At 37.5% G+C, this 576,716-nt stretch overlaps 1 long non-coding RNA gene across 1 annotated transcript; it reads right to left on the reverse strand.

Moving 5' to 3' along the window:
* Positions 1-142,293: 142,293 nt before the first annotated feature.
* On the reverse strand, positions 142,294-401,168 carry LOC113249225 (uncharacterized). Its single transcript, XR_006408830.2, has 8 exons — positions 401,051-401,168; positions 390,572-390,680; positions 389,122-389,203; positions 158,483-158,584; positions 156,749-156,988; positions 156,283-156,359; positions 152,417-152,553; positions 142,294-143,124 (listed from the first exon to the last, which is right to left on the reverse strand). It is a non-coding gene; the product is annotated as an uncharacterized LOC113249225 (long non-coding RNA).
* Between the last annotated feature and the right edge of the window lie 175,548 nt (positions 401,169-576,716).

The raw sequence follows: 576,716 nt of genomic DNA on the forward strand, positions 1-576,716 counted from the left end.
GTGGATTCTAATCAGCCTTGTGAAGTGATATACCTCAGGACTTTGAAATCTTACTTGGATGTAAACTGCCCCTGGATCATCTTCATCTTGTCTTCCTCTCAGGGGAGGGAGACCATAATGTGTGACTATTTTCAAGAATGGATAATCAACTCTTCGGCATCTCTTAGGAGCTTTTTATCCTCAGGCTTTGTAACTTTTTATGGTAGGTCATTTTATGATCTCTATACAAATTTTTATGTCACTATTCATATCATGCCACCCTTTCTGAAGCCCTGCTTTCTAGCAACTGCTGCACAAGCATTAATTCTCATAGTAGCTATGAGTTTCACAGGTCCTTAATCAGAAGGAAAATGGGGAGAGGCCTAAAATCACCTGTAAAAATCAGTAAACTATAGACTGAATCTCTACACTCTAAAACATATGCAGTTGAAAAAAGAAAAAAAAAGCACAGTGAAAAAAGAAAGTAAGAAAGCAAAGATGGGGAAAAAGAGACAATAATCTCTTGAATACACTGACACAAAATTATAAACAAATGAAATTGAGCATGATTGCCAGCTTCTGATCACCCTTTCAAGATTCTCAAGCCCACTTGACGTTAAAGAAATGCATGTGATCATGCTAACAGATGTGATGGAGGCAAAACCGCTATGTTAAATGGACAAAGACAGCGCCAAAAGCCTTTAAGAAATCAGAAAAAGAAATTCAAGAATCAGTTCTGGCTGTATAACAGAGAGCTGATGTAGAGATTGCAAATGTGATGATTATGCTGTGACCACCTCTAACAACACATGTTGCTCTGCTCTAGGGAGAAAGGTAGGATGTTGTCCTTCTATTGCAACTACAGGCCCTGAAAGACAGCATCTTCTAAGTAGAGGGTTGGGTCCTCAAAATAGGGAAAAAGCATGAATCTAGGTCTCTGATTCACCTGAGACTGAAGAGGAAGGAAAGAGTATATGCCTTGTTCAAGAAAGGACTAATATGGACACTTGGCCTGGGCTGCGCTTCCTAGTGTGTTTCTCACAACACCCTTCGATGCAGACCAGTGGCATAATACCAAAGCACAATGCTGTTCAAGTAATTCTGCAGAGAGGAAAAAAGATCACATTTATTTATACAACCCCTTCTATTACATGCTTAATCTGAAAATTGATTTTAAAATAACTGGAAGAATATAGGAAATGAATACCTTTCTGTAAATCCATCATAAATATTGTTTCTTTTAACTATGTTTCTGTAAAAAGTAGAGTTGCAGTAAGTTCAAGGTTTTACTTTTAGGTAGTTTACCTGAAAGGAAATTAATTATATTTTGACAGACAGCAGTATGGGTCTTGAAAATGAATAAATGGGAATGGGTCAGAGAATGTTGATTTACCAGCAAGACAAGAAAAAACCCCTAAATTTATTGACTTCTTTTATGGAATGGCAGGCTTACATATATATTTTTTAAAATATTTTAATATTATTTAAAAAATAACTCTAAAAATCCTTCAGGTTATCACTCGTAATAAAAATTAACAAGAGTATATAGTGGCAAGGTTATTATAAGAAATATTTAAAGGGTAGGTAGTTTGCCTTGCTTTCTCTGGGCATCAAGAATAAGAAATTTCAGCAACCTAAGTGTATGTGGATAGGTGAATGGATAAAGAAAATGTGATACACACACACACACACACACACACACACACTATAATATTACTCAGACACAAAAAAGAATAAGAGCTTTCCATTTGCAACAACATGGATGGACCTAGAAGGTATAATCCTAAATGAAATAATTCAGACAGAGAAAGAAGAATGCCAGATGATTTCACTTATATGTGGAATCTAAAAACCGAAAGAACAAACAAACAAACAAAAAACAGAAACAGAATAAGAAATACAGAGAATAAACTGGTGGTAGTGGGGGGGGGGGTGAAGGGGGGTTGAAGGGATAGGTGAAATAGGTGATGGGGCTTAAAAGGTACAAACTTCCAGTTATAAAACAAATAGATCACAAAGATGAAAAATACAGCATGGGGAACATAGTCAATAATATCGTAATATGTTGTATGGTGATAGATGGTAACCCCACTTACTATGATGGGCACTGAGTAATGTATAGAATTATTGAATCGCTCTGTTGCACAGCTAAAACTAATAAAACACTGTATTTAAACTATATCTCAGTTAAAAAAAAGTCATACTGGGATAGCCTCTGAAATGACACTCTCTCTTCCCCTACTGGACCATTATCTCCTAACATTGCAATTCCTCAAATTAAGATGAAAAATACCCTACCCCACATGGGACAGGGGATGTATAAATCCCAAGGTAATCTACAGAATCAGAAATTACAGTATGGGGGGTCTTGAAATATGGGAACATATGCAGAAATTTTGTTGTACAGAAGCTGAGATTGATACATAATGGGGGGTAGGGGCTTTTTTAAAAAAATAGGATATAGTCGTACAATAAAAACTTGGCAGTCATTTAAAAGAACGTGTAGCTCTTTATGTACTAGAGTAGAACAATGACCTGTATATACTCTTAAGCACATAAGTTCAAGTGACCAAATAGTACGTCTAGTAGGATCTCAGTTTATACACACACACACACACACACACACACACACACACGTGCCTGTTTTGACTGAAAGAGAAAAGGTCTATTAGCAGAACTTACTTCTGGAAAGTGGAATTGGGTATTTACAACCTTCTGTACTGCTTACTTTTTTCCCCCAACAAGCATGAGCCTCTTAACTAAAAAAAATGATAATAATATAAAGAAAGCATATAATAGATGCACACTGGTAGGAGAACCACAGGCTTGCAAAACCTTTGTGGACGACTAATTGACAATGTCCATCAAAAGCTTTTAAATATCACAGTACTCTTAACCAGCTAACTAGTCCATTTCTGGGGATTGATTGTAGAGAAGAAAATCTCAGCTGTAAAAAAAAAATTATAAATTAAAAGAATGAGAAATTATATGAGACTCTATGTGTTTATGTTCAACTATGAATAAATAGAAAGATGGATGAATAGATGATAAAAAATAGATATAAAAATTATAGAATGACATGTCTTAAGTGAATCACAAAAATGAACAGAGATCTTAGAATCAAGGAGGAAAATTTAAGTTTCAGGAAAAGAAGGAAACTTTGGAGCCTGTCTTTGCCATCTCCAGAAGTTCAAATTCACCTTGGCCAGTTTATATCATGAGTCAGGGAAGAGAAATACATCTAGCGTTTTTCAGGATTGAGCTGAGTCAAACCTGGCGCTCTCACCTCCAGAGCTATGAGCAAGGGTGCTTGCTGCCCAGGAAGCCTTTAACCCTACAGAACACCAAGAACCCACCTGTCCTATCTAAATTCTTCCAGTGTGTGGATCTTAGAACATCCCACCAAGCCAAGTTTCTTTGTTTTTTTAACAAACCTAACAAGTGATGGACTTTAACCCAAACAGGACATCACAATTAGGAGATAAAACTAAAGCTTAATTACCATATAATAGGAACAAGAAGAAAATAAGGTAACATGTTGTGGTAGATATCAAGGTGCCGGTCCCTGGAATTTGTGAACGTTACCTCATATGGCAAAGGGACTTCCAGATGTAATTAAATTAAGGATCTTGAGATGAGATTATCCTGGATTATCAGGGTGGCCCTTAAATGTAATCACAAGTATCCTAAAGGAGGGACTCAAGGAGAGTTGACCACAGAAGGTGATGTGACCATGGAAGCAAGATGGAACCGTGGCTTTAAGGATAGAGGAGGGGGCCAGACCAAGGATGCAGACAGCTTCCAGGAGCTAGATGAGGCAAGTCATGGATTTTGTCTTGGAGGCTCCAAAAGGAACCAGCTTTGCTAATGCCTTGACTTCAGTCCTCTGAAACTGACTTTGGATTTCTGACATCCAGAACTGTAAGAGAATAAATTTGTGCTATTGAAGCCGCTAAGTCTGTGGTCATTTGTTACAGCAGCAACAGGAAGTAAATACACATGGTGATCAAGAGCATGGCCTCCAGTGTCAGGAATATCTGAATTAGAAAACGGACTCTGATACTTACTGACCTGATGACCTTGAAACTGGATTTAATTTCCAGGGGCTTTAGCTTCCTCACGTTTTGAGCAATTAATGAGATGATTCATGGGAAGTGTTTAAGCACAGATGATGGCCCAGAACGTGTGCAACTAATGGAAGCTAATATTATTAGGAAGGAAAGGAACTGATGATTGAACCCAGCTAAGTCCCTGGCACTTCTCGGCTCCTTTCTCACTGAAATCCCGTGACAATCCTGAGAAGCAAGTATTTCTGTTCTAGTCATTTTACAAATTAGGCAACTGAGATTCAGATTCAGATTAAATTATTTGTGTAGCTGGTTATAGTCTCTATTTATCTTCCAACGTTCACGGTCTCTCTATTGAAATTGACAATAAAATCCTTCACAGAGATTTTTTCCAAACCAAAGCAAATTCAAGATGAATGTACCAAATGAAGTTGGTGAAAAGAGGGCAGTGTCAGGAATCTGGCAAACCAAGGTCCTCGCCTTTCCTTTGTGACAAATTCCTCCTCACGGACTTTTCTGTCCCACCTTCTAAATAGGTAAAAATACATTGGTTGAAATATTAACCATGAGATAAATATCTGACCTTTAAAAAAATTCTCTGAACACATCTGATAGTGGCATTTTTAATAAAGTGTTTTTTACTTTAGGTCTTTAGAGTCCTCAGCAATTTTTTTGCCAGCTTGATTTTGCAGAATAAAAAGATGCTATGAACACTTACTGAATTATAACATTTTGATGGAAATGTTGACTATATCATTTCAGCAACAGAATCTCCACCCTAATCTTAGAATCAGTAAGATTCTTTTTTCTTTTAAAAAGATGTACTAATAAAGGGTTGGGGAGAATCAAAAGAATATTATTCTCTGGTCTTTATAGTAAATGAAGTAAAAGTCTCTATGATGACCACGAAGACATTGTTAGAGGGTAACAGGTTATAGAAGTTCATTCACAAACACCAGCACCGTGTCTGTTTCTTTGGGGACACAGAGATAGTTGTAGGATGTGAATTTGGTCTGTTCATAATTGGTCCCTCACATAGACACAATTCATATCTCCAGAATATTCTCTCCTGTGACAACAGAGACTATTCAGACTCTCCCTCCTTGTTAGGAATGCTGAAATATTTAAACTCTCCAAACAGCAAAGTGGCCTAGCATCAGGGGACTTAGATTCAGCAGTCTGAATCTAAAGATGACTTGAGTTCACATCTAATTCCAAAATGCTATGTTTTCATTGTCTTCTGAGTCAGTTAACGTGCTTTATGCTACATTGGCAGGGTGCTTAGTAACTACATGATGTTCCAGAAGCCTATTTTACAAATAAAAAAACGAGGAGAGTTGAGGTGACTTATCACAAGTCCTACAGTTGGCCACCTAGAGAACAAATATTAGAACTCAGGCCTTTTAAGTCTTATACTCACTCCTCTCTTTCCATTCAAACTGTAAACCACATCATCCTTTACCCCAAAACAGCAAGATGCAGATGTTTTGACAGATAATAAGCTGTCTGTAAACTAAAGTTTCATGTTTATAAAAACTGTCATGGCAGGTTTGCCCAGAGGAAGTAGTATTTGTCTTTCCATTGTATTACAGGGATCAGCCCTTTTTCTTTTTAATATAGAAGAAAGTAAATGGTCCTCAAAAGTATTCTATAACTTGTAGATTTGCAAGGAATCAGGGATCAATGAAAGGCCACTAACCTAGGAATCAATCCTGACCCTGTGATTACTAAGCTGTGAAACCTCATTGTAGATACTTAACTTCTCTGAACTGTAGTTTTTCTCATCTATAAAATAGAATCTATTTTGCAGGGTTGTTTTTTAAGTTCAATAAAAATGACAGCACTAGTTAATATCACATTTTTTATTACAGCGGGTTGGCCATTCTGCTAACCACTTCCCCAATGTAATTTCATTTCATTCTCAATTACCCTAAGAGGTAGGTCTTATTTTTATTCCCATTTTATAGATCAAGAATTAATCTTGATTGCTTAAGTCATTTGCCTAAGATCGCACAGCTAATTTCAAGTCCTCTTCACCTGTATATGAAAGCAGTTTATAAAAAATGAAGGACCATAATATACAAATCACATATTCTTCTGCTTGTCCCTCAGATGGCTATAGTGGGTAAACTGATATACATGCCTATGGCTAGAACAACCTCTGGGATAGTAAATTAGGACAAGCATTTGCCTTTCCTTCCTTCCTATTCCTACACTGTCAGCAACTTAGGGATGAATGAAGAAAGCTGATGAGAAAGTGGATGTGTTTGTTGGTAGGAGACCATAAGCTCCTGAAGGCAAGGACTGTGATGTATCTCTGTGTTATATACTGTGCTTAGTGTTGCATACTGAGTGTCTTGCCCGATGTCCTGCTCAAAGTGATGTTTGATAATATTTTTTGAATAAATAAATAAAATTATAAGTACCTACTGGGATAGATTTGAAACTTTTAGACATGCAACCTACCCATGGTGCTGACAACTATCACTAAGAACAAATTGATGAGTGTGGCTGAGACAACGCTAGGTGGTCACCAAACTCTGAGTCTGTTTCTTTCAGGGCATAGGACCAGACTGTATTTTCCAACCTCTCCTGTAGTTAAGTGGGGTCTTGCAACTTAGATCCAGTCAATGACGTAAGAACAAGAGTGAACAGCACCATCTCTGGGCCTGGACTCCAAAACCTCACAAGTGATTCTCTAACCCTCTTACCCTTCCTGTCAACTGAAGGCAGAGAATCCAGTAGTGGAATCCAGAGCACTAGAGTATGGTGAAGCCAGTGGTTGGAAGGACTGTGGTCCCTGAGTGCATGGAACAGGATACCCCTGCCCCTCCCACCAGCAACTCACGTTGGACTCCAGTCAGTGTGAGAAAAAACTTTCAATTTTTTAAGCCACTGAGATTTCCATCCCCCAGCTTTATTGAGGTATGATTGACAAATACAAATTGTATATATTTAAGGTGTACCATGTGATGTATTGGTATACGTATACATTGTGGAATAATTGTCATAACCAAGTTAATTGACACATATGTCACTTTATATAGCTACCTTTCTTTATTTGTGTGTGGTGAGAAGACTTAGGGTCTACTCTTTACAAATTTCAAGTACACAATGCAGTACCGTTTACTATATTCATCATGCTGTACCCAGATCCCCAGAACTTATTCATATTTAACTGAAAGTTTGTACCCTTGGATCAGCACCTCCCCTATTTCCCCCACACTCCAGCTCCTGCAACCACTCTCTGCTCTTATAAGTTCAGCTCTTTTAAATTCCACATATAAGTGAGATCCTGCAGTATTTGTCTTTCTGTGTCTGGCTTATTTCACTTAGCATAATGTCTTCCAGGTTCATCCCATATTGTCACAAATGTCAGGATTTCCTTCTTTTTAAGGCTGGATAATATATTTCTGTATCTGTATCTGTATCTATATCTGTATATAACGCATTTTCTTTAACCACTGATCCAATAGACACTTAGGTTGTTTTCACATCTTGGCGCTGTTGAATAATTCTACAAGGAACCTAGGAGTGCAAATATCTCTTTGAAATATTTATTTCATTTCCTTCAGATACATAGCCAGAAGTAGAATTCCTGGATCACATGGTGGTTCTATTTTTAACCTCTGGAGGAAGCCCTATACTGTTTTCCACAGTGGCTGCACCAATTCATACTCCCTCTGACAGTGTATAAGACTTCTCTTTTCTCCACCTTCTCCCTAACACTATCTTTTGACTTTTTGATAACAGCCATCTTAACAAGTGTGAGGTGGTATCTCATTGTGGTTTTGATTTGCATTTCCAATCACCCAAGGTGATGTGGAGCACCTTTTCATATGCCTGCTGGTCGTTTCTGTCTTCTTCGGAAAAATGTCTATTTGGGTCTTTTGCCCATTTTTAAATTGAGTTACTTAGTATTTTACTATTGAGTTGTATAAGTCTTATATATTTTGGATATTAGCCCCTTATCAGATGTATGGTATGTTAATATTTTCTCCCATTCTGTAGGTTGCCATTTTGTTTTGCTGATTGCTTCCTTTGCTGTGCAGAAATTTCTTCTAGTTTGATATAGTCCACTTGCTTATTTTTGTTTTTGTTGCCTGTGCTTTTGGTTTTACATCCAAAAACTACCACTGAGAACTTTGGAGCCGTTGTTAGAGCAATTTGCCTACCCTTCTCTTTTTCATGTGCTCCTTCATACACTCTCAGACTGCCTTCACACGACTTGTTTCCCCCACTTATTCCCTATTGTTATTGTTTACCTTCATAAAATTCCACTTGCATAAAAATATTTAGAACAGGAGGAGAGCAAAGCGAACATCCTAAGCCTCAGAGATTTGGGGATGGGAGCTCGTGGAACAAGTCCTATATGTTCCGATTTCCAATCTTCTCTCACTTAATCTCTAAGGTGACACAACATTTGGAAAATTCTTGGTCAAGAAATATTGACAGGTTTGTAAAGAGAGACTACAAAGCTTCCACCTAGTCACCAGATATTGTTGAGGAGATACACAAAATTGAACATGCAGATCTCAGTATTAATATTCGTTCATTTTTTTTGCATATAAAAAGATTTGGTCTATAAGAACTGTGGTTCCTTTAGACAGGATTTTAGTTAAAAGTACAACTTGGGGGTGCCTGGGTAGCTCACTCAGTTAAGTGTCCAACTCTTGATTTTAGCTGATGTCATGATCTGGTTGTGAGTTTAAGCCCCACATGGGGCTGTGCATTGGGCACGGAGCCTGCTTAAGATTCTCTCTCTGCCCCTTCAGCCCTGCCTCACTCTCTTTCTCTTTCTCTCTCTCCCTCTCTAAAATAAATAAATAAATTACTTAATTAAAATAAATAAATAAATACAACTTGGATTTGAACCTGATGGCTTAGGAGGGGATACGAAAAGATCTTCAAATATTTTAAGAATTGTGCATAAATCCCTGGTGAGGGAAGACTATATTTCTTTATATCCTTTATTATATTTTATGATTGCTCTTCTAATAATTTGTGTGATATTTCCCAGTTGTCAAATGTCCCTGATTGCCAGTGATTAAGATTAAATGAGAAGATCTCATTCCTCCCCCAGGTGGTTGTTAGGAAACATCTGAATCATCGTGATTTGTTTGGTGAACTCTCTCTAGCAATCTTGAGTTTACATAAGTAAACATTCAATACACACCACACTAATACATTTATTTGACTGTGGGTTTCTGATCTAAAGTATCCACTTTCTTTATGGTTTAGCAAATCATAAGCATGTTTGGAAAAACAAGTGCTTAGACTTTAAGATTCATGGTTTTATACATATTAAATGAACCAGATCTGACTACTGGAAAATGTGGACATTTGTGCTTCATGTATGTGGGGACAATACAATTCAAACAGTTTCATTTGAATGGATAGGGAAATATTCAGATGTATCTTATTTTGGGGTCCTATTTAAAAATAGAACCAAAAAACAATATTTCAAGAAATGATTAAGAAATAGCCGCCATGAGGGAAAATGTAAGTGTTATGGTACAAAGCTGTGTTTGCCACTGTACCTGGCAGGAAGCAGAGACACCATCCAATGGTCTACTTAGCTGAGTAGTAATACAGAAACAAAAACTCTAGCAAAATATATACTAAACTTTTTGGGATCTTGGAGGTGGACTAAAATAATATTTTTACTGTTTTTTAGGTCACGATAGTTGTAAAAACATCATACTCTGCCATGCTTTTATGTCTTTGCATTATGTTGATCCCTCCTTCCAGAATGCCTACCTCCTTTATTTTTTGAATAAACAGCTTCTCAATCTTCAAGTCTTGCTCAAGAATCCTATTCCTAATATGAACTCCTCTGACCCTTACAGACATAACCAAAATATCCTTTGTCTCTGTCCCACAGCATACTCCAGTAATTCTAATCTACGTATTCAATAACTTGTGTCCTCTTTTAAAAAGCCAGAGAGCTCTTTGAGGGCAGGTACTTGGTGCTGTCCATCTGTGCATCCTCAGGGCATAGAAAGATGTACTATACTTACTGGGCTCAATAAATGTTTGGTGTTTCTATTAAATGGTTCTCAAAGTATAGCCTGTAAAAACATAGGGAATCCATAGAACTTCTAGAGGGTTTGTAAGGGCAAAACTATTTTTATATCAATATAAAGGTGTCATTTGCCTATCTTAACTGTGTTGACTTTTGCACTGATAGAGCAAAAACAACGATGGGTAAAATGACTAGGGTCAGAACTAAATCAAGTCAGTGACAATAAACAGTATTAGTGGTCATTATATTCTTCACTGCCATGCACTTGCAGGAAATACATCGTCAGTTCCACTTAGGAATATCATTGAGAAAGCGTAAAAAATTTAATTTTATTAAATCGTGACCCTTAAGACATGTCTTTCTAATATTCTGAGTGATGAAATGGCATGGAGGGATTAAAAGCACTTCTGCTGCATTCTGCAGACAGGTGATTTTCTCAAGGAAAATGCCTTGTTTAATTGTCTGAATTGTGAGCTGAACTAACCACTTTTTTTTCCTAGAAAGAACCACTGACACGTATACTATAGCTATTCAGACGTAGGGATTTGGCAGAAATGTTCACATAATTGAATAGAGTAAGCCTGCTACTTCAAGGAAAACAACTGACAGTACCTGTTGCAAATGACATAATTCAAGTTTTCAAGTAAAAAATTAGAATTTTGGAAAAAACTCACATCTTCCATGATGTACTTGAGAGCTTCCTGATACTTAAAGACTTCTGATGAGATCAGTGGTAATATTTATAAATATGAGTTTTGATATTCTGTGATAAAATGTGTCAACATTTAGAGATCTGTGTATTAGTTCTAGTCCCCTGAAAATCAGATGCTAAAATGGGATTAGGCATTCAAGAGAATTATTGATAAAAGAGAGAGAGAGAGAGAGTTATTGATGGAAGTGCCTCTGAAGAGTAAGGAGAAAGAGCCAGAGAAGGAACAGAAAGCCTTCAGACCACAATGTAGGTCTGACCTCTGTGAAGAAGGAATGAAGGAAAGTGGTTGGGGTAAGAAAAGTTTTGCACTTCAGTGCAGTTTCAGAAATGTTTCTGACAAGCTATGGCAAATTCTGGAGTCAATATCACCAGCTTAAGCAGGTCTGCATCTCACAGGTATGGGACTGCATTAGTGCTTCTACTATGCTTATTCCTTGGCTGGGAGCAGCCATGAGAAGCTGACATTTGTTCAAATGTAGTGGTGGATCCAGAAAGGCAGAAGCAGATGCTGTGAGTCAGTTATATTCCTTGAAGTAGGAGAGCTTGACCGTGCATTTTCATGCCCACCAGAATCCCTATAACTCAATAAACTGATATTTTCTGAATGACCAATGCATGATGTTACACAGTCATTCATGGATAAAATATTCACCTAAACCAAGTTCAAAAAGCTCACTGATATGAACTATGGTTTCAGATTCCACAATGGAACAAATTTAAGTATCTTTTAATACTTAAGAAACCACCATTTGTTGGGATTTGATACAGCATGAAAGAATAGCCATAATTATCTAAAAAGGCTGTTAAATATTGTTCCTTTTTCTAACCATGTATATGTGTGTCATCAGATGTTCTCCATGTACTGCGCTTCAACAAAAAGAACATATCTCAACAGACTGGATGAGAAGCAGGTAAGAGAATATAGATATCTTCTGTTAAGCCAGATATTAAAGAGATTTGAACAAATGTAAAACACTACGCTTCTCATTAGTTACTTTCTCGGAAAATAATTTTTATTAAAATGTTATGTATGCTACTCTGTGATAGAGTTGTTACTGTTATTTTTTAAATAGATTGACCCCCAAAATATGTAAATAAATAGATCAACATTTTGAAAGTTTCTCAGTTTTAGTTTCTAATATGACAAAAGTAAATGAATATTATTCATATAATAAAAGCCCTCTGAGGTCCTCAATAAATTTTAAGAGTATAAATTAGACCCGAGAGAAAACTATTTGAGGACCATTGCATCAAGGAATCATTACATGTGTCATAAACAGTGAAACAATGTCAGTACACCATAGAAAAAGGCAGAGAGCACGGTGATTAAAGGAATGGTTCTAGAGTCAGTAAACCAGAGTTTGGATTTTGGCTTCAATATTTACTAAAGGGCATCTTTGGACAAATGAAAATTAAGCTCTCTGAGCCTCTATGTCTGCATATATAACTAATATTTACTTCATATGATTGTTGTAAAGATTAAATCAGATATAAAGTGTTCAATATAATTGAGGTAAAGCAGCAAAAACTTAGTAAAATTTAATCTCCCCTGTGATTATTGATAATATTATTCCATGGCTAAGAATTTTCTCCCTTAAAAAAAGCAAAATTGACATCCATTTACTTTTCCTTAAATATTTCCTTGAATATTAAATAATCCTTGAAACCTCTGTATCAGAACTACCTAAAGTGCTTATTAAAAATGCAGAAAACCAAGGCATCAGATTCACTCAAGTCTTTAGCAACTGCTACTTGCCATACAAATATCTGAATCTCAACCTCCTAGCTCACTACACACACACACACACACACACTCAAACTGATCAGAATCCTAAACTATGAAACCGCTAGAAAAAGAATAGTGAATATCTTTGTAATTTCACGGAAAGAAAAGATCTCTTAAAATAATCCCCCAAAATCACTAACATAAAAGAAAAATAGATAAATTAAACAATCAATATTAGAAATGTCCACTTATCAAAATCAATCTTTAAAAAGTGAAAAGTTACAGCCTGGGAAAAATATTTGTAACATATATCTGACAAAAAACTTCTACCTAGAACATACAAAGACTCATGAAGATGAATAATAAAAAAGACAAAGATGTCCAAATGATTTGAACGGACACTTCAGGGAATAAGATAGTGCAGATGACAAATGGATAGTCAAAAAGGTGCTCAACGTTTTTAATTAAGTTATAAAAATTGAACAACACCCAATGCTGTTGAGGATATGGAGCAACTGGAATTCTCTTGCATTACTTTTGAGAGTACAAAATGATGCACTCATTTAGGAGAAGTATCTAGTGATTTTTTTATAAACTTATTTTTTTATTTTGTGATTTTTTACAAATTTGAATGCATATCTATTCTATGAGGCAGACCTTTCTTCTCAGGTATTTGCCAAAGAGAAACAAAAACTTATGTTCACAAAAAGAAATGTATAAGAATGTTTATAACAGACTTATTCATAATAGTAAAAAACTGAAAACAATCTAAATATCAAAACAAAATAAAAATCTGTGGTTTAAACAATGGGATATTAGACAGCAATTAAAAAAGAAACTACCTATTGCCACATACAATGTGGATGAATCCTTCCCAAAATATTATGTTGAATAAAAGAAGCCAGATACAAAACTGATTCCATTTGTATAAAATACAAGAAGAGACTGAGGAAATCAGTGACTAGAATCAGAAATTAGAGGAGAGGAGGTTAGGGGAAATGGAATTTTCTAGAAAGGAACACAAGGGAACTCTCAGTGGGACAGAAATATTTTATATCTTGTTTTGGAAAGTAGTTATATGGATGTATGCAATTGTTAAAACTCATTAAACTGAATTTCAAGATACATGTATTTCATGTATGTTAACTGTATGTCAATAAAATATATTAAAAGAAAGAAGGAGGAGGAGATGAAGAGGAAAGAGGAGGTGGAAGAGGAAGACAATGGCAAGAGCAGGTGTCTGGGCCTGATTGCAGAGCTATTAAATAAAAAGTTCAAGCTCAGTTTCTCTCCGTAAACTTTTCTTAATTTCCCAAAATGTTGCTGTGATTAAGTTTCTGGGGAACTTTTCCCTCTGTTAACATTGTCAGCCATGAAGATGGTCCTTACAGTGTTGCCCTAGGAGCAGTCCCAGCCCATGAAATCCCTGAGCACTTGTGACAGGAGAACTTCCATCAGAGGGGAAGCATCAGGAGCCATCCACCCTTGGCCTCAGAATGAGTCAGCAGCACCAGCAGAAGGAGCCCCCAGAGGGCAGTCCAGGGCCAGGCCTAGGCCACAGAAGTGTGAAGCGATTCTGGCCTTTTCTAACAAAGCCCATAAAGCCAGAAGCTTAGGAAAGCAAATTGGACCATTGTTCCCAGGATGCGTGGCTTCAAGCCCAGGCACAGCCCTCCACTCAAGCAAATGGGTGTAATCCTGCTTTCACAAAACCTCTTCCCCAAATCTAACACAAGGCCCTCCTGGCACCAGATGTTAAACCAGGTGAAACGAAGGGTTCAACAGCCTCTAGCCAGATCTTTGAAAGGAAAGCCACATCATTGGCAGAGACCGTGAAAGCAAAGGCAGCCTACAAAACCTGAACATATTTTTGTCACATTTCATATCGCAAGGCATTGCGCAATCTAAAAAGATGAGGTCCAAGCTTCTGCACAGCTTGAATTAAGAGCTGAGTCATTCATTCCATCGATCACATGTTCTAAATGGATGGGCACAGTTCTACTGAGAATAACAAAATTGCATTTTATCCATGCATTTTACCCATGGGTAGCCAAGTCGATAGTAGTCAAAAAGTTTGAATGCCCATTATATGTCAGGCACCTGTGAAGCATCTCACTTAATATTCATAGCAGAGTAATATGAGGCAGAGATTATCATAATTGCTATCTTACAGATGTGAAAACTGAGGCTAAGGAAGTTAAACAACAGACTTTATGTCATCTTAGCTAGATATTAAGACCCAGGTGGCTTACCCAGCAGTCACTCGTTTCTTCCACAAATTCACCCACTGAGTAAATATATTAAGCATCTATTAAAAGGCAGACACTACTCTTGGCACTGAAAATATAATGACAAATCGAAGTCCCTACCCTCATGGAGCTCACATTGCAGTGGAGAAGACAGAAAATGAATGAATAAAAATGTTTCTGATATAAAAATTGTGATAAAGTATAAAAGTGATGGCATGTCCTGAAAATAATATAAAACTGTATGTTAACTACACTGGAATTAAAATAAGATAAGATAAGATGAAATGAAATAAAATAAAATAAAATAAATAGAAAATAAAATCCTAATTCTCAAAAAAAAAAAAAAAAGTGATGGTGTCTTGGGTGCAACTTAGGTAGATAAGATGGTCTTAGCTCTTTGCAGAGGCATCTTTGTAATGAGACCCATCCAAAGCTAAGAAGCCAGCCAAGCACACATTTGCAGGGAAAGAACCCCAGGGGGTGGCAAATGCTTATAGTGAATGATTGTCACATTAAAGGGATAGGAAGGAGGCAAATGGGACTAAAGAAGGTAAGCTAAGGGGGGAGACTAGAAGAAAATGCAATAAAAAATGTTCCCAGGGGCATATCTTGAAGGATGTTTGGAAATTTTATTCTGAGACTGATAGGGAGCCTTGGAAGGTTTTGAGCAGGGGAGGGAATGGTTTGCTAGCTGTAGGGAAAGCAGACTTGGGAGGGGGCTCAGTGAGAAAGGGAGCAGGGAGATCAGACAGGAGACTGCAGCAACAGTGCAAGCTAGGCATATGGCAGAGGCAGAAGTGAGAAGTAGTTGAATTGAGGACGTACTTTGAATATAGAGCCATGGGATTTGCTTCAAGATTGTGTATGAGGTGTGAGTCAAGGATGACAATGAGGCTTTTTAACTATTATAGTGCACCTCTTCCATGTGCTCACCAAAGAGTGGATATTACTATTTCCACCTTCCAGGAAAAGGGAATGAGAATCCAGAGAAAGACTCTCCCTAGAGATGAGCAAACTACTGCCTCTAGAGAAACCAACACACGACTAGCTTTCCTAGTTGGATCTTAGAATTGTCATAAGAAAACTCCAGGTTGTAATAGTATAAGGAAAATTGGACTGGCAAGAAGAGTGGGATGTGTTTCTGGTTCAACCCCTTAAGGAGACTGTGACCCCAGAAAGATGCCTAAGCCCTCTGGCTTCATTTACTTTAATAATGAATTGGGCATAATGATTTGTGTCCTACATCCTCATCAGGTTGTTTTGAAGATGACATGAAATAGAAGAAAGTATCCGAAAAATTCTAAATGTAGCATACTGCACTACATAATAAGATTTTTTCTTTCCAGATTTAGTATGTCTGTGAATTATTAATATCGAAGTTATTAGCTAGCTTTTGTTACATAAATTTCATAATCTGAGTTTTCATACACTTGTGATTGGGACTTGTATGCATGCTGGCAGACTTCCATTTCAGTTACAGGAAAACAAAAACAAAAACAAAACCCCCAAACCGGCATATTCCATACATGTTTTTCCATGCACATGTGGCTTTCTCTCCCTTCCCAAGCCAGGTCAATTGCTCTGTGTTCTAATATCAGCTCTGCTGTCTGACTTTGTAGCATGTGACTATTTTTGCTTATATGAAAACTATGGTTGGGATATTTAAAATAAATCATGAAAATTGCAATGAAAAGGAAGATAAAATAAACAAATTAAAATGATTGATCTTTAAAAGTAAAGTTAGAAGTTTGAATCAGAGGAATTGCAGCCTCCACATTCAAAGAACATTGGGGCTAGGTAATTCCACAGTGAGAACGCATTAGACAGTTCAGAGGAATGTCCACTCAAGCAAGAATCTGAGTGCTTCTTGACTTACAAAACCAAACTCAGAGCCTACTGTGTAAACCCATTAAAGTATCAGATACTATTCACTTTCCATTTCCAAGTAACTGACATTCACAGCAATTCCCAGGAGGTCCACACCGACACAATTGTGAAATCAAGTGGGTGACTTCCTTCCCCATAATTCTCAATGATGTATACTTCCTCTTAGGATGTGCGTTATATAGAGTTGCCTACATATTTGGACTTTGTCGGTACAGTCATTTTAAAATTTAAAAGGCTGGAGATAATCATCTTGGACCCTGTACCTTTAGACTTACTGTTTGTATCTAAACAATTATGTGAAGACGTTACTAGCAGAGAAAAAAAAAACTAATTTACTAGCTGCTATTAAAGCAAACAGACAAACAAAGACTAGAGAAACAGAGTCCTTGATTTAGGGAACCACGATATACAAATAACCTTTCCATGCCTTTCCTGTTTCTACCTATGTTGCTCATTTCTTCCAAATTCCTACAATACTCCTCTAGCCTTCTCCACCTGCCTTCTTGCTCATTTCATTGCCATAAGTCATGCCATCCATTAGCCAGGCAGGCACGTGCAAAGGTACACACGCATGCGCGCGTACACACACACACACACACACACCTGATACCACTGTATCCAGAAGCAAAGGGAAGGAACTTTAGAGATTCAGGGAAGTTTTGGTTTGTGTGCTGCTCCACGTTTCCAGGCTCCCCTGCAGTTGTATTGGACCATGTGATAGATTGTGGCCAATGCAAAAATAGGCAGAAAAGCTCTGTGCCATATGTCCGGTCTTCCATGTTCTTTCTTTAGCAGTTAGTTTGAAGGACTTAAATGACGGCCACCTGATTCCCCCATTAGAGAAGAGTCGCCCAACTTCAACAGACCTTTGTGTGAACAGAAAAAAACTTTTGTTGTGTAAATCCACTCAGATTTGGGGCCTCTTTGTTTCAGTAGGTAATGTTAATTAACCTGGGACAAAATACTTATTATGGCAAATTACACATGGTCTTGAAGTGTCGGAGCCAGAATCCAGAGCCAAGAGCTGAAGCATATGAACGGGTAGTGTAAACTCAAATAAGAAGTCAGGGGGCACCTGGGGGGGGGGGGCGCAGGTTAAGCTTCTAACTTGGTTTCAACTCACGTCCTGATCTTAAGTATCCAACTTGGTTTTGGCTCAGGTCCTGATCTCAGGCTCATGGGATCAGGTCCTGAGCAGTTCTTGCTGAGTGTGGAGTGTGTTTGGAATTCTCTCTCTCCTCTCCTTTTGCCTCTCCAACCTACACACACAACACACACACACACACACACACACACACCCTCTCTCTCTCTCAAATAAGTAAGTAAAATCTTTAAAAATGTTTAAAGTCAGAATGTTTTAATATAAAAATATGGTTAGTCACACGGTGGGAATTGCAAGCTGACCTGCTTCTAGGTTGCTTCCTAGGCCCTTATAAACCAACACCTCTCCAATGGCCATAATTGCACCATTTTATCTGAATTCATATATTTGGGTCAACAAGTCTCTATAAAAAAAAATACTTGTGAGAAGTTGGCTTTCCACGCCATAGTGTGATTTAGTTGATTTTGATTGATTTGTTTTTAGCACCTAAGTATAAATACACTGAGAAAATTGGCAATTGAGGGAGGAAGGAAGATAGATCCTTTAAAATCTCAATGAAATAATGAGTGAGGTGCCTGAGTATGAGTGCCTTGGGGCAGGTTAAGGGTGTGCCAGGACTGCCAGAGTGGCCTTGAGTAGAGGAAGAAAGATCAGAGAGGTTTGTAGAAGGGCAAATCCCACAGGCTTTACATTTTTGCTTAGAGCCATCCTTAGGATATAGGAATAACCATTCTTCTTCCATCTAACTCTCAAGGCTGCCTGATCCCTATTCTCAGGTAGTCTGACAACGCATAGCGCAATTCTACTACATGAATTAAGTAAGCTTTTGTGGGTTAGCCTGACATTCTATCCCTAGTCAACATATTGTTTTTATGAGAGAATGCTTTCCAAATTCCAAACAAACAGTTCTGGAATACAACCTGTTCATAAAATTTGAGATTGCTTGTGCATGAAATCAATTCATAGACTTCCTTGCCATCACCAAGACAAATGCTTTATCTTCACTGTAAATCTTTTTGGATGCCATTTTAAAAGCTTGGTTTTTTTTTTGTTTTTTGTTTTTTTCCTTCTTTAGGTTGTCCCTAAGATATTTTTTTAACCTGATTTCATTTAGTTGAATGTATTTTAAAACTTAAGTTCTAGAAAGGACATCTTGAAGATAAAGACCTGTGCCATAGATTGGAAAGTTATATAGGTTAGCAAAGAAATCAATTGATGATGCCTAGTAAATATCTGATGGAGGAGAAAGAGCTTATCCTTTAAGAGAGGAAAAACATGCCAAAATTTCTCTAAGAAGCTGCCAAGAAAGGCAGAATATAGTGTAAAAGTTCTTTGGGAGTTTCTAGGAGTCAAGTAATTTTCACATACTGAGGTGGCATGTTGATAACTGGCTCTTGAGAAATAAGAAGCCGCACATTAAAGTAACTGGAAAATGCTTCCTCTTCTATGGCCTCCTCCATCCAGACTCATCAGCAAGAGTTGCTTTCTATGACTAAAGTCGAATCCAGACAAAACATAGAGAAATGTTGCAGGAGATGGCAGGGCCGACATGGGTATTCTCTCTTTCAAAACTTTCGACCCCATCCCACTGCTCTAATTGTGTTGCAAAAAGAGTAAGGACCTCATCTCCTTATTGGCAGGAACTTAAATCTTGAAGTGGAAAACATACTCCTTTGAGAGATTCTCTCAAACCAAGAGTTCATTGTGTTCCTAAGTACCAGGCTCATATGAAAAAAGGAGGTGCTGGCCCTCAGCAAAGTCAGGAAATTCTGCTTCTCCAACACTTTTTTCTACTGCCGTCCTGTATTTTTTGAGCCCAGCATAGCACCACTAACTCCTTCTCTAATCTAACTGTGAAGGGCTTAGTTAGATGCCTCAGGTCATCTGCAATTCTTTGCTGCAACACCGACTGTATTTGGGTAAAATTTGCCACAGGGAGTCAAATATGGGTAATGTACTGAAAGAGCGGACTGAAGAGGTTATCAAAGTTTTACAATTGTCCTGTGAGTGAACTCGTGTTCCTGAAATCTGACACTTGACCAGTTCTTTATATACTAGTTTCAACTTCTTACCTGGATTATACTTTTAAGAATAATTCAGGAAAGACTTTGGGGCTTCCATTTATGTCCAGGAATCTTTTCAAAAATAAACCTTCTCTTTCAAGCATGACACTGATGTGGCAACTGTTAATGTCTCTCTCTTATTGCCATTAGAATGAAAACTTTCACGCTCCTGGCCTCATTTTTTCAGAATTCTAGTGTTTGACAAGTTATTGTGGAAATGAGTTATTCTAATACCTGCATTTATTCAGTTGAAATCCACACACCTTCTGAATGTTATTTCAATTAAACTAAATTAATTAGGTAGGCATTAACTCCTTACTACATGCCAGGAACTGATTTGGGAGAGTAGGGTAATATAAAGAAAATACAAGCTCATCTATACCCTGAAGAAGTTTATATTTGGAATGACCAGACACAGGCTAAGCAAATCGTTTGCTAAAATAGACTAGTCTGAATTGACCAACATAACCTAAAAAATATTTGTTGAATGAGTAAACAAGGAACAAATAACGGCTCGAATGAGCAAGCCAGATAACAAGGATAGCAAAGAAGTACCTAAGATCTTGTTATTACAGGGTGAGTAAACAAAGTTATCTAGAATTACAAAAGTGCATTCCACTTGCATAGCATACCTTTCCATTCCAAGAAGTAACTGTGAATCCTTCACGGCCAGCTCTATACATAGAGACTTAAAATTGAATGCAGAAAAGTCACACTTGCCCCTCCCTCGGCCCAGTTCTTCATACTAGATCTATGTATGCTGACTACTGAGCAAGATTTTTGGATCCTCCCCATTTCAGATCACTTTTTGTAATGCATCAGAAAACAGGGACTGTAACTTGAAGACTAGACAAAGCAGTTCAAAATATAGTTTACACAAGCACTGAAGAATTAAATTCCTCTCAATTATTAAAAGAACATGTTATGCTGGTCAGTGAAGAGGAAGAGAATACATGACCCCCAAATATGACATTTTGGTATGTGAATTATTTTGAGTTGAAGGCAATCAAGACTCAGCAGATTTAAGAAAAACTTTTACCTCTCCCTTACCTACCTAGAAGTATTTAGATAGAAGGCCTGGCTCAATGAGAGAGCTGTTACCAGAGATAATCTTTATTTGAATGACCTATCTGTATGGCAAGGCAAACATCTAATTACCAAACATCTGCTGTTCTTATAATCTGTGAATAATCTTCCTCTGTTTTGATGCTCAGAGCCTTATTCCATTTCTTAGCTCAGGATGGCATATAAACCTCAATTGCCCTACTTGTCCTTGGGTTTCATATTCTTACGGGGCCCCTGTTTATATGTAATTTTTTTTCCTGTTAATCTCTCTTATGTCAATTTGATTATTAGATCAGCCAAAGAACCTAGAAGGGGAGAGGAAAAATTTTCTCACTGGTAGCAGCATCACTGATGATGCTATCTGCTATCTACATGGCGACCACAGTTCAACATATGCTTTCTTCTTCTTTTTTTTTTTTTTAAAGATTTTATTCATTTATTTGTCAGAGAGAGAGAGAGCACAAGCAGGGGGAATGGCAGGCAGAGGGAGAATCAGACTCCCTGCTGAGCAAGGAACCCAACGCGGGACTTGATCCCAGCACCCTGGGATCGTGATCCTAGCCCAAGGCAGATGCTTAACTGACTGAGCCACCCAGGCATCCTGACACATGCTTTCAATAATATAAATGCTCAGCTCTTTTTTTATCCCAGAGAAACAGTACTATGTTGTTCAAAGTTTTATGTTCTTATCCATACTGACCTGAGCATAGCATCTCATCTTTTATCTAATTATATTAATCTTTGTAAAGTTCAAATTAAATCTATTGCTCAGACCTTAACAATGATAAACACACAATTTGGGTTGGGACCAGTTAAGTTGGAGTTGTGGGCTAGACCCAGGTGTGACTGAATACTTTTCAGTCTGTCTACAAACACATCCTCCTACAAGAGTGCCTATCCTCATCCTCTCTTGGAGGATTTTCCTCATGTTACAGTTTTGTGGTATTTTTCAAATTACTTCCTTAATTTGTTATTAATTTAATTTTGATCATATTGCCTCTTCATCTAAATAGAATTTCCCTATGTGCATCCTCTTATTGTTTTATATTATTTTGTCACTAAAATTCTTCACATTGTTTCTTTCCCTGAATGTTCAATTTATGATCTGTTGTTGTTGGAGCTGTTAGTACAGCTTCTCGGCCTGATTAACAATATCCCTCGAAGAAGTCAAGAGACCTCATTCTTCACTTCCATTCTGATATTTCTTCCAAAATCCATTAACCTTACTTCTAAATCAGTCATCAGAATCCATGAATACTTCTTGGAGTCTCACCCAAAGCCTTGGAATCAAGATTTCTATATAATCTGTCTGAACATTTGCCCACATTTTCTGTTGCTGAATCACCATGATGGTTTTATGGTACCATATGAAGTTTCTATAGATCTTTCCCTTCTAAATTTTCTCATTTGCATCAAAATCCTCAAGAAAATCAATTTAACATATCAAGTTAGGGGCACCAATCTGATATAAAATTCCCACAAACCAGGAAATGTCTTCTAGACTTTAGAGCTATGCAGATTAAACCATCACACATTTTGATCTGTAAAAAGATTAAGTGGTCACGTAACTTCTTGGAGTCTTCAATAAGTGAGGAATGTTGAATTCAAATTGCGCCCCTAGGGAAAGAGAAGTAGACTGCATAGGGCAAGGGTCACCCTGGAAAAAGCTGCTAAGAAGTATCCAATGAACTTGACATGTTCCTGGTCCTGAGGCCTCTCTCTGGGGGCCCTAAACATTGAACAAAGGGAGGAGGGTATCTGGCATCAGAGAGCATGTCTCACCAGACCCTCTTCTGTTAGCAAGTTAATTAATGACTTATGATCTGCTTAAATCTTCACTCTACTCTGAGGAAAATAAAAGTATTAAGGCTGAGGGAGTTTAAGATACTTTTATCACTCTCTTACTTTCCCAGCCTGTGGACCAGGAGGTGACTAGGCAGAACACAGCAACGATTTTTGAGTTTGTAGAATTGTGGAACTACATGATTCTTTAGCATTTACAGGCATACTGTGGTTGCCCAAAGGGAAAAAATAAGGTAACATCAAAAACCACTTGACTATAAACATATCCATACAAATGAAACTAAGATATTGTTAAGTTTATGAATATTACTCTAACCACCATAAAATGTATTTTAAGTTTTTTGGGTTTTTTTTAGTGTAACGTATAGATAACAATATTCTAGGATCTTCATGAGTGTTTCCTTTGATTTGTAGCCCATTCAGGGTCTCAAAGGCAGGGAATTCGAGAGCTGGCATTGGAGGAGAAGGGAGAAATAAGCAATTCCGTCAGGTGTATGCAGAGACAAATTAGTAAAATCAACCAAATTGATGAGTGGGGCTGTAATACACACGTAGGTGAGAACTTTTGTTTTTAAGTTTAAAATGGTAAAATAGCACTGCTTGCTTTTTGGTAGGAAGTAATGTTGGAAGGGAGCAGAGAGGAATTACCTGTGTTCATAAGCCTGGTTTCCAACATACAGATAAAAACTGAGCTTCTCAATTAGAATTCATTCTGACAGTGCTGGAAATGGATATCATCATACTCATGAGCTGTCTCAAAAATCTGCAAAAAAATTTACCATGCTAAGCAACACATTGCAGAAAATGTGACAAAATAAACAATATGATTTACTTTCTTTGTATTCGAGCTATACTGGCTACCTTATTCTGTTTCCTACTGTTTAACATTTAGATAAAATTTGTAGGTTGATTTGGCTGACAGACATCATAAGCAAAAGTAGCATGCTCTTTTAAGATCATAGTTGTGTTTTATGAGTTTGTATTTGTCTATTAGAGACACTCCTATATTTTTCTTTTGAGTTTTATTCCTGGAGGAGTGGGAATAATAATTATGAGATAAAATGTTTTTTTGCAAGGAATATGATATTTGAAATCTTCAGAGCTAGATCTGTGAGACTCAACAGAACTTAAAATGGGAAAAAAGTACATTGATGCAATAGGAAATTACATAGGCCATATTTTTAAGAAAGCAAAACGGTACTCAGGGATGGACATTAGACTCTAGACTGGTGAGGACGCAAGGTCATTCTAGCATCGCATTCTGCACCCACACATTGCATGCACGTGCACTGTTAAATTCAGTAAGAAAGAAAGATTCCACCATTCTAATTTTAAAAACTCAGGCTTCCAATGGTAAATTCCTGAGTTACTTTTCTATGGCATTACAAAGAGGAATTACAAATATTAGGAATTTTTCAAGGAAATAGAAATTTGACCAGGCTTCATTTATGAAGTTGCCCCCAAAATGTGCCTTCTTGGGATTAAGACAACCAGGTGAAAAAATATAGCATGAACTTAAGCATACAAATACGGATGACTTTAAGTAGTCTCCTGTCAGTAACCAATCAGTTTGATTTACATTTAAAGTGAGTTGACTAGGTTTGTTGTCAATATGGAGATGGCTACAGAAGCTTTTTATTTTGACAAAGATGTCACGTTTTCTACGTGATCCAGATAAAGTGCTATGAAGTATTGTTTTAAAAAAAGTAGGGGTGGGTAGTGAGGTAAGGGCCTGTGATATTTCTACAAAAGACCATGGAATAAACTATGAAATTCCTGGAAGAAAATCAATCAGATCTATAGATAACATAATATAGAAATGTGGGGATTAAAGGCAAGAGGAAACTAATCAAGTCATCCCTCTACAATGTGCTGGTGTTTACTGTGATCTTATACGTGACTCCCCTACCTACTGAAAAATGAAAAATTTATCTGTTATTTCAAAAGCAGAACATCTTGGTACTGCGTTATTAAAATACTTTTTTTTTAGCGTGGCAAAATTCTGGGCTTCATTTTTATTTCAATACCTCCCCCTTTCTTAGCAGCTTTAAAAACAGAGCTAGTTATGTCTTCAAGATTGAGAAAATGTATTATAATCACATGTAAACTCAGTATCTAGGTCTTCTGTAGTCAGAATGAAAAGATGACTAAATCAGTGAGTGATTGGTAATGTCAAGTTAAAAGAGATTAGAGGAGATCAGTATCTAATTAAACTGCAAGAGTTTACATATATTGAAAAGAAAATAGTAGCAAGATGATTAATATGGTTTTTATTAATCAGAAAACATAGAAGATGGGGAAAAAACAATAGAGATTTGAGAAATCATACAAGTTTCTTTGGATTTAGTAATTGTACTCACTAGTTTTCAATTTTTTTTTTAAGTTACCTCCACATCCAGCATGGAACCCAACACAGGGCTTGAACTTACAGCCTTGAGATCAAGACCTGAGCTGCGGTCAAGAGTCAGACGCCAACTGACTGAGCCACCCCGGCACCCTTAATTTTCAAATTTTTTAATGAATGAACAATCATTTTGCAAACATTTATTGAACATCTATGATGTTGAGGATCTTAGTAGGCCATGGAGGTATTTACTAGAACAGTGATATGTATAAATACTCACTAAGATCTGATAAGCGGAGAAATATAAAAATATATAAGCTTCAGTGTAGTGCAATGCACTTCAAATTCTGAATCTGTAATCAACCAACAGTATGACCTTGGGAAACTTATTTAACTTACTCAGTGACTCTGTTTCCCAGTCTGTAAGATGGGGGAATATTTGCTTCCCAAGTTAATTATGAGGACTAAATGAGTTAAAATATGCAAAGCAATTAGAATAGAGCCTCACACACAGTAGGCTTATTTTTATTACAGTGACAACATGGAGGAGAGAGCTTATATATCCTTAGAAGTTCGGTTAAACAGAGCTAAAGTATAAAAGCCGAGTCACAGTTTGACATGGGCTAAGAAGAGAGATAGAAAGTGGACAGTGAGGAGTCAGAAAGGATTACAGGTGCTGAGAACAGCTTTAGCCAGATGCAAAGGTAAAAGGTATTAACCCTGTGTTAAGTTTTATTTGTAGAGCTAAAGTGAGGGTAAATGGAAAAATGATAAGAGATTAGGCAAAAAATATATAGCCAGATCTTGAAAGGCAGTGCATGCCAACTAAAGCACTTGTATTGTATCTCTTGTGGATGATGGAGAGACACTAAATACCTCTAATCGGGGAAATGACGTTATCAAATTGGATTTATTTCTGGAAATGAAAAGATTGATTTTAGAACATCTTAACTGGAAGATATTGAAAGACCATATATCTATGACTCTTTCTGAAGTTAAACGACTATTAAAGGTTAATGTATAAATAAAAAATTAATTTACCACGTGTAGCTTCTTATCAATAAAGGATAATTTAATGCCTTTATCTAAGTGCTTCCTATAGCAATACTCTATGGTGAAAGATCCTGGGAACCACTGCGACCATACTTTTGTACCAATCTAATGAAAAGGCTTAGAAAATAGAATCTATATGAAAAATAGCAATGTGGACCAAATACTGAGCAGAATGTTCGATCACTCAATAAATTTATAGGCGATCCACCAAATGTATATCTAAACCCTGTTCATGGAAAATAAATCATAAGCAATGTCATCTTACATTGACATAACGCTGTACAAGCTACCTTCACTGCCACTCCTCCATTCCCTATTAATGTTAAAAATTTCCATTTTATTGGAAAGGGTTGAACTTTTATTTATTTGGAAAACACTTTCAAGGTGTTTGCTACATGGCAGACACTATTCTGATTGCTTTATAAATATAGGCTTTTAATCCTCTTAAAAACCTTGTGAGGTAGATGGTATTTTAAACCCCATTACACACATTAGGAAACTAAGTCATAGGTAGGTTAAGAAGGTCACAACACAGAGCCAAAATGAGCGCTCAGGTAACCTGGCTTCCAAGAGTATGTCTTAATCACTATACCATCCCCTCCCTCATATATGAAAAGGTTTTATTATGAAGGGGATGGAGGTAAGTTTGACATGCAAAAAAGGCAACGTTTCCCCCTTATGCCTAATATTATTCTGGTATTGCTAAAGATATCTATGAGATGAAAATAACTTATTTGTTTATAGATTTCAAAACTGAATGAGATTGCCTCTCACCTGGCTTTTCCATTTGCTTCTCTGTAAGCAGAGAGTACTCACTGACTTGAAAGGAACGCTCTTCACTCTTCCCTTCTCCTTATGGTCACGCCGCCTCTGACCCACCACTAATTCTAAAGTCCAAGACTGAAGAGACAACACTGCCTCCTCTTGAGTAAATAAGACTTAATGGTAAATTTGTTTTCGTACTGGTCATCCCTGACTTTGCTTTATTAAGACTTTAACACTCTATGTTGATATTAAAGGTCCTACAGAATGTTTAGTCATCTCTGGATGATATGCCTAGCTCCAAACAGAAGACAGGGAGGCAGTACATTATAAATAAACCACAAGCCACGCCAGGCTCCTTGCCCAGAAAAGAGCTACATATAAATAAGTGTGAGAGATGAAGGAAGAAAGGAAGGGATGAAGGGAAAAACAAAGGAAGGAAAGAGGGAAGAAAGGAAGGAGAAAATGTCCACTTACCTGCAGAGACTGTGGAAAAATGGCTAAATAGCCATGAGATGAAAAATCCAATCTGTTCCTAGAACCAGCCTCAGGCCTGTTAGAAAGCCTGAATAGGATTCTTATATATGGAGCTCTCAATGAGAGATAATCCTGCTTCTTGGCTGCATTCAAGTAGGAAGCCAAAGACCAGAGCCAGATGCTGTTTCCTTAGAAGGGCCCCATGGGAAAGTCAATTCCCTAAGGGCCTCAGAAATAAATGACTATGGGTAATCCAAGAAAATGATTTTCCACTGGCCTATTGGCAAACAGCACAGATGGCAAATGATGAGTCTTCATTATTGTCCTACCCACTGTAAGAGTTGTAGTCTGTCCTCCAAATTTTAAATTTTACAGGAACCCTAATTAGAACATGCAAACTGCCTAAAGGTGGTAATTCTATCAATGGCCTGGGAGGAGTCTGTGTGAGAAAGGACCAGAATTTCTAAGCTTATAAACATAAACAGTAAGGTGATAGCAGTGCTAAGGCTTGCCATCGTTAGCACCCTTTTTCCTTTACAACCTTTTAGGTACAAAGATTCCAAAAACGAGGCCCATAAAAATCCTTAATAGGCCCCAGGTATATTGCATATCACTAACAGTAATTACTATAACTTGCTGTAATCGGAGCTCACAGAAATGGCAGGAGGACTTTTTAAAATTACTTTATTAAGAATTTCTGAGAATTTATTCCAGTGCAGATACAAAGTTCAATAGAGAGGAAGCTTCCATGTTAGCTAGGTCTGTAAGACAGAGCAACATCTGATGCAGCTGTCCAAAAATTATTCTCTTGTGCAGCCATGTTTAATAGGGAGAAATGTAGTCCAAAGAGTTAATGACATCATTGCTTATCAGGCTAATAACTGTGACTTCACCCAATTTAAACACACTGAAGACAGTAGTTGTAGAGGAGAGGTGTTTTGTAGCACATCTAATTGTCTATTGACAGATTGAAGAGCTTGAAGTACTAGTTCTAACATGCCCTTAAATAAAGTGGGTAGAGCAGCTCTTCTCAATTTATTGTAATCCTAAAGAGTTCTGAACCTTTCTGATACTTTCCTTGGGAGAAACACAGTCCATTTCCATTATTAGCCTGTTAACTGCTATAATGTCTCTTTCTATTGAAAGAGTGAAGATTGTTGTGTTTATCATATGAAAGATGAAATGGAAATATAGACAGCTCTCTTACTGAGTGTTGTGCTTGCTGAGAAAGGTGATGTTTCTCCTGCATCTTTTATCATGAAGTTCTTAGTGTCACATTAACATTTCAAAGGGTAGGGGTATGAGGAGAAAAAGGAAAGGATTGAAAGAAAGACACTATGGTTATGTGCATAGTGGTGGAACATGGAGTAATCAAAACTAGTATTTTTTTGTGTGTGTGATGTATGGGTGAGTATTTACTAGAATAATGTAACTCTGCTTAAGAGCTTGATTGATTTCATCTAAAATTGTTGTCTGAACACTTCTGAAATTATAAGTATGCCTATATAATCAAAGCATAAGTTGGAGATTGCCTAACAACACAGTGTGCCCCATATCTGTAAATAAATTTTACATAAAGCTTTTATAAAATTCTAACTTTATCATCCTCATCATTCCCTATCATGACCAAGTAGAGAATAAACAAAGAGTTACACAGAATTAAAACTGAAGATAATTTCAGTTACACTCAGAAAATTTTTAAGAAAGGGTCGAAAAGAGAAAAGAAAAGGAACTAGCAAAAACAGCATTTTCAAAGGAATTTGTAAAGCTGTTTCTTCTTTGAGAATATATTGTATGGTACCAGAATACAAACAGAGAGCAAACATTTCTTTTTTAATGTTTGCCCTAAGGAAAATATCACATAGTATCTTTTTTTCATCAGTGTTTATAAGATGTTTGAGAATGTTGGGTAGAGAACTGAAATATATTACCATTTTTTAATACCACATTTTTTATCTTTAATCTTACTTTTTTGGGCTTGGTCATGGTAGTCCTCTCTAGGATACAAAAACAAACAAACAAACAAAAACCAAACCAAAACAAAAAAACACCTCAATCTCCTTGGACAGAAATATTCCTGAACAGGAAATAATATGCCAGAAAAGCAATGCCTTCAGGGACATGAGACATAATGTTAAGGAGTCTCTTTGCTATATTCTTTCTTGCAAGGTCACATCCACTTAACATTTGAATAGGGACAGCTAGATATTGATCTATTACCTATCTATCTATAGATGATGCTTTTTAAGTTTCCTGAACTAGAACTAAGAACAGTCAGGCAAATATAATTTATTCAGTTTCTCTGGTTAAACAATCATTTTCTAAGTATGGTAAGAAGAACTCTGTGTGTTGGTAATCCATAGAGCAAAGTAAAAAGAAGCTGTTTTTAAGCTGCTTTTTTTTTTTTTTAAAGATTTTATTTATTTATTTGACAGAGAGAGAGAGACAGCCAGCGAGAGAGGGAACACAAGCAGGGGGAGTGGGAGAGGAAGAAGCAGGCTCCCAGTGGAGGAGCCTGGGATCACGCCCTGAGCCAAAGGCAGACGCTTAACAACTGCGCCACCCAGGCGCCCCAAAGAAGCTGTTTTTAAAAAGCATGTTCTTCAAGAAAATGAAGACAAGCCATAGGCTGGGAGAAAATTTTTGCAAAGGACACATCTCATATGCAACTGTTATCCAAAATATATAAAGAACTCTTAGAAGTCAACAATAACTATATGTTGGCTTATTGAAAATAATAATAATAATAATAATAATAATAATAATAATAATAATAAAGAAGTCAACAATAAGAAAACAAAGAACCCAGTTTAAAAAATGGGCAAAGACCTCAACAGACACTTCTTCAAAGAAGATAAACGTCACCAAAGTAAGCACATGAAAAGATGTTCAACATCATACATAATTAGGGAATTGCAAGTTAATGATGAAATATTACTACATACCTATTAGAATGGCCAAAATCCAAAACACTGACAACAACAACTACTGAAAAGGCTGGGGAACAGCTGGAACTCTCATTCATTGTCAGTGTGAATGCAAAATGGTATGGCCCCTTTGGAAAGATGAAATTAAGCATACTCTAACAGTACAATCTAGCAATGACACTCTGATTTACTCAAATGAGTTGAAAACTTACGACCGAACATAAACTTGCAAACAGATATGTATAGTAACTTTGTTTCTAATTGCCCAAACTTGAAAGCAACCAAGATGTCCTTCAGTAGTTAGATGGATAAACTGTGGTACATCCAGACAATGGAATATTATTTAATGCTAAAAAGAAATGAGCTATCAAGCCATGAAAAGACATAGTGGAAACTCAAACGCATATTACTTAAGTGGAAGAAGCCAACCTGAAAAGGCTACATACTGTATGATGATTCCAACATTCTGGAAGAGGAAACACTATAGAGATAGTAAGAGGATTAGAGCTTGATGAAGGTTGGGGGGGATGAATATGTGGAACATAGAGGATTTTTAGCACAGTGAAACTGTTCTGTACAATACTATAAACGGTGACTATAGATAAACTTGCCAAAACTCATGTAATACGTTAACACCTAGAGTGAACTGTGATGTAAATTATGGACTTGGGGCAGTAATGATGTGTCAGTGAAGGTTCATCCAGCAAAACAAATGTACTTCTCGGTGTGGGGTGTTGATAGTGGAAGAGGCTAAGGGTGTGTGAGGGCAAGAGTATATGGGAACTCTTTGTACTATCTTCTCATTTTTGCCGTGAACCTAAAACTTCTCTAAAACACAAAGTTTATTAATTAAAAAAAAAGGTATGTTCATGTTCTCTGCTCTTTTCATTATCTTCTTTAAATGTAAACAAGTTCATTTCTTCAAGTCAGTCTTGATTTTGTAACATTTTGATTCTTACCATTAAGACAGAAGAGGAGAGGAGAGACCCCTCCCACATCAAGGCTGACGCTTTGTGGTAGCTAAAAAGAGACCTGTCCACAGATTCTCCTTGAGGCTTGGGATATTATTCAACTTCACCAGCTTCCATAAGCTACAAGCATTAGCAAGAAATAGTATAGCATCCGGGCTGGTATTTTGAGCACTTCTTTGGCACGCAGTTTTGATTTTGAGCCTATTCATTCAAGGAGCTAGAAAGCTCACAAAAAAAGTGTATACATGAATTGACTTCACCATGGCCAGAAAGGAGGCAAGATGGACAGATGAATTATTGACTAAAAAAGGGTATTTGGGGTAAAATGCTCCCCCAAATGACCTTTATAATAGAATAATTTTTATAAATTTAGTTACTTCTCAAAACCACCTCAAAATATACTGTATTTTCTCCTACATTCTAATTGGTTGTAAAATAATTCAGTCATGATGGAAACATATGGGATAAAAGGGACTGGAGAGAAATTCAGAGGTTATTGTGACTTAGTTGAAATTTATGGTCAAATAGTTTTGATCGTCAAAAAGACAATTTATGATGTCCCTACTACTAGGAATTTAGTAGCTGAGAATAACGTAACATTTCATTACCATTTTTATTGCCATTTTGGAAAACACATCATGAACTCAAAACAGAGAGTCAGCCTCATTTATTGAGCATCACAGCGTAAAGAGCCTAGCATTCTACAGCGTGGAGGGAATACAGAAGGAACTTCCGTTCATATATCCAAAATCTGCTTTGCAGGTGCCCATAATCTTATAATGATTTGAGACCCCAACAAAGTTGTGAGTATGATCGCCTCCAAAAGGAAGCTGCCAATATTTAAAATGGCCAAAATACCTAATGACATATTGCTAAGAGGAAGAGCAAGCTCTGGAACCATGCATACAGAATCATATAAATAACACGTGCAGATAAGACCATAATGTTAATGGTAACTATCTGTCGTGGTTAAATTATAAGTGATGTTTGCTCTCTCTATGTCTTTCAGTGGTTTTCAAGCTTTCAATATTGAGTATGTACACTGTATGAATAAAGAAGACAGACTTCATGTTTAAAATTAAAAGGAAATAAGAGTTCTTGTTACAAATCTAAGACGAACACCTATATAACCAATTTTAGCGATTTGATAAATCCGAGAAAAAGACATATTAGTGAAGGAATAGTAGAAAAAAATTAAAAAGCATGTGGAGAGAGTTGTAGGAGAGAGAAGAGAGAAGAAAGATGAGTTATCTTTCCTTCCCTTCAAGTGGCAAAAATATAGGATTGACACAGGGTGATCTAATGCCCAAGTTTGACTCTCAGCTCTTGGTCTGCAAACTGAAGAGTCAATTACACTTTGAGCCAGAAGGGGGCAGCAAGGAGCTGTTCAAAAAAACCCCACCAAAAAAACCAAAAAACAACAAAAAACCCCAAAAACCAAACCCCAAAATACTCCAGAGGCCTTTAGACTGGAAAGGGGAGGTGGTGGATCCAAACTATGAGGGTGAGGGGGAGTGATACAGGGTCAGCGAGGGAGTGCATGAATGGAGGCAAGGCTAAACACAGCGGAAAGAGAAATGATGAGGAAAAACGTCATCCAGCAATTGATAACTGAAAGCAGTAAAGGCAGCATAGGCCAAAGCTGAATTCTGTGGCAGGTTTAGGTACCCAGAGAAAAACATCTAAAAATAGAGAAACAAACATCTAAAAACATTGCTCCATGGGGTGGAATCTAGAAGGATTCCTAGAAAAGATTTCTTGAAATCTTTGTTGCTTCAGGTGTCAGGAGCCAGTGAGGTCCCATCTAAACTGCTGCTGATCAACAGAGGTGTAAATGAAACCTTCTGGACTCAGACGCAAAACTCCTGTCCTCACTCCTCTCTGACCTGCATGACCAGGGAGCCATGTATTTCCTTACAAGAGGAGAACATGGAAGATGCAGGTACATGTGATCAAATTTAAAGATACCACCCCTGCCCAGTCATACCCTGCCACATTCACAAAATAAATTTTCCCGATTATCAACTGTGGAACAGATTTTTAATCTGGTTTAATTCTAACCCTTTCTCTAGTCCTTAATGTTTTGTTTGGGAAATAGCAATACAAGAGGCTGGGTTAGATAAACTTAGAATGTTCATCTTTTACTGCCCCTTCCTGGAGAGGAATTAGCCTCTTTCGATTTCTTTCCCCTTTTGCCTGCTGAGTCTAGAGGTGGCGTTGTCTATAGGTTAGGAGCATAAAGCTAGGGTTCTCAAAAAACAAAATTCAAGTGAGCAAATTTTAAAGATCTTGTTAGCTTTATTCAACAATTCATGAATCGGGCAGCATCTCATCCAGCAAATAGAAAGGATCTCTGAAGAACTGTACAAAATGAAAGACTTTCATAGGCAGAAGAGGGCAGGACAAGGAAGTTACTAGCAAAAAAGGGATAGTTGCAGGTAAAGTCATCTTCTGTTGGGGAACAGCAGGAGTCTGTCAAACAGAATACCTCACTAGTGCTGAGCGGGTAATTCCAGCTTGACTGGGTGAAGATTCAACTCCTGAGAGAGATTGAAACCATATTTAAGTATTAAGTCCTGATTTGGTGGCATGCCTTACTTATCATGAGTGACTCTACTTGGAGCCTGTTGTCTCTTTTTTAACAGATTCAAATCAAAGTATGTCCAGGGGCAAAGCTTAATCTTACTGTTGCCTAACCTCTCTGAGCCTCGGGCACCCTGTCTTATAAATAATCCAGATATCAAGGAGTTATGAAGAACAAATGGTATTATCAACTTACACAAAATACTTTGTAAGGTGCTCAGAATAGTGTAAACGCTCAGTTTTTCATCTTTGGCTACGTTCCCTAACAAACCTATAAAACCCCAAACACAGTGTCTTTTCATGGGGCTCATTAGAGGACTGGCCATCACACATTCTTTTCATCCCTCTTTTTTTCCTAAGACATATTATAAGTATTTATAATTGCTATTGAGATTGGTGACAATTTCCATTTCACAAATTGGCTTTTTTTACATCTTATGTCGGAAGTCCTCTCTAAATGGTTCTCAAATATATTAATTATGTATAATTTCTCAACTGACACATGAAAAGGCTAAATTACAAATGATTTCAGAATAAACGAAGCGCCAACTATTGAATAAATAGCCTTCCCCCAACCAGTGATAGCAATGTGTTTATTTGAAATCAGGTCACGAACTTGCCCAGAGAAGGGAGGCCCCTGAAATGTCTCTGAGCCAGTGGGCCGGTGTTTCTGCGTACAGAAAGGCAAAATCCACCGTGGGGGATTGGGCTGAATGGAAGACAGAGAAGGCACTCTGAGACTATATCTTCTTGCCTTTAAAAAAATTCACTGAATTTACCCCTCAAGGTCCTTTGGCTATATAAATTTGATGCTACTGACAAGAATATCTAGCCAGTTTGCATAGATAGCATGAGTGGTACGCTAATGTGCGCATAGCACTTTGGACATAAAAAGGGTTAACTTCCTCCAGTATGTTCTTCAATCAAGAATAAAAATGCCTCTTTTAAAAGCTCAAATAAATATTCCCCTGTGAAAATCAAGCCTCTGGGTCAATTTAATATTACCGACAAAACTACAATAGTAATATGAGTACTTGAAGGAACGATTTGGGCTGACTCAAATTTGTGTCCTTAAAGGCAATAAATAACTTTATCATTTTGACAGGTAAGATCACCTGAAGTGCTTGAACAGAAATGGGACCCTGTCTTTCTGAGTGAATGCTTTCATCTGAGGACTTCTCTTCACATATCCACAATGCCACCTTCAATTCAAATGACATTTATTTTCTAAAAATATAAAAGCACTTCCATTTTCCCGTCTTTGTTTGCACTAATGTCCCAGGAGTTTTTCCTACATGAAGTAGCAGTCTCAATAAATTATTGCAACTGGGTAAGAAGCAAAAGTGGGGGAATGAACCTCAAATTCAACATCCAGGTCCATTAAAAACTACAGTAATGCTTTCGTAGCTCTGCTAAGGAATGGAAACATCTTTCCTCATCACTCCATCTCTTCGGGTTTATTAAGGCAGACCCAAGGAGCACCGTGCTGTCGATAACTTGGGGACGCCAGCAACAATGTAATGAATACAGAATAGAACCACTGACATTTCTGGCTTGCTTTATATACCTTTCAAAGCGGTTTCACATGTATTGTTACATCAAATGTTATTTTCCACTTTTGCAATCAAGAAAACTGAGGTTTATGGAAGCTAAATGTCTAGTTCTCAATTACACTATCTCGTTTATTCATGTAAACTCATGGATGGAAGGATCCACTCAATGGCCACAGGCATCATCCAAAATTTATCTGCAGATTGGAAATAGAAAACTTGAAAATAACAGAAAATAATCGAAACTTGGAAATAATCGGACAGTGTTCTCATTCCTCCAGGGTTTCAGAGGAAACTTTATATTTAAAAACAAGGCCAAAGACAGAATGACACTTAACTAGGAAACAATGTGTTTGTGAAACCTTGACCTAACTCTATTTCTGGATTTTCTGTGCTAGGACAGCTATCTCCATTTTTATTCCTGTGAGTTCTTCCTCCAGTAAAGTGGGCGTGTTTGATGACAGCAAAATTGATGATAGAGAAAATAAGAAATGGACTTTACATGGTATTTTTGTAAATATTTATGTCACTTCATTCCTACCAGAAATAGCCCATGTCTTTTGCATGGAACCTCAAATTTGATATAGAAAACAGGTGGCAAAAACAAGATATTTAGGAGGATTCCAGAACTCCAGGCACCTAGAAACTCAGGAACATTATCTGCCAGTGACCACAGTTGTGCCAAAATTAGTATTTTAAGTATTCATTTCCCCTCAGATATGTGAGATATCTAACACGATTTGCATTGTGTGACATTAGCTACTTAAATCGTAATCTCGAAAGCATTATGAAGGCAAGAACTAAAAAGAGGCTTTGTAGAGTAACAATATGGTAAAACTTGCCACAGAGACAGTATGCTTATGAATCTACTTTGATGGAGGCCTCTTTAGTCACAATCTATCAATCTAAATAAAAAGCTCTGAAATGAGGACTGGCAGCATTCCATAAAATATTCAAATTGCACCCAGCATTTATTTAGAAGTGGTACCTCAAAGCTCCTTTAAAATATTCTCTCAGAAAATGTTAATGGTGTTTTTGTTTTGTTTTGTTTTGGGTTTTTTTTGTACACAACACATAGTATCTTTACATCGAGTGTGGAAATAATTCTATTTAGCGCACCCACAGGCATGGAAATGCAAAGGGGTGATGAGATGCAGTCTGTAATGAAAGAGTGATGGGGCAGACAACTGAGGGGAAGAAGTCATTTTAGAATTCTCAATGTGATGCATGACACAGCTGCTGGAAAAATCACTGATAGAAAAGTGTCTGCTTAGAGTTGATGTTCCACGATAACAAGCCCTGCCAGAGAAGGCTTTGGATTTCTCTCTCTTCTTCCACCTGGAGGTAAGATTGTCTGTGGAGCAGATTCCTCTTTCTTCGGTCACCCATTAAATATTGGTCTTACCAAGTTTTATTTTTTTTTTGTTTTTTTCCTTGGATACCAATTCTTTTATCTCTGTATGTTCCTCCAGGCCTACCCTGCCCACTTGGACCTCAGCTGTCAGCCACATGGTAGGGATATTCCCATTTTTATCTCCACCAGAGACCTCACCTTAGAACTTCTGTCTCAGTGTCTGTCACAGGATACGACAACCTGGATGTATTCATAAGTACCTCAAAACCTCAGCTTAACAGGGAACTCACCACTTCCACTCCATTACTTCAACTTTTCTAGTATTCTCTAACTCAGTAAATGATACCACTGTCCATTCAGTTATGTTAGAAATCGAAGGTCATCTTGACCCTTCTCTCTGCCTGGAGTCATTGATCTCTACCACTAGCTAGTTGAAATTCTCATTATTTTTTTTCTGAGACTACTATAACAGTCTCTAATGGATTTCCTTACCTCTGACATTTTGCCCCTGAGGTGCCTTCTTCACACAGTCAAAAGCATGCTCCATTAAAAACAAACCACTACCAGCTTACTCCTCTGCTTAAAAACCTTCAGTAGCTCACCAGCTCTTATATGATGTTTTAAGTCCCTCAAGTTTACTATAAAGCCTCCTGAAACCCTGAATTATGTCCACCTCACCATCTAGCTTCATCTTCTGTTTAAGTTCCAGAACATGGGAGATCTTTGAGGTGCTTACACATACCACACTGTTTCTTGTCTCTCTGTTCAGGGTTTAGCTGAACTACTCTATGATATTGTGACCTTGGCATCCATTTGTTTGGTCAAGTGGCCAGTGGAGAAGTTGGTACTGAAGCTCAAAGCCCCTCACACGAGTGCCCTAGATCAACAGCCTACAGAGTTACAAGTAAATGTATGTCCCTAATAGCACTTCCCTTGTGATAAACATCCTCCTTTACCTCCCAGGATCTTCTCTTGTGCACCCCTTAGTTAAGACCCCTGTGGAGCTTACCGAAACCCCACTCATTTTGGTTTAAACTGACCAATTTGGCCTTAGCATTGGAACCCAAAAGCACTCTACCCATCTACCCTAAAAAAGGCATGTGCCCCAAGGCTTGCTGCTCTCTGCCTGTACCCTGCCTTGGCCTCCCTGTAGTGGCCGTGTACTTCCTCCTGCACCTATGAGTAATTATCTTTTCTGTTTCACTTCCCTTATAGTCTGTTTTTGAACAGTGGCTCACCATTTGACACCCCAGTCTCTACCTCACAAATGTTAATTTAATGAAATTACCCTTCTCTTAGTTAATCTGTTCTTTTTGCCAGAAAGTTCTTTGTTCCGGTTTGCTTTTGCATTCTTTATCTTCAGTAATGTTGCCCAAAAACAGATTCTGAGATGGAGAGTTGTGAGAAAAGACATTTACTGGGAAGTGTCCTTGCAGGGAAGTTGAGACGGTGGGGTTGGGCAGAGAGGAATAGAAATGCACAACAAAAGGCTCAGTTGATCCCAGGGGGAGCTCAGCAGCTAGGAAGGACCTTCAGTACTTTCTGCCTTAAGGCTAGAGAGCTGTGCTTTTAATTAGCACCCTTCCCCATTAACAAGTCATTCAATACCAATGTCTCCATGAGGGGGCATGACCTTGACCAAGGCAGACAATTCCTTCTAAGTCTCCTAGCATCTAAGGGAAAGCGTGCCTGAGTCCTAAAGGCAAATGTACATGGTTCACTACACTTGACCACTTACTACTTATCCTTTAAGGCTCTTAGCCATTGCCTCCTTCAAAAAGTCAAGAAGGCTTTGCAGATATTCTCCAGACCCTAGATAAGGAAATGTCCTGAGCAATCCTATAAACCGTATTTCTCTGTCTGCCTTGCTAGAATGTGAGCTTTGAGATCCAGGACCTTTGCTTAATCATCTCAGTATCTCACAGTCAGAAACACAGAGCCTAACACATAGCAGGAGCTCCAAACATGGCTGAATAAATGAACGAGTACATGCTTGACCTTGATCTATAAATTCTTTGATCGTCTAATGAAATTATAGTTTTGAGACACAAGTTGGTTATCCAGTGGGTTGTGAGATGTATTAAAATGGGATGTTAAGAAAAGTACTAAACTATGCTAATATTTACTTTTTAAAAACACAAAGCAAAACACGTGCAAGGTGATCCCTATTAGTAACGTGACTCAGGCATTTGCATTTCAGTATGCTCATTTGAGTGGGAGAAAAAGGATGAGTTTACATCTATCTATAGAAGTGGGGTGCACATAATACCAAATCTTAGCCCATCTATTATACAGCCTATAAGGAACAAATTCTAATAGTTGTGGTGACTGCAAATTATTCGTGAAGCTTTAGTTTTTCATAAAATTCTTCTGAATATGGCAGTGATCTGTGCACATGAACATCAGCTTTCTCTCCTACCACAGTGAAGAATTCAGAAATGTGAAGAATGCTGTAAAAGCACTTTGATTCTAGCCAATAATTTCAACATTCTGTTGTTTCAAGGCCCTCATGGAAACACAGAAGTTGTCATTCCTTTTCCTTGCCACCACCTGATAGAAATGTTATCAAGGAAGAAAAAAAGGTTAAGACGTCACGGTAAGGGGAAGAGAAAGAAGCTATTCTAGAGCTCAATAATCTCGTCCTTTTCCATTTTCCCAAAGAAACACAGAGATGGAAAGAGAAAGGATAAAACAAAGTTGTGTTCTTTAATCCAAGACAAATACTGGAAGCTGTACTTCTTGTAGGAAATGTAGCCTGGAGGGAAAATGAATTTGGAGGAAGAGAGTGCTTTGTTTGAAATGTATTGTAAGCTCTCTCCTCGTCTGAGCCTCCAGCTGCTTCTGGGTCATTTGGCTAATGGCATATACCTCATCTCACGCTAAGTGGGCAATGACAATCCTAGTTAGTTTTTCTTCAACTGACTAACCATGTTTAGACCAAAGAAGAGACAGAATGATCTAATTATACATGTTTAAAGGCATTATTAAGTACTTGGCTTTTCCAAGAAAACAAACGGAGTTGAGAGTTCTTCAGTGGGGCTAATGAAATCAGGGTTTTGTTTCTGCCTTTGTGGCTAACGTACAGTGGTATACAAACACACTTTCATCTCTCTGAGCTTCAGGTAGAGGGTCTGGACTACTTGATGCTTAACATGCCTGTTAGGTTCTTTGACTCAAGAGGGGCTGTGGGAAGTGCTGGGACTCTGAAGCCAAACTGCCTGAGCTCACATCCGAAGGTGCCCCTTCAGCTGTGTGAACTTGGGCAAGTCATCCCACTTGTAAGACTAGTCTTTACATTGCGAAATATGACAGTGCCTATCTTACTGATGTACTGTGTTGAATATGTTAATGTATAAAGGATATTGAACAGTCTTCAGCTTCTTATAACTGTTATGCAATATTTTACATATTAACTTAGAATCTATAAAGAACATTACAATACCTTGGATTTCTTCCCACTGTAGATCAGATTCGAAGGTTGTTGTTTTTTTTTTTCACTGTAATCTAAAAAGTCAACAAATGGTATCCCTGCTCCTGTGTACACACATTGAGAAAGAGAAGTCACCAAATGTGGATTCTATCTCCGTTCTCTAGGGAGTCTACTTGGAATCTTCAAAATTATGTTAACCTATGGATTTCACAATCTTCCTCCTCTGACACATGCTAGGTTGTCCTTTCAGGTTAATAACTTAAGAAATTGCCTTCCCTGCTTGCCTTTTCTAAAAAATTGCCCATTTCCACTTGAATAATTCTCAATATGTTAATCAATTTTATAGGCTGCTCAATAACTTGTTAAATATCAACATATATATTTTAAAATCATTTTTATTTGCCCCCCAAAGATGGATAATAGTGAAAAATTACCAGAAAATGTCTTATATTCCCGGATTATAGCCTTTAACTATAATAGACCCAGCATATAGAGAAATCTTATTACTGGAAGAATTGCACAATCTACAGTAGCCAATTGTTAGCAGGGCTGCCAAAAAGCAATGTGTTCCCTTCTGAAATTACATACTTATTGTTCATGTTATTTTATTTGTTCTAAAGGTTAAACTTTTTGCTGCCCTTAAAATGTTATGTGTCATTCTTTGAAAATCATATTTGAAAAATGCTGAATTCAGGGTTTTATTTCCATATAACTTACTAGTGGAAAGAGAAAGAGTCATTCTTTACATTCTGTTCTCTCAGTGAAAAGAGATCATTTAGAAACAATAGCATCTACTTTTCTAAACAAGGGAGTTTTTTTCCAACCTGGGGCTCATATGTTTGAGAATAAGCCAAAAATTTCATTTTTTTTTTTAATTGAGCCAAGAACCATTTGGAGTGTGGTCTAAAACCAAAGGACAGGAGAAAGGAGTAAAAGAGTTTTGCAATTGACTTTAACTAGAAAGAAAAAATAAAAATGCTCACACTGTGGTCTTTTGAAAGTTATTTCACCCAAACAACAAATGTTTTTCAGGTGACATGTAAGAACCTGTTGAATTCAGAATTTATCCAAATAGCCTTCTGGGCTGAAACAAACAGGTAGACTCGTTTCAACTCGTTCTTCTTGTGAGCATTTCTGAAAACATACCTTCAGAAATAATGACATATTTTAGCAAGCACCATCCTTCCCTTTTCTGAAACTATTAAGTTATTATAAGCTAAGTACATATTCTCTGAATTAATAATATGCTATTTTCAAAGTCAACAGTCTTGTTAATTTGCATGAGTTTCTGTTTCCCTTTGGAATAAACATATCCTGGATGTTTCCCAGCACTCTCTTGCAAACATATCTCCTTCTAATTATCCTTCCCATAGAATTGGTGGTTCAGCAGACTCAATGCAAGGAAAAGAAAGCTACTATTATTCCAGAGGTGGGATGGTAGGGAACTATTGCCATTGGCCTTAGGATATTTCTGTTTTTTTAATATTAATTTTCAGCTGGGGCACAGTTCTTTTACCTCCCTCTCCCCTCCCCAGAAAACTGAGAATGACAATATTTTATATCAAGATTATGTAAGCCACACCATTATTATATAAAATCATAGAATATTAATACCTGAAGGAAACTCTGATGCTCGAGTCTATTTGTCTAATTTGACAAAAAAGAAAACTAACTTATAAATAGACTAAATATTTTATGGCTTAATAAAGAAAAAGGCTGGAATTCAGGTCTCCTGACTTTCTCTCTTTACTCTTTTCATTGTGACATCTTGCCACTCATACCATGGTAATTGATACACAGTTTAATTAGGTGTCATATCTAATTTTGATTCTGTTTTCCCAAGTACAACCAACTTTCTATATTTAATATGATTAATCCCTCAGCTATGGTTATCCTGTTTCCCTAATGGACAGAATAAGAAAGGGGGTAGTTGTATGATATATTTCAATTATTTAATTGAAATGTGATTCTACCAATTGGTATCATGATTTGGCAGTTCAAAATGTCAATAGAAGATTAACATCATTTTGGACAACTTCTAGCTTCAGGATTTGGTCAGATGGACACAGGAACTATTTGGGGGAGGTGAAGGGGTAAAGCAGAGTCTCCAGTAATCACCAGGTTTATCAAAATGGAAATGACCACATGAATCAGAAAATAGAAGTCCAGATGTATATCAGAAACTGAGAACAGGCATTAAAATAATAAGGCAGACAAAATGAAAGTACTGTTTTTCTCATTTCTTTTCTCCTTGTGAGGAAGATGCTTGTCAGTCCCCATGTCAGTCCTTGCCTGTTGTCCAGCTTTTCTTAATAAACATCGTCTGGTCATATATAGCAACCCCCCACCCCCAAACCAGAAATATTGTTCCAAGAAGAATGTAAAGAATTGTCAGGAACTTCATGGGTCAACTTGCTGGAGGCAAAAATAGCAATCAGATCTTAATAAAACACTCAGGTGGTGAAGTGGGCACCGCAGAGCTTAGATAGAGGAATTTGGCAGTCTGTCTCTTCTCTTATGACCAGGGCTACTAGGAACCTGGAACATCTTGTTGCTACTTGGGTGCCTGATACCTTAGCACCTGGAATTAAGGGGAGCCCTGTCTTCCTCTCTAGATGCGCATCTGAGACTTGTTTTCCGCCAAGCTCTTTCTCAACATCCTCCTCGTACCTCTTATCCTCTCTGCTCTATACCACCCTGGAGACTAACATTTATGATGGACTCCGACTTCATGCACTCCTGTCGTTCAGCTCCTACTTGTCCTGCAGTTGAACTAGAATGTCATTCTGTGTTTGGATTTGAGTTCTAATCGTCAAACTCCCCTTAAAAGTGTTGTTCTCATGTGAATGTTTACCCCAAACTCCTCTCTCCATTATCTTTCACACTCAGCATGCTGTGGAGCCAGTATGTTAACACTGGTGAGAGTCCGAGAATGGAAAACTGGCTTAACTTCAGCTTGTCCAGATGTGGCTTATACTCTCCAGAAAAAAAGAGCATTAAAAAAAAAAAAAGAAAGAAAGAAAGAAAGAAACGAAAAGAAATGAAGATCATAGCCTCCTTTGGAGAAGTTGGCCATTGTCTATAACTATACGTTTTTTAACCTATTGAGAGCCATCCAATACCTAAATTTAGACCAATGGTCTTCAAAATGAAGGGCAGACACAACAGCAGGTATGAAAGTTGATCCAGCGGACAAGATGTTGAAGGAAATATCAAGACGGACATTTGTATCTATTTTTATGTCTTGTTTTTTATTTTATACTCTTGCAAACATGGATCAGTGTACCTAATATATTAGTATAGTAGTATTAGTGTATAATTTATAAATAAATAGCATATATTAGAGGCAAAAAAAATATTTTTAAAAGATTTTATTTATTTGAGAGAGAGAGAGAGAGCACAAGCAGGGGTAAGGGTAGAGGGGAAGGAAGAAGCAGGCTCCCTGCTGAGCAGGGAGCCTGATGCTGGGCTTGATCCCAGGACCCTGGAATCATGACCTGAGCCAAAGGCAGATGCTTAACTGACTAAGCCACCCAGGAGACCCTGCAAAATATATTTTGACTGAAATAAGTGCATGACCAAAGCCTTGGCAGACTACTGCCTTACTGGAACAAGCCCTGGTGACACAGAGTAAGTAATTAATAAATCATATTTGAGTAATTGGTTAATTGATGGATAAACAAAACAAGTGAAACTATTGCTGTATGTTCTGTTACACTCCTCTTAGTCTCTCTTCATCAACGCATGACTTATCCTCAAATCAATTTTTAGTATCATTCATTTCTAAAAGTGTCCAGGAAAGACGAATTTTGTCATCAAGAGCAAGTAATGTCAGTAGGTTGGCAACGCAAAAGATTATAAAATGACATAGATGAAACTAATGAAAAAGTCAAATTTCATGAGCAAAAGTCTCAACCAAGGTCTGAGGTGAGCCTCAGAACGTCTTTTCCTTGATTCCATGGGGCTTTAATTTTCTCATCTCAGAATTACTGAGAAAGCCAATCAATATCTTAACACTCAGTCACCTCATTGGTAAAGAAATCTCATCAGAATAGCTTATTCCTTGCCATGATATTTTGAAATATTCAGCTTGATTTAGAACTATCCATATGTATTCAGGGGTAAACAATGAAATTCTGAATCCAGCATTTAAATGAAGCCGAAAATGACAGATTGGTGTAGTTACAGGTTAGAGTGTTTGAAATTGTCATATGTGTGTTCTATACTCAGTGCAGCTTATGCTCATGGAACTCACAAATGTAAATGACATGATTTTGACAATTTATTATAAACCAAGGGTAATGTAAAATAGTTAATGTGATGTAAAATACCTTATAAAATATAAATAATATGATATAAATGTAAAATAATTTGGAATTTGGCTGAGGACTGTATTGACTGAATTTGGCTGAGGACTGTATTAAGTCTATGGGGCTCAGTGAGAGACCCTTTATTTGACCAGCCAAGTCTCCTTAACACCATGTGGAATTGTTGCTTTCTTTTCACTATTTTAATCAGATTAACTCTAATTTTGTTCTGAGAAACAACCACCTAATGAGAGATAAAATTTAATTACAGATACCTATAGAAAGCTCATGCTTTTCATGGAAATTAGATTCTGGAGAATCACAGGTTTCTGTGGAAACATACTTAACATGAGGATTTGGGAACCCATGTAGGTCTCTGAAAATACCTCACTTTCAGAGCTAATAGCAATAATCCTGGTATGGAGTGCCTACTATGTGTTAGGCTTTGTACTAGGTGTCTCAATTAGTTTCCTCATTAAATCTTCACAATAATCTGATGGGGTTAGAAACTAAGATTTTGAGAGATTAAGGTCTTATTAAGGTCACAAATCTTGGAAATGGTGATGCCAAGATTCAAAGGTAGATTTATCTTATTCCAAATCATCTGTTCTTTAGAATTAAATTGTGTTTACTGACAATTTTTTAATTATTGAAAACCCAAGAACTACTACAATAATATATGTACTTTGTCCCATATGTCTGTCATAAATCTCGGCATTTCCAGAAAAAAAAAGGGAGGGGGGGTTTAAGCATGTGAAGAGATGTAACATTGCACTAACATTCTCCTTCCATCTGTAGCATAAAATTGCTTCCTGACGTAGTAAAATATACAAAGTGAAGCTCTTTCCAAGGTATTTGGTGGTAACAGGGCAGTTAGAGGTAATAGCGAAAATTCAATGAGAGTTGTGAAAACATCTAGGGAAAAGAAAATAATCATGAATCTCTCATGAAGAGTGATCTTTGGAGGGGTAGGGGAAGGAGGGAATTCTCTGCCTTTATAACAGTAAGTAAAGGAGCAAGCTTTCAGTGCCTGAGAAAAGACAGAAAGAATCTAAGTAACCAAGGCTGTGGGAGAGATGCTTATTCTCTGACTCTGAGTGAAAAGTCAAGGCCCAGAGAATGAACGGAAAGGAGAAGGGGTCAGTGTCGAGAAGGATGGTGAGGATTTGAGGAGAACAGTAAGCTCTGGGAAGATGGGACAAAAAGCCCTCTAAAGACAGCCAATCTTCTAAAGAGAAGACCACCTCTTACTTGTTGATCCTGCTTAGTGAACATACAAACATCCTTTCTATTTGAGGAAAATTTCATCATTGGTGGGAGGTTAGGGTGATTATCCCATCCTCTGCCTGCTAGAGCATGGTACATGACCTCTGCACGGCTAGTCAGAAGCTCTTGCAGGACTTCAAACCCTTAGGGAGTGACAAAAAATGAGTGGAAACAGTTAGATGTTACTCACAATAGTTGTAAGGTAATGCATTTTCCAAGGACAATGGAACCATCTTTGATATTCTTCAACCAACCAGCTTCGTGGCAGAGATATACCTACAACTACCTCCTTTGGTTCCTGCCAATCCTGGCTCTATAGCTTTTCTACTGATACCCTTCCAATAAATCCCTTAACCAGAATTTGTTTCTGTTCTTGCAGCAAGAACCATGATTATTATACACTGAAATGGATGTTCATGGTGAAAAAGATGTCTAGGAGATATAAAATTAAAGCTTCTACTGAGAAATATTTGGAAGAACTTGGATAAATAATGAATCACATCCCAAAGCACTATTTGAACAAAGGCTATCCAGGGTTAACAAGGGAAAATGTCCCATTGTCATGGGACCATTGAAACTAAAAGAATATGGACTAACTATCATGTGTGCACAAGAGGTCTATACTGATGACATTAATGTGGAAATCATAGGAGCCCCTTCTCTCTGTGGCTCCAAGTGAGTCATCACTGATGGCTCATTCAATACCTTATTATACTTTTCCTTATCTTCTTTGATACATGGACAGTCTCAAGCTCCCTAGTATGACTGAAATCTACACAGATCTAGAGAGATGGAGACTGAAACAGACCCAAAGTCAATCCCGCTACTACTTTCTAAGCATCATTCACAACACGATCCAGTGAACGCTGTCTTGGGAAATTACCATAGTCATATTGACTGTGGAAATCCATAACTCAGCTCCCCAAAATAAGAACACACAACTGAATTCTATAATTAATCTACGTTGTGGCAGTTTGTGAATTATAAGTTATAAACTCAATATTGAGTACAGTAGTCCTGCTGTTCTCGGAATGTTAATTTTCATGGCTCAATCCCTATAGCAACCTTTCCATTGCTAAATGCCCGTATCCCTCACAACCAAACGTTGTTTGGCTATGTAAAACTTCACAAACCAGTATGTCATTTGATCCTCAGAATAACTCTGTGGGGTTAAAATGATTCTCATTTGAAGATCAGGAAACTGGAGTTCAGGGTGACTAAGTGCCTTATTCAACATCACAGAACTTGTACATGGCAATTCCAGGAAAGAAATTCACCATGTTTTTAAACAGAGTTTAATGATATTGTTAGAGGACGTTTGCTTTTCTATGGATCTCTGTGTTAAGACTATTCTCTTTTTAAGGCAAGTACAGGCATCATTTTGGTAGGTGGATTATTAGAAAGTCATGCTGACTAAAAATACCTCTCTTACGGAGGACTAGAAGACCACACATAGAAATGCATTGCTTTGTGTTAAGCCTCCCCACCCCCCTTCTTTTAAAATGCAAAGGCCCCTGGAAGGATAACACATTGTATCAATGCTTTTCATCAGAATGTTCCTTCCAGTGTCTTGTTAGTCAACAACAGCAAAAACAAACAAACAAACACAAACAACAATAACAAAAACAATGCCTAAGGCTGTAAGAGGATGCTTAAAAGGTGAAGGAGAAAGATCAGAAGACAAGCATCATCTGCTCTTCACAACTCCCAGGACTATAAGGGGCTCCTCACTCTCCCCACCTTCTGACCTAAGTGCCTAGTCTCATGCCCAGAAAGAGCAATGGAGAGGCTAGGAACCTGTGAGTTCCAGAACTCATCTTCGCCCATAAAACCACATCTTTTACATTCTGGGGCAGATATAAATAGAGGCAGATGACCAGCCCCATAAGTGTTTCCCCCACACTGTTTTCCCTACGTTGTTTATGTAGAAGTATATGATGGTCCCATCCATCTCAGAACCCTCTACATGGAAGCCCCTAGAACTACCACAGAAGACCAGATGCTGCTGACTCATAGATACTATTCTCAGAAAAATTCTTCCTGAATAACCTACCAAGACAGTTCTCTGTTTTACAAAACAGTGGAAGCCCAGAGCTTACAGGAGTTCTTACTCTTCTGCAAAGCTGAAATCCAGAGGTGAAACTACTTTCGATGAAATTTTTAAAGATTTCAGCTTCTTAGTGGGATCTTTGAACATCAGTCTCTCTGAGTTCCAGGATTGTCCCTACTATCATCTCTGCATATTTCAAATATCCAGATGAATCTCCCTTTAGGAAACCCACAATAGAAGTGCATGAAATGGGTTAAGACTTGCATGCTACTAAGAGAGCTTTTCTGATATAGAGGTCTCAGGTATTAGTTTGTTAAAATATTAGATATTAGGTCACTTTGTAAGTTTTGCAAATCCATCTTTTCCCCCCTCTTTGACTTATATATTATAGGGAAAAAAAGATTTTTGGTTTTGGTTTTTAGATAATCCCGAAAAAAGAAATGATTTATTTAAAGAGAAAAAAAAAAATTGGACTTTGATTGAAATCATTAGAAAATGAAAATTCTATTTAACACCATATTTTCAAATAATTTAGATAAAAATTATAAGAAAGATTCATTCCCCAAATATAAATAATAAAAGTATTAAAAAAACAATTAGTCAAACAGACTGAGAAGCCAAAAAATAAAACACATCTAATATTTTTATTAAGGCAAATAAACAAATGATATCATAGGTGGATTTTTTGTTTTTTGTAAAATTGTTCAATCAAGAATCTGAGGCTCTATTACTGTTGGCTAGTAGAATTAGACTACCCCCTTCCCAACATCTGTCTGCATTGTAGCTTGATCCTTAGCTCTTCCTGCTGAGTATTGATTTTCAACTATTGACTTACATAGAAGACTCAGAGTCCTCCTAAGGAGAAAGGACTCCATGGAGATATATATGTGCAGACATACATGTCTGATGAAGTGGCTGTTGATGGAGGTTAGATTGCAGGAAAAAAGTCATGAACTCCTGAAAAGAAGCAAACTTTAAAAGGGAAGGAATGGGAACCGGTGAATTAAAAATAGCGCCCCAGAATGAGGGAGGTGGAAGGGTACAGGTTTTGAGCCCACCATGTGACTTTAAAAGAACTCATAACAATGAATGAAAGAGAGGAGAGAGCAAACTGAAGAGCAGTCACTAAAAAGTTGTGTAGCATATGTACTCCAGGCGGGGTTGCTGTGGAATACTCCTCAATAAAAAAAGGCAGAAATAAAAAATAGTCCCTTACTTTGTATAAACATTACAAAAACAGCAAACTGTTGGAAAATCTCATAAAATTTGTATTACAATGTCAGGAAATAACCTCAAGTGAACTAGCACTCCATAGACCTGTCAGGAAGAGGCAGCCTTGGCTCCTACCAGGAGCAGAAGACTTTGATGATACAACCAAGGTTAACAGGTTTTGACCGCCCAAGTTTCTGGCATCTCCACATGGCTATCAGAAAGATCAACAGTGTTACCGCTCAGTCTTCAGGACTACAGCTCCACTTCCACTTGCCAGCAAGTGGAAAAAGACAAGTGAGAAAATAGAGAGCCATTTTGTAGACGTAGGTTGAAAGCCTTAAAGGTTTTAAAAAATTCTCAGGGAAAAACTACCAAAAATAACTGGAAATCTTATTAGTAACGCAGGGGAGGGCTGATAGCCATCATCATCATTTAGACATAAATATAAATGTGTTCTCATTACACACGCACTTTTATTTATTTTTTAATTTTTTTAAATTATTTTATTTTATTATGTTATATTAGTCACCATACAACACATGATTAGTTTTTGATGTAATGTTCCATGATCCATTGTTTGTGTGTAACACCCAGTGCTCCATGCAATACGTGCCCTCCTTAATACCCATCACCAGGCTAACCCATTCCCTCTGAAACCCTGTGTTTGTTTCGCATAGTCCATAGTCTCTCATGGTTCATCTCCCCCTCTGATTTCCCCCCTTCATTTTTCCCTTCCTTCTCCTAATGTCTTCCATACTATTCCTTATGTTCCACATATAAGTGAAACCATATGATAGTTGTCTTTCTCTGCTTGACTTATTTCACTTAGCATAATCCCCTCCAGTTACATCCATGTAAATGCAAATCGTGGGTATTCATCCTTTCTGATGGCTGAGTAATAGTCCATTGTATATATGGACCACAACTTCTTTATCCATTCATCTGTTGAAGGGCATCTTGGCTCCTTCCACAATTTGGCTATTGTGGACATTGCTGCTATAAACATTGGGGTGCATACACATGCACTTTTAGACCTACAACATAGTAGCTACTCAACATTCTTACTTTCTACTAGAAGGTAGCCCTAATGCCCTACTATAAGGAAGGTCAAAGACTGAATGATACAACTGAGTCACACAAATCATATACTATCCAAGACAGTTTTTCTTTTTCAATAACTATATACTACAAATAAACAGTATCCTGAAAATTTTCCATTTGCATTGCAGTGTTTCTATGGAAAGGCTGTGCTCCTACAAAAAGTTCTTTGAGATCAGTTTAATGTAACCGATTATATATCAATAGTTCTTAACACTTTTGGATCATTAGACCATTTTGAAAATGTGATAAAAGATATGGATATTCTCCCTAGAGAAAGGCACATGGATAGGTAACCCTTTGTAATCCCCTCCAACACTTTCTCTTCTCCAACATCTCTCTCATACCTACAGTCTCTCACTCGAATTCTCCAAAGATCTTCCTGGCACCCAGCCTCCCCAGCTTTCTCTGCCTCTCACCAGATCCCCATCCTTCTCACACTGCTCAGACTTTCTGTAGCTTTCTATACTCCTCTTGAAGTAACCCTTCACCTAGATAACATAACAATGAGAAGCCCAACAGCTGACTTAACTAGTAAGAATACTTCTTCTTTTCCTTTAACCTGTTCAGCATTGTCTTTCTCATTATAGTTGTCTGATTCTGCATCCTAAGATTAAGTATAAGGGTGAAAAAGACCTCTCTTGAAAGAGTAGAGGAGAGAAAGAATCCAAGCAGGCAAATCCTTAATTCCCTTTTGGGAGTGGAGATATACTGTGCCACTTTCAGATGTCAATACAGTTTGCCTTGTCCTATCTCCATGCACATAAAGCTTTAAAAACAAAATTAAAAATGATGTCCCTTCTGAGGGGGGAGGGATAGAATTCAAGGAACCTAGATTAATGAACCCTCAGGTGAAGATTGAGATTTTGCTTGAGTCTTTAATTTTCTCTAATTGTCTAGCAGACAAAAGATTGACTTTATTCATGAAAAAAATTATTTAGAAAATTGTCCATAGTCCAACATCCCAAGTAATCACATCTACAGTTTGCTTTGAAACTCTAGAACACTGCAAAGTTATCTTCTAGACTCCTGGGATACAACCCATGAATATTAAGGAAAAGATCAATAGTATAATAATATGTATCTCAAAGGCCAGTATAAAACCAGAAAATGTTCCACATCCCAGGCAGTTGGGATTGACATCGCAGAGAGCAATCATTGAAGAAGTAAAAGTGTCCTTCTAACAATGGAGCCAGATTATCTTTTGTCTTCTCTGTTCTCTTTTCCCTAGTTGAAATTATTTGACTGGGTTAGGATTCCAGAGGAACGTTTTCCCCTTGGAGGTTTCGATTGCTGACTGTTCTATTTGACTTAGAAATAGTATGTGCATTCATTATTTCTTTATATTTTCTTTAACAAATATTTGTTAAGCATCTTTAGGCACCATGGTAGCTATTCCAGCCATAAGGATAAACATGATTTGGTCTCTGTCCTTAAGTGACATGATAATCTAATAGGAGTTAAATCCAGTAAAGAGGCAATCATGTGAAACCTTAAGAGGTGCCCCTAACCCTGCATTGAAATATCCGGAAAGGCTTTCTGGGAGAGGTATATCCATGTTGAGATCTATAGGATGATTAGGAGTTAGCCTAGTGAAGGTAAAGAGAGTGAGGATGACAGACTTATTCTCTAGAAAGGAGAGTTTCAGGTAGGTAATATTGGGTAAAAATGTTTAGTCTCAAATCTAGCCTGTGAAGCAAGACTATACAGGGCGGTGAAGAGGAAAACAGAGCTGGATCGAATCAAGGTGTTTTGATCATGGGCTAATATTTTCTATCTTAAATTTAAAGGTTGTTATGGTCATAAAATTGGCTCAGTATGTGGGACAGATGATAGCATATACATCTAGAACAACTTTGTTGAACTGATGTAAGAAGGGATGAAGAAAGATTTTTTTTTTTGGATAGTTGATTTCCAAGCAGTTTTGGGTAGTGTGCCATAATGTGAAAATTACCAATTCTTATGGATTGTCTTCCTTGTAAAGCATTACGATTTTGCTTGAAATATTATAAATTCCATGATTCAAATCGTAAGTATTAATTTAGATTCTGATGCCAAGGATAAGTTATATCTAAATTACACACAGCCTTGGGTTATCTATTCTGTTCTTTCAATCTCCTACCTCCACTAATGAGTATAATTAGAAGATGATAATGAGAGTCATCTGTATGATTAAAAAGTCTCTTGGAGAAATAGATTCTTTCATTCCAAAAGAATTCAAAATATTAAACCATAACATCTTCCAGAATGATCATCAAGGGCACATTGCCTACTGGAGACGTTAACCTCCAGTACTCAGGACTCAAATGATCTATAATTGTTTTACTGGTTGACCTCAAGGAAATTTTCTATATCTTATGGTTTTGAGAAAACACTACTCTTTTCCATTGATTTATTTGCTCTTAATATTAAAAGAATGTATAGTCCTCAGAATTACGCAGCTTCCACAACTGGAGTTTCTCAGCTATTGCCTTCTTTTTTTATGTTGAGATTATCATGGGAAAAATAGGAAGATGTGTAAGCTTTATTAATTTGTTCCAAAGCTGGGATCTTTCTAAACAGGTAAGCACTAAGACTGCAGGATTTCTTTTTTCCTGCTATTTTAGAGTAGAAAATTATCACTCAAACAACTTTGGTAAGTGAAAGGTCCCCACAGTAAGAATGAATGATATTTCTGTACACTTCAGAACGATACTTGAATTATTTCACAACTTATAATGTGAAGTGTGTCCAGACATAATCCAGACCTTGATTTCTTATATCATTGTGCCAGCACAAAGCCTTCTCTCAAAGGCGATGTTCTGTTTTAAGGGCTCATTATGGGGAGTATTTACAGCCAATGCTTTGCCTAAATCAGAGCAGAATATACTGCTAAACCCTTATACTGGGACCCAGAAGTACATAATTTTCCACTTTTCTTAAACTCAGTGTCCTTATCTAGAAAACATTATGGAATTTCAGGGAAAAAAAAACCTTAAATTAGAAAATTCATTTCGAGCCTTTGTTCTGCTATTTACCAACCGGGTATTCTTAAAAATTCATTTAAAATAAGTCTTATTATCCTGATTTTACTGATGGGGAAGCTAACACTTACCTCAGAGTTGTAAGAATTAATGAGATAAAATAAACAGTCCTTCACAAAGTAGTCATGCGTAGTTTTATCAGCAGTTCCTTCTACCAAAGCTGGAACATATAAACATGCTTTCATATGAGCAATGAGAGGCTTGGCATTATTAAATTAGTCCTTTAATTTTCTAACACACACACGCGCACTCACACACATATACACACATTTTGTTTATCCTTTCATTTAACAAATATGTACTAACTGTGTAATTCTAAATCTTAATCACCAGGGAGAATTTTATGTGTTGAGAATAGTGTGGCAGTTAAGCCACATGGACCACATTTTTGGTTACAAGCCGTAGCTCCTCAGATATAGAGAGTGAGTCAATGCTATCATGACATAGAGGGTCAATTTGTACATAAAATGCTCATTAGTTTAAGCCTTTCAAACCACACATTGAGCTTAAATTCTGAATTAACTGAACTGTCAGAACTGTATGCCATCCTAAGAATGCTTTGTAGAGTAGCACTGTTCTGTAAAAATAACTTCGTCTTATATTAAAAAAAAAAAAAAACCTGAAAGATTCTGGAATGCCATTCCTTTCCAAAAGAGTAGCCATATTTGAATTTTCTTAGCAGCTTGCTGAGAGAGTGCAAAGCTAACAAGAATCAAAACAGACTCTTTACATAGTTTGTTTGGGTCTAGAGGAAATCTGTCCATGAGCTTTTGTGAAGGGGCCAACATGTCAGCATATGCCTGACTACAGTGAGTTTATCTTTCAATTGATTTAGTCCATTCTGGGGAATCAAGATGATGCAAGAGTGTGGCACATAATCAAGCTCTTTCTCTTTTCATTGACAGAGATGATAGAAATGTTCTTAATCTTTTAGATCACTTGATTAGAAATAATAGAGTCAGAGACTATGCTTAAATTCCTACTACAGTTATTTTGTTCATGCTTTAAGAAGCTATTAACATGTGGTATAATTTTTGCAAAGTAATGGTTGTCTAGTAAAGAGATGGGATAGATCCATAATTCTGCTGCCTTGGGATTTACACACAATTTCCTGGAACACATGCTCTATTAATGGAGTCTGAAAGAGAGCTTTGTCCTTCTAGAAATGCTTGAAATTGAGCTGCAAACATGGTGGACATACTTCTGTGGCATTCTACAAACAACTCTTAATCTTGTATATTCCAAGGAAATGTCATCCCCTATTCAATGTTCCCACTTCTTTGAAGTCTACTGGTACACATATATTGCAAGGGTATGAACTGAGATGAAATTGAAATTATGTAGCTGAGTAGTGGGCACCTTAGTTTTCTTTTTCTCCAGGTTATCTGTACATTTTTTCTGGTTATTTGTATGAGGAACAGCCACAGAACTTTGGAGAACATGACAACAGGGGCCAGAGAGGTACAGCCCACACTGGACAAGAGAGTGGCTGTGGCCAGCAGAGTGTCCTTACATGGAAACATGGGAAGCACTGCCAGAACCACCAAAATATAAGGGGTTGGGGGAAAGGTGGAGGGAACCAAGGTCTTACAGAAACAATAGAAACATGTTAAGATACTGAAATGGCATTTCCGGATATACCAGGTGGTATAAATGTCATTTGCAATTTCACTCCCATCTACAGGCTGGTGAGAACTAGTGACATATAGAAAATCAGTAAATATTATTTGAAAACCAAATATGCCCATGGCGTGCGCACACACACACACACACACACACACGATATATTGTAGAAGATACTTGTATAAAAATGTTTAATGATAGAAAAAGAATTTTAAAATGAGAGGAGCTAAGGGTCTCACAAATTTGTGCATGCTAATCTTGTTTCTAATTGAGCATCTACTGAGTGATGTTGGGTCTCTGAATAAAATACATAAAACCCCCTGGTTTTAATTCTGCCTTTCAAAAACTTTTCTTAGATATTATTGTTTTCATATTCATATTTGGTACATTCCTCAGCTATAGAATAAAATAAGTCTGGAAGATGAAGGCTGAAGAAAACTTGCCCAGCCTGACCCTGATATCAGGAAACAAAATATGCCAGGTTCATCACTATCAATATGGTTCCTTTTCCCTCTCTCCTCTGTTGCTCCCAGCTGTTTCTCTTCAAACATTATGCCTGGCCTTTAAGATCAAGCAATTCAATTATCAACTGGCAGAATCTCCACTGACTGCTCTCTCTTTAGCTTTTGGAAATTCTGGGCTCTCCACCATGTCCTTTGCTTACTTGTCCCCGAAGGTGTTCCTCCCACATTTCCCTTATCCCTCAGTCACATTTGCTCTCAGCCTGAGAAGCAGCCCTCCCTAACTTCTCTCTGCTTCCTTCACCTTAATACCCCAGTGGTCTTTTCTCTTTCTGATACTCAAGTGAGTAGAGTCCTGTGCCAAAGTTTTGAGATAGAAAGCAACATAATGTGTTCAAAACCTCTAAGAAGCCAAATGTAGCTGGTGCATGGCCATGCAGAGATTTACACAGGATAAATTAGAGAAATAGGGTTCAGTTAGATAAAATCTTGTAGCTCAGCTGTGAAAAAAAATTTGAATTTTTACCCAAAGCACAATACCATGTCATTATAAAATGGGAAGCACAAACAATACATGCTGAACATTTATGAAGGAAAGAGATCATTATGAATTGTGTTAGGGAAGATTTTGCAGAGAAAAGAGCCTTAAAGTGTGGGTAAAATATGCATTGCCAAAAAGGAGGCAGGAGTGTCATGAATGTAAAAGTCATGTCTGGATGATGCCAAATTAGTATTTCTGGCTGGAAAGATGTGTTTAGGAAGAGTAGTAAAGGATAGGTGTAGAAAACCAGAGTGGAGCCATACTATGAAAGGCTTCAAGTTCAGACTGATAAATTTGTACTTCATCCTTCAGAACCAGCCTTCTCCCATGCCTTTTACTTATTTGTCTCCCAGAATCAGCTTTGGGTTCTATTTGCTCTCTTTATCCATCTGCCTCATGGTGAAGGGGTGCCTGCATCTGTTCTGAGTCTCTTGTCAATTTCTCCATGAGGCAGATGGTCTATTTCTATTTCCAGACTTTGCCAGATCCCCCTGAGTTTTTCATCCTCTATCCCTGAGGATTTATTGCCAGTGCAGCAACAGATACCATGTGGCAGATGAGTTTAGAGGATAAGTTTTAATAGATGTATTCACCAAGGAGTTATTCCAGCACATTATCTAATGTCCTTTTCAATAGGTAGCATCTTCTGATCATAAGAAACAATGGCAAAGAGGAAGGTCAACACAATTTAGATTGGGATTAAATTAAACTATTTTTTATTGGTTCTCCTTTGGGTTTGTTTTTTTCCCCAGCAATGATTTTATTATAACATTTATCTTTTTGGTTGGACCAAGAGACAAAGAAAGTTATTAGATATGTCCCATCTTTGAAATTGAGTCATGTCACTTTCCATATTCCCATACAGATCTATATCAAATATCATTGACATCAGCACCCAAATGTTCTGGTCAGCCTCTGCAATCACTACCAAAGCAGTGTGAGAGTCCTTCTTCTTACCTATGGTTCAGAAGCTAGCCAGAATCTCCTCTTGTCTATCCACGTTGTTAGCCCTAACTAGATCTCCTCTATGTCTATATGGCAGATTATGTCTTTACCAAGAGTATCATATATTCATCATATAAACCAGTCATGTCACACCCTTGAATTCCATAGCAACAAACTGCTTCTGGGTCTCTTAACAGTCATCATAAATGGCATACCAATAGTCACCAGTCAAGGGGAACGAATCAAAAGTGGACTGAATCTGTATAAATTCATCCTTCATTTGAAAAAATAAAATCCCTGAATGCTTTCTCTAGAGATGATAAACCCATGAAAGTTCTATGTGCAAATGAGTTGTTGATGTATTTAAGACCCAACAGTAGATTTCTCCAGCTATAGGCAGCCACATGGCTTGACCACTAAGCATAACATCAACCTTTCACTTTGCATTCTGAAGTCTACAATTACCATAAATTACTTAATTAGATGCATTCTCACCTGGCCTGAAAGAAACTGAGCTCTTACTGACGTGACATGACAGATTTCTCTGCAGCTGGAATGGAATTTTTGCTGGTAACCAGGCACAGGGGTTTTAAGACTTACAGCTGAGTCTTGAGAACAAATGATGTTCCACCTATTTTTTTTTTTCTAGGCTACTCCAATCTTTGACCTTTCCTTCACTAATGGGTTCAGTTGGAAAGCAGACCTAAGAAAGGCTAGGGGGAAAGAAGGGAATGGGGAGGAAAGGAGTATTATACTCAGAAATCAAATCTGTTCTCATTTACAACAGGGAATATAATCTTTGGGAAAAGATGAAAACTTATCTTTTCTCTTTTAAAGCTTAGACTATTTCCTCTTTTCAGAGTTCAGTAAGATATCCACTAGTTTCTTCTAAAGCTTTTGAGAACTTTGCCTCAAACATAGCACTAAAGAACCCAATATTCTCCTTAAATATCATAATACTATTTTAAAACCTAAGAAAATTATTTTTTATTTGAGGATAATATTTTTAAAGCAGATCAAAAGATCGGCCTAGAGCCCTGACAGCTCACCTTTATAATACTTGTATTTCAGAGCTGATCTTCATCTCATTTCATATTTATTATTAGAATCTTGCCTTTTTCATTAAAAAAATTGGTGGAATGCATGCAGACTTACAGTTAAAAGGGAAGAAAAAAGAATGTCAAAACAGTGACATAGTTGTTCTTTTGTCATTTTCATACTTGCTTAAAAAGGGATCAGAGATCTACACATGAGTCTGTACATATGCACACACACACACACACACAGGTACTTTGTCTTTGGTGTCTCTGACACTCATAATCTATGGAAGTTTATGTAACATTTACAGAGCTCAAGAGTTCATCTCGTCTCAGTATCTGGATTCTATTGAGAAGGACATAATGACAGAAGCTAAAGGACAAAATGGAAAGACATAACTGCAAAAAAGGTGAATTAATAAACTTCTAGTTTAAAGATGTATGTGTAACTGTGTGTTTTGAATAAAAATGATAGCCACATTTTGGATGGCTTAGCTTAGCCAAATTTCTTGGTTGCCCCAAATCTGGCAGAGTGTCTCCCAGAAATATTTCTAACCAGTTAATCACCCAGGACAACATTTATCAGTGTCTAGACAAAACCTCTAGAGAGAGGGAAAGGAGGCCTCTTCTTACCAGAAGTGGAGAAATTTTGGTCTCACTTTTGCCAAACTTCAGTCTTTTTCATGTGCCTCCATTCTGGCTTCAACCAGATTGTTTGAGAAGTGGATCCTAGTTTAATTCTGAAGTCTTATTTTTCTATATTTGTTTTTGGTCTTTTGTGAGAGTAGAAATGAAGGGATATACATTGGTTTGTTACTTTTCTGTCCATGGCAAAGGCAAAATCCACATTGGGAGAGTGGACTGAGGCTAGCATGAACTTCCACAGAAATGTGCTTTTGATTTAATCTGAACATATATGAACCTGGATATATTTGTAGTAAAGATGCCTTGGGCTTCTGCACAACTGAGGTCTAAGTAGTTTATGGTGCTATTGCTTCACGTTGTCTTACACTCTGTTTTACCTTAAAAGAGTCCTTGTCCCTGCAGAATAGGTTATGGACACTGAGTACTGAAAGCCAGAGTATTGTAGCCTCCAAGAAACAAAACCAGCAGAGAGAAAATGTCCTTGCTCTTGTCACAGTACATTTTTAGAACTAAGCAGCTGATTTTATTTTCTAATGAAAAAATCTGTGAGTAAATTTTAATTGTGCTGTGAGGGGGAAAAAAATCCATTTGCAATTGAATCCAATTACAACTCATTTGTGATTAAGATTTTGTATTTAATATTGATGGGTTTATATTGTTTGCTTATTACTGTCTATGGAGAATTCAATATGAACAATATATTGAATACAAAATACAGAAATGCCTATTGTTTCCTTATGAATATTGGATTGGATTTATATTGTATATATAAAAGGATCATTTGTTAAGAGTATTTTAAAATAAAAATGTAAATACACATAAATAAAGAGCACCAGAGTTCTGGTCTAACAAAACTCTGTATGAAGACATTACACAACATTTAACATAGACCTCGCAAATGAAATACGGGGTTAACTTCGGATAATAAACCTCTCCAATTCCCGAACTTCCTCTTGGCAAAATATGTAAAGAAAGATGATTTTCTAAGTGATTTGTCAGACATTAGACTTGACAACAGACATTTGATTTAATAGCTAAACAGTTCATTGTCTAACTTTGAACTATATCATGGACAGACAAAAATTTGTTGTCCCAATTCCCCCTGCATCATTTTCATTCCAAGTTAATGACCTCATGGAATGGGAGAATCTACCTTTAGCTTAAAAGTTATGCTTCATTTATATAAGGAAGAGAAAATAAAGCATAACTGCAAACAAACACAACCACAGTGGGTAATAAAGGAGGATGGTGAAGTAAATTACAGTCTATTTATATAAGCAAAATCCTAAAGACATAAATATATTCAAAATATGCTCAAAAAGCATTTTTAAATGAATCAGAGAAAAATTTAAATGAATTTTTAAATAACAAAAGGCAGGATGGCATGATCATAAATAGTGAAAAGATGCATGGAGAAAGTACTGAAAAGAAAACAACAAAAATTTAACAATTGTTTTATCTAGTTTGTGAATTATAATTATCTCCTTTATACTTTCGAAATTTCCCAATTTTTATAATGAGCATATATTATTTTTAAAACTGAGAAAATAATTTTACAGTGTTAATATGAGAATAAATGTGAATTATTATTTAATCCTCTGTGCAAAAGAAGATGCTGTCAAACCCTGAAGAGGAAAGTAATGGTTTTCAGGTACTCATATATTATAACCCCTTTCCTTGCAAATCTAAATGACAGTGAAAGCCAAAGGGAGATAATCAGGTTAATTAAGATTTTGCTCCAACAAAGCTGAAGCCATAGATATTGCATTTCCTCTGTCCAACACCACTGTGCTTTCCTGGCCAAGGCTCATTCCATAGGAATTGCTTCATTCTGCTCGAATGTTCTCAGCCAATCCCTAGTGTTCATGATTCAGCTGAGATAAATGGCCTTTTCTAGTTCTCTTCCCAGCAACCTCTGCCACTTATGCCTTCAAACCAGATCACTAACTCTTGGGAAAAATCTTCCCATAATATTTTGGCATTTAAAATGTATTAGAGTGAATGGATTTTATAAATCTAAAATTTGATGAATTCCCAACATTGAACAGCCTAGGGTTCCTTGCACAAAACAAGATGACAGTTTTTCAAGCCTCATTTTTTTTTTTTCATTCTATTAACAGGGTGGAACAGAAAAGCTCTTTTGTGTGACTGTTTCTTAGGCCAGGAATAGTAGCTGGGTTCTCACAGGGCTGAAGGTGCTTGGGATGAGATTAGATGGTGCCTTAAAGAACTGGGAACATTAAAAAAAAAAAAAAAAAAAAGGACTGGGGACATTTAGGATATAATGGGATAGGCTTGTATGGAGAAAATGAGTATTTGAGATTCAAATGTTGAGAAACTTAATAACAACACTGGGAAAAGCTAAAAGCAGAACCTGAATTCAGGGTGAGTAGATCCAAGAGCCCAGAACGGCAAAAATATTTCATAGAATTCATAGAATATTTCAATATCCATAAATATTTCATCAGCATTACTGGGTCATAGTTTAAAAAACATCTGGTGTGCTAGGTCTCATTTGAGATAGCAAAAGTGAAAAGTCAGATAAGATTAAAGGACTGGAGTGTACAATGTACCAGTCATGGACCATTTAGAGAATCCTCAGTAGCTTGTACCTTGAATATACCCATTTCTGAATATAATTAATTTTGCTTTAAGATCTACCCAAATTTCTCATTTAAGTGTTAAAGAAGAAAGTTAATGATTTAACTTTATCTTAGCTTCTTGGCCACTAATTCAATACGCTACCAAGTAAGCAATACTAAATCTCAAAGAATGGTCAGCACAAGACAAGCATAAAAATTATTTTATTTGGGAAATATTAACTCATTTATTTCTATACCTTATTACGATTGTAATGCATTGCTATCAGTGAACCCTAACCTCCATAAAGGAAGATTAATATCAATGTACAACATATAAACTGCTGTTTGCAATTAAGTTGTTAACCGTCTGAGATCTCAAGGACAATATTTATAACGAAACAAAAATAAGTGATACCCTTCTCATGTTTTCATTTGTCACTCATTTTTTGAAAACCTATTATGTGTATACCTGGATGTTAAGGTAGACGATTGCAAAGGAAAAGAGACATGGTTCTTGCCTTTAAGAAACTTGAAATGTGATGGACAAGAAATGAATGTGATTTTTTGGGAAATATTTTAATAATGATAATAGTAATCGTCAGACTGGTCCCTTCAGCTGGAATTACCTCATCACCATCATTTCTTCCTTCTTCACTGCTGAGGAAGTACTCCCTCCCCACCACCCGGCAAAACACCAAGCACACTATGCAAAAGGGAGCACACAGGAAGGAGACTCAACACTTGCTTGCTTCTTTGTCACCATAGAATCCTTTACCTGCTTCTTATAAAGTAAAAAGGAGTAGCTCTTCTGGCAGTCCTTGAGTGAGAATAATGATTACCTACATTCGTATATGCTCAGTGCTGTGCTAAGTACTTAATGTGCATTGTACTATGAGTGTTTTCTGAACTCAGGATCCAGTTCTGGGACAGAAGAATCGGCCAATGAAGAGGCAGGTCAATACTGGCTATTAAGATTGGACATTTTGATATATATGCTGCTAATGCACTATCAAAGGGACTTTAGAAAGTGTGTGCATTGAGCATTCACCAGTCCCAAGGCTGGCGAAAGAAGCCCCTCCAGGCCCTATGAGTCTATGAGGAAGAGAAACACACATTCTATTTAAAGGGTCTATGTCTTCAGATATAATTCAAAATTGTGAGGTAGTAAGCAACAGTCTGGAAAGAAGAGGGAAAGGATTGAGAAAAAAAACCCTCAAATCTAAAACATTTTTAGGGGGAAAACATGTCTTTGGTTGGGTTCATTCATATTCGACACCTCATATCTTTCATCATTCTTTATATTTTCTACATGTTTGAATTTTAGTTAATTGATAGTCACTTTCTTTTCATTATTTGCCCAAGAATATAAAAGTGTATTGATAATTACATTAAAACACCTTCCAAATGCTGAAATCCACTTTTCATTCATTTGTGTGTGCTTGTCTCCAACTCAAGGGCTGGGAGTAATAGAAACTGTGGTTTGACAAAATTGGACAGCTGCCTTTTATCCCAGGGCTGTACAGGCGACAGTCTGGCTATGGATGCAGTGCATTTTAGACTTAGAACTACTTGGCCAAGAATAATAGAAGGATTGTACAGTATGTGTGATTTGATACTCCTCATTACTGTGTAGAGCTAAGATAAATCTATGCATATTAATTAAAGTATAAGAGCACTTATTTCTCAAAGGATTTGTATCCCAAATGATTCCAGGAACTGGGACTTATAACTATATTCTCATTATGTTGCCTTGGATTATGGTAAACCAGCAACCACAAATGGTGGGTCTTAGGTCTAGGGCATATCTGGACCACAGATGCATTTGGTGTGAACAAGTGTTTAAAAACTAAGGAAATCTACATAAGGGCACAGATTTCTGACTTCTATTGGACATTGTCGCTGGTAACAATCACCTGTTGGTGAGTAGCACTCATTCCCTTCAGACAGGGAGTGTGATTTCACTTTGCCAAGACCCCCTACTTAACTGCACCATACCCTCGTCACTGTCTTCACTTTTAATTTAAATTACTTCCTTATCTCTGTTTGCATTTGAGTTTACAATTCTGGTGTAGACTCTGACATGACATTCATGAAATTCACGGTTTTTGAAAGTGATAAACACCTTGAAAATTAAATGACACTGTGCTTGTAGCATAGATGTGAAAAAGAAATACAGCACTAACTTGCAAATGAATACTTTAGTTAAAAAAATAAAACCTGGAATATTCTGAATCTTGGTTTGGCAAATCTTGTGAGTTAACTCCATTGTCTGCTGTTATGAATGGATACATTATATTTTAATTCATTTGCATGTTGAAATCATACTACCCTGGGCATGTTTGAATTGTGTACACTATAAAACTGAGGGCCAATTCCCTCAAGCCATTACATTTAGCGGCTGGTATTTGATCTATTACATTTCTATAGCTTTCATCTACTCTGTATTGATCTGTGCTGAAGAATTTGAGACTATTGACCACCAAAGCAAGCTGCAGTTTGCATTGTTTCCATTAGATGGCGCAGAAGATTTTTGAGGTCCCAAACAAACAGGAGCATTGGAGAGCTCTGTGTATGATCAGCTGTGTGGTAACACCAGCAATTTCAGTTCCACCACACCTTTGTAGCATATAGTAGGAATCTTATTTAAAGTATTTCTAGGGAGGAGTTATTTTGTAACTGATGAACCTTTTTTTCCCTAACTACACTAGTAAGGTAAAAGACCATTTCCTTTGTAATTGAACAATTGAATTGTTCCTGGGTTTATAGCCCTATTCCTTACCAAACTTGAGGAAGATAAATAGTTATACCACGTATTGCAAAATATATGGGGGAGGAGAAAAAGGATGCTTTTACACAACAGGGTGCAAGTGTCAAAGCTAAAAAGCTCATGAGATACAAATCAAAATTTCTAAAAACTTCGCAGCTGTGTATAATTACCAGAGGTTGGTATCATTCCATTTATAGTCACTTTTGTCCAAATGTCCTTTGAGTCTTCTCACTCCCACTATTTTTTTCCCTTTGATAACTTAGGGTAGGAAACGGTTTTCAATGTTTTGGATAAACTTGAACTTAGTCATATCTAAGTTCTTATTAATCCAAATGCCAATCATTCTGATCATTACACACCCTCATTTGTGACTTTCTGGGTTTCTTGGGGTCCTGGAAGGCTTTAGGCATTTCTTTTAATTCCAAGCAAAGTACGCCATGCTAACTTCATTGGAAATTAAAACATTCAACTGAACCCTGCACTTGATTTTGGTCCATATATGGATGTGGAGAAAGAATTTGAGCCTGAACCACTAAGATGTCTGTTGGCCTGGCTTTCATATCTTTAATTCTTCACTTTGCATGTGTTGAAAGACTTAGAGAAGTCCCACAAGACTTCACGCACTAGCCAAAATGCAAGCTCGGTGTTTTATATACATAGGAAGAAAATTTCTATCAGATAAGAGACCTCAGCACACTTGAACCAAAATCTGTTGAGCTGGTAGTAAAAGTACACAGTATTGGTGAGTGGCCCTTGTTGTCTAATGCCCTGTAATTAGTCCAGTTGTTTCTTTGAGAGCCTCATTCCAATTATCCTCTTCCATTCAGTAGACTACACGTTGATGTTTCAAAGTCAGGCCCTCTTGGAAAATCATTGCTCAAACTTAACACAGAGCCATGGTGATAGTGCTGAAAACTGGACTGCTTCAACCATCTCTCAGTGGAGAAGTGAACACAGAAAGCGAAAGGAGATTATAAGGAAATAAAAGCAGAAAGGGTGCATTTCATTCTGGGTCCTTTCCATCTTCCTTAAAGTAGCTTGTCAGTGATGAAGTGTGTGGAAGTTATTATTTATATAATATGTAGTCCCATTTCAATATAAATGAAATGGTTCTAAGGTGAATTAAGGACTCAAGGTAAAATCTGCACACCTTGGAAAAATAGTACAGTGAACAATGAGTCATTGTTTCAGAGGACGTCTTGGATACAGAACAATTAGAAATAAGAGGATTGCAAGCTTAACTGAGTTGTCTCACATAAAGCTGGAAAAATAGAAGGAATGAATTGCATGAGGTCTTTATTGGTATAAACCTGCGGACATTAGGATTTTTTTATGATGATGTTAATAGCACAATTAGCATAGCTGACCAATTTGAAAGAACTAAAAATTTAACATTAAAGATATAAAAACTAGGATTAGGAGAACGTTATGACATTCTTCTTGAGCACTCCACGGGGCATCAGAGAATCTAGGTTCAGTCTTTAGTCTTACTTATACTAAGTTACAATTCATCTCATAAATCTTCCTTTTATTGATTCTGTTTATAGTTACACATACAGCTATAAGAACAGGCACACAGTATGGTGTCTTTTAAGCCCTTTAGGAAGCAATCAGCATTTTTTTTTTCCTTTGGTCATATTGAATCCTTCAGATACACACACATACGCACACACTCACACACACACACACACACACACACACACACACAAACACACCTTTAAATCCTAAGCTTCATAAGAATCCATTTCTCTTGTATAGTGTGGATATTCTGGGTTCCTCTTTCTAAAATTCTTTGATCTTCTAATTTTTAATTTCATAAATGCTTGATCATTATAATTGCATACTTTTGAACACATACATTTTTTCAAATCTGAATAACATGTTCACTTATAAATAATAAAAGATGTAATCTTGATGATATGACAATAATATTAATATCGATCTAATACAATAAGACAATATTTAAAAAAATAAAAATACTGACTTTTAAAGAAATGAGCAAGAAGCAAAACGACATGAATACCAATACAATAAGAATGGGAAAGTTTGAAATTAAAGATTATTTGGTAATTGGAATCAACACTCTAATTTCACTTTTAGTTGTTTTGTTATTCTTTATTCAATTCTGAAAAGAAGGAATTTGGTTGGATCAACAGAATCAGATATCGCGCTATATCTCCCACTCTAAATTCTTTAGTAGATTCTGAGTAGAGAAAAGAATTGTGGAAGGAGAAATTTGGGAGAAAGTTTAACCTTTCTCTTGTGCGGTGAAAGTTTTTTGGATGTAAAAGGCACTGTTATTAACCTATATTGAGATGGATTTATGCTGTAGACCGTCTTATCCAATACCAGTATAAGTTTGGACTAATGGTGTTGGCACCATCATCTTTAATCTCACTTGTGAACCTGGTAGAAAGGTGAAAAGGAGTTAGACTAAAGCTCAAGTATTGAGGAAAAGCAAAATTAACTGGTCCAGATAAGGACTGAAAAACTGACCCTGAACAAATGATAACAGCACAGTTTCCTTTTTACTATATATATATATATATTTGTTTTCTGAGAAATACCTGTATCATATGAGGTATAAATGGGTGATCTGGAAGAAAATAAAAAGATACCATGAGTTCAAAAATCGCTGGATACACTATCCTTCTTGGAGATTCACAATGTACTTTAACATAGTAAAGATCCTGAGAAAAGGTGGTCCAAAGAACCCTGGTTATGAGCATATTTCAAACTTAATTGACCAATATCAATATGTAACATGAGTTTTTAGCAAACTGGCTTGAGGAGGGATATAGAAGATGTTAAAATGATAGTGTTTAAAGTTAATAATACAATGAAAGATTTTCAGCCCCCCAAAGGTAAACAGGTTCTAAAGAAAAGTCTACTTTGTTTCCATCAGTTCTAATCTTCCAATAGGCAATACCTAAGAGCATATAACAATGAAAATAAAATAGGGGAAACTGCTTTGGTTATTTTCTCAGGCCTTGAAAAATGATTTTAGTTGGAAAAAATAGTCACATGTAAATTAGCTATCTAGGCTAAAGTACAAAAAGTAATTTCATTATGAAAACTGAAATTTGTCTCCAACTTCTTAAACTCCCTTTCCATACTTTTATACTTCTTTCTGTGGGTCTCCACTATCATATCCACTATTAAACCTTCTTCATAGGAAAGGTTTAACTAACATTAAACTTTAGTGTGAAAAAATTTATACTTGTACATTAAGCCTTTCACCTATTATTGTAAAATAAAAAAAATTTTCTATCCATATTAAAGGAATTTTTGGCAGCCATTAAAACTTAGAGAAGGGTCTTGAAGCAGGAGATTAAAATATACATGGTTTCATTAGAAGTAAAACTTACACTATTTGCAGATGACATGATAGTCTATATAGAAAACGCAAAAGACTCCACCAAAAAACTGCTAGAACTGATACATGAATTCAGTAAAGTTGCAGGATAGAAAATAAACTTACAGAAATCTGTTGCATTTCTATACACCAATAATAAAGCAGCAGAAAGAGAAATTAAGGAATCAATCCCGTTTACAATGGCACCAAAAACAGTAAGTTTACCTAGGATACCTAGGATAATACCTAGGAATATCACTAAGATACCGAGGACTAAACCTAATGAAAGGGGTGAAAGACCTGTACTCTGAAAACTCTAAAACACTGGTGAAAGAAATTGAAGATGACATAAAGAAATGGAAAGACAGTCCATGCTCGTGGATTTGAAGAAGAAATATTGTTAAAATGTCTATACTTATCCAAAACAATCTAGACATTTAATGCAATCTATATCAAAATACCAACAACATTTTTCACAGAACTAGAATCAACAATCCCAAAATTTGTATGGAACCACAAAAGACCCCAAATAGCCAAAGCAATCTTGAGAAAGAAAAGTAAGGAGACATCACAATTCCAGACCTCAAGTTATAATACAAAGCTGTATTGATCAAAACAGCATGACACTGGCACGAAAATAAACATATAGATTAGTAGAACAGAATAGAAAACCTATAAGTGAACCCACAACTGTATGGTCAGTTAATCTTTGACAAAGCAGGAAAGAATATCCAGTGGGTAAAAAACAGTCTCTTGAACAAATGGTGAGGGAAAAACTGGACAGCAACATGCAAAAGAAAGAAACTAGACCACTTTCTTACACTAAACACAAAAATAAAGACCTAAATGTGAGACCTGAAAGCCATAAAAATCCTAGAAGAAAACACAGGCAATAACCTCTTTGATATCCACCATAACTGTCTCCCGAGGCAAGGGAAACAAAGGCAAAAATAAACTATTGGGACTTCATCAGAATGAAAAGCTTCTGCACAGTGAAGGAAACAGTCAACAAAACTAAAAGGCAACCTACGGAATGGGAGAAGATATTTGCAAATGACATACCTGATAAAGGGTTAGTATCCAAAATATACAAAGAATTTATAAAACTCAACACCCCAGACAAAAGGGACCACAGCAACCACTGAGCTGAAAGCAAACAGGCTCGCTAAGCAACCCACCTTGAAATAGCCATAGGCCCTAACTGACCAATTGCAACCAGGCACACTTCCTAAGATTAACAAAAAAGGGAGAATTCCGTATGTCTCCGTACTCCCTCACTCCTCCCTGTAACTATGGCCCCTCACCACTGCCTCGTCACAGACAGTCTCTACTTTGCCGTCCTGCCCTCTGCTGCCCTGCAGTGTGTTTGATAAAGTTCTATCTCTTTAAAAAAACAACAAAACTCAACACCCAAAAAACAAATAATCCAATTAAAAAATAGGCAGAAAAGGGGTGCCTGGGTGGCTCAGCCAGTTGAACATATGACTCTTGGTTTTGGCTCAGGTCATGATCTGTTGTGTCATGAAATTGAGCACCACATCGGGCTCTGTGCTCAGCAGGAAGTCTGAAGATTCTCTCTCTCCCTCCCGCCTGCCCCTTCCCCTACTTATGTGCTCTCCCATGTGTGCTGTCTCTCTCTTTCTCTCTCCCAAATAAATAAATAATAAATCTTAAAAAAAAAATAGGCAGAACACATGGATAGACATTTTTCCAAATAAGATACACAGATAGCCAACAAACACATGAAAAAGATACTCAACATCACTCATCATCAGGGAAATACAAATTAAAACTACAATGAGATACCACCTCATACCTGTCAGAATGGCTAAAATCAACAACACAAGAAATAACAGGTGTTGGCAAGGATGTGGAGAAAGGGGAACCCTCTTGCACTGTTGGTGGGAAGGCAAACTGGGGCAGCTACTCTGGAAAACAGTATGGAGATTCCTCAGAAAGTTAAAAATAGAACTACTCTACAATTCAGCAATCACCCTACTAGGTATTTACCCAAAGGATACAAAAACACTAATAAGGGATATATGCAACCCAATGTTTATAGCAGCATTATCTGCAATAGCTAAATAATGGAAACAACCCAAGTGTCCATCTATTCATGAATAGATAAAGAAGATGTAGTGATACAACATATTTATTGTTGGAATATCACACAGCCATAAAAAAGAATGAAATCTTGCCATTTGTAACAATGTGGATAGAGCTAGCAAGTTATTAACCTGAATGAAATAAGTCGGTCAGAGAAAGACAAATACTATATGATTTCATGCATATGTGGAATTTAAAAAACAAAACAAACAAGCAAGGGGGAAAAAAGAGAGAGAGGCAAACCAAGAAACAGATTCTTTTTTTTTTTTTAAAGATTTTTAAATTTATTTATTTGACACAGAGAGAGAGGGAGAGAGAACAAGCAGGGGGAGTGTCAGGCAGAGGAAGAGGGAGAAATAGGCTCCCTGCCGAGCAGAGAACCTGACGTGGGGCTCCATCCCAGGACCCCGGGATCATGACCTGAGCCAAAGGCAGACACTTAACCTACTGAGCCACCCGGGTGCCCCAGAGAGAACAGATTCTTAACTATAAAAAACAACAAACTGATAGTTATCAGAGGGGAGCTGGGTGGGGGATGGGTGAAATTGGTGATGGGGATTAAGGAGTACACTTGTGATGAGCACACGGTGATATATGGAAATGTTAAATTACTATATTGTATACCTGAAATGAATATAACACTGTATGTTAACTGGAATTAAAATAAAAAACTTTAAAAAATTTTAAAAAACATACCAAAATTGGACCAATACATGAAAACCAAAACCAAAAACCATATGTGGGCTTGCTACTAATCTTATCTGCTTTTATTTTACAATTTTCTCTTAATCTGAAGTTCAGCTAGATCATATTTCTTGTAATTTATAATCTAAAAGAAATAGATTTATCCCATGATTAAGGATTTTCAGTGTTTGGTGTGTGAAGTTCATATGTGTAAATATATACTATCATAAAAAATTATTGAAAATAAATGAAAAAGGTTTTGACATAAATAGATTTCGCCTAGTGAGAAAACTTGCCTAGACAAGCTTCGGCAGTTATATTCAAACATGTGTATGCGTGACACAGATTTCTTAGTTTGCCTCACTGGATTACTTCAGGGCAAAGTGTCAGGTGAATGTGCAACAGGAGGCCAAGGTTAACTTTTGTGTTTACTTTCCCCTAGCACTAATATACTTGAGATTTTTCATTCACCATTTTTGCAAAATCTGCTCAGAATATGGCAGGAAGAAACATACCCGATGGAAAGATGAATGCAAGGCAACGCAAGGACAATGGATGAACTGAATGGCCTAGAACACAAAATTCCCCAGATAGAAGTGTAGCCCCCAAATAAGAAGTCTCCCAACAGTTCATTCCCCGTAATGATTCTTCACTTTCATCTCTCATTGACTCTTTCTGAATAATCACATGAGAAGCCCCACGTAAAGAAAAAGGTATGTTACTTAGAGACAAAAATCACAAAGGTGAAGGCAGGTACTGAAAAGAAGGAGCAGAAGAAACCTGTGAGATGCTCACTATTCCACAGCATTGTTTACTCTGGGAAAGCTGCCCTCAGGGGAAATTATAACCTAGATTCGTACCGGAGAGAAACAAGTTGGTCAAAGCTAACTGTAGGCCTAACTAGCGCTGGGCAACATTGTAAAGCGTGAGGCTTGTCTTTTCTACTCTTCTTTCCCTTCACCTACAACTTTGGGATGTTTTAATTGCAAGAGAAAACCCAACCAAGACTGGTTCTATTTAAAAAAGAAAATTTACTGGCTCATCTAACTGGAGTCCGGGGGCCAAATAGAATTCATTAGGGCTAACAGAGTTCATGAGGCTATATCTGTATTTTTGTTGTCTCCATTCCACTTCCTGGATGTTGGTTTTAATCTCCAGTAGGTTCTCATTTTGTAGATCTAAGAATGCTTCTAGGAACAACTGGGGCTTCATGCTTCCTTGTTTGTCTGTCAAGGAAGGGAGGAGTCTATGTCCTGGCATTCTTAGCAAAATCCTCTACGTTCATTCTGATTGGACCTACTTAGACCACCAAACCAATATCCTTGGATGAGGGCCGTGTAATGCAATGAGCTGATTGAATTATGTCTGAGTAATGTACCCATTCTTAAACCATTTACCATGGTCATAAGGATGGTGTGTTCAGATTACCCTAATGCAATCAGGATCCACCTCTGGAAGTAGGAGTGGGTTTAATTCTACCCAAGCAAGATGGTTAATAGTGAGGACAAGGTGTGTGCATGTGTGTGTGTGGGGGGGTGTTGCTCAGAGAAACATAGTCTCCATACCAGGAAGGAGTAGGTCAGGCAGCAAATCAGGGATGTCCATTATAGCACTTCCTTCCTAGGTCCTTTGTCCTTGACCTCGAATATCTAGCTACAACCCCTTTTAACAAAACTTTACATTTAGTTAGCTCCTTGATTCATGTAAATTGTCTTAATTCAGAAATGACTTGGAGCTCACTTGAAGACTTGCCTGAAGACACACTTTTGAGGGGGAAAAACTCTTTAGAAACTAATTTGCCTATATATGCATATGTGTATATACAACAGGTATATTCAGATGTGGTTATCAAAAATGTAATATACAATATCTAAAAAAATGGAAAACAAATTATAATGTGATCACTTTAAATGTAAGACAATACATTGGTTAAAATCTGGATGTATCATTTTTTTAAATTGCTGCCTTAAATCATCACAATCTTACAAACTTAGAAAAATACCCACTTATTAGCTCATAGCCTCTGTAGGTCAGAATTCTGGCACAGCTTGGTTGGATTATCTAGGATCTCATGATCATAAAATTAAGGTGTCAGTTAAGGTGGTGATTTTCATCTGGAACATAAGATGCTCTTTCAAGCTCATTCATTTTTGACAGAATTCAGTTCCTTTCTGTTGTAGGATTGAGGTTCCTACTTGCTTGCCAAGTGGCCCTTTCATCTTGAAACTAACAGAGGTATGTTGAATTCATCTTATGCGTTGAATCTCTGTGCTTTCTTTTTCTGCTCTTAAGGGCTCATGATTATATTGGGGCCACCTGGATAATCTAGGCTACTGTCCTTAGAATAAACTTAACTGCATTTGCAAATTTCCTTTTGCCATGTAAGATAACAAGATGGAACATCATGGAGTAAATTTGGGTGGGGGAGAGTACAAAATTCTGCTTCCCACGATGGATGTTTCATTTTCTACACCAGTGACAAGAAGTGGAAGTGCAGGAAGCACCCACAGGGAAGAACCCAAGTATGGATTCTTCAGCTTCCACATTTTGGTGAATAACATCCTTATATCTATTGATATATGTACATACATATGTAAATTACAGAAAGATAAAAGATGCTGAGACTTTTCATTTGTTCTGATTTAGGCTTTAAAACCTCTGTTCTGCAGACTAGGAATCAGTAATAAGAACAACTTTGAAAGAATCTGCCTGCATTTATCTTGTGTTTCTTTTTTGTCAGACAGTACAAAGAAAATTAAGGTTTTTCTTCTCTGCTATACATATAATACTCAGAAGTGAAAGATTAATTAACTTGTCAGAATAGTGGCATCTCTTTTCTTAAACTGCTGTATCCACCTTCCCAAAAGATTTGAGAAAGAATGAACGTCCCCAACACCTTAGATGGAGGAACCGCACATCCACAGTAATCTTGCCTCTAACACAGCTTCCTGTCATTTCAAGTGCGGTTTTCATCTATCTGGGTGAGCACACACTTTCACCATTTGCTAAGAAGTGTCTACAGTGCAGAATGCCAATTGTTTCATAAGGTAGGGCCCATCAGGTTGCAAAGAGGAAGCAAAGCAGAGCAGCTAATTACCATGTACCAAATTCATCTTTTTCAGGAAGATAAAAAAAATTTAAAAGAAGTAAAGTAGTTGACAATTCCAGTGTTGCTTATAAGTTAATTTTCACTTTCTCACAGTTGACTTCTTAGTATTCTGCTCTTTCAGAAACCGATGTTCTCAGAAGCATCTCAAATATCAGACCAGATCCTCTCAATGTGTACGTTTTCCTCTGGGTCTAAATTATTTACCTTTGAAAGCTGCATAAACTCCTTCCACAGGCTAAGAGACTGAGAGTAAATTGTTTCTTTAGCTTACCACGGGTAATTCTAGGGATTTGAGGTAGTTCCACAGTGAAAAAGATTGACAACCTCTTTTTCAATCTTTGGCTTTCATTTTCTTAGGCCTTCCCTGGACCTACACCAGAAATTAAGTTTTCTAGAAACAATCTCCTGATACCATCCCATACTGAAAACTCCTCTAGTCTGCAGTCTCATGGATTTGATTTTCTCAGTATTACGTACCTGTTGCTGACTTATTTGATCAAGTTCTTCATCTCACCTGTGCCAGTGGGTTCCCTCTTCCCAATTGAATCACAATATGCACAGATACAGAGACCACACTTTATATTCCTAGTGATTTGCCAATTAGTGCAATTGGCTTGATCATGAGTCTCTCATCTTTTTAAAAAATTCACAGTCTGATCATTCTAACATCTTTGCCATATCTCCGTCTGATTCTAATGCTTGCTCTGTCTTTTCAGTGTTTTTTGCCTTTGGATTTGTCTTATAATTTTTTCTTGATAGCTAGACATGATGCACTGGGTAAGGGAACTGCTATAAATAGGCCTTTAGTAACACAGTGGTGATGTGGTAGGAGGGGAAGTATTCTACAGTCCTATGAGTAGCTTCAGTCTTTTAGTGACTCTGTACCTCTGGAATGTGCTTCTTAGTCTGTCCCCCTCCCCCAGGTGGAGCAGTGTGGCTGGAGTGAGGTGAGTTGGGTATTTTCCTTCCCTGCAGTCAATTAGGCTCTGATAAAACTCCAGCACGTTGCATGTCGGGCTCTAGTTAACTAACTAGTTTCTCCTGAAGGCAGACTTTATTAAGAACAACAGATGCTCTGGAGTATTTCAAAATGGCTCCTTTCACCTCAACCTTACAGGAAGCATGAGGGGATTTTTCTTTGCCATATACTATGAGAACTTGATCAAACTTCCAAAGGTAAAATTCACCAAAGTGTGAGAGCCCTCTGTTATTGAGACCCCTGGAGCTTTTAGCTCTCAGACTTGTCTATTCTGAGCCCCCAGCAATTCGTTAATTACACTTTAGGTTTTCCTGCTGTGGCTCTGGTTCCCCTGGGTGGTATGCTGCTGGGTTTCTGCTCTGGTAACTTGTGATTTTTCTGTATTCGCTTGTCTGTCTCTCCAAATTGGGGGGCAGGCAGTGGTTTGCCCTATGATCTCACTTCTCTGATGAATCTAAAAAGGGTTGTCAATTTTGGGGGGGAGGTACTGTGGATTTTTTAATTCAGCTTTTTATTTGTTAGGATCAAGTGATGACTCCTAGCTTCTAATTTGCCAGATTAGAAACTGAAGTCTTCAGCTTCTAGTTTGTAAGTTTTCGTTTAACAAATATTTGCTCCCTGTCAGGCACTGTTTTTACGAATATTCAGTCACTGGATCCTCCTACCAACCCTATGAAGCAGGTATTATGTGTTATCCCCATTTTACAGGTGAGGAAACCGAGTCACAGAAATCCTAGTTCTAATAAGGTTGTACCTGGGATTTTGCATATTTTATTCATAAGAAAGATCATCAAGTTATGGCTTCCAATGTTCTCTGCAGTGAATTAGAGAACGTAAGCACTTACTCATCATGAATTCATATCTTTTGAACGTCTACGGGATTTGAGTTACTCCTCTGCACTCTCTTTCTGTTTTGTCCAGTTAAACCATGATCCAACCCTGTTTGGTTAGTTTCGTCACTTATCTTCCAGACTCTTCAGTAAGAATTCACTTTCCTCTAGAAACCAAACTCTCATGTAAAAATGGCTTACTTGTTTGTCTGGCTTTGCAATAGCAAGAACTGTATGGTTTATCCAATGTATTAGATATCTCTTTCCAAAAGATAGCTCCTTAAAGCAAAATTATATTCCAGATGTAGGCAGATAAAATATGCCTTAAAGAGAGAATGAGAATGAATGTCATAAAAACTGGACAGAGGTAAACATCTTAGCAGGAAAAACATTAGCAAATTATAAATTTGGGTTACATTTCGACTATGAAAAGAAATCTTGGCTAACTTTAGACTACCCTCTCTGCAGAAGGTTCTCCACTGACAAACAGATTAGGTTGTGAAAAGCTCTCTGTAAGTGCATGTGTTGGTAGGTTCAGAGACCTACCCACCAGGCATAGCATACCATAGTTTGGTGGAATGCAAAATTGATGCTTTTTTTCTTTTTGAATGTAGCATTTTGTTTAACATGTACATTTTTTAAGTGAAAGTTTCATAATTGGACGGGTTTTGGTATTATGATAGAAAATGTCAACATAAGTAAATATTTATCGACTTTATCATTGCCACAACAATATTGCATAATAAACAAACACAAAATTCAGGGGCATCCAACAGTATTCAGTTTGCTCAGATGTTTGAGTTACCTGAGTGCTTCTAAATTGGCTTCTCTGAGCTGAGCTTGCTCATGTGTTTGTGATCGGTTGCAGTTTGGCTAGGAGCTGGCCAGTCTATGAAGGCCTTAGCTCGGTTGATTAGCTTTGTTCTACTTGGTCTCATGTCCTAAAACGGGCAGGCCTGGGCTGATTCTCCTGGTGGATGCAAATGTCCAAGGAGAAAGAACAGAATCAAACAAGGCTTTTTGAGGCCTAAGAACAGAACTGGCACATCATTATTTGTGTCATATCCTATTAGCCCAAGCAAATTACAAGGACATCCCATGTTCAAGGGGTAGAGGAAGAGATTACATCTTCTGATGAGAGGAGCTATAAAGTCACATTGAAAGAAGTGAAGATATGGGGGTGAGGGGAACAATTGAGGCCATTTTTGCAACCATCTCTCACACCAATCTCGTGATATTCCAAGCAATTCAAAAACATTTTTCTCTATCATATCAAAGATTTGATTCAAATAGTTTGTGGAAACTAAAGAAAAAGCATAATAAATATGCCAGCAGGTCTTGTTTCATGGACAATGCTAGCCCAATTTTCTCTGTTCTTCAAATATAACTTCCAAAAGCTCATGATGTTCAACCAAGTAAGATTTTTTTGCATAAGAAAAAAATGCATCTATTTGTGCCTTATTTGTTTTTGAAGCTAATGTAGCAATATTGTCATGTAGGAATGAGAAAAATGTTCTCTCTTAGAAGGTAGTTATTTTTTTTCTTGAGCAAATGTCAAATACCTAAGCCCATCTCGGCTTTCAGTGATCCCTGAAACTCACCACATAGTCCTATCTGCTCATAAACTCTGAGGCTACTATGTAATTGCTGGCTCAAAGACCCCTACTCCTTCTTGAACCCTTTTGAGAAATTCTATTCCCTATTCTCATTAGGAAAAATGAACAAAAATCTTAAAATTACTGAGTCCTACATATGCAACTAATCAGATTTGGCTTTTTGGCTTTTAAAAAACATATATCAGGACAATAGACTAGAAATATTTTATCCCTGACATTTGCTAATCTATATGAATATTTGGAATCAGGATAATATTGTGAAAACATCATTTGTTGCTAACAAACATGTTCCCTGACAAGAGAACATTATACTGGGGACTAGGAACAGAGTATCCCACTTACATTGTAATTGAGAAAAACATAATATTCCAAATCATTGTGGCTCTTATTTAGTAAACTACAGAGTAACCTACGAAACAAGTGTCGCCTTTAAAATGTCCACATGATGCCATATGGTCTTACACAGATCCTTCTTTTTATAAACAAGAATGAAATGTGATCTATCCACATTGAGTGTGTTCCTTCAGAATAGTGTTTTATCCCAGATTCCCAATAAAATGTTCCTTCAGGGAAATGAGTGTTAACAGAAAGTACCGTTCTTTAAGATATACTATAGTAAAAAGGTTTTTTATGTATGGCAAGCAAATAGCTATGCCAGTTAGACAAAGACTCTGATTGAGAGAGAGAATTCACAATGCCCCAGGTGGTCTCCTGCTTCCAGCTTCCCTACTTTTAACTCCTAAAACATATATGTGGAAAAAGGACAGTGATAAATCACCCACATTAGTAGAATCCCTCTAGGGAGAGTTCTAACTTTTTTTCTAAAACTGCAGGAGGAATAAATAATAGCTCAAGCAGTGACCAGCATAGTTGAAACTGGTTTCTTCCTCTTGTTTTGATAACCATGTCAAATAGCTAACAATATGTGCTGCTGTATGACAGGGTGGTCTGGTAGCAAAGCAGACACACAAGTCAGAGTATCTTTCAATGACTGGCTTTGAGACTTTGAACAATGCACTAACTGCTTCAATTCAGAAATCTCTGAAAGGAGGCAATGAGGCCTCCTTGACCTGCTTGAAATGAATGATATAAGCATGAAATAAGCAAATACATGTTTGGATGTTACTAAAGGTGCTGCAGAATTTAAAAGATTACTGTAATCATTAGATGGTAGGCAGAACAGTATGGCAGGAAAAGTGTTGAATTAAAAATCAGGTGACCTGGTTCTGCGGTAATCAGCTCTGCTCCTAACTAGCTGGATATCTTTGGGAAAGACATTTTAACATTCTGTGCCATTGTGCCCTCATTGGGCAACCACATGAGATTGTGGCAAGAACAGGACGAGGTGCTGGGGAGGTAGACTGAATAAGACAGCCTTTGCCCTGGAGGAGTTCACCTCTAGTGGGAGAGATGGAGGTGTAAAAAGATGAAGATGATGTAATGTGATGGATGGTAAAGGACACTAGGCACTCTGCTTGGAGAACATGGAGGAGGAGTGATTCATGTTGCCTAAGGGAGTTAGGTGCATTCCACAGAGAGGGTGACATTTTAGCTGGGTCTTGAAGGATGTGTAGGTATTTCCCAGACAGCAAGGAGGGAAGAGGAAGGAGATCAGGCTGGGAAGGTTGAGCTGCGAAGTACATTTCATGTCCTGCTAAGGAGTTTGGACACAAAGTGATAGGTGACAGCACAGATGTCTATTGATTGCATGGATTAGCCAGCTACAGATTTGATACTGTTAATGAATCATTCCCAATTTTGCCTTTCCATCAACATGTGTGAGGGTATAAGTAGCCTTTTAGGGCCAGTCTGGCTACAAGTTCTAGAGCCTTCTCTCTCCAATGGATTGCCTGCCTTCTGTTTGCAGGGTTTCCATGTGCTAATAGCAAGTGTTCTAAGGCCAATAATCACCGTTAGTTTGTATGTAAATGTGGAGATTAGAGGAGGTGAGGGGAAAGATGGGTCCTTAAGAGCTCCAGCTCAATGGTCAGCATCTTGTGGTTCATGTTACTAAATCAGCTCTACCTTCAGTTCCAGTTATGTCTGTGATAAAATCCTATCCCCTCCCTCCCATGCTGTCCTGACTCCTTTAATCTGATTTCTCATGCCCGGATTCTCATTCTGTCTACCTGTAGTTTGCAGTTCATAGCCTCTAAGAATTTTGGGGTTTTAGTGCTTAAGCCATTCAGACCAAAAAACTTGTTTTCTGCTGATAACATCCTTGAAAATAGCCACTGAGTCATTTGATTAAATGCCAAATATTGACCTAAGATTTCTGCTACTGATACTGATCATTACTATGTTCCACCCACCTGTCAAAACAATGTTAGACTTCTGTGATCTGGGCTGCTTACTGACAGACTTTTGCTAAGCATCTCAAGCATTGTTCTACCTTCTAGACTATATCCCAATACTTCAAAGTGGGTTTATCCTCATGACCTGCTTCACTCAATCAGCGAGGTCTGGTTCCAGGACTTTGACTCTCTAGTGCTAACTTCCTCCTTCCCAGCTAGTTGTGCCCTGCCAGAGCACAAGATATGACACACACTCCAAGACAAATACAAACAAAAATCTCTCAAAATGAATGAGAACTCTTCCAAACTCAGGCACTCAAGACCCCTAATAAAACTGAAAATATTTTCCAGCAGGAAAATTGCTATGAATAATTATTACCAAAAGTACACCTGCCAATATCTACATACCACTTTCATTTTTCTGTTATAGTTAATCTAACACATACCAAAGCCTTGAGGGCAAGAAACAGAATAATATCTATTGAGGGGCCTACAATTATCTTGCAAGGTAGATATCATTCTATCGATTTTACAAAGATGGAAACTGAGACAGAATGTAATTTACCCAAGTAAAGCAACTCGTTGGGTAAGTGAAAAAGCCTTAATCCGTCTTCCCTTCCTTCATTCTTTGTTTTGTGTGTCTAACAACTATTACTGATTGCTATATGAATCATTGCTATAGTGCAGAAAAATAACTCAGTGTGAGACATCACTGTTCCATGAAGAATTTCTTTCTGACCTTGTCCTTCCATCATTTCTAGTTTCCTGTTTCTTAGGCAACCCTACTCTCTAAACTCTTCCTCATGTCATCTTTCTTTTCAGAATAGCTGGCCCCTCAACCCAATGATACTTGATAAATGGGTTGGTTTCAGTAGCAATGTCAGAAGATAGGAGAGGAAAGTGAGAAATTCCTACAGCATGGGGCATGCTGAGATGATAGGCCATATAGGCATCCTCAGTTGTGAACACACGAGCATTCGGAAGTTGGGGTAGGGATTAAGTAAGGACATGGAAAAGTAGAGTAAACAAATTGCACGTCTCATGACAATGCTGAGAATCAGTGCCTTGCCATTGGTGGGTGGGCAGGCAGGAGGGTAATTGATTAACAAAACTGACTGTAAGGACAAGGCTCTAAATTAGATTCTCTCACTAGAATAATCTAGATGGATAGGAATAGAGAATAGTGTCCTTGTCTTTCAGCACATCTGCCTGGTTAACCCTAGATCAACCTAACCTTTTGCTTTTGAATTGCTCTTTGCCTGCCTGGTATCCCTGAAGAAAATTACAAGCTCATCCTGTTTGGAGTTGTTATGATTATGTGACTCTCCTCTTCAGTGGCTCCTTTTCTTTTCACTTGGTCCCTGGCTTTCCCATTACTACATGCAGGCTTCATTACCACTCCCTACCAGTGCCCTTCTGCACTCTTGCCTCACCAGTCTTGGCAGAAGTTCTTGCTTCCTACACCCAGTGATACAGTGTTAGACATGAGCTGCATCGTGGTGCCTCCTATTCGCCCCCATTCCATTCATCTGCATATTCGTTTCTTCTACTTCAGAGAAAGTCTTGTCTCTTCCTTTCCAAGGCTGGCATTTCCATCTGTACTCATGATTTCAAGCCCCACATATCATCTGAAAACTTGGGTTTCAATAATTCCTTTTCTGTAGTTTCAATCTTTCCTTCTTCACTCACTCATTCTCAGCCAGGAAACATGTTAAGGTGTGTCTCACCCCCAGAACAACTTGTTTCCCTTTAAGCAGTCATGTTCTCTCTCTCTCTCTCTCTCTTTTTGGAAAGAGTATTTTTTGAAGGAGCAGTTTATATTCTCAGTCTTTACTTCATTATTTTCCATTTACTCCTCAGCTTGGACTGTTCCCACTTTAGTGCTATTAAAGTTGCTCTAAGATCAGGTGGCATCTCCCGCCTGCTTGGTCCTCAGAAACACAAAGCTGGAGAAGACAGGGAGCCCACTTCTGGGATTGTACTAGTAAGATTAACAAAGTAACCCACACACAAATGTAAGCACTGGCTAATACTAGAAGAATATGTATAGATCCATGAAATGTAACATATCTATAAGATGGGAAATGGTGTATATATATTCAAATAATATTTTAAAGAAGTTAAATTTAAAAATGCATGTGACATGTTGAGTAAGAAAGATGCACTACACACTATATATGAAGTTTGAGCCTATATACATATATAATAGAAAAAATACACCTCTAGAAAAAAAAAAAAAGGAAGATCATTCACCCAAATGTTAACTTTGTCTTTTTGTGGAACTATAGGTAAACTTGTTTTCAAGGTTTATACTTAGAAATTTTTATTTTTAAATTATTTCAAGTATTTTCAATAATTAATATTTGTTTTCAAAAATACATTTTATAAAGGAAATAAAGATCTTAAATTTTCAACCTGCCATGTTGTAAATGTTCAAGTCTCTATTTAGTGTGTTTCCTTTCTTCTTGTTTTAAATCTGTGGTTCACAAACGTAACATGCATAAGAATCATCATGATGCTTATTAAAAAAAAAAAAAAAAAGGAGAACCTGATTCTGGACTTCACCCCTTAGAAATTCTGCTTTTTTTGGATCTTCCAGTCCAGATGCCTGCATTTTTAACAAGCTGTCCTATTGGTTCTGAGACAGGACAGAACCCATGTATCAAACTGGAAACATCATGGGAGTTTGATTATTCTTCTCAATATGAATATTAGCTTTTGTTTCCTTACAGATAAAAGTCTAGCAAAAATGTGGGATGGGGGTAAGCAGAATAGCTCTCCTCTTTGTGGAAATTGGAGCCACTGAGCAGATTCTAAGAACAGAAATTTAAGAAGACCAAATAAGGTCCAATTGGAGCAGGGCGGGGTTGGGGGGGGCTTACAATCAAAAGACTAGGTTCGTAAGTCCAAGAAATAAGCAAGGAATCACAACTAATACACCAAAATCCTAATGCAAAAGCTTCTGTGCAGATTCAGGATGGAAGATTATCATCCAGATACTTCCCATACAAAATTAGAGGTGCATGAGTAGCCCAGACAACTAATGAATAAAAAATGAAGGATGTCAGTAGTCAGAGGGAGTTGATCTAGTGAAATTCTCAAACTTCATAACGAGCAGTTACAGTGGTTTTTTTTTTTTTTTAAAGATTTTATTTATTTATTTATTTGACAGAGAGAGAGACAGCCAGCGAGAGAGGGAACACAAGCAGGGGGAGTGGGAGAGGAAGAAGCAGGCTCATAGCGGAGGAGCCTGATGTGGGGCTCGATCCCATAACGCCGGGATCACGCCCTGAGCCGAAGGCAGGCGCTTAACTGCTGTGCCACCCAGGCGCCCCTACAGTGGTTTTTATTAAGCTCCCATGGATGCCAGGAGAAATGTAAGTGGAAAATTCCTGAGCTATTTCTCTGAGCTCTAGATCCATATTTCCAGCTACCAGTTAAACACTGCCACCTGATTATCACTTAGGCATGGTGAACTCAAATTTTCCAAATCTGAACTCATTACCTTCCCTGCTAATCAGATACCTAGTCTATTAATCTTGGCCTTTGTTGAAAACATCAGTCTCCATCCATTTGCCCGAACAAGAATCCTTAATCCTACACTCCTTTGATTATGGAGCCTCGTCTTCTGCCTTCACCATAACTAGCATGATACGGGTTCTGTTATGCATCAGATAGAAAACTGATATCACCTAGCTTAATGCCCGCACAGAGTATGTGTGCTAATAAATATTCTGACTTCTCCACCCCAGTCATACTGCGCTACTTGCTCTCTCAAGTCTACATCCCTATGGATATATGGTTCTACCTGTCCAAGGATTTTTTCCTAATTGCCTTTTAGCTCACTTTTCCAGAAGACCCAGCTCGAACACTGTCTTCTCTGGTATACATTCAAGGCCTCACAAAAATATTCTATTATAACACTTAAACTTCATTATAGCTGCTTTTTACCCTTCGGATCAAGTTATACAGATGGTTTACTGTAAGGGCCTAAGTGACATTCATCTCTATGTACCAGGTACCTCTCTGAGCCATTTTAGCCTGAGGCTATGTGCAGGTCCAATGATCAAAAATCTAACTTTGTAACTTGAGTTCCCTGGAAACTTCAGGCCTTGTCTAAGGCCCCTTGTCTAATTTTAGTGTGCGTCCATGATCTCAGAAGCTGACCATTCCAGGCAGACAATGTCTATTTATAGTCAGCTTCTTGCCCCACCTAGCTACTGAGGTACCGTGCAATGATGCCAATGATGTTGTGTTTCCAGTGCTGTTGATGCTGCCAGAGACGCCACATTCACTGGTCTTGTAACCTATGCTGAAGCTGCTTCTGTACCACTGCTTCATCAAAACAGACATCTGTCGTCTTTGTCCATAACCTTTCTACTATTCTGGTAAGAGAAACCCTTTTTCCAGCTCAAAACTCATTCCTGTGGTGACCCAGATTTGCTAATCAAAATTCGCTAATCTCCTCTCGTCTTCAGGAAGCGCTTCAGGAATGAGTAAGTGAACTATACCAAACACGTCAGAGCCCTTGCTTTTAACTAGAAGGCTGTGATTCTGGGGCTGGCCACCATCTTACTTCAGAAATGGGAATAGCATGTTTGTAAAGTGAAGTTACACAGATCAGCTGAGCTTAGAGAATGAGCTAGAGCCCCTAGAACCTGACATGTAAGCCGGTAAGTTTCCCGTGGTTTAAATTCAATAGGACTTCTGTCACTTGTAACCACAAGAATTCTAATAACTTCAAATACAATTTTAGCATAGAACCTGGGTTGTTTGTCACTCGAGCAAGTGACATCCATGAATTGCCAGGACTGACCCTTTGGAATGTTTCATCTCCTCTACTTCCATTGTGCCATTTCCCTTCCCGCCCTTCTTACCACCTAAAATCCAATCTACAACTCTTGAGCCTTAGCTGCCAGTCATCCACCGCGGTCTGGTGAACTGTACTGGTGGTTTTGTTTCAGTTCGTAGAGAATGAATGGGTAATTCCACTGTCTAACCTAACCATTCTTTAGAGGCTAGAATCAGAAAATTTACACTATGAAGGGCGAGATAATATTTTGATGCTTTGTGGGCCACACTTGTCTCTGTCACAACTACTCTGGCAGTGTGGACATAGATAATTTGAAATTAGATTTACTGTCTTCCAATAAAACTTTATTAATGGACTCTGAAATTTGAATTTAATTTTCTTGGGTCACGAAAATTTTATTCCTTTTTTTCCCCAGCAATTTAAAATGCAAAACCATTCATTTTTCTATTATTGAAGTATAGTTGACATACAGTGTTATATTAGTTTTAGGTGTACAACATAGTAATGCAACAATTCTATACATTACTCAGTGCTCGCCCCAATAAGTGTAGTCACCATCTATCACCGTATAACCTTGTTACAATGTTATTGACTATATTCCTATGCTGTATTTTTCATCTCCATGACTTTTTAAATTTATAGTTGAAAATTTGTAACTTGTAATCCCTTTCACCTATTTAGCCCATTCTTTTGCCTGCCTGTCCTCTGGCAACTACCAGCTTGTTCTTTGTATTTATGAGGCAATTTCTGTGTGTGTGTGTGTGTGTGTGTGTGTGTGTGTGTGTTTTGTTTTTAGATTCCACATACAAGTGAAATAATATGGAATTTGTCTTTCTCTGACTATTTCAGCTAGTATAATACTCTCTAGGTTCATCTGTGTTATTGCAAATGGCAAGATCTCATTTTTTATGGCTAGGTAATATTCCATTGCGTGTATATACACCCCATCTTTATTCATTCATCTGTGGACACTTAGCAACTTAGGTTGCTTCCATATCTTGGCTATTGTAAATAATGCTTTAATAAACCTGTACCTTCTCAAATTAATGTTTTTGTTTGGGTACTCAGTAGTGAAATTACTGGATCCTATGGTGTTTCTTTTTTCAGTTTTCTGAGGAACAACATACTCTTTCCCACAGTGACTGCACCAATTTACACACCCTCAGTCAGTGAGTAAGGGTTCTTATTTCTCTGCATTCTCACCAACGCTTGTTATTTCTTTTTTATTCTAGCCATTTTGACTCATGTGAAGTGATATTTCATTGTGGCTTTGATTTGCTTTTCTCTGGTTAGTGATGTTGGGGATCTCTTCATGCATCCATCAGCCATCTGTATGTCTTCTTTGAAAAAAAAGTCTATTCAGGTCCTCTGTCCATTTTTAAATCCAATGATTTGTTTTTTAGTGTTGAGTTGTATAAGTGTTTTATATATTTTGGATATTAACCCCTTATTGGATATATTATTTCCAAATATCTTCTCCCACTTGGTAGTTTGCTTTTTTGTGTTGTTGATGGTTTCCTTTGCTGTGCAAAAGCTTTTTCCCCCCAAGATTTATTTATTTGGGGGAGAGAGAGAGAGCATGAGCAGGGGAGAGGGGAGGGGCAGAGGGAGAAGCAGATTCCATGCTGAGCAGGGAGCCTGATGTGGGGCTCAATCCCAGGACACTGGCATCATAATCTGAGCCAAAAGCAGATGTTTAACTGACTGAGCCACCCAGCTGCCTGCAAAAGCTTTTTTTTTGGTACAGTCTCGATAGTTTATTTTTGCTTCCCCCCCCCGCCCCGAAGAACTGTATCCATAAATTTGTTGCTAAGGGCAATGTCTAAGAGATTACTGTCTATCTTTCTTTGAGGAGTTTTATGGTTTAAAGTCTCACATTTAGGTCTTTAATCCATTTTGAGTTTATTTTTGTGTATGGTGTAAGCAAGTGGTGAAGTTTCATTCTTTTGCACATAGCTGTCCAGTTTTCCCAACACCATTTGTTGAAGAGATTCTTTTCCCCGTTGTATATTCTTTCCTCCTTTGTCATAGATTAATTGATTGTATTAGCATGGGTTACTTCTGGCCTGTCTCTCCTGTTCTATTAATCTACATCTATTTTTGTGCCAGCACCATACTGTTTTCATTACTGTAACTTTGTAACATTAATTTAAGATTTGTTCTAGTTCTGTGAAAAATACTATTGGAATTTAAAAGGGATTGCATTGAATCTGTAGATTTCTTTGGATAATGTGGACATTTTAGCATTGTTTTTCAATCCATCACCATGGTACATCTTTCCCTTTGATTTTGTCCTCTTCAGTTTCTTTCATCAGTGTTTTATAGTTTTCAGAGTACAGGTCTTTCACTTCCTTGGTTGAATTTATTCCTAAATATTTTATTCTTTTTGTGCAATTTTAAACAAAATTGCATTCTTAATCTCTGTTACTTCATTGTTAGTGTGGAGAAACGCAACAGATTCCTGTGTTCAAGGATTTAGTATTCTTGAACTTCACTGAATTCATTTATTCTAGAAGTTTTGGGGGGGAGTCTTTAAAGCTTCCTATGTATAGTATCATGTCACCTACAGATAGCAGCAGTTTACTTTTTCCTCACCAATTTGGATGTATTTTCTTTTCTTGCCTGAGTGCTGTGGCTGGGCTTTCCAGTACTATGTTGAATTAAAGTGGTGAGAGTGACATCCTTGTTTTGTTTCTGATCTTATAAGAGAAGCTCTCAGTTTTTCACCCCTTAGTATGTTTTTTTGGGTTTATCATATATGGCCTTTATTATATTGAGGTACATTCCCTCTAAACATACTTTGTTGAGAGTTTTTGTCTTGAATGGATGTTGAATTTTTGTCAAATGCTTGTTCCACATCTACTGAGATGATTGTATGGCTTTCTTCTCCTTAATGTGATGTATTATGTTGATTGATTTGCAAATACTGACCCATCCTTACATCACTGGAATAAGTCACACTTAATCTTATTGAATGAACATTTAATGTGTTGTTGCATTCAGTTTGCTAATATTTTGTTGAGGATTTTTCATATGTTTATAAGGGAGATTTGCTTACAGTTTTCTTTCTTTAATTTTTTTTTTCAGTGACTGATTTTGGCATCAGAATAGTGCTGGCCCCAGAATAAACTTTGAATTTTTCCTTTTCGAGTTTTTGAAATTGTTTGAGAATAGGTATTACTTTTTCTTTAAATGTTTGATAAAATTCAACTGGGAAGCCATCTGGTCCTGGACTTTTGTTGACTGAGAGTTTTTTTGATTGCTGACTTTCGTTATTAGTAATGGGTTCATATTTTTTGTCCTTCTTGACTCAGTTTGATTGTATGTTTCTAGGAATTTATCCATTTCTTCTAGATTCTTCAGTTTGTTAGCATATAATTTTTTGTAGTATTCTCTTGTAAATCATTATATTTCTGTGGTGTCAATTGTTATTTCTCCCCCATTTCTGATTTTATTTGATCCTTTCCTTGTTCTCTTGATGAGTCTGGCTAAAGGTTTATCAATTTTACCTTTTCAAAGAACTAGTTCTTGGTTTCATAAATCTACTTTTTTTGTCTTTATTTCTACTTTAATCTTACGTTTCCTTCCTTCTACTCACTTTGGATTTTGTTCTTTTTCTGTTTCCTTTAGGTATAAGGTTGGGTGGAGATTTTTCTAGTTTCTTGAGGTATTCATATATACTCTCCTGCTAGAACTGCTTTTGATGTTTTCCAGAGAGTTTGGACTGTTCTCATTTTCATTGGTCATCATGTATTTTTAAATTTCCTCTTTGATTTCTTCATTGACCCATTGGTTGTTTAATAGCATGTGTTTGTGGTTTTCCCCATATTTTTTCCTATAACTTATTTCTAGTTTCATACCATAGTGGTTGGAAAATATGCTTGATAAGATTTCTATTTTCTCAAATTTTGAGACTTGTTTTGTGGTTTAACATGTGATTTATTCTGGAGAATGTTCCATGTGTAATTGAAAAGAATGTGTATTCTGTGTTTGGATGGACTGTTCTATATATTTAAGTCCATCTGGCCTAATATATTGTTCAGTCCACTGTTTTTTTATTTTTTTTTTATTTTTAGTTTTTTACTTTTTGCTTGAGTGATCTATGCATTGATGTAAGTAGGGTGTTAAAGTCCCCTACTAACACTGTATTACAATTTCTCCCTTTATGTCTACTTGTGTTTTCTTTATGTATTTTGTTGTTCCTATGTTGGATACATAGATATTTACAACTGTTATATCTTCTTGTTGGATTGATCACTTTATCATTACATAATGCCCTTCCTTGTATCTTGCTAGAGTCTTTGTTTTAAAGTCTACTTTTTCTGATAGAAGTGTGGCTACCCTGGCTTTTGTTTGTTTGTTTCATTTGCATGAATTTTTTCAATCACTTTTACTCTCTGTCTGTATGTGCCTTTAAGTCTGAGATAAGTCTCTTGTAGGCAGCATATTTTTTTTAACCCATTCTGCCACCCTATGTCTTTTGATTGGAGCATTTAGGCCATTTACTTTTAAAGTGATTATTGACAGGTATGGACTTGTTGCCATTTTGGTAATTGTTTTCTGGTTGTTTTTGTTTTGTTCTCTGTTCCTTTCTTCTTCTCTGCTCTCTTTCCTTGTGGTTTGATGGCCTTTTTTAGTATTAGCTTTACTTTGTCTTGTTTGTGTGTAATGTATTACAGGTTTTTGATTTGTGGTTACCATGGAGTTCGTATATAACATCCTAGGTGTATAGCAGTCTATATTAAGTTGATGGTCACCAAAGTTTGAACACATTCTAAAAGCACTAAATTTTTACTCCCCTCCCATATTTTATGTATATGATATCCTATTTTCTCTTTTTATTTTGTGTATCTCTTGGCTAGTTTTTGGACATATAACTCATTTTGCTACTTTTGTGTTTTAACCTCCATCCTGGCTTATAAATGATTAATCTGGTACCTTTACTATGTTTACTTTTACCACTGAAATCTTTTTCTTTCATAATTTTCTTCTAGTTATGATCTTTTCACCATATGTAGAGTTCCCTTTAACTTTTCTTGTAAGGCTGCTTTAGTGGTGATGAACTCCTTTAACTTTTGTTTGTCTAGAAAGCTCTTTATCTCTCCTTCAATTCTGAATTATAATCTTTTTTTTTTTTAAAGATTTTATTTATTTATGTGACAGAGAGACAGCCAGCGAGAGAGGGAACACAGCAGGGGGAGTGGGAGAGGAAGAAGCAGGCTCACAGCGGAGGAGCCTGATGTGGGACTCGATCCCGGAACGCCGGGATCACGCCCTGAGCCGAAGGCAGACGCTTTTAACGACTGCGCTACCCAGGCGCCCCCTGAATTATAATCTTTTTATAAATATTCTTGTAGATTTTTGGTTGTAGATTTTTGGTTCCTTTCAGCCCTTTGAATATATCCTGCTACTTTCTTCTGGTCTGTAAAATTTCTACTGGAAAAGCAGCTGATAGCCTTATGGGATTTCCCTTGTATACAACTGCTTGCTTTTCTCTGGCTCCTCTTAAGGTTCTCTCTTATCTTTAATCTTTATTATATTAATTTATGTGTCTTAGCGTGGACTTCCTTGGGTTCATCTTGTTCGGGGCTCTTTGTGATTCCTGGGCATAGAAATCTCTTTCCTTCCCCAGATTAGGGAAATTTTCAGCTAGGTTTTTGTTTTTGTTTTGTTTTTTAATAATTTTTCTGCCCCCTTCTCTCTCTTCTCCTTCTAGGATCCTTACAATGTGAATGTTATTATGCTTGATGATGTCATAGAGGTCTTTTAATGTATTCTCATTTTATTTTAAAAATTTTTTTCTTTTAGCTGTTTAGCTTAGTTACTTTCCATTATCCTTTCTTATTGATCACTAATCTGTTCTTTTGCATCCTCTAATCTGCCATCGATTCCCTTTAATTTATTTTTCATTTGAGTTATTGTATTCTTTTTTTATTGGGTTTTTATATTATTTTAATTTTTTATATTTTATTTTTATATATATTTTTATATTTTATATAATTTTTATATTTTCTTTTTATTGACGTTCTCACTGAATTAATCCATTCTTCTATCAAGATTAGTATCTTTATGACCATTACTTTGAAATCTTTATCAGATATATTGCTTATCTTCATTGCATATAGCTCTTTTTTTGTATGATTTTTGTCTTCTTTCATCTGGGACATATTTCTTTGTCTCATTTGTCTAAGTCTGTTTGTTTTCGTGTATTAGGTAGGTCAGCTACATCTCCTGGTATTGAAAACAGTGGCCTTGTGCAGAAGAGGTCCTGTGGTGTCCTCTAGTACAATCCACCCTGGTCACCAGAATATGGCGCTCCAGGTGTGTCTCCTGTGTGGGCTGTATGCATCTTCCTGTTGTGGCTAAGGCACAATTGCTCTGAACACATTGGGAGGTACGGGGCCAGCCCTCAACCTGGCTGTCTGTATTTAGCTGTTGGGATAGCTCTGGGCACATCAAAGGGCAGGGCATGCTTTCTGCACAGCTAGCAAAGAAGGCCACGTGTAGAAACTGTAGGTTCTTTGGTGTGTGAGGTTATCTGCCACCCCACCTCTTCAGGGCATGAGTTACTTTGGAGGGCAGCCGAAAGCAGGTGTGTTTGGTGGGTAGGTCCACAGGGGAATACTAGGGTGGGACATGTGGTTCTAGAAAGGTAGTTAGAAAATGTTGGCTTTCATGAGCATCTGGCTATTGTGGCTGGGGAAGGGCAAGAAAAATGACACCCACCACTTTCATTCCTGGAAAAATCTCCTGCACATTCCTGCCTCTCTGGCACATGTTCTAAAATTAGTCAATAAATTTCCTTCATGTATACCCCAGGCATTTTTCAAACTGCTGCTTCTGTTTCTGTGCTATCTTTGTCAAGTTATTTAGCATGCTGTCTCTTTAAAGACAGAGATTCGATTTCCTATAGCCCTCTGGCTTTCATAGCATTAAACCCTGCTGATTTTCAAAGCCAGATGTTATGGGTACTTGTCTTCCCAGTGTGGGTACTCAGGGTTGGGGGTGCCCAGTGTGGAGTCTGATCCCTTTGCTCTTCCCTAAATGTGATGTCTCTTTCATTTGTGCTTAGTCATGCTGAGGGTTTTGTTACCAACCATGTCTTCATCCTTCCTACCCTTTTGGATATGGCCTTCTCTCTATGACCAGCTATGGAAGATCTCTTGTACCAGTCAGTCTTTAGGTCATTTTCAGAGTGAGTGCAATACACGTAGTTGTTGCCTCAGTGTGTCCACAGGACAAGGTGAACTCAGGATCCTCCTACTTTACAGTCTTCCCAGATTCTCAGTGCAAAACCATTCCCAACTTGCAGTCTGTATACAGACTATAGTTTTCCCTCTCCCACTGGAGGTCACACAGTTTCCCCACTATCTCCCAAAACCATTCTTTCTTCCTCTCGTAATCCATTAATTCTCGACCAGAATTCAGTCAATGAATTGAACCTATTTGAACCCATTCCCAAATCCTGTCTTTCTGACACATAGTCCATGTCTGTCATATAAGAGAATATTCCACATAGGTTTGTTTTATGACTGAATGAAGAAGAGCTAGTAGAAGAAATGACAAAATCAGAAGGAAAATTTTTTATTCTATAAGTTAAGCAATTTTTTCTAGCATAATTTCTTTTTGCTAGCATAATTTCTTTGGAAAGTAAGAGGGCCATGATACTTCTAAAGGGCACCCAAACTGTCATCTCAGTCAGGAAAAGGATTCCACTAGCCCACCAATTGAAAGAGCTAAGTGTGGATAGGAAAGGAAAAGATTGGCCAGCTGGACCCCTGTACTTTGTATGTGAACTCTGGGAGCTCACTCTGAAGAAAAAAGAAAAATTCTAAATTGGCAGCATATTCATGGTTGAATGAAGCCAGACACAAGGCTGAAAAATGACTAATTTATCATTTTTAATTAATCTAAACTTTTCTGATATTCAAACATTATCATAATTACCAAATCAATTTCCCTATGGAATTTAAGCATTCATGTAGGAAATGAAGTAATTTCTCATATTTAAGTTCAAATGTCTTATGTTTTAATATAATAAAGATAAAATGGTAATGTGTTACTGCCAAGGAGAAAAAGCCATGAATTCCATCCCAAGCCTCCCAGTCTGGCCACCCTCGTGGACTTGCTGCACCTACTAGAATTCATATTACAGGCAGAATATGGGTCTGTAGGTACAAGCAAACCTCTAAGGGTATCTGGTTTGTTAAACAATTACAGTTCTAAGAGCCTGGAAAAACACATCTGGCACACACGAGTGAGAGCCTTGGGATTGACAATACTAACAAAGGTGAAAAACCCCTACTTTCTGTTTGTGTGAAACAGAAAATCAAAGGCTCCCGTGCACATGGCCTTGAGCATTCTCTTGCTCTCTCCCAACCTTGATCCTTCCAATTTACCATTTTCCCTCTCTCCTTTTTCCTCTCTCATTTCCTGATTTTTCCTTCTTCAAAGATCAAAACAAACACAAGTGATTTTTTCACATTCCAATACATCCAGTTTGGAAGGATTCAGAAGCTTTTCTTTGAAATGCAATAGGCAAAACCCAACTTTCTGCAAATAAAATCTCTAATTCAGGTGTCTGCTGCCACATAATCATTCATCTGTACTATGTGCCAGGAAGGCATAGTTCTTGGTGCTTGAGAATTGTAGTAGGCAGAATTTTGTCCTCCATCACCTTCACTTCCTGTTATTGCTCTTGTGAATATGTTACATCACATGGCAAAAGGGGCTGTGCAGATGCATTTAAGATTACTAGTCAATTGACCTTAAACAGATTATTTTAGATTGTTCCACTGGGCTCAATGTAATCACATGAGCTCTTAAAAACAGAAGCTAGGGCAGAGGGGAAGTCAGAGGGACTTGAAGTATAGTAAGGATGTGATGTGCCATTGTGGGTTAAAAGATTGAGGGCCATATGTGAAAAAGATTGCAGGATGTGTTTTGGGTGTTTAGGAACTGAAAACAAGGATTCTGGCTAACAGCCAGTGAAGAAGGGAGACCTCAGCTCTACAACAGCAAAGAAGTGAATTCTGCCAACAAGGTAAATGAACTTGGAAGTGGATTCTTCCCTAGGGCCTCCAGATAAGAGCCTAGTCTGGCTAGCACCTTTATGTCAGCCTTGTGAGACCCTAGGCAGAGAACTCAGCTAAATTATGCCAGACCTCTGACCTATAGAGAACTGTGAGCTAATAAATTCACACTGTTTTAAGCCACTATATTTGTTGGCAATTTGTTACTCAGCAATAGAGAACCAATATAGGAAGTGTCAGGGAATAAGATGGGGAGAGAATTCTGCCTAGACTGCAGTGGGTTTAATAGGTGGTTAGGGCCTTGTTGAGAAAGTAGTATTTGAGCAAAGAGCTGGAGGAGGTGAGACACTGAGTCAAATAGTTGGAGTAAGAAAATGGAAGGCAGAAAAAACAGCACGAGTAAGATTCTAAAGCAGGACAGAGCTGGTCAAGTTCCAGGAATGTAAAGCAGGCCTGCTCTGGAGCAGACTGGTCAAGGGAAGATCAGTAGAAGAGTGCTCAGAAAGGTGACTGGAGGCCAAATCGCATAAGGCCTTCCAGGCTACTCTAAGCCTTTGTTTTTATTCTGAGAGAAATAGGACAGCAGTGTTTTGAGCAGAGGAATGACTTGAGGATTACCAATAATTTCAAGGTAAAAGAAGGATAAAAGGCTGCAAACCAGTGGAAGGCAAATACAATATCCAGATGAAACATGACAGCTTGGACCTGGATGGTAGCAATGAAGGTAGGTGAGAAGTGGTCTGTATATATCTTGAAGGTAGAGCCAACAGGATTTCACATTGAATTGGATGTGTTTTTATGAAAGAAAAGATTTTAGAATGACTTCCAAGGTTTTTGGGCTGGGCAAATGAAAGGATGAGTTGCGATCAACTGAATTGAGAAAGGCTATTTATAGATCAAGTTTTATGAGAAAGAAGAGGATTTCAGTCTTAGACATGTTAAATTTGAGGTGAATATTAGACCTATAAGTAGAGATTTTGATTAAGCAGTTGTGTAAATTCAGTCTTGTAGCTCATGTGAGAGTGCTTAGGACTCAAGAGCTAATTGGGGAGTCACCAGCATAGAGATAATTATTAAAGAAACTGGGATAAATGGGATCAAGCCTGTAATTCAATTTTAAAAACTAGAACAGAAATAGGAAATACTCTAACATGAAGAGGCTTGTGAGAAGAAACACTTACAAAGGGAACCTAGAGGGGCAAGGTGGACATATTAGATAGAGAAGGTAGCGCAGAAGCAGAGACCAAATTAAAAACTATACGGAGATTCACAGAGAGCGGTTGGCAGAACTAGAAAATATAGAGTCATATAGTATTTCCACAACTTTATTTAATTCTCTTCCACATCTGTAGGCCACCTATACTACCAATTAATAATTTATATGAAAACGAATTTGAATCAACCTGCTCGTTTTTTGTTAAATTAAGCAATAGTATCTGTAAAATCATGTTTGTTGTATCATACTTTTAAATGTATATCACAATAAATACATAATTACCAAAATATTTAAAAGCTTAACTATCACCTAAAATTACCTCATAGTAGTTTGGTAGCAATGACCAAGGCTTCAGAGCTAGCCTGACCTAGTCCATCTCTGAGCTCTGCCCCTTAATTTTGGTGTTGGGTACTGAACCTTTCTGATGTTCCATTTCCTCATTTGGAGTGTTGTGAAGATTAGATGAAATAATGTGTGTGTGACTCACAGGGAAATAAATTGTTTATATCACCACTCTTACCCCCATCCCCACCCAGCACAGATGCTGAGGCAGATGCTTTGTTTGGCTGAGCCAGATTAAGAAGTGAGGATGCAATGGGAGAAGAGATAAAGTTTTCTAAAAAAGGAAAGGATGAGGTAATGCCTGGGAGAAGAGGAATTTTGGAAGAAGAGAGACATGTTTAGAGGGCATTTGGGGGCCATTTGACTATGTATACCCTGTAACTTTACACTCTCTCTCTTTATGAAAAGTTTCAGTAAAATCTGACTTAATATTCTTAGAGTCAATATACAGAGTGAAAGAAATATAAAAATCAACTAAGGTTGGCCTAAGAACAAAAACAAGTGAAGGCTGCTGGTGGCATTTTCAAAGAAAATCAATATAAAAAGAGAAATACGTGGACAGGAGAAATCAGGATGGGTAGGAAGTACAAATTCTGGAGGCAGAAAAGTATGAAATCTGTTAGTCTGTTAGTCTAGGCAGGGGTAATAGAATCTTAGCTGTGGATGAGGGAATAGATTAAAAAAAAAAAAGCGTGGGGGGAGGGGCATGTGAGAACAAATGAAAATAACAATTTGCTGCCAAGCTTTGTTTTGTTGATTATTTTACTCCAGGCTTAGCTCCAAAAAGGAAAAAGACTTGCAATGCTTTCATGCAAGTTATGAACAGTATTGACCAAACAATCTACAAATTGAGTTTCTGTACTTTTTAAAAAGAGCTTATTTTATCTGATACTTGAAAAGTTGAAACCAACACCATAAGACCTTCGGTTTCTTTAATCTGAACTATTATTGATCCAGATGTCCCACTGGTGATATGGACATGCCTAAGGGTTAAATGAAAAGCAAGAACAAAAAATAAACCAATGTACGCCAGCTTTCTATTTTTCCAGATGTATCCACGTCTGGTGATGTAGCCAGTGCTGCCTTTAGGTTATTCTTTGAAAAGTAGTTCAGATTGAGACAAGACACTTTGGAATCTCAGGGTTCCTTTGGCTTTCCTGCATTAATGAGCCAGCTATAGTTAATTATAATAATAGAAATCTAACAACATGTGTTAGTGAAACTTTGAAAAATTGCCGCTAAAATCTTGGTGATTAATAACAAATGCTAAACTTGACCAGTTTCCTTGACATGGAGTGACTCATTATGGGTAATGATAAAGTGAGGTATGTCATGTTAGACCACAAAATGGATAAATGCTAGTCTGATTAAATTATTGTAAGTGGTGACTAGACTTAACTAAGCTGTCTGACTCATGGATGCTAATGGGGGACATGGCTCCCCACACCAGCGGCTATCAGGTACATACTGCTTCTGCAGTTGCAGTGGGTAGTCACCGGACACATGGTAATCTACAGAGTCAAGGGAGGAGAGTGATTTCCTCAGTCATGCCTTTTCACCATTATGAAGGAAGTGTTTAGCATTCAGCCGTTTACTAGCTGTTTACTTGCAGAGTCGAGTGGAGAGATGTTCATGTACTCTGAGCATTTGTAACTACCCAGCTTGCAGATTTGAAAATGCTTTCATTTTCAGACTCCATGCATTCACCTCACAGAGGTCAAGGAACTGGCATTAGTCTGGAGCGTTAGCTTGAGTTTTTTGGAACTTGGTTGAACTTAATGAACTGATTGTGCATTCACATTTTCTTTGAAAAAAGGACAATGGGAATAAAAGGAAAATATCCTATTCACTCAAACTCAGATAACACTTACTGAAACTCAGAGATTCAAATAAATGCCTGTAAGTAATGCATTTCAATAATTAATGATGATTCTCTAGTTTCATGGCATAAAAATAGACGCTTATGTCATTAAACAAGATAATTGTTATACATAGTGGTAAAAACAAAGATATGAATTCACAATAAGCCAGTAACAGTTCCTGTGAGATCTAGAAATTTAGTAAAAAAGAAAAGCACCTGTGTTGAGTGTTTACTATCTACCATGCCCTGTGCCATTCCCTTCATCGTGTGCTGTTAATCATTGCAACAACACTGTCATAAGGTATTTTTATTCCCTTTTTCAAAATAACGAAAACTGAAGTTCAAAAATATTAAATCTAAAGATCTCATAGATTGTAGCAAAGCCAGGATTCAAGCTCAAGTCCGTCTCTAAAATTCATATTAATTCTAGAATTCTCAGAAAAAGCAAATCCCACCATTAATAAGCAAGATGAGGTGCTTCGGGGGCAAAATAATTCAGTACACACATACTCCATTACCAAATATATTCTAATATACATGAAATATCTTCTAATTAATATGTTTCTTCCAAGTACGCATTTTAAAACCATTTCATTTTAAATGTGCAATTGGAAATTCGGACCACCAATGAGCAAAGAATGACATCTTATGGATATGTATATCTAGAGTAATTGATGTTCAAGATGTCACAGAATGACGTCATCCAGTCTAGAACATCTTTGCTTTAATTTCGGGTTTTCAAATGCACACCTCAATTTTTCTTAACCTCGGGTTTTATTTAAAGGACGGTTAGCCTTTGATAATGTTCAGCTCCATGCTAAGCAGCATTTTTAAAGCCCATTCACAAGGAAGACTGAAATCCGAATAATTCTGTGGAAGAGATGAATAACATTTCCCCTTTGGAGAAGGCAAAAACAAGATAATAATCCCATGTAGAGTCTATGGAAATAGTTATTGTTTCTAACTGAAAACCGGTTTGTTATGCACTTCAGGACAAATTCTAAAAGGCATATGAAGAACAGGTGAAGCTTTTTAAGTTCATTATTTACTCTGAGCTCTTAAAGAAACGTGCAGTTCACGAGGGGTTATTGGAGCCAGTTACAGAAACGAAGCTCTACCAACAGCTTTCTAATTGAATCTCAAAAGACTGTAATTGTGTTCCACTCTGTAGTCAGCCTCCATTCCATGCGGCTACAGTCGGTTGTAGGTAATCAGATTACTCATGGGTTACTGCCTGCAGCCTGCAGGAGAGTGCCAAGAGTAAGAAGGCAACGTGTTGTAGGGTTAATGAAGCTTAATATGGTGCCAATATCACACTGAGCCATTGCCTACAGAGTGAGAAAGGATTATATCCCATGTTAATATGCCATTTGACCCGTGCCAGAGAAGCAGTCTAAATCACTGAATAAGTATGTAAGTCACCACTGAGAAGTGTTTGCCATGCCAGCTCTCATTGCTGTGAAAACAAGTTGTTCCTTAGCTTGTGAATTTTAACTTTGGTGCTCTTTAAAGTACAGTTTCAACATTGGCGCCTAACATCCCTGGAAAGGCCACATCGACATGAGTCTAAATTGGAGCCAGCGTAAGGAAACTCACATGGTTTTCTTCAGCTTGATCAAAACTTCTCTGGGGAATAAATTTAGGGTCAATGTACTTCAATTTCTTAACATCCATCAATGATTTCAATTCTCCAAATTTGCCTTTTACAAAGTTGTTTAGGCCCTCTTATGTCTTGGGATTCTTACTGCCGCTTAACTTTTTGGCGAAATGATGTCCCAAATTATACCTCTATAAGAAATGAGGAAAGCACAAAGAATTGATAGAATAGCAAAAGTTATTCCAATTTGTACTGCAAATTCTGAGTCTTATAACAATAGAACCATAGAACCTACAGTCTGAAGTCTCCTTATTCCCCCACAATGTTCTTGACATTTTAGGGTAAGAAAGAAGGGACTCTCAATCGTGTAATTAATACACTGAGAAACAGTTCTATTAGAAAATTTTGATTATGTTCTTAAATTCATGAATATTAAGGATTAAAACCCAGATTTTAGGATTCTAATTCTAAACCAAATTCTGTACAATTTTCCACATGTAAATTTAGGTCATTTCAAACTGTTTTCAACATTGTTTCCTTAGGTTGTGGAACCAAAAGATTAATCCAAGTTAAACAGACTCCAGAGCAGAGGCGTAATATTTTGTTAATGTTTTCTTCTTATACTCTCTTTATTTATTTTTTAGAATAGGAAATACATGTAGAGGGTACAAATTCCAAGAGATGCAAAAGAATATAATATGAAAAGCAAATACAGCTCCCATTCCTTACTGTAATTAGTTGCTTACGTATCTTTTCAGAAATATTCCATTAGTATACCTGCGTGTATCCATCTTTGTATTTAGTAGCTATGAGTCTGTGTATGCTTTTATGTAAGTATAAATCTGAATTCAGTTTTTTGAGTTTACATTTGTAGGGATTTACACCTTTTTTTCTTTTTTAAACAAAATATAACTTAAAGGGCAAAAAATTTGTACAATTTCACGATCTTTTATATAACATAGAGCCAAGTAAATAGATTATTTTCAGAACTTCAGAAGTATTCCCTTTGTAGCCTCCTAATCAGTAGTTATAAAAAGTTCATATTATAGAATAGTATAACATATGCTTTTTTGTATCCGTATTCCTTCATTCAACATTATACCCATGAATTTATCCATGCTGTTGTGTAAACAGTAGTTCATTTTTTTCTAAAGATTTTTTTTTTTTTTTTGGTTAGAGTAGTTTTAGGTTCACAACAAAACTGAAAGGAAAGTACAGAGATTTTACATATACCTCCTGCCCCCAGCTCTTTCTGGCCTTCCCCATTATGAGGGAGCCACATTGATACTTGTTACGTCACTGTAGATTCATCAATTGTATCAATCATAACCACCCCAAGTTCATACCATATATTAAGGAGTTCATTCATTTTTCTTTTCTAATATCCCATGCCTTTCCTAAAATTAATTGACATTTGGTTGTTTCCAAACTAGGGCTAGGATGAATAAAATTATGAACGATATTTTACATGTCTCTTCTTAGACATTAACACTCATTTCTATTGCTTAATATTCAAGATTGAAATCACTGGGCCATAGGGTATATTTATGTTTACCTTTAGTATATACTGTTAGTTTACCAAAGGAATTGTAATAATGAACATCAAACCAGCACTGCATAAGTGTTCCAATTATCCTACCTTCTTGCGAAGTGTTGGTAGTGTCAGTTCCTTCAATTTTACCTGTATTGATGGGTCTTGTATAGTTTTAATTTGCATTTCCCTAATTACTAATAATGCTAAGCATCTTTTTAAATGTTTATTGAAAATCTGGGTACCTTCTTTTATGAAATGCCTATTTAAATATTTGCCCATTAAAAAATGGATTGTCATTTTTTTCTTTATTTTTATGAATACATTATATATTCTACTTATAAGTCCATGGTAAAGTATATATGTGGAAAATATATTCACCCAGTCTGTAGTTTTCCTTTAACTCTTAATGTTGTTCTTTGATAAACAAGTTTTTGTAATTTCTTTTTAAATACTTATTGAAGTACAATAATCTGTACATCTAAAATGTACAACTGATAAGCTTTAAGATATGTTAACAATCATGAAGCTATCACTACACTGTAGACGACAACACATTCATCACCCCCAAAATTTCCTTTATACTCATTAAAATCAATTCTTCCCTCCCTTTACCCACATCTACAGGCCACAATTGATGTGCTTTCTCTCACTATGTATTAGTTTGCGTCTTCCAGAATTTTTTATATAAAAGGAATTTGTGGAGTCTGTATTTTATGTTTGGCTTCTTTGACCTAATGCAGTTACTTTAAGATTAGGCCATATTATTACATGTAACACTAGTTCTTTCCTTTTTATTTGAGTAGTATTCCACAGTATTCCCTAATTTGTTTAACCATTCATCTGTTGGACATTTTGTTTCCAGTGTTGACTATTATAAAGGTGTTATGAATAATTATAAACAAACTTTTGTGTAGAATGAAGCTCGTATTTATCATGGGTAAATAGGAGTAAACTGGCTGGGTTGTATGGTAGGTATATGTTTAATTTATTTTAACTGCCAATCTGTTTTCCAAAGTAGTTGTGACATTTTATATTCCAATATGTAGTATACAACAGTTCTTGTTGCTTCACACTGGTGCTAGCACCTAATATGATCAGTCCTTTTAAAATTCTAGCCATTCTAATGAGTATCCAGGGATATCTTAGTAGGACTTAATTTGCATTCCCTGAATCAATTGGTGTTAAATTTATTTCATGTGCCTATTTGCCACGTGTTATTTTCTTTTAATGAAATGTTTTCAAATTTTCTGTCCATTCTTAGTTGGGCTATGTGTGGTCTTGTCTTAAAAGAATTTTAAGAATTCTTTTAAGTATTCTTTGCAAATTCTACATATAAGCCCTTTGTCAGAGATATGATTTGCAAGTATTTTATCCTAGTTCATTGCCTACTGTTTCACTTTCACAACAGTAGCTTTATTTTCTGTTTTTTTTTTTAATTTATTTTTATTGTCTAATTCCAGTATAATTAGCATCCAGTGTTACCTTACTTTCAGGTATACAATATAGTGATGCAATAATTATATATATTACTCTGTGCTCATCATGATAAGTGTACTCTTAATCCCCATCACCTACTTCACCCATCCCTGTTCCCCTCTGGTAACCATCAGTTTGTTCGCTAGAGTTAAGAGTCTGTATTCTTGGTTTCTCTTTCTCTCTCTCTCCCTCCCTCGGATTTCTGTACATTGATTTTTATATCCTGTGATTTTACTGAATTCACTTATCAGTTCTGGTAGTTTTTGGTGGAGTCTTTAAGGTTTCTTATGTATAGTATCATGTCATCTTCAAATAGTAACAGTTTTACTTTTTCCTTACCAATGTGGATCTCTTTTATTTCTTTTTATTGTCTGACTGCTGTGGCTAGGACTTCCAGTTCTATGTTGAATAAAAGTGAGGAGACTGGACATCTTCATCTTGTTCCTGATCTTAGGGGAAAAGCTCTCAGTTTTTCCTCATTGAGTATGATGTTTTCTGTGGGTTTTTCATAAAAGACCTTTATTATGTTGAGGTATGTTCCCTCTAATACCACTTTGCTGAGGGTTTTTATCATGAATGGATTTTGTATTTTGTCAAATGATATTTTCTGCCTCTGTTGAGATGATCATTTGGTTTTTACCCTTTCTCTTATTGATGTGATGTAGGATGTTGATTAAGATATTGAACCACCCTTGCATCCCAGAAATAAATCCCACTTGATGATGGTGAATGATTTTTTTAAAATGTATTGTTGGATTTGGTTTGTTTTTCTTTCTTTTTTGTAAAATTTAAATTAAATTAGCCAACATATAGTACACTGTTAGTTTTTGGTGTAGTGTTCAGTGATTCATTAGTTCCATGTAACACTCAGTGCTCATCACATCACGTGCTCTTCTTAATGCCCATTACCCAGTTACCCAATCCCCCCACCCACCTCCCTTTCCACAACCCTCAGTTTGTGTCCTGGAGTCAAGAGTCTCTCATAGTTTGGCTCCCTCTCTGATTTCTTCCCATTCAGTTTTCCCTCCCTTCCCCTATGATCCTCTGCACTATTTCTTATATTCCACATATGAGTGAAACCGTATGATAATTGTCTTTCTCTGATTGTCTTATTTCATTTAGCATAATACCCTCCAGTTCCAACCATCTTGATGTAAATTGTGGGTATTCATCCTTTCCAATGGCGGAGTAATATTCCATTGTATATATGAACCACATCTTTATCCATTCATCTGTTGAAGGACATCTCAGCTCCTTCCACAGTTTGGCTATTGTGGACATTGCTGCTATGAACATTGGGGTGCACGTGCCCCTTCTTTTCCCTACAGCTGTATATTTGGGGTAAATACCCAATAGTGCAATTCCTGGGTGATAGGGTAGTTCTATTTTTAACTTCCTGAGGAACCTCCATACTGTTTTCTTGAGTGGCTGTACCAGCCTGCATTCCCACCAACAATGAAAAGGGTTCCCCTTTCTCCACATCCTTGCCAACATTTGTTTTTCCTTGTCTTGTTAATTTTAGCCATTCTAAGCAGTGTAATGTGGTATCTCATTGTGGTTTTGATTCGTATTTCCCTGATGACAAGTGATGTAGAGCATTTTTTCATGTGTCTGTTAGCCATTTGTATGTCGTCTTTGGAGAAACGTCTGTTCATGTGTTCTGCCCATTTCTTGATGTGGGTTATTTGTTTTTTGGGTGTTGAATTTGATAAGTTCTTTATAGATCTTGGCTACTAGCCCTTTATCTGTTATATCATTTGCAGATATCCTCTCCCATTCCATATGTTGACTTTTAGTTTTGTTGACTGTTTCTCTTGCCATGCAGAAGCTTTTTATCTTGATGAAGTCCCAATAGTTCATTTTTCTTTTGTTTCTCTTACCTTTAGAGATGTGTCTTGCAAGAAGTTGCTGTGCCCGAGGTTGAAGAGGTTACTGCCTGTGTTCTCCTCTAGGTTTTTGTTGAACATTTTTGTATCTATGTTCATCAGAGATATTGACTTGTAGTTCTCTCTCTCTCTCCCTCTCTCTCTCTCTTTTTTTTTTTTTTTTTGTGATGTCTTTATCTGGTTTTGGTATCAGTAAAACTGGCCTTACAGAATAAATTTGGAAATTTTTCTTCCTCTTCTAATTTTTGGAATAGTTTGAGAATAGGTGTTAACTCTTCTTTAAATGTTTGGTAGAATCTGTCTGTGGAGCCGTCTGGTCCTGGACTTGTTTTGTAGTTGTTGTTGTTGGGAGTTGTTTGATTACTGATTCAATTTCATGGCTGGTAATCAGTCTGTTCAAAATTTCTATGTCTTCCTGCTTCAGTTTTGGTAAGTTATATATTTCTAGGAATTTACCCATTTCTTTTATGTTGCCCAATTTGTTGGCCTATAATTTTTCATAATTCTCATACAATTGTTTGTATTTCATTTGTGATTTTGAGCCCTCCTTTTTTTAAAATTTTTTCTTTTTGTGAGTCTGGCTAGAGGTTTATGAATTTTGTTGATCTTTTCAAAGAAACAGTTCTTGGTTTTATTGATTTTTTTTTTTTTTTTTAGTTTCTATCTCATTTATTTCTGCTCTAAGCTTTATTGTTGCCTTTGTTCTGTTGGTTTTGGGTTCATTTGTTCTTTATTTGTTCTAGATCCTTAGGTTGATTATTTGAAAATTTTCTTGCATCTCGAGATAGGTTTCTATTGCTGTAAATTTCCCTCATTGAACACCTCTTGCTATATCCTAAAGATTTTGGGTCATTGTGTTTCATTTTCATTTGTCTCCATGTAATTTTGTCTCTTCTTTGATTTCTTGGTTGATCCCTTCATTGTTCAGTAGCATGTTATTTAACCTCCATGGATTCATGATCTTTCCAGATATTTACTTGTGGTTGATTTTTAGTTTCATAGTGCTGTGGTCAGAAAAAATGCATGGTATGACTTCAACGTTTTTGAATTTGTTGAGACTAGTTTTGTGTCCCAATATGTGGTCTATTCTGGAGAATGTTTCATGTGCACTTGAAAAGAATGTGTATTCTTCTGTCCTAAGATGGAATGTTCTGAATATATCTGTTAAGTCCATCTGGCCCAGTGTATCATTCCAAGCCTCTGTTTTCTTGTTGATTTTCTGTTTGGACAATCTGTCCATTGATGTAAGTGGGGTGTTAAAGTCCCCTACTATTATTGTATTACTATTGATTAGTTCCTTTATATTTACTATTAACTGTTTTATTTGGGTGCTCCCATGATGGGTGTATAAATATTTACAATTGTTATATCTTCTCATTGGGTTGTCCCCTTTATTATTATATAGTGTCCTCCTTTGTGTCTTGTTACAATCTTTTATTTCTTTTTTATTTTTTTTTTAAAGATTTTATTTATTTATTCGACAGAGATAGAGACAGCCAGCGAGAGAGGGAACACAAGCAGGGGGAGTGGGAGAGGAAGAAGCAGGCTCATAGCGGAAGAGCCTGATGTGGGGCTCGATCCCATAACACTGGGATCACGCCCTGAGCCGAAGGCAGACGCTTAACCGCTGTACCACCCAGGCGCCCCTACAATCTTTGTTTTAAAGTCTATTTTGTCCGATAGAAGTACTGCCACCTCGGCTTTGTTTTGACATCCATTTGCATGATAAATATTTCTTCATCCCCTTACTTAAAATCTACAGGTGTTTTTAGGTCTGAAATGAATCTCTCATAGACAATATATAGATGGCTCTTGGGTTTTTTGGTCTACTCTATCACCTTATGTCTTTTGATGGAGCATTTAGTCTGTCCACATTCGAAATAATTATTGAGGGACACCTGGGTGGCTCAGTCAGTTAAGCATCTCCCTTTAGCTCAGGTCATGATCTCAGGGTCCTAGGATCGAGTCCTCCACTGGGCTCCTTGCTCAGCGGGGAGCCTGCTTGTCCCTTGGCCTGCTCTGCCTCCTCTGCCTGCTTTTCCTGCTGCTCCCCCTGCTTGTGCTCTCTCTCTCTGACAAATACATAAATAAAATCTTTAAACAAAGTATTGATAGATACATATGATATATGTATTCATTGCCATTTTGTTACTTGTGGTTTGTTTTTGTAGTTTTTCTCTGATCCTTCTCTTGCTCTCTTTCATGGTTTGTTGGTTTTCTTTTGTGATACACTTGGATTCCTTTCTCTTTATTCCTTGCATATCTGTTACTGGGTTTTGATTTGTGGCTACTATTTGGTTTGTATTTAACATCTTCTGCATACAGCAGTCTATATTAAGTTGATGGTCACTTAAGTTCTTTGCTCTTGCTCCCCTCCCATATTTTAGGTGTATGGTGTCATATATTACATCCTTTTATTTTGTGAATCCCTTGACTGATTTTTACAGATAAACTTATTTTTACTGCTTTTGAGCTTCCAAATTTTTTTAAAAAGATTTTATGTATTCATTTGACAGAGAGAGACAACCAGCGAGAGAGGGAACACAAGCAGGGGGAGTGGGAGAGGAAGAAGCAGGCTCCCAGAGGAGGAGCCCGATGTGGGGCTGGATCCCAGACTCTGGGATCACACCCTGAGCTGAAGGCAAATGCTTAACGACAGAGCCACCCAGGTGCCCCTGTGCTTCCAAACTTTTATACTCTCACTTATGGTCATTCCTTTGCACTCAAGGAGTCCCCTTTAATATTTCCTACAGGACTGGCTTACTGGCCATAAGCTTTAGTTTTTGTCTGTTTGAGAAACTCTCTATCTCTCCTTCTCTGAATGATAGCCCTGATGGGTATTCTTGGTTGCATATTGTTCCCTTTCAGCATTTTGAATATGTCCTGCAACTCCCCGCAAAGTTTCTGCTGAATAATCTGTTCATAGACTAATGGGCTTTCCTTTGTATGTAACTGTCTTCTTTTCTCTTGCTGCTTTCATTTTTTCTCTTTTTCCCCCAAGTCATGGAAGTATTCAGCTATTATTTCTTCAAATAAATTTTCTGCCCCTTTCTCTCTTTTCTTCTTTTGCAATCCATATGATGCAAATGTTATTACACTTGTTGAAGTCACTGAGTTCCCTAAGTCTATTCTCATTTTACATAATTATTTTTTCTCTCCTTCGGTCAGCATAATTACTTTCCATTACTCCATCTTTTAGGCCATTAATTCATTCCTCTGCTTCCTCTGGTCTGCTGTTTATTCTATCAAGTGTATCTTAAATTTCATTTATTGTGTTCATCTCTGGCTTTAAAAAAAAATTCTTTAAGGGTCTCATTAATGTCCTCCATTCTTTTCTTGAGTCCAGTGGGTATCTTTATGATCATTACTTTAAATTCTCCATCTGGCATATTACTTGCATTCATTTCACTTGGGTCTCTTGCTGTGGTTTTGTCCTCTTCTTTCATTTGCACATATTCCTCTGTCTCTTCATTTTGTCTCTGTTTCTCTGTGTTAGGAAAGTCAGCTATGTCTCCTGCTCTTGAAGGTAATAGCTTTATGAAGAAGACATTCTATAGTGCCCTGCAGTGCAGTATCTCCTGTTTCCCAGGAGCTGGTGCTTCAGGGAGTGTCTTCTATGTGTGTTGCATGTACCCTGCTGTTGAGTCCTGACTGCTTTTTCTTCCAGCCCAGTTGTCTGCAGAGATTCTCTTTGCCTGTTGTGGGCAGTGTTTGATCGCCTACTATGTGGGGCACTTTCTAACAAGGTGTGTGTTGGTCTGCTTGCAAAACATCACCTGCCACCACTGCCACTGGAACCAGGGCCCCACAAAATTTGCCGGTATAGATAAAGGGTTGGTAAAGTTTCTGCTGGTCTTCTGGGGTGGGAGCCACAGCACTGGACCTGAGGCAAGCATGACTGGGAAGGTTGAGCAACAAAGCACAGGGGTTCAGGGCTCAGTGTAAGCAAGTTAGATAGCCAGTGTTGACACTGTGCTGGTTCCTACAGGTGCTGTGGGTTTATGCTGAGGCCCAGGTGAGACAAATGGTGCCTGTCAGCTGCTTTATTCCTGAAGGGGTCTCACTGTGATCCCTACCTCTCTGGATCATTCTCTGAGATGAATAAAACGCTCTCTCTCCCATCTGCCCCTGGTGTTTTTCAAACTGATACTTCCATGTCGTATCTCTGCTGCCTATTTGTCATGCTATCTCCTTAAGGGTGAGGATTCTGCTTCTTAATGGTCTCTGACTTCGCCCAGAGCTGAGCCTACCAATTTTCAAAATTCCAAGCTTTAACTCCCACTGGTTGTAAGAACTCATGAGCTTCGGCTCCTTTTACTTGCAAAGCCCAATGTTGTGGGGATTCATCTTCCCTGTGCAGGCTCCCTGTGTGATAGTCTGTTTTTTGCCCTTTCCCCTAGCACCATCAGAACCTGCCTCACTATAGATGACCAAGGTCTGTTTTGCTCCCAAATAGCATCTTCATCCTTCCTACCTCCTTCAATGTGGAGTTTGTTCTGTCAGTTTTTGGGCCACTTTCTGGGTTATTTATGCTGATGCAAGTGTTATCTAGTTATATCAGTGGGACAATATGGGCTTAGAGTCCTCTTACCCTGCCATCTTTCCAGCCAGTTAGTTCCCCGCAATAGCAGCATTAGAAGAGTGTAAGTTTTCTTCTGCTGAAGAGCAATTCCTTGATCCTATTCTTTAACAGTTCATGCTTTTTAAGTCTTACTTAAGAAACCCTTGCCAAATCCAAAGTTTCTAAGATATTGTCCAATGTTTTCTACTAGAAGTTTTATGAACTTAGCTCCTAGATTTACGTATATGATCCCTTTCAAGGTAATCATGATATGGTATCATGTGATGTAAGTAAAGGTCAAAGTTTTATTTATGTGAGTATTTATGTTATTCTTACCAAATCATTCCAGTTTGTTGAAAATAATAATTTCCTCAATTAAATTGCTTTGGCATCTTTGTTAAAAAAAAAAAAAAGACTGTTTATTTTGGACATCCTACACAGTTCCATAGTTGGTATAGCTTGTAAGTCTTGAAATTAGATAGTATAAATTATCTTTGTTCTTCAAAGTTTTTTTTTTCTATTCTGAGTCTTCTGTATTTCTATACATATTTTATAATCAGTTTTCTGATTCCTACAAAAAAGAGCCTTATTTGATTTTCACTGGGTTTGTATTGAATCTGTGGATCAATTTGAGTAAAATTGCCATATTAGCAATATTGAGTCTCCTCATCAATGAACAAGGTATACCTCACTAATTTAGATCATCTTTAATTGCTCAGAAACATTTTATAGTTCTTAGTGTAGAAATTTTTCATATCTTTTGCCAAATTTATAGCTAAGTATTTCCTATTCTCAGTACTACTATCAATGGTATTTTTAATGTCAATTTATGATTGCTTGTCACTAGTATACAGAAAAATAATTGATTTTTCTATAATCACCTAGTATTCCATAATTCTAACCTTATTCTATTAGCATTTTTGGTACATTACATGAGATTTTCTTTATAGACTATTATGTAATCTGAGAATAAAGATGGCTTTACTTATTCCTTCTCAATCTGGATTTCTTTTTCTCGCCTTATTACATTAAATAAACCCTCCATCACAGTATTGAATAGAAGTGTTGAGGGTGGGTATCCTCACCTTGTTCTTGATCTTAGAGAAACAACATTTATGTTTCAACACAATGATGTTAGCTATGGAGTTTTCATAAACAATCTTTGTCAAATTGAAGGAGTTCCTTACTGTTCTCTTCTGACTTTTTTTTTTTCCCATGAGTGGATGCTGCATTTTCTGAAATGCTTTTTTGCAACATTTAGATGACTATATGATTTTTCTTCTTTAGTCTGTTAATATGAATTACACTGATTTGTTCAAATGTTAAACCAAACTTGCTTTCATGGAATAAATCCCATTTGATCATGATGTATTATCATTTTTATATATTGTTGGATTTGATTTGCTAAAATTTTGTTAGAATATATTCATTGGGAGTGCCTGGGTGGCTCTGTTGGTTAAGTGTCCAACTCTTGATTTCAGCTCAGGTCATGATCTCAGTGTGGTGAGATGGAACCCCAGATTGGGCTCCATGCTTATCAGGGAGTCTTCTTGCAATTCTCTCCCTCTCTGTTTGCCCCTCTCCCCATTCACACTCACACACGCTCTCTTTCAAAATAAAATACTTTTCTAAAAATAATTCATTTATCTGGGCTCATAAGGGATATCATTCTGTTCTTATGTCTTCTTTTTGTGTTTTTTAAAAATCAAGATAATGCTAGACTCATAGCTAATAAGAATTCCTTCCTCTTTAGTTTTCTAAAAGTGTTTGTATAGAATTGGTATTATTTCTTTATTAAGTGTTCAGTATTCACTAGTGAATTCATCTAGGCTTGGAATATTATATGCAGAAATATTTTTACCTAAAAATTTAATTATCTTAATAGCTATAGGGCTATTCAGATTTCTTATTTCATTTTGAGTGAGCTTTGGTGATATGTGCCCTTCAAATAATGTGTCTATTCATCTAAGTTACTGAACTTATGAGCATAAAGTTGTCTGTTATTTATTTTTTAAATTTCTGTAAGATGTGTAAAGACTATCACTATCACTGATTGCTCATCTTGGCAATTCTTTTTCACCTCCTGTTAGTCTGGGTAGGGTGTTTATTAATTTTTAGTTTCTTTCAGAAAATTAACCTATGTGATATTGTTTTATTTTGTTTTCCATTTTACTGATTTCATCTCTTGTAAAAATTCCCTTTATTTTTATTTAGGGTTGGATTTTTTTTTCTAGTTTCTTTCAGTACAAGCTTAGGTTTTGAGTTAACACTTTTCTTCTTTTTTAATGTAGACATAAAACGCTATAAAAATTTCCTCTAAGTACTGTTTTACATACAACCTACACATTTTGGTATGTCATATTTTCACTTTTAGTTTAAAATCATTTCTGATTTTCCTTTTTTTCTCTATTTTTTGGGATTATTTAGACTTGTGTTGTTTAGTTTCCAAACACTTAGAAAGTTTTCTAGATGTTATTCTCTTACAGATTTATAATTCTACTGTTATCAGAGAGCACACTGTGGACTATTTTAAGCATTTTTTAAAACGTTAACCTTTACTTTAAAGCTATTTTAAAGTGTTTGTTTTATGGCCCAGAACATGGTATATCTATTTAAAAAAAATTGTCTGCATTTGAAAAAAGTGTGTATTCTGCTGCTGGGTGGAGTGTTCTGTAAATGTCAATTAGATCAGGTTGATTGATAGTGCTGTTCATATTTGCAATATCTTTACTAATTTTCTGTCTATATATTCTATCAAATGTTGAGAGGAATATTTTTATATCTCTAACTGTAATTGCAGATTTGCCTATTTTACTTGGTAGTTCTACCAGATTTGCTTTATGTATTTTGAAACTCTGTTATATACATAGCCTATTAGGATTTTTATGTACTCTTGATAAATTGACCCACTTACCATTGTTAAATGATCCTTCTTATCTCTGGCAGTATTCTTTGTTCTGAAACATACTTGTCTGATATCAATATAGCCATTCCAGTTTTCTTTTTGTTATTGTTAGCGGGGGTATATCAATTTTTTAGACCAAGTCTCAACAACCTTTTTCTGTTAAGGACCAATAATAAATATTTGGGGCTATTACTGTTTCTTTGGTTTCAGTGGCTAAGTCCTCTGTATGGCAAATGCATTTGCCAATGGTGCTTTTGAGGTGTGTGTGTGTGTGTGTGTGTGTGTGTGTGTGTGTGTCGGGGGTCACAGGTTGCATGTTCTACAAGTAGAAGTGGCAATATTTCATCTTTGCTTTCACAATGTGGATATGGCCTCAATATGAATTTTTCCAGATTTCCTTTACTTTCCATGTCACAATATATCTTATTATATTTCATTTGTTTAGTGCTGGAGTTCCTGCCTTCAGTGATAGGACACCAGCAAGGTGGTTAAACATTCCTCATGTCCATATAGCCCATGGAATACTTACACATCCTTGCCAGAATAAAGACTCATGTACTGCCATTCCTTTTCCCCTGTCCTCTGCTCCTTTCTAAAATGTTTACATTCTTGTTGAAATAGGTATAGAAGAAGATTGGAAGTTCCATTGCAAAAGCAGATCTCCCAGTTTGAGAAAACATGCCAATCATCCCTTCTTGCTGGCCACTCAACATTTACAAGTAAATCTCTTTGAGCCCTTTCTCACTTGGATTGGGAAAGGGATTTCAGAAGAGACCCTCTCATTTCCCCTCTGGCAGGGGGGAAAAGGTCCAATATTCCATTTCTGACTTATGATCTAAGACTCAGATCACTTTTTGAATACCTGCCCAAACCCTCGCAATAACTGACATATAAGGAAGAGGTGGCTAGCAGAGCAGAGCCATTCAGCTGTTACTAGATAAGCCCTAAGAAGGGTATGACCCCAGTTGTTTTCAGCTCTATTCTGAATGTGAAATAATAAAATCCCCTCTTTGTTCCTCAGCTTTACATCCTAGTCACCAATTCTGAGACAAAAGAAAAGTCTCAAGCAATATACTTAGGAAATAATACACAATAATAGTTACATAGTCTGCACCTCTGCTCCATTTTATTTTTAATATGCATTGGAGACTGTTCCAGATCAGTGTGTGTGTGTGTGTCCCTGTCCAGTTACTTTAAGACATAAGAAAGTTACACCACACTTAATGGCATAAAACAATAATTTTATTACTTTTAACCCTTTGAGTTCTGGAAGTTGACTGAGATTAGCTCTTGGGACCTCTTATGTTGCTGTCAGATAGTAACCATGAGTCAGCTTGAAAGCTTCCTCCTCACATGTCTAGCGGTTGATACTGATTGTTAGCTGAGATCTCAGCTGTGATGGTCAGCTTAAACATCTACAACTGACTACTTCTATTGGCCTTGGATCACCACACAGCATGGGAGCTGGATTCCAAAAGCAAGTATCTTAAGAGAGACTTGGGATAGGGAAGTGATTTATCCTTGGAAATCATGCAGCTCACCCCTTCCAGATTCTATTTGCTAAAGGTTAGTCATCAAAGCTACACATATTTAAGGACAGGAGAATTAGATTACACCTCTTGATAGAAGGATCGTAGGTCCATTCTTTGGGTCCAAATTATTTACTTTCTTTTCACATGTGACAGATATTTACTCATTCTGTATACCTCCTAAAATGTTATTTAGTAGCCCTTCAGTCTCAGGTTGAATATCTAAGATGCTATCATCCAAATGGAATCCAGTTGACCTTGGATATGTTTTAGAGGAATAGCATCTTGAGTGTACTCTAGATCTGAATACATGTGACTTAAAGAAGTGATGATCTACCTGTCACCCAAAATACAGTGATGGGAGAAACATAAGTTAGATATTCTCATTTAGGGAGGAGAAAAAAGGAAAGAAAGGAAAAGATAAATAGGAGATATAGGAAGTAACTAGTCTGTTATAAATCTGAAATCCAGACAAGCATATGTTACTATTTCTTTGACAAGGGCACACTTCTGCTCTTTGACAATTGTCCTTGGTTCTTTTGAATTTTATTTCCTTTGCCTAAAACGTAACACATGACTATAGCTGAATACTCTTCTCTGCTTGCTTTCTTCCCGTAGAAGTTTGGGTATACCAAGGATACTTTTCATTTCACACAATGACTATCCCTTTTAGTCCAATCTGGCAGTTTCTGTTAGTATGAATATCTTAAAGTTTTTATGGATTTTTCAAGAAATCTTTTTCAGTTTCACTCTATTAAATAAAAGCCACTCACATAAAGAATTTTGAGGCAAAGTCTTTACGTTCAGCTCCCATTAAAGTTTCTGTGGGTTAATGCCCTAAAACATTATTAAAAGCCCTAATTTTTAATTGAGATGACATGTGAAGTATGCTCTTAAGATTCGTAGATGGCTTTCTATCTGCTTGAAAAAGGTGTATGAGGCACCACCTTAAATCCTTTTGAAGTGTTACAAACTGCTTTAAAGTAATTTTTAGACCATGTTTTCCTGGCAGTGCCCTGGATCTGATCTTTGCCTGAAAGCTATTTCCTAATTTGAGAATAGATTACCATCTAGAAGAATTGGAAATGAGAAACCATTTTATTTTTGAACCCAAGTCCTGGATTCTTTACATTTAATTACTTTTTAAGGGCTCTTATTTCTTCAGTTCTTCTCTCATATTATTGCAAGCAGCTAAAGAAATCAGGTGGAATGTTCAAAACTATGCCTGGAAATTTCCTTAGGTGGATCATCCAGTTCATTAGGTATATTTATTTTCCAAATTTCAATGGCTGATGGTGTTGCTAAACTTCACACACCTACATAACAAGGGTTTCCTTTCCTCCAACTTCTGACAACTGTTTACTCTTATTTAGGTTCTCACTAACAAACGCATCATGACCACAAACAACTTCTTACTCCTCCTTCTCTTCCTCCTTCTCCTCCTTCCTCCTCCTCCCTCCTCCTTCTTCCCTCCCTCCCTCCCTTCCTTCCTCCTCCTCCTCATTCTTTCTTCCTTTTTGTTCTCTTTCTCCCCCTCCCCCTCCTCCCCTCCTCCTCCTCCTTCCTTTTGCTGCTGCTGCTGCTTCTTCTTCTTCTTCTTCTTCTTCTTCTTCTTCTTCTTCTTCTTCTTCTTCTCTCCTCCTCCTCCTCCTCCTCCTCCTCCTCCTCTTCCTCTTCCTCCTCCTCTTCCTCTTCCTCTTCCTCTTCCTCCTCCTCCTCCTCCTCCTCTTCCTCCTCCTTTTTCTTCTTCCTTTTTCTTCCTAACAAACTAGCCTCCTCCAGCTACTGCTCACATCTTAGTTCCAAAGTGAAGATCCTACACTTTAAGTTTGGCTATGGCATCAAATATTTTCTAATTCTCTATGTGGCATTAAAATATTTTCTGGTTATCTACGGTGTCAAAACAAACCACCTCAGACTTAGCATCATAGAAAAGCAATCATTTATTAATATTATCTCTGAGTTCTGGGGCTTGACTGGTCTCAGCTAGTTCATTTTCACTCAGGGGTTTCTCAAAAGGTTGCAGTCAAATGGTGCCTGTGGCTGGAGCCATCTACAGGCTTCTCTTGTGTCTTGTGTTTAATGATGGTTCTGCCTAGGACCTAAATTAGAAGCTATCTCAGAACATCCATATGACACCTCAGTGTATGGTCTCAGGGGTATAAGAGCTAATGTCCCAAGAGAGCAAGGTTGAAGTAGCGCTGCCTTTTAGGACCTGGTCTCAGAATTCATGGGGTATCACTTCCACCTCATTGTACCTCCATTCAAAGAAAAGGAAATTAGACTCCACATCTTCATGAGAATGGTATCCAAGACTTTGTGGAAGTGCTTTAAAACCTCCACAGTCCTCTTCTTTTTGATGGATGTGTAGCTGTATCATACTCTCAGTGCTACATTTAAATTTTTTATTAATTTAATAAAATTGAAAAAAGGATAAGGAGGAAAACTGGAATGTTTTCTCTTAAATATTTTAGAATAATCTTCTCAGTAAAGCATTATTAAAATACCAAGGGAATGTGTCTACATTTACACAACTGCAACAGAACACTAATTAGGAGATAGGATGTCACTGACCTAAAAATGTGAAAACGCAAGAAAATGTCATTTCATATCACCATATATAAAAAAGATCCAAACAGGGTGATAATATTTTATGAAATTTCAGAAACCAAGAAGAGGGTTATCACTTGGTTCTCTGCCATGCTTACTGTAATAAGTTACATATTATTCTTATGACATGTTTAGAAGGAAATAAGAAAATGTATGCTACATTTGCATGACTTCAGAGAGGAAGCCAAGGTGTGGGGATTACAGAGAGACCAGTTTGGGCTCCAAAAAGCTGATTTATGTTAAAATGGCTTTTCCATCATTTAAAGTGTTCTGAATTTAGAGAAAGCTATCAGGAGAGATTCATTCATTAGGGAAATTTTATTTGTAATTCAGAGATTCCATAATAATAAGGTTATATAAAGACAAAGGGAAAAGTTAAGGGATTCATATGTTTTAACATTGACTTTTATTGAAGTATATTGACATATAATGTTCTATTAGTTTCAGGTTTACAATATAGTGTAAATTCTATACATTATTCTATGTGTACCATGATAAATATAGTTAGCCTCTGTCACCATACAAAGTTATTACAATAGTATCGACTATATTCTTTATGCTGTACTTTTCATCCCTGTAACTTACTATTTTATAACAGCAAGTTTGTACCTCTTAATCGCCTTCACCTATTTTGCCCTTCCCCTAAACCCCCTCCCTTCTGGAAACCACAATTTTGTTCTCTGTACTTATGATTTTGTTTCTATTTTGTTGTTTTTTTATTTGCTTTTTGTTTTTTAGATTTCACATATAAGTGAAATTATATGGTATGTATCTTTCTATGATATCTTTCACTTAGCATAAAACCCTCTATATCCATCCATGTTGTTGAAAATGGCAAAATCTCATTCTTTTTTTATAGCTGAGTAATATTGCATTATGTGTGTGCATGTACCATCTTTTTTTTTCTTAAAAATCTTTTCGAGTATACAATTTTTTGACAGACAATGTTATATTACTTTTAGGTGTACAGGATGGTGATTCAACATCTCTATACATTATACTATGCTCACCATACAATACTATTACAATACCATTGACTATATGTCCTATGCTGTAACTTTTATTTCTGTAACCTCTTCCATAATTGGAAGCCTGTATCTCCCACTACTCTTCCCCCATTTTGCATTTTGCCTATCCTTCATTCTCCTTCCCTCTGGCAATCATCAGTTTACTGTATTTATAGGTCTGGTTCAGCTTTTTGTTCTTCTTCTTCTTCTTCTTCTTCTTCTTTTTAGTTTGCACATATGAGTGAAATCACATGGTATTTGCCATTCTCAGTCTCAGTTATTTCACTTAGCATAATCCCTTCTAGGCCCATCTAGGTTGTCACAAATGGCAAGATCTCATCTTTTTTTATGATTGTGTTATATTCCATTGTATATATATGTACCACATCTTCTTTATACAGTCATCTATTGATGGACACTTGGGCAGCTTCTATAATTTGGTATTATAAACAATGCTTCAATAAACATAGGGTGCATATATCTTTCCAATTAGTGTTCTTATTTTCTTTGGGTAAATATGAATAGTGGAATAATTGGATCATATGGATTTCTATTTTTACTTAAGGAAACTCCATATTGTTTTCCACAGTGGTTGCAACAATTTATATTCCCACTGACAGTACAAAAGGGTTCCCTTTTCTCCACATCCACACTAACACTTGTTATTGTCTTTTTAATACTAGTCATTCTGACAGGTATGAAGTGATACCTCATAGTGGTTTTGATTTGCATTTCCCTGATTAGTAATGTCGAGCATTTTTTCATGTGTCTGTTGGCCATCAATATGTCTTTTCTGGAAAAATGTCTATTTATGTCCTCTGTCCATTTGTTAATTGGATTATTTGGGAGTTTCTTTGGTGTTCAGTTATAGCTTTTATTTAAATTGAATATGATCTGTAAATATCTTCTCCCATTCAGTAGGTTGCATTTTCATTTTGTTGATGGTTTCATTTGCCGTGCAAAAGCTTTTTGTTCTAGCGTAGCCCCAATAGATTATTTTTGTTTTTGTTCCCCTTGACTGAAGAAATATATCTATAAATATGTTGCTAAGGCCAATGTTCAAGAGATTATTGCCTATGTTTCCTTTGGGAGTTATATAGTTTCAAGTCTCACATTTAGGTTTAATCCGTTTTGAGTTTATTTTTGTGTGTGGTCTAAGAAAGTGGTCCAGTTTCATTCTTTCACATGTAGCTGTCCAGTTTTCCCAAAACCATTTGTGAAGAGTTTGTCTTTCCCCAGTGTATATTTTTGCATCCTTTTTGTAGTTTAATTGAACATATAAGTATGGCCTCATTCTGGTCTCTGTATCTTTTCCATTGCTCTATGTGTCTGTTTTTATGACAGAACCATATTATTTTGATTACTATAGCTTTGTAGTACATCTTGAAATCTGGAATTATAATACCTGAAGCTTTGTTGTTTCTGAAGATTTCTTTGGCTCTTCAGGGTCTTTTCTTATTCCTACAATTTTAGGATTATTTTTTCTAGTTCTGTGAAAAATATTGTATTTTGACAGGGATTGTATTGAATCTGTAGATGCTTTGGGTACTGTGGACATTTTAACAATATTAATCCTTCCAATCCATGACCAAGGTATATTTTTCCATTAGTTTGTGTCATCTTCAATTTCTTTCATTAATGTCTTATAATATTCAGAGTAAAGGTCTTCCAGCTCCTTGGTTGAATTTATTCCTAGGTATTTTCTCCTTTTTTGACATAACTGTAAATGGTATTTTTCTTAATTTCTCTTTTTGCTATTTTGTTATTAGTGTATAGACTGCAACAGATTTCTGTATAATAATTTTGTATCCTTCAACTTAATTCATTAGTTCTAATAGCTTTTCGGGTAAAGTCTTTAGGGTTTTCTATATATAGTATCATGTAATCTGCAAATAGTGACATTTTTACTTTTTACCAATTTGGATGCATTTTAGTTCTTTTTCCTTTCTGATTGCTGCAGCTAGAACTTCCAGCTGTTGAATAAAAGGGCAAAAATGGACATCCTTGTATTGTTCCTGATCTTAGCAGAAAAAAATTCAGTTTTACACCATTTAGTATGATGTTAGCTGTGGGTTTGTCATATATGGCCTTTATTATGTTGAGGCATATTTCCTCTAAACCCACTTACTTGAGAGTTTTTATCATGAATGGATGTTGTAATTTTTCAAATGTCTTTCTGCTACATTGAGATGATCATATGGTTTTTATCCTCCTCCTTGTTAATGTGATATGTTGATTGATATGTGGATATTGACCCATTCTTACATCTCTGTAATAAATCCCACTGGACTGTGGTGAATAATACTTTTTGTATATTGTTGAATTCAATTTGCTATATTTTGTTGAAGATTTTTGCATCTGTGTTCACCATGGATATTGACCTGTAGTATTCTTCTTTTGTAGTGCCTATGGTTTTGGTATTAGGGTCATGCTGGTCTTGAAGAATATATTTGGAAGCTTTCTTTCATCTTCTATTTGGTGGAACCATTTGAAAAGAATAAACATTAATGAATCTTTAAATGGTTGGTAGAATTCACCTGTGAAACCATCGATGCTGGACTTTTTTGGGAGTTTTTTGATTACTGATTCAACTTTATTACTAGTAATGAGTCTGTTCAGATTTTCTACTTCTTTCTGATTCAGTTTTGGAATATTGTAGGTTTCTAGGTTGTCCAATTTTTTGGTGTATAAATTTTCATAATAGTTTTGTATAGTCCTTTATATTTCTGTGGTTGTGATTGTTATTTCTCCTTCATTTTTAATTTTACTTGATTCCATTCTCGTTTTTCTTGATGAGTTCGGCTAAAGGTTTTTTTTTTTTTTCAATTTTGTTATGTTTTCAAAGAACAAGCTCTTGGCTTCATTGATCTTTACTTTTTTCTTTTTTTTGGCTTTATCTTCTTCTTTTTTTATATATAAAAATATTTTATTATGTTAGTCACCATACAGTACATCCCAAGTTTTTGGTGTAAAGTTCCATGATTCATTACTTGCATATAACACTCAGTGCACCATGAAATACGTGCCCTCCTTAATACCCATCACCAGCCTATCCTGATCCCCCACTCCCCTCCCCACTAAAGCCCTCAGTTTGTTTCCCGGAGTCCATAGTCTCTCATGGTTCATTCCCCCTTCTTTTTACCTCCCTCCTTCTTCCCTTCTCCTACCAATCTTCCTACTTCTTATGTTCCATAAATGAGTGAAACCATATGATAATAGTCTTTCTCTGCTTGACTTATTTTGTTTAGCATTATCTCCTCCAGTCCCATCCATGTTACAGCAAATGTTGTGAAATAGTTCTTTTTGATGACTGAGTAATATTCCATTGTATATATGGACCACATCATGTTTTCAAAGAACCAGCTCTTGGCTGCACTGATCTTTACTTTTTTTTTTTTTTTTAGTTTTGATTTTATTTATTTCCACTGTGATCTTTATTTCCTTCCTTCTACTAACTTTGGGCTTTGTTCTTTTTCTGACCTTCCTTTGGGTGTAAGGTTAAATTGAGATTTTTCTTGTTGCCTGAGGTAGGACTGTAATGCTGGAAGCTTTCAATTTAGAACCCTTTCATTGTATCCCAAAGATTTAGGACTGTTCATTTTCATTTGTTTCCATGGTTTTTGTTTTTTTTAAATTATTTCTTGACTGACCCAATGGTTGCTTAAGATCATGTTGTTTAGCTTCCATGTATTTGTGTTTTTCCATTTGTTGTTGTTATAATTGATTTCTACTTTCATATCATGTGGTCAGAAAAGATGCTTGATATGATTTCACTCTTCTTAAATTTACCGAGATTTGTTTATAGCCTCACAAATGATCTATCCTATGGATATCCATGTTTATTTGAGAAGAATGTGCGTTCTGTTTTTAGATGGAATGTTACAAATCCATCTGCTTTAATGTGTCACCAAAAGTCATAATTTCTTAAATGATTTTCTGCCTAGATGATCTATCCGTTGATGAAAGTGGGTGTTAAAGTCCCCTATTATTACCGTCTATCAGTCTTTCCCTATATGTCTGCCAATACCTGCTTTTGTGTTTAGGTGTTCTTATGTTGGGTGCATAGATATTTGCAATTGTTATATTCTCTTGGTGGATTGATCCTTTTATCACTACATAATACCTTTCTTGCATCTTTGTTTTAAGATCTATTTTGTCTGATGCAGGTATTACTACTCTGGCTTTGTTTTTGTTTTGTTTTGCTTTCATTTGCATGGAATATTTTTTTTTCCATCCCTTAACTTTAAGTCTCTTTGAGTCTTCATGTCTGAAGTGAGTCTCCTGTAGGCAGCATATAGATAGGTCTTATAAATTTATCCATTCAACAACCCTATGCATTTTGATTGGAGCATTTAGTCCATTGACATTTAAAGTAATTATGGATAGGTATGTACTTATTGCCATTTTGTTAATTGTTTTTTTTTTATATATAGTTTTCTGCTCCTTTCTTTTCATCCACTCTTGCATTGTGATTGATGACTTTCTTTAGTTTTATGCTTGGATTCCTTTCTCTTAATTTTTTGTTGATCCAGTCTATATTTTGGTTTGTGGTTACCAGGAGGTTCCTAAATAACATCCTAAGTATTTGGTAGTCAATATTTAATTAATGGTTGCTTAAGTTTAAACGTATTCTAAAAACACTAAATTTTTACTTTGCTACTTTATATTTTATTTGGTGTCATAGTTTGCTTTTTTATTTTAATGTTTTTTTATTATATCATGTTAGTCACCATACAGTACATCCCTGGTTTCTGATGTAAAGTTCGTTGATTCATTAGTTGCGTATAACACCCAGTGCACCATGCAATACGTGCCCTCCTTAGACCCATCACCAGTCTATCCCATTCCCCCACCACCCTCCCCTCTGAAGCCCTCAGTTTGTTTCTCAGAGTCCATAGTCTCTCATGCTTCATTCCCCCTTCTGATTACCCCCCCTTTCTTTATCCCTTTCTTCCCCTACCGATCTTCCTAGTTCTTATGTTCCATAGATGAGAGAAATCATATGATAATTGTCCTTCTCTGCTTGACTTATTTCACTTAGCGTTATCTCCTCCAGTGCCGTCCATGTTCCAGCAAATGTTGAGAACTCGTTCTTTTTGATAGCTGAGTAATATTCCATTTTATATATGGACCACAACTTCTTAATCCAGTCATCTGTTGAAGGGCATCTCGGTTCCTTCCACGATTTAGCTATTGTGGACAATGCTGCTATGAATGTTGGGGTGCATATGGCCCTTCTCTTCACTACATCTGCATCTTTGGGGTACATACCCAGTAGTGCAATGGCTGGGTTATAGGGTAGCTCAATTTTTAACTTTTTAAGGGCCCTCCACACTGTTTTCCAGAGTGGCTGTACCAACTTGCTTTTTTAAAATTTTGTGAGTCTCCTAATTTTTTAACATATAATGGATTGTATTATTTGTCCTTTAACTCTCATTTTAGCTATATAATTGATCTATCCTTGCTGTATATTTGCTTTTACTCATAAAATTTTTTAATTTTTTAGTTGTGACCTTTCCTTTTCCACCTAAATAAATCCCTTTAATATTTATTGTAAAGCCTCTTAAGTGATGATGAACTCCTTCAACTTTGGGAAAGTCTAGCTTTTCTTCAATTCTGAATGATTACTGGGTAGAGTATTCTTGGTTGTAGGTGTTTTCCTTTTAGCACTTTGAATATATCCTGTCACTCCCTTTCGGCCTGCAACATTTTTGCTGAAAATCAGCTGATAGCCTAATGACATTTTCCTTGTTTATAACTAGCTGTTTCTCTCCTGCTGCTTTTAGGATTCTCTTTATCTCTAATCTTTATTATTTTATTATCATGTGCCATGATATGGACCTTCTTGGGTTTATCTTATTTGGGGCTTTCTGTGCTTCCTGGACATGGATGTCTGTTTCCTTCCCCAAGTTAGGAACGTTTTTAGCTGTTATTTCTTCAAATAAAATTTCTCCCCTTTCTCTCTCTTTTCCTTCTGGGACCCCTATAATGTGAATGTTAGTATGCTTGATGTCCTAGAGATCCCTTATTCTATTCTCATTTTTAAAATTCTTTTTTCTTTTTGCTGTTCAGTTTGGTTGCTCTCCATTACTATTTTCCAGACTGCTGATCCATCCTTTGTATTCTTTAATACGTTGTTGACTCCCACTACTGTGGTTTTTAAAAATTTCATTTATTGTATCCTTCAACTCTCAATGGTTCTTTTTTATTTTCTCTTTTTGTTGAAGTTCTCACTGAGTTTATCTGCTCTTTTCTCAGTCAGGTGAACATTTTTTGGAACATTACTTTGAGCTCTTTATAGGTAGATTGTTCCTCTCTGTTACACTTAAATTCAGGTTTTGCCTTTCTGCTTTGGTTTTATTTCCTCATTTTGTCTGATTTTCTACGCTCATCTCAATGAATTAGGCAGAACAGCTAATTCTCCTAGACTTGAAGGAATGCCCTTGTGTAGTAACATATCTTGTGTAGACTGTGTGTGCCTGGTGGTATTGGCTGGCTGGAGCTGTAGCAGGCATGGGCTGGTTTGTGGGTCCTGAGGCACCCTGAGCTGGCATTACTCTGATGGAATGACTGGAGCTGATGCAGGCAGGTGCCAGGGAGTCCTGGAGCTCTTTGGATATAGGCCACCTTAGTGGAACATCAGAAGCTGAGGTGGGTGTAAGGTGGGTATCCTAGGACATTTGGTGGTGGGATGGCTGGACCTGGTAAATGCAGTCCAAGGGTTCCTGGGCACTCTGTATATGGGAGTACTCTGGTGAGACCACTAGAGCCAAAGCTGACACAAGTAGAGGTTTTTCTGTGGTGCCACATGCAGGAAGGACGTGGGCAAGAGAGCAGGAGCTAAAGCAGGCATGGGCTGGGTGGGCTCTGGGGTATTCCATGCAAGGGGTATCCTATTGGGACAACAGGATCCAAAGTGGGTGTGGGCTAAGTGATCCTGGGGAGCTCTACAAAGGGGATTCCCTGGTGAGTCATGTGTAATTGAAGTCTGGCATGTCCCAGGGTGCTTTAGTGAGATGGCTGTTGCCTTAGTGAGATGGCTGGGCTGATAGTAAGCACTATTCAGGGGTGACCCATTGTGTGTCATATTTCTGCCACTTTGGGGGGATATCTGGGGCTGGTGTGAGCCAGAGGCTTGTTGGGATGGCAAGCTGGCTAGGGCATCTAAACCCTGCTTCTGTCTGTGCTATCAAAGTTGAAGGGAAATAGTAAACAGTAATACCCATGAGCCCTTCCAACCCCAGAGACTGTTCCAGCAGCTCCTCAATTGTTAAGCAAAATTCGAGGGCTGTTTCATTTATATTCTAGTTTCTCCTTTATCATTTTTTTTCTCTGCTCCAGGTTATCTGGGGCTAGTGTAGGCTAGGGTCCTGGGGCTAGTGTAGGCTAGGGTCCTGTGACTTGTAATGTAACAGGCTAGCTAGAGCACCCAGACCCTGCTTCCATCTGCGTTATCAGGGTGGAGGGGAAACATGAACCATAGCATATGCCAGTCCCTCAACCCCAGAGAGCATTGCAGAAGGCTCCCCACCACTCGGCAGAGAGTTAGCTCCTTTATATTCTAATCAATACTTTAAACTGTGGCTTTTTTTCTGTGCTCTTTGTCAGACAAATCTGCTTCTGGTCCCTCTGTACTATCTCTCCACACTGTAGTTAACAGCTGTGGGGGTGGGTTTTCTGTCATTACTGTGCCTCCATCTATCCTGCCATTCTCTTATTGGTCCCCATATTCTGTGTTGTGTAGCAACTGTTCAATCAGCCCTCAGTTCTTTTTCAGGAGGAACTGCTCTATGTGTAGTTATAGATTCAGTGTGTCAGCAGAGGAGGTCAGTCCAGGGTCTTCCTACGTCATCCTCTTCATCCGTCCCCTGGTCAAAATTATGTATGTTTATCACAAAATATTTTAACTTTATTCTACACGGACTGTCTTCAAAATATGTCTGACGAGGATTCAAGAGAGCCTAAGAATTCCTACTACCCACCTCAATGCCCATATAGGACTTTAATTTTGTAGTTAAAAATGACACAAAAAGTACTTCTATCCACAGTCCAGAAACTCTAAAAGTTGGAGGAAAGAGGTAAACAAAGCCAAAAGCATCAATGATTTAACTTAACTTGATTTACCAACCCTGTAGTATAAATCTCTATCAGAAACATCTTTAGGAGAAAGATGACACTATTAAACACATTCTGGAATAGTAGTGCATCTTTTATGCTAATAAATTGATGTGACAGTTTTAAACACTATAATGAAAAATATAAGCATTTTGAAATCAAGTCCATCTTCCTCAGTGTTGAAATTTAGCTAGTTCTTTGGCTAGTTCTCCATTTTTCAATAAAAATTTACTAAATACGTATGTAATACAAAGATGAGTAAAACTTTACACTTTTCCTCCACAGAAGCTAGAGAATATGAAAAGCAAAATATGTACATTGACAACAAACTACGATACGAAGTTGAAAAGTAGTGTCACCTGACATACTTAAGTAACTGTATGTTATCGTAATACAAGTTATAAAGTGACGTTATGATGAGTATCTCTTCCAATTTTATAAGTGTTGTTTTGTACTTTATTTAGTTTATATAAATAAGCTACAATAATACAGAAAATAGTTTATTTTCTCTAACTAAAATCAGATACTACAGTCCAAAAAATGTTTTTTGTAACAGAGATGCAAGAGCATCTGGAAATTGAAGTTTAGATGCTCAAAGAATGGAATTTTTATGATGGTCTGTTAGCCTGGCAGAAAATGGGAATGACTATTTGAAAATGGCAACAATTGTGTGAAATTCAGATGAAGTGATCTAGAAAATTTGGTATGCTATATTTCCCATCACCAGATAATATGATGAAGTATATTAGGAAAGATATTCATATTGAAGGTACAAACATCATTTATTGAATGTCTAAAAGGTGCTAGGAGCTGTACTACTTACTTTCTGTTGCAGTATATAAATTAGCTTTCATAACAGTATGAGGCAGGTATTATCAGAAATAAGACCAAGAATTTGGAAAAAAGAGAAATCCAATAACTTTTGAGGACTAAATTTTAAAACTACTTTATAGATTTTGGATACTAGCCCTTTATCTGATAGTCATTTGCAAATACTTTCTCCCATTCTGTCAGTTGTCTTTGGTTTTGTCAACTGTTTCCTTTGCTCTGCAGAAGCTTTTTATCTTGGTGAGGCCCCAATAGTTCCTTTTGCTTTTGTTTCCCTTGCCTTTGGAGATATGTCTAGCCAGAAGTTGCTTTGTCCAAAGTCAAGAGGTTGCTGCCTGTGTTCTCCTCTAGGATTTTAATGGATTCCTGTCTCACATTTAGATCTTTCATCCATTTTGAGTTTATGTTTGTGTATGGTGTAAGAGAATGGTCCAGTTTCATTCTTCTGCATGTGGCTAATTTTCCCAGCACCACTTATTGAAGAGACTGTCTTTTCTCCATTGGATATTCTTTCCTGCTTTGTCGATGATTACTTGTCCATAGAGTTGAGGGTCCATTTCTGGGCTCTCTATGCTGTTCCATTGATCTATGTGTCTGTTTTTGTGCCAGTACCATGCTGTCTTGATGATTACAACTTTGTAATGTAGCTTGAAGTCCGGCATTGTGATGCCCCCAGCTTTGGTTTTCTTTTTCAATATTCCCCTGGTGATTCGCTGTCTTTTCTGGTTCCATACAAATTTTAGGATTGTTTGCTTCAGCACTGTGAAAAAAGTTGATGGTGTTTTGATAGGGATTGCATTGAATGTATAGATTGCTCTAGGTAGCATAGACATTTTAACAATATTTGTTCTTCCAATCCTATGAGCATGGAATGCTTTTCCATTTCTTTGTGTTTTCCTCAATTTCTTTCATGAATGTTCTATAGTTTTCTGAGTACAGATCCTTTACTTCTTTGGTTAGGTTTATTCCTAGGAATCTTATCATTTTGGGTGCAATTATAAATGGGATCAACTCCTTAATTTCTCTTTCTTCTGTCTCATTGGTGTATAGAAATACAACTGATTTCTGTGCATTGATTTTATATCCTGCCACTTTGCTGAGTTCCGGTATGAGTTCTAGCAATTTTGGGGTGGAGTCTTTTGGATTTTCTGCATAAAGTATCATGTCATTTGGAAAGAGTGAGAGTTTGGCTTCTTTTTTGCTGATTCAGATGCCTTTTCTTTTTGTTGTCTGATTGCCGAGGCTAGGACTTCTAGAACTATGTTGACAGCAGTGGTGAGAGTGGACATCCTTGCTGTGTTCCTGGCCTTAGGGGAAAGACTCTCAGTTTTTCCCCTTTGAGGATGATATTTGCTGTAGGCTTTTCATAGATGGCCTTTATGATACTGAGGTATGTACTCTCTATCCCTACCCTGTGAAGAGTTTAAATCAAGAAAGGATGCTGTATTTTGTCAAATCCTTTTTCTGAATCTATTGAAAGGATCATATGCTTCTTGTCCTGTATTTATGCACTGTATCACATTGATTAGTGAATGCTGAACCAATCTTCCAGCCCAGGAATAAATCCCACTTGGTTGTGTTGAATAATCCTTTTAATGTACTGGTGGATCCTATTGGCTAGTATTTGGTTGAGAATTTTTGCATCCATGTTCATCAGGGATATTGGTCTGTTATTCTCCTTTGTGGTGGGGTCTTTGGTTTTGGATCAGTTTAATGCTGGACTCATAGAAAAAGTTTGGAAGTTTTCTTTCCATTTAGATTTTTTGAAACAGCTTCAGAAGAACAGGTATTAATTCTTTTTTAAATGTTTGGTAGAATTCCCCCTTGGAAGCCATCCGGCCCTGGGCTCTTGTTTGTTGGGAGATTTTTGATTACTGCTTCAATTTCCTTCTTGATTATGGGTCTGTTCAGGTTTTCTATTTCTTCCTGATTCAGTTCTGGTAGTTTATACTTCTCTAGGAATGCATCAGTTTCTTCCAGATTGCCTAATTTGTTGGCATATAGTTGCTCAGATAAAGGGATAGTATCCAAACCTATAAAGAACTTATCAAACTCAACACCCCCAAAACAAATAATCCAATCAAGAAATGGGCAGAAGACATGAACAGACACTTCTCCAGAGAAGACATACAAATGGCCAACAGACACATGAAAAAAAAAAAAAATGCCCCACATCACTTGGCATTAGGGAAATACAAATCAAAGCCACAATGAGATACCACCTCATACCAGTCAGGATTGCTAAAATTAACAAGTCAGGAAACAACAAATGTTGGCAAGGATGAGAAGAAAGGGGAGTGCTCCTACTGTTGGTGGGAATGCAAGCTGGTGCAGCCACTCTGGAAAAGAGTATGGAGGTTCCTCAAAAAGATGAAAATAGAGCTACCCTACAACCCAGCAATTGCACTGCAAAGATACAAATGTAGTATTCTGAAGGAGCACCTGCACCCTAATGTTTATAGCAGCAATGTCCACAGTAGCCAAATTATGGAAAAAGCCCAGATCTCCATCGACAGGTGAATGGATAAAGAAGATATGGTATATATATGCAAGGGAATATTTGCAGGCATCAAAAAAGAATGAAATCTTGCCATTTTCAATGACATGGATGGAAGTAGAAGGTATTATGCTAAGCAAAATAAGTCAATCAGAGAAAGACAATTATCATATGATCTCACTGATACGTGGAATTTTGGAAACAAAACAGAGGATCAAAGGGGAAGAGAGGAAAAAAGTAAAACAAGACAAAACCAGAGAGGGGGACAAACCATAAGAGACTCTTTATCTTAGGAAACAAACTGAGGGTTGCTTGAGGGGAGGAGAGGGGAGTGGAGGGATGAATAACTGGGTGATAGACATTAAGGAGGGCATGTGATGTAATGAGCACTGGATATTACATAAGACTGATGAATCACAGGCCTGTACCTAGAAACCAATAATACATTATATGTTAATTAAAATAAAAATGTTTAAAAAATAAAACTAGAGTAAAAACAGGCAGAACCACATAAAAAAGAAGAAATGGATTGAAGATACAACTAAAACTTGAATGAATGATTTATCACAGCTAAACAATCAAGTGTAAAGAGGATGCGAAGCCATTAAATTTGGAAACTGAAGATTCACATGGCATAGCAGACTTAATTATTCCTGAGAGAGGATAACCTAAAACCTTAGCCATTGGTCTGTCCTACTGATGAAGCCATCCTTAGATTGTGACCAGTGTATCTGCAACATTCCTGTCCTAATGATGAAGCAATCACTATTTTGAGATGGATATATCAGGTCATCTTATAGTTATGCCATTAAATTTTGATATCATTCAGTTCTCCTTATTTTAATCTTAAGCTCCTTAGCCAATTTTCTTTTTAAGTCTTGAACTTCAGGGAGAAAATGGACGGCAGGTATTCTTGCTCTTGTAACAGTTTTTCTTATTAGGAAACAATACATCAGTATTCCTTATTTACAAAATACATTGGTTTTGGTTAACTGTTGCTCAGAGAGATGGATTCACTCTCCCTATGTAAAAAACAATCAGCTTACTAAGCCTCATACACCAAACCCTGCACTGTTGTGTATTGACTGACTTGTCTCTGGGTGGGCACACTATCTTATGATAAGAATACTTAGATGCAAGCATGAATTGTCCTGTGTTGCACTTCTGTGATAGCCATCATTAATGGCATTTTACAAATGAGAAATTGAGGTTTAGAGAGATACATTGCTTTTGAAAGTCACATAGCAAGTATAAGCAAAAGATCTGAGAGTTTCTCCAACAACATTATAAGGATTCCTTCCAACTAGCTAGGAGTATCACAAATGTTTTGAGTAGAAGTCCTAAATTTCCTATGACCCATTACATGTCCTAGTAATTAATAGTTCACTAAACACTCCTAATTAGTTAATTTAAGGGTATTACCTCTTTTCCACAACACATCAAAAGAAAATATTCTATAAGTGCTGACAGAATTAAGTCATGAAGGACCAATAGTGGAAAGTATATAGTTCCTGCTACAATCTTTTTTTTCTATTGAAGTATAGTTGACACACAGTTTTGTATTTGTTCAGGGATACAGCATCATGATTTGACAATTCTATGCATTAGACAATGCTTACCAGGATAACTATAGGTACCATCTGTCATCACACAACATTATTACAATATGATTGACTATATTGCCTATGCTTCACCTTTCATCTCCCTGACTTGCATACTTAATAAGTTTCTACCTCTTCATCCCCTTGGACAGCCAATGTTGTCCATGCCCCCCACTCTCTTCTCCTCTTGCCCCAGTTTGTTCTCTGTATTTGAGTCTGTTTCTGTTTTTTAGATTCCACTTGTAAATGAAATCATATTTCACTTAGCATAATACCTTCTAGGTTTGTCCATGTTGTTGCAAATGGCAAGATCTCCTTTTTTTGTGGATGAGTAATATTACACTATGTATACATACCACTGCTTCTTTATCCATTCATTTATTGGTGGACACTTAGGTTGCTTCTATTTCTTGACTATTATAAATGATGCTGTCATAAACATAGGGGTGCATATATCTTCTTGAGTTAATGTTTTCAATTTCTTTGGTTAAAATTCAGTAGTGGTATTACTGGATCATATGGTATTTCTATTTTAAATTTTTTGAGGAATGCCCATACTCATTTCCACACTAGTTGTACCAACTTACATTCCCACCAGTAATGCATGAGGGTTTCCTTTACTGCACATTCTTGCCAACACTTGTTATTTCTGGTCTTTTGATACTAGCCATTCTGACTAGTGAGAAGTGGTGTTTCATTGTGGTTTTAATTGAGTTTCCAGGATGATTAGTGATGCTAAGTATTTTTTCATATGTCTGTTGGCCATTGTATGTTTTAGGAAAAATGTCTACTCAGGTCCTTAGGTCGTCTATCCATTTTTACACTGGATTGTTTTATTGATGTTGAGTTATATAAGTTCTTTATATATTTTGGATATCAACCCCTTATTGGATATAACATTTGCAAATATCTTCTCCCATTCAGTAGGCTGCCTTTTCTTTTGCTGTTTAAAAGCCTGTGTGTGTGTGTGCGCGTGCATGCGCACGTGCATATGTGCGCATGAATGTGCGGTCCTGATAGTTTATTTTGCCCCCCTCACCGCTGTCTTACCTACGGAAATATATCTGTAAATTCTCTAAAAACTCATGTCCATGTTTTCTTTAAGAAATTTAATAGTTTTCAGTCTCCAATTTTAGTCTTTATTTCATTTTGAGATTTTCTTTTCCATTTTGTTTTTGCGTATATTGAGAAAGTGGTCCAATTTCCCCAACACCATTTGTTGAAGACATTGTCTTTTCCCTGTTGTATATTTTTGTTTCATTTGTTGTAGATTAATTGAGCATATAAGTATGGGTCTATCTTTGGGCTCTATCCTGTTCTATTGATCTGTATGTTTATTTTTGTGCCTGTACCATACTGTTTTGATTAGTATAGCTTTGTAATATATATTGTAATCTGGGATTATGATACCTGAGCTTTGTTGTTCTTTCTCAAGGTTGTTTTGGCTATTTGGGGTCTTTTGTTGTTATGTACAAATTTTAGGATTAGTCTGGATTAAAAAAAATGCAGTTGGTATTTTGATAGGGTTTAGACTGAATTTGTAAATTGCTCTAGGTAGTATAGACATTTTAACTGTTACTTTTTCCAATCTATGAGCATGGTATATTTTCCCATTCTTTTGTGTCCTCAATTTCTTTCATCAATGCCTTTTAGTTTTTAGAGCAGAGGTCTTTTACTTTCTCGGTTAAATTTATTCCTAGGTATTTTATTCTTATTAGTATAATTATAAATGGAATTGTTTCCATAATTTCTCTTTTTACTACTTTGTTATTAGTGTATAGTAATGCAACAGATTTCTCTGTATTAATTTTCTATCCTGCAATTTTACTGAATTCATTTATTCTAATAGTTTCTTTGGTGGAGTATTTAGAGTCTCCTGTACTATCCTGTCATCTGCAAATAGTGGCAGTTCTACTTCTTTACCAATTTAGATGCATTTTAGTTCTTTTTACTTTCTAATTTTGTGGCTAGGACTTCAGTATTACTTCAAATAATACTGATGAGTGGACATATTTGTTCATAATCTAATAGGAAGAGCTCTCCATTTTCCCCCATTGAGTGGGATGTTATGTGTGGAATTTTCATATATGATCTTTATTATGTTGAAGTATATTCTCCCTAAAACCACTTTGTTGAGAATTTTTATCATGAACAGATGTTGAATTTTATCAAATGCCTTTTCTGCAATTATTGAAATGTTTTTTTTCCCTTTCTCTTGTTAACATGGTATGTCATGTTGATTGGTTTCCTTATATTGAAACATCTTTGCATCCCTATAATAAATCCCACTTGATCACGCTGAACGATTCTTTTAATGTATTGTTAAAAATCAGTTTGCTGATTTTTAAGGGTTTTTGAACCTTTGTTCATTAAGGTTATTGGTCTGCAGTTTTCTTAACATGTTGTGTCTTTTCTGGTTTGGTATTAGGATAATGTGCACTTGAAAAATAAATTTGAAAGCTTTCCTTTCTCTTCTGTTTTTTTGGGATAGTTTTAGGAGGGTAGATATTAAATCTTTTTAAAAGAAATATTTGATAACATTCACCTGTGAATCTATCTGGTCCTGGACTTTGTTGAGAGTGTTTTGGTTACTGATTCAGATTTGTTGCCAGTAATCTGTTCAGATTTTCTTCTTATTCTATTTTGAAACATTGTATGATTTTAGGAATTTTACATTTCTTCTAGCTTGTCCAATTTATTGTCCTATAATTTTTCATATTTTATAATCCTTTTTATTTCTGTGGTATGGGTTGTTACTTCTTTCACTTCTAATTTTATTTATTTGGGCCTCTTTTTTTTCTTCTTCTTGTGAGTCTGGTTAAAGGTTTATCAATTTTGTTTCTTTCTGCTGTGATATTTATTATTTCCTTCTTTCTACCAGATTTGTCTTTCCTTGTTCTTCTTGTAGTCTCTTTAGGTGTAAAATCAGATTGAGGTTTTTTTCTTGTTTCTTGAGGTAGGCCTGTAATGCTTTAAAATTCTCTCATAGAACTTCTTTAACTACATTTCTCTTTGGGTTCACAGATAATTAGAATTCTTATACCCTCATGTTCGATTGATCAATATTTTTACATAATGCCCTCATTGCATCTTGTTACAACTTTTGTTTTCAAGTCTATCTTGTCTGATGTAAGTATTGATACACTGATTTTTTTTTTTAAACTTCCATTTGAATGGAATATCTTTTTCCATCCCTTCATTTTCAGTATAGAGATGTTCCTAGTCTGAAGTGAGTCTCTTGTAGGCAGTATATAATGGACGGGTACTGTTTTTATATCCATTCAGCATTGCTAGGTCTTTTGACTGGATCATTTACACCATGTACATTTAATTATTGATTCATAGGTTCTTATAACCATATCATTAATATTTTCTGGTTGTTTTTGTAGTTCTCCTCTGTTCCTTTTTTCTTTCTTTCTTCTTCTTTTTTTTTTTTTAGTGTTATGCTTGGCTTCCTTTCTCTTTATTTTTCCAAGTTTTTATTTAAACTACCAAAACCCAAACAGGAAGAAATAGAAAACTTGAACTAGTTGATAACCAGCAAAGAGATTGAATCAGTAATCAAAAATCTACCAACAAACAAAAGTCCAGGGCCAGATGGCTTCACAGGGGGAATTCTATTGAACATTTAAAGTGGAATTAATACCTATTCTTCTGCCAATAGAAACGGCAGAAAAACTTCCAGATTCATTCTGTGAGGCCAGAATTACCCTGATACCAAAACGAAAGACTGCACTAAGAAAGAGAACTGCAGGCCAATATCTCTGAGGAATATGGATGCAAAAATTCTCAATAAAATACTAGCAAATCAAATCCAACAGTACATTAAAAGAATTATTCACCACATCAAGTGAGATTTTTTTTCCTGGGCTGTAGGGAGGTTCAATATTTGCAAATCAATCAATGTGATACACTACATTAATAAAAGAAGGCTAAGACCCATATGATCCTTTCAATAGATTCTTTAGTATGACAGTTATTTAGCATGACAGCTAAAGTGGTTATAAACCTGGGCTCCTTGGAGCTTTCTGAGGTGACTTGACAGGAGGGCTGGAGATGAAGTGGGCATGAGTTAGAGGTATCCTGGGCTGTTCCAAGCAGTGGTTGTTCTGAGGGGATGACTGGAGATAAAGGGAGTACTGGCTGGGAGGTCTAAGGGTGCCCTCACAGGGGGAAGCCCTGGGAGACAACTGGAGATAAAGCAAGTGTGGCTGGAAGATCCTGGGGTGCGCTGGCAAGTCATCCAATGGTGAAGCTGTGCAGGCCTATAGCATTCCAGGATGCTTTATGCCTGTATTACCTTGGCCAGATGGCTATAGCTATAGGGGATGTTGTCCAGGTGTGTCCCAGTGTATGTTCCACTACAGCTGCCTTGGTTGGATGACTGGAGCTTGCTGAGGCAGAATTCCAGCTAGGGCACCTGGACCTTGCTCCATCTGCAAGGTAGATGGAGAATGTAAACAGTGGCTCTGGCCAGCACTTCCAACTCTGAAGAATGTTCTGTGGTTCCTCCACTATTTGGTGGAGTTCCAAGGCTGGTTCCTTTACATTTTAGTTGATCTTTTAAAATGCCATTTTCCTTTTTTTTCTATGGCCCAGGGCACCTGGCACTGGCATGGGTTAAGGGCCTAGGGTTGCTGAAGAGGCAGGCTAGGGCACTTAGTCACTGCTTTCACGTGTGCTATCAAAGTGGACAGGAACATAAACTGTGATGCTTGCCAGCCCCTTTGACCCCAGGAAGGGTTCCAGCAGGCCCCCCACTGTTTGGCAGAGGGCTAGTTATTTTATATTCTAGTTGGCCTTTCAAGTCACAGCTTTTTTTCCTATGACTCAAGTCACACAGTACTATCCCTCCTCACTGTAGTTCAAAATGTTGGGGTGGGGATTCACCGTCATTACTGTGTTTCCATCTCTCCTACTGCCTATGTGGTGCCTCTATCTTCATTTTGTACAAGTTGTTTAGTCAACCCTCAGTTCTTTTTCAGGAGTAATTGTTCTTGGAGATTTGGTATGTCCATGGAGGAGGTATGTTTGGGGTCTTCCTATGTCACCGTCTTTGGCGCTCTTTCTCTATGTCCTTATTTTTTCCTTTATTTCTAATTTTATTTATTTGAATCCTCTTTTTTCTTGGTGAGATTAACAAAAAGTTTATCAATTTTATTTTTCCAGTTAGTCTCTATTTCATTTATTTCCACTCTGATCTTATTATTTCCTTCCTTCTACTAACTTTAGGCTTTGTTTCTCCTTTTTCTTTCCTATAAGGTTAGATTCTTAGAGATTTCTCATCTTTTCATGTAGGACTGTTTTACTATAAATGTCCTTCACAAAACTGCTTTTGCTGCATTCCAACAATTTTGAACTGTTGAATTTCCATTTTCATTTGTTTTTGTATCTTTGGATTTCCTCTTTGATTTCTTGGTTGACCCATTGGTTGGTTAGTAACATGTTCTTTAGCCTCCATGTGTTTGTGTTTTGTCCAAAATTGTTCTTATAATTAATTTCTATTTTCATGCCATTGTGGTCAGAAAAGTTGCTTGATATGACTACAATCTTCTTAAACTTCAGAATTATTTGTTGTACTAAAATGTGAAGTATCCTGGGGAATATCCATGTGCACTTGAAAAGAATGCGTATTCGGTTTCTGGATGGAGTGTTCTGTGCTTACCTGTTAAGTATGTCTGTTCTAATGTGTTGTTCAAACCAATGTTTCCTTATTGACATTTTGTTTGGATGATCTATCTGTTGATATAAGTGAGGTATAAAGTTCCCCACTATTTTTGTTTTACTGACCATTTCTCCATTTGTCTGTTGACATTTGCATTTTGTATTTAGGTGCTTATACATTGGGTACACAGATATTTAAAATTTTATATCCTTTTGTTGGATTGATCTCTTTATCATTATGTAATGATCTCAATGTCTCTTGTTACAGTTTGTTTTCAAGTCTATTTTGTCTAATAAAAGTATTACTTCCCCAGCTTTCTTTTTTAAACTTCCATTTTCATGGAATATCTTTTTTTATCTCTTCACTTTCAGTCTGTATATGTCTTTAGGTCTGAAGTGAGTCTCTTGTAGGCAACATATAGATGTTCATGTTATTGGGTGGGTTGTTTGTTTTTTTAATCCGTGCAGTCATCCTATGTTTTTTGATTAGAACGTTTTGTCCATTTACATTTAAAGTAATTATTAACAAGTATGTATTTATTGGCATTTTGTATATTGTTTTCTATGTTCTGGTTTTGTTTTGTTTTGTTTGTTTTTTTTGTTTTATAGTTCCTTTCTTTTGCTCTCTTCCTTTGTGGTTTGATGCTTTCTTTAGTGTTACACTTGGATAACTTTCTCTTTATTTTTTTGTGTATCAACCACAAATCAAAAACATAACCATTGGGTTCATGTATAACATCCTATGTGTATAGCAGTCTATATTTAGTTAATAGTCACTTAAGTATGAACACATTCTAAAAGCACCAAAAAATACTCTCTCCTCCATATTTTATGTATAAACATAAAACGTCCCATTTCACATCTTTTTATTTTATGTACCCTTGACTAATTACTGTAGATGTATTTGAGTTTACTACTTCTGTGTTTTAATTTCCACACTGGCTTTATAGAGATTAAGCTACTACCTTTTCTATGTTTGTTTCTAACAGTGAAATTTTTCCTTCATAATTTTCTTCTTTCTAGTTATGCCCTATTCTTTCTACTTAAAGCATTCCTTTTAACATTTTTATTTTTTTGGTAAGGCTTGCTTAGTAGTGATGAACTCCTGTATCTTTTTCAATTCTGCATGATAACTTTGGCAGGTAGATGATCCTTGGTTGTGGATTTTCTCCTTTTAGCACTTTGTATTTCTTTAAATTGAAACATAATGAACAGATAGATTTATATTTCAGGTGTACAACATATTGATTCAACAATTCTATATTACTCAGTGCTCACCAAGTTTTTACAATATTGCCTGTATTACTTACGTTGTACTTTTCATCTCTGTGTCTTATTTTATAATTGGAAGCTGGTACCTCTTAATCCCCTTTGTTTATTTCACCAGTCACCCCATCTAGTTCTTCTCTGGCAGCCACCAGTTTGTTTGCTGTATCTAAGAATCTGTTATTTTTCCCCCCTTAGAATGGCTGTAACAACTTGCATTCCCACTAACAGTGAAAAGGGTTCCCCTTTACTCACATCCTTGCCAACATTTGTTATTCCCTATCTTGTAAATTTTAGCCATTCTGACTGGTGTAAGGTGGTATCTCATTGTGGTTTTGATTTGTACTTCCCTGATGACAAGTGATGTGGAGCATTTTTTCATGTGTCTATTGGCCATTTGTATATCTTCTTTGGAGAAGTGTCTGTGTCTTCTGCCTATTTCTTGATTGGATTATTTGTTTTTTGGGTGTTGGATAGGTTCTTTACAGATCTTGGATACCAGCCCTTTATCTATAATGTCATTTGCAAATATCTTCTCCCATTCTGTCAGTTGTCTTTGGTTTTGTCAACTGTTTCCTTTGCTGTGCAGAAGCTTTTTATCTTGGTGAAGTCCCAATTGTTCATTTTTGCTTTTGTTTCCATTGCCTTTGGAGATGTATCTAGCCAGAATTTGCTTTGTCCAAAGTCAAGAGGTTGCTGCCTGTGTTCTCCTCTAGGAATTTAATGGATTCCTGTCTCACATTTAGATCTTTCATCCATTTTGAGTTTATGTTTGTGTATGGTCTAAGAGAATGGTCCAGTTTCATTCTTCTGCATGTGGCTGTCCAATTTTCCTAACACCATTTATTGAAGAGACTCTCTCTTTTCCACTGGATATTCTTTCCTGCTTTATCAAAGATTAGTTGACCATAGCATTTAGGGTCCATTTCTGGACTCTCTATTTGTTCCATTGATCTATGTGTCTGTTTTTGTGCCAATTCCTTGTTGTCTTGATGATCACAGCTTTATAATATAGCTTGAAGTCCTGCATTTTGATGTCCCCAGCTTTGTTTTTCTTTTTCAACATTCCTTTGGCTATTCAGGATCTTTTCTGGTTCCATACAAATTTTAGGATTGTTTGCTCCAGCTCTGTGAAAAAAGCTGATGGTATTTTTATAGGGATTGCGTTGAATGTGTAGATTGCTCTGGGCAGCATAGACATTTTAACATTTTTATTCTTCCAATCCATGAGCATGGAATGTTTTCTATCTCTTTGTGTCTTTCTCCATTTCTTTCATAAGTGTTCTGTTGTTTCTAGAGTACAGATCCTTTACCTCTTTGGTTAGGTTTATTCCTAGGTATCTTATTTTTTAAAGATTCCACATATATGTGACACCATGTGGCATTTGTCTTTCTCTTTCTTATTATTCTACTTAGCATAATATACCTTACAACCAAATGGGAAAATGTAATTTTACGGCTGAGTAATATTCTGTTGTGTATATATATATACACACACCACATCTTTGTCCACTCATCTATCAATGAACATTTGGGTTGCTTCCATATTTTGGCTATTGTAAGCAATGGTGCAACAAACACACAGGTGCACATTATCTTTTTGAGTTAGTGTTTTCATTTTCATTCGGTAGGTTCCAGTAGAATTACTGGATTGTATGGTATTTCTAAATTATTTTTTGGGGGAAACATCTATACTGTTTTTCCACAGTGGTTGTACCAATTTATATTCCCACTAACAGTGCATGAGGGTTCCATTTTCTTCACATTTACACACCACTTGTATTTTCTTTTTGATATCAGCCATTCTGACTGGTAAGAAATGATACCTCATTGTGGTTTTGGTTTCCATTTTCCTGATGATTAGTAATTTTGAGCATCTTTTCATATGTCTGTAGGCTATCTGTCTTCTTTGGGAAAATATCCATGCAGGTTCATTGCACATTCTTAAGTTAGTTTTTTTTTTTTATGTATAGTTTTTTTGTTGTATAACTTAATTGTATATTTAGGATATTAACCTCTTACCAGATGTATCATTTGCACATACCTTCTCCCATTCCCTAGGCTGCCTTTTGTTTTGTTGGTTTCCTGTCCTTTGCAAGAGATTTTTATTTTGGTATAGTTCTAATACTTTATTTTTGCTTTTGTTTCTCTTGATTGAGGAGACATATCCATAAATATATTGCTAAGGGTGATGTCCAAGAGATTACTGCTATGTTTTCTCTTGGGAATGTTATAGTTTCAGGTCTAACATTTACATCTTTAATCCATTTTGTGTTTATTTTTGTGCATGGTGTAAGAAAGTAGTCCAGTTTCATTCTTTTGCATGCAAAAGAATGTCATCTTCTCCAATATCAGCTATTGAATAGACTTTTATCCTATTGTATATTCTTATCTGCTTTGTTGTAGATCAGTTGACCATGTAGTTGTGAGTTTATCTCTCAGCTTTTTATCATGTTTTACTGATCTTTGTGTCTATGCTAGTACCTTACTGTTTTTTTATTACTCTAGCTTTGTAGTATATCCTACAATCTGGGATTGTATTAATTCAAGCTTTGCTCTTCTTTCTCAAGATCGCTTTGGCTATTCAAGGTCTTTTTTAGTTCCATACAAATTTTAGTATTTTCTTTCTAGGGAAAAAGTGTTATGGTATTTTCACAGGGATTGCACTGAATCTGCAGATTACTTTGGATATTATGAACATTTTAATGACATCAAACCTTCCAATCCATGAGCATGGTATACTTTTCCATTTTTTTGTGTCATCTATTTCTTTCATTAATTTTCAGAATGTAGATTTTTTACCCCCTTGATTAAATTTATTCCAAGGTATTTTACTCTTTTTGGTACAAATATAAATGGCATGTTCCTAATTTTCTTCGAATTCATTTTTTATTATATAGAAATACAACGTATTTCTGTATATTAATTTTGCATTCTGAAACTATACTGAATTTATTCTAAGCTTTTTTTTTTTGTGGAGTCCTTAGGTTTTCTATGTAATCAAATAATATTGTGCCATCTGGAAATTATGACATTTTACTTCTTCTTTACCAATCTGGATGCCTTTTATTTCTTTTGCTTGCAGGATTATTGCAGTTAGGAATTCTAGCAGTATGTTGAATAAAAGAAGTCACAGTGGACATTATTCTCTTGTTCTTAATCTAAGGTAAAAGATCTGTTTTTCACCATTTAGTATGATGTGTTAGCTGTGAGTTTGTCATACATGGCCTTTATTATGCGAGGTACATTTCCTCTAAACCCACTTAGTTTTTATCATGAATGGGTGTTTTAGTTTGTCAAATGCTTTTTCTTCATCTGTTGAGATCACATAGGTTTTATCCTTTCTCTTGTTAATGTGATATAGCACATTGATTTTGTGAATATTGAATCATCTTTGCATCTCTGGAATAAATCCCATTTGATAGTGGTGAAGATCTGCTTTAATGTATTGTTGAAATTAGTTCGTTCATATTTTGTTGAGGACTTTTGCATGTGTGTTAATCAGAAATATTGGCCTGTTAGTTTTCTCTGTAGTATTTTTGTCTGGTTTTGGTATCAGGGTACTAAAGACCTCATAAAATGAAGTTTTCCTTCCTCTTCTGCTTTTTGGAATAGTTTGAGAAGAATAGGTATTAACTCTTCTTTAAATGTTTCATAAAATTCACCTTTGAACCTATCTGCCCTGGACTTTTGTTAATTTTTGGTTACTGATTCAAATTCATTACCAGTAGTCAGTCTATTCAAATTTTCTATTTCTTCCTGATTCAGTTTTGGAAGATTGTATATTTCTAGGAATTTAACCATTTCTTCTAGGTTGTTCAACTTGTTGGCATATAAATTTTCATAGTAATTTCTGTGGTATTGGTTGTTTTTTCTTCTTCACTTCTAATTTTCTTTATTTATGTCCTCTTTCTTGGTGAGTCTGACTAAAGGTCTTTCAATTTTATCTTTTTAACAGAACCAGGTCTTGTTTTTATTGATATTTTATATTAGGTTTTTTTTTTTGTATCAATTTCATTTATTTCTGCTCTGGTCTTTATTATTTCCTTCCTTCTACTTGTTTTGAGTTTTGCTTACTTTTTTAAAAATCTCTTTTGGGTGTTGAGTTTTTTCCTTAATTTTTAGGTAGGCCTGTAATGTTATAAACATCCTTCTTAGAATTGCTTTTTCTGCATCCCAGACATTTTGGACCATTGTGATTTGATTTTGTCTCCATGTTTGTTTTAAGTTTTTCTTTATTTCTTGGTTGACCCATTTGTTGTTTAGTAATATGTTAATATGTTTAGTAATGTATTTTTGTTGTTTTCCAGATTTTTTCTTCTGATTTCTAGTTTCATAATGTTACTTTCAGAAAAGTTGCTTGATAGGATTTTAATCTTATATTTAGTGATAATTGTTTTGTGCCTTAACATCCAGTCTATCCTGGAGAATATCCTTGTCCACATGAAAATAAGTATTGTTTTTGGACGGAATGTTCTGGTCATATCTATTAGGTCTATTTGGTCCAATGTGTCATTCAAACCCAGTTTTCTTACTGATTTTCTGCCTGATCTATCCATTGAAGTAAGTGGGGTGTTAAAGTGAGAAACCGACAGTAATACAATAATAGTAGGGGACATTTTTCTGTTAATATTTGCTTTATACCTAAGTCTTCCTTTCTTGGGTGCATAGATATTTACAATTGTTATATCCTCTAGTTGGATTGATCCTTGAAGGGCATTGTTATGCCCTCCTTTGTCTTTTGCTATAGTTTTTGTTTTGAAGTCTATTTTGTCTGATAAAAGAAAAACGCAGTAGCAATTCTTCTATATTTGTATGGTATATTTTTTCTTCCCTTTACTCTTCAGATCTGAAGTGAGTCACTTATAGCAGCGTAGAGAGAGGTATTTTAAAAATCCCTTTAGTTAGCCTATGTCTTTTCATTGGCGCATTTAGTCAATTTATATTTAAAGTAATTATTGATAGGTACATACTTTCCACTTCATTTTCTGGTTCTTTTTGTAGTTCTTTTGTCCTTTCTTCTTTTTCTTCTTGAAGTTTGATGGCTTTCTTTAGTAGTATTATTGGATTCCTTTCTCTTTTTTGTATGTGTATCAAAGTTTTTTGATTTGTGGTTACTACTGGGTTCATGCATAACACGCTGTGTGTATAGCGGTCTATATTTAGCTGATAGTCACTTAAGTTTGAACACATTCTAAAAGCACTAAAGTTTTACTCTCCCTGCCACGTTTTAGGTATATGTCACATTTTACATCTTTATATTTTTATGTATCTCTTGACTATTACAGATATAATTGATTTTACTGCTCTTGTGTTTAAACATCCATACTGGCTTTATATTGTACTTACTACTTTGACTATATGTTTGTTTTTATGTATAATTTTTTTCCTTTCATAATTTTCTTCTAGCTATTGGCTTTACTTTCCACTTAAATCACCTTAACATTTCCTGTGAGGCTGGTTTAATGGTGATGACTCCTCTAATTTTTGTGTGTCTGGGAAAGTGTTTCTCCATCTATTCTGAATGATAATCTTGCTTGGTAATCTTGGTTGTAGGTTTTTTAAGTAATTATATCATGCCACCTTCTTTTGGCCTGTAATATTTCTGCTGGAATATCAGCTGAGATACTATGGGGTTTTCCTTGTATGTAACAGTTTTCTTTTCTCTTGGTGCTTTAAAAATCCTCTTTATCAATACTTTGTCATTTTAATTTTTATGTGTCTTTGTGTGGATCTCCTTGGGTTCATCTTGTTTGGGGCTGTCAGTGGATCCTGGACATATATGTCTATTTGCTTCCCCAATTAGAGAGGTTTCTAGCTGTTAGATCTTCAACTAAATTTTCTGCCCCATTCTGTGTCTTTTCCTTCTGGCACCCTTATAATGAATGTTATTATGCTTGATAACACTGTAGAGGTCCCTGAACTTATTTTGTTATTTTTTTCTTTTTGCTGTTCAGCTTTGTCACTTTCCATTCCACAGATTCCAGATCACTGATCCATGCTTTTGCATGTCTAATTGGCTGTAGTGTATTTTTCATTTCAGTTATTCTTCAGCTCTGATTCCTTTTTTATATTTTTAATATTTTCTGAAGTTCTTGAGTTCACCCAGTCTTCTCTCAAGTCTGGTGAGAATCTTTATTACCGTTTCTTTATATGTATTCTATGTATTAGGTAGGTCAGCTACATCTACTTATCTTGAAAGCAGTGGTCTTATAGACATTGTCCTTTAGTGCATTTCCCCCTCCTCACCAGAACCAGGTGCTCCAGGGGGTAGCTCCTGTGTGGGCTACATGTATCCTCCTTTTGTGGTTAAGCCATGATTGCTGTGGTGGGTAGGGCTGGCCCTTAGCTCTGCTGGCTACAATGAGCAGTATGAAGATAGCTGTGGGTACACCAAAGGGCAGGATTTGTTCTCTGTGCAGCCAGCTGACAGTCCCTGCATAGGAACTGCAGGTGTGCTGATGTGTGGAGTTAGTTTTCCCAATTTCCATGGTAGGAGCCACTTTGGAGGGGCACCTACAGGAGTTTGTAAAGTATGTCTGCAGGAAAACTTTGGGGTGGGGCAGTTGGAGAGGGTTAGCACTGGCTGTACAAGCATCCACCTATTTAGCTGGAAGAGAAATGGCACCCACCAGCACTTTTATTTCTAGAGAAATCTCCCGAAGGTCCCTGCCCCTCTAGCACACATATAAAATTAGTAATTAATCTACTTCATGTATACCCCAGGCACATTTCAAAGTGTTGCTTCTATGCTATGTCTCAGGCTGAGTTAGTATGCTGGTTCTTTAAGGGTGCACTCTCCATTTCCTATAGCTCTCCCTGAGTTAAGCTTTACTGACTTTTGAAGTCAGACATCGTGGGAGCTCCTTTTCCCTTATGCATCCCCAGGGCTGGGGGGTGCCAAGGGTGAGGTATGATCCCCTTTCTCTGCTGTGCTTATGATATCTCTCCTGCTTGTGGTTATTCATATTAAGGATTTGTTTCCCAGCTGTGTTTCTATTCCTTTTCCCTTTTTAATGTGGTCTCTTCGTGACTAGCTGTAGAAGATCTAATGTACCAGCCTTTACGTGTTTTTCAGTCAGTTGCAGTACAGGTAGCCATTCTTTCAGTGGGTCTGTGGGATGAGCAGAACTCAGGATCCTGATATTCCACCATCTTCCTTCTCCCATATCAGTCTCCTAACTCATGGTTCATTTTTGCTGAGTTTCTTCCTCAAATTTAGCAAGGTCTGAAGAAAGAATTGGTAGGTTATATAGAATATGGAGCCAAACAGCAATGGGAAAAAGTAGGCAAAGGAGGATAATGGCACCTCATTTTTTATTTCTTAAGTAGTCAAGGCTGAGAAGAGTTTAACTAAGGGACATTTTGAAGGCAACCTGTGGCATAGTGCAACAGGTTAAGGGCATGCTTAAAGACAGCAACTTTGGAGCCAGAGACTGGGTTCAAATTCTTGATTTAACTCCTTACATTTGTGATCATAGGGAAGTTACTTAACCTCTCTGATCTTTGTTTTTCTAAATAAAGTTTGTAAAATACCTAGCAAATTGAAAGTATACAATTGCAGTTACTGCGTTACCATTATTCGCCTCTTCCTTGAAGAGATCCATAAGGGATCCAGGGAGCAATATGCCTTAGGTTCTTATTCCAGCCAGGGCATTTCTCAGTCTAAGCATGAAATTTTCCACAAAACTTAATTGTAGCTAAAAAAACTTTCTTCCTAAAATTATCTTTAAAAATGCTCTTCATAAAGAGTAACCCAACCTTCATTTCAGATTTTCCCCCATTTTCTTCTATTCTTCATTAAAAATGAAACACAATCTTATTCATTTAAAATCAGAATTTACACATATAAATGGATAAACCATGGGTACATTTAACTGAGAAAAAATCCAGACTTGCCAGGTACAATCCAAGACGAATGGCTCTTGCAGTGTCCCTGCCTCCTGCAGAGTTCCAGGCCAAGCTAGAGTTTAAGTACCATATCGGAAAACTTCAGTCTTGCCATCCTCTCCATGGTATGTGTCTGTATGGGGTATTTGAAATGTAAGCAGCAGAAGAGTTTTTATACCAACTGCTGTTTTCCAAATAAAACTTCAGCCATCCGCATCATTGACACCAGCTGTTTCTGTTAAGAAATTTTTTTTGCATAAATTCATGAATCTGATAAGTCTGTTCAATCTAATTGATCATCATGGCCATCAGAATTTAAAAACACAATAAAATGAATGGAGTCAGTCCTGCGGTTTGTAAAACTTGATCATCCACAAGCAACATTTACACACAGCCTGAGGAAGCCTGAGGTATTTTGTAAAACTAGGTGAACCAAAAAGTAATCAATCAAAACATATTTAAGAAGCACTATGATAGGCCCTGAGGGAAAACAAAAAGTGTGTACAAGCAGACTCCCTGTGTGAATAGTTTATAATTAACATTTACTTGTCTTTTTGTTGTTGTTAGCAAATATGCCACATTATTAAGGGAAACACTCAGGCTCCCCACAAAACCCATTTTAACCAATTCCATATCTGAATTAGAAAACTGATAATATAAATGAAACGAATACTGACATAGCAAATTGTTTCTATGCTGAAACTGATTTCCCAATGATCTCAGGATGGCTCCACACATTAGTGACTCCCATATACCTCTTCCTCAACCATTCAACAGGAACTGAACCACCCTGTCTCATTTCAGAGATTTGAAGGCTATTATGTACTAAGAACATAGCACCAAATCCAGAGGAGGAAAAGTTAGGAACCTCTGGATCTTCCCGAAGCCATAGTGTTGTGTGCAGAATTGTGGCCCACCACCAAGTGCATATGCATAGGTCTATTCCAATATGACTAATGGCCAATATGACTAATGGCCTTACAAAAAGAGAAGATGAGGATATAAACAAACTAAGGAAGGGCCATCTCCAAGCCAGGGAGAGAGGTCTTAAACAAAACCTGTGAACACTTTGGTTTAAGTCTTGTCACCTTCAGAACTGGCAGAAAATTAAGCAACCCTGTCTGTGGTATTTTGTTATGGCAGCTCTAGCAAATATACCTGGCTACCTGTCACCTCTTTCCGTTCCTCCAGGGCTTTGTTTCAAATATGATTTCTCCATTCCCTGAACATGAAATACATTTAGACCTTTTCCTAATGACTGTACATGGATGAAACAAAGCCATTTTTTCAATGAAGATTTCTGAGGAGTAGAAACAAGGGGTAAGCTCATAGAATGTCTAAGATAATTTTCTTCCTCTTAGTTCAGTAGCTTTTCAGAAGAATAGGAATTACTTTTTTATATTAATTTCCCAAACTCGCACATGGCATCTGCCAATTAATAAAACAAAAATGTCAAAAGAAAGACTATGTATTCAGTGATGCATTTGAATATTGGGTATCCATATACAAGTAGGATTACCCATTTAATGTACAGTCAACTCTTGTTTTTTCAATTAACCATCAAATTACTTTAGGCTTCTATTTGGAAACTCTCCTGAATCCTACTAAATAATGCTGGGGCTCACTTGGAAAAAAGATACCAATTAACTCTTCTAAACACCAGGTAGAGAACTGTAAAATCCTATCAGTTCAGGGTTACTGCCATATTGCTATTGAACAATGGCACTCTGATACAAGTAACACTAGAGAACTATACAGTGATGGCCTGTTTCTTGTCTCAAAGGGTTCAGTACTTGCAGGTACATTCTCGTTCAGAAACATGTTCTGCTAGCTCTAATCTCATAAAAACACTGGATCTATATTAAGATCAGGTTGCCAGCCATTTCTCTGAGTGAGAACCCCTCTAGGGCTTTTGGTATCCTTTATCATAAACTAGCTTTGGAGTCTGCTAGAGACTGAATATTAGTGTTCCCCAAAGTGATAGTATTTGTAGATGGGACCTTGGGAGGTCATTAATTCATGAGGGCTCTCATCAAAAACGAGTAGGGGTCCAAGACAGTCACACAGGAAGATGCTGAACTCACCACCTCCATGGATATACCAAGTCGACCTATTTATAGAGCAATTCCTCTGGAATTAAAACCGAGGCTGAATAGCTTCTGCACAACAGAAGACCACCCAGAGAACAGCAAGGAAGAAGGAGACATGGTAACAAAGGGAATCCCTACACCCAGCACTGCTAACTGCAGTTGGAAGGGAGAGTACTGAGGGATTGTGAGCATATTTGTCTGTCCTGGGGCACTGGAAAAAAGGTTTTACATGGTTTTACAGGACTAGACTATAAAAGAACTAACCCTAGAATCCAAATGGCTATGGCACTGTTGGAACTCTCTCTGGGTCAGAGGGCATGGTGAGCCTCACTGTTTATGTTTCCCACCACCTGGATAGTGCAGATAGAATCAGGGTTCTGGTACTACAGCTAACCTGTGGGTGAGCCCCAGGCCTCCAGGCCACACCAATCTTGGATGCCCTAGAGAAAAACATAGTTTAAAACAGCAACTAGAACATAAATCCCAGCCCTAGAATTCTACCAAATGGCTAGGGGGCTGCTGAAACTTTCTCTGGGTTGGAGGCCCTACAGTTTATACTCCCCCTTCCACTTTGATAGCATGGACAGGAGCAGAGTCTGGCCTACTCTAGAGCTGGCCTATACCCTCAGTGAAATTACTAGTCCCCAGTAGCCTCAGCCACCCCTCCAAGGCTGCTGCAGTGTGGCATACACCTGGACACCCCTGGTCAGTGCTCACTCCAGCTGTCTTGTCAAGATGACATAGATCCAAAGCACTCCAGAATGCTCCAAGCCCATGCCACTTTGGTTCCAGACAACTGGCCAGGGAACCCTTGGGGTAGAGTATCCCAGGAGCTTTTTGCCCACACCCATTTGAGCTCCAGACTATTAACCAGGGTACCCCCATGTACCCTGAGAAACCCTGTCCTGCACCCAGTGTGGCTCCAGCCACTCCCCAGGGCATCCCCTAAACAAAGTGCCCTAGGAACCTCCAACTCACGGTACCAAGGCACTCCCTGCATGGAGCATTCCAGGACCACCCAGCTTATATCCACATAAGCATCAGCAGCCCGCCAGGGTGCCCTCCAGGTGGAGAATCCCTGGATTCCCCAAAACTTGTACCTACTTTAGTTTCAGCTATCCTGCCAGGGCTCTCTCTATATAGAGAGCCACAAGACTACCTCAGCCCATGCACACTCAAACTTCAGTAGTTAAGCCAAGTCACCTGTCTAGGGCCCTGGGACTTCATTCAGCTCTGGTGCCAGTTGTAATGCCCTGGGACCTCCAGCCCATGACAGGTAGAGGTCTAGTCAGCCAAAGTCACCAGGCATACACAGTCTACATGAGGGATGACCATGCACAAGATCATTACTTCACGTTTAAGAGAAGTAGCTATTGGGGCGCCTGGGTGGCACGGCGGTTAAGCGATTGCCTTCGGCTCAGGGCGTGATCCCGGCGTTCTGGGATCGAGCCCCACATCAGGCTCCTCCGCTATGAGCCTGCTTCTTCCTCTCCCACTCCCCCTGCTTGTGTTCCCTCTCTCACTGGCTATCTCTATCTCTGTCAAATAAATAAATAAAATCTTAAAAAAAAAAAAAGAGAAGTAGCTATTTCACACAATTCATAGAAACAAACAAAATGAGAGACAAATTGCTCCAAATGAAGACAAACCTCAGAAAAATAGAATGAAATGGAAATAATCTATCTGAAAAAAAGTTCAAAGTAATGGTCAAAAAAGATCGTCACCAGAAGGTAGAGTGGATAAACTCAGAATTTCAATAACAAGACAGAAAATATAAAAAAGAACCAGTTGGAGTTGAGGATTACAATAACTGAAATAAAAAAATGGAATAAATGATGCATCTGAGTATGGAGAAGAATGGATCAGCAATCTGGAAAAAAGTAATGGAAAACACCCAAGTTGAACAACAAAAAGAAAAAAGAATTTAAAAAATGAGGATATCTTAAGGGATCTTTTGAACAACATCAAGTGAACAAATATTCACATTATAGCATTCCCAGAAGAATGGAGAAAAGGAGGCAGAAAATATATTTTAAGAAATAATAGTCTAAAACTTTCCTAACCTGGGGAAAGAAATGAACATCCAGGTTCAGGTAGCACAAGGAATTCCAAACAAGATGAACCCAAGGAGCTCTACACCAAGATACGTAATAATTAAAAGAGAGAATCTTAAAAGCAGCAGGAGAGAAACAAGGGAAACCCTTTAAGGTTATCAGCTGATTTTAAGCAGAAACTTTGCAGGCTAGAAGAAAGTGGCATGATATATTTAAGGTGCTGAAACAAACAAAAAATCTACAGCCATGATTACTCTACCAGGCAAGGTTATCACTCAGAATTAAAGGAGAGAGACATTTCCCCAGACTAACAAAGGTAGAGTTCATCACCAACATAAAGGTACTAGATCACTTACAAAACTACAACGAAGGCTAAAAGACAAAGGTAGTAAAAGCAATTATACCTAAAATATTATTTAATTGGGCTTAGAAGATATGTAAAATATGACAACACATACATAAAATGTGGAAGAGGTAGTAAAAATGAAGTACCTTTAGCATGTGTTCAAATTTAAACAACCATCAACTTAATATAGAATGCTGTATACCTAGAATGTTATATATGCACCTGATGGTAACTGTAAACCAAAACTATATTGATACACAAAAAATAAAAAGCCAAGTGTAACACTGAAGAAAGTTATCAATCACAAGGAAAGAGAGTGAGAGAAAAAAACAAAGGAGAGATCCAAAAAAACAACCAGAGAACAATTAACAAAATGACAATAAGTATATACATATCAATAATTACTTTAAATGCAAATGGACCAAATGCTCCAATGAAAAGATAGAGGGTGACAGGATGGATAAAAGATCCAAGACCCATGAATGTGCTGCTTAAAGAGACTCAGTTCAGACCTAAAGCTACATACAAACTGAAGGGATGGAAAAAGATATTCCATGCAAATGGAAACAAAAACAGGGTAGCAATATTTAGACAGAAGACTTTAAAACAAAAACTATGACAAGAGACAAAGTAAGGTATTAATAATGATAAAGCAATCAAATCAATAAGTATTACAATTGAAAATACCTATATACCCAACACCAGAGCACCTAAATATATAAAGCAACTATTAACAGACATAAAGGAAGAAATCAGCAGTAATACAATAATAAGGGACTTTAATGCCTTACTGACATCAATGGAAAGATCACCTAGGCAGAAAATCAATACGAAAACAGTGGCTTTGAATGACACATTAGACCAGATGGACTTAATACAGAACATTCCATGTAAAAATTGTAGAATACGCACTCTTTTTAAGAGCACATGAAACATTTTCCAGAACAGATGACTTGCTAAGCCACAAAACCAATCTCAAATTTAGGAGAACTGAAATCAAATCAAGCATTTTTTCCAACCACAAGGGTGTGAAACTAGGAATTGATCGCAAGAAAAAACTGGAAAAAACACAAACATGTGGAGGTTAAACAACGTGCAAATAATCAATAGGTCAATGAAGTTAAAAAAAAAATACATGGGAACATGTGAAAATTAAAACACAATGATCCAAAGTCTCTTGGATGAAGCTAAAACCATCCTTAGTGGGAAATATATGGCAAACAGACCTACTTTAAGAAACAAAAAATCTCAAACAATGTAACCTTATAACTAAAAGAACCAAAAAAAAGGAAAAAAAAACAAAAAACAAAAACCCGAAGTTAGTAAGAGTAAGGAAATAATAAAGATCAGACCAGAAATAAATTGAGACTAAAAACCAAACAAAAAAAATTGAAAAGAACAATGAAACCAAGAGCCTGGTTCTTTGAAAAGATAAATGATATTGATAAAGCTTTAGTGTGACACATCAAGAAAAAAGAGAGAAGACCCAAATAAAAAAAAATCAGAAAATGAAATGAGAAGCAACAACTGACACCACTGAAATACATAAGAGACTACTATCAAAAATTATATGCCAAAATTGGAAATTTTAGATGAAATAGATAAATTTCTAGAAACATAAAATCTTCCAAAATGGAATTTGGAGGAAAAGAAATCTGAAAAGATTAATAAGTGGAAATGAAATGAAATTGATAATAAAAAAACTCAACAAAAGTCCACAACCAAATAGGTTCAGAGATGAATTTTACCAAACACTTTAGAAGACTTAATACCTATTCTATTAAAAATATTCCAAAACAATAGATGATGAAAGAAAGCTTCAAAACACATTCAATGAAGCCAGAATTACCCTGATACCAAAACCAGACATAGACACCACCACAAAAAAACAACAACAACAAACAAACCTATAAGCCAGTATCCTCATCCAACAAAGATGCAAAAATCCTCAACAAAATATTAGCAAACTGAATGTAACAATACATTGTAAGGACCATTTAGCATGATCAAGTGGGGTTTATTTTGGGTATACAAGGATGGCTCAATATTCATAAGTCAATCAACATGACACACATTAACAAAAGGATAAATATATTTTGATAGATGCAGAAAAAGTATTTGATGAAATTCAACATCTGCTCATGAGGAAAACTCCCAACAATGTGGGTTTAAAGGAAACATACCTCAACATAATAAAGGCCATGGATGACAAACCGACAACTAACATCATACTCAAAGGTAAGAAACTGAAAGCTTTTATCATAAGATCATAAAGAAGACAAGGATGTACACTCTTGCCACTTTTATTCAACACAGTACTGGAAGTCCTAGCCACAGCAGTCAGGCAGGGAAAAGAAATAAAAGGCCTTCAAACTGGGAGGAGAAAAGTAGAATTTTCACTATTTGCAGATGACATACTACTATACACAGAAACCCTAAAGACTCTACCAAAAAACTATTAGAAGTAATAAGTGAATTCAGTAAAGTTACAGGATAATAAGTTAATATACAGAAATCTGTTGAATTTCTCTACAATAACAAAATAGCAGAGATATTAGGAAAACAATTGCTTTTACCTAGGAATAAATATAACCAAGGAGGTGAAAGACCTGTATTCTGAATACTGTTAAGACACTGATGAAAAAAATTGAAGATGACACAAATAAAAACATATCATGCTCATGAATTGGAAGAATATTGTTAAATGTTTGTTTTACCCAAAACAATCTAGGAATTCAATGCAGTCCCTAACAAAATGCCAGTAATATTTTTCACAGAACTAGAACAATCCTAAAATTTGTATGGAACTGCAAAAGACCATGAATAGCAAAAGCAATCTTGAAGAAGAGGAACAAAGCTAAGGTGTCACAATCCCAGAATTCAAGTACACTACAAAGCTATAGTAATCAAGACTGTATCATAGTGGCACAAACATAGGCACATATATCAATAGAACAGAAGAGAGAGCCCAGAAATAAACCCGCACTTACATGGTCAACTAGTCTATGAGAAAGGAGAGAATAATATACAATGGGGAAAAGACAGTATTTTCAACAAAAGATGTTGGGAAAACTGGACGGTCACACGCAAAAGCATGAAACTGGACTATTTTCTTCACACACAAAAATAAACTCAAAATTGATTAAAGACCTGAAATCATAAAACCCTTAGAAGAAAACATAGGCAGTAATTTCTTTGACATTGGCTGTAGAAACATTTTTCTAGACATGTCTCCTCAGACGAGACAATCAGAAACAAAATTAAAATCTGGAGATTAAACTAAAAAGCTTCTGCACAGCAAAGGAAACAGTCAACAAATCAAAAAGACAACCTATTGAATGGGAAAAGATATTTACAAATAATATATCTGATAAGGGGTTAATATCCAAAACATATAAAGAACTTATACAAGTCAACACCAAAAAAAAAAAAAAAAAAAAAAAAAAGAGACAACAACAAAAAAACCCAAACCAAAACCAAACAAACAAAAAACTCTGTTCCAAAATGGGCAGAGGACTGAATAGACATTTTCCCCATGACATACAGGTGACCAACAAACATAGGGGAAAATGTTGAACATTACTAATAACCAGGGAAATCAGAACTCCAATGAGATGCACCTCACACCTGTCAGAATTGTTCGTATCAAAAAGGAAAGAAATAAGTGCTGACAAGGATGTGGAGAACAAAGGAAGCCTTGTACACTACTAATGGGAATGTAAACTGATGTAACATTATGTATCAACTGTACTCAAAATATAGGTTGGAAAAAGACAAATACCATGATTTCCCTTGAGCAGAAACAAACTCAAATACAGAGAACTGGTGGCTCCTATGGGGAGAAGGTTGGGGGGAATGGGCAAAAGCAGTGAAGGAGAGTAGTGGGTAGAGGCTTCCAGTTAAGGAATGAATAAGTCATGGGGATGAAAGGTATAGCATGGGAATATACTCAAGTATTATAATAGTGTTGTATGGTGACAGAAGGTAGCTATTCTTGTGAACACAGCATAACCTATGGAGTTGTTCAATCACTATTTTGTATACCTGAAACTAATATAACATTGTGTGTCAACTATATTTTTAAAAATTATTTAAAAACAAAAGATTATTTTTCTTATGAGAGAGCCAGAGAGTTCCTTTAACCCCTTATGTCTTGTAAGGATACAATGAAAAGAGAGCAGTCTATGAATCAGTAAGCACGCTCTTCCCAACACCTAATCTGTACAGACTTGATCTTAGATTTCCCAATCTTCATAACTGTGAGAACTAAATTTCTATTGTTTATAAACCACCCAATCTATAGTATCTGTTATAGCAGTCCAAACACAGACAGACTGGGTCACCTTTGTCCACCCAGATAGGTTTCCTTAATTTCTAATCTAAAGGATAAGAGTTAGGATCTTAGATTCATCCTTACCAGACCATATCCCGGCTTCTGGTCGTCTTTCTCCCAAAGACTTAACTCTGATAACCAAGAGTCAGATGCCAAAAAAGCTTTTGTTAAGAGAGTCCCCCAGAACAATAGAACTTTCTTACCTTACAACTGCTTAACTAAGAAGAATCACTGAAGTAAATCCTCCCATAATGAGAGAACTCTTCTCTGAGATGACTTGCAAATCCCACCTCTGAACATAGAAGCTATTAACTTGTCACATATTGTTTTACCTACTGCAATCATGTACTCGAAAATGGTAATTTTATATCATATATATAAACATACATAATATGTATTGTGAGATGTATTAGTTACTCAGTTTTCACACACTGCTTAGTGCATATGTGCTATCCCCTGGTTGGCAACCATGGACTTGGATTCTATAGGTTAAAGACAGGTGAAGATGATAAACATTTTAGTTGGCACTTTGGAAGGAAGCTGAGTCTGAGTCTTCTGCATATTTGACTAAAATAATAGGATGAGAAGGGTAAGTACAAAGAGGATTTATGAAAATATTATGAGACTGATGGGGCCAGCTACCAGCAATGTAGAGTAGGGGACTGGTAGTAGTGTTAGGGGGAAAAAAAGGAAAATTCACTTACCTTTCACCATCTCTGCCATTTCGGACCCTCTGGTTATAGAGGGGAAGTAGGGTCTTCCAAAAGGAGGGGAAAAGATGGTAGATTATGAGGAAAATCCAAAGAGAGTTCACCAATGTGGTAACTGTTTATCTGTCTATCTAGAATAACAAAAACAGATTGAAGACAGAATTAAGTACTATTCTTAGTTCCTATCGAAAGTTTAATAGAGAACAGAGGAATGTGTTGTTACTTCGCTCTCCTATAATTTCTGTTTCCCTCAGGTATTTCTTCTCCTTGCAAGTTTCCCAGTATGTTACAGAATAAGGTGGCATTTTATCTGAAAGCATTTGGTAAATGTTCTTTGAGTCTAGAAGGCTGCAATTTAACAAATGGCTTCCTCACACAAACTCTAAGCATGATACAGAATGATTGACAACTATGCCAGCATTTGAAAAGCAGCTAAGAGCTTTAACGCATACAGTAGCTGAGACCAGGATGGAGTTTATCATCAGCCTTGAAGATTGTGGTTTATGTTGGCAATATAAAATATCTGTCATTTTAATACAGCTCTTACAAAGATTTTTAAACATGTCATTAAACAAACATACCAGAAAGATGGGCCCAGAGAAAACCAGTTTTAAGATAACAACAATAGAATCAAAATACATTATCACCAGATAATAGTCTCCTACGGTTTGATAAAGGACTCAGCTTCCAAACCAAAACAAACACTGTGGCACAGCAAAGATGTTTGTTTTAGAAGTAGAAGACATTGATCTTATGACACATTTCTACTACAATGGCTTTATTTCTGTTACAGAGCAGGCTAAACTTACAATTATTCTAAATTCAGAAGTGTTCAGAGGAAGTTAGTTACATAGTTACCACCTGTATGCAGACCTAGTGAACGCCTCCCTCCACTCCACCACTCATCACTCTTTCCTAGCACTGCCCAAAACATGATCTTCACTATCGACTAAAACAATAGGAACATGAGTCAATAACTACAGGTGGTATAGGAGGGGTGGGATAATGTTCAGAAGTGGTGTTTTTTATTTACAACATTTTGAAAACTCACATTCAAAACTAAAACCCTGTACCTATCTCTTTTGTAGATCTCAGGACTTGCTTGGGGAGGTCATTAAAAGTTACTTAAAGCCAGCTTCAGTTCCATTGTTATAATATTTAAGTGTATTTACAGTATGGAAGAGACCTGGCCTGTGTGGTTGGGGGATAGGGATAAGAATAATGTATGGATAACAACTTGGATACTAAAGTTACATTCTTGCTGTAATCTTGGAATAACTCTCTTCTCTCTCATTCCTATACTTTACCCAATGTTAGGATGGACACATGACTCCTCTCTTTCAACCAAACCTCAATGAGTTTTGCTTCTTGCACGAAGCTATACCTTTGCATTTCCTAATTTGTTTAATCAGAGATCACCTGAAGAGTGGGTAGGTAGCATTGTGGAAGAGCTGCTAGGAGAATATACCTGCTCAAATTATCTCCCCAGTCTAACATTCCCACCTCATGTCAAGCTTTTGCACTTATTTAATTCATTCCTCCTATGTGATCAGCACTAGGCCTCCCAAATGAACCCATCTTCCAGCAGGTGTCAGATAGTACATCTATTTTCAGCATTACCATGGGCTAAGTATTGTAATGACAACACTGATACAAAGATGAATGGGTCATATATACAATGGAATATTACTCAGCTATCAAAAAGAACGAGTTCTCAACATTTGCTGCAACATGGATGTTACTGGAGGAGATAATGCTAAGTGAAATAAGTCAAGCAGAGAAGGACAATTATATGATTTCTCTCATCTATGGAACATAAGAACTAGGAAGATCGGTAGGGGAAGAAAGGGATAAAGAAAGGGCGGGTAATCAGAAGGGGGAATGAAGCATGAGACACTATGGACTCTGAGAAATAAACTGAGGGCTTCAGAGGGGAGGGGGGTGGGGGGATGGGATAGGCTGGTGATGGGTAGTAAGGAGGGCACGTATTGCATGGTGTACTGGGTGTTATACGCAACTAATGAATCATCAAACTTTACATCAGAAACCAGGGATGTACTGTATGGTGACTAACATAATAAAAAAAACATTAAAAAAAAGATGAATGGGTTAGAGATTCAGACATAAAGAAGCTCACCATTAAGGTGGGGAGACAGATAAATGGATAAATTAAAGCTATGACAAATGCTAACACCACTGTCTTAGTACTGAATTAAATAGAAAAAAAAAATCCCTCACAATGGCAATTAGAGCTTAATGATGGCAACCTTAAAGAGAGTAGTTTCAGGAGACAAGATGAAAACCAGGTTACTTTGGAGTTGTACTGACTGGGAGGATAGGTAGGAGACAACTCTTCTATTGTAAATTTTGCATAAGAATTGATCACCACTGGTTGGTAGCTAATGGGAACTCAGGTGTCAAGAGAGCATGTGTTTATTTGCTTTAAAGATGAGAGAGTTGTAGTATGAACTGGCTATTGTGAAGGAACTTTATGCCTCAAATCTCAGAAGTTTGGGTGGCTTTTTTTTTTTTTTTGTTTTTTGTTTGTTTGTTTGGATTTTTTTAGTCTTTAAGTCAACTTTTAAAATGCAAATACTACTGAGAAGAGTAGGCTCTTAGTAAAATCTGTCAGTTGTCAGTTAGCACCTTAGCAGGGCACAGGATGCTAGGGGGTGCCAAGAGCAGACAGGAGAAACGCTGCTCCTGACGAGGTGGGAGAGCACCCAATATCCGTTTCTTCACAGTTGCGCCTGGGAGTCAGCCAGAGAATCCCAGCTGGTCCCGGTTTGACAAACAATCCTCATTCTAATTCAATTGCCCAGAATATAGGAACACAAACAGGACTCAAATAAATGCTTTTGCAAATTGCTCTTCCTTGCTAGGATTATTTTTTAAGTCAATGAAGATACAGATTATAAGGAAGCTACAAAGGATTATATAAGTATAATTTTGATTACATCAAATAATGCTAAAATGATGCATGTTCACGAAAAGTTAAAAAATATAAAAGGATAAAAATGAAATCTGCCCTCATCTCCTCCCTACTTCATTATCCGCCAGTGGTACTCACAGTTACCAGCTTGGTGAAGGGCCTTCTATGCTTGTACTGTGCGTTTATACCCACACATACACATTATAAATAGGTCATCTGGTTGCCTGGCCCTCTTGCCAAGCAGTTTTCCCTGGTCTAATTTATACCTGTTAGCAGGAATCTGATTTGGGAAGTTCTCCTTTATCCTTAATGATAATAATAACTGCTAATATTTAATAGGTGCTCTCTATAGTTCAGATGTGATACCAAGCACTTTATTATTTTTTAGTTTTACAAGTACTAATTACTTGAATATATTCTCATAAATGGCAAAAAAAAAAAAAAACCAAAAAAAAAAAAAAAACCCACAAGGAAAAAGTCCCCATAGTTAATCCTCCTAATGCCAGACCCTTCCTCTGACATAACCACTGTTGGCAGTTAGGTAGGCGTCCTAGACATTTTTAAAATGTACACACGTACCTGTATGTATATGCAGAAATATAATTGGTTTTCTTTTTTTGGAACTATCATCATTCTATAAATACTGTGCACAACTTACATTCTCCATTTTGGTCATGGAGATCTTTCCATTTCAAACCATGTAAATACAATTCATTTTTTTAAACATTTGCTGAGAAGGCATGCTAATCCATTCTGTGGTTTCAACCAGTCATTCCTCTGGCTGGCATTGAGGTTGATCCCACTTTTTCACTGTAAGAAAGAATGACCTAATAAAAAGCTCACGCAGGCCTTTTAGACATATATGTCACTATTTCCTCTTGTTAGTGAGAAAAGGAGCTGCAGGATGAAAAACGGAAAAGACATTTACCTGGCATCCATTCCTTGCTCCTCCATTTGCAATAACCTTCATATTCCATTCAAGAATTTTGGTTCTCGGGCATCAGACTGCAAAAGAAGTGGAGCTTAGGACTTAGGCTAAGGCAGTGAGCCCATTTAATACCTTGGATCACAACAGTGATGAACATAGATAATGGGACATGTCTTAGGACTGTTCTAATCAAAATGGAACTCAAGGATTTTGATAGGAATTCTAAGATACTTATTCTTTCTTACTGTACATATACAGGAATTATGTAGACCTGGGAGATGCTGATGCCATCTGTATTAGTTTTGTATTAGTTTTGTAAACTGGGTGGCTTGAAATTTATTTTCTCACCAGTCAAAAGTCTAGAAGTCAAGAGCAAGGTGTCAGCAAAATTGGTTCCTTGAGAAGACTGTGAAGGAAGAATCTGTCCCAGGCCTTCCTCCTTTGTTTACAGAAAGCTATACTCTACCTGGGTCTTCACATTTCTTCCTTCTGTGTGTGTTGTATCCAAATTTTCATGTCTTGTTAGGATACCAGTCATACTGGATTGGGGTCCACTCTGAAGACCTCATGTTAACTAGTTCTCCAGACACCCTATCTCCAAATACAGTTACATTCTGAGATACTTAGGCTTAGGACTTCCACATATAAATTTTGAGGATGTAATTCAGCTTATAACACCATCTCAGGATCACAGTGGGAGGCAACCCTAGGATAGAAGGGAAAGCTGAGAATCAGTAGGAAATGGGTGCTTCCTGATCGAGCTTCACTTAAAGCTAATGTTCCTTTGCTGAATTTCTTTCAACTGAAATTCTCAGTTGAAATAGTCAGTAATTTGTCTGAATTACATAAGCAAGTTTAAACAGGGCTTGTTTTTGGTGACAAAAGGAATTAGGCTTTAAAAAATATATGTGTGAAAGTCTGAAAGATACTGCTCAGTTAACCTCCTAAAAGGCATTTTATTTTATTTTTTACAAGATTTTATTTATTTGACAGAAAGCAAAAGAGGGAGAGAACAAGCAGGCAGAGTGAGAGGGAGAAGCGGGCTCCTTGTGGAGCAGGGAGCCTGATGCAGGGCTTGATCCCAGGACCCTCAATCATGACCTGAGCTGAAGGCAGATGCTTAACCCACTGAGCCACCCAGGTGCCCCCTAAAAGGCATTTTAAACATACTTTCTCATCAACAGAACATAAAAGTTCCAGGTCCTTTCACTGTCATCAACAAGAATTGTTCATAGGCTTCTTTAAAAATTGCCATTCTTTTTGGGGCGTCTGAGTGGCTTGGTTGGCTAAGTGACGGACTTCAGCTCGGGTCATGATCCTGGAGTCCGGGAATCGAGTCCTGCATCAGGTTCCCTCCTTGGCAGGGAGTCTGCTTCTCCCTCTGACCCTTCCCCCCCTCATGCTCTCTCTCATTCTCTCTCAAATAAAATAAAAATAAAATCTTAAAAAATTTTTAAAAAGCTGCCATTCTTTTGACTGAAAACTGTTATTTTCTTTTTTCCCCCGATTGTCAGGAAGTTGAATATCTTATCCTTTGTTTATTGGCCATTTCAGTTCTGTGAATTATCAATTTATATCTTTTGCCAATTATTTTATTTGGCTAACTGGTAATTTTCTTATTAATTTGTGGAGTCCTTTAGAAAAAGCTAATAGAAAAAATGTTTTCTCCTGTCCTGCACCTGTTTTTAAAACTCCATTTATAGTGTTTCATATTATACAGACATTTCTAAAATATCATTAGTTGGTTAGAATTTTTAGTCTTTTTCTTTAGTGTCTAGGTTTTCTGTCTTTCTTAGAAACCCTGTTATTAAGCCAAGATTACAAAAACATTCTCCTATAATTTTATACATGTAATACTTTTACTGTTAGTTTCCCTTATATTTAGTTAGATCTTAAGTATCTATAGATCTTGAATGTTGTGATACAGAAAATGTGATTTATTGTTCTAATGGATAGCTAATTGTCCCTAAATCTTTTAGTAAACAATATGTGTCTCTGGTGATTTGAATTATCTTCTTTATCATATATTATCATATTTATAGTCTGTTTCTGAAAAATCAGTTCTGTTCCATTGATCTGTTGTGTTTATTTCTCTACCCAAATCACACTGTTTCATTTAAGATAGCTATATATCATAATAAAATATTATTTAAAACATAATAAGGTAACTTTTAATATAATGTTTGAAGGAAACTCTTACCTTATTGTTCTTTTTAAAATCTTTCTTGGCTAGTCTCTCATTTATAGAAAATCAGGTATTCCAGTTTCTTAAAAATCTTAGTAGGGTAATTCCAGCTTTCACCTGAGACACAGAAGTGAAAGGAGATCACACCCACACTTGCTACAAAAAAGAGCCAGATTAGCTTCAAATTTATTACTTTTTTTGAGCCCATCAGAGAGCTGAGGTCCAATGAATAGTCTCAAATTATCTAAGGAGAGATGGTGCCTGCAGGAAGACAAGAGAGCAAGCATTCACTAATCTTAGGTAGATAGGAATGAGATACAGTAATAAAAGTTAAGCTAGCATATTTGAAAACTTGGTAAAGGTGAGTGTTGGCTTGCAGAACCGTGTGAAACCACAGTGTGTCTCCATGAGCCTTATGGGGTGTACTCACAGAAAAGACTGAATTAAGCCCTAAGAAGTGTGTATAGGAAAAAGCAGCTGTGTGAGAAGGCAAGAATTTCTGAGCATCTTCTTTATATACATTAAGAAACAAGAATAACCAACAATCACTAGAGAAAATCTGCATGACATTGGGTTAGGCAAAGAAGTTTTATATATAACTTCAAAATTCCACAAAAGAAACAATAAAATGAACTTCTTTAAAATTAACTTTTTCTACATGAAAGATCCTGTTAAGAAAATGAAATGACAAGCCATAGACTGGGAGCATATATCACAATTCTGAAAAGGACTTGAGCGCAGAATATATAAAATCCTTCAAAACTTAAGAATGAAAAAAATGGACAATCTACTAAAAAATGAGTGAAAGACTTAAATACATCCTTCATTAACTGAGAAGATGTTCAACATTGCTAAGTAGGGAAATGCAAATCAATACTACAATTGATAATACTACACACTTATTACAATGTCTAAAAAAAGAAAACCAAACCAAAACAAAAAACTTGTCATACCATGTGCTGAGAAGAATGTGGAGCAACTGGAACTCTCATTTAAGTTGTTAGTGGGAATTCAAAATGCTAGAGTCAACTTGGTAATATTATGTCAATTTCTTATGAACTTAATATGCAACTACCCTGCTCCTAGTTATCTACCATGAAGAAATAAAAACCATGTTCACACAAAAAGCTGTATAAAAATACTTACAGGAACTTCACTCATAAGCTCCAAAAACTGGGGAAAAAACCCATATCTCTTTCTACTCGTGAATAAACCATGTGTAGAATATCCATACAGTAGAATATTAGTAATAAAAATAGCAAACTATGAATTCACATGACATCCCTATGAATCATAAAATGCATCTTGCTAAATTAAAGAAGTCAAACCCAAAAAGCTACATAGTACATCATTCCATTTATGTGATACTCTGGAGAAGGCAAACATAGTTGTTGGGTTGGGGGTTAGGGAGAGGGGTTGTCTACACAAAAAAATTTTGAGGGAACTATGGTGATTACATGACTGTATATATTTTTCAGAGCAATACAAACCACAAAGTGTAAGACTCACTGCACATGAACTTTCAAAAAAAGTTTAAACTTTAAAAAAAAAAACTTTAAAAAAAGTCAACCAGGATGTATGTGGGACTGGGGGGAGGGGGAGAAGATGGAATAAAAGTTAACAAATCTGGAAAAAACCAGGTTAAGATGGCAGAGGAGTAGGGGACCCCTTTTTCAGCTAGTCCCCTGAGTCGAGCTGGATAGGTACCAGACCAGCCTGAGCATCCATGGAATCAGCCTGAGATGCATGAAGAACTTCTGGATCTCTACGAATGAACATCTCCAGTGCTGAGTATTGAGGTACGAAGCGGGGAGCCGTGAAACTGCGCACAGATATTAGAAGATAAACGGAAGGGGGAGGGAGCCGCTGCATTCGGGAGCCGGGAAGCAGTAGCCACCTGCACGGGGGAGCCGGCGGACTCACTGACCGGCACCCGCAAGAGAGCAGACTGAGACCGTGAGCCGGGAACACTCGAGACAAGACTGAAATGGAACTCTGGTGCGCTCACTGGAACCAGACTGAGACCGGGAGCTCCGGTGCGTGTGGGGGCGGCTGGCGGCTGGCGGTGTTAGAAACACAAAGGACAGAGACACGCTGGCCCTGGAAGTGAGGGCTGGGACGCCGGGTATGGGGCACACATCCCGGGACGCTGCAGGGTTGAGCAGTGCCAACAGAAACAGAGTTAAAGTGGCCAGAACATCAGTGGAGAATGGTCTGCGATCCCTCTGTTCTGAGACAAAGGCTGAGATTCGGCCACTGCTGCTCTCTCAGAAGAGGCACAGCAAACCGCCAGGGAAAGCCGCCAGAGAACAAAAGCCTGGAAACACCGGCTCACAGCGTGCCCACCCCCAACCCCCCTCGCAGGGGACACAGAGACGCTACCCAAACAGGGTTGCCTGAGTATCAGTGCGGCAGTCCCCTCCCCCAGAAGGCAGGCTGAAAAATCAAGAAGCCCACATCCCTAAGATCCCTATAAAACAAGGGCGCACGGCCTGGGTCCTGGTCAATAATTTGGGCTCTGGACAACCCCGCAACCTCTCCTCATCAGAATGACAAGAAGGAGAAATCCGCCCCCAGCAAAGAAAAGACAATGAGTCTGTGGCCTCTGCCACAGAACTAATGGATATGGATGTAACCAAATTATCAGAAATGGAATTCAGAGTAACAATGGTCAAGATGATGTGTAGACTTGAAAAAAGTATTAACGAAAATGTTAATGAGAATATAGAATCTCTAAGGGCGGAAATGAGAGCAAATCTGGCAGAAATTAAAAATTCTATGAGCCAAATGCAGTCAAAACTAGAGGCTCTGATGGCCAGGGTGAATGAGGCAGAAGAACGTATCAGTGAATTGGAGGATGGGTTAGTAGAAGAGAAAGCTAAAATAGAATCTGGACTCAAAAAAATCCACGCTCAGGAATGTAGGTTATGGGAGATTACTGACTCAATGAAATGTTCCAATGTCAGAATCATCAGCATCCCCAAGGGTCTAGAAGAGATATTTGAACAAATTGTAGCTGAAAACTTCCCTAATCTAGCAAGGGAAAAAAAATTCGTGTCCAAGAGGCAGAGAGGACCCCTCCCAAGCTCAACCATGACAGACCTACACCATGTCATGTCATAGTGCAGTTCACAAATATTAGATCCAAGGATACAGTATTGAAAGCGGCCAGGGCAAAGAAATTTCTCACGTCCCAAGGCAAAGGTATCAGAATTATGACAGACCTGTCTACACAGACCTGGAATGAGAGAAAGGGTTGGGGGGGGGCATTTTTAAAGCTCTTTCAGAGAAAAACATGCAGCCAGGATCCTTTATCCAGCAAGGCTGTCATTCAGAATTGATGGAGAAATAAAGACATTCCAGAATCGCCAGTCATTGACCAATTTCGTAACCACGAAACCAGCCTTACAGGAGATATTAAGGGGGGTTCTATAAAGGTAAAAAGGCCCCAAGAGTGATACTAAACAGAAAGTCACAATCGATAGAAACAAAGACTTTACTGGCAACATGGTATCATTAAAATCATATCTCTCAATATTCAGTCTCAATGTAAATGGCCTAAATGCTCCCATAAATGGCACAGGGTTGCAGATTGGATAAAAAGACATGACCCATCCATTTGCTGTCTACAAGAGACCCATTTTGAACCTAAAGATACATTCAGACTGAAAGTAAAGGGATGGAATACCATCTTTCACGCCAATGGACCTCAAAAGAAAGCTGGGGTAGCAATTCTCGTATCAGACAGATTGGATTTTAAACTAGAGACTATAGTTAGAGATGCAGAAGGACACTATATTATTCTTAAAGGAAGTATTCAACAAGTGGATATAACAATTATAAATATATATGCCCCCAACAGGGGAGCAGCAAGATACACAAGCCAACTCTTAACCACAATAAAGAGACATATAGATAAAAATACAGTAGTAAGGAGGGCACGTATTGCATGGCACTAATGAATCATTGAACTTTACATCAGAAACCAGGGATGTACTGTATGGTGACTAACATAATATAATAAAAAAAATTTTAAAAAATAAATAAATATTAAGTACTATTTTGCATTAAAGACAAAAAAAATACGTTAATAGTAGGGGACCTCAACACTCCACTATCAGAAATAGAACACCCATGCAAAAAATCGACAAAGAAGCAAGGGCTTTGAATGCCATACTCGACGAGTTGGACCTCATAGATATATATAGAACACTACACCCCAGAACCAAAGAATACTCATTTTATTCTAATACCCATGGAACATTCTGAAGAATAGACCATGTTCTGGGTCACAAAACAGGTTTCAACTGATACCAAAAGACTGAAATTATTCCCTAAATATTCTCAGACCACAACGCTTTGAAATTGGAACTCAACCACAAGGAAAAATTTGGAAGAAACTCAAACACTTGGAGACTAAGAACGATCCTGCTCAGGAATGATTCGATAAATCAGGAAATAAAAAATCAATTTAAACAATTTATGGAGACCAACGAGAATGAAAACACAACACTCCAAAACCTATGGCATACTGCAAAGGCAGTCCTAAGGGGGAAATACATAGCCATCCAAGCCTCACTCAAAAGAATAGAATAATCTAAAATGCAGTTTTTATATTCTCACCTCAAGAAGCTGGAACAGCAACAGAGGGACAGGCCTAATCCACGCACGAGGAAGCAGTGGACCAAGATCAGAGCAGAAATCAATGAATTAGTAACCAGGAGTACAGTAGAACAGATCAACAGAACTAGAAGCTGGTTCTTTGAGAGAATTAATAAAATTGACAGACCACTGGCAAGACTTAACCAAAAGAATAGAGAAAGGACCCAAATTAATAAAATTATGAATGAAAAAGGAAAGGTCACAACCAACACCAATGAAATTGGAAGGATTATTAGAAACTTTTATCAACAGCTTTATGCCAATAAATTAAGCAATCTGGAAGAGATGGAGGCCTTCCTGGAAACCTATAAACTACCAAGACTGAAACAGGAAGAAATTGATTTTTTAAACAGGCCAATTAATTATGAAGAGATTGAGTCAGTGATAAACAACCTTCCAAAAAACAAAACCCCAGGCCCGGATGGTTTTCCTGGGGAATTCTACCAAACATTCAAAGAAGAAATAATACCTATTCTCCTAAAGCTATTTCAAAAAATAGAAACAGAAGGAAAGCTACTAAACTCATTCTATGAGGCCAATATTACCTTGATCCCCAAACCAGGCAAAGACACCATCAAAAAGGAGAATTACAGACCGATTTCCCTAATGAATATGGACACCAAAATCCTCAACAAGATCCTGGCTAATAGAATCCAACAGTACATTAAAAGGATTATCCATCATGACCAAGTGGGATTCATCCCTGGGATGCAAGGGTGGTTCAACATTCACAAATCTATCAGTGTCTTAGATTTTATCCAGAAAGAAAAATTCAAAAATCATATGATTCTCTCAATAGATGCAGAAAAAGCATTTGACAAAATACAGCATCCTTTCCTGATTAAAATCCTTCAGAGTGTAGGGATAGAGGGTACATTCCTCAATCTCATAAAAACCATCTATGAAAAGCCTACAGCAAATATCATTCTCAATGGGGGAAAGCTGGAAGCCTTTCCCTTAAGATCAGGAACACAAGGATGCCCACTCTCGCCACTATTATTCAACATAGTACTAGAAGTCCTTGCAACAGCAATCAGACAACAAAAAGGGATAAAATGTATCCAAATCGACAAAGAAGAAGTCAAAATGTCTCTCTTTGCAGACGACATGATACTCTATATGGAAAACCCAAAAGAATCCACTCCCAAACTATTAGAAGTTATAGAGCAACTCAGTAATGTGGCGGGATACAAAATCAATGCTCAGAAATCAGTTGCATTTCTATACATGAATAATGAGACTGAAGAAAGAGAAATTAGGGAATACATGCCATTTACAATAGCACCAAAAACCATACGTTACCTTGGAATTAACTTAACCAGAGACGTAAAGGACCTATATTCTAGAAACTATAAATCACTCTTGAAAGACATGGAGGAAGACACAAAAAGATGGAAAAATATTCCATGCTCATGGATTGGAAGAATTAACATAGTTAAAATGTCCATGCTACCCAGAGCAATCTACACTTTCAATGTTATCCCGATCAAAATACCGAGGACATTTTTCAAAGAACTGGAACAAATAGTCCTTAAATTTGTATGGAACCAGAAAAGGCCCCGAATCGCCAAGGAACTTTTGAAAAGGAAAAACAAAGCTGGGGGCATCACAATGCCAGATTTTGAGCTGTACTATAAAGCTGTGATCACAAAGACAGCATGGTACTGGCATAAAAACAGACACATATACCAATGGAACAGAATAGAGAACCCAGAAATGGACCCTTGGCTCTTTGGGCAACTAATATTTGATAAAGCAGGAAAAAATATCCAATGGAAAAAAGTCTCTTCAATAAATGGTGCTGGGAAAATTGGACAGCTACATGCAGAAGAATGAAACTTGACCACTCTCTCACACCATACACAAAAATAAACTCCAAATGGATGAAAACCTAGATGTGAGACAGGAATCCATCAAAATCCTAGAGGAGAACATAGGCAGCAACCTCTACAACATCGGCCAAAGCAACCTTTTTCATGACACATCTCCAAGGCAAGAGAAACTAAAGATAAAAGGAACTCGTGGGACTTGATCAAGATAAAAAGCTTCTGCACAGCCAAGGAAACAGTCAAAAAAAAAAAAAAAAAAAAAACAAAAACAAAAACAAAAAAAAACTAAGAGGCAGCCCACGGAATGGGAGAATATATTTGCAAATGATGCTACAGGTACAAGACTGGTATCCAAGATCTACAAAGAACTTCTCAAACTCAATACGTGAGAAACAAATGAACAAATCAAAAAATGGGCAGAAGATATGAACAGACACTTTTCCAATGATGACATACAAATGGCTAACAGACACATGAAAAAATGTTCAAAATCATTAGCCATCAGGGAAATTCAAATCAAAACCACACTAAGATACCACCTTACGCCAGTTAGAATGGCAAAAATTGACAAGGCAAGAAACAACAATTGTTGGAGAGGGTGTGGAGAAAGGGGATCCCTCCTATATTGTGGGTGGGAATGCAAGTTGGTACGGCCACTCTGGAAAACAGTGTGGAGGGCCCTTAAAAAGTTAAAAATTGAGCTACCCTATGCCCCAGCCATTGCACTACTGGGTATTTACCCCAAAGATACAGACGTAGTGAAGAGAAGGGCCATACGCACCCCAATGTTCATAGCAGCATTGTCCACAATAGCTAAATCGTGGAAGGAACTGAGATGCCCTTCAACAGGTGACTGGATTAAGAAGTTGTGGTCCATATATACAATGGAATATTACTCAGCTATCAGAACGATTTCTCAACATTTGTTGCAACATGGACGGCACTGGAGGAGATAATGCTAAGTGAAATAAGTCAAGCAGAGAAAGACAATTATCATATGGTTTCTCTCATCTATGGAACATAAGAACTAGGAAGATCAGTAGGGGAAGAAAGGGATGAAGAAATGGGGGGTAATCAGAAGGGGGAATGAAGCATGAGACACTATGGACTCTGAGAAACAAACTGAGGGCTTTAGAGGGGAGGGGGGTAGGGGAATGGGATAGACTGGTGATGGGTAGTAAGGAGGGCACTTATTGCATGGTGCACTGGGTGTTATACGCAACTAATGAATCGTTGAACTTTACATCAGAAACCAGGGATGTACTGTATGGTGACTAAGATAATGTAATAAAAAAAAATAAAATAAAAAGTTAACAAATCTAACTGTATTACAAATAAATCACATGATCATATTAAAAGGAATGGGAAGAAACAAGATAATTAATTTAGAAAATAGTACTTTGGATACCATAACGTTAAAGATTAAAAAAAAAACTGTACTCAAATACTGTACTGTAGTTGGTACATTGTTTTTCACAGAGATATGAATGAGAAATTCTAATTCTACTTCATTTTTATACGTGGACAAACAAACAAATGTACTGTAGATATCAAGGGCCAGAGTAAGTAACTACAGTTAAGGAAAGGAAGATAGTAGAATAAACCCTGTGTGCTAGGTTAGGGGCAAAAGTATCAATACAGATGTATGGTTTAAAACATACACGTAAGATAGATAGAATTGTGTGTGTGTGTGTGTGTGTGTGTGTGTGTGTGTGTGTCTTAGATCTATCTACTGACAGGACTAGAAGTAGTAACACTGCAGTAGCAATGAGTTTACTTGGTGCTCAGATCTTGGTTTCTAAAAACTATTCTCTAGTGAGAGACAGCTTTGGAGAACTGGTTTAGTCCAAAGCCAAGGCAGGTAAAATATAAGCTGAACCCAAATCATCTTGTGGTGCCAGGAAGCAAGAAAATGCTAAAAAAGAAAAAAAAACCAAGTAATATAGGAAAAGTTCACAGATTCCACCTGAAAGAGTCCAATCGTCAATGGTCAAACATCTTGAGCAACAAAGTAAATAATTAAATTATAATATTGTATTATACCCTAAATAATAAAATATTCATTAATCCATATTATACAGATATAAATGAAAATGAAAAAAATGAATAAATAAAATGACAACTCTTCCTTATGGCAAAAACCAATTGACAAATGCAGAAGAAATGGAGGCAACTGAAAATCACTGTTAGAATACCACAGTAATTACTATATGCAAGATCCACCAAAAGATTCCCAATTAATGGATGCAAGTTTAAGCAGAGACAAACTAAGTATCCTGAGGGAGAAAAAATGAATCACACGATCATAATTAAATAACTCTAAAGATCTGATTAAGTAATGTGGCTAAACAATGTTTTTTAGTAGATACTATAAAGCTTAAACAATATTCAAACACTATATAGTTTTGTATTTATAAAGGGGTAAATGGAGTTCAGAATCCTGGCAGATACCACTGAATCAAATGATTGAGGTTAATATAAACAGTGATATATAGTAACCTCATGTACCCCTGAAATGATGCACTGAAAAAGGCATATCACCTCTGTGGTCTCCTTCCCAATAATGCAGAACCATAATCTAATGAAGAAAAAAATTCAGACAGACCCAGACTGAAGGACAGTCTACAACATAATTGACTCTTCAGAGTGTCAAGGTCATGAAAGACAAGGAAAAAATGAGGGTCTTTCACAGACTAGAGGAGACTAAGGAGTAATAACTAAATGTAGTATCCTGTATTAAACTCTGGAAGAGGAAAAATTATTCATGAAAAAAAATCAGCAAAATCTAATCTAAGAAGTTCTCTACTTATTAGTATATACTAAGGTTAATTTCTTACTTTTTGGGATGTGGAGGGGCAGAGGGAAAGGGAGAAAGAGGATTCAAGCAGGCTCCACACCCAGCATGGAGCCCAACACAGGGCTCGATCTCACAATCCTGAGATCAGGACCTGAGTTTAAATGAAGCAGTGGACTCTTAACTGACTGAGCCACCCAGGTGCCCCTAATTTCTTACTTTTGATAAAGATTCTAACTTTAAGTACAATATGAAGGAGCAACTGAGTGAAAAGTATATGAGAATTCTGTATTATATTTGTAAACTCTTCTACAAGTTTAAAATTATCTCAACATAAAGTTTATTAAAAAAAAAAACCTCATTGTCCATGGGATGTTAATTGAAGCTAATTTGAAATCACAGATTAATTTGAGAATTGATATTTTTATAATAGGGAATCCTACCTCCAGATATCATGTTTCTTTTCATTTACTCAGTGTTTTCTGTTTTGTCTTTTTATCAGGCATAAACAATGACTTTAATATATAACTTTTACTTCTAGTAGTTTTTTGGTGGAGTCTTTAGGGTTTTCTATGTATAGTATCATGTCCTCTGCAAACAGTGAAAATTTTAGTTCTTCCTTACCAATCTGGAAGCCTTTTCTTTTTCTTGTCTGATTGCTGTAGCCAGTACTATGTTGAATAAAAGTGGTGAGAGTGGACATCTTTATCTTATTCCTGATCTTAGAGGAAAAGCTTTCTGTTTTTCATCATTGAGTATGATGTTAGCTGTGAGTTTTATATTTCACCCTTATTAGGTTGAGGTATATTCCCTCTAAACCCACTTTGTTGAGAATTTTCATCATGAACAGAGGCTCAATTCTGTCAAATGCTTTTTCTTTATCTATTGAAAATATCATGATTTTTATCTCTCATTTTGTTAACGTGGTGTTCTACATTGATTGTGATATATTGCAGATATTGACCCATTCTTGTATCCTTGGAATAAATCCCACTTTATTGTGGTGAATAATTCTTTTAATGTATTATTGAACTTGCTTTGCTAATATTTTGTTGGGGATTTCTGATCTGTGTTGATCAGAGATATTGGCCTATAGTTTTCTTTTTTTGTAATGTCTATATCTGGTTTTGGTATCAGGGTAATGCCGGCTTCAGAGAATGTATTTGGAAACTTTCCTTCCTCTTCTGTTTTTCTGGAATGATTTTAGGACAATAGGTACTAACTCTTCTTTAAATGTTTGATAGAATTTGTGTGTGAAGCTGTCTGGTCCTGGACTTGTGTTTGTTGGGAGGTTTTTTTTTTTTTAATTACCAATTCAATTTTGTTACTAGTAATCAGTCTATTTAGATTTTCTGTTTCTTCTTGATTCAGTTTTGGAATATTGTATGTTTCTAGGAATTTATCCATTTCTTCTAGGTTGTCCAGTTTTTTGGCACATAATTTTTCACAGTAGGAAGATGACAGAGTAGGAGGACCCTAAGCTTGCCTTGTTGCACAGATACAACTAGATAATACTCACATCAGTATAAATAACCCAGAAAACAACCCAAAGACAGGCAGAACAAACTCCATAACTAAAGGTAGGGAGGGCCACATCAAAGAATGTAGGAAGGGTGAAGACATGGTTTGAGGGTGAAACAGACTGTGGCTGTCCACAGTTGGGAGGGAGCTGGGGGTGCAGAGAAGGGTAAGAAACAAACCGTTACACCCTGGAGCCCACAAAGAGAAGAGGAATCCCGTAACATTTGGCTTTGAAAGAGGGGCCAAATTTGTGAGTTCTTACAACCAGCAGGACATAAAGCTTGAAATTATAAAAATCAGCAGGCTTGACTCTGAGAAAATCCCAAGGGCATTAGGAAGTAGAGTCCTCACGCTTAAAGGGACAGCATGACAACCAGCCAGCAGAGATACAACACAGAAGCAGCAGTTTGAAAAATGCTGAGGCCATAGGGGAGGGAGAGTTATTTACTCATCATCTCACAACCAGTGCCTTTGGTGGGACCTCAGTTCTGGCAGCAGCAGGAGGTCTCATTTCACAAGCAGACCAGTGCACACCTTGTTAAAATGAGGCTCACTCACCCAGGGACCAAACACTACCCAGAACAGAGATGTTCTGCAGACAACTGGACTGAAAGAAAAAATGTTCAGGAATCAATAGCAGAGCACATACCATACACATAGGAGACGCTCTGTAACTCCAGGTGCTAGGGAATGAGGACACTGTACTGCAGGGCACTACAGGAGCTCTTATTCATAAAGCCATTACCATCAAGAGCAAGAGATAGCTGACCTTTCTCACACAGATTTTTCAGCAGAAACTTTGCAGGCCAGAAGAGAGTGGCATGATATATTCAAAGTGCTGGGAAAAAAATCTGCAGGCAAAATACAGTATCCAGCAAGGCTATCATTCAGAATAGAAGGAGAGATAAAGTTTCTCAGACAAATAAAACTAAAGAAGTTCATGACCACTAAACCAACCCTAAAAGAAATATTAAAGGGAACTCTTTGAGTGGAAAGGAAAGAGCTTATGTGAGAGTTTGAAAAGTTGGAGCGCAGAAGCAGTAAAGTTAAGTATATCCATAAAAATCAGTCAAGGGATTCACAAAATAAAAGGATGTAAAATATGACACCATATACCTAAAACATATCAGGGGAAAGGATTAAAGAATGGTTTCAAACCTAAGCAACCATCAACTTAATATAGATTACTATATGCAGAAGATGTTACGTATAAACTGAAAAAAAGTTATATATAAACTGAATGTTAATCATAAATCTAAATGTAGTAATAGATATGCAAAGAATAAAGACAAAAGAATCCAAGTATATTAATAAGGAAAGATAACAAACCATGAAAGAGAGCAAGGAAGGATTAGAGAAAAACTACAAAAAACCCCCACAAAACCGGTAACAAAATGGCAGTGCATACATATTTACCAATAATTACCTTGAATGTACACGGACTAAACACTCCCATCAAAAGACATAGGGTGAAAAAGTAGGTTAAAAAAAACAAGACACATCTATATGCTACCTACAAGAGACTCATTTCAGACCTAAGTGCACCTGCAGATGGAAAATGAGAGGATGAAGAAAAACTTACCATACAAATTGATGTCAAAAGAAAGCTGAGGAAGCAATACTTATATCAAACAAAATGGACTTTAAAACAAAGATTTAACAAGCAAAAAAGAGGGACACTATATAATATTAAAGGGAACAACCCAACAAGAAGATATAACAATAGTAAATATTTATGCTCCCAACATGGGAGCACCCAGATACATAAAGCAGCTAATAGCAAACATAAAGGAACTAATCAATAGTAATACAAAAATAGTTGGGGACTTTAACACCCTATTTACATCAATGGACAGATCATCAAACAGAAAACCAACAAGAAAATAGTGGCTTGGAATGACACATTGGACCAGATGGATTACCAGATATGTCCGAAACATTCCATCCTAAAATAGGAGAATGCACATTCTTTTCAAGAGCACATGGAACATTTTCCAGAAGAGATCACATTTTAGGCCACAAAACAAGTCTCAATAAATTACAAAAGATGAAATTCATACTATGCATCTTTTCTGACAATGCTATGCAATTAGAACTCAACCATAAGAAAAAATCTGGCAAGAGCACAAATACGTGGGAGTTAAATAACATGCTACTAAACAATGAATAGTTTCACCAAGAAATCAAAGAAATAAAAAAATTACATGGTGCACTGGGTGTTATACGCAACTAATGAATCATCGAACTTTACATCAAAAACCAGGGATGTACTGTATGGTGACTAACATAATAAAAAAATATTTAAAAAATTACATGGAAATAAATAAAAATGAAAACACAACAATCCCAAATCTGGGATTCAGGAAAAACTGTTCTTAAGAGGGAAGTTTATAGCAATACAGGCCTACATCCAGAAGCAAGAAAATCTCAAACACGCAGCCAAACCTTACCTAAAGGAGCTGGAAAAAGAAAAACACAAAACTAGCACACTAGTAAAAGGAAGGAAATGATAACAATTAGAGCAAAAATAAATGATACAGAAATGAAAAAAACAATAGAACAGATCAAAGAAACGAGAAGCTGCTTTATTGAAAAGATCGACAAAATTGATAAACCTCTAGCCAGACTCACTAAAAAAAAGAGAGAGAGAGAGAGAGAGCGGGGACTCAAATAAACCACAAATGAAAGAGGAGAAATAACCACCAACACCAAAGGAATACAAAGTATTATAGGAGAATATTACGAAAAAATATATGCCCTCAAATTGGAAGACCTAGAAGAAATGGATACATTTCTAGGAAATATATCCTACCCAGACGGAAGCACGAAAAAGTAGAAAATTTGAACAGATAATCAGCAAGGAAACTGAATCAGTAATCAAAAAATTCCAAACAAAAAAAGTACAGGACCAGACAGCTTCACAGGAGATTTATACCAAACATTTAAAGAAGAGTTAATACCTATTCTCAGACTATTCCAAAAAATAGGAGAGGAAGAGAAGGAAAGCTTCCAAATTCATTCTATGAGTCCAGCATTACCCTGATACCAAAACCAGCTAAAGACCCTAGAGAAAAAGAGAAAGGATAGCATACCTCAACATAATAAAGATCATATATGACAAATACACAGCTAACATCATACTCAATGCTGAAAAACTGACAGCTTTTCCCCTAAGGTCAAGAACAACACATGGATATTCACTCTTACCAGTTTTATTCAACTTAGTACTAGGAGTCCAAGCCATAGCCAACAGACAACAAAAAAGAAATAAAAAGCATCCAAATTGGGAAGAAAGATATGATACTATTTGCAGATGATATGATACTATATATAGAAAACCCTTAAGATTCCACCAAGAAACTACTAGAACAAAAACGAATTCAGTAAAGTTGCAGGATACAAAATCAATGTGCAGACATTTAAAAAATTTCTATACACTAATAATGAAATAGAAAGAAATTAAGAATAAATTCTCTTTAATCCTTTTATGATTGAGCATGTTTTCTTTGACCTCTTCTCTCAAATGTTAGTTTAACTTAATCATTAATTCCTTGTCCCTTACCACCTGTACTGTAGATGAAGTCTGATGTCCAACTGAGGATTATCCTTTACAGTACACTTTTTTTTTTTTTAAGGATAGGATTTTCTATGATGGTATTCTGAAATTTCATCAGGGAAATTCTAGGTATTCCCCCCTCCCTTTTTTAATTGATACCCAAAAAATTCTTTAAATCTTAAGGCAAATCTATCTTCAGTTCAGGAATGGTTTCTTCTATAATATTTTCAACTATTACTTCCCCTCTGTCTTTTCTAAAACTTTTCTTTGACTCACAATGAAGCTACTGTATTTTCTGTCTCCTAATGTTTCTTTTGCATTTTTTATTTTACCTTTTTAAAAATTCTAGAATAATTTAGTGGTTTTGTTTTTATTTCACCAATTCATACATTGGCTGTGTATATTCTGGTTTTAAGCTTACCTATTACAGCTTCTTTTAAATCAATGTGTGAGTCTAAGTTTCATGAATTTAGAGAACTTCCCTTTTTTTACAGCAATGTTATTGTTTTTCAGTAGATTTAATGCACTTTGTCATGTCTTCAAATATTTGTAATAATTACATTTATATTAATTTAACCATTTGTTCCCATCACCAACAGTTTCCCTTAATATTTTAATTTTTTTTTTTTTTTTTTTTTTTTTTTTTTTACTGCATGTGGTGTGGCCTCCTTCATGCTCTTAGCTTTCCTAACTTGTGTGTTAGGAAATCATGTATATGTCCTAACTCCAAGTGAAAATAGCTCTTCCAATAGAAGAGAATGAAGATTCTGATTACAAAAACCTGAGCCATGATGTGCTTGTGCAAGAGGTGAAAGGGAGCACATAAATTTACTGGGGTTTCTTTTTTTTTTTTTTTTTTTAAAGATTTTATTTATTTATTAGACAGAGATAGAGACAGCCAGCGAGAGAGGGAACACAAGCAGGGGGAGTGGGAGAGGAAGAAGCAGGCTCATAGCGGAGGAGCCTGACGTGGGGCTCGATCCCAGGACGCCGGGATCACGCCCTGAGCCGAAGGCAGACGCTTAACCGCTGTGCCACCCAGGCGCCCCTACTGGGGTTTCTTTAACAAGTGTTGGCAATTACTCTTCTGGTTATCAGCTTCTTTTTCCTCTTAGCAGCTCTGAGTGGGATGGAGAACTGGCCTATTTTGATAGCCCTGAGTACTCATTCTTGGAATCTCTTGCATTAGGACTACAAATGTATTTGGCAAGTGAGGTGTATTCCAGTTTATACTTGAAAAATAATGGAACCAGCTCATCTAACAAGAGGTACTGATAAAGCCATTATATAGCCAAATCTTGATCGCCATCTCTTTTTCTCAGCCTGCACTTTCTTGACCCCGGATAACTTTAGAGTTCTATTTAAAAAATTTAAAAACACATTTTGGAACTGATTCTATCTGCTTATTATCTTACAGACATCACTCAATTGTTTGGTCTGAAAATAACACCCCATCTAGCTCTTCAGTGATGCCAATGAAGTATTATTTTTATATTACTGAATGTTATTAAAACTTGGAGAGGAACAAAAGGTAACATGTGTTAAGACAACTATTTTGAACTGAAAATCTTCATTTGTTTGTTTGTTTTTGGAAAAAGAAAAGTCATATTGTACTTTAGTTCTATGACCTTGTGGTCACTAGACAGAATAAAAAGATATGAAGGAGATGGGCAAAGAGAGTACAAAATTAGAGAGCTATTATTCACACAGGAGAGAAATTTAGAGAAAAGGGTTTAAAATAATAATTCATAAATATAAATATACCCTGAACTTCACAGGGGAACAGATAGCTAGAGAAAAATAGAAAAAAAGGAAAGGCGTATACAGAGGAAAAAATTGAAAAGACATCTTCAGATACAAATGGAAAGACAAAGACAAAAGACACACACATGCAAACACAAATACACACATGGATACACATGGTGTGCAACCAACCACATGGAGTAATTTAGCCGCCCATCAGGTATTTCCAGGGCAAGAAGGTCTTTTCATACTTTCTCTAGTCATGGGTGCTAGAAAGTTTAGTACTGTTTTTTTTTTTTTTTAATGATTAAAAAAAATTTCAATTCCAGCAAATATACAGTTATATTAGTTTCAGGTGTTTGTACAATATAGTGACTCAACAACAGTGCTCTTCATGATAAGGGTACTCTTACTCCGCTTCAACTATTTTACTCATCACCCCACCCACCTCCCTTCTGGTGACCAATGATTTGTTGTCCATAGTTAAGAGTCTCTTTTTTGTCTCCTTTTTCTTGGTTTATTTCTTAAATTCTACATAAAAGTGAAAACATATGGTCTTTGTCTTTCTCTGACTGACTTATATCACTTAGCATTTTACTCTCTAGATCCATTCATGTTATTGCAAATGGCAAAGCTCATTTTTTTAATGGCTAATATTCCATTTGTGTGTGTGTGTGTGTGTGTGTGTGTGTGTGTGTGTGTAATATCTTCTTCCTTATCCATTCATCTATCAATGGACACTTGGGCTGCTTCCATAATTTGACTATTGTAAATAATGCTGCAATAAACCTAGAGGTGCACATACATTTTCAAATTAGTGTTTTTGTATTCCTTGGGTAAATACCCAGTAGTGAAATAATTGCTGGATCATATGGTAGTTCTATTTTTTACTCTTAGAGGAACCTCCAGACTGTTTCCACAGTGGCTGCACCAATTTACATTCCCACCAACTGTGCACAGGTGTTCCTTTTTCTCCACATCCTCACCAACACTTGTTTCCTCAGGAAACATATCTAGAAAACTGTTGCTATGGTCAATGTCAAGAGACTTACTGCCTTTCTCTCTTCTACAACAGTAATGGTTTCACATTAAAATCTTTGGTCCATTCTGAGTTTATTTTGTGTGTGTTGAAAAAAGTGGTCCAGTTTCATCCTTTTGTATGTAGATATCATTTTTCCAACACCATTTGTTGAGGAGACTTTTTCCAATGCCTATCCTTACCTCTTTTGTAGAATATAACTGATCACATAATTGTGGATTTATTGTTGGACTTTTATTTTTTCCATGACTTATGTGTCTATTTTTGTGCAAGTACCATACTGTTTTGATAATTACAGCTCTGTAGTGTATTTTGAAATCTGGAATTGTGATGCCTCCAATTTTGTTTTTCTTTTTCAGATTGCTTTCACTATTCAGGTTCTTTTGCAGTTCCACGGAAATTTTAGAATTGTTTGTTCTTGTTCTGTGAAAAATGCTGTTGGTATTTTGATAGAGATTGCACTAAATCTGTAGATTGCTTATGTAGTATGGACGTTTTAACAATATTGATTCTTCAATCCATGAACGTGAAATGTCTTTCCATTTGTTTGGGTTGTCTTCAATTTCTTTCATCAATGTTTTACAGTTTTAAGTGTATACATCTTTCATTTCCTTGGGTTAATTTATTCTTAGGGATTTTATTATTTTTTGGTGCAATTGTAAATGGGATTGTTTTCCTAATTTCTCTTTCTGCTACTTCATTATTAGTGAATACAAATGCTGCAGATTTGCGTATATTGATTTTGTATCCTGTGACTTTACTGAATTCATTTATCAGTTCTTGTGGTTTCTTGGTGGAGTCTTAAGGTTTTTCTATACATAGTATCATGTCATCTGCAAACTTCTTCCTTCCTGTTTTGAATTCTTTCTCTTTTTCTTTCTTTTTCTTTTTTTGTCTGTTTGCTATTGCTAGGACTTCTAGTACTATGTTGAATAAAAGTGATGAGAGAGGACACATTCATGTGTTTTTCTTGACCTTACAGGAAAAGCTGTCAGTTTTTCAGATTGAATATGATGTTAGCTGTGGGTTTGTCATATGTGGTCTCTATTATATTGAGGTATGTTCCCTGTAAACCCACTCTGTGTGTGAATGGATATTATATAAATGCATTTTCTGCATCTATTGAAGTGATCATGTGGTTTTTATCCTTTCTCTTGTTGATGTGATGTATTGTGTTGATTGATTTGCAAATATTGAACTACCCTTACATTCGAGGAGTAAATCCTACTTGATTGAGGTGAACGATTTTTGAATGTATTGTTGGATTCTGTTTGCTCATATTTTGTAGAGGAGGATTTTTAAATCTATGTTCATCAGAGACATTGGTCTATATTTTTCTTCTCTAGGGTCTTTATCTGGTTTTGGTATAGGGGCAATGGCCCCATAAAATGAATTTGGAAGCTTTTCTGCTTCTCCTCTTCTGTTTTTTGGAATAGTCTGAGAAGAATAGGTATTAACTCTTCTTTAAATGTTTGGTATAAATCTCCTGTGAAGCTGTCTGGTCCCGTACTTTTGTTTGGAATTTTTTGATTACCGATTCAATTTCATTTCTGGTGATCAGTCTGTTTAAATTTTTATTTCTTCATTCAATTTTGAGAGGTTATAGGTTTCTTGGAATTTATCCATTTCTTCTAGGTCTTCCAATTTGTTGGCATGTAATTTTTCATAATATTCTCCTACAATCCTTCATATTTCTGTGGTATTGGTTGTTATTTCTTCTCTTTCATTTAAGATTTAAGTACGCTCTTTTTGTAATGGGTCTGGCTAAAGGTTTATCAGGTTTTTTGATGTTTTCAAAGAACCAGCTTCTTGTTTCATTGATGTTTTATTGTTTTTTAGTTTTTAAATTTCATTTATTTTTGCTCTTTTTTTATTTCCTCCCTTTACTGGTTTGGGGTCTTGTTTATTCTTCTTTTTCTAGTCCTTTAGGTGTAAAGTTAGGTTGAGATTTTTCTTGCTTCTGGAAGTAGGCCTGTATTGCTATAAACTTCCTTTTAGAACAACTTTTGCTACATTCCAAAGATTTTGGACCATTCTGTTTTCATTTTCATTTGCCTCCATGTATTTTTTAAATTGTCTCTTTGGTTTCTTGTTCTACACATTCATTGTCCAGTAGCAAGTTTTTTAATTTCTATGTATTAGTGATCTTTCCAGATTTTTCCTTGTGGTTGATTTCTAATTGCATATCACTGTGGTCAAAAAAGATCATTGTGGTCTCTAATTTGTTGAGACTTGCTTTGTGGCCTAAAATATGATCTCTTCTGGAGAATGTTCCATGTGCACTTGAAAAGAATGTGCATTCTGCTGTTTTAGGATGGAATGTTCTGAATATATCTGGTAAATCCATCTGGTCCAGTGTATTATTCAAAGTCACTATTTTTTTTTCACTTTATGTTTAGATGATCTGTCCATTGATGTAAATGGGGTGTTAAAGTCCCCTGTTATTGTATTACTATCAATTAGTTCCTTTATGTTTATTATTAGCTGCTTTATGCATCTGGGTGTTCCCATGTTGGGTGCATAAATATTTATAATTGTTATATCTTGTTAGGTTGTCCCCTTTATATATATATATATATATATATATATATATATATATATATATATAAACTTATATTACATATTATATTATCATATATATTATATATTATATATATAATCATATATAATATAATATATAATAATATATGTAATATATAAATATGTAAATATATTATTATATATAAGGTTATATACAAAAGTGACCTTCTTTGTCTCGTGTTACGGTCTTTGTTCTACCATCTATTTTGCCCAATAGAAATATTGCTGTCCCATCTTTCTTTTCACTTCCATTTGCATAATAAATAGCTTTCCATCCCCTTACTTTTAATCGGCATGTCTTTAGGTATGAAATGAGTTTCTTGTAGGCAGATTATCGATGGGTCTTGCTTTTTGTCCATGCTCTCATCCAATTTCTTTTGATTGGAGCATTTAGTCCACTGACATTCAAAATAACTATTGATAGGTCTATACATCTTTTTTTTTTTTTACTTGTTTTATGGTTGTTTTGTAGTTCTTCATTCTTTTGCTCTCTTCTCTCATGGTTTGTTGGATTTCTTTAGTGATATACTTGGATTCCTTTCTCTTTGCTTTTTGCATATCTATTATTGGTTTTTGGTATGTGGCTACCAGTAGGTTTATATATAACATCTTATACATATAGTTGTCTATATTAAGTTTTGGTTCCTTAAGTTTAATCCATTCTTTTCTCTCCCCACCCCATATTTTAGGTATATGCTGTCATACCTTATACCCTTTTATTTTGTGAATCCTCTGATTTTTATAAATATACTTAATTTTACTGCTTTTGTGCTTCCTACACTTCTTACTTCTCTTCATGGTCTTTCTTTTCCACTCAAAAAGTCCCTTTAATATTCCTTGTAAGGCTGGTTTAGTGGTCATGAATTCCTTCAACTTTTGTCTCTCTGGGAAACTCTTTACTTCTCCTTTTCTGAATGATAGCCTTGCTGGATAGAGTATTCTTGGCTGCAGTTTTTTTTTTTTTTTTTCCCTTTCAGCACTTTGAATACATTATGCTACTATCTTGTGACCTGCAATGTTTCTCCTGAAAAATGAGCCCTATGGATTTTCTCTTGCATGTGTTTTCATTTCTCTTGCTGATTTAATTTTTTTTATCACTTCTTTTTGCCATTTTAATTACTATGTTTCTTGGTGTGGATCTCCTTGGGTTGACGTTGGGGGCTGTCTGTGCCTCCTGGATCTGGATTTCTGTTTCCTTCCGTAGATTAGGGAAGCTTTCGGCTATTATTTCTTGAAATTTTCTGTTCAGTGTTTTTGCTCTTTTCCTCCTGGGATTCTATAATGCAAATATTATTACACTTGATGGTATCAGTGAGTTCTCTAAGTCTATTCTAATTTTTTTATTACTTTTTCTTTCTTTTGTTACTTAATTGCTTTTCATTACCCTATCTTCCAGGTATCTGATCCATTCTTCTGCTTCCTCTAGGCTACCGTTTATTCACTCTAGTATATTTTAAACTTCAGGTATTGGGGCACCTGTGTGGCTCAGTCCATTGAGCATCTGACACTTGATTTTGGCTTAGGTCATAATCTCGTGGGTCATGGGATGGAGCCCTGCATTAGGCTCTGCACTCAGTGGGGAAGAAGGCTTGAAGATTCTCTCCTTGTGCCCCTACCCCCACTCATGTGCACTCTCTCTCTCTCTAAAATAAATAAATCTTAAAAAAAATAAATTTCAGTTATTGAGTTCTTCATCTCTGACTGGTTCTTTTGTATGTTTTCTGTCTCTTTGTTGAGGGCCCCACTGAGATCCTCTACTCTTTTCTAAAGTTCAGGGAGTATCTTTGATTGTTACTTTAAATTTTCTATCAGACGTATTGCTTATCTCTGTTTCATTTAGGTCTCTTGCTTCAATTTTGTCCTGTTATTTAGCTTGGGACATTTTCCTCTGTCTTTTCATTTTTGTGTCTGTTCTTATATGTTAGGAAAGTTAGCTGCATGCTGCCCTTAAAAGAAGTAGCTTTATGAAGAAGAGGTCCTGTAATGCCCTGCAGTACAGCATCCCCTATTCACCAGAACCTGGCCCTTCAGTGGTATCTCCTATGTGTGTTGCATGCACCCTTCTATTGTGGCTGAACCACATTCGCCTTCAGTCCAGCTGTCTTCAATGGCTCTCTTTGCCTATTGTGGACACAGTTTGGTCTTTGTTGTTAGTGGGCCAGTCTGGGGCTTTCTTGGGCTTGATTTGAAATAGACCAGGTATTTACCAGAGATTCAATAGCACTGAAGTTTAGGGCACTTTCCTTGTATTGGTTCCTGAGAAGCTTTCATTGGTGTGCAGAGCCTTCACTCAGGCCAGCTATTGGTTCCCAACCTGCTGCTAGGGGGACAGTTGGACCAGTGTGAATGGTTATCTTCCTCTCTCCCCAGGGCAGGAGTCACTTTGGAGTAGTACTGGCCCCTGTCAGGGCTGCTTGCACACTGACAGGCTTGTGACACCACTTTGGATGGGCTCCAGACCAAGGGTATATTGCAGGGGGCAGGTTTGCAGAATAATGATGCCAGCAAGATTTGCACTGGTAGCTGCCATAGGGGATCTGCAGGCACCTAAAACTCCTGCTAGGCTGGTGGGTTGGAGGGCACTGATCCATAGAAGAGCATGGGGGCAGGGTGTGCTGGTAGGAAGTTAGTTGGAGAATGTTGGTGCCATACTGGTTCCCATAGATGTGTGTCTAGACTGGGGGGAGGGGGTGCAGGGAATAGGTACCTGTCAGCTCCTCTGTTTCTGCAGAAGTCTCCCAATGATCTCTGCTCTCCCAGCACATGCTGAGTTTCATAAATAAATATCCCCCCTATATACTGCAAGTGATTTTCTGAACTACCTCTTTATGCTGTATCTCAGTAAAGGTATTCGTTGTGCTATCTCTTTAAGGGTGGGGACTCAGTTTTCTCTTGCCTTCCGGGCTCTATCGGAGCCAAGCCTGCTGATTTTTAAAATTCCAAATGTTAAGACCCACTGATTATACAAACTTGCAAAAATTATGCTCTTCTGATTTTCAAAGCCAAATATTTTGGGGATTTGTCTTTCCCTGGGTAGGTTCCCTCTGCCTGGGGTGTGTGATGTATCTGTTTCTTTCCCCTCTCAATGCTCATGGTGTCCCTCCCTCCTGTGGTTACATTTAGCTCCTGACCATGTCTCTGCCCTCCCTATCCTCTTTGACGTGGCCGCTTCTCTACAGTTATAGCTGTGGAGAGTCTGTTCTGCCAGTCTGCAGGTTGCTTTCCGGGTTATTTACTGATGCGGGTGTTATCTAGTTTTATCTGTGGGACAAGGTGGGCTTAGGATCCTCCTACCCTGCCATCTTCCCTGGAAACCCTTAGCTATTGTTTAACTTCTATTCTCCATGGTAAACTGTGGAACTTCTTAATTTTAACTTCAGGTTGTCAATATGAAAGAAAATACAAAAGGAAACAGAATTTGTCAAAGTCATTGAAAATAACACAGTAGTAGAGATAACGAACTGGTAAGGCATTTCCCCAGCAGTTTTTCCAGATGTTCCTTGTGCATCCAACAGTGATCCATCCAGTCCCCGATGCACTCCCACTGGTGACAGGCAGTTCCCTCAGGACCTGGTATATGGTTCCATCTGTAGCATAGCCACAGGATAAAGAAGACGCTGGGCCTCTGATGATTAAGCAAGTTATGTGCCACTGGCCCCAGCAATACACATGTACAACCCCAGAGTTTTTGTGTGGCTCAGTTTTTATACTTTCTAGGAGGTGGGGAATTACTGGGTTCATCAGTGGCTGGTTACCTAGCCAGTGTCAAAAGTGAATAACGAATCAATTATTGGCTGCAGATGTATTCTTAGACATCACTGCACATGGAAATTAGATAAGAAAAATGAGAGAAGATTAATGTAGAAAGTAGATGTTATTGTTGGTTGTGCTAGGTATTTCAAAAGTAATTAAAATAGGCCCAGGAACTCAGAAAGTAGACCACAAGTTAAAAACGCAACTGCAGAAGCAGCCTTTCTCCCATATTTGGTGCTAAGACATTGAATCCATTTTCTTAGTTAGGCAATAGCATATGTATTCAGGAGGGTATATTTAATAGATGAATGGTAAAGGAAAAATTACAGCGTCTCCTGAACTAAATACGTTTCTGTCTTTTGGCTACCTTGTTTCTGGTTTGCAATAAAAAAACAAGAAAGTTCCATATAAAAGAAAACTTAAAAACGGCTTACACAAGGTGTAGTTTTATTTCTTCCTCACGTAAAAGAACTCTGGAGCTAGGCAGTCCAGAGACGATTATCAGCTCTGTGGTCCTCCAAGACATAGGTTTGGGTTTTATTCAAACCATCTTCAGTATGTGGTTTTTAATCTCATTGATTAGAATAGCTGCTGGAGCTCCATCCATTTTTTTTTTTTTTTTTAGATTTTATTTATTTATTTGACAGAGACAGCCAGGGAGAGAGGGAACACAAGCAGAGGGAGTGGGAGAGGAAGAAGCAGGCTCCCAGCAGAAGAGCCTGATGTGGGGCTTGATCCCAGAACACTGGGATCATGCCCTGAGCCGAAGGCAGATGCTTAATGACTGCGCCACCCAGGCGCCCCTGGAGCTCCATCCATTGCATCTACATTCCAGGCCATAGGAATGAATCACAGAGACTATGTGTGCAAAAGCTTGCTTTTGTTTTTTCTTAACCTTCCTGGAAGCCACATTTAATAATTTCATTTTTCTTCTCAATGGTCAGACTTAGTAATATGGCTACTACTTCCTGTAAGACTGGGAACTGTAGTCTAAAGGGCCCTAATGGCATTCCAAATTATATAGATTTGTTACTAAAGAGGAAAAGGAGATGGAAAATCACTACTATAGTACCCGATTCAAAAACTTAAAATCAGGTTTAAAATTGATCCTAGGTGAAACAATGCAACTTCCTCAAATATCAATTCAGCATTTCAGGTGAGTTTGATCTTGGGTAAAAAAAAAAAAAAAGGACTGCTCACATAGATTCTTGATTTAATATTTAGGAAATATTCTAAAATTTAGTGCGAGTAAGGAAACCAATAACAGATAAAGTGTATCAGTGCAGCATTCTTGGGTTGGCCCCACTCAATCTCACAGAAGGGACATGGTAACAATGTAACTGTCTGTGCAGAGTCTGGTAAGACTTTTTTTGTGCTTTGCCACAGCTCCCTTACACCTTGGCTTATATTACTATTCAGAAAGAATTTATATAATTTATGCCCTGGAGACTTGCATTTAAGAAGGTTTACAGGCATGACATTTGCTTGGTCCCTGAACCAAACTTATAGTGTTTGGGTATCACATGCTTATGAGAGCAAAGGGGAAGAAAAAGTCATCATCCCATTGTCCCTGATCTCTTTCTCAGCCTCCGGTTACCTTCACCCTGGAAAGCATTCAATGACAAATAATCCAAACACTACTCCTAGCTTTAATGACCTTTGGAGTAAGTAAAACGGGAAGATAGCATATTGGGTATACTTTCTATGAAGATTTTGCTTCTACTAACCCATCACTCCACCAACCCTTGGATTCACTGTATGAAAAGGCAGACCAAATTACACACATAATAGCTCTGATAGAATCTGATGAATATTTGATCATGTTAAAGTTCATGTACTTCTTCATTAACAATGAAAGTGTTGCACAATGAGGGGAAGAGGACAGTGTAACTTAGTCACGACCATCTCTTACAGGTGTCAGCCCAGAAACTTGAGTATATAAGATTAAAAATATAAATGGAAGGCTTAATTAGGATAGCAACATGAGAAATGGTGAACTGACCATTAAAATATTATATTATTAACATATTAAAATAATAACCATATTAATGTTTGAATTCATAACACCATTTTTTTAATTCTAAAAACACATTATTCTCTAAGAGCTTCAAACTTTACATTATAAATCATTTTTCACAACATCTCCGAGAGACATGCCCTCTCAGGATTAATAGATTCTGGGCTTTTCCTAAAATTCTTTTAGACAAATGAAAGAAGACCCCCAAATTACGCCACTAGCACAATATAGAACACTAGGCACATCAACTGGTATAGAGACAGAGTTAGAGCTGTGCATTAGTAGACCGTTTGTTCTGAATGTGTATTATTTAGCTGGCTGTTATGGAAATTTTAGTGGTAATCACAGTTTGGATAGTTTTGATGTTGTTTGTATCAGAGATTAGTCTATGCTACCAATTAGACCTAATAAAGATAAGCAGTCAAGGGGCGGGGTGGAAATCTGGAAAGAAACTATTTAAAAGGCATGTAATAAAGGATTAATAAATGTAAAACATATACAATTCCTAAAAATAAAAAAAATAAAACAGATACATTTGCAATGTTATTCATTACAGCATTGTTTTTAGTAGTAAAAATTGGAAACAATCCAAGTATTTATCAATAGAAAATAAGTTTAAAAAGTAAGGAATGGTACATTTATACTATGTAAAATGTAGATAACCATTAAGGACTTGGGGGTTTTCTTTTAGTATTTTAATATTTGTTGACTGAATCAATGAAATGCTGAGAGATGGAAGTAGAAAATAATAGCTTAAATAAAATTAGCAGTTCATTAATTTATCACTTTATATAATAGTTACAGTCTTTAGAATAAATAGGTATCATGAGCCCAGGCTGATTCATAAATGCTAATTTGTCCTGATATGCAAGGAACATGGAACCCAAAATTATGACCTTGACCACAAAATAAAGGGCATAAGGTATGAAGGTTTTGGGTCTTTTTTTAAGTCTTGGTGAGAAATAAAATCTCTTCAGGTAGAAAACATGACAAACAAAAAATCTTAAAAATCACCCATGACACTCCCTAATAACTGCCAAGACAACTGAAGATTTCTTCCCAATTATCAGATTACCAGCCCAGTTGCCATCTCTTACTGTTCATCACATGTTGAGAGGACCAATCAGAAATTTTGATAGAAAGTACAATAACTTAAGAACCCCTGATTAGGTAAATTGGCATTTCACGAAAGAAAAACAACAATAACTGATCTTTCTCCCAAAGGGTTTGTAATCTGATGAACACCCTTTAAACATATAGGGCAACACTTCTCAAAATTTAAATCCATTTAATGAGAAAAAAGAAGAGCTTTAATCCCGACATTAGTAAAGTGGCCAGTCAATGGCCCATAAAGGTCACCTGCCACAATGACATAATCAAATCCTCAAATAACAACTGCCTTCCTGAACAGTGTCTGCTCATCTGTTAGCATATATGTATAGCTGTTTTCTACTCTCTAGATCTTTATTCTTTATTTTAGGGAACACGGTCATAAGCAATAGTCTTAGATGCTTATTTTTCCCCTCATCTTCCACTAATAGACTCAACACTATTCCAGACTATCCTTCTCCTGATCCTTCAATCCCCTGACAGCAAACTCCAGCTCGTGATAGTAGTCTCAGAGGCTACAGAGCAGTCCTCAATCTTACTTAGATGACCGGTTAGGCTCCATTTTCTGGAAAAATTATTTTCACTTCCCCAATCAGAGGAACACTGACAGTGGACAGATTGGTTGTTTCCTTTCTGTCAGAGAGGTTTCTACAGTCCACCATAATATGATAAATTCAGAACACAATATCTCCATTTAGGATGGAATAGTGACATAGTGTACAACTATACGGTGACTTCTTCAGTGGTGGTTAAAAGAGGGAAGAAAAAATGAACATGCTGGTCCAATCTGTACAAGTGTCAGGATGATGTGTCATAATGAACTGATCACGAGATCAAGGTCAAACTCCCACTCTCACATACAACCCCCCCTCATCTCTGTAGAAATAAACAACCTTGAAATTCCAGTAGTATATCTCTTCCCCCTTCCCTTAGTGACTCCAAATATTTCCCTTCCACTTTCTCTTAAGTCTATTCCAATCAGGCCTTTGTTTCCCAGAGTCCCACATATCAACCAATTCCTTTCAAGGTCACTAATGAACTCTATGTTATTAAATCAAAATGATTAACTGCCACTCTTCATCTTGATCTACAGCAGCATTTTGATGCAGTTAAATACCCCCCTTCTCCTTGACACACTTTTTGCACTTAGCTTCCAGGCCACCACAGTCTTTTTTCTCCCTCCTATCCATTGGCCATTCTTTCTCATTCCACTTTGTAGATTCCTCCTCTTCCCCCAATTTCTAAGAGGTGTGGCCCATGGCTCCGTCTTTGATCCTCTTCTCTTTTCTATCTATACTCACTCCCTACGGTGATTTGAAGGCTTGTGTCTTTAAAAATATCTTTGTGCCAGAGTCCTAAATTTCTGTCTCCACCCAAGACTTTGCTTCTGACTTTCAGATGGTTTACCTGACATCTCCATTTGGATGTTGAATATCCATCTCAAACTTAACAGGTCCCAAGCAGAACTCCTGTTCTTTCTCTCTACACCCACATCCCCTGCAGCTTTTCCCATCTCAGTTGTGGCAATTTCAATTGTCTACTTCTTCAAGCCAATATACTTAGATTCCCTCTTGATTCCTTACCTTCTTGCCTAACCCCCACCCATTCTTTCAGGAATTCCTATTAGTTCTACCTTCAAATGTATCCAGGATCTCACAATTTCTCATCATCTTCACTGTTTCCACTTTAGTCTAAGCTATAATTACGTCTTATCTAGAGCTGCTGTAGCCTCCTAACCAGTCCCGCTGGCTTCATTCTTGTCCCCTACTTATTTCAGCATGACCCTTTTTAATCCAGTCAGTACACATAGTATCTTGTAGCAAATAATATAATCTCTCTGAGGAGTACATCGATCATATGAAAAAAAATCTAATAAAATATTTACCTTTTATTTGGTTGACCTAAGGATCAAGATGATAGATACAAAGAACTGTAACATTCAGCACAGTATATGTTAAATTATAGCAGCACAAACAACAGATTAATTTTTAGTAATTTTTGAAATCTGTTAATCCATGAATTATTATTTTCCTATTATTGCAAAATATGATTCAAAATTCTCCTCATCTACAAATGCTTAACTACTGTTTGAAGAAGTCCTGAATCTCCATGAATATCACGAACGTAGAACCTGATTTAGTGGACCAGAGGAATAGCCAAGGGAAAGTGTTTCCTATCTCAGGAATATATTAGAATGTGTCAAAACTTCCCAGTAGGTGAACTAAGGGAAATGTCAAATTAAACAAATAGGGAAAAGAATTGGTAGTTCAGCATGGGTGCTCTGCCCCTTCTTCTTTCAATGTAGTTAACCCACCCCCATGCCACATTAAAAATTCCCTGGGACTAGCCCCTGATACCATTCCATAAAAATTCCCTGTTACAATGCACATGACTGTTTTCTCTCCTCCATCACTTTTCTCACACCAGTTCACATGCCAAACTTGTTTTTGTGACTTGTGTGAATCCTATTCTCTAACATTCCAATTACACTCAACACGTCATGCTGCCTTGTACCCAGCAAACCCACAGCTCTGAGTACAAGAAGATTCCACCATTCTTAGCTCTGCAGGTGCCAGCCTAACCTCCAGTCCCACTTGTAATCAGGGAGATCAAGACAAGCACCTTTGAGATTTTGGAACTGAATACAACAGAACTGTAAGTACAATTTGATCAGTGCTCTTTCCTAGAAAAGAAGGAGGCAGCCTATTTTACACACGCAACAGTAATTGTAACAGGTAACACTCCTGTAGCAGTATGTTTCAGAAACTGTTTTTAATACACATACGAACTCATTTAATCCATATAAACAGTCTATGAAGATGAGTAACTTGAGGTTCAGAGGGGTTCAGTAACTTGTCTTAGGTCACATTCATAGTAAGTGAGAGTTCTGGGATTAGAACCTGAAAAATCTGCTTATGCTTTTAACCACTAAACTGTGCCATATATAGCCTCATAAGAATAAGGTAGTTAGTAAAATACATCACCTCACAATTAAAGTCCTTGGTTTATATACTAAGACATTTAGAGAATGGAAGCCAGTTAGTTAATTCAGGGTTGGAAATGACTGGAGTTAGTGCTTAATATCTAACGAGTTTCACAGTTGGGAAACTAAGACACAGTAGCTAGAACTTCACAAAGCTGATGAATAAAATCATAACACCAATGTCAGTAAACACTTAGAACAACTTAAGACAAATTCAAATGGCAAGAAAGAAGGTTCTTTATAGTGGTACACAGGGCATGTGGTAACACGTATTTCCAAGCCTGACAGACATCTGTGGGTGTATCTGTTAAGTCATTCAAACCAAATCGAGGCAGAGAGTGGGTAACACCACATTTTACTGTGAGACACTGGCACCAGCCATGATGGGTTCAAAGTCAATGCTTCAGTAAGGCCTTGTCTCCCTAGATCATTGCCAGTGTTGGTGTCTAGTATTTGGTGCGAAGCAAGCCCTGGTTCAATGTTTCTCTGCAGGCTCGCATCAATCAAAAGCTCTATAAAAGCCTGGATAAGACTAGGGTGGCAGACAGGTGGGCCTAGGTAAGACAATACTCTCCACATGGAATTTTATTATGAACTACTATTTATTGAGCAATCACCATACTAGGGACTGTCCTCGATACTTTGCTTCAATGTATTTAATCCTCACAGGAAACATGCAAGGTATATTTGATTATCCATGTGAGGAAACTGGGGCGCTTACCCCTAAGCCAAGATCTCACAGCTAGTAAGTATTCAAGTATGCATTCAAACCCAGTTTTTTATGACACAAAAAGTTATGCTCTTTACCACAAAGCTATTGGGAAATAAATAATTGTTGATATTAAGTGTAATTATTTCTTCAGAATGTTGAGGCAGAGGGGTCAAATTTCCTTTAAAATACCCATATTGGGGCACCTGGGTGGCTCAGTCAGTTAAGTGTCGGCCTTCAGCTCAGGTCATAATCTTGGGATCCTGGGGATTGAGCCCTGTGTCAGGCTCCCTGCTCAGTGGGGAGTCTGCTTCTCCCTCTGCCCTCCCCCCACTCGTGCTGGCTGCTCTCTCAAATGGAAAATTAAATTCACTACCACTTAGCAATAATTGTGTACAATCTTTAAAAATAATCACATCTTTTTACCTCTACCCCAGTCCTTTTACTTTCTTATCTCTAATATATAAGCTGTGTAGGTTAGATGGACCTGAAAAGGATTTGTAGAATTGAAATACTTCATGAAATGTCATTGACTTAAGCTACTGGGAACTGCCTTTATAGGACTCTTGCTAAAAGAGATGTAGGCTCTATGTTCTTTCATACTATTGACATGTTTCCCAACAGGCTAGAGAACAGGAAGACTGACGGCCTAGCATGACCAGGGCTTAGGGACAAAGGAGAGTCTTAACCTCTAGGCAGTCTGTGACTTTACACTGACGTCATGCCTCCCACCCAAATACACACTGAAGAATTCTTTCCCAGGCAAGGTACCGTGGGAAGAAACTAAATTCTGATAGGTGACATTTAAAAGTATCCTGAAAACTATGCAGAAAGAAAATGGCTCCTCAGACAGCTCCAGTGTCTCTGTACATAGCCGTCACAAAGTGCGTGAGAGCCCAAGGCTATGGCAAGCTTATTGTGTTGCTTGGAACAATGCCGTGATTGTGTGGGTATCACCCCCTTAGGATTCATATCACAAGCAGGATATGAATCGGTCCCAAGCAGGGTTTGACAGCTGTTTCTGAGCCTTTCAGATCAGAGACAGAACAGATAGGATCTACATAGCCTTCTTTTGCATTGCATTTCCAGATGAGGAGGTTCCCTTTCATGTTACACAACCAATTCCAACAAGTTACCCACACACCCACCTCATTCATGCTTCCCCGGCCCCACCTTGCTAGTCACTGCCATCTATTCATAACCATTTCCAAGATACTCAAAATCATGTCAACACCCTTAAGTCCAGCTAGGCTCCAGGTTGTACAGCAGAATCGCTAATACAAGTATCTGTTATGGATTAACAGGGGGAGAAAATCAGGCTCCTGGAAATTGTCTTAACAAATTCAAAGAATTCTCTGGTTATCCTGGAGGCCATCTCTTCATTTAAATAATATTTGCTAAAGATCTTCTATGAGCTGGCTAGATAGATGCCTAGGATATCACATTAAGCAATCATAATCCCATTCCTTAGAGACCTTGCAGTCTAATGATGGTTACGCTCTTTACTGAAGCAATCTCAGTAGAATGTAATGATAGTTAAGCAAGAAGTAGAGCCAAGAAATAACTACAGAACTAGAAATAACAAGTCAGGCACATGTGTAAAAATATTTCTTCTGCAGGGGCCAAAACAGACAAGAAAAATAAATACTGAATGGTTTACCAAAAGCAAGAGCTAGCCAAATGCTTCTCCATCCCTCCTACATTCATATGACGTTTATAACACAGAAGTCTATCTCCTAGGCAGCAGGTTGTATCAGAGGAGTGGGCATCTGATAGATATCTTTGTAGTCCACATATGCTAAAAGGAATAATGTTTTATAAGGTGTCACATCAAGAGACTATCTTTGTGAATCCAATTCTCTCTCCCTCTCAGGAATTTTAATTGAGAAAATTGGAAAGAATTTGTCACTTGGTAGTGGGACAGTTAGGGAATATGGCTCTAGTGCTAAAAGTGAGCACAAGAGTGAGGCTCATGCAGGTTTTCCTGAAGTTCTGAAAGTCTTCTTGAATCCAGAGTTAACCCTCTGGGTTAAGTTCCTAGAAAGCCAGGCTGTACTTGTGCTCCTGTCCCTGGGTCCTATGCATTCATGGCTGACTTATTAATATAGCAAATCTCATTTACATGTGCTAGTCTGAGTCATTTCTGTTCCTTAGGATAAAGGAACAGAATATATGAGCCTGGATGAAAATAATGTGTTCAAAGGTCAAATTCAGTCAATGAAAATTCTTAAATTTTTAAAATTAATTTTTGTGGGAAACCACACAAATACAAATATAATAAAAAAGTTAATAATTTCCAATTGAAATTTCTTCCAGGCCCACCATTCTTTCTCCAAAGCCGACAATATGTCATCTACATCTTTCTTTCTCCATACTTGTAAAATACACACACACACACACACACACACACACACACTCACACACACAAAGTCTTTTTGGTTGTAGACATTACTTTTTAAAGCACTTATGTTCATAGCATTTATATTCATAACATATTTGTTTTAAGCTCTTTTTGAGACTATTCAGGGTATGGTTCAACATGGTTCGAGCTTAAAAAAAACCTCTAGGGTTGCCTGGGTGGCTCTGTCAGTTGATCCTCTGACTCTTGGTTTCAGCTTAGGTCATGATCTCCGGGTCGGGGGATCGAGCCCTGGGTCAGGCTCTGTGCTCAGGGTGGAGTCTGCTTGTCCCTCTCCCTCTGCTTCCCACTTCCCGGCCCTCCCATCTCTAAAATTGATAAAATCTTAAAAAAAAAAAACGAAACTAAACTAAATTCTAATTCCAATTCTGTCACTGGTTCTCTATAACAAAAAAACTCAGAATCTTAAACACAGAGAGCAAATAGTTGGTTGCCAGAGGGGAGATGGGTAGAGGGATGGGTGAAATAGGGGAAGGGGATTAGGAGGTACAAACTTCCAGTTATACGATAAATAAGTCACAGAGATGCTTCAAAGTATAACATAAGGAATATTGTCAATAATATTGTAATAATGTTGTAGGGTGACAGATGATGACTACACTACTGTGACGAACATTGAGTAATGTATGGAATCATTGAACTGCTATATTGTATACCTGAAACTATTATAACATCGTATGTCGACTATGCTTCAATAATGAATTTTTAAAATATTGTATAAAAATCAATTCAGCTTCTGCTGAATTAGCATTCTGATCTTTTCATCAAAGACAGAAGGCAATAAAGTAGTCCTGTGCTTGATGCTGTGCTAAGTAAATTTTAAAAACACATCCTTGTGTTGGGGTGCCAACACAGCAGAAAAACAACGCTGAAGAATAACCTGAGCATGATAACAGCATGCTCAGAGGAGCGTAGTTAGAAGGGCCAACCCCCTCACATACCTCATTCAAAGGGACAGAGAGAAATATCCCAGATGAGGGTAATACTGTTATAAATTATGAGTAGGAGAAATCTTTCTTGGTCCTTGCTATGAATCTATACGTGACTTAGGCAAATTGCTTAATATTTTAGAACTTAGTCTTATATGAAATTCAATTCAATAAATTTTGAGAACTACGCATTCCTCTGTGTTAGTTACTAGTATTGAGAAAAAAGGTTTTAAGCCAGACTTTCTGCCCTTAGATAGCTTGTAACTGCAGCAATGACAGGAAAGGTGAGAGAGCCATAAACTATAATGCATAACCAAATACAACCAGGGCACACAGCCATAGGGAGAACTGTGAACTCCAAAAAAAGAGAAAGTCCTCTGCCTGGGAGCCTGAAGTTGGGAAAGACTGGCAGAAGTTTCTATTCAGCATGGAATAGAGTTTGGAAGTCATTTATCAGAACAAGAGAGCAGGGCTAGGGGGTCTCTAAGGACCCTTCCAGCTTGGACTGTCTGAGCTCAGGAGACAGTGATGTAGATTATATATGCTTCCCCATCTCTACATACACAAAATCAGAATACAAGTGTATGGGTAGCATCTTAAGTTAGGTACAATATCTAATGAACAAGACAAGCTCTGCTCACCCAATACAGTACAGTAGTCCCTCCTGATGCATGGTGGATACATTCTAAGACCCTCAGTGAATGCCTGAAACCAGATAGTACCGAACCCTATATATACCATGGGTTTTTTCCCCCATACATACATTTACGACAAAGGTGAACTTTTAAATTAGGCACAGTAAGAGTTTAACAACAATAAAAATAAAATAGAACGATCACAACAATACGTTATAATAAAAGTTATGTAAAGGTGGTCTCTCTCCAAAATGTCATATCAGACTGTACTCACCCTTCTTCTTATGATAATGATGTGAGATGAAAAAATACCTATGTGATGAGATAAAGTAAGGTGAATGATGTAAGCACTGTGACATAGTGTTAGGCTACTATTGACCTTCTGGTGTTATGTACAAAGGGGGGTTATCTGCTTCTGGACCGTGGTTGCCTGAAAATAACTGAAACCACAGATAAGGGGTGGGGGACTACCATATGTCAATCCCCTCCGCATATCCTCCTACCCTTTTATCTATAAACCATAATCATGACTATTTGAGACAAGGGTAAGGTAAACTCCTTTTAGGTTTTATGCAACTCCCACTGCATTTTATTGTCTCTCATACTAATGGGGAAGAGATGCAACAGAGACAGTGTCTGGTTATTAAGGACACAGACTGTACAGTAGGCTTTGAGTAACAGCTTCATTATTTACTACTTATGTACCTTTGACCAAGTTATCTAACTATGCCGAGATTTAGTTTGTTTATTTGAAAGTGAGATAAAATTAAAAGAATAGGACCAGTAATCTATATATATTATGTATGTGTGTCTGTGTGTGTCTCTGTGTGTATTATATATGTATATATGCATATGTGTATGTATACACACACATATGTTTTGGTTTTTACTTTCTGGAATGTAAATTAGGTACGAATACATGGTGCAAACTATGATGATGATGGTGCTGGTGATCACAGCCCCAATTCTTAGATGTAATCTCATAGTTCTCCAAGATCCCCAGAAAAGCAGGGATAGATCTCAGTGAGTGTAGCCAATGGCTCCTCTACCTTATGTGTTCTACCTTCCTTCTCAGAATCTGCTTCCAGGCTTTGCTGACCTTTAACAATCACACTTAGAGTTTGATCCGAACTTACATGCAGTTAACTCCTGATTATTATACTTTGTGTCCTCACCTCCATTTCTCAGCCCTGAGTCTATTCTCCACTAGCATTGCATAGGGCTCATTCTGGATTTCTGTTAGTCAATTCAGGCTTCTATCCTGAGCTCTCTCTTTTCATTGATCTCTGACTTACCCAAGATCATTTTTTTTTAAAGATTTTATTTATTTATTTGACAGAGATAGAGACAGCCAGTGAGAGAGGGAACACAAGCAGGAGGAGTGGAAGAGGAAGAAGCAGGCTCCCAGCAGAGGAGCCTGATGTGGGGCTCGATCCCAGAACGCTGGGATCACGCCCTGAGCTGAAGGCAGACGCTTAACCGCTGTGCCACCCAGGCGCCCCTACCCAAGATCATTTTTAACTTAGCTTCAGTTCTTCATCTTGGACACCTCCCTGGCCAACAATCATTCACCTGTGTTTCTGTTCTGGCTGTTTCTTTACCTACTGCTCTTGGCCTGTGATACCAGCCTTCAAGAACTTATATTTATATGGTATCCCCTTCAAAACCTCCAGTAGTAGTAACTCTAGAAGTGGAAATCTAAGGTTTAACCTCCTTAATGATGGCTATAATTATTCCCCCTAGGTTCTAGCACCTTACATCATTGTCCCCATAGAAGGAGTTGTTAACCATCTCACAGGAAAATCAATAGGAAAGGCAAAATTTTGATCACAGTGCTGAACCAATACATACGACCTCCACAGTAATTGGACTCTACCCAGCCCTCTAAACTTAAATATCAATTTTATATTTTAGAGATGCAGAAAACACTAATTATCCTATTATGTTACTGGGCATAAAAATACTTTTCAAATTGATACCCATCTTTTCTCTTTTAATACACACACATGTACCCATATACTATGTGTGTATATACATATACATACACACACACATATATACCCATGCACACATATGGACATGCAGCCTGATAATTTGATACTATATATACTTATCGTCTGTATATAGTTCGTATAAATATTACATACTAATTTCATTATTTTCAAACCAATGAACCAATAACAAAAAACTAGAACAAAATGTTTTTAGAAAAGTTTTTATATAAATTCACTTTTTTAACTAAAGAGTGGATTGAGAAATGATTTAAGAAAAAATTTAGAAAGTTAAAAACAAACATACACTTTTAACAAAACCACAACATCAAAATAATGTTCAAACCAACTTTCAACCAAACTTGTATTTTCATACATGCTAACATACATGCTGACTTTGCTTGGGAAGCATAGTATCAGTAAGGCAGAAAGCCAGGGAAGTGTGTGGTTCACTTCTAGGCTGGTGGCAAAGAGGACTACATTTAGCTCTTAGATTATCCCCCTTTCACTGAACCCCACCCCGGATTCTCTGAGGGTCCATCACCATACTTGCAAATTTTCTTGCCAAGACTTTTTTTCCCCTCAATACCATAAAAGTTGTTTGGAATTGGCACACACAGTTTTAACTCCAAGATAAGAATCATATTAAGATGCCAGGAAAAGAAAAGAGAATTTAAGATACTTTCTCTGGGCAGCAAGAACTTGGCCTGGTTCTCCTAGAATTCTCTCTCAACTCTTTGAAAATACCTATTGAGAAATGGGTGTATGAGAAAACAGATACCAAACAAGGGGTGTATCTGGCTCAGTCTTGTGATTCACCAAGATAAGCCTGCACCTTCATTTCTGCCCTCGACAAGCCTCGTTCCAGATATGGTTTAAAGGGTTTACATTGTGTAATTTACGCAAATCTATACTCACTTATGCAATAAGAACCATCAGTGAAACACATCTGAGGGTGAAAAGGAGAAACTATTTTAATACCTTATGTAATTACTCTATTGAAATTATAATCATTTTCCTAATGAAAAATAAATACCACTACTTACTGTTACTAACATCACTTGTTTGTTTCATCAGCCAAGGTTTCCAGAACAAGAGCTAACAGTGAAATTCTCAGTCTCATGTGAATCTTTTTTTAATAACACTTTACAGAGATATAATTCACATACCATAAAATTCACACTGTCAGAGTGTAAAATTAAGCGTTTTTTAGTATATTCATAAAGTAGTGCAACAATCACCTCTATCTAACTTCAGAATATTTTCGTGACTGTAAAAAGAAACCCCATACCTAGTAGAATGACTATTTCTTCTCCCCTCGAGCCCCTCACAACCAATAATCTACTTTGTTTTTTTAGATTTTATTATTCTAGACATTTCAGATAAATAGAATAATATAGTCAGTCTTTGTGCCTGGCTTATTTCATGTAACAGTGCTTTCAAGGTTCATACCTATTATAGCATGTTTTTCATTATTTCATTATATTTATAGCTGAATAATATTCCATTTTATGAATAAACTACATGTGGTTTATCTATTTCATCAGTTGATGTACATTTGGGTTGTTTCCTAATTATGCGACTACTATGAATAATGCTGATATGAACAATCATGTATAGGTTTTTGTGTGGGCCTATGTTTTTAATTCTCTTGATTATATAACTAAAAAATTGTGGTATTTCTGTGTCATATGGTAACTCTATGTTTAACGTTTTGAGGAACTGCTAAGAGTTTATCTTTTCCAAAGTGGCTGAACCATTTTATGACCCCATCAGGAATGTACAAGGGTTGAATTTCTGTGCATTTTCATCAATAACTGTTATTATCTTTAAGTTTTAGCCATGATAGCAAGCATGAAGTAGTAGCTCAGTGCACTTTTAAAATTACTTTTTGAAAACCGTGATAAGATATACATAAAATTCACCATTTTAAGTGTGTAGTCCATTATATACTCATATTATGGTATAACCATCACCACCATCCATCCCCAGACAATTATTCACTTTGCAAAACTAAAACTCTGCACTCATTAAACAATAACTCACCAATCCCCTCAGTCTCTGGCAACCACATTAAATTTTTTGTCTTTGTAAGTTTGAGTTCTATAGCTGGGGTGTGTATATGTGGTTACTATGGGGATTACATTTAACATCCTAAAGTTATAAGACTTTAATAACAATTTATACCATCTTAACGTCAATATGAAAAAACTCTGCTCCTGTATAGCTATCTCCCCAATCCATTCAGCTACTGATGTCACAGAATTACATCTTTATACATTGTATGACTAAAACAAGACTAGTAATTGTTTTTTTTAATACATTAGTCTCTTAAATTATGTAGAAAACAAAAAGTGGACTTACAAACCAAAAAATTACACAATAAAACCAACTTTTATAGACTGTCTTAGTCCATTCTGGCTGCTGTAACAAAATACCACAGATTGGGCTGCTTACAAATAAAAGAAATTACTTTCTCATAGTTTCGGAGGCTGGAAATCTAAATCAAGTTTCCAGGATGGTTCTGATAAAGGCTCTGTTCCTGGGATCTAGCTAGTGTCTTCTCACTGTGTTCTCACATGGTAGAAAGGGCAAGAGATCTCTCTCCTGTCTCTTTTATAATCTCATTCATGAGGGCTTTGCCCTGATGACCTAATATCTCCCATAGGCCTGATCACCTAATAACATCATGTTGGGCATTACGATTTCAACATATGAACTGGAGAGATGGGCACAAACATTCAAACCATAACATAGTTGTTCATGTATTTACCTCTACCAGAAAACTTTATTTCTTCCTAGAGCTCTAAGTTATTGTCTAATATCCTTTCATTTCAACCTGAAGGACTCCTTTTAGCATTTCTTATAGGGCAGCTCTAGTGGTAACAAACTCCCTCAACTTTTGCTTATCTGGGAATGTCTTAATTTCTCTCTCATTTTTGAAGGACAGTTTTACTATATATAGAATTCTTGGCTGATAATATTTTCCCTTCAGCACTTTGAATATGTCGATCAATTTCCTTCTTCCCTCCAAGGTTTCTGACATTCTTATTGGGAATCACTTTATGTGGCAAGTAGCTTCTCTCTTGCTGCTTTCAAAATTCTGTCTTTGGCTTTCAACAGTTTAATTACAATGTGCCTTGGTAAGGGTCTCTGAGTTTATCATGCTTGGAGTTTGTCGAGCCTCTTGTATGTCTGAATCAATGTTTCATCAAATTTGAGGAGTTTTCAACCATTATTTCTTCAAATAATTGTTTTGCCCTTCTCTCCTCCTTTTGGGACTCTCAAAATACATGTTAGTCTAGTTGATGGTACTCCACAGAGCCCTCAGTTTATTTCTTCTGCATACTCAAATATGTTTTTGATTCCCTCTAGTGATTCTTCATTTCAGTTATTGTACTTTTCAGCTCCAGAATTTATTTTTTTAAATATTTTCTTTCTTATTGATTTTCTGATTTGTTCATACAAAATTTTATTGACTTTCTCCATGTTTTCTTTTCATCTTTAAAGCAATTGTCTTAAATTCCTTGAATCCTAAGTCTACCATCTGGTTTTTTCTCAGGGGCAGTTTCTGTTGATTTATTTATTTTTTCCTTTAAAATGAGCCATGCTTTCTTATTTCTTTGTATGTCTTGTTATTTTTTGCTGTTGCTGTTGAAAAGTGGACATTTGGTGGGGCACCTGGGTGGCTCAGTCGTTAAATGTCTGCCTTCAGCTCAGGGTGTGATCCTGGCGTTCTGGGATCGAGCCCCACATCGGGCTCCTCTGCTGGGAGCCTGCTTCTTCCTCTCCCACTCCCCCTGCTTGTGTTCCCTCTCTCGCTGGCTGTCTCTATCTCTGTCAAATAAATAAATAAAATCTTAAAAAAAAAAAAAGAAAGAAAGAAAAGTGGACATTTAGAATTTGTAATGTGGTAACTAGAGATCCAGTTCTCCCCTTTCCAAGGGTTTCCCATTTTGTTTTTGTTTGTTTGTTTTTGTTTGTTTCCTTATTGTTGTAGAGCGGCTATGTCCCACTCTACACACATACATCAGGCTGTACGTATACATCAGACTGATGTATAGACTTAAGATCTTTTCAGGTCTTCTTTGAGACAATATCTTTCCTTAGGCAAGCATGGTGACTTTCTACATTCCCTCATATATGTGGCTACTTTTGAATGTCTTTGTCCTTTAATAGCTGGAACACAAAAAGGAGAAAAAGAGAAAAGTAAAGGGAGAAAAAGGCACAGCAATCCTTTATATCCCCTGGAATTTCATTATAGCTGGACGTGGAGGGCCTGCAACAATGGCTGCCCAACACTCTATCTGCGCCTCCATAATCAGAAGCAAAAATTAGTGATAAGAGCACAGATCCTCAATATTGGACGACAGAGTCCTTATTGTCCACCCTGGCTCCCATAAGCTATGGACAAGCTGCTCCATTTAAAGGACACTTAAAGGCTTATTTAAAGGACAAACATATGCATAAGTTGCCTACCACACAGCTGGGAATGGGAGACAGGTGGTTACTATCATGTTAAGAGCTGAAAATGACCAAAATGAATGACGAGTTACTGTCCAAGGTTTCTCCTAGAAAGTGCAAGACTTACAGAGTTCCAGCATAGTCACATCAGTCAGATTCTGCCAGTACAATTATTCTCTGGGTGGGGAGACTGATTTCTGGGGCCTCCTACTCAGCAATCTTCCCAGAATCCTCCTTCAATGCCGCTTTGATTTGTATTTGCCTAATAACTAATCATATTGAGCATCATTACAGTTGATCTTCAATCTAGTCTATTCAGTACTGAAAGTGAAATACTGAAGTCTTCAGAAATTATTTCTTAATGATATATTTTTTCCTTCACTTCTATCAGCTTTTGTTTCAAGTCTTTTGAGGCTCTGTTGTTAGGTGCATATATTTTTATATTTGTGATTTTTTCCAAATGGATCGACACTTCCTTCATTATAAAATGTTTTTTTTTTGGAGGGGGGGCTCAAGTAATTTTTTGCTTAAATTCTACTTTGTCCAATCTTAATATAGCCACTCCAGCTCTTTTTGCATGGTATATCTTTTTTCCTTTTAAACTCATTTGTCTCTTTGATTCTAAGGTGTGTTTCTTATAGTTAGCATGTAGTTAAGTAATGTGTTTTTATTCATTCTTCCAATCACTGACTTGTGATTTTAGTGTTTATTTACATTTCATATAATTACTTATAAGGAAGGATTTACAGATGACATTTTTCTATTTTCTATGTCTTATGTATTTTTTATTTCTTCATTATTCCTTCCTTCATGTTAAATAGTGCTTTTATCAGTTTGATTATAATGTGTCTCCATGTAGATCTCATTAAGTGTATCCTACCTAGAGTTCATTGAGCTTCATGGTTGTGCAGATTAATGTTTTTCATCCAATTTTGGAAAGTTTTCAGTTCAAATCACTGGTAAGCACTTCCAGTGAATTTTTCTTTTCACATATTGTACACCTTTCAACTGTTGAATTTAAAAAAAATAATAATTTCTATCTTTTTGATATTCTTTACTGGCACGATGTCATTCTCATACACTTCTACTTTTATTTACATAGACATGGCTTTCTTTAGTTCTTTGAAATGTGGGGAGATCCGAGTTAGTTCTGCCCTTTCCTGTGGATGTTAGACTGCTGCTTTCATGGCTATAGTAATTGCAAGGCTGTTGCCTTTTAAGATTACTGTAGAACTAGGGAAAGAGTTATTAAAATAGGGTATGTTAAAGTTCCAGAAAGCTCAGTGTGTTTACCAAGATTCACTGGGTTTCTTGGATAAACTCTCTGCAGATTGTTTCAAGACTTTGGTTAATTTCCAGAGTTCTGAAAAATTTGATTTTGGTAATTGCAATGTTTGTGTTGCTTTTATGGAGTGAATTTTTGTAGGTCTTTACTCCACCATTCTGGAAGTCTAATCATCTTCACTTGAATTTTGTTAAGATCACAGCCTTCAGTAACTTGGTGCAAAATCCCACCCATGTTTAATAACACAAGTGGCTAGGTATTACCTTGAATATTGTTTTTCATACTAAAAGCTACAGTATTCTTTCCTAAGTACTGTCACATTTAGTAAAAACAAAACAAAACAAAACAAAAAAAACCAGGGAAGTCCCCATTTGAGTTTTTACAAGTCTGTCCTACATTCTCCAGTGTTAAAGTGGACTGTTATACCATTTGCTTCTATCCAATAGTAGCTCCACAGTTTCTTTTTAGATTGGCAGTTAGCGGTTATCAGGTTGGAACTGGAGCACCAGGGAATCTGTCTTGAAACCAATTCTATATAGCTAAGACACTGTTTTTTATTTATATTGAATGTTTATTTGGGGTGACTTAGGAGAGGCTTTGACTCGAAGCTGTACTTATATTGAAAATATATTTTACTTAGCATGTCTTTTTATTGAAGGCCTTTATATGAGTGCAATTGATGATCTTCCAGGAACCACCCTTTGGCATAGCTACTGCCTCTATTTACCTCACATTATTACCATAGGATGAAAGAGAGAGCAGGGGCTATTTCATAATAGTAAAGCTACACAAAATATGGTGTAGCTGAAGACTGTAATCATGTAATGGCTTTAGCAGCTCCCATAAATGTAACAACTAAGACTAAATATTCACTGTTGCAAAGGGCATGGCCTAACTGAAGACTCTACTGTATTCTTTATATGGACTGTTTCTGAGATAAAGCAGCCATCCAAGGACCCATCACTTTTGTGCTGAGTTATCTTTACAAGTAAATGGGCACTGTTAGCACATGATTTCCTAAAGATAATCTCAATTGACATTACTGTATCAACAGCTGAACAGACTGCCTTCAAAAGTACATGAATAAACATGGTCAATCAGTAAAACACTAACTTTTTCTTTCATGTATTATCATGTATTCAGAAAATGAAAGAACAGATCACTTGTAATACATGAAAACACATTGAGCAAGATAAGGGGATACTGAAGATGGACACAAAGGCTTCTCATCTTTTATCCCACCTTTCCCAAGATTCTGATGTTCTGCAAGAAATTAGTAAGGCCCTGTGATCACTCCTAAGAAACCAGCATGACTAAATTTCATAACTTGCCTGAGGAAAGTGTTCACAGTGCCTAAGCCAGGTTAAATGTTTTGATGATTGGTTAAGTGGTTGAGTTGTTCCTTTAATTTAGATTCAATGCAGATCTTTTGAGTTGAATATTATGGAGGGGTTGAAAAATTATTTTAAGGGTTAATAATTCAATATTGCTTTACTTGGAGGTTTCAAATTTCCATTAGAAAATGATCTTCTTGAATAAGTCTTTTCTGATTACAATAAGCCACTCTGATTTCTTAATAATTGTCAACCTCAACAGTGTTCATTTATATGACTCTTTTGCCCTTGTTTCTTATTGAATCTATGTCAGATCTGTATCTAAATGTCTGTGTTTTCAATAATATGGTGAAATACATGACAAAAGGGGCCAGATCTGCTCTGTATCCACTTTAAGGATTCAAGACAGTGTTGTGCTTTTATTGAGTCCCTAGAACGAGTCATTGAATCACATTAAATTTTCATTTTGCTTTGTCATTTCAAAAACATTTTCACCTCCACCATTTTCCTTGATTAGATCCAAGTGATACAATATTGCAGAGTACCTTAGCTAATTGTATAAATTACTAAGATTATTGACATCCTTTACTTTGTCTTATAAGAGACACCCAAATTACTCCCTTTTGATTATTGGTCCTAGTGGTTTAACTGGGAGAAGATCTTACCTAAGTCTTTAAAGAAGACACATGACCCAGGTATGTCCAATCAATGTTTTCTATCCCCTGACCACGGTAATAAAGCTCATGGATGGTGTTTAACAATAATGATTATTAAAACTTATTATGTACTTGGCACAAACAGTTTAAACTCCCAATAAGCTCAAAAAATAGAAACTATTATTGTCTTGAATTTGCAGATGAGGAAACTGAAGCACAGAGGGTCAGTTTCCTGCCAGATGTCAAATAGCTTGTAGATGGTAGAATTGAATAGAAACCTCAGCAGTCCACATGGCTGTGTTCTGACCATGGTACTGAGAGTCTAGCCCTTTGCTAGAATCACAGGAAAGGAAGTACCGCAAAGGTACATCAAAGCAGGAGCTGCTTGACACCACTATGTAGAAACACCTGAAGAAAGTCATCATAGAGGAAAGCAAATGAAAGAATAGACCGAGTTCCAATGATATTGATGGAGACCTTGGCTCTAGCAGTTTCTGAAGTCTTTAACCTGGGAGTTGACAGTTCTGTTAGCTCATAAATTTCCCTTTTCTTCTTAACTTGCTTTTCGATGGATTCTTCTCATAACCAAGACATCCTCACTAATAAGACCAGGAAATGGCAAGCCCAAAGCCTAAAGAAAACTAGTTTAAAAGCCAATTTTAAATTAAATGTGCATAAGCAGCTATCACTCACTGCCCTCAGAAGAATCATCACAAAATTGGTAAATTTGGAAAATTAGTGAGGTATACATACATACATACATATATATATATATAGACACACACATGTACATACATATATATATTACATATATATTACACATATTACACATATATATTACATATATTATATATATTATATATATATTTGATATGTGTTTTAATTCTATAAATATTTCTTTAGGCAGAGGAACTGGGACTTGGGAAATCCATGCTCTATTTTTTTACATTATGGATTAGGTAGAACAAAGTTAAATCTTGTTAAGAGCTGGGGAGGGGGATGGTTCTTAGCAGTCACAGACAAAAAAAACCACATTCTTTGAAAGGAAAATTTTAAAAAAAGGAAAAGAAAAGAAAACATAGTGGGTCAATATGAAATACTATGCTGGAATAGAACACATAAACACTGCGGTCCAATAGGAAAGCTTCGTGTAAAATGGGTATGTGCTGAGGGTAGAGGATTCTTTTTTTCCCTTATGATGTGTAAATCTCCAAAAATGATAGTAAATTGTAAGAGAGTTTCCAGAGTAGAGAGAAACATTCTAAATTTGATGTGTAACATGGGATTCTGTATTCTAATCCTTAGTGTAAAGGCTAGATTCTGGTCTACAAAGATCCTATCATTCAAAAATGTATACTCCTTGCTGCATTAACCTAGGTGATCTCTGTCCACCCTCCAAGAGGGCAAAGAGTGCCCAACCAATAATAGAAGGGGCTAGAAACAGTCTTAATATTACCAGGGAATCATTCCCTCATGCTGTCCAGCAATCTCCCTTGGTACCTGCTACTTGAAAGTGCCCCGCTTATAATCAGCCTGTCTGATATGCTTGTGCTGCCAAAGAGGGTGCCCCTAAATGGCACTTAAGGGACTTGAAGGCTATATGGTTACAGAATCAGTTTCATATTTGAAGGATTTCTCTCTACCATTATGTCAGTGTTTGAAAAGGGGGGGGGGAGAAATACCCAATATAATTGCTTTTATGAAAACTAGAGAAAGGCTGCCTCCTCCCTTTCTAACCTGATCTTAAGCAATTTGTGCAGTATCACTTTTTTTCCCTTTCTGGTTGGATCATTTTATCTAGACTAGTTATAACAGCCAGCACAGCATTGGGTCCTCTAATTTATGTGTTAATGTGGTATTCTGGAAGCTTGATGTTAAAATGATGAATATCACCTGGGAAGAAGATTGGACGAGAGCAAAAGAACTGGCAAGTTGCCTTGTGGAAATAGCTTTCGACTTTATCAAACCATGGGGTAACATGTCAGATTATATTACGTATAATTAATTATTAATGCAGGCTGGGCTTAGTTTGAAAAGCACAAACATGCACTTCCAATAATTTCCTTTCCATGGAAAATCTGTTGTGTCCCTCAAATTGAGCAGCAAAATACCCTCACAAAATACCTTAAAGCTTTCATTTCTCCAGATTTAGCATGCATCTGAGACAAGAAAGCTTTCACAAGCCTCCTTGCCATGGACAAAACAGAGATGTGTTTTTGCTTAATTAAAATTCTTTTTTGGCAACAGATGTCCTTGCAAAAATAGCTCAGAGCTCGGTGAAGCATTTTTATAGGCTGGAGTTCAGCGACTAGGAGCCTGTCATCTGCCTTCTCTGCTCTGAGAGCAACACAAGAGACCAGGTGGCTGGTCACAGTTTGAAAAGTGAACAAATGTATTTATTCACTCTGAGCAATTTGCAACCCACTGGGAGAGCAGGAGCCCTCTCCCAGCCCTTAGCTTCTGAGAACTAGGACTGTGGGAGAAAGGGGCTGTTTAATTGCTTTGCACAGTCTCTCTCACTAAAGCAATTAGCACCCAGAGGAAAGTCCGGGAGAAGAACACAGCCAGGCCTCACACCCATATGGTGGCCTGAAATCAGCCTGCCTGCTGTCCAGGCACACGGATGATTCAATCAGTAATGCAGCCATAGTCCCTAGAGCTCTGTTTCCTAGTTTGCTCTTGGTGAAATCTTGTCTTCCTATTCCTGAACTTCTAATCCACCGAAGAACTAGTGTATAGTGGGTAGCAGTTCATCAGCTTCACACCTAGCTAACTCTACTGGGAAAAAGAAAAAAATTCTTAAGTTTGAGAGCTAAAAAAAGACCCCCTAGATTTGTGCTCAGGACTAAATGCTGCCTCGCAGGTGAGAGAGCAACAGAGGTCAACTGGCCAAGTATCTGAATGGAATCAGAACCTGGGTCTTAAATAAATCAGACAGAGGACAGAGACTTTTAAAAATAAAAAAAGATACTTCCTAAGGATTCTATGGTTAGGATACATAGCTGTATGCATAACAACCGGAAATTATGTGAATTATGTGAATCAATTTTGGGTACATTTTTTTTTTTACCCTAGTTGCAAGGCTAGGTTAGAGCAAAGGCATACTGTTTATTTTTAGCATGTCCTGTCAGGGACTGAACCAGATAATTCAATAGAGAAATACTTATTCATTAACTAAGTTAATTACATAAAATTATATTTCATGTTAGTAAATTTTACTGATAATTGAAGCTTTTCTTAAAAATTTAAGGCTTTTTAAAAATATTTAACTACTTTTGTTGGAATTTATTCTAAAATGTATTATACACTTCCCTGTATTGTCACCCAAGATCCAGAGAACACTCATCATTCACAAAGGGATAGATTCGTCATTCTTTCTTTTGTGCAAATTATGTACAGTTTTGTTCTATTTGTGGTTAAGCTACTTATTTTTCATTTTTAAAGACTATAATAAAAAATATTACTTCCTTGAATGGGAATAGCATTGGAGCCATTCATTCCAAAAAACTGAGGCGGTGGTTGGGGTTACGGAGCAGCATTATTCATACATTAACAACTACTTAGTGATCACTTACTCTGTCAGATACTATTCCAAGGGCTGGGGATTCAACAGTGAACAAAATATACAAAGTTCTGGACACCAGGAAGCTTGCATTTCAATAAGGCAGATAGCTAATACAACATTAAATTCATATGCAATACAACAACAGAGCTAAATGTTACAAAGAAAAATAAAGAGGAAGAGAGATATGGTGGTCAGAGAAGGCATCTCTAATTAGGTAACATTTGAGCAATGATCTGATTGAAATAAAGGAGAAAGCCATGTATATATTTGGGAGAGGAGAACTTCAGACAGAGGGAATATTCATAGGGAAACAATTCTCCATGAAGTTTCTACATAACTTGTGACAACTTTGTTGGAAAGGACTTTCAAGGATATTTATAGAGCAAAGAGCCTTGGAAGCTAGAGATAGTGTCTCCTTCTGGGGCAAAGGGCAGATTTCTTTACAGTCTAGGACAATAAATATGATCTCTCCCTACAGGGCAAAGGCTGGGCAGGTTTGCTAGTAGCCACTTCTAAAGATGGCGGTTTTCTGAGCTCAAAGTTCCAGAGACGGGACACAGACCATTGTATGTACACCACCCACTCAGGCTTGCCTTTGCAACAAACCCAAAGAACTTGGAGGACAAGAGAAACTGATGCAAACAAAAGGCTCATACTGCCTGCTGTGCCAGGAATAACAAAATGTCTAGATCCTTTCGGGTTCATTGTGAGAAAAAGAAAAGTATTTCAAGAAGGAGGAAATGATCAACTGGGTCAAAGGCTGAGTATGAGCAAATGAGTACTGAGGATTGACTATTTGATTTGGCAATCTGGGGATCATGCTGCGAAATAATACTTTCTAGGGGCAAAATACTGATTGGAGAAGGTTATAGAGAGAATGAAATGAGATAAAGTAGAGAAAGTAAGTACAGAAAATCCCTTCAAGAAGTTTTGTTGTACACCAGAGTAGAGAAAGGAGCTTTGGCTGGAAAAGAATATGGGAATCAAGAAAGGGACTTTTGTTTTGTTCTTTTTTTTAATATAAGAGATAATATAATATGTTTGTATGCTGGGAAATTATCTAGTAGACAGTGAAAAATTAATGACATAAGAAAGAACGCATCATTACAAGAACAAAGGTCTCAAGTAGCCAGAAAGGGATGGGCTTCACGGTGCTAGTTGCGGCATTGGCCTGATACCAGAGGGTGGGCAACTGATTCAATAACAAGAAGACAGCATATAAGGCACAGGTGCAAGTCATGTGCTAAATTTGGTGATGGAGGATATAGAAGTTTTCTTCTGATTGCTTCTGTTTTCTCAGTGAAGTCAGAATCAAGTCATTAGTACAGAGTAAGAGTGGAATGGCTACTGCAGGTTTGAGGAAAGAGACAATGGAGGGAAACAGTCACTAGGAGGGTGAGAAAGGGCGCCGTTTGTTAAAAGTAGTAGTACTGCAAGATGCCGCCAAAAAGCAATAAATCTATGTTTCCTCATCTATGGTCTACAGAATAATGAAAGATGTTAAAGCGTATTTCTATTGGGGAAAAAAAAAGTTATTCCATGGACACTTAGGTGGTACAAGAAATAATCAAATATCTTTACTGAGGGACTTCACAGGGCCTCTAATGAGTTACATAAATGGTGACTTTCCCTAAAGGGCTATAGTATGCAATGTATCATAAATTTATTTGATTGTGGGATATTAGTTGGGTTTTAGGAAACACGATTTGAAAAATTGTCGGGTTAAATCACTTGCTGATTTCTAGCTACAATTATTTGTGTGGTCTGGTAAAGTAAGCCTCTGCTCCTCTGAAGTAGAAATAGAAGAATCAGTCATGGTCCATCAGAGAACAGGGCTCTAAAACCAGTAACTGATGAATCTGATGAGACATTCTAGTCATTGCGAGATGTGTCATGGCCAGCCTTCTGGGAACTCCATGTCTTCTAAGGAGGCTAAGATTAGATGTGGATTTTAAATAAGTGAGAAAACCTGAGCAATATGGAAAGACAAAAGCAGCTTCAAAAACCCACTAGTGAAATTACACCTGACAGAAAGACCTGGGCCAAGGGAGATTTCTGTTGGGGTTTCTAGAAAGGTAACTTGTAGGACAGTCTGAGGATCAGGAGAGGGATATTTAGACCACATAGAAAAGGGCCTTTCCCACCTTGAGGGATCTCCAAGGGAAGTGATTATAGAATACATAGGACCCCTGAGGGGAGAGTCCTCAGTACAAGGGTGAAAAGTCATTTCCTCTTCAGGAACCTCGAGGGGGCAACAAAAGGGTTTCCAGCACAGGAGCAAGATAAATAAGCAGGGTTTATCAGAGGTAGATGTACTGTATGGTGACTAACATAATATAATAAAAAAACATTAAAAAAAAAAAAGAGGTAGAGTCTTCCACTGAGCCAGCAGCAGTTCTAATCTGATTCTACTTTGGGCTGAAGTCTACATAGCTTAGCGTAACAAGATCTAAAATAAAATCTTTTCTATGTTATTAAAAGTTTTCAGTACTATGTAAGAAGGGGATTCTGAAAAAGCTGGTTAGAATTTCAATAAAATTTCAATGTCTTCAAGTTTTGTGACTTTATTTTGACTCCTTTTGTCATTATTGCCTGTATTAGAGGTTGGAAATGAATACATACACACACACACACCATATCCACAAATTGAGAATGTTCTTCACTCTGAAGGACAGCAAAACCAGACCAAATGGGAAGACTCTCCTCAACCAGACTTGGAATGAATGAAAGTAACCTCAAAAAAACAGTGGCTACTGTTTTAGAAAAGAAAGATGTCCATGGAAAGAAAGGTATGGTGAGGCATGATCTTGTCCAACACAGAAAGGTGGGTGATAATAACAGGTCCCAAAGATCTTTGCAAATGAAAAAAATAAGTTGGCATTTATTCCTTTTATGAAATACTTCTTGGACTCATCTGTACAGAGGTCTTCTTTTTTTTCTGAATCCCATAATGCTATCTAAAACAAGGGATGCAAATTCAAATGCCTTCAAAGTCTTGGCATGTAATTTAAATAAGGAAAACTCTGGCTGATATTACAACCATTGGGACAATAAAACTGGAAAGGCATTAAATGCAAATCACTTAAGAACATCGTAATTGGGCCTGTAAACTGACAGTTGAAGATCTCTGCTTTAATGCCTGCCCACCTCCTTTTGAAAAGTTAGACGTGCAACCTCCTAAGGAGTCATCCTGGCTCCCAGTCTTTCCACCGTGCTCCTTCCAGTGGGCTACCTTACTTTATACATGATTGTCTAGAAGATGACAATTATTTTTCTTTCCAAAAAAAGTGCAGAGGTTTTTTAACTTTTCTCCCAAGTTCATAATTATATTCTAAATTCTTGTATTGCCAAATACCTGATTTCCAAATGAAGGAGATAGTGGGGGGAATAATTGCATATTTCAAACCACCAAAAATATATGATTATATGTTAGTTCTTATACAATATATGCAAGTATATTATGACATTATATACACATGTGTATGCATTTAATATTCATGTAATATATAATGGAACACATAACCATATTATGATTCACCAGCAAGATAAAATTCTTTACATTATTATTATAAGAAAGCAAAACGTAAGAAGAAAAGGCAGAAGAAAGCAAAGTTGTTTTGAGAATGGTTATAACATTTCTTCAAAAGAAATTTCTAATACATTACCATCACATTTTATCCCTCTTCATCGAACATTTAAAGAAAAGATCATTTCTAAATAGAGGTCACAAAATAAAGGACTATGAGCCCAATTCAATTTCTAAAATGTGGTCCTCGTCTTTTAAAAGATGTTTGATTAGGAAACTTTATTTCTAAATTAGATTGTTTCACATGAACTCATCCCCCCGCTCTCTTCGGACAGAGCATGGGTTCTACAGCTCATCTACTTCACCGCCACTAGGACATACACACCCATGTACGGAATCTACAGTGATCCCGTTAGACACTTGAGTTCATAGACTCTACGTCCAGTATCATACGTAGGGAGCTATCAGTGCTCAAAAACGCACATCTGGTGGATAAAGTCCAGAGAGTGGTACAGAGTTAGAGAAACCTAGAAGCTTGGAACTAGGTCTCCAAGGAACTGAGGGGCTAGTGAGGCACTGTCACTGCCTTTTTTGAAATAAGACATGAGGACTTCTGAGAAATATGGCAGAATAGGGGGACACTAAGCTTCCCTCATCCTACAGATACAAGATCACACCCACATCAGTGTAAATAACCCAGAAAATGATCCAAAGACTGGCAGAACAGACTCTCCACAGCTAAATGTAGAAAAGATCTGTATTGAAGAGGGTAGGAAAGGACACAGATGTGGTCAGGAGCCAAAGGCACCCGTGGGACTGTCTTCTGCTGGTAGGGAGGCTGTGGGAGCAGAGAGGGAAAAGGAGAGGATCCCACATTGCATATGCCAGCCATGGCAGGTGCACACACTGGGAGAACAAACCCTATTAACATTTATCTCTGAAGGCCAGAGGGACTGGGCTTCACAAATTTTTACCATCAGTGGACTTAATACCTGGGACTTTAAAAATCAGCAGGCTCAGTTCTGGAAAAACTGAGAGAGCAATAGGAAACTGAGTCCCTGTCCTTAAAGAGATAGCACAACAAAGAGCCCCACTGAGATACAGCTTGGAAGCAGCAGTTTGAAAAACACCTGGGTAATATAAGAAGGAGACTTATTTAATAATTTTATAGCATGTACTGGAAGGGGCAGGTAACTTTGGGAGACTTCTCCAAGAACAAAAGATCTGACAGTTGCCATTTTGCTCCCCTACCTCCTGCCTAGATACACAGACACCTTCAAGAAGCAGTGTAACACCAACACTCCACCTAGCTCACTGACAGCATGCCTCCCTGCCCTGTACACTTCTGTGGATACACCCCATCCAACCTGGCCAATAGCAGGTTTCCCTGGGTGGCTGAAGCTCCCCTCCCCCAGTAGAACAGTGTGGATCTTGCTGGTACCAAGCATCCTGCTCCTGCATTCTCCTGTGCACTTGCCCTCTCCAATACAAAGCTGGCCAGAGAACATCCAAAGTGGTCCCATAAGCCTGACAGTGTGTAAGCAGCCCGACAGGGGCCACTCAGTTCAAAAATGATTCCTACCCTGGAGAGAGGGGAATATAGCCACACACACCAGTTTGTGCCCCAGCAGTGCAATGGGGGCAGACATTGTTCTGACTGCAGGCCCCATCCATTAATGAAATCCTCCCAGGGGACACCACAGGGAGCGCATCCTGCAGTTCAGTGCAACACACCTCTGGCAAATGCCTGGTCTGACCCAGATCAAACCCAAGATGGCCCCGTATTAAAGGGGACTCTCTGAATGGAAGGGAAAGACCATAAGGAGGAGTAAGAAAGGTAAGAAACACAGAAGTAGTAAAATTAAGTATATCTATATAAATCAGTCAAGGAATTCACAAAATAAAACAATGTAAAGTATGACACCATATATCTAAAATGTGTGGGGGAGGGTAGAGGAGTTAAGAATGGGTTTAAACTTAAGCAATCATCAACTTAATATAGACTGCTGTATATAAGGCATTATATACAAACCTAAGATAACCACAAATAAAAAACCAGTAATAGATATGCAAAACATAAAGTATATCACAAAAGAAAGTCTACAAAGCAGAAGAGAGCAAAAGAAAGGAACAGAGAAGAACTATAAAAATAACCATAAAATAAATAATAAAATGGCAATAAGTATATACCTATCAATAATTACTTTGAATGTAAATGGACTAAACGCTCTCATCAAAAGATAGTGTGATGGAACAGATTAAAAAGCAAGACCCATCTATATGTTGCCTATAAGAGACCATTTCAGACCTAAAGACACATGCAGATTGAAAGTGAAGGGATGGGAAAACATCTATCATGCAAACAGCAGTGAAAAGAAAGCCAGGGTAGCTACAGTTATATTGGACAAAATAGACTTTAAAACAAAGACTGTAACAAGAGATAAAGAAGGACACTATATAATCATAAATGGAACAATCCAATGAGAAGATATAATTGTAAATATTTATGCATCCAAATGGGAGCACCCAAATACATAAAGCAGTTAATAACAAACATAAAGGAAATAACAGATAGTAATACAATAATAATAGGGGACTTTAACACCCCACTTACAATGGACATATCATCCAAACAGAAAATCAACAACAACAACAAAGTGGCTTTGAATAACACCTTGGACCAGATGGACCTGCCAGAAATATTTAGTTCAATCCTACAATAGAAAAATATACATTTTTTCAAGGGCACATGGAACATTCTTCAGAAGAGATCACATACCAGGGCACAAAACAAGTCTCAACAAATTAAAAAAGATTAAAGTCGGGGCGCCTGGGTGGCACAGCGGTTAAGCGTCTGCCTTCGGCTCAGGGCGTGATCCCGGCGTTGTGGGATCGAGCCCCACATCAGGCTCCTCTGCTATGAGCCTGCTTCTTCCTCTCCCACTCCCCCTGCTTGTGTTCCCTCTCTCGCTGGCTGTCTCTATTCTGTCAAATAAATAAATAAAATCTTTAAAAAAAATAAATAAAAATAAAAAAAAATAAAAAAGATCAAAGTCATATCATGCACTTTTTCTGACCACATTGCAATGCAACTAGAAATCAACCACAAGCAAAATCTGAAAAGAGCACAAATTCAGGGAGGTTAAATAACATGCTACTTAATAATGAATAGGTCAACCATAAATCAAGGAGGAAATGAAAAAATACATGGAGACAAATACAAATGAAAATAAAAAATATAAAATCTTTGGGATGCAGCAAAAACAATTCTAAGAGGGAAGTTTATAGCAATATGGACCTACCTTAAGATGCAAAAACAAAAACAAAAAAAACCCTCAAACAACCTAACCTTGCACCTAAAGAAGCTAGAAAAAGAAGAACAAACAAAGCCCAAAGCCAGTAAAAGGGAGGAAACACTAAAGATTAGAGCAGAAATAAATGAAAAAGAAACTAAACGTTAGAACAAATCAATGAAACCAGAAGCTGGTTCTTTGAAAAGATGAACAAAATTGATAAACCTTTAGCCAGTCTCATTAAAAAAAAAGAGAGAGAGAACTTAAATTTAGAAATGAAAGAGGGGAAATAACACCACCACAGAAATACAAACAATTTTAAGAGAATATGAAAAATTATATACCAACAAATGGGAAAATCTTGAAGAAATCGATCAATTTCTAGAAACATAACCTCCCAAAACTGAATCAGGAAGAAATAGAAAATTTGAACAGACTGATTACCAACAATGAAATTGAATCTCCAATCAAAAAACTCTCAATGAACAGAAGTCCAGGACCAGAGAGCTTCATGGGTAAATTCTACCAAACATTTAAAGAAGAGTTAATACCTATTCTTCTCAAACTATTCCAAAGAATAAAAGAGGAAGTAAAGCTTCCAGATTCATTCTGTGAGGCTGCATTACCTTGATTCCAAGACCAGATAAAGACATTACAAAAACAGAGAACAATAGACCAGTGTTTCTGATGAACATAGATGCAAAAATTCCCAAGAAAATATAAAAAATGAATCTAGGGATGCCTGGGTGGCTCAGTCAGTTGAGCGACCAACTTTTGGTTTCAACTCAGGCCATGATCTCAGGATTGTGAGACTGAGCCCTGCATTGGGCTCTGTCCTGAGCATGAAGCCTGCTTAAGATACTCTCTCTCCCTCTCCACCACCACAAACCCCCACCACCCCCTCCACCGATCACAGGTACGCTCGCTCTCTCTCTCTCAAAACAAAACAACACAACAACAACAAACGGAATCCAACAATACATTACAAAATCATCCATCATGATCAAGAGGATTTATTCCTGGGATGCAAGGGTGGTTCAATATTCACAAAATCAATGTGGCAAATCACATTGATAAGAGAAAAAATAAAAACCAAATGATCATTTGATAGATGCAGAAAAAATATTGGACATAGTACAACAACCATTCTTGATAAAAGCTCTCAACAAAGTAGGTTTAGAAGGAACATACCTCAACCTAATAAAGGCCATATATGACAAACCCACAGCTAACATACTCAGTGCTGAAAAACAGAGATTTTCCCCTAAGATCAGGAACAAGACAAGAATGTACACTCTCATCTATTTTATTCAACAGAGTACTGGAGGTCTTAGCTGCAATAAGCAGATGAGAAATAAAAAGCATACAATCTGGTAAGGAAGAAATAAAACTTTCACTATTTGCAGATTACATGATACTATATACAGAAGACCCTAAAGACTCCACCAAAAACTATTAAAATTGATAAATGAATTCAGTAAGGTCACAGGATGCAAAATCAAAATACAGAAATCCATTGCATTTCTATACACTAATAATAAAGTAGCAGAAAGAGAAATGAAGAAAATAATGCCATTTATAATTGTACCAAAAATAATAAAATATTTAGGAATAAACTAAGGAGGTGAAAGACCTATACTCTGAAAACTATAAAACACTGATGGAGGAAATTGAAAATGACACAAATGGAAAGATTTTTCATGCTCATGGATGGGAAGAATCTATATTACCCAAAGCAATCTACAGATTTAATGCAATACCTATCAAAAAAGCCATAGAATTTTGCACAGAACCATAACAAACAATCCTAAAATTTGTATGGAACCACAAAAGGCCCTAAATAGCCAACGCAATCTTGAAAAAGTAGAACAAAACTGGAAGTACCATAATATCCCAGATCTCCAGATAATACTACAAAGCTGTATTAATCAAAACAATGTGGTACTGGCACAAAAACAGACACATAGAGCAATGCAACAGAACAGAGAACCCAGAAATAAAACCACAATTATAAAGCCAATTAATCTTTGACAAAGGAGGCAAGAATATGCAATGGGGAAAAGACAGTCTCTTCAACAAATGGTGTGGGAAAAACTGGACAGCAACATGCAAAAGACTGAAACTAGACCACTTTCTTACTCCATACACAAAAATAAACTCAAAATGGATTAAAGACCTAACTGTGAGACATGAAACCATAAAAATCCTACAAGAGAGCAGTAATTTCTCTGACATTGGCCATAGCAACATTTTTTTTCTAGCTATGTCTCCTGAGGCAAGGGACACAAAAGCAAATATAAACTAACTGGGATTACATCAAAATAAAAGCTTCTGCACAGCAATGGGAACAATCAGCAAAACCAAAACGCAAGCTACTGAATGTGAAAAGATATTTGTAAATGCTATATCTGATAAAGATAAGTATCCAAAATATGTAAAGAACTTACACAACTCAACACCAAAAAACCCCCCAAATGATCCAATTAAAATTAAGTAATGGGCAGAAGATATGAACAGGTATTTCTCCAAAGAAGACATACAGATGGCCAACAGACACATGAAAATATGCTCACCATCACTCATCATCAGGGAAATGCAAATCAAAATCACAATAAGATATCACCTCACACCTGTCAGATGGCTAAAGTCAAAAACACAAGGAACCAGTGTTGGTGAGGATGTGAAGAAAATGGAATGCTTCTGCACTGTTGGTCAGAATGCAAATTGCTGCAGCCACTATGGAAAACAGTTGGGAGTTCCTCAAAAAATTAAAAATAGAATTACCATATGATCTAGTAATTCCACTACTGGGTATTTACCCCAAGAACACAAAAACACTAATTTGAAATGATATATGCACTCATATGTTTATTGCAGCATTATTTACAACAGCCAAGTTATGGAAGCAGCCCAGGTGTCCATGGATAGATGAATGCATAAAGAAGATGTGGAATATATACAATGAAATATTACCCAGCCATAAAAAAAGAATGAAATCTCGCCATTTACAACAACATGGGTGGAGCTAGAGAATATAATGCTAAGCAAAATAAGTCAGAGAAAGAAAACTACCATCTGATTTTACTCATATGTGGAATTTAAGAAAAAAAAAATGAATAAAGGAGAAAAGAAGACAAACCAAAAACAGACTCTAACTATAGAGAACAAACTGATGGCTACCAGAGAGGAGATGGGCGGGTGGGTGAGTGAAATAAAAAGGGGGACTAAGAGAACAGTTATTATGATGAGCACTTAGTAATGTATAGAATTGTTGAATCACTATATTGTACGTCTGAAGTTATTATAACACTGTATGCTAACTATACTGGGGCTAAAATGAAAAATAATGAGAAGAAAAAATATAAGGAAGATCATTTTAAAAGCATGAAAAATTAAAACTGGGGTGGAGGACCACCCTGCCCCAGGCCCGTGGGGTGGGTCATGCGGGGTGGATATCTTTATGATAATCACCTGTGGCCAACAAATAATAACCAGACCCTAAAAAGGAGGTAAGCCATTGAAGGTGTTATCGATAGAGATGTTAAAAGGATTTAAGTTCCCTGGTTAGCTTTCTATAAAAGACCAACCTAAAGGCCCTCACTGGCGACCCTGTCGGAGCCCCTCTCACTCTTGAGAGCTTTTCTGAATCTTCACTTAATAAACTTCTATTGCTTCACTCACAATAGATATAAATAAATAAACTAACAAATAAAAACATAAAATATTCAAGCATCAGAAGATGCTGTCTCCTGTCTTGAGAGCAAGGGATCATTCCTAAGTGAGAAAGAAATCATTGAAAGAACTGCTGCTGGTCTAGATCTGGGCCATGTGGCTAAAGGAAGAGCCACCAAGGAATTCTGTCTCCAGCTCAGAGGTGTTGGTGTTGAGTGTTGAATTAAATTTAACCACCTTCTAATAATCAGATTCCAGTTTCTTTCCTGCAAGTGATATGTGGGTTATCACAATCCCAACAAATCTCTGGCTAAAAGAGTCCAGAAACATGTCATGATGTACCAGAGTCCTGGTAAAGGATCAATGTTCCTTCAAGAATGGGTTGTAGCTTTTAGTTTGGCATTCTTCTCTGCAGTTAAAATATAGGAAAACGTGGTAAGAAAGAAGGTAGAAGGACTGAAACATCTCATTTCATTTTTTCCAATACTGTTTCATGAGATTGAAAAATCTGCCTTGGAACATGTTATCTAAGTCAAAACAAATTAGAAATTGACAAAGAAATACTTTCTATAAGACCTTCTTTAAAAATACCTCAATTTATCCCCATTTCTAACATTTGAATTATTTAGGAATGTCAAAACCATAAAAGGCTTAAATACATAGTTATATTTCAGGGTGAAGGTGCGGGATAAATAGAAAAAGAAGGAACTATCCAGGGGAAATAATAATTCACTCCCTAATGGGCCATTTTTAGGTGTAAGAAATTTAGGGGCCGCTCCTCACATGTGTTTGAAAGTTACCTTGCACATATTTTAGACAAGTCTAAACTACTATAATCTTGATTTGAATTGCCTCCCTTCTTGAACTAATGCCAGGTGGAAGAGGTGGGAGGGAGTTGTGAATCACTCAGACCCTCCTCCCTTCCTCTGTCTAGGCTTCTCCAAAGTCACTCCTAAAGCCCCACTGCTAAGCAAGTTTCCAGAAGCATACCACATCTTGACAGGTTTTGGGGGTGCTTTATTAGTCAGAATTTTCCAAAGAAATAGAACCAATAGGAAATATATATATTTATATATATAACATATATATCTGTTATATTTATTATTTATGTTATAAATACACTAACATATATTTTATATTTATATATTTAATGTATAATATATAAATTATAAAGTATATTTTGTACACATATTAAATGCAATATATATATATACATATATAAATATAAAATCAAGGAATTGGCTCATGTGATTAAGGAGGCTGAAAAGTACCAAGATCTGCAGTCAGCAAGTTGGAGACCCAAGAGAGCCAGTGATGTAGTTCCAATTCTACCTGGTGGTCTTCAAGATCCAAGAGCAGCTGATGTTTCAGTTTGAGCCTGAAAACAGGTCAAGACCAATGTGGATGTCCTAGCTCAAAAAATCAGGCAGCCAAAGTTCTTAGTCATGGGATGGTCAGTTTTTTGTTTTTTTGTTTTGTTTTGTTGTTGTTGTTGTTGTCGTTCTATTCAGGCCTTCAACTAATTAAGTGAAGGTCACCCACCTCGGGAGGACAATCTGCTTTACTGGGTCTACTGACTCAAATGTTAATCTAATCCTCAAAGCCCCTCAGATATACCCAGAATAATGTTTGACCAAATATCTGGACACCTTGTGGCCCAGACAATAAAATTAACACATAAAATTAACCCCCATCACAGTTGCTATCAACTTTGATTCACTCCATGACAATTCCCAAGTTTTAACAGTTCCAAGTATGGCCAGTAGCAAGAAAGCAAGTCAGACATTCATCTGCACGACTCCAAAGAGGTCACAGGATGAGGAAGAGACTCCTTCCCCCTAACTTGCAGTGCAACCATGCATATGCAGTGCAACAAATAAACACACAGAATACATTTATATCAGACATACACTGACATATATACAAACACAGAATCACAGAGTCATAGAACTCCAGACCTTGAAGAGGCCTCAGAATTCACTTGGATGAACCCATTTGTTCTTCACATAAATATGTAAAAACACTATAGACACATAATAATACATAGGTAGGAAGACACAAATACACAAGCACGTACAAGGGGTAAAAGACATCCAGACATGCAATGATGTACACATTTTTTCAGTAGCTCTCCTTTACTCTGCACGGTATCAATTATTATCTGCTTATACACTCTGACTTCTTCTTACTTTTGCTTCTTATTAGGGTGCCTTTATTCTATGATAAATCCAACCATATCCCATTCATAGTTAATAGCCTCTGCTAAACCTCCCATACATGCCTCCCTCCCATTCACCTGCAAATATGCATCAAAGGCCAAGTTGAAGGCAAACCTTGTACCTATGGAAGATCTGAATTCAATACTTGGCAGCCCAAAGTCTATGTACTGACCTAAAATAATAGCTTTTCTCTGGAATGTAATAGATAAGAGAAAAAAAAATGCTACAGAGATAGGGTATATATAAGAACCAAAATCTTAAAGGAATTGATAACATAATTAACTGAAATAAATAACACTTGCATATATACATACAAAGCAAAGCTGTTGATGCTTCTGAATCAGTATAGCAACCTTTTGGAATGAATTCAAAGTATATCTATGCTACTAATTGGAGTCCTTCTTCTATCTCAAGAATATTGGTAACCCCTTCCAAGTGTTCCAGACTCTTACCAACCTGCCAATAAATCTGTCTTCTTTCAGTCAGTTCCAGCCTACTTCCATGTCTCTACACCTGCTTCTGAAAACTTCCTTCCCCCAGAATTGCTTCCTCATCTTAAAATTCAAACACTAAAGGGGTTGGCAGGTTGCACTCATCTAATCTAGTTAAACATACAAAAACAAAAGAACTGTTTATTTCTCAGAACATCATAAGCCCTGAAATAATGTATTTAATTGTACTCTTTAGGATCAAACTTCTGTGTAATTTAAAAATTTGGAGAAGATGACATGAGGGGGAGTAAAAAGGTTGGATCATTTTCTAAGGGTTATACTTTGAATTGTAATCAGAGTTCATAGCCTATTCTACTAGCCTTAGGGACAAGACAAATATTGTCCTGAAGGCAACCTTCAATGTCACCCTTTAATAAAAGTCAAGTGCCAAATGAATCAGAAATCAGAAAGAAAAACTTATCACCCTATTGTTTGTTTTTAAGACTCTTTAGTTAACAAACCAACCCTCAGCTTCCTGATTTTGCTCCTTTGCCACATATTAAATTCCACATTAAAGTATATGCTTGCAATGGCATATGGATGAGGTCACATGTGCCTTGATAGGGCTCTGAGGTAGAGATCTCCATTACTCCTTCCAATAATATGAAATGGTTCTACCAGTTAAAAATTGTAGTCATTAAAGGGAATGAAAGAATGAATTAGGTCTGTATGGTCTGACATGGAAATAAATTGATGATGTTATATATATCTCTAAAACAATCAGAATCCTATAGATGATCCCATTTTTACATTTTATATGTTTGTATCTGTTTTTTATTTTATCCAAATATTTGTGTGTTTATCTATGGTATGTATATGTATACATACATAGATAACGTGTGTATACATGTGTGAGTATGGATATAGACATAGATACAGAGAGATGTACATATATGTAGACATTTAAACATGAAAAAAAATATAAACACTTAAGCAAACTAAAAATTATGGTTCTCTCTTTCCCCTGGGGAGAGAATTAAAAAAAAAAATAATGGAATTATTTTTATTGTTTAAAAGTCTAATGAAAATTAAAAAGGTAATTTAAAAATACTCCAGTTTCCAGATCTTTCATGATCAAAATCAGTCAAATCAATCAACAAATGTACATATAAATAGTTATTAAAACTATGGGAATGGGGTGCCTGGGTGTCTCAGCCGGTTAAGTACCTGCCTTCAGCTCAGGTCATGATCCCAGGGTCCTGAGATTGAGTCCCCCATCGGGCTCCCTGCTCAACAGGGAGTCTGCTTCTCCCTCTGTCCCCCCACCCTCCTCCTCGTGCCCTCTCTCTGGCTCTCACAAAAATAAATAAATAAAATCTTAAAAAAAAAATAAAAAACTATGGGAATGGACAATATCACCTAGGAAAGGATTTAAAAATGTGTAGGCTAAGATAGCAGGCATGGGCAACTCAGAAGTAAACTTAGGTTTTACCGGGCTTATAAAATTTGGGAGGCCCTCTTCAGAGATAATTATGAAAATTTATTAATACAAAATTAGATACATTAGAATGATAATTACAATAAATTTCACATGTAAAAAGGAGGATAAATACCATCAACATCACAAAATCTGGAGAAATTTTATAATATTTACAAGTTTTAACTGCCTGGTCCACTGTTAAAGGCTCATTTCTCCTACTTTTTGTTTGTATCTTCTGATTTCTTTTCATATTACAAAGACCTTGTAATATTAATTTTCACTGGGAGAATAAAAGAGTAATTGGGTCTTTCCTCTAGCATTTATTTTCCTCCACTACCCACAGTCATCCCGTGCTAGAGCCACATTCATTTCAGAGCGTTACCTTTGCCTTGCACCCTCACGTCACAAGAGCAGGTAAGTTGGCCATTGAGGTAACTTACTAACCAGACAGGACTATGATCTATATAAATGTAATGCACTAAATCCAAAGGAAACAGATCTTCCACTCAATTTTCCTTTAACCAGATTCCAAAATTACTCATAGATCATCCAAAGCTGCTGAACATGATGGCAAGTGTGATGGGGGGAGTTTAACTGGAAAAAGATTATTGCCTCAACCTTTGTGGTTAAAATCATTTACCTTTGCAAATTTTGCAAAAACCTATGACCATGTGAGTCCTTTGTCCGGGGATTTGGAATGTGGCCATGTGATAGAGGGGTCCTGAAGCTTAGGCTTCCCCAGAATCACAGTGTGTCTGCCTCTAGGTCAGCTAAAGGAATCTGCAAAGGAGACTGAAGATGAGTTGTTAGAGGTACGGTAGGAAAACCAAGAAAGCGAGGTATCTTAGAAAACAAGAGAACAGAATTTTTCTGAAAAGGCATGAGAAACTATGACAAATTTCACCGACAGGTTGAATAAGATAAAAAGAAAAATAATCACTCAATTTGGCAACATTGTGGTCATTGTCAACATTAACAAAGCCATTTAAGTGGAATAGGAAGGGTGAAAACAAGATTAGAGATAGTTACGGAGCGTATGAACAATGGAAAAAGCAGAAACAAATTCATTCAGCTAGTTTTAAGGCAAGACTTTCTTTTCATGTTTTGGAAAACTTTGATTATACTAGTATGGGAGTAACTTCTTGGTGATCTCACCTACCATACTAAAATTATCTCTGCATGTTTGGGCCCTTTTATAATGACAGCTCCTTGTGATTCAGGACAAGGTCTGCATGGAAGATACTGCGTAAATACATTGAATGAATGAATGCCTTTCAGATAGGATTTAGTCTACCTCTTGTTCTCTAGGAATTTCTTTATGTCCTCCCAAATTGAAGGAAAAAAGTTTGCTCTTTAAAAAGAGGAATAAATAGGATCTCACATCTTTGATTATCTTTCTCCTAAGTGATATAAAAAGAGAGAGAAAAAGGGATTAAAAAATTCATTCTTATGAAATTCAATTTAGCTAAAAGCTATTGAGCCCCACTTTGTTGACCCAAAAATTCAAAATGAAAATGATATTGTCCAGATGAAAAATGAAAACAGTTTAACATAATTTGAGAAACAGTAAAATAGATGCCCAATAATTTGATGTTGGAGTAGAGGAGAGGGTGGGGTATGAAGAAGACTCCCTGGAGAAGTGTAACCTGAGCTGAAGTTTTAAGAGAGTAGAAATTATCCATCCACCTGAAGGAAATTTTGTTCCAAGGAAATTGTACATGTTTCAGGAACACAAAAAAGTTGGTAACATGAGAGGCAAGAAATGGCAGGATGAGTCTGAAAAAGTTTCAGGAGCCAGATTGTGAACTAGATTGCAAAGGATGCAAAGAAATTTTGTATCAGTTTGTATTTGTCTTTCTATATCTCAAATGCAAAACAATCTCCCTCATTGTTACGATGAGTTACAAATTGGAATATACTTATGTCAAAACATGTCAAATTTAAGATTCAAAACCCTGTGAGTTTAATAGACTTATTTATAACCCTGAATATCGTACAGACCTTTTCGATTTACTAAATTTTGTGTGTTTTAATTTGCCAATGTAGATCTGTTTTTTTTATAATAATTTTTTTATTATGTTATGTTAGTCGCCATACAGTATATCCTTAGTTTTTGATGTAAAGTTCCATGATTCATTATTTGTGTATAACACCCAGTGTACCATGCAATATGTGCCCTCCTTAATACCCATCACCGGTCTGTTTTTAAATAAATTTCTGGGGTTTAATATCCATTAAAAAAAACCTCAAAAATTAGCATGAAAATGAGAGGAAAACACTGAAAAAGTTAAACAAGTCAGAATTATATGGGAAGCGGAAGTTTGACTTCCAAGTGTCTCTTGAAAATAAAAAAGAGTCTACTTATTCACTAGGGACCTTGCCTCATATATCCTGTTCCCAAGAAATTAAAAGATTCTTTGCTCCCTTTTAAGATATTAGCCAGTCCAGGTAACCCCTGCTATTCACTGCTCCGTAGTCCTAAAAGTTATAGAAGTAAATCAGCTGCAGTACAGTTGCAGTGCGTCTGCTGACTACCAGAGAGTGAAAACAAATAGCAGCCATGTGCTGGCCACACATTCCAGTGGGGATCCTGCCATCTGTCTTTGTGTTCACACAGCCACTCAAATTTCCAGTTCATACCAGCTCAATACCACTTCCAAGCAGAACTTTGAACAGTTAGAACAGAGAGAAAGTTCACGGACAGCATCAAGCTTTGCAAAGAGCTGACACACCCAAACGGAAGCAGCAATGGTAAGGCAACATTATAAGTCAAAAATCGCGATAACGATAATAATAATTTGCCAAGATAACAAGTGGAGTTGAGCTGTGGTAGCAGAGCTGTGGTGTGGATAAAGCCCAGAGTCTGTCCATATTACAAAGCCAAACATGACGGATTTGGGAAGCCCATAAAATTTTTTTTTTTTTTCATGGACACAAACCTGTTTTCGGTGGTCTTTGCATCATTCATTTATTTAATCCTTCCCTTACTGCTGTGAGGAAGGTATTTGATTATTAACCATGATTATGGTTGAATTTGTGTCCCCCAAAATATATGCTGAAGTCCTAACCCCCATACTTGTGAATGTGAACTTATTTGGAAATAGAGAAATTGCAAATGTAATTGGGTTAATGTTAGGTCATTGGTTCAACATAACCAGTGTCCTTATAAAAAGAGGGGAAATTTAGTCACACACACAGGGCAAATGCCATGTTAAGACAGAGGCAGAGACTGGAGCAATGCATCTGCAGACAAAGAATGCCAGTGACTGCTAGTCTTCACCAGAAGCTAGGAGGGATGCATGGAACAGATTACCCTTCAGAACCTTCAAAAAACAAACAAACAAAAACAACAACAACAAAACCCCACCTGTTGATACCTGCATTTTGGACTTGAGACAATAAATTTCTGTTGTTTTAAACCACCCAGTTCATGATACTTTGTTATGGCAGTCCTAGCAAATCCATACATCCCTTGTAACAGATAAGGAAATAATATCTAGGGGCGCCAAGTACCTTGCTTAGGGTGATAGATAATGAAGAACCAGGTTTGGAACTCTGCCTGACTATAGGGCCGAAGTGTCCCCTGGCTCACAATGTTGCCTTCTAATCGGGTCCTGCTTTTATAAAAAAAAAAAGATATTCAGGTTCCCAGTATCCTCTTTTAAATACGTGTGTTTTGATTTTTTTTTTTTTTACCACCTACAATATCTAATATTGGTTAGAGTAATTTTGAAAAAAATGGGAAAGAATGTTACATATTTCATATTCTTTATATGAGACTGAATATCAAGATTATATATTGTCTTAATATGTATTAACAATTATTAACAATTTTTAATACTTAAGGCTCTCCATCTTCTTAAAAAGAACAGCCCTTAGTTTTGAATACATTTAGCTTAGTATAATCACACACAACTATGAAAATTATGCAATTGTACGGTATCAACTTCCAGTGAGAAGCACCTAAAAATAACCATTAACCAGTATGCTCTGGTCTAGTGTGGTCCCCGCAGTTCTACACTCTATTTAGTATTTATTGTTCTAAGGGCATAAACTGGGCTTGGGGGAAAAAATTCTTTTCCAACCTTTGTCTTGAATTTTTCCCTAATGATGTTCCTCTCTCCAATATGATTTGCAAAATGCTGGCTTCTGCTTTCCTAGCTGAGTCAGAAATGGCTTTTCTTTGTGTATAATCAGACTGTTGTGTTTTTCTGTATTTTTGGAGCTCTTCAGCACCCTCTTTTCCTCTTGGAGGAATAGGGATAGGGCGTGTTGAACTCCACCGCTGGAAAAAGAGCCTCCTTGGTAAGAATCCGAAATGAAATAGTTTTCTCTCTGCCCAGCACCAGACTCTTGTGTCCCACCATTAAACCTCCTTCTGGAAACAATAGCTCATGTTGTGTGTTTGTGTAATTACTGAATGCTCACTAGAATTTGTGCTATAATGCTTCACCTCTCATCAGAGTTTCTAATAGTGATCATCGTTACAAACCACAGTAAAACCTGAGCATTCGGGTCCCTCTGTCCTGAAGATTCAGAGACTTAAAATTCTAACATTGAAGGGTGATGTTAAACACTTTGTTTATTCTCACAGTCATTCCTTCTCTGTTAGGAAAAGAGGAGAGAATGGCAGATGGGCTCCTAAACCCGTAACAATGCTGTTTGAAATTCTTGTTGTTTCTATTTCACACAAACGGGAATTTAATGAAAACATTTAAACATAAAATGTACTCAAATAGATGAACCTTGGGAAAACCTTTTCCCTGAGTAAAATGGAAAATAGACTACAAAAAAAATTAGAGTCTCAAGACCTTTGGTAGAAACTAAGAGCACAAAAGTCTTTGCATAATTAAACTATATTTAGTCATAGTTTTCCACTACCACCAACACTCCTCAATATTACCCTTCTACTGAATGAAATGTTTTCTAGATTGCTGAAATCATGGATCTTAGAAAGTTAGAGATTTTAAAATACCAAACATATATCTAGTCACGTATTCTTTCTGAATATAAGACTTGCAAATGAGTGTGTGAGTGAGTGTGTCCATGTGTGTGTATGTGCATGGGTGTACGTGAGTGTATGTATGTGGGGCTTGCTGTGAAGCTGCCAACTCTCATTCTTTCAGAATGAGGTGCTTCCATTTATTGACTCAATTTCAATCTGCCCGGGGCCTAAAATAAAGAGAGTCACAATTGATTTCAGTTGGATATTTAGAAACTCATTCAGATTCTTTCTGAGTCAATTAGATGATCTTAAGTTGGCAGCTCAGTAAATTTCCTGCTGGGAACTAGATTGCAAAGGGGAAAACAACAAATAAAGATATTATGTGCAATTGTCCATCAAGAATCAAGAGTCCTGGATAAGACCATAATTGAAACACCTGTTCTCCTACTTGCTGGGGCCCATTTTGAGTACGGAGATGAGGAAAATATATTGATACTATGTTCATAAACGTATCTTTCGTACACAAAGTGGGCATGGGTAGTAATGGTTTTTATAGAATAGTAGTCATTACTTTGTAAAAGTATTTGGTGAGATTGAAGCAAAAGTGGTTTAGTACCCTTTCTTGTTGCTCCACATTGAGGTGAATAAAAGGTCCTATATAACGTTTTGAAGATATTCAGAAGCACTATCAAATATAAGGTACCATGTCATATGCCATACTTGATAACCAAACAAGAGAATGACCTCTAAACAATTTCATATGATTCTATTATCTTTCCAGCTATGGCTCTTGTGGTGGGAGTAATGCTGGCATACCTCTTATCCTTTAGAAAACTATTGGTAAAAAAACTTAAACATAGGATGATAATTTGAAAATCATTGATTCAATGGATAACAAGAGATTTTCAGTTAGATTATTATTTAAGGTAAAGAAAAACTACATTTGGTTATCTAATCCAAGGTCAGCAGACTTTTCTGTAAAGGGCCAGAGATTTTTATACTTTGCAGTCTCTGCCTCAACTACTCAATGCTGCCATTACACTATGAAAGCAGCTGTGGACATGTAATGGATGGACATGGCTTGCATTCTAGTAAAACTTTATTTATGAACACTGAAATTTGAATTTTGTATCATTTTCACATGTTATAAAATTAATTTTTAATTTGATTTAACAAAAATATAAAACCATTCTTAGCCCAGAGGTCATATAACAACAGGCAGGATTTGGCCCATGGGCCATAGTTTACCATTCACTGATCTAAAGAAATAACACTGATTTGGAATGTATTTCACTAAATATCAGTGCCCTAGAGTGCCTAAAGCTCAGTTTTAAATGTCACAGGAATAAAAGGCCATGGCAGTCAGAAAAACAACACTGCTTTGCATGGCAGAAAGTGTTAAAAATTCCTTTCCTTGCATTCCTCCAAATCACATAATTTATTGACCATCCCTTTGTCCGTGACTGAAGGATTCTAAGGAAGAAAATTAATACCTCAATTATTTGACAAGTTCAAGGTGAGATATGTTCAGACTAATGAAGTATTCTAATCAAGTAAATGTTGTCCCATTTATGTATGAAATCACTATAAGTACTGCAGGGACATGTAGAGGTCTCTTGAACACGAATACGAATATTTTACCATCCATAAACCTTCCACCTAGAAATCTGATTATTTATCAATGATTTGACTAACACACTTAAAGCAGACTGAAATTAATAACTAAGAAGGCTAAACCTAAAAATACATAAACTATACTCTATGTAAGGGAACCTGTGTATGCTCCTGGTGGGAACGTAAACTGGTGCAGCCACTGTGGAAAACAGTATGGAGGTTCCTCAAAAAGTTAGAAATACCATATGATCCAGCAATTTCACTTCTGGGAATTTATCCAAAGAAAATGAAAACATTAATTTGGGAAGATACATGACCCCCCCCCCAATCTGCACTGAAGCATTATTTACAATAGCCAAGATATGGAAACAACCTAAGTGTTTGTTGATGGTTGAACGGATAAAGAAGATGTGGTATATACAACCGTGATGGAATACCATTCAGCCATAAAAAAGAACGAAATCTTGCCCTTTGTGACAATGTGGGTGGACCTTGAGGGTACTGTGCTAAGGGAAATAAGTCAGAAAGACAAATACTATATAATTTCACTTATATGTGGAATCTAAAATACAAAATTCTTAGTTACAGAGAACAGATTTGTGGTTGCCAAAGGGGACAGAGTTTGGGGATGTGAACAAAATAGGTAAAGGGGATCAAAAGATGAAAATTTCCGGTTATAAAATAAGACATGGGGGATAATGTACAGCACGGCGACTTCAGACAGTCATATTCTGTTGCATATTTGAAAGTTGCTAAAAAAGAGTAAATCTTAAAAGTTTTCATCTCAAGAAAAATTTTTTATAAGTTTCTACTGTCACAGATGGTAACTACACTTACTGTGGTGATCATTTCATAGTGTATACAAATATCAAATCACTATGTTATATACCTAGAACTAGTATGTTATACGTCAATTAAACCTTCGTAAAAAAGAAAATTAAAATTAAAAAATAGTCTATATTCTATGTAAGCACATAAATATAAATATAACACATATAAAATATATAATGTACAATATAAATAAATATATAGGTAGACTCTGTTTCAAATTTCTCTCCAAACAAGTAGTTAGTAGAGGCTTCTGATATTCATGGAAAAGAAAAGGTATTTTCATAATTGAATCTGATTTAAAATGCAAGAGACAAACAGTGACTTAAAAAATCATGAGATATGTCAGAAGAAGCATTTAAATATTGTACAAATTAGAGAGTTTTTGCTAGAAAACTTTAATGTGCAAAGTTGTCCCTGCTGTTAACTAACAAATCCAAAATGTGACATATTTTTCCATGTAAATGGAAGGAGACGATAGTGTCTCCTCTCACCCCTAAATTATATGGGAAGAGAGAGAGAATTGCTTTATTACAATCAGTGAATGGGGAGCAGATGGTCAGTGCCCATGTCATAGTAGGCTTTCCTAAGTCAAGATGCTATTTTAGCTGTGCCTGTCCTGGGTGTGAGGCGGTTAAATAGTTACATCCTGAGATGGTCTTGCCAGAAGGATATATAGTGATGTTACATAGGAAATGTTCTAGAGGTTTGTAATGGGAAGGCTGTTTTCATCTCAGATCCCAGCAAGGAAAAGATGTTCTGAAGTAAACAGAGAATAAAAATCTTCCTCTCACCGCCAACATCACCATAGTCCCCGGAATACTATTCATGGCAGAGATTTCAGCAGGCAGACCATGACAGCAATTATAGTTAGAGAATTTAAAACAAACAGCAAACAAAATCTATGTTGTAAGAGGAAGGAGAACCTAAGGAATATCCTCTGAATACCTTCAGTAGATTTTAAAAACATAAATTAAGGCCCTGGAAGAAACAAAAATGGCACACTCAAACTACATAATTAAAGAGAATTTAAGAAAGTGGTTATTTATTATAGTGTGGGAAGATCTTAGAAAAAGCAACAAGGGAGATGAAATATCTGAGGTTTCACACCCATGCTTGCAAACCTCAGACCAGAAGGAGAAGGGAAAGAATCAGTTCCTAGAAACTTAGAGGGAAACTTCATGGTGTAGGCTTTATGCCAGGAGCTGTACACTTCAACAGGGGATTACGGCCAACCTATAACAACATGGCAGGGAGCATGCTGGGGAACAAATACACTAACCTCACATCCCCCCTTCTCTCCAACTTTCTGGAGCCCCCCATTGGCTAAACCAAATTGTAAGCTAACAGGGAAGAGAGATCTTTGCAGTAGTCCTTGCCTCCTGGGGCAAGAGCAATGTGAAAAAAGATAAAGGGAGAGTATGTCTGCAAGGGCGAATGGAAGATATCAGCACCTATGGTGTATAAAATGGAATGTGAACTAGTGTAGCCACTCTGGAAAACAGTTAAAAATAGAACTACCCTGCAATCCAGCAATTGCACTACCAGGTATTTACCCAAAGGAAAAAAAAAATAGTGATTCTAATATTTATAGCATCACTATCTACAGTAGCCAAATTATGGAAAGAGCCCAAATGTCTACTGATGGATGAATGGATAAAGAAGATGTGGTATACAGATACAATGGGATATTAACCATAAAAAAATAAATGAAATCTTGCCATTTGCAACTATGTGGATGGAGCTAGAGAGTATTATGTTAAGTGAAATAAGTCAGAAAAAGACAAAAACCAAATAATTTCATTCATATATGGAATTGAAGAAACAAAACAGATGTATGTAGCGGGGAAAAAAACAAAACTCAGAAGCAAACCAGTAGACAAACTCTTTAACTAGTGTACAGAGTTACTGGAGGGGAGATGGGCAGGGAGAGGTTAAACAGGTGATGGGAATTAAGGAGTACACTTGTGATGAGTACTGGGTGTTGTATGTAAGTGATGGATCCCTAAATTCTACACCTGAAAATAATATTGAACTGTATGTTAACTGGAATTTAAATAAAAACTTGAAACTACGAAATGAATGAATGAATGATTTCCCAATGGCCAAATGGAAATTTGTCTGAAAATTACATGGCAAAAAGAGGTCATATATGAGTCTTTGGATAAAGGTTAACTAAACATGTATTCTGAAATGCGAGGACACACCATTAGGGTTGTAGAGATCTTAGACTTATAAATAGAGATACAGAGATGAATAAAAAAGAGTATTTCCAAGACAGTAGAGATAGCGTATTTATAAGCACAATTCCCCATGTCCTTAAAACTTGAAGACACATTAAAAGAACTGAATTAAAAGAAACAAACAAGGAAATCAGAAGAACAAATTAGAAGAAATCTCAAGAACAAAATTTGAGAGTCAGCTGAATTGATAGGAGAAATCCTTTGAAAGGGAAGTAAAAAGAAGATTTTAAAAGTAGTGTCATAATAGACAAAGGGCAAAAAAGGTTTCAGAGTGAAGGAGAAAAGCAAAGTTTTGAAAGCAAAAGAGAAAAGGACAAGAAAGATGAAGACCAGTGCCTTTGAAGAAATATAACTGGTAGAATTAGAGACATTCAAAACTGTCACTCTGTATTCTTATACTTAGCTATTATTTGAGTGTTTTTTCCAAAAGCATGTTTTTATTTTCATAATAAAAGACCCAACAATATAACAAAAACAACAAATGGAACTCTAATTTTAATCCCAACAGTTCAGAGTACCTGCTCTTCGAATCTGTAGACGATAAAGGAGCACAAGGCAAAGCTCCTGGTACAAAGGAGGCCCTCAACAAGTGTTTGCTAAATTCATTGCATGAACAAAAGTGGTCACAGGTGAAATAAACAACTCTTCAGGAAAATGAGTAGATGGGAAAGTGGGAGGAATAGCCTAGTGGAACCCAGAGCTCTAGCTCAGGTTTGCATTACCACGAAGAAATATAAAATCATTTTCTAAGATAGTGAATTTACTCATAATAGTCTCTCTTTTTTTTTTTTTTTCTTTGGCCTGTATCATCTTGCCAGCTGTCAGAGAGTAAATAGTAGACTCCTCAGTGAGGTATGTTTCAATGCCACTGAAAGACATAGGGAAGGAAGAAGGACAGGCTCAAGAAGGTCTGTCTATAGCATTGGCCTTATTGGAAAATATGCTGGTGGCACAAATAACAGAGCTGATATAACCCAAGTGTACTCCAGGCCTGTGTCAGTATCTGAGGGGGTCGTATTTAAGGACTGAGTCAGGCACCGAAGGTTCTTAGCAAGAAACAGTGCTTGGAATTAGGTAGCAGAGCCATGGTTGTGGGTGATCTTTCCCAGCAAAAATATATCACCAGTTGGCAGCTGATTGTTTTGGCAGAATCCCGCACAAAATGCTTTGCAGGGTTTGAGCAGGGTCTGGGCTTAATAGTAGGGAAAGGCTATAGTTGAAATGATAGAACAAAGAAAAATGTATTTGGTCAAACATATGATGGCAGGGCATACTTATTCTTTAAGTAGTGTCTGGGGTCCATAATACTTTTACGGGCTCCTAATTTTTTTTTCATTTTATTTTAAAATTAGAAGAAAAATGAACATAATAGTAATAAATACACACTAATGACTTTAGCCTGGATTATATTTGTCTTTATACCGATACAGTTGTAAAACAAATTGTTAATATTTTTTATGGAAGAAGGGACCATAAAGGCAAAAGTGCCTAGAGTCCACCAAAGTCTAATGAGCTTACAGACAGAAGACTAAAAGTTAGTAGCCTTGTGGGTTCCTGGGACTCAGCCAGGGAAACTGGATCCCAGCTTCTGGTAGGGTTAAAGTCTCAACTGACCATCTTTTCAACCTCAGAACTGGCTCCAGAGGGAGCAGCACACAATCCTTCACCCGTTCAGGACTTAAGGAGGCTAGGGCTGTTGGTCCAGATTGCTGATGGACTAGTGGTATCCAAGGGCAACAACTGAAATACATGGAGCAGACTGACCTTAAGACACAGGTCTGAGTAACCACCAACCACTGCGTGACCTTATAAAGCACATACTAATCTTCGCAGATCTCCCTACCTTCTGAAACTAATTTGCAAAACTGAAGAGACTAAGAAAATCTCAAATGTGATTTCTCCCACATCTCTGGTTTTCAAAAGTGAGAGCAGTTAATCCTCCAAGAACTCTGGGACAAAAAGTGAGGAGCTGATGAGGAAGTAACAATCAAAGATTATAGGAGAGGACAGTGTTCTTCCTGAAAGATTTACATCGTTTTTTAACTTGTTCCCTGAACCTCTTCCCACCCGTGAAAATACAAAAGGGAGTAAGTAAGGCAGTGTTAGCCTTATCAATCATAAAACCTATCAACAAGAAGCCTGCTGTGTTCCACATCTGCGGGGAGGAAAGGATTCTGACTATTCTGAGAACATGCTAAGGAGAAATTGAATCCTCCGTGCTGGAATCACTTTTCAGCTCAGTGTACACTCAAATTGCATGACGCTCCAAGTGGGAAATGAGGATGTCAAAGTCCCTCAAGACAAAGAAAGATCACATTACAACAGACACCTGCACCAAAGGCTAGAATGGTATTTCATGCCAATTTCTAGCCACGGGGTAACCTTTTGAATGAGAAACTAAGTACTCAAATTCAGTGGCTTAATGGCATGCGTCATTCATTCAAAAAGGAATCATCAGTGGAACTGAAGAACACTGTTTCCTTAATGAAACCCACGCTTCAAGGTATTGTAATTACATATAGCAAGAAGTATATTACAAGTATAGCAAGAAGTTTTCATATTAAACCTATGTTTGTATATGCTTTTGTTAGCTGAATAAAATATAAAACAAAGTAAGTTATTTTGTGTACTCTTCAAAGCATTCATGATGCAACAAAATATCCAAGTGTTTTAGCATTGAGAGTTCTGTGGGGTCCCACCAAGAAACCAAGGCATCTCTATATTTGTGAACTTTCAATTGTCTTTTTATCTGACGGCATCAGACTGCACAGAAATCCAGTTAAAATTCCCTTCAGATGGTTAGCGTTAGAAAGTAAACACTGTTTGATCTTCAGACAGCCGAATAACAACCCAGGTTGTCAGGGTGGCAGCTGATCTGTCAATGATGCTTTTTCTCAATGAAAACTCTCTAGCGTAATGAAACTTTTTCTAGGGCAAAGCAGAGCCATGAGTCATCCTACTAGAAACAATATCAAAGAGGATGGCAGAGAATGCCATTTACCAGGATCTTGTCACTCACAGTAAGCCTATATTTAGATAAGTTAAAGCTGAAACCTGAGCTGTGTTTGATGACAGATCCATGGGCACAACTGGGCTGCATTTGCTTGAAATGAAAAACGGATAGCATCTTATCCACTTTGGGCAAAAAACAACTCAGCACCTAGAATTCCAAGTTCAGACCCTATCTATCAAACATTTTGATGAACCTGGACTGGTAACTTCAAACCAAGCAGCTTAATTTGGGGAGTCCTAAGATAAAACTGATCTTGGATGGCCTATCTTTGGACATTAAAAAATTCTGAGGCTAGAAGCTAGAGGAGAAGAAGAGTCTTACCAAGTCTCTAAAAATTGCATGTGGATCATTAACCACTACCTAATGATAAATTCGTGTAAAATATTTTGAAATCATATTTGAAGAAAGTTAATGATAAATAACAGAGAATATATAATGGGATTTCGTCTGAAGGGAGAAGCTAGAAATAAAAACTAAATTTGTACAACTGAACGTACTCTACTAAAACACACAACACTTTACTAACATTAGCTATATCTATACCATGAAAAAGAGTAGGTTCAAAAATTAAATGGAGGAAGGGGGAGAGTCCAAGATGGCAATCGAAGACTCTGAACTCACCTTCCCTATGGACACACTGAATCTACACCTACCTATAGAGCATTCGTCCTGGATGAAACTGAGGGCTGAGTGAACAGCTTCTGCACAATAAACCTTCCCCCCAGCTGCAATCTGCAGTGGAGAGGGCCTGAGGGACTGGGAGCAGATTCATCCCCCCTGGGGTGCAGAAAAAAAGCTGTAGTTTGAAATGGCAATGACAATTTAAAGGAACCAGCATTTGAATGTCTGACAAACAATGGGGGGACTATTAAATACTCTTTGGAGTTGGAGGAGCTGGCAAGCTCCGCTCTTTATGCTTCCACCCCATCTTGATAGTACAAACTGAGCAAAGTCAAGGCACCCAGGCTGGCCTGATCACACCAGTCCCGGCTACCCTGGGGCGCAGAAAAAACAAAAGCAAAAACAAAACACCAAAAACATGGTTTCAAAGAACTAGAAAATAAAGGAAAGAACCCTAGAGAGCTGAGATAATACCTTCCAGAGTTGGAGGGGCTAGTGAAAGCCATCATATATGCTCTTCCACCAAAGTGATAGTTAAGATGGGAGCAGGGTATGGGCACCGTGGCCAGGTAGCCACCTCAGGGAGTTCCAGGTCCCTACTATACACTAGATACAGCCATCCTCTCAAGGCAGCCACCTCCACTGACTTAGCTCCAGCTGTCCCATCAAGGCACTCCAGCATGGCATGCACACCAGGACTCCCCAATGCCCACTATAGCTCCAGCCATCTCACCAAAGCAACACAGGTACTCCAGGACACAGCAAGCCTACACCTGCATCAGCTCCAGCCATCCCACTAGGGTGGCCATGGTGCAGAGCACCCCAGAATACCCTGCCCATGCCTGCTACAGCTCCAGTCAGTCAGACAAACCACCAGGCACAAGCAGTCTACACAGAAAATGTCCCATACAATGCCATTCCTTTAAGACTAGGAGAAGTAGCTGTTCTCATTCACAGAAACATAGGAAGTAAATCAAAATGAGAGAGGAATACGCTCCAAATGAAAACACAGGACATAACCAGAAAAAAGAACTAAACAAAGAGGAGACAAGCAATCTACCTGAAAAAGACTTCAAAGTAGTGGTCATAAAGATGTTCACTGGCCTGGAGAAAGAGTAAATAAACTGGTGACAACTTCAACAAAGAGAAAGAAAATATTTTTTTAAAAAAATCCAATGAAAATTGAAAATACAAAACTGAAATGAAAATACACTAGAGGGAAACAACAGCAGATTAGAGGATGCAGAAGAATGGATCAACGACCTTGAAGAGAGGATATAACAAAGCACCTAAGCTGAAGAACAAAAAGAAAAAAGTATTTTAAAAATGAGGATAGGTTAGGCAGCAACCTCTATGACATTGGCCAAAGCAACCTTTTTCATGACACATCTCCAAAGGCAAGAGAAACAAAAGATAAAATGAACTTGTGGGACTTCATCAAGATAAAAAGCTTCTGCACAGCCAAGAAAACAGTCAAAAAAACTAAGAGGCAGCCCACGGAATGGGAGAATATATTTGCAAATGATACTACAGATAAAAGACTGGTATCCAAGATCTACAAAGAACTTCTCAAACTCAATACGTGAGAAACAAATAAACAAATCATAAAATGGGCAGAAGATATGAACAGACACTTTTCCAATGAAGACATACAAATGGCTAACAGACACATGAAAAAATGTTCAAAATCATTAGCCATCAGAGAAATTCAAATCAAAACCACACTAAGATACCACCTTACGCCAGTTAGAATGGCAAAAATTGACAAGGCAAGAAACAACAATTGTTGGAGAGGATGTGGAGAAAGGGGATCCCTCCTACATTGTGGGTGGGAATGCAAGTTGGTACAGCCACTCTGGAAAACAGTGTGGAGGGCCCTTAAAAAGTTAAAAATTGAGCTACCCTATGACCCAGCCATTGCACTACTGGTATTTACCCCAAAGATACAGACGTAGTGAAGAGAAGGGCCATATGCTCCCCAATGTTCATAGCAGCTTTGTCCACAATAGTTAAATCGTGGAAGGAACCGAGATGCCCTTCAACAGATGACTGGATTAAGAAGATGTGGTCCATATATACAATGGAATATTACTCAGCTATCAAAAAGAACGATTTCTCAACATTTGCTGCAACATGGACGGCACTGGAGGAGGTAATGCTAAGCGAAATAAGTCAAGCAGAGAAAGACAATTATCATATGGTTTCTCTCATCTGTGGAACATAAGAACTAGGAAGATAGGTAGGAGAAGAAAGGGATAAAGAAAGGGGGGGTAATCAGAAGGGGGAATGAAGCATGAGAGACTATGGACTCTGAGAAACAAACTGAGGGCTTCAAAGGGGAGGGGGTGGGGGAATGGGATAGGCTGGTGATGGGTAGTAAGGAGGGCACGTATTGCATGGTGCACCGGGTGTTATACGCAAGTAATGAATCATTGAACTTTACATCAAAATAAAATAAAATAAAATAAAATAAAATAAAACAAAATAAAATGAGGATAGGTTGCCCCCACATCAGGCTCCTCCACTGGGAGCCTGCTTCTTTTTCTCCCACTCCCCCTGCTTGTGTTCCCTCTCTCACTGGCTGTCTCTCTCTCTGTCAAATAAATAAATAAAATCTTAAAAAAAAAATGAGGATAGGTTAAAGGATCTCTAGAACAATATCAAGCATACTAACATTTGCTTTATAGAAGTTCCAGGAGAAAAGAGAGCGAAAGAGGCAGAAAAAAGTATTTAAAGAAATAACAGCTAAAAATCTTCCCAACTTGGGGAAGGAAACAGACATCCAGGTCCAGGAAGCACAGAAAACACCAATCAAGTTGAACCTAAGGAGGTCCACGTAAAGACACGTAATTATTCAAATGTCAAAGATTAAATAAAAAGGAAGAATCTGAAAAGCAAGGGAAAGCAAATAGTTATGTACAAAAGAAACAGCATAAGGATTTCAGATAATTCTGATCTTCCAGAAGAAATGTTGCAGGGCAGAAGAAAGTGGCATGTTATACCCAACGTGCTGAAAAGAAAAAGCCTAGAACCAAGGATATTCTACTCAGCAAGGTTAGCATCAAAATTGAAGGAGAGATAAAGAGTTTCCAGACAAAAGTTAGAGGAGTTTATCACCACTAAATCAGCCTAACAATAAAGGTTAAAGGGAATATCATAAGAAAATTATGAAAGGAAAAAATTTCAGTGGTAAAAGCAAACATACAGTAAACAGATTAATCATTTATAAAACCAGTATGGAGGTTAAAACACAAAAGTACCCAAATCAATTATTTTTACAAAAATGAATCTAGAGATACACAAAATAAAAAGATTTAAAACATGAACCATATACATAAAATATGGAAGGAGGAGTAAAAATATAGTACTTCCAGAATTTGTTCAAACTTAGGTGACCGTCAAGTTAATATAGACTGCTGTGTATTTAGGATGTTAAGTAAGAAACTGATGATAATCACAGATAAAAACCTAAGTAGATACACAGAAAATAAAGAGAAAGGAATTCCAGCATTACACTAATGGAAGTCATCAATTACAGGGGAAGAGAGCAAGAGAATAGGAAAGGAACAGAGAACTATAAAAACAACTAAACAAACAAACAAACAAAAAATGCAGTATGTCCATACCTGTCAATAATTATTTTAAATGTAGATGGACTAAATGCTCCAATCAAAAGACATGAGTTAATCTATTGGATAAAAAACAAGACCCATCTATATACTATCTACAACAGACTCACTTCAGACCTAGAAACACACATACAGATGACTGAAAATGAGGAATGGATAAAGATATTCTATTCAAAAAGAACTGGGGGGGGGGGAGGGAACACCATGGTAGCAATGCTTACATCAGACAAAAAGGATTATAAACCAAAACTGTAACAAGAGACAATGAAAGACATTGCATAATGATAAAAGGATCAATTCAATATAATAATATAATAATAATTATAAATATTTATGCAACCAACATAGGAACACCTAAGTTCATAAGGCAAATATTAACAGACTTAAAGGGAGAAAGTGATAGTAAAACAATAATAGTTGGGGACAGTAACACCCCACTTACATCAACAGATAGATCATGCTGAGAAAAAAAATCAATAAGGAAACAATAGCTTTGAATGGCACTTTAGAGCAGATAAACTTAACAGATAAATACAGAATGTTCCATTCCAAAATAGCAGAATATGCATTATTTTCAAGTGCACAGAGAACATTTTTCCTTCTTTTTCTTTCCTCTTTTCTTTTTTCTTTCTTTCTTAGGATTTTTATTTATTTATTTGAGAGACAGTGAGAGAGATAACAGGGGGAGAGGGAGAGGGAGAAGCAGATTTGTCACTGAGCAGGGAGCCCAATATAGGCTCGATCCCAGGACCCTGAGATCTTTTTTTTTTTTTTTTAAAGATTTTTATTTATTTATTTGACAGAGAGACAGCCAGAGAGAGAGGGAACACAAGCAGGGGGAGTGGGAGAGGAAGAAGCAGGCTCCTAACGGAGAAGCCCGATGTGGGGCTCGATCCCGTAACGCCGGGATCACGCCCTGAGCCGAAGGCAGATGCTTAGCGACTGCGCCACCCAGGCGCCCCAGGACCCTGAGATCTTGATCTGAGCTGAAGGCAGATGCTTAACCTCCTGAGCCGCCCAGGTGCCCCAGGGAACATTTCCCAGGATGTATCACATGTTAGACCATAAAGAAGTCTCAGTACATTTAGAAAGATTGAAATATCAAGCATCTTTTCCTACCACAATTGTATAAGACTACAAATCAATTACAAGGAAAATAAAAACTAGAAAAAAACACAAACATGTAAATAACATGCTATGAAATAACAAATGAGTCAATGAAGAAATAAAAAAAATGCATGAAGACAAATGAAAATGAAAGCATACCAGTCAAAAATCTTTGGGACACCTCAAAAACAACTCTAAGAAGGAAGTTTGTAGTGATATAGACCTACCTCAAGAAACAAGAAAACTCTCAAATAAACAATCTACCTTACACCTAAAGGAACTAGAAAAAGAACAAAGCTCAAAGTTAGTACAAGAAAAAATAATACTAAAGATCAGAGTGGAAATAAAATAGATACTTGAAAAATAGAAAAGATCAATGAAACCAAGAGCTTCCTCTTTGAAAAGAGAAACAAAATTGATAAACGTTCAGCCAGATTCATCAAAAAAAAAAAAGAAAATTCAAATAAAATCAGAAATGAAAGAGGAGAAATAAAAACTGACACCACAGAAATACAAAAGGATTAAAAATGAATACTAAGAAAAATCATATGCCAACAAATTATAACCTGGAAGAAATGGATAAATTCCTAGAATATACAATCTTCCAAAACTGAATTAGGAAGAAATAGAAAATTTGAACGGATCCATTACTAGTAACAAAATTGAATCAATAATCAAAAGACTCCCAAGAAATAATAGTCTAGGATGATGGCCTCACAGGTGAGTTCTACCAAACATATAAAGAAGAGTTAACACCTATTCTCAAACTATTCCAAAAGATAGAGGAGGAAGTAAAGCTTCCAAACTCATTCTACAAGGCCAGTACTACCCTGCTACCAAGAGCAGATAAAAACACTACAAATAAAAGAAAACTACAGGGAAATGTCTCTGATGAAAAAAAGATGCAAAAATCCTCAACAAAATACGAGCAAACCAAATCCAACAATTCATTAAAACAATCAGTCACCATGATCAAGTGGATTTATCCCAGGAATGCAAGTGAGGTTCAATATTCACAAATCAATCATCCTGTTACATTACAAATAAGGGAAAGGGTAAAAACCATATGATCATTTCAAGAGATGCAGAAAAAGCATTTGACAAAGTACAACATCGATTAATGACAAAAACTCTGAACAAACTAGTTTTAGAGGGAATATACCACAACATAATAAAGGCCATATGTGAAAAACCCACAACTAACATCATACTCAATGCTAGAAAATTGAGAGCCTTTCCTCTGAGACCAGGAACAAAACAAGGAGGTCTACTCTCACCAGTTTTATTTCATACAGTATTGGAAGTCCCAGTAACAACAATCAGACCCGAAAAAGAAATAAAAGGCATCCAAATTGGTAAGGAAGAAGTAAAACGTTCACTATTTGCAGATGACATAACACTATATACAGAAAACTCTAAAGACTCCACCAAAACCTATAATAATTGATAAATGAATTCAGTAAAGTCACAGAATACGGAATCAATATACAAAAATCCATTGCATTTCTATATACTAATAATGAAGTAGCAGGAAGAGAAATTAAGAAAATGATCCCATTTACAACTTCACCAATAAGAATAAAATAACCAGGTATAAATGTAACCAATATAAGTGAAAGACCTATATTCTGAAAACTATGAAGCATTGATGAAAGACATTGAAAATGACACAAATGGAAAAATATTCCATGCTCATAGATTGGAAATACCAATACTGTTAAAATGTCCATACTACCTAAAGAAATCTACAGATTTAATACAATCCTTGTAAAAATACCAACAATATTTTTCACAGAACTAGAACAAATAATCCTAAAATTTGTATGGAACCACAAAAGACCCCAAATAGCTAAAGACATCTTGAATACAAAACTGGGGATATCACAAACCCAAATTTCAAGATATACTACAAAGCTGTAGTAATCAAAACAGTATAGTACTGGCACAAAAATAGACGCATAGATCTAAAGAACTTAATAGAGTCTAGAAATAAACCCACATTTATATAGTTGAACTATGACAAAGGAGGCAAGAATACACAATGGGGAAAAGAAATAGACAGCTACATGTAAAAGAATGAAACTTTCCAATTTACACTATACATTAAAATAAACTAAAGACCTAAAGGTAAGATCTGAAACCACAAAATTCCTGAAAGAAAACATATGTAGTAATTTCTCTGACATCAGCTATAGAAATACTTTTCTAGGTATATCTCCTCAGGCAAAGGAAACAAAGAAAATATAAACTATTGGGACTACACCAAAAGAAAAAGCTTTTGCACAGCAAAGGAAACCATCAACAAAAGAACAAGACAATCTACTGAATGGGAGAAGATATCTACAAATGATATACCTGATAAGAGTTTAATATAAAACTATATAAAGAATTTATACAACTCAAGACCATAAAACCTCAGATAATGTGATTAAAATAGGCAGAGAACCTGAATAGACATTTTTTTCAAAGACACGCAGATGACCAGCAGACACATGAAAAGATGCTCAACACATCACAGATCATCAGGGAAATGCAAATCAAAATCCAATGACATATTACCTCACACCAGTCAGAATGGCTATTTTCAAAAAGACAAGAAATAACATGTGTTGGTGAGGATGTGAAGGAAAAGGAAGCCTCATGAACTTTTGGTGGAATTGTGAAGCGCTGCAGAAAACAGTATGGAGATTCCTCAAAAAATTAGAAATAGAAATACCATATGGTCCACTAGTTCTACCGCTTAGTATTTAGTCAAAGACCATGAAAACATTAATTTAAAAAGATATACGTACCCTCATGTTTATTGCAGTATTATTTACAATACCCAAGATATAGAAGTAACCTAAGCTTCTATCAACAGATGGATGTGTAAAGAAGATGTGGTACACACTACACACACACACACACACACACACACACACTCTCTGGAATATTATTCAGCCATAAATTTGAACAAACTCTTGCCATTTGTGACAACAATGGATGGACCTAGAGGGTATTATGCTAAGTGAAATAAGACACACAGAGGAAGACAAATACCGTCTGATTTCACTTATATGAAGAATCTAAAATGGAAAACAAAAACATAAGCAGACTCATATATACAGAGAATTTGTGGTTGCTAGAAGTGTGGGGTTTGGGGGAAATGGATGAAATCAGTAAAGGGGTTTAGGAGGTACAAATTTCCAGTTATAAAATAAATAAGTCATGGGAATGGAAAGTACAGCATAGGAAATTAATATTGCATAGTGACAGATGATAACCACATTTCTGGTGAGCCTTGTGTAAGGTACAGAACTGTCTAATCACCTTGTTGTACACCAAAATTAATATAACATAGTGTGACAATTATACTTCAACAATAAACATTCTTAATAACAATTTTAAAAATTTAAATAATTATAAGTGCTCTTTGTGGTTAAAAGCAATTGAAAAGAAAATTTATTCACTTGACTACAAATATATATATATTTATATATATTCCATAAAGCAATGTAAAACCAATTTATAAAATATATCAAATCAGAACATATTTACCAAATGGGCAATGATCTGTGTCAATTTGTACAGGTTTTTAATTAATCTAAATTATATGTAGATAAAAGGTAAACCATTGAAAGCATAAATGGATGCATGGCATAAATACATATTTCACAAAAGTAGAAATACAAATGACTGGTAAATTTTTAACAAACGAATGTAAACTAAAATGAGAATACATAAATGTCATTTTTAAAATGTTAATTTATCAAAATTTCTAAAGAAATCATTATATCCAATAATGATTATAGTAATACTGGTGGGAGTATAAATTGAAGCAACATTTCTAGAAATAACTTGATTATAGTTTTCAGAAGCCTGAAAAAAATCTTCAAATCATACAAATGGATCTTGGAACTTGTTGATAGGTTCCAGGAAGGGAGCACAACTATTCCTAAATCCCTGAAGGAAAAATGGCCATCTTCAACTTTCAGGGAAGTGCCATTAGGCTTGATGAGAGAGTAAAGAAATAGCCAGCTCCTTGGACCAGCAAAATCCTGGAAATAACTTAAGAGATGGAAGCTTCAACTAGATCATTTATATAACCCCTTTTTGAACTGTTGATTCTGCTTCTCTGAATAAACCCCTAGGAAAAAATAAAATATACCCCCATATATTTATTTGCAAAGATGTTGGTTGCACTGTAATTTATAAGAGAAAAATAAAATTGTCCAGTAGAAGGGACAAGTGTCTGTTCATATTAATACACATTAAAGGTCTACTAAAGTGTCTTTTTTTTTTTTTTAAATTAGGCTCCACACCTAGTGCAAAGCCCAATGTGGGGCTTGAGCTCACAACCATGAAATCAAGACTTGAGCTGAAATCAAGAGTTAGATGCCTGACTGAGCCACCCAGGTGCCCCTACTAAATTTCATGACATTTTTAAAGATATAACATTAAATAAAATCTATTGATAAAAGTATATGCTCTTACAATAGAACAATATATCTAGGCAGGAAAACGACAATGCTTCAGATATTGACCACTTAATTGTACAATTAAGGGATTTCTAACTTTTTTACAATGAAATATGTTTTAAACAAGTCAGAAAAGTCTGTTACAGTACTTTTTAGAAACTGTAAATATAGTACCAAAATTTTATTAGATGGAAGTGATTTAATGTCAATTTATCATAATAACCAAAGTTAGACTTCCTTTAAATGACATTGTAAAGGCCTTAAATTTTCATAAAATCTTTACTATAATCTTTTTAAAATGAATCTAAATTGCCTAATTATGCTTCATTCAGTTTCCTGTTCTATAACATAGAAAGTTGTCAATAGAATAGCACCCTGCATGAATTCAATATCATATCAGCTCTCGATGTTACAAACGATCTGTGTACAGTGGGCAGATAAAGAACTAGCAAATGCTGTTTTCACTATTGGCTTCCTATGAATTTGTACTATCTAATGTTCTGAGAAGAGTTTTGGACCCCTCTAAATAACAGCTGAGAGAAGGAACTGTGGTACTTCAATCCTAGTTTTTGGCAGTATTTGTTTTTAATGGGAAAGCAAACAATAAGAGAAAACCTTTCCCATCTGCTTTTATCAGCCAGAAAGTGAAATCAAAGTCATAGTATCCTCAGCAAATAGCACTTGACTTTAGTGCACAAATGCACCCTTCATTTATAGACACAACCTCCTAAAGTGTTAAGTCAACAGTAGAATGATAAATAGTCAGGGGCCAGGTTGCTTAGGAAGATTTTAGGTGATTTTTGAGTAGGGCTCTCCTATATTATCATTTTGGGGTTGTTTGTCTATTGAGTTGAATCTCCAGGTAGAGATTCTGAAACATCAATCCCATTTCTTGCAAACACAAACATGTTGAAGTCATTTTCTCCTTTTCAAAGTTGCCTTTACCTTAGAGATAAATCTATTGTCTACCATTCTGAACTTGTCGAGTATCTATCTTACAAATAGCAAGAGTGCAGGTCAATGGATCATTATACAGGGCCACAGAATGTAATAATGACAGTCACTAAGGTATATCAGTATGTAAAGTATCAACAAAGCTGCTAATTAAAAGTGACTTCGGGAATTGGATCAAGATGGCAAATAGAGCAAATGTGTTTGTGTCTAAATCTCCACAAATGACACAAAACACACCCATTTTCCCTAATTGTAAGTTCATTACAGCACTTGAAAAGCATAAGGGAGTTAATTTGGGCCAGAAATTTTAGGAAATCTGCACCACATGGAAAGCAGTTAAAATAAATATGCATGAAGAAAACTGCCACAGAAGGTAGAAGGAGCTTCAAGGTTGTTTCACACTCAGAGAACTGAGCAACCATCAGGGTGATGTGGTGTCTAAACACATTTGAAGTAGTTTAGCAGATTAACCAATCTCTCTCTGCCCCCAACAAATAAACATACACAGATACACATACACACACACACACATACACACTAGCAGCAGCAGCAACAGAGATCTTTGGAAGACTGCAGCATTGACTGCGTGCATGTGGACAAAAGAGACAGTGAGGAATCCCCACTGTCATGGGGAGAAAAGAATCTCATTATTGAGAAATGAGCTGTTAGTATATACCCCCAACAGTATGTCATACCATTGCTCTACAATTAGGCAGGCAGTAGTAAACAGAACCACATGTACACATAGGTAAATAAAGACTCTCTGATACAAAGATGACATCCAACCACAAAAAATGAAAGATTTCAAGAAAATCAACTTCATGAAATAAAAGCACCGAATTAAAAATTACAAGAATTAACACCTGAAGAAACAAACTTAATAGAGCAAACAGGAAACCCCCACAAACTTTTTAAAATCGATGTATAATTTACATAAATACCTAGATCTCAAGAATTCAATCTGATGAATTTTTGTAATTGTATATACTTGTGCAACTAACACCCAAAACAAGATCTGAAATATTTATATCATTTCAGAAAGTTCTCTCGCTCCTTTCAGGCAATTTCCCCATTGTAGGCAACAACTTTCTGATTTAAATTACCATAAAATAATTTCATCTGTTCTTGATGTAATATAAATGAAATAATAAAGTATATAATCTTTCAACCAAATGCTTTTGACATTCACCTATATTGTGTACTTTTTTGGTCAAAAAATAGTATTCTGTTGTATAATTACAACATATATTACTGATCCATTCTTCTGGCTGTAGGACATTTGACTTGTTTCCAATTTGAGGCTATTGTGATTAGAGCTGCTATGAACATTCCTGTAGAAGTATTTTTGGTTAAGAATGGAATTTCAAGGCCACAGGGTAAATAGAAGTTTAACCCTCTTCTAAAAAATGCCAAACAGTTCTCAAAAATGTCGGTACCATTTTACACTTCAACCTGCAATGCATTAGGTATCTGTTTGCCCTACATCCTAACCAACATTTGGTATTGTCAATCATTTTTATTTTAGCAGTTCTAGTGGGTATGGTTATATATTTCACCTGGTACCTTGTTCAATAGTCAATTGTGTATATATGGACTCATTTCTTGACTCTACCTACTTATATAGAAGTAGCCAATACCCCATTGTCTTTATGATTGTGGCTTTATAATAAGGATATTAAGACTTAAAAACAGATAATGTAAAATTTGGCATTTTATTCTTCTGTTCCAAGATTGCTTGTTGTAGTCCAGATTCTTTGTATGTTCATATAAATTTAGAAATAGATTGTTAGTTTCCAAGGGGAAAATATCTATTGGGGTTTTGAATGAGCTTACTTTGAATCTAAAAATCAGCTTGAAGAAAATGGATATCTTAACAGTATTGAGTTTTTGAAACCATAAATGTGGTCCGTTTACTTAGGTTTTCTTTATTTTCTCCCGTTAATGTTTTAATTTTCAGTGCAGAAGTCCTGCATTTTCACTAAACTCATTACTATGTATTCAATGTTTTCCAACACTATTATGAATATTATTTTAATTTTCTATTTGTTCTTTGCTAGTATACAGAAATAATTGTTTATATTGAACTTCAATACTGTGACCATGCTAAATTCAGTTATTAGTAACAACTTTTGGTTGGTTCCTTTGGATTTTCTATGTAAACAATTATGCCATCTGCAAATAACACCACTTTTACTTCTGACTCTTGTGTCTTTTATTTCTTTTTCTTACCTTATTACAGTGGCTAGGACTTATAACCAAATGTTAAATGGAAGTAGTGAAACATATATTTTTTCTTTGATCCCAGCCTCAGGGGGCAAAACTTACTATTCCATTATTCAGAATGAAATTATCTGCAAGATTTTTTAAAAATAGGTGTTCTTCATCAGATTTAGGATGTTTCCTTATATTCCTCTGTTGCTGACACTATGTTATGAAGGAGTGCTGAATTTGGTCAAAAATTTTTTTTTGCATCTGTTGAGATAATGACATCATTCTTCTGATTTATTCCACTAATGTTTAAATTTACCAAATTAAATTTACTGAAAACTAAATTAATTAAAATAAGATGTAATTAAAATGAACATTTAAAAATGTTAAACTTGAATTTCTGAAGTAATACTTTAGCATAATGTATTGTTGGATTCAATTTGCTAATATTTTGTTAAGCATTTTTACATTTGTAGTCATGAGGGATACTGGACTTAAATTTTCTTTTGTCCTAGTTTTATCAGGTCTGGTATCAGGGTAATGCTGGTCTCATAAAGAAAGGAAGAAAGTGCTCATTTACTCTATTTTCTGAGAGTTTAAATTTGGGGTTATATATTCATTAAATATTTGACAAAATTAACTAATGAGGGCTTTGGTCCTGGGGTTTTCTTTGTGGTAAGTTTCTGAATTACTAATTCAAGTTCTCTAACAGATTCTCAACTATTCATATTGTGTCTATTTCTTCTTGATTCAGTTGTAATAAATTGTAGAAACTGTAGTGATGTTTCCTTTCTCCTTTTTTATTTCTCAAATAGGTATTTTTTTTTCTCCTTTCTTCTTGATCAATCTTGCCAGGCTTTGTCAATTCCATTACTGACTATGAAGAACCAAATTTGTTTGTCCATTTCTATTTCATTAATTTCTGCTCTTATTTTTGATACTGCCTTTCTTCTACTTACTTTGGGCTTAATTTCTTTTTTTCTAGTGTTGTAAGGCTGAATTTTAGTGTTAATTTTATATTGTAGAATATATACATTTGAATCTATAAATATTTCTCTAAGTAATGGTTTAACCATAGCAGCATCCCATAAGTTTTTATGTGTTGTGTTTTTATTATAATTCAGTTTGAAATATTTTCTATCTTCCTTTATAGTTTCTTCTTTAATCCATGGATTATTTGAATGTACATTTTCCAAATTGAAAATATTTGGCATTTGCAGAAAATATAATTCACTGTTGCTGATGTCTAACCTAAGTTCACACTGGTCAAAGAATAGCTACATATATTTGATATGTATTAAAACTTGTTTTGTTACTCAGCATATATTCTATCTTAGTGAATGTTGCATTTGCAATTGTAAAGAATGGGTAATCTGAAATTGTTGGCTATGATGCTCTGTAAATATTAATCAAGTTGGTTGAAATGGTTTATAATATATAAACTTATTTTTTAAAAAAATTTTACTACTCATTCTAGCAATTACTGATAAAGAGGTGTTAAAATCTCTAATTATATTTGTGGGTTTGTTCTATTTGTCCTTTTACTTTTATCATGTTTGGTGACCTGAATGTAGGAGGGAAAATAGTGCTCCTGTTTCTCCTTTACACTAACACTCTACTCACTACTCACAAAATATTTCAATTCTGATACCTCTGGGTCCCAAATATGTATGTGGGGGTTCCCCACACCAAGTAATTCTCACACAGTAGCTAAGTATCCTACAAATTAATGCAATGCTGACACTATTTACCTGGAAATAGTGTCAGATGCCACAGGTTAAGAGACAGTTCCACAAGACTACTCCTTTTTGGCTTCAGATGCCATCACAAATCCAGCTTTTTACCTATGCTTCCGAATGACAGCTATAAATCAGAAGCCCCCATAGCCCTTATTGCATTAATTTGCTAGAGTGGCTCAGAGAAATCAAGAAAACATTTTACTTACTAGGTTACCCATTTATTATAAAAGAATATAACTTAGGGGCAGCTAGGTAGAATGTATAGGGCAATGTATATGGGAAGCAGCACAGAGATTCCAGGCCCTCTCCAGATGCACCACTCTCTCAGCACCTCCATGTGTTCAACCAACCTGGAAGCTCTCCAAACCCCATTGTTTTGGTTTTTATGAGGGCTTTAATAAATAGACACAATTGATTAAATCATTAGCCATTGGAGATTGATTTAACCTTCAATCCCTCTCCCTTTCCCAGAGATTGAGGGGAGGGACTGAAAGTTCCAACCCTCTAATCATGGTTGGTTCCTGCGGCAATGAGCCCCCATCCTTAGGGCCTTTCCAAAAGTTACCCCATTAACATAAACTCAAGTGTGATTAAAGCAGTTATTATGAATAACAAGACACTTGTTTTGCCTTTATGGCTATGGAGCTATTTTAGGACAAAAGGCCAAATATTTTAACACAAGACACTCCCATTTGCTTTTATCACTTAGGAAATTATAAGTGTTTTAGGAGATCTGTGACAGACATAGCAAAGACCATATATTTCTTATTGTAAGTCACAATATCACAATGTTAAAGTTCTGTTATTAGGTATATACACATTTAGGATTATTATGTCTTCTTGATAAATTGACTATTACAAAATTTTTATCTTTATTTTTGTTAAGACACTTGTTTCTTTTGTCTGAGCTTTCTTATTTTTTGTGTACTTTCCAAATACTTTTACTTTCACTGTGAAGATACCTTTCTATGTAAAGTGTTTTTCTTATATACAGCATAGAGTAGATCTTGCTTTAAAAATTCTGACAGTATTTGTCTTATTTACATGGTGTTTAATTCTTAAATATTTAACATAATTATTGATAGTTTTGTACCTTTATCATATTTATTTTATGTTTGTATCATCTGATATTTCTTCCGTTGCATTTCTCTTCTTCCCTTTTTTGGTGAATCAGCATTTTTTAAAACATTTTTGTCTTTTTTTTGAATTTTAAGCTACACTTCTTTGTGTTACTTTTTCAAGGTTACTTTAATGATTATTAATACTTTATCTTTTCACAGTCTACTGTCAAATAGTATAAAGAAATGTAAAAACATTACAGCATTATAATAAGATTTATTCTTTCTCACTTTGAGTTCTTTTTGTCATAGATTTCGCTTTTACATATGCTATATATTCTAAAATATGTTATTTGCTTTAATTACTAAATAGTAAATTAAAATATGCAAAAATAGCAAAAATATATTTTTTATTAAGCTACATATTTACCATTTCCATGTTTTTCATCCTTCCCACATATTTGGACTTCCATTCTCACATCATTTACTTATACCTAGAACAACTTTCTTTACTATTTCTTATATAAAGTGTCTGTGGAAAGACTTCTTTCAGCTTTTGTCTGTCTGAAAAATCTATTTATCCCATCTTCATTTTCGAAGGATATTTTTGCTGAATGTAGAATTTTGTGCCGACAGTTATTTTTTTAACACTTTAAAATGTTATTTCATTTTATTTTGGTCTCCATTGTTTGTGATAAGAAACCAGCTGTCATTGGTATCATTTCTCCACTGTATATATATATATATATATTTTTTTTTTTTCTCTAATTGCTCTTTAAATTTCCCTTTCATGTTTGGTTTTCAGCAGCTTGACTATAGTGAGACTACATATGTTTTTCTCTGTTTTTATTATGCTTGGGATTTGTTAAACTTCTCAGATCCGCATGTCAATCTTTTATTAATTATGGAAAATTCTCAGCCATTACATCTTAAAATAGTTCTTCTGCCCCATTATTAATCTCCCCTTCTGGAGCCAAATACTTATTTCTGGGACTTCAAATACAGGTATTATATGCTCTCTTCCCTTTTCCTTTCTAAGATTTTTATGTTTATTTGGGAATTTTCTAGTGACCTATCTTTAAATTCCTGGCTGTTATCCCATCAGTGTATGCTTCATTTCTGATAAGTGTGTATGTATATTCCATTTTTGTACCTTTATTCCCTAGTGAAATTGCCCACCTCTTCTCACATGATGTCCAAATTTTTCACTAGACCTTAATATCTATACTCATAGCTTAATGTTTCTGTTTGATCATTACAATAGCTGGTCTATCTCTGGGCATGCTGTTATTTATTGACTGCTTCTTCTCTTTCATGGGTCACATGTTTCTGCTTCTTTGTGCATCTTATAACTTTTGATTTACACAAGCCATTTTATGATAAAAATAAAGCACAGTAGAAATTAAAGAAATGAGATTTACTTGCAGTATAAAGCATGCCCCTACTTCTGTCAGGCATTATTGATAAGCTTGATTGGTGTGCTGTTTGTGCTTTATTGCTTAGGTGTAAACTTTTCAAACCAGGAGAGGTCTCCTTTTATACTTTGTGAGATCTCTTTCCACTCTACTGCCCTCCTACCAGTTTTCAGTGTTTGGTGAAGATGTGAATTACTTTGGAGAAATTTGTCTGAACTCTACTGTTTTACACCTGCCCTTCAAGGAGCTCCTGCCTTGCACTTGGTAAAGATTCCATATGCCTCAGTGTGCCCTGCCCCCAGGCTTCAGTGTATGATCTATGCACTTATTGAAGGTTCATAGAAAAAAGAGTTAAAACAGCACAGATTCATCTATGGCTGTGGATAGTTATTATCCATTAATCAAGTCCACACACGAGTAATAATAGTTAATTAAAAGTTTAGCCAGTTTCTCCTTATACCCAACTCTCATAGTGTTCTTCTCTCCCACAGCTTCAGCAGGGATGAAAGAAGCCATGCTTCTCTACTCTGCCAAGAAGCATTCACTGCTTTGTGGAGTTTCATTTATTTATTTTTCTTTTGCATTTTCACTCCATTATGGTTAAAACAAAACCAAACAAAAAACTATGATTCTATAGATTATCTGGCTTGCTTTAGTTGCTAGGGTGGGAGCAATTATGTCTTCCTAATTGTAAAATCCAAAGAATACTAATTATAGCATACTAATGCTACTTTTAAAAAGTAGCCAATTTTATGCTCTGGAAATGAAAAATGTGATTTACAAAATAAAAATAAAATAAACCCCTCCATAGATGACATCTGCAGACTGACAGAAAAGCCATAACTGAAGAATAAATATATTAAGTGGGAGGATTTCATTGTGCTATACTTCCAAAATATTGCACAAATATAGAATAATATAGAAATTGTGGCAGAAAAGTTCAGAGAAATGAAGCATAAATTCAGGAGTTTATTATATTGAATTACTGAAAATAATTAAATTAAAGAAAAGGGTGGAGGGAAGAAACAGAGAGAATAGAAGAAAGAAAATAGTCAATTAAATGATAGAGAAAAATTCCCTGAGCTGAAAAAAGACATACATCATCAATCAATCTGAAAGGATCTATCAAGTGTAGAGTAGGACCTTGGATAAAGAAAAACACGCTAAAATGCTCTAGATATGATATCAAATTGACTCTTACAATTGAAGCAATAAAAATCAAGTTAACATCAGACTTTTCATTGCCATTCCTGCAAATAAAGACAAGGGAGAAATATTGAAGTTCTAAGAGAAAACAATTTTGAATTTGGAATTGTTACCCAAACTTTGACGGATATATACTTGTTTGCTTATTTTATGTATTTACATATTTATTTTAGTTTACCAAAATCTGTTGTCTATTCATTTGATACCAATTCTCCAAAATTTCTCTTGAATATCACTCTTTCCCCATAATTAAACAATTTGGTCTGGTGAAACAGATTCTAATCTCTAGGGCAGGTATGGATACATTTTTTATCCTTAGGCAATTAAATACATGATATATCCTTACCCATAGTGAGTACCTCAGAAGTAGACTCATGGCAGAACTCAAACCAATCATAGTAAGGACAAGGATTTTTGTTTTAACTTTGAAAAGAGCAAACATTTCTTCTCTGCTGATGTTAAATTAAGGGAAAATTAGACCAGAAGCAAAGAGTATTCATCTTGCCACTATGTGAAGTCTAGAAATTAAGTTAACATGGAGAGAAGCAGAACCAAGAGATGTAGAAAGTTTGATCGCTAATCCCACTGGAGTCATTGTATCAAGTAGTGCCTAAAGCTGGATATCCCTGGCTTTGCATATAAAAGAACCAATAAATTCTTCCTTTGGTTTAAGCTGGTTTGAATTAGATATTCTGTTATACGCCGGTGCAAGATCCTAACAGATCCAAAACCAAGTAAGTATTAAAAGAGGGAAAGTAATACATGTAAAGAGGCATAATAATATATTTGTTTTTATTTATATTTTATATTTTATTTATACTTTTCCTTCTATCATTTTTTTTAAGGATCAAAGCCATTTACCTAAATAAGTTCTCCAGTTTCTCCTCACTATGTGTGGCCAACTAGGAGCACAATAGAGAAACTAGGATATTTACCTTTCTCTTGTCCTACACATTAGCTAACTCCATCAAGATGCCCCAAAGATCACTGAAATCCCATGTAATTATTCCAATTATTTATTGAGCTCTGACACTCAACAAATGCAAACCAGTAGGTTATACATTTCACATTTTTAGACCACAATTAATGTCTATAGAAACAAATAATAAAAATGTAAGTTAAAAATATTCTTGGGAACTTTTATATTGTAACAAGTGCATGTAAAAAGTAGACCAGAAAAGAATTGGGGGGGGGGGGGGCAAGATGAGTTTAACAAAGGAAATATGCTTCTGACGATGCACTGGTTGCATACAATAGGATCTGACATGTCCTAGCCTCAAAGAAATAAAGGAACTATTTCACAGAGTATATCTTCAAATAACTTTACTCTAAAAAGGCAATTAACTTATTCCTTAAGAAATAGATAATGATATAAAAATTAATTGCTAAATTTTATGACACTGAATATTTGTTAGTCATTCACAAACTTCATCAACATCACCAGGAGGTCTTGCTAACATACAGATTACAGGGTTGCACCCACGGAGTTTCTGATTCAGTAGATCTGGGGTGGGACCACAGAATTGCATTTCAAATATGTTTCCAGATAAGGCTGATGTTGCTGGTCTCAAAACACCATTTTACGAGCCACTGTGTTTGAGGAGGTTGAAAACAATGTGAACTAAAAAGGTAATTATGACTTAAAAAACCTGAGCATTAAAACAGAAAATCTTCACTCTTAGGAAGCCTATTTCCTAGCAGTAGGAGATAAGGAAGAGACATATGAACTAATCAAACATAATATCTGATACAATAATAAGTGCCTGTGGACATAAAAAGATGTGTACAGAAAATGACTAAGATGGGACAGAAAGAGTAGATAATGTAGACAAGGAATATCTTTCTGGAGTGATATGTGAGCTGAGAGGTGAAGGATGAGAAGGGGTTGCCCTTTCGAAGATCCCAGGAAGAATGGTACAAATAGGGAAAGCCCCAAGTCAAAGGCTTTAAAGAAAAGAAGATATTTGACGGATTCAAAGAAGGAACATGCAAATAGTAAACAAGGAACGTGTTTTTAAAATAATAATAATGAGGTGTAAATGCTACGTAGGAAACATACCGTGTAGGGTTGTAGACAATGAACATGGAAAAAATTTCATTTTATTCTATAGAATGGAGAGCCTTTGGAAGGTTTGAATGGTCAGAATAACCTATTATGAATTTAAGGAAGATCACTTCAACTGGTATTTGGAGAATAGACTGTGGGGGGAGAGGGGAGGAACGGCAAAAAAGAGATAGGAATAAATGTTACAAGAATACTGCAGGATTCCAGGTAAGACATGTTTATGGCTTTATCTAGATGAAAACAGTAGATATAAATAAAAGTAGAAATAGTAGACTATTAATTTTTCAAATCGGCTATATCAGAATCAGCTCCATCTTGGGCATAAAGAATCACATACTCTAAGCTGTGTCCCCAAGTGATTCTGCAGAGTAGCCAGATTTAGGGTGTACTTTATTATACGGATTACTGTAATAGACAGACCGCATGACACCAACCTAAGTTTCTAAGTAGGGAAGGTCTTAATGAAAGCAGAATTTAAAGATGATTAATCTGGTATTATATAACAAAGACTGAAGACAAACGTCCTGCCAATGAGAAAAGCAGTCAACAGGCTATCACAGTAATTAAGTCATAAGCATTTAGACTGCCCTAAATAAATATGGTAACCACTAGCTATGTGTGTATTTAATTTTAAATTAAATTAAAAATTCAGTTTCCCAATTACACTAGCCACATTTCAAGTGCTTAATAGACACATGTGGCTATTGCCTACTGCACTGGACAGTGCAGATATAAAACATTTCCATCATCACAGAAAGTGTTTTGGACAGCGGTGGCCTGGATTATGATGTTGGTAGGGGGTATAGAATCAAAGGGGCACAAGTGTGCAGACAGTGGATTAATAGGGCACAGTGATAAGTGAAGCAGCATTACTGTATAATCGTGTGGATTTTGATTGAAAAATTAAAAATCTGTATAAAAATACACTCAAGTCAAGGGCACTGTAAAATCAGTACTTGCTGTGTTACACAATTCACCACAATATTTTTTTTCAATATAGGAAAATACCATAACTGATAAGATAAATATTATGATAGCAAGTTTTTTTTTCTCCCTCCTCTCCTTTTCTGTGGGTAATTACCAATGTCTGTAATTGACAACAGTTGATCAAATCAAAATAGGAAAACTAATAATGAGCCAGATTCTCCCACCACATTCCACCCGTTGAAGTCAGTGAAAGCTCTGTGCACACAGGGAGACACATGGCGAGCTAATCTGGCCCAGTATTTACACAGCACTTTCAATTTGAGGATCTTAAAATGTTGAACAAATATGCACTTTTATAGGCCATCCCAGGAGATAGAACCATCATTTGTACATCCGACTATATTGGGTTTTAAAAGTTTGAGCTAAAGACTTTATGCTACCTAAAATAGTGGTATTTAAAAAGTGTCTTTCCTTCTTTCCATATATGTATGTGTCAGAATTCACAAGATCTGAACCTTCTGTTTTAAATTAAGTTTGGATAAACTTCATGGCTTCACTCAGCTTAGCCTTTCAAATACCATCTTCTTCCTGCTACCCATCTGACTTCAGATAAGAAAGTCAATCACTCACCCATATTAACCCAAATTAAATAACTTCACTCACTTAGGAACATATTCATGCACGATGCATCAGAGTTGTATAATTTCTTCAGGATTTTAAATTTCTTGGAATTTTGCAGATGAACAGTGTACAAACGTGTTAATTGAGTCTTGTTCTCAATTAACCACAAGTGGATTATCCAATTGATAGGTCATTCAGACATCCTGGGCCTCTTCTCTACCCCTTACCAGTAATTTGCAGACAGCTGTCTCCATCACTCTGCAGCTGGCCCTTGTGCCATTAATAGCAAGACAGGCTGGGGAGGGAGGAATGGAGAGAGCTGTTTGGCATTAGGTCACTTTGTTAATTAGAGAAAGAGATAATGCTGCCAATTTGTCCGCTAATTCAACAAATATGTATTCAAGGCCTGCAATACACATGGGGAACATCAAGATATAGTTGTAGGCAGAGTCTCTGCCCTAGAGAAATAAAAGAAAAAAAATAAGATCTTTCCTAGTTATTACAGGTCTAATTCTGCACATAGATATTGGCTAGGCCTTTCCAACTCCTCTCCACCATTGTTCCCTCCAGGACTCAGAAGTTTTCACACCCACAAATTACCTGTGATGACAAAATTTGAGGCAACTTCTATGGCACAAGAGGCCTACAGCAACCTGGAGCTTTAGTTAAATACTACAGACACAGAAGAATGTCACAATTTTGACTTGTTAGGTTCCTGGAAAGCGCTGAAGTAAACAGAGTAGTAAAGACTACTTATATGACTTTGTTGATGCCAAAATTCCGTTGTAATCATAGGGTGAAGGTGTTTTGAGGTGATTCTGTAAGAGGCAGAATTGTAGAGCATCAAGAACAGTGCTCTGAGTTATGGATGCCTGAGTTCCAGTCTTAGATTTGCTTCTAATCATATAAGCTTTCTGACCTTATCTACATAATGAGGCTAATGAGTGTCTACATCATAGAATTGATGTGGAGGTTGGTTGCTTTAAGCCATGCCAAATGCTTAGAAGAGTGCCTACTTTGCATTAATCACTCAATATGTGTTAGCTATGAGAACTGATTATTAGATAGCTATGGGCAGATTATTTAATCAAATTGGACCTCAGATCTTTCACATTATGCGGAGTGGGATGTATTTTTCTGAATTTTAGGTTTTCTTGAAAGTTCCTCAGAAGCTACTTTAGAGAAGGAAAAAGGGACAGTGAAGGGGTAGAATGATAGCTGGGGCACCACAATCCCCAACTTTCTTTAATTTAAACCACAGTAGCTCTGCTTTTGAATACTTTATATATTTGAAGCTAATTTTATTTAATTGAAATATAAATTTAGGGAGAGAAATAATTAGGTTGATTTTTTTTTTTTAAGTCTGAAAACACTGGGCCAGACATTCCCAAAGTTTGAGCTCTAAAGTCATTCAATTTTTCAACACATGAATTAATTCACTTGTATCAGATACAAGGTGTTATTATAAAAATAAGCTTTAGAAGACCAAAAGGACAAAATTATGTCTTCTCTTCCCAAAAGACAGACACAGAAGAGCCTTTAGATACTCATCTAATTAAATCTCTTATAGAAATTCCAAAAGTTTTATTTGGTCTATTTCTTCTTTCTTCTTTTTTCTAATGGCTTGGATATTAACATATATTTAGTTTAGCAAAGGTCTAATTTCTTATTCTCAGACTGAAAGAACATAATATATAAAGACAGGTAAAATGGAGAAGATGGGATTTAATAACAAAGATTGTTTCACATGAAAATATAAAATAATAATTCCATTCTGAGAGAAGACCCTTGTCAATTATAGAAAATGTCAGGAAAATATTTCTTCCTCCTTATAAATTGTACTGTCTTAGAGAATAAATGTATGCCTTGAAGAAGTGTGCTTATGTGTCTATATCAATATTTACCTGCTGGGCAATCAGAAGAATAAAAAGGTAAGTTTATAATTCATGACCTGACTTGAATCACTCAAACTTTGTTAAATATACTTTCAGGAAGACAGGAATGGAGTGGGGTGGGGGTGGAGGAACCTCCTAGGTAGTCTTTAGTTTACAATTTCCAAAAGATAAAATGATAAATGTGTGAATTTAAAAGGCCCCCATCTCTTTGTGCCTCCTTACATCTAGAAACGAGGTCTGTATTTCCTTCTCTTGGCTTCTGGGAAGGCCCTGTGACTTATATGACCAATAGCATATGGCAAAAGTCATATAAGTGTCTGAGTACCCTGAGGCTGCGATACTGTATAGAAGCCTAAGTAAGCCACATGGCAGGTTCTGGAAAATGAAATGCATGTGGAGAGAGAGAATAAGGAGTAGAGAGGAACCAGACATGTGAATGAAGAAGCCATCTTCAAAGTGAATCCTAAATGATTAAGTGATGAATCCCCCAACTGAGTCCTTTCTAAATATCTCACCCATAAAATTGTGAATAAAACAGTTATTTTAAGCCATCCATCCTGTTTTGGAATTGTTATGCTGTAACAAATAACCTATTACTATCCATAGATAGTAAAGATTTGAATTACAGAATTTCAGAGAGGTATGAATGTGAAGAATAAGGAAAAAGGTTAGAAACTGGGTACATTCATTGATAATTTCTCAATTCCCTTTCCTATGAAATATGGGGGAAATATTTAACATATATCAATTTTCTCTTTTTCTTTCTTTTCCCCAATTTTCCCTTCTAAATGGGAATTCCTTTGGTTATCCCAACTTCTAGTAATCTCTGATAAACTAACCACATGTTACCTGTTAAAGTACTGTGAATTAAAGTACTGGATTACTATACTGTGATTAAAGTACTTTGAAAGATAAAAGGACAGGGTCAATAGAGAGAAGAAGTATCAGCCCTACATTTGCTCCTTTGCTGAGGCTAATCCTTAGGATCCAGTCTTCCACAGAGAGAATTATGCCCAGTCACCAGCCTGCTGGTCCATCCCGGAATTGGAATAGTGTGCAGAAGTACATGATGCTGAGGAAGAACTCCCTCTGGGACAAATTAGCCATGCAAATACAGTAGGTCTCTTTGTTTTCAAATATACTGAAGAGAAGTAGCCCATAAGGAAAGAGAAACAGACATTTAGGTTGCTTAAGATTTTGTTTTGTTTTTATGCACACACTTTAATCCCTAGGAAACCCAAAGACTTTCACATGAGTGTACTCAATGCAATAAATCTTTGGATCAGAAAGCACAAGTTGGTCTTAGCCCTTGGTCTTGTGTGTTGCACGTACTCCTCCCAGCAGCAAAACGAGTCCCACAATCATCATGTGGCTTCCACTTCAGTGCTTCTACACTTTACCTTTAGTTGCTATATCACCTCTTCCAACTCTCTCAACAAACTTCTCTGATGGTTCTCTAGTCTTTTAAAGTCTCTCAGACAAGGCACTTAACTTTCTTATGCATTCTTTCATTGAGTAACTTAAATATTTATTGAGTTTTATTAAGCTCTACAATGTTAAAGCTGCAAACACCAATAAAGCATACACTTCTTTTCCGAAATAGCTTGGTATATAGAGGTGGTGAGAAAAGTACACCAATAGCTCAAATAAAAGGCATAAAGAGATCAGTATCAAAAGAATCTTTTCAATAAAAGGACAGTTTCCTTCAAAAAAGGATAAAACTAACATTTCTTGAGTAACTCCATGGATCATATGCTTTAAATATATTATCCCATTTATACTCTTCCACCACCTTATAAAGGAACTATTCTTTATTTTACATATGAAAAAAACTTAGATTAAAAAATGTTAACTGAAGGTCATATGTATTTAAAGACCTGTAACTATTCTTTGTCTGACATAAAAATCCTATGTTCTTTCCATTAGCTGCCAAGCTTCCATAATGCTATAATTTTCAAACTGAAAACATTTTCTGTAAAACCATTTCATTTGACTTTCTCAACAACACTGTGAAGAAGGGTGAGCCTCACATTTCTCTTTACACCAAGGAAATCAAAGGTTGGAGAGGTCAATTGACTTCTGGTCAGTGAACAAAATTCAAATCCTATCCTGACTTCAAAACTCCAAGGTAGCTTTTCTTTCCCACTCTCCTGGGCTGTCTTCATCAGATGGGGTAATTATAAAAGTTTCGTGACAAAGGGTGCAATTGATACTGTGCCTTGAAGAATGGTAAGATTTGGACAGATGACCACTAGAGTGCAAGGACGTGCTACAGGTGGGGCATTTACATGTGGAAGAAACAATGAGCTAGCATTAAGAACAAGGAAGCTTAGTTACAGTCCAAGATAATTTACTGCATAGAATTTACTACAACCAGATCAAAAAACACATTATAGCATGCGCAGTATGCCCAGATATTGAAGTGGTTGCAATATATGAATATTTCCTTTGCAACAATGTCTATCATATACATAGCTCAAATATTCCCAGAGAACATAAATAACCTGGGAATTCAGATGGAGTTATATTTTCTATAACACCCAAATTTGCTGATTTTTCTCTTCACAAGTTGAACCCCTTACTTCAAAGTTTTCCCATCAAATATTCCTGGGAATACACAAGAGTTGCTCAACACACGCTCATAGCAATGTTTATACCGAGCATTACTTCTGTTCTGTCTGGTTTCAGAGCTTCTGGCTTGGTCCCCTGGGGAACAGAGCCTCCTTTCATACTCACTGGGTACTGTCACTAATTTTGTGGAACCTGCCTGAGATGAAAGGGTAGAAATGGAAGCTGCTTCTTGCTTTTGAGATATGCACTGTTAGAAGGGTCCCAAGCACTGCTACCTGTTTCCCACCCTCCACCTCTGCCCCAACACCTGCCAGGGTTTGAAAAATTCTTGCTGAAACCGTTCTTCCAGTCTTTGGTTTTATACTCCTGCTCGGGGTATTAGTTCAAGTGAGGCAAATGCAGCCAATAGATACTTTTGCATATCAATAATTCCTTAAATCCATCCCAGATAGCTAAGCCTTTCTTGGCATGTCAAGTTCAGTTCAGGGATCTTTCTACCTTCAGAATGAGTTTCCTGAAGAAACTCCTCAGAGCTCACCTAAAGGAACATCTGGTGGTCATTCTTGTCATTTTCCTGAGTAAATATGTATGAGTTGTCAAAAATGTATCAGGAAGTTACTTATCAAACTTAGCCATAAATATTTAATTCTCAAGTATGGGACCCTCATCCCTACTTAATGTTGTATTTTTTTTTCTTTGTGAAAGTGTGTGGGATAACAGGCATTCCACATTCCTGAAATATTTTCTATCATATGCCCCCAAATTACACATACACATTGGAGTCACTAAAAGAAAACTTAAAATAACCAGGTGATGGGTATTAAGGAGGGCACATGTTGTGATGAGCACAGGGTGTTATACGCAACTAATGAATTGCTGAACACTGTATCAAAAACTAATGATGTACTATGTGTTGGCTAACTGAACATGAAAAAAAAAAAAAAAAAAGATCTGACCAGCAGAATAGTGTGTAGGAAGAGTCAAAATGGATGGGGTTCATGGTTTAAGTCTGAAGAAAGGGCTTTGTTTGAATCTAGGCAACACCATTTAGAAACTATGTAAATTTGGACCAGTTTTTTAACTACACTAAATCCTGGCATCTATATTGTAAAATATGAATAACGATAATACTGTCTATTTTGCCTAACCAACAGCATTACTGAGTTACATAATATGATATTGGTCTTCCCAATAGATAGACAAACCAAGAGCCTACTAAGATAGGTATAAGGATAGTGATTTCCTTTTACTTTGTGTCCCACTGTTCTAAGCCCTGGGCATCTATTACTGATCATCCTCATTGATATCCTGTAAGGGAGGTATTATTGAATGTTGAGGCTTATTCTTTGTCCAAGAACATACAGCCAGTACGTGGCAGGGTATTTAACTATTTAAGCCAAATTTGCCTGACATTAGACACATCCTCTTTTTACTATATGTCACTGCTTCTATATAAATATGTTTGCTTGTTATTGGTGTTTGCTAGACCGAGAGATCTTGAAAGTGGTATCTGGGCTACAGTATCTTGAAGCTTTTTGAAACCACTATCAGTACCTACAGTACTTAGAAGCATAAGGCCTGGCCAAGAAAAAAAAAATTAATACATATCTGTTGGCTTTATGAACAAATGAACAAACAAGAAATAAATTGTTTCTACTCTATTTTGAACTCTAGGTTACATAAATAATATGATACCGCCATCAGTACCTCGAAATGTGAAAAGGACATCCTCAACATAAAGAAATGTATTAAAGTAACCATAGATGCACTGTTTAAAACATAGCAGCTCTGACACTCATTGCCAGCTAGAGCCAATTCCATTAATCAGGTGGAAAACAAACAAAAAAGCCTTTTACATCGGCTGCCTGAGAAACAAAATTGACTTAATACCTTTTGAAAATTTTAAAGTTATCTTAAAACCTCACATAAAAACAAAAAACCATGCATTGGCATTTTAAACTAATGTAAGAAATAATGCATATGTTCGTGTGGTGTCAAGGCTGTGATTTTCCAATAGTTTTGCATTCCTCTAAGTAAATGCTACCTACATCTCACAACTGGTGGGTGTAAAGATTGTGAAACAAAGTTGGGCATAATCCATCTCACAACCCATGCCAACTTCAACTACTTACTCTCAGGGATACAGGAACTAGGTAAAATTTATGGGAAAAGGTTTAAATCAAAATTGACTGCTACTGATGCATATCTTCCAGGAGAGCTAGCTCTTTTCTGTGATTTAAGCCCACATGTAGCATTTAGACATTTCTATTCATCTTCTCTCTCCGGCCAAAGCAAAGGTTCGTGTTTTTGAGTAGCTGTTATACATAGGTATGGAATGACATACTTCCTCCCATCATCATAAGACCCGTAAGAGACAGATGATCCAGTCCCATTTTAAAGATGAGAACACTGAAACTGGGAGAAGCAAAGTAATCTGATCAAGTCCCTGCATTCAGTGACCGATGGAACTGGGACTTCAACCCAGTCTGACTGATTCCCAAGCTACAGCTGCCCCTCCAGAAGCAGAAGGGATGGTTTAGCAGCACCAGAGACTTTTAAAACACTGAATTAAAAGTAAAACGTAGGGTGGAATAAAAGAAAACAGTTGTTTAAATATTGTTTCAGGATAAGAAATTTAAGGGAGAGAATGAGAATTGGGGGGTGGCAGTGATTATTCTTGACGCTATTTGAAATTGGGTCTACTGATTACTGATATTCTATATGAACTTTGGGAGGGAGAAGGGATAAAGCTGCTTTAAAAATGCTTTTCTGGGGCACCTGCGTGGCACAGCTGGTTGAGCGGCTGCCTCTTGGTTACAGCTCACGTCATGATCTCAGGGCCCTGGGATCGAACACCTGTCAGCTCCACACTCCTCATGGAGTCTGCTTAAGATTCTCCCTCTCCCTCAGTCTCTCCCCCCCCCCCACACCCGCTTGCTCTCTCTCTCTCTGTCTTTCAAATGGGTAAATAAATCTTTAAAAAAAAAATCTTTAAAAATGCTTTTCCAAGTGCAGCATATTTAAATGTATTCCCTGCTCTATACACTCTGCAATAACACGATCTTTTAGTCTTCTAAAGCTCAAGCCACTGCCAGTGGCATCCCACCTGCCTATAACTATGTTGCCTGCCCAAGATGAAGGGGAAGTACTGGGTAAGAGAAACTGCACTCACGGTCTAGTGCTGAGCTCAGTTCTGAGAATCTCTCCTACATATTCTTCACGCCTTACTGTTCATCGGCCTCACTCTCCTACTCAGCTTGCTCCTCTTTCTTTCATGTTTGCCCCAAGTTAATTTTTAGATATTTTCATGCTTTCCCTAACTACAAGCTTGATTTCTCTTGATAGTACTTAAAGATTCTTATTTTCTAAACCTAGTTATGCTACTTCAAGATACCTCGCCCCTTCCCTACCTCAGGTGCAAGAATCTTCTAACTTCGAGTCACCTGCTCAGGCAACTATCCAACTTTGTTCACATCAGACACCTGAACAAGAAGCATGTGAGTGTTAATGGCTTAGATCAATAGTTCTCAAGCCTGGCTAGATAATCATGTGGGGAACTTAAAAAAATATTGATACCTGGGACCTACTCCATACAAATGAAACCACAATCTCTAAAGATGGTGTTCAGGCAGAAATATAGTTAGATCTTTCAACTACAGAGCAATGCTTACATTAAGACGACGCTCTCAATAAGATCACTGAAGCTAGCTGGTATCCTAGGGAAAACTCTCCTAACCGGTGAGCCCATGTTTTCGTCTGAATTGTGTTTTGCCTCAGGCTCTCTCTCTGGCATGCCAACACAATGAATGGCAAGTTCAGTCAATAATATGAAATCTTTATGGCAGTTGTTGTGTATCACTCAAAACAACCAGCACGGTGAATAACTGGCATTTCCTGTTACTGGATGACTGGTGGCCCATTGACAGAGATGCAAAATGATTTGCCCACTTGGTTATCAACCTGTCAGGAGGACAAACCTTTGAGGATCATCTGTCATCTGCAGAACTAAGTGACATGAGTGCCAAATCCTACTCTTCTTAAAAAATTTAAATTTAATTAGCCAACATACAGTACACATCGTTAGTTTTTGATGTAGTGTTCAATGATTCATTATTTGCACATAACATCCAGTGCTCATCACATCACGTGCCTTCTTTAATGCCCATCACCCGCTTACCCTATCCCCCCACTCACCTTCCTTTCCAAAACCTTCAGTTTGTTTCCCGGGAAGAAAACAGAGAGGAAGACAAACCATGAGAGACTCTTGACTCCAGGAACCAAATCCTACTTTTTTTCCCTACAACTTTTCAGGACAGGAAGCAGTTGCAAACTCAAATACCAAGAGGTGTCAAGCAGTTATATGTAAATGACTAAGAGGTTAAATGTAAATGACCCTGGCTACCTAGAGAACACATGCTCCACCATGTGGTCTGGTAACATTTGCCTCCCAATAATTATCATGATGCAGGAATGTGAGCTTAATGTTGCCTCAGGATTCATTTTATTTATTTATTTATTTATTTATTTATTTATTTATTTATTCATTCATTCATTCATTCATTCATTCATTCATTCAGCATTGTTGTCTACACAGATTCTTCCAATAGCAACTTCGGGTGACCATATCACCTATTCAAAAAATCTGACCTTTAAAATCTAGAATTCAAAGCCCTCCATCAAATGACTCTCACATAATCTCTAACCTCACTAATTTTTTACTCTAATTTGGATTTCTGACTTTTTTCAAATACACCTTCTTTCTGATTATGCACATGACTTGATTTCCATCTCATCACTTTACTCGTATCAGTTTTTCCAGCTGAAATGAGCTCTCCATTCCTTTCTAGTCCACTGATCCAGGGCTTCACCTCTTCCCTACTCTCCTCCTGTGTTACTATTCCTCCCACTACCCACTCTTTTGTCACTTTCCCCTAAGACCTTCCAAATGTTCTGTTCCTTTTGCTCAAGTCTAAAGTTCCACTCCCTTGAAAAGCTACCACCTAAAACTACCAAAAGGACACCTCCACCCTCTGACTTGGTGCAGAACATCATTAACATTGTTATATAAAAAATTTACTGGAATAAATACAGCAAAGTTCTATTACAACCTGCTCTCTATTCAATAATGCCACAAATTTAGTCACATCTTTCATGTATCTGTGATGTATACCACATTTTTATGTGATGTGAAGGTCATCCATAATGCATTTATACCCTCATCCCCAAACAACAGTGACCCAGGAAAAGCTAACTCTCTGCTCTAACATAGAGCTCCCAGACTCTTTTTTTTTTTTTTAAGCCACAGCCAAAAGTGTCACAGAAGCATCAAAACATTGTTTTCGTGCTTCTTGCACCTTGCATCTCTGGGAATATCTTCCTTTAGCAAGGCTTGTGAAAAGAACTCCAGAGAAAAAATTCTCTAAAGCCCACCTAAGCAAAATTAAAATTAAGTGATGACATTTGGATTGCCCTATTCCTCAAATCATAAGTCTTTATTAACATTGCTATAGTTTGCCTAGCTACTTAACATAGAAATATGGTCTCTCAGTCTAGATGCTAAATCAAATAAAATTTAATATCCTTTGAAATCACCATAATTTCAGAGTAAATGTAAATGGAAAAACCATAAGTTACATTGATTAATTTGAGCATGTGCAATTTTTATAGGAAGTCTTGCTTAGACAAAAAAAAAAAACAAAACTATCTTAAAGTTATGAATTGATATACATAGCATTTAGTTGATTTTTTTAAACAATAGAATTCTAAAAATTGGATTCTGTTTTTAAAATATAACATTACATAAATGTGTATCTAGACTAGGTAAAACAAAATAAACATGGAAATTTTCTTGTTGTCTTAAGGATGCTATTCTTGAAGCTCATAAAATGTCTCTTTTTATTTGCTTATTTTCTGTAGGTATTTTTAAATTTCTCACATTTTCAGGCCAAATTCTGCCCAGGCTTTGAAGCAAGAACACTGGACTTTTCTTAGGTTTTTCTCTGCTAAGAAATAAGATATATTCAGTAAAATAATACTGTTTTTAAAGATGGAAATTAACAATATATTAAGGGCTCCCCAAATTATTTGTCAAAATATTTCACCTCTATTTTTCAGACTGGTAGATTAAGCTATGCAATTAATTATTTAACCTTTTTTTTTTTTTTTAAGATTTCAAATAACGTTTGCTTACTTTCTATGGTGCAGTAAGATGTCTTTTCTTTACAAGCAGGAAAAAACATGATTAACCCAGAATACTGTAACAAATCTTTTGAAGAAAGGAGCTTATCTGTTTGCCACAAACAAGTGACAAGTCTAGGATATAAAGTTTTTACTCAAATCTTCAGGTATGTTTCAGATCATGGGGGCTTCACAAGATAGCGAACATGTCTCAGTGATACTCAAAATATGGCAAGTTAAGGGCTCAGGTGTAAGCAAGAGCCCTGTAGAAGAGAGAAGAATAGAGAAGGGTTTGGGGGTTGTGTTAAGGAAAGTCAGTACAACACCACAGAATAGACTGCAGCTGATGCTTCTGGGTCTCATTAGGAGCAGTTTAGAAAGAAAAAAAATGGCCTGCTCTCACACATGTGTTTACACCGTCGGGTACAATCCAAAGACAGTATAGAGCAGTATTTTTAAGGCTGGCTCTCTAACCATCTGTATCAGCATCATCTATGACAATTTGTCCCAAGCCTATGAAACCAGAATTTCTTTGCACAGAACCCAGGAATCAGCATTTTCAAAAGCTCCCTTGGGGATTTCTAAGTACATCAAACTTTGAAAAGCACTATAATGTACATCACTCAACATCACTAAACACCAGGGGGATGCAAATCAAAACTAAACATCACTTCATAGTTGTTAGAATGTATATCAACAAAAAGACAAGAGGTAGGTCTTAATGAGGATGTAGAGAAACAGGAACCCGTGTGCACTCTTGGTGGATTTACAATTTGGTGCAACCACTATGGAAAAAAATATGGAGGTCCCTCAGAAAATTAAAAAGAGAACAACCATATGATCCCACTTCTTGGTGCATATCCAAGACAGAATATCAAAGAGATACCTGCTCTCCCATGTTTATTGCAACATTATTCACAATATCTAAGATGTGGAACCAACCCAAGTGTCCATCAATGAATGAATTGATAAGGAAGATGGGGTATATCTACAATGGGATATTATGTGGCCATGACAAAAATGAAATCTTGCCATTTGCCACAATGTGGATGGGCCTTGAGGGCATTATACTAAGTGAAATAAGCCAGAAAGAGAAAGACAAATACTGCACAGTAACATTTATTTGTAGAATCCAAAAAACAAAGTCAAGCTCACAGAAGCAGAGTGTAGAAAATTAGTGGCTAGAGATTGTGGGGAGAGGCTGTAAAAGGGTGCAAATTTTCATCCGTAAGATAAATAATGTCTGAGGATCTAGCGTAAAGCATGGTGACTATACTGAACCCTGTGTTGTATAACTGAAATTTACTGGGAGATTGGAACTTAAACACTTTCACTAAATCAATCAATCAACCAATCAATATTGAGGTAGTGGGTGTGTTAATTAGACGGAGGAATTCTTTCATAATGTTTACGTGTCGAATCACCACAATGTACACTTCAAATTCTTATAACTCTATATGTCAATTATGCCTCAATCAAGCTGAATTTTTTGTTTTAAATATAAGCTTCGGCATTTGGGAAACCTGAACCTCAGCTCTCTGAGGCAAAAATGGAAATAACAATAATACCTGCTTCACAGAACCACGGTGAAGATTAACTTAAATGAGATAACGTCTGTGAGGCATGAAGAGTGGGTTCTCCATAAATGGCACTGTTAATATTCTACATCAACTTCCTCAATGCACAAATACACTCACAGACTGGCGGTTCCTGAGCCACGATAGGAATGAGAACCAGAACTCCGAGAAAGGTGTTAAAATACCTGGAGTTTCTGCCTGCCGCTGTAGGTACTGAAGCATGCCCAGAGCAGCACCGTGTAAGGCTGTCTTTGCAAACCAAAGTTCAACTTGACATGAATCAGGCCACTAATACTTTTATAGGTGTAGCGCAAGTGATGGACCTCTGAGCTTCTGTGACTTAGAAATCAAGGCTGATTTACATAATGTTTAGAAAGCTCACAAACTTTGTATTTTGTTAAAATAATTGTGATTCTCCAAGGTTTTCCCAACTGTGCCAATTTGGCTGAAGCCATTGCTTGGATTGCCAGCCTGCATCCAGATTTCTCAGTCTAATCTTTGGCAGGATCCTACTCACTCCAGTTTCAGGACCAAGTGACTGGCAGCAGCCCAGCAGCCCAAGTGCACACTCCTGCCAAATCAACGCTGGCCAGGAAAAGCCTTCAAGAATGTGACACAAAAGAGAGTTCGGTCCTTCCCCTCAACGCAGAACTTAACTGAGTTGGCCACCCTGCAGCAGGTCAAAGGGTCATCCCCACTCTTACAGTCCACAGGAGGTCATAACTAAAGATGCTTGCACAAGCAACGTGGAGGCATAGTGGAAAATGTTTCATCATGTCCTGTAATTCAGACATTAAAAAGGAAGATGAAAAAGTTGGGTCAAAGGGGTTCATGTCATAAAAATAACATCCCTGTAATTGGTCAGTCTTTTTTTGTGTGTCTCCGTCATATATGTGCAGGGATTATGTAGATGGGAGGAAGTAAAGTGATTATCTGAATAATTGATCAGTAGTTACAGGCCAACTATTATGTTCACTTTAAGTCCTAAATTATCTTTCTGTGCTATCTACCTTGATCAGTAGACCATAAAATTGCCAAATCCCACTTCATTTTATAACCTATGCTAATAAATATAACCTGCTAATAAATATAACAGTGGCAGCACAGCCAGTAAGCTTTACAGTTCTGGATGTAATTATTTTATATTGCCACTTCCAACATCAAAATGCTAAAGATACATATGCTTAGCTAAAGGCATTATGTTAAGAAATCATCTTGAGTCAGCTACTAGTAATATATTCTGGAAAAGTGAAATCCAGAACAAGCCCCACCAAATCTGGAATTTAGGTATGATTAGAGTGTACAAATCATTCTTTGCCCTTCTTTATACAGTATATCAGCTATCTAATCACAAACAGGGAAAAATGATATTATTTCTTCCTGTTTCATCACCATTCAAGTAAGTTGGCAAATTACTAACAACTTCTCTCCAAAGGTTTTGTTCCAGGGCTATTTTCAACACTTTCCCTGAAAGGTAACATTCGATCTGTCAGCTCCAATAGTCTCAGATTTGACAAATTAGGTTATCTTGTTACAGGCTTAATAATGTTTTCTCCTGCATCTATTCTAAGACCCCTGCTAATGCAGAAAAAGTTTTCTGAAACTCAGCAAGGAAGTCAGTCTGAATAAATGGTATTTCATATACATATAGCAAATTAAATACACAAATAGATTATGTATAAATATTAGAGGATAGATATGCATATTTTAAAATGCATGAAGGTTAATTAAAAGAGGAGAGCTGTAGAAGTTACCAATGCTTGGCTCACATCTTTGGGATTCAGGGCATGAAATGCCCTCTACCCTATATAGTCAGAAAAGCAAATTGTGTCAAGCCAGACAGAAAACAAAGTGCTGTTGAAACACCTGAAACTAATTACCCCAGGGGACATCAATAGAACTACTCAGAAAATGCAAAATTTAGTCAACTTTTAGTTTGCCACAATGCCAAGTAACTACCTAGACTCATCTTAGCACAGTTTTGGCCAAATGACATGCACTGAACACCTGAGGTGCCCAAGGTAACCGGTTGCCCAGTTGCTTTGACATCATCTTAACTCAAACACAATATGTATATTTTCAATCAATTTACTTTGGATTCATTTTTATATATGAAACATGGTCAGTGTTCCATGAACACATTTTCAGAGGAAAGACTGCTATAAATATGATGTGATAATGACTGGAATGTTTCAGGAAGGACAGGAGGAGAGAAGAAGACAAGTGCAAACTCTCATAAAATTTAAAATAAACTGTGAACTAAGACTTGGCATTTCATCATTTTTAAACCAAAATCTAATTTGTAAGTTCTGTCCTTTAAAAGAATGTTGCAAGCTTTTTTCTTAAATAAATATTCAATTTGAGCTTTGAAAGAGTAATGCTAAAGACTTGCTATGACAAGAAGTTCAGCTCTCAAAATCTGAAAAAAAAAAAAAGATGGGGTAAGAACAACATAGGTAGATGAGAGAGATTTGAGAGCTCTCATTTTAAAAATATGGGTTTTGCTTCTGAATCTATATCAATTATTTATAATTTAAACCTCTTCTTTAAAACTGAATTTCAGACTTAGAATAAAAGAAGACTGTTGATCTGAAAATTTTTTAAGTGATGAAGAAGAAAATACATCACCTCCTAACCTACTACAGTAATTTCCATGATTGAGCTTTAAAATTTAGTCTACAGTTTCCTGGAAGCAAAGCAAGCAAAGCAAGCAAACAAGAAATAAAAACCTACATACTTCTTTTTATTATAATAAAACATTAGTTCTTTAAGAAATAAAGCTTTTTCCTCAAACCAAATTTGGAAGAAATTTATTTTATTAGTTCCCATAGAAGGCACAATCAACAAATAGAAAAACTTTCAATGATGATTTTACAGAGAATTAAGAAATATTCTATCATGTCTTATACTGAGCCTCAAAAGAAAGAACATAACAATTAATCCTAATTCATTGTTTTATGTCAATATGACATATATAGGCCAAAGCAAGACTTGGGTATGAAGAATATACATGTTTAAAGTCTGTGTCCATTAATTGCTAGCTGAATGACATTGTAAAAATGTCCCTAACTTCTCAAGGCCCATTCACCATTTGTAAATTGGCATGATAATATCTACAATGTGAATATAATGCTTGATTTTTGATTAAATGAAAAAAATCATAAAGTACCTAGTCTTTTGCCTAGTAGAAAATAAAAACTTTCTGGTAAAAGCTCAAAGGAGAAAATGTGGAATGTATTAAGAGATAGATGGACAGAAGGTCATTTTGACTTTTCTTGAATATCATTCCTTTCTGTAGGAAGCTATTAAATTGTCAGTTCAGGCTAAACCCTGGAAAATGCCTAAAGCACCAACATTCTCTTTGGCTAGTTGAAGGCAAAAGATCTGAGTCTTCTTTATCTAACAAATATTCAAGTCCAGAGATTCTGGTTTGAGTTCAGGGGCAACAAACATTTTAGGCCTTTAACCTGTAAAAAATAATTCTCTTGAAAATACAGCTCGGTTCTCTTTAATTATGTCATAGCTACACCTAACGATACTTTGGTGCCTTGCTTCATTTGTCTGATCTCCTTTGGGAAGCCCTCACAGAATGGCAGCAGGGCCATGTCCAAGTGATCAAGGTAGACTTTGAGTATTCTTATCATCATCCCAATTTCTGGGAATGGAGGGAGACCAGGAGAAAAGCTCAATTCTGTGAACACAGGCTATAGAAGGAGAAAAGTTGGTATGGATGACCTGACAAGAAGTTGGTGCAAGGATGAGACAACGTTTTATTTATTTCAGAGTTAAAAAAAAAAAAAAGTACCATTTTCAAAAAATATAAAATCCAATAGAGAAAACTAGAAAGTAAAATAGTCTCACTTGTAATCACACATAGAAGCAAGGTATCATCAAAAGAATGTGAAATGTAGAGAAAAACAAAACTATATTTTTAACCCAATTTAGCTGTTTTCTAGGACTTGACCAAAGTTAGGTCGTATCTCTGGACTTCAGTTTCTTCTTCTGTATCCCTCATTTTACTGCAAAAATTAAAGATGATATACACAAAGCACCTGGTGTAGTCCTGACACCTGGGCCACACCCAGTATTAATATCTAAAAAATGCTGGAAGATAAAGAAATGGACACTTTTTGTCAAGAATTGGTAAATAACTTGAAGACACAGTTACACAAATAAACCAACAGGATTTGAAACACTAGCAATTCTATTTTTAGTAAAATAAGTAAATGCAGTTATTGAAATCCATCCTCTTAAGTCTTTATAAGAGTGTAAGGAGAGAAGGTTGGCAGCATGTTAAGAAGCAAGAATGAATCATCGAAAATAATCAATGGGAGAAGATGCCGACCTAAGAGCCTTGAGTTAAAGAAATGAGCTTAGGGAGCATCCTTTTTTTCCACAGTCCAGATTATAGTAGGTAAATAACACTTATATAACAGCTTAGTAGGTAAATGTCACTCAGTAACAGCTTCTGGCATCAGGGATTTCCCCCCAAATTTTAGTTTTCATTTTTTTTTTTTAATTTCAGAAAGCTCTTAGCCTCCTAAGAATTTTTATAATAAATTTCTTGCATTCAGGAAACAATTTCCATTGCCTCTGTGAACACATGATGAGTGGGGTTAATTGGGGAGACTTTCATTGAAAACACAGGTTCAGAGATTCTTAATGCTCATTTGATTAAAAAAATTTTTTAGTGGGAAAAATTACCAATGTCAATGTTGACTATGTATTTTCGTCTAGTCCTTTCTTTGGCTTTAATCCCAATAGATTTCTCTGACGCATCAGACCTTGGGGAAAAAGTTGACATGGCCTCATGCACAAAACAACAAACCTGGCAGGCTTCGAAGGTAGAGCAGCCTTAAAATATCCCTATGCCTGCAAGTCGCCTACAAGTTTGACTGCCAAGGGAATTGCCCTGGTTGGCATTCCCGTCCAGTGACCTACCAGCGAGAACACAGTGACAGAAGCTTGCCGGCCTGCCTATAGCTAAATAGGTGGTTTCTATCCAGGGCATCTGCTGCATTGTTAAGCAAAACCATATGGAGAGGCAAGTTTAGAGGGACTGGAGTTATTTATATTCACAATGGAATGTCCCTATATTGGGGTCTTAACATAGCATAGGAAATCCTCTTATGATGCTATGCCTTAAGTCCCATTTGTTCGCATAGATGAGTGAAGAGTCATTTTTACCAAAAAAGTTATACTCAAATTCAGAACGCCGTGACAAATTGGATCTAAAGAAAAGAGTCTAAGCTATTTTGCGACAGCAGCACTTTCCACGTGTTTTATGTTAATATCCCATGCTGGCAAAGTACTTGGTCCTATTTTCTTTATATGATTTTAAAGAGAAAAGTGCCTACTTTCTCTATAAGCTTTATAAAAAAGGGCCTCCTTAGACTCTCTTCTCTAAGAAATTGGGTCAATGAAGGAGAATGAAATATTAAAAGCACTTTAAGAGGAAAGGGAGCATAGCTATACAAATTAGTGTCGTGATCATTTTATTATATCTATTATTGGTTACGGTAAATGCACAGATTTTGTAATAAATATAACTGAAAGAAAGACACATAACCTTAGCTGAAACTTTATTATAGATGTGTTTATAATGTGTTTTTCGAATTATTGGAAAAGATACTGAACTTCGTTTTGACTGACTCATTCTCTTTTCATTAATGGTGATGAGCATATATTATTGCATTTTATCTATTTGTACTATCCATGCTTAGCATCACCACAACTACTCCATACAGCAAAACTTACAGAACAAGTGATTGGAAAATACTCCTTCCCTTGGTTCTTTGATCGTGGACATTGAACTCTGAGTACACAGACAATTCTTAAGAGTGGCTCTTTTCCTGGGTAGCTTATTCCCTTAGTTTCTTCACCTTAGAAGTTTTAAGTTCATCTGAGAAGTGAGTAGCAAAAGAGTAAAATATTCAAGTAATAATCTCCAGATATAGGGGGATTTCCTATCACTCTGCCTTGCCATGTTCTTAATTGTTTTCATTAGGGTGATATTTTCCAATTTTTTTAGCTGCTTGAAGTCACTCACATCTTCAAGGCCATACCTCCTTGGAATTGCAATCTACTTTGTATGCTAGTTATGTGCGTGTAAAGTGATCTCCTCCAATTACATCATACATTTTCACAGCACAGAGAACAGAGAACATACTTTAGTTGTCTTTGGGAGTTGAACGAAGTTTGTGAGGGAACCCACAGAAAGGCACAGAGTAGAGCAAGCAGTTTGTGCACAAGGAAGAGTCATATTTGAGGTTTCTTGACCTTTGTTGAATTAGAATCTCAGTGAGATAGTTTCTGCTCTTCTGTAGTGTTTCTTATACTTTATTTTTTAGGAATAAGTGTGTTTGGGGTGCAAATTCTGTAATTATTAACCTCTTTTTATCTCAGTTGTGGTATAACAATAGCCAATATTCACTGAGCACTTGGTACATATGAGAAACTCTCTAAGTGCTTGGTAGAGATTTTCATTTGAGACTCACACATAAAAAAAGAAATCCGTTGGAGGGGCCAGTATCATACCCTTTTTGCAGGTGAGGGAATTGAGGATAAAAATATGTAAAGCAAAATTGGTAGAGGCAGAAAAAGATTTTAGGTCTGCCAACTACAAAATCCTATACATCAAAATAATAATAATAAAAACAGTGTTGTGATGGTTTCTAAAACTATACTCTAATAATAAAGTGCAATTTAAATACCTAACTGAACTGAAGTGTTGGTAAATCATCTATGAGATGATTTAAAGAATGCATATTTAAAAAAGAAATAAGACGTACTATGGGAGGCAGAGGGATTATTTTTGAATGGATGTATCAGAGAAGATTTCTTGAGAGAGGTGGAAAATGTAAAGGGTTAGCAATAGGTAGAACTATGACACTTGGGGATTGGGGCATTCCAGAAGAATGAACGTAAATACACACAGGTGGAACACTGTGAAATATATATTCTGAGAGTTCCTGGTTCTGTCTGCAGGAGTTTAGAGTACTTAGAGGTATAGGGAAGTCTTAAACACACGCTAAGGAATGTGAATTGTAGTCCACTGGAAATGTGGACTAAGTAAGGACAGGCTGTGTTTTAAAATAAACTGATGTAATTTAAAATAAAATAATTGATCTGGTGGTTGTGTTAGGTTCATGCTAGGAGTGGCTGAAGGAGAGAAAAATCATTTAATCCAATTCTCTAAATAAAAATCGTGAGAGTCTGGTTTGCAGCAGAGGAATGAAGGGAAAGATGACACCTTGCAAAAATGAATTCTATATGGCTAGATAGATAGGGAGAGTCAATTCAAAGATAACAGCAAGATTTTGTCCTGAGAAACTGGCCAATAAAATTTTATTTGAGAAGAAAATATTAAGTGTATTTGGTACGTGTTAAATTTAAGATGCCAACCAGACACTCAGGACTATTTGGCCAGTCCCTGGGATTGAATCATTAGTCACTGGTCAGGTGATTTGAGAAAAAGGAATGTGAAAGTGATCCGGAGAGAGATAATCTCTGAAATCCAGGCAATGCATTAAATGGTGACTTATGCCTATGTGCCTTTTCTTTCTTCATTTTACTTCTATATTATTGTGTATTGAGTGTGTTTCAAAAACTAATGTGAGTTTTTAAAATAAGCTTTCACTAATTTTAATACAGAAAAGAAGGAAATACATCCATGTTTGGATAATAAAACACAAATACATTCTACATTCCTGATATTTAGAAAAGAAAACAAATAGGACCTGGCCCTATGAACTTCAAGGTTCATGAAAATATATTGAAAATCATGTCTGGAAGCAATAGGAGAAAGCGTGTTAATTGATAATTTGCAGAATTCCCAGCACCAACCCACAAGTGAGGAGCACTAGAGAAACAATGTGCCCTTTCATATTTATTGACTTCAACCCTTTGAGCATACTGTCTAGTGAATAGATCAGGGTGAAACAGTGGACAGCTGGATAGCAGAGAAGCGTGTGATGCAACTGCAGGACACATGGATTGATTTACGAGATCAAAAACATAGCTTAGGGGAAGAGCTCTTGGAATGGATTACAGATTGGCTTGGGGACAGGAAACCAGTGTCAGCCAGAGGGAGGGGACTTGATGTCAGGCAGCTAATAAGCGGGGGACAGTCATTTGGTCTTCCCATGCATGTCCCTGAGAATTGTATGCAGGATTTCTGGAGCATTTAAACTGAGAAATTGAACTAAGGTAGTAACTTTTGCTAGATGGAAGAGAAATAGAATTGTTCGGCTAGGAATAGGAATCCCAAAGGAGGCCCTCCACTACAGCCCCGATAAGCTGTTTGCCCCAATCCCCGATGAGATTAATGCAGAAATTCAGAGTAAGGCAGTTAGAACCCTTTATAGCAATTTGAAAGAATATCTTATGTCTATCAAACCTCATAAAATAAAAATTTGAAGGTTTTCTTATGTGTGTCTTTTTATTTTATTTTTCTCTTAATTCAATTTTATAGTATTTTATATTTAAAAAATTGTGACAGTTTGGAAGCTAAAAAAACTGGTCCTCCCCCCAGATAGCTTGAGAAACATTGGCCTCAGAGTACATCTTTTGATTAGTGATTGGTATTGGGGCACTTGGTTTTGACTGAGATAACCAGTTGAGATTTTGGAGCAAGACATTTTTCAGGGAAATTCCAACGGACAGCAAAAAAACAAGACTAATGTATTTTGGGAATCTTATGAAGGAATGATTCTGATTTGGTGGATCTTAGGCCTAGAAATTTGTATTTTTTTTCAAATTCTTTGAGTGACTCCTATGATTATAGAGCTTTGGAAACACATCAAAAGAAACTAGCACTGGGGTGCCTGGGTGGCTCAGTCACTTAGGCATCTGCCTTTAGCTCAGGTCATGATCCCAGGGTCCTGGGTTCAAGCCCCATGTTGGATTCCCTGCTCAGTGGGGACACTGCTTCTCCCTCTCCTCCTGCTCCTCTACCCTGATTGTGTGTGCGCTCTCTCAAATAGATAAATAAAAATCTTAAAAAAAAAAAAAAAGCCAGCAGTGGCTGCTCCTTTGTTAGAATCATGAAAAAAGGTCTCAAACTTGTAAATCATACAGATGTTATTTGTGTGTGTGTGTGTGTGTGTGTGAGAGAGAGAGAGAGAGATTATTTGCTTAAAGGCACAGTCAGAAAGTATCAGGCATTCTATTAAAAAAAAAAAAAGTGTCCCAACAATGGGGTGACGGGGTTGTGGTGGCTGCCATCAGGCTGAAAAAATGGGAGCTCAATGTAACTTATTGAGTTGGGTCTCAAAGGTACTCTGGGACCTGTGAACATGAGCTCCCTGCCTCAGTCTCCCCACACTCATGCTCCAGATGCAGTGATAGAGATAACCACCTCTTTCTTCTCTTCTCTTTTTTCTTCTCCCTTCCCATTTCCCCTTTCTTCCTATCTCTCTTCTCCTTGTTCTCTCTTCCTACACTTCTTTCATCCATTTTCCTTCTTCCTTTGCTTTTCTTACACTAACTCCTCTTTTTCCATCTTTCTCCCCTCTATTTCTTCATTCTCCTTTCTTTATTAATTTACTTTTCTAGTAACTATGCATTGGTACCTTCTCAGGGCAAGACAGTGTGTAAAAGCTGGGGGTGAGATGAGCCTTCAGGCTATGAGGATGATGGTCCAGGCTATAGATGCATTGATAAAGCAGACAGCTATTCCTCCAATACTAGATTAATTAACTCCTGCTTATTCTTTTTTTTCTCCTTTCCCTTACCGACCAAGCACAAGAAAATTGACTCTTGTAAAGACCCACATTTCAAACTATAGGATAATAAGATTTAACCCGAGATCCACATTTTTATGTATATAAATTCTCAATTGCCATTCGCTTTACTAGGATAGAGGAATTTTCCTTTAGCTTTTATCAGCTGAGATCTTTCCCTTCTTGTTCCCTCATGGTAACTTGACTGCCTCACACCTTTGTCTTTCTACCTCGCCATATTCACAGTAATGGTCAGCCACAGTGCTTTGCTTTTATCCTAAGGTTGAGACCTAAATCTTGCAGATTATGTCTTGAAACTGCTCTGAAATGTATATAGGCACTCATACCGTGCTACTATAAGCCCAGAGGTGTGTATTTCTCTCTGTTTGATTACCTGTTGCTGGGTTACAAATTACCCCACAATTTAGCAGCTTGAAACAACAAATACACATTGACACAGTTTCTGTGAGTCAAGAATCCCAGGAGCATCTTAGCTAATTGGTTCTGGCTCATGGGCTATCATGAGTTTGCCTCAAGATATCAGCTGGGGCTGAGATCATCTGAAGGCTTGACTGGGGGTAAAGGATCCATTTCTAAGATGGCTTAATTTTATGATTTTTGCCTGGAGGCCTTAGTTTAATACAGATTGTTGATAGGAGGCCTCCATACCTTGATACATGAACCTCTTATAGAGCTGCTTAAGTGTTCTCCCCACACGGCAGCGAGCATCCCTCAGAGCAAGAGATCAAGAAAAAAGGCAAGGAGAAAGCCTCAGTACCTTTTATGACCAAGTTTCAGAAGTTGTGCCCCATCACTTCCACTTTATTGGATGTTGCTCACTAAATTCAATCTACACTCAAGGGGGGGAGGGGGGATTATGCTCTTCCACCTAAAGGGAGGAATATCAATAACAGTAAAGAATAAATGTCATTTCAGTGTACTTGACTCCTTCATATCATTATATTCTATATCTAATCAATGTCAAATATTTTTTTAAATCTCCTGTTCAAAATTCATTCAGCTCATATTTAACTCTAGTACAAAAATCTCATTCATTTTTTGAATACATCTTTCTTTTATGACCTCTTTATGTCTGATGTAAGTCCTCTTCAATAAGCCTATATTAACTTGACCAAAATATTAGTACTTCCATTTACTAAAAAACCACAACATCCTATCCATCTTAGTTTTTCCATTAGCTCACCAGTGCTTTTCAAATCAAGTATATATAGTTATTTCTTAGAATCAAGCTTTGCTCTTAAACTAAAGCTCCTATTTCCCTTTTCTTTCTCCTAACAAAAGAATTGTTAGCCTCTGCTTCTGTAAATCTCAGCAGAAGCCATGATCAATCAACCTGAAGTTCAGACAAAATAGGGGTAGCATAGGAAATATTGTTTTAAGCCTAAAGGAGTAGCTCCTGACTGGACACTAAGTGAAAGGAGGACTATATCTGTTCTGTTGACTGATGTATGCCCAGTGCCTGAAACAATGCCTGGCACAGAGGGGCTCATAAACAACATTTACTAACCATAACAATAAATAAAAGTGAGTGGATAAGTGAGCTGAATGAAATATCCTCTGTGGAGTTCACCCTAAAAGATTGTCACTGACAAGTGTCATGTTTTCATTGTTCCACATTGCCCAGGCCACGATACTGCAACTTATCTTTCCTATATGTTCTTGTCAAAGTGCCGATATCTGTTTTTTTCATTTTCATTTACTCATTATTTATTCACTTTAAAGCAGTTACATGTAAATCCTTGAACTTATTTAGAAGCTGTTTTTTTCTCAATTAAAAAAATAAATTCTCATAATTTTAATTGAGATACCCAAGAGAAAAATATATACTATTAGAAATATTATATTTGTGGTGAAAAATAGTATAGATAATCCAAACACTAATCACATCATTGATACTCTTATCATAAACCCACTTACTAACATAAGCCAAATTACTTTGATTCTTTGTCTGGACAAGAGGTTTGTCTCCCCAACAAAATCCCATCAGCTACTTATCATGGCCTTGCTCTTACCTGAAACCTAAATTATGAGCCATAGCCAGGTCTTTTTTCCATAAAAGGTAGGAAGGAAGGATAAAAGAAGGGGGAGTAAAAAACAATTAACATAAAATGAGTAGCTATAGTCTCTTCCAAAGCTGGTCACAAGGTCTATGTTAGTAACTATAGCTGCCACGATCCACTCGTACCCTGTCAGAACCTCAGATGGGTTTTTTAGATAGTGAGATGACCCAAGTCATTATTCCTGGCAGAATATGAATCCTTAGTGATGACTTTACTAGGTTTTTATGGCTTTCCATTGACAAGGACTACTGAGCAAAGAAAACATAGTAAGAGGTACTTTAGTGAGTCATCTGGGTTCCAAATAGCTTTAGCAGCAACCCCATTACCTCTAGTAATTGCTATAACTACCTCAACCAGGCCAGAATTAGGATTCCTTTTTCTCTGTATGAGTATTCAGAAATATGAAAAGCCAGGTGGCAGATACAGCTTCCACCAGAGAATACAGCCATCGTTTTGGGTGATGGGTGCATCATAAGACCAGTCACACTTCCTTTGCTGTAAAATATGTTCTCCGGTTGCAGGTATGTTGGATGGAATACCACGATAAGGCAGAAATGTAAATCAACCAATGGTAAGGCTGGCCAAAGCTCCCCATGCAGGAAAGGCAAAACTGTTTCCGAAATTTGAGAATGTTCTTATGAAAACAAAGCACTGATTTGGCTATGAGGGAAAGGATGAAATGTATTCAAGTAGCTACCAGGTAGCCAGATGAATCCTCCAGAATTGTTATCATACCAGGGCTCAACTTCAGGCTATCGTGGTAGGGAGGCAATCGACAGTGGCAGTAGCAAGAAGAGCCTTGGTGAGGGTGCCCAGTTGAGTTTATAGAGTTTATTTCTGACTGAGAAGTAGTCTTAGAAGATAAAAGATCTTCAGAGAAAAAGTTAAGGAGCTGTTTACTAAATCAGGCTTAACTTAGGCTTTAAGGAAAATTTAACTTCTTTCCTAAACTATAATACTCAGACACTCCAAAGTTTTCCAAGAAAGGATATGGTGGACTCATTCAAGTAAAGAAAAGTAAAGGAAAATGTATGAAGATTCTGTGGACTCCTCTCCATGAGGAGAATCTCACTCTTGCAAATTTTAGAAGTTACGAGTTTTTATTAAAAGAGAGGATGAGTAAAAGATACTGCACAATGGATAACTCACAATCCCCTTGACCTCCTTTCTAGCATGTGTTTCTGTACTATAAACTTTTTCTACTCAAATTGTGAGCCATGGAGCAGTATGGGCATCACCTGTGATCTTGTTGGCAACGACCACCAGACCTACTAAGTCTGACTCTGAATTTTAACAAGATCTATAAGTGATTCGTATATACTTTGAATTTTGAGAAGTACTGCTATAGACTCCTTTACTCTCCTTTCTGGCTAGAGGTCCTCACATGACCTATGTTCTGCCAAGCAGATATACCTGTATATGCGTTAGATTTAGAGTAATGAAGTGAACAATATACAGCAGATTCCAAACTTTAGCTTGCATCAGAAACACAAATCATCAGGCCTTACCCCCACAACATTTGAGTCAATAGGTCTGGGGTGGAGTCTGAGAATGTGCATTTCTAACAAGTTACCAGGTGATGCCGATGCTGCTGCCAGGGACCACACTTTGAAAACCAATCTCAAACAGCACACTGGCAGGGGTGTTTGATTCTTCTGAAGCTAGCAGCAGTGGGAACACTTGCCCAATGCAACATCTTCCTGATGATGGCAAAGGCATTGGGTTCCAAGGCCAATGGCAATAGCAGCTTCTTTAGCGAGCCAGTTTTCAGTGTGGTTCTGGGCAATGTTCCCAGAAGCTCAGCCTAGAGTCTGTACTTTTAGCTCTCCCAATAATTCTGTGAACTGTCATAAATCCCTTTCCAAGTAAACTTGCTAGGTCAGTTTCTGTTGCCTACAACTAAAAACCCCGGCCAAAGGAGATCTTACATACACTTAACAAAGGAATTGTAGGGACTGCATTTATTGTTTAGCTCCGTTCACTTCTTAGTCCATTCAGGCTGCAATAACAAAATACCAAGCCTGGGTGACATATAAACCACAGAAATGTATTTCTCACAGGTATGGAGGTTAGAGGTCTGAGATCAGACTGTTAGCAGAGTCAGGGGAGGGCCCTCTTCAAGGTCAGATTTCTCACAATCTGAGCTTTTTTAATAAAGGCACTAGTCACTTTCCAAAGGCCCCTCCTCTTAAGTCCATCAGCTCCCTCTGGAGCTGGAGTTTTAACATATCCATTTTGAGGGGATACATTCAGACTATAACACCTGAGTAGGTCAGCAGATAGAAGGAACAAACCTTAGTCAAAAATTAAAAATGCAGTGTCAGACGCTTTAGGAACCTAATCGCACAGCAGGAGACTGAATGTAGCACGGGTTCAGGACAGGTAGGGAACGCTCAGCATCTGGTATTATCAAGAGGACCTAAACTCAATACCTGAGGCGAGAGTAGAACTTGCATTAAATCTTTACATGGTGATTAACAAAACTTACATTTTTTTAAACAAAGATCACATATTGAATGTCCATTGAGAAATAGTCAATGGTATTTGGTTTGGGTATTCAAACCATATCATGAAGTAGCAATGAAAGGCCTGACTTCTGATCATGCATAAACATACATTAAAAATAATCTTTCACAGCAATTAGAGCTAATTATATGTACTAAATATACCTTCTCTTAGAAGCAGGGCTTGCCATTGAGTTATGATGATACCATTGTTAAATGCTGGCTCCCTGAATACCACCAACATAGCCTGTTGATTTGTTGAGGCAAAGCTAAGTTTGTTGCTTACTTTGTAAGGGAAGATACCACCCTGACAGTGCTTTAGCAGTGTCTCAGACAAGATCAGAATTTATTGAGAATTGAAAGTTTGGTTTAAGGTAGTCTTTTAATTTAGGAGGTAGGGTCAGAGAAGGGGGATTGGTTAGAATTGGGGAAGGATCATAAAACAGCAAGACAAGGATTTCTGAGACAAGGAGTTCAAAGAGTTTGAGGGTACAAACTGTTGAAGTCTTCCATTGAAGAGCTAAAGCCATTAGCTTGGCAAGAGTTTTATAAAACAATGAAGTTATGTTAATACAGCTAGTATGCGTTGGGGCAAAGTAGTTTTAGTCTTCAGTGTCCAAGATTTGTGTATGTGTTTGGAGAGAGGTAAATTATTTTGATTCTCACATCCCATTAGAAAGTTAAATTCTCAAATTCTACTGGAAGTAATTTTCTTCAGGGAAGGGACCTTTTACTACCAGTGTCTAGCAAATACCTGACACTGGATTAAATGTTAGAAGGAAAGAAGAGAGGGAGGAGGAATTCACTATGGATTTTCTGCAGTCTCATAAAAATCCTGAAGGGTCCAGTAGGAATCAGTGGCTACCAAATATTTTATCATGGCAAATCATTTTCTGAATGTAATATAAAACCAACAGACAGGGAAGATTCTGGTGGGCACCTGGAGAGTAAGTTGCTACAATGTAGATCATACAATTTGAGTCTGAAAGGGGGATGGTGCTCCCTCCATAAACAGTTAGGAGGGTCCCCAAGTTCTAAACATGCAGACAAACAACGCCTGTGACAGGATTATTGTCCATCTGAACTGAAGACAGCACAGGGCAAATCAGAATGGAAGGATGGATGCCCTCTTTCAAAACGGCGTCCTGGTACACATTTATGATTAACATCACCCCTAGGGCGAATCAGAGGAGGGAAACCTAAAATTTGACTGGATTTAAATTTGAAATCCCTGAGAAACCACTAAAACTATGCGTTACTAAATGAAGTTTTCTGCTTCAGACTGAAAAGGGGGCTCAAGATTAAAATTAAGTCAAGATATGGAAAGATAATGTAATATTTTTGCATCTCTGTGGCTCATGCAATTTTTACATTGCTATACAAACATATATTTTTCCTTTCCAATAAAAGGATTAGGCTCCAAAAATCCCTGTGCCAGCAGAATTCACATTTCCAAAAAAAATAAGCCTGTAAAGGAAAGTAAGTTTGGGCCACCAAGGTTGAATGAAGCTATGAAAATTAGTATAAATAAGCTTTTTCATTCTTGAAAGCCAAACAATGAAGACAGCATACTAAAATCTCTTTCCAGCATCTTCAACAACATACCTGTATAGATAGTTTCAGTTTTGTAGCAGATAATATACCTCTCCTCTGCCCTAGACATGTGGTATTCCACATAACATGACATGCTTTTCTGGCTGGATGAATAACTTGTTGAACCTTGCCTCCTGGGTCTCATGGTGACCCCAAATACTTACAGTAACTTGACTGAAAAAACCCTAGGCAACTTTTATACAAGCACCTAGGCATACCAAATAGATACCTCTTAGGCCTTCATACGACCCACGAAACAGAACTTGAGGTCTGTTCATGACAGTTCCGCACTAGAAGACATACGTCTTTCTCCCTTCCAGCCAATGGGATGAAGTTCTAACTTTACCTCAGCCACTTAATTTCTCCCAAAGCTGCATTTTAAAAATCTCTTTCCTGCTCTGCCACCTGCTTTATCTCTTTTGTCTCTTTTTCAAATTCCTAACTCCTTCCTCCCTCTTTTTCAAGCTATCCCCAACAGGTGTGTATCTCATCAAAGGAAGATTCTCCTGATTGAGGAAAAGCATACAAAAGCAAACCACATATGTACAATCTCATGAAAGGGAAATTGCTTTTGATAAGAGCTTTTCGTAAATGAAATTATGTGTGAAAACTGCTACAGTAGTCCTGTGGACAAACTGCTGGAGGAGCACTTGAAATAACTTTGAAACTTCAACACCAGGCAGCTAGAGTCCAGTGGAATTCATTGTAGTAGAAACCTATGCCAGGAGAAGTCATATTTCCAAATAATAAGTCTTCAAGGAATAAATAAGATTGGACAACCAAGGCTGTGAGTGAAACTATGAAAGTTAGTACAGCTAACTTTCAGTAGAAACTGGGTGTTTGCTTATAAATCCACTAATAAGAAAACCACAGTCAGATTAACATGTTTCTTTTAGTGGTTCATTTATTCAACAAATGCTATTAAGAGCCTAATATGTTCTTACATCTGTGTTAAGCCCTGGGAATACAAAGCCAGGCAAATACACACTCTGGCCCTGCACTAAATTCTTGGAATTTAGTTTCCCCATGAAGTCCCCAAGGAGAGAGAAACAAAAACAAAAACAACAACAATCTTTCTTCAGTTTACTGTGCTTTTAAAACTAATCAATTCTAAAACGAGATCCAAATTTTTGTTCTCAGGATCATTTAACATTTTATAAGTTATTCCATAATTTTTTCCTTAACGCTTTTTGTTCGTATTTTAAAATCCAATCTTTAGTACATGTCCTTCTTTAACAAAGTTTGAACTAGTGAAATATCATTAGACTACATTCTTTCCACCAATAAAATCTAAATGCATTGCTGTAATAAGAAGGTCACAATCCTACCATTTTTATAGGATTCATGATCTACTCATGATGTCAAAGAAACCATATTCAGTCTTTCCTGGAATTGTTTCATTCATTGATTCATAAGTGTATGCCTGCATGCAGAAATTCATTTCAACAAATTTTGATGAGCAATTACTATATGGCTGCCATTGAAATTAGCCATGAGGATACAGAAGATAGTAAGTCATAGGCTCTGCTGAATAACATTAGACAACTACTACTATTATAAATAATAGTAATTCAATATCAGTGGTATAAAGTATAAACAAATTACTTTTGGAGGAAGGATTGACCAGTTCTGTGAAAGTATATTGATCAATATTTCACAGAAGATATTTGATTTAGTCCTCAATAAATGCATAGCATTTTACCCTAAAACATAATTTGCCTTCAAAGCAGGATCTTATGAGGTGTGTAGCTCCCATTATTCTGAGGTATTGTTACTATTCTAGTTCTACATTTTCTTTGACCTAAGCATCCCATTAGTAATAACATGTTAATAACATGTTCTCTATTATTAATAATTTGACTAGCTTATTGTGAAGCTTGTTTTAAAATACCTTGATTTTTCCTTCAGAATAAGCAACCCACAGGTGTCATTGGTTGAGCTATTTTTAATGAATTCTTTGCTGCAAAAATGTTCTGCATAAAATTAGTCAAATCAGATCTTACAATGTTATCTTTTGGTGCCTAGAGTGTCAATAGTGTTTTCTGATAGATGATACTTATCTGAAAGTAAGGGACATGAATGTCTAACCAACAGTCCCTCCATTAATAAAGGTGGTGGAACATTGCCCTCACGCTTTTTCTAAGGAAACAATTACAGTACACGTTAAGGTTTGGAACAGAAAATTTAGTCTTAACCCCAAGACTCAACACATAACCATGGTAACTTAGCTTCAAATTGGGAACTAACATTGAAAAACAATGGGTTATTTAACTTTGAAGGAATACACTGGGTAATTCTAAGCCCTGGTCCTGCTAGAGGGATAGTTTCTTCAGGTAAACTAACCCTGGAGAATTGGCTTTTTTACTCTTATGATTTTGCAAATAGGCTAAAAAGTTACTTGCATCTGGCTGGTAGGCAGGTACCCCAAATGTCCTCAGCACTGGGTAATGGACAAGGAGGAAAGAAAAATCCTAATAAGAATGGCAAAGTGAGCTTCCCCCAAAAACCTGAGAGTATCCTCACCCTAGTCAGGTGGTCTCACTGGAACTGGGTCATCATCGTGGAACCTGAAGTCCACAGAAGCTTGCCCAATCAAAAGGCAATGTGCTTCTTCATCTTCTTTGTCTATTATAAATTGTATTCTTTACCTACAACAAAGGGCTTATGTTTGTTTCTTCTGTCTATTACCATTTCTCCATGGATCACCATCAGCCTGTGACAACTGCATTGGCTATTATCTGGTGTGTTAAGTAAATATAGTTGATCTTGATTTAAAGTGGTTCTACACCATTAACTTCTAATGCAGCCACTCTCAAAATCTCTAAAATATGTATGAAGACACTCCCTTCGAAAGGGCAAAAATCTTCAACACTGAAAATAGTAGCTACTGGCAACTCAATGCCAAAATCTTAGACAAATACAAATTAAGTATAAGGAAATAAACCTGAATTGAGAAACCCTATTCAAAGTTTATCTTATTAAAAAGACAACCTGTAAAAAGGAGAAAAGCATATTATACCTTACTTTTTGTACCATTATTTTAAGTTTAACCCACTGTATGTAAGTCTTAAAAGCAAAACAATAAAATAAACAAGTGGTGCTACCACTTCTCTACTGTATCACTTTCTTGGATGATGAAAGTGCTATTTCTGTAACACACCCTTAAACCCTACAACCTTTCTAAATCTTTTCCATGAGAGCAGTTCACAGGAAATAATTGAGAAGGAAGGAAGGGGAAAATTTTAATGCACATTGTATCTTAGAAGGTCTGATCCCCAGAAGTAAGGGTTATACACAGACAAAAAGAACTATGAACAAAGTGCATGCTTAAAATAACATTTTTCAGTTACCTCCACACCTAGTGGCAAAGAACGTCTGGAAATGTGATATATCTAAGGAAGGAAAGTAAAGGGTTTTGGTAAAGGGTTTTGGTAAACAGCTAATAGTCTCTGCCTCATGTACAGCTCTACCAGATTAATTCCAGACAGATATTAGAATTTGCTCAGGAGCTGGCACATTGCCTTACCCTCCTGTTATAGCCCTATGAAAGGAATTACTCTATTGTTCAAGACTGTGGCAAATGGGACCAGCACTTTGACCACCTGGTATAGTATCAACTTAAAGTAAAATATGTATGAAAATATCTATCAACAAATCCTATTAAGCCCAGAGCTGTCTTTTTATGGCAAGTAGTTTGTAGAATCCCCATTTCTGCCCTGAAATTAAATTCATATATGATATAAACTACTCACACAAATACTCTTCAAAAATATTAATATTAAAATATTAATATCATGCTGTAACTGTAATATAATGTAAAAAGAATAAAAAGGTAATTTGTAATAAAACTATGTGTTTTCAAATGAAAATGCTCAGGTATAATAAAAAAGAAGCCATATGAAGTAGTCAGATGTTTGTGTCTATACTTAGAATCAGTACGAATGTGACAACTACAAATGGAGTCAGGTACAGGTGTGTTGCATTGGCAACTCAAATATCACAAACGGCGTTGCCATTGGTGATATGATTTTCTGAAATGGTGAGCAACTCTTGATAGAGTTCTAACAAAACAAATTATAATCTTTTCTCAATTTACAATGTAGCTGCATTCCTAGAAAATTCAGCATGTATTAAAATCACACAAAAAACACTTTGTGTTTATATGTAAAATGGAACTAGGTTTGAGGTCCAAATAGTTCTAAGTTGATCTTTTTCACATGAATGTCTGGAAGGATATTTGAAAATCATGTAGGTTTCAGAACTGTGCTTTATTTCAAGGTCTGTCTTGCACGTTGCAGGACATCTTAAATCCCTGACGCACACACATTGTTAGTAATGCCACCAAACATCGCAATAAGCAAAGATGCACCCACAGATTTAAAAAATGCCCCAGGGTGTGGTATTTCCCTGTTAAAGAACTACTAAGAAAGGAAGGCAAGTGTGGTTAGTGTACAGAAAGCAAAAGAAAGTAGTAGAAAATGAGTCAGAGTGGTAGGAAGAGATAAAATTACATTGCTGTTGTTGATGTTAAGTATTATGGGAAACCAACAGAATATTTTAAGAAGGAAGCAACATGATTTATTTTATCATTTTAAAAGATCACTCAGGTGGCACCTGGCTGGCCCAGCTGGTAGAGAATGCGAGCCTTGATCTCGGGGTTGGGAGTTTGAGCCCCATGTTTGGTGTGGAGATTACTTAAAAATAAAATCTTTAAAAAAATAAAAATAAAAGATCACTCAGTTTACTGTGTATAGAATGGATCACAAAGATACAAGAGTGGAAGAATTTATAGACCAATTAGGAAGCCATTGAAAATAGACTGGAGAATATGATAATGCCTTGTATTAGGGTGATAGAGATGGATATGGGGAAACTTTTTGAGGATTTATTTTTGAGATGAAGACGAGAACTTACTGATCAAGTCAAATGTGAGAGGCTAAGGAAAGAGAAATCAAGAATACCTCATAGATTTTTTTGGCAACTAGGGAAATGGTGGACATTTTTTGGGGGAATGAAGAGGTTCTGGTGGAAAGAAAAGAGTTTTATTTTATACATGTTGAGATGTCTACTAAATATGCAAATAGAAGTACCAGGTAGGCAATGTCTATATTGGCCCGGAGATCAGTGAAGTAGTAAGGTGAATTGAATGATTTAAAGAGCATATAAATGGATCGAACTCTGACACAATCACAGGTGGCACCAGAAAATGACCTATTAAAAGAGGATGAGAAGGAGCAGCCAATAAGGTAGGAAGATGGTATTACTGAAATCAAGAAGAGGAACAATTCTTTAAGGAGGCATATCTTTGTTGAATTATACTGAAAGACTAAGAGGAGGGTAGAGAAGCGATTATTGGTATTGGCGTCATAAGATGATTGTTGAGTTTCATAAGAGCAGTTTCAGTGTGGTGATGAGGACAGAAGTCCTATTGGATTTTGTTAGGAGAAAATGGAGGGTGGGGTCAGATGCAAGTTCGTATCTTTCAAAAAGTTTTGATGTGAAACAGCAAAAACAAATGAGGTAGAGCTGTAGGGCAATGTAGGAACTTTTTAAGTGGGAAATCTTGTGCTGATAGGAATCAATCAGTAGAGAAGAAGTGGTGGTTACTGAAAAAGAGCAAAATATATAAGGTACTGAAAAATAAGACCTTAATAAAAATGTGAAGTTAGTAGGGCTGAGAAGTGGGGAAAAGAGTATTAGATGCTGGTAGTGTTCTGTGCACATCCTCTTTGCACTCACCTCCACAAGCTAAGAGCTAATTACTGGGTAATACTTGCAGCTCTGCCTAAGGACTGTTTTCTAGACATAGGAATGAGGTTGGCCTATATGGTGGGCAAACTGGAAATACCAAAGATGTAATGTCCCCTAAGCAGTTTTCAACCAATGATGGGTGAGGAATTGGTAGATAAATACACAAGCTTCTTTATCCCTAAGAGTGATGCTGAGGTATGTTCTATAATATTTGCCAGAGATTCCAAGCCAGGATTAAGCGCTAGGTACCTACACTGGTAACTTTCTTGAAACACACCTTTTACTGACTTCCTTCCCTCTACTATCTATGTCACTGCCAGTATTTCTTGAGACGACCTCTCTAAGTATTAGTAATCATATACTTGTCTTAAGATAGGCATCTGGAAGAATAAAAACCAAGCAAGACCCCAAGGCATAGAACACCACATCAACAGATAAATATAATTTCAACTTTGTTAAAATATATCATTTGAAGAAAGGCTGATATAATACAACTAAATTGTCAACATTAGGTTTTTTGGAGTGATGAGTGAATCATAGAGGATTCTTTTCCATTGCAAACGGTAGAAAACTCATCCCAAACTGGCCTTATAAGAAATAGTATTTTTGACTTATATACCCAAAAAGTGCAAGGTGAAAGACATGGCTTGACTCAGGATTCAAATAATGTCCTCAAAACTTTGTATATCTCCTTATTTCAGCTATGGCTTTTGGAGTTAGTCAAAAAGTGGGAAGATGAGACCATAGCTCCAGTCCCTATGTCCTCTCAATCTTGAGAACCATGGAGAAGAATGAGTCTACTTCCTTGATAGTATGAACAAAAGTCCCAGAATTGAAACTTAGGGCTGATGGGCAAATTTGAGACATGTGCATATTTGTGAAGCAATCACCTATTGTGGCCACAAGGATGAAATGTCCTGATTCCTTCAACTCCAATAACCCATGTAGACTCCCATTCTCCCATCCACAAGGCACAAGGGACTAACACTGGTCAGCAGATTCTACTTTGTGGAGTGGAGGCCTACTGATGAAGTTGGTACATCTAGGTATCCCTCACACATATCAAATAAGCTATCCAATCCTGTGGTCTCTGTATTTCAGACATAGAGATATCTAACTCAAATAGCTGTACTCTAAGTCCAAGTCATTGGCATCTGTCACATGGATTAGTCAGAAGCCTCCTAACTAGCAATGATGCAATCTCCCTTACCAACCCACATTCATTCTTCTCAAAACATCCAGAGAGTTCTTTCTAAAACACAAAATTGATCGTGTAACATCCTTGTTTATATCCCTTTAGTGCTTCTCATTACCCTTAAGACAAGACAGAGTCTTCTACATTCCCAGTTTCCATTCTGACTCCTCCTCTAATCTCATCTGAGCTGCTTAGTTTTCCACACTTTCACCGGTCTGGATTTCTTTTGGTTCCTCGAATATGCCCTATTCTTTCCTACCTTTACATAGGTTATATCCTCTGTTTAAAAATCATTTCTTGAGGTGTCTGGATGGGTCAGTTGGTTGAACGACTAACACTTGATTTCAGCTCAGGTCCTGATCTCAGGGTTGTGGGACTGAGCCCTGTGTTGGGTTCTGTGCTCAGTGCAGAGTCTGCTTGGGAGTCTCTCCCTCCCTCCCCTTTTGCCCCTTTGCCAACTCACATGTGCATTCGCATGAGTTCTCTCTCTTTCAAATCAATCAATCGATCAATAAAATCTTTCTAAAAAAAAATAAAAATCATTTCTCCTCTCCAACTCCACATCCTTCACCACTACCTGATCTTTAGGTCTTGCCTTAAATATCTATCAACAAGTTTTCTTTGATATTGTCCATGCCCTTACACATGCCCTAAAATAGGTAAAGTCTGCCCATCATATGATCCCACAGCATTATTTAGTTCTTTCTAACACTTCCCACACTTAAGATTAGTCTCTTACCCCACCACACAGCAAACTCAATCCTCTTAAGGACTGTATCCCCAACTTCTAACAGAGCAAGCACTTAATATATGAATAAACAAACGGATGAATGAATGAATGAATGAATGAATGAATGAACAAAAACTCTTGCTGCTTCAGACCTTATTAAAACTGAGATCCCAGGGATGGCTGGGTGGTTCATTCGGTTAAGCATCTGCCTTTGGGTAAGGTCATAGTCCCAGGGTCCTGGGATCAAGTCCTGTATTGGGTCCTGGGATCAAGTCCTGTATTGGGTCCTGGGATCAAGTCCTGTATTGAGTCCTGGGATTGACAAACTTTCTGAGCAAGGAGGCTGCTTCTCCCTCTGCTTGCTGCTATCCCTGCTTGTGCACACTTTTTCTCTCTCTCTGACAAATAAGTAAATAAAATCTTTAAAAAAAAAAACTTGATATCTCAGAAAATATATGGCTAGAAAACTGAGAGTATATTATATATAACAAATGTTTACAATTATTTAAAAATTATAATAAAGCAATAAAAATACTGGAAGGGAACATTTCAAACTGTTAAGAGTGGCTTTCTTCCATTGTATCAGGGTCAGGGAGAGTGAGAGACAGGCAGGCAATAGTTTTCCATATTTTGAAAATAATCTAAAAGGATTATATATTAAATTGATGTTGAAAAAATTTAATGACAGAAAATTACCCATTGCTCAGATTGATGAAAAAAATGCACACCTAATCATTTCAAAGCTTGATTCTTGTAACTCTCAGCTTAAACTCTGAAGAATCATCTATCTCTGGTTTTCAAACACTTTCAGCATTTGAATCCTTTATTTTCAACTGAAATCTTATGTGGAAATCTGATACATATAAACTTAATTATTTCCCTTGAAGCAAGATGGAAAACAAGGCAAGCTACTGAGACTGCACTCTCCCCAACCTATCCTTCTATGGCAGCCTTGGGATAGGTTCATAAAACTTAGGGGTATGGAAGATACAGTTTGAAAGCCATGGATCTCACTCAAACACAGTAAGGACAATAAACACAGCCTCATAATCTACCGAATGAAGCCCCAAACAAATTTGTATCCCTCAAATCCCAAAGAATTTATGGGTATTTAAAAAAAATACAAATTGATTTAAAAATATGTAATGGTAGGAGCTTTTGATATTGAGTAAGGTGATTTATTTTTAAGATTTTTAAATTACTCTTCCTTTGTTTTTTCCTCTTCCCTTCAATTCCCTCCTTGAACAATTCAGTTCTAAAAGCAGGCAGTAGGGTTGAGTATGGTAAATGTCTTCACCAGGATGGACGATATGGCCCAGAGCAAGGTACAAAAGCCCAAGTGGGTTAGAAATACCTAAGTAGGTACCCATGCACGATGGCAGTAATAGCAGTCGTCTGGCGTCCAAAATCAGAACTCAGTAGGTTGAGAAGAACATTCATACTTGGGGTAGCAGCCAGGGCTCAGGGTGGGAGGAGCAACTGGAAATTGGTCACATAGAGGGGATTGATTAAATAAGTAAATATATCAAGGATAATGGGAACGAGTTTTCTTACTGTTGGAGGAGGGAACAATAAATGTGGAAAGGGAGGAAAAAACAGAATGAACCCTGTGGTGCTAGAGAAAAATTTGAGGTGTTGATATGAACTCATGATTTCCAATAGACAGATAAACAGAGATGTAAATATACATAAAATGAGAGGGCTTGGGAACAGTGACACCTCAATAGCAATGAGCACATGGAACTTGTTTTCTAAATACCATTCACCACTAAATGGAACAAGTCTCCTTAGAGACATTGTTGATTCCAGGACTATGGCAAAAAAGTTCCCAATCAGCTTGGAACACCTTTTTGCACCAGAAAGTAAAAACAGTTGGTGACATGTCAAAAGGACAGCAGAAGCCAGCCTGAAGGGGCTTCCCACTGGATAAATCTGGGACAATTCAAATACCAAAATAAATAATGACAGTTACAAATTAGAGCCAGCTAATTAATACTAATGTAAGTAAATGAATAAATTGAAAGTTTGATGGGGAAATGAATAACAAGCTTTATAATGAATATTTACATAGTTGCAAAGTATCTCCCCAGAAAATAGTAATAAAGGGAAAAAGAGTAACATTACTATAGAGAACCCTGGCAGACACTATCTTCAGAAAATGATCAAAGTAATAGCATCGGTAACAGGACAAATCAAAATGTTATGTACCTAATAGGATACACTGAGAAGAACACAGCATCACTGCTATGGTATCCCTGGAAAACATGCATAACTTGAATCCATGGATGAGAAAAAAATTAGACAAACTCAAATTGAAGGACATTTTACAAAGTAAGTAGCCTGTGATCTTCAAAACTGTCAAGGTCATGAAAGTTAAGGAAAGTTAAAGTAACTTGTTTCAGATTGAAGGGGACTAAAGATTCATGACACCTAAATGTGAGATGTGATTCTGAACTAGATCTTTTTGCTAAAGAAAAGACATTACTGGGAAAATTGTAAAACTTGAATGGGGTCTAAATAGTAGATGGTAGTCATATATCAGTGTTAATTTTCTTATTTTGATGATTTTATTGGGGTTTTTATAGAAAAATGTCCTCATGGTAGGAAATACATGCTAAAGTACTCAGAGCTGATGGGGATGAGATCAGCACCTCTCTCGAGTGGTACAGGAAAATTAAAGTTCTTCATACTGTACTTCCAACTCTTCTATATGTTTGAGATTGATTCAAAACTTTAAGAAGTTATAACAGAAAAACACTGTCTAGGGTTGACTTTTCATTTAGGAGGACCTTGTAAACCAAATCACAATCTTATGTGAAGGTAGGTCTTTCTCTCTCACTCTTCTTGTACTTAACCGAGTGAGATGTCTAAATTCTCCCAATTGCTAGGTACAGTTCCATCCTTTATATAAACCATTGTTGTCTCTTAGCAGGGATAATGTAAGAAACCCTCTTCTCCACTTTAATCGTTCTCTAATCCATCTTATGGGTATTGGGAGTTTTCATCCTCGCCCTTCTGACCTGCTATCCGAAGACTAGTTTTAGGCCTATATTGCTCTAGCTACTTTGACCAAGTCCTTGGCATTCAGTTAGTCTTTTATTTTTTTCCCCTCAGTCAACAAAAGGTAGGAAAACAACTGAGTACCAATTACATGCCAGACACCAACCTTACACAGGATAAAGATGTAGCCAAAACTCTTCCTGCAAAGCTCCAGGTTTGAAACCAACAGGACTGATAGTCTTTAGGAAAAGCTCTTTCCCAAGGTCACAAGAGTTACTCATCACACACGCATGCATGCATACACACACACACACACACACACACACACACACACGAGAAGGGAGAAGAAAATTTTTAAAAAGGGCTTATAGATTGTTATTCTGATGCCATTCCCATTGGAATGGACAGCACAGTTCTAGAAAATAAATGACCAGTACCTGAGCCTATTAAATCGCTGTGACTCATTCCTAAAGTATCCCATTTGGCTTATAATGCTTCTGAATCAATTCTATTAAAAATATCATTAACACTTGCTTACATCATTTGCATAATGTGAAGGGACTAAATTAAAAGAGTTGAGAACAAACAGTCTATCTCAAGGCCTGGATTTAGTGCTATTATATGCCACACAATTTCTAGCTCTTACTGTAACATCCTGACACCCAAGCTATTGCACAATCACTTGTCTCATCCTTAAATGTTGTCATTTGTAAGCAACATATCCATTCTTCTGAATGACTTACAGATACACACATCCTGCCCCAGACTGAACTGCTTCTGAAGAATCGTGGGAGGGTTATTTTAGTGCAGGTTCATGAATTAGGTTCCAAACTTAAAATTTCACAGCTCTTGTCTTGCCTAAAGCTGTTTATGCATCGTACATTAAATATTTTAATTAAATTTTAGTTTTAATTTTATTTAAAAAATTACAACTGCATAGGTGTTTAAAATACAAGATCTGGGCAATCCTGTTGTCTAGATAAGGACAGACTGGTGGCACTCAATACTTCTTTGAATGATTAGCCAAATTGGGGGGGGGGAGTTCATGAAGAGCATAGGTTAAGTTTTAACACCATGTAAATCTAGAGATTTGTCAGTATGCCTAAAATAATCTTTCTTACCATTTAAACTCTCTTATTTTATTAAAAACCAAAAGCAACTGGTAAAACTTCTCCACAGAGAAAAATTGTATGCATTTGGAGATGCCAGTTAGGAACTGAGTGCGGATGACTGGAATCCAAGCAGGGAGCTAAAGTCAAAGCTGGATTACAGATTCTGTAAACCTTTCTTTATACAAGTCTGGCCCACCACTCCCACTGTGTACTTTTCAGAGGTCCCTACCGAGAGACTGGTGAACTCTTCCTGCTTGACAGGTCATGACTCCAACTTTTTTTTTTTTTTTTTTTTTTTTTTGCCTCTTTAGCTCCAAAAGATTGCCAGATCCCGCACTGCTTTTCAGAGACTTTCTAGTTTGTTTTCTAAACATTGCTCTGCCCAACTTAAGAATTTCACAAAAAACACAAGGGAGAATCTGAAAAGATTGGATTTACCTCTCTGTACTTCCCCTCTCTCCACCATCCTGGTCCCTCAAGTCCTAGCCACCTTAATTACTCTGCACTTCAATTGTTATCCCTCTCGCACTGTGACACTATCAGAAGGTTCATTGCTGCAGCCTGCTCCAGGATTCTTAGCCTCCCTCCATAGGCCAGGAATTGGGAAATATCCCTAGGAAGAAAACAGTTTACAAAATATCAACTCCTTTCTCTGTAATTACCTTCTTTTCTAGTACCTTCAGTCCTCAGTTGTCTCAGCTGTTTCCCAAATTCTTCAAACAGATCATTTTATCTTTTGTCCAACTTTTCTATCATTCTCAATAGGAGTATTGTTCTGCTGTAAACTAAAGCATTGTGTACTTTGGGAACTTTTTTGATGAGTTTTTATTCTGAGCATTCATCATAGTTTAAAAGATTGTACCTTAAATGCAAGTTTGTAAAGGAGGTTTGTAACTCCTATTCCCATGTTTCTGGAGTATTGTATTACCTCGTTTATATGATTTGAATGGTGTAGAAAGGGGGTGCTTGCCTCAAAGTGTTTTAGTCGCATATACCTGTTACTTAAGATCCTACCATAAGAAAGATGTTCAGGGCATTGTCTGTTAACATACAGATGCCTCTAGAAGATTAGTAGTTATTACATTGATGATGATGGATAGCAGACTTTTGCAAGGAGAGAGAGACACAGCACAGAAACCCATGACAAAGCCTTGCACTTGCACAGCAAAAAGTAAAAAATAGATAGAAATGAAACCTTTGATCTTCATGTGCCTATGCTATGAGCAACATATACTAAACCGAACAATTCTGCACATCTAAACTTTAGACTTAGATTTGGTTTGGACTAAAGCAAGTTCTGTTACTCATTATGAAATGAGTGTGTTTCCTGTTACCCAGGAAGTAGGAGCTGGTCTGCAACAAGATGCTTCATACAGAGACAGGAAAACCACAAATCAGTGTATATGATCAGTATTTGACATTCTACTAGCATGTTGCAACTGCTTCCAGCTCTGCTGGGATAAAGCATTGACACGTTATATGATAAGGTCTATGTGGGATGGACTGAGCTGGGAGAGGAAAGCCACAAGGCCAACCTGCTACAAATGGTGTTATTTTTTTCCAAAATGAATTAAAGTGGTTAACAACCCCTGCCAACCTTGGGCCCTCATGGCCAAATTTGTCCTAAATCCAAGAGATAGCACCTATATCTCAAAGATTCACAGATGGAAAGAAATGGAAAAAATACTCCTAGAAACAATAACTAATTTCAAATGAGGGGTTGGGAAGGAAATAATGTATTAATCTCCTACCACATACCTACTAGGCTCAGAGCTTATTTACATTATAACATTAAACTTTCACATTAGTCTTGGGTAACTGGAATAACATTTTTAAAAAGAGATATGTGAGGCTCTGAAAAATTAGGTCATTTATCCAAGATGATCCAGTAATGAGTAGTAGATCTGAGATTTAAACCTGGGAGTTCCAGTTTCAAAACTCATATGCTTTCCATTACTCATGATGCTGAAATACTTGCTTTGTATCATCCTTTTGGACTTTCTGAAGACCATATAACTGTGATAAGCCAAATTCACTGCTTTTTAAAATCACATGAGGCACGTGTTCCTTATGTTACACAGTGAAACAGCTCAAGACATAAATTAAGGTCTAAGCATGTACTTGCCAGCGCCCTGATAATATCATCCTGGCATAAGCTGACATAGTGGTGGGCCTCCTCAATTCAAGTTCTGTCAAATCCAATCACTTAATTAAAGCCCTGGGTATGATGGGAATTTCAATAGCAGGGCACTCTAGGAGCATTCTGTAATATAAAGCAAATACAGAAATAAAACTACTAGAGAGAACCTATCAAAGCCATAATACATCTATTACCACAGCTGTTTCTCCCCAGACACTAGGCTCCCTCCTGAGCCTATTATTAAGTGCAAATGACCAGGCTCAGTGACTGTTATTTTTAAAAACATTACTTATCGTGTATTGTGTTCTGAAACTTGTTGACTTATTTTAATTTGCATAATTACAGTAATTTTCTCCTATGTCAATGCCTTAGGATTATATTAGGGTTTTGCCTTTTATTTAAAGAAATACACAGGTTCAAAAGTAAATTGCTGTTATATCATTTTTGACCCTTTCAGGCAGTTGAGATGCAGTGATCATGAAAGGATCCATTTTACTAAGCTTACCCTTGGCTCAGGATTAGAAGAGGTAGCGTAGGTACGAGAGAACAAAACAGGGAGAGAGAAACAACAAGCATTAGGATGGTAACATAATGTAGAAACAGAGGGAAGGAGAGCTCTTTGTAGACCTTCCTCAGAGTGTACTTCAATTTTTATTGTAACATTTTCATTTTTAGCAACTCAGGGAATATGGCCAGATCATCCTTATTTTATGGATAATGAACTTAAGAATAATCACTCATCTAGTTTACCTTAGAGCCAAGTTTGACACCTAGATTTCTTGATGCTTAGTCTGATCATGTTCCACTCCACAGAATAAGAACTTTGTCCAAGAAGATTAGCTCAGTGAAATATTGAGACTCCCGGGCTATTAGCTGTCCGCGCTTAGGCTGTACAGTAAGTCAGGAAATTTTCCACTTTATGGGCACTTTTATTTTTTTAAGGAAATTTGTCTATACTTGCCACGTATTATCACGACCTAAATTCTACTTCCCCAAGTATTTCCACAGACACCCTCAGGTCCTTCTAGTAGGTCTTAAAACCAGAAAGATAACAGACCTCTGACATAATCAAGAAAATAAAACTCTGTACTGTGTTCCTGTCGATCAATCCTGTGACCAAAGCTGCCCAGGAAAAGTACAGACAGGTTGGCATAAAAATCCAGGACATCCACTCCCAACTCCAAAGCGTGGATGAAGATAGAAGCACAAGTACCTAGAAGGTGCATGTTGCACCCTGTCTTTTTATTTCTCCCCCATCTTTTTAAAATTCTGTCACCTTCCGGTCAGTAAGAGGATCCAGACAGTTGAAACAGGCTGGAAAGACATGGGAGAAGGGGCAGCATGAGGACATAAATGAAGGCTACTAGACTTCTAGATTAGGAAAAAGCCTTCACCATAAGTCATCTGAGCCCCTGAACTAGATTTCCAACTGTCTTTTTTAAATTTAAAATCAAATAATTAACATAGTGTATTATTAGTTTCATAGGTAGAGTTTAGTGGCTTCTAAATATACCTATTGGTTCATTCATCACCCCTTCATGTGCCATAGGATCTATATTAAAATTATCCTTTCCCTCTCCTAAGGCAGTTCTTCTTTATAAGTCGAAATTCCCACTAAGATCAGAAGCCACAGAATTACCTCTAAATCTTCTCTCTCTCTCTACTTTCTTCATCCAAGCAGCAATGTGATATCATGTAGGAAAAGTAGACTTAGAACTCTAATGTCTGCATTTGAATCTCAGTACTTGCCCCCACGATTGGCCTTTAGCCTCTCTAAGCCTCCCTCTCCTCATCTGTTCCTTGGAGATAACATCTATCACGGGTAGGTTGTGAGGACTAGAAGATACAATACATAAGTGCCCATAAACACTTGAAAATGTTATATTCATTAAAGTGGCCCCTTCTTTTTCATTTCCACATCTTCATACAATGTAAGCCCTTATAACTCAGCTGGAGAGTATTTTCTAGCTTTGTGGTTCCCAAGAATTGGTCCAGTGTTCTTTGCCGGTATTATCTTTCAGTAGTATTATTTGTCTATTTCTGTTCCAGTCATAACACACTATTATCAGAATACCTCTGTGCTTTTCTACTTCTCTGCATTTGTTCCTAATACAACATTTTCCATGGAATGTTCTTTTTTCCCTACTTTTTTTGGCCTATCCCAAATTTCTCCACTTCTATAAAATCCTTGATTCTTCAAAGTATATCTGATTTGTCATACATTCTGAGTTCATACCACTCCAAGAATTCTGTTTGTAACTTCCTTGTAACATGATGCAATTCCTTGTGTGTTAATCACTTATCTATGTCCACACATAAAATTTATGTTCTGCCTCCTGATTTTTAATTTTTTTAAAATATTTTTTATTATATTATGTTAGTCACCATACAGTACATCCCTGGTTTCTGATGCAAAGTTCGATGATTCATTAGTTGCGTATAACACCCAGTGCACCATGCAATACGTGCCCTCCTTATTACCCATCACCGGCCTATCCCATTCCCGCACCCCCCTCCCCTCTGAAGCCCTCAGTTTGTTTCTCAGAGTCCATAGTCTCTCATGTTTCATTCCCCCTTCTGATTACTCCCCCTTTCTTTGATTTTTAATTTCTTAAGATCAAGGTCTGACTTACATTTACACGACCAGGGTCTAACCTAATGACTTCTCAACCTTTTAATTGTTTTCAATGAATTCTTAGATTGACTTGGAAAAGCTTCCTTTAACTCTCCCCATAGTAACACAGGATAACATCAAATCAAATTTTAAGTACTTAATAGACAAAACTACAAAGCTAGTCTTGAGATGACTGAAGACTTCTTAGGGTGTCACCAAACCATGACTGAGAACTACTAATGTGAACCGAGGTGACTCTAAAATAAGCTATTTTCACAGTTGCAATATTGTATTGCCTTTAAATATGTTCTCTTCGATACATACATGTGAGATAGAGATTATATATGTATCACCAATAGGAGAATTGAGGTTTAGAAAAGATGAATAACTTGCCTATGGTAGCACAGGTAGAAAACAGTTGAATCAAGCCTTAAGTCAAGACTTGTTGTCTTCAGACACTGTGCTCTTCTCACTATTTTGTACCAACTGTTAAGAGTTTTATCAACTCTACTTATAAAAACTTCAAGTTCTTCCTGGGTTTGGGAATAGGCAAAGAAGATTAAAATATAACATTTCCTGAACCACGCCAGAGCTTGGCAAACTTGCTGTAAAGGACCAGATAGTAAATATTTTAGGCTTTGTAGACCATATGGTCTACTCAAATCTGCCATTATAGCATGAAAGTGGCCATAGAAAATATGCAATGAAATGAGCATGGCTGAGTTCCAATGACACTTTGGAAACTTTATAAAATTCAGACAGTGGACCCGATTAGCCTGCAGGCTATAGCCTGAGACCCCTGTTAAAATCCCCAATAAAGGTCTATCTACTGTCACTGCAAAGAAGCAGGCTAAGTGCCATCTTGTGCCAGTATAAAATGATTAATTAATTAAACTTCCATATTACACTTACATATTTAGGGCACAATACTGCATAAAACATGGAAGTTGACAAAATTATACATAATTACAACTCCAATATACATGTTGTTCCCTCAGCAGAAATTGAGATAATCTACTAAAACACATTTTTAAAATCTAAAGGTATAAAACCTTTTCCCCTGCAGTTACTTGGATATAGGATATGTAATTAATAGATTTTAAGTCCAGAAAATAAATGAAGCCAAGTGCCTACGACCTTTGGTTTCCACATTCTCGCTCCTGAAATAAATTGATCCGTTCCAGTGAGTGTGCACATATAGCACCTTAGACTGGAGATGACTCAATAATGAGCTGATCTTTCATGAGGAAAAGCCTTGCATTAGTGAATAGGAAATAAGATTACAGAAATCATAGCACAGAGACTACAACTTGTTCTTAATAGAGATGGGTTTTGTTTTCACACAAGCTAGTGGAAATATTTGGACGAACATGGCAGATAATATGTCGATATATAAAACCCTCATTTTCTCTTGTAAGCTGGGTCAGAACATTCAGTGAGAGCTTCATATTGGCCATATGAATTGTGAAAAACTCACACTACATGAGGTTTTGACTGAATAAAAGAATGGCATGCACAGTTTTTCTGCTGTCCCTCTGGAAAGCCTTGCCTAACCTTCACAGTAGGAGCTCTGTCTACTTTAAATCTCTGTGCTCATGGTTCAGAATATTCATTTGCTTTAATGTAGTATCTGACATTGTTACCCATTTTCCAAATACGGGGCTTGCTTTTGGATTAGACTGTAATATATGGAATGGGATACATGTGAGTCTAAACCTCAATTTCACTTTCTGTTAGCTGATTGTTACCAAACTCTTCATCTTCCCTGAATCAGTTTCAGATAATAATAACATCTATTTCATAGGTGTGTTGTCGGCTCACATTTAGAAACTTGCATAACCACTATCATCACCATCATTGTCAGTATTTTCATGTCTTTTCCTGTATGAAGTTTTCCTCAACTTCCCAACCAGAATTCAATGGTGGCCATCTCACAGAACTTTCGGAACTTTCAAATTCTTTATTATTTTTATGCTGCATTTAAATTGTTTGCATGTCTGCTTCCCCTGATATTAAGTGAATGATTTTCTAATAATCAAGAAAATTACCTTCTTAGACTTTGCTTTTCAGTGCACAGTGTCATCAATAAAAACAAGCATAAATTTAGTGCATCTTCCTATGCTGATATATAAATATTTTGCTTAGAACTCTCTTCCTATTATCAACCAAAGCTTGAGTTTCTGTAAGTATGAGTTTGCCTAAATTTCTATCAAAACCAACACAATAAATAACAATGTTAAAAAAAAAGAAGAAAAAAAATACGTTCTTATAGAAAGATAAACAGATCATGTGAAAGGATTTATAGTTGCTGGTGCCCACCTCACATGTCAGGAAGCCCAGGATGAGGATAGGTCTGTTTGTCTATTGATTCCTTATGATTATAGATAAAAATAAGACAAACCAAATTAAAATGTGGGGAAGGGCTATTATTCTCTTCTGAGACCAGTTTCTCAGCTCTGAGCCCAAGGCAACTCCAGTAGCTGGACAAAATCAACCACCCTATAAGACCAAGTTTTTTGTTTGTTTGTTTGTTTTTTTCCTGATTGTAGCTTCTAACACTAATTTTCCCAGGCACTGCCTAGTCAAGCTAGTATAGAGTTCATCTCTTATCTCAGATCATTTACTGGGCATACCTGCTTCTGCACATTGCCACCATTTACACCTGTACAAATTGAGGCACTTGACACTTAATCCTCACAAGATTCCCCTTTAAACTTAACTACTCTGACTCCCTTTCAAAGCCTGCTACATACCACTATATAACTGTTCATCCAAATAAGACTTTCTATATGATACTACCTGATCAAGACCTTTAGTGACCTGCTGCTATATTTTTTAAGTTAGATGGGATCACCACTCTAAAAGTAATCCTGAAATTGCAGCTTGCTCAACACAACAGATGTCTAGTTCATGTAACTATCCAATGTGGATATTCCTTTTCAAATATCCTCCCCTTCCCAGGTGGTTTTCCATTAAGTGATGACTTAGGGACTCAAGTTTTCTCTTTTGCCTCCACCTTCTAAATCTTCAGAGTCTTCTTCATTATGCAAATAAAAGGGAAAAAGAAAATGTGGAAGGTTGCATCAGGGGTTTTTATAGGGCAGGCTTAGAATTGGCATGCACTAACTTCACCCACATCCCACTGGCTGAAAGTCAGTTATATGGCCCCACCCAACTGCAAAAGAAGGAAACGGAAATGCAGTCTAGTGGTGTGCCTAGAAAAGGAAGACAGGCTAAGGATGAACACATAACAATCTCAGCTGTCCAGATGAAGCATAAGCAGAACAACTGGACAAGGACTCTTCTTTTCATTATAGTATCTTAAATGAGAGAATACAAAACAGCTTACAGAGTTCTTCCTCAAATACTATCTTTTCTCATCTTCTCAATGGATCTGGCATGCCTGCATTTTCCCCCCATTTTTCAGATGAAGAGGCTAAAGTTCAGAAAGTTAATAAAAACTGGTCAAAGTTTTACAATTAAAAAATATACAACAGAGTCAGAATATGAACTCAGGAAATTTGATTCCTATTGTACTGGTATATCCATTGTATTGGGGCTAAAATAACTTATGTGGACCCACTTTACATATAGATCCTTTTTTTTTTTAAGATTTTATTTATTTATTCGACAGAGAGAGAGAGACAGCGAGAGAGGGAACACAAGCAGGGGGAGTGGGAGAGGAAGAAGCAGGTTCATAGCGGAGGAGCCTGATGTGGGGCTCGATCCCATAATGCCGGGATCACGCCCTGAGCCAAAGGCAGACGCTTAACCGCTGTGCCATCCAGGCGCCCCATACATATAGATCCTTAACTCAGGTATCAAAAGTCAGGCAAAAAATATGTGTAAAACCCCTACCATGTCAAGTACAGGCTCTATCCTAGGTACTGAGGAAACAAGCCAGACAAAAATTGTGCCCTCATGAGCCTTATAATCTAGAAACCATGTCTTCCAGTATTTTTTACTACACATGGTATGTTCTACTCAGATAAAGTTCTTCATCATTCTATACCCTTGATCTTTATAGCATGATAACCTTCACTCTCTCTTAGCTTATATATTCCTAGTTCTCTATCTACCAATATCCACTCATTTATTCTTTGTCTTCAAAATCTAAGTATCTAGGCTTATTTTCTCCCTGAAGACTTACTTGACCCATCAGCCCTATCTTTTTTCTCTGATCAAAGTTTAGAACTTATTTCTCACAGCAAAAGTTGTGATCACATGCTACTTTGTCTTATTTGTTAATTTTTCATACCTTATTTCATACATCCCTGAACCATGGTAGCTAAACCTCCTCCCAACAGTGTTTGTTTATTTATGTCCTTGGATCTGAGGGAGGACACTAAAAAAAAAACAGTCCTATGAAGACCACCTGTATATAAAACTTGTTGACCACTTTGTTATAAAGCTGAAGGTGGAAACATTATATTGTTTAATGTTCCTTTGATAAGGTCAATTGTGATAAATTCTTATGAGAATGCATTATCTGAGAAAATGTCACCTTTCTTTAAAATATCAGATTACTGGGGCACCTGGGTGGCTTAGTCTGTTAAGTGTCTGCCTTTGGCTCAGGTCATGATCTCAGGGTCCTGGGATTCAGCCCAGTGTCAGGCTCTCTGCTCAGCAGGGAGTCTACTTCTCCCTCTCCTTCTGCTGCCCCCCGCCCCCGCTCTTACTCTCTCTCTCTCTCTCTCTCAAATAAAATTTTTTTAAAAAATCAGAATACTTCTTTCCAAAAGAAAATCAGAATTATCTAATTATGTTTTACTGGATTCTCCAGATTCTGAGTGGAAATCTCTCCTATTTATTATGTTTGATTTTTCTTTTTCAGGGTTGTGGTTTTAAAAAAACAACTCAGTGACATATATATTAACATCTCTCAATTTACATGTTGGGTAGTTTCCTGGAAACTGGCAAGTGATTCAAAAACACTTGAACTGAAATTTTACATAAAAAAAAAAAAGATAAAATATACTTTGGTAGGTAAAAAAAAAAAAAAGGCCATTTTTGCCCCCTTTTTTCCATATCACATCAAAAAGAACTGTAAATAGTTTATGTAAATATATTGACATTAAAAATGTTTATTCATGAACAGAAACACAGTTCCTGAAAATGTCCAACATATCTGTAATAGTAATAGACGTAAGGCACGAAACCATTAGGAGTTCTTGCATACAAAGTGCTGCATGCAAAGGTGAAACATGAAGCCCAATAATACTTATTAATTCATCTTTTAAATGCATCTAAGAGAGCCTGACGTTTTACTCCATTGATGTCAGCCTAATTTATTTATCTGTGGAATTCCTGGTTCACATGGCATTTTCCAGTCATGATTTCACTTGAGTTAGGGACACAGGAATCCACAAAACATAATCCCAGAATACTATGTAACTGGAAAGGATTATGGATGCTGGGCAAGAAATCACTGCATTATGATGAGTAATGTCACATGCTGTTGGCTTGGTGAGCAATGCCCTCAAACTAAACTGCCACTGAGAGGACCCTTCACACCCCTAGTTTGGCAGGCAGTTTAAACCACGTCATTCCAAACTTAATACACATATCTGTTAGGTACTGTTAATTTATCACTTTATTCCCATGATAGACAAATTAATCACACATAAATTTATAAATTGACATATAGGTTTGAAAACATAAAAATAATTTTAAATTGAATCCAATCCTCAACTTGTATAAGCCCCTAGTTCTCCTAATTATGAATCAGTACTAATATACCTCTTTCATGGAGTTGTTGTGGGAATTATACAGGGTAATATAGAGTATGTAGTAGAATATCTAACATAATAAATTACTCATTGTTAGCACTGTTATCGGCTATTACTGAAAAGTGACAGATTCTAATAAATGTTTACAGGTATCTACATTGTCCCTAGTCTTTCATGCCATTCTGATATATAAATAAAAAATGTCTCCATTTGCCCCACAGAAGTTAAGAATGAACACCAGTCAACATGTGCTCTAATCTTCTTTCTCCCAAATTCCCACATTAAGTTCTAATGTTGGACACCTTTACCGCCAGTTAACACCCAGAGACACATGCCTCCGTCTTAAAGAAATACTAATATTATAATTTTCTTGAGTGCAAAACCAATGTCTTTGTACCTCTCTTTATACATCCTCACCTCAGCATCACCTCTAAGTTCATGGATATTCAGTAACAGTTGATGACTTAATTTCCTATCCATTACACTAACCTCTGTTATCCAGGCACAGAAAAACCCTCAAGTAGCAAGGAAAATAAACGTCCTATCCTCTCTTCTCCCAGCTCATTTGCAGCTAGAGCTATGAAAAATATTCACCTCAAGTCACCCACCATTCAACCTGATCCTGCACCAAGACAATGCTATCTAGAGATGCTCTTAGACTAAAAGAAACTGCCTGCCAATACAGGGAGGAGGAGCAGCCAGTGATATATTTAAATGGATAGGTATTACAGAGGCCAAAAGAATGCAAATGATATTTTAAAAGCTAAGGTCTCATGGGAAAGCTTTCAAATATTTCTTAAAAGACATAGGTGATTAGTAGGGATGAATTTTAACAACCTGCAAGTAAATTTGCAACAAATCCCTAGATGATTCTACGTCTACCTTTATCTTTTCTTTTTAGCTCTCAGAATCCTAAACAGATTCAATACTACCTCCAAAGGGACTGTCATTTACATGCACGAGCACACACAGAGTGGTGTGTGCAAGCCGGTGAGTTCTTGTTCACAGCCAAATGTTAAATATTCAGGAATTTTTGAACTGGTTGATAAACTGTTGGTTGCTGAAATTGGCCATAGGGGAAATATTTACACTACAGACATCAGCAAACACTACAATTTAGCCACCCTCCCCTTTCTTCCTTTCTGAACTTATTTTGGGGTCATCTATAGCAAAGTAATGGAGTCATGCATTTCCAAAAGAGTGTTCAGGTATCTGAGAGAATGGCTAAATATTAAAAAAGGAAAAAGTTTAAAGGTAAGTTTAGATAAATTGGACTCTGTCTTGCTCAGATATTGGTATAATTTTGAATGTTGCTGATGATGGTGACTTTTCTATTTATGTTGTAGAAACCCACTCAAGTTTTGAATCAAACTGGGAGTTCTTATGAACACCATGGCTGCTTTCTGAGCTAAGAACTCAAAACATAAAATAATAAATGCTCATATGACATAAGGGTGACTAAATCCTAAAGTTTAAACAAATGTAGATAGCCAACCTGGTCATTCAGGGTCCAAAATGCTTTCTAATAACAATTTCTAATATTAGTTGCCAGTGCTCCTGACATATAAACGTGGAAGGGATGTCCTAAATGAAAGACTCACCAGAGTCCCTGACAGCCCTTTCTCTGTTCTATGATCTATACGTCAAAAATGATCCATTCTTTAAGAGGAGGACATTTGAACACAGCTAAACTACTAAACTCCAGATCATCCTGAGCAGTAACATAACTAACATGTTATTAGAATGGTGGAACTCTATTTCCAACTGCTAAGATTAACCATCATTCCACAGAACTACACATTTACCTTTCTTGCACTTTTTTCCAAAAAGGAATTTCTTGTAATTTTTGCCAAAATGTAGATACACCATAAATATTAAAACATCAATTACATAACTCAATACTATACTGTAAATGATGTCCCAACTAATGCAATCAACATCTTAAAACTAATTTTTTAAATGGAAGAATAGTAACAAGTTTTGAACATTAAGCTAACCACCATCAAAAATAATTTGAGCACGAGTGTGTACATAGTATTGTTTTCAGGAATGCAGGAAATATAAGTTGAAGATGTACCTCATTCAAAAAAAACCCAAGAAATCGATGTCTTAGTTTATGAATATCTTACTAGAGAGTGCAATAGATGATCTCAGAAAGCTTCTAGAATTAACTTGTTTTATTTACGGAATGTACTTTTAAGGACCAATGTTATAACACATATTCCCAGTAATAAGATAGCTGTCCACTGCTTTGTCCTTATATTATGGATAATGTGACTTAATAGACTTATGTTTTTAATTTTTCTCTGAACAATGGGAAGTCCCTAGCCATACTGGTGACTTGTACCTAGGAAATCAGACAATTGCATAGTAATCTTATTTCTTATTTTGTCTTACATTCCTGTTTGTTTTGTTGTTGTTACTCACTTTTTCATTTGCTATTTTTTTCAGCTTTTTATAGGTTTTATCTTTTAAAGTGTTTCTGTAAATACATTGATAATTCTTAAATGATGGGAAAATTAAAGCATTTGCCATGTGAGTTTTTTTCATCTTTATCGACACTAAAAAAAATCATTTTTAATGTTCCCTGGCCACTTTATTTCATATATGATTTTTCCATTCATGTCCTTTGCCTGATACCTACAGAGCGGTTATATGTTTGCTTCTTGTTTCTTTGAACTGATGAGAAATTTGTGATACAAATACATTTTCCAGGTCTCTACTTGCCTTTTCAATGTTTATGTTGATTTTTGCTATAGAAAAGTCTTTTAAGTCTTTTAAAAGTAAAATTTTTCTCTTTCAGTTATGGTTTCTCCTTTTGATGTTTAAAAAAAAAAAACCCTTTGATAGTCCAGCATCATATAGGTTTTTTACCTAGTTGCTTTAAATTAATGTTTTATACTTAACAACTTAATTCTTCTGAAGCTTATTTTGAGTAACTTTTAAAATATCTTACTAAATATTTCAGCACCCATCAACCAACTATTTCATCTTTTGCCACTGATCTGATGGAACATGCTTTTATGCATTAGGTCTCTTTCTTGGCTTTCAATTCTGTTCTTTTAAATTTTTCCATCTATTGTGGAATGAGTACAAATATACAATTATTTTAGCTTTATAATTGGATCCAGAATCTGGCAGTGTAAGTACTTCCTCCTTATTCTTAAAAATCTCTAGGCATTTTTTCTTCCTATTTTTCTAAATAAATTTAAAAGTATCAAGTCCTTCCTCATCAATACACACACACACACACACACACACACACACACATACACACACACACACACACACCTGGAACTGGATTACATTTATGAATAAGTTAGAAAGCTAGATAATATAAATGCTTATCATCCTGATGAAAAAAAAAAAAAACTATACTGTCTCTGTGGCTTCTTCCCCTAATTGGTGAAATCAAACTGTATTTATTTTGACCTGACCTGCTAAAGGACTTTCAATTCAGCCAAGATTGGTTTGTCACTGTCATTCCTACCAGTGCCATGGTAGGAAATGGAAGTTGAAATTAGGTAAATTTAGGTCTCCTCCCTGGAAAATGTTATGATCTAATATAAATCCTGTACTTCCCAAGGAGATACCAATGAGGTTAGCAGGAAAAAAATTCATCTTTACAGGCATATAGGCTGTAGTATTCACTCCACTAGCTTTCTTTTTTAGGTATATCCCTTTGTTTTTTCTCACACATTCAGCTTCTCAACATTTTGTATTTAAGGTGTTCATTCTACTAATGCATACTTTATCATTTGAGAACTATTGATTTTGCTCTATAAAAACCATAAGTAATATATTCTAATTTCTAAACTAAGACGCAAGTGATAGCCAAAGGCTACATAATATAGATTTTACTAATTTTACATTTTGGTTTGGTATATTAAACAACGCTGTTTCTGTGTGTGTGCTTTCATACTCAGTACTGAGAAAAATACTAAATTCTGTCTCAAGACCTCAGAGGCTGGCTTAGCTGGGGCCTTTTGTTGCCATAACCCAGCACAAACTAGGACTATGATTGGTATGTGATTAATAACGCATACAAAAATTAAAGAAAACATACCTACCTATATCTAGAGTATGTCTATCATTTAAAGCAGATTTTTGTCTTCAATTACATTCCATGAAATGATAAAGTTGAAAAACAGCACGTGCATCATTAATTACAAATTATTCATTTCACAGTTGAGAAAACAGAGTGTCCAAGAATATAGAAACCATACAAGGCTACATGAACTTGCCAGTCAAGCTGACAAGTCAGTTTTGAAAGATTGTTACTCTATTACATTGTATAAAAAATATAACCATAGATATAACAATGAAAGAACTGCTCCTTTTTAACCTAGATCCTAGGAGTGAGCAGGAAACCGAGTCCCAAATTCCAATACAAAGAAACTGCATAAAGAGCCAGAACCAGAAGTTCTGGAACTGAGGATGAAACCCAAGTTGGATCCAGGCAGGCAAGAGTAGTTAGTAGCAGACAGAGAAAAAGTCATCTGCCCCTGGCTTTTATGCTCCAGGTTTTGGTGGTGGGCCTGGTCATTTAAAAAGCAAGAGGTAGAATGAAATAGTGTGAAAAGAGCTGGAGAATTCGACTAATTTTTCCTATTTCTAATAATTACCTAAGTAACACATTCTCACTTGTAAAAATTTAAAAAAAAAAACATAAAAAGTAAGTTTCATTTTATTTCTCCCTCCTCCCAATACACACCCTCCTTCCTCATCTCACTCTTTCCCAAAGGCAATCAATTTTAATAGTTTAAATACCTCATTTAACACATTTTTTCAAGTCATTTCCCTAAGGTATGAACAAATATGCATATGTATGCTTTTCAGTATAAAGGAAAACGTATTATATGGTCTGCTCTGCATCTTACCACTTTAACAATTATATATTGGTATCTTTCCAAGCCCGTTTACGAAGACCTAGCTCATTCTTTTTAATGACTGAATAATATTTTACGATATACATAAATCACTCATTTAAGCATCACCTGACTGATAGAAACTTATGGAATTTCCGTTTAGTGGGCTTTAAAACACTGCTTCAATTACATCCTTTTACATGTATATTTTTGCAAATGTATGAATTTCCAACAGATTAGATATGGACTAAAATTGCAGACTTCATGCATATGTTTTCATAGACAATTAAATTTCTCTCAAAAAAGACCATGTTTACTTCTAATGCCATCACAAAATATATGAATATGTGGTTCCTCGCACATAATAAATCCTGGATATCATCAGTATATTTAATAGTTGTCAATCTTAAAGGCAAAAATTTTTGTTTAAATTTTTAACTCCCTGATAATGCTTATTTATTCATTCCTTTTATTTGTTCCATAAATTATTAACTTATATATTTATTTTCTTTTGTGGGTTTTGATTTTCTTATTGATCAGTAGAAACCCTTGAAATATTTTGACCACATATTCCTGGAGTTTTCAGATGGACTCTTCCATTGTGTGCAGTGTGACTGTTTAGCTCTCCCTTTGTAGTATTAACATCTCTAATACTTTTTTTTTTTGGCCTCATTTCATTTCTTAGAAATTTAATTTTGAAGGTATCAATGTCAGTAGACATCTTCCTTTTATTGCTAACTTCACTGGGTAGACTTTTAATATTTCATTAGTTATAAAGATTGCTCTAGAGTTTGAAGACCCTCATTGTGACAGATTTTGTTTATGCCAATACAGCTCCAGCTCCCTTTAATGCTCCCCCCATACCATAGGGTTAGAAGACTGGGAATAGCACGGTCTAAATTTCTTTGCTTACTCATCTCCAGTTTAGACTCAACCACTCAGAAGCACTTGTGTGAGATTTGGAAGGTAGGAGGGAAGCCAAAGCCATGATTTCTTCTCCAACAATAGTGAGCAGATTATTGAGCTTTGGCAGATATGAGATCTTAACAGCAACCCCTAGAATTCTCTCTGGAGTCAAACCAACTCAGTGCAACATCCAGCTGTTACCAGCAGCAGTGGTTTCCTGAAGTTCCCAGCCAGGATGTGAGTAGCAACTTCCTAATTTCCTGAAAATTACTGACAAACCTGAGATCTGAGCGTGAACTTTCCATAGCCTGCATTTCTCTTGCCCTAACAACAAATGTGTTCTAAAATATGTTTTTAAAGTAATCAATTTCTTTTATTATAGAATGAATTATATATATATATATATATATATATATATATATATATATATATATATATATATAATTCTTGCTTGAAATACCCAGAATAGCTTTTGTTTCACAGAGCCCTGATTTATGATATACTTATTAATTATGGAGATTTCCTTTCATTTCTATTTTGTTGAGAGTTTTGGTTAGAAAAGAGTATTAAATTTTGCAAAATGATGTGCCTATGAGAATGGCATTTAATTATTTAATTCAATAAATTACATTCACTGATTTTCTAATGTTGAACCATTCTTGCATTTCTGGGATTAATCCTACTATAACATGATGTTAAGTTGTTACTGAATTTGGGTTATATTTTATTTAGCTTTTTAAATTTATTCATATGTAAAATAAATCTCTGTTTTTTTTAATTATTTTTTCATTAACAGAAATACCCTAGATTTACAGAATGTTTTGAGATGCTGTCTTTTGTCAATACTCTGAAACAATATTAAAGTTTCTTTTTCTCCCATGGTTTTGTCAAAATCGCTTTTACAACTATGTGTGCCTAATACTCTTTCAAATACAGATCATTGACTATTTTTTCCACTTTTTTCTATGTTTATATGTTCTGTTGTCTACCTCTTAAGTCAGTTTTGACCATTTATATATTCCATAAAATAAATAATACACATGGATTGTAAAATGCATTCTATATTAGCCATGCAATGCATTTTTTTAAAATATTTTCAAAATCTTCCCCATAACAATAAGTTTTTTTCTACTTATACCCAATATATAGGTAGTTGCTTATTTTTAGTTATATTCAGAAAACCATCTTTTGCTTTTATTTTATTTAATTAATTAATTTTATTATGTTATGTTAGTCACCATACAGTACATCATTAGTTTTTGATGTCTGTGTTCCAGGATTCATTGTTTGCGTATAACACCCAGTGCTCCATGCATGTTATACACAACTAATGAATCATCAAGCCTTACATCGGAAACCGGGGATGTACTGTATGGTGACTAACATAATATAATAAAAAAACACCCAGTGCTCCATGCAATATGTGCCCTCCTTAATACCCATCACTGGGCTAATCCATCCCCCCACCATCTCCCCTCTAAAATCCTGTTTGTTTCCCAGAGTCCATATTCTTTCATGGTTCATCTTCCCCCCTGACTTGCCCCCCCCTTCACTCTTCCCTTCCTTCTCCTAATGTCATCCATGCTATTCCTTATGTTCCACAAATAAGTGAAACCATACGATAATTGTCTTTCTCTGCTTGACTTATTTCACTTAGCATAATCTCCTCCAGTTCCATCCATGTTGATGCAAATGGCTGAGTAATATTCCATTGTATATATGGACCACATCTTCTTTATTCATTCATCTGTTGAAGGGCATCTCAGCTCCTTTCACAGTTTGGCTATTGTGGACATTGCTGCTATGAACATTGGGGTGCATGTGGCCCTTCTTTTCACTACATCTGTATCTTTGGGGTAACTACCCAGTAGTGTAATTGCTGGGTCGTAGGGTAGCTCTATTTTTAACTTTTTGAGGAAACTCCACACTGTTTTCCAAAGTGGCTGTACCAACTTGCATTCCCACCAACAATATAAGAGGGTTCCCCTTTCTCCACAACCTCTCCAACATTTGTTGTTTCTTGCCTTGTCAATATTTGCCATTCTAACTGGGGTAAGGTAGTATCTCAATGTGGTTTTGATTTGAATTTCCCTGATGGCTAATGATGTTGAACATTTTTTCATGTGTTTGTTAGCCATTTGTATGTCCTCTTTGGAAAAGTATCTGTTCATGTCTTCTGCCCATTTTTTTTTTACTTATTTGTTTTTTGGGTGTTGAGTTTGAGAAGTTCTTTATAGATCTTGGATACCAGTCCTTTATCTGTAGTGTCATTTTCAAATATCTTCTCCCATTCCATGGGTTGTCTCTTAGTTTTTTTTGACTGTTTCCTTTGCTGTGCAGAAGCTTTTTATCTTTTACTTTGGTATGCTTTTGTTTTATTAACAACTGCCTGTTAATTGTCAATTTATTAATTTTTATTTCATTAATTCCTGCTTAATTGATTTCTTTAATCTGCTTGGTTATTTTATTCAGCTTCATTTCTTACTCTAGACCATTGCCTTGAAATCTTAGGTCACTTATTTTTAATTTTTCTTATCATATAGTAAGTGCAGTTAAAGACAAAAGTTAACAGAAACCAATTCTGTCTATCCTCACCAACAGGGAATTTATCGAAAAGATATCAGTGGCTATTAGGAAGCAAATGAGCAAGGAGTGCTAATTGCTGAAATATGGATGTCTTTCACCTGGGAGTGGAACAGTTCAATGTACTAGAGAAGTAAGATTGTGCAACAGATAAGAATGAGACTAGAAAGCCAAAGGGCAAACTCTAGCTTTACCACTGACTAGGCTCTGTGACCCTGGGCAAGTCACTGTACCATTCTTATCCTTAGTTTCCTCATTTATAAAAGGGGATAATAATCATAATTTTCCTCATAAAGTAGTTGGAAGGAATGGCTAAGAACATTTAAATCTTATAAATACTGTTACATCTTCCTGAAAAATTATTTTCTTCTATTTCCCTCCATGTTTGCAGAGAAGCCTCCAGAGCTAAGTCAAGCTTTTCTCTGCTTCCTTCTCAGGCTCAATAGCCAAGGCAGTAGCCCCCACAGGATTTTTTCATTTTCTGAAAAGAGAAGTTTCTGGAAAGTAGTCTGAAAAAGTGGGCCGGAGAAGAGATGAGGTCAGAAATGGAGGTCAGCTATTCCAAATGCCATTTTTAATGTCTCTGGATGTAGTACCACATTGATATTTAAAATATTTAATATGGGGAGTACATGGACAATGGCTGAGTAGGAGGATCCTGAGCTTGTCTCTCCAACAGACACACTAACCAAAAACTGTATGTATTGCAAGTCACTCCGAAAACAACCTGAAGACTGGCAGAACAGATCTCCACAGCTAGTCATCAGAAGGCCACATGGAATGGGTAGGAAGGACAGAGGCATGGTTGGGAATGAAATCCCCAGAACAACTTAACCACAAACAAGAGAGACATCACAAGCATGAGAAAGTGAAAGTATCAGACCCCTTAGACTGGGCACTCCCAGCAGTGGGAACCCACTTGAAGATGAGTCCCCATTATGTCTGGCTCTGAAAAATCAGTGGAGCATAAGTCTGGGAGAACTAGAGGGCTATAGGAAACCCATTCTTTGCCCTTGAAGAGTCAGCACACTAACTCAACTCAAGACACAGCATAGAAGCAGTAGTTTAAAAAGTGCCTGGGCTATATATGAAGGAAATTTATTGACTAATTTTAGGACCTGTGTCAGAGGAGCAGGGACTTACAGATTTCTCCAGGGAAAAAAATGCTGGTGGGTACCAATTTTTTTGTCTTCCCCAAGCTTAGATAGCTTGATTCTTGGATGGGGGCAAGTCTAAAAATCTCTATCTACCTTGTTACCATAGCATGACATGTCCTTCCTTGTGGTCCCATCCCAGCCAACTTGCCCACTTGGGGAGACACTTCTAAAGAGCAACTCCTGCGCTGGAGTGGGGGGAAGATAACCCTACACACCAGCGCACCCACAGTTCCAGCAGCTGGGCTGTGTAGGGAACAAATCCCTACTCTTTGGAGTACATACAGCTGTTTTAGCAGCAAATTGTAGAGCCGGACTGAGGGTTGTCCTGCCTGAGAGCCAATCCAAGGCAGCTACAGTCAGACCTCTCAATAGCATGTAGAACAAACACTGCCAAGTACCCTCAACAGGTGAAGTGGGTTACCGCAGCCAAATAGGCTAAAGGCCAGTCCCACCCACCAGCACGCACACAGTAATCAAGGTTTAACCACAACAGGAGGGCACATGTAACCCACATAGGGGATACCCTTAGAGTGTCTGGTTTTGATGACCATGGGAGATTGTGCTACAAGACACCATAGAACCCCAACTACAGAAGACACTACTTTCAAATCCAGGAAATGTAGCTGACTTACTTAATACAAAGAAAAAATACAGAGTTAGATGAAATAAGGAGATAGAGGAAAGGTCCAAACGAACGAGCAAGACAAAATTAGAAAAAGAGCTAAATGAAATGGAGATAAGCAATATGCGTAAGAGTTCAAAGAAATGGTCATAAAGATACCAAAATTAAGAGAAGAGTGGATTAACTCAGTGAGAATTTCAACAAAGTGATAAAAAATATGGAAAACAACCAGTCAGCATTGGAGAATACAATTACAGAAGTGAGCAATGTATTAGAGGGAACCAAAAGCAGATTAGAGGATGCAAACTAACAGATCAGGAAACAAGGTAACAGAAAGCAACCCACTCTGAATAGCAAAAATAAAAAATAACAAAAAAAATCACAAAAGATTAAGGAATGTCTGCAACATCATCAAGCATAATAGCATCTGCATTACAGGGAATGCCAGAAAGAGAAGAGAGAGAAGGGGGCAGAAAATTTATTTAAAGAAATAATAGCTGAAACTTGCATTATGTGGGGAAAGAAATAGACATCCATATCCAGGAAGTACAGAAAGCCCCAAACCAGAGAAACCCAAGCAGGTCCATATCAAAACACAGAGTGATTAAAATGAAAACAACTAAATGGACTTCCAGGGAAGATGGCAGAGTAGGAGGACCATACACTAACCTCATCCCATGGATAAAAGTAGATAACACTCATGTCCGTATAAATAACCCAGAAAATGACCTGAAGACTGGCAGAAAGAAACTCCAAACTAAATGGACATAAGAGACCACATCAAAGAAGGTAGAAAGGGCAGAGACAAAGTTAGGAGCTAAACGGATACATGGCACTGTCTGTGGGAGAGAGGGATGCCTCAGGGGCAGAGAAGGGAGAGAAATAAACTGTCACAACAGGGAGCCTATAGGGGAAAGACAAATCCCCATAATATTTGGAAACCAGAGGGGCTGAATTTTTTGAATTCTTATAACCAGTGGGACTTAAAACCTAGAACTCTAAAAACCAGCGGCGTCATGGGAGAGCCAGGAAGGTGAGAGGAAACTAATCCCTGCCCTTGAAGAGACAGCACAACAAGCAGCCCGTCAGAGATAAAGCATAGCAGTTTGAAAAATGCTGGGGCTGTATAAGTGGGAGATTTGTTTTCTAACCTCAGAGTGCCTGCTGGAGGGGCAGAAGTCCTTGGGAGACTTCTGGGGAGACAAAGAAAGTGGCAGGTACAAATCTCCTCTTCCCCTTAGGAACACATGGCCACCTGTAGAAACCAGCATGGCTCCAACATTCCCTACTTAACTTGGTAACACCTCACCTCCTGCCACCCAGTGCTTTGGTAGATAGGCCCCCTACCAGCCAAGCCTGCCTCAATTTCTGCTGCTGGAAGTCCTCTACCATACAGGGCCTCTGTAAAACTTGCTAACACCATGCCTCCTACCCCCACACCATGTAGATCTGCCCTTCCAATAAATACGCTTTTGGCTGCAGCCAAGTCAAACGAGTACCACAAGCCTGGCAGTGTGCAAACAGCTCCAACAGGGGACAGCACCATTCCAAAATGATTCCTGCCTTGGGGATAGGGAAAGATAACCACACACACCACACATACTGTGGCCCCAGCGGTGGGCTGGGAGCAGACAACTGGTCTGATTGCAGGCCCAAACCACCAATGAAAGTGTCTCAGGGGACAACACGGAGAAAGCACCCTGCAGTTTGGTGCTACTGCATTTCTCACAAATGCCTGTTTGACTAAACTTAAGCCCAAGGCGGGTCCAGACTGTCCAACTAACGGCCTTGCCAACAACAGGCAACTGCAGATGACTGGGCTGAAGGAAAAAGTGGCTTCACCACAACAGCAGGACACATACGACACACACAGAAGACACCCCTGAAGTCCCAGGTTCTGATGAACAGTGGACACTGCACTGCAGGACTGCTTCTTCATAAAACCACTGCTTTAAAAGCAGGATACATAGCTGACTTTCCTAACACCTAGAAACAGAAATGGTTAGACAAAATGTGGAAACAAAGGCATATATCCTAAATGAGAGAACAGGACAAAATTACAGAAAGAGACCTCAATGAAACAGACATAAGTGATATGCTTAATAATTTAAAGTAATAGTCATAAAGACACTCACTGGATTTGAGAAAAAATAAAGTGGAGGACATCAGTGAGACCCTTAACAGATCAAAAGCAAACGAACAAAAAGAACCAGAGATGAAGAACTCAATAAATGAAATTAAAAATATACTAGATGAAATAAAGAGTAGACTAGAAGAAATAGCAGAATAAATCAGTGACCAGAGGACAGATTAATGTAAAGCAATCAAGCTGATCCTGATCAGGTGAGAGAAGAAAAAAAATACAAAATGAGAATAGATTTAGGGAGCTCAGCAACACTCACAAATGTAATACCTTTCATATTATAGGGATCCCAGAAGAGAAAGAAAGAAGGCAGAAAATTTACTTACAGGAACAACAGCTGAAAACTTCCCGGATCTGGGGAGGAAACACAAATCCAGATTCAAGAGGCTCAGAAATCCCCCAACAAAATTAATTCAAGGGGGTCTACACCAAGACATATAGCAATTACAATGTCAAAAAGTAGTGCTAAAGAAAGAATATTAAAAGCAGCAAGAGAAAGGAAAGCAGTTATATACAAGGGAAAACCCCATAAAGTTATCAGCTGATTTTTTCAGCTGAAACTTTGCAGGCCTGAGAGACTGGCATGATATATCCGAAGTTCAGAAAGGAAAAAATCTGCAGCCAAGAATATTCTATCCAGAAAGGCTATCATTCAGAATAAAAGGAGGGAGAGAGAGTTTCTCAGGCAAATAAAAACTAAAGGAGTTCATAACTACTAAGCCAGCCCTACAAGAAATGTTAAGGGGACTCTTTGAGTGGAAAGAAAAGGCCATGTGTGAGACTACAAAAAGTTGCAAGCACAAAAGCAGTAAGCTTAAGTATGCAAACATCAGTCAAGGGATTCACAAAATAAAAGGTTGTAAAATATGACACCATATACCTAAAATATGTTGGGGGAGAGCAGTAAAGATTGGTTTCAAAATGGATTTAACTCAGAACATTCCACATTAAAACAGCAGAATACACATTCTTTGCACATGAGACATTATCCAGAATAGAGCACATATTAGGCCACAAAAACAAGTCTCAATAAATTCAAAAATATCAAAGTCATACTATTCATCTTTTTTGACCACAATGCTATGAAACTAGAAATCAACCACAAGAAAAAATATTGAAAGAATACGAATACATGGAGATTAAATAACATGCAACTGAACAATAAATGGGCAACCAAGAAATCTGGGAGGAAATAAAAAAATACATGGAGACAAATGAAAATGAAAACACAATGATCCAAAATGTTTGGGATACAGCAAAAGCTGTTCTAAGAGGAAAGTTTATAGCAATACAGGTCTATCTCAAGAAGAAAAATCTCAAAATAAATAACCCAATTTTGCACCTAAAGGAGCTAGAAAAAGAAGAGAAAACAAAACCCAAATCCAGTAAAAGGAAGGAGATAAATATTGGAGCAGAAACAAATGAAACAGAAAAAAATAAAACATAACAGATCAATGAATTATGATGACTACTTAAATTTTGTTAAACATCTTTAAAAGTTTGACTCATGGCAAAATACTGAATAATAGAAAAAGTTCCTATAAACAATCCAAACTGACCACCTCTTAATAACATTATAATCTTTGACTCTTAATTTCAGCTCAGGTCATGATCTCAGGGGTGTGAGACTGGGGCCGCATTGGGCTCCAGGCTCAGCAGGGAGTCTGCTTGAGATTCTCTCCCTCTCCCTCTATCCCTTTACCCTATGTGCACTAAAATAAATAAATAAATCTTGAAACAACAACAACAACAACAACAAAAAGAAAGAAAGAAACAAACAAACCTCTCCAAATTACCTATATTGGCGTCCTACGGTTCTCATGTCATGGCTTATACTGACATTATAGGAGTCTGAAAATTTAAAAAAGGAGGGGAGGGCAGATCTGGATTAGAATTGGACTTGATAGAAGTGGGGAAATTCTGTCAAAGAAACTCTGTACACTTATTATCATCCACTTAGACAGACAGGAAAATCAATGGAATGATGACAGGATAGAAAACAGTACAGATTCTGATCCTAATACAGATCCAAGTCTATATAACGATTCCTAAAATAACATAAAAGAGACGTAATCTGAACCCAATCAGCAAGAGCCTCTATGGGTATAAGAGAAATGGCAAGTGACACATAACGCAAGGAGCCTGGTCAGAAGCCGCCCAATGAAGACTTGAGAGTGGAAGGCATGTACCAAGCTCACTAGTGCTCCAAATATGAAGATAAGGAAAGAAGTGAAGAAAAAGGGAAGGGTGGGTGAGAGTTGATATTAGATGTGATTGGGTTTGCAATGGTAGTTTTAATGATCATAGCAATCAAAGTGAAATTAAATTTTGGTCAAAATTGTCCATTTGGTTTTTTTCAAAAATGTTCTCCAGACCAAAGTTCATTACTGAAAACAAGTTCATAGATGAGAGGATACATGGACTTCATTTTTAGTATCTTCTGCAACGTGTTGTATATGTAAGACACAGATAAAGAGAAGTTTATGGCCAAAAATCATTACCTCAGTCTTTCATAATTTCATAGACTTTTGTCTAAAAGAGCTACTCATATTGTCATTACCTTACCAACCTCAAATGGTCCTGCCAGGAGACTGGAACTTCCTATGTGAGTCATGTACCTTCATACTCAGATAAGGACCCAGAGTATTTTATATACTATTCTTATGTTTTATGTGGTGAGAATCAAAAGAAGAAAAAAAAATCAGAACATGCCAAGTTACAAATTAAGACTAGAAAATATGTGGTCTTGGTTCATCCCACACCATTTCAAGCATTAGTAAGCAACATGGTACCTTTTTTCACCAAGTGAAGACTCAGCCTCACATTTCTTCTGGCAGCAGAATTCCAGGCTACATGTTATAGGTCCTCTAGGTAAAATCCTATTTGACATAATGACACAAATGCAAATTTCTTTTATGATTAAACAGTTATACCCATATATAAAATGTAGTTTAGAGTATACAAAGGGCTTTCACATACTTTATGTCATAATTCATAATACCCTAAAAATGGGGTTTAGATTTAACAAATGAAGAAGTTCAGAGATAAAGCCATGCAGCTAGAAGGTAGAAGAGGCAAGACATGAACTTGAAAATTTGTTTACAAATCTGGTGCATCTACTATTCTTAGTATAATCACATCTGGACACACACATACACCTATACATACATATGCATATATAAAATAAGAAAAAAGTAAAATACAACAATTATTACACAATGCTACTAAAATAATAGTGATGATAAAATACAGTAACAATTTTTATTCCTGCCGAGTTTCTTTGGTATCATTGCTGGTACTTAATCATCAAATAAAGTCACAGCCTGTGGGTATATTGGGTTTCCAGATGCCAGACTCCTTTAAGAAGTGAACCCAATTTCATAATTCTCTACATAGCTTGGATCTTCTAATTCTTAACCTCTGAGACAAGATTACAATAAAGACATTTTCAACCCGTACTGACATTATCAAAGCAACCATCAGAATTACATCTACTGTGTGCTGGCACTCTACTTTTGTGCTCTGCATACATTATCTTATTTATTTCTCTCATCCTGTCACAGGAGACATTAGCCAACCTCATTTTGTAGATGAGGAACCCAAAGCTCAGCATTAAGGTAACTCGTCCAAATTTAGTTCCAATAGGACAGATTTAAAGTCCAATCTTGACTTTAAAGTCATGCTTTCCTCACATAATGCAATGGTGCTTCTAATTTCCTCGCCCCAAAACATAAAGGTGAAGGCTGTTCTTCCAATCGTCATGGGTAATATCTTATACATCTTAAAATCCTACAGTGAGAAATATTTTTCCTCCTGTCCCTATACTGAGATGCCTTTCTTCTTCATGACCTCATCCCCCTCTACCCTCCTCACCAAACATACTAAGACATCCTCGTTCATTTGTTCATCTTTCACAAATTTTAGTAGGAAGGGGGGGTTTACAAGACTACAAAAAATAGGCAAATAAATAAGTTTTTACTTTCATGTCATCTTTAGGCAGTGCTATAGTCTAAATGTTGAAAACCTAATGCCTCAGGTGATGGTATTTAGAGGTGGGATTATTGAGAAATGATAAGCACATGAGGGTGGAACTCTTGTGAAGAGGATTAGTGCCCTTATAAAAGAGACCCCAGGGAGCTAGCTTACTCTTCCTTATGAGAAGACACAGCAAGAAGCCTGTCACCTGGAAAAGAGCCCTCAGTCAATTACACTGGCACCCTTATCTCAGACTTCTAGCCTCTAAACTGTGAGAAATAAATTGGTCTTTCATAAGCTCCCCAGTGTGTGATATTTTGTTTCAGCAGACTGAGCAGACTAAGACAGGCAGAGTCGAATGAGGTCAATTGGCCCAGGATTTAATTACTGAGAATATTTTTTTTTCAATATTCTGTCCTTTGTTTTCATTTTCTTCCCTCTCAAATCTCTCCTCTTTCACAATATCAAAATCATCTTTTGCTCTAATTTTAATTTGCAAATCCCCTGCCCATGAACTCCAACATCATCCCCTGAGCTATAATGTCCCATATTTTTATCTGTCATTTTGTCTGCCTATCTGAATTGCTCACTGATACCTCAAACCTTATATATAAAAATGAACCTGCTACATCACCCTGATTCCTCAAAACCAAAACAAACAAAAAACTCCTCCCATTTTTGGCTACGGTGTTCTTTCTCCAATATCAGTGTCAATGTCATAATTATTTAGGCTTAAAATCTTGTCTTCAGGTTTAACATTTCTCATTGTTTCCTAAATGTGGTCATTTCTACCCCCATGTTTCTAAATACACCTCTCTTCTCTGTCTTTATGAAAACCACCACGGCATCAGTGGTTCATTAGCTCTGGAATAAACTGCTATTATAACAAGACTCCATGGTTCTAAGAAATCTGATTCTAACTTATTTTGTGATACTGGCTGCCAAAAAATTTTCCCAATGGACTGTCCTGTTCATATCTCTCTGCTGCCAATAAATCTGCTTTAGTTACCAAATGATGTCTCATCTCCTCTGGCTGGGCATTTAAGACGTTTTATGATTTAGCCCCAACCAGAAATTCTTAACTATTACACTTTGTGTGTCTTTTACTATCTGCAAAATCTTAACTAGGCTATTTCAGTCCCAATTTCATCTGCTGATATGTGTGTGTGTACGTGTGTGTGTGTGTGTGTATGGTTTTCTATAGAATATGTATAATACATAGAGTGTTGCTGATAATAAAATACTATTATGCAAAATTATATGGTTACTGGTAAAATTAGCTGAGACAAATTATCTTCTTATAAACTATAGAGCAATTTACAAATATAAGGAATTCTGTTGAATAGGTTTAGAAGAGGTTTTCACATAAAACTGCACATTGAAATGCTTCTAATAACAGTTCTAATGCGATCTATTCTATGAAGCCTTCCCTGAACTATCCAGCTGCTAATATATATTTTTTTTACCTCTGATGTCTCCTTATCTAATCTTCATTTACAATACCTATCATAGTCTACATTACTACAGTTGTTACTGTACATGTTCTATTCCCCCTGCTAGACTGTAAGCCTCGACCTGGACCCCAGAACTGCATATTTCAAAACATACACCATAGAGCCTTTCCCACAGTAGGTGCTTAATAAATGTTTAAAAGTACCTGAATAAATGTATGCAGTTTATTCAGATGTGCACTTGACTATAAACTCCATGAGAGAATAGAAGCAGTCTACCTTGTTCACCAGTAAATACCCAATACCTGATAATTCAAGATACATAATAGTTTGAGCTACTTATCCTAAGCTACAACAGGTAAGTGAGAATATTTGAAGGGAAAGAAATGATCCATGAATATTTACTAAGCATTTACAATTTGCCACTGTGGTGGTTTTAAAACATATTTACAAAATTTTTTTATAATTTTTATTTTGTTATATTAGTCACCATATAGTACATCCCCAGTTTTTGATGCAATGTTCCATGATTCATTATTTGCATATAACACCCAGTGCACGATGCAATCATATTTACAAATTTTTAAGAATCCTCCTATCAAAAAGTAGAATCTATTTTTTCCTCTTGAAAATGGGCTGGTCTGAGTGACTGTCATTCTAACAAATAGAGTGAGGTAGAAGTGATAATGTGCAGCTTTCAAGGCAACTCAGTTTCTGTCTGACTCTGTCTGGCAATTCTCACATTGAAAGCCACTATGTTGTTTAAAAAAAAAAAAAAAAGCAAGCTCAGTCCATATGGAGAGGGCACATATAGGTGTTCTTTTTTTTTTTTTAAAGATTTTTATTTATTTATTTGACAGAGGGAAAGCCAGTGAGAGAGGGAACACAAGCAGGGGGAGTGGGAGAGGAAGAAACAGGCTCCCAGTGGAGGAGCCCCATGTGGGGCTCGATGCCAGGACTCCAGGATCACGCCCTGAGCCGAAGGCAGATGCTTAATGACTGAGCCACCCAGGCGCCCCTCACATATAGGTGTTCTAACAACAGCCACAGCAGAGGTCCCAGCTGATAGCCAATATCCACTTTCAGATACACGAATGAGTGAGCATTCAGATAATTCTATCCTATGCTTCTGACGCTTAGTGGAGTAGAGAAAAGCTGTCTCCACTGAGCCTTTCTAAAATTTAAATTCATAAGCAATATAAATGTTGCTGTTCCTTTAGGCTACTGAGTTTTGGAATGTTCTCTTACACAACAATAAATAACAAATTACATATATAACTATCCCAAGCTTTTATAAAGAGGAGGGAAACTGAGGCTTAGTGAGACTAAGAAAAAGTGTCCAAAACCATCTACTTCACAAACAACTAAGCTGAAATTTAAGTCCTCATCAATTTAAGGGCAAAGTGACATTTTTTTCCTCCATCACTACTTTCTCCTTGGTTCTTTAGAAACAAAACAAAACAGAAACATCTTCTTATAACTTTTGTATCTTTAAAATTTCCAAAGAAGAGAAAAACCCAACTATTTCATGAAAATATGCATTCAATGATAAAAGTCACAGTTTTCTTGAAAAAAAAAAAAGTCTCATCTCTTCTATGCTCACAAACAGCTATGTCCTTAGGCAATTATCAGCAAAAGATTCTCAACACATCAAAAGCCCCTGAAAGTACAACACATTCCCTAGGAATTTAAGCCTTTAATTAGATAAAACATACTTATATTTTAGTTGTTCTAATTTTTAAAGTTAGAAATTATATGTATACACACACATATATAACACAAATATATAAATAACTTTTTCTATGGTCTCATAACTGATATCTGCAATTACACCAATGGACATATGACAATTGGAAATTTGTTAGAAACCAACTGCTAAAATCTATTCAGTTGAAGTTTAGAGACTAAATGTCAACAGGTGTCCCAGAAGACTGATGAATTATTCACACTGAAGAACCATGAACCCTTTCTTTCAAGTAGTCACACATCTTGATCCTCATCTCTTAAGTTGACTACGAGAAAGATATACCTCATAAGGTTGAAACTGTGCTATCCATCAGTTTATTATATTTTTAAAAAATTCTCATGCCACTCTTACATTTGGAGGTCAACACTCCAATTGCATTGCACAATCCAGAAGTTCTACTTTTGGAGAAAAAAATCTACCTCAGGCCAATTTGTATTATAAATGAAATATACAAGTTAAATAAAGGTCTTCCTCTGCAAAGTAGAACATGATATATGAATAAAAGCAACAGGGAATTTATAACATTTACTTACAATTGGACTGTTCCAGTAAGCTTTAAAAACTACCTCTTACAAGCTCAGTGACACCCAAAATCTTCAGGCTTTTCAACTACGGGTCATGTTAAGGTAGATGGTGACCTTCTGGCACAGAATCTAAAAAGTACATTTCTATGGTCCTTAAACATCCATGCCATGCCCCAAAATGATAGGTAGAGATCAGTAATAAGATAAAGAAGAACAAGAGAACATACAAAAAACCAGTGCTTTATTAAGGTGAAGGTAATAGTAGCTGGAAATAAATTTGTGTATATATTATTACCACAGTGCCTGGGTCATATCACTCATCTAATCCAAAAGACAAACCTATGACATAGATGTTATTTCTATGACTAAACTTCAAATAGCTCCTCTCCCTCTTCTCTTCCTGTCAATAATAGAACATCCAAAATTTAGCAGAGCACATGGTCACCCAGAAAGGAGACTAGATTTCTCCACTTCAGTGGCTTGGTCATGAGATAAAGTCCAAGCCAATGGGATACATGGATAGGCAGGTAGGTAAGAAGATTCAGAAATGATGGATGGTTGGATGGGTGGAAGGAAGAAAAGGAAAGGAAAGGAAAGGAAAGGAAAGAAAAGAAAAGAAAAGAAAAGAAAAGAAAAGAAAAGAAAAGAAAAAAGAAAAGAAATAAGAAAAAAAAGAACTGTAACAAATTCTTACTATTTTAGGAATCTGGGTGTTGGGTATACGAGAATTCTTTATACTATTCTTTTATCATTTTCAAGGATAAAGTTCTGAAGTTTTATCAAGTAAAACTTTTTTAATAAAAGAAATAAACATTCCAATTATAAGTCAATCACTTCTAAAAATTGCGTACAAGCTAATATTGTTGGGGACTTAAAAAAATGATGACCGACACCATAGGACCTCTTCTTCATAAGGCCACTACTTTAAAAATCAGGAGATTTAACTTATTTTCCTAATACACAGAAACAAACATTGAGAGTTAGACAAAATGAAGAGACAGAGGAGTATGCCCCAGATGAAAGAAGACAAAATCACAGCAAAAGAGGAAAATGAATCAGAGATAAGAAATATGCCTGATAAAGAATTCCAAGTAGTGTTCATAAAGATACTCAATGGATTTGAGAAAAGAGTAGAGGCTCTCAGTGAGGTATTCAGCAAAGAGATAGAAAATATTTAAAAGAACCAATCAGAGATAACAACTGAAATAAAATATACACTAAAGGCAAAAAATAGTAGACTATAGGAAGCAGAAGAAGAATTAGAAATCTGGAACACAGGGTAATAGAAAGCAAGGAAGCTGAACAGCAAAAAGAATTAAGAATGAAAAATGAGAATAGGTTAAGGATACTCAATGACATCACCAAGTGTAATAACCTTTGCAGTATAGGAATCCCAGAAGAAGAAGAAGAAGAGAAAGGGGGCAGAAAATGTATTTGAAGAAATAATAACTGAAAACTTCCCTAATCTGGGGAGCGTAACAGACATCTAGATCCAGGAAGGACAGAGAGATCCCAAAGAAATTTATCTCAGGAGGTCTACACCAAGACACATAAATAGTTAACATGGCAAAAAGTAGTGGTAAAGATAGAATTTTAAAAGCAGCAAGAGAAAAGCAAACAGTTAATATGAAGAAAACAGCATAAGGACATCAGCTGATTTTTTCAGGAGAAACCTTGAATATATCATGCCACTCTCTTCTGACTGGAAAAACACTGAAAAGAAAAATATCTGCAACCAAGAATACTCTACCCAACAAGGTTATCACTCAGAATAGGAGGAGAGATAGTGTTTCCCAGACAAACAAAAGTTATAGGACTTTATCACGACAAAACCAGACTTATAAGAAAAGTTAAAGGAAAATTCTGTAAGTCGAAAGAAAAAGCCATAATCAGGCATAAGAAAATTATGAAAAGGAAAAATTTCACAGGTAATGTAAACATATTATAATAGATTAAGTGCTTATAAAACCAGCTGGAGTCTAAAGCACAAAAGCAGCAAAATCAATTTTATCTATAAAAATCAGTCAAGCAATACACAAAATAAAAGAATATAAAGTATGATATCATATACATAAAATGTGGGGGGAGAGGAGTAAAAATTTAGTGTTTTAGAATGGGTTCAATCTTAAGTGACCATCAAATTAACATAAATTGCCATGTGCATAGGATGTTATACCTAATGGCATAATGGTACAACCTATTGGTAACCACAAATCAAAAACCTGTAATAGGTACACAAAAAATAAAGAGAAAGGAAGCCAAGTGTATCAGGAAAGAAAGCTATCAAATCACAAAGGAAGAGAGCAAGAGCAAAAGAAAGGAATAGAAAAGTGCAAAAACAACCATAAAACAATGAACATAATGGCAGTACATACCTATCAAGAATTACTTCAAATGCAAACAGAGTAAATGCTTCGATCAAAAGACATAGGGTGGAAAAAAATAGATAAAAAAGCAAGATTTGCCTACAAGAGACTCACTTCAGACCTAAAGACACATGCAGATTGAAGATAAAGTAATGGAAAACCATTTACCATGCAAATGGAAGCAAAAAGAAAGCTGGGGTAGCAAGACTTACATCAGACAAAATAGACTAAAACCAAGACTGCATCAAGAGACAAAGAGGGACACCACATAATGATAAAGGGAACAACCCAACAGGATATAACAACTGTAAGTATTCATGCACCCAATATAGAAGCACCTAAACACATAAAGTAACTATTAACAGAAAAAAAAGGAAGAAATTGACAGTAATACAATAGTAGAGGACTTTAACACCCCACTTACATCAATGGATAGATCATCCAGACAGAAAACCAGAAGGTACCAGACTCTATGAAGGACACATTGGATGAGATGGATCTAACATATATTTAGAACATTCCATCCAAAAACAGCAGAATGTACATTTTTTTTCAAGTGAACAGGGAACATTCTCCAGAAGAGATCACACATTAGGTCACAAAAAACATCTTAATAAGTTTAAGAAGACTGAAATCCTATCTTGCATTTTTTTTTCTGACTGCAACTGTATAAAACTAGAAATGACCCACAGGGGAAAAAAAATCTGAATAGAACAAAAATACATGGAAGCTAAATAACATGTTACTAAATAAAGAAAGTGGCGACCAAGACATCAAAGAAGAAATTTAAAAAATACATTGGACAAATGAAAATGAAAACACAATGGTCCAAAATCTTTGGGACAGTGAAAATTGTTTTAAGAGGGAAGAGTATAGCAATCTAGCAATCTCAAATAAACAACCTACTTTCACACCTAAAGGAGCTAGAAAAACAAAGCCCATCCAGTAAAAGGAATAAAGATTAGAGCAGAAATAAATGAAATAGAGACTTAACAATATAAAAGATCAATGAAACCAAGAGCTCATTCCTTGAAAAGGCAAACAAAATTGATGAAACTTTAGCCAGACTCATCATGAACAAAAAGAAAAAGAAAAAAGAGAGAGAAGACTCAAAATCAAATGAAAGAGGAGAAACAAACACCACAGAAATACAAAGGATTATGAGATTATGAAAAATTATATGCCAATAAATTGGATAACCTAGAAGAAATGAATATATTACTAGAAACATATAACCATTCAAAATTGAATTAGGAAGAAATAAAAAATCTGAACAGACAGATTACTAATAATGAAACAGAGTCCATAATTAAAAAATCTCCCAAAAAACAAAAATCCATGGCCAAATGGCTTCACAGGTGAATTTTACCAAACATTTCGAGAAGAGTTAGGGGTGCCTGGGTGGCTCAGTCAGTTAAGCATCTGCCTTCGGCTCGGGTCATGACGCCAGAGTCCTGGGATTGAGCCCCACATCAGGCTCCCTGGTTAGCTGGGATTCTGCTTCTCCCTCTCACTCTGTCTCTCTGCTACTCCCTCTACTTGTGCTCTCTCTCTCCCAACTAAAAAAAAAAAAAAAAAAAAAAAAAAATCTTAAAAAAAAAAAAAAAGAAGAGTTAATAGTTATTCTCAAACTATTCCAAAATAGAAGAGGAATGAAATCTTCCAAATTCATTCTACAAGGCCAGCATTACTCTGATACCAAAACAGGACAAAGGCACTAGAAAAGAAACAACAACCAAAACTACAGTCCAATGTCTCTGATTAACACAGATGTGAAAATCCTCAACAAAATATTAGCAAACCAAATTCAACAATACATTTAAAAAATCATTCATCATGGTCAAGTGGGATTTATTCCAGGGGTGCAAGGGTGGTTCAATATTCTCAAATCAATCAACATGATACATCCCATTAATAAGAGAAAGGGTAAAAAACATGATTATCTCAAAAGATACAGAGAAAGCATTTGATGAAGTACAACATCAACTCACAATAAAAATTCTCAACAAAGTAAATTTAGAGGGAATGTACCCAAATATAATGAAGACCACATATGAAAAACCCACAGCCTACATCATACTAATAGTGAAAAACTGAGAGCTTTTCCTCTAAGATCAGGCACAACACAGGACAGTCCACTCTCATTACTTTTATTCAACATAGTACTAAAAGTTATAGCCATAGCAATCAGACAAGTAAAAGAAAATGCATTCATATTGGTAAGAAAAAAGTAAAATTTTCACTATTGTCAGATAAAATATTATATACAGAAAACCCTAAAGACTCCACCAAAAAACTACCAAAACTGATAAATGAATTCAGTACAGTCTCAGGTTAAAAAATTAATATACAGAAATCTGTTGCATTTCTATATACTAATAATAAAATAGCTGAAAGAGAAATTAAGAAAACAATCCCATTTACAATTTCACCAAAAAGAATAAAATATCCAGGTATAAATTTAACCAACGAAGTGAAATACCTATACTCTGAAAACTATAAAACACTGATGCAAGAAATTGAAGATAACACAAATGGGAAGATACTCCATGCTCATGTATTGGGAGAACCAATATTGTAAAAACGTCCATACCACCCAAGCAATCTACAGATTTAATGCAATCTCTATAAAAATATCAACAGCATTTTTCACAGAACAAATAATACTAAAATTGTTGGAACCATACTTAAGTAAGTAAGTAGGTATGTAAGTAAATAAAATTGTTGGAAGCACAAAAGACCCCAAATAGCCAAAGCAATCTTGGAACAGAAGAACAAACTATAGATATCATAATCCCAGATTTCCAGTTATACTACAAAGTTGCAGTAGTAATCAAAACAGTATGGTACTGGCCAAAAAAAAAAAAAAAAAAAATAGACACATAGATCAATGGAATAGGAAAAAGAGTCCAGAAATAAACTCACACTTATATGGGCAATTAATCTATGACAAAGGAGGCAAGACTATACAACGGGGAAAAGGCAAGTCTCTTCAACAAATGGTACTGGGAAAACTGGACAGCTACATGCAAAAGAAGGAAATTGGACCACCTTCTTACACAATATGCAAAAGTAAACTCACAGTGGATTTATTTGTCTTTCTCTGACTGACCTAGTCATCTTATTATTATACATTCTGGGTCTGTCCATGTTGTTGCAAAAGGCAAGATTTCATTCTTTTTAATGACTAATATTCCATTATATATAAATATATATACATATGTGTGTGTTTATCCATTTATGTATGGATTTACTTTTGGCTTGCTAAGTAATTCATATATAATTACATATGATCCAGTAATTCCACTACTGGCTATTTATCTGAAGAAAATGAAAACACTTATTCAAAAAGATACATGCATCCTTATGTTTATTGTAGTATTATTTATAATAGCCAAGATATGGAAGTAACCCAGTGTCATTCAATAGATGAATGATAAAGATGATGTGGTGTGTGTGTGTGTATACACACACACACACACACACATTAGAATATTACTCAGCCATAAAAAAGAATGAAATCTTGACATTTGTAACAACACACTCAACCTAGTAGATATAATGTTAAGGGAAATAAGTCAGAGAAAAAGAAATACTATATGATTTTACTCATATGTGGAATTTAAGAAACAAATGAACAAAGTAAAAAAGAGAAAAAAAATACTCTTAAATACAGAGAACAAACTGGTAGTTGCCAGGAGGGCGGGATGGGGGGAGATGGGCAACATAAATAAGATTGAGAGTACGCTTATCTTAATAAGCACTAAAAAATGTAGAATTGTTGAATCATTATTTTGGACACCTGAAACGAATATAACATTGTATGTTAATTATACATCAATTAAAAATAAATAAAAATAAAAATAATGCCCCTAACATAAACAACATGTACTGCTTTCAAGGAAGTAAAATAAACAATCTCTTTTAGGTGGTGGTGGAGAACTTGGGGTCTACAGCCAGAGTCCCCAGATTTGAATTCCAGTTTCACCTTTCAATATCTGTGTAAAGAATAAAAGTTATTCAATCTTTATGATTCAGTCACCCAACTGGCACCTTAGTTATTTAGTTACCTAACAAAATGGGCATCAAAATGGTATACCACATGTGATTATGAGTATAAAATGAGTTAATACCATGCCCAGCATAGGGTATTTAATAAATATTAGCTATTATTATTACATACCGTATGAAAATTTAGGAAGGAAAGACTGTGTCTGTCTGTGGAGGCAAAGATACTTTCTTTTCACAATTCATTAAGATAAATATAAACAAAGCACACCCATTAGAATTTATAGTGAAATGAGAAGTCTGTGTTGCCTGTATAACAGAGCTGTAAATGTAATAGCAGATGTTTAAAACAGAATATCTCAACTAAAAGTATTTGAAACATTCTGACATACAGTCCCTGAAATTATCTTGCAAAGCAAATGTGCATTATCAAGCAAGACAGTTTTTGCCTCTTCTCACAGGAAAATGGATTCTTTTGAGAGATTATGGTTTATTTTTTAGCTTTACCATTTATTTTCCGTCAAACCCTGTTTCAAGCTGATACACATGCTTTCACATGAGGTTTTTTCAAATATATGACACAAAATATATGACATATCAAATATATGACATATCAAATATATGACACAGTGAAGTTAACATTAGATGACGTTGGTCACTCCCTATACTGATGACCCTTATGATGATGATTATTGTATAAAGGGTATAGTTTTTGTTTGAGTAATCAGCAGATGGAATTCTTCAGATAGTTTCTTTATTGTGTTAGTCATTAGCCCATCCTATGTAGTATCCTCTTCTTTTGCTTTACCCACCCAGAGTGATAGATCATGACCAGACTAAGCTAACCATGACCATTCGTTGACAACTTCCCAGCTTCCTTCACAGTCAGTGTTAGACATATGACTTATTAACATCAAATGAGATATATGGAGATGTTCCTGGGAAACTCTTCCTCTCCTGACAAAAGGGCTCAGAAAGAGTTAACACTTTCCCTTGTACCTTCTTTCCGTCCTGAACACACATGTGTTTGGATCTGCTGGTCCCCTTCTCGTAACCAAGAGATGACAAGTATAAGGGAAAACCAAGAGATTCTGGCCCTTTCACCATTAAAGCACTAAATCAAAACCAGCAGGCTTCTACTTCCAGGCCTTTTGTTACATAACAAGTATAAGCCCCAATTCTTTTAAGGCACTGTAAATATGATGGTTGTTACTTAACAGCTGAATATATTTCTCATTGGTACAACACACAATTTAAGACCTTAGGTAATATAGATCTCATAATTTCCATTACGTAGTTTTTTTCATTATGAAGCAGTAAATCAGGAACGTCTTCCAATATCAAAAATTTTGTAGGGAGAAGATACTAAATATATATAATAAAGGTAACTCAGAGCTTTCAATAACTTCTCTAAGCTTGTAGATAAGTATTTAATAGCAATTGAGCATGGAATGCTAGTGCTCTAGTAGGTAGAATCATAATTAAAAGTGGAGATTATTTTTTAAATGTCAAAAGTTTGTAATTAGTACCAATTGTAAATGCTAAGCCACAGAATTCTTGAGTCCCCTGATAGCACCACAACCCCTTCATCAGTTTGTGCCTGATAGTGTTCTTATAATCAATCATTTGTGAATAATTAGAAACCAGAGTCTTAGTGCCTTTTTGGTTGATTGTGTCAAAGCCAAATGACCCTGACAAACTTAGGGGAACAAGCAGCAATAAGATACAATGATCTATATTCACTACAACATGAACATAGACTTTGAAAGTCCTAAAAACATTACTAAATTCAAAGGCAAGCACTATTTAACCTCCAGATCCAGAGGAGGATTTTTCTTCAAAAGGTGGTGAAATCAATCATTCACTTTTCATTTTTGAAAGCAAAACATGGTAGAAATGGTATAGTTTCAGCAGACTTAATCTCTTTTATTTCTTAGTAAGTGTACTATGGATTGCATTAATTGTACCTTGGGGAAGCTTAAGGTCAGCTGCTTTGATTCAATTTTCTTAAAAGGCAATATTGCAAATTCTAAGTTTTTTTCCTAAATAAATTATTAATGTGTCAAAAGATTATCAAATATCTTAGATATCTCCCCCAAACTTATCTTTCTGTTAATTTCATAGTTAGGATATCATGGATACATGGTATAGATTTGGAATTAGAAGCAGCAGAAATCAAATGTCATAACCCATTGGGCTCAAAACATGTCTATTTAAACAACAGGTCAACAAGAGAGAACAGTAGGAAGAGAAGGCAGTTCAAATTGATGACTGACTGTATTTAAGTATCCAGTCTCCCAAACTGCAAATGCCAAGCCACCTGACCTGCTCAAGCCTGAACTTGACTGGAGTAAATATCTAGAGTCCAAGCTGATGGGCTAGCACATAGACGTAGGCTCTGACAAAGGTAACTCATATTCAGTGGGAAGGATAATCTTGTTGCCAGAGGAAAGGAGTCAGCTCATTGCCGTTGAAATAGGAATGCAAAATTAACAGGAACTATGAGGACTTGGTCACCCTTCCCAGGAAAACAAAAAGGACTACACAGATAGAAAGGCCAAGTGATGCTGTAGAAGTCCCGAAGAAACCTAGCCATTGCAAATAGGTAAATTATAGGACTTGAGGAGAAAGGATTTAGCCTACGAAGCACAATGATGATCAGGAATAAAATGATGACAGCTTTAGGGCAGCAAAACTAAATGTAGATCCTGCCCTCTGGCACCTAGTAGATTGCAATACTTGTGTAAGGTCTTCTAATAATGCGTGGAGTTGAGAATGCAGGGAGAATAGCTTCATAAGTATTACCTGTCCTTATGGGATAGATAGGAACTGCCATTCTGAATAAAGGCAGTTAACTGAGAATTTTATTTAGTAAATGATGATAGCTTGAGCATCCTCAGGATTTGTGGGTAATATACTATTATTACAATAAACGAAGTCAAGTTTTACAAGCTACAAGTTGAGAAGTGACTAGATTTCTATCATAGACTCTACAGAAGTGTCTCAAACATTCCATGTTATACTATTAAAGATGAGTTTCTGTACAATTGGGGTGTGTGTGTGTGTGTATATAAATATATATATCTATATATAAATATATAAATATATATATATAAATATATAAGTCTTTAATATAAATACACACACACACACACACACACCCCTATGTATATCTTATAGCTGGAATATCCAGCTGAAAGTGGCTAGATGAAAAACAGCTCAGTTGATTTAATGGCCAAGAAAATCACTTTTTCCACATACAATTTTTCCTTTCAAGTTAATCTTGAAATTTTCAAATCCAAATGGAATCACATTAGCTCTCCTTCATTAATTCCTGCTTCCTTGGTGAACATTTTGATAAATCTTGGGCAAGTTTCTGAAGTCTGGCTATTCTAACGGTATAAATCCCAAGATATGGTTCAAGTTCTTTTTGTAAAGTAATTGTCTTCCATGAATTATTTGCTTAATTTTTTTCAAAGGAACCCATTTGGTGACAAAATGATTCATAATTCAGTTCCTGCAGCATTAACTTGCTAATCATTGTGAGTGGCTTCAACAAATCTGGCAAAATCCTTGAACCAAAATATGTCCTATTGCTTGAGCTTACTTACTAGCTTACTCACATTTTTAGCCTTTGATGAGAACTGTTGTAGATACTGCAATGCCCTGGGGTATTTTCCCTAGCAATTTCATGTCCAGTTGATTAATGATATCCAGATGCCATATGCATTAGTTAGGACTCCTTTTATTGCGAGTGACAGAAACAATGAAAATTCCTCTGAGACAGACAGACAGACAGACACACACACACACACACGCACACACACAATTTACAATGTAGAATATGCTTGGTAAGGAAAGGAATAAGATCAAAATGGCAGCAGTCCTGACCACACTGAACTTGAAAGATAAACCATTAATATCCAGGTCATGAAGTAAGACATTTACATTGTCTCTAGATTATAAATCTTAGAGTTGACTGAGACAGTCAACCTTCACATAAAGCCACCTTCACATAAAGCCACCTTCACATAAAGCCACATTCATATAAAGCCTCCAAATAAGACAGTTCTATAATTTAACCCATTTGACAAATTTTTAATTCTACATATGAGTCAATGCATTAATATGTTGATTTTCCCATACTCATTTACAAAAAATATATGTTGAGTTACTGTTTATACTAAAAGGTCAAGACAGTTATATCTTTATTGTGGTCATTTCCCTTAAAGAGTCTCCCTTCCAGGTAGCCTACTGAATGGGAGAAGAGATTTGAAAATGATACCTGATAATAGATTAAATTCAAAAAAATATAAAGAACTTCTAGAACTCAACACCCCCAAACAAACAAACAAACAAACAAAAAACCCCAAATCATCTGATTTTAAAATAGGCAGAAGACCTAGACATTTTTTCCAAAGAAGACATACAGATGGCCAACGAGCACATGAAAAGATGTTCAGAATCACTAATCATCAGGGGGATGCAAATCAAAACCAAAATGAGATATCACTTCACAGGGGTCAGAATGGCTAGTATCAAAAAAGACAAGTGTTGGTGAGGATGGGGAGAAAATCATGCACTGTTGGTGGGAAGATAAACTGGTACAATCACTGTAGAAAATGGTATGGAGATTCTCAAAAATTTAAAAACAGAAATACCATACAATCCAGTAATTCCTCTACGGGGTATTTACCCAAAGAAAACAAAAACACTAATTTAAATAGATACATGCACTCCTTGTTTATTGCAGCATTATTTATAATAGCCAAGTTAGGGAAGCAACGAGTCCACCAATAGATGAATGGATAAAGATGTAGTGTATAAAATAAAATATCGTTCAGCTATAAAAAGAATAAAATATTGCCATTTGCAACAATGTGGATGAACCCAGAAGGCATTATGCTAAATGAAATAAATCAGTCAAATATTACCTTCACTTACATGTGGAATCTAAACAACAACAAACAGAATCATAAACGTAGAGAACAAACTTTCCAGAGTGGAAAGGATTGAGGAGATGGCTGAAATAGATGGAGATCAAGGGGTACAAACTTCCAGTTATTAAAAAATAAAAGTCATGGAGGAAAAAATTACAGCATAGGGAATACAGTCAATAATATTGTAGTAACATTGTATGGTGACAGATGGTAACTATGCATATTGTGGTGAGCATAGTATAATGTACAGAATTGTCAAATCACTGTTAAAAAAAAAAGATATTTTCCATATAATGTTTCCCCTGCACTGAATTTTATAGGATATGAATTTTGCTAACCCTGCAATTTTTGTTTCCTTTGATTTGAGTACACATTCTCATCCTCTCCATCACCTTTTATACAGTCCCTTTTTCAAGTAGACCTCTTAACATTCTGTAAAGGGTTTCAGTTTTGTTTTGTTTTTAAATAGATCTAGTAGTCTACTCTTTTTTTTTTTCTTTGAACTGGACAAGTTTATATTCAAATTATCATGGTAATTTGAACAGATAATTTTGGATTTACTTCTGCCATTTAACATTTGTAACTCATTGTTTTTATCTTTTAATAGGTGTCATGTTGTTATTGCTTTTTCATTTCAGTTTGCTATTTGTTTTCGTCCGTAAAAACCCTTCTGACACTTCATAATTTGAAACCTGAAATATTGCCTATCTTCTCTTCCCACTAGCATTTCAGTTGGCTCCTTTTAGAATTTTCATGCCAGAACGTCATTATCAAAATGTTATTGTTTTATAATGTAGCTCTTACTTTAAGACAATTACCTTCATCTTGGTAACAAAATTGCCAAATTTAACTGGACATCACTGTAAGACTTTTAAAGGTATTTGATATACAGCACATTTTCTTTCATACCTTGAATTTCTCAATGAGGCTTTCCCCCCATTTTTTAAGCTGTGTAATATATCCCATATATAAAATGAATGATTTTAAGGCACATTTTAAGAAAGATGGAAAAAAAAATCTGTTATTACTCATTTATGCCCAAACCTGATTTTATTCTTTGTCCTTCTTTATAGTTTTGTCACACATACACATACATGTGTGCACCCATGTATACATACAGACATATATATGCTTTCTTAATACATTATTTCATTTTGTCTGGTTTGGATTCATCATGTAATCAATCTATATGTATCATTTTAAGATTTTTCTCAAAATTTTGTTTTTGAGATTCGTCCACATTGCTGTGTATAGCTGTAGTTTACTAATTTCCACTTAGAGAATTCCACTGTAGAAAGCACAAATCATGTATCCATTTAATTGGGTCTGGATGCAGGATTTGTACATATGCAAATCTCCTGGTATTAAGTGCGAGTTTCTTTCTGGTATATGGTGTATATATTTAGTTACTAGTGATTTTTGCTAGTTAGTGACATATAGTCATGTCATCCTTAAACCCAGCAATAATGTGTGAGCGCTCCCATTGCTCTACAATCTTGTCAGCACTTGATATTGCCGTATACTTTACTACCATTCCAGAAAGTATGAAATGGTATCTTATTATTTTAATTCTTATTTCCCTTGTAATGTAGAAGTTTGAGAATATTTTCATATCTCTATTGGCCATCATCTTTTCTCTCTGTGAAAGACCTATTCAGGTCCCTTTGTTCAGCCATTTTTCTAAATGATCGATAACCAGTTTCTGTACATCTAGGATGCCATGTTAGCTAAATTATTTAGATCTCTTCCTTGTGCCTTGCCTTTTCACTATTATATGGGGTCTTTGGAAAACATATATTCTTAATTTTTTTTTAAAGATTTTATTTATTTGACAGAGAGAGAGAGCCAGCGAGAGAGGGAACACAGGTAGGGGGAGTGGGAGAGGAAGAAGCAGGCTCCCAGCGGAGGAGCCTGATGTGGGGCTCGATCCCAGGACCCTGGGATCACGCCCTGAGCCGAAGGCAGACGCTTAATGACTGAGCCACCCAGGTGCCCCTACATTCTTAATTTTAATTAGATGAATTTATTCATTTTTTTCCCTGTACTTTGAGTCTCAATAAAAAAATCCTTCACTACCACAAGTCATGAAGATATTCTCCTATATTATCAATGAAAGTTGTAAAGTTTGTGATTCACATTAAAGTTCAATCCATGTGGAACTTGTGTGTGTGATGTGAGGTACAGATCCATTTAAATTTATTTTTCTAAAATAATCAGTTTTCCTGGCATTATGTAATTAAATTAATTCTCCATCTTTTTCCTACTTGTCTTCAATGCCAGCTCTGTCATAAATTAAGCCTTCGAGTATGTGAGTCTGTTTCAAAGGTCATCACTTTTGCCATTCAATGTGTTTATCTCTACACAGATACTAACCTGTCTTCAATAGTATATTCTTCTTCTGGATATCCAAAATACAAACTCAGAAGGTTCTTCTTCTTTAGGAATGAAACTTTTACTTTCAAATAAACTTAAGTTGGGAAATTTTCTTATATTAAAAAAATCTATTGTGATTTTTATTGGCATTACATTGAATTTATGGTTAATTTGTGAAGAATTAATATTATAAAGATGTTATCTTTCTACTAATGAACATGTTACATGTCTCCATTTATTCAGGTCTTCTTGCATGACTTTCAATAACATTTGATTATTCTTATTACTTTCTACACAAAAGTCATTTAAGACCTTGTTTTTTTTTTTTTTTTTACTAATATAAGTAATATACTTTTAATGTTTTAGTTATCTATAATTGGGAAACAAACTACCCCCAAACCAATTTAGAAACAACAGTGTGTTATTTCTCATGATTCTACCTTCTGGGCTGACCCAGGCTGGGTAATTTCTTTGCTCTACATGGTGCCTGCTAGAACTGGAAAGTCCAGATGGCTCTTTCACCCATATGATGTTGCCTCTGCTGGGATGTATGGAATTACTGGGGGTTGGATAAACATGTCTCCTTCTATGTGTAGCGTGCTCTAATTTTTAGCTTTAGAATTCCCCAAACCTCTTAAAGGATACTGGAATTAACATATCATAAATACTGTCCCACTATATTGGACAAGTCCCATCACAAAGTTAGCCCAATGCCAAGGGAAAGAGAAATGGACTCCACTTCTTGATATGAAGAATGGTATGTATATAAGAAAGATAGAATTAATGATGGTTTCGTGCCACAATTCATATCCCCTCTACATGCTAAGTATGCCCACCCTCACCCAGGACCCCATCTCATTCCATTCTGGTATCAGACTCTGGTTTTCATGAGCTGGAATCCTTCAGGTGCAGAGACCTGTGAACTAAAAACTACATAGTATTGGCCTCACAAATGCCTAACAAATAATGGGGTAAAAGCAGGATAACCTCATTTGACACCATTATTCAAAACTAGAAAAAGAAATGCATATAGAAATTTACCTGTTCCATAGTGATTCCGAAATATACTCAGTCATGTATTTCTAGTTCCCTCTGCTCCAAGAACAAGGAATATTTTTGGTTATGGCCCCAATTCTGCTCTCTCGGAATATTTCTCTGTGGTTTATGGCTCCGCCCTGAGTCATCCTTCCTTTTCCATAAGAAACATTTCATGTTTGTGGCTGAATGGCTTTCTCACCATATCTGTTGCCTTTGTAAGGATGGGGATCCTAAGATCTCTTTTTATTTTTGTAGTCTTTTTTTGTTCAAATTGGCAGTGCTCTCTCCCATTGGTTTTCTTAAAAGCTTAGTGGGTTTCCTAAGAATTTTATTTCAGTAGACTCCATCAGATAAGAGCTGCACCCACACACACAGTCTATGCAGGATGTTCCCCGTATGTCAGAATGCTGCAGGACAATACACTTCAAGTTCTTAGAAACCTTCATAACTGACTTAGAAGTTCTTTAAGACACTGATTCCCAATCTTTTGAGTATTTCTAGAAACACCTCACAACATACATCTGATTTGATCTCAACCCTAAGGTACAGATTTTACTGACATCTCCCTATGTTTGATCTTTACCGTAAGGCCATTTTTTATTTGGAGAACATTCGCCAGCTGGAGAAACTGCTAATAAGAAATAGCATAATTTCAAAATGATCTGGATTGGATTTTTTCCCCTGAATTCTGGTGTAAACTGAGAATTCCTTTTCTATTTTATCTCTCAGTTTATATACTTTATCATAGACAGCTTACAAAATTCTTCCTAGAAATCTCCTCAGCCAAATCTACAAGTTTATTAGGTACATTTTCTTTCTTTTACGTACTTGCAGACAGCGGTGCTGCCAAACATCCCACCACTACATAACACAGGTTGTCGTTTTTGCTATCTTCCAGCAACAATTCCCTCACTGCCTTTTAGTCTCCCACTCACTGCTTAGTCATAAAGCCAATTTCACATTTTAGTTTTTTGTTTTGGAAGTACCCCACATCTAGATACCACATCATATTACAGTCATCTATTGCTGCATAACAAAGTACCCAAAACTTAGTGGTTGAAAACACAAATGTATTTTTTTAAATAAATGTTTTATTTTTTATGATTCTCCCATCTAGATTGGGTCCAGCTGGGCTATTTCTCTGCCTTATGTGATGTCCTCCATACTTAGAACATCCAAGATGGCTGGTTCCTTCCTTCATGTTCGTTCCTCAGATGGGATGAATGGAAGAGCTGGGTTTTGGCTAAACATCTCTTTCTATCTCCATATGGCTATCTTGTGCTTTCTCAAGCCTGGTGTTATCAGGGCAGTTTGACCTATTACAAGGTGACTGGCTTTTAAGAGAAAGAGAGCAAGCCGCCAGCCTTCTTAAATGCTAAGTCTGGAAATGGCATAGTATCACTTTTACCACATTCTACCACAAGTTTTCAAAGGAATCTTTGGATCCAGATTCAAAGGAAAAAGAAATAGACTACCTTTTACTGTGAGAAGCAGCATGCATATTGGTAGTGACCACATTTGGAAACTAACACTATTAAAATGTTCTTATTCTTTGGAAGTTGATACATGAAAATAAAACAGCTTTTACTGCTATATCAGAAAAATTATTAGAAATAAAACGAATTTCTGAAGGTTGTCTATCAATTCCTTTTGACTTTATATGTCAATAATCTACCTTAGTAAGTTTAAAAAAATTAATTCCAGTATAGTTATCAGTGTTATATTAGTTTCGGGTGTGTAATATAGTGATTCAACAGTTCCATACAACACCCAGTGCTTGCAACAAACAAGAGTACTTCCTAACCTCCATCTCCTATTTCACCCATTACCCCACCCACCTCCCTTCCAGTAACCATCACTTTTCTGTCATAATTAAGAGTCTGTTTCTTTGTTTACCTTCATAAATTATTTTTATTTCTAATCATTTGTCATCAGTTCTTTTCGGTTTTCTGTGTAGACAATCATATCATGTCTGGCAAGGACCTCCAATACAACCTTATCATTGTCTTGACTTAGACTTTATTATTCACAAAACAGTCCGAACTACTCATGTGCTTCTATACCAAGTTAACTCTAGAACTTATATTTAAGTCCCTACTAATGTGAGCAAGTCTGGGCCAAACATATTCTTAGCAAAAGCCATTTTTAAAAAAAGTATCTGCACAATATTTAGAGAAACATATTGCATTCTTAAAAGAATATCTGTACTCAAATATGATTGCTGTAAAAAGACTAAGTAGCAATTCTCATGTTACTCTCTGAGGCAACTGTGTTTGGAACTGTCAGAATCTCTGTTTTAATAATGCCCCATTTCAATATGGCATAGTTTGCAAATACAATAACCAAATATTTGCTTTACGTAAACCCTGACTTCAAAAATAAATCCAGAATCTGGGCACCTGAGTTTCTCAACCTTCCTTTTATACCTACTAGCTTTATAACTGGTAAATATTGCTTAACCTGCAAGATCCTCAGTGTTGTTATCTTTAAAATGGAACTAATAATTATTGCCTTGTCTATGGGAGGCAATTACAATGAATATGGGATCAAAAGACTTATAATTTTTAAAATTATTTCTACATAAGAATCTCAAAATATGTAAGATACTTAAGACAACCTTTTATAACGTTTCTTACTTAAAGACAGGATATATCCCATAAATATTTGTTTGCTCTATTACCACAATTTCCTGGAGTCCACAGTTCCAGTGCATGAACTTGTGACAGTATTTTCATTGCTGGCCCAGAGTGGTTTTTGGAACCTGGGAATACATTTGGGACATCTAGAAGAGCTGCTAAAATCTCCGATGTCATTGTATTGTCCTCCTGTTGTCTGCATTTATTATTTTCTCTTTCTATTTCATATTCTACAGTTTTTCTGTGACAGAATTAGATGAGGATTTGTTTTATTTATCCTGCTGAGATGTTCTTGATATGTATATATATTTAAAGCAAAGGGCTCAGGTGTTTTAAGTATTGAAATTTTTCAGCCATTATCTCTGCCAATATTATCTGTCCCGGATTCTCTCTCTTCTTTGTTTTTGTAATTCCTGTTAAACTTCTGTTGGACCATTTCATTAAAGCCTCATTTTTTTTTTATTACCTCCCTTGATATCTCCCATCTGTTTATCTCATATCTTCCATCTGTTTATCATTCTATAATACATTCTGGTTGATTTCCTCAGATCTATCTTCCAGTTTGATTTGGTTCTTTGCTCAAGTCTGTCTTTCTGCTTTATCTTTTCTTATTCTCCCATGGTTTCTGTTTCCCCTTCGCTCTTTAATGACAGTAAGAGCACTTTAAATTTTTGCTTACATATTTACATAGTGTGGATTGTGATTAAAATACTAATTTTCCTGGCGTTTCTTTTATACCTGATAAAAATTTCTTGCCATAGTTCAACTCCTTTGTGGGGCTTATAATTTTTTTCCATCCTCAGTTTACTAAGGATGTCCATAGATGTTTCAGTTCTCCTCTCTTTCTTGACACATGGATTGTATTTCCCTGCATGCACTGAACTTACTTGTGTTCAAATGAGTCTCTTTAGACAGTAAAATGTAAATTGAATTAACTCATCTTGTTTACTTGCAGAATTTTTAAAGCAGAACTTGATTCATCATGCTCCCTTGGTTCCTGCCTTGGCAATCACGTGTGTCAAGCTGGATCTTCAGTCAGTCTTGGGTCCCTGTGAGCACTAGAGGGCTATCATACAAAGTTCCCCCCCAACCCCGGCTGGACATGCAATGTTAGCAAGATTAAGCTGGTTTACCTGACTGAATTAGCTTATCTTCATCATGGTTCACCCCTCTGTGGCACCCCTTTCTTTCCCAGATTATTAAAAAAAAAAAAAAATCCTGATTGGTATTTACTTTAAATTCAGGTATGCATTCAAATTGTCCTGACCGTTAGCATCCCTACAGCTTTCTAGTGGGAGGAAAGCCTTACAATGTTAACTAATTTGACCATGTTGCCAGAAGCTAACAATTAAACTGTTGGTCATTCTGTTTACAATTTTAAATACATTATTAATAGGCATAATACATACATATTGTATGCAGTCAACTCTTGCCTATTACATTCAACAAAGGAAAGAACATGGTACTGAATCCAAAAGAGACGCTAAATCAAACTTCCACAATTAGGACTAATTGGGGTAGATTGTTTTCAACGTGATAAAAGTTTAAAATTATTGTCTACTTTTATAAAAAGGAATGCTTATTGCTTTTAAGTACATATTTTTTTCCAGTTATTTAAAAGGGAATTTCTAGGAAGTTACTTGCTGAAATCATTAGTGTCTTACCCTTTTAAATAAAAACCTAAAGTTCTCGAAAGCAGCTTATATAGGGTCAAGTTAAACTTTAACTAAATTTAAGATTAGTTATCAAAATTTTCAAAGACATTCTACTGGGATTGTTCATATTGCGAACTACCATAATATGCTATTATGAATTTTCACTATATTCTTCTATGATCTTAATTCTTCCTTCTCTGGTCTGTTCTAACTTTTACCCCATGACTGGCACACAATAGACACCTAATACAGAGCATGGAACTGAATTTGTGTCATTTTTCGTTGGTCTTATGCTACCAAACGTAGCAACTAAAGTCTGAGAAGGTTAAGTGAACATCTCAGTGGATTTTGACTAGCAGATCAGAGTGAAGACTGCAGCACTCTCAGACATGCTCTCTTTTAAACCAGTATTTCTAAAATTACAGTTATCGGATATATTTTCAGAATTCAACAAGTTATTTATGAGACTCTTAAAATTCTGTGTCTTCATTTTCATGATAATTTTAAAAGTTATATGAACATATTCTGAATTTTCTGGAAGACTGCCTTCTAAGTGATATTTGCCCATTGATTTGAGAATCAGTTTTTGCATATATCTCATGGTCAAAGTGAGGCCAACAAGTCCCTCATTTATCGCCATGAGCCAATGGGACAAGAAGAGAAGCAAAGGGCATCAATTATGTATTCACACCAGGGAAGGCCAAACAGCATCACAATGCACTAGTAATCAAAAGACACATTAGCATTGGCATGCCACTCTCCACTAAATTAGTGCACGGTTTAGTACCATGATTTTACTGTGAGTGACCTATTTATTTTTAACAATCAACATTTTCTTTTACATTTAATTAATGTTAGTTTACGTTTGATTGATTTTTGTGGTTTTGTTTTTAATTTGTTAATTTGTTTAGGTTTTATGGATTAAAAAAGTTACATTCATAAAAAGGCTATTGCCAGCTTAATAGACTAAGTCAGAACTGGAGGATCACACAAATCGTGTCTTTTAAATGAATCTGTGCATCCAACACAATCTTGAGCAAGAACGAATCTGGAGATAGCACAATACCACATTTCAAGATATACTACAGGGGCGCCTGGTTGGCTCAGTCCATTGAGCATCTGACTCTTAATTTTAGCTCAGGTCATGCTGTCAGGGTCATGAGATTGAGCCTCATCTCTCTCTCTCTCTCTCTGTAAATAAATTAAGTATATATATTTTTAATTTTTAAAAAATTTTAAAAGATTGTATTTATCTGACAGAGAGAAATAGAGAGGGAGCACAAGCAGGAAGAGCAGCAGAGGGAGAGGGAAAAGCAGGCTCCCCGCCAAACAGGGAGTCCAACGTGGGGCTCAATCCCAGGACCGTGGAATCATGACCCGAGCCCAAAGCAGACGCTTAACGAACTGAGCCACCCAGGTGCCCCAGTAAATAAATCTAAAAAAGTAAAAAAATAAAAAAATAAAAAAAAAACAAGAAAAGGATATACTACAAAGCTACAGTAATCAAAATATGGTACTCAAACAAAATTGAACACGTAGTTCATTTGAACAGGACAGAGACCCAAGAAATATACTCACACTTAGAAGGCCATTAATCTACAACAAAGGAGACAAGAATACACAACGGGGAAAAGACAGTCTTTTCAACAAATGGTACAGGGAAAACTGGACAGCTACATGCAAAAGAATGAAACTGGATCACTTTCTTACACCATATCCAAAAATAAACTTGAAATGGATTAAAGACCTAAATGTGAGACCTGAAACTATAAAACTTCTAAAAGAAAACATAGCCAGTAATCTCTTGGACATTGGCCTTAGTGACATATTTACAGACATGTCTCCTCAGGCAAGGGAAACAAAACAAAAATAAACCACTGGGACTACACCAAAACAACAAGCTTTTGCACAGCAAAGAAAACCATCAGTAAAATGAAAAGGCCACCTACTGAATGGGGAAAAAATATTTACAAGTGATATATCTGATAAGAGGTTAATATCCAAAATATGTAAAGAATTTATATAACTCAGCACCAAAAAAATAATCTGATTTTAAAATGGGCAGAGGACCCGAATAAGCATTTTCCCAACAGGACATGCACATGACAAATGGACACATGAAAACCTGTTCAAAATCACTAACCAGGGAAATGCAACTTGAACCACAATGAGTTATCACCTCACACCAGCTAGAATGGCTACTATCAAACAGATAGGAAATACCAAATGGTTGCAAGAATGTGGAGAAAAGGGAATCCTTGTACACTGTCAGGGGGGAACATAAATTGATGCGACCACTGTGGAAAACAGCGCGGAAGTATCTTAAAAAATTAAAAATAGAAATACAATATGATCCACTAATTGCACTACTGGATTTTTACCCAAAGATAACAAAAACATTCATTCAAAGGGATACAGGCAGCCTTATGTTCATTGCAGCATTGTTTACAATAGTCAAGGTATAGAAGCCAGTTAAGTGTTCAATAGGTGAATGGATAAAGAAGATGTGGTGTATATACACAATGGAATATCACTCAGCCATAAGAAAGGAGAGCCTGCCATTTGTGACAACATGGATGGACCTAGAGGGTATTATACTAAGTGAAATAAGTCAGAGAAAGACAAATATAATTTCTCTTGCATGTGAAATCTAAAAAGCAAAATAAATAAAACTAAATAAAATCATAAATACAGAGAGCAAACTGGTGATTGCCCCAGAGGAGGGGGTTTGGGAGGCATGGGCAAAATAGGTGGAGACTGAGGTACAAACTTCTAATTATAAAATAAATAAGTCATGGGGATAGAAAGTACAACATGGGGAATCAATAAAATTTTAATAACATGGTATAGTGACAGATGGTAACTACACATATCATGGTAGGCACAGCATAATATATAGAATTGTCAAATCACTATGTTGTACACCCAAAACTAATGTAACATTGTATGTCAACTATAGTTCAATAAAGAAAAAGATAAGTAAATGGAATCTGGGCAATACTCTTTTGACAAACACTGTACTATTTAAAATATCAACTCATAACAGCTACTACTGTAAGAGTATTAGAGTATTTACATTTATTATCCCAGTTTTAGATCTGATATAAATAAAATCATCAATATACACAAAGAACAAATGCTGATTCTTTCCCTGTACTAAGGATTTCTCATGTTACTGAGGCTAAAAGGAAACTAAAAAATATTCCTTTCTTATGAGGTCAGTGAATTCTAATCAGCCAGTTGTCTTTATGAATACTTTCACTTATACAAGTAGTTAATTGTTTGTCAACTAAAAGTGCCTTGAGGCTGACTACCATTTAAACAAAAATCCACCTTGAAAAAAAAAAGTGTTTTAAAAAAATGCAAAAATCAAGGGTATTTCTCTTTCAACTAAAGAGAAAAGTCCTTTCAAACATAAAAATGATTACTGCCATTTGGTCATTTCAACACCAAGATAGAGCTGGCAATCAAAGATCCTGCTAATGGTGAAGACAGCCTCCAGCAGTTAAAGCATCCAGGAGAAGGATTACTTTTTTAGGGTAAATAATACTTCCTGTGACCACAGATTCAGACATCGAAGGCCCCATGCATCAAGTTGATGGCATCATTTACATGAAGTCTCCGCTGCGATCAGCTCTCTGCCTTACACATGAAAGAAAAACGCTTCCAAGGCCCAGTTAAAATTCTGATTAATAGGTTGGTCAGGTAGAGCCAAGATTTGCAACGGGGCTGCAGTTGGTGCTTTGTCCAGGACCATGGATCATTTAGGATGAATAGAGCCCTCAGTAACGGAGTTAACAGCATCTCTCAGGCAGCAACTTGAAATGCGGTCTTAGGGTTTGTTTGGCCCTGCAGTTGGCACCGCAGCCAGCAAACACTCCAGCTGGGCAGCAGAACCCCAGCCAGCCCTTCTCACCTGGTCTGCCAAGTTTGGCAGGCGTTCCCCTTTCACTGTCCAGATTCGGAATGTGTATGCAGTGAAGGGAGATGATGTGGTCGTGCTTCTTAATGGTGAGGAAGTTGGAAGAGGTTGGTGGTGTTTTGTTTTGTTTTTTTTTTTAACACACTCTTGTTTAAGATAGGTCAGTTTGTGAGGACAAAAAGTCAAGCTTGGAAAACGGAAAATAGGGAGAGACTGCAGCCCCCAGAAAAACAAATCTGCATAGGTGACATAGCAGCTGAGTGTTTGCAATATTGTTTCGTCGTGAAAAGGGGTGTGAGGCTTCAGCAATAGAAGGGAACCACAAAAGTGCAAGAGCAGGGATACTCCAGCCACCCAGTCTTAGAGATACAGCTGCTGCCTGACGCTGCCTCACAAAGAACCTGGTTGAAAGGCAAGACGGTTTCAGGTTTTCATGCTGTGGTCATTAGACATGTGAGCTGCTCTCGGAGGGTGTGTTGGGCCTGGGAAGCTAGGCACCTGTTGCCGGCAGAAACACAATACACTTATTGATTTGAGAAGGCTGCACGGAGTAACTACAGAGGACACACAAAAATCCAAAATAATAAATGGACCCATTACCCAATGACGTTGCAAAGGGGCCTCTAAAGGAAAGGCATAGATCCAAGTTACTTTGTCTAAGGCGCTACAAAGCAGAAAGAATTGTTTATGGAAGGTTGGAGGAAGGGCAGCGAGAGAAGAGTGAGGAGAGAAGCACTGCTTAATAAAAACTGGTGTTGTACTTGAGGCCATCTAAAAGAACCCCTTCTGATTTATCTTCTCCCAAAGCTGCAGGAGCAGCGATTGAAGTGACTATAATAGCCCAGGAGAAATGTTGGTACTATTAGTTGGGTGATTGATGGAAGCGCTGCCAAAACAGCTAGGGAATTTGTCAATGTGTTTTCTGAAGTTTGTAAATGATGACACTGGCAAAGTGTAAACAAACTCAGCTCCAGCAGACACGTTACACAGTCCCCAAAATGACACTTCCAGAGACTCATTTGCTGGATTGTTCCAATCAGGATTCATCAGCTGGAGTAAAGTGCCCTGGTTTCTCAGGCCAGGGCAGATGGGCTTGTGCAACATGCAAGACTTAAAGGAAGACATCAAAATAACTTGCGTTGACTCATCCAAAGGACTGAACTATCAGTTTGTTGCAGGAAACCTGGCAGACAAAAAGCAAAAAAGTCCAAAATATTTGTATCCCAAAGACTCAGAGTCCTATCACTGTATGACTATTGGACGAATCACACTAATTTTTTAAGGTCATATTACAATGACTCAAGCTCCCATCCACTCAGTGAAGCAAAGGGACAAGAAATACCCCAAAAAACTGGAGTAGCAAACAAGAAGACTTGAGGGGTAAAGGAGCAGGGTGTCTTTAAAAAAGACACAGAAGTTCAGAAGGAGAATAAGGTCAGGTGTACAGGACTGTTAGACTATGTTAAGGATTTTGGTCTATGTTTGTAGACAAAGCCATTGAGATTTCATGCATAGGAATTATGTTCTCAATTTACATTTGGAGGAGACCACTCTGGCTGGAATGCAGAGAATGCATTGAAGGAAGCAAGTGTGAACAAGGGTTGGTAATAAGGTTATTGCCATGGTCTAGCTGGGAGTTGTTAGATTGAAACAAGAATATGGCAGCAGGAATGGAAGAAAAGGAACAGATTAGAAAGACATTGGGGGAGTAAAAATCCAAGGTCTTGATAATTGACTGGATATGGAGAATGAAAGAGAAGGAGGTGTCCCTCCCACTTGTCAGGTGTTATTGTCAGTGGTATGAATGGAGTACAGTTTATTCATACAGGTAAGTTTCTCAGTAAGCTGCAGAAAAGGGTCAAAATAGCAGGTCCATGGCATCATGTTGCCTCGGTAATAAGAAACAACACAAAGCAGGAAAATGTAGATATTTTTGAACAAAGTTCTGGATGATAGAAATATATTGAGATATATGTCACCAACTTTTAAATTTTTTCTTCAAAATAGCAGCCGTCTGGGACAAAAGAAAAGGAAATATGAGATCTACAGAATCCCCTAGAGAAAGAAGGCAGGCCATGTCAGCTATAACAGTGATTTTTAAAAGGAACCAGAGAATCAAAAGTTATATCCATGAAGGATACACAGGGCACCCCAAAAACACAAAGTGTAACAGAGAATGGCCAGTTTCTATCAAGCAGAGCAAAGTTTTTAATATATGTGCTGCTCTGGATTAGACTGTGGAGCCAGGGCTGTGAAAGCAAGAGAAACCTAAGAACCCCTAGCTAAGCCCATTCTCAAAACAACATTCTCATTCCCCTATTCAGCAAGTGGTAAGATTAGCCTTGATTGTGTTCCTGTTATATTTTTAAAATATGAGTCTTCAAAAAGAAATAACCTGAAATAAGTTCTGTGTTTCCTGACAAGCTAAGTCAAAATGTTTTCCTGTTTTCTTACAAGAATTTTCACAATGCAAGTTTGTAATTTTAGGAAAAACATATCTCTATGCACATATCTGAGCATAATTTGCTTAAAATCTGCTTTGATGCCAGCACCTGGCTGAAATCCCCCACCTCCAGGCCATCCCATTTCCAAGGGCACATTCCACAGACAGCAGCTTACTGCTTTCCCAGCACGATCCTGGATTCAGAGCACACCAGTGCCCAAGTGTCCGAGGGATTCAAAAAGAGAGATGAGCTTGTCAAGATATTTTTATTCTCCCTTTGATGCTGCAGGGACTTAGTTGCTTTGCAGTAAGGGACATCCAGACAGACTTCCAGCAAGGCAGTGACTGGCACTGAAAGTAACTAAGTCTGTCAAAGACTCTTCGTGGAAAAGCAAAAGAAAAACGTGTACTATTGAAACAAACTGAAAGCATGTCAGAGTGATTGGCAAGCTGACTCGTCAAAAGAAGAAATAATTATTGCTTGATAATGGCAGCTTACGTCAGATGTGCATTTCTGGGCCACCGTTTGGGTTACTGCAGGCCGCCCTGACGTCACAGGAAGGGTTTTGTGCCTTCCCAAGCAAAACTGTGAAGTGGTGTTGGCCCCATTATTTCAACAGTGGCAGCCTCGGCAGCAGCGGCATATCGCATGTACCTCTCACGTGTCTTTCCCTCCCTGTTTCAACCATCAGACAAAGCAAGTTAGAAAGTGAGGGATTCATGGATCTGTAGTCATGGCATCTGCTATTCTGGACTAGATTAATCTTTCCAGGCTTGCAATAGTCAATGTTTGCACAATCATTCTATTTAAGCCCCCCCAAATAAGTCAGCTTTTCATTCTACTGGTTTCTCAACAGTAACATTCCTCTCCCCACCCCGAAAAAGATGTAGTCCCGGCATGCAAGTTTAGAATCCTTTACTAGATATGTTTTTTCATTCCTTGGGGTGACTTTCTTACGGTCTTCTTTTGCATTTGATTTTTTTCTTATGTTTTCTCTAGGAGTGCAAAAGAAAAGAAACTCGAATTGTAAAGGACTTAGAGAGCATAAACTACCTCATAAATAAGAAGTATCTAGGGGAAATGATTTACATATTGACAGTAACTATTTCACCCTATTCATTATGTAACTAAACTTGCACGTTTGCTAGTCACAGTTGTCAAAAGACATCTCCTTTGACTCCTCCAAATCATACAGGTGTAGATATATTTGCTCATTCATTTAATTATTTCAATAAAAAACTTACTTACCTACTATGTTCCAGGCATGGTCAAGGTATTGAAGGACTTATTTCAAACAGCTATTTCTGAATGTTTCTAGAATACAGGAGTGTTGTGTATGCTACATTCTGAGAGAAAAGGGGGTCTGTACCAAGGAAGGATTTTCCCCTAGAATATGGAAATCATATTGTCCTTGGAGGCAGACATTGCTAATTACCTACCCAATGTTCATTCTCCCTTTCTTCCTTACTAATGAACCTGATTTAAAACAGAGCAGAAATGTTCCTAGCTAAAATACCCTATTTCCCAGCCTACCTTGCGACTAACAACGGTCGTTTAACTCAAGTCTGGTTAATAAATTATTGCCAGAAATCTCAGGTGAAGGCACATTTTTCTTGAATAAAAAGGGAGAAAAACATCGTCTCTGTTGTCACTCTAGAGTCAGCACATCAGCTTTGGCCAACCTACCTTGAGACTTCTCATACATAAAAAACCAAATTCTTATTTTTTCAAAACACTATAGCAGAGATTGCTAGTGCTATTCTTTAAAACCATTTTCTCTTCTTCCTGAGCACACAGCTAGATTACTTTTCCCAGTCTCCCTTACAGTTAAATGTGGTTATAGGAATATAGTAAGAGGGACAAGCACTACTACAGACCTGGTCCACATAAATTTCCTTCGTGTATCCCTACATGCTCTTCCTACTTCGGTTAGCTCAGAGCCAGCGTCCAAAGCAAACTTGAAAGACATATATTGAAGGTAAGTGATAGCAAAGTCTCCATCAGCATGGGTCCCTGACAGGCTGTGTGTGTCAGAATCCACCCACACCAACAGGAACAACTACTTTGGATTTCAGGTAAGAAAAAATAAACTTAGGATATGTTAAGTCAGTGAAATTTGTAACGAATATTTTACAACAGCTAACATTGTCCTAAATACTAACATTATTCTATTTGAACAAAAATACTGCTAGAACAAAACCCCAAATATTTGGCATTGGGTTAAAACTCAGGTGGTAGATTTCTACAAGGTTGGAGAGAGCTGTTTTGTTGTGGCAAGATAGTTGATAAAAAGGGCTGCCTGCAACAATCTGGAAGGCAGACCAGGTATCTACTGAGACTAGCAACAGGGGAAGCAGTTGAAAAGACAGACTATGTTAGTGTGTTTCAGCTGTTGCATGCTGTTTATTGCAAGTTATTATGAGGAAGATTGCAACTAAGGCAAGAATTAACTGTTGAGTAAAATTCCAGGATTAAAGTGAGTCCAGAAATGTGAAGGTTCACAGGGTTGGAAAAGTCAACAGCTTCTGAACTCCCCCCAAAATATGAAGTAAATGGGAAAAGGGCTTAAGTGGAAATGAACAACGGACTCATATTATTTCAAAGACCTCAAAACAGCCTCCATTAAGTTGAGAGAAAGAGGCATTAGGAGAAGTTTGCAATGAAATATAGCAGGTTTGAGAAATATCTGAGAAAGAACGTTGGTTCATGATTATGGGCACATGAAACTAATTTGGAAACACATAGAAAGATCTTGTGAGCTTTTTAAGGAGTTGTAGTACAAAAAAAAAAAATCATGAACTTGGGCAAAATAAGAAACTAAATACTAGCCTATGACTGTAGAAGAAGTCTTGGCAGCCCACATTTGTACCAGCAGAGAACAGGTTGCAAAAGGTGTATTGTCTCCAAGGAAGGAAGCCTTACCGCTGATGACTTCACATAAACTGAAAAGATAAGAATCTCAAGTCAAAGAAGACCACCTCCAGAGCAGATCAGGAGCAGCAGAACAGTAAAAAAGGGAATGAGAATAAATCCAGGGTCTGCTAAGACGTGTTCTCCTCTGTGCAGGTTGGGAGGGGGGGTCCTCACAATGCTTGTTTGACAAGAGTCCATTCTTGAAATGGACCATGACCACCCAGTGGACCTCTTATTTTTTTACTTTTCTAAAGGGAAACCATCTTGCAATTATCTTGTTCTTGACCTAGTATTGTATATCTGCTGGTGGGTGGGGGGCAGGGAGGGGAGAAGAGATTTCTTTTTTGTTGTTTTTAGTTAGCAGTGGCCGGAATTCATGGAGCTTTATCTGTACCTGATTAGAGGAATTTGTCATTCAGAAATTATGGACTTTGATCTGGAAACACAGACTAAATAGTACTATTAGTTTTCTCCTTTGGAAAGGGGCTGAGTATAGATCTTTGCATAGAAAATGGAATCAAAGTGCAGTTTATCAAAATGTTTCCTCTTTGTCCTGCATTTCTTAGCTTACCATTAAGATGATAAAGAAATAAACTGGATTTGAGATTGATGTTTAAAAACGAACTTTGAGAAGAGTTATTGGTACATGGAACTAACTTCGAAACAAACAGTATTTGTTATTGTTCTTCCCATACATCTCAGTTTCTGTTTCAGTGAGTCCCATCCAATGGAATGTGAATAGAAGTGACTGATACTATTTCCCGACTGGATCCAGAAAAATCCCCCATGCATTTTCCTCCATGCTTTTAATTAATGGAAAACACACATGGAAGATGGCAGTGCCTATGCCAGGGTTTTGTGGTTGACATCTTTCAGTAGAGCCTTAGCTTTCAAATTCTGTAGACTAGTAACACCCACATTGGACTCATAATGAGTGAGAAATAAATTTCTATTGGTTTAGCCACTGAAAAATTGGGGTTTATCCTTAGGCTAGTGTTTTCTGAATGCTAAACAACATGGGAGCTAACATTATCCTTGCTGTGTACACATAATTCCTAACTGATACTCTAACAGTGAATGAAAGCTTCCATTCAATTGTGTTTATTTCCATAGGTGGTGATGTCTGGACAGCCTGCGTACTCAGGAGAAGCAGAAACCATGAAGCTGTTCTTTTTTTGTCTCCTATTTTACCTGTTTATTTGCATGTAATGTACTATTTCTCCTGTATTCATTTCAATTTTTATCGGCTTAGGGGAATTTTCTTTGTGATTTTCCTTTTATATTACAGAGGTTGGAAAATAATCTCCAATGCCAGTCAGAGGAGTCTAGGGATTTCACTGTGACAACTTCTCCAAATCTAAAGTTAAGGTCTGAGCAAGAGCAGAAGCAGAAAAAACGACCCATATATGGCAGCTGTAGGGACACAGAATAGGCAAGGAGACATTGAGCAACAGGGAGAGCAATTGGATAGGACAGAAGGGATAAAAATCTATCCAAACCCTGAAAAGAGCTTTGGAATCAGGTGGTTCCACTTGTGACAGAAACTTAAGAAAGATATGCTAAAGAAGTGTCTGAAATTATTATCCATGAGGATTTAGAGAAAATATGTGCAGCTATATGGAACTCTCTATTAAAAGTAGATAGCTCAGGGGAATTGCAATGTTCGGTTCCAGAGTTTCTCACATTTAACCCACCAGGCACAAGTGGAATTGATAAGGATGGAGAGCTAAGTGCACGGAGCACTACCGGGTACCGCACACTAACTACAGATGGATGTATGAATCTAATCCCATCCTCCAGCTGCCACCACACCAAGTACCACAGTTCCAAATGACACCTACCAGGGGTAGTAAAAAACAAACAAACCTTTTGATTTAATGAAGTTTGAAATAATAAGAGACTGAATTTTTCATTCTCTTGTTTTTCTTTAGAGTTTAAAAATGTGACATATTTATGGAAAAGTACAGATTGTCCCTATTCCAAACACAGTAGTAGTCTCTTTTCTAAAAATAAACATGGCCAATTATATTTGGGGAGGATTTGTTTTCCTTTGTCTTACTTTCAAGCAAGAAAAAAATTTGTAAATGTTTTTTAAAAGTTCTGAAATTTTATCATAGAACAATATCCAAACTAAATAGGACCATGGGTATTTTTGCTGGTACATTAACAGTCCACAGCTCTGTAAGTTTTAATCTCTATTCATCAAGTATTTCTTGAAAATCTATCGTGTGACCATCACTATATCAGGTAAGGGGCAGTAGAAGGAAATTAAAATCTGGCAGGTCTTTAAGAAACATATACTCTACTGAAAGAGACTGACCATCAACCCACTGATTATGGAATAGTATAAGATATGCTGGTTTTCAAAGTGAGTTGAAACTCTCCACTTTCTTTTTTCTTTTTTTAAATTTTTTTTTTAATAATGATTTTTTATTATATTATGTTAGTCCACTTTCTATGCAACTAATAACAACTTGGTTATTTTCATACTTCAATGATGCAGTAAAAATAATAACAATAGCTTCTAACATTTACTGAAGTGTTATGTGCCACGTAGACTAGTAAATGTTTTCTATGGATTAATTTTATCTTTAAAAACTCTATGAGGCAGGTAAAAAAAATAGAAATTTGTCACAATTTTTCAAAATACAACACATGAAACACCAAAAAGTGTAATAAATTGACCAAGATTGCTTATCTGAAGAGTGGTGAAGCCAAAATTTAAACTCAGGCTGTCGAAGATTCTCCCATCTAGAATCCGTACTATATAAGTCATGATCCATTTGAACCAGATCTTGCCTAGAAACCTATGTCAGGATAGCTGGACCCCTAGAACTACACTTCATCTGTGACCTTCAAGCAACTTAGGACTAGAATGCTCACAGCCAGGTGACATCTCAATTACTGATAATATCTGACCCACTATTAGACACATCATAGGGCTTATTGGATCTGGTGATTTGAGGAGTCCAACAATCATTTTCATTATTCCTCCCAAAGTTCTAACTATTCTCAAAGATTTCTTGGATGGAAGACAATTGATTTAGCTTAAACTTGCAATACTTCCCCTAATCTAAGCACCTTGACTCAGTCAACTCATATCCCTAAGATACAAGCCACTCCAAACTCTGGACACATACATAACCAGCCAATACTCAGAGGAATCTACCTACCAAGAGCCACTCATTTCAGAAACTTCAACATCTCTTACTTCATTCCTTTATTTATTCACTCAACAATATTCAGTGTCTACTAGAGCCAAGTATTGTATAAGGCACTGAATTAAAACAGCTGCCACAGTTCTTACCCTTATGGAGAGCATGGTCTACTAGGAAAAACAGTGACAGGTAATTCTGTAGAAATGGAATTTTACTTTGTAATTTTTGTAAACACGTATTTTAAGTTATTTACATCAACCTGCAGAATGTAAGAAAAGTTCTAAGATAATTTGTGAAATTATAATAGCTATACCTGTTCCAGATACATCTGGTAGATAAGCCACTCTAGAGAGGATAAAATGATTTGTCTAAATACATCTAAATGCTTCTAAAAGAAGCGACTGTAGTAATTTTAGAACAAGTTGCAGGACCACTTGGAACTACTAGATTAAAATCAGTAATAGGACGTTAAATTCATATGAAATTAGCAAATCTAGAAAGTCCATTTCAATAAATATTTCATATTTGTAAAATCTCAGTGAATTGAAGTTTAATTATAAGATGAATTTAGAACTTCAGATTTACAACAAAAATGAACTATTCCAAATGCCTAGTGACATTACCTCCCTCACTCAAGTAATGCTCAAAAAAATACAGAGTTTTGATTATTTCCTTGTATTGGAACTGCTGATTTCACTGTAGCTTTTTCCAATAAGAACCAAATCCTGAATCAGATACGGAGTTTCTAGAAAACAGATACAACACTCCTGGTTTCTCTAGAATTCCAATGCATGGAAAAGAAAAGGGAGAAGGTGAGATGACAATAATTAAGTTTTAAGAAGATGAAACATTTTGCAAAGGACAGTGAGTAAAGCTTCTTATCTCCATGGACGAATGAGAGAAGGCTTCCAATGTCAACAGTTGTGATCAAAAGTAGATATCTAGAAGAAATCACCAGTTGCCCAGGGCATGAAACCATTGAGCACCATAAGAAACATTGGTGAATCTCTTTGCCTTGTGAGGTCATCTCCCTGAGAATGATTCACTGCCTGCCACTCTGATGCACGCCAGAGACAGAGTACTGCTCTAAGAGATCTGAGGTCTCTTCCAGTCCACGAAGCTATGAGCATGCTGCTTCCTAACCTGCCACCTTATCCTCCTCTAATCTGTGAATACTAAGCATAGACTCTGACCTCAATACTGCAGATAATACAAACAGGAAGACATTGCCCCTATGATAATGGATTTATGGAGACAGAACTAAGAAGCAATTAAATAAAAGCATATAATAGATCAGTTTAAAATAAAGTGCCAAATGGGGTGATTCCACTTATAGGAAAAGATAAAGATAAAAGCACACTGCTTACATGCCAGGCCCTTTTTTATACTTTTCTAAATTAATCCCACAACAGCCTCATAAAATAAATACTGCTTTTCCTCATTTAGTACCTTAGGAAATTGTGGTTTAGAGGGGACAGATACAAAATTATAACTAGAAGTAGGAAAAACTAAGAATCATACCTACCTCTACTCCAAAGCCATTCTCACAAAACCATAATAATATTGTATTTTGGATCCTGTTAGTAATATACCCTCCACAGTGGAAATGGTGCTATAGTGCATCAAGTCTAATGTCCTCCCCGATCTGAGCATCTCCAAAAAAAGTAAACATCTTTTAGAACTATTGTTAAATGAATAAATAAATACAGGTCTTGAATTTCTATTTTCTTCCCTATAAATCTTTTCTAATCAATTAATAATAGCACTTGCATTTTATTTTTTGTGATTTCAGAAGGACTCCCAGGGAATTAGTTGAATTCAGGGTAGGGAAGCAGTATGAGCTCTAGGCATCGAGATGGATGGATTCAGAGGCACTAAATGAGGAAACCAAATGGGCTCTCACAGCTCAACGTTTTAGAATTAGCTTTAAGGACGCAACAAACAAATCAAGAACCAACGTTAAAAGCTCAGAGTTGGGCAGGACCTCTTGTTCCGTTTAAAATCCGCATTGTGGGTTTTAAGTTCATAACACTATTTCTAATAATGGCATCTTTTAAAAGGTAAAATTTTGAGTGACAGTGAAGGGTCAAACTGCTAACCTCCACATAATAGTCATGGCCTACAGATTTTTTTTTTTAAAGATTTTATTTATTTATTCGACAGAGATAGAGACAGCCAGCGAGAGAGGGAACACAAGCAGGGGGAGTGGGAGAGGAAGATGTAGGCTCATAGCGGAGGAGCCTGATGTGGGGCTCGATCCCAGAATGCTGGGATCACGCCCTGAGCCGAAGGCAGATGCTTAACCGCTGTGCCACCCAGGCGCCCCTGGCCTACAGATTTTTAAAAGTTTTAATTTAGAAGTTCACAACTCTTCAAACGCTGGGTAGTCTGATATGGCCCATGTGAGCCAACATTTCCTAAACTTCAGTCATTCCCATACTAAACCATGAATGTTGTACTATCTGCACACGAACCGCACTATTACACCTTTAATCCTTTTCCTTAAAGTGATTCCCTTTTTAAACTAAATAAATTTGTTTTAAAAAAGAATTTTCCAGTGCAGTTACAATGACAAAGTCACTTAATTTGCCAGAAATTAGAAGTGGCTATAAAAATAAATGCATAACTCTTTCAATAACATATTTCAAAGTAATATATAAAAGGTTGTTTTCGTCCCATCTGAAGTCCTCTTGCATGCCACCAGTTGCTTGTGTATCATTCTTCAGTAAACTGGGTTTCATCTATGCTTCTCCTTGTTTCCCCAGAACTATCCCCAGCAAACAGGAGGACACAGATGGACAAGGTAGAGCGTCTTCCCTTATCTAAGTGAGATCAGCATAAAGGATCACTTTTCCCAAGAGTGAAAGCTTAGGCATGTCTTTCAGATGCTCACCAAGGTGAAAAAGAAAACAGTACTCTGATAGCCCGGAGGAGTTGTTCCCCTTTTCCTTTCCTGCTGATACCTGAGCTATCGCGGGTTGGTATCTGAGATGCTTTGTAAGAGGCCTGCCTCAGCCACGGAGGAAAGAGGCAGTGCTGAGAACAGAAGTCAGAACAACCCTGACTCTCCACTGTGGCTGCTGATTGGAAAACAGCAGAAAAAGTCAGGCCAGTCACTCCCCAGAGAGTCCCTGATGAGCATGGGTTTTTCCTTTTCTAAGGTTCAGTATGGCTTGAGCACATCTACTTCTAACTCCATCTCATCTGAGTGTGGTAACTCGGTTTCCTAAACAAAATTAACACAAGTGTCAAGGTGAAATTGAAAGTGAAACTGGCAGCAAAGGGCAAATCTGGAGGCCTTTAATGGATTGGAAAACCAAATGGCAATTTTCAGCTAGGTCCCTTGCCTTAGGCTGGACTAAAACAAGGCAATCACATTTCAGTCTGCTCTTTCAATAATTTTATCAATACATTTAGGCCTCACGAAGTTTATGCAGAAAGACAATCCTATGCTTGGTTAGAATAGGTGGTCACCTCTATATGAGGTTTTAGAATACTCCCCAGATGATCCTTCATCCCAAATTTATCTCCCCTTATGGTCCCCCATGTCCTTGAAACTCCTGGCTACTTCTTTGGAAAAAAGCTATGAAAGTCACTAATAAAGAGCAAATGTTGATCCAAAAAGGCAGCCCATTAAAGCCGGGTGAGTGCCAAGTGGCAACCACACATTAATTGTTGGGATTAGACATTTAGTCACTTAGGACTTAAAGCTAGGGGATTCGGACAGGTAAATTTGGACAAAAGTGAAGTGATGAGGACCATATCAAAATCACTTACAAGTTTTTTTGAAATATACATGCCCAATACGCAAGCCCAGATATTCTGCCTCCATAGATCTGGGAAGATAGCCAACAGGGTACCACAATTGGGTCAGAGACCTCTTATGAGAATGTGGCCAGGAGACCTAAATGGGAATAAAAGATCTCGGAGGAGAAATTCCCCCTACTTTATACAAACTTGTTTCTATATTTGAGGCAATAGTCATGGTAACAGAGAGCAATTTCTAGCTATTATCCATTTTTTGAATGAAGAGGATGTTAGAAAATATTAGCCTATGGTGTTCTGCATCAGTATATATTTTTCTTGCAGAGAGCATGCAGCAACGGGAAATACCAGCCAGCAGCTGGGCATCATGGAAATGTTCCTGCTTTGGGATGTATTCACCCCACTTAAGAAAGCTAATCTGCTCTCCAAGTCCGCTGTGCCACCTCCTGCTTTTCCTTTATTCTTACAGATATGGGAGCTCGAAGAAGACAATCTGGGAAACTCAGGTTTCAGCAAGCTATGCATATTACAAGAGTGAATTCTCCCTCCCTCCATCCCTCCCTTGCAAAATACTCCCTACTTAAATTGCAAACCTTGGAGCCAACACGTCTGGCTCTAGCTGCCTCATCATTCATAACCTTGTTATGCAAATAAAACAAATAAATTAGAATTCTTGTTGAACCCTAATAAAACAAAGTAGCCCCCAAAAAGCATTCTTAAATGACACTATGTTACAATGCAGCCTTATTTTGCATTTGTTATCAGTTTTTGAGCAATTCAGCTGAAAAGAAGTAGATGAGTTAATGTTCGTCTTGATAATTCTAATTTCCATGTATTTGGTGTATGCATTCTTTGTGAAACATTCCCCAAATGATGAGAGTGGGTCAAGCCATGGCCCTTAGATGACAAAAGCAGAATCAATCAAAGTTGAGAAAGTAGAGATTTAAATGAACCCACAGAGCCTTGAACAACGGAAAAAATACCTTTCAGAAACTTTATTTATATTATTGCTGGAGGCCTGAGCAGTATCACCTCGGCTATTTCAGAGAATGTGCTTCCACCTCCTCATAGAAAGTCGTGCTGTTCAGCCCTCTTAATCTTACCCAAAGCCTCCACGAAATGTAAATATTTATGACTCACAAGCTGTACTTCCCTCGCCCTGTTCAATATTATTCTCCCACAGAACACTGGGTTTCTTTAAGGTAGTTGCAGGGCCTTGTCTCAGAGAAAAACAAGAATTTTTGAGAATCTTACTGCTACATGCTCCAAGAGGGCAAATGATTGTTCTGAATTTCCCTCAGGGAAAGACTTATTGAAAAAAAAAATCAGAGAGAGACTTACTAGTGCATTGGTCAAACAGGCGTTTTCCCAGGAGCTCCCATTAATAAAACAGGGAATGGAAGGGGGAGGGGGTGCAAAATGTCAGGTGTGTGGTACCTGGAAAAGTTTCCAGGGCCAAAGTCATCTCTCCTGTTGGTCCTTTAGAACTTAGACCAAAGTACAGCTTCTAGAGAGCTCTTGCTCAGTTCCCAGGCATATCACAGACTGAGTCTAATAGAAAAGTCTGGAAAAAAAGTCAGAAGACCTGTGTTCAAGTCCCAGTTTTATTCAGTTCCTAGCAGCGTTACACTGGAAAGGAACAATGTCTCCAGCCTCATCTGTAAAACAGAGAATAAGACTTGTTCTGCTTACTTGTCAGGGTACTTATGAGAATTCAATGGGATAATCAGTGTAAAAGTGTTTTGAGAACATTAAGAGATTGACGAATATTATCTAAGGAAAAGTATGCTAATAAAATCCATCAGTGGAAATAATCTTTTAAAGTTTCATGATACAGAATTATCATTGCCCCACCCCATAGATGTCATAGGTTTACACCATTATGCTAACCGACATAGTGAAATTTTGTGGAATTCACAAAGTTGAACTCTTCTGTTGTCTTCTGTCTTCATCATATTCAAATGCAATATATTCCTAAAGAGAGTATAGGATTTGCCTGAGACTAAGATGCCTTACATGGATCCTCGTTCCATGCATCTTCAAATATGACTTCTTGGAAGATTAGTTTAAGATTTTAGAAACATAGAACATTAGAAATGTATAGGTTGAAAATCTTCTCACATATCTATAACACTGTGACTATAAAATTCCAGAAGATAGAGAGTGTGACAATACAGATACAGAGACCCAGACACCTAGAAAAATGATTTATGAAGGAAGCCCATGCTCAACACACCTATAGAAAATGAGTCAGCAGGGTTTTATGTTATTCAACAGAAATAAAATGGAAAAAGGTACAAGCTGTATGCAAATTTGTGTCAATTTAAGGAATGTAAGTTCCTTAACATAAGTTCCCTATTACATCATTTAAAGTGCTCAGAATTTTCTTTTTAGCACAGACCATACTAATAAGGAAATACAATGAATGTTTCCGCCAATAGAATTAAAAAGAAATAGTTTAATGACTCTTAGAATCCAAAACTGAGCACAGAATGTATTTCAGGCTTTAGCTGATGGTAAGGAAAGAGTCAAATACCTTGACCTGAACTTTAGGACCACCTATTTCTCTTACTTGGTTCATGCCATGGCAAGCTACCTAAACTTCCTAAGACTCAATTTCATGTCAGGATCATTTCACAAACTTGTTGAGGATAAAATGAAATGCAGGATCTTAGACTTCTGCCTCCAGCCAGGATGCAATATCTTCTACCATAATGTCTTAGAGGAACAATTACACAATCTGAATAAGATGAAAAACACAACCCTTTCTAAGGAGTATTTACTGAACTCCAAGGTAAGCAATCAAGGCAGCTGGGACTTGAGAGATGACCTTCCCAGAGAAAGGAAGAGACACACGGAGGTGAATTCTGCATTTGTCTTCGGTTTACTCAGGAATTTGCCAATTATCTATACAGGGAGCGGAGGCAATGGGCTGGGGCTTGCAACAATTTCAGTGGGTTGGGAATACGGAGATCAGAGTTTTGAACTTCCAAGTAACCTGAGATTTGAAGGACCGAGATTCAAGAGAAGTGAGCTCAAATTTCTGTGTGTAATTTCTTCTTCATACATTTGCCAATTCCTAAATCGTGCATGCTTGAGCTGACACACCAAGAAATCAAATGGAAAGCAACACCTAGGAGACCAAAATGCTGAGCAGAGTTATCAACTGTCTCATGTCAATATAGGTAGGAGTTCAGATAAATACTCCTGGATTTCTACTGAGACCCCAAAAAAGCTATGCTCTAGAAAACACAGTAACTGCATCCTAGGAGTAAAGGCAAACAAAAAATAGATCAGTTCTAACAAAGCTAAAGCCCAGTATTGACTGAAAGATTACCTGTTTGTACTTCATTTACCTGCCAGAAAAAAATAAATTAAGTTCTTTCAGGAAGTAGGTAACATCATCCAGAGCGCTTCTACAATATTTCATATACGATCAATACAAATTACCAAATATGTTACAAAACAGATCAAATGGTCAAAAGCCAAGAGAAAAAATTAACACAAGATCAACTCATTAGTTATTCCAATACTGCAATTATCACATGGAGACATTGAAATAGCTATAACTAAAACGAAAATAAGTAAAATATAGGAAACTTCACAGGATAATTGGAATTTATTTTCTAAAAATGGACATACTGAGGGATGCCTAGGTGGCTCAGTTGGTTAAGTGTCTGCCTTCAGCTCAGGTCATGATACCAGGGTCTTGGGATCAATCCTGCATCAGGCTCCTTGCTCAGCGGGGAGCCTGCTTCTCCCTCGGCAGGGAGCCACTACCCCTGTTTGTGTGTGCGCTCTCGCTCTCTGGCAAATAAAATCTTTTTAAAAAATGGACATACTGAAACTGAAAAATGTGATAACTGAAATTAAGAATTCAATAGGAGGGTTTAATAAAAGAGTGGCCAAAGGAAAGAGTTAGTAAATAAAATATAGGTTATTCCCAATCAAAACCCACCAAGTTGTTTTATGTATATCAACAAATTGATTCTGAAGTTTACATGCAGAAGCAAAAGACCCAGAAAATCCAATACAATATTAAAGGAAAAGAACAAACTTGGGGGACTGATGCTACCTTATTTCAAGACTGACTATAAAGCTACAGTAATCAAGACAGTGTTGTATTGGCAAAAGAACAAATAGATCAATGAAACAGAACAGAGAGCCCAGAAATAGACCCACATAAATAGAGTCAACTGATCTTTGATAAAAGAACAAAGACAATAAAATGGAGCAAAGACAGTCTCTTCAACAAAAGGTTCTGGAACAACTGGACATCCACATGCAAAACAAAACAAAACAAAATCTAGACACAGACCTTATACCCATCCCAAAAATTAACTCAGAATGGAAAGTAAAACATGAAATTAAAAAACTTCTAGAAGATAACATAGGAGACAGCCTAGGTGACCTTGGGTTTGGCAATAACTTCATAGATAAAATACCCATGCCAGAATTACTGACAAGATGGGCGTGGTTAAAATGAAAAAATGCTATGCAGGAGACATTGTCAAGAAAATGAGAAGACAAGCCATAGACTAGGAGGAAATATTTGCAAAAGACACATCTGACAAAAGACTAGTATCCAAAGTATACAAAGAACTCTTAAAACTTAACCAGAAGAAAACAAATAACCTGATTTTAAAACAAGCCAAAAACCTTAACAGACACCTCACCAAAGATGATATACAGATGGCAAAGAAGCATACAAAAAATGCTCCATATCATATGTCATCAGGGAACTGCAAGTTAAGACAACAATGAAATACCACTACACACCTATTAGAATGCCAAACACTGAGAACATCAAGTGTTGGTGAAGACATGAAGCAACAGGAGCTAACATTCATTGCTGATGGAAAAGCAAAGTGATATAGCCACCTTAAAAATTTTTACAAAAAACAAAACAAATTTTTTTGAAGATTTTATTAATTTATTTGACACACAGACACACACACACACACACAGAGCACAAGCAGGAGGAGCTGCAGATAGGGGAAAGGGAGAAGCAGACTCCCTGCTGAGCAAGGAGCCCAATTTGGGGCTCTATCCCAGGACCCTGGGATCACGACCTGAGCCAAAGGTAGACACTTAACGGACTGAGCCACTGGGTGCCCCAAATATAAGCATATTCTTACCACAAAATCCAGCAATTATGCTTAGTATTTACCCAAAGGAACTGAAAAGTTATGTCCACACAAACCCTGCACGTAGATGTTTATAGCAGCTTTATTCATAACTGCCAAAACTTGGAAGCAACCAAAGAATCCTTCAGTAAGTAAGTGGATAAATTGTAGTCATCCAAACAATGGAATATTATTCAATGCTAAAAAGAAATGTGCTATCAAGCCATGAAAAGATGAAGAAACTTAAATGCATAATACTACTTGAAAGAAGCCAATCTAAGAAAGTCACATATAGTAGGATTCCAAATACATGACATTCTGAAAAAAGCAAAACTATGGAGACAGTATAAAGATCAGTGGTTGCCGGGGTTGGGGAGAGAGATGAATAGGCAGGACAAAAAGGATTTTTAGGGCAGTGAAAACACTCTGTATGACATTATAATGATGGATATAAGTCATTATACATTTGTCCAACCCACAGAACAACACCAAGGCTGGACCCTAAGGTAAGCTATTGACTTTGAATAATTATAGTATCTATGTAGGTTCATTCTTGGTAAAAAGTGTACCACTCTGGTGAGTGGTACTGATGGGGGGGCAGTACATGTGTGGGGGGAAAATGGTAGGGAAACCTCTATACCTTCCTCTTAGTTTTATTGTAAGCCTAAAACATTCTCAAAAGATAAAGTCTTTAGGGGTGCCTTGGTAGCTCAGTTGTTAAGCATCTGCCTTCAGCTCAGGGCATGATCCCGGGGTCCTGGGATCAAGCCCCGCATCGGGCTCTTTGCTCTGCTGGGAGCCTGCTTCTTCCTCTCCCACTCCCCCTGCTTGTGTTCCCTCTCTCTCTGGCTGTCTCTGTCAAATAAATAAATAAAATCTTTAAATAAAAAAAAGATAAAGTCTTTAAAAAAATAAGTTTTTGGAAAATATGAAGGTTAAAACACAGAGGGAAAATAAAAGGTGGAAAAGTACATATAGCACATATAAGAAATGTATTTGGGATATCAGGAGAGGAAAGAAAGAGAATGGAACAAAAGCAATTCTGAATGAGGTAATAGCCAAAATTTCCCAAAACTGACCAACATCAACAAGCCACAGATTCAAGAATCTCCAAGCAGGATCAATGTACATGAACCCACACTTTTAGTACATCATAACCAAATTGCTATAAATTAAAGACAAAGAACAATTCCTTAATGCAGCCAAAGGGGAGCAAATATATATCCTCTTCAGAGGAACAACAACTATACTGACAGATGACTTCTCAGTAAAAGCAACCAGAACATAAAAACATAAAGGCAAATTCAACGAACTGGGGAAGGCAATGGGCAGGGAACCAGACAACCTAGAAATCTATGTCAAAAGTGAAGGTAAATAAAATGCAGAATGTAAAAGTACTTAATGAATCCCAAAGTACTGTAGAAAAACACAAAGAGAGGAAAGCAACCAGTTGCTGATTTTTAAAATCTTCATTTAGAAAAATATGATTGTAGTTGACAGTTCTGAATTCAATATCTTCTGGGCTGGCTATACAACTTGTTCCCCTAGGTAATTGCAGATTAGAGCCTTGCTGTGAACCAGCCTTCCCACAAAGAGGTACCTTGAAAATAAGAGGAACTATTTGAGAAAGAATATGTGAATGAATTATCAAAAATCTTACACTATCGTTTTAGTTCATTTGAGCTGCTATAACAAAATACTATAGACTGGGTGGTTTAAACTGCAAACATTTATCTCCTGTAGTTCTGGAGGTTGGGAAGTCCAAGATCAAAGCACCAGCAGATCTGGTGTCTGGTGAGAGCCTGTTTCGTAGTTCATGGGCATCTCCTTGCTGTGTACTCACATGGTAGAAAGAGCAAGTGAGCTGTCTAGGGTCTCTTTAAGAGCATTAATCCCATTCATGAGGGCTCTACCTTCATGACCCAATCATCTCCCAAATTCTTTACCTCCTAATACCAACACATTGGGAGTTAAGATTTCAACATATGAATTTGGGGGGAGGGTACAAATATTCAGCCCACAGCAACTATTCCCACGGAATTTGGAAAAAAGATGGTTCAACCAAGATGTACTGCTTTTAGACTCCTAAATCTACATTAAAGGTAATTTTTACTCCTTGCCCCCACCACATCCTCTATTCCTCAGTTATAAGCTATAATTAGGTCCAATAACTACACAATATACAAGCATAAAAATAAAATACGTAAGGCATTACTAAAATCCTATAGGGATGAGAAATGCTTTAAGATGCAGATTATAACCATTATCTGTTATTGAGAATCCCTCATCGCTTTTTTTTAACTTCTGAGTTTTCTAAGAAAAGCTGTTGTGGTATAAATATTTTGATTAACAATTACTAAGTATTGTGTGTATTGGGAAAGGGCAGTAAATTGAGGACCTGCTGATTCAAGTACCTAACATATCCCGGACAGTGGGCTGAGCACTTCACCTGAAGATGTTATTCCCAATCAAAACCCAGTTCACCAGTGTACTCCACAGATGTGATCATTTTTTTCTCAAAACAATCCTATCGAATATTATGAACTCTATTTTAAAAAGATGAAATTAAAGCAAAAGGGAAAATTTTCAAGACTACGCAGCTAGAAAGTGACAAGGTCAACAAACCAGCACAAAAATGTTAATATTATTTATAGTTATCAATCAGAAATACTTAAGGAAATCATATGCTTGATATATTTACTGATCAACATGTGAATCTTCAGGTAGAGTAGGCATTTTGAATACAAGGATCTTGGGTGAGAGCTTTAATTTTTCTCAAGTGGGGTGGTCCAATAAAAATTTCTGTAAAAATGAAAATTTCCCATAGTCATGCAGCCCAGTGCAATAGCCATAGTCATATGCAGTAGCCACTGGATATGCAGCTAGTATGACTGTGGAACTGATTTTAAATTTTATTTAAATTTGACGGTTTAAATAGCCACATATAGCTAGTGGCTGCCATACTGGACAGTGCTTTTCTAAAGCATTTGGGTATCCTTGAGAAAATTATGACAATATTACTAAAAAGTTGAACATTTTATGGCTTATCAGATATATGTGGACTAGATTGTAGGCTTCAAAATACACCCTCAGAGGCAATTACCAGGGCCCTGTAACTAATTTTGAGAGAAAAATACAAAAAGACCTTCAACTTTTGAAAAAAGAGAACACATTCTAAACATACAACAGTATGAACTCTGTTCTGAATCAGCCCCTTTGAAATAAATGTCTCAGTGTCTTAATCGGCTATATCATTTAATGTAGAGATAAACAGTACAAAGTTACTTATAATAACATATAATAGAGTTATAATAAATGTTATTACTACAAATTATCAATTGTTATGATAAGTATATATAATATAATAAATATAAAGCTATTTATAATATATAATAATACAGAGTTATTTCTACTAGTACTAAAAAATAAAAGTTTTGAAAGATGATCTTTGGTAATAAAGTACCAAAAAGAAATAAAGTGAAACCATCAATACAAAGAAAAAAATTTCCCTGAAAATACTGTAGATTTCCCAAATACTGAGACAAAGACTCAACAGGAAATTAATCCTAAATGACTATAGAGAAATGACCTCTGCTGGGACCTTCAGAGGAAGAAAGCATTCTGGCGAAGGCCTAAGTAAAAAAAAAAAAAAAAAAAGCATGGATCTTTCTTTTCAGCCTGCTTCTTACCCTGTTGATTTTTTTCTAGTCTAGTGAAACATCAAGAGTTAGGAGCTTTGTATTTGAGGTCCAGCTCTGACTAAATCCATGACCCAACTGAGTCACAATCTCTCTGTCCCAAGTCATTTGCCTAAGAAAAAACACTGGTCAAATGATTTCACTACTCTTGTGTGAAACTTGAAAATCTCTAAAAACAGGTTTTGAGGGTAGGTCTTCACCTAGTAATCATTGTCAAACGTCTGGGTTGTTTTTCAAACGCTTTCCCGGGATGGAGTGGTAGAAGGGGCAGTGCACTCCACAGATGTGACTAGCGTACAGTTCACCCTATAAAAAGTGAGATGATATATGTGGTCTCTACAGTCACTTGTTTCAGGGTCACAGCAGTTACGTTTGATAAGAGTGCCAAGCTTAAAACAGTGAGCTTGCAATGATTTACACACTCTCTTTCATTCCAAAACTCATTAAGTTGTTAAGTATATTGTAAAAGTTCATCGAATAGTCACTCTTCCCATACACGTTAAGATCTGTGGAGACTGAACTTCCTCCTCCCCACCCATGTACACACATAAAAATTAAACCATTTATGACTGTTTGGAGCTGATATGAAGCAATTCTTGTCCTTGACGTTGCTACCCATTCTTTGGGCAGGCTCTCATATTGACATCTCTCATACAATGGAACAGTGAATTTGAGGCCATGGTTCCCTTATGACTATTAAATCTTAAAATTCTAGACTTTGACCAAGAGTGTGGCAATAGTGCCAATTGGCAAAAATCAAAGAAACCATATTTGAATTGGTCCAAACACATGTGTCTGGAAGAGACCCTCAAGACCTTGCATGTGAAGCACTCTTAGAAAATTTACAACAGACCTGTCCTCAAGTTGCTTTGTTTTGGAACAGAGTAAGCTTGGAAATAATTACAGTGACGAAGTCAGTTTCCCCTGGACCTGATCCTTGGCATTGCCAGGAAACTTAATGCTGTTTAAAATGCTGCCAAGAACTGTTGGCTAGACTCTACACAGTTCTTAAAAAAAAAAAAAAAAAAAAAGACCTCTATAGTCATGTAAATCCCTATTGCCTCAAACCCCACAATGGCTAACACTTATTTTACAATTGACAAGATTTTCAGCACAGTGTGTTGGAATGGACTTATCATTTTCAGAGATCTTAGTGTCTTTATAAGTGCTTGGGAGTTCTGCCAGGCAACAGACTTAAGTCATTATTGCTGGACTGCTGGATGGAAATGTAAAGATATATTTATCTACTATTCTGCATTATATAGCCATGGCTACTCAGGGATGGGCAGTGCAAATGGGTTTTTCTTTTCATGTTATTAATTATAAATTGGGGAAACCAGAAAACAGATCAATTAAAGCTAAGTTAGCCCTGCTAAAGAAAGTGCTTGGCAATTTCCTTAAGAAAATAGTGCAAATATGAAAATGTCAATAAACCTGAAGAGAAAGAAGCTAAATAATGAAAGATAATTTTATTATTCAATGTCCTTTCTAATGTTTAAATAATTAATAAAATGTTTAATATTTCTACTGTTGGTTCAACTGTTTTCTTCTGTTAAAACCACAAGGTGCCAAATGTTTTCTTTTCACAGCTTTGTTAACAACTAAAGGCTAATCTCTGGCAAGATTTGTTTCTATTGGTTTCACTACAAGGTAGCCTTATTTTGTTTCTTCTGTATTTGGATCTATCGCTTTACGTTACAGAATCTCTCTAGATTCTATTATCATCAATCACATGTATTAGGATTGGATTCCTTTCTATTTTGTAAATTCAGTTTTTTATGTTTTCTAAAGACCACAATAAGATTTTTTCCTTCTCGAATATGCAGACTAGGATCAGAGATGGAATTTCTAGATAGATCAGCAAGTAGTTCAAGATGCTGCTGAGTGTTGCGTTATAAATAATTTACAGCACATGAAATGTTTAATAATGTCTCCTAAGAAAAATGCAAAATGAACTCTGCATGATAATATCCCATCCTTGATTCTAAAATAAATACAGGCATTAATATGGGCATTGGTAAGATAAAGATATCACTTCATGGCATGTTTACCAACCTCAGTAATGGGAAATTACACCTACACCAGGCAGAAAATTATCTGCCAATAATAGAATATTTGATTTGAAAAATAGAAATGTTATACTTAGATGTATACCCACCTGTTTTTCTCAAAAGCATCTCACCTCTAAAATATTGATAATAACTTCAATATACCCATGTAACTTCTTCTGCCCAGCCTTTCTCTCTATCCAAATAGGATGAGTAAATAAAAAAAATTATAAATGCTTAATAAATATCTTAGAATTGATTACCATCATAAAGTACAGTTTGAATGAGTGGGAAAATAAATTTAATAGAATGTTCATTTCAGAGAAAGAAAATGATCAAAATGCATCTCTAAGTATTTAAGAACTTGATCACTTGCTGTTTTCATACATTTACTTAAATCCACCTCCCAGGTGAAGAAAATATCAAGCAAAATAATTTTGAAAAACTTAAAGTTTGCCATCCTTGGGTTCCATTTTCTGAGATAAACCCAGTGAAGTTCCATTAGTGTCAGTAGAAATCTTGTATCTGATAAAAGTAATCAGTAATCATTTCAATTTGTATTACTCTTCTGTTAGGGCAGAAGAGAAAATGTGTGTTAAATAAGAAAAAACTACTCCCAGCCCTACCATTTTCTCAGTAAATGATATACAGTATAAGATTTCATTTTATTCATCATTTATTTGCTCAAGCAAAAAATGACAGAAGCACCCCACTAGAGATTGGAGAAATGTCAGGATGGTTGAGTGGAAATAGGTGGTGGCAATGATTGATATCAATGCTATTGTGGCTATTAATAAGAAACTTCTCAATGTAGGAAACATTTAGAGGCATGCCTTGGAGATATTTCAGGTTCAGTTCCAAACCACTGCAATAAAGTGAGTTAAATGAATTTTTTGGTTTCCCAATGTATATAAAAGTTGTGTTTACAGTATAGTCTATTAAGTGTGCGATGGTACTATGTCTAACGTACATACCTTAATTAAATACTTCCTTGTTAAAGAATGCTAACCATTATCTGAGCTTTCAATGAGTCATATAATTACTAATCACAGATTCCCATACCAAATAATGAAAAAGTGAAATATTGCAAGAATTACCAAAATGTGACACAGAGACATGAAAGAAGCAAATACTGTTGGAAAAATGGCACTGATAGACTTGCCTATTGCAGGGTTGCCATAAACCTTCAAAAAACATAGTACCTACAAAGCACAAAAACCAAGCACAAGAAAACGTGGTATGCCTGTATTTGAAAACTCCACCCATGACAAAATTCAAAGAATAACACTACTTAAGCTTATGAGTTCTCAAAAGATTCTAAAAATTGCCAAAATACAATGGCAATTTGCAACAGAGGTAGACTAATTACACATATGAATTTCTGTACAAGAATCCTAGATAAAGTGATACCCAGCCAGTAATTTTAGGATTTATTAAAATGATAATGTAACCAAATTACTAAACTGTTAATAAATGTATTATGATAATAAAATTTAAATAGTAATATACCCAGAATGCAAGGATGGCTTAATATTAGAACCCTAATAACTCACATTAGAAGAAAGATACTGTCATTGCAACAATTAAAATAATGAATACTGAAATTCAATAGATGATTCTAAATTAAAAAATAAAAATCAATGCTATGACCTTCCTTAAGGTGACAGATATACATATTTTTCAAAAGCATATTTAATTGACATCTACTTGATCAACTTCTAGGAATCATACTTGCTCAGCTTTCACTCTAAAAAAGAAATTATTGATCATGGATTTATAAATCCTGGCAGATAATAGACTACTATTCAATGCATTCATCCACTTTTCCTCCAGCTTGTTAAATGTATACTTACAAAGTTCTATGTTCCAAAACCTATTTATACTACTAATAGTGTGCTATAAGTAAATCAGATGCTACAACAATCAAAATTTAACTGCCAAGAAAGAGTTATTGTTTCTAAGAAAATTAAGTTAAATTCTTTAGAATGGCCCAGTAAGTATGAACCATTAAAAAATACTTCAGAAAACTATAATGGCTCTGGATAAGGTCATACAGTTTATAAGTATTATGCAATCATATTGCTTCATAAACACCTTAAAATCTCAAGCAGTTAAAAAAAACACATAAATCACATAATGTTTTATATGTATGGTTTATGATAAAGAGAAGATGTAAATCTCCAATTACTAATCCACATTTAAATAAAAATCCCTCGTTGTATAACAAAAGTGAGATAAATGAGTGCTTATGTTTAAGTTAAAATACAAACTTTAAAGTATAAATCATTTTTAATGATTACAGATTAATGTAAAAAGTAGTTTAACATTTATATTCTAGTGGATCTAAAACCAAAAGATAATGAATCATACAATATGGTAAGACATTAACTAAATTATTTCCACTAAAGTTCGTAGTAAGACAACAATATCCTTCAACTTACAATTACATTTTCACAAAAGAATAAAGTATAGATATTAGAAAATAGGCAAAATTGTCATTTTCAAATATAAAATTATATTTATAGATACACTAGCAAATACACTATGAATCCTAATAGAAAAATAGAACTTAAGGTACTGATTACAAACACATGTACTTATATACATATATATTAGTGTAGACATATGTATAAAAGTTTTTCTTTACACAAAAAATGGCCAGTTTGAAATTATAATGGATGAGAGATCACACTAATATATTTAAAAGATTAAAAATTTAGGAATAAATTTAACAATAAATAAACATGGTATATAAAAAGAAAAAGTTTGAAATTCTCCAGAGGGAATGAGAAATTTCAGTCAAGTGAGTTCATATTTTTCAGACTTTCACTATTCCAAACACAGAACAGTTGTATGTAACATACAAACTGAAAAATTTCAAAAAATACAGCCATGTATACACATACACACAAATATATACATACACAAAGGTAAGCATCTCCATGGAGCAGAAATAAAACAGATATCCAGTGCAGTGCAAGGGTGAAGGCCCTGGTCTGCTGAGCTCGGATTCCAGAACCAAGCAGAGACAATTAGGAATTCATTTCTTCCATCATACTAAGGAGTAAAGGTGTTCCATATCAGGTAGAGTATTAGACCCAGGCTCATTTTGTGAAAAGAGGAGCTAAAACAAGATTCACCCACACATGAATGGACATTAAAAGAAGCTAATGATTTTATTATTGGTCTAGGTCTTATAAGAAGCTGACCACCAAGCAGAGCTAAAAGAATCAGACCAGGCTTATAACCATCACTCTACCAAGTGGACTTTAGCCTTGGTGACTGTATCTGGAATGTCCTCCAATGTCAGCATGAGATGAAGCTTGAGCCAAAGATCTAAGACTGGTTGAAGACTGTCAGTCCCAGAACAGAGAGTTGAAATAAATAAAAACCCAATAATAGGAAGTGCTAAGTAGAGGGAAAGAGAAAATAATCTACTCAAAATGAATTTATAAATTAAAATTACAAAACATGTGAAAAAAAACCTGAAAGACTTCCATCATTCACCATCCATTAACTTGTTTGTTCATCTCCAGCATACAGGTAAAGGAGGTTCAGAATTGTAAAAGCAGAATTCATAAGAATTCACCAATGATGTACAATGTTTACATACTGCTTTTGGTTTTGGCCTTGTAATTTCCCATCAAAACCCCATTTTCTGAAGTTCATTAGGTCAGCTCTTATCCACCCCTCCAACCACTACCCTTCAGCGAGGTTATGTTATGCATTTGTAATGCAATCAGATTAATTTATTACAGCCGCATTCCCTTCTGGGCTTCCCACAAAATCCTCATTTATCCTCCTTTTATTTTTAGCCTTGTTTAATCACTTCATTTTAGATTTTTTTCTTCTATACAGCATATATTTGGGTCTGATTTGGAAGGCCAAAAAGGAAATATTTTCCTTTTATTAGGTGAGTTAAACCCATTCACATTTATTGATATGATTGCTACATTAGGTCTCAATGTAGTCTTACTATTTCATAGTTGTGTACATGTATATTTGCTATGTTTTTTTCTCTTCAAGGTGAGTATTCAAAAATGTATTTTTTTTTAAGATTTTATTTATTTATTTGACACAGAGAGAGAGACAGCCAGCGAGAGAGGGAACACAAGCAGGGGGAGTGGGAGAGGAAGAAGCAGGCTCATAGCGGAGGAGCCTGATGTGGGGCTCGATCCCATAACGCCGGGATCACGCCCTGAGCCGAAGGCAGACGCTTAACGACTGTGCCACCCAGGCACCCCTCAAAAACGTATTTTTAATCTACTGGTTACCTTTCTATATATACATTAACGATGTTAGTTCCCATTTTCTTATTTAACCTTTCACTCTGATTTATCAGTCTTTTTTCAGTATCCTTTAACATGTACCGACTGCCTATATAGCAGTAAGTTTTCTCATTTACTTCTCAGCTATTTTCATTCTTCTTATTCATTTTCATCATTATATATTGTAACAATTTATAATATTTGTACATTAGTCTTGAGTTCTCATCTTTACCTTAGTTCTAATTCAAGATGAAAATTTATACTTCTTAAGATACACAAAATATACTTTTGCCAAAGAGTTCCCCAGCTATTATTAGTTGAAAGAAGCTCATCCTCTAGTAGGTTCCTCAAGAAAGGCTGATGAGTATAAAAGTCCCAATGTTCTTATATGTTGAAACTGGTTTTTTCATAGCCTTGCTTTCTGAAGGACAGCTGGCTGGATGTACAATTAGTTTGTACATTCTTTATTTTTATTTTTTTATTTTTTTCAGTGCTGCTCCATTTTTTCCTTCCTTTGTGTCTTGGTTTCAAAAAATTTGATTCCAGTCTAATTCTTTGCCTTTATAACATTCTTCCCCCCTGGAGGCCTAGAGGATTTTATCTTTACCTTTGCAATATAATTGTTTTACTAGGATATGTCTCAGCATTCATTTTTCTTAACTTTCTAAGGTATAGGATGAACATGTTCCGTGTGTAGGTGAGTCTTCTGTTTCTGAAAAGTTTTCTTGGGTTATGGTTTCAAATATTAACTCCCTGCTCCTGTTTCAATTTTTTTTTCACAGACTCTGCAAATATGTATGTGACTACTTTTTTATTGTTTTCAACTTCACTACTTTCTATTTTTCCTTTTTTTTAACATCATTTTCATTTCCTTAGTTGTTTATTTTTCTAATGTTCCTTAATTTGCCTTCAAGTTCATTCTTGCAATTATTTATTGCAAGATATTTGCAAGATATTATTTATTATTTATTTATTATTATAATTTATTCTACATTTGTGAGATACTGGAGTTTTTTTTCTCCCGTTTCTTTTCTGATTTAATCTCTCTTTTCAATTCTGTTTTTGTCCATCTCCATTTAATTTTTAAATTTCCTATTAAAAATGGTTTCTCACATTCTCAAATGCTTGTTTGGGCAGCTTTAGTTTTGTTTGGAATTTTGGCTTACAGTTTTCACCTGCTTAGTGTTCATTTTTCAAGGTGAGAATGGTTAATTCCCTCAGTTGTTATGTACAGAATTTCATTTCCCAATTTTCAGCAAATAATCTCTGCATGGACTTCACCCTTCTTTCACTCATTTTTATGATATCGGGGTGTTTCCAGTATTTCCATTATTTAGCACAATCAAGATACTTTAGCAAGGTGTTCTTATTTGTTTTGATGTTGGGGGAGACGTTGCAAGTCCTCTAATTTAATGGTTTTCCTTTTCTTGTAGGATCCTAAATTCTCCCCCACCCCTTTTTCCTATTTCTTCTTAACCACCTGACTGCCAGGGAGCACTTCTCTCTCCTTTGCTTTTTTCCTCACCAAAGAAGCAATGCATTTTGAAGAGTGCCCATTTAAATCAAGTCTAAGATTTAATGTAATCACTATCAAAATACTAACAGCATTTTTGGCAGAACTAGAACAAATAAAATTTGGATGGGAGCACAAAAGACCCTGAAGAGCCAAAGTAATCTTGAAGAAGAACAAAACTGGAGGTATCACAATTCCAAATATCAGTACATCTACAAAGCTGTAGTAATCAAAACAGTATGGTTCTCACATGAAAACAGACACATAGATCAATAGAACAGAATAGAGAGCCCAGAAATAAACCCATGATTATATGGTCAACTCTCAACAAAGGAGGCAAGAATATGCAACAGGAAAAAGTCTCTTCAACAAATGCTACTGGGAAAACTGGAGAGCTATATGCAAAATAATGAAGCTGGATCACTTTCTCATACCATAGCCCAAAACAAACTCAAAATGGATTAAAGACCTAACTGTGAGAACTAGAACCATAAAATTCTTAGAAGAGAGCACAGGCAGTAATTTCTCTGACATCAACCATAGCAACATTTTTCTAGATATAGTTCCTGAAGCAAGGAAAACAAAAGCAAAAGTGAACTGTTAGGACTACATCAAAATAAAAAGCTTCTGTCCAGTGAAGGAAACATTCAATGAAACTAAGACACCTACTGAATGAAAAGAGATATTTGCAAATGATATATCTGATAAAGGGTTAGTTTATATATACAGAATATACAGAACTTACATATACACAGAACTTACATATACAGAACTTATACAACTCAACACCCAAAAAACAATTAAAAAATGAAAAGAAGGAATGAACAGACATTTCTCCAAAGAAGACATACAGATGGCCAACAGACACATGAAAAGATGCCCAACATCAGTCATCATCAGGGAAATGCAAATCAAAACCACAATGAGATATCATCTCACATGTATCAGAGTGGCTAAAATCTACAATACAAGAAACAGTAAGTGTTGGTAAGGAAGTGGAGAAAAAGGAGTCTTCGTGCATTGCTGGTAGGAATGCAAATTGGTGCCGCCACTGTGGAAGACGGTATGGAGGTTCCTCACAAAGTTAAAAATAGAGCTACCACAGGACCTAGTAATTTCACTACTGGGTATTTACTTAAAGAACACAAACACACTAATTCAAAAGGATGTATGCACCTCTATGTTCATTGCAGCATTATTTACAATAGCCACCCTATGGAAGCAGTGCAAGTGCCCATCAGTAGTAGATGAATGGCTAAAGAAAAAATGGTATGTATACATAACGGACTATTACTCAGCCACTAAAAAAGAAGGGGATCCTGCCATCCGCAACAACATGGGTAGATTTAAAGAGGATGACGCTAAGTGAAATAAGCCAGTCAGAGAAAGAAAAACGCCAAATGATTTCACTCATATATGAGTTTAAGAAACAGAACAAGTGAAAAGAGACAAGATAAACCAAAAAACTGAGTCTTAGCTATAGAGAACAGATATTTACCAGTGAAGAGGTGGGTGAGGAAATGGGTGAAATAGGTAAAGGGGATGATGAGCACTTATCATGACGAGCACTGAGTCATGTATAGAATTATCAAATCACTATATTGTACACCTGAAACTAATATATAACACTATATGTTAACTATAGTGGAATTAAAAAATAAATGAAGTCCATTTAATTGCATCTGTTTAAATTGAGCCTGCCCTTTTAAATCGGAGGAACTCTAAAGTCTCTTTCCTATAGCTCTTGCTCTGATATTGGCAAACACCTTTCCAGGTTTTTGTTTGTTTTCTTTCCACAGATTTAGGATAGATATAATATTTTTGGTAGGCTTTCCAAATTATCATTACAGCTCATTGACTGCCTCTTTTTTTTTTTTTTTTAATTTTGTTTTCCTTGCAATTTCCCTCCATCTGCTTTTGCCCACCACAAAACCTGTGGCTCCTGGGATAAGGTGGCAGTGTGAAAGATTGCCCAGTGGAATTTGGTCATTTTTTTGCTTTCAGGGACAGTTATATTACAGTTTTGACATGTTCTGTCTGCAAATTATGATAAGGACATGGTTTTGGATAAAATTCACTTCTGTTTTCTTATGGTTTAGAGACAAAATTTTTCCAGATTTTAGCCATGGCTGCCACAGTTGTCCTGAACTACATGGATATCCAATAAAATATTCTTGTATATGATGATTAAGTAGTATAATGAAGGTAATCTTCCTAATTTATAATTTCATTGTGGTCCCAATCAAATTTCCAAGGTATTTGGGGATTTATTTATTTTGTGGTATAGGTTTTTAAGGTGGGGATAAGAGTACAACCTATTTTAAAGATCACTTGTAAAAATGAGTTAAGCTGTCCATGGAAATGTAGTGAATGGGGAAAAATAGTGATGAAAGATTAGCTTTATTTAGTACCCCAAATATGTATCATAAAATGAATTAAAACAATGTGGTACTGGTCAGGAGCAGATAGGCAGGCCAATGAAACAGAATGGAGACTTCAGAAATAACTCAAATACATATTGCATATTGATATGTGAAAAATATATTAATTAAAATAGAAAGCAAAAGAGAATTCATTTAATAAACAATGCTAGGAGGTTTGCCAGGTCATATGGGCAAAAACAAAACTAGACCCCCACATTGCCCCATGTATGAACATTATTTTGGGATCATCAAATTTCTAAATGTAAATATTGAGCAAATAAATAAAACCACTGTAAGAAACCATGGAAGATTCTTCTTTATACTAGAGTGGAGAAGGCCTTGGTAAGTATGCCATAAAATTCAAAAGGTACAAAGTTACCCATTGGTAAAATTGACTACACATTAATATGCATAATTTATGCATAGTAACTAATATCATAAAGTCTAAAGACAAATAATTGGGAAAAATATTTGAAAACATAGTAATGGACTAGTTCGTTTAATATAGAAAGCTCTCGCTCAAACTGTTGGAAAAAAAAATGTTTACACAGATCTGAGCAAACCATTCACAGGAAAAAAAAAAAAAAGGTAAACTAACATAGCCAAAGATGTCCAACTCAAATTGAAGACAAAGTTTCACACCTATGGGACGGACATGATCTAGGATTTATTCCTCGACTCTCCAATTTTCACCCTCTCTTCACGTTCTGGGTTGACCCAACCACATCTAGGACTTCAATTAACACCTACGTGTCAGCCAAAGACTCATCACAGGCGTCTCCGAAAGTTCCAGACCCCAACCCCCTCCTCCCCACATCTTAACAGTTACCAAGTCCTGACAGTTCTACCTCCTTAGTATCTCCTTAAACTAATGTTTTCCAAATAGAACTTCAACAGGTTAGGAACATTTGTAAAAGAAAATGTGACTAAATGAAAGCAGCCAAACTGGAAAGGCTTTATCCTGTATGATCCCAACTACAGGGCAGCTGAAAAAGGGAAATCTATGGATAAAGTGAAAAGATCAATAGTTGTGAGGTATTGGGGAGGGAGGGAAAGAAATAGGTGGAGTACAGAGAACCTTTAGGATAATGAAACTATTCTGTGTAATGTATACATAAAAGTGATATACATAATTATAGATCTTTTAAAAACTGATAGAATGTGCAACACAAAGAGTACGCCTCAATGTACCCTGTGGACTTTGGTCTATTTTAAAAATACATAATAGTGTTAGTGTCCCCCCCCCCCCAAATTCCTATGTTGAAGTCCTAACCTCCAGTACCTCATATTGTGATAAGGCCTATAAAGAAGTAATTAAGGTAAAATGAAGTCACATGGGTAGGCCTTAATCCAATACGACTGGTGTCCTTATAAGAAAAGATTAGGGCACAGACATTCAAGGAGGTAAGACCATGGGAGAAGACTGCCATCTACATGCCAAGGAGAGAGGCCAGGAACAGATGCTCCCCTTGTGGCCCTCATAAGAAACCAAATCTGTCGACACCTCGGTCTCAGACTTCAAGCCTCCAGAATTGTGAGAATTCATATTTCTTTTGTTTAAGGCACTGCAACTGCTGTATTTGTTAGAGCAGCAAACTAACAGTGTAGCATGGCCTAGGATAGTAAAGAGAGTGCACTTACAGGTAGCAGGAGTAAATCCTGTTCAGTAAAAGGTTAGTTGCAGATGTGGGCGTGTGTGCACATTGCCTGTGTGCACTGAGTTACATATGTGTATTTCCTAAAACAGGTCTAACCAGGAAAGTTTGGAAAATACTGATCCACATTATCTACTTTTTATCCTTCTTGATTACCAATTTAGGCTTTCAAAATTTCTTATGGCGATTAACTCAAAAGTTTCCCGCATGACCTCTGTGTTTATTCCTTTATTCAACAAATATTCATTGCAGGATTTTGTGTGCCAGATGTTGATCAAGACCCTGGAGATACAGTGGTGGATAAACAGACCTGGGCCCTGTTCCCGTCCACTCATAGTCTAATGCCTCCACTGCCATTCTTGGTCTCCATTATCCATTCTCCACAGCCTGAGAATAACCCTTCTGAAACACGAATTTGATCACTATACTCTGCTCAACACCCATCAGTGGCTTGCCAGGGTGTTCTGCAAACACTGCAAACTTTCCCAGCTCATAAGAGAGCTTTTATGAACTAGTGCCTGCCTGTCTGTAATCCTGGGAACATCTTCCATGGCTCTCCCCTATCCCCTATGTTCTAGATGTATTCTATGATGTACATTATACTTCCCCAAATATGACATCTCTCTGACTTTTATGCCTGTGCATAAGCTTCAGCTTCAGATCATCATTACCCTCAGTCATTCAGGTAACTCCTAGTTATACTTTAGCTCAACTCCACCTTACCATTCGAATCCCAGCCTCCTGCTTCCTACTTCTTGCTCCTTCTCCTTCACAAAGCCTTCACTGACCACCCTTATCTAAATTAGCAGCCTGACCACATCACAATGTCTATTTTTTGCCTGTCTCATTAGTTTTGTGAGTTCACAGAAATAATTGTTTCTTTTCTTGCTGTTCCATATGTTAGCACATTTCCTGGAACATAAATGAATGGGTGAATAAAGGATGGATAGATAGAATTTAACCATTTATATGGGAATCTTTGCAGTCATTAATGTAATTATTCATCAAAAATTTGAGAAATGAAAATACAATGAAAATCTGCTATGCCAGTGGCATACAAGAGAATAGGTAAAAATTATAGAGAAGTATAAATTGCAGTAATTGTAAAAAGGGATTTCACTAGACTATATTACAATTTAGCCTACATTTTGTGAAACATTTTCTTAAAAATTCCTGTTAGCAACAATGGAAATTGATTTAAATATTTTAATAATATCTGGGAGTGAATCAGCTTGCTTTCTAGAACCCAAACCATACAGATAAGAGATTTTACTGGGGACTTCCCCCCAAGGGCCACATAACCTGTTATTTCTTAAATATAACTAATTAGTAATGTGAATAATTAGAAATTAGAAAAAGAAATTAGAAAAAAATAACCTCTAACATAGCAAAGTATCACATGTGCATCATATGTTGTAAATTTGAGCTTAACAATAACATGCAAACCACCTAGGCAGGGTTTTCATTCTTAGTTAGCTAAAGGTTTCTGTTTATCTGTTGTTATCTAAAGACTGTATCCTGAAGATCATTAAAATGGAAGGAAGAGTCCAAGTGCTAGTGTCAAATTCTGCTTAGGGGGCAGTCCCTTCTGATAAATCTGTGCTTTCCAGATACCCATGGTTTTATACCAGTGCTCATTTTACATTATTCAAGCAGTGCGAAGGAAGGAAGGAAGGAAGGAAGGGAGGAAGGAGGAAGGGAGGAAGGAAGGAAGGGAGGAAGGAGGAAGGGAGGAAAGTAGGAAGGGAGGGAGGGAAAAAGGGAGGGAGGGAGGAAAAGAGAAGGAAGAAGAAAAAGGAATAAAAAATATGACTGTCCTAGACCAGCTGCCCCTTTCTAAAACTGAAACAAATTTGTACTGTTTTGGCACGTTTCTTCTTTGAAGAAGACCAAAATGCTCTTAGCCCTCAGAATGGAACATGTGGTAATTGTGCTTATCATTTCTGCCCCTACTAGACAGGAGAACTGAACACGTAAGAACACAATCCACACAACCTTTCATGATTTCTCACCATTCATTTTATGGATAGTTGCCGTGTAACACAATTCTCTGTCCCTCTCTCTCTCCAAACTTCAGGAAATATCTTAGAACATGACAGAGTCATGAAACAATCTCTGTACCTGAGTGGGACCCATTGAAGTAGTCCACACACACCAGACTTCCAGGAGAGAAAGTGGAGAAAGATAAAAAGTATATCTGGAAGTCAAACAAAAATATCTGGCACACCATTCAAGTAACAAAACACTTTGTAAAAATAAACAAAGACCACCACCAACAAAAAATTGTATAATACATATAACAAATATCAGGTATGAAGATGGCAATAGGCACTGAGAATCCATGGGCTCCCTGAGCAAGCCAAACTCTGTGAGTGCATGAAGCCTTGGACACCCTCTGTGAGTGCATGAAGCCTTGGACACACTCATTTTTTATTCTACTACCCAGTCCCTCCTAAACCTTCAACACACAGTGAATCTTGAGCTAAAATTCCCTCTCAATTCAGCTTCCCATTACCGACCATATTCAAGAGCACCCTGTTTATTATCTCTCAGCACCCACATTCCCATGGGCAGGTCTTAGGAGTAGTAAATGAAGTCCCTCCTAAGTCATTCCCAAAAAGAAGGAAAAGTGCCGTGGGAACTCACTGGTCCCTCGAAGGAAAGAACTGAACATAAGCCTTTTACTGACAGTAATATTTTATTGCTTTGCTTTACCCCCCATTTGCTAATAAGGAAATCAAAATTTTGAGAAATTAACTCTCCCAGGAGAGTTTCAGGGGTCAAGATATTAGGCCCTCTCATTTGTTGATACCCCTGGCATATTGTATAAATAATCTAAACAGAGTTAGAAAACTGTATAATAGAGGAAGTTTAAATGCACATTACCAAGTGAAAGAAGCCAATCTGAGAAGGCTACATAGAGTATGATTCCAACTATATGACATTTTGGAAAAGGCAAAACTATAGGGATGGTAAAATACCAGTGATTCCCAGGGCTATGGGGGGAAGAAGGGATGAGTAGGCAGATTCTTAGAGAATTTTTCAAGCTGTGAAACTCTTCTGTATGTCATTATAATATGTGCCCAGTTCTAGGACATGGTGGCCTTAACTTCAGAGTCTTCAATTTTACACATCAGCATTTCCTGCTCTTGGTTTCAACTTGACACCAGTGGATTCCTTGTGTTCACTGCTAGGCTTTAATTCTTGCAGGAGAATTATGATTTTTCCCATTTTTTTCTTAACTGATTTTTCCCAGAATTCAAGATTTAGAAAAATATAAGTATTTTTCCAACAAATTCCTGGAAGCAATTCCTACATGGAATCAGTAGCTAAATGATCACAGTTTCTTTTTTGAAAGGAAAGAAAAAAAGAGCGAGGAAGAGAGAGACCGAGGGAGAGAAGGAGAGAGAGAGAGACAGACCAAGGGAGAGGGAGGGAGGGAGAGAGACGGGGGGGAGGGAGACGGAGGGAGGGAGGGAGGGAGGGAGAGAGACTGAGGTGGGGTGGGGGTGGGGATAGAGACAGAGAGACTGAAGGGGAGAGGGAGAGACAGACAGACAGACTGATGGTGGGGAGAGATAGAGAGACTGGGGGGGTGCGGAGACAGAAGAGAGACAGAGGAGGGAGAGAGAGAAAGAAAAACAAAGTTCCATAAACTAAGCAAGGAGTTTGCTTTTAATTGCATTAAAGCTAACCATAACATGTTGAATGGAAAGAACAGAAGAGAGAAGACAATGAAGAGAGGGAGTGCGAGTGCGAGAGCAAGAGATTGATTAATAAGCAGAAGTCCTCACTGTGATTCAGTGCTCTGTGACAGACCCTGGGGAAATAACAATGAATACAAGACAGTCCTTACCTTCGAGGACATTGCAGTCTAGATATGATAAAAGCAAATAGTTATGACAAAGTACGTCAACTGTTGTATCAGGATGAGGTCATTTCAATGGAATCAGAGAAGGAAACAACTAAACATGAAGAAACCAAGAAAATTCTATTAGCTCCTAGAGCTCACTTTTTATTCTTTTCAAAATTAGAGTATCTGGCTTCAGTTGGTTCGTTCTCTCAGTAACACGAGTACACAAATATCACCAACAGTGTTCCCAGGATAGCTCTTGCAAGTCCCTTCAGGGCCAAGTTCAAGAGACACAAACATTCAAAACAGCAAGGTTCTCTTTGCCATTTATCCCCCTCTCACACATTGAAATACTGCTTAGCTATATTTGCTCTCTTTCCAGTTTGAAGCTTCTTCCTGACAGAGAAGGAAGCAAATAAAAGTATGGAGCAGCATGTCTGTCACTGCCATCCGGGATGCACCACAAGCGGCCCCTAATTCCTTCTTTTGAGATTATTCTAGGTTGGTGTCTTTCTCAAGTCTCAGCATATTTTGAGCCCAGCATGTTCGTAACATTTCCCTACAGCTTTCAGCCACAATTTTACATTTACCCTTTATTTGGGATGCCTTCCTTTACTTTTCACTTGTGGTCTTTAAAAATATCTGAGTTTATCTATGAGCGGTCACACTGGTCCCCCGCCCTCTCCATTCACACACCTCCAATGCCTTTTCTCCTCTGTGGGGTCTGTGGTAAATGTGGAACCAAAATGGTTTTCTAGAAATAACACATTCAAAGTGCCTCAAACAGTAATTGGCTTGTAGTAGAAACTCAATTACCCACTGTTGTCATTACATATTTCTACCTTATTTTGGCTTTGGTTCACTTTGAATCCTTGGCTATGGAATTATAACTTGATTCTCTCTAAACTTTCTGAAGTATACCCTTGAGAAGGCTGGGATCAGGTCTAACCAAGTCCACCTCCCCCTTTTTGATCTGTGAAGAACTTCTCTCATGTCTTAGTCACTTCCAAGCCAAATTTCCTGTCACTATTCTTTTATCAAGCCATGTTTTTTCTTATTGATAAGCCCACACTAGAGTTTCCTTTCATGTTTTCATAATTATTAAATTTATTATCACCAAGAAAATTAATCATGTACCAACTCCTCTGTTTCAATAGACTTCTAATAATGTACGGACATTAATTAAAAATCTGTCATGCCTTTGAATATTGCCTCTTTACCAGTTTTGTAGGCTTTATCATGAAAACTGTATTTTCATCCTCCGATCATGCATGCTTTAAAACCATTCCACAGAAATATCAGGTCTGTTTTTCTCTCTTTATATCCTTTCCCAAATCTCTCCATCATTCATCATACTCTGTTCTGTTAAAAATGGATTATTCTACGAAAGGATTCTGACCATCCAACAATTCCAATGCATATGCGTGTGTGCGTGCACACGTGTGCAAGTGTGGGGTAGGGAGTGTTCCCCACCCCATCAAGCAATTTTCAAGCACGAGTTGGATATCCCACAATTCAAATCAATTCTGACACTATCTACCCAGAGATAGCATCAGATTCCACAGGTTAAGGGCTCAGTCCCACAAGACTGCCCTGCACTTCAGATGCCAACCTCAATCTCAGGTTTCACTTGTGCTTCTGACCTAGGCTATAGATTAGAGGTTCCAAGAATGCCCTCCTTAGATTACAATTTAAGGGCTCAGTCTTACAAGACTGCCCCTCCACCCATGTATACACACTTCAGACACCAACTGCAAGTCCAGGTTTTTCTGATGGAATGGCTATAAATTAGAGGTTCCCGTGACACCTTCTTTGAGTTTGATTAATTTGCTAGAGTGGTTCACAGAACTCAGAAAAAACATTTTACTGATTAGATTACCAGTTTATTACGAAAAGACATTAGTCAGGAACAGTGAGATGGAAGAGATGTATATGACGAGATATGAAGAAAGAGCAAAGAATTTCTATGCTTTTTCTGAGCACACCACTTTCCCCAAATCTCCATGCGTTTACCAACTGGGAAGCTCTCTAAATCCTGGCCTTTTGAGTTTTTATGGATGCTTAATTATATAAGCAGGATTGATTAAGTCATTGGCCATTGGAGATTTAACTCAATCTCAATCCTCTCCTCCCTCCCAGGAGGTGCTGGAGGAGAGAGTTCTGAAAGTTTCAATTTTCTAATCACATGGTTGGCTCCACTGGCAACCAACCCCCCACACAGATGCAATCCAAAAGTCATCTCATTAACCTAACAAAAGACACCTTATGCTCTCTTCATTCAGCAGATTCCAAGGGATTTAGGAGCTCTGCCAGAAATGGGGACAAAGACCAAATATGTATTTATTATAAATCACATTATCACATCCTACTATGTATGCCCTTATACTCCATGTTGTTTGAATAAGATACATACTTCTCATTGCCAATATTATATTCCTTAATTTCTACCCACTAAGTCTCAATGATACATGAGAGTTTATAGTCACCATTCAAAAGTAAAGTTTGTTTGCCATTGACCACCTGAGAGAATTGCCAGCCCTGATCATTCCTTGTCACCAGCACACCTTCCATTATTTTTCTTTGACCTACAGACATCCTCTGTATTTTATAGCAGCTAGAACATACAGCTCTCATTTTTTCGAAGAATTTCTCATCTCTACAAGTTTCAGCTTATTTTCACCTGAACAGACCATCCAGTATCTGCAGTCTTTCCAATTTTCACAATACGCACTTCATTTTTGCCAAATTATGGCCAAAGGAATCTTTTCTTTGAGAAAGAAATGCTTGGGATATCATGAAAAATCAATCAAACTTATAAAAATCATAAAATTAATGGACAGAAATATTTAAAATAACTCCAGTTTTCTGTGACTTCAGTTTCCTATTTGTAGACTTTTCAGGACAGTATATGGAAACAGCATCTATCTTTGGTTATATAATTGAAATCTACATAAAAGTTATTAGTGGACTTTATGCCAAATTTTTCCCTTGTTTTAGGTATTTCTCAATAAAATTACCTACCAACTAAGTAAAAGCTATGTTAAAGCTTCGTGCCAGGAAAATATCAATCCCCACAATGTGCTATTCCTCCTAGTCTGGAGGACAGAGTTTTATGTCTTTCTACTATTTAGAATGATTCTTCATCGTTTCAGGGATATTCAGATCCCACTCCAGAAACTCTGGTTTCATGCTTGGATGCTACAAAGGATTCATCCTCAGGATGTTACGCTCTGTTTTAGTTTTTTGTTTTGTTTTGCTTTGTTTGGAAACATTCTCCCACTTACAACATCCTCATGATAATTTTTAATCTCCAGTTCCCACAGAAATGTTTTTCTCATTTCCTTTTTAAATCACCTCTACTATCTTAAGATAACTTCACCTTTTTAAATAAGCTACAACATACACATATATTCTCTAAATCTTTACCTTCAACTTAAAAGATGGAGACCAGTATACATTTAGAGCTCCTATATTTGTTTCTGGCTTCAGGAAGAAAAATCTAGGCCAATTGCTCTAAGTGATTATTCCCTTTACCAGTTATCTATGGCTATGTGATTACCTCAAAACTTGGAAGCATAGAATAACCATCTATTATTTCTGACAGTTCTTTGAACTGATTGAGCAATTCTACCACTCTTACCTCGTTTATCCATGGTGTTGCAGTCAGATGGGAACTGAAATGTCTAGAAGCAGTCCACCCAGGGTACAGGCAATAAGGTTCACTGTTTGTGGAATTTCAAAACAATAGAAATTACTAAATGTCAGTAATTGATTATCACCATGTGCCAATATTTCTGAATACTGTCAGTGATAAACTATTCCTCTCCAGGGAAAAAAATAATTATTGGGAGTCTTATTCTTCTCCAGCTGCTGTAACATACTACCGCAGACCAGGTAAGTTATAAACAACAGCAATTGATTTTTCACAGTTCTGGAGGCTAGCGGTCTGGAGACCAGGGCACCAGCATGGTCAGCTTCTGGGGAGAACCTGCTTCCTAGTTCATAGAGGGCCATTCTTTGAGGTGCCCTCACACAGCAGAAGGGATAAGGGAGCTTTCTCAGGTCTCTTTTAGAAGGCCACTAATCTCATTAATGAGGGCTCTACCTTCATGACCTAATTAGCTCCCAAAGACCCCACTTCATAATACCATACTAGGAGATTAGGTTTTAACACATGAATTTTGGAGGGACAGTCTATAGCATTGTTTGAATTTCTGAACAATGCTGGAGTGCTTGAGTTTTAATAATATATACATAAGCTTCAAATTAGTATATTTTATTACGTGTCCTTTAATAAAACATTGCATTCTACTGGGAAGTTAATTTATTTATTTATTTATTTTTTTTTTTTTTTTAAGATTTTTTATTTATTTATTTGACAGAGATAGAGACAGCTAGCGAGAGAGGGAACACAAGCAGGGGGAGTGGGAGAGGAAGAAGCAGGCTCATAGAGGAGGAGCCTGACGTGGGGCTCGAACCCGGAACGCCGGGATCACGCCCTGAGCCGAAGGCAGACGCTTTAACCGCTGTGCCACCCAGGCGCCCCTGGGAAGTTAATTTAGAGAATTCGCTACAGTTGGTGCCCCAACATACCGTGTCAGCTACACGTTTGTTTTAAGAATAATTTCACAATGATTTGGAATTGTCCAAGCTTTCTGTGTGTAGTTTGTACCTCCAACCCTGTGGTCCTACATATTCTTTTAAGATTTGAAATTAACAATGATATCAAGTTCTGTTTCCTTTTCTTTACAATCATTGCCCAAGGAACCCTTGGAGATTTTGTTTATACAAAAGTTTGTTAAAGGTGAAACAAAGTAAGAATGGTCAGATATAATGTTTTTGTTTGGTAAACACAATTTTTAAATTCATACACAAAATATTTTCTGTTTTAATCTTTCAAATTGATAAGCATTCATTACTTTAATTGCCAATTGTTTGTTTTAAAACTAAAATATCAATAAAATTATAATTCTTGTTAACTATTATTGAAAATAATTTTGCCATAGGGGGAGGAAGTCGTTAAAAAAATCTACTTTGAGTGTCTAATCTGCAAGGTACATTATTAGCTGAAAAATCCAAGACCCACTCACTCGTAAATCTGAAGTTGGTGCCGTCCGCTGGGATGCCTGGATCTTTTCCAGAATGTTGCTCATTGTCCGGTAGTTAGCTTCCTCACAGGATGATCTCAGGGCAGCATTCCTGGAAGGTGAAGGTGGAAGCTGAAAGGTCTCTTAAGACCTAGAAGCTTAAGTAAACTAATTTCACTTTCCCTGCATTCTATTGGTTAAAGCAAGTCATAAGACCAGCTCAGACTCAAGGCCTTGGCAAATAAACCCCACCTCTGGATGGGAGGGGCTGCAAGTTTTAATGAAATATACATAAGCTTCCCTCAGGGGTCTTTTGGAGTGCAATTTAAACACTCTTTAAGTAAATTACTGTAGAAAACTCATTTATTATCTCTTACCTAGAAACAGGTTCCTGATGTGGTAGGAGCTTCTGGAAATGCTGCCTTTTAAATCTGTCGGCTGCTCCCCTCACTCCTTCGGGTAATTACTGCTAATTACCTCTAGGTGTTAGCAATTAATACCCATTGACCTCAGCTGTGTACCCCCAGGCTTTGGCATCTTACACACTCATACCCTTAAAGACCAAATTCTTCAAAATCTCTTGCTTGCCTCTTTGACCTCTTTGGCCATTCTTTTCAGAGCTAAATTCTGGGCAGCTTGGCAGGGGCATTTAGAGTGTGTCTGTAAGATCTCCCATGGGAGAGGATTATTTTTGCAGCAATTTAGCTTACCAGTGACAGTAAAAAAGAGAATAAGAACCTAATTAATAAGGATTTATGTGATCATAGACCAAATCTGGTCAAAGCTAGAAGGAACACTTCTCCAGAGCTTTCATTGTCCTTTGTTTTGACCATCTTATGGAAAAATCACTTTCAAGTTTTACTATGCTTACTTGCGCAATGGCAGTTGTCTCCTGGTAGACTCTGAATGCCCTAAAGGTAGGGTTCATGTTGCCTGCTACCTTGTATCTTTTACAGCATCTTAGTTTGATAACATGGTGAGCCTAGTAAATATTTATTGATGAATAAATGAAAACTTTCTTTGTGTATTGCTATTCCTGAGTACACCAAAGGAATTTAAAAGTGAATGTAACCCTTAACCCTCTACACCAGAGAGGTGAATATCATGACAGAAGATCAACTAATCAGGGGAAGCAATAATTAAATTTATGGACTTTGATTTTGTATTTATATACTCAAGGCTAATTTTTCATCTGCTTAAATTTAAGATCCTCCACAGAAGAAAATCATTATTCCCTGTTTCTTGAGGTGTAAATGAAAAGACACAAAACACTTTCATTTCCTGAAGGACCCAATAGAAGCAGGAGCATAAAAACTGCTTCCTCCACAGCTACCCTCTGGACCTCTGGACCGTGGCAATCCTCGTCTTTGTTCTCTTAGTCTTGTCGCCTTTTCATTTCCTTCAGCTGTGTATGTCTTCAAGTCTTTTGTCTGCTGCCCGAGAATGAGTATTATCTTAATGAATAAATGACCGCTTGAGGAAATGAAAATGTACAATCAATCTTTTTATAAATCCATCTAATGGTTATTTGCAAAAGTAGTGAGGATACTGAAGCACTTCTAGTTTTTAAGAACTCAGCAAGAAAAGAAAAACATATCTAAGGATCCAAACTAGTGCTGGGTTGACCAAAGCAGGTTAATTACATAATTCTGTATTGCTCCACATTAAAATTTGTTTTGCTGTTCAATTGTTATTGGTTTCACTTGTTAATATTACTTAACTCAGCGAATCTCATACTTCAACTAATAACAGAATCACCTGGAAGGCTTGTCAAAACACAGCTAGGCCCACTCCCAGAGTTTCTGATTTGGTAGGTCTGGGCTGGGGCTCAAAAATGTGAATTTTTAATAAATTCCCAAGTGATATTGATAGCTGTCCAGAGATCACACTTTGAGAACCTTGGACTGAAACTGTCTTTATGCATGTATGGCTTCCCTACCCACACATGCTTAACGCCAACTCCTCTTTAGAATATCTGTGGGGCACTTCAATAGCTAGAATTCAATTATGCTGTTTGAACTAACCGAATACTATATAATGTTATTATATCTAAGATAGTTTCACCCCAGGGATAGGAGCAGAGAAAGTGTCAGGATCTCTGAAGGGAGAATATCTAGTCCACTAATGTCCACAATAAGGTCCTCAGGCAATTTCCTAGGTAAGGGCCAAGGACATAATGTGAAGAAAAAAAAAAAAAAAACAGGGGAAAAAAGTTGCCAGATTAAGGCTTTTGCTTATTCAAAATATTCAAAAGGATGGCATCTCCATGATGGTATAGAAAGTGTGGCCACCCCCTACCCACAGTCCTCAGACCTACGTCTTCACCCCTGCTCCTCTGCAGCTTCCAACTTAGACACTTGCATGGTGCCCCTCAGCCCCATATTCTCCAGGCTACTCTGTTGTATTTTCTTTCCTTTTTTCCCCCTTTCTTTCTTTTGAGAGAGAGAGAAAGTGTGCAAGCCAGCAGGAGTGGGGGGTTGTAGGGGTGAGGCAGAGGAAAGGGGAGAGCAGGAGAGAGAGAATCTGAAGGAGGCTCTACACCCAGTGCAGAGTCCTACATGGCTCTGGATTTCACAATCCTGAGATCATGACCTGAGCCAAAATCGCCCCTATTATATTTTCAGTTTCTATCACAGTACGAACAGGCCTTTAACGATCATTTATTGAATGAACAAATGAATGAATACAGGGTAGAAATAAAGAAAGGTCATAAATCTAGAAGAGGAGGGTAAACTGCCTTTTGCTCTGGAGTGGAGCAGATGATGTTTTGACTAAGACTCCTCTTCCCCTTTGCAGAGTTAGGAGGTGCCCACAGGCAGATCTGCAGTGGATAGCTGTACTGGGTGTGCACTATTCACGTAGGTTCTGCGGTAGGTTACAGTGTGGATGGTGACCCCAAACACTGTGGAGAGCACCACCTGCCTAATTGGACCCCCAAGTTCTGTAGAGCAGCAAAGAGATGCTGAGGGCTACGTCTGGGCTACAGAGGAACTCTACAGTGTGGGCGTTAGGAATCAGGACTTTGGAATAAGACAAATTCTTATGGTTCTACCTGTGTGCTGTGTGGATTTAACTTCTCTCAACCACAGCTTACTGCGCTGTTAAGAAGATTAGATAAGATCCTGCTCGTATTATCTGCAAAATGGCTGGAAATATACCTTTATCGGCTGTTTGACCTCTTCTCTCCATGATCTTAACCTGCTTCTGTTTCTGTGGAAACACTGACTCCAGTTTATTTCTGGTCCTGGAATTGCCCCCTACCCAACTAATTCAGCCTCTCCCAAACTCTCTCCTGCTGTGACACATGTGGCAATTGAGGCCTCTTGTGTCACAAAGAAACATACAGGAACAGTACTATGCTAGTAGATATTTAACAACAAGCTCTTGGTGGGGGCGGGGGGGGGGCAATGATTTATAGTGTTTGCCGGTTTCTGTGGTGTCAATACTCTCATAGCACCAATTATAAGTAACCAACGTGAAATCACTGAAAACACATCTCAAAAAACCAAACCAAAACAAAATAAGACACCAACCTTTGAACACCTTTGGTCAGCCCGTGGGGAGTTGCTCAAGCACAGCCCCACAAACAATTCGGGGCATCCACCATTCCTACCACCTACTCCTTCCTCCTGTCCCGCTCCTCTGTCTTTCTTCCCTTCTATGATAGTCTCACCAACTTTTCCTTTCCATTTGTCTGACAACTCTTGGTACTTACCAATGTCCTTCAGGAAGTCCATCAGCTTTGCTTAGCCCTGCTTTGCTTCCCCAGGGCTTAAACTTCTGACCTCTACTCTATAGTTAATACACACAGCCAAGGGGGAACCCAAATATTATCACCAAATGAGCTCACATGAAACTGGCTAGAAGTTAAAACCAAAAAAGCTCTGGCCTTTAAATATGTAACTAGGATGAGCCAATAATTACCATTTCAGTGTCTTCTATTTTCACAAAGGGATTACAAATTTTCCATGGGCTCCTAAATTATGAGAAAGCAGTAATGGTGGAGAAAAGAGACTATGATGGCTTTAGTTCTGCAAACCCCAGGCTGTGCTCAGATTTTCAGCTTAAAGTTTTATATGAATATTCAATCCCTTTGAATTGTGGATGAAATAGAAGCACCGCTTGTGGACAGGATTATCTCCAGAACAGATATTGGGCCATACCACATTCTGAAAGATTTTTCCTTCCACCAAATCTAACCTCCCCTCAACACTTTCAAAAGCCTTCGTAATCGGGTCCATTACCCCGAATCTTCTCCCATCTCTACCGAGCTCCAGGCACTGCTGTTACAAAGAAGAAAAGTGTAACACAGGAGTGTATCAAGTTTAAGTGAGTCTTTGCCGAAGTGTGGGAGGCAGAGGCCTCTGAGAGTCACACCACATAAAGGGCATTGTGGGATAGGGTCCAATTCAAAGCCTCCTTTCAACTGCTTGAGAATTAATAATCAGGGACATTCAACAGAGAACCGAGTGCTCTGTAGCTGCAAACCAGTAAAAATGCTCTTCCAGGAAGATAGTTGAGATGCATTTATAAGTTTTCCTGCTTGGTTTCAGAGACAGAGAAACATGCTTAATATGGAGCTCTTCTTACTCTTAGATATGAATTGTATAATTCAACTCTCTGGAGTCTAATGCAGAGCAATTGCTTCAGATTAGTGACGCTTCATTATCTGCTCTATATTTTAAATGTTCACCTCTCTGTTTGGGTGCTCTCATCTCGTAATAAGAACACTTTGAAATGGAGGCATCATTGTAAAAACAACCTTGGATTTAAACTTTTGGATGGATAGTAAATCAAGATGTGGAACCATCTCTTTAAAAGCCACTGAAACCTGAGGGAAGCCACATAAAATGTTGTTTCAAAACAATTTTGCTTTGTGTAATATATTTTCCCCATTTTCCTCACTCTGTTTCCATTATTGAATCTTCTAAAAATTTAATTGGAATTATCCTATAGACATGCTGCCTGATTAAAAAAATGGTAATAAGATGATCACTTTGCAGGTGCTGCCTGCTTTAAAAATATATGCAATAAACTACAATCTTACAGAACAATTAGGAAGTAATTATTTGCTTTAGAAAAAGAACTATTGTGTTACAAAAGGCTTCATGCATTTTTAAAAAATACTCTATTTCAAAAGTGCAGTTCAAATGTTATTGATTTACAACAATGGAAGAGAAGAAAAGAATCAAGGGGAGGAAAACTGAAAAACATATGAAAGATAAAAGGAAGTATTTTGGTTTGAGGATAATAAATGCCACTAACAGTTCACTCAAATACCAATAATAGCATTACTGCCAAAAGTTCATCTACTGCTCACCTACACCTTCTGCCAGAGTCACTCATGCCTTCACCTGTTCCTGAGCCAACAGTGAGTATATCAACAAGGTCAACCAGCCTGCCAGTGAGTACTAGAAAAGGTTTTCTAGCCTGAGAGCAATGTGCGAATGCCTCAGGTAAGACCTGGGGCTCCTGGCTGGGGTCTAGATATTGTCCAGACTCAATTTCAATAACTCCAGACACAGGCCAAGACTCAACCTCTAAAAGATAAATTGCTAAGCTGTGGCCACCATGCTTCTGGTCCTAGTCTCCTGTTGTTTTGTCTCAGGTCCCATGGCACACTGCACCTTTTCTAGAATGTGGGAAGAAACTAAGGTGGAAAAGGACACAGAGGGGTAACAATGTGATCTTCATTGGTGGGTCCCCCTTGCTGAATGTGCCACTTACCTGTTCTCTTGCGTTACTTACTCTACATCCCCATTTGCAGAAATTGCCTTGATTGTTGGCCATTTACCACACAACACAAACTCTTCCCTCAGCAATTGGAGCTTTTGTGTGTTTTTTTTTGTTTTTTTGTTTTGTTTTAAGATTTTATTTATTTATTCGACAGAGATAGAGACAGCCAGCGAGAGAGGGAACACAAGCAGGGGGAGTGGGAGAGGAAGAAGCAGGCTCATAGCGGAGGAGCCTGATGTGGGGCTCGATCCCATAACGCCAGGATCACGCCCTGAGCCGAAGGCAGACGCTTAACCGCTGTGCCACCCAGGCACCCCAGCAATTGGAGCTTTTGTGTCAGCTCGTACATCTACCAAATATTTTCAGTCTTGCTATGAACCCATTTCCTCCTATCTCCTAAACTTGCCTCCTGTCCTGCCTGCTTTATGACTGTGGGAGCTCCTAACAAGCTCATTGTCTAATGCCTAACAACTGATCAGAGGGAGCATGATCATGATATTCAAGGCAATCCCACACCTTCCAAATTTGCTCCCCCTTGTTCCGTTTGTTTCTAGTTTCCTATTTCTAATTGTTGGTGTCATCTCTTACTTACAGCTCTACGTATAGTAGACATATTTTATGGCATGTTCTCAGCTCATCATGATTCCCCCTTCTCTAGGAACTTCTTACCACTTCACAGGGTCAGAAAGTTAATCCTCAGCTGTCATGTTTGACCCAAACAGAAGTGGACATGTGATTAAAACCAGGACAATCATATTCTTTCCCAGGAAATATATTAGAACTGATGGTATCTTGCTTTATTGGACTTATGACATGTAAACTTAGGAGCCGAGGACAGCCTGACAACGTATTTCCATGGCATAGCTGAATAGTAGAGAATATCTATAGGAAGAAGGAAATTGCAAATATCTAGAAGCTATCCAAGATAAGAGAGGAAGGAAACAGCAGATATTTAGAAGATATACAAAATGAGAGAGAATACTATAGGCTCCCTAAAGTTCTCCATTACTTGAACTGCGGCCCAGCTGATTTTCAGATCTGGGGTGAGACTCTCTTATATCTTCATATATTCTTCAATTTTTATTAAACTTTCCAGAGTTGGTTTCTATTACTTGGTCACAAAGAACCCTGACTAACTTACTGTCCCAACCTCTCTGCTCGCCTTTCCAGTTATGAGTTTTAGCTTCTTCTACAAGATTTTGGTTTTGAACCACTAATTATCCTCTTTAATAAGGGGATTCATAAGCAAGATGGAAAATATTTGGTAGATGTGTGTGTGAGCTGACACAAAAACTCTAATTGCTGAGAGAAGAGTTATGTGGTAAATGGCTACCTTGGTAATATGCCCACTCTGCACAGAACTTGAGCCTAGTTTCTGACCATTTCCCTGCCAAACAGATCCCTCACAAACCCATCCAATGTTGGGAAGAAAAGGAGTAGCATTTTCCCAACACCTGGCTTTTACAGGGAACCTTTCATCTATTATTATGAATGACCCAGAGTGACAGCGCTATTATAGACTCTGGGGCCCCTAGACGATGTCCCGGGTTTGGGTTGCAGCAACAGATCTTTACAATCATTTCCATATTACATTACTTTTGGATTTAAGTGACTCTGCCATTGCCCTGTCATTTATGTACAGTTTGGCCCTGACCTCCAACTTCCTCCCTCCCTCTCTGTTTTATATGGTGGGACATGAGCTTTTACAGCTTCTAGAAGTACCAAATACAGAAAACTGCCTAACAAACCTTTTCATTCTCCAACTTCCTTGCTTTAATCATTCAATCATCTTTTAAATGAAAAACCCTTAGAGCTTATACCCAGAGGAGCAACAGGTAAATGCTTTCGAGGGGACAAATTTTAGCATGTTTCATAATCCTGAAGATCAAGATCTTAGCCATAAGATCACATCAGTTAGTATTAAGCCATAACAATTTTAATTGACAATTAAGTATTGAGCCTTCTGTCTGAAGGATTCAAATAGTACATTGGATTTCAACTACCAAAGAAACAGGAATTCTCTCCACTTTATAGAAAAAGAGACCCAGTGACAGAGTGAAGAGCTTGCAGCTTTAGTTCCAGCTCTCCTTTAACATCTACTCTCTCTCTGATTTTTCTCTAGTTCTTGGGTAACATATGCTGCCCTGATAATGCAGAGCATGCAGTAACCTTGCACTGTTAACATGACTCAGAATTAGTTTCCTGTGCTGCTAGTGTTAATTCTGGGAGGGAAAATGATTTATGCAAAAACAAAACAAAACAACAACAACAACAAAGCCCCAACCTGAAAAGTTCTCATGCACAAGGAGGAACTAGGGTGTGATAGAAAGAGGCAATGGCTTATAGAACTAATTACTATCCCCACTCTACCATTGGCCCTGTGGCTTCTATCCATTTAAAGTGCCTAATTGTCTGTTTCCTCATCTATACATTGGGGTTAATAATAAATTCCTACTTGAGGGGCTTTCCATGAGGATCAAATGAGAAAATGAGTAGGAAATGGTTTGTCCAACATAGAACCATAGTGAGAAAAACCACCACTGTATATAAGCCTTTTTTAATTTCTTCCCTTAGAACTTATTATTTGACCCCATTAGAAACTTTCTATTTCAGTTTAACTTTGTCATTTGGTTAAACCACTAACCAAAATGTCATTTTCATCTTCTCAACAGGTTGCCCAAAGTATGAGTAGAAAAACCAGACCTATCAACTAAAAGCCATAATGTCTGCAAAGGAATGATGAAATGCTAGGGCATGAGGTAAGGCTAACACCATCCTAAAAATGGATCAGAGATGAGATAATAAATGCAAAAGAGCTCTGAAAGTATAAAGCACTAAACTACTGTGTGTTGTTACTATTAATGAGGACGGGTTGGGTTTGGGCGACAGTATTTTGTGGCTGGGCCCAAGGTCACAAAAATCAGACCTCAGACATTGCGTAGATGGTTGCTGTTCTGACTATGGAACAAACGCCCTGTCATCCTCGTCCCTGCATAGACCCCAACATTATTCACGCTGCTTTGTCATTCTTGTTTGAAGGCTTTTGTTGATTTTTGAATGGGAGTTATATGAAGCTTTCTCTCACATCCACTCAAAAACACTGGAAAACAACATATCCACACCCTTGGTGTGTGTCATTTCATCTGTGGAGTTTCTTTAAAATTTTTCCATTTCATTGGACTTGAACATGTGAGGACTAACTTTTAAGTCAGAGGTCAACTCTGTATTTAGAAGACATAAAAGTAGAAGATATGTAAGTTGGTTACTGGACATGACATCAAACAGCCACAGCCACCAAGCAAGTAGGTGCTGGCATCTTCTGTACGTCTCTCATGAGATGACTTTAAAGTACAGCACAATGACTGTCTCAGGAAAAAGCCATTGCTTTTCTAACTTCATCTTCTTTTTCCTGGCAGTTTTACCACAGAAAAGAAACCTTGATGTCCTTTCTCTAGTCTTCTCCTCCTTCTCCTTCCCACCTGCCAAACCAATACTCTTGAACCAGCTTTCTTAGACAATAGAAAAAGCCCTAAAAGCCCTAAAGCCCTAAAACTATGTAAGTTAAAAACAAGCTGTTGTAGATGAGTGGTGCACTGAGAACATCTTAATTAATCACCCCACTTCTTGTCTTTATTTATACTAAAAGCACAAAAACAGCTAGAATGTTTGTATGTTTGTTAGTTAAATTTACAAAAATGACAACCACCAGTTCTAATGGGTCTCTGTACTAAGTGTGTTCCCCAGCTTTGAATGTCATACCAGAATAATAAAGGCCCAAATTAAAAGCATTAGGGAATTTGAAGAGACCTGAGAGATCGCATCAACCAGTCCCAACAGTTTACAGACAAAGAAGCTGAAATCCAGGAGAGAGAATCCCCTTGCTGTTGATGGTCTAATCTTTCTGGTCTACTACTATTTTTATTACAACATGCTGAGGTCCCCTGACCCCCAAATACCGGCCTTACTCCCAGCATTGGCGTGTGATGTCTCTGCTCCCCAGGTTTTCCAAAGGCAGGAAAACTAATGAAAAATCATCAGTGGAGTTTCAAAAATATGTTTGCATATTCATCTATTCTTGTATATATGAGTCCTTAGAACAAGTCGCCTTAAAAATTTTAAGATGTTTTAGATAGAAGGTAGCACAAGGTCATAAGAATTAAAGTATGTATTTACTTAATTATGAAAAATATTCATCATTAATATTAGGCAAATAGCAAAATGCAGTAAAGTACCAAGGATTTGGAGAGGGGATCATTACTCCCCCACTGTTAAGTCACAGCATGGTAAATAGACTATTCGGAAACGAACACTCTCATAAATACATATATGCCATCCTGAGTACCCCTCCATTTCAATAACACTAATTGCCCTTTTTTTTCCTTGCTGCTCCCAGCCATATTTCTTGGAAAACAACAGCTGTGTTTATTCAAATAGCAGCATACTGATGACTTGATGATAGGGTAATCTGCTGGAATTCCAAGTGTGACGGTCCCAGAGACAACTTCTCTGCACACAAGAAAAGTGTCCTTTGCATACTACAAAGCTTTGGAAATGAATCCCTACTCTGTTAGCACATGGGATTCGGTATTCTTTATTTCGGCTGGTTACAACATTGAATTTCTTCCAGCAAGTGCCATATATGCTGGTTCTTGCAGAATAATCTTCCTATGTATCATTGTCCAAAAGTAATTTGCAATGTGAACATTTTCACTCTAATAATTTCTAAGCAAAGGGATTAAACAGTACCTTGAATTACAATGAAAACAGCTACAAAATTCAGTTCAAACTCAAGGCAATAAATTCCACTTGTTGGCATCTCTGAATCAATGGGTCCTGGAGGGGATAATAATTGCTTCAGAAGCCATTTACTGGAAAAACAAAATAAACAAAAAAACCAAATATCTCTGAGAATGTAATTAATTGAAGTGCAAAATTAATTTCTGAGAGTACCAGGGGTTAACCTTCTACAAAAAGTTTGTCATCTTCTTTAATAAAGATCACTTGAGGTAACTTTACACTGAATATAAGATTTCTAAAGAGTATTTAGAAATGAAATACATTCAAAATAAGCTAACCAACATTTTTAAAGTAATGATGGAATTGATCTTTTTTAATAATAATCTTCATAATTTAGGAAGTTTTCACTTTGTCCCCGAGATGATATTTATCAAGAACTTAATTATTTTCTGTAGAAGGCATTGACATATCAACTTAGAAAGACAGACTTGTTGTATTGATGATAACATAACAAATTAACAGTAACAACTAATACACATGTACACAATAGATACAGTTTTATGTAATCAGATACATTAGCTCTTTATATGAAGTGGGTCCTTCATTTTCTTTCATATGGAAACCACAGAAATATTGTCACTTGTGCAAGGCCATGTAGCTAGGAAGGGATGGAACTGAGATCCCAAATTAGGCCTCAGGCCATATAATCCATGTTCTTTATCAAAACACTATACTCCTCTCAAACTAAGCATAACGTGCAGTAAAAACAACACACCAAGTGTCAAAGGCAAAATTTTACAGTTATAAATAATCTGTTTCATTTGAAGACATTTACCTGACATCTACACACAAAAGGAACATGTTAAAAGACACTAGAGGTTGGAGGACCTAATAAACCAGAAAATTTTTTATGTACAGAAATACCTGATGCAAAAGTGACTCAAAATTGATTGAGGAAGCTTATCTCCAGTGAGAAATTGGACAGTTTTCAAAAAAACCCTATTCTCTACATTTCCTGAAGAGAGAAAAGGGAAATAGGCTTCTAAAAGAGTCCATTTGGGTTAGACTTTCAGAAGAGCTTTTTCATTTGCCAAAAGAAGTTCCTAAAAAGATTTACAGAAATTGTCCTCTTAGATAATATGTTTGTATTTAGTTTTGCTGATTTTGTTTCTTAATACAGAAAAATGACACAGGACTAAAACGCTTTGGTGAATCCCTTAAAAAAAAGATTAATGGTCTCCATACCCCATGAGGACAATTCTGTCTGTAGAGTAAAATGGGATGAGAACTCAATTCAGCAAACAATGAAGTCACACTGTTTCTTTATTCATTATGCCTTGGAATATTCTCAACACCACTAAACAAAATCCAAACCTTTTTTTGTGTGGACTATATCGTTACTGTAAATTTCAGATGGAGGCTTTCAAAAACAGAATGGCAACTTCAGACTAAAGTGGCCTTTAACTAGCACTTATCACACAACCTTTCCAAAATTTGAATGAAAAACCATAAGAAAGTAGAGAAAAATATAAAAACCTTCTTTCTCAATCTCAGTCCTTCTCTCCACACACACAAATATACACACACAAGTCGGCTGTACATCTATATACGTATAGACACATACACATATATGTGTGCATGTATATATATATGCATGTGCATAAGTATCTGTGTGTTTGTATTGTGTGTACAAAATAAGAATGATGGTATGCATAGGAAACAAAAAATAGAAACTAAGTCTCAGAATTATAGAGGTTCCCAAGGAAGAAAACAGAACAAATGAAATTGAGGCAATAAGTAAAGATATAACTAAAAAAAATCTAGAACTAAAAAAAAGTCATACACACACACACACACACACACACACACACAGTTCACCATGTTCCAGGAAAGATACATATATAGAGAGAAACCCTTAGGAAATGTTTACATTTCAAGAATAAAGAAATTTCTCATAAACACCTAGGAAAAAATAACATATTCTACACTCAGAGGAACAAAGTTAAAGTTAGCTTCAGACTTCTATTTTGTAAATTAAATTGCAGACAACAAAGGAACAAAATACCTAGAATTTTGAAAGCAGGTGTAATGTCCAGAATAATCTACTTAAATTGCATAATTAACCATATCCTCATATTAAAACTCTTCAAAGATTTCCATTGCTACAACAAAGCACCAAATCCCAACATTGATTCACATGGTCATCTACAGTTGAGCTTCTACTCTCTCCTTCATGTCCCACTCCTCTTCACTCTCAGTGTACTAGGCATACTGGAAACAATTTGAACAATCATTATAACCTGTTGAGTGTAAAGTGACATAAGTGGAGGTAAGTTTTCTATACTTAACTTGAACCAGTAAAATGATGACACCAGTGGACAATGATAAGTTAAATAATGTAAGTAATACCTGCAGCAACCACTAAAACAAAACAAAAAACACTATACAAAAAAGGTACACTAAAAACATTATAAATAAATAAAAATAGAATTCTAAAAAAAATATTTAAGTAACCCATAGGAAGCCAAGAAAAAGACAACAGAGAAAGGAAAACAAAGAGAACAAACAGCAAAAAAAAATGGTACATTCAAATCCTAACATAGCAATAATTACATTAAACATAGATGACCTAAATAAAGCAATTATTCAATTGGCAGTGAATTTAAAAACATAAGCCAACTATATGCTTTCTGTAGAACACTCATTTTAAATATAATTATACAGGCAGATTGAAAGTCAAAGGATAGAAAAACATATACCATGCAAGCATTAATCAAAGGAAATCAGAAGTAACTATATTGTATCATATAAAATAGACGTCCAAGCAAATAAAATTACTAGAGACAGAGAAAGACATGGAATGATAGAAGAGTCAATCCACCTCTTAGATACAACAATCCAAAATGCATATGCACCAAATAAGAGAACTATAAAACATGTGAAGCAAAAACTGCTAGAAGTAAAAAAGAGAATAGACATACCCAGAGTTATAAGTGGAGACTCCTCGTCCCATTTTTCAACAATTGATCAAACAACTAGGCAGAAAATAACAACGATCTAAAAGAATTCAGCAACACCATAAACCAACCAATCTAATCAACATTTATAGCGTAATCCATCCAACAGCAGCAGAGCACATTCTTTTCAAGTTTTCAGGGAATATATACCAAGAAAGACCACATTCTGGGCTATAAAACAAATCTCAAGACATTTAAAAGAAAAAATTGAAATAGTGAAGAGTAAGTTCTCTGACCACAAAGAAATCAAACTAGAAATCAATAACAAAGATAAGGAAAATCTCCAAATACTTGGAAATTAAATAACACAGCTTTAAATAATTCCTGGGTTAAACATGAAGTCTCAAGAAAAAATAAAATGATAATTGAACTGAATGAAAATGAAAATACATGTCAAAATGTGTAGAACACAGCTAACAATGCTGAGAGAGAAAATGTGAATACTAAATACATACATTAGAAAAGATGAAAGATCTCAAATCAGTAATCTAAGGTACCACTTCAGAAACATAGAAAATAAAAAACAAAAGAAATAAAAATAAACATAAGGGAAGAAATAATAAAGATAAGAACAAAAATCCATGAAATTAAAAACTAAAAATAATGGAGAAAATCAATGAAACAAAGAGCTGAATTGTTGAAAATATCAACAGAATTGACAAGCCTTTAAAAAGACAGATGAAATAAAAACAAAGAAGACACATATTGTCAAAATATCAGGAATTAAATAGGAAATATCACTAGAAATGCTGTAAACATCAAAATAATAAGAAGAAAATACTATGACACTACACACACAAACATTTAGCAACTGGATGAAATAGACCGGTTCCTTAAAAAACACAAACTACCACAACTCACCCAATATGAAATGAATAATTTCGATAGCCCTATAACTAGGAAGGAACCAACATGATGAATCTTGAGGGCATTATGCTAAGAGAAATAAGTCAGATAAAGAAAGAAAAATATGGTGTGATCTCATTTATATTTGGAATCTAAAAAAATTGAACTCATAGAAACAAGAGTAGATTGAAGGTTGCCAGGGGCTGACAAGTGGGAGAAATAGGGCAATGTTGGTCAAAAGGTACAAACTCTCACTTATAACATGAATAAATTCTGGGAATCCAATGTGCAGCATGATGACTCTAGTTAACAATACTGTATTGTACGCTTGAAAGTTGCTAAGAGAATAATATTCTTAGCACAGACACACAATGTGGTAGTATGGGAGGTGATAGATATGTTAACTAACTTCATTATGGTAACCATTTCACAATATATACATATATCAAATTATCACATTGTACACCTTAAACTTATACAATGTTTTATATCAATTATATCTTAATAAAGCTGGAATAAATCAATTTCAATATACCAGCAATAAACACACATGGACACAGAAAACTAAAAATGTAATACAAATTACAATCATTCAAAGCAAGAACATGTACAGGACTCCTATGTGGTAAACTACACAATGCTGATGAAAGAAATCAAAGATCTATAGAAATGGAGAAATATGTTGTGTTTACGCAGTGGAATATTTTACATAGTGAAGATATTAATTTTCCCCAAATTGATAAAAAGTATAATGCAAGTCCTATCAAAGTCCCAGAATGATTGTTTGTAGATACAGACAAGATTATTCAAAAATTATATGAGAAGACAAAGGAACTTAAATAGTTAAAATAATTTTGAAAAAGAAGAATAAAGTAAGGAATGAGTACCCAATTTCAAGACTTTTTATAGAACCATAGTAAAGACTGTGTGGTTCTGGTAGAGCAACAGACACAGAGATCAATGTAACAGATTAGAGAAACCAGAAAGAGACCAACACAAATATGATCCACTGATTTTTGACAAAAAGGCAAAAACAATACAATGGAGGAGGAAAGTCTTTCAAATAAAGGTGCTGGAGTAATTGGACATCCCAATTAGGCAAAAACAACATAAAGTAAACAAAATAAAACAAGAAACAAAATGAAACAAAAAACCTTTGACCTAAACTTCATACTTTACATAAAAATTTACTCAAAATGGATCACAGACTTAAATATAAATTGTAAATTAAAAAACTTTTGGAAAAATTATGAGAGACAATCTTTGGGATCCAGATCTAGGCAAAAAATTCTCAGACTTGACACTAAAGCATGATCCATAAAAGGAAAACTTAATAAATTAGACTTCATCAAAATGAAAAACTGGCTCTGAGAGCAACCTTATTAAAGGGAATGAAAAAACAACCTCCATACTAGAATAAAGTATTTGTAAACCACACATGTGACAAAGGACTAGTATCTAGAGTATACAAAGAACTCTCAAAATTCAATAGTAAAAAAAATAAAATAAAAAAGATAGCATTAAAAAAAAACAGGCGAACATGCATTACAGATCACCTAAGAGGATACATAGATGATAAATAAACATATGAAATAATGTTCAATTAGCCATCAGATAAAAAAATAAATTAAATTAAAACAAATAAGATATTACTATGCACCTATCAAAATGATTAGCACTAAAAAAAGTTATTAGCACTAGATGACGTAAAGGATGATGAAAAACTGTATCACTCCTACATTAATGGTGGGAATGTAAAATGGTAATACAGTCACTCTGGAAAACAACTTGACAGTTTTTTCAAAAAAAAAACTAGACATACAGGGGTGCCTAGGTGTCTCAAGCAGTTAAGTGCCCAACTCTTTGTTTTGGCTCAGGTCATGATCTCATGTGTTGTGAGATCGAGGCCCATGTCAGCTCCATGCTCAGCGGGAGTACGCTTGAAGATTCTTCCCCCCCCAACCCTGGCTCTCAAATAAATTTACCACAAAGATACAGATGTAGTGAAACGAAGGGGCACCCGCACCCCAGTGATCATAACAGCAGTGTCCACAATAGACAAACTGTGGAAGGAGTCGAGATGTCCATCGACAGACGAATGGATAAAGATGTGGTGTATGTATGTGTGTATGTATATATATACCTGTATATATATATATACGCACACACACAATGGAATATTACTCAGCCTTTGGAAAGGATGGATACTTACCATTTACATCCGTATAGATGGAACTGGAGGATATTATACTAAGTGAAGTAAGTCAATCAGAGAAAGACAATTATCCTATGGTTTTACTCATATGTAGAATATAAGAAACAGTGTGGAGGACCATAAGGAAAGGAAGGGAAAACTGAATGAGAAGAAACAGAGAGTGAGACAAACCATGAGAGACTCTTAACAATGCAAACAAACTGAGGGTTGCTGAAGGGGAGGTAGGTGAGGGGATGGGGTAACTGGATGATGGGCATTAAGGAGGGCATGTGATGTGATGAGCACTGAGTGTTATACACAACCGATGAATCATTGAAAACTACATCTGAAACTAATGATATACTATGTATTGGCTAATTGAATTTAAATAAAAAATATATTAAATAAATAAATAAATTTTTAAAAACATGTAGGGGGATGGGCTAGACTGGTGATGGGTATTAAGGAGGACACGTATTGCATGGAGAACTGGGTGTTATACGCAAACAATGACTCATGGAACACTACATCAAAAACTAATGATGATGGTTTAAACGCTCCCATAAAACGCCACAGGGTTGCAGATTGGATAAAAAGAAATGACCCATCCATTTGCTGTCTACAAGAGACTCATTTCGAACCCAAAGATGCATTCAGACTGAGAGTAAGGGGATGGAGTACCATCTTTCATGCAAATGGACCTCAAAAGAAAGCTGGGGTAGCAATTCTTATATCAGATAGATTGGATTTTAAATTAGAGACTATAGTTAGAGATGCAGAAGGACACTATATTATTCTTAAAGGAAGTATTCAACAAGTGGATATGACAATTATAAATATATATGCCCCCAACAGGGGAGCAGCAAGATACATAAGCCAACTCTTAACCAGAATAAAGAGACATATAGATAAAAATACATTAATAGTAGGGGACCTCAACACTCCACTATCAGAAATAGACAGAACACCCTGGCAAAGACTAAGCAAAGAATCAAAGGCTTTGAATGCCATACTCGATGAGTTGGACCTCATAGATATATATAGAACACTACACCCCAGAACCAAAGAATACTCATTCTATTCTAATGCCCATGGAACATTCTCAAGAATAGACCATGTTCTGGGACACAAAACAGGTCTCAACTGATACCAAAAGATTGAAATTATCCCCTGCATATTCTCAGACCACAACGCTCTGAAATTGGAACTCAACCACAAGGAAAAATTTGGAAGAAACTCAAACACTTGAAGACTAAGAACCATCCTGCTCAGGAATGACTCGATAAACCAGGAAATGAAAAATCAACTTAAACAATTTATGGAGACCAACGAGAATGAAAACACAATGGTCCAAAACCTATGGGATACTGCAAAGGCAGTCCTAAGGGGGAAATACATAGCCATCCAAGCCTCACTCAAAAGAATAGAAAAATCTAAAATGCAGTTTTTATATTCTCACCTCAAGAAGCTGGAACAGCAACAGAGGGACAGGCCTAATCCACTCATGAGGAAGCAGTTGACCAAGATGAGAGCAGAAATCGATGAATTAGAAACCAGAAGCACAGTAGACCATATCAACAGGACTAGAAGCTGGTTCTTTGAGAGAATCAATAAAATTGACAGACCACTGGCAAGACTTATCCAAGAGAAAAGAGAAAGGACCCAAATTATTAAAATTATGAATGAAAAAGGAGAGGTCATGACCAACACCAATGAAATTGGAAGGATTATTAGAAACTATTATCAACAGCTATATGCCAAAAAATTAAGCAGTCTGGAAGAGATGGAGGCCTTCCTGGAAACCTATAAACTACCAAGACTGAAACAGGAAGAAATTGATTTCTTAAACAGGCCAATTAATTATGAAGAGATTGAGTCAGTGATAAACAACCTTCCAAATAACAAAACTCCAGGCCCGGACGGTTTTCCTGGGGAATTCTACCAAACATTCAAAGAAGAAATAATACCTATTCTCCTAAAGCTATTTCAAAAAATAGAAACAGAAGGAAAGCTACCAAACTCATTCTATGAGGCCAATATTACCTTGATCCCCAAACCAGGCAAAGACCCCATCAAAAAGGAGAATTACAGACCGATTTCCCTAATGAATATGGATGCCAAAATCCTCAACAAGATCCTTGCTAATAGAATCCAACAGTACATTAAAAGGATTATCCATCATGACCAAGTGGGATTCATCCCTGGGATGCAAGCGTGGTTCAATATTCGCAAATCGATCAGCGTACTACATCATATCAACAAGAAAAGATTCAGGAACCATATGATCCTCTCAATTGATGCAGAAAAAGCATTTGACAAAATACAGCATCCTTTCCTGATTAAAATCCTTCAGAGTGTAGGGATAGAGGGCACATTCCTCAATCTCATAAAAGCCATCTATGAAAAGCCTACAGCAAATATTATTCTCAATGGGGAAAAGCTGGAAGCCTTTCCCTTAAGATCAGGAACACGACAAGGATGCCCACTCTCACCACTATTATTCAACATAGTACTAGAAGTCCTTGCAACAGCAATCAGACAACAAAAAGGGATCAAAGGTATCCAAATCGGCAGAGAAGAAGTCAAAATGTCTCTCTTCGCAGATGACATGATACTCTATATGGAAAACCCAAAAGAATCCACTCCCAAACTATTAGAAGTTATAGAGCAATTCAGTAATGTGGCGGGATACAAAATCAATACTCAGAAATCAGTTGCATTTCTATACACGAATAACGAGACTGAAGAAAGAGAAATTAGGGAATCCATCCCATTTACAATAGCACCAAAAACCATACGTTACCCTGGAATTAACTTAACCAGAGACGTAAAGGACCTATATTCTAGAAACTATAAATCACTCTTGAAAGACATTGAGGAAGACATAAAAAGATGGAAAAATATTCCATGCTCATGGATCGGAAGAATTAACATAGTTAAAATGTCCATGCTACCCAGAGCAATCTACACTTTCAATGCTATCCCGATCAAAATACCGAGGACATTTTTCAAGAACTGGAACAAATAGTCCTTAAATTTGTATGGAAAGAGAAAAGGCCCCGAATCTCCAAGGAACTGTTGAAAAGGAAAAACAAAGCTGGGGGCATCACAATGCCGGATTTCGAGCTGTACTATAAAGCTGTGATCACAAAGACAGCATGGTACTGGCACAAAAACAGACACATAGACCAATGGAACAGAATAAAGAACCCAGAAATGGACCCTTGGCTCTTTGGGCAACTAATCTTTGATAAATCAGGAAAAAACATCCGGTTGGAAAAGGACAGTCTCTTCAATAAATGGTGCTGGGAAAATTGGACAGCTACATGCAAAAGAATGAAACTTGACCACTCTCTCACACCATACACAAAAATAAACTCCAAATGGATGAAAGACCTTGATGTGAGACAGGAATCCATCAAAATTCTAGAGGAGAACATAGGCAGCAACCTCTATGACATCGGCCAAAGCAACCTTTTTCATGACACATCCCCAAAGGCAAGAGAAACAAAAGATAAAATGAACTTATGGGACTTCATCAAGATAAAAAGCTTCTGCACAGCCAAGGAAACAGTCAAAAAAACTAAGAGGAAGCCCACGGAATGGGAGAATATATTTGCAAATGACACTACAGATAAAGGACTGGTATCCAAATCTACAAAGTACTTCTCAAACTCAATACACGAGAAACAAATAAACAAATCAAAAAATGGGCAGAAGATATGAACAGACACTTTTCCAATGAAGACATACAAATGGCTAACAGACACATGAAAAAATGTTCAAAATCATTAGCCATCAAGGAAATTCAAATCAAAACCACACTGAGATACCACCTTACGCCAGTTAGAATGGCAAAAATAGCCAGGGCAAGAAACAACAATTGTTGGAGAGGATGTGGAGAAAGGGGATCCCTCCTACATTGTTGGTGGGAATGCAAGTTGGTACAGCCACTCTGGAAAACAGTGTGGAGGTCCCTTAAAAAGTTAAAAATTGAGCTACCCTATGATCCAGCCATTGCACTACTGGATGTTTACCCCAAAGATACAGATGTAGTGAAGAGAAGGGCCATATGCACCCCAATGTTCATAGCAGCAATGTCCACAATAGCTAAATCGTGGAAGGAGCCAAGATGCCCTTCAACAGATGACTGGATTAAGAAGTTGTGGTCCATATATACAATGGAATATTACTCAGCTATCAGAAAGAATGAATTCTCAACATTTGCTGCAACATGGATGGCACTGGAAGAGATAATGCTAAGTGAAATAAGTCAAGCAGAGAAAGAGAACTATCATATGATTTCTCTCATCTATGGAACATAAGAACTAGGAAGATCGGTAGGGGAAGAAAGGGATAAAGAAAGGGGGGTAATCAGAAGGGAGAATGAAACATGAGAGATTATGGACTATGAGAAACAAACTGAGGGCCTCAGAGGGGAGGGGGGTGGGGGAATGGGATAGACTGGTGATGGGTAGTAAGGAGGGCACGTATTGCATGGTGCACTGGGTGTTATACGCAACTAATGAATCATCGAGCTTTACATCGGAAACCGGGGATGTACTGTATGGTGACTAACATAATATAATAAAAAATCATTAATTAAAAAAAAAACTAATGATGTACTGTCTGGTCACTAACATATCATAATAAATAAAAATAAATAAATTTTTAAAAACCCAAATAAAAAACAAAAAATATTTTTAAAAAACAAAACTAAAACTAAACATACATCTACCATACAACCCAGGAATTACAATCCTGGGTATTTATCCCAGATAAATGAAAATTTATGTTCCTATAAAACCTGTATATGAATGCTCATAGCAGCTTATCTGTAATAACCAAAAACTGGAAACAACCCAAATGTCCTTTAACAGCGATATAGCTAAGCAAACTGTGGTCCAGCCATACCATTGACTGCTACTAAGTAATAAAAAGGAACAAATGATTGATAAACATATATAGACCTTCAGAGATTTACCTGAGTGAAAAGCCAATCTTAACAATTTATATATTGTATGATTCCATTTATGCAACATTCTTGAAACAATAAAGTTACAGAAATGGAGAACAGATTAGTTGTTGCCCCAAGTTAAAGAAGGAGTAAGCACAGGAGGAAAGTGGGTATGGTTTTAAAAGTGCAACTTGAAGGACCCTGGTGTTGATGGAAATGTTTTTGATTTTGACTGTATCATAGCGAATATACTGGCTATTATATTGTAGTATAGTTTTACAAGATGTCAACATTAGAGAAACTGGATAACTAGTACATGGGACACACTGCATGTGACGATAGAATTATGTCAAAATAAAATAAAAGGTTTAATTAAAAAATAAATATGTAATACTTTCCATAATAAAACCCAGATAACAACATCTAACAACCAACATTGAATTGTGGAATTATAAACCAATATTGTTCATGAATATTGATGCAAAAGTCTATTTAAAAATACTATCAAATATAATTCAAAAGAATATAAGGTAATAATTCCTCACCTTAGCATAGGATTTATTTGATGACTATAAAGAGTTTGATATGAGAATATTTATTAAACAAGATCATAACATCAATAGGCTAAAAAAATTATCCAAATAGTTTCCAAATAGGCATTTATGATGGTTAATTTTATGTGTCAACTTGACTGGGCTAAGGGATGGCCAGATGGCTGGCAAAACACTATTTCTGGGTGTTGTCTGTGAGGGTATTTCTGGAAAAGATTAGCATTCGATTCAGTAGACAGAGTAAAATGTGGGTATCACATTCAATCTGGTGAGGACCCAAATGGAATAAAAATGCAAAGGAAGGGTGAATTCCCTCTCTCTCTTTTCTTGAGCTGGGTCATCTATCTTCTCCTGTCCTTGGACAATGAAGCTCCTGATTCTTGGGCCTTTGAGACTCTGGAACTTACACACATGGCCCCCAGGTTGTCAGGCCCTCAGACTTAGGCTGATATAGTACCAGATTTCTATGTTCTTCAGCTCACAGATGGCAGATTGTGGGACTTCTTGGCTTTTTTAACCATGTGAGCCAATCCTATGATCTCCTTTTGTATATCCCTATATCCTATTGATTCTGTTTCTCTACACAACCCAGACAAATACAGCATTCAACAAAACCCATCAACCATTACTTACTAAAAAATACACAACAATATGGCAGAGATTTGTTATTCATCAGATATTTATATGCTTCTTAACCTTTCTCAGTTCCTTTGAGTCTAACGGGGTGTAGGTATATGACTAATTCTCAGGAGTCTAAATGGAAGAGGGAAGATAAGAACCATTTTGCCCTCTCCACATTCAATCTCATTTAAATGGTTGAAAGTAAAAACTTAGAGCTCGTAGTTAGAATTCGGAAGCAGCTCGGGTCCCTGAGACTATTTGGGAAATAAACACATAGGAGCCCGACCTATCACATACTATATGAGCAAGGGATAAACCTTCACTGTGTTAAGCTGTAGAGATTTTAGGGTTATTTGTCATTGCAGCATAGCCTTGTGTTACCTAACTAATATAACTAGAATGGCCCTCAATTTCCATGATAAAGAATATCTATTTTGAACCAAAAGACAGCATCATATTTAATGCTTATTTTTTTTAACAAACTTTATTTATATAGGGATAGAGAGAGCATGCATGAGCAGGGGGGAATTGCTCAGGGAGAGGGAGAGAGAATCTTAAGCTGGGACTCCATCTCATGACCCTGAGATCATGACCTGAGTGGAAATCAAGAGGCAGGCCCTTAATCAACTGAATCTCCCATGTGCCCCTATCTGATGCGTCTTAAACTAAAATCCCACAATACAATTGTTCTTATCAGCTGGAACAGAAATCAGTGGAACAGAATAGAGAACCCAGAAATAGACCCTCAACTCTATGGTCAGCTAATCTTTGACAAAACAAGAAAGAATAACCAATGGAGGAGATTTTATATGTTAAAGTGGACTTACAGGATCCTGGGGCAGGGGTGTTGAACTACTATTGCCTTTTGTCCTCAAGAAAGTATCAACACCTAGGCAGTTGAGTCCCTAGAGGAATGTCACTCTGCCTGTTTCAAGGACTTGTCAGTGGGCTGTAGGTAGTAAGGAAATTTAATAATTTTTCTTCCACCTTTGTTTCCCACATCAGAAGGACAGTCTCTTCAACAAATGGTGCTGGGAAAATTGGACAGCCACATGTAGAAGAATGAAACTGGAGCCTTCTCTGATACCATACAAAAAGATAAACTCAAAATGGATGAAAGATTTAAATGTGAGACAGGAATCCATCAAAATTCTAGAAGAGAACACAGGCAGCAACCTCTTTGACCTCAGCTGCAGCAACTTCTTGTTAGACACATCTCCAAAGGCAAGGGAAACAAAAGCAAAAATGAACTACTGGAACTTCATCAAGATAAAAAGCTTCTGCCCAGCAAAGGAAACAGTCAACAAAACTAAAAGGCAAACTATGGAATGGGAGAAGATATTTGCATATGACATATCAGATAAAAGGTTAGTATCTAAGATCTGTAAAGAACTTATCAAACTCAACACCCAAAAAACAAGTAATCCAGTCAAGAAATGGGCAGAAGACATGAACAGACACTTCTCCAAAGAAGACATAGAAATGGCTAACAAAAACATGAAAAAATATTCAATATCACTAGCCATCAGGGAAATACAAATCAAAACTGCAATGAGATACCACTTCACACCAGTCAGAATGGCTAAAATTAACAAGTCAGGAAACAACAAATGTTGGCAAGGATGAGGAGAAAGGGGAACCATCTTACACTATTGGTGGGAATGAAATTTCATACAGCCACTCTGGAAAACTATATGGAGGTTCCTCAAAAAGCTAAAAATAAAGCTACCCTATGACCCAGCAATTGCACTACTAGGTATTTATCCCAAAGGTACAAATGTAATGATCCAAAGGGACACATGCACCCCAATGGAGAAACTGTGGAAGGAGCTGAGATGTCTATCAACAGATGAACAGATAAAGAAGATGTGATATAGGGGCACCTGGGTGGCTCAGTTGTTAGGCGTCTGCCTTCAGCTCAGGTCATGATCCCAGTGTTCTGGGATCAAGCCCTGCATCAGGCTCCCTGCTCAGTGGGAGGCCTGCTTCTTCCTCTCCCACTCCCTCTGTGTGTGTTCCCTCTCTCGCTGCCTCTCTGTCAAATAAATGAATAAAATCTTAAAAAAAAAATGTGAGATACACACACACACACACACACACACACACACACACACACATACACACAATGGAATATTACTCAGCCATCAGAAAGGATGAATATTTACCATTTACATCAACATGAATGGAACTGGAGGGTATTATGCTGAGTGAAATAAGTCAATCAGAGAAAGATAATTATCATATGCTTTCACACATATGTGGAATATAAGAAACAGTGTAGAGGATCACAAGAGATGGGAGGAAAAACTGAATGGGAAGTAATCAAAGAGGGAGTGAAATCATTGAGAGTCTCTTAACTATGGGAAAGAAACTGAGGATTGCTGGAGGGAGGGTGGGTGGCAGGATGGGGTAATTGGGCATTAAAGGGGGATGGGGGATGAGCATTAAAGAAGGCACATGATGTGATGAGCACTGGGTGTCATATTCAGCTGATAAATTATTGAACTCTACATCTGAAACTAATTTGTTGGCTAATTGAATTAAAATTAAAAAAAACAACAACAACAATTGCTTTGTGATCTTTGGAAAAATGGTTCAGGAAAAATACCTGGCTCTCTCTCTTAGTAATTTTAAGTACATGTTTACATATTAAGGATTGAGAAGTCCTATACAAAAGAAATCTTAATACCTTATTGAACTCAACATCTCACATACTTATTTGACAACAGTAATCTTTTAATTAGTGGTACGTCTATTCACCAATGTATTTTTGTTTAAAGAACCTTTAAAGGTTGAAGAAAATAAGGCACTAGAAGCATTTCCATGAGATTCAGAAAATAGACCAAAATGTCTACTGTTTTTGCTGGGCTAAGATTTGTGCGTAAGGACTTTTATCATAGCTTCATTTATACATACATAAATGTATGCATCTAAGTAGAGATATATTCAAGCAATAACTATATATGCAATAAATATAAAACAAATTAATAACATTTCAAATGACATTGAAAGCCTGAAAAACACCATGCATTGCTAAATTAAGAAAGCAGAATATAAAACTGTATGTATAGTATGGGCCAAGTTAATATGCATACACACACATACAGAAAAAATATTAAAGTATCAACGGTAGTTATTTCTAGAAGCTGGAATCATGAGCAGTTTTCCACTTTATTCTTCATACTTTTCAATATTTTAATCGGAAATAATAAACATTATTTTTAGGAAAAGAAATAGAACATTTCCTACCTTACAAAGTTTCTGCTTTGTCCTTCAGCTGGCACATTATTATTAATAATAATGCTTATTGAGCAGGAATAATCTCTTTTCAGCATGAAACATCCCATATTCATGCATGCAAAAATAATCTTAATACTTATTATTTTTAATGAGAAAAATGTGCTCAGGTTGAACAATTCTTATCAAATACTTGATATGAGTATGTAAAGGAGAACTTGACTTTGTAAAAAACTATGCTATATGCCAAAATGTTACAATGGCCAATAAGCTGTGGCAATTGTAGAAGAAGAGAGAGGTTGGCAGTTAGCAGCAAGAAGAGTGGCCTAAAGATCTAGAGGGTCCATCCCAAAGAGTGTGACCTAGAAGTAGGTCCTAATGCCAATAGACTCCTAGTATCACTACCACCACCACCAACACACATGCACACACACATTCATAATTCATACTGCAAGTTTCTTATAAGACCTCCTCCTTTTTTTCTGTCCCATAAATTCTTCAAAGTTTGCAGCTGCCCATTTTCAACTTCCAGTATCTTCTTCGTCTAAAATTCTTCTGCTAAAATGAGTATTTGATAACATTTTCACTGTATTATTTCCAGGACAACTTTATGGCCAACTGTAACTTTTGCTAGAAGCTAACTCACTATTTCATTGTCGTCACTGGAGTCAACTTCAGGGCATATTTCAACACTAAAAGTCACTTGGTGGACAGATGTTGTCTCTTTAAGTAACATTTCCACCATAGCCTCCAGATTATTGGGAGTTTTTTGGTTTGTTTCTCTTGTTTTCTTCAATTCTGCCTTAATTTTTATTTGAACTTTGAAACTCTGATATGAAACATCATAAATTGTGTTGGGATATATATTCCCTCAAAGACCTTATGAACAATGAAATTGTATCTCCTCATAGAATTAGACAGCTCAATGAAATAAGCTTATAGCATTCCCCTATTTTACTCCTTTTCACATATATTCAGTTTTCAAAGTGTTATAAAGTGGTGTTTTTAAGAATTAATACTGTGCCCTCTTTAAGTGATCTTTTTATTTCAGCTTCTAAAAGAAAGAAAAATCAGATCCATTATAGCATGCATTTACATTTCAATCTTTTTTTAGGTTTTCTGTAATAAATACATGGAAAATAGTCTTTGTCTATTCATCGGATTATAGTATAGTGTAGATGGAAAAATGCAGCCTTGGAGTCAGATCCAGGTTCCAGCCTCAGGTCTACTGAATACTTATAATGATTCTCTGTTACATCCTTTACCCTCTCCAAGCCTCCATTTATTTTTCTGCAATGAACGCAATGAAAGTATAAAACTGCCTGCCTTACAGGTTTTAATGACGAATAAATAACATTGATTAAATATGCTACACAGCTATGCATCATTGTTAATAATTAAATTTTTTCCAAATTTAATTATTTTCATGCTAGTTTGATCTATTATCACTAAAAAATACTATTCCCGTTGTGCCGAACCAATTCCAATGGAAACTCACATAGCATAAGAGTAAGAAACACTAGCCACCTTGGACAAGTTGTATAAAATATAGTTGGCTTTTAATTTTAAATTGTCCCTGACCTTTCTAAATCCTAGACTGGAGGCAACAATTTTTTAAAGGTCATTTACGACACTGTCAGTATGAGATTTTTAAAATATTTTCTTAACCCCATCTCCAATAACATCCATAGCAAAGTTAGCTGGGAAGATCTACCTTAGGATTGATATATATATATATATATATATGATTGATATATATATTGATATATATATCAATATATTGATATATATATCAATGATATCAATATATATTGATATATATCATTGATATATATATCAATGATATAAAAACAATTGATATATATCAATATGATATATATAATATCAATATATTGATATGTATATCAATATCAATGTGTGTATGTATGTATATGCAATGTGTGTATATGTAATGTGTGTATATATGTAAATATATGTTGACACATACACATACAGGTAGGCTGGATTCATATATAGAGACACATACATATATGTGTGGGTGGATGGATAAATTAAGCATCATGGCTTCTTCCCCCTTTTTGTTTTTAGCTGCTAGAAGTATATTCTGCATAATTATACATACCCATGGATTGAATACTTTGTGAATTACTGACAATGAATTTTTTAACCATTTAACTTTAGAAAGGTACTAAGGATAGATAAATAAAGTTCATTATTATAGTGGATAACCATATACTCAAGAAGACAAATACATTATAGAAAATCATAAAATGTACTCCAAAGCACCAAATCTTGCAGGAAGATTATCCACTTCTTAACAAATTTTCTATTACTATTTATTAATGTAATAAGTTGATAGTTTTCTGGGAAATGAAGCTCCCTTTCATTTCATGTTGACAGTTTTGATATACCATTATTGTAGTAAGATAGCAGCCTTCACTTCGAAGCTAAGAAATACCAATTGAGATAGAGTGAGAAGCTGCTTTAAATGACCGTGGGTAGTTTCCATAGTTTGTTGTGGGGAGGGAATGGGGGCAGTTGCACCTATTACAATGTCAGCAGGCATACTACTGAGATTAATCTATTTTGACCTTCGCTCACATTCCATCTGCTCTGGTGACTAGGGTGAGTTCACAGGTTCACGATGAGTCATGCTTCATTTACATTCTCAGAAACACTTGCAGTTTGGAATACTTGACAGTAACATACCCCAGTGTGGATACCCAGAGTACGTGAAGGATTTGCTAAAGACGTTGCCATGACTTATGTAATGTGATGGAGGTAATATAGTGGAGTTCCTGCTGAAAAGACCTCAGTGTTCTGAAGTAGCCCCAGCTCCAACCATGTCATCATTGAATTGACCCTTGGCCAAACCATGACAGATTCCCAATGAAGGTGAAATCACTTTAAATGAATATCAGAAGCAATCTCCTAAAGGTGATAAACTACAAAACTCTCCCCTCTAAGCAGAAGTACACGCTGAAAGAGAAGAGCAGGATCACTCTCTTGCCTTAAGGATGGTTGAAATCAAAGGAGGGCACATCTGGTAGAGATAGAACCAGAACCACATTTCCAGGCTGACATCTATATATGAAACTCTGTCCGTAAGATAAAGGGTAGAAGCACTCCAATCTCTTCTACCACTTTCCAGTCATATGAACCATCCAAAGTGCAATGAGAAAAACTGCCCCTACGCTAGAAATGACCAATCAATCAGAGAGGCCTTACCAAGCAACTACCCTTCATTAGGTGCTTCACCTCAGTCTCTGAAGCAAGTTCCCCACATCTTTTTGATCTCTAAGCAGTCGAGAAGTCAGTCCTTAAGATCTCTTCACAATCTATACTTAATAGATGCTTTATCCAATCCAGAATTTTAAATATTATCTATTCACAGGAAAAAAATTCCAAATTTTATCTCTAGCCCTGAGAGCTTAACTACAACCTACTTACTTGACATCTCCACCTAGATATCCAATAGGCATCTCACCCTTGTCAGAGACAAAACTCATTGTGTGACTTTCTCTTCCCACCTGTCCTGCAGTTTTCTTTATTTGAGTAACTGACACTTCTCTCCTGCCACTTACTTAGGCCAAATCCTTGTAGTCATCTTCGATTCCCCTCTTCTTATCAATAAATCCTTCAGCAATAGTGTCAGCACTTCTTTTGTATTATGTCCAAATCCAACCACCTCTCGATGCTTCCAGTGCCACCGCCTTGGTCCAAGTAATCAACAACTCTTGCTTGAAGAGTTGTACTAGTCTCCTAACCATCTCACTAATTCCACACTTGCCTCCTTACAGACAATTCTACAGATACAGCAACTAAGGAGACACCTTTAAAATACAAGTCTGACCATCTTACTCCTTTACCTACAACCCATGAAAGGCTCCACATGTCACTTGAAGTAAAATCTCAAGTGTGTGCCACGGCATACAAAGCCCTGGTTATCCTAGAAATCTGCTAGGGCACTGTCCTCCAATCCTACTTTCTACCAGTTCTCTCTACCCCACATATCCTGCCCTCCTTGTTCTTCCTCAAACGCTGCAAGCACACTTCTACTCTGGGGCCCTCTGTATAGAATGCTCCTCCACCAAGTTCCTCACTTCCTTCAGATCTCTACCCAAAGGTCACCTCCCTAAAGAGACTTTTTGTGATTAGTATGTGCCCTGCTTCTCTTGCTTTATTTCTTATCAGAATACTTAGCACCATCAGATATATTTTGTGTTATTTGCTTCTATTATTACCATTTTTCTCCTTTCATTAGAATATGAGCTATTTGAGGACAGGAATTTTATTATAATCACCACATTGTGCTCAAAACTTAACAGAATGCCTGGCACAGAGAAAATACCCAATCCATACTTTAAATGAACAAGTATATCAATACAGTTCCTATCTTCAAGAAACTCACTAGCCAGTAGGGGAAATCAAGATATGCACCGCTAAGTATAATGCAAGCCACCTGTGATTAAACAAATTACAGGATAGCACATGGGAAACAAAATTAACTCTAGCCTGGGTTAGAGAAGGGTCAGAGTTTTCTCACACATGCAGACATTTGGACATACACATAGTATTTAAAGTAGGCTGAAACAGATAAATGAAATTTCAACAAGAAGAGATGTGGAGACTAGCATGGGCATAGAGCAAGAACTTGAACACTCAAAAGTACTCAGCATATTTAAGGAACAGTAAATGGTCCTAGTGGATGCCATCTGAGAGTTGAGCTGAGTACAAGGGGTAGGAGATGGAGCTGGGAAAGTAGAGCAAGCCAGATTTTGAGGAGTCTTGAATGCAGTGAAAGTGACATTGTTTTATGCAGTCAAGAAGAATTTGTTAAGTTACTATGGGCCAGATTCTATGCTGAGTGCTGGGAAAGAAATGACATCCCAAGTCCCTGTGTTCAAGACATGTACAGTGGAGCAGAGTATATGCAAATGTGCAGACAAATGAGTGTCACAAAGTGTTATGAGCGTCAGAACAGCCATCTGAGGGGCAACACAATGAAGTCATGAGGGTTCCGTGATGCAGAGAAGGATATTTCCAGGAAGATATTATGGAGGAGACCAGAAGTCAAGGACCTTTGAGCTGGAGAGTAAAATGGAAGGATTGAGTTTTAGAAAGAAAATGCAAGTTAGGGTAGGCAATTGATTGGAAGGCAGAGAGCCAAGTCAAAGAGGGAATTCTCGTCAGGGTAAAGATTAAGGAAAACATAATCAGACTACTTTAGACTTGGAAAGACATCTCAATCCTATCCTCTATCCTGGTGAGTACTTACTGCTTCAGAAATTTCCTAACATTAAACCAGTTTCACTTGGGTAGAAGAAAAGGTGATCAGAATCTTCTTACCAGAGGGCTTCAGACGGGACGGGGGTGGGGGAATGGGATAGGCTGGTGATGGGTATTAAGGAGGGCACGTATTGCGTGGTGCACCGGGTGTTATATGCAAGTAATGAATCATGGAACTTTACATCAAAAACTAGGGATGTGCTGTATGGTGACTACCATAATATAATAAAAAATATTATTAAAAAAATAATAGAGTATATGCCATCCAAAAAAAAAAAATCTTCTTACCAGATATATATTACAAAATTTAAAACAGTTAAGAAATGTAGAAAAAGCCATTCAAAAAATTCTCAAGATGAGTGTGGAGGAAGAACAGATGAACTAGGTAGAGAGTGGTATTGCATAGAATGCTCTTTAATAAAGGTTAGTTAGTTAGTTACATCTCAGCACTGGCTTTTATTAGGCACATTACTTGTTATTCTCAATAGTTTAACAGTAACCAAATAAAAAATAACTTGTAAAGTGCTCTACTCCTACCCTTCTGCAAACCCTCTTCATGATTTCAAGATGTTAGTTCTGACATGTTCAAATCATAATCATGATAATTAGTATTTGACACTCACAGTCTCTTCACCAACAGTACATATCGTTCATTAGTCAACATATAGCTGCAGTATAGAAAATATTTATCATATACAAGGACCAAACTTTCAGTCATTTAGGAATACTTTAATAAGCTAAACGTACTGAAGGGTGCTTCCACTGTTGATTATCTTTCCCTTTGCGCTATTCGATTTCTTTAGGATATAATTTTCTAAGTTATATTCATTTTAAAATTCCTGAATTTGAATTTGTTGGGTTGAGTCCCTCGCAGAAGTCATAAATTGGCTTGCTGAGTTCAAAATTTTTTAAATGAATTAATGTAATCCCCACACATGACTATGTGAACATTTTACGTGTCATTTTTTGGTCATGACAAATGCATGGAAAAGCATGTATCATTTTTCCATGTAATATTTAGTACACAGTTTCTCTTATAAAAAGTAAGGCCCAATGAAATTTTTATTCAAATGTATATTTCCTCATGGAAATTCAAAACCTGTGCATTATTCTCTGCTTTCTTTCAGTAATTATTTTGACATAGGATTGCTTTAAAAAATTTCTTCTTTAGAAAGGCATGAATATTTCCTTAGATGGTTGGGGTCAGTTTCAAGTGTGGATGGTGTCTGCATTCATTATCTAATTGAGATGAAATACAAGGGTGAGATATAATAATAAGGACAGCCATTTTTGTATGTTTAAAAAAGAGAGTCATTTTTCATCACAAATTAATTTTAGAATATTTAAAATTTGTCCTGACCTTGTAAGCTAGGTTTATGTAATAATCACTTTGATGCCTATTTATCAGAAACTTTGAATCTCACTCAGTTTACCTCCCAAAGCCAGAACTTGCCACCCTCACTCCTGGGTAGGAAGACAAATTTCTAGGCTTTAGTGGCTCCTGGATAAGCTGAACCCATCTGGCCAGGCACTCTCACAAGAGAGTGCAAACACCTGCTTGTAACCACTTGGCAGCATCCCCACAAAAAATCAGTTGGAGGAGACAATGTGATGTGCACAGAAACAACCCTAGAGTTCTGGGATTTTACAAGGCAATTTGATAGAGCTGATCAAAATAAACTGGGAAAGTAAATAAAGACTAAGTTAAACACACTTGGAGAAATGGCATTAGAGCATATTCATGAAAAATAATTCTCCCTGAAGCTGATTCCCAGGGCTTTTTTTGCCCCAGAATTATCTGATACATTATTACAGTCTGTAGGGATGTGCATAAAGAGTATTATGGTAAAAATTTAGTGAAAACAGTCCGAGCCTGTGCGAAACTTCAACTGAACTGAAATACACAGAGGGATTATGTCAGAGAAAGATAAATCTTTAAGCAGTGTGTGCCTGAGAAATTATGTATGATCAAAAGTCTTCCCACAGCCCCACTTATGACCAAATATCCTTAGCATGAAGAAAATTACAAACAGGTACACTGCTGTATTGGAAATGGAAATGAATAGTTCTCTGTGTTTCTTTACCTTCTTATACAGTCCTTTACAGTGTAAAAAAGAACTTTTGCAAACATTATTTCCTTTGATCATTATAACAAGATGGTATGGTAGTTAAAAGATTTTTTTTAAAAGGCAAAAACCAAAACGCCCAAAAAATAACAACAGAAAACACAAAGACTTGGGGAAGCCAGGTTGTAGATTTACTTGAAAAACAGTGTCTTTGGCCTCACTCACGATCCCAGTCCCAGGCTGCTGTCAACAGAATGGAACCGGGCAAAGTATATTGTCGGAACAAAGGTGCAAGATGTGTGTGTGTGTGTATGTGTGTGTGTGTGTGTGTGTGTGAGAGAGAGAGAGAGAGAGAGAGTTGAGCATGTGTGTGCATGTGTGTGTGTGCACACATAAATCCACATGCATGTGTGTCTGACTGCAATTTTTTTGCCTTCCTAAATAAGACTCAAGAAATACTTGAATCAATATCAAAATACCTATAACTATTTCTTTTCCTTTTAATTAAGAAGAATAAAAATAAAAGCATCCGAAGAGTGTGGTGTGAAAGATGAGACAGAAAAATGTGAGGCAAGAGAATAGAGCTGGAAGATGTGTAGAACACATCCAAACAATACCACATTGCTCGAAGGTATCCGTAGGGACCTATAAACCAATTGGAAGAAACACATGAAGAAAAGCCCTCTGCAGTGGGCCTGTTTTTATCAAACAACTATTTTCCAAGGTCATGCTCCTATTTAGGAATATTTCAGTATTAAAGCCCTGATTTCTCTATTATTTACAATAGTCATTGGCATTGAGGTGAATCAGTGTAGAAGCAACATGGTAGAGAGCCATTGATTACAAACTTGTACCTGTGTTTGCCACTAGACAGATCTACCTCAGTGTCTTGATGAGCAGTTATAATCCAATCTTTTAAAATGAATCTCACTGTCTTTCTCCTCAAACTGAATTCTACTGCATCCTCTCTTTCAGTAAATGGTAAAACCATTATGCAGTCTCCCAAGCTATCAACCTTGTTCCCTGATGTCACTCTCATCCACGCTTCCTTTAGTCCTATTGATTTTAGTTCCATGATATCCCACCAATAAATGCCCTTTGCTCTAGTCTCACTGCGTTATTCTGGTTCATGTGAAAGGTAATGAGGGTCTAAAATTCTTACAGGAGCTTTCTTACTGCCCACAGGATGATGTCCTAGCTCGTGAGACTGGCATGCAAGGTTTTGTCTTATGATCTAGCCCCTGCCTTGTTTTCTAAACCAGGCCACTGAAAACTTAATTCCAGCCACATTGAACTTCTTGCAATGTTGTCTCTTCATCCTTTCACTCTTTTTGTTCATTCTGCATGAAATACTCTTGTCCCAATCCTGGCCGTCTCCCTCTAAGTATGCTTCGAAATTCAGCTCCTCTGTGAAACCTCCTCCCTTCTTACACAGTTAGCTGTCCTCTGTGTGTCAGTTGCTCTTGCAGTCATCATCATCATCATCATCAATTTTTGTTTAACTTTTTTCCAGTTTTTCCATTTACTAGTTTAAAAATTATGCGTTCTATATATATTATTCACTTTATTCACCTCTATCCCAAGCACCTAGCATATATAGTAAACAATATGTATTTGTTAAATGAATGAATGGTGAATAAATTTTAAAATCTCCAGGAAATTTAAAAAATGCATTTACAATGACCTAATACTAACTTAATTGTTATTGTCCAAAAGCTCTAATATAAACTTATGTTTTTTAAATATGGACATGAAAGGAAAACTAAAACTAATCAGTATCTACAGGCAATAATTATTATATTAAACTGCTTCCCACATAACTTTGGCAGGAACAGATTGAGACAGATCTTAAATTAAGAGCCCTCATAGACAATAAACAAAAGATGATTTATTACAATGACAATAAATGTTTTCAATCCATCCCATTCATCTTCTAATTTTCGCTATCACTACTGGGCAAGGGAACACCTGGTTTAAAGACTATACTGAAGTCATTGTCATCACCACCTCTATACCAGTCTGGAGTGCTGTTTCCAGTAAACTGTAAGAATCTGTCCTGGGGTTTGTCCTAGCAAGTTGCCTAAATAACATCTGAACCAAGGAGCCAATGTATGTTGGGAGGAGTAAGATTCAAAATTACCTTTACCAGATGAGAAATGTCCTACAAAAACAGGGAAAAAAAATGTACAAATGACAGTCTCTTAAGGAATAAAAGTAAAAAACTAGTTGTAAAATATCAAGATAATGTAGAAACAGACAGACACCACTTTTTAAAGAATGAGAAAAAAATAAAGTTGAATGTGAGAGCTTTTTATTTGTTTTAGCAGTTCTGAAGCCATTACATTATGACGTCCAGCTTAAATCATCAGGCTCACTCTCAAGGACTGTGGAGATAGGAAGAAGTTTCAGAGAAGAATTACAAAGAATACGTAACACAACGGAAAGTTAAAGAAGTTTAGGCTGGAAAGAAATATCGAAATAATAGCAAGGGGTGACTAAGATTTCAGATGTATTTAGAAATAAATATAAATGGCACACAAATTCTCCATCTCAGTGATGAACCAAAAAGCAGAGAATATTGTCAAAACAAAGAGGAAAAGACTGGGCTTAGGAAAAGGAATCACTTGACTTTGTGAGTGATAAATCTAAACAAGTACTGAATGAGGTTATGAAAACTTCCAGGAATGACTGAAAATTGTCTGTTTTGAAAGGTTTAGGCATTCAGTTTTCTGCAGGAAGGAAGATTAATATCATTTATTGTGAATATTTCCAGTTCTATGAACTAAAGACATTATCTTATATTCATTATATGTTTACATAATACCCCGTAAAACACCATACACTCTACCTTTATTAATATTCTCAAGTTTCTCCTCTGGAGTTAAACATCACAGCAAGCTTAAACTTTCCTCACAGAAGGTATGCCTGTGACTATTACTGTGTCCACCAGCCAGATCCTCCTCAATTTCTATGCAACTTCAATAAATATGGAGTACCAAAAAAATACACAAGCCTTCAATAAGTGCCCAGGAAATGCCAAGTCAAAATAGGCAGATTACTCCATGACTTCTGCATGTCATACATCTATTAATACATCCTAGGATCATGTTCACACTTTTAATAACAGCAGTAGGCTGCTGACTCACATTCGGGCATGTTTCTACTTCCTTCGTTCCTACATAATTATTCCCCTTCTTGTATCAGCCTGGTTTGTTTTTTTCCCTAATCTCATCCTGTTTAACTTGGCCACTTTTCTCAATTTTCAAGGGTCTGTTGAATTGTTGTCCTGGCTTCCATGTATCAGTAACACTACCAAAATGAAGACTTTCTTCTCTAACTTTTAAATAATCAAAGGATAAGGAAGGTCAGAGGAAGCTCAATATTTCTTTTCAATTATGTGCAAGGCTCTCTGTCAGGTGTTGGGGGTAAGACAAACATGGTTCCTGCTTCCTGATAGATTACAGTCTATCAGAGATAGAGATACGTAAACAGAAAACTACAACCCTCTCTGATAAGTGCTATGCTAGGAAGGGCAGACAGCAACAGGACAAAGGAAGACTTTGAGACAGGAAGAATTATGGGTCTAGGTGCTGTGGCTGCATGCTATAATACCACCTGAATTCCAAAGACAGGGATGCAGGAGAGGGAAAGGCTAACAGCTGAGAATTTGCACAAATATATCAATTAGCTCCTTTAATACTCACAACAAACCTGCAGGGCAAGTATTATTACCCCAGTTTGAGAGATGAAGAAACTCAGCATTTAATGGGGTAGATACTTAGCCAAAGGTCACACACCTCTAGGTAATAAGTAACAGAGCTGGATTTTCAATCCAGGTCTATATGATTCCAAAGTACACATATGACACCATGCTACCTTTCAAATATTCTCCATGTTTCTGATTTATTAACAGAAATGCCACATGGGAAGAAATCTAAAATTTCAGAAGACCAGATAATGTCCACTACTTCCACTTTATGTGACATTTATTCAAGGCATGACATCAAACTAATTTGACACAAGCTCATCCCAGACTTTTCTGGTAACTTCCTGACACTCTGAATTCAGGTGCCAACTACCCAATGGTTTGCAAGTTCTGTTTTCAGGGTCCAAAGATATAATAATCCATCCATAACTTCAAGAGCTGATATTTCTTCCAGTTTAAAAAAAAGTATCGTATTTTTCCATCTTTGGGCATTCTTGTCTTTTGCAGAAAATATTCTACAGTTAATAATAGTGCAAAGCACTCAACAATTTCAGAAGTAGCTTGAGTGTCTATTTAGATGGTTCGGAGATAGTTGCTTCCTGTCATAAGCAGGTAGCTAATATTTAATATGTATTCAAATAGGAAAAGGAAACAATCCAGGAAATCAACCCAGAACATAGAATTGTTTAATAGATGATATCTGAAATTCTATGTTCAATTCCCATTACTGTCATTCGTCCAATAAATACAATGTTAAAACTAATTCTTGCAATAGGTCACCCTGAAAAGGTCCTTGACACCTCAAGAGTCACCAAGAGCAGTAATTTGTCTGCATTCTATACCTGAAAAGGCATCCATTCTCCATCTGCCCATTTCTATAACTCCCCTTGGCTCCAGGAATGATCCAGTTACTATTAATACAACTATAACTGGCCCCCAGGATTGCCTTGATAAGATCATATTCTAACAGATTCCTAGAAACACCTACTCTTTCTCCTCAAAACCTACCAATATGGAGTGTAAATTGGTGCAACCACATTAGAAGAACCAATATTTACTAAAGTTTAACTTATATGTACCCTATGAACCAGCAACAGAAATGCCTACATATGTTCACACAAAGACATGCACCAGAATGTTTATAGTAGTGCAATTTGTAATGTCCAAAAGTGGAAACTATCCAAATGTCCAACTTCAGTGAATGAATAAATTGTTCTGTATTCATACAATGGAACACTTTACAGCAAAGGGAATGAATACCTACAGCTATATGCAATGACAGAGATGGGTCTCACAAACATAGTGATGAGTGAAAGAAGCCAGACACAAAAGAATACATACTGTGTGATTCTATATACGTGAAGAACAAAAGAGGCAAAACTAATTTATTCTGTTGGAAATCTTGATAATTGTTACCCTTAAAGAGGGTTGCTAACAATAAGATGAAATGAGATGGGCTTCTAAGATGTGGTAATAGTCTCTTTCTTAACTGGGATGTTGGTTAATTGAGTGTGTGCAGTTTTGTGAAAATTAATTGCTTTATTTTTCTATATATGTACTACACTTCAATAAAAAAGTTCTTAAAGTCTCCAAAGGCTTGAAATTTTAAATAGCTAATTTTTGGAGAGATTAAAATGGACTGTATAAAATATGACCTGTGGGGTAGAAGAAGTTTTGAGTAAGGATCTATATTCTAAACAATATAGACCCAAACGGCTATTCCAAGATAGACTTGGGTCCCTTGCTCCTATAGCTCCTGAGATTCTCATGCCTCCCTACATATGGCCTCTAGTCTTCATTCTGGTTATGACTCTCCAGTCCACTTTCTCTACTTATAAATAATATTTTCACCTCTGCTCAAAGACTGCCCTCACTCTTCAAGGACATGCCCTGGCCTATGGGCCTTTAAAACAAGGCACTTTCCAACTTCAATATTCTTCTCCTGGACTCTAAACATCCTGCACTGATCACTGATCATGCAGTCACCTTCTTCTCTATCCAGGGCACTCTGGGAATCATTCTCACAATGGCTTCTCTCTCTGACATCTTTAATTTGCCTCCTGTGGCAACTGAGAGTAGGGGAGCCGAGCTGTTTCACATACTGTATTAAATTCACCCAAATGTCCACTCAACCTTGATGGCAGAAAACACTATGTCTTTGTTTTCCTCATTTCCCAGGAGGGTCACCTCCTGCTTGCACCTCATTTACACAGCTGACTTGACTGGCACACCTGGGCCCCCAAAATGACCAAAGGAGAACTGCTTCAGATTGCTTGCTCCTTCCACATCACTCAGAAGCCCCTCAGCAGGCTGCTTGTCTAGGGTGATAAAACGATAATTTTATAATATTACAAATGACTTAAATATATCTTAAGAGAAGCCAACATAACTCTCACAAGGCACAGGGAGGCATGAATTTGACATTTAGCAAGCACCTACTACATACAGGACTTCATGCTTGGAACTTTCCCATATGCTATTATCTTTAGTATTTACACAACCTTGTTACATAGATATCATAATCTCCCTTTTGCAGGTGAAAAATTAGAGGCTTGGAGTTTAAATATATTGCCCCAAACCACACAACACATAAAACGCAGGGCAAGCCATTAAACCAGGCATCGGCAAATGTTTTCTGTAAAGATACAACAAATATTTTAGGCTTTGTAAGTCATGTAAGGTCTCTGTCACATATTTTTCTTTGTTTCTTTGTTGGTTGGTTTGTTTTTACAACCCTTTAAAAACATAAACACTATTTTTAATTCCTTGGCTGGATTTGGTCCAGAGATGGTAATTTGCAGACACTTACTCATTTTAAGAAGTTGGGGGGAAATATGTTATAAAATATGTGCTCTGGACTTTGGTCTAAGTTTAAATCCTAATCCCATCACTTGCTAGCTAACATTTATGAAGAGTTTACTAGGCACCAGGAAACATTCTAGGGGTTTTACATGTATTTATTTATTTATTTATTTATTTAATTCTCACAACTCTGTGAGATAGTAGGTCTTACTACTCCACTGTTCTACAGATAAGGAAACTGAAGACCAGAGTGGTTAAATAACTTGCCCCAGTGTACATTCAGAAAGTAAGGGGTATAACCCAGGCTATCTAGCTACAAAGCTCATGTTCTTCACCACCATGTTAATATTATTGAAGTCAATAATAAACTACTTGATTAGGATAAGTAACTGGATTGCATTTGTACATAAAAGGAAACTTTTAATTTTCAATAATCCTTTTAGTCTTGTAAGAAAAGAACTTGAGGCTGTTGTAACTGGGATCAAAGCATCTAGACCCTAGAAGGTGCCATTATGTCAGATTCTACAGATTCATAAGTGTGTAAAGCAGAACCCAGACACGGCGATCTTTCCAAGGCAAAGGTATAGACTGGAGTCCAATTAATCAAGGTCAGAGGAGCCCAAGGTGCAAGTTGAGACTCAAAGCTTGACAGGTGGAGAACCAGGCAGGAAATAATTGGTAGGCATACAAATGGGTAGGCAGTTGGTGTCAGAACCTGAAACTAAGACATCAGGGTCCTGGTTCAGGGGCTAAGCCCTGGGAAATTTGAGATTCCTGTGTCTACTCTGAACGAGCAGCAGGACAGACTCAGCACTGAGCTGCAGAATCTTTGTATGAGTAAGGGTGTGTCTTTGCCCTAGTTATGCACTGTGCTCAAGGATGAAAGGTGGGGCCCATCAGAAAAGTCAAGGTCAGTTCAGTCCACCTACTGGAGTTAAAGATCTACAGAGACAGAGACCCAGGAAAATCCTTCAAATACATAAATCTTAAATATAGTTCTTTTAAATCCAAAACAACATTGTTATTTATGTTACTGCAATTAACCTGTTATCAACCGCAGATAAGTAATATAAAGTTAAAAAAAAAAGAAATTTAGAATGGACACTGTAGTCCTGGGTGGTATGTGGCATTTGCCTACAATAGCCTGCTGTCATCTGTTCCTGAAAGTTCTCTCAGCCTGAGACCTTTTGTTTGTCACCAACCCCTTTGCAGTCTTCACCTCTGAGCTTACATTTTCCATACTTTATATTATTTTTTGCTTTGTCACACTCATCATACTTTTTACTTACACATATTTTTAGAGTGCTGTATGTTGTCTGTTTCCCTAACTGGACTGTAATCTCCATGAAAGCAGAGACCATATCTGTTTAGTCCATCACAGTATCTCTACCTGGTGCCTGGTTCAATAAATTTGCCCTTGATAATTATCCATTATGGATAAACTTCTATTGGCATATCACTGAAATGCCTAAATATTATTTCTCTTCAGAGAGAGAACAAAAACTTCCTGAAGCCGAGAAATATGTACTACAAATACAAATTATCTGTCAGTCTTATGTAACAATACCAGGAAAATCATAAGACATGGGATAAATAGAGAATCATCACGTTATTTATACCAAAGTGTGCCCACAAGCTCCCTGGGACAGAGAAGGGACTATATAAATAACAAAAAGATTCTGCTGGTAAACAAATAGCAAGAATATTTCTGCTTTCACACAGTAAACATTATGCTTCTTTCTTTTGCTCACTGATGAAAAAATTTACCAAAGCAATCAGTCCTGTTTTTCCCCTTCTATTTTTTGACTTGAGATGGCTATAATTTACTAAGTAAACTACCTGGCATCCTTGGAGTACTCAAAGTCTATGCTGTCTATCACCACTCAAATAGCAAGGGCATCTTTGGCATTCCAAATGCATAGAAAGTAATCAATACAGAAAAGAACAAATTAATCGAAAGTTATGTAATCTTATACTCTGAAAAGAACCTGATTAAATCTCCATCCTTTGTAGCTATTGCTAATCTAGGATAGTGCTGGTGTTTACAGTCTTTTGTGATTTGACCTCAGGTGACCCAAGGATAGTTTCAATTGCTTATCAAATGTAATTTTATGAACGAGATAAAGATATTGTGAATGTATATAAAACACCTTTGAAATGCAGAGAGCCTTTCAAGATGGGATTTTTAGTTTGCCTGCTACTCTTTCTTTAGAGTCTAATTGATTTTCTTGACATCTCTTTAGCCTGGCAAACTGCCTACCTAAGTACTTTATCTGACCTTCCGGCTGTTTGCCAGGTATTGATCCAATATCTACAATGGCTGTGTTGTACCAGCTCTTCCAACTTTGATAAGGGCTAATGTACCAGCGCCAGGCAGACAGGAAGTCAATGGTCTCAAAATTTCTCTCATCCTCTTCTATCTGTATCTTCCTTTCTTCTTATGCAAGAATTTCAAGTTCTATCAAAATCAGATCTGAAACAAATCAGATGGACATGCGGGCCTAATTTATCTTCTAGGAATTTTTTTAAAAAACACATTATTCTCTGGGGGACAATAAATGAAAATGTTTAGAAATATAAGACTTCCTGTTGTAGTTAAAATAATGTTATTAGTTGATAGGTTTCCTTTTTAAAGAGAAGTAAAACTAAATATGACTTATGGAGATGCTTAGGGTGGATTTAGACAAACTACATTGCATATAGTAAAGAGAAACCAAGTAGTAAGGGTCTTGAAATACTGTCATAAATGAAACAATAAAAGAAAATGGGATTTTAGTTAACCTAAAGAATCGCTTAATTGGGGAAAGCAATGTGATAGCTCTGTGAGATTAATATCTGGAAGTTAATGTGACTGTAAGTATTAGTTTGTATATATATCTCATATTTTTCAAGTTTGCCTTGACAATTTTAGGAAGGCATTTTCATTAGATAAATGGCCTTGGGTAGGCTAGGGAGATCCTCTCCAACAAAACACCTTAATTACTCAGCCCAGGATGGAATCTTCACAGATGGAGAAAACAAAGGACCTGAACTTAGAATCACTGAAATAAGCCCTTTGGGAAACAGAGAACCTCATTAGGAATATATTTTGTGATTTAAGATAACTCGAGATAGATAAAATTGCTTTCCCTGTACAGATCTGTTACTGATATGCTTTGCCCTCTGTCAACTAGTTTCAAAAAAACAGTTGGGAGAATCGAGAGAACTTATAATGCCTTTGCGTGGAGAAAAAATGGTGTTGACTGGTGCCTACTTTATCTGATCTATGTCCTTTTGTAGCTTAAAATAGAGGAAAAGCCATGATAAATGTACTTTTAAGTTGCCAACCTGAGGGAAGCAATTAATACTTAGAATAAACAAAAAATGCACATTCATCATCATATGCCACTTCAGGCAATCTACATTCCAAAAAAATCATTCCAAGCAGCTGGGTACAGTCTTGAGTTGAAGACTGGCCATGGTGGGAAAAGATCAGGGAGCCCCACAGAGCTGACTTAGGTGGGAAACTGCAGAGGGTTCTGCAGGGGTGGCTGTGGGTGGAAGACGTCCCACAAAGCAGACATGGGTGGGAGAGGTGCACGAGATCCCAAGGGCTGGCTAGAAGTGGAAGTGGTGCAGAGGATTTCTCAGGGCTAATGTGCAGAAGCCCAAAGAAGCTGTTCTGAAAAAGAAGCTACCTGGATTATTTCAATCTCCACCTATACTAATCAAGAGCCACTGAAAACTTTGAGTCATCCCTTCCTTTCATCTGTTAGGTCCACTGGCCCAAATGTTATTGCAGACAGACCTGAAGAATAGACTTTTCAGTTGGTCGTAAAAACAGGCGAGCTTTTTGACTCTTAAGTACTGAAATGCTGGGACACATGACCATCACATCAATTCACTAGGAGAGGCAAGGGGAATGCCTGAGAAGCAAGTGGAAGCAGCAGTGGGGCAAGCAGCGTGAAGGCCCAGAAATGCCTTTAGATATCTGCACACTCTATGCTGGCACAGGCTGCAGATATTGACAGTTTGGAACAAGAAAACTTTAGCCAAACCCATGACTTCTGCAGAGGAAATGTTGAATAGAGAAGTCATGAATGAGAGGTGATGATTACTCCAGGTTGTTTTGTCAATTATCAGTTAAATCAGCCCTGCTATTGTGATTACAATGGTGTTTGTCTCCAGCAGCTGGAGGCAAAAGACCTTGAAAACAAGGAGAGGAAATCAACTGAAATTTGGCATGAAAAAAATAGTTCAGAAAAATACACCTGGGGAATAAATATTATGAAGTGGTGGAAGCTCTGAAAATGCACTGCAGCCAGGAGGGCCAGGAAGGGTGGCCAATGTGACAGGAATGTGTGCATGGCAGAGCAACAAAATGTCGTTGCTTCAAGCCATGTGGCTCATGGGGAGGAGGCAAAGACTCCATTTACCTTCTCTAGGAAGGTTCTGTGGGTTCAGATCTGAGGTGCTATTTATGGATTTACATAAAAAAAAAAAGACAGGAAAAATGGCAAAGTAGAAGTTCAGTAAATGACAAATAATCAAAAAATGAAAAAGATTGTCAAGTCTCAGAAAAGGAAAAGGGGAAAGAAAAGGGGTCCAACAGCTAAATAAAAATGGGGAAAGAAGTTAAAATATTATATTCATAAAGCTGCATCTCAAGGAAGTGCAAAAATCACTTCACCTCTTTGGGCTTCAAGTGTCCTCAATTGTACAGGAAGCGTTATGAATGACATGAGCACTAAGGCCTCCTTCTAGTGCCAAATATCTATGCCTCAAAGCAGGTTTTAAAATTTAGCTTCCTGTACATGTGGCCCTAGCCTTTGGGGAATTCTCTGAAATATAACCCGTTTCACTCAGTTTGCCCCATTCCTCACATCCCCAAAAGGTCACCTACCTATGCTACCTGCTTGTGAATAGGACACGTGCCTTGTTTTAACTGAGGACATGAAGACGGCAGAGAGTAAGCTGGAAATGAGAAGCCCTGGCTTCTGGTTCTGCCTCTCCTGCACAGATGTAGGATGTTGCTCTAACTGTAAAGAGATGGAAAGACGAAGTTATCACTGAGGTTTTCTCCAGCTCTACTTATCTGTCTCTCTCTATTTGTCAGGCCTGTGAATGAGTTCTCATTAGTTAGATGTCTCTTCACAAGAAGAGGTCAACCACCAACTAGAAAAAGGACCAGGTCTGCTGCATTCCAATTCTCCACATAATCCAGTCACATAAACTACAACTAAGATATCACAGTTAGAGGTCAGAAAGTGTATGACACAAAAGAAAACAGTAATGAAATACTAAAAGGCAAAGAACTTCTCAGAGAAGTGACTCACTCTGTTAGAAACCAGTCTCCAGAGGAACCTGAAGGAAGAGTCACTCCTCTCAGAGACACTTGTAACGAGATTTGAAAGAAGTCTGAGAGAATAGTCAATGATTGATCATACACCCCCAGTGCTCAGAGGAGCTGACCCCACACAATTTCTCATGTCTGATGTCCATGGCAGTCATCTCTGGCTAGTGGTAACTTAGAGACCACTAGAGACATCCTCTGCATCTCCACCTGTAAGTTCTCCAGCTTCCCATTTCGCCCATGTCAGCTTGCAGCCTGCAGGCCACTCGGCACCCAGCATTCCTGTCAGGTGTCCTGTCAGGCAAAACTGGTTTATTCGAGGTCACGCTGGCAGCTAAGCCCAAGAGCCTGCTGCCTGTGCTGTTAACCTTGCCAAGTTGAGCTGCATCTATTTTTTTTTCTTCAATCATTCCTAGAAATATCAATTCTGGAAAACTCTGTTTTCCCACAGAAGGTTTTGGCAGCCAATCTTCAGCAATTACCTCATTCTCTGCTCTGCTGCCATCTGAGACGGTGTACCAGGAAAAACTGTGCACCTGTAAGGAGAACAAATGCACAGAGAGTGAAGGATTGGATCTCCTCTTCCTCCTGACATGGTTCCATAGGAAAGGTCTTTGTGGAGTTATAGAATATTCTTGCTGCAAGAGGTCTGAAATTCCATCTACACCAAATCTATCATTTCACACACAAGGAAACTGAGGCTGGACAGAGGTATTAAAATTAAAATATTTGGAAGCATATAAATAAATAAACAAATGAGTAAGTGAATGGATGGATGGATGGATGGATGGATGGATGGAATGAACAGGAAAGGGAGAAATTCAGAAACTGAAGAAGGAGAACAAAACACATACTGTGCAGCACAATATAAGGCCAGAGGAAGAAGGAAAGATAAGAGATCTCTGTCACTAAATGTCTTAGTTTGTTTCGGCTGCTCTAACAGAGTACATTAGACCCAGCGGCTAAACCACAGAAATGTATTTCTCACAGTTCTGGAGGCTGGGAAGACCAAGACCAAGGTGCCATCAGCTTGGGTGTCTAATGAGAACTCACTTCCCAATTCATAGATGGCATCTTGTTGTGTCCTCACATGGCAGAAGGAGTGAGTGAGCTCTGTGGGGGTCTCTTGTATAAGGGCACTACTAATTCCACTCACGAGGGTTCTACCTTTATGACCCAATACCTCCCAAAGGCCCTACTTCCTAATACACACTAGGGGTTAGGATTTCAATGTATGAATGTTTAGAGGGACACAAACATTTGATCAAATCAGGTCAAAATATAGCCACGAGTCATCATCCCATATTTTTTTATCTAGGCAGCATCTTGTAGAACGAAGCTGTTCATGCTCTTCTATAACATGGACAATTAATCATTAAGTGAGAGCTAGAGAGGGCCTTGGGAAGCATATTTCACATTCTCATGTTTTAGAGATGAGAGAGTAAGACTTGAAAAAAGTAAAATGGCTTTCTCAGGATATCCAACACCCATGGGATAGTCACAAAAAGAAAGCAATACAGACAGACCTGGATCTATTGTCCTTGAACATTTTTTTTTTCCTACTGAATTCAGTCCAAGACATGTGCGTGCACACATGCATACCTGTGCCTCCATACCTACTGCAGGTATAAAGAGTTACTAAATATACCACTTCAACAGCTGGGATTTTACAAGTTGACTTTTCACAAGGTGTTTATGGCTTCTTAAAATGTGTTTGGCTCTCTTTTTTCTTCTTCCTGAGACTTAAAAAATTTAACATAGAACTTAAACATAAGCCTGAATTGGTCAAGACATTTACTGCAGGGTTACTTTATACTGTCAAATCCAGTCATGGGCGGTGAGTTTGAACTTGACTTAGTGTGATGCCAAATCACCCCACTCTGGCCAATAGCATTCAAATAAGGGCATCAGAAGCCAAAGTGGCCACCTGACTTCCTGCAGAAGTTGCCAGTGGGTGTCTATCTCTGCACCTGATTAGAGAGAATTATCTCTGAATTCAGTGGGAACGAAGAACTGAGGTCAGTTAGTGGAAAAGAACTAGATTCTGCTAGGGGATCTGGAAGTTGGCAAAGCAGCATCACTCTCACTGTTATTCATTGGGCCTTGACCTATGCTGAGTTGTATTATTTAAGGCAGGTTTATGGTCTACCTTCATTATAATAAAAAAGGAGGAAGTAGGGGCGCATGGGTAGCGCAGTCGTTAAAAGCGTCTGCCTTCGGCTCAGGGCGTGATCCCGGCGTTCCGGGATCGAGTCCCACATCGGGCTCCTCCGCTGGGAGCCTGCTTCTTCCTCTCCCACTCCCCTGCTGTGTTCCCTCTCTCGCTGGCTGTCTCTCTGTCACATAAATAAATAAAAAATCTTTTAAAAAAAAAAAAAGGAGGAAGTAAAAGAATCTAGCACAAAGAGTAAGAATTTTAATTCTAAAGCTTGAGTTGAGTACCTACTATGTGGCAAGCACATAAAAAGGAAAATGAAATATAATACATGGTGAAGTAACTGAACTTCTCCCAAAGAGTTAAGTTACAGTTAAAAGGCAAGTATGTACGATTCATATTGGACGGTTCCCAAGGATGCCATAGGCAAACTTGAGCAGGTGGAGACCCATGAGAAGAACAGTGAGAAAGAAAGTGGCTACCCCCAGAGAAGTAGAACAGAGCCTTGTAATAAGATATCATAAATTGTAGGGACTAGAGATGTAGGCAGATCAGAGTAGACAACTAAGACTAAGAAGGGCATAAATGGCAGTTGGGATGAGATGTTATCTAAGAGCTGTTATCTAAGGAATTCAGAGGGGTTACACAAGGATGAGAAAGATGTAAATGAAATTGGACCAGGAAGGAAAAAGATACGCTCTTTCCCAGACAAGACACCACAGTGTCGGATAAGGGCTCCATAAAATCTTCCTTTTATCTTCATTTGTTCTCCATATGGTGGGGACATCATCTCCTTACCAAGGGGAAAAATAGGTGCAGGAATCTGACACCAAGCCACAAATGAGACTTGGGAGTAAACTATCTAACAGCTTGTGCCCCAGAATTTCCCTCTGTGACCTGAAGGAAAACATGATCAACAGAGTCAGCTCTCAGAAATCCTCTTCATGGAGGCCCACAGTATGGGTGTACTGTGTACATAACTCTAATAATTGCTTCTCGGTAAGTTCCATTTATTCAAAACGAAATAAGGACAGAATTTAAATCTTCTATTAAAATAGTATTTATTACAAAAAAGGAAACACTTATTTCCATAGTCAGATCTTGAAGGAAGATTTAGTAATAACAGGGCAATGAATTGTACAGCTAACATATCATGCCTAGGAATTGTGATAGCTCAGTCCCCATGAGTCTCAATTAGCTTTAAGATTAGTCCTTGCTCAGCATGTATAGATGATTCATTTTTATTTAACAATAACTAACTGTATCTCTGGGTTATGCAATTTATCAAAATGACTATATTCTAAGCCAAAGGATAAAAAGCAACAAAAATATTAAAAGAGTATCTGGGTGTGGTATGTTTTCATGTTTCCTCTCACCCTTAAACCAAAATGTGTTTCTTGGAAAAGTGTGTTATCAGGTTGTTCAATGATGCAAAACTTCCCACTGCCCCTTAGCCCATTGTTTGCATTGCTAGGCCCTAGAGGCAACACAGAAAAATGAATGAAGTGGGATCTGCAGCTAGCCAGCCCTTTAGTCAAATCCTGGCTGTGTCACTTAGTTGTAAGCATTAGTATTGGGTTCCTATAAAGTCCTAGGCCTGGGCAAATTGCTTTACTTGTATTGTGCCATAATAACTCCATGTGATAATTACTGTTCTTATGCCCATTTTACAGATGAGAAAACTGAGACATAGAAAGTAACTTGGCCAAGGTCACAATAAGTGGTAGAGCTAAGATTTGGTCCTATACCTATGTTATATATCCTAACCTTTATACTACCTCTCTTTCTGGGATTTAGATTCTAGGCAACGTAACTTCTCTGAGCCTCAATTTCTTCATCAATAATACGGAGAACGTACTCTCTATCTTGCAAACTGATGAAAAAATTAAAGGAGAAGATAATGTAAAGTGTTTAGTGTAGTTCCTGGCCCATGATAGGTAGTCATTAAATAGCAGCTATTACTATATTTGATAGATGGCTGTTTTTATAATCTCTAAGATTTCCCTGATAAAATGGTTACTTCTTAAGTTGCATACCTACATTTTCATAAGAATAAACTTATTAGTAGTAGCATTTCATTAATAGGAGAATCATAATTCCCATTAACTTCTTTTACCTATGTACTTTAAGAAAAAAGTCAAATGCTTAAGAGAGCACTAATCAGGACTAAATTTAAGTCAGAGACTGAAAAAAAAAGCCAAAAGTATGTTAAATGAAACTTGACCTCAACTTTCAATCATCTAAATAACCAAAAATAGTGCTTATATTGACCTTGAAACACCGTATTACTCACTAGTAATATGAGCCTCCTCACACATGTAAATCGGCTGGTTATTGGACTATCTTCCCTGTAAGAGACACTGCTGTTGCCTACTCAATCGCAGTTGCCAAACCCCCACACCCTGCCCCTTTTCCCTTCCTTCTTCCTTGCTAACAGAACCCAGATTTTATTCCAGGAATCCAAGGTCATAGGCTCCAAAGAGGTGAGGACCCTTCCAACCTGAGGTGGTGACTCATGACTAAACTAATGGTGGTATTTCCATCCCCCTTGCCAGTGATTGGTTTAACAATGGACTTGTCCTAGGATGCTGGATAGGAAGTCTAATGGGGCAATCTGGGAAAAGGATTTCAATTTTGGAAATAAACATTCAAGTAGAAATTTTCCTCTTTGCACTTGTATGTGACAATTGGAACTACAGTGGCTAGCTTGAGATCTTAAGGGGAACCAATGTTAGAAGATAAGAAAATATGCTGAGGATATCAGAGCAGAAGGATGGAGAGAACATGAGTCCTTAATGAGCAAACAAAGATATTAATTAACCTTGAATGTACCCTAAAGGAAACCCTCCAGACGTCTTGTTAGTGAACTACTTAATCTACTCATTGCTTAAACCATTTTGAGTTGGGTCTTCTGTTATCCAAAGCTGAATGCATTTGTGATATCCAAACCCAGAAAACTAGATCTTGGTTAAGCCTAGAAAGTTCAAAATAACAGAGATAGTCCAACATTCATTCTTGAATTGATTCTGACTCCTACCAAAGGCATTTGATTATAAGGAGAAGGAGAAATAGCAAAGTAGTATTAAAGCAAAACAAACAGGGGCTCCTGGGTGGCTCAGTCGTTAAGCATCTGCCTTCAATTCAGGGCATGATCCCAGTGTCCTGGGATCGAGCCCCGCATCAGGCTCCTCCACTGGGAGCCTGCTTCTCCCTCTCCCACTCTCCCTGCTTGTGTTCCCTCTCTCTCTGGCTGTCTCTCTCTCTGTCAAATAAATAAAATCTTTAAAAATAAATAAATAAAACAAAACAAACAAAACAGGAAGACCTGAGGAACTGGGAGAAATCCTCAGGTCCTGACCATTGTTCAAGATATTGACTATTCCTTTCCATGCTCATTCCACTTTTTTTGCTAGCTACTTGTCCACATCAATTTGCTTATTCTAAGGCTCCATGCAGATGTCCCCGGAATATTATAAAAGGACCTCAGATTCTTTTACAATCCTGGGAAAAGTTACTTCCAAACTAGAAAAGTATGTCCTTGTTGAAATGTGCCTTCTCTTACCCTATACACAAACATAAAGTGCCACCTCCAACTGGCTACCATTGAGCTTTTACAGGACTGGAGACATCTGGAAAGTAATGCAGTTCGATTGGAATACGATTGGATGAGCCCACAAACCACTGTCTCTTTGACCATGTTAACCATCAGCAACAGAGAATGTTTTCTGAGTGGGCACAGCCATGGAGAGTGAAGTACAGGAGCTTCTTAGAGCCACTAAATAAAAAGCAGAGACTGGCAGTAACAGCTTCCTTTTATCAGGGGTGATTGGATGGTTGTCATGAGCAGCTGTTCTCTTCCACTACTGACAGGCAGTGGGATTATATCTGGGAACAAAATTCCCCACGGTACAATTTGGGAGAATAAAACACGCTATGGAAGGACATTATAAAAATGTTCCCTGGAGACTTTACGTTGTTTTCTCATCAAACTCTCGATATGAAATGAATATATATATATATATATATATATGCACATAATATATACATAAAGAGAGAGAGACTGATTTTACATACATGTAAAATGAAGGGGTGATACTTAAATACAGTCCTGCAGTGGAGACAAATTATACTCTGGTGCTATTAATCTGTGATACACTATATCCTGAGGACACATTCCACCCCCACCTCACCAGTGATTATTGTCATCATGAATTATTCTTGCACACTGGCTAGTCAATTCCTTTCCTCACAGCCCTGACTAAAGAACTCTCAGCAATTTCAACTGCACTTCTTCTTTACCACGGCGTCTCATACCCTCTTTGTTTCCCTAGGTCTCCGATTTCATCCTTTCCCCTCTCTTCTTAATCCATCATTCTTTGTGAGGCACTGCTGGCTGAGCACTGCACAATAGGCCTTGTCTTACCCTATTTACCATGCCCATTAAATCTATTAGTCTCAGTACACCATCAGCTTTTAAAAGTACCCCTTTCACAGGCCCCCCTCTTACCTGTTCTAATGACATTGTTCCCTCTCCCACTGCCCTTTGAACACTCATGTCATTAAGCTCCAATTTCACCTCGCTTTTGATAATGACAAGATGGCTTTGCTCTATAGTCTTACTCTGGAGCCTACCAGAGAGTACCTTTACAGCAGCAGCCACAATAGATACCTATTGATTGCTCTTCTTGCCTCTCCTTCCCGCGAGGTCCCAGGGCTGCTGTTAGTATTTGTCCACTTAAAGCTAGCTCACAAAGACAGTTTTAACTGATCATTCTCATTGACACAGGAACATGGATATTCTGAATGACTTAGAGCCCTTTCCTTCTTCCCCTTTCCTCCTAAGCATTCTGGTCAGATGTTCAGCTTCCATTCATTCCTTCAAACATGTACTTAACAGAGTGTATTTCTACTGCCAGGCTCTGAGCTAGGTGTTAGGGAGACAAGAAAAATGAGATCCAGCCCCTTCTGCAAGGAGATTTCCATCTGGGTAGAGGGGAGGGGCCAACCAACAATTACAGTACGATGGGCTGATTGCTTTCTCCAGGCCAGAGGGAATCCAGTCACATCTGCTTCTGTTTTGTTGCTGTACTAAAAATAAGGGGGGTCTGCAGAGCAGGGTCAAAGTGGACCGCATCAAAATAAAATGGACCTTGGTTCTTAATCTGGTTCAGCCACAAATTTGAATAGCCTGAGGCAATCACATGCAGCTCTGACAGAAACTCCAAGTCTTCAGCTCCACAGGTGAATAACTGTAGCCACTGTAAGGATGAAGTGGAACAACACCTGGGCAGGTTGCTAGCCTAGCCCCTGACACTCCATAAATGTTGACTGGAGTGCTCACACTTTTCATATTTCCCAGAAACCCTCTGATTTCTGAGGCCCAGGATCCCTCCCTGTCTCTCCTGGTGCTCTATAACTGGGGATTTTTCTCATGAGTTGTTTAAATAAATGTATGTGCCAGATCAGCTTCAACTCCACCTGGGTTGAGGCAGCTCAGTTAATTTTCCACCAGCACCTTACCTCCAGAGCACGTGCTACGTGTGAGGCTTTAGGCACAGGGAACTTAGTTTAGAGGCTCTTCTGGGAACTGATTCATGTCATCAAGTGGAGCTGGATTTATTACTAGTGGTGGTCTTTACTCCAGGGGAGCCTAGGACCTGATCAGCAAGGGGTATAAGGTGGGGGTTGGGGGCAGGTCCAGGTCAGGATAAAGCCCTATTAACAAGCTTTCTACATAGTCTCTCATTTGGGCTACCTGAGCAGAAAAGGCCTTAAACCCATCTCCTGCTGCATTGTGACAGAAGACTCCCCACCTTTATCCCAAGGGAAGGTGGTCTCGTAAAATCCTCTTCACCTACTGCCACCCTAATGATTGCACACTATCAACCAAAGGGCAGTGAAAAATGATTGTTAAGCCATGTACAGACCATCCCAGCATTTTTAATTATAGATCATACAAGAAAAATATAACTTTTTTTTGTTTTGTCTGTATTTAAGATAATCTTATCAGGATTGTCAGGAAAGAATAATAGTGCAGTCGAAGAATATTCAGTGCCCCTTCAGGCACTTTTCAGAATTTAGAGTGTTGGCACATATTTAAAAAGCAAATACAGAAGAAATGCATAACTCAGAGAGCTCAGGTGCTAAATTAGCAGAGGCTGAGGAAAGGAATGAGTCAGGGAAATAGGGAAATGCTTCCCCACAATGCAACCTAGCCTTTAGCCCCAACTTCTCCAACTTTTGTCAAGGTGCTGAAGTCTGATGTTGATGTTCAAATCATCTGACAACTTGTAACTCAACCATAAGCAGTTAGACATAAGCTACAAGTGTCTATTTTTACACACCAGCAGCAATTCCCTCAGGAAACCCAGCCTTCCTTTCAGCCTGCTCTTCTGTCATCCCGAGAACCATTCCCTCCTATGGATGTTCCATTCTCTCGTTGGATGCCTTTAGAAAGTTGCCTTCCAGTTCCTAATTACCTCAAGCAGCTGCCTAATGCAGCTTCCAGGCACAAACCACTGTGGAGTATCCATTTTAACACTCAGCACTATCACTAACTGGTGTTGAGAGAGAGGGATTGCTTCTGTGCCTGTCAGGAAGGCAACAGTTGTTGTATTCATTGGCCTCCCAGGAAACTGGGATGCCTTGCCATTGTGCATGGGATTTTCCCCCAGGGGCTCTGGCTGATGAGCCATCAGGCAAACCAAAGAGGAATGGCGTTATTCTGCCCTCTGCTCTCCTTGGCAGAGCTTACATCATTTGCCCAAGTACCATCATAAACACACCTATATATACACTGTTTACAGAAAACATTTTATAAGCCAAAAGCAGTTATGACAAACCTCATTAAGACAATGTTCTATAGGTAACACAATACAGTACCCAACTCCCAGGCCATAGGTTACTTATATCAGTAATGATTCTAATTACAAAAAGCAGTCAGTAAAGACTTGTGGATTAATTGATTCCTTGACTGGTCTAGAATCCATCTATTAAATACTCTGAAATCTGCATTTTGGTATAAGAGGGTACGTTTTTCACAACAATGGCATTTGTTGCCAGGGCATTAGCCTGCCCACATTTTATAAAAAGGAAGGTACTATCACTGAGGCTCCTTTGTTTCTTCACAAGCAATAGAAAAACTGTGAAAGAGAAGGAGGAGGAGGAAGTAGAAGAGGAGGAAGGGAGGAGGAGGAAGAAGAAGAGGAGGAAGGGAGGAGGAGGAAGAGAAGAAGAAGAAGGGGAAGGAGGAGGAGGAGGAAAGAAGAGAGAAAGAGAAAGAAAGACAGAAAAGAAAAGAGATTAAGACAGGAAAAGGAAGATGTTCTTATGGGATTTGGTTTTTATTATTAAAGAAAAAAACATTTTGCCTGTATTGTTGGTGGCAGTTAATACCTGAGTTCTATTTAATTTGAGACTTATTTTCATAGGGGCCAACAATTAATTGCTAGTGTTTCAAACTCACTATTCCACCATCTCTTCCTTTCTTTTTACTAATGGTTTCAGTAAACAATTCAGGGTCAGGAGAAAGTGTTGAAAGAACAGGGTCTTTAATGGGAATAAACATGCAAAATGTGTTCCTAATTTGAGAAGATATGTCTGTTGGATGTTACCCTTTCTCCCTTAAGGCATCTGTTAGGACCAAACTTCCAACATTGGGTTCCCCCAACACTGAGCTCACTTTGCCTGGTAATTGGGGTAACTTCCACGTTGTGACATTTTCCAGAAAAGGAAGAGACCCAGAGAGTCCTGCCTTCCCTGAAAGCACTCACATTGACTTGGCATCGCAGAGTAGATAGATTTGTGAAAATCTGGCCAACACTTGATCCCCAACATTCATCTTTTGCGTGAATTTCTTAGGATGACATGAACACCGAGGTCCCTAGGAGTTTGTTACATCAGAGAGGTAGATAGAAGGCATATTGAACAGATTGCTGCAGGATCTGAGTTCAAGACCTGATGTCTCCATTTAAGATACTTAATCTTCCTGAGACTCAGCGTTCTTGTCTTTAAAATTAAGGACAGAAACTAGCATGCCCCATGTCCCCTTCAGTGCTTCTCTATGATTCCTCACTAAGACACCACCGATGGTGTAGCCAGGGAGGGAAGTGGAGAGAGGGTAAGAAGGGGGTAAGAGCGCATGCGATGCTGCAGTTACTGAGAACCTTCCAGGATGTGATTTTTTTTCATTAATCTTTTATGTGATTTTCACCAAGGGAGGGGAATGATTCACAGGAAAATAGGGTTCTACACACTTTAATATGTAGCAAGAGACCAGTTACTTGAACTGAGGAATGCAATTGTCTTTTTAAGAGACCCCAGTCATAACAGGACTAGCTCTCCTTTCTGTGGAAGGATGGATTTACTCACAGATACCTCTAAAATGCATACTTTGGGTGTTCTTCCCAGAGTGCTGATGGATTTGTGATACAGACTTCTGCCGTGACCAATGATGTGTATCTAAGAAATACTTATCCAGGACTAGGGCAGACTGCTACAGCCTAAGAACAACTACATGCTGCAGCATCAGCTGAGGCCCCATTAGCAGTGAACCCGCCCCAAGGCAGAGGACCCTGCAAATTAAAAAGATAAGGGATAGGGGATGGGGTAAGAGGGACGCAGAGAGAGGAGAAAGAGATAAAGACAGATCTAGGAGGGAGAAAGAAAAACTGGGGCTGGGGGAGAGCAGGTCATTTTGCTACTTAAAGAAGAAAGATTAAGGAAGTGCCTTCCTTATATGTTTATCTATGGAATTCTATTTTTACTTTTAGCTTTGTTCATTTTTCTGTCCACATATAATCTCCTGTTTTATATCCTATCTTTTCTCCCAGGAGGCAATGGTAAACAGTATCTTAGAGTTTTCATTGTTGTTTGTGATAGATAGTAAGGCTTTTCACCAATATTCCAGATTTTCTATTAGGCCCAGGGTGAGATTGCACCTCCTTGTCCCCTTGAAAATGAGCAGAGGCGTATGACTTATTTTGCCAGTGGAATGTGAACAAATATAATGTGTATTGCTCTAGGGCAAAAACCACTGAGAAGCAGGTATTTTTTGCAGGCTTCCTTCCTCCCCCAATGAAACCACCAAATCTGGTCTTTGGAGGTCCCATCAACCTGGCTCCAGATTAAGAAAACCTGAACAGAGTCCCCAGCTGCTCACAGTGGACATGTGTTCCAAGAAATGGAACCTTGTTGTTTTGAGTGACTAAGACTTGGAGGTTCTTCTTATTGCAACATAACCTAGCCTAACCTGACTGATGCATCGTTATTACTGGTTATGATTAGTTTAAGTATGTCAGCTACTATTGTTTATAGTGCAATTTTGCAAAACACAAAATTTCTAACAGTTAAACAAACAAATAAATAAATAATAAAATTTTTCCAAGATTGGGTTCTGTTTCTGTTCACAAGGAGTTTTTAGGATCTTTTGCTGAGTGTGGAGTTCACCAGTTGCAGTTTTATCTAAACAGAGTTTTCTTTATATTTATAGCACACTAGGTCTGAGAGGAAATGTTGATTGGAAAAAATAGAGAAATACTTTTGCCATCATCATAGACATTTTTCAGGGATTACTATTAGTGAATAATTTTATGAGTATATAACAGCTGTAAACTTGTCAGAAATAGACACTAGAAAAATAAAATTATTGTTGTCATGATTATTTTATCATCTCCAATACCCTGCAGCTAAGTTCTCAATGATTTTTAACACCAAATAAAATTCAGCCAGTTCAAAGCAGGTTTATAAACATAATAATCCTATGAAGTTGAATCTGTAGAAATGACTAGATTGATCTGAAAACATTTTTTAGATGAGCATTTTTAGCTAACAGAATTAAATATTGGAGAATGTAGACATAAATAAATGTTACCTAACCTTTCCTGAACAAAGTCTTATCCAGCTGTTGGCACCTTTAATACAGAAACCTAATCTATAAAGTCACTAATTTATGGCAGTGGTTTGCAAAGTCTGGAAATCACAGCCTTTCTCTACACTCTCAACCAGTAACAACTAAATACGACAGCAGTATCGTCACAAAGCAGGGAATGGATTAGCCACTTCAATCTCCACGCCATCTCCCATGTTCCAGAAACATCCCGGCAGAGGTAATATAATTGTAGGTCCTTAATCTGGCAAAAATCCTCTCCTAAACTTGAAGTTCTGATAAATGCAAAGAAGAAAGCCCAAGAACAGAAATACTGTCATTCTTCAATGCAGATGAGCAGACAACAGAGAACCTGGATTAGAAATAGCCTGTAAAAAGCAAAAGAACTTGACAAAGATAGATCTGAGCAGAGAAAGGAGCATTATGTTCATTTCTTTCCATGTCCAGAAGGATTGGGGGTGATGAACTAAATAGAAGTTTCCCAGACCTACATCAAACCGTATCAGTAAGCACACCCCACTTTGAACAGGCTCTGAAGTTAAGACTGCCTGGTGACACATTAATGCCATTATAAAGTAAAATTCATATGCATTACATCTTATTTACAATAAAGAATCAAAGGACTCCTTTTCTTCATTTCTTTTTCTACTTTTTTTATATGTATAAATCATTTGTCATAAAAAGCAGCTGTCCCCAGAAAATTCTCCATTCCATCATAATCACACCTTAAAGATTAAAAAATACGCTTAGTAAACAGGCATATATGCTTATGTAAGTTATAAGGAATAAACATAAAATTAACATATAATGATCTCATTTCATGTCAATAATCAAAAATAATCATAGGACCAACAACAAGAGAAAACAGCTCAGCCTTCAACTATGTCAAACATTGCTTAGTATTTCTCAGTCTTTACCTGTAGAGAAATAATTTTCAAAATGTTTCTCTCTGCATTTTCTGTTATTAGATTTTTGGAAGTTATCAAAACATGCACTAAAAAACACAGTACCTTCACCACAGTCTTTCTGGTTGTCAAACCCTACAACAAATGCACTGACCCTGTATGATCATAACTTAATACGGTAACTGGGAGGTGGTATATTTTAGCTTCTCTTCATCCCAAATAATAAACCTTCAATTTATCAGAAGACCATAATGTATTCTTATTTAATGGTAGGTAATTCACTTTTTCTGGTCAGTTTGAATAGAATCAAACATTCCTTACTGTTTCAAGCCTCATTATGAAACGATTTCCCCATTTTTAAAAAATTTTTATAAATTTCATAAGATGAATTAGTATTTTCCTATTGTTGTAAATTCATGTTTTCAGACATAATTCGTCATTCCTTTTAAAATTCAGGATCATCCATAGAGGTGATATAGATATAGCAAAGATTTAGGACAGCTGTTCTCAGTCGGGGTAAATGTATAAAAATCACCATGAAGATTTTTCTTTTTCAAACTACATATGTCCATCCCCACTTGAGAGTCTGGAATATGTGTGGTCTAGAAAAAATCCTCTGGTGATCCTGAGGTTCGTTGCTTAGGAGATTGGGTAACTCCTTGAATATAGCACAGAAGTGTTGTTCGTTTGTTTTTACTAAATTTGCATATTGCAATATTTTCTTCTTTCTTAAAAATTATGTGCAGGGAAAAAAAAACCCTCAAATTAATTTAGAGAACTGATTCACTGTGTTTTTAGTTAAGGTCTTAACTGCATGGCTTACTCTACTTGTCTATGTATATTGGCAAATATGCTGTCTTTGTCTTTGACCAAACTGGTAACATTTGCTAAGAAAACTGAACCTGCAGAATGAACTATCACCACCAAACACCTCTGCTTTGTAGCTAACTAGCTTTGCTGTAGCCTGCCGGGAGCCAACAGCAGCCGATGGGCCAAGTCTAAAACACAGAAAGCGAAATGGTTCTATTAAAGAAAGCAATCACAGCATCGGGCTTTGCAAACTAGGCTAAAGCTCTAAACTGCAAAATTATCTTGATGCATGTGATTGGGAAGGACTAATTAGAAGAGAGGATGACATTTTATTTTCTAACCAGCCCTCTCTGATCTGAAGCCACGACACCCCCTCACTTGTTACCTAGCAACCCTTCTTTGTATATGTAAGGTTACTCTATTCCTGCTTTGTTATTCAATTTACTTGCCATTTTAAGTGTCCTGATTCTCTTTAGGACTATCCCACCCTGGTGCGATTGGCCTTAGGCTCTAAAATATTAGAGGGCCACCGATTAAGTGGATCCAAACGTCTTTGTACAGCCCACTACCGTCCACAGATCAGTGCTAAACAAATGCTGTAGATACTTCACCTTGTATTTGTGATTTTACCAGAGCCCTCCCTGTCTGCACCCCAGCCAACAACCCTGCGCCTAACCCAGAAATTGCTGTCATTGCTTTTATCTTGATTGAAAGAACATAAGCAGGACTGGCTCCTTTTAACTCAGTGGAAAAATGACTATCAATTTAAACATTAACTGGTGTCCAATCTAATCATGAAGCTAAAAACAGAATTTGCTTCTGCACGTTGCAGTTTCTCAGAAAATCACCACCCAGCTAAACCTCACAATTTCACCTAAACCCTAGCAATATGTAAATAGGTAATCAGCCACATTTGGAAACGTATTTTTTAATCAGGTAGTTTAGATGCATAATCACCTTCAAATCAAACCACCATTAGAGGCCATTAACTCTTGAAGGAAGGAAGCCCAGCTGGCAGTCAGAACTCTATCAGAGACAGAGATCCCAGCTTCACCTTCAATTTTTGCAGAGACCCGGGCTTACACTCATCTTCCAGTTGCCTTTTTGTTTCCTCCTTAAAGAGAATTATGATTCTTTCTTAATGCTGGATAAGAATTAGGAGGCTTAACAAAACAATCAGCCTATAGCACTTGAGTGCTTAGAAAAGGTCTATTGCCTCTTTACTGTTTCTATTTTCCCCTCAGTCAGTCACTTGAGAATTGCTCCAACACCAAAAGTCTAAGTACCTCCAGAACACCAAACCCTAGTACATTCTAAACTACAATATCTAATATACAATCTAATGTACATACTGATATAATTTGCTCAAGGTAGGAGCACAATTTTGCTCTTTCTAAAATAACCCCTGTTAAAAGAACCTGCACCCCCATTCATGGCAGTACCCAAGTAATTCCAAAACCTTCACTGCAATTCTTTTGGGGTTTTATACAGAAAAGGAATTTGAAAGCATTTGTTGTCTCTCTCCTACTGTGCTGGTTAGGGGATAATGGCAACAGGTGGACCTTAAGTCCTAGGGTATGAGACGGTGGGATGTATGGCCTGCCAAATTTAGATAACTCAATTAAAACAGCCCCGTTCACCCACTCCAAGAAAAAGGCAGGGGGCTGGGGGAGGGGGAGATGGCCAGCACGGGTGACAACTGCAGATTTTCTTCTCTGGGTCATTAGCTATGTTTGTATATCTATAGCATAACTGTGTTATAAGCTAGCATGCTTATTTTTGCCTTTGCCTCATCACTCAGTGCAAAAGGGCAGAGGTGATTGCTTATAAATTCACACAGCTGCTGGTTGGGAGAAGGCATTTGGAAAATGATTCAGTAGCACGGGCCTTTATTTCACTGAAAGAATTGTTCTTTGAGGAACATTCTACCCCCTACCCCCCTCAAACCAAGAGAGCACCCAGGCTCCTGCAAAACCTTCCCAGGTTAAAGCAAAGCACAATTTCCAGTTCTTGTGCCAGCGGAGGTATGCAAAGATTTTCTCAGCAGGAAGTCACTCATAGACATCACATGAATATTTAAACAATGGGAAGCCAGCAAAAGATTCTTTCACGCTGCAGGATGATAGTGACTTCTGAAATTATCACAATTATCATTCCATTATTGCAAAACAAATGACCTGATTTATTATGCTCTGCCTCTGCTCATCTCTGGATCTCTTCCTGATGTATTACACAACCGGTTACTTAGGCATTCTACACAAACAGCATTTGTATCGACTACTTCATTAATATTTTGATTATTATAAATCTCAGGAACTCAATCCACATCTTAGGCTAGAGTCAGCTCTCTCCCATCCTTTCTCCTTGAAAATGATTAGAAAATTTTAGAGTGGGATATGATGATGCAGCCTATGGAATTCTGCAAAACACGGTAGCTGACTGCATAACTCTCCCTTCATCACAATAACACTGCTCACTTATATGCCATAGCAGTAAAGGTCAACAGTTCTTGAATCAGCAGGAAAAGAAGCTTACATTCAGGAAATCTAGGCAGAAATGCTATTCCCTAGCATAATTCCAGTGCATGTGTCACAGCTTCTCTTTAAAAAAAGCAAAAAAAACCCCAAAACAACAAACAAACAAACAAAACCTTGTTGTTTTCCCTTTAAGAAGTGAAGGTAAGAAAAAAAATCATGGCGGAATTACAACAGTTAAGTCATCAATAAAGTAGCAGAGACAATACTAAAAGCCAGGTCTTCCAATCCTATTCTCTCTTAAATCCTTGAGCTACATTAGGCAGCTCCATGTGCCCTATTTACCCACCCAGAACAAGTTTGTTTACCCTCTTAGCAAAACTCCGGAAAGAGTAGTTACATCCCACCAGTGACACAGTGGGACAAGATAGGAGTTCAGGGACAAAAAAATCAAACAACACACTTTCCAAAAGCAGATCATGGCAACATGCATGTTGTAATGAGACAACTGATGAGCTGTGAGTCAAATTCCTACATCTTCCACTGGAACATTATCACAGTTTAAAGTGCTTGAAAAAGAGCGTGTCTGCACTACACTAATGACTTTAAATGGGCTCATGTGTCAGTCTGCAGGTTGAAAAGAAAACTGAAAGCATTTTTCATGTGCTGTGAAATGATTCTGCAAATGATTTTAAGCTTTACCTGTCCAGCAACAATCAGCCCTTTCCTCATCTGGGTCTAATATTTGCTCAGGAGGCACATATTACCATCCGCTCTCAAGGTGAATCTACAATAGGTAGTCCCAGGCAAACTACCAATGAATACTTTGGATGAATTTTCCTGGTGACACCCCTCCCACTCCTTTCATTATACTTCCCTCCCATGCCCTATTGTACTCCCCATAAAAAAACCCAAAAAAACAAAAACAAAAACAAAACCTAAAACAAACAAACAAACAAACAAATCAAGAAGCAAGTGTAGAATTACCAGGACTCCCAAAACAACTGACCTTGTGGAAACTTGTGAAGTTTCTATTACAATAAATATATCTTTTTTTAAATTTTTTAAAAAGATTTTATTTATTTATTTGACAGAGAGAGAGAGACAGCCAGAGAGAGAGGGAACACAAGCAGGGGGAGTGGGAGAGGAAGAAGCAGGCTCCCAGCGGAGGAGCCAGATGTGTGGCTCGATCCTAGGACTCCGGGATCACGTCCTGAGCTGAAGGCAGACGCTTAATGACTGAGCCACCCAGGCGCCCCACAATAAATATATCTTGAACATTACATAAGATATTATACATATATGAATAAGACATAGTCCATCATCAAGGAAATGAGAATATTGGAGAAATATAGAAATAAAAGAGAATCAAGATAATTCATTTGAAAGAGGTCACTATATACAGTCAATTTAATATAAATTTATTGATTGTTTATTAGAGAATATTAGAACTGTATCCAGCAGACAAGAAGAAAGGAACTAAGGTAATCTTATTTTGTGGTTTGGGGAGAAAATCAGACTATCACTCAAGAGCCATTTAAATAAAGATTAGAAAGATAATAATAATTCCTAGCCCTCTTCCAGCTTCAATTCCAGAAATTAACATTGAAGAAGTAGCCAGAAAATGGGGGAAATTTGACGAGTTGGTGTGTTCTCATCTCAGTAGATCATAGCAGCTGGGTAGGATGCTAAGGAAATAGTCGTTTGCTCCCAGACAGAGGCATGAAGGAAGGCCACGTCTTGGATACAACTAACTCTTCTTGGAAACAAGAGGTTATCTGCCTTGATCTGGAGAGACTCGTGGCCTGTCAATTTATTTCCATCCTCTGCATGGGAGGGACCATCCTCATCTCACACAAATGATGCTGAGAAATGTCAGAAATTATCCATAATCCCCTCCTTTATTCAAATAGACATACTCTCACTGAAATGAATGATACCTAGGAGAAGCGTGTTTATTTCCCTTTGCGTCGGGAAGGGCACATGAATAAGATCACGCATCAACAAAAGACAAAACTGAATCTTTTGCAGGACGGTAATATTACTTGGTAAAGCATTGACACTGGGCCCATTTTACTAGCTAGCATCGAAACCTTTTCTACATTCTATTTCCCTATCAGTCATGAATGATAAAACCTAGAATTTATAAGACATTTCATAGCCAAGCAAGGGAACTAAAGAGAGAGAGAGAGAAGTGGAAGAAACAATGGCAGCACTGTGTAACATGTGCAAGTTTAAACCTTGGAGGAAAGCATTCTGTTGCATTACAAATACCTTGAAAGATTGCTCTTTTTTTCTACTATGAAAATTCTCAGTATTCTGTTATAATCTTCTATTGTCTAAATCAGACACATCTCTTACCACAAAACAAGTTGTAATTGGCCTTTGGCACCACAACTAGAATAATGCAGGTGAGGTTTTGGAAGACATCATTTAATGTTCTTCCATTATACTTTCCAGGATGTTTGTTTTATTTTATTTCCTTCAATCCCAAAAGATTTTTTAAAATTAAGGGGTAAATATGTTTTCCTGTCTATGTTGAATTTCTTCGGTCCACTTGCAAGTCATAATGATGCTAAAGGAGTATTTCTAGCATTTTGAATCTAAATCATAACTTAGAGACAAAAGAGATAACCCTCCATTACTGCGGATTAAGGTCTCCAGCTATATAAACTCTAGTCTGAAAATGGCAGTAAATCCAAATTAATAGACATGTTTTCAAAGAGCTTGCAAAATCTAAAGTATGGTAATCATGTAACTAAACATGTGAGAAATGCCAGTGTTTACACTGATATGATACTATTAACTTGATATCACATGGATTAATTGCTCTTTACCTTATGTATTTGTTCCATTGATTTTGAACACCCAAAGAGTTATTTAAAAAAGAAAAGAAAAGAAGAAAAGAGGCCTGGCCTCACTCCAGATCTACTGAATTAGAATTTTAGAAAGTTGTGAGTGCTTGGGAAACTTTTTAAGCCCCACAAGTGATTCTGATGCTTAGACAAGGCTGAGAACCACAGGCCTATTCTAGCCTTCAGGAAGTGGGTCTTCTACAACATGAGAAGCAAATGGGTTTTCCATCTTTCCAAGGTTCCAAGAAGAAGGATGATGACAGGGTTAAGTTCTCATGGCAAAACTTTATCTACACCTTCAAGAGATGGCACAACACAAGTGGTCTAAACAATTTCGCAATATCACCACAAAGATCACCCAAATATTGTAACCAGTTTCCTCTCTTCTATTTTTAAATAGGAACTCCCAATGTCCTCTCCAACCTTGACCATTCATATGACTCAACAGAATACGTCCACTCCAGGCACATCATCTATTTTACAGAGCAGTGCTTTGGGTAGACAATTTGTTCAAGAATTTCACCTTGCAGATAGGTTAACTGGCAGAGAATAGAAGAAGAGAAGAATATAAAACTGTCAAATGGAATCACATTAAATTGATGAGTTCCCAGAACAGAAAGCCTACTGCACCCCTCACAATTTCCCAATCATATTAAAATTTGAAAAAGAAAAATTTAGAAATAAAGGAATCAATTTCCCCAAATATATGACTATAGGGTGATACCAAATTATGCTGTAAATAAACAAGAATAGGGTAGCAATTCCAAAATATATATATATTGTGTGTGTATATATATGTATGTGTGTATGTGTATATATATATAACATATATATATTAAATATATATATAGTGTATATATGCATATATATATACACACAAATACTCTGACATCACCAATGTGGGAATATGTCAATTCTCTAGTTAATTTGATAACAGAGTACAAAATATATAAGACAAAGTAATCTCCTTGCTTATTTAAGAGTGTGAGAAGAGTATCTTCTATGTGCTGGGCACTGGGCAAAACATTTAGTCAACATTAGTTCATTTGACTAATGCTCACAGCAACTCTATATTTACTATTAGTAACCCTACGTTACAAATGATGAAAATGAGGCATTGGAAAAGTTAAGCAACTTACCAAAAACCATGTAATTAGTAAGCAGCAGAGAAAGGATACAAAGTAAGGCAGTCTGCCTCAGGGTCCATGAAGTTAACCTCCATTGTTTACAGTCTCTCATCTGTTACCAACAAACTGTATGGCAGAAAAAGTTTATCTATGTATTCTCCCAACAGGTCACTTCATTACTTCCTTCTGCCAAGTTAGGGCATTTTCTTTCCTCTCCTTTCTCCTACCAGAGCTATGCATCTGATATTTAATTTCCTCAGGGTTTTGATAACTGCTGGTTCATAGAATCCACATCAAGGGTCAACACATAAAAATGGCTTAACATGTTATCTCTTAAAGATAATAGCTTTCCACATCATCATAGGCCATTAATGCTTAACTCAAAGCACTACTTACTATGGGATTCTGGCCACTGATGCCCATGGATAGCATCTTTGGGGTAGAATCCTTATCTCATTCATATGTGTACTGTCAGCACCCAGCACAGTGCCTGAACAGAACTCAAATCTAATGTAAATTTATTGGACTGTTAAAAGCAGACCAGGATGCTTCTGCAACCATCCCACACAGGCCAACTTCTTCCACAAAAGGCTAGCAGGCCTATCTAATATGAGCTCTCATAGCTCCTTTGGGCTCAAACTACTAAAATACCTCTAAAATGGGACATGTTGGTTAAGAATCTCCTTTTTCTTCTCATAAAAGTAGGCCACATATGTTATATAGGAGGATTGCTATAGGCAGCCACAGTCCAGCCATTCATAAGGAAGAGAGAATGGACTTTGGGCCCTGAGTGCCAAGAAAAGATAAGTTTTGATGAAAGGATACCTAAAGGAAAGAACCTGATCGTGGGTCACTGTTTAGGTGTCCCAAGTTGTAGGCCTCTGGCAACATGGAATCCTGGCTTCCCAGGGGAAACTACAAGTTAAGAAAAGCTTACTGAAAGCAAACAGACATCTAAAATGGGAAATGAGAAAATTACTTTGGAGCCTCACAGATTTGCCTAGAGACACGTCTATAGAAAAGTCCCCAGTGAAGCAGATTATATTTTCCAAGATAGCCCTACACCATCTCTCATTCCGTATGTTCTTTTGTCCACATGTGTGACATTGACACACCCCCATCAAAAGATGAGCCTGTGTTCCCCCCCCACACACACTTAAATATGGGCAGGTCTGAGACTATAACAGAAGTGACTATGTGACTTCCAAAGATAGGTCATAAACGGTAATACAACTTCTGCCTCGTTTTCCTGGGACACTTACACTTGGAACTAGGAGCCACATGGAAATGGCAGATAGGGGTTCCAGATGACAGCAGCATTAACCACCAGACATGTGAGTAAGGCAGCCTTCAAGGTAGCTCCAGCTCCAGCCACCATCTGACTCCAATCACATGAGACACCCCAGGAGAGAACCATCTAAATGAGCCCAATCAGCCCTCAGAAGCATGAGAGATAATAATAAAATGATTATTATTCTTAGGTCATTAGGTTTGGGGGTGATTTGTTATGCAGCACTAGTAACTGAAACACCCAGCCTGGAAACAGGCTCGGGAGCCACTTTCTGCAAACATGAGGATCAAAGCTCAAAGAAGAGTTGGGTTTTCCTAACAGCACTCGAGAGAGCTAAAGCAGTTCAGAGATTGGATGGGACTGGTTGAGTCACAGCAGCCAGAAAAACTCCTTTTCCCTTTCTATAAGTTCAGAAGCTATAAAGCCTCCCCTGAGAGCGTGCTGAGTCTGCCCAGAGAGAAGCCACCTCACAGATGATTAGAATGTAAGTGGATAACGAGCCATTTGAATTATCTGCTCTAGTTCAAACACATGCTGTTGCCAATATGCTGTGGCAGCCAGCTAACATCTGAGCATCTTTAATTTAAATTGCATATACTTAACTTGAAATGGCATCTATACTCTCAAACTAAGAATTTACTGTACCATCATCAGATCATAGGAGAAATCATCTTTTCAGGAATTTCCTAAATTTGCCTTTTTACTGCGCTCTAATGTGGTAACAGCTTAATGCCTGATGGCACCCAAGTCAAATGTTTCAGAGTATGAGAGATAACTCCTATTCCAATCAGTTTGTTAATACACATGCTGTTTCCCGTCTACATATGTGAATGGAATAATTCTCAGCAGCTTGGGTCTCATTCCCTCATAAACACAAAATCATATCTGTAACCTTAAACAATAGACACATTCATAAAGCCAACATTTCACTTTTCGAGCTTTATCAGAAACAAACCTTTCAAGACTAAAACTCCAAAGAAACTGAAAAAAAAAAAACTTCTGATAGAAATTTGAGATTCTACTTAAATTAAAAATAATAAAATTTTAATGTAGCATCTGTGGAGCTCAAATTTTAGGTTCAAGATAAAGACAAAAGCAAATATACCAAAAGCACGTTAGACCTAGCCATACTGCATTAACTGTTTACAAATAGATTGGGAGATTATCTTATTAAAATGACCTCTTTTCAGCTATCATCCTCCTTGATTGACTTCTGCCATATTTAACATTGCTGACCAACTAACATTCTCCTCCCTCTGTCCCAAAGTTCCCTCTTCCCTTGGATTTTTACAATACACCATTCCTCCTTCTTTTCTTGCTTCCTGGGAGGCCTTCTCTAGAATCTAGACCATTGTGACTCATATCCTCTGTCAGCCCCTCACTAGCTTGTATGATTTTTCACAAGCAAAATTATCTAGCCTCCATTTCTGTATCTGTAAAATAGAGATAATAATGATATATTTCACACAAAAATACAGTGATGATTTGATGAAATAAAGCATAAGTACAGAATAATTATTCAGTAAATGTTAACTATTATTTTAACGTGTCTCAGAGGTTCTTAGTGTCTTTTGTTGTCTTCTTTCCTCTCTCTTGCCCCTGAAATATCTGTTCTCATCTTCTTTTCACTTCTTCCTAACTACCTTATCCCCTTTTATAGCATCAGTCACCCTTGACATTTCAATGTTTCTCCAGTCCTGACCTTTCTCCAGATCCTTATTTCTATCTGATCATTGTCCTGTTCTTCTAAAGAAATCAAGTCATTACTACTTTGTGTGTCTAGTTCTTGAGGACAGTGCATCTATATCAGAAGTCCTAGAAATGGTCTATTAATAGGTCTATCTATGGGCTATCAGTCCAGAGATTCTGAGTCAGAAGGCCCTTATGGTCAATCTGTTTTAGAAGAAGTGAAGATCTGAGCATTGAAGCCAATCCTGTGACAATCTAGCAGGCTGGGCAAGCCCTACTTCCATGTATCCTGCTCTGCTGGGTTTACCTGTCCTATTACAATCTCCACCTTTCTCTACCCAGCTCTATGCCCTGACCTGCATGGACTATATCAAGAGGCTCCCATGCCCTCTGGCTTCTAATTGGGCTTGGTTAATGGGGACCCCTGGAAGGTTATTGGAGAGAGGCCTCCCTGTGATGGCAACTTTCTCTGTTGATTTCATCCCTCAACTAAATATCACAGCTTTTTTTTGATGGCAGCACCCTCCAGAAGACATTCTAGGCCCCCATGTTACATCACTAACTTGTACCTACCTTTGAACACAGTTCCTTCATTAAACCCTCCTCAAATAATTCCAAATTCAGTATGCCATTTGTCTTCTGCTGAAAGCCTAACTTAAAAGCCTGCCTGTTTAGTAACATTGTCTTTCCTTTAAAAAGAAAAGTAAAATTGACTTAAAATATTTATAAATATAATAAAACTATGCTGCAAAAAAAACCCCAAATTATCCATAATCCCATCACAACATTAGAGAAGAAAACGCCAATATATTTCTTCTCAATAATTTTGATATGTATTTAACGTAGCTATAATTAAAGTATTTATAAAATTTCATGCCTCTTTCCATTTAATATTATAAAATAAGCATTTTCCATTTTGCTAAATAATCTTTATAAACATCATCTTTAAATCTGCATAATATTCTATTAAAAGGATGTGCTACAATTTCCTGGATTTTTCTTATATTAGTGAACATTTGGCATGCCCTTTCAAATGACCTTTTAATGCATACATTCACACATACCATTACACATATGGTGATTTCCTTTCCATTTCTCTACTAGTTTTGCTAGAGGGCAATTTTTAAAATTTACATATGTTCTATAAAACAAAAGCATTCATGTTCCCAGAGATCTCTCCTTTGAAAAAGTTTGCCTAATCTTGTGTAATGGAAAGCACAATGGGTTTGAAGTCAGAAGTCCTTGATTCAAAGTCCAGACTTTTTGTTGCAGTCTCTATGACAATGAATACTTCCTAGAAGAGGTTAAACAGTTGATTCCTAAGGCCCCTTCAGGTCTGATATGCTCACAAATGATTCAGAGTGGGTTCACAATCGTAAAGATGAGGAGAGTGGGAAGCCCATGAGTCTTCAGTTTGGAAGGATGGTGTTTTAGAGATCATCTGGTCAACAATGTATTCTCTCCTTGTCCTTAACCAGCACTCTGAGAATTTCCCATCTTGTGTATGTGGAAGCTGAGGCTCAAGGAAGGCCTGTGACTTGTCACAACAGAACATTAACATTGGAGCCAGCTCTCTACCCATGCCTGGTGACTCCTGGACCAGTGGTGTATTCAGGGCTCCCACTGTATCTTCTGAGGGGATCTTTACTTAAACATCAGCCAGCCTGCCTTGCTTATTCCTAGGATATAACTCCTTCACCTGCAAGATCGTGGCTTTTTTCATCTTGCCAATCCTTAACCTTCCTCACCATGCTTTCCCATCAGATGATATCACTGATTCTCTCATACTGTATATGAAATTGCTAATAAAAACAGATCAAAAGTCCTTACAAAAAACAGAAATTAATGAAAATTGTCCACATAGCTTTTACTAGTGCCCAAAGAAGCTGGAGAGATAAGGTAAGCGTTTGAGACCATCATGGAAAAGAAAATGAAAGCTAAGAAAACAAAATAAAGTTGAACATTGAAATCACACTAATAGCGTACCCTAAACCTGTCACTGTCCAGCTCTGCAAATACTCTGAATAGGTAGCAGCAATTTGAGAATTCTGCATGCCACCCATCAAGCTTTCCAAAAGAATTGTCTCATACATTATCTCATTTTCTTCTCACAACAACTCCTTGAGGTAATTATAGCAAGGTTTTCCACTGAAAAGAGAAAGAAACAAAGATGACCTGACCTTGGCATACATTTCCTTGTATAAGATTTGGTTGCCCTAAACAGAAATTAGGAAAGTGGATGAGCACTCTAAAGTCAGACCCCCTCCCTATTGGGAGGAGGGGTCTTCAGAGCATAGCTGCTGCTAGAATCTGGAGTCTCCGGCCAAATGAAACTTGAAGTCCTACATGTTTAAATAGAGACACCCTAAAATATACTTTCTAGTTTTCTTGGCTGCCAAGATATCAATAAAATAAAGGAATATATCCTTCTAAAAATCTACTCTCACAGCTCCTAGAAACAGGGGCCCAAAATGAACTGTGAAACAGACCCCTCTATGAATTACTCCTAAATAACCATACAGACCTTTAATGTCTACAAGGCACTGGTAAAATGAGAAAGTAGAAGAAGAATGCTTGGTGACTCCCCAGTTTGTTGAAACACAATATGAGAACTAGAAGAACCCAAAAGCACTGAATTCAACCTCTTCAATCTTGGTTTCTGCATTCTCTATCCTTCTTGTCTGGATACCCCTCATTACCATATTCTGATGCCATGGTCCCTCAGAGACATTGGCAGCATGCTATCATTCTCACTTATCTTGTATTCATTTCCTAAGAATAATGCTGTCTCACACACACACACACACACACACACACACACACACACACACACACGAAGTCCTGACAATGAATTAAGAAGGATAACAAATTATCCCTCTGTTAGAGATTTACTCAAGAGTCATCCTCCCTTCTTCCTTCCAGTTTGTTGTATAAATCATGACTATACTCAATCATTTCCTTCTTTAATATCCACAACTTCCCAGGCCCCCTACACATGACTGATTCTACACCCACGAGAGATGGGGACCAGCTGTTAGAAGGAAATCCCTCTGGTTCTTACTGGTTGGTTTCTTGACCTTGACTTGGTGTGAGAACTAAGTGCTTGAAGTCATGGCCACTATTTTGCAACCATGAATGGCTGTTAGCAAGATAAAAAGCCAATATGACAAGAATGACAATCCAGAAGGTAGGAAAAGCCTTAGAGTACCTCTAAGTAGGTGAACCTAAATTCAGGTGACCTAAATTCCAAATCCTTGTATGTAATAAATATTCATTGGTTGAAACCATGGTTAGATAGCTTTTTGTTCTCATAACCGAATGAATCCTTACTGACATATGCTTTCAGGTAACACATGCAATTTGACATAGGTTTTAACGCCTCAACCCATAAGATCAACTAAGACGTTCATTATGGGTTCCTGCAGCAATGTGGCAGTAGAGGTATCTTTAGAGTAAGTGGCCACTACAAATGCCCTTGTGTTCCTTCCCTCAGCATTGCCAATGTTTTTTTTTAAAAGACAGAAGAGGAATACATCCCCACTGGAGAAAGCTGTTATTGCAATAATTAATGTCAAAGCAGCAAAAAAGCAGGGTTCTCCTCATTATATAATCTTGAAGTGACATATATGCTCATCTCCCCAAAATAAAGATCTGTCTATTCCCAAAACAAATCCTATGTAAACGCTAAATGGAACACATTCCATTGCCACCACCACCACCACCATCAAAAAGCAAGTACTATATATTGGCTAACTGAACATAATTAATTAATTAAAAAGCAAGTACTTTATTCATCAAAAGCCAACAGTTCCAGAAAGACCATAATGCCTCATTATATTTTATAGATTTACCTCAGTATTTTTAGCATTCTACACTGTTTACCGCTTGTTGAGTTTTTAGTGGTAAAATATGGAAATTTCCTTTTTCACTAATAGATACCTCCATTTGTGAGAGGCTTATGTAAAAACCATGTCCTTGAGGTGCCTGAGTGGCTCAGTCGGTTAAGTGTCTGCCTTCGGCTCAGGTCGTGATCTCAGGGTCCTGGCATTGAGCCCCACGTCGGGCTCCCTGCTCAGGGGGGGAGCCTTCCTCTCTCCCTCTGCTCTTCCACCCACTTTGTGCTTGCTCTCTCTCTCACTCAAATAAAATCTTTAAAAAGGCAAACAAAAGAAACAACAACAATAACCAAAAAAAACCCCATGTCCTTACCAAGGGGTGAGCCTTGTAAGAATAGAGAGTTTCAGGTTGTTCAGAAGTGCCCATTCAATTCAAATTCAATTCAAAATTTCTTCAGGTAATCACCCAGAGCAGTGATTTGTAACTGTCTGAGTCAGGGCTTGGACCCCGCTTGTCCGGTTGTGTATTCCACGTTCACTATCTTAAACGCATTTGCCCTCCTTCAGGGTTTCCTTAACACTTTTCATGGAACATGGATCTCTTTGTACCTCTAATTATAGTTAATGTGCATGTCTCACATCACCCTGTAGAGGACAAGACTTTTGAGGGTAAAAACTTTGTCTTTTTGATCTACTCCGACCCATCGATGCTCAGACAAAGCCTTTTACTTTTTATTTTAATTGCTTAGACATCATTTCCTCTCCTGCGTCACACGTTTATAACTACCATGGAGGAAAACGTGGCAAAATACCCGAGTGCAGCCCACACAGCAGCAAATGGAGAGACAATGCTCTAAATAAATTTTCACCATTCCTAAATCTGAGGTCGAGGTCAAATTTCTCTCTCATTTAAAAAATTTAAAACACAGATACAACTGTTCAAGGGCTCAAGTTTTACAATCCCATTCCAAAAACAAAGTAGTCACGAGTTGGTTTCAGATTTAGATTCCTTTGCTAATCTGCAATTTTGGAGTTATAACAGAGCCTTGTGACCTTTGCACATGAAACCAGCTGTTTCTTTGCCTCATCTCCTCATTGAACTCATCCCCCGACTCCATCACTTTCCCTTCTTTGGTGTTTGCTGCTCCTGCAGACTCAGATTTTTTATCTCCTGCCACATATCCTCCCTACTTTCCTTGACGCCTTCATCATTCGCCTTTCCTCCCTCCTGCAATACTATGAAGTCAAGTCTCTACCTCTTGACAGAGGGACTGAGACCATTCTCCCACCAGTCTAGTCCTCAACCCTGTATAGTCATTATTTCTGAACCTCTAGTTTGAGCTCCTATCATTCCCCAATTCCTCAGGACATATGTCTACTTCTCCTCCATTGCTTAAGGATAAACTGCATATGACACTTTCCTGATCTCAAATGTACAGCTCTCTGTTGTGCTTTCCCTCGAAAAAGGTGGTGTCTGTATCTTCCGATATCTTTGTTCCTTCCTTTAGGCTGTCCACCCAGTAGGTACCAATTGTTTAACGTAAATATAAAGAAGAAAGAGCTCAACGTGCACTGAGGCTATTTTCCAGTTGTAGAATGCATTTGCTGTCACCTAGGCCTTCTTCTTTCACATCCATGTGAGGAAATGATTGCTTGGACACATGGAAAGATGTAGAGAGAAGCCTAGAAATGACTGGATTCCATTGAGTGCTAGTCAGTGGAACAAATCTCAAAAAGCACCCAATTAAAGATTTCTTCCAGATATTCCACAATTAAATTAAGGAAATAAGTCACTTACGTTGCCACCCTTAAAAACCAGAGCTAGCTAATATTGAGAATTTAGTATATGTCCAGCTAACCCTCCCACAAAGAATAAAGAAAAATATAAGAAGGCCTCTGGCCTTTAGTAATTACAAATTATTTGAAGAGATGCTAAATGTTTAAGGAGAATTCAAATGAGGACACATATATTCTGCTTCAACCTGTCATACCTTCCACCTTTGGTACTAACCTATAGCCAGTCTCTGCATGCCAACAGGTTTCATTCTCTTAGGCATTCTCCCCTCCTCATCGAATATTGGGGGAAATCCAACAGAAGCCAGCTTGTTGTCTAAGCAGACACTTTGAACTTCAATCAGAAAGACAGTTCAAACCTGACGGTGGGCAGCCTTAGTTTCTCATGCAATGGATTTAGCGTTGGACACAGAAATGTTTTTTACCTATATGATTTTCAGACTTTCCAGCTCCCACAGTGTATCTCATACAACAGGCCTACATCCCATCATAGGGAGGAAAATAACAACTCCCAGGTGGACTCAAAGGAAAACAAAAAGCAGATAGACTTTACATCAGAGGAATATCAGACGATAACTTATGCTTTGTGCTCTTGCTCTTTGGGGCTTTATCATTTTGTGGTTTCTCCAGGACACATGGACAGCACTTGCCTTTTATATAGAAAACTGCTAACTCTAGTTACTTGTGAGTTGAAACATCCCTTGTTTATCTGCCCTAATCCTTCTTTCATTTTGAATACTATAAACAAAATTAAATGAAGTCATATAAACAACAAAAACTCTCCAGCTGTAACAATCCATCTCAGTAGATGGTATCTCATAAATGATTCACCTCCGTTGCTTTAACCTGGAGTCTTTTGTATGTCGCACATCCAAATAAATAACCATTAGTAAGCTTTATGCATCGCATGGTGGAAATTACCTCAGGTCTGTCATAATCTTGGGAGCAGCACTGAATTTGGGGGGAGTAAGTTCTGTTCTAATAAAATTTCTATGTTGAATCTCTTATCCCAACAAGAGCTGCAGGTCCTCAAACAGAACCAGATTCAACTCCAAACCTAATCTGGACTTTTCCTTTCATGTTTACAAATAGAGCCTATGTCCTATTTAACACCTTAACAAATCAAAAGAATTTTTATTCCAAAGGTCTTATAAGTATTTTATATGCTTGACAGGAGAATTACTTATAATAAACCCTTAAAACACAGCCTTAAGGAGATACCTGAGTTTTTAAACACAGCCCTGATTACCTCAGAAATATATCTAAAGCTAACAATCCTATTTACCTAGTGCAGGTATGAAAGAAAAACAAGACTTCTAAAGCAGTGTTGCCTTCCCTCAGCTGCTGAATAAGAAAGCAGTTGGCCTTACTTCAGCTATCCAAGGCAGTGGATAAGTCTTTGTTACGGCAGATTTTTTCCCCCACAGCTGCATTGGAAAGCAAGGTGTCAAATTCCAAGGATACTATAGTAATGGAGTCACATAGGATGAAGGTAGTAAGAAAAGACGTAGCTGAGAAGTACATACTGTACTGTTGGAGTGAGCACCCTCTCTTGGCAGAGGGGAAGGTCAGGTGCGAGGCCTTTGGCTACTCCCCTCTATGTTTCTCCAGTTCCTCCCCACGTGCCTATGTTATCGGGTATTCCCACAGAGCTCTGACAACGACACCTCAGGCCTCCCTGCTTCCATCCAAACATTCCTCTCCCTCCTCCCATTTCCTGCAACACAGCTAGGCCAGTGCTAGCTATTCATTAACCAGTTCATGCAGCAGTTAGGGGCTGCTGACTCTCCATGTATCAGACCTCAGAGAGAAACCTCTTGCTCCTTGGAGTTCTAAGTCACCCTTGGAAATGAGGACTGCAGGGGAACATATCTTTGATATCTTCTCAAAGATTCCCAGTGGGGGATTGCCAACGCCACATCATGGAGGGCTAGGCATCCTGACATTACGTTATTTGTGTTTTACATTAAGGCTAGGTGGGACATGGACTGTGGAACAGAATGTAACCCGGGCATTATGGTTTCTTCTTAGACTTACGAGGATAAGATACACAGAAATGTTAGGTACAAAATGTGCATAAATATGACCAGGCTAATGACAGGGAATTATCAAGAAAAACAAAAGAAACGTTATCAAGAGAATGAAAGAAGAGTGGTAAGGGTCTGTGAATTACCCTGGAGCAAATAAATAAAGGTTTTAGAATGCAAACGTCAAGAGGAAAAATACACACATTTTAAAGTGGGTTGACTTTTGCCCCAGTTCTGAACCATGTTGATAAATAAAACAAAAGTGGCTAATTAGCATGAGTTGATCCTTAACAGCACACCACCCTATGAGTCATTTTATGGTGTTTTTAACAAGCAAGGTCATTAATACAATATAACACAAACCAAATAAATAATTTAGGCATGAGCCTACTGCACGCAGATTTGGGGTTCCTTTGTATGGCCTTTGAAGGAAACTGCTCTTTGGCATAATTGATTACCAATGAGAGTGAGGTCAGGTGGGTTCTCTCTTCTCACTCGGAAAAGGAAAGTAACACCGTGGGTCAGAACAGAGTCCAAGGTGAAGAGAGGAAAGAGGTTGCTAGCCCTGCACACTTACCCCTCCCCTCCTCTGTTTCCTCAATCCCGGGCTTGACTGACCGGAAGAATGGGCTTTCCTCTGTTCCTCATTCAGGGGCATTGGCAGGGAAGTACCACCACTGTGCCTGTGCCGTCACAACCCAAAACTTTGTCTGTAAAGGCAAAACCTAGTGCGAAGTCTTAGTCTCAGTCTGGAAGCGTAAAAAGAATGATAATTGTGAATGGTTCACCTTTACTCACTGACACCGTGGCATTGCAGTTAAGTCACACTCTGGAGTGACTTCTATGTTCAAACCCAACTTACGGCTCTTCGTTAGAAACCTTGGGCCTCAGCGCTCACATCTGCAAAGTGGAGGTAATAATAGTATCTACCTCACAGGATTGAGACTTAACTAAGCTAATGATTCTCAAGCACCTAGCCTGAGTCTGGCTGACATACGCTAAGTGTTCAAGAAGTCCTCATTATCACGATTGATATTATCCTTTTATTATTGCTACGAAAGGAGCAGACTATGATGAGAATATATACCTTGGCTGCCAGGCCCATTTTTCTAGAAAGTGGTGAAAAAGTAATATTTCCATTCCTAGAATCACCTTGATCGAAGCTAAATTAAGTGGGACAAAGGCCCATACGTGAAATGGTCACTAAAGCAAACAGACCAAGGATTTTATCATAGAAATGATGAGACCAGGTTTCCATATCATGTTTAAGTCAGGGAGGTAAACAGAGCTGTCTGTGAAAAACGTCTTCAACATTTTATTCCAATAAGTATAGCTGGTATTAAAAGTGCTTTGAAAGATGTGCTTATTCAGAGAAATGAGTAAAGTTTCCACAGAGCCCTCTATTATTTCCTACAACCGCATGTTAATACATAATTATTTCAAAAAAGCTTCACAATTTCGGAATACTCAGAACACAGCATCATACAGTGTTTGTGTCAAAAAGAGAAAGAAAAAGAAATCTGGGTGACCAACCCGATCCTTTCTTTGATGGATTAAAAAGCTGAGAACTAAAGAGACTCCCTTGGCTTTTTAGCTGGTTAGTAACTTCTAACCGGAGCTAGTTTTATGGCCCCATGTTGCGTCAGCATGTAGGTATTGTGGGACCTGCTATTTGCTCAGCCCCTTGACAGAAACCAAGAATTGTGTGTGTGCCTCATTCTGAATTCATACATAAGAGAAGGAAGGTATAAAAGTGTGTGGTTTTTTTTAATTTGTTAGAGACAGAGAGAGAGAGTGCGTGTGCATGCATGAGGGGAGAGGAGGGGTAGAGGGAAGGGGAGAGAGAAAATCTTAAGCAGGTTCCACACCCAGTACAGAGCCCGACTCGGGGCTCCATCTCACAACCCTAAGATCATGACCTAAGCTGAAATCAAGAGTTGGACGCTTAATTGACCGAGCCACCGAAGCGTCTCACAAAAGTGCATTCTTATTTTAAAAGTTTATGATTCTGTATTTCTACCTGGTTCTGGAATATGGTATGTAATCCTTTCCTAGGGCTACCCAAAAAAAGTATCACAAACTACCTAAAACAGTGGAAATTTATTGTCTCACAGTTCTGGAAGCTGGAATCTGAAATCAAGATGTTAGCACGGCCATGCTGACTCTGAACCTGTAGGGGAAGCCTTCCTTGCCTCTTCCTAGCTCTGGTAGCCCCAAGTGTCCTTTGGCTTCTAGATGGCTTACTTCCATTCTCCGTCTACACATGGCATCCTTCCTGTGAATCTTCATATCATCTTCCCTCTGCAAGTGTCTGTGTCCAGATTTCCTGTTTGTAGAAGGATACCTGTCAAACTGGAAGAAGGCCCACTCCAAAGACTTTATTTTAAGGTGATTACCTCTGTAAAGATGCTATTTCGAAATGAGGTCACATTCTCAGGTACTGGGAGTTAGAACTTCAACATATCTCTTGGGGGACACAATTCAATCCTGGCATAGTACCTAGTAGGTGCCCGATGGATCAGGTAGACGACCGCTAACTAACAAAGCAAGGAGACTCACTGAAACCACGGGTACCAAGTCGTGAAGGCATGGAACAGATTATTGGATTTATTGGACAAAAAAGAGTAGTTTGGAGGGAGCTTAATATACGAAAGAGAGGAGAGATGACTGGGAGATAGGCAGGGACTAGCTCAGGAAGGGCTGGGATAGAAGCTTGTACGTTGCCCTGTAGGCAGCTCACAGTGACTGGTAAGAGGCTGTTCCATAGTTGTTTATTGAATTAAGGATGAAACAAGACATAGTGCCCACCCTCAAGGGCCTAACTGCCATGTAGAAGAAATCATGGTGCGGGCAAATCATTTCAGTTCAGTGTGTGCTCTTGGGAACAGAAATGGTGCTTTACTCACAGTATCTTGTGGGTGTAATCTGTAGCAGACGGTGAACACTTGTTTGCCGAATGATTTCTATGTATCAATGTGTGGGAGTTTTTTTTCATTATTAATGATAATAATAAAAAGATCGCAGATATAATAATAAAAACAATAAAAGTATTAGAAACTAGATGGTACGGCAAACACTGTGATAAGCACTTTGAGATATTAGCTCATTTAATCCTCGTCACAACGTTCTAAGTGATGTATGGCTATTGTCTCATTCTGCAGATGAGGAAAGAGAGGCTTAGAGAACTGCCCAACTTGACAGATCTAGGAAGAGGTATAACTAGAATTTGAACCCAGATCTGTAAGACTTCTAAGTCCCGGATCTTAGCCATTACACTGTGATGTTAATTGGCGGGCTTTCCAAGTATCTTCGTTAGTATTCTAATTATAGAGGTTAATGGTTATTCTTTTAAGTAAATCATTATACTTTCATCACCAGGGGTAAATCTTATAAAAATGCTGATTGAGTGAAATTCAGGAGCAGTGTGTATGTCAATGGCCTTTAATCAATCAGTAATCAATGTGTAAACTCTTTGTTAATCAACTAACTTATTTGAAAGTGTATAAACAAGACAATTCTGATCATGACAGATATTAGACAACAGTTAGGTGTGGAGGCACAATATTAGGGACAAGCACACACCCTCCATTTAATTATATTTGTAACATACCTATTGCACACGTAATAAACTTCCGTAGAAATCAGTCCCCCGGGACCCTTGGGTAATTGGGAATCCTTCCTTTCTGCCTAATTCATGAAACAATCAGTCTCACCAATAATGAATGGAAAATCTTGTTGGAAGTGCAATTATAAGACAGCAGGCTACAAATAAACAATTAATGAAATTGTTCTGGGTTCATATATGTGATTTGTATTTGATGCCATAGTAGTTTTGGAAGGGAGCAGAATGATCCAGTCCAGAGGCTCCAAATCTCAGTCTTCCTGGACTTTAGCGTTCCGTGAACCACTCCATTTTGTTTGCATATGTGCAAGTAACACGTATATTGAAGAGGAATCAAAACAGCTTTATCAAATTCTTTTTAGGTTTATCCTGCATGAAGGTTGAAAAACAATACCCTTAATGCAAATGAGTAAATTAAGGCTCAGAGGTGTTATGACAACTAAACATTGTCGGAGCAGTCATTCGTTAGTGGAAGATACAGGACAAGGGCCCACTGCCCTCCAGCCTAGGGCTCCATCTCCTACACTAAACCTTTATTATAGACCCGAGAACATGAATATGACCCATAAACTGCTGCAATGTCTACAGAAAGTAAGCACCCTACCACTCCTGATACCTCCAACAGTTCACAAGATGCAAAGGTGCCACTTTAGGCCATATATTTTAAGGTAAATGTTTACAGTCCAACAAACATTTATTTATTTATACTGAAAAAAAAAAAGCATCTTTCAAATACTCTGATGGTATTATATTTCAATGGAATGTAAAAGCAACTTCCCTTTCCTCCCTCCCTCTATCCTAACAATACAATCCCTCCCCTACTAAGAACCCCCGCTGTTACTGAGAATGTAATTGCCCAGCACCCCACAGAGAATGCATTCTCTGAAGCACCTGCAAAGGGTTTCCTTTGAGCTGGGCAGAGTACTCTGAAGGCTAAGCTGGAGGATGTTCAGGATCTGTTAGAACAAAGAACTTTATTTTTCCCCTTAGTGAAAATAGAAACCTCCCAAATCAAGGACCTGACTCTCAGCTCCATTTCCATGTTATCCTTGGACTAGACCTACATTTGGCAGTTTATACAACTATCGAATTCTGAGCAGGACCCGAACATGTGGTCCATCTGACTCATTGCGAATCTTACTGACACATGACTGAAGTTTCTAATTCCCACTAAACCCCAGACATGCAGCTCTTACGTGCAGCCCACACCACTACTTTTGGCTTTCCTAAGGCTGGAGTTCGGCAACCTCAAGATAGTGAAGGAAACAGAGAAGCCATGTCTATCCCTCCTTGTTCCCTCACTGCCACGCTGCTATCTTGTGTTGACCCAAGGGATTAAAGCAACCTGGGATCAGGCAATAGCACTGGCCAGAGACCAACAATCTCATTCACCTTGAGACGCTTTTCCCCAACTCATCCTTTCCAGTATAACTTCATGGTTGTACACATCTACAGTGTGGCTTTCTCTCGATTATGTTGGACTAGGATAGAGTGAGATCTACGCTTGCTTCCAGGGTTGCCAAATACCTATGCTTGTGGCTTAGATGCTGCAAATTGACAAGAGGATGTTCTGTATGTTTATATTTCAAGTGATACGGAAATATACGTGCTGTTTGCTGCCATGACAGTGAGGGAGCTTTGATGACATAAATGTCTCCAGAAAGATGAGTGAATTGGCCCTTTCAGAGAGCAGGGCTGCCAAGAAACCGAAGGAGTGGAGGTGGTGTCAGCTTCAGGGAAACACAGTCTGGCCTATAAATTAGGCAAATCACTTTCCCTTATAACTGTACTTTAGAAATTGATTTTTATATTTAAATGGACAGATAGATAGGACATTCAATTAACATGCTTCACTTTTACTCTTTTGGTTCAAATTAACCCTCTCTTTAAAAGCTCTGGGCACCACTGAAAATAAATTTAACAAATTATTTGAAAGTTCCTAATCCCTGATTAGAATCAAATCATTGTGCTTTTACTACTGCAAGCATCAAAATATGTTTTAAGAGAGTTTTTTTTTTTTTTTTTGAGGGGGGAAGTGGAAGGGGAGAGGAGTTAATCTGTTGGAGGAAAAAAAAGTCATTTTCAAATGACAGAAAAGTCTCTAGACTGTTGGGCACCAAAATCTCATTTCACATTCACAAACTCAAACTCAGGGTCTTCCATCCTCAGATCAATTTTCTTGTTTTCTTGGACAACTTAATTGGCACCCACTAATTAAAAAATCAGTAATTTGTTCACAAATGTTTATTGAGCACCTACAAAGTGACACACAGAGGTAGAAAATAAGCAGACAAAATCTTCCTCATTGAGTTGACACAAAAGATAGACAATAAGCAAATTCAGAGGGGTTGTGTTGTCAAATGTATTGCTATGAAGATAAAGGAGGGTAGGCGTTGGGCAGCATCAGATTAGATCAGTTAACATAGGATAATGAGAGAACTCCTCTCTAAAGAAGTGACTTTTGAGTAGAGACCTGAATGGCTAACACAGCAATGTCATTCAAACATCTGGGGCAGAACATCCCAGACAAAGGGAACAAACAAGGAGAAAAGCCCTTAGAAAAGAAGGCAACTTGCAGGAAACTGATGTCGCTGAGCCACCAGGAAGTGGGCGGTAGGAAGGAGGTCAAAGAGGCAGCCAGAGGCCCAGACATGTAGCTTCTTAAAGGCCATGGTAAGAGCGGATTTAATTCTATGTATCACTGAAAGCTTTTTGAGAAGAGGAATGGCATGATCTGCTTTATATTTTTAAAGAATTTCCCAACTGATAGGAATTAAAATCACTTTTAATTCTCTCATATTTGTATTCTTCATCTTTGGTTCACAAATTCAGCTGATTCTTCTCCATCTATCCATTCTTCCGTTTCCAGCTCATTCTCGATCTTACCTATCTCTCCTTTTTTGTGGACCATCATACAGACTTCTAGCTCACATTCCTGCCCCTAGTTTCTCCAAGTTTCAATTCATCTAGTAGAAGTGCCAAATTGATCTTCCCAAAATACCCACCTGTCCATGCTATTGTCCTGCTTTAGAAGAAGCAGCAATTTACTCCCTGCTGGCCACAGGACAAAGCTAAAATTTCTGACTCTATAGTCAAAAACTTTACAATATGGCCCAAATATTATCAACCACTGAAACCTCCCTTGTACCCCCACTCCCCAAAAATCTCATCAGCTGATCTCCTCATCTGTCCCTAAACATGCCTGGCTCATTCTTGACTCTCAGCCATGCTTTTCCTAGAATGAGATTCTTTCTCCCTTTATGTGAGCCATATGTATGATTTGTCCTTGGGGACTTAATTCAAAGAGTGTGCTCTTCTCTGAGGTCCTTCAAAATGCCTCCCATTCAGAATGTGTGAAGTGCACATGTGCAGCACCACCCATTTTGGTGTATATTTTCATATTTTTCCTTGAAATACTACATACTTGGCTTCATATAATTATATGCTGTCCTCTCAATAAAACTGTAAGCTCCTGGGGCCTTACTACTTCTATAACCAACTCAATGGCTTGCGCATACTTGGCACAGGGTCAATCTTCAAGCACTACTTAGAATCATTGAGTTTTTATTATTTATTTATTTATTTTTAAGATTTTATTTATTCATTTGACAGAGATAGAGACAGCCATGAGAGAGGGAACACAAGCAGGGGGAGTGGGAGAGGAAGAAGCAGGCTCCCAGTGGAGGAGCCTGATGTGGGGCTCTATCCGAGAATGCCAGGATCACGCCCTGAGCCGAAGGCAGACGCTTAATGACTGAGCCACGCAGGCGCCCCAGAATCATAGAGTTTTTAAAGAAAAGAAAAGTTAAAGCTTTTCTGTTTCTGGTCCCTCATTTTATGGGTATGAAAATCAAGACCCAGGGATGTGATGAGCTTTGCCCAGAGTCACATAGCTACTTACTGACAGAAAAAGAACTCAAGCACAGGTCCCCTGACTCTTTCCAAAACATCGTGCTGATTGGATCAAAGAATCAATTCAAGTAACTTGTCTTACTGTTATCATATTCTAACTATTATGGTTACAAACTTTCCTTCTTTTTAACGTCTTTCCCCTCCCCCACTACAACACTGCTATGGAGTGATCAGATGTCCTCCACCAATCATGAAAAACATAATTAAGATTCTCAGTGAGAATCCAGCTCTAGATGGCTTTACATAAATGGAACTTATTAGAAAAATATCAGAGGGCTTGCAGAATTGACAGGAGGCTTGAAAATGAATGGAACGCACAGGCACTGCAGAGGACTGGGAGGCAGACTGCACAGTCATGGTACCAGCGCAGGGTGAGTCTGAGCACCGCCATGATGAACGAATGATCCCAACTGCTCCTTCTAATACCACATGTTCAGGATTCAAAGACCCCCACCTACCCACAAAGTGGCAGATTGGTCAAGTGCAGGGACCAGGAGATGGGGAGAGGAAAAGTCTGGATCTTTCAGCTTCCACAGTAGAGATCAGGAATCAGAAACAACACCTCCACCACGACCACTCATGAAAGGGTTTAATTATCCAAAAAGAAATTGTGTACTATCACCAAGGGGGGAATGATGGGAATTCAAACAAATCTCAAATGTCTACTACACCAACCATCTCTACGAAGATCAGAGAAAAATGTCAGCTCTTTAATTTCACTTCTGCTCAGAATGATAGCGTTGGAAAGGGGTAAGGGAATGGGTGAGGTAATGAGACAACGTGGATGTTTGGCTGCCTTGCAAAGAGATCCACCACTTGTTTGAAATGGGCCAGGATCATTTCATCTTTGATGAAATGCCAAAGCACAGGTATAATTACATCCAATTATCCCTGATTTTCACATAGGGAAACTGACTCAGAGTGCTCAAGAGGAAGTTAAAGTCAGAATCATCCCTAGAGGTGTATTTGAATGCAAATACCCATAGTTCTACATTGATTTCTTAGCCCCTGAGTGCTATCAGTTCAATTATTAAGATGATAACAAACAGTTATTTTGCCCTACTGTAAGCCTGCATTTTATAAGGGACTTCATATACATTATTTCATTTCTCCCTTAGAAAAAATCATATAAAGTGAGAATTATTTTTCCACTTCTCAGGCCAAATAACTGAAGCTCAGAGAGTCCAAGGTAGAATTTGAATCTCGATCTGTTTCCATAGTTTCTGTGCTTTCCACCCTGTTAATGGAAAAACAGATGATCCCTGAAAACAGAATATTTGGATGCAACTCCTGGCCCTAGCAGCTATAGGTTACTAGCTTTGAGCAAACCATTTTAATTTTTCTTTGCCTCAGTAGCTATATCTTGAAAACAGGGATAAATAATAATCACTACTCATTTTCCCTCATAAGACTATTAGGAAGAATACATGGAAAAGGGCCTTAAAAACTGTAAATCTATAAAATGCTATTCAAATAAATCTTAGTAATTACCATTGTTATGATGTACAAGTCAACTGGAGACAATAGAATACAGACTGAGACAGAAAATAATCCGGCTGAATGTGCAGTGCTGGTGAGGCAGGGAAAGGGGCCCCAGAATGTAACTTTGCTCTGACCAGGTCTACCTGTGTATGGGAAGGAGGAGCAAGGAGTATCTTGAAAGACTGTACCCAATAGGATCTGAAATTAGTATATCATTTTGCAGCTGTCTTGCCATTACAGAAATGAATGAAACAAAATCATTTGAATTTAAAGACAATCTCGTTACTCTTGACAGATTGGTTGCCTGACAACATTTTGGAACTGCCAGAGAAGGCAAGGTTACTTTTATGTAACTTTAAAACTGTCAGAAAAGTGGAGAGTAAAATTAAGTTTGTTCCTTTTTACAAGTACAGGTAGAGGTAAATTGCACTGCTAGATGAAGGAGAAGGAATGTGACAGCTCTAATGTTACAAATGAATATCTTTATGGGCACTGAAAGTTTGTGTATGGAGAGTGATATTTCTCCCATTCAGTAGGATTATAGAAAACTGATATATTGCAGATCAGATGCAAAAGAGAAAAGTGGAACCAACAACAATATAACAACCACTCAACGTAAGTACAGATGCAAGAAAAGAACCATTTGTTTTAATTTAAAGATATTTCTGTTTGAAGCAAATGTGAAAGTAGGAGCATCCAAACTGAGGTTTACATAGAATGACTTCCAATTTACTTTGCCACTCTTCCTCTTTTTATTGGAGTTTATGAATCTTGATTGTAACATGAGTATTTATTTATAAATACTGCACAATGTGCATTTAAATACGCCCTTCTAACACGGAAAGCTGTATCTGCAACCATTTGCCCATCTTCTCAGTTACAATAAAGAAACATCCCTCCTCTTTCTAAAGGCCAAGATTTATACTTGGCCTCTGGATCCTAAACCCTCCAACCTTCCAGAAACCCTATTAACAAACTTCTCTTTCTGCAGTGTCATCCACCTTCAAGCTTCTCTCCATTAGCACCCACATATAATCTAGTCTCTCTCACCTGGGAGTCTGGGGAAAACGTCATCTTTCATCTATTGTCCTGTCCCTCTAGAACCCTGTGCAGCCAAGAGTCTTAAAGTTAGATATTTGGATTTTGCTACTTTACTTTGATGCACTTCACAATCCACTCCAATCAGGCATCTTCCTACGCTAAAAACCATCCTCCTGATAAAAATATTCGCATTGCTTGATTAAATGGGACTTTCTTCACCTCCATCCTTCTCAACTTCTCAGCAGCATTCAAGACATGAGACCACTTGCTCTTTTCTTCTTTCTCTCGGTTTCCTTAACATTACGCATTGCACCCAGTTGTGCAATCATCTCTCTGTGGCTGTCCCTTCATCTCTTTTGCTGGTTCTTCCTGTTCCATCTGATACTGAGTGTCCTGGACACTCTTTTCTTCTCATATTATATTCCCTCCCTGGGCAATCTCATTTACTCCCATTGCTTTAAATTCCAAATATGTGAAATGGCTCCCAAATTTATATGTCCAGCCCACCCTCTTCTTCAAGGCTTCGGAATTGCAAACAAACTGCTTGGTGTTTGCTCTTGTTTCTCCCCGACACACACACACACACACACACACACACACACACACACACACACACACATCTCAAAATAGTCCAAACTCAACTTTTGATATCCTTTCCCACTTCGTATTGGTCACTCATTCAATATTCTCCACCTCAGCACTAGACTATATATATACATACATATACTCATTTTCCATGCCAGTAACCTCAGAGTTAGCCTTGAATTGAGAGGTCCCACATCTAGTCTGTGTACTTTCTCCCCAGAATAGACTTCTTTCTTTTCAACAACTGCTAATAATCAAATTCCAATAATTAGCATCCCTTACCTGGGCAGTTACAATAACCTTCCACTTCCATTTCCATTTTTTTTTTCCAGGGAATGTGTGCTTCTAAATGCAGGTCCAATCATGCCACTTCCCTTCATAAACACTCTCCATGGAGGATTAAATTGCACTTAAGATAAAATCTTCACATACCTGAAAGATTATATATATGAAACTATACCACGAGCAGAGCACTACCCTCATCTTTGTCTGTCACCATATGGATCATGTCAAGAGGACAACTTGGAAACCCCGTAAAGAACCTAAGACAGCCCTGCCTTCAGTGTGCTTGGAAGAACAAATGTCATGTAAATTAAGATGAATATGGGTCTTCTAGAATGAGAAATTACATTTTAATCATTTTTAAATGAATATAATTTATTAAATCATTTTATTAACATATCCCTTTAACTACTATAACTCTATCCTTCCATGAAATGATCCAAAATATACTAAATTACTAAAGTCATCTTTTTCAGCTTTCTTAAATAATTAAAAAAACATTAAAATGGAATTATTCTCCTATTCAATAACCAACAAATATTTTTGCTACCTTGGAGCACCCTAACATAAAGAAGAAAAGGAAGTTAAAATTTTACACTCATTTGACAAAAACCCCTCATAAACCTTTGAAAACAGTTATCATTTAAAGATACGTATTTTCAATGTAAAATGAGATTTTTTTTTCTTCAAAATTATTTATACAGGAAAATGTATATTTATTTATTTGTAATTTGCATTTTTTTGGAGGCTAGAGAAAAGTTGCCAAATGTTAATTCCTCAAAATCAAACCCACCTATAATCTCTATCTACAGTAATTAATCAGGTACAATGAATGTATCATTCACAATTTTCTGAGCTCCAGAATAGCTTTTTAAAGATGATTTTTGTAGCTGTTAACAACCATGTAAATTCAGATAGTTCATGATTTATTGATGGCCATCATTATCCTTCATTCAGCTATTTTACTGCCCCCACAGAGTTATATAAAATTGCTCTGGTGCCCATCTCTACTATCTACCACCATGTGGAGTTGTGCTAGTCAGCTGTCCAGGCAAAGATGCACAAGGCTTTTCTGTTTCAATACCAAAGTATCAGTTTTGCTACCTGCCTCCAGTTCATGGATTGCTCTTTAGTCTTCATGCCAGAAAATTTGCACCTCCAGCAATCATTGAAACTCTACACCTACCTGACCCATATTCGGGGCCTGCCAGAGCCAACTAATGTTCCAATGGAGAAACACATTAACTACCAATTCTCTAGGTTCTCTGAGCTCTATTCCCATAGCAAGTTAGGGCATCGACAACCAATGTCTCTGGACTGTACTAACCTAATTCCTGAATTACGATCTAATGTAATGAGAATCGGCCATTTCAACATTGGCTAGATCTTTTGCAAAACTGTAGCTGAACATAGTGTCTCCTATGTCTCTCAGAGAGAATCCAATAAATTTCCTCTTGATTTTAGCATTAAGAAATTTGTCCTTTTAGTAAGTGGGTATACTTCTTTATGTTAGCCAAGGAGAACTACCTAACTTACCATGTTTGCTTTTGCTTTAGCAGCTAGGAATCAAAGAATTAAATTTATTATTGAATTTCTCTAACTAGCTTACTGAGAGCTCCTGGTATAATAATTTCTCCCCCTCCCTAAATCTTTCTTTCCCCCCATTTTTTTCCCTCCCTCCCACAGTGGAAAGATACGGCACAACGTCACCGGGAACACTGATTCAGTACAAGAATAAGGCACGGACCCAGAAGGAACTAAAAAGCCCAAAAGAAGGGCCTATGTATTATGCAAGGATGTTACCTTGAGAGAAAAGCAGATTCTTCTCATTAACTGGTTATAAAATTGAGGATTCTCACTGGATTCTTGCCCTCCTGAGTCCACACATTCCTTTCCATTCTTTTGCTCTCTCTCTCACCTCACCACAGTTAGGAAGCATTGATCTCAATCAGGAGTTGGCAAACCTGCTGTAAAGGGCCAAAGAGGAAACTCTTATGGCTTTGCAGGTCATACGGCGTCTGTAACAGCTGCTCATCTCTGCCGCGGTAGCACAGAGGCGACCATAGACAATACTTAAACAAATGAATTTGGCAGTGCCGCAATAAAACTTCATTTATAAAAACATTTTGGGAGCTGATTTGGGCGATGGGCTGTAACTTGCTGAGCCCTCATCTAAATGGTTTCTAGTATTGCTTTTTAATTTTTATTTGAACGTTCTGACATGTTCATGTTTAATATAGTAGCCACTTTGAAATATTTCACTGGAGGAGAAGAGGAGTAAGTTATAAATAATGAAACAAACTTCAAAAACTCTATATGATACACAGCCAAGATATAATTCACTAAAGTCTTGGATAATGAAAATTTTGTCTGGGATCTTTGTTTTCCAGAAATTTATACTCTGTTAAGGAGAGAGAGGCCTCCACAAATAAGTATAACACAGGTGCTGAAAGAGAGCTGCAAAAAATGTCCTGCGAGGGGTCACAAGGCCCCCTCCAGTCCTTTGCACCCAGGGAGCAGGAAGACATCCTGTAGAAGTGATGATATTGGATCCAGGTGAGACCTCACCTGGTGAAGATAAAGGAAGTAAGCGTTCCAAACAGAGGGGGCGGTATGGTCCAAACAGAGGCAAAGCAGCCTGGTGGCGTTTAGAGAAGTTCCTCAGCTTGGCTATAATACAGAAAAGAACCGGGGAGTCGTAACGATAAGTTTTCTTCAAGGATGCAAGGTTAAGAAGTTTGGAATTTTTAGTAGGCAACAGAGAACCATTGAAGGCTTTTGAGCAGGGAAAGAATTGTACCTTAGTCTTTATTGAGTAATGAGAAAATTAATCTGCCAGCAGCATATAAAAAAGAACAGAAAGTGAACATAAAATCTAGAAAAAAAAGGATATGCAAGGTAGTAGAGGCAGAGAGGGAGAGATGTACGCCTCTCCTTTGGGGCATATACAAATCAACTACACATACGGCTTTTTCAAACTCCACACTCTTATCCTAAAGATTTTGATATGGCTCCTATCGGAGAATACCCCCCATGCTCCATTCACTACTGGTAATTGAAAGTCAGTACCTTTGCAAGCCATCTTTGCAACATGCTGTATGTATGCCTCAGAAGAGTTGGGATGGGGAATAAACATTGATACAGCCAGGGAAGAAGTAAAAAGGAGGTGAAATATGGTGGTAAGAGTGGAGATAAACATGGGCATAAGAGACATTGCCCAAACAGGACTTAGAAAGTCCATTCTGAAATATCTGGGAGCTGGTGCAGAATCAACAGATGTGGAGGAGTCAGATGGGGGCACAGTCAGGAGCAGAGGTGATTTCAGTGACAGGCATGTAGAATCTGAAGGGTCAAGCAGACTGTGCAGGTGAAGATCATGCCAAAGACTGAGCACGTGAATCTGAAGCTTGAAGGGTTTAGGGTGAACTAGAGATGTGGGCATCATCCAAAGGGAGGTGATGGTCATGGACACCATTCTGCTTCAGGTCACTGAGAAAGCATGTTCAGAGAGAAGTAAGTCCTTGAGGACCAGTCAAGTTTTAGTGCCACAAGAGGAAAGAGAACCAAGAAGGATCAGTTAGAGAAGAAAGGAGAGAAAAATTAACTGTCCCAGAAGGCAGGAGTCAGAGTAAAAGGGGCCAACAGGGAAAGTTTGGTCAAAAACCAAGGACTGAGAAACAGGTCTTTATACTGAACAAAGATGTCACTGCTCACCTTCGGGAGGACAGATGGGTTATAGCAGAACACAGACTGTGAGGGATGGAGGCTGAGCTGGGTGAGGAATTGCAAGTAGCAACTGTAAATCCTCTTGAGAAATTTGGGAGTGGTTTGTTCCTGGGATACTATAAATAACAGGAATGCGGGAAGCAGGAAGTGGGGAGATGAAAGGGACATCTTAGTAACAGGAGAGGAGTTTGCACTGGACAGTGTTAGGGATTAACCAGGCCCAAGGTTACAATCAGCCCATGGTGTGATGTGCAGGCCTTGAGATGTTTACCCCATAGAATATGGTGGGTTCTGGCTTTCAGTGGTGGGACAGCTGGCCAGCAGTCCCTATCATATCATCAAGAGTAGTTAGAAAGCCCCCGAGTGCGAGTCACATGCAGTTTGCTTAAGACAAAGTGTTTTAAACAAATGAGGCTTATAGTGTGGAGAAATTAAGAATCTCAGAGAGAAAACACGAACTTTGACATACATGTTAAAAAAAAAAGCAGTTGAGAACACATTGGCTAATTGAAATAATAACTATATATTATAGGCAAATGATGGAGACCATTCATTTTGTGAGGCGGAATGTGAAGACAAAGTTATAATTCGTACATGATTAAGCAGTGTTGTTGGGGGGTGGCTCCAATCCCTTTAGGGAGCCCAGAGAGTGTCATAACTGCCAGCCACCCAACAATTAACCAAAAGGATTCACAGGCCAGCTCATCTCAGTCGCTGTGTCAGATTTCTGGGTGTCCTGGCTGTCACTGCTGAATTCATTCCAGCCATTTCAGCTTCCTATTAGTTTACTCTTCTATAAACTCGTTTTCTTTTCTTTTTCTTTCTTTCTTTCTTTTCTTTCTTTCTTTCTTTCTTTCTTTCTTTCTTTCTTTCTTTCTTTTTCTTTCTTTCTTTCTTCTTCCTCTCCTCTCCTCTCCTCTCCTCTCCTCTCCTCTCCTCTCCTCTCCCTCCTTCCTTTTCCTCTCCTCTCCTTTTCTTTCATGTAATCAGAGCCCACCTGGACCATGCAATCAGAGTAGTCGTGGTAGGTAACACAGACACTAGGGAGAAAGACATTTCTAAAACACATTTCTATTCATTTGCCATTTGTTCAAAAGCCCCTGATCCTTGCCGAGAAAAGGAGTGTTCAGGATGCTGGGAATTCTGTGCTGTAATCGCAGAGCTCTTTCAGGGAGAGGTAAAGAAGCTGCTGCCTTTTCTCACTGGTCAGAAAAAACTCTTGAGTTGTGATGTGAGCCAAAGCATTTATTCTGTGTTCACTTTTTCACTTTGCCACAGTGTCCACACAGCTGAGCTGGGCAGATCTTAACAGCTCAAGCAATGTCGACTCTAGGCTTGCCATTACAGTGTTCACTTTTCCCTGCTAAAAAGTCTTCTTTCTCTTAGTTTTGTGGATAGAGCCTCCTAGATGGGGAGAGTGCTGGGTCTTCCCATCCCACCAGGCCGAGGCCTGGGGGATGATGACATCATGCCCTCTGACTGACTGCTGGGTTGGAATCAGTTGCATGATGAGGCAGACCAGACTGAGTGATATGTTGGAATGTTCCAAATGGTCATGTAACATATAGGCCTTCTGCCTTTGAAGGAGACCTTTAACATCCCTTTGTTCCAAAACAACCTCAGGCACCGCTGTCCCTACCCTGATCCAAACCATTCATTTCCAGGCCGGGTCACTGAAAAACTTCCAGATGGTGCTCCTAACAACAGAGCTCCATTCTCTTAGCATCTCCACCCATTTCAGTGAGATTCTGTCCTTCCTCTGAACAGAAATAATAGTAAACTCCATAGCTAATGACCTCTTCTGTACTGGATACCAGCCATATACCCTTGTTGGTCTTACTGGGAAGGCCAACAGTTTTATATGTGGCCTGTTATGGGGCTCTTTATATTCTTGGCAGAAGTGGAGAAGGCAACCATATAGTGACCACACAGCAATCTCTCCAAGACCACCCAGCAAGCAGCTTAGAAGCACAGCTCATCCACAGATGGCCTCTCGCAGGCTTGCGGGATATTCTCCCGTCCTGTGAGAAATCATGGGAGAGGCTGGGAGACACTTTCTATTATAGACTCATTAGCAAATGATCCACATACACTTCTGTCTCTTGGCTGCTTCTAATCCTCACTGAACTGATCTTGGTACCAAAATAAAACAGAAGCTGAGGCCCAATCTACCATCCCAGTATCTCTCCAATCGATCACTTCATGAAAAAATTTTAAGCTTCTGCAGAGCAAAAATAGCATAATTTCAGAAAAAAGAAAACAACAGATTGTCATCCATATTTGTTGAAAATATTTTCCCCAAAGAGTTAATATTTATATTACATAAAATCTCATATAAAATGATGAGAAAAAATATCTAACGACTGGCACTTATCAGCAATTCAACTTTGGGCATAAAATTTAATTTCTGCAAGACTCAGTCTTCTCATCTATAAAATGCAGTTAGGAATACCAACCTTCCTGAAGACGTATGTAGATTAAGGAGATAATGCATCTAAAATGCCAAGAACAAAGCACGAGCATAGTAGGTTCCTTTCTTTACCCTTCAAGGGCTTCAACATCAAAGTGGGGGAAATACCTTTATATTGGAGAGAATACAGTTAGGGGGAAAAAATGAGAAAATATTCAACTTTAGTAGCTATCCAAGAAATACAGATTAAAAGATACTTTACGTCTTTCACAGAGGATAAATTAAAAATAATGATACTGTGTTAACATTGTCAGTGGGGTTGTCAGGAGGACTGTACATTCATTCATTCTCTACTAGTGTCCACGCAAGTTGGGAGACCCTTCTGGAAAGCCATTTGGCAAAACCCTTAAAAACATAAAATACTCCTATCATTTGACCTGTACTTCTATCCCAGAAATTCCTTCTAAGGAAACAGCCTGAAAAATTAGAAACTACAAACATAAAGATTTTCATTGCCACGAGAGTCATTAGAATGAAAAGATCTAGAGGGGTGCTTGGGTGGCTCAGTTGTTAAGGGTCTGCCTTCAGCTCAGGGCGTAATCCTGGCGTTCTGGGATCGAGCCCCACATCAGGCTCCTCCGCTGGGAGCCTGCTTCTTCCGCTCCCACTCCCCCTGCCTGTGTTCCCTCTCTCGCTGGCTGTCTGTCTCTGTGTCAAATAAATAAATAAAATCTTAAAAAAAAGAAAAAGAATGAAAAGATCTAGAAACAACTGAGAGTATAATATCAGATTATGTGATTTAATTACATAAGGGAAAAACCAGAGAATGCAAAATCATATCTGTCTTATGGTTATGTTTTCATCTGTGCATTAAACAAGGGGTGAATAACATGAACAACTTTGAAAGGACTGCTAGAACCTGAGGTAACAATTGTATTGGGGTAATTTTTGCTTTGACTTGATTTCTTGTATTATTGTTGTAATATTGTTTGTACAATAAGTAATTCTTCTTTAAAAAAGATAACATCATTCCCATTTTCACAGCCTTTACCTTAACTAGGACCTCCTCACCCCTCGGCTGGATCAGGTGCTCACTCCCTAATATTTTTTCCCTCGTTGTGTTTCTCCTCCTGCCAATCCAGGCAACAATCACACCCATCATTGACTGGATACTTTCTCATTTGTTCCAGGCACTACATACAAAACCTTTGTCTACATACATCTTTGTCTTATGTAAAATCTTCACAACTCCACATGAGGAAGGTATAGAGAGAATCTTCATCATTCAGATGAGGAAGATGAGGCTTAACTACCCTGCCTGAAGTTGGAAAGTCTCTTGTGTTCTAGGATCTGAAGTTGAACCTATACTTATTTATCTAACCTCAGGTTTAAGGTAGACTTTTAGCTTATAAAAATTGTTTTAACTAGCAGTAAGCAAAAAGGGGTTTATCTTCTTATTTCTATAAAGACAAAATAGAGGCCTAATGCTATGAGGCCCACTTCAGGGATCTAAGGGCAAGAGAGTTTCCCAAAGGATTATCTTTATCCCTTTAACCCACAATCTCTAGCCTCTTACTTAATTACTTAGTCAACAATCTGGTCCAACTGAGAGGAAAATGGCAGATAATTTTGAACACACTTCTGAATTTAGAGTAGGTATTTAATAAATATTCCCTGGTAGAATGAATGACTCCAAAGACTTGCTTGAAGCCCAGGCAGGTTTATGAAGTCAGTTTTCAAAGTCCACAGCCTCCCTTGTTTCCCTGCACATCTCTTTCCATCAATTCTATTTCACTAGCTCAACCTTTGCTAATGCCCATTATCCACATACTCTGTCCTCAAACCATAAGAGAATACCACAAGGAAAGGAAGTATTAAACTTGTAAGTGCTCATGTGTGACTTTTTAAAAGATTACTATCACTTGAGGTTCAAGTCAAAGAAATAAATCTCTAATTGTGAAACATCAGCTTCCCAGGTATCAGCTGAAGAAAGAAATAGCTGGAGAGAGTCAGCTGTCAATAAATCCATTAAATGATAGTTGAAAGTATCCTACTTAGTTAATAAGGGGCATAACAGCTCTACCTGTTACCAAATGCATGCATTAAATCCCTTTCCTCAAACCATAAATAAATATAGTCCCCCAACTATACTTGGGTATCTTAAATATAAATTGTTGTGTACTTTAAAAAAAAAAACTTTGTGTTACACATTCGCTCTTAAATTTTAAAAAAATGTAATGCACCAGGAAGCATTTCTATTACACTGTACAAGTCAAACTAATAGAAAAATAAAAACTTCCCTGATTATGTATCTATGAAGGATAATTATATCTATGCAAACAGTGTGATGCATCAACTGAAAACAGCAGTAAGATATAAAAAAGGACATTTGCCAAAGTCCTTAAGGTCTGCAGATTGACTAAACCTGACATCTGTCCAACTTAATAGGACTGGTCTTAAGGAACTCAGCTCAACTTCCCTTACCCATTGTTGCTCCAGTTGGACCTTGTCAACGGCTTTATTAGTGTCAGACTAGATAAGAGGGATTGACCTTTCCACCTTCATCCACAGTGTTTCCTGGAGTGTAGATTCAGGTGACGAGAAAGACCAAGCGCTTTTAGAATTTGCTTTCTCTAAAGAAAAATTTTCATGAAACCATTTTTGGATCTTAATTGGAAATACTGATTTTATTCAACCAAGAGAGTAGCCAACTATGTGAAATAAAATATATTTTCTGATGAAAGAGGTTCACCTGACCAGGATGGCATTCACATTTCGGGCGGAGGAGGGACTCAGTCAGAGACTGCAGGTGTGTGGTTGTTATCTTGAGACAACAGTCTGCTTGACAGGATGGGCAGTAATTGACCATCACGTTACACTAGCAGAACAATCCATACCAATGGATTGAGCCAGCTCCCTTCCCAGGGGCTCAGAGCATGAAGCAGACATCCTCATTACCCACGGCCAGCTGAAACCACACATACTGGGGCTTTTTCCTTTGGCTTCTTGGCTGTAAGAGATGCGGACAAGCACACAAAGTGTCCGAGCAGATGTTAGAACTACAACATCAACACCCAAGGAGTACGTAGCCCCATATTTAGCAGGGTGTTAGCCTAGTAGTCCTGGAGTCCGTGCTGGGTCTCTTCCCCTTGCCTCCGCAAGACCTTGACTTTGGAAGTAACTCCTGGAATAATGTCCAGGGCTAACTTATATACTGAAATTGAAAAACATTGCTAGAAATTCTCTCCATATACTTATTAGCAATTGCCATCAGTGTTCTCTTTCTCCAATCCCCCCCTCAGAGACTTTGACCTACACGCAAATTACATGGAAGTCACAGTAATAGATAATCTTATGTTGATCTCAAAAGATAAAATAAGAACCCTAGCTTCTCACATAAAATCCCACTTACGATCCGACATTTCCATCCAGTGACCCCGCAGAAAGCTAAATGTCACAATGTACAATGTTTCTTAAATCCTTACAACCATGGAAACTCTAATAAGTAATCTGAATTTCTTTGTTTACAAACAAAGACATATTGTGAGCCTGTTCTCACAGCTCTATTATGATCAGGTTTTTTCCTCCAGCCTCACCTCAGACTCTAGCACCGCTGCTCTTCTTTGTCTGGCTCTACCTACCTATCCTTCTAAATGCCCCTCCTCCAGGAAGCCCTCCATGATCTATTTGCTTTTAGGCTTCTATGCATTACCATTGTGCTCTTTGCATTCCTCTATAATAGTACCCATCATGTTTATGGTGACAATGTGGCTAAATTTTTTGCCCACCTACCAAATTATGACTGAAAAAAATCTATTATGAGGACTCATTGCTATGTCTGGCTTATACTAAGGACTCAATAACTCTTAAATCAATGAATCCTAACCCTCTTGCCTCTAACATCCTTTCCCTCTTCCTTTATCCAGGTATTGAAAACCTTCTCTCATAGACAAGCAAGTATGACCATACTAAAAAAACCAGAAGTGTTAAAACAATGCAAACAGGAATAGAGTTCTAAAATTGGATTACAGTGATTCTTGCACAACTTTGTAAATTGACTAAAAGATATTGAATTGCACCAGGGAATTTTAGTATGCAAATTGTACCCCATTACAGCTATCTTTTTAATGAAGCGAAAATAAAGGGTTTACATTACAGAATGGCCCAAAGTGAGAACATTTCAGAAGTAGAAAATGATGGGACATGAAAAGTGAAAGAAGTAATTATGGAAATTCCTCATTGAGTTTTTTTGTTTGTTGGCGAAATTGCTTTTCACCAGGACAAGAGGTTGCTAGGAACTTTGCATTAAAAATATTTAACGAGACTGTCAGAAGTCACATGCTGAAACTGGCCTATTTCCAAATTGGCAGAAGGGACCCACCCAGTTTCAAAGTTTGGTACATACATGGTTTGAAAAACAACAACTTTTGTTTTATTGGATTAATGAACTGAGTTCAAATTAATTTAACTCTAGAAAATGTATTGACAGGTAAATTAAAAAACAATAAATTTTTGTAATGAAACTTTATTGACATAATTTTTGTAGTTTGCTATTTCTAAGCAAATAAAGTGTTATCTGGTTTTAATCAGCCTTACCACCTCCTAATTTCCATTAAAATTTTCTTTGGGGTGTGCCAGGTCTTGTCTGCTGAGTTGCAGATGAAGGGATTTCTTCATACAGTCTCTAACATCTCAATTACATAAAAGTAGCCCTGTTTTCCTTTTAAGTTCTTAACTGTCTTACATTGAGAAGGGGTCCATTTTAAGTAGATCCTCATTTATAAATAATAGTAGATGCTTTTATCTGTCCATCAAAATCATGTTGAAAATTCCTTTTCAAGCTCATTTTTATGACATCTCCACCTTTTCCGATAGAATTTATTATTAGGAAGGGAAATCACACCATAACAATAACTTCAGACCTCTTTTCATCATAGAGATAGCCCGAGGTATAAATTCAACATGCAAATAATTCTTTTCATTATCTGCCTGTTAAAACATAGAATAAAAGTTAAAGACAATGAATTCCTGTTGGAAACATGAAAGTTAAATACACTCTTTGACAGACATTTAATAAAATCAGATATGAAGAACAGGAAGGCTAAGTTGTTATAAACATCACTTGGCATGTCTTACAGTTCTTGGTGGTCTAAGATCACCGCTTTAAATTTCAAAGGATTTGAATAAAGACAGCTTCACAGTTGCTCTGGAGTCTTCAGATCTGAAAGAATCCTTTTACAGATCTAAAATGGACCGATTTGATATTTATTACAGCGCCATCACGGTCTTGCAAAAAATCAGTGATTTATATTTGTAACCATATTTCCAATGAGAATATCTTTTTTATGGGGTGGGGGAGGAGGAGGTGGGGCACGTAGATCATTCACAGCTGTCGTTGTCAAACAGTTGCTTTTTATTTGTGACCATTGCTAGATTCAACACTCTACTAGCATTTCCATGCTTGTCTTAGTAGGTTTTCTTGTTGTTACTGTTGTTCTGATGGAGAGCATGCATTGCATTCTTTCTAAATTATGTGTCACTTTGTTGTGATTGTTATTTCTGGCAATTTAACAGTCTGTGAACAGGAAAGCTTTGAAATGACTGTCCTCTGTCCTTTGGCATAAACCAATTACCAGGATTTAAACTTCTCTGACAAATCTGTAGTGACAGATTTGAGAACAAAGTGGTTTTAAATTGTCATTTTTGAATATTTAACCTTTCCTGTTTTCTATAACTAGACGTGTTCAAGTACAGTATGTAATCATGAAAACAGCATTGGCTTTTCTTATTTCCTTCATAAAGAGTGCGTCTTCCAGACTTTCCCATGTACTCGTTCACGATGAGCAATAGCTTCAATTCATGTAAATTAACTACTTCCAATTATTACAATAGCAATGTGTACGAAAACTTCAGAACCAAGATTGGTTCCTAAAAACAGAATTTCATTCTGGAAGAAACATGTGCAATCGTTTTTCAAGTTTTCTTTAAGGGAAAAGAATTAAAAGTAGAAATAATTTTTCTCTACTTAAAACTAGATCTGAGAGATAGGCAAACCAGGTTTAGAATGTGATGCTCCCAGGTTTTCCTGCAGAAGTTAGAGTGTTTTGTTAGCTGTGGCCGATTGTTATTCACGATGCACCTACAGCAGAATTCTTCTGGCCCTAGCTCACCAGGCATGCTGTCAGGTGAAGCAGCTCCTGGGCAATTTGACACAGTAACAAAAGTAGCTGAATTCCTTCCCAACCACATATTGCACAAAAGTTGACATCACTTTCCCAAGCTGAAACTGGTGAAACACTAAAAGATATGTCTGGCTAATAGGATACGAAGTAAAATAATGAAAAGCACTTTTCTTTGGTTATTCTCAAACAGGTCATAAATATTTACATCCCATTATAAAACACCTTAATAGCTTGGTGAGATTGAATGCAATAGTGCTTAATGCATTATAACTCCAAACGCTTTACAACTCCAATGGACTTTATAATTACCCTTCAAGAGTTTACCATGCAGGGAAATCTGTGAGTTGACTGGTTAATGTTCTTTGTTTAAAAAACATGCAAAAGAAACACTATGTTCACTATATGGGCAGTATTTATTAAAATAACAGCTCTATTTTATATACAGTTTCATCTAGAAGGCCATGTGAGTCCTCAAGGAGTCAGACAAAGGCACTAGGTTTCTTTCCTAAGGGTTACTGCACTACTTATTACACATCTTACAAAAGGGAAAATGCATGTGCTTCAAGCAAAGCACCTTATGTCTCATGAACCTTATGTCTAAACGGTGCCTTATGGTTCACCAAACATTTTCTTGCTCTGAGATAAGCCTCTGAGATAAGTAAAAGGAGAAGGGGAGAAAGGGGTGCAGGAGGGAGGGAATGGATAATTATTGAGCACGTACTACGAACCAAACAGCATAGGAATGTAAAAAAATCTACTCGTTGGTTGCATTCTGAAGATCACATGGGCTACATGTTTTCATTGACATTTTATAGGTGAGGCTCAGAAATATTATCTCAGCTACTGTCGTATAAGTAATAATTCACTCCCAAATCTTATTCCAAAAAGAAAAGTATTCTTTCCTCTATTCAATTAATTGTCAATATTGACTCTTGAATAATTCTGAGGTTGTGGTCTTCCTAAGATTTTGTTGTTAAAATGTCTTTTCTTCATTAAGGAAGGTGCTTGTTGTGATGAGCGCTGGGTTCAACACGTAACTGGCGAATCCCTAAATTCTACTCCTGCAACCAGCGTTAATGCTATATGTTAACTAACTTGAATTTAAATAAAAACTTGGAAGGAAAAAAAAAGTCCCTTCTTTAATGAAGTGTGAAGCTTCTCGAGTACCCTTTAGTGGCTGCTCTTAGAAGTATCCATTCTTGGCAAAATAAGACATTGGGAAGCCCATATTAGTCTTTCATGTTTCTTTTGCATTCCACAGTCCATGAAATACAGAATTCTGACAACGAGTGTATTCTGGTTTTCTTCACACGATGATCTGGCACAGGTCTGTCAAGTATGATCACAGACTAGAGTCCTCTACAAATAGGATGGGGAAAAGGGAGTCAAATTCTCTTTGTTCATGAGTAACATATGAATGATTCACAAGCGGATCAGCAAAGGGAAACTCTCTTTATCTTTTGACCCATTTACTACTGGCCCAGTTACCTACTAACTGTATGTGAGAGAAGGACGAGGATTCCACATCAAGGAGTTGTTAAAATTCCCTTCTGCACTTTTTGTCTCTTAGCCCAATGAAGCTCAAATTATGTTCCTTAGACCCCAAGAGTTTTGTTGAGGTACCTTCAGAGCCATTAAGAGGCAACTGTAGCAGGCAAAATTAAAGAGCTCTTCAGCCATTTCAGCAATATTTCTAACTATTTTACGTATGGAGGTTCATATTATGAAATCTTTCAAGAAAAAGCTTTGTACTATTTAAGCACAAACATATATGAATAGATATGTGAATAGATAAAGAAAATATCAAAAACAACCAGCCTTAGCCCTATGCTTATCAGGCTGAGGTCCTCACATGCTGAAAGATCTGCAAACCCGCAATAAAGTCTGGGAAACTCTTTTTAATATTACAAAAACACTACCAGTCAATTTTGGCATAATGAGTTAACTTTTTAAAAAAGGATACTTGTGAGTAAATGCTTGGTTAACTATTCTGCTTTATGTGATTTACATCTCAGGGTGTTCAGAACATCAATTACATAGGTCTTTGATGGCCAAAAAGAATAAAGGGATTAATTAACACTTTAAATAGAGAAGTTAGTTTGAAAGACCAAATGATTTAAAACATGAAATCTATAATGAAAGACCATTAAAAGGTCAGCAGATTTTCTCCATCAGGCTCTCTTCCTTCTCTATCAAGTTGATTTCTACTTTCTCTCTTGATCCTCACTAAACTCCAAAAGTTACTCAGAGCTTGCCGGGCTGTTAGATGCGAAAACCGGCATCCAAAGACTTCTGACTGGATCCATCCCAGAGGCAACTATGGGCAGAGCCAGGAATCCTCAACCTTGTCCTGAACACTTGTCCAAGGACTTGTAGAAATCCCCCCTTCTGGAGAAGTAATCAAGCAACCACCAGTACTGTTTAGCTGCGAAATGGGATTAAAGGTTAACATTAATGAATTCATATGAACAGTGCCAACAGTAACTGTAAATTCTTGACAGAGATTTGATATGAGTATCACAAGCCATAGGTGAAGAATACTGTTGACGTAATTACATTAGGACTTCACAGCATCCACCATCAGGTTTTCTCCTCCTCTGACAACAGAAGAAAAAGCGTTTTCCACCGTAAGTCAAGTAAATGCCACTGAAGGGCTTGCTCTCTGAATTTAACTTCTATATGTGACAGTCATGATTTGAGAGGCTTAAAAGCATTTTTAAAGTGTTTTCCTTTTAGAGAAGAAGGAAACTCACATTTCTTGATTTCCTAATATGTGTCAACCTGATTTAGTTTTCATGAATCCCAGTATGCAGGGGAGATTATTAAGGTTTTAATTTAAGGATGTTTTTCTATTACTGTTACTGTTGTGGTGGTTTTAGCTCAGTTGGCCAGGAGTGCTATTCTCAAGCAGCCGTTGACAAGGAGAACTGTGGATTGCTGAAACAATTGCAGCAGCTACCGCTGCCATTTCTTCTGCGAGGACCCTCACCTCTTCAACCGGAATGGGACTCCATATACTATCCCAACGATCATGTGACAACAGAGTGTCCAAATCCTTCTTTCCTGAGAGGTAGGTCAGGGTCAATCCCTGAAGGGGACGTGGGGCTAGAGCAGGGACTCGGTGAAATTAAGAACACATCCAGAACCAAGAAGTGAGCGGACCAGAATGTTAGACAAGGAAATACACATGAGTCACCCAACCAAGTGGTATTTCCTGGCAGAAATCAGAAATTAGGACAGTGGGCCAGGATGATGACAACCATGAAGCTGGCCTTTTTGACTTCAGGGACACAGTGAAATGCAGAGCAAAACGAACATAATTATTAAATAGACCCTCCACCCAGTCCCCAGAGCTCACTTCCCTACCTTGGCCGTTATGCCATCCTTTACTCTTTCCCTTTTGAGAGTAGGATATTGAAAACTAAGATTGATTTGCCTGGACATGGCTCTGGGTCACAAGTAGAAAATGCCAAATCATTGCATAACTTTTCTCTAAGGATCAGAGATAAGGGTCTCTGCTGCATTAACTTCTTGTTAATGTTTTTCAGCAAAAAGTTCAATGGTTTATTTTTTAAGGTCACGAAATACTGAGAAACTCTCGCCTACTTTCTGTTGTTACCGTACAGCCTGATTTTATTATTTGCACTTCAAAATGTGGTCAGCACTGAAAGAAACCCATCAGGGAGCTATGGGATGAGGGAGTTAGAGGGTCCTGGGCAAAATTTGCATAATGCAAGCACCAGCCTCTTCCTCTCTGCCTTAGAAGGTGTGCCTCTAGTAACCTCTGGAAAGGAATTCCAGAGGATTGACTGGCCTTACTAGTTCTCCAGCTTGGATGGCTGTACATATTCCCAGTTTCCTGGTTTGTTTTCTCATCTTGTAAATTTCACAGCTTCATGTATTTGTTGAGTGTCCATTCTGCTGACTTCATTGAAAACCAGTTCTACCAAGAGTAAAGTTGATCTCTGGTCCGGGAAAAATGATTTTGGGTTTCTCATGTTGGGGAAGCCACCTTATTTAAATAACAAGGGACAGGCCCATAGGTAGAGCAGCTAGTTGAACCTCCATTATTAAAAATGTCAAAAATGAAGTGTCGAGAAATTGAATGACTTGGCCGTGTGAACAACTACCAAGGAGAAAGATTTGGGTCTAGAACCCAGATTTCCTAACAAGAAATGCAGTCCTCTACCCATTATAGTCTTCTATCCATTACAAGACACATCTTCACACTCACTTCACAGAATACCTTTGTAAAATGCAGTGCTTTCACAGAGACTAGTAAAACAGAGGAGAGAGAGCGGAAGCCGCAAAACAAAATTTGGGGAGATATTTAAACCTTTACAGAGACCAGAAACCTCTGCTTCATCCACTGCAATAGCATAACATAATCCTATGAACTCTCTGAGAAACAAAGAATTTTCTGTTTGCTTTTTAGCAAGAAGGGATCAACAGTGGACCTGAAAGCACTGGGCTCTTTCTCCAGCCCCAGGGTCAGGCTTCCCTGGGAATCAGCTTAAGCCCAACACTAGTTCTTGGGGCAAAGTTTTATAGTGCTCTCTCTCAGTTCAAAGGTGTTGCTCTCAACTCAAGAATTGAGATAAAAATATTTCTCCTAATGTAAGTTGCTTAGATATCCCTCTCCTACCCCAGAGGCACCAAGATGATGGAAACCTATAACCAAGAATAAGCTATACAATAGGTATCTAAGGCATCTGGTTTTCCCGGCCCCAGGCATAGATTAAATTTTTATAGGTCACTAGTAGCAAGATGACGACTATAAATGTCTAACCTCAAGCTATAGGAACGTGAATCTTTCAACATTTAATCTACTTCATTATTCTCCTTGGGATGATAAGATAACTTGGCTTGGAGGAATTTTTATTATTTTCCAGGAAATGTAGACAACCCAGGATCAATACCATGAAAACAAAAGTCATTGAGAAACAATAATTAACAAAGGAAGAAAACAAGGTTTTGCACTAGCACCAAGAATGTAACAAAAAAGCTAAGGGAGTCTTATTTATCCTAAAAAATAAGTAGACAATTCTTAAGGTTTTATACACCAGTTAGCTACTTCTCCCTTCCCGATAGCTCCCCATTTCTCAGTGTGATATTCCTGCAAAAATCATTATTTTACTGCTATGACTAATTCCATAACTATTCTCAAATAATGCCAGTTGACTATTAAACCATGACTGTGGCCTAATTCTTAACTGATTGACAGTCAAAGAAAGGTCATTGGTCACAAAAATACTCACTAAAGTCCTGGAAAAATCACTTGACATGCGCCGCATCTTTTGGTGACTTACATTTACAGTTGTTTCTTTTTTTAAAAAATTCAAAGGCATGAATGCAGATAGATTTCAGTTGTCCTTGAATTTCTTGCCTGAAAGAACCCTTTAAGTGCTCTTGAAATGGTTAGATGAGTAGCAGAAACAATTGCATCTTTTCAACTCTGTTCACAACAGTTCAAAGATTTTGATGAGTAAAAAGAATTGGACAGATTTTAAGTCAATAGTGGCCCTCCAATTTCTAAAGTTCTTCCAGAGTACAAACTATGTCGCTTGTACTCTTCTGGCATGGTTTTGCTCATTTGCAGGAAAACCATATTTTGCACCACATCCTCACATATTGATATGTTGAGGAAATAAACAGCAAACATCATTTCCCATCCATCTGCTAAGCTTGTTAGAAAGATGAACACCCAGTGTTCAGATGTTTTGCACTCAGGTTTGAAACTCCACACTCAGCATAATTTTCTTTAACTTTTCAAGACATATTTTAATCCAATAAGAGGAAATTCTGGTCCTTTGTTGAAAACAAGAGACATCAATAAAATAGAAAGGCCAGCCATATTGGACATTGTCACGATACACCTACAGCTTGGTTTCTGTTGAGACGCTAGACACATAAGCAACAATTTTGACAGAAGACAATTTTTTCCATTTTCTGATAAGCAAGTCTAAACATTACTGTTTATGTCGTGATAATGTAAAGCAAATTACCAATTGAAATACGAAAATGAGAGTAAAGCACTTAATCTATTATTTCTAACAAATTGTTTTCAGAAGAGCTTTACACTCATGCATTCATAGCCAGAATTACACAAGTTATTCTGGGGTTGCAAATATTTTTAAAAGTGTGAAACAAAGCAATAAGTCAAAGGAACAAGCAAAAACCTTGCAGTCACAGTACCCAGCGGAAACTGAGCCAAACGCTCTTGCATAAAGAGAAAGGAGAACAGAAAGTACATGCAGTCCTGGGTTTATCCCTTCGGATATTTTTGCTTCCTTTTTTATTTGGAATTCCAACTCTTCAGGGGAAGTTTGCCTTTCTCTCCTGCTTTTGATTTACTTCTCACACCACAGAAGATGGAATTGGCGATCTTGAAATTATGTCAGTGGGAGAGAAAACGGCAACGAAGCAGATGCACAGCTGAGAATTTCTAAGTTATACCTAACACAAACCCTTGGGGTCCTGTGCGACATAATATTTTTATATCAGTGTTGGTTTTCTTTATGTGGTTATAAAATGAATATATTGTAGATCTTTTGCTTTTTTCATAATGACATGAAGAATGTCGGTTGAATGAGTACAGGCACATCTACGATTTCATAAAATTTAATATATCAAACTTTGTCATGGGGCAATGGTTCCTGGAAACACCAAAATGATCTTATAGGAGCCAGAGTGAGGGTCTAATGAAGAAGCAAAGAACAAGAAAATGCGGAGTTCTGAATAGGAAAGGATTCCAAAAGGTGCCTACAGTCCAGTGCTTCTCAGGCTGTAATGTACACTCAGATCACATAGAATCTTGCTACAATGCAGATTCTGATTCAGTAGATGGGGTAGAGGCAGAATTCTGCACTCTAGCTCCGGCACGATATGCTGATGCTTCAACTCCATGGACCCCATCTCGAGTGGCAAGTGTCTAGTAGCCCATCCCCCAGGAACCAAGAAATTCAAAACAGAAAACTATTTAACAGCAATTATTTATTAAATAATCGCTATGGATTAGACCTCATAAACTTTGCAAGGAAACAGAGGAAGTGTAAGAAAGATAAGCAGGTGAGTTTCGCACAAAAAGAGTAAAATATTATAAATCAACACACGTTCGTTACGGACTTATTTTGCGTAAGGCAATGTTGTATGAGAAATAAAGGATTAAAATATAAGTAAAGAAACAGTCTCTACTCAAACTGCTTGAGTCCAGTACTCTAGCTTGTCAGTTCTCATCTTTTTTCAAATATAGTACATAAACCTCTTTAGGGAGAATCCCTCTTATCTCTTGTACTGGATTGGATGCCCTCCTGCCTATTCTGAGATCTTGCTCTACCAATTGTCCCTCACTTTCTTGTATTGTTCAAATGTCCTCCCCGCCCTTTGCTTTCTGGCTAGTTACTCTCCCTAGCGTAATCTTATCTACCCTCTGCTGCCATGACTTCTAAGGCAGGGGTACCCAGCTCGCCATCCAAGCAGAGACTTCTTTCCTAAGATCAAGTCCTTATTTGTACTTGCCCATTGGACATCTCTTCCTGGCATGCACAACTGAACTGAATTTATTATCATATCTCCAGAAGGTTCTCTTTTTTTTTCTGTTTCCCAGAATCCAGCCTTTCTTCTGCATCTCACAGCTACAGTTTAGTCTCATAACTGGCCTCCCTGCCACCTGTCTCTCTCCACTGTGTCCATAATCCATATATGTGCCAAAATTCTCTTCCCATGAAATAAATCTGAATATGTCAGTACTTTTCTTATACATTTCAGCACTCTGAAAGCTAAATGTACAAACTGCTTAGCTCTGCATGGCAGATAAGGACCCTGACAAGCTGGCCCCCAGCTATCAATTTAATCTTCTTTCCCACCCTCCAAACCACATGCACACAACATATGCCTAAGCTCCAGCACTCAGTTCACCAGTCACCAACATCATCATGCCCTCTTCTAACTTTGCCTCTGCACATCTTGCTCCTCTGCCTGAAATATCTTTCCTCCTTCTCTGCCCGGAAAATTTCAATCCATTCTTTAAGATCCAGCCTAGTCCCCATGCAGCCTTTTCTGTTGGAGTTAGATATTTCTTTTAAGAGCCTACAGCAATCACTCCATACTTCACTTAAGGGGCACACTAGATTGGAGAGTGCTACTAGCCTCTGTTTTCTCCGCGAACACAAGAACTCGTTGAGATCAGACACAACGCCTTACTCTTCTTGTTACCAGTGCCAGGCAGAGTGCCTGGATTAAATCAAACATTCAGTAAATATTTATTGAATGACTGCATGGATGTAAAACAGAACCTAATAACGCAAAACTGCACATGACAAATGACTGGTACACATTAAAGGGGTTATAAGCACCCCAAGGAAGGAGCATTTGTTGTGTATAATTAATTACTAAAATGCATGTAGTGTGACCTTCCGAGTAGACATTCAAGGACAGCCTCACGCAGGAAAAGGAAATGTGAGCTGGGCCATGAAGGATGTACCCTCAATACCCAAGGGTAGGTGGCATTACCTACCTCCAAAGAAGCCAGAGGGCGGGGGAAGATAGGCAATCATCTACTGTATGTAATAAGGTGACCATCCTGATTAGGGCGGGCAGTATTTTTTTAAAGAGAAATACAAGGTAAAGTTGAATAAAGGGCACAAGAAAGGAGGAGATAGGTATCAGACTTCAGAGGAAATTGGCTTGCCTGCGGTGGGATACAGGACTGTGGGTGGCATGCCACACCCTCCTGTGGTACCAAACCACATTTGTCATCAGGAGTTGTTGCTAGTTTCTTGACATCATTCTTGCAGCAGTGCATGTTTGTTCTTTCCGGTTCTGCCTCTCTCTACCTGCAGTCATAAACCCTGTCATCAACTTCATAAGAATGGAAACTCATTTAAAGTTAGCTTCACTTTCCTTCCTCAAAACGTACCACCACACATACAAGAGCTCATCATGGGGCCTTCCGTCCTCCATTCTTTCTACTGTTTGTTCCTGCTCCTAAAACATGGAAGCCCTACAGAGATTTGAGCGGAGCTGAGGAATGCTGACACAGACGCTGCCTGTCCAGCCACTTGGTTGACTGTGGTACTGGTGGCAGAGACTAACGCTGTGAACAGAGCCCCCGCCAAACCCCGCTTCTACCTGGGTGCCTGGGAAGCTATCTTGGTCCTGGAAATCTCCACGCCAGTCACTCTACTGGATTAAAGCTCTGAAGGCAGCTTCCAAACTGCTAATGACACCAGAGAAGAGAAAGAGAGTAAGCCACCGTCAATTATTCCTTCATTCCTGATCACTCATTTTTTGGGTTAGATGCAGCAGAAAGCAAGCCCTGTGGAAACACGGCACATGAAAAGTCAACTTTCAGGCATAAATAATTATCACACTGTGCAAAAAGCTGTCCAGATGCAATTAAAAGTGTACCCTCGGATCATTTGCTCTCTTTTTTAAAAAAAATCTTGGTTATGTAGAGGCTGGAAAACTGCCATTTCGAAAAACAAGGCAATTTTCTTTCAAAGTAAAAGGACTGAATTCACCTTTAGGATTGACTGTTCCTTTGATTTGGGATAATAGCTTCAAGTGGCCCCTTCAGCGACATGAATATAAAGGAAGTCCCCACCCATTATTGTCCTTGGGGAAAACTGTGAAGTAAACTGAGTGCAGGTGTTTTCAACTGAGAAAATAAGTGTTCTGTTTGGTAATATAAACCACGGGCTACAGGTTTATAGCCAGATTCTTCACACTCGTTTCTTTCAGGGAATGTTTCTTTTACCCTACTGTTTGATGCAGACAACCTGCCGCTGGTTCTTGTGGAGATGTGAGTATGCGCATGTGTGTATGAATGTGTGAGTGTGTGTGTGTGTGTGTGTGTGTTTTCTTGACCACTCGAAGGAGACAAGTTGGACAGAGTGAGAGAAAGCTCACACCAGCCCAGTCTTGACCTCATGATGGATGAGAGACCATGAAAAGAACTGGACTGGGAAATCTCAGAGAAACTTGGACTGGATCTTTGAAGCCTTTTATGAAGAATTGTTTGACTGAAACCAGCAGAAAGAGCTAATGTAACACATAGATTTTTAGATTTAATTTATAGTTTTTATTTTTTGTTGGAATTTGAGGACTGAGCCACACTCACCTGAGGGGTGGGGCTTGAGTTTCTTCCCAAGAGAGCAGCTATTGTCTTTGTCAATCACCCTGGGAAGATACAATCTGAGACTGCAAATAAGGTCTGAAGAGGTGAACCTTAGTCCAGAAAGGAGAAGCATTTTGGTCTCTTTGGGATACCTGCAGATGTGAACTCCAAGACCTAGATAGCTCTGAGCATTCCAGGAGGTATGAGTGGTGAAAGGCTGGACGGGTGGGCAATAAAGCCGTGGGAAGGGGATTTTGAGGGTACTCCTGGTCTGTGGACTTTGAGGGCAATTCCATTAGGTCACAGTTATATGCTAGCATCTAGAACGTATTTCCCTCTCATTGTTCCATGGCTTTACTAAAGCCTTGTGAAATTTTCCAACTTATTCTCAGCTATGCTTCTGGGGAATTTGAAGGATGATCCTAGAACATGCTGAGGAAAGGGGTAAAGGAAGGAACAGCACTCCTCTCTCCTGCCCAGGGCCATGGCGCAGGTCAGCAATGTCACCAGGACAGGCCAGTTACCCTGCACTGTAAGAGTACCTGCCTGTCCACTATGGATTGACAGGGAAGTAGGAAAGGAAGAAAGTACTGGAAGGCTTCTTATAAATACCTAGAGAGCATTTGAGGAGCCTAAGTTCCTGCATGGGTGGGGCAAAGTCATTATCATTTGCATATGAATAAAATACCATCTAGGTCTAGACGCACAGGCCAATGAGGGCGAGGCATACAGCAAATTGGACAGTTTTTGTTATTTTTTTTTCTGTTTCTAAAACTTACGCATGTTCATTGCTAAGAAATTAGAAAATAAAGTTTTTCAAAAAGAAAATTAGAACCATCACAGCTCTACCAAGAGATGACCATAGTTACTGCTGTACAGGTTCATAATCTACTTTCTTGATCAATCATTTACCTCTAGGTTAAAAGAAATCCAAAACTATTTTCCACAAAAATTCTTTACCCCACCCATAGATATTCCTTTGATTCACCTCTAAGCCAAAGGGAGAGAGTCTTTTATTTCAGCCTCCATTCTAGTAAGATTCCTCAGTTCTCGAACAAGGATATCAACCAACCCCGCCTCAGCTCTACCTTACACTTAACCAGCAACATAGAAAGAGTGCATTCCAGGTGTCTGTGAAAGAGAGTGTGAGCTTGAAGTCATAATCCCCCACCCCTATATTTTCAAAATCTCCACTTAGAGAAAAATTCTTGACCAAGGATGCTCCGAGGCAACTGTATTCCAGTAATTCCCCTTCGCAGTCCAAAATCCACTCTAATGTGCCCACAGAACCACATGTCTAAACTACATCCTATTTTCTCATTTGACTCAAGTGACATGGACATTTTCTCAGGTTATTAAATATTTTTTTAAAATGTCATCTGTAATAGCTGCATGTTAGCCATTTGAGACCATCTCATAATTTATTTGGATATTTAGCTTCATTCCATTTTTCCATCATCATAACGAAAGCAGCCAAGAGCACCTTTGTACACAAATCTTGTGTCAAGACAATTAGAGGGGCGCCTGGGTGGCCCAGTCAGTTAAGCATCTGACTCTTGATTTCCTCTCAGGTCACGATCTCAGGGTTGTGAGATGGAGCCCCACGTCTAGCTCCAGGCTGGGTGTGGATGGAGCCTGCTTAAGATTCTCTCTCTCCCTCTGCTACCCCCTCTCTGTGCTCTCTCTCTCTCTTTCTCTCTCTCTCTCTCTCTCTCTTACTCAAAAAACCCCCCAAAAACCAAAAAAACAAAACAACAGCAACAAAAAAACTAATTAAAAAAAATTAGGGAGTGGAACAGAGAAAAAAGCAACCTATGGGCTGCTGTAGCAAAGGGCCTTGCCTTGTCCCGCAAGGGCAGTGTGAAGGGTGAAGCCCTCACCAAGAGGCGGAGAGCTGCACAGGAGAGAAGTGTGAGTAAGAGCAACAAACTCTGCTCTCTTCTCAGTTTCCTCTAAGGGCAATATTGCCCTCCGCTTGTGAGGTATGAGATACCAACCAACAGTGTCACCTAATTCTATAAATTCTCTGTTATCCAGTACAGCCAGGAAATGGTATATCTATTTCGATCAATAATATATTCTGGTTAATAAAGTACTGCCACCAATGACTAAGCTTACAAGGATTAGAATATAATAAAGTTTACTAGCACTAAAGCTAAGATGAATAAAATTTACATTTTTGTCAGTAATTCTAAGGATTTGTCAGAATCTACCCATTAATTCATTCATTTCCCAAATATTTATGGAAGATCTATAATTACGTAGGGCACTGTATTAGGTGTTATTACGTCAATGATCCACTGCCTATTTATTCATATTAGTACATATTTCAATCTGTCTGACTCTACATAAGATTTGAGGTGGCCATGTCATGTCAGAGGGTAAAAGTCATAATTTACAGAGCATCAGGCTATTAAAATTATTTAAAAATCAAAGAGACTACTTTATAAAGCTGCCAAATATGTAATCCGAATGGACCTAATGTTATATTATTTTAAAAATTCATCTTCCCTCAAAGCTCTTAAACAGTGTGAAATATAGCCAACATCTAAGTGAAAATCTGTGGTGGATTTAATATTTTTAAGAAATATTGCATCTCTTTATTTTCTATAAAACAATTTAATTTCAAGTTCCCCTCCTGCCTGGGGGATGGGAAATCTGGCTTCAGTCATTCTAAGGGTCCCCAGTGTTGGGCCAAGTCGCAAGGTCTTTCAGAGTTCCGAGGCATCATGAAGTCCCTTGGGGACGGCCGGCCCTCCGGGCAGAGCTGTTGGTGCTGAGATACCCACTGCCCCAGCCTACACAGTCTGTCTAGATCCACGGCTCCAGGCTTCTGAGTACCCTTGGGCCTGGAAATACTGAGCCAGGCCAGGACTCCAGGCCCACAAACTGTACGTCTGACCTTTTCCTGAGACTGTGTTTTCACCTCAAGATACAGACGGGTAGCAAGATATATGGCCCTTTGTCCCAGGCCCCAGAGATCTGCTCTCCCTCTGTATCCCCAGAGGGTACGCCTTTGGAGTCTCAGATCTCTACCTGTTTCCCCCAAAGCAGTCAGTCCTCCTCAGTGGGGTTCACTGGACATGTGCTAAGTATAAGCACGGTTTCAAGGCTATGTGTGTATCATCTCGTTGAATTTCGTTCATTCTTCACCACAGCTCTGTCTGTTAGGCCTGATCCCTAACATACAGGTAAGGAAACAGCAGCTCGGCGAGTTCAGGTAACTTGTCAGAGATCACACAGCCCGCGAGCCAGCCCTGCGATAGTCATCCCCTATTACTCTCAACCTGACATTTCTGTACCTTCTAATCAGTCTTCTCATCCTTCTAAAAAGACAGAAGAATTGAGACACCAAGAGTTTCGGTGGTTTATTTTGGGGCACACAATCCCATGTTCCTCTAGTTAAACATTTTTTAAAAAATCATAGGATTTAAGCTCATAAGCACATAAAATTTAAGTGAGACATCATCATAGTAGCGGTAAGAATCTAAACGTAGCCAGACTTGTCAAGAGAATAGGGGCTTATCAAAAGGACCAAAATGCATGACTTTTTAAAAAAATTATTACTATGTGGCAAATGTCTACCCAGTGGTTTCCTTGGGCAAAGTTCTGTGTTCAGAGCTCTGAGAGATAAAAAAGAGACACCACCCCTGTCTTCCCAGAGCTTATCGGCGATGGGAGACGCATAGGTATACAAATAGATCAGGAAAGTGAATGAAGGGAGGCAGGAGGAATGCCGAGAGTGGCACAGTGTAGGCTGAGCGTGGACACAGCCAGCTTCAAGTTTCCAAACCAGAGTGGAGGAGCGTGGGTATCAAGGCAAACAGTGTGGGTGACCCCGCCTTTCTCCTCCTCCCAGAGGATGAGAATGCTGGAAGCTCAGCTGTTGCAGAATGTAAACCATACGATTGCCCAGAGTTACTGACTTGCCTAAAGCCATAAAAAAAATTTTTTTTATGAGTTATTTTTCACTTCTTTTTCTGCCAGGATCAAGTATCAGCATTGTTATATTCAGAAACACACCACTTTTAACACACTAAAGAAGAGCTGGCCCAACCCGGGTAGGCATAAAACAGTTGTCAGAGGCAGGAAGTCTCCCAGACTCCAGCCCCAAGCTACAGCAGAGTAAATTTGAGACATTCAACAGATTTCTAATGCACTGAGATGCCTGAACTAGCCTTCATATTTACTAGTAAAGAGACAAAGAATGTTGTTTTGACAGAGCCAAAAAGAGATTTCAGGCAGATTTGGAATACTCACTCAGATGAGTTTTTCTAAACTCATCTAAAAATCTAAAAATTTTTAAAATCACTCTTCAGAATCTTAAAACTATTGCAAAGATTTCTTCTCCATCGCCGGTCTTCCTGAGCTCCTTCAGGGTGTCCCTGACAGGACCGGGGGCTTCATACTATTAGAACAAATCCTTACACTCCATCTGCCCCCCACCATTTGTTGAATTCTTCACCAAAGAGAAAAAAGTCAAGAGACTCCAGTTGCTTGGGTTTTAAGTTTTGACTGAGTCCTACCCCATCGGGGCCCAGGATCTCCATTTTCTTTGTCTTTGACTTTTCAGGAGACCCAGAGAATGAAATCCAATACTTTTGTCTGCATCTGCTGCTAAAAGCCTTTTTTCCCTGGCCATGCCACAGCTCCCTCGAGGCTCATTAAGCACATTTACATTTGGCTCTTAAAATCCTAAATAGCCCATTTCACGCCTAGCAATGGTGTATTGATGAAAGAAGCACTCAGTGATGGCCTGTAGGATGGGAGTGAGGACTCCTTTGACTCTAGATATCTCCCACAAAGGATTTGTACATGCTGTTAAGGACTTAAACAGAATCATGTGAGCAATAGACTATTGTTAGAAAGACACATGCACACAAAGTGCACCGTTATATCCTGTCAAGTATACCCGTTCGCCTGCAGACAAAATGAGCAAGGGCCTAAAATTTAGTGGAAATGCACAGAGGTGTTAGAGACAGAGAGAGAGCGAGAGAGAGAAAGAGAGTGAAAAGGAAGAACCAGGAGAGAGAGAAGAAAAGTAGAGAAAACAAGGAGTGTGCATAGGAAGGAGACTGTGCCTTGGATTTTAGTGTAAATCTTCGTCTCAGAGCTGTAAGGATAACAACGAGGAAATAGGGTAGGGCAACGAGTAGAGGCATACGAATGGTGTTTCGACTGCATGGTGGTGAGCGAGTATGACTGGACCATGGAAGGCCAGTGAGGGACAAAGGGGTCAAATCATCATGAGATTCAGGTGGAGACACTTGGGAAAGAAGAGGAGACCTAACGGTTGGGGCTTGACAATCTTTCTTTCCTACGTACACCTACATCAAATGCCCCGAATAAAGTGATATTTGTTTCTGTGACGTCATCCCCCCTGGAGGGAACTCAGCACGCACGAGAAAGTGACCTCTCACTCCTTCTAGCCTCCTCAAGAGACATTCAACTCCACACACTTTTCTCAAGGATAAGCAAGAAACAATTCTTGATGGTGGGGGCTTAAGATGGAAAAGAGATCTTTTATTTTTCCTTGTATACCTTTCTGTATTTTTTTTAAAAAAATAAAAGTAATAGATGCATAAGTGTAAAGTTCAAAGTCAGTAGGGGTTTTCTGTGCATTTACAGATAATTTACATTTTGGTTTTCTTCATTATATTTTTCTGTATTAACAAACTATCAGTGAAATGTTTTCATGGGTAAAGGGCTAGGGCTGTCCACTGTATCGCCTGCATCTCCCTCTGCTGCGTATATAAGCTGAATAAAATGTTACTTCAGGTGAACTTCCAATTACAGAATAGACATGCTCCCGTAGATAAATGCATAAATCAACCTTTTGCCAACTGAACCTTATTTTCAATGTGCCAAGAGCATTTGCTATTTACAGAAATATTTCATGAAATCCTCCTATAAAAGTGAATAACCTACCTTTATGTATATAAAGCTGCGGTTGGTACCACTGTTAAAATGGAGTTCCTGTGTGCAGCGTAGAGAAGTGATTATGAGGGCTGGTTCTGGAGTCAGACCACCGGGGCTGGAATCCCAGTGTTGCCACCGCCTCCGTCTATGTGCCCCGGGAAGGTGTTAACTTCCGTGCCTTCTCATCTATGGAATGGACTCAACTATTCATCTATAGAATATCAGCAACTTTTTCATGAGGTTTATGTGAGGATTAAATAACATAATCTACTTAAGTAACTTATGAGTTGGCACATAGTAAACGATCAACGTTAGCTATTATCCTTAGTGTTATTTCTATGACTTTTACTGTTCTGGTCACACTGTTACTAATTCAGCCCTTGGGAAGGTGGCAAACCAGTCTTTTTCCTTCCTCCAAATAGATCGCAAGCCTAGGAAGGCAAGACCGGTCTCCATCTAGGCTCTACGCCAGCTCTAGAATGGAAACACAGTGACATTAGACGATGACTACTGAAACTGAATTAGTTTCAGCCGCCATGTAACTAACACATGGTACCTAGCAGCGCTCCTGGACAGAGTAGGGGCCCAACAAAAGCAGGCAAGTGAAAGAATAAATGAATGCATGTAAATATGGTGCGCCCCTGAGAGATCCTAATATATATGTCGTATTTTCATTTAATTAAACACTAATTTTATTTTTCTTAACAAGGCCTTTAGGAAATTTAGGGCCGTCAAAGCTTCAGCTAAGTGAGGAAAGGCAAAAGCGTAATTAGCAAGCCAAAAACAGATGATGTTTTCGGTAAGGTTTTTGTCTTGTTAAAAGGAAACAATTTGTAGGATCCTCACTAAACACACCTCATCTATCACTCTCCCCAACCCCCCTGTCCCCTGAGCTTGGTAGGCTTTCCCTCTGCAGTTCTCCACGTGCAGCTAACACACTTTAAGTGTCCGCCAACGGACAGTGAAGCCTGGACTTTGAAACTGGCCTCCCCCTCGACATCTACTGCCAAGGGGTCTCCTCAGCCAAAGCACATGTTTTATAAGATGTGCCCCCCAATCCAGTGATTCCCACATCAATAAAGTCTTGGGCTGCCAAGGCCACAGTTTCCACATTAGTTGAAATTATCGAGGGTAAGCCAGGCCCTTGATGTTGCTTTTATTGAGCTGATTATTTTGTGCACATGGTGCCTGCGTGTAAATTGTTAAGACTGTTAGTTGTAACTCTCCTTGAGGTGTATTCTTCATGCAGCTAGTGTTGAAAACAACGGCAGACGGGGCTCTTAGAAAGGAGGGGGTGGGAAGCAGTACTTGAGAGGGAAGAACCAGGCGTGGTCGGCCCCGTCCCCAAGGGAGTGTACCAAGCAAGGCAAATTCGTCCCTGTCTCCATTTTACAGAGGAGACTGAAGTACAGTAGGGGGGATAACTTCTCCAAGGACGCCTAACCAGCAGCAACAAGCAGGATTCGACCCCCACCTGCGCTCCCTCTTGCTTCCCTCGGCAGGATGTCAGAGTATTACCCAGAAAAACGAGGACGAGCTGAGAGGAGAGCCTAGGAGAAGGACACGTCCAACTTCACTGACACTCAGTTGGGCTTTGACAAAATTAATTTGTGTCTGTGTTATTAACAGAAGCCAATATTTATTGAGCAGCTACCATGTGCAACACTCAACGCTCTCTGAGATGGTAGGAAATACGGTCTCTACCTTTTTCAAAGGCCCCCAGAAACAGTCTCCGGTTCAGAGGCAAATGCAAGGAGATAATTACATTTCATGTTGATCGCAATCTTCCGCTGGCCTCTTTTCAAGGGTGACCTCACTTCGTCTTCACAGCATTACCAGCAGATGAGAACACTGAGTCTCAGGGAGATTAAGGAACTTGCCTCCACAGAACGAGTAAGTCAAGACACAATTTTTTAAGTTACAATGTCTGGCTTTGGAGCCCGGACTCCTCACCTGAGTTAGCTTCCTGGAGCTGCCGTAACAAGCGCCACAAACCAGGTGGCTTCAAACAGTAGAAATTTATTTTCTCAAGTTCTACAGGCTAGTTCAAAATCAATGTGGCAGCCCTTCTAAGGCCCTGCGGGAGAATCTGTTCTATGCCTCTCCCTAGCTTCGGGTACAGCAGACCACCCTTGGTGTTTCCTGGCTTATAGATACATTACTCCAATCTCTGGCTCTGGCTTCACACCGTGTTCTCTCTGTGCATCTGTGTTCAAATTCCCCTCTTCTTACAAGGACACTAGTCATTTTGGAGTAAGGCCCACCCTACTGATTTCATCTTAAGCTGATTGAATCTGCAAAGACCCTATTTTCAAATAAGATCACATTTATAGGTACTGAGGGTTAGAACTTCAATACATCGTTTTTCGTGGGACACAATTCAGCCTATAACATAACCACTACATCATGTGCTTCCCATAATCCCACTTTTGGAAAATATCTCCCATCAAATCCTTTCAAGGAGATATTTTGTACTCTTTGCATATTCTTTTTTATTTAACAAACATGAGATCACATCCCATCGTCTACACCAGCAACTAAATGATTTTCAAAAAAATACATATGTATATATTTATATATATACATATATAATATAATCAATATATATATAAAACCTCTTTGCCCCAAGGCAGTAGTATCCAAACCCCTGATTTTGGTAGTGATTATTTGAAAATAAGTTGTCCATAGAGCCCTGAGCTTACTTTTGTATCTAGTTACCTTTCTAAAGCTGATTTAGCCCAAAGCTACTATAAGATATCTGGAAGCAAGTCCTACATAGAATTCTAGAATATCCCAAAGCTCCTGATGGGTCCACCCACAATATTTTGTAAGCGATTACCATGGAACCTATGACCTGTCTGAAGTCACGTGGCTAATTGGGCAGCAGGAGGAAGAGGAGAATGCAGGTTGACTGGCCTGCAGCTTGAATCTCTTTTCAGAACTCATAGGGCTGCTGGTTTTCTGTCTGTTCCAGACGTGCCCAGACATGTTCCAGGAGAGGTGGGTATGTCCGTTGAGGGGCACAAACATGTTCTGGGACAAGCAGGCTCTGCCTCGCACTTTCTGAAATATCCTGTTTGACTGGTGAAGCTGAGCAGCACCGGTCTGGGTGGCTCGAAAGTTCCAAGCGCCCGTGTTTTGCTCTCAGTCCCAGGAGCCTACTTTCACTCTAGAATCCTCCTCTATAAATGACACCTTAACAGCACTTCCTTTCTTCATTTCTTTCAATTTGACAATTCAGATACGAAAACATTTGCCAAAGAGAAGTGTAAAGTAAAAGACTCCAAAGAGAAAAAGTACACAGCTTCACTTTGGAGAATAGGATTCTCTTCATTTAGGCCCAGTTGGCAGTGTCTGATCAGAAGGCTGAGAGGCAGAGATCCTCAGTGACTGCCACTCTGAGATTCCCCAAGCCGGGACAGCAGGGGATAGAAGCTTGCTCTCTCCAAGACTGTCCATAAGAAGCAGGGTGTGGCCTGGAGCAATTTCACCGTCCAGCTTTACGGATCATTCTCTTTCCCAAGTGGCCTTTCCACCAAGGGCTTGGTTGCATAAGCCAATACTGAAAAGCTCTAGTGTACGACACCACAGAACTCTAGTTAATGGTCACTCAATAGATTGATTTAGATAAAAAATGTCTATCTCTATGGTTCTCTTCAGAGAGGCAAAACCCCAGTCCCACCTTACCTCATTTTCAGAATTCTGTCCTGTAGGGGTCAGGATGGCAGATATATTTATGCTCAGGTAATAAACTGGGATATGGGATTTGGGGAGGCTCGAGCAACTGGGGGGGGTCACAATCTTGACGTGACCCTCAGCTTAGTCATGCTTTGCCCTTTGCCACCTGAAGAGTGAGCAATCTATTCCTGGGGGGACAGGATGTACTAGAGTAGCTGTGGGTTGCTCTCCTGACTGGAAGTCCCTCCCAGTCCTTCTCCTGAAGAACGCCTGCCCAGCCCCGATGCTTGCTCTCCTGAAGCACTCCAAATGCTCCCACAGCCCTCAAATGACCCTTCCAGCGCTCAGGGGTCATCTCTCCCCAGGGAATGAGGATGGGGGCCTGCAGGGAAGCTGGGGGCTGCGTGGGTAGGAGGAGTTAGAGGGAGTAAAAGCAGCAGCATGCATCGTGCCCAGAGGCATGTCCAGAGTGAAAAAGCAGCCCTACCTCCATCCAAGGGGCTGGCACAGAATTGAGAGCAGAGCTACAATCAGAGATCGAGGGTCAGCTCCATGGAAAGCTACAGAAGGCAGAAAAGAGCATCTAGTGGGGAAGGAGAGGGAGGCAAAGCTGAGGGACTACGAGGTCCTGTAAGCAGGCTGTGCAGGTGAGGCCCAGGGTGGGCGGGGTTAGCCGCAGGCCTGAGTAAAGATACTCCTGGTGGAGTCAGGCAGGGCGTTGAGGTGGGTTGGGCAAGAGACTGAAGTTGAAGGCACAGCAGGTGTGACAACATTTTCCCCAGGGCACCCTATTTTTCCCTGCCTCTTGACATGACCGGGTCCTCTTTATCAGCTCTGTGTTCCCGAAGCCTAAACAAGCAATGCCTACTTTACATCGGTGCTCTGTAAGCAGGTATACAACACACTGTCGAACTCCCCCAACGTAAGAACTCCCTTTTTTTTTTTTTTTAATTTTTTTTAATGTTTTTTTATTATATTATGTTAGTCACCATACAGTACATCCCTGGTTTCTGATGTAAAGTTCGATGATTCATTAGTTGCGTGTAACACCCAGTGCACCATGCAATACGTGCTCTCCTTACTACCCATCACCGGTCTATCCCATTCCCCCACCCCCCTCCCCTCTGAAGTCCTCAGTTTGTTTCTCATAGTCCATAGTCTCTCATGCTTCATTCCCCCTTCTGATTACCCCTCTTTCTTTATCCCTTTCTTCCCCTACCGATCTTCCTAGTTCTTATGTTCCATAGATGAGAGAAATCATATGATAATTGTCTTTCTCTGCTTGGCTTATTTCACTTAGCATTATCTCCTTCAGTCCCGTCCATGTTGTAGCAAATGTTGAGAACTCATTCTTTCTGATAGCTGAGTAATATATATGGACCACAACTTCTTAATCCAGTCATCTGTTAAAGGGCATCTTGGTTGCTTCCACGATTTAGGTATTGTGGACAATGCTGCTATGAACATTGGGGTGCATATGGCCCTTCTCTTCACTACGTAAGAACTCCCTTCTGACAAGACAGTCCTGGAAGGTGCTCACCAGCCTGCACTTGACCCTTTCGCAAGAATTCAGGTAAAGCAGCTCTCCTCTCCCAGGCAGGCAGCAGGCCTTTCCCTCACCTGGCAGTGCTAGCTGTTAGGAGGACCTCTCATCCCTTCTGCGTCCCTGAAACGTGCACGCTTGAGTCCTAGCTCTGCTCTCTGCAGCCGCTCAAAATGATTCTCACCCTATCTTTTTTCTACAGGGCAGTGCCCACCGTAAGGACCGAGGCCCATGGAATGCCCCCAGAGTTATCTTCAGAAGCTCACACGACTGTGTAACCTCACTCCTTTAAAGAGGTTGATGGCAATAAGTTCAGAAACCCATGATGGAGCCTTATCTCCCACAGTCTCCTCCTCAGCCCCTGCCCTTCACGCAGACCCGCCCCAGGGGCCCTGCCACTTCCCATCTCAGGGCCTTCTTGCCAAGTGTATTCTTCTAGTAGCAACATAAATGTTATTTCCCACAGGAGGTCTTCCCCAAGCTCCCCTGTCCCTCAACCTCAGAGGGTTCTCCTATTTTGTCTCACTTCACCCTTTCTTCTCTTCTGTAATGGGTCTCACAATCGCAGTTGAAGTAATCAGACATGGAACCAGTCATTAACATCTATACCCTCCACTAGGAGGCAAGCTTTACGCCTGTTTTACTCATCTTTGTATACACATCTAACGTCTGGCTCATTTTATTAGGTACTTAATTTTTTTTTATTGAACTAAAGTTTCTCAACTTTTTCCCAGAGGATCAGCCTCAGATTCACAGTCTTACAGTTTTTTCCAATAAATGGCATTGTCCCCGAAGCAGTTTATCAACTTCTGAGCTCTTAGCAGAAGGAAAGGTCAACAGACACCTGGACAGTAGAATGTGCCCATGGTGCCGCCATGTTTGGACTCTTCCAGCTGTTCCCAAGAGCACATGTCTGTTTTCACCTGGCCAGGGACTTACAACGTGCCCTCACCCCCTCACCCCAAATCACTTGTATTCACTCTCCTTTAATGTTTAATAATGTTCTGCACGTGCATTTATGCTTCAGTTGTGTAGATTGCCCAGAAATAACTGAGGCTCTGGGGCATGTCCATCATTTCTATTTCACTGGCTTCCTTTGAGCAAGACAAACCTTTGCATGTCATTCTAGATTCTAGCCCATAACATCCCAGTGTTCTTTGTGGCATTGGATTTGGTTCCAATGTTAAAACTTCAGGTTGACTTAATTTATTCCTTATAATCTGAGCTCATAAATATAGGTCTCCAACATCTCCCCTGTTATTTTCTTCCGTAAATTACTGAGCATCTCCCTCGTCACTGTGCGTCCTGTGCTGTGCTGTCTTCCTAATGTCTAGTTTATGGGCCTTTGTCCTCTTTCCCCTCAAATTTCATGTGCAAGTCTTCTTAATGAGACTGGTGAGCCTTCTCGCCCTTCTGTGTTATTCTTTACTCTTCCGGGTGTTTTGGTGTGTGCTCAGCCTCTTGTCATTTTGCTTTCATGAGCCGCAGTTGAGGAAACTCGGTCTTTGACAATGTCTCTGGGGCTAGCTGATACCTGTGCAGATTTTGTTTTCTCTTTAAAAATTATGGTCATTACCTTAGAAGGAGAAATGAAAATGGCATCCATGTTCAGGAGCTCTTGAGATTCCTGACCCTGATTTTTACAGATAATGGAGAAATTTGGGGGATGGAAAAGTACAAGGGAGGGTAGCTGGTGGAGCCCACCAGCAGAGAGAGAATGGGTTCGTGGAGTCTCTAAGGCCCCACCTCACATCCCAGAGCCTATGAAGGAAAAGTGATAATAATGAAAAGAATTCACACTTACTGAAGACCCGCCACATACCAAACACAGCTTTAAATACTTCCATTCACTAACCTGTCTCGTGCAAGTCATGGGAGACAGTGCAGTCTTCTGTTAAACCATTTTAGGTCCTTCATGCACCTTCTCATATCCCTCTTGGATCGGTAATGGAGTCCTAAAACCTGCTACTTGCTGTTAATCCTCTCCATTGCTCTGTAAGCAGAGACTGCCAGTTCTTACAGAGGATTCAGCTGCACCCCCTGAGAGGGATAAGCTCAGCCTTTCCCAGACCCCCAGGGGTACAGAGTTGAATATTACTCATCTTCCTTCTCCATGTCACATTCTTCTAATCGCCAACATATTGAATGCTTTTCATTCCCTCCTACAACCTTCAGTATCTTTTTTCCTTCTGGGATCCTCCCTGGGTACAACTTCCTGCCTGTGCAGAAAGGGTGCTTAAGCCCTTCCAAGCAGCCAGGTTTCAGAGCAGCTTTCTTCCTGGTGTTTGATCTTACATTTGTGCAGGGGATGGACATGCATCAGTAGCACAAGAATGTCCATCCCCTGAAGCCACAGAGATGTAAAGAGCTAACGTAATTTCTCAAGCCCGAGAATGAGAATATCACTTTTCCAGTTAATCCTCTGGATAAGCTATATAGACATGAAGAGGTAGCAAGAAGGAAGGAAGGAAAGAAAGAAAAGAGGGAGAGAGGGAGGGAAGGAGGGAAGGAAGCAGTCAAGATTTAAAAATCGTATTTCTTCTATCCCTCCAAGAGAAAGTCTCACCTTAGTTCTCCACTCACCAAAGGCAGTTCTCCAGATACATGTATAACTCACTGCCAATTGCCCAGACCACTTCTCAGTTATTATTTAATTGTTAAGAATTCCTTCCTTTAGGTTTACTCAGACATATCTACAGTCAAAGGTGCTCTGGAGGACCTGCCGATTTCCACCTGCCATACCTTTCCTCAGGGGTTCCTAGAGGGAGGGAGGACGAGGCCACTGTGTGCTTCTGAGAGGAGAAATGGTAACCAGGTGACATGGGCGCTCCCTGCTTCTACACTGCCTCAGTCATCCTCCTTTGCTTTTCCCATTGCAGAGCAGGGTTATATTTAATAGCCAGTCCGTCCAGCCAACAGTAGTCACAAAGCTACCGCATGCCAGACTGAACTGAGGTGCTAGATACGAGAATGAATACGGTAGGCAAGTAAGGGCATCAACAAATGAACCTAGAGCTTAAAGAATTTAGCTGAAGAATAACACCATAAATATGCAACATTTTTAAAAACTTTGAAGGACCTAATATAGAGCCTAAACACTGCAGCTCCTCTGTGAATATTTCTTGAATGAATAAATGAATGAATAAATGAACTATAAATGTGGAGGACTACCTCTCTGATGAGCCTCCTGCCTGCTTGAGAACAGTGACGACGTTCCTCTGGGAGGGCTAAAGTGACTCACATGGAGGTGTTTCTCGATACATATAATGTTTGCAGGTCCTCTTCTCCGTGATGGAAACACCTTTTCAAAGCCCAGTAATGATTTTCCTGTTTCAAACTGTGGCACCACTGACATCGTTCAGACCCTGATCCGTGCAAGGACCCGTATCTGATGACGTCATTTCCTGTTCATCATTGCCATTAACCTGTTCTGCATCCCACATCCCCATCACATACCAACTCCGTATCAGTCAGGGTAGAGTCCTCGACAAGGCTAAGTGAGGCTCAAGGAGGTCTGTCGCAGGGAGCTGCTAAATACCCCCTACGTCTCTTTTCCCGCCCCCCTTACGATCAGCCAACACTTCCTGAGAATTAATAGTTCTGAGAGACAAAATAATGTTCTCACTTCTCTCTGTGTCTTTACATAGTCTGTTTCCTTTCTCTCCTGGGTAAAACCACTGGTCCTTGAAGATTCAACTTAAGCATCACCCCACTCAGGAAGAAAAACCCAGACTGGCTTGAAGGCCTCTTTTCACAGGCTCCCAAAGCTTCCGGTACACAGAGTATTCTGAAATTGTCAGCATTTTTAAAATATATCTCATCAATTATACTAGCTGCTAGAGGGCCTGAACTGTGTCTTTTTCTTCACTGTACTTCTAATGTCCATTTCGGTGGCTGGCACACATTCGGGGTATGTGTGCCTGTGTGTATCCACACACACATATATGTAAAGATAATAGAAAAGAAATGTAAGAGGAAAAAGCACCTGGCCCTGGAATCTTTGCCTCCCGGAGGTAGCTGGAAGGCAGGCAGGAAATTGCCAACGTTGACTGAGTTCTCACTCTAAAGACTGGAAAGAAGCCAAAGGAATAGAATATTCTGGCACTTAAAGATGTTGCAGGCAAAGAAGGAGAAAGAAGTCAGGTATTTTCTTAAAAAGATAAACCTTGGAGAACCACAGGGATGGAGAAGTACAAAGTAACAATATGCAAATTGCAATATTATTTTGTTACCGGACTTTGAGAAGATATCTAGTGATACGCCCTTTGGCATTATTCCCATGTTGTAGGGAATGAGGAGCTGTAAGAAATACAGGCCATCACCAGAGCCAACCTGCAACATCGCTGAGAGATAATCAAAGTCCGTGTTCAGAGCCATCAGCACCCTCTGGCAGCATTCATTCTCCTCACCCAGTGAGCTGGTCGGGGAGAGGGGTGCAGACAGATGGTCACCCCATAGTCAAAGCTGCCCTAAGTGGCGTTTCACTGACAGGGATAGTATGCTCTGTGCCACCAGCTTCCTGATCTCCCGACCTCTCTGCTCCTAAAATAACTTACACGTCCAGCTCATTTCCCGTGGGCCCTGTTCTCTGAAGGGAAATGGAACATTTGTTGAGCACGATCTATGTGCCACGTACATCTGATTTAATCTCCAAACACCTTCTGGTACAGAAGAATATGGCCATTTTATGATGATGAACCTTAGGCTCTGAAAGATGAATAATCCGTCTTTGATCACATCGGTAGTAAGCAGTAAAGCCAGGATCTGAACCCTACAGCTTGATTCCAAGGACTGAGCTCCTTTCATCATAAGGAGCTATGCTAAGGTAGGCTTAATGTTTCTCTTTCCCCTGGTAAAATTTCCACTGGGACCTTTGGTTCCTTACCCCCAAAAAGCACCCAGCAAAGCCATGCCCGGTACCATGTAGGGCTGGCAGATGGGAGAATTTGGGACATAAGTGTCTTGCGGCATCTCCTCCAGTGACATCAGGCGGGCACCACAGACTCTAATGATCACTGTACCGAGTTTCTTAAAATTGTTCAGCATGTGCAATCAAAGGCAAAACTATATGGAAATTCATAGTAAGATAAAATAGAACACCTCATATATCCACAAAACTGCCTTTGTATTTATAATTTCATCAGGAAGGGCAAACTTATAGAAAGATAATGGCACCATTTATCCTCAAAAGCAGGTTTATACCTGTGACTACATATGAGTTAAGGTTAGTTTAAACATTGTAATCTCTTTTCATGCATTTTTAAAATTTTAATTTGTGTTTAAAATATTTAGATGACTTCTTTGTACCCATGAATAAATAATCCTATATACGCTTTTTTGGCCCACTTAACAAAAATTGACTGATCTATATTTTAATCCTTTCTTATAATATCACTGAAATCATGGCTTTCTTAGGAATGCAGAAGAGGAAATGTGGGCTCTGCCCTTTGCCATCCATTACTCTCCTCCCTGACTCCAGACCTGGGAAGAAATAAAAGCATGATCCTTCTGGACAGGGAGGGGAGCTTCGTATCTTGGGAGCCTCTGGAAGGATGATGTCACGTAAGAGAAGAGCCGCTTCCGGTCACCTGTCCATGGCAATTAGTTGTCATGCAAGGATTATCATGGAGCATTCAAAGAAACCTTACGTCACCTCTTTCCTCTAGGACTAGGGTCTAAACTTCTGTAAAAATCCTTCTAAGATGTGTCTGTTAGAATCACACTGTGGACCAAGGTGGTTCATTAGGACTGAAAGCTCAGAATGCACATGAAAGAAATGTGAGATACGGAGGGAGGTGTTAATTTGAGGCCTGGCGCTGGCATAGGATTACTTAGAAAAGCAGTCGGAGTTCAGTGTGTGAGCCAGGTTTATTTTTGCACATGACTAGCTTAGTTAACCAACATCAGATGCCCTGAAGCCAGCCCTCCCCACTCCCACCACCCAATCCCAAACTCAGAGTTTCAAGAATCAATAGTGGTAAAAAAAAATAATAATTAGCTCACAGACATGATTAAGGAACTTCCCCTTCTTCTGAGAGTCTCTATACACCATGGCAAAAGAAATCTATGTGGCAATTTGCACAGCCTAAACTACAGTCAGGGAAACTGTTTGTGTCAGAGCTATTCACAGTCATAGGTTCTATGAGATCCACAATTCCCACTTTACAGATCAAGGTTCGTGAGTCTGACACTCAAGCAGTTATTTGAGGGAGGTCACATTGCCAGCTCCCAAATAATGCCCCTTCTATGAGGGGTGGCACCTTTGTTAAGAAGTTGTGGTTTGATGACAAAGCCTAAGATTCAGCTAATCAATTCTCTAATCAATAGCTCTTGTCAAAATAAAACTCTTTATTAAAACAGGCCTAATGATATTGAAAGGCACTTTAAGAATATAGATATTTAGAGTAGGATATAAAGAAATATTTTCATTGACTCAAGACAGATTTTACTTTTGTCACTAATACCTCATTGAGGTTAAACAGAAAGCAACAGAAATTTATATAGAGATATAAAGTGGTTTTATTTAGTAAGAGCTTATGATCCCCCCTCCAAAAAGTTATACAAGGTCCTGAGGGAATGTGTTCCACACAAGGAGGAATTATAATTAAAATTGACAATATGCTTGACAACATGACAACATTGGTCTCAGGCTAATAATAGCTGGTATTTAAATAAAATAAATGTTATGAATGCACACTGCCTTTGATAAAAATATATCTCATCTGCTATTTTTTATATTTTTATAAAATTTCTCATGTTATATGTTAGGCAAATGTTACCTTTTTCAATTTTATAAATAAGAGTTACAAAAGACTAGAGGAAAAATCTAAAATGCGTAATAGTGTTAAATAAAAATACCTGCACAATATTACACAGATAGTTATTATAAGAGCTGGAACAAGATCCCTGGTCTCCTAATTCTCATTTGCTGATCTTTCCACCAGAGCAGACCAGCTGCTTGTACCTCTCATGTTCATTGCCATCACAGGGCCCTGGGAAAATAGTAGTGAGATGAGCCTAATAGTGTTAAATATTTCTAAATATGACCCTTGCACACTAAAACTGCATTTGACATGAGGCAAGGACACAATCACTGAAAGGTGGACGATAGAATTATGATCCAAAAAAGATCCTGAGAGGCCAGAACATAGAGCATGTTGAAAACACTCTCTTAAAGAGGTCCATCCATCCTTCAGGAGTTCTGATTTTCAGTTAGTGACCTACACTCTTTCTTTACTGTATGCTTTTCCTCAAAAAATATGTATTAAGTGCTTACTCTGTGATAGCCAGCCATTTGTGCTAGGTCCTAAAGACACAACGGTGTATCAGTTAGCTATTGCCGTATAACAAACTACCCCAAAACTCGGTGACTTAAAGCAATAAGCATTTGTTATTATTGACAAATCCATAGGTCAGCTGGGTGGATCTACTGATTTGAGCCAGCCGCAGTTTGGACAGCTGGCAGTTTGGTTGGTTAGGCTAGTTCAAGACAGCCTAATTCACATGTCTGGCAGTTGACTGACTATTAATTAGGGCAACCATGACTAGACACATACATTTCTTCCCCCAGCCGGTAGTCACAGGGCACCAGGACAGCAAACAGAAGCATGCAATGCTTGCAAATGCTAGTCCCCGAAGTTATACACCATCCCTACCACTGCCTTCTATTAGCCAAAGCAAGGACACATCCAGTTCAAAAACAAAAGATGAGATGATAGACTCCATGTCTTGATGGGAGGAGCTAAAAAGTCACATTGCAAAGGGTGTGGGACCAAAAAGGCATGAACAACTGGGATCATTTTTGTAATCAATCTGCTGCAAATGATGAGTCAGACAATTATTGCTCCTGTCCCATCAGAACTCAAGAACTAAGTTGCTATAACTTCCAACCATAAACTCTGGTTTATAGAACAAATCTAATCACTTTCCACATGAAAGGCTAATTATGTCAAGTTCCTTCCAACTGTCATGATGCAGTAGTAAGATGGGACTCTGAAGTAGTGAGAATGTTTATTTCATAAGGCTTCTGAAAGCAGAGAGGGAGAAATTATGGCAAGGATATGTTGCAACTTGTTTCAGCTTAAGAGATACACTCTCAAAGTAATACATAGCTGCCTGGCAAAATAGCTCTGGGACATATGCTTGCATTGGTAGATTTTTAAATGAAAACTAATAATGTCAAATAGCGGGTGAAATTAAATAAATCTTTAAGTCAGCCAGTAGAAATCACCTTCAAAAATGTCATGAGAATAAAGTAATCTCGAGAGAAAGATATTTTCACAGAAAAGATGTACATTGTATTGATTCATTACCTGTACACAGGACTAATGAAAAATGGCTAAAAGCTAAGAGATCTGGGGTCTTTCAAATCCGGAGCTGAACATGAGAATTTGGGCTCACTAGGTTATAGTAAATAAAGCAATAGGTTCACGGTAGGGAAAAATGAGTCAATTTGTTGTCAAGACTGTACCACTCAGAGATGACAGCATGTGTTTTTATCAATCAGGGAAAATTAATAACAACACCCTGTTTTTAAGAGCTGTAATAGTGATGAAACATGGAGTTTCCAGCATGACCAGAAAATAAACCACGACAGATTCCAGTAGAAAGCCCTAAGAACCCTTCAAAATAAAATGACTACAACAAAAATATATACCCAAATCACAAATACATGCGATGTTGAATTTGTTTCTCTGGTTTTCAGCGGCATTATTTGAAAGCGAATGTATCCTTAACGCCAGATGGAGTATCGAATTTAATCTGAAACCATTTGAAAGGTTTGAAAGTGTGCCCCATACAAGACAGTGAACCTAATATGGGGCTCTGGCTTGCAATGAGCTTTCCCTGAAAACATTTTTGAGGGAAAATACCATGACCTGGCTTGATCACCCATGTTATTCATCAGCTTGGGCTCTGAATGACTAGTACAGGTATTTCCAAACTTCACATTCAACTTAAAAGGCACAGAAACGCCCCCACTGTCACCTCATCTCTGAAGGGAATTCCAAAGGATAAAACTTTCAAAGCATCTTGAAAGATAAAGCAGCATTAGAATTAGTAGGTAGCCCCCTCTAGGAACTACTTTGAAGGAAGTTTTGGATTATAGGCTGGGTTGATTTCCATCTAGTAGACACTGGGAAGACATGCCAGGCAACATTCAGGTTTGAAATTTTTAATTAGGGGTCAGGAAATCAGCACCCTTAGGCCAAATCCAGTCCTCAGCCTGTTTTTATAAATTAACTTTTATTGGAACACTGCCCTGCCCATTTGTTTACATATTATCTCTGGCTGCTTTTGCCTACAGTGGCAGAGTTGAATAGTTGAGACAGAGACCTTCTGGCCCACAAAGCCTAAAATATGTATTATCTGGCCCTTTCCCAAAGTTTGCCCACTCCCGATTGAGATCACCACTGGTGTATAAACTTAATTGATGTTTGTGAGTTTCCAACCATCTCTTTAATTTTGTATTTCTAGCTCTATGTAGTTATTATCTGTTGGTTGGCTGGGTTATTTATTTGTATTGTTTTAGTTTGTTATGTTTAAAGCATTTTATTGAAAACGAAAGGAGAGATACAGAAAAGTAGACAAGCAAATATACAGTGTGGTGACTTATTATAAGATAAAAACTCTTGTACCACCACTCAGGTCCAGAAATAGAATATTGTCAGCCATCCCAGATGCCCTTCCATGTGTCCTCTCCCCAAATGCATTACCAATATCCTAACTTTTATGGTAATTCTTTCTTTGCATTCTTTTTTTGTTTTGTTTTGTTTTTTGTTTGTTTTAGATTTATCAACCCAAACGCGCACCCCTGGGCACTAATTTTCTATCTGGCTCATTTAAAAAGTTGATATAGGTTTTAAGTTGTTTTATTTGTTTTTTTTTTTTTTTTTAAGATTTTATTTATTTGAGAGAGAGAGAAAGCATGAGCTTTGGGAGAGGGGCAGAGGGAGAGGAGCAGAGGGAGAGGGAGAAGGGCAGAGAGAGAGAGGAAGCAGCAGACTCCCCGCTGAGGAAGAAGCCTGATGCCCTGCTCAATCCAGGGACTCCAGGATCATGACCTGAGCCAAAGGCAGCCGCTTAACAGACTGAGCCACCCAGGCACCCCCTTTTGAGTTATTTTAATCTACAGTCACAACCACTGTCACCACCACCTCTTTGCTTCCTTACAGTTTGCCTGTTGAAGGCTCCAGGTCATCTGAGCCAGAGGATTTCACAGTTTGCATCTTTCTCACTGCACACTCATGGTGCAGGTCAACATGTTTCTCTGTCCGATGTATTTCCTACAAATTAGAGGCTTGAGCAGACTTCTTTGATTTATTTTTCTTATGCAACTTTAGAACAGGCTTTAGAAAGCAAACGGAGAACAATATACCATTTCAATAAACATGAAAAAATTATGAAAACCAATAAAAAGGTAAGACAGAGTGGCCTCTTGAGCCCTTCTCTCCCCTTTCAACAGTCCTCCCAGTAACTTTTAGGATGGATATGCAGTTGTTTATGTCCCTATTTACAAATGAGGAAAGGGAGGCGAGGAGAGGAGAGTAGGGGGCTTGCGCAACACTGCTCAGCCCATGGGTGAGGGAGGCAGGACCAGGACCAGCAGCCAGACCTGCTTTCCAGCCATCTGCCTTCATTCCACAACCTCACAATGTCTCCCTGCTTGTCTGTCTCCAGTTCTGATGATTAATTTAACTTCTTAAATGTGGCATGTATTAATTTAGTGCCTGCGATGACCTAGCGACTCTGCCAGGTGCTGAAGGCCCAGACAGACGTGGTCCCTACCCTCGAGTTACACAGCAATCTAGCGAAAAAGAAAAATGTCTTCATTATTCAAATAATCATTTAATCACCAATGTGCTTTGTGCAATAAGAGAAAAATACAGGGTGCTTTTGGAGTGAGTAATACGGTCAGTAACTCAGTTTGGGGTAATGGTTAGGGAAAAGTGCTATTTAAACGGACAGCTAAAAGGGTGATTGCAAGAGGCAGGCTGACTGGGAGGGAAGGAGGTGGTGCTGGTGGGGATGGGAGGGAGCAGGCCCTTGGATTCCTGGCAGAAGGAACTTATCTGTGAAGTCCCTGAAATGAGTAAGAGGATGGCAAAGCCCTGAAAGCAGCAGACACGTGCAGTGGCCTGGGGGGCGGGGGAGGGGTGTCTCTGGAGTCGGGCTGCTGGGTCACGCTACACAGCCTCTGAGGTTCTGGGCCCTACTCACAGCCTGACCTTAAGCAAGTTACCCATTCTGTGCTGCCTCTCCCCCAGTGGTAAAAGGGTACGAAGGAGGAACACAGTAACAGCCCTACAGGATAGGTATGGGGCCGAAAAGAGTTTACTGGATAAAAACACTTGGAACAGTCCTGGCACCCAGTCAGCCGCATATAGGTACTTGGTGGATAAAAGACGGTGAGTGTACTGAGCAAACAGAGGAGCTGGTGGTGGTTACATTGCCATTCTTGGACTTTATCCTAAGAACAGTGGCAGACCTTGAAGGCGTTACGCAGGAGAGTGACAGGATCCAAACGGCTGGAAAAACAAATGCCTCAAATTGCGACAGCGGGGAATTGAACACAAGACAGGTGATTATCCGACAACCCTAATATTTTTATCTGCCACAAACTTCTGAGGAAAAGAGCCATCATCGATTAAATAAACAAATGACTGGGTTAAAAATGAAAGTATCCGCATAAGCACCATCTCTTTCTCCACAGCTAATGAATCATCAACTGTAAATTCAACATTCGGCGAAGGATGACTTAGATGCTAGACAAGCCTGATAATTGAAATGTGATGTTTCTGTTTTTGCAAAAGAGTTATTGGTATGTGCGTCCCAAACCCAAGCTAGGTTATTACCCCCTTTCGGGGCAAAGATGAAGTCTTCCCTGTTTTTGTAACCTGTTCTGCATCTCGGGAAGGGTAGGCACTCAGGAAGCTCTTGCTGCAGAGGGTTGAACAATTCTGGGGTGTTTGCTCTCAGAACTGTCTCCGTGCGTGCTGCTCCACGCCAGAGAAGAAGCTACGCAGCACCCTGCTGGGAAATTCAGCTGCATTTCAGGGATGTGATCAGGCTAGAAGCCTAAGTGATTACAGCAAGTAATGGGAATTTCCAACAGGAGCTGCTGCTTGGGGGAAGTTCTAGGCTCATACTACACTGCCAGACTACCCCACTGACATGTTATAATCTACCCAGAAGCCTTTTGAGAATCAGCCTAGCATTTGGTTGTACTCTTGTGTTGAGCATAACTACGAAATGAAGAACACTTTCTTGATGAGCCCAGTACTTTCCACACCTTCCAAAAGTGTAGTTTTAGTAGCTGTGCTTGGTCCCAGGAGCCTTGACGTCATTAGGAAAACAGAGCTACCACCGGGCGCATGACCTCTCTTGTAGGCCTCAAACACAGTAAATGCTTTCCCTGCCTGAAGTAGGACCAACTCATCCTTCCCACTCCAGATTCGACATCCATGACCACTGCTGGGTGACCTTGCTGATGGACCTCGCTTCTTTCTGCCTGAAGTTTATCTTCTTTGCAATAGCGCTCATATACCCCATGAGGGGTATATGAGGTATATATCCCCCCTTGTAGGGGATAAGAGGATATAAATTGCTTTGCCCAATGCCAGACATGCAGGCAAGAAATCAATCAATGTAAGCTGCTATTACCATCCCATGGTGTTTGGAGCAATGAATTCCAGCCCCAGTTTTATATTGTCCCAAATTCTGAAAACAAACCGTGTTGATCCACTTTACTTTTAAAAGTGCCACACAGCACTTTTAAGAGGAGGGGGTGGGTGCCGTGAAGTCAAAAGATCTGGTGCTTGTAATTCCAAAAGAGATCAGGAATCATAGCCTGGAGGGGCCTGTTTATGTCTGGCCCCACTGCCCTAACGAGACACTGCAGAAATTATCTTTCCGGGTGATAGCAAAACGAGAAGCGACCCACAGAGAAAGAGACCTCTTCCAAGATACACAACGAGGACATTGTAAGAGGCGGAATTCCAGAAGAACGATGTGGAAGCTCTGGGTCACACATTGATCAATAAAACCCCAAACGTGCCTTGTCGATAGCCCATTTTTCGGTGTAAACTGAACACGCCTCATAAAGGAAGATAAACCTAACAAACACATACACTAATGCTGTAGTCTGTCTGTCTGTCGCTCTCTCCAACAGTTTAAGAATAGAAGATCGGGGGCGCCTGGGTGGCACAGCGGTTAAGCGTCTGCCTTCGGCTCAGGGCGTGATCCTGGCGTTATGGGATCGAGCCCCACATCAGGCTCCTCTGCTATGAGCCTGCTTCATCCTCTCCCACTCCTCCTGCTTGTGTTCCCTCTCTCGCTGGCTGTCTCTATCTCTGTCAAATAAATAAATAAAATCTTTAAAAAAAAAAAAAGAATAGAAGATCATTTCTTACATCTCCTACAAATAGATAGTAATGCATTCATCTTTTGAAACTCTGGACAACAGAAAGCCCTGGAAAAGCTATCATGACAGCACATGTATTTACATTCAGTCCTTAATAAATTAAATCTGTTTTTTATTCACAAAAGCACAAATGTGGCCACTGACACATGGCACAATTTTTGCCTTTTGATTAAATTGTCATTTCTGACTAGGCTAACATTTTTTAAGCTTAGAGAACCGGGATATTTTATTCTCAATATTTTCTAGAAGAGAAAATTCTCTATTTCATAAACTTTAAAGCCTGCAAAGATTAATGATAATACAGCTTAATTTGCTGCGTCAACCAACAGTGATTATTAGCACAGCGATAGTGTTTTTAATCTAAACACACAAAGGCACCAGCCATCCTTGCTGTTATTGCTTAGAAATTAAATGAGAGAAAAGCTAAGTACAGAGGAGAAATTTGGGCACAAAATCCTTTTCTTTTGCCCTACCTATTTTCAAATTTCCTGGAAATGCAAATGTTGGCCTTTAAGAATTTCAAAGGTCCCTCACGATTTTACACCATTTTACATCAACAAATCAGTGTGAGCAAGCCCATAAATTTTTGCCAATGTTTACCCAAGAGAGTTGAACATAAGCAAATGTAGTTGCAGACTGAAACAAGATTAGTGAAGGGGAAGGTCTAAATACTCTTACAATCAGGTGGTCCTAAGGACAAATTAATCCCTTATCTTTGTAGGTAAATGAATAGACAGACAGACAGACAGATAGACGATCAGTATTGTTACCAGGCCAATGTGAGATGTTGTGCTGGAAGGTCCCTTTCCTATTCAAAGGACTAGAGTGTCTTAGTGTTTTCATTAAGGTAAGGAACCTCTGTCCATTGCCATAGGGCCCAGAACAGCTCTGAATCTGAGGAGAGCCTGGGGGATTTCAGGGATTGACAGACCTATTAGATAGCGGATCAAACTATGGTACTGAGACCTAAGAAGGAAAATGGGCACCCAACACCCCAATTACTGGCCTTTCTTGGCTGCTCACTGTCAGAGTATGAGGAGTCAGCTACTGGGCACAGCCGCCATTCTGTACAACTCCTAAGGCCCTGCATGCTTCAGAGTCAAGGTGTGCAGTCTACAGTCTACATGGCAGGTTACCACAGTTCTGACCAGAAATCTGTCCTCTGTCCAGTTAACATGATGACCAGAATGAAGCTCTACAATGGGCAAAGACACCCCAGAAAACACACACCTCTTCTGTAAAAAAAAAAAAAAAAGGGACAAGATAGTCCAGTAAATGCTTACCATGTCACTCCTTCAAAGACAGTATTGCACTAGCCTAAGTAAGAGCTAAGAAAAGACATTGGCACACAGGACTCTCACAACTCAGGTAGCTAATCTCCACGTTTTCCAAGTAAAGTAGGAACTGAAGGACAATTCCCTGAAATAATCACCGGGCCCCCCTCACCTCTGGTTCTGATTCTGATCTCAAATTTCTGTATGAGTTCAGGGAAATCACTCAACTTCTCCTTATGTCATTTATACCTACCTTATATATGATGGAAGTAGAGATGAAACGTTTTGATGGTTAGGGTTGTAAGTAATAAATATATATCAACTATTATTCTTACAATGGTGTTATTGCCATGGTCAGTATTAGACAGACCAAGGGATTTGAAAGATTTGCTTCAACTCAAATTTTTCCACTCAGTTCCTGGATAATTTACTTTTACCACTCCTTGACTCAATTTCCTCATTCTGTAAAATAGGGATAAAAACGACTCTATAATTTATCTCATTCAATCCTCTGTGAACTAAATTCTGGATGCAAAGGTAGGATTTCTTCTCTTCCTTTTGTCAATAGTATCCCAAGAAGGACTTCTATTTAATAAGGGTGATCATTCCCTCCCTCAGGAATCTTGTTTCAGGGAGCCCAGTGAAATCCTCCACAAAGGGCTGAGACCAGCTGCATGAAAAGGAATTTCCCAGAACTTGGCTCTTCCTCCACAGTCTCTTACTTAGTTGTGTTTTCTATCCCAGACGTATTTAACACAAGCAGCTCAAGGGAATTGCATGATATCTCTGGCCTGGTTGAGACACGAAGCCATCTGGAGAACATAACTTCCAACACTCATTCCTGGTTGCATCACACCTAACCACAAAACCCCATCCAAGCCCAGAGTTTCTCCACCACTTTCCTCTCTCCATGGACTTAAATTCATGGGCCTGCGATGACCTTTTAAAGCTTAACAAAAGGAAAGCCATTCTCCCTTTAGTCTCCTCTGGCTGTTTCCCTAATTAGGGAACAGAAATATGGAGAAGGCAACATAGGAATAAAGCCAAACCATCCAAAGTAAGTCATTTCTGCATTGTTCTGGAATGTATGGCACATGTTTTCCTGGGAGCAAATTTTTCTTCTTAATTGGGTTTTACTTAGTCGACTATTGAAATTAATTTCCATTCTCTGAGCATATTCCATTTGATAACAATGGCAGGCAGCCTGAGATTAAATTTTCACTACGAAAAAGCTACGGAAGAAATAGTTTGTGTGGCTAGTCGAGAACAACACATCTTTGATAGAGACCTAAAGACTTCAAAACTCTAACTCAGAAACAGCAATCAGTGTCCTGCTGAGCAACCAACCATCCATTGATGTCTGCCTTCCTGCCTGCACATTCAGTCTTTATTCTTATTCTGGTGCCATTCCCAAACTTTCCATCCCCATTGGGCTAAAGTTACTTCAGAAATCCTTCCCCACGAAATGCAGTCATTCTGGTCTCTGCCACCCTGGCCCAAGCCAAGGAGAGCTGGCCCACTTAAAATGCCTGAAGGTGGCTTATTGTTAATAAAACACATTTTTCAGCACAGAGAATGGCTGAGTCTCCTGCAGTCCTGAGGTTTGGCTCTATTTGGTGACTGACTCTGCTTGTGACCAAAAAAACAGCTGAGTAGCAAGTAGCAAGGTGGTGAGTGTTCTGTATCAACATAAGGCAACCAGACATTTAGGAAAATGCAGTTATGAAATATATCCAATAAATATCCACATCCAATTGTGGTGTCTTTAGTTGTGACAGAGGGAATACAAACAAATCAACAGCACACAATTAGTTCTTCATGCATGGAATGGAATTTCTCAAAATTTCCACTTGTGACCCACTCTAAGACTGCCACATAAATCCAGACACTTGAAAGATATTGTCTGAGCTGTAAACAAGGTACTCCTTTGGTTGCTTATGCTCATTGGTCCAATGCATTCTCAGACTCTGAATTTGTTAAGCCTTCTTTGCCCTGGTAGTTGACAAAGGGCAAGATCTGCAGTTGTTTGAAAGAAACTGATTAGAGCACTGGGGATGTTTTTCCCAGAGCAAAAGGAGAGAAGCAGCTCTAACTGTATCAGCAGTTATCAAGAGATATGTCCATAAACATATAACACAAATAGGTAGCAATAGAACTAACATGGTAAGTTCAGCAGTCTAATTATCATTAGACAATTTGATCCAATGTACCCATGTGTTTTTATTCAGGGATTAGAGGTTGGGAAGAAAAATATTAGGAAGTCTGTAAAGACAGTGGTTAAGAAATGGGCTACCAGGTCAAACCTGGCTTCAAACTGAAACTCTACTATTTATCAGTTGTGTGGTCCTAAACAAGTAATTTATCCTCTAAGCCTCAGTTTTCCCTTTTTTAAATGTACTTAGTGGAAGATAACACATATTAAGAACCCAATAAAAGTGAGCGATAATAAGCTCCAAATACCAGAATGTTATGGAACTCTTTTGGTCTTAGTTTTGAGTGAGCTTACTAGAGGGGTACCAGTTATTCCCAATTTTCAAAGTGAGATACCAAACAACCTAAGGAGGATTTGCAAAGGAGTTCTCAAATTGTTTTTGTGACCTTGTCCCCTCAGCCACTCATGGCATATAAAGAAATCATTTGCCAAGCCTGGGAGAATGGAAGGTTGTAAATTTCTACCCTCACCTCAATACTAATGAGAGAGACTTCAAGGAGATAACCTGGTGAGCTTGTTAGCGGTCTCCTGGACAGTGAGTGACATAGTGAATGGAAACTGGGCCATACATGGGAAATATAAGGGGCCATACCTGGCTACAGTGGCCTGTTGAAGAAGAGTTGAGAGCTGTAGCTGGAAAGTAACTATATTCCACAGAAAGAGAATCGTAAATGTGCACCACAGGAGAGATGACGGAGGGGGTGGAGGAACTGTAGACCCTTCCCAAGAGAGATATGGACAGAATTCTAAGCCTTCAAAATTCCACTCCCTTGTGTCCACTCCTGTATGATCGCCTCTCTTTGTATAATCACCTCCATTGAGTAAGACCCAGGAAATTGATAGGATATCACTACCATGATTAGGCTACTAATCCTCTGAGTTATCAAAGGAGAGAGTTCCTGATTCATCTGACCTAATTAGATGAGCCTTTAAAAGATGACAAAGTGTCAGAGAGACAGTCTCCTGCTGGCATAGAAAATGCAGCCTCCGTGAGATCTAGAGATGCAATTGGAAGAGGACCCCTAGCAGCATTTGAGATCACCGCTCTAGCCAACACCTCGACTTCAGCCTAGTAAGACCCTGAGTGGTGGACTCAGTTAGGCTGTGCTTAGACTTCTGATCTACAGAAACTGTAAGACAGTAAATTTACATTGTTTTAAGCCACTAAGTTTTTAGTAATTTACTTCATGGCAATAGAAAACCAATATGAGGACCTTCCAGAGGAGCAAGGAAACCTCAACAAAAATGTGCTGGAGACAGATCACCAGATGCCTAGAGCTGAGGAAGGTAACATAGGCAACCAGTCAGAATGTACCTCACTTGTGAGGGAACACAGCAGGCAAAAGATCTCCAGTGATGCATTCATTGTTGAGGGAGGGTACTCCCAAAACCGAAAAGTACCCCACAGGGCTCCAGCACCAGCTGATAATATTCTAGTCATTCAAGACCTTTCCTCTCCTTCTACGACCCTTTTCTGTCATAGTCATTCTCCAACTTCAAGCTGACATTGTGGGGATGAGGGTCAGAAACCATGGTTAGCAAGCTGGGGGAAAAGGGGAAAGAATGCAACATGGAGAAATACAGAAAAAACCATTCTGGAACCCCAACTGAGCCTGCTTGCCCACTACTAGCTTTCTACTTGCATAGGCCTAAAGTTTTACCTTTGAGAGAGGTTTTCACATTTGATCATTACTCTAAACTAGAACTAAGAAAAAGAACTGAATTTAGCTTTTGGGCTTGTCCTAACTAAAGTGACTACAGAACATTTTATTATCTGAAAATAAGAAGATAAATTCTGAGCTTAGCCAAGATTTTATCCAAGGGTAGAGGAAGGACCAACCGCATTTACAGAGGCATTATTTTTTAAAAAAAATAGAGTTGGCTGTACAGTGGCACTATGCTAGTCTGTTCTTGGAACACAAGAGTTAATGAGATTTTGGGGCACCTGATTGGCTCAGTTGGTAAAGCATGCAACTCTTGATCTCAGGGTTGTAAGTCTGAGCCCCATGTTGGGTATAGAGTTTACTTAATACAATCTTAAAAAAAAGAGAGAGAGAGATTTTAATGATTCGACACACCAAGAAAAATCTTTCTGTCTTGTTTCTAGATAGAAATCATCAGGTTGGGAAAATGAAGTAAGAAAATTTTGTCCATGTGAGCTGAGGAGAGCCTTGAAATTGATCAAGTACAATGACGAATAATACTGATCAGGCCATGATCAAAAGTTCTGCCATTAGGTTGTGCTGAATTCTGTTCCAATGGGGATCTCAGATTCTTGATTTCCACCTTAGTGGGGAAAGGGAAGAAGGTTGGGGTACTCAATACCACTCTCATATTCAAACATAACATGGTGATGACAGTTCTCCTAGCAATTCTGCTGCCCCACTGAAATGAAAAGGATTTCTTGTACACTAAGAATTGAAAATTCTTCCACAGTATCTCATTATTTGTTCAGTGCAGGTACACTTGAGGGCTGTCCAAATAAGATCCATAATTTACTTAAAAGTCATGGTCCTCACTCTTGAAAAGACTGTTGTCTAATAAACTGTTTTTATTTTTTTAAAGAAAGAGACCACAAGCAGGGGGAGCAGTAGAGGGAGAGGGAGAAGCAGGCTTCTTCCCCACCAAGCAGGGAGCCCCATGGGGGGCTTGATCCTAGGACCCTGGGATCAGGACCTGAGATGAAGGCAGACACTTAACCATCTGAGCCACCCAGGTGCCCCAATAATAAACTGTTTTTAATATAAATTATATTTATATTAAATTTATAAATTTATATGTATAAAAATTATATTTAATATAAATTTATATAAATTCCCCTCCTGAAAAAAAGATGAGCATGAATGATAAATACAAACACACACTCAGAGACACCCCCTTATTAAAAGATGTCCATGTTTCATTGAAGTATGAGAAGTGGCAAAATTGCATTTTTATTTCTACTCCTACAGAGGAAAGTTAGAAGACATGTAAGGCCATTGGAGAGATGGAGGAGTCTCAAGTAGTAAGCAAAGAAAATAAGGATGAAGCAAATGGCCTAAGAAGAAAGCCTGAGACTACACCAGAGAAGAGAGCAGAGAGAAGTGGGCACAGAGAATTCACCAAGCCAGAAGCAAAGGGACAGTGTGAGGACCAAGGACCCCAGCACCCCACCGATCTCTGTGACTTAACTTCTGGTGAGGACTAGGCCTGGAGGGCAGCAGGGCCCTGATGGGAAGGTTTTATCACTGCATTTCACTTCTTGGCATAAAGGAGGTGGCCACTGAGGAAGCCTCCTTCCGAGCAGTTTTATCTCCTGTCTGAGGAGCTGGGGCTGATCACTGCATATTTCTAACAGTGAGTCATCTGAAGCCTTACTCTAAGTCTCTGGCCATAGTCACGCTTCCTCCCACCTACATTCCCTGCCTGGAATGTCTTTCTACGACACCCTTTCATCTCCCTATTGAAACCTTGCCCTACCTATAAAACCCGACTCAAAACCCATCACTCCACAAAGTCCACAGGCATGTCCCTCTTTTCTAACATCCTATTGAATTTAGAAGGAAAGAAGGAGATGGACATACTCAGATCAGCTACCTTATACAAAGGACTGTGTTGGATGGTCTTCATCTGTTCCAGTTATCTCTCACTGTGTAACAAAGCATCCCCCAAGCATAGTGACCTGAAACAACAGCTGTTATTTATTAGGCTCATGAATGCTGTGTGTCAGGGACTGGGAAAGTACACAGTGGGGACAGTTCTCTGTTCATCTTGTTTGAGGCCTTGACCGAAGTGACTTTCAGGTTGGGGATGACGCAATAACGGAGGGCTGGAATAGCTTGAGGATCCATACACAAGATGGCTTCTTCACTCACATAACTGTTGCCTAAGTTGGGATGGTGAAAAACAACCAGGACTCAGCCAGAAGGCCTACATGTGGCCACTCTAGTATGATGGCCTCAGGGTAGTAGTCAGACTTCTTATGTGGGAAATATGGCCATTTATCCCTCACTTTGGAGGTCACATAGTATCACTTCTGCTATACTCTTTTGGCCCAAGGAAACACAGCCCATCCAAACTCAAGGGGAGGGTACATAGACACCCCCCCCAACCTCTCAATAGGAGTAACAAAGAATTTGCAGATGGATTTTAATCCCACCACAGATAGAGTGACACATTTAAATCTCCCAGAAATGTTTAGAGGATATTAGTATTTGTACTTCACAGATGAAAAAAAACAAGATTCAAAGAAATTAAGCCAGTGTATTATTAGGTCACATGCCTAGAGAAAGGTGTCCAAGTTTGTCTAATTTCAGTGCCATTGATAATTTCATTTAGACTTTCCACCACCCTTGAGTCATCATCACATTGACATTGTCCTAATTCTAAACTCTTTGAGAGCACAGATTGTATCATTTCTTTCTTATTACATACATATGGCCTAAATACAGAAGTCAATAGTGAGACTTGTCATTAATATTAGCCAACTGATTTTCAATCTTTTCCCCTGCCAAAAGCATTGTATCTTTCATCTTGCTTTCCATCCTTATGTTGCATAGGTAAATAAACTTGACTGACACCAAGGATACTCACTCTCCAGGGAAAGAGGAAAAGTATGGCAGAAAGTCAAGTACACAAAAACAGAAGTTGTTTCTTTCTCATGAGAGACTATGGACTATGAGAAACAAACTGAGGACTTCAGAGGGGAGGGGGGTGGGGGAATGGGATAGACCGGTGATGGGTAGTAAGGAGGGCACGTATTGCATGGTGCACTGGGTGTTATACGCAACTAATGAGTCATCGAGCCTTACATCGGAAACCGGGGATGTACTGTATGGTGACTAACATAATATAATAAAAAATCATTAAAAAAATAATAAAAGAAGTTGTTTCTTTCTTTCTTTTTTTTTTCTGTCAAAGAAAACAGTGCAAAATGTACCATTCATTAATTCAACAAATATTTATGGAGCACTGCTATTGACACACACTGTTCCAGGCAATGAAGATAACTGATGGACTAAAGCCCCTACCTTCATGGACTCACACTCTAGAGGCTGAGTTAGACAAATCAATAAAAATAAAATATGTCAGGTAATGATGAGTACATAAGAAAAATAATGCGGGATAAGGGTGTAGAAAGTAACATGGTACTGTTTTAGATAGGGTGTCAGAGAACACAGTGTGAAAAGGTGACAAAGGAAACGAGGTTAGAAAGTCAATCAAGCGTTCTGCTGCATATGATCTGAGTGTGATGGGTAGACCTGTAAGAGCTGTAAAGCAATGGGGAGTGACATGATTTGGTTTACATTTTTTAACTTTGGCTTGTGATACTCTGAAAATAATTGATTAACGAAGGACACAGACTATTGAGGACAGTTACAAATTTTTGACACTCCTCTTATTGAAGGGTAGGATCTGTTTTTCCTCTCCTTGAAACTGGGCTGGCTCTGTAATTGTTGGACTAATAGAATGTAATGAAAGTGATGCTTTGCCAGTTGTCAAGATGAAGGCATTCAGAAGCTGGCAACTTCTACTTCTGGTGTCTTGGAACACTCATTCATGTAACCCAGCCACCACGCTGTGGAAAGCCTCAAGGAAAGACCCTTTTGGAGAGGAAGTGAGGACCCCAGATGAGAGCCCTGGATGAGCTCATAGCTTACCAGCTATATGAGTGAACCATCTCGAAAGCAGATCCTCTAGCTTCAGTCCAACTGTCCTGGGTGAAAATGCAAGACGTAGAGAAAAGCCATCAGGCTGAGCAACTCTGAACTTCCGACTCACAAAATTGGGAGCAAACGTTTCAGTATAGTTTGTTAGGTAACAATTAATGACTAGAACAAAGACTGAGAAAGGAGGCAGGAGGACCAAGGAGGGAACTCCTGCAATAATCTAAGGGGCTGAGTTTAGGTTGTTGTCAGTGAGAGGCTGAAAACTATTAAGAGTCAGGATGTGTTTTTACACAGAAAGAATTACTATTTACAATGGCCTAAAATATTGTGCCCAGAGTGAAAGTACAATGATCTGAAATTAATGGTAATGGGTTGCATTATTAAGTATTTTACTAAACGTCAGGTATTGTTCTAAAAATCTCTTGTATGATTTACCTGATTTAAGCCTCGTGACAACCTATGAAGTGGGTACCATTATTACCCTCAGTCCCGTATGAGGAAACCAAGGAATGAAGGAATTAATTAACCCTCTGAAATTTCTTATTTGGGGACGAGTTTTCCTGGTAACTTGCATACAGGCTGGCTGTCTCCAGAAACTGTGTTCTCAACCAATTTTAACCTCTGTGTTATACAACATACACTGCAATCTGAGTTATTCCAGCAACTAGCTCTCTGACCTCTGATGAGTTACTTCACCTTCCTGGGACTCAGTTTTGTGATCTGTAAACTGCAGAGGCTAAAGAAGATGATGTATAATCTCTGAAAACTGTAACATCCTGTGATTCTAAAGGCCAGAATTCCTAGAATTGAGCCTGTTTTTTTCTGGAATTCAGAATGGATAACCTCAAGTGCAGTCACAAGAAATAAGAGACAGAAAGTTTATTACAGACCCTAGAGATACTCCAGGACCAACTCCCTCAAGACAAGAGCTTGTACCTAGAGCCAGCTGCAGCTTGTCTCCCTCCCTTCTTTCCTTCTGGCTCTATAGCTCAGTGTGACAGCAAGATCACCCACAGTTCAGCTTCTTCCCACCACTCCCCCCACCCCTTCAGGTCAGAAAATGCTGTTGAAAAAACTACAAGTTCTCTCTGGGGCCCAAAGACCAGACCAGCTCATCATGGATGTCCTTTTAGAAATTACCCCATTCCATGTAGAATGATTATTTTAGTGGGGAATGGAAAGATCCTGAGCCCTCCCTACCCACCCCCACTCACAAACCAAGAGAAAGGGTTGCTAATATTATTGGGCAGATTTCAGGTTACTGACAAAACCATATCAGATAGGGCCATTGTGCATTAAAAGATTCCACTGAAGGAATCACTTTTTTCTACTTCCAGCTTTTATGCCTTTGGGTAGTTAAGACCTGAACTGATTTGGTCACCTTGCTCTGGCCTCTGTCATTATCATGTTATATGGCCAGCAAGCTGAGCAAGATCTCCCCAGGAACCTGGCCACCTTGCTGTCTGTCATCCTGTTTCCATGTGGCTAAATGGCCAGATAAGTAAGTCAGGCTCTACCCTAGACCCATGTTATACTTTGCCACTCTCCCCATGAGGTAGGTTTTATTGAATGGGCCAAGATCTACTTGGAAACTGGTCTTCTTAATGCTTTTCCTTCTCTTCTGTCCACTGAACTGTAGCATTCTCATTCCTCTGGTCAAGGTCCTAGCTGGCAATGGTGGAGTCATGGTTCAGTGGGTGGAATCCCTATACATTCTGAAACAGAAAGACTGCCCACAACCACCTCTGGAACTGGTCACTAGGCTCTACTTTTCCCACAACTGGACATGTCTGGGCTTGGAAACATTTTCATCCTGATCTGTCCCCTATGCCTGTCCTCATTCTACTCTAGAAGGCATCAAAAAATAAATATAGGCCTTCTTACATTTCTTTTTGTCTCCTGGAGCATTTTAAATTAACCACTGTGCCCTTCTTGAGCCATCACCCTGAACTATCATCAAGTCTTCTCTTCAGAAAAATTAAAATTCCCAATTTGACTGAATGCCTTCTCATGGGACATGGTTCCAGACCTCATGCCATTTTGCTCACTCACCTCTGGATGTGCTCTACGTTGTCAAAGCCCTTGTTTAGGTGGAGAATGAGCTTCCACAAGGGAGCACAATTCCAGATATTCTGTGGCCACCACAGAGCAGAATAGCACCTTCCCCTTTGTTTATATAATTCCTAATTTCTCTTTTGTGCAGTCAATGATTATGTTGAATTTTAAGCAGCTATATGACACTGGTGGCTCCCTATCGGCAGGTAGCTAAGGACTTGGGCTTAAATGGGAAAATTTAAGAAAATGACTAGGTCCCTGACTCCTTCCTTCTCTGAACCTAAACTCTTTCCTGGTCTAAAAGCCAATTTCTGAGGCTTCATGTACAAAGGCATTACCTGTTCTTGAGAAACATACTGTAGCTGGTTAGAATGGGAATCCAGGGACAGTATGGGGTAAGACTATTGAAGGGACAGGAGGGACCTCTAGAAGCAAAACCAGTGGAGCATTAACAGGAGCTTCTAGTAGCATTTCATTGGTCCCCACCCAGCCACTCACAGAGTTTAAGAAACTTGCCCCAGATTACAAAACTACTCAGTAATAGAGCTGAATAAATTTGTCTGAGTAGTGTTCTTGTCCACTACTCTATACTCTCTAATCTGCTAGTTTAAAACTTCTCAGATCACAGTCCATGGACCATTACATTAGAACCATAAAAATATGCATTCTTTGATGCCATACCAGTCTTATTGAATCAGATTCTCTGATGGGACCCTGAAATCATCTTTTTTCACAAACTGTCCAAATGATTCTTAAGTACATCAATGTTTGGGAACCAGTATCTTAGGTAACTCCAATTAAACCATTCTCCATCTGGAAGAATAAGAGGTTAAAGACCAGAAAGCCCTTCAGCAAACTAACAAATTCTCCCAGGTGTGTAAGTGGAACCCCCTTCTCTCCTAGTCTTTAAGATTTACTAGATGGAAAAACAAAAACAAAAATAAAACAAACAAAAACCCCCTAACTTATTCCACAGAACATCCAATAGGGGTTAAGCAATAGTGCCAACGATACTTTTTTTTTTTTCTTTTCTTTTTCTTTTCCTTTTTTTTTTTTTTTTTTTTTGGTGGGAAAAGTGTTGATAAAAGCCAGTTGGTCTCATGAGACTAAAGATAAGAAGATCAAAAGATTTGAATAATTGCTAGTTACTGTTCTACTGGCAAACAATATTATTACCTGAACTATCAACACCTCAGGATCTCTATGATTTAGTGACTTGAAATGGGACAGAGTTCAAGAGACAAGACACAGCTCTAGAGGTAAATAGGAACAAACCATAAATGACCTTGTAGTCCTTGATAAAGAGTTTAGACTTTATCTCCTTTGAGATAAAGAGCTGTGACAGAAACTGGTTAATTGTTCCCCAACTCTCTTTTCTTTCCTTCTAAGTAAGAGACTGCAACTGGACTACATTTCCCAGCCTCCCTTTGGTTAGATGTGGTCATGTGGCTATTGTCCGGCCAATGGGCTATGGGTGAAAGTTTTATAGTCCACTTCCAGGCCTGGGACATAAAAACCTCCCATTCTATCCTCCAGGTTCTTTTTCTCCCCATCCACCAGCTAGAAGTTAAGGACTACAGAAATCTAAAAGTTGGTAGAGTCAAAAGAAGGAAGGAGACTGAGTCCCTGGCTCACCATGTTGAAAGCGACCTATTTGAACATTCATATTACACTATTGCTTGAACAAGAAATAAATTTTATTCCTTACTGACATCTGAGAGTTTATTCATTACAGCTAGCATTAACTAATACAGGAATTATAACAGGCCTTCGGTTAACATGGTGAGTTCTTTGTATAGAAAAGCCACCTTGATGTGACACCACTTGGCAAAAATTAGATTCAAAGGTAAACAAGAACTTGAGTTGCTTACAAGGAATCTTTCTCTGTTTAAAATAAAAAAGAACAAAGATCAAACATACTAATGATCATGTGGCTCAAGATGATTTCTATGGGTCATTTACTTTAGTAACCTGCCTGTGGGCAGGTGAATATCCATCAACCAACAAATCAAAGGGTTGTTTACATAATTTCAAAGAGCTCCGATAATTATACTACCTCCCATAGTAACTCAGAATTGTTGTTTGTCTCACGATATTTTTCTTCATGTATATAATTTTGCTACATTTGAAAAATATTTTCTGAACAAACAATTGGTAACGGAAGTCTGCTAGTTTCTCCCAAAATCCATTCTTCCTTTCTTCTAAACTATCATAGCTCTTGAAAGGCCCAAGACCAAGCAGTTAGAAACTGTTTTGCAGCCTCTCTTGCAGCTAGGTAAGACTATTTGACTAAGTTCTTTCTGATAGAATGGAATGAAATTCTTGAATGTAACCAACTCCAGCCATAGAGAACATTTGTTCATGTAATTGACAGCAGAGTGCCCTTTCAGACTTCCTGGCAACTAGGTACACTCAATAAATGTTAAATTACTTTCTACCCCTTGTTATCTCTGTCATAAACTCAAAACAATATGATTAATGTGATACTAGGGGTGCCTGGGTTGCTCAATCAGTTAAGCTTCTGACTCTTGATTTCAGCTCGGGTCATGATCTCAGGGTTGTGAGTTTCAAGACCCTAGTCAGGTGTGGAGCCTGCTTAAGATTCTCATTCTCCCTCTGACCTTCCCCCCACTCGAGATCTCTCTCTCTCTTTCTCTTAAAAAAAAATGTTTAAAAAATATCCTTAATGTGATACTATTTTCTGAGTGGGAGGAAATGGAAGTAGAGGAACGAGAAATTAACCTTTCTGGTACGTAGTACCATATTTTAAGATTCCCATTTGGTGCTCCATTTCTAGGCCCACAGTGTCTCCTTAAAAAAAAGAGAAACATTATAAAATATGTCTGAAGCAGCCATCAGTTATCCCCTCTTTCTCACATTTATAAATGACATTCATCTTCAAATCTTTATAAAACTAACCAGCATAATTTTTGTAATTGGGAAAAATACAGCAAGTACAAAGAACTGGAAAATGCAAAATTCTTATAATTTCATCCATAGTGGTAACTGTATTATTCTGGTTTTAAAATATATATGTATTTACATATATATAAATATTATATATATATAATATATAATTATATATATTAAATATATAAGTGTATATACATATATATTAATATATTTAATTCCTTTTTATTAATATCTAATATATACATTTAAATAAATATATAATATACTATATCATTTTTTCACAAAAATAAGATCATAAATGCATGGAGATAGGTAACTGTTCTTTTAGCCCTTTTTTTAAATAACAGCTTTATTGAGGTATAATTTACATAGTGTGCAATACAGTTTTAAAGCGTACAGTATAGTTTTTTTTAGTATATTTAGAGTTTGCAGGCATCCAATTGCAGAAAATTTTCACAACTCCAAAACAAAACTTAATATCCATTAGCAGTCACTCCTGATTCCCTCCTTTGCCTAGGCCCTGGAAATCACTACTTTCTGTCTCTATGCAACTGTCTGCTATAGACATTTGTATCAATGGAATAGTATATTATGTGGCCTTTTGTGGCTGTCTTCCTTAACTTAACATGTTTCCAAGTTTCATCCATGTTGTAGCATGTATCAGTATCAGTACTTTATTCCATTTTTAGGCCAAATAATATTCCATTGTATGGACAGACCACATTTTATTTACCCATTCATCAGCTGATGAACATTTAGGTTGATAACTTGCTTTTTGGCTTATCAAATTTTTATTAACATGGAATTAAGAATCTGTTTCATGCCTGTGGAGTATTCCACTGAAGAAGAACCAATGCATTGAATGAGACCCACCATGTTTCTTAATCCAATTCCCTGTTTACAAAGTATCTTGCAATAAACATCCCAATAGACAAACCTTAGCAATTCTGTCTCGCTTTAAGTTAGAGTTGGGCACCTAGAATGGGATTGACATTTTCCTTAATGCCACTGTATTCTGGGAGGGAAGGTAAGTGCAAATATGGGGAGTAATAGGGCAATGGGTAAGAGATCCAGGCCATTTTCTTATCCTCCATCAGGAAAAACAGTTTAGGAAGACACCCCTGAAAATGGCTATAATCCTACAAATAAAATTATTTGCCTGACCAAGGGCAGACATAGGTCACAGACTGCCAGCGTGTGGTTCTAGCCTCTTTCAGACCTCAAGCAGCCTGAGGCAGTACTCTCTCAGCCCCAAAAGGCTGAATATAAATTGTGCTTGTTGGCACTTTCTGCTGACGTGCTGCCTGACACATGGCTAAAAGCCTTTCTCAGAGCCGAGAATAAATTCCAAGACAGCAATGACAGCTATAACAATGATGCCACATGTTAAAGCGTTTAAAAACCCTCATCAGGAGTAGTCATCCAACACAACATCCTTTCCATAGATGGATCCCGCGCACTGGAAGACAATGGGGAGGAGGCTGTGCGCTGCTAAAGAAGGGGAGAAGAAAGATTGTTCTGCAAAAGGTTATCAGAGGGAGGTTTTTAGGCACTATTTAGATGAAGTTGTCCCTGTTCCGCCCTTACCTCTCCAAGCCCAAAGGGATCAAGTTCTTCTAAGGCATTTCAGTCATGAGCAGATGTCTACTGTGCAACAAGAAAATGAGACAAAGGGGAATACAGCATCGCTTGAAAGAGCATAATAAACACAAATTATGCTGCCTCCAATGGACCGTACGGCTTTCATTTGCAGTCTGGCTTATTCCACGTGATTTGTTTCAGAAGGATTCAGGTTTGTTCTGGGAGGGGATGGCGGGAGGTGGGTAAGCTGACATTGTGTCCTAAGGATCAGCTTCTGTGGGGTGTCCACATAGGACATGTGCTCTAAGAGCATTTTGAGGGCTTAACATTAAGGTTTTGCAAAATCACGAAAGGGGAAAGTTTGCCAGCCTCTTTGAAGAGAGAAAATTTATCCCTTTTTAGCAAGAACTTGCCGCAGACTAATTTTTTAACCAATAAAACTATGTGTGTGCATGTGTATGTGTGTGTGTTTTCAGAGAGTTGTTTTGCAAAAGGAACATGCCTTGAGATTTACAAGAAGAATTGGCAACATGAAGCGAACTGAGGGACCTTCTTGAGTCAAAAGAAAAAAAAAATCCCCGGTGGTTTCTGGCTCACAGATACTCTGCAAAATGTCCTGGGATGGGGACCATCTGGACAAAGATATTCCCACCCCACCAAACAAAATGCAAGTTAGAAAACAGGAAAAACACACCCCCACACACAAAGCGAGCCAAGAAGCCAAATGATTGAAGGGCAACAACTTCGCACAATGCAGGAGGAAGTGGAGCTCCCCAGGCACCTTGGGAAGCAGAACTGCTCGCAATCCTGGGGGATGCCCCCCAGAACACCTCAGGAGAGGAAAGGAGCATAAGTCCTGAAGAATGTGGGGCTAGAGAAGACTGCCTGGCAAAAAGGGAAATGGGAAGATAGGAAACGGAGAAATCTCATTTTCGTAACCATCTTCCATGCTGTCTCCAAGCACTCAAAAACTGGTCAAAATAAAGGCTACTTTCTGGAATGCTTTGAATGATAGAATGACCATTTCTTGGGATTCTTTAGTATGTTTAAACTGTTATGAGGTCTAAAAGGGTGCAAGATTTCCTCAGCTGAATCAGATGAACAGTCAAGTTATCAAACATATAAACAAGCATGCAAGATAGTCACAAACACCCAAGAAAATTTCATCGGCATGATATACAATCTGTAAACCTAACCAAACCTTTTTATTTTGCTAGTGTTTACTATAACACTTCTAAAATTCTTCTACTGGACTAGATTTTCCAAATTTATAGATTTGAAAAAAAAAAAAAACTTTCATCGTAGTCATTAGAGGTCAATGGGAATAACACACATATGTGTGCTATGGTATTACTGTTGTTTTCATGGTGCTGGTTTTCCAAGTAAAGATATCAGGCTCCCCATTCTTTACATAGAAAAATTACCAATGATTTTATTTGGAGTGGAGTCTAAACACATAAAACATTGCTTTCCCATCAGAGTGGTGAAGGCATGCCTTCCTCTGCATCTCATAGCTGAACACCTCAATCTTCCCCCTCTTCCGATAAACCACTTCAACATCTAATTCTTGTCACTGTATCTTTGAACTGTGTAATCAGAGTCTTTCCTGCCCATCAGCAGCCCATCCTTCTCCATTTAAGAAAGCTGTTGATTATGGACTTCTGCTTTCTAGAACAGCTATCCGCAACTTGTGGTCCACCATTCTGTGCTGGTCCAAAAAGACTTGGCAAGTGATCCAAAGTGTCCTCCCTACATAGAGGCGAAGTAAAGGCAAGTTGACTGTGTCTGTCAAATGAAATAGCCTCACAAAGACACAGAGGGAATCACTGATCCAGACCACAGGATAGTCTCCAGCTATTATCAGAGTTTTAAAAAAGAAAATCAATCCATATGGCCCAGCCAGAAACACTGTGGTCCTGGTTGCTAAGCATCCACTTTCTAGTCAGGAATTTTGCCTCACCATCCCCCTTCCATTACTTTGTGATTTTTTTCTAAAATGCTTTTGTGTGTGTATGTGTGTATCTCTCCATCTTCCCCTCTGATAGGAGATAAAAAGATACAGGCACTTTAATCTATTTAGAAAAAAGAAAGTGAAGAAAGTTCTGTGGTAGTCTTCCTTCCTTCCTTCCTTCCTTCCTTCCTTCCTTCCTTCCTTCCTTCCCTCTTTCCTTCCTTCCTTCCTTTTTTCTTTTTTGGCAATGGAATGCTTTTCCCCAGAAGAATATTAAAATTAACCCCACTATATACAAAGGTAAAAGTGGGAGTGCTCTGGTCAGATGGGATAAAGGAGCCTGGTCCTTACTCCATCTCTCCCTTCCCGTACTGCTTTCCTCTGTCAGCCACAGAGACTAATCCACTGAGTCCTAGGGATCCACAAGAGGTCTGAAAACCATTGGTTTAGTAGAAAGATCATTGGGTGGGTGTCAGGAGACCCAGATTTTCATCTAGAAATGGAGCTCAGGCCATTGTCATCCCATGTCAGGAACCAGAAGGACCAGGATTATCTAAGAGGTAAGAGACAGTCTCAACAGTCACCCTGGTGGAAAAGAGTTGGCATAGCTCCCATACTTCAACAAAAGTAGCTCTTCTTACAGCTGGTTCCTATATTGGGGTTTCACAGTGAGAATTTGTAAAACTCATCGAACAGGTGATCTCTAAGAGCACTTCAAATCATGAAATCCTATACTAAGGTTCTACTTAATTGTAGTACATCTAACTTTTTTTTGGAGAAAATACTATCAGAATGGCCACAGAATATAGCCAATTTATTCATTTGTCAGCTGCTGAGCAAATATTAATAGTATTTTCCGTGCTCCCTCCTTTGTTATGCTTAAATTACCATAGTAAAGATATCTGGCTACTTCTTTCAGAAATGAAAGATAATCATGACAGTTCAGGAAGCAAGGTATTACTTAATTCAGTTCTCTTCCTTAAAAATGGTTTATTACAGCCATGTACATAAGATGTAATCACTTTAAACCCAGTTAACTTTATGAGTTTGACCCAATTCAAATTTCTTAGCTGCAGTGCTGCTCCCAAGCACACACATATTAGAAACTCATCTTCTTTGTGGTTCCTCAAATTATACCAAACATTAGTAGGTTGTTTGTATAAAAATTACATATTGAAGAAATGATGGAAGTATCATAAATAACTTTTTGGAAAAAAAATTAATCCCCAAATAAACTAACTTTACCTTTGACTATTACCTTCCAGTTCCTCTGTATACTTTACAAAGCTATTACCATGCTGTCCATATCAATTTGCAATACGATTTTCAATTATTTTGTAAAGAGTATTAAGTTCCTACATTTTCTTCCTGGTTCTGACTGGTAAAGACTGTGGAATATCCCATTGTGTTGATGCATTATAGTTTGTTAACCATTCCCTGACTGTATTTCAGTCAGAGATCAAACAGCAAGAAAAGCTCAGAATCATAATGTCAGAGGTTGTAGTTCTGCTTATGAAGGCCTATCTCTGAACCACCAAAATACTTTGTTAGTCTCTGCTTGTCTCACATTACCACTGGGTCCAAGGGTCAGCAGGGCCTCGCTTAATGTTCTCAAGGCTAGAAAATATACATGGCAAATAGGGTGCAAAATGCATACCATAGAGGGACTTTTCAGCCTGCCTTGGTCTCTAAATACAGAGAAATTTGGAAATGTGAGCCTGCACATTTGCAGCAGGTTTTGATCAAGGATCCCAGGTTGTAGACACTACCATAGCCAGGCCATTCTTGGTTACCTCTGATTCTGCCTTCCAGGAAAATCTAAGTCAGAAATTTCTATACAGGTAACTCAGTTGCGAAGTAATTTCTTCTTTTAGGAAGGATTTTTGTCAAATATCATGTGAACTATTGTGAAATAAATTCCCAAGCTTTGGAGCTGGAAATTTTTAAGGATGGATCCACAGGTGGTAGCTAGGAAATATGTCCCCATCTAAACACACTTCGGTTTGGTGTTCTACGAGCAGTTGGACATTGTGAACAAAGCTTTTGTCACCTGTTAAAACATCAGGTGACACTGAGCCTTCAGAATGGATAGGCCTTGATTTCTTCTTCAACCAGAATGTGGTTTTCAGATGTAGTGGGTGATTATTTTGGTTATGTTCCACATATGTTCAGAGGGTTTGTCAACAAGAGCCTAAAAATGTCGCTTTTTAGAAACCTTCCTTTTGTTCTTCTTTTACTGTTAGTCCCTGTCATTCTTGCTCTAAAACATGCTAAAAAATTCCAACCTTCTAATGCTGTTTGCACCTTTCTAATGCTCGTAGCAGGTACATGGGGCTGTATAAATACTAACGAGGAAATCAGCCTCTGAAAAGTGCTAAATAATCACATTGTTGGAGTTATAACAGCAATACAAAGCACTTTCATTTTCACAAGTACATTTTGAATGTAATAAAATAAAGAGTGTTAGTTAAACAGAGACATTTGCACCATGGGAGGTTGTAGAACTATTCAAAGGTAACATTGATAGAGGTTAATATATGAAAGAGGCTGTTGGGAACAGATTATTATTATTTTAAGTGGAAATATACTTACATCATTCAAAAGGAATAGAACTGCAATCTTATTATGACGGGTCCTCAAGTTTGTGATTTAAAAAAACATACAAATTTGCATGTGATTAATATATCATTCACTAAAAGCTGAAATGCCTCCAGCATTTTCCCATCCTCTTTCTTTTTTCACTAAAACCTTCCAAGTTCAGTACATCAACTTGGGACAGACTACTAGCTTGGACTGAACTTTGATTCTCAGCAACCACAATCATGCACAGAATAATGACCAGTTTCCTCAGTGGCCCCCAGAGCTCACGTGTCTAAGAAAATGGAATTCTGGCCTTTGTCTTCCCCTAGGGTATCCATTATTGGGACTTTGAAAATGAGAACTCCATTGTAATCAACAACAACAACTACCCAGCAGCATTTTGTGCCAAAAATAAGTATACTTTAGGCCTTCCTCTACACCCCTTCTTTTAAAATTTCAAAACTGCATTTGGACAATCGCTAATTTTTTTGAGAATTTTATTGACTCACCCAGTCATAGCAAAGATATACGCACAAAGTAGTACTTACCTTTCCAGAATTGTCCTAAATGCATTTAAAACTCTCTTTTTACTTTCCTTGCCTCCCAACCTTATGCTTTATACAAGGAAAATTTAAAGATATATTGGGTTCTTTTAGTACCTTGGGCCAGCACGATCTGTCCTTAATGAAGAGTATTCCTTCAAACATGTTTTTTAAAAACTTTCCTTGCCAAAGTCATTGTATACTAGAAAGGCAGAAAATGTCTTTATTATTGCCTCTACTCTTTCTTTGCAACCCTCACAACTCCTTAGTCATCAACTACTTCATTGTCAGAATGCTCAAAGATGTGTCTTTAATACTAGATATAATAATAATAATAATAATAATAATACCCCCTCAAAAAAGTTATAGTTCTGGGCCTCAGGGAGCTTACAAACATGCCTTATTATTCTAACTCGTAGGGTGTTCATTGATGGGCAAGAATCTCTAATTCTCTATCAGTTTGTCCGCATTGTAAACAGTTTAAGTTTCAGTAAACAAACATCTCGCTAGACCCTAGGAAAACAGCAGAGCGTATTAATCTAAAACAGACATTAAATCAAATTGCACTTTAGCTGTTTGATATGCCACAATCACTTCTCCAATCCTCAGTGTCATCATCTGTAAAATAGGATAATTATGCTTACTGGGATTCTTGTAAAGATTTAATAAAATGTTTGTGAAGTAGCTACCTCCAGACTTGACACAAAATAAGGCAAAAAATAAGGTGGTTTTTTCATTAGCTTTGTATTTAATCTTATCCATGATGGCCACTTGCCCAAGACTAAATGATTATACCCTCTATGCGTGTTGAACTCCACCTGTCTTGTTATCTTCCTTCTGATGGTCTATTAACTTATATTCTCAAATTACTGCTTGTTTGAACTTCTCAGCTGGATTATAAATGCATTTAGGAAAAGGACTGTATCATATGCTTTTCTGCGGGAGAATACCTGGGGAGAAGATCACTCGTGGAGCACTCTTAGGTACAAAGTGCTCCACACACTGTCAATCACACAGCAGGCCTTCCTGAGAGCTTGCTGTCTACATATGGATATATCAAGATGGTTCATAGGCCTCCAAAGGTTTACCTTGGGTAGAAGTAACTTTTCACATTTGGGTCCTTTTTTTGTAGAAGACTCGTGTTTAAAATAATGGTACCACTCCTTTCGGTGTAGTTTTACACTGCCAGCGAATCTTCCTGTTTAAGTGTAAACATCTCAACGTGAGCAGGAAGTTCAAGCTCTGCTAGAAAACGTTCATGTACAATAAACACAGAGTAATAAAGATATCACAATTTTAATGCAAGTCTGCAGGGAGCCCAAGGATCTCACAATCATATAATGTTATAATTGCAAAATACTTTTAATGGGCATCTGTAGGAATTGAGTTATAATGCCTTTTTTCAAGAGATTTGCAACATGACACGAATTCTTCATCGAAGTGAACCTCACGTTAGCATCTAACTTAAAGCGTTACAAAACCGACATTATTGCCCAACATCTGTTTTATCATCTGATGATTCTGTTGTAAGATTATAATGGTGAAGTTATTTCAGCAGAAGCCAAGAGAGACCTTTATGCTGCCATTTTCCTTAGATTACTTTCCCATTACTCCCACATCAGGCTCATGGCTGGGAGCATAGACAATCATCTGGTCAGAGGAGATAGTAGGATGTAACCTTAGCCCGTTCTCAGATTCCACGCAGGGCCCTACCTTATCTGCTCTAAAGAAATGATTGTCTATTTGTTAAGCAATATAGTTGTTGGGATGCTCTGAATGTTTGTGTCCCTCCTCCCCAGTTCTCATAGTGAAATCCTAATACGCAACGTGATGGTATTCAGAGGTAGGGTCTTTGGGAGGCGCCTAGGTCCCTAGCACCTAAGGGTAGCGCTCACATGAATGGGATTAGTGCCCTTGTAAAATACGAGACCACAGAGAACCTTTGCCCCTTCCACCATGTGAGGATGCCAGGAGAAGGTACCAGCTACGAACCAGGAAGAGGGTCCTCGAAGACAACCACACTGGTGCTTGATCTTAGATTTCTCAGCCTTTCAAACTGTGAGAAATAAATGCTGGTTGTTCTTAAGCTACTCAGTCTGCCGTATTTTGTTATGGCAGCCTGAATGGACTAAGACAGTTGTCATTATCAAACACAAATTCTAGAAATTCAGAAAGAAAATGTGTTCTGATTTCAATTCTATTTTAATAAATTATATTTCTTTCTTTGGCCCCAAAGTGTCATAAGTTGAAAGATCCACAATAAATGTGATGATCTGTTTACTGGTAAGATATGGAGATATTCTTTCATGGATAGAGGTTGTTACTAAAAGCCATCATGCTGTTCTTTGGTAAAAGCAACTACTATACATGTGATTAGTAGAAAATTCTTTTTGCATATTTAATCTGTTTGAAATAATCCACTCACACTAAATTTGTAATCAGTGGCCTCCACTACCATACCTCATATATAAATGGGATTCAATTACATGCTGAAAAAATAAGTAACTTATATATACATGGAACTTTTATTAAAGCCTTGAATTTTATATTCTTGACATTAACAAACCAAACCTCACTAACTTTCATGGTGACACTAAATATTAAACACATATTCGCTCATTCATATTTTTGGAAGACATGTTGTATGAGGAAAGGAATAGATTTCATGAATTTCTTGGAAGATACAAGGCTAAAGTATGAGCTTGGTATTTCCAGAATAAACAAGAAGACGGGAAAAACTTTTAAGGTAATGTGAGCATATTGCCATTACTGGAGAGAATAGAGTCACTCAAATAGAGGGACTGATTTTTCACCTCAGTTATAATTTTTATGTTGAATGTGTTCTGTTATTACATATAGGGACAGCCTATAGCATGCTGCCTCAGACACAGGAAAGACATGCAATAAATGCTAAGTGTCATCTTCCATTCAAAATTAGGGATGTCTGGGTGGCTCAGTCAGTTAAGCGTCTGCCTTCGGCTCAGGTCCTGGGATTGAGCCCCATGTTGGGCTCCTTGCTCAGCAGGGAGCCTGCTTATCCCTCTGCTTGCAGCTCCCCCTGCTTGTGCTCTCTCTTACCGTCTCTCTGACAAATAAATAAGATCTTAAACAAAAAACAAAATTAAAATAAGAATAGGAGCAGCAAAGTTCTCAAGCTATAGATGCCCTGCATCTTGCCCCCATTTTTCTGGTTAAGAAGAGCCAAAGTCAGCTGCTGGAGAGCAGGGACTGCCCCTTTTATTCCTTGCTGCATCTCCAGGATCCAGAGTAGTGCCTGGCACATAACAGGCATTCAGTAAGTGATTGTTGGCCAACTAACCATCTCCTCCCCTCCCACCCCCAATCACCCCATCCTTGCCTCTCCTCCTCTAATACCATTGGATGCTACACCCAAGAGGAAAGAGCAGGCAAGGAAGAGAGAGGAACGTGGGTCAGGGCTGGGTATCTGGATGAAGGAGGCATCAAGTCTTGGGACTATATCCTCTGACTTGGATTGTATGGTCTCTTTTTAGCTCTAAGTCACCTATAAAAGCATTAAAAATTAATGCAGAAATGCACATTAGGAATTGACTGTTCATTCTGGTAAGTAACACTTTGATTGCAAATTTGTTAATAAAAAATATTTCTTCAAACTTCACAGAGGTTTCCATCTTAATCAATAAGACCTTTGGAATAAGTCAGAATGGCAGGAGATTCAGATGAGAAAAACATTTTAAAATCAAATCAATATAGGAATCCCATAAAAAGATTGAAAAGCAGTGTTAGAAAAGAAAGAAAGAAAGAGAACGAACGAACAACTAAGTCCTTACTCTATTTTCTGAAACAAAAATTGAACCAGGCATGGTGTATTGAATCACTTCAAAGGGTCATCCATCTCCAGATTAGAAAAACATCACATTCTGGGATGCCATGGTATTGGCAGGTTTAGAAATCAGCCTCGTTTCTGCTCAATCATTTAAATATATATATATATATATATATAAAAGATTTGAGCCTGTAATCTTTGCGGCTGCTCCAGAAAAAAAAAAAAAGCAGTATTTATACACATTGTTATTTACACATGCTTACACAGAGACATATACACACATACATAAGGAAAAAATGTGCCTACATTTGATCCACGTTCTTTTTTTTTTAAGCCAATATTCAGAAAGATCCAACTTGAATTCTAAACTCCATCAGCATGGTTTTACTGCCTATTATTCCTCATTTCAGCCCACTAGATATAATACGTTTTTCCCTACAAATAATGCAGCACAAATACTCTGTCGGCAATGTGGGAATAATGCTAAATACAGCCAGAACTCTATTAAAACACACACACACACACATACACACACACACACACACACACACACGTGCATGAACGCTTGAGCTTAAGCAACATGTAAGCCAGAGATTATTTTCTTCATTGCTTGAATCAAGAAGAATTTAACTTATTTTATAATGTTATATTCTTATGAGACATTCAGAATTTTTAGCCAAAAGAACGTTTATATTCTAACAGTTATATTTGATTTTTTAAAAGTCAGCTTAATAAGCCAGCCACATTTCTGGAAACATTTAGGTCCTCTCAGCCTGGTATTGTGGGGAGGAGGAGGATGTTGCATTGCAATAATGAATTATAGATATTCTCCACCGAATTGAAATTTCACTGCTATTAGTAAAATAGGATATAATTCTAAAGGAATGTTGGAGTATTCTTGAACATATGGGGCAAATTATAAGATAAAATAAGTCAAATGAGAGATGTACTGTCATTATGTAGAAAGAATTGGCTGACTTCAAGAGATGTGAGTCCTGAAATCAAAGGCCAAAGGTCACTTACCCCACATGTATGCACTCAGTAAATGTTGCCTTAAATAATGAATAAATGTTAATTCAAATAATAAGTCTCCGCTTTACAGACTAACAAGTTGTGATGCAGAAAATACAAATATCTTGGCCAGATCACACTTTTGGAAGCTAGAGCTTGAAGCCCAGATCTGAGTCCCCAGCAGCAGCATGGCTCCCCACCATACAGACAGCTCAGGTGTAGACACACCCAATCTTGCAATGGGAAGAGAGGAAAGAGCTGTAGGGAAGGAGACGGGGAAAGAGAAAGGAAATGTATAGGATCATATGGGGAGGAATGGGAGCAGTCAGAGTCCAATATGACAAGCCCAGAGGATGGGAGCCAAATTCAAGTCCATCTCAAGCAGGAATGGTTTCCAGGCAGGAGAGAGAGGACTTCAAGACTTCTACAAGATGGTAGTGCTTGTTAGGGAGCAGGGTAATACAATAGAGATAAGACAGGTGAAAGCCAAGTCACGAAGAGACTCCTGGCCTACTGGCAAGGGGTCCAAAGTAAACCCCCAAACTCTGAGTGCATTCACCTTCCACATGGAGGAAATGCAGCAGAGAGAACAGAGGCCAGGACTCTATGCAGAATATCAGTTGGGATAGCCTGACCCCACATGGATGGTAAGGCCTCAGTATGAGCCATTGCTAGACCAAGACTACAATAGCTTCAAGACACTTGGAAAGCCTGTCATTTTTTCCAAACCCTACTTCTAATAGGAATGTGGCTACAGACACCATAACCATTTGGTGCCCACTGGTTCCACGGCTCTGGAAGGGCTGAGCCTGCCAGGGTGCAGGTAGGTAGGACTGATGCAACCCATCCAGAACCACTCCCATAAAACACATGGCATCCGATGTCCCCATGTCACAAAAATGGGCATAAATGTTGGCTTGGTAATTTCAAGGCCACATAATAATCAGTCAAAAGGTACAGATACTAAGATTGCAGTAAAAATTGAGTTTCATTATAGAAGTCAACTAAAAGAAGCAAAATGATGGACATGGTGCTGTGGAAGACGGCATGAATGGAAAAACATGGAAAAGAAAGTTTAAACTCGGTCTTGCTAGTGTGAACTATCAATATGCATTTTAACCAAAAATTGTAAGGGACTTTTAATAATAATACTATACGCAGAGATTGATTCTGATACTCTCTTATTTGAAAATTAAGTGCATGTATTGGGAATACAACTTGACTATAAGTATACTAAGCCTTAAAAGTTGTGTTTATACCTAGTAATTCTGCTTTTAAGTATCCATCATGAAGAAATAATCTGGGATTCAGATACTCTTAAAACTACAAGGTTCACCACACTACTACAATACTGAAGAAAGCTGAAATCGCCTAAATATCCAAAACCAGGTGAATTACAGTACATATGTTCCATAAAGCATTAAGTAATCATTAAGCACGTTGATTTTGAAGAATTTTAAATACGATACTGTTTGTTAACATGGACTATAAAATTATTATATGGCACATGATCCCCAACACGTTTGTGTATGTACACAAAGAAATGTGTCCCTATGCTTTTGTCCATATATATTTCATACACATATATATTTATATACATAGATATAAAACAGATATAGATGAAAAAATTTATTTATATAAGACACAGGAAAAGACTAAAAGGAAATTAAACAGAACTTCATCAAAGCATAGTACTTTTTTAAAAAAAGGTTTTATTTAAATTCCACTTAGTTAACATATGGTATAAGATTTGTTTCAGGTGTACGTATACAATATAGTGATTCAACACTTCACGCAACACCCGGTGCTCCAGCAAGTGCCCTCCTTAATCCCCATCACCTGTTTTACCCATGCCCCAACCCACCTCCCCTCCCCATCAGTAACCATCAGTTTGTTCCCTATAGTTAAAAGTCTGTTTCTCGGTTTGCCTCTCTCTCTCTCTCTTTTTTCCTTTGCTCATTTGTTTTAAAACATAGTACTTTGGATGATTTTTATTTTATTTGAGCAAAGTTTCCTACAATGAACCTTTTTATATATTGCTTTTCACAGTCATAAACATACAGTACGTTGTTCCTTTATATTGGTCTGTTTTTCATTTCAGATGAAAGACATACCTTGGACTTTGGAGCCATGTAGCTTTGTGCTAAAGTCCTATTTTGTCCCTTACACCACCTCTATGATCTTGGGCAGATTATTTATCTTCTCTGAGATGAATTTGCCTCATAAGTAAAATAGAGATAATATCACCTCAAAGACTTTTGCAGATTAAATAAGAACAGGAAAATATAACATCTATCATGATACCTGAAAACGGTTTAAAGATTCAATAAATGGCAGCTATTATAATATTATTCTTAGTGACCTTGCCCCCACAAATCTACCATTCTACCTCATTTACTTTTCAAATGTAGTCCTCCAGGTTTATAATGATGTTCAAGGGATCCTGGGTGGCTCAGTCAATTAAGCGCCTGCCTTGGGTTCAGATCATGGTCCTAGGGTCCCGAGATTGAGCGCTGCATCGGGGTCCCTGCTCAGTGGGGAGTCCCCTTCTTCCTCTCCCTCTCCCCCCTCCCAATCATGTGCTCTCTCTCTCTCAAATAGATAAAAATCTTTAAAAACATAATGACGATAAATTAGCACCCTATCCCAGGCAGTATATTGCCTCCAGGGTTATAAGGGACTTGACTGTTAGGTGAGAAAAGAAATCTATTTAGAACAACATTATATATACAACTAAGTTCCAGCAATTTCCCTGGCAATTCATTCTAGCCCCGTGATTACCTTCCTCCATATCTGAGGAGGGATTTCTTTTCTTTTGTTTTAAGATTTTATTTATTTGTAAGTGAGAGAGTGTGCACAAGCAGTGGGAAGGGGCGGAGGGAGAAGGAGAAACATACTCTCCACTGAGCAGGGAGCCCAACATGGGGCTCTATCCCAGGACCCCGGGATCATGACCCGAGTGGAAGGCAGACACTTAACCCACTGAGCCACCCAGGCGACCCCCATATCTGAGGATTTTTAAGATCACTGCTACAGTAGTCCCCCCTTAACCACAAGGGATATGTTCTAAGACCCCCAGAGAATGCCTGAAACTGTGGATAGTACCAAATCCCATACATACTATGTTTTTCCTATGTACCTATACACAGCCTATGACAAACTTTAATTTATAAATTAAGCACAGTAAGAGATTAACAACAATAAATAATGATAAAATAGAATTATAAAAATATAGCGTAATAAAAGTCATGCCATTATGGTTTCTTTCTTTCTCTCTTGAAATATCTTACTGAACTGTAGTTACCCTCCTCCTTGTGAGGATGTGAGATGATAAAATGCCTATGTGATGAGATGAAGCGTGGTGAACAACAGGCACTATCACCTAGCACTAGGCTGTTACTGACCTTCTGACAATACAACAGAAGGATCATCTGTCCCTGGACCGCAGTTGACCACAGGTAACTGAGATTGAATAAGGAGCGGGGGAACTGCTGTACTTATAAACCTAACTCATTGTTGAATTGCACAATGTCCTATACTCCCATACTCTGTAAGGTTACATTCATATGCCATAACTTGACCTCCATGCTAAAAATGTGATCTCCTTCATTTTTCTTTTTGGACATTTATTTGCTCTTTACACAATTCTGGGCATATGTTGAATTAAACAATTTGATCAACACACAGAGTCCCAGTTGCATTCTCCCAGAAGTAATATATCCAACCTACTGCTTCCCTGCGAAAAAGAAAGGTACATATAAAGACTAAAGACAATTCAGTTGTAAATAAATATTCAGCAAAAAAAACTCTGACACACACTGTTTCACCTGGGAAAGTGAAGACTATAGCCTGTTAGCCTAAGAGGTTTTGATGTCTTGAGCTATTGTTTACCCTGGCACAAGAGGGGAAGGGGGAGAGGAGAAGGAATAGGGGGAGGAAAGGAAGAGAAACAAAAAGACACAAAGAGAGAGAGACAAAGGGAAAATTCAACAGACAGTAAGATAAAAAGCTCTCAACAAAAAAGAAAAAATAATAAAATTTTTCAGGTGGCAGAGCTCTTTAAATACTGACAGAAAAGCTTGGGAAAGTTGTGGGTTCTTCTTAATTTGGAGAGGTAAGAGATGGTAGAAAATTTGGAGACAGATTTTCACCTACCTAAGTTGATGGCTGAAGTGAGGCTCATTGATCCCAGAGAGCATATTTATTTGCTTATTTTACTTTAATCCTCTTCTTGGAAGACTGTGTGCAAAAAATAACCTACACAGTGGAGATATGTTTGGATTTCTGAGATGTTTCTACCTGAGGTCAATATGAGAGAGAGAAAAACATGCTATTCTATGCAACAAGTGCCATTGGCAATACACTCTGATACTCTCAATGACTATTTTTTGAGCACCTACTCTTGTCTCAGGCTCTCTTTTCTGGCTGGGAATATAGCAGTGAATAAGACCTGCAAGTCCTTGTGGTACGTGGGTGGCTCAGATGGTTGGGCATCTGCCTTCGGCTCAGGTCATGATCCCAGAGGCCTGGGATCGAGCCCCATGTCGGGCTCCCAGCTCAGCGGGGACCTTCTCCCTCTGCTTCTCCCCCTGCTCTCTCTCTTTCTCTCATGAATAAAGGAAATCTTTAAATAAAAAAATAAAAGGACCTGTAAGTCCTTGATCTCAGGATGGCATATTTTAAATAGTCTTAAGTCCAGGATAACACAGTCACATTTGCCATATAGATTACCCCCAAATAAAGTGGCTAGGAATTCTCAGTATGCTTTATGTCCTGAAAATAAATAAAGGGATGGATGGATGGATGATAGATCGATGGATGGATGGATACAATCAATCCTAATTATTTGCAGATTCTGTATTTCCAAATTTGCCTGCTCACTAAAATTTATTTGTTACCTCAAAATCAATACTTGAGGTATTTTCACAGGTATTTATGGACATGACGAAAGCAGCAAAAAAAATGAGTCACCCACATACGTGTCCCCAGCTGCGGTTGAACAAGGCAGCGTTCTACCTTCTTGCTTTAGTTCTTGTACTGTAGACATATCCTTTCACATTCTACTTTGTGGCATATTTTTTACCTTTTTGTGCTTTTCATTGATGATTTCAGTGTTTTAAATAGCCCCCAAGCATACCGGTTAAGTGCTGTCTATCATTCCTAAGTGCAAGAAGGCTGTGATGTGCCTTACGAAGAAAATACGTATATTAAACCAGCTTCATCCAGGCATGAGTTATAGCGCTGCTGGCTGTGAGTTCAATGTCAGTGAATCAACAATACATACTAAATGAGGTGTCTTTAAACAGAAACACACGTTGAACAAGGTATGTAATAATGAGTTGGTGTGCATGGAACCAAACCTTGCATTTCCCCTACAAGCAATGGTTCAGCATTCACTAATTCAGTTTCGCAGCAACTATACAGAACATAACTACCATGTATGATAAGAATAGATAGATAAGGGGCGCCTGGGTGGCACAGCGGTTAAGCGTCTGCCTTCGGCTCAGGGCGTGATCCCGGTGTGATGGGATCGAGCCCCACATCAGGCCCCTCCGCTATGAGCCTGCTTCTTCCTCTCCCACTCCCCCTGCTTGTGTTCCCTCTCTCGCTGGCTGTCTCTATCCTGTCGAATAAATAAATAAAATCTTTAAAATAAAAATAAAATAAAATAAAATAAAAAAGAATAGACAGACAAATGAGTAGTGTTTAGTGATATGGGAGAGATCATATACAATGAGATAAAGATGAAGGGTTTTTGTTCTGTAGTGAAATGTCTTGCTTCTGAAATAGAAGTTTGCCTTGAATTCTTCTGCGGCAATCAGCCCCAGTTAGGAGGCTGAATGTCCTGAAGGAATATTCTAAAAAAGAAGGTCTAATCCTTAAATTTCTCCATGTGTGCCAGCTATTGGCCTCTCCTGCCTGCCCCATCAGAAAGGAATATTTTCCCAGGCATGTGTTTGATTTCAGCACAATTATTTTCTTCAACCTCACCCACATGCTAGTACATGTCCAATAAAGTGTTGAATTTTTTCTCTTTAACTGTAAACAGTACAAATCCAACTCCCACATAGACAGTATCTGCTGCAAAATCATGTAGCACCCACATATTTGTTTAATGAAACAAGGCCCACATGGAAAAGTTACAATCTCATTTAAAGTTGAGATGCCTGGGGATAGTTCTGATAATGTTTAGAGGTAGGTAATTGTGGGAAACAGAAGAAATGAAAGATAAATATTGGCAGTGGCTGAAAGAAAAGGAAAAGTCTGTATTCAGATTCATGAACAACAGGAATAAGAGGCATGATGGAAAAAACAAGGGATTTCATGAGTATTTGATGTCTAGGTATATATTTCCCTCAAGTGCCAGGAGCCTTCTGATTTCTACAAGGACAACTGAGTATGAAAGGAATACAAAGTATTTATTATTGCAGAGCACTCAACAATAGCTTTGCATTTACAAAATTTAACTGGATGTCCTCCTAAGAATATAAGGACTTCCAAGTAGATAATGAACACTCTACGAAATCTCGATATTGGTAGCTGGATAATGTCACAAGGTAAAAACAAGAGAAGATGCTTTGGAAATGCTCATTCCCAGAGAAAGCGACACCACATTCTACAAACTTAAAGTCACTGAGAAGCTAACACTTGGTAAGTAGATGAAGTACAAGGACTAATCACAAGGATCTCCTTTTGGTTTGGTTTTGTTTTTCAAGATTAAAAAAAAAAATAGAAATTATGTAATTGGGCCTAAGTGTTTATGTAGTTTAGAAGATGACTTATTGCAACATTTTGACTGGTGTTTACAAGAAACCTTTCAATTTACTTACTTTCATTGAAGGATCCAAAAAATTCAAAATTTACTTGAAAGGGGAAAAACTTCTTGGAAGCATCTTCTGACCAGATTTGGCTTTAGCTAAAATTACACACTTCTATTATTCCTGTTTTTGCATCTGGTGTGTGTATATCTGATGGACACTGATGATTTTCCTCTCAGAAAAGGCCCTCTAAATATCCACTTGAATTTCAATGTTCAGTGACAGGGAAGAACATCACAGAAAAGCCAGTCACAGGGGGAGCAGGGAGTTAGGGTTTGCTGGAATGGGCAAAGATCTAGGATAAATAGATCATTAAAGACCACGGATTTAAGAAGTCAGTCTCAGGGACATCGGCTATGCTGCTTGGTTAAGTAGACCAAACTACAGGCTCTGAACTGATCAAGCACCACCCCTGTTTTGCTCCCAACTGTGGCTATAACAACCAGCCCCCACCCTAGTGAGGTCACAATGCTAACAAAACCAAGGTGCCCAACTCCTGTTTCACAACCAAAGACCTCCTTACTCTTGCCAGTACATCACTATCACCACTTTACCAAAGTCTTTATTACTCTACAGCTTCGTTAGAGGATATAGTGGCTCAGAGTATGAGTTCTGGAGTCAGACTTCTGTTCAGGTCCTGCCTTTACTACTTTATACCACCGTGGCCTTGGACAAGTTACTTTCCTCACCCATAAAGGACAGTCTATGAACAGTTTTCTTTTCTTTTTCAGCTGATTAAAAGCTAATCATTATTTGTAACTTTACTTACATCTGGAGAATCTCTACATTTAGGAGTCTTGATGCAAGGCAGAGAGAGCCTCCCAGTATGAAAACGGGGAAAGTGGGACATCCATCGTGCCAGGCTTCCTTGCAGGAGGGTGCAGTCCCATGGTCAGACCTAGCTAACCAGACTCACTCCCTCAGGACTTTGACTCCAAGAAGCAGGCCTGGGAGAGAATCCTTCCAGGGTTAGGTGGCACAACTCTGACAAGAAGGTCCACTTTCTCAGGCAGCAGAGACAAAAGGGCCAGTGGGGACACTGGAGTTGTCAACAGCAAAGCGCAATTCGAGACATCTGGAGTTTAGTGGTGTCACTTCTGAGACATAATTTTGGCTGAGGTGAAAAGTAGTTGCTTAACAGAAATATATTAAGACTAGAAGGCAAACAGAAATAGAGCAAGAAAAACAGAACTGATCAAATCAGTCCTCTATTTTAAAAGCGTTTAAAGCTTTCTATCCTATAGAATAATATTCAATTAGCTTAACCATAAATCCCTTCAGAATTTGGTCAACCCAAACTTTCCGAACTGAAATCCTGGGGCTAGATCCATACAACTTAGTCTCAAACCACAACAGACTCCTCTCCAGGTTGCAAACATTATCATTCACATTCATGCATTTACCACCTACTCCCACTCACCCTTAAGGGCCCTTCTCCAAAACACCTTCCCTGGTGCAGCCTTTTATAACTCCTTCACCAAGGTAGAATCCATTGCTCCCTTCCTCAGTATTCCCCTAGTTCTCTGCAAGTGCCTAATGTAAGCATTTACCACAGGAAATTATGATTTACATGCCTGCCCCAGAGTACATTAGTTTTTAAGTTTTCTTATTCCTAGAATCTAGCACATTGCCAGTCAATTGATAGGTATTCAACAAATAACTAAGTGTAAGTATGAACTGCAAGAATCTAGTTTGAAAAGAAACCAACAAGAAAAAAAATCTTTAATAATTAAGGCTTAGTTTGGTCCTAATCAGGAAATATATTTGGGTATAGAGGGTCTATTTAGGAAAAGCAGCAAATGTGATTTTTTTTTTTTTAACAAACAACTTGCTGATGGGGGAACCACATAAATACATAAATTCAGCTACCTAACTGGAAGCAGAATTAAGTGAACAGATCCTGACATTCCAATAAACATTTTTCTCCAACGAACACATGATCAGTGCTCCTCAGGCCACAGGAAAGTATGTTAAGACAAGAAGGCAAGACTGAGTGAAATTTAAGATAAGCTTATTTGTTTTACTCTTCTACTTTAGTTTGGAAACATGAGAATTTGCGTGGAGGAATTCTAAAGATATTTTGTAATACATAATGCAAATAAGGACATAGGGCAGTTGAAAAAGGAAGACCCTAGTATGCATGGATGAAGCCAACGTCTTGTGTAGGAAGTCTTGTCCAATGCACTCATTGTCTTCATCAAGTCTTCAAATCCATACACTTCTCCATTTCTCTCTATTCATTAATGCCCTCATGTCCTCACATCCTTCCTTACCCAGATCAAAATCATTGATCTATCACTAAAATCACTCCTTGGCAAATATCTGCAAACCCCCTGCTCCTTTTGTAACCCCTGCCTAGCAAAATCCCAACTCTGTTAACTATGGCATTTTGGCAGGACTCACTCTTGATCTACCTACCCCTTCCCACCTTCTCAGAGGGGCTGCCCCATCATTAATGCCTCTCTCCTGCATCCTCAAACACCTCCTCTTTCATTTTCATTCTCATCAGTACTCAAACATTCTCTAATATCCTGCATCTTTTAAAAAGTCCTCCCTTGACCTGCAATCCTCACCAGAGACCACTCTTCTCTCTGCTTCCCTTCACAGCCAATCTTTCCCTAAAATGGGTTTTCTACACATTCATATCCACTTCCTCACTGTGCATTTACTATAGTCTAAACCCTGCCTCTACTTCTAAAGTTACTCTTACTAAAGCCACCAAGGACCTCAAAATCATTAAGTTCTCATCTTACTAAACTACCAACCACATCCAACCAAATTGACCTCTCTATTCTTATTTAAACACTCTCTTCGAGCCCTTCTATGACACCATATTCTCCTGGATGTCTTCTTATTTCTTCTACTTGTACCTTCTTAGGCTCATTAAAGAACAGGACCTCTTTTATGTGGCCTTTAGATTTTAGAGTTTCAGGGCTCAGCCCTGGGGCTTCTTCCTTTATTTCCTATATGCCATTTATTAGTAATATCTTATATACTCATTAGTAATATCTTATACACTCATTAGTAATTTCTTACACACTCATACACTTATACGCTCATATAGATGCTTTAAGTGGCATCTATGTATACTGATCGATTTTCAACTTGTATATCTAAACGGAGACCCTTTTATCTAACTACATCTTTAACATTACCACTGTAATGTCTCAAATACGTTTCAACCATAATATATTAAAATTAAATTTTGATTTCCCCCTCAACTGTTCCAACTCCAGCCTTCCCTATTTCAGCAAATGGCATCTTTTCCACCCTCTTAATTGCACTAGCCAAAAATCTGGAAGTCACACTTGTCACTTCCATCTTTCTCATCCCCTCCTTCAAGGCATTTCCAAGTCCTGTCTACCTTTCTGACAAAATATACATGAATCCACCAATTCCTGTCCATCTGCATGCTATCCCTGGAGTCCAAGCTGCTGTGATCTTGTCTTGGGCTAGACCAGTAAGACTCCATTTCCCATTCTTGCCACCTCCAGTTGATTTTCCACACAGTAGCCAAAGTGGTCTTGACTACTTAAATCCAATTGTGTAGTTCCCTTGCTTAAAAGCTTGCAATGGCCTGTCATTTTTGTTAAGATAAAATCCAAAGTCCTTAAAACAGACCACACACCTTGCATGATCTGGCCCCTTCCCTTAGCTCTACCCTTATCTCCTCACCCTCACTCCCACACGCACACCACACTCCAGCCATACTGGTCACCTTTTCCTTCCTCAAATGCTCCTAGTTCTTCTCCTCCTTGGGGCCTTTATTCTTGTGCTTCTATCTACCTGGAACAATCTTCTCTCCAAGTCACTCCTCAGCTAATTGCTACTCATCCTTCAAATCATCTTCATGTCATTCTCAGAAAGGTTTTCCCTGACTTCCCAAACTAACATCAATTATAATCTTCAAAGACTGTACTTTCCAATTTTCCACTGCAATTCTTACATCAATTTGAAATTACATAATTTTACATAGTCTGTTTCTCAAGTAGATCATAAGTTCTATGAGGACAGAACTGTGTCCATTTTGTCCACTGTGATGTTCTCAGCACTGATAAACATTTGTTGATGGATGGAAAATGAGCATTTTTTTTTTAAAGCTGTGTTTCACTGTCCTCACCTGATTTAGGAGGGTAGGAAATTGCTGATGTCTAAAGAAGGCAAAATTGACTACACACCTTTAAGACACAGAAGGACAACACACAGAGCAAGGGACATGGCCAAGACAATGTGGAATAAAACCCCAGCCCAGTTATCTGAATGACTGCCACAGAGACATGGGGTCAGAATGTGAGATTAGAGCTGATTAAAGTTACACATTCTATTACATGGAGTTGCAACTATTCATTTTAATTTCTGCCCCTCAGGTCTCTCTTCCTATTGTTCATGAACTTAAAGATTCTATTAAACCACCAGACTGAAAGCTTTAAGTGCATTTACAAAAGTATGTACTTTTGTACTTTTGGCATAAAAGTATTAGGTTTACTGCTTCATTTCACTGAGCTGTACACTGGTTCCTCTGTCCAGGAGTGCAAACAAGAACATTTTGCTTTTGATTTTATGACTCATCTTGTTACAGACATAAAATAATGAGGCTGAAAGAGATGCTAGATGGATGGGGGGGGAAGTCCAGAGCTATGAATAATATTCTTGTAGACTCTCCAGTAAAATGAAATAATAAACAAATTTCATACCATTCTTGGGCCAGTCCGGATCTAAGGATTAAAATGTTATATTCCAGAAATCCTACCAATGATCATGGGAATTACATGAACCAATAATCAAAAGAGTCCTCAGAACCTAAAAATCATAAAAAGTTTGTTTCACTTTCTTGTTTCGTTTCCAGATACTTTCTCATTCTGAAGCTGAAAAACTATGTTAAAGGTTCTTCCTTTAGCCTGTTGGGTATTTCCTAAGCATAATTTCCTTCTGTTCTGCAGAATACTCAAACCAAATAAATTAAGAATGAAGTGGATATTAATTCCTTAGCTACCCTGGCAACTAAATCTAAATTTATATTTTAGCCTTCAAAACACACCTTAAATAACTGTCTTTCCTGCTAAATGGGAGGTCAGATACCATTCCATTCAAGCACCTAGCTTAACAGGATTTGGCTCTTTTTCTAAAGGGTAATAAAACTTAAATCAATCAGCATATTCAATATAAGATTTGATAATGAGGGTTGTTAAGCAAGAAAAAATGAGTTTCAAACTTTGCTATTCTTAAACCTTTCTGGATCTTTAATGATTTGAGGTTTTGCTTTGCCTTCAGTCATTTCTGAATGTTAATCATAGTCATAAAGTATAGTCAGAAGATAGCAGGTACAGGAGATTAAACATATTTCCACTAATCTCAAATCATGATCTGAAAGATGGTTTTTTGAACAAAGCACCAATAGGTAATTCATTGGCATTTACTTTTTCTCCTAAAGATAGATTATATGAAAATTGCAATCAACTAGAAATTCTGTTAAATTAAGGCCTTTGTGCTCTAAGAACAAACAAAATGTTCCTAGGCAAAATCCTGTAGAGCTGGGGAACTTCTAACACAATAATCTTTTGCTGCATTAAAACCAGTCCAAGAGCTCACCAGCAGTTTCTTCCCCTGGAATTCAAGAGCAGAGATGTAGTTGTTAGAAAGAGGAGTGGGCTTCAGATTCAGAAAGCAACTGAAGCTATTTGCTCAGACCACTACGATCTCTGCTTCCTGAGTCAAGGTGTCTCCATGAAGTATTATACTGTAAGCATTGTAATATTGCCATAAATTGATATGCATATTGAGAAACCACACATTTTCCCAACTAAACCCAAAGAAACCAGGACATTACACTTCAAACACTGCACATTTTTCCTTTGTACCCTATCTACTTCCCTAGCTTAGGCCATAAAAACCTGATCTGAAAGGCTTATTTTCATCCCCAGAGCTGAGTGCATGAGAATGAGCAATTTTTAAAATCAGCAGAAGTAAGGCAAAAAACTAAAAATAAATTAAAAAGGAGACAGGCTATGGAAAGTAAAGTAAGCAATAGGGAAAATCACGACCATCTGAACAGGGCTTACTCTTGGGCCCAAATAACCTACTCTTCCGCTCTGACAGACACAGATCAGCCATCCTAGAGCACGGCCGGGGAGGACTCCGCTTTCCAACGGTCTCTGTGAAATGGAATCTGCGCTCCCTCACTGGTGACATCGTTCAACTTTTCACCTTTGAAGACCCAAGGAAGCTAATGCCAAAGAGCCTCCCAGTGGTCTCTCCTCACCCGGCAGACCTTGCAGAATTCTAGAACAGCTTTCAAGAGGCTCCTGGGAAGCTGAGTTCCAGCCATTCTCTCCATTCCTCTTGGCGTACGTCTGGGCTGTCAGGGAGCCGGAGACATCAGGAGCAAAATCCTGAGCCCTAAAGAACAGCTCCACCTTGACCAGCACCCAGGACCCAGTCAGAATCAGAACTGGCCTCTCATTTTAAGATGATGAAATCCACAGTCCAGAAAGGATGTGATACTTAACCAATGTCACACCGCCAAGGAGCGCTTATATTGGAAGATGAAGTGACAGTTTGACCCTGACCATCTCTTTTTCCTTTCCTTCTTTACTGCCATCCCTCAACCAAACCCGCCAGCTAGAAGAAAGGCTGGCTCCTGCAGCCCTATATTTTGCTAGCTTATTTGTCTAAAACTTGTGTTAATATGACATGAGCTGAGAAGCAGAATAGCCACGGAGGAAAGGCAGCAGTCTGCAACATGATACAATTTTACAGAAGTCACTTCTCCTTGTAAGATGGTCCAGCCACCAGCTCTCTGTTTCTCCATGTTTCCCAACCATTTTGGCAGAGTGTCATCTCTCCAGCCTCTAGAGTTACATATGGTGTAAGATCTCACTGTGTAAACTGACAGCAGAGCCACTCCAAGTTCTCCCCCATAGAAAGGGACTGGTAAGGATCCCCCGTGTCAGAAAAACAGAAAGAATTTGGATTGCAAATAGCAAAGTATTCACCAGGAACAAAAGGTTCCTCTTTCTAAGTAAGGGTCCTTAATCATTTTGTGCATAAACTCCTTCACAGTCAGGTAACGTCTATGATGCTTTCTCACAATAATGTTTCTTAAAGCCTTAAAAAAACCCTAAAAGGAATACAAAGAAAACCAGTTATATTTAAATACTAATATCAAAATGTTAAAAAAAACTAATTACTGATATGATAACATACTCTTCAATGTAATGTAATGTATGAAAAAACAAGATCTATTTGTGGACCTAATTATCATATTTTCAAAGTAGTGTTGAATGTAAACAATATCTTAGGATATCGGAAACAAACGTAATGTGATACAAAAATATCTGTCGTTTCTATTAATGACTAAGTCACAGGTACCTTGAATACCATTGTAGGTAGGTGCCTATATTCATAATGAAAGAAAATGCTAAATTTCATTAGAAATTCAGGAAAATCAAGGTGTTCTCTCTTTTCAGTCCAAGTCCACAGAATGTCTGAATTTATCCATGGACCTCAGGTGAAGAACCCTTGCTCTAAAGAATCATTATGACTTACTGATGGCCATTTGCACTGCCTAATGAGTACATATCATGTACACTTGAGCATACTCAGTTTAACATTTCTTAATGTCATTACCTTTAAATTGAAGGTTATCCAGGAGCCAGTAGGAATTAGATTACTCTGCCATCACTTTCACTAGACCAAGAGCTAATATATTCTCATTAGCTCAATTAGCTCAGAAGCATTATTTCCCAGAGTGAGATCATTGCACCAGCAAATATTGATTATTCACATGGATTATAGCAGGTCTTAGGTGCAAGTCCGTCTCTGGGGTTGTATATGCAGGCCAATGTCTCAGCTGAGAATGTGGTGGTGAAGCACTGATTAAATGAGTTTAGGGGTCTCCATTTATCACAGGGAAGTAAAGAAAGATCCCCTACACAGGAAGTGGGGACCAGCTGTTGCCCGCCTCCATGTTACAGAGTTAGACAAAACCACAATGCTGACAGAAATTCAACTTGGTTCATGAAATTCACATTGCTTTCTTTGTGTTTACTAATACTCCTATTCCATTCTGCTGTCTTGTCTGTAAGCTTCAGTAGATAATAAATGCATTCTTCACTAAACACTATCCCTAAATCATTCTCTCTTTTTACCTCTGCATGTTAGTATCTGCTACACAACTAAATCATAAGTCATGTATAAGGCAGAATACACACTTACTTGCCGAAGCACTGAGCACAGCTCAGCTCTGGGCTGATTGTAGAAGTCTTTATAAATGTTTGCCTATTGACCAGAGGAAATGGGAAATACTGAAAAAGACAGGAGCAAATATATGACCTTCTTTGCTGACCACTTTGTTTATATGGGTGTTCTGTTTCTGAAAAAATTAAATACATCAGACAGGTCAGAGGGAATTGGTGCACTGGGGTTGTTTAGATAATAGTGGCCAAAGATGGATAACGTTCTCTTTGGGGAAGCCATAGGAGCAAAATGTTACTTAGAATCCATGTATACGTTGGTTCTTCGCAACCATAGCCAAAGCCTATAGCGTTCATTTACTCATTTATTCATTCATTCATTCATTCATTCATTCAACAAACATGTAACGAGAGCTCACTGGGTATGAAAGAGAAAGAAAACTTAGTGCAGGGCTTTAGGAAATCAACCTTGAAAAGCTAACAATAATCCCATCTGATTCCCTCCATTCCTTCCTTTGCTGCTACCCAAATTAGACATGGGATCAATGAAACTTCTTCCGGTCATTGCCTCTCATCTCAGTTATGTGGTATTTGTGTAACAACCTTCTTCTCTAAATCATGTTGCTCACAAATGAATCTTAATTAAATGATTATAACAGTATTTAATAATAAATAGATAATAACTCAAATGTTCACAACAAGCAAATGGTTGAGAAAAAAAGTATTTCTACAAATATGGTACAACTAAAAAAAAACTACATTCGTGAAGAGTTTTTAACAATGGGGGCATTAGTGTTGTTATGTGAAATACATAAACTGAAAATAAATTGTATACACATTGTAATCTCAACCATATAAATACACACAAAGAAATAGAACTGGACAGAAACAGCAAAATATTAACCATGAGTAGGACTCTTGGTGACCACAGACATTTTTTAAATGTAGAAACTTACAAACAATAATGAGAATGTACAACTTTTAGACATCTTTAGGTCCACTATTTCCTTTTATTGACCAAAAAAGAATTCCCAAACTACAAATCTGATTTTGCGAATCATAATCCTGGCTCATCATCCTTCAGGGCCTTACTAGGACTTAGTGAACAGAGGCCAATTCTCTTGGACTAGACTAGTCTTCAAAAGCTTCTACACACTGACACCCCTCCTTTGTAGCAGTTTCTCCCACTGCTTCCTTACGGGTGATACTTCATATCCCGGTATGTCACCCCCAAGCTCTCCAGTCTCTGAACTTTTGCTCAGGCTGTTGCTTCTTTTCAGAAATGGATTAGGGAGAGGGCCAGATGGCAACTACTCCAGCAGTGTGCAAGAATGTAGTGAAATGGAGCAAACTGTGTTTACTAGGACTCCATTCAGAAACAGCACTGTAGGTGTTAGGAAGGAATAATTTAATAAAGCCACTTGGGCTTGGGGAGGATTGGCAGGGGTAACTGTGAATAACCACAGATGGCAGGTGGCTAGACTGCCTTCCAGGGGGAGTGGATCCAGGTAACCACAGGGCTTTTACCCTGCTAAATAAATAAGATACAAGCTGGGGACCAGAGCTAAATGACTTGGGGGCAGTAGAGAAGAGGCTTCTGCAGGTCTTATTTTCTCTACCACACAAATGTTGAACAGATATTTTTAAACCACCAGTTAGAAGGACTACCAAACCATAAACCCGGTCATGGGGCTTACACCTTTGTCCAGCTTCTCCTGGAAGGCTCTCAGTTCCTTTCTGCTCTGTCGTCTCCTCCTTACCTCTCCTACCCCCCACCATCTGAACACGGCTATTTTCTGAACTCTTCTTGCTCTTGGCTGATATGGCGCTTCTCATCCCATTTTGTTTTAAGACTATTTGAGGATGTTCCTTACCTCCTTTATCAGAGTAAAAATTTCTTATTTATTTTTTTTAACTGCACCTTGCAGACCACTCAACACATATTAAATAAATGAATGACTGAATAAAGTATCAGGATGCTAAGCCCAGAAGACAGAGATTGGTTAAGAATAAGAAGAGGTCCTACAGCTATGTTACAAAAGGGGATTCATTTGGACCACCTTGACTTAGGATGTGTCGAAAAAAAAGGCCGAGTTGCTGAAGTTTCTACCTTGGTGTGACCATAAGCTAGAGAAATAAACTCTGTAGCATCCAGGGCTCATCTCAGAGCATGTGTCTCTGTCCGACAGCTGACTATAAACAGTCCTATATCTTTCGTGAGAAAATGTCATTGAAATGTGAATAATCTGAAGCTCCACTGGGATCCCCTATGTAATTTCACCCAGAAGAGCATCTCTCCAGCCTGATGTCACATTGAGTTCTTTGGGTGGAGGTGGGAGCTGAACAGACGCTCAGAACAGCGAGTTATAAATAGAAGACTGCCTCACACATTCTAATAACAATAACCACCACTGAACTATTTAGCCATCGCCTGCTATATTTCACACTCCCCATATTTCCCGACTCATTTGCAAGAGTCAGGCCTCTGCCATGAATCACAACTGTGTTGCTGGCTTAATCTATCCTTCCAGAATTAACCTCCAAACTCAGCAGAAAATCACAAGTCCCAAAGTAAATGGTTCCTCACACAGGTAAATTGGATCATCTCCCTTTTCAATCCTCTGGGGGTCGCATCTCCCCTGGGAAGCTGTTCCCAAACAAATGGCTGGCCAGCTCCTATCACAATCCTTCCACAATAGCTCCAGTGCTCTCTCTAGCCATGGCTGCCAAGACCCAATGTTATCATTTCCTATAGCTTGTGCGGTGGGAACTTCATTTGTATGGGCTCTGGCTATCCAGTTAGACTGGGATTTTTCTAAGATCCTACTCAGATCTTCCCTTTCCCTCTCCATCCAGAGCCCTGTAAGTAATATCTGCTTAAAAGAATTAAATACTAATGTATAGTATCATTTGTTTTCAGTCTTGTGAGACTCCCATTAAAAATTCTATTTTGAAAGCAATTCAGAAACAAAGAGAAAGGAAAGTACAGTCCAAAGAAGATGTTTGGTACACATTAGGTTACATGCTGCCTATTAACTACAATTTATACATCTTAGGCCCATTTTGTCCGTGTCTAATTGGCCATTCTAACTTTCACAATGCTGGTGAAAAATATCCAAATGGACCCTCTTAGAAGGGCTGGATGAAGTCAGTATTTTCAGGTCTCCTAAAGTGAATATTCTGCTAGATAAAAATCTTCCTTCACTAAGCACCTGAAGTCAGGCTTTTATGAATCTAATTAGGTATTGGGATTTATAGGAGCTCTGAAGAAATTCACAGTTCTCATGTCTCTTTCCTACAACAAAAAGCTGCCATGGAACTAGAAGCTGCTCTAACCACATGTATTCCTTTTGAGTAGAGGCAGTGGGTTTCCCAGAAGCCCCTGCACTGGGTGTTTGGATGTCCCCTACAATATCCTGAACACTGCAGGAAAGGGAAACAGGTTGCCTCTTGACTCATTTCATCCTCTTTGAGACATTTCCAGTTAAAGAAAATCATTCACTGAGATAGAGTAAAATAAAACACTCAAATTCCTACACTTAGATTCTACATTTTGATATTTTATCTTTTTTTCATTGTTATAAAAGGAATTAAATATTACAGATAAAGTTGAAATCCTTCCCCATTGGTCAGCCTATACTTCCTTCCCCAAAGAATTTAGTGTGATAAATTCATAAATATATAGAAGTTTTTAAACTTCTATACAATTAGTTTGAATAATATGGATTTGCTAATCTTCAACTGTTTTTGACCCAAAGAATGCAATTTCACATCGTTTTGTGAGTGTGGCTTTTAAAATGCACATAAATGATGTTGTACCATATATATTACTCTGTAATTTGCTGTCTTCGCTCAGTAGCATGTTTTAAAGGTCTCTGTATACATTTGGAGAGTTAGTGCATTCACTGTAACAGTTATATGGGGTCCTGTTTTATAATGGTGCTGCTTTGTATTAGTTTGTTTGCCGTTACAAATAAAAAAAAAAAAAGGCTCACAATGGGCATCTGTGCCCATTCTATCCTTGAATACAACAGTGACAGATTCTCAAGAATATGTAATAAAAAGTAAATTTGCTCGATTATAAAATGCATTTTCAATTAAATAAAAGTGTCAATTTGCAGTCCCCAGTGACTGTACCACTCAAACTTCCACTAGCAATAAATGAGAATTATTACTTTCACACATTTCCACCAAACTTGATACCATTCGAGTTTTTAATTTTTGCTGATGTGAGGGATAAGAAGTCATTTCTATCTGGTATTTTAACTTTCTTTCTTTCTTTCTTTCTTTCTTACTTGCTTACTTACTAGTGGGATTGTGACAGCTCTAATTTTCAGATAGTACTTCTTACCTTAAACTAAAACCTACAACTTACACCATTTCCTATGTCAGTAATTCTCAACCTTTCGTCCTTAGAACCTCTTTATAATCTTTAAAAATTATTGAGTACTCCAAAGAGCTTTGTGCATGTGAGTTCTATCTACTAATATTTACTATGTTGGAAATTTTTATGGCAAATTATTTAAATATTTAGTAACAAATATAAAAATAATAAGCCAATTATATATTAACATAAATAAAATATTTTATTAAAAATAACCATATTTTCCAAAACAAAAAATTGAGTGAGCAGAGTGACATTATTTTGCATCTTGGAAAATAACTTGAATGTCTCTGACTTAATAGAAGACAGCTGGATTCTCATACCTGCTTCTGTACTCAATCTGTTGTGATGTATAAAGAAAATCCAGCCTTACATAATAGTTGGAAAAGGGAAGAGAATTTCAATAGCTTTTTCAGATAACTAGAAATTCTTTGATACTACCCAAAACTCAATTCATGATAGCGTTTAAAGGTTAGCAGTAATATGGAACCTGAAACCATATCAATGACCATTTTGTCTTCTGTTGCATTGAAATCCACTGATCTATCTTACACTTTAAATGGATCTTTGATCCATGAGTGGTTTTATGACGGCATGCATTGGTCATCTAGAAAACATTAATTCACTGGGTTATCAGATCTTCTAAATGTTGACACATTTCCTTATATAATATCAAAAAGTCGTATTAGTGATATTGCTGTTAATCTTGCCAGAGAAGTCTTTAAGGATTAGGAAGCTGTCAAGTTCATGATGGGAGATATAAGTTTTCCAAAATTCTGATTTCCACTTGAAAGCCTGAATTTTTATCATTGCAACACATGCTCAGGTTTCTTTGGATGGATAGGCTCATTTTGTTCACTTTTAAGAAAATGTGAACCAAATACCCAAGTCTGCATAACCATAATAGGTTATTAGTCATTCTTCCCACTTAAAATACCATCCCATGATAAAAAGTAGCCAGTTCAGCTTGCAAATAAAACACCTGCACACTTGCTTTTCCTCAGAGCAATCATTATAATTGGATATACAGAAGACGCACTTTATGCATTCTTCCCATTCCAGCACACAAAATATTAAAAAGATGTGTATTCAAGGTTTGAAATTTCGTAAAATTAATCATTCCTACTGTTTCATCAAGGAGACTTTTAAAAGAAGTTATTTATTTGTATGTCCCATGGATGGTATTAAAGACTGTAATGACCATTAGTACAGTTCGGTACTACTATATTTTTTGCTGAAGTGCCAGCAGTTTTACTATCATTGTTTTTGTACCATGAATGCCAATACCGTAAATAGGCAAATAATAGTTTAAAATTATCAAGAAAATAGTTTTGACCTCACAGACGCCCTGAAAGATCTCAGGGGACCCAGGGTAGACTTCTGGAAAGTTCCAGAGGACAGATTTTCAGCAAGCTCCACCAGCAAGGCACCACAACAAATGTTATCCAATGAGCCACAGCCATGCCCTCCAGCAAGATCTGGATCTCAGCCCTGGGGGGACTTTTCCTTGGGTGCTCTGGGGGTAGTGCCTGCTCTTTATATGTGTTTTTTCTATATTCTCTAGCATTCTTTAGTTTTTCTAATTCCTCACAACTCCAACCCTCTCGCTATAGCAAATAATTCCTTATATGCAACTTTACATGGTTCATACCTTCATATTGGATCCTGACTGATATAGACCATATAGAACATAACTAAATTTTCCTAGTTCTAAAACATCACCTTTCATAGTTACTGTCAGGGATGTTCTAATCTGTAGACAATGAAACTCAGGTAATTTTAGGGAAGAAAATAGAAGATACAGAGAAATTAAAAGTCCATGGCATAATGTTTAAAATGGGGAGGATAAGAATAAGGGCTAATGAAAATGCCCTCAGGAAATTCAGGCAATTTGAGGGATCCAATCAACCAGGAAGGGAATTAACTAGTAACCTATTAGAGTGACCCATTTTGTGTTCACCTTGTGTATTAGTTTTCTATTGCTGCAATGTATTACCACAAAGTTATGTACTGAAAACAACAAAAAATTATGATCTTACTATTTTGGAAGTCTGAAGTCTAAAATGGGTCTCCCTGCACTAACATCAGCATGTTGAAAGGGCCACATTCCTCTCTGGAGGCCGTAAGGGAGAATCCATTTCCTTGCCTTTCTAGCTTCTGGAGGCCACTCATATTCCTTCAAAGCCAGCAATGGAGGGTTATGTCCTCATGTCACATCTCTCTGACCTTTTCTGCCTCCTTCTTTTGCTCTAAAGGATCCTTGTGATTACAGTGAATCTACCCAGTAAAACAGGATAACCTCCCTATTATAAGGTCAGCTGATTAACAACGTTAATTTCCCTTTGCCAAATAAGGTAGTATATTTACAAGTTCCAGGAATTAGAATGTAGACATCTTTGAGGGACCATTATATTGCCTATCACACCTTAGTGTAGGACGTCTTCTGGAGCTCACTCAGTCAGGCTTAAAGGAAGGAATGTTGAAGGCAAAAAAACGATATCAAAGTCACCATTTTTTAAGACATAAGCTTTTTATGAGACTGTCTTGTGTTTTGTTTTTGTTAAGTACATTTATGACTATAATGCCAGTTTTTACTTTCAAGGAGGTTAAAATTTAACATAGAAAAATAAAACAGTCAGAGGGGTTGTTCAAGATGGTGGCGTAGGAAGATCCTGAACTCACCTCCTCCCACAGACACAACAAATTCACAACTACATATGGAACAATTTCCTCTGAAAAAGACCTGAAAATCTATGAACACAGCCTCCACAAGAAAGGATAAAAGCTCAGCATCATAACAGGTAGGAGAGGCAGACACAGTCTCACCAAAACAAACAACACACACACACACACACACACACACACACCAAGTTCTGTGATCCACAACTGGGAGGGATCTCAAAAATATGGCATTTTTTTTCCTGAGAAGTGAGGGGTCTGCACTCCACATCGAGCATCCCAATACCTACATACTACATAGGAGTCAAGACCCCAAAACACCTGCCATTGAAACCCAGTGAAGAGTATGTCCAGGAAAACCACAGAACTGTAGGGAACAAGAACCCCCTCTTAAGGGGTTCACACACAGACTCACACAACCCCAGGACCCAGCACAAAAACAGTGGACTGAAAAATGCCTACACTATCTGTGAAGGACCCACACTAATCTTGAAGTGTCTGCCGGAGAGACAGAATCTTATTGAGATGCCTTCTAGGAACAGAGACACTAACGGGGGCCATTTTTGTAATCTTATTCTTACTTGCTGGTGCCAGCGTTGGTGGGCACCGTTTCAAAACTCTTCCTCTGGCTTGTTGTTATGGGAGGAACCACCTTGCTGAGGGCCTTGCCCACCCGGTGCCACAGCTGTGCACTGTGGCCAGATCAAATGAAACTTCACCCACCCTCATCCCACAGTTGCCACCCCACCGCAGCAGGCAGGCACACACAGCTCACATAGGCCACACCCCTCGAACACCTGGCCCAGGTAGGGAGGAATAGTACTTTTGAGCCCCACGGGATATCTCCTTATCAATTGCAAACACAACAGTTAGAGACATACCTTTCTACTTTAGTTACTGCTTTACTATCCCAGTAGGAGGAAGAAACAGCTCAGCCAATGAGAGACTGTCACAGCTTAGCCAAGAGACAAACCAAGAAACAAACTCTTAATTATAGAGAACAAACGGATGGTGACCTGAAGGGAGGGAGGTGGGGGGTTGGGTTAAACAGGTGATGGGGATTAAGAAGTACATTTGTGGTGATAAACACTGGGTAATGTATGAAATTGTTGAATCACTATATTGTACGCCTGAAACTAATATAACACCGTTTGTAAACTAGCTGAAATTAAAATAAAAACTTAAGAAGCCATTATACTTCAAACTCCCAGTTTACTCCAATGGACCTTTAGTTTGTAACAGCCCTCCTAACTTCCTTCTTTGCTCTCTAAAAAAATACCTCTTTTTTGTTCTCCAGACTTGCTGATCCTTTTACAGTAGCTTCCTTGTCCCAGATTGTAATTCTCTGCTATTCCCTATTAGACCCATTTTTGTTGGAAAAACAACTGGCATTTTTATTTTTAAGGTTAACATACTGAAAGGAAAAAAATTCCAACCAAGAATTCTCTACATGGCAAGGTTATCATTCAGAAGGGAAAAAGAGATAGTTTCCCAATTTTGCAAAAACTAAAGGAGTTCAGCACCATTAATCCAGCCTTACAAGAAATCGTAAACTGACTTTTTCAGGCTAAAAAGAAATTAAGTAAGTAATAACAAGAAAACATATGAAAGTAAAAATCTCACGGGAAAAGGTAAATATATAAAAAAGATAGTGGATCAATCACTTATAAAGCAAGTATAAAGGTTAAAAAATAATATCAGTAAAATGAACTAAAACTACAATAATTAGGTAAGGAATGCAGAAAATAAGATGTAGAATCTGATATCAAAATATAAAATGTGAGCTAGTGGGGAATAAAAATGTCAAATTTTGGAGGGTATTTAAATGTAAGTTCCTGTCAACTTAAAACTGACTGTTATATACTTAAAATGTTATACATGAACCTCACAGTTACCACAAAGCAAAAACTTATAGTAAATACACAAAAGAAAATGAGAAATTCTAAACATAACACCAAAGAAAGCCGTTAAGTACAAGGGAAGAAAGAAAAGAAAGGAATAGAGAGGAACTACAAAAACAACCAGAAAACAAATAACAAAATGGCAATTAGTACATACCTATCAATAATTACTTTAAATGTAAATGGACTAAATTCTCCAATCAAAAGACACAGAGTGGCTGAATGGATTAAAAAACAAAACAAAAACAAAACAACAACAACAACAAAAACAAGACATCTATATACCCTTCAAGACTCACTTCAGAAGTAACAACACACACAGACCAAAAATGAAGGGATGGAGAAAAATATTCCATGCAAATGGAAACAAAAAGAAAGCTGGTATAGATATACTCATATCCAACAAAGTAGACTTTAAAACAAAGACTGTAATAAAAGACAAAGAAGGGCATTACCTAATGATAAAGGCGTCAATCCAGAAAGAAGATATAAAATTTATAAATATCTATGCACCCAACACAGGAGAACCAAAATATATAAAGCAAATATTAACAGAACTAAAAATTGACAGTAATGCAATAATAGTAGGGGAAGTTAACAGCACATTTACATCAAAGGATAGATCGAGAAACAATAAGAATATATTGGCCTTGAATGACACTATAGACTAGATGGATTTAATAGATACACAGAGAACATTCCATCTAAAAGCAACAGAATACACATTCTTCTCAAGTGCACATAGGATATTCTCCAGGATAGATCACATCATGCCAAAAAACAAATCTCAAGAAGACTGAAATTATATCAAGCATCTTTTCTGACTGCAATGGTATAAAACTAGAAATCAATTATAGAAGAAAATTGGAAAAACCACAAAAACGTGAAGATTAAACAACATGCTACTGAATAATCAATAAGTCACTGAAGAAATCAAAGGATAATTAAAAAAAAAATACCTAGAGACAAATGAAAACAGAAAAATGGCATACCAAATCTATGAAATGCAGCAAAAGCAGTTCTAATTGGGGAGTTCATAGTAATACAGGCCTACCTCAAGAAACAAGAAAAATCTCAAACAATCAAACTTTACACCTAAAGGAACTAGAAAGAGAATAACAAATGAAACTTGAAGTTAGTAGATGGAAGGAAATAAAAAAAAATCAGAACAGAAATAAATAAAATAGAGACTGAAAAGACAATAGAAAAGATCAATGAAACTCAGAACTGGTTCTTTAAAAAGATAAACCAAATGGACAAATCTTTAGCTAGATTAACCAAGAAAAGAAGAGAGAAGACTCAAATAAATAAAATCTGAAATGAAAGAGGAAAGGTTACAACTGATACCACAGAAATAGAAAGCATCATAAGACACTACTATGTATAAGCATACACCAACAAATTAGACAACCTAGAAGAAATGGGTAAATTCCTAGAAATACACAATCCTCCAAGACTGAATCATGAAGAAGTAGAAAATCTGAATAAACCAATCTCTAGTAAGTATATTGAATCAGTAATCAAAGATCTCCCAAAAACAAAAGCCCAGGACCAGACCATTTCACTGGTGAAATCTACCAAACATTCAGATTTAATACCTATTTTCAAACTTGCAAAAAATTGAAGAGGAGAGAATGCTCCTATACTCCTTTTACAAGGCTGGGTTTATCCTGATACCAAAAATCAGACAAGGTTACCACAAGAAAAGAAAATTACAGGACAATATCCTTAATGAATATAGATGCAAAAATCTTCAATAAAACATTAGCTAAGTGAATTCAACAATACATTAAAAGGATCATACAGCATAAGCAAGTGGGAAAGTGGGATTTATTTCAGGTATATAAGGATGGTTCCCCATCCACAAATCAATCAACATGACACAACACATTAACAAAAGGAAAAATAAAAACCATATGATCAACTCAATAGATTCAGAAAAAGCATTTGACGAAATTCAACATCTATTTATCGTAAAAAATCTCAACAAAGTCGGTGTAAACAGAATGTTCCTCAACATAATAAAGGCCATATAGAGCAAAACCACAGCTGATATCATACTTAATGGTGTAAAGCTGAAAGTGTTTCCTCTAAGACCAAGAACAAAGCAAGGATGTCAACTCTTGCCTCTGTTATTCAACATATTAGTAAAAGTCCCAGCCACAGCAATAAGCAAAAATAAATAAAATTATTCCAAATTGAAAAGGAAGAAGTAAAACTGTCACTATTTGCAGATGGCATGATAGTATATGTATAAAACCTTAACATCTCTACCAAAAAAAAAAAAAAAAACCTGTTAGAGATAATAAATTCAGTGAAGTTACAGTATACAGAATCAATATACAGAAATCGGTGGCATTTCTGTATACTAACAACAAACTATCAAAGAAATTAAGAAAGCAATCCCATTTCTAACTGCGTTAAAAAGAATAAAATACCTAGGAATAAATTTAACCAAAAAGATGAAAGACCTATGAACTGAAAACTATGAGACACTAACAAAAAAAAATTGAACATGACACAAATAAATGGAAAGATATTCCATGCTCAAGGACTAGAAGAATTAATATTGTTAAAATGTCTATACTACCCAAAGCACTCACTCTGCAGATTCAATGCAATCCCTATCGAATTTCCAATGGCATTTTGCACAGAACTAGAATAACTCTAAAATTTATATGAAACCACAAAAGATTGTGAATAGCCAAAGCAATCTTGAGGAAAAAAAACAAAGCTGGAGGTA

This window comes from Ursus arctos, unplaced genomic scaffold, assembly GCF_023065955.2.
Source record: "Ursus arctos isolate Adak ecotype North America unplaced genomic scaffold, UrsArc2.0 scaffold_1, whole genome shotgun sequence".
NCBI lineage: Eukaryota > Metazoa > Chordata > Mammalia > Carnivora > Ursidae > Ursus > Ursus arctos.